This window comes from Pelobates fuscus, chromosome 5 (genome assembly GCF_036172605.1).
Source record: "Pelobates fuscus isolate aPelFus1 chromosome 5, aPelFus1.pri, whole genome shotgun sequence".
Lineage (NCBI taxonomy): Eukaryota > Metazoa > Chordata > Amphibia > Anura > Pelobatidae > Pelobates > Pelobates fuscus.
The window spans coordinates 151,192,109-151,768,824 of NC_086321.1; the positions used below are offsets into that span (position 1 = coordinate 151,192,109).

The 576,716-nt window shown below is 44.7% G+C and overlaps 4 protein-coding genes and 2 gene segments (V, D, J or C); 3 read left to right on the plus strand and 3 right to left on the minus strand.

Moving 5' to 3' along the window:
* Positions 1-36,945: 36,945 nt before the first annotated feature.
* LOC134612041 (immunoglobulin lambda variable 8-61-like) lies at positions 36,946-145,851 on the minus strand. The segment is given in 3 exon segments: positions 36,946-37,446; positions 138,140-138,256; positions 145,803-145,851. Coding segments are annotated over 3 exon segments (549 nt in total).
* On the minus strand, positions 109,426-323,525 carry CHCHD10 (coiled-coil-helix-coiled-coil-helix domain containing 10). Of its 2 annotated transcripts, XM_063454489.1 has the most exons (5): positions 323,364-323,525; positions 321,552-321,765; positions 320,308-320,467; positions 319,192-319,216; positions 109,426-109,436 (listed from the first exon to the last, which is right to left on the minus strand). In XM_063454489.1, the coding sequence occupies exons 1-4, from the start codon at positions 323,405-323,407 to the stop codon at positions 319,197-319,199; spliced, it is 438 nt and encodes a 145-aa protein (XP_063310559.1). In that variant the 5' UTR covers positions 323,408-323,525; the 3' UTR covers positions 109,426-109,436; positions 319,192-319,196. The 2 variants fall into 2 exon arrangements, with proteins under 2 accessions (XP_063310559.1, XP_063310558.1); XM_063454488.1 differs by lacking the exon at positions 109,426-109,436 and having other exon boundaries at positions 319,028-319,216.
* LOC134612043 (immunoglobulin lambda variable 5-39-like) lies at positions 262,898-263,351 on the minus strand. The segment is given in 2 exon segments: positions 262,898-263,226; positions 263,309-263,351. Coding segments are annotated over 2 exon segments (372 nt in total).
* Positions 304,720-308,403, plus strand: C5H22orf15 (chromosome 5 C22orf15 homolog). Its single transcript, XM_063457050.1, has 5 exons — positions 304,720-305,003; positions 305,134-305,220; positions 306,699-306,821; positions 307,342-307,416; positions 307,685-308,403. Exons 1-5 carry the CDS (start codon positions 304,979-304,981, stop codon positions 307,828-307,830), a joined length of 456 nt encoding a protein of 151 aa, XP_063313120.1. The 5' UTR covers positions 304,720-304,978; the 3' UTR covers positions 307,831-308,403.
* Positions 323,526-414,402: 90,877 nt separating the features above from the next.
* MMP11 (matrix metallopeptidase 11) lies at positions 414,403-459,760 on the plus strand. The gene is made up of 8 exons (XM_063454491.1): positions 414,403-414,726; positions 436,991-437,193; positions 437,487-437,630; positions 438,139-438,272; positions 438,468-438,712; positions 452,082-452,286; positions 457,791-458,051; positions 458,233-459,760. The coding sequence occupies exons 1-8, from the start codon at positions 414,628-414,630 to the stop codon at positions 458,373-458,375; spliced, it is 1,434 nt and encodes a 477-aa protein (XP_063310561.1). The 5' UTR covers positions 414,403-414,627; the 3' UTR covers positions 458,376-459,760.
* A 50,870-nt stretch (positions 459,761-510,630) lies between these two features.
* On the plus strand, positions 510,631-530,199 carry SMARCB1 (SWI/SNF related, matrix associated, actin dependent regulator of chromatin, subfamily b, member 1). The gene is made up of 9 exons (XM_063454500.1): positions 510,631-510,773; positions 512,789-512,909; positions 517,367-517,496; positions 520,774-520,911; positions 522,408-522,535; positions 523,036-523,202; positions 523,996-524,186; positions 526,455-526,586; positions 529,715-530,199. Exons 1-9 carry the CDS (start codon positions 510,645-510,647, stop codon positions 529,752-529,754), a joined length of 1,176 nt encoding a protein of 391 aa, XP_063310570.1. The 5' UTR covers positions 510,631-510,644; the 3' UTR covers positions 529,755-530,199.
* Positions 530,200-576,716: the final 46,517 nt, after the last annotated feature.

The following is a 576,716-nucleotide window of genomic DNA, read 5'->3' on the forward strand; positions in this document are numbered from 1 at the left end:
GGGCAGTCTGTATTCATTATATTTATTTATACAGACTTTACCTCTATCTTTCCAAAATTTTAAGCATTTTTTGGACCTATCTACTAATTACAGAGACTATATCCTTCGATTGGGATACGTTTAGATACTCCACCATTACCAGTTTGTTTTTTTACGTATTGGATTTATTTTGGGCCAGTACTGCTGTGTATATATGTAATTCCTGTGTTTTTCTCTCTTCTCTTTTCTTGTTCCCTCTTCTTCTTTTTTCCTCTTTCTTCTTGTTTCTTTCTTCTCTCTTTTCTGTACTTTTAGATCTGTGTACTTACATTTTTACATTTTTATTTTTATTACTTATTATAGATATTATAGACTCTACCCTTTCCTTTTTTTTTTTTTTTTTTTCCATAGTTAGAAGATCTCCTGGTACGCTTAGGGTGTTATTCCCTTTTATACAACAGTTTACTACACCAGATATGAGTTGCACTGGTGTGACACTGTGCCCTGAGAGGCCCTGAAACGCACACGTGTGAAGGAAACTGACTGCTATTATTTCACAGTCAAATTTCTAGTTTTTTTTTTTATGTACACTACTGTTACACTAGATATGAGTTGCACTGGTGTGACACTGTGCCCTGGCAGGCCCTGAAAGGCACACGTGTGAAGGAAACTGACTGCTATTATATTACAGTCAAAAAAGTTTTTTGTTTTTTTAAATGCAAGCTATTGTGACACCAGATATGAGTGGTGGCCAGGGCCGGACTGGGAGAAAAATTCGGCCCGGGCATTTTTTATCACAGCGGCGCCCACTAATAAGGGGGCGGGGCAGAGAGGGTGTGTTTTGTCATCACTAATGACAAACACACCCCCTCTCAAAGTGAGCATGTTGGTTCAATGCTCTTCCAGGGCAGACCATGCGCAGAGCTCTGCTGAAGAGCTCTGCAGAAAAGGGCCCTGTATATGTTCTGCACAGAGCAAGCAAATTTAATAACATGCTGCGCTGTGTTTCCTTGCAACTTGTCTCTGGTGTCTCTATAAATGGATACCAGGAGACAAAAGGGCCAGGAAAGAGTATTGTGCATGTGTTTGGAGCCTGCTTGTTGGATTGCGTGTGTGTAGAGTGAGCTGATTGTGGTGTGGTATTGTGTAATAAGGTCGGTTTTAGTCGTGTTATGTTTGTGGTGTAATGTAATGCATATGTGGCTAGGGGCTGTAGAGAATGTGTGTGTATAGGGGATGTAGTAAGTGTGTGCATACAGGCTATAGTGTGTTTGTGTGTGTGTGTGTGTGTGTGTATATGTGATGTAGTGTTTGTAGAGGTTGTAGAGAGTGTGTGTTTAGGGTTGTAGTATGTGTTTGTTTACAATGAATCTAGTGTGTTTATGATCCAGAGTGTGTATTTTAGGAATGTAGTGTGTTTGTAGATGGTGCAGTGTGTGTGTGTTTGAAGGACCCAGAATGTGTAGGAGATCTAGTGAGTGAGTGTGTATATATATATATATAACGGATTCAGAGTGTATAAAGGGATCTAGTGTGTATATGATCCAGAGTTGGGTAAGGGATCTAGTGTGTGTCTGGAACGTAATGTGTTTAGGAGTGCAGTATGTGTGTGAGGGGTGCTGTAGTGTGTGTATGTATGTATGTATGTATATATATATATATATATTATAAATATGTTCGCAAGCATTGTGAGTGTGTGTGTGTCTTTGGTGCAGTAGGTGTCTGTGAGGGATGTAGTGTGTATGTGAAGGGTGCAGTATGTGTGTGTGATGGATGCTGTGTTTGAGGGGTTCTGTGTGTGAGGGTGCTGTGTGTGATGGGTGTGAGAGTGCTTCACGATTTTTTAGGTCCCACCATCCCACCTTATTTCCCTGGTGTCCAGCTTTTGGGGAAACCTTGGAACAGTTCCCAACAAGTATAGAGAGATCGCTTCATTAGATGCACTCGCCAATGCGTCTAAAGCAATATCAGGGCACTAGGACCATGCAGATAGCTCTGAAACAGCTTTCCCTACAGAATCTGCTCTCAGTGAGTTTGCCTGAATAATAGAACTGCCAGAAATTAAGGCGGGCCTGCACCCTTTACAGGTGGGTCTGCTTCCTTTTGGGCAGAGTTGGTGGTGCAATCCTATCACTGGTCCTCCTCCTTACCCTCCTGCCAATGGCATCCAAATTCTCAGCACAACTCTATCTCCCCAACTCCTCTGCCAGCACATCGCCACCACAAAAGGGATATAAATTCATAAAATTTGGCAGTTGCTCCCTGGGTACATAACACCCACTGTTACAAATCGCTATTTGTAACTGGCCCTTTAAATGAGAAATTGCCCTGCTTCCCTGGATTGTGGAGAAGCATGTTTGCCAGCCTCCTGCCTCATGACTATGGCCCCTGGAAGATTGTGCCCCTGAAAACTTATTAACATTTATTGGGTGTGTATGGCCCTTTAAGAACCGTCTGGGGACATATTGTGACTTTGCTGAACAATGCCCCTTTAAGACTATGTCCCCAGACCGGTAAAATAACTTGTTCCTGGCTTTCTCCCACTTGGTTCAGTAAATAGGGCTTACTGAACCAAGTACCACACAGGCAGACCACCCAGAAGCTAAAGTGTGCAGGCAATTTACCTCCCAGGCTGTGAGGTTACTGCCGGTCAATTGCACGTGGCGGCGGCCATCTTGGTTTCCTCGAATGCGGTCAGCGGTGTATGCTAAAGATTCTGTGGAACTAAAATCGGCTACACATTCTGCCGAACACCGCTGACCCTTACCTTCTCCCATACTGAACTTGCAGCTCCAGAGACTAAGTCCCGTTCGAAATGGGACTTAGTCGTTTTTTCGCATGAAATTGACCGACCGCACAGCCCAAATCTATGGAACTGTTTTGGGCAGGAAATTGTGCTTGCGGTCGGTCATAAAGGACTTCCAGCTAACTTTTGATCCACTGGAGGGATTTGGCTGATTTTTGGAAGGGTTTATGTTTGATGTATGCTGAGTCTGAATATGCAACTTTTATTGAAATTGAATATATGGTTTTAAAGTTACAGTGTGTGTGTAAAAACTGTATTTTTATTGTATGTAATAATTGGTTTAACTGTTTATCTGAGGGGAGGGAACCTGTGGGCTGTACTATGCTGTTATTGGTTAATTTCATCCTCCCCCTGGGAGTGTCCTGTGTGTACCTTATCCTAATAAAAAGCAGGCTGGGTGTTCCAGTCCTCAGACCTCTTCTGACCCTCAATACGTAGCCGTGTCTCGTTATTGGAGGGAACTGCTATATCACACTGGGGATTGCTATGCTCTGCATATTCCCCTGAGCTCTTAATCACTTAGCTCTTTTAAGAGCTTGTTCCAGATACGCTCTCCTGGAGGAGAGGTCTTCCCCACACGGTCCTGGAGGACAGAAGCCGATCCAGGGTGGAAGGAAGACGGCGCGGCTCCAGTTAAGCTACGGCGGTTGTGGAGTCTGCGGTGGTTGTGGTGTCGTCTGCAGTGCTTGGAGTCCTCTGAGAGCGCTAGGAGCATCCATCAACGGAGGGTACTCGGTCGGGGTACACGGAGCTCCGTTACACCCACCAATCTAGAACACAAAGTTAGGTTTCCTTTAATCCCGGTTCTGTCTTAAAGGAACACTATAGGCATCCAGACCACTTTAGCTCATTGAAATGGTCTGGGTGCAGTGTCCCAGGTCCCTTAACCCTGCATAGGTATTTATTGCAGTTTTTTAATAAACTGCAATAATTACCTTTGAGGGTTAACTTCACCTCTAGTGGCGGTCTGCAAGAAAGCTACTAGATGGACATCCGGGTTGTTAGGAGCTGGAATCAGGTAAGTGACAGAAGGGGTTTTTAATGGACAGAGGGTAAGTGACAGAGGGGCCCCCATCGTATTATATGGAGCTAAAGTGCCAGGAAAACAAATTTGTATAGTTTCCCTTTAAGGAAACCTAACTCTAAATGAAATATGTTATATAAAAATGACATAACAGCGAAATATGTATTAAGAGAAATGAATGCCATCGTGGAGTTCTGATGAAATTCTTAAACTTTTTGACATTTGGTCTTGTGATTGATTACAATGTCTCCAGAATCTTCAAAGCATTATTTTCTCATAATGCCTATCTCACCATTATACATCCTGTACCTAATAGCATATTATAATATGAAAAGATCTCACAAACTCTCACAGTATAACTATTTAAGGAAGACTTAGAAAATAAACCATTAATCTGTACTATTTATTTGTAATGCATGTCATTTTTCTGTTAAATAGCTTGATTTGACTTATTCCCATGCTATAACCAAGTTAATGGTAAAACTAAACACAACACTAATCAGAAGCAAAACATTTTATTGGTAAATGCAGCACAGTTTCCTTCACATGAAATGCCTATCCTGCTGATTGCAACATGTGCTGTGTGTGATGGGTGTGAGAGTGCTGTGTGTGATGGGTGTGAGAGTGCTGTGTGTGATGGGTGTGAGAGTGCTGTGTGTGAATGTTTGAATGGATTGTGTGTGTGGGGGGTAAAAAATAAAATTAAGCAGTTATAATGTCCCCCCCTCCCTTCTTACCTTTAGCCTGGGAGGGGGGGACCGGCACGCTGGAACCTGGGAGAGGGAGGGGGGGGACCGGAACTCGCACTCCGACACCATCCCTGGTGGTCCAGTGGTGAGTGAACTCTAGCCTGCGGGCTAGAGTTCACTCTCGCGAGATCCGGTCGTTGCCATGGCAACGCTCCGGATCTCGCGAGAGGAACCCGGCGGAGCTGCAAGATAGAGCTCCGCCGGGTCCTCTCCCTCCCCAGCTGCAGGTCTATTTAAATGGTCCGGTGAGGGAGATCTTTGATCTCCTCACCGGCCCTCCATGGCAAACAGCGGGGCCGGCGCTCGGATAGTGCCGGCCCTGCATAGACCGGCAGGGGAAGTCCTGGAACCTTCCCCTGCCGGCCTCGGCCCCTGGCCACTGCGGCCCACCGGGCATTTGCCCGGTGTGCCCGATGGCCAGTCCGGGCCTGGTGGTGGCACTGGGCAAGTGGGCACAGTACGCTGTGAGCCCTGACACGCAAGCTGGCACGAAGGCAACTGCAATTAGATTACACAGAAAAAAAAAAAAGCAGACTGATTGTTCTAGCCCTAAAAAGGGCTTTTTGGTGTGCTGTCCTTACAGCAGAGATCAGATGAGTCCTTCAGGACTGTAGTGGACACTGAATACACTAGCCTAGCTATCAATTTCCCTATTAAAGTCAGCAGCAGCTACACTGTCCCTCCTCTCACTAAGAATGCAGCTTCCGGGGGGCGGGGCCTAGCTGTCATGGAGGAAAGATGCACTTCGTGTGAGCTCCCTCAATATCTCACTTTAAGCAGCTATCAACAAGCGAATTTCACCCCAGAAGGGGATGACCCAGCAATGTTGCTCCTACCTGACCGACCCGACATGCTTAATAGCGGTCAGCAACTCGACAGAGTCTTACTTACCTCCGCATGGCAAGTGTGGCCTGGTGCTCACAGGGTGGGAGAGGCAGACAATCTCCCGATCCTGGGATGCCCAGGAGCAGCTACTTCCCGGCAGGAGCTCCGTTACCCCCCCTCGGACCGGTGGGGGTTATCCCGGTCCACCCCTGAGAGGCTGTCTGGAGCTAATGGACGCACAGAGCACAGTCGCCCAGGCTGACATACTCATCTGCGACTACCAATATGGCGGCAGCCGCGTGTCCTCCTGGTACCAGCAAAGCATGGCAGGATATTGAGTCTAAGCTGGACAGACTCTTTAATCAATTTTGGAAGCAAATAACAAGCAGGAAGCCCCAACAAGCTCCACCACAGCCCCAACAAGCTCCACCACAGCTAAGCACAAACAGAAATGCAGAGCCTGCCCCACGTCAAGCACTCGCCTCCACCTTAAGCCACCACAATCCCGCACCGGACGTAAAGCACCACCGGGACAGATCCGACCACCCGACAAAACAAGCTTCCACCACCTCAAGCCGCGAACCCGCCACTCTTGCCTTTGTTGTTCCAGGTATCAGGGACTCCCAGGGTCTGCACCTGGCGACCAGAAGGGATCGGATGAGCACAAGCAGTAAACAGCTGCCTGCCAAGCATGTCCCACTATAGCCCATCCTCCACACCATGCCTTTGATCACATGAACTGCTCTCTGCACATTAACTAATCGTAAAGTAGCAAGCGTTTAAACAAGCGTTTAAACATATCATTATTTCACCTCCTAAAGAGTTTATTGTCGTAGTTCCTTACATGCCTTTACCGTAACCGTTCAAAGTGTCAAATATACACATTGATGCACAGTTTACCTGTGTATGTGCATGAGAGTGTGTCTGACAGAGAGTATCCTTGTGTGTGAGAATGTTTGTCTCTGTGAGCATGTTTGCGTTTTTGTCTGAGACTGAAGTGTGTATGGAGGGTGATGGTGTGAGGGGGGTTATGGTGAGAGGGAAAGGGGGGGGTGATGGTGAGAGGGAAAGGGTGGGTGATGGTGAGAGGGAAAGGGTGGGTGATGGTGAGAGGGAGAGCGGGGTGATGGTGAGAGGGAGAGCGGGGTGATGGTGAGAGTGAGCGGGGGTGATGTGAGAGTGAGCGGGGGTGATGTGAGAAGGAGGAGGTTGATGTAAGATGGAGGGGGTTGATGTGAGAAGGAGGGGGTTGATGTGAGAAGGAGGGGGGTTGATGTGAGAAGGAGGGGGGTTGATGGTGAGGGTGGTGAGGAGGTGAGGCTGTGGGTGGTAGGGAGGCTGAGGGTGGTGGGGAGGGTGGTGAGGCTGAGGGTGGTAGGGAGGGTGATGAGGCTGAGGGTGGTGGGGAGGGTGGTGAGGCTGGCTGAGGGTGGTAGGGAGGGTGGTGAGGCTGAGGGTGGTGGGGAGGGTGGTGATGCTGAGGGTGGTGGGGAGGGTGGTAGGGAGGCTGAGTGTGGTGGGAGGTGAGAGAGCCTACCTTTAGTCCCTGGTGGTCCAGTGGGCTCCCTGGTGGTCCGGTGGCCACTGCTCCCGGTCTGCAGCTCCACAGAGCTGCAGACCATGTAATCTCGCGAGACCATCAGAGCGTTGCCGTGGTAACCCACGGCAACGCTCTGATTGGCCGGTTTTCGCAAGACACATGGTCTGCAGCTCTGCTCAATGCAGAGCTGCAGACCGGTGTCTGCGGTGGCTGGCCGGGCAGCCAGGAGGGGCCTCGCACCCAGTGGCATACCGGGCAAGCCGCCGGGCCCCCTCCTGGTGTTAGGTCCTAGGTCACTGACCGAGGACCTGACACAGTCTGCCCACAGGCGGTTTAGGCGGCCGCAAGGCCCCAGCCAGCGCGAGGCCTTAGGCGTCCGCCTAAACCGCCTAATTAGAGAGCCGCCTCTGACGTGCAAGCTACACCCTAAACATGACAGCCATCTTTCACAACAATGTACTGCTATATACTCATACCCTCAGTGCAACTAGCCATGATATACGCACGTTCAGCCTAGCATGCTCAAATATAACACACTTCTGTCTAAAAAAAAAAAAAAGAATGCAGCTTCAGAATTAATCTAAATTGTATGCTGTCTAGGAGGTGGGAGGGTCTGGGAGGGAGGGTCTGCTGCTGATTGGCTGGAATGTGTCTGCTGACTGTGAGGTACAGGGTCAAAGTTTACTCAATGATGACGAATAGGGGGCGGACCGAACATCGCATATGTTCGCCCACCGTGGCGAACGCGAACAAGCTATGTTCGCCAGGAACTATTCGCCAGCGAACTATTCGGGACATCTCTATTTGCAGAGGATCTGCAAAGAGGAGTGAGACAAAATCCCTCCTGAGATGTGTGCAATCCTGGTGGTCAACTACAAGAAACGCCTGACCTGTGTGATTTGCAATGTGATTTGCAAGGGTTTTGCCACCAAGTACTAAGTCAAGGGGTCAAATACTTATTTCACTAATTGACATGCAAATCAATATAAACCTTTTTTGACATATGTTTTTCAGGATTTGTTTTTTGTTATTCTGTCTCTCACTGTTAAAACACACCTACCATTAAAATTATAGGCTGATAATTTTTTTGTCAGTGGGCAAAAATCAGCAGGGGATCAAACACTTTTTTCCCTCACTGTACTTGTCATTTGGATTCACAAATGCATCTTTAATTGTTGCTGGATGACCCTTTGTTGAATCTCTGGTTTTAGCAGATCCAACTTTGTCCTGAGTTCACGGCCTAACATAAGGCATGCTGGAGTTTGTCCAGTGGTTGGATGAGGTGTATTTCGATACTGCAGAAGGAACTCAGACAAATGATGTTCAGGTCTCTTTCCTTCTGCTTTCGGACTTCTCAGAAGACCCTTTAACGTTTTAACAAAACGTTCTGCTTGACCATTAGTAGCAGGATAATACGGTGCTGTACGATGATGCTGAATACAGTTTTCCTTGAGAAAAGCCTGAAATTGTCCAGAAACAAACTGCGGTCCATTGTCTGAAACAAGCACAAGCCAAATGTTGCAAATAGTTTCTGTAACGCTTCAACAGTAGCTTTTGCAGGGGGGGGGGGGGGGGGTGGGGGGAGATAACGCATGAAACTGAACAGTCGCCATTTCTCTGAGCTCCTCACGGGCCCAACAAAATCTGCCTAATATCTCCTTCCCGACTCGCCATCAAACCTCGAAACCACGAAAACTGCACACAGGCCACTGAGCCACATCGACAGATGCCCTTTCAGTACAACCCGGGGAAAAACAAACAGAGGCGCGGATCTGGGGCCTACCGCTACCCGAAGTCTCAAGGCCTAGACTCGCTCCTTGATTCCCTCATCGGAGCGCACAGCCTAAACATCCAGGAGCAGCTCTGGTCACCCCCGCTGCCCAACACCCCGACTATGAAACGCCGAACACAGAAACCCGGCAGGGACATAGGGGCTATGCTCCAGAGACCCGCAGCCTCGAAGACTCCAACAGCAGAGACCGACCACGCCACAGCGGTACCACACTCGGATACAGAGAGTAGGGACACGGAATCCGGGCAAACACCCCACCATGAGCCATCCCTAAGCCTACTGCAGGCTGACAGCACGGCACCGACCACTAAAGGTGACCTCAAACTACTCCTCGCAGACCTCCACAAAATGATGGCAGCCGACCTTGCATGTGTACGCACGGAAATCCATGCAAACACAGACTGCATTAAGGCCATGGAGGAAAGCATCCTGGATGTGCATACCGAGAGGGCCCATCTCAAGATCCCAGACCAACCTCGCTGTTCCCTACACCCCATCGTAAAGCCACAAGGAGGCAGAGGGCACATAAGAATGGAGGAGAAAAGGTAAATGGGTTGGATTAAACTTGTATTATCTGAAAGATGCACCGGTCTAACCGATTCTCCTACCAATGACACAAGGGGGATGTATTGTCACTCTAATGTCGGGGTGCCCCGAAGGCCAGTAGTCTAATAACACTACCTGTGTCAGGGTACCTGAAGTCTCTACCTCTGAGAGAGGTAGAGACTTAGACGTTTATCCGTCCGGACGAGCCATTTCCTCCGTTCCTCGCGGTACACCCGGTCACTTAAACGCCGGCCGCGAGGGATCTACTTCCTTTTGTAACATGACGCACGGCAGTCGACGTCATGACGCCAACCCGGAACGACCTGTCACTCAATTCTCTAGAAACTAATCAGGACTCGTCGGAGGCGTGTCCACCCTCGGAGTCAGGGTATTTAACAGTGCTTCTCTCATTTGCTCATTGCCCTGTCGTGGTTCTAGCCTGCCTAGTCACACAGTGCTCTTGTATTTCAGTTATCCCTTTGGTTTTGACCCGGCTTGTTTGTATTACTCTGCTTACCTCTGTCTCCCTTTGACCCGGCTTGTTCCTCGCTTACCTGTCTTCTCGTTCCCTCGACCTCGGCTTGTCTCTGACCATTCTCTACTATCTCCGTACGTTAGTCCGGCCATTCTAAGGTCCGGTATACGTACCTTTCTACTGTTTGTACTCTGCGTGTTGGATCCCTGTCCCGATCCTGACATTACGACAGGGCCAATGGATCCTGCAAGTACAAACAGTCAGCTTGGTCCTTCTGATCCTAGGTTCGAAGCCATGGAACACAGAATGGATCAGATGGCCCTAGCTCTACAGGCGTTATTATCTCGTGCTAATAACCCACCAGAAGAGACCCGTACTACTTCTATTTCCCCTGTGAGCTCAGGTCTAGAGGTAGCCACTGTAGGTGCCTCTTCCCGTATTACTCCACCAGTACGTTATGGTGGTTCACCTGAGAAGTGTCGTGGTTTTCTAAACCAGATCAGTATCCACTTTGAATTACAACCTCGCTCCTATCCTACAGATAGGGCGAAAGTTGGATTTATTATCACCTTACTCATTGAGAAAGCTCTGAGATGGGCCAACCCATTATGGGAGAATGATAACCCACTAGTATATAATTATAATGCCTTTGTAGCTGCCTTTAGAAGAACTTTTGACCCTCCTGGTAGAAAGGTCAATGCAGCTAGATTACTGTTGCGCCTGAGACAAGAGAACCGAACACTTGTGGATTATGCACTAGAGTTCAGGTCTTTGGCGGCAGAAGTTAAGTGGAATGAGCAGTACAGATGTATTTTTGAATGGGCTATCAGATATAATCCTCGATGAGGTCGCTACTAGAGAGCTTCCTGAAAATTTGGAGGATTTAATTTCGTTCATTTCTCGTATTGATGAGCGTTTAAGAGAGAGACAGAACACTCGAGAGAGAGGAGTCTTAGATCTACATTTAAATTAGCTCCCGCATTCCAAAGTCCTGATTCCACTACCGCTCTGTTTCCTGAACCTATGCAGATAGGCAATACTCGCCTCTCAGAAGAGGAGAGACAGTATAGGAGAAGGGAGGGATTGTGTATGTATTGTGGAACCAGAGGTCACTTACGCCTGAATTGTCCTAATCGCTCGGGAAACGCTCGCACCTAAGTTTCTCTAGAGGACAGGCCTTGGGTGTTTCTATTTTGTCCTCTACTCATAATTATAAAGATCACAGGCTTCTGTTACCAGTTTCTTTAACTTGGGAGAAGGGAGTACTTAAGACCATGGCTTTGATAGATTCCGGAGCTGCTGAGAATTTTATCGATCAAGCCTTTGCTACTAAACACACTATTCCATCCCAGTTAAGGGATACACCCTTGGCCGTTGAGGCCATAGATGGTAGACCTTTACTTGAGCCTGTTATCTTTCGGGAGACCATCCCCGTTAACTTAACTGTCGGTATCTTACACGAGGAGAATTTATCGCTTATGCTTATTTCGTCTCCTTCTGTTCCCATAGTCCTGGGGTACCCATGGTTAAAAAGACATAACCCTATTATTGATTGGGAGTTAGGGGAGATACTCTCATGGGGTCAGGGTTGCCAGGAGAGGTGTTTACGGAGGGTTTCTCCATTGGGTGTAATTAACACACCAGGTAGTTCTTCTCAGTCTACAGAGATACAGATACCGCCTCTGTACCTGGACTTAAAAGCAGTATTCGACAAAAAGAATGCTGATACTCTACCTCCACACAGGACCTTTGATTGTAAAATTAATCTACTACCTGGTACCATGCCTCCAAGGGGCAATGTATACCCTCTATCCACTAAGGAGAATTCAGTTCTAGAGGAGTATATTCGAGAGAATCTAGACAAAGGATTCATTAGGAGATCTTCTTCGCCTGCCGGGGCTGGGTTTTTTTTTGTTAAAAAGAAGGATGGTTCGCTAAGACCTTGCATTGATTACCGAGGTCTGAATAAAATAACCATCAGAAATGCCTATCCGATTCCCTTGATTACCGAGCTGTTTGATCGCCTAAAGGGCTCTAAAATTTTCACCAAGTTGGATCTCAGAGGGGCATATAACTTGGTGAGAATCCAGCAGGGACACTAGTGGATGACAGCGTTCAATACCCGTTATGGGCATTATGAGTACACGGTCATGCCTTTTGGTCTTTGTAACGCACCGGCAGTATTTCAGGATTTGATTAATGAAGTTCTTAGGGAATTTCAACATGATTGTGTTATTGTATACCTGGATGACATACTTATACACTCTAGAGAGATTGAGACACACCACAGACAGGTCAGAAAGGTATTACACAAACTCCTGCAACACGGCCTATACTGTAAATTGGAGAAATGTAGTTTTGACCAATCCCAGATAGACTTTCTTGGTTACGTGATTTCTGGGGAAGGATTTAAGATGGATCCTGACAAACTCCAGTCTATTTTAGATTGGCCATTGCCTAAGGGACTCAAGGCTATTCAGAGATTTATTGGTTTCTCCAATTATTATAGGCGCTTCATTAAGGGATACTCTTCTATTATTGCGCCTATTACCAATATGACCAGACAGGGGGCTGACACTAAGACTTGGTCTAATGAAGCTCTCGTTGCTTTCAAGACTCTCAAGGATATGTTTGCTTCGGCTCCAATTTTAGTCCACCCTGATACTACTCTACCGTTCCTACTCGAGGTCGATGCCTCTGAGACAGGCGTAGGGGCTATTCTGTCGCAAAGGTTAGGGGTGGATAAACCACTACACCCCTGTGGGTTTTTTTCCAAGAAACTATCTGGGCCTGAAAGTAGATATGATATCGGTGACAGGGAACTGTTAGCGGTCATTATGGCTTTAAAGGAGTGGAGACATTTATTGGAGGGTACCTTACATCCTGTTACTATTTTAACAGATCACAAGAACTTGTCCTATATTGGGGAGGCTAAGTGACTGTCCGCCAGACAAGCTCGTTGGTCCTTATTCCTGATCCACTTCAATTATGTGCTTACTTACAGACCTGGTTCTAAGAACTCTAAAGCCGATGCTTTGTCTCGCCAATATGAACCTTCTACTATATCTGAACCGGTTCTTTCCTCTATAGTTCCGAAATGCAATATTATCGCTAACACTAATCTCAGGATTCACTCTCCGTTACTTGCCGAGATCATAAAATTGCAACATCTAGCCCCTAAACAGACTCCCGGGGGTCGACACTTCGTTCCTCCTTCTCTTCAACTGGAACTGTTACAATGTTTCCACAACAGCAAGGTGGCTGGACATCCCGGCATTCGCAAGACGTGTGCTTTGATCTCTAAGGACTTCTGGTGGCCTGATTTACGTAGGGATATTAAAGATTTCATCGGTGCGTGTGAGGTTTGTACCAAGACTAAACAACCTCATACGCTTCCATGTGGATTTCTACATCCCTTAGAGGTTCCAGAAAAGCCATGGTCCTGTTTGGCTATGGACTTTATTGTCGATTTACCTATCTCTAAAAAACAGACTGTTATCCTCACTGTGGTTGACAGATTCACCAAGATGGCTCACTTCGTTCCCCTGCCTAAACTTCCATCTTCTCCCGAATTGGCGGAGATATTCGCAAGGGAGATTTTTCGTTTACATGGGATACCCTCCCAAATTGTATCTGACAGAGGTTCCCAATTTGTTTCCCGTTTTTGGAGATCCTTTTGTACTCAACTAGGTATCAAATTGAATTTCTCTTCTGCCTATCATCCTAAGTCTAACGGAGCTGCTGAACGCACCAACCAAAAGATTGAACAATATTTACGTTGTTTTGTTTCCGAACACCAGGACGATTGGGTCGGTTTGATTCCTTGGGCGGAGTTTGCACACAACAATCTAGTTTGCGATTCTACTCATTCAAGCCCCTTCTTCATGAATTATGGCTTTCATCCATCCATTCTTCCCCCGGTTTCTCCTTCCCAAGGGTTACCGTCGGTTGATGTTCATGTTGCCAATTTGAGGAAGTTGTGGGATCAGACTCGACAAATTCTTCTGCACAATTCTATGCTGGTTAAGAAACACGCTGATAAATGTAGAAGGGCGGCTCCGGTTTTTGTTCCAGGTGATAGAGTATGGTTGAGTACAAGAAACATTCGTTTAAAAGTGCCTTCCATGAAGTTCGCTCCTCGTTATATTGGACCTTACAGGGTTCTGACTCGAATTAACCCAGTTGCGTATCGTCTAGCTCTTCCATCCGCCTTACGCATCCCTAACTCCTTTCATGTTTCATTGCTGAAACCGCTAGTCTGCAACAGATTTACCTCCACGGTACCCTCTCCTCGTTCTGTTCAGGTGGAGGGACAGGAGGAGTATGAGGTCAACTCTATTATCGATTCTCGAATCTCCCGGGGGAGAGTACAATATCTGGTCGACTGGAAGGGATATGGTCCTCAGGAGAGGAGTTGGGTACCTCAAGAGGATGTTCATGCCCCTCGCCTCTGCAGGGCGTTTCACTCCCGCTTCCCTTCTCGTCCCGGTTCTTTCCGCCCGGTGGGCGTATCTGAGAGGGGGGGTACTGTCAGGGTACCTGAAGTCTCTACCTCTGAGAGACTTAGACGTTTATCCGTCCGGACGAGCCATTTCCTCCGTTCCTCGCGGTACACCCGGTCACTTAAACGCCGGCCGCGAGGGATCTACTTCCTTTTGTAACATGACGCACGGCAGTCGACGTCATGACGCCAACCCGGAACGACCTGTCACTCAATTCTCTAGAAACTAATCAGGACTCGTCGGAGGCGTGTCCACCCTCGGAGTCAGGGTATTTAACAGTGCTTCTCTCATTTGCTCATTGCCCTGTCGTGGTTCTAGCCTGCCTAGTCACACAGTGCTCTTGTATTTCAGTTATCCCTTTGGTTTTGACCCGGCTTGTTTGTATTACTCTGCTTACCTCTGTCTCCCTTTGACCCGGCTTGTTCCTCGCTTACCTGTCTTCTCGTTCCCTCGACCTCGGCTTGTCTCTGACCATTCTCTACTATCTCCGTACGTTAGTCCGGCCATTCTAAGGTCCGGTATACTTACCTTTCTACTGTTTGTACTCTGCGTGTTGGATCCCTGTCCCGATCCTGACAACCTGCTAGTCTACAGTTTATGCCCGATTTGATTTTTGCCTAGGTATCTCCTGCCATTCCTTTTCCTACAGCGTGCCACTATTTAATACCACTTATGACCTCCTGTACTTAGATAGAGCCTGTCTGAAAAGCTTAGCCTGATATAACTCGCGGTGTATTCTTTAGCCTCTAAAATTGTTTGTATGCAGCACAGACTATGTTCTGTCACTTCGCTAAGTGGTATCTGCAGGAACAGTGCTCATCTTATATTACCTGTTCCATTATTTTTAACTTTGCAAACATGTGAGAATCCTGTCAAGCAATTTATTGTACCAGTAAGCTTTCCGTGTTATCTTTACATGCTAACCAAAAAAAAGTGCAGTGATATTAAGAGCCATAGCTAGAAATGCAAAATAGTAACCCTGTATTTTTTATTCTATGTCTCCACCAGCTTGTACACAAATTCATGCACTGCAAAAATAAAGAATTATTAAAAAAAAACAAAAAAAAAACAGTAGCTTTTGCAGTGGTCTGCGACATGAATGGAACTTCTGACCATTTAGAATGTGCATCTACCACAATCTGATACATTTTATTTCCTACTGGTCCAGCAAAGTCTATGTGAATTTGCTGCCATGGTGATAGAGGCCAGGTCCAAGGTTGTACAGCACCATGTGGCAAGTCACACTGTGCTTGTGCACAACCAGTGTAACCTGAAACATAACGGGCAATATCCTCATCAAGGGTTGTCCACCATACATGACCTATTGCTTTCTGCTTCATGCAGACTATGCCAGGATGACCTGCATGTAAAATTTCAAGAATCTGTTGTTGTAACACAAAAGGAATAACCACCCTTTCTCCCCAGATTAAGCAGCCATCTCAAATTGATAACTCCTGAGCCCTTGTTTGGAATGACTTGGAGTCTTTAGTGGCCAACCCTTGTGTACAAAAACAAGTATTTCCCTTAGCAAAGAGTCCTTGGCTGTCTCCTGTGCAATTTCTCTGGCTGTTATCACCTCACTAAAATATATTGTAGATCTTTCTGTGGTAGTTAATTGTGAATCAATTTTCAATGGAAGTCTAGAGAATGCATCTGCATTAGAATGCAGAGCGTTTGGACGATATTGTATCTGATACTGATAAGCCCCCAGAGTTAAGGCATACCTCTGAAGTCTTGCTACTGTCAATTACTCTCTAGAAGACAATGTAAAGGGTACAGGACATGAGCTAAATTTGGCAAAAAAACGGTTGTAATAATTTAACAGACCAAGATAGGACCTTAGTTGTGTCACATCTTTTGGAGTTGGAGCATCCTGTAATGCCTTGACCTTCTCATCTGTTGTATGCAGCCCATGTTTGTCAATTACACAAAATTCAAGACGATCCTGCATGAATTGGCATTTATCCATATTTACTTTCAATCCATATTCCATAAGTCTTTGCAAAACTGCCTTTAGATTCTGTTTATGTTCCTCCTCTGATTTACCCGTCACCAGCATGTCATCTAACAGGCACTGTGTCCCAGGAATTCCAGCTAACAGCTTGTCCATTGTTCGCTGCCAGACAGCTGGTGCAGGTGAAATGCCAAAAACCATATGGTTATACCTGAATAGCCCCCAATGGGTATTAACCGTAAGTAGTGTCAAGAATCTGGATGTACAGATAACTGTAGGTATGCATTTTTCAAGTCAGTTTTGGTGAATTTCTGGCCACCTGCCAATGATGCAAAAAGATCATCTACCCTAGGAAGGGAATACTTAGCTATTTTAAGATGTGTGTTAAGAGCCATACGGAAATCCCCTCAAATCCGTATCTTCCCATTTAGTTTTCTCACAGGAACAATGGGCAAAGCCCACTCACTATTGTGAACCCGGGAGATGATATTCAGCTCCTCTAATCTCCTCAATTCTGCCTCCACTCCAGCTCTTAGAGCAAATGGCACACTTCTTGCTTTAAAAAATTTCGGTGTTGCTCCTTCCTTTAATTCTAAGGAACCTTGTTGTCTCTATACAGTCCCCAATTGGCCATCAAACACTGGTGCATACTTGTCATGTAATTCCCTAATCCAGTCAAGTCTGGTCTGATTTTCATTCAACACATTACATGGATACTTGTGCATTTGAGGCATCCCGAGAGCCTTTATCCACTCCCTACCAAAAAGTGGAGGTCCTCCATTCTCTAAGATATAGAGAGGTAGTTTCTTCTTACACTTGTTGAATGTAACTGTGACTGTCACACAACCTACTGGTATTAACAGCTCTTTAGAATATGTTTGCAGTCTCACTGTTGTCTGAATTATTGGCCTATGTATTTTAAGGTGTTTCCAGTCTGTCAAAGAAATCACTGATATAACTGCACCTGTGTCCAAATCCATAGTCCGTTCCTTTCCATTTACAACAACCTGAACTGTGAAAGCAGCCAGATTAGAGCCTATTTTATATATTTTTAAATTACGTACAGGAAATTGTTCGTCCGAATCCTCAGAAGACTCCTGTATTTGTACTCTATAGGAATTCTTTGCTCTGTCTCTCAAGCGATTACTGCCTCTCTCTGCTGTGGATTTACACACTCTCTGTAGGTGGCCCATTTTACCACAAGCATGACACTTGGCATCCTTGAATCTGCATGCAGTTGCAACATGTGTAGCAGCTCTGCAGCGACAACATTTGTAATGTGAATGTTCCTGTTTTGAATGTCTCTTTCCCTGTGGTACTGATGTAGATTAATTTAGAAATAAACAAATATGTTTAAATATCTATCTGTTCCTGTCCAAATTTGAGATGATTAAATTGCGTATACGCAGAAGTAAATTCACACTGACATACGGAGTTCAGGTTAAAATAACTTCGAGAAAATTTAATGGCATCTGATTAAAAGCGGGCTCGCAGGCCCTTATAAGAGCGAAATTACATCATCATTGAATATCAAGATATCAGTAAATAAACATCATTAATTGGATTAAGTGTTAAGTGGCTATGTCAATGTCCACCCATCAATATTATTAATTGGCTCAAGAACTAAGTGGTTAGCTAGGTGTCCTCCCACCGGGAGGTGGTGTTGTTCTGGACACGGGTGTGGACAGATGGCTCAAGCGCCATCTTACTCAGCACGAGGCTTACTCGGTGGGAAGGGGGGCTTGGGCGTCATTTTGGGTAGTTAGTGATGTCAGACTCGTGGTCAGGTTCAGGTTTCTTTTATAAATAGAACATTTCATTAGGCCAGTTTTCCCATGGCCTTGACTATACTTTGTTGCAAGTTACAGGAGATTCAATAATTCCGGGGTTAGTCATGTCTTTATAGAAAATACAGTCTCTATTCATTATACTAAATGCTGTTAGGAAATTCTGTCATGTAATGTAGTTAAAATGGAGGATCTGTCATGATATGAAGTTAAAATGGAGTTAGTACAATAATTCAATACAGGTTTAATAAAGATTTTTTAATAATTCTACATCAGTCCCCCCTATGAAATGTTAGATTCTAAAAAGATAAACTTTATTTGTTAATACCAGAAGACGTGTTAGCCCAAAGGCACAGAAACCCCGTGGCCGCTAGCTAGGTGTTAATGCAAAGTGCAATTCTGTCCCTTAATCTGACCCTAGTAGGCTAACTCATCCGTCAGCATGGCTCTCGAACGCTTCACTCCCATGGGTGGCCCACGGTGGCTTGTCCACCACTTCTCCACACGGGAGGCTTTACCGATTACAGACGGATGCTGTCCCTAAGCTGGTCCCTACCTAGAACTCTTGCACTTTATCAATAAAAGGGATAGTTTGCAGCGGTATACAGGGTGAGTTGAGATCTTGAAAATCTTGGTCATCAACTGCCAGATGTGCAAAAGTTGGTGTTGCTTGGTCTACAGTCTTCTGTAGGAATTTTCTCAGACAAGGGAGGACACAACAAACGAGAAGAGCAAAGATAAAAAGAGAAATTAGTATTGCCATACCAATATGCATTAAAGCTTTTTGCCATCCTGTCATCCAACCAAACCATCTTTCCCAGGGATCTTTTATCCCAGAGTTCCTTTTTAACTCTTCAGAGAGCTCATTTAATTTTTCTATGGCTAAGGTGACTTTACCATTAGGGCCTGTGTTTTCTGGGATGTAAGTACAACATGTCATGGTGTCGGGCAAAATTTTACATACACCCCTTTTTTCAGCTAGAATCATGTCTAAGGCCATTTTATTCTGGAAGGACATTTGGGATGTAGCCTGCAGCTGTTCAGCTAATCCCTGGAGGGCATCCCTGGTGTAGTTAACAAAGTGTTGTTGGTTGTAATAAATGTAATTTATCCAATTCAAATTCTTGTTTGCAGTAACTATGGTAAAAAGTGATTCAAATCCTGCAGCAACTTCATCTCTTGCTTTAAATTCATTGGGCACCCCCCTAGGCACCCCAATGGCATCAATGTAAATGTGAGGGTCAAAACTGCCCTTTACTGGGCAGTGGCGGATCCAGAGCCTGATCTCGGGAGGGGCACTTGTAGATTATTTAAAAAAAATAATCCTAGCACAATAACCACTACAGCTCAGTGTAGTAGTTATGGTGCCAGTAGTGCCAGGATCCCACCCCGGAGTAAGTAGTCATACCGTTTAAGAACAGTTTGACAACTTACCTGGGGTCTGCTGGGATATAGGGCATAGGAGAAGTGGTGTGTGTTAGGGGTGAAGTGTGTGTGAAAGGTGCAGTGTGTGTGTGAGCGGTGAAGTGAGTGTGAGTGCGTAAGGGTGGCAGTGTGTGTGTTAGGGGGCAGTGTGTGTATGGGGGCACTGTATGTCTGTGTGGGGCAGTGTGTGTATGGGGGGGCACTGTATGTCTGTGTGGGGCAGTGTGTGTATGGGGGGCACTGTGTGTATGGGGGGGTCGTGTGTGTGTGTTTGGGGCAATGTGTGTATGGGGGGGCAGCAGGGTGTGTAGGGCACTGTGTGTGTATAGGTGTGCAGTGTGTGCGGGGCAGTATGTGTATGGGGCAGTGTTTGTGGGGCAGTGTGTGTATGGGGACAGTGTGTATGGGGACAGTGTGTATATGGGGACAGTGTGTGTATGGGGACAGTGTGTGTATGGGGACAGTGTGTATATGGGGACAGTGTGTATATGGGGGCAGTGTGTGTATGGGGGCAGTGTTTGTGTGTATGGGGGCAGTGTTTGTGTGTATGGGGGCAGTGTTTGTGTGGATGGGGGCAGTGTTTGTGTGTATGGGGGCAGTGTTTGTGTGTATGGGGGCAGTGTTTGTGTGTATGGGGGCAGTGTGTGTATGTATGGGGGCAGTGTGTGCATGGGGTCAGTGTGTGTATGGGGTCAGTGTGTGTAGTGTGTGTATGGGGTCAGTGTGTGTAGTGTGTGTATGGGGTCAGTGTGTGTATGGGGTCAGTGTGTGTATGGGGGCAGTGTATGTTGGGCAGTGTGTATGGGGGCAGTGTGTATGGGGGCAGTGTATGTGGGGCAGTGTGTATGGGGTCAGTGTGTGTATGGGGGCAGTGTATGTTGGGCAGTGTGTATGGGGGCAGTGTGTATGGGGGAGGGGAGGAGGAAAGGGAGGCTTTTTAATAAAAAAATAAAAAAAAAATGTATTTAATAAAATATATTATGTCCCCCCTCCCTTCTTACCTTTATTGAGGAGGAGGGGGGACATTTCTGGATCCCTGGTGGACCCAGTGGGGAATCCCTGGTGGTCCAGTGGTTCCAGTGAACTCTAGCCCGCACTCCAGGGCTAGAGTTCACTCTCGCGAGATTTGGAGCGTTGCCGTGGTAACCGCGGCAACACTCCAAATCTCGCGAGAGGAGGACCCGGAGGAGCTGCTGGTAACAGCTCCCGGGTCCTCTCTCCCTCCCCTGCCGGTCGGCTGTCAGTAATGTGCCTGCGGACCGGGGAGGGAGATCACTGATCACTGATCTCCCTCCCGGTCTGCAGGCACAATGCAGGGCTGGCACTTGGGCAATGTCAGCCCTGCACTAGCCGGCAGGGGAGAATCTCGGGGGGGGCAATTGCCCCGTTGCCCCACCCCTGGATCCGCCAATGTTACTGGGGCTTCACGCTTAACCTTGGTTGGTGTGTGTTTGGACTCATGTGTGTCAGGGTGTGTGTCAGAGATAATATGTATAGGCATGATGGCTTTAGCCAGAGTACACTCCCCCCACCATTCCTTGTCCATCCTGGATCTTAGCTGTAAATCCCCACACAACCAGTAAATATCCCCCAATGACCTAGTATGGAATTGCAGCAGGTTCATGGAGACAGTTCTGTAGGTGGCACAATACCCTTTGGAGAAGTTACCCAAGAATTTACCAATTCCATCATAATTAGCATAACTGGTGTAATTACCTTTATAGATTGTAACACCGTCTGGGGGTTTGACATCCTTGGCTAAGAGAGGATATTTCACTGTCCATGCTTTGCAGAGGGACCTATTGAAATTGTAGTGGTAGGCAAAAAGACTCAGAACACATTCTTCTATATCTACTGGCAAGGTTAAAGGTACGGTGCCGAGGTGAGGACGGGCACCACCACACACATAGCATGCGGTTCTGTTATGTTTGTTGGCATTATATTTCATCCATTCCAACCATAGATTAACATCATTAAAAGTTGTTTCAGCGGCCATGGTGGGGTTTGCAATGGCCATCATGTCTTTAAAGGACTGGATGTGTGGTTTTAATGGATTTGAGACCATATGGGTGGCCCCTTGCCACTCTGGAGAGTGGCACATATCTTTAAGGTAGAAATGCCCTAGCTTGTTATAGGAACCTTTCTTCCAATACATTCCCATTACATACTGGTCTGCATCTGTTGGGCTGGGATGTTCAATATTTAGGATTAATTTCATGGGTGTACCTCCTCCAGGATTCCTTAGGGTCATTCTTTGGAGAAGGGATCTACCATGATCATCTACTTTAGATAAGGCACTTTTTGGTTTGTAACCCCAGGCAGGCCCGGCATTCCATCCCACCGCCCCCCAATGGTTACAATTGTGCCCCCATTGTTCGTCAACTACACAAACATAGGGGTCCTTTGAATGAGGGATATCTCTATAGATATTTTGAATCTGTGATGTAGGGAACGGGCATTCTACAATGTTACAGTAATCAAAAGTATAAGTAGCCACACGGGTACATGAAGAATTGTACCAGAAGGTATACCCACTGGCATCTTTGGTGATGGCTACTTGCTGGGTCTTAGTTAGGCTAACTAAGGAGAAGATGTACCAGAGTTACATGGTTGTGCGGTATCTGCTTCCTCTGGGGCAGGAGCTTTCTTGCAATGGGAAGCGTGGATCCAATGTGGCCTGCCGGCCAACTTGACGGAGGTTGAAGTGATCAGGAGAACTTGGAATTGTCCGTCAAATCTTGGTTCCAGGGTGTGTTTCCGCACAAATTTCTTGACCAGAACCCAATCTCCGGGAAGCAGGTTGTGGGTACCCGCATCAGATTCAGGATCTGGAATTGAAGAGAAAACTTGGGCATGTATTTTGTTCAAGGCACTTGCAAGTTCAGTTACATAGTTTACTAAAACATCAGTTTGAAGCTGCAACTGTTGCGGGTAATAACAACCTAGTCTGGGTGCAGTCCCAAATAGAATCTCATATGGGGATAGTGAGTGCTTCCCTCTAGGTGTGTGCCTAACGCTGAATAAAGCTATTGACAGGCTTTCTGGCCAGGGCATCTTTGTTTCTTGTGACATTTTTAGCATTCTGGCTTTTAGGGTGCCATTCATGCGTTCCACTTTGCCACTACTTTGTGGGTGGTAAGGGGTGTGAAAAGCTAGGGTCACTCCTAGAGCAGTCCAAATTTCTTTAGTCACTGTTGCTGTAAAGGCTGGGCCCTGGTCACTCTCAATGACTTCTGGAAGTCCAAATCTACATACAATATCTGTAAGTAGGCGTTTTGCTGTTGTTTTGGCAGTGATATTAGCCACTGGATAGGCTTCTGGCCAGCCTGAAAACATGTCCACTATTACTAGTGCATACTCATGAGGCCCACTCTTGGGCATTTGTATGTGATCAATCTGAATTCTCTGGAATGGGTACATGGGCTTAGCCAGGTGTTTCAAGGGCACTTTGGTTGGTTTTCCTGGGTTGCATTTTGCGCAAATGACACAAGCCCATAAATTCTTAGGGAGGCAGAATCTAAAGTTGTTGTAGTATACCCCATCCTTTAGGACTGCTCCTTTCTTCTTCCATTTCTGTATTTCTTCAGGGGCAGTTGTAGCTTGCTGTTCCCGTAGGATTCTTAGGTCAGTAGGAAGGGTCTGCAAGGTAAAAATAGGAATTTCTTTGTGTCCGGACACTTCTTCATCCACTTCCTGCAATTTTTTTGCCGCTTGCTTGGCAGCCTGATCAGCCAAGTGGTTGCCCTTTGCTTCATCTGTATCCAACTTCCCATGTGCCTTCACCTTCAAGATGGCCACTTCTTCAGGGAGTAGGAGGGCATCCATTAGTTCCTTGATTGCAGAGCTGTGTTTGACTGGTGTACCGGCAGTGGTAAGAAATCCTCTTGTTTTCCAAATTAGGCCGAAGTCATGTGCCACACCCAGAGCGTATCTTGAATCTGTGTAGATGTTGGCACGTTTTCCTTCGGAGATTTTGCATGCTGAAGTCAGGGCTTGCAATTCAGCTTCTTGTGCAGACATTGCTGGTGGCAAAGATGATGATTTGATGACTTCATCTGTTGTGGTTACGGCATATCCTGTGTGGTATTTTCCTTCTTCATCAGCATACCTTGAACCGTCCACAAACAGAGTGAAATCAGGATTTGTTAATGGATTCTCATGTACAGTTGGTAGATGTATTGTCTCCATTTTCATCTGTTCAAAACAGTCATGAGGTGTCTCTGGGTCATAATCATTCACTATGACCAGATCTTGAAATTCATTTTCCAGGAAGTGACGTGGCCATGCTTCAAGATGGTCAGTTGTTGGGTATTTGACAATGCCATTTTCCTGTAGCTGTGATTCATCCATGGTGGCCCATAATTTTGCCATGGGCCCAAGATCATTCCATGATTTTGTTTTCAACTTGGTGACAGGGACATGTGGAATGGCAGTATCCCAATGACGGTACAAGTATTTGAGTTCTGAAGGTAGTTGAATCAAGGCCATGCTGTTGCCTTCAGAGTCACAGTAGAAGTCTTGTGCAGTGAGTTTCACCTCCACCAGGTGATAAAGCTCATCTTCGTAGCAAGGTTCAGGAGTGATGTTTGGCTTATACCACATGGTACAGAAGGCATATCCTGGTCCCTCGCAGAGAGGAGCTTGTTCATCATGAAAGGATAAATCAGGATGCATTCTATTGATGGTCCCAGCAAGAAGGTAGATGTAGGTTTCATCCATGATAAACCCATAGTGGATACCTCCCTCAGGTAGTGGGAGAAGAGTGGACGGATTGAGAACTTGACATCTTTGTATGGTAATATTGTCAGGTAACAGGAGATGACATTGGAGGCGTAGGTGTCTTGCAGGAGACACATGCTTGAGTTGTACTTGGTTGATGATGGCAGAAATGTCATGAGGGGCCAAGACAACTAGAGGGTGGCCAAGGACCAGGTCTGCAGTTCTTTCAATGAGTTCTCTTGCTGCAAAAATGGCCCTAAGGCAAGAAGGGGTCCCTCTGGCCATGATATCCAGCTGGCAGGAGAAAAATCCAATAGGCCTTTGACGGCCTCTTAAGTCATTTGTTTGGGTAAGGACTCCTGTAGCATGGCCTTGTCTTTCAGAGACAAACAATTTGAAGGGTTTGGTATAGTCTGGTAGGCCTAGAGCAGGAGCAGATGCAATGGCACGTTTTAGTGTATTGAAATTATCCAGTGCTTCATTGGTCAGGCAGAATGGATCTGACTTGAGTGCATCATAGAGTGGTTGCATGAGCAGAGAGGCTTCTGGGATCCATGCTCGGCAGTAGGAAATGAGGCCTAAGAAGGCATGTAGAGATTTTGAAGTCCTTGGAGGTGGAATATCCAATACTGCTCTAACTCGGTCACGAGTGAGATGTCTGGTGCCTTGAGATAGACAATGTCCAAGGAAGATTACTGTAGGTTGACAGAATTGCAGCTTGAGAAGTGAAGCTTTGCATCCTTGTTCTGCTAAATAGCAAAGGAGACTAATTGAACATTCTTCAGTTGTAGGTATGTCATCTCCACAGAGCAGTAAATCATCCACATACTGGAGCAGGACAACTTTTGGATGGTCTGCTTGCCATGGATCAAGGATAGAGCACATGGCTTTTGCAAACTGACTTGGAGAGTTTTGTGCCCCTTGGGGCATGACAGTCCATGTGTACTGTTGCATTTCATGTGTGAAGGCGAACAGGTATTGGCAAATTGGATCCAGTGGTACACTGAAGAAGGCATTGGCCAGATCAATGACTGTGAAGTATTTTGCAGAAGGTGGGACCCCAGAGAGCAGAGTGTGCGGGTTTGGCACAATAGGGGTGTCCAGGACTGTTGCTTCATTTACTGCACGGAGATCCTGAACCATTCTGTACTTCTCTGGTTCACCTTTTGGAGTTTTCTTCTTCACAGGAAATAATGGGGTGTTGCATTTTGATTCACATTTCACGAGAGCACCCTTCTCCAAGAGTGCTTTGATTTGAATTGAAATAGCTGCAGCTTTTTGCTGGTTTTAAAGGATATTGTGGTTTTCTTGGTAACTTTGCTCCTGGAATGAGTTTTACCACCACAGGTGGAACCTTTAGGTGACCTATGTCCTCTGGGCCTGAGGACCATAGTTTTGCAGGTACCTTTGTCTTTAGACAATCTGGGAAATTGGACCTCTGTTCCTTTGCCTCCCCATGGGGTTCTTCTAAATGGAGCATCAAAGGCAGGGAGCACAAGGCAGAGGTGTCTGATACAGATAGAGGGGTAGATAGTTCTACCTGTCCATCTGGAGTGAAGATGATAGATGCCTAACAGGTTAATTGGGCATGTGGAGGATACCACAAAACGAGCAAGCAAGCTAGGGTAGTTGCCAACTCGTAGTGGAGTTGTTAAAGGACTGTGTCTTGGTTGGCCATCCACTCCTACACAAGAGACATCAATATTTGACAGAAAAGATGGGTCTGGCAGGTCTTGTTCTCGTAGAACACTTCGGGCTGCACCTGTGTCAACAAGAAATGTAGTAGGTTGTCCTTCAATGGGTAGAGTCACAGTGGCAAGTGGCCCCCCCTTATCCCCTGAAGACACTGCCATGACAGGGGTTAATGACACAGGCTTGCCAATTTCCTAATCATCTGGTTCCTCAACAATTGGAACTGTTTTCGGGGCTTTGGGGACATGTGCAGCCTTTGTCACTTTCTTGGGCTCTTTTTTGGGCTCTGGGCATTCACCTCTGAAATGTCCTTTAGCACCACAATTAAAGCAATGTCCATCCTCGGGTTTGGTGCCTTTTGGGACAGGTCCGGTGCGGGACACCATGAGAGGAGCTGAATTGGGCCTTCTAGGAGTCTGGGCAGATTCCAGACCCCTAGCAACTAAGAGTAAGGTATCCAGAGGGACTACCTTATATTCAGGGCGTGCAGCAATGATCCCCTTGCGTATGGAGTCTTTAACACCTTGGACAAATGCACCAGACAGCATTTGAGAATGGATCTTGTCCGTGAGATCAAATCCCAAATCTGTAAACAGTTGAAACAGTCTTGCATGAAACCTTTCCACTGATTCTCCCTTGTCTTGTACATTATCAGTAAGGCCAGCAGCCTGATCTGCAAGTTTGTCCTTAGCCCACTCTTTTAGTTGGTTGCAGAAAGTTACTCCGGAGGGGTAATCAATGTCACTTATGAGCAGATCTGTACTGAGGTGGCGGGCCATGCTGGGCCAGTATGCATCCCCGGCCTTAATAGCACAAATGCTCAGTAAATCACGCCATGCTGCGGAATAAGTCTTTTGAATCTGAACTATCCCTCGGTAAAAAGGCATAGGTTGCTTTTCTGGGTCAGGGAGTGATTTCATCAGGGCACTAGCCTGAGTAGGATTAAAAGCTACATATTTAGGAGGGGCCCGATCCCCCCGGCCCGTATGTCCGAAAGGATCATCGAGGGAACGGCGGGGTGGGGGCCCCGTGGCATCCTGTGAGCCCTGGGAGTGGGGAACATGGTCAGCTGGCTGTCACTTATTGCTGACTGAACCTTGGGAATGGACATCCCCTGGGCGCCATTTTGGGGTGCTGGCTGAGGGAATGCCCCAGCAACACAATTATCTTCCTTAGGACGGCTTACCGGCCAGAGGCCATAGCCCGGTGCCCCACGTTCTAGGCGCCAAATTGATGTAGATTAATTTAGAAATAAACAAATATGTTTAAATATCTATCTGTTCCTGTCCAAATCTGAGATGATTAAATTGCGTATACGCAGAAGTAAATTCACACTGACATACGGAGTTCAGGTTAAAATAACTTCAAGAAAATTTAATGGCATCTGATTAAAAGCGGGCTCGCAGGCCCTTATAAGAGCGAAATAACATCATCATTGAATATCAAGATATCAGTAAATAAACATCATTAATTGGATTAAGTGTTAAGTGGCTATGTCAATGTCCACCCATCAATATTATTAATTGGCTCAAGAACTAAGTGGTTAGCTAGGTGTCCTCCCACCGGGAGGTGGTGTTGTTCTGGACACGGGTGTGGACAGATGGCTCAAGCGCCATCTTACTCAGCACGAGGCTTACTCGGTGGGAAGGGGGGCTTGGGCGTCATTTTGGGTAGTTAGTGATGTCAGACTCGTGGTCAGGTTCAGGTTTCTTTTATGAATAGAACATTTCATTAGACCAGTTTTCCCATGGCCTTGACTATACTTTGTTGCAAGTTACAGGAGATTCAATAATTCCGGGGTTAGTCATGTCTTTATAGAAAATACAGTCTCTATTCATTATACTAAATGCTGTTAGGAAATTCTGTCATGTAATGTAGTTAAAATGGAGGATCTGTCATGATATGAAGTTAAAATGGAGTTAGTACAATAATTCAATACAGGTTTAATAAAGATTTTTTAATAATTCTACATCAGTACACTTGGTGCTCTAGCATCGAATTTTAAAACGTCTATGGGGGGGATGGTGGGGGGGGGGGGGTGGAGGAATGGTGAGGAGAACACACAATGGGGGGGTGAGTAGTGTGATGTATGGGCAGTTGGGCAGTGTATGAGTGTGCCTGTTCCTGTTGGCAGTTGGTGGAATGTTCGAGGGATTTGAAATGGCGGCTGCAGAAACCCTGTGTAACAAGCTGCAATATGAGGACCCTGTCATATATGTATTAATAAAGTGAGTACTTCGTTATACAGGAATTATTAACTGTTTTATACAAAACATCACAAGGAGAACACACAATGGGGGGGTGAGGAGAACACACAAGGGCGGGGGGAGTGAGGAGAAAACACGGGGGAGTGAGGTGAACACACAAAGGGGGGAGTGAGGAGAACACACAAGGGTGGGGGGAGTGAGGAGAACACACAAGGGGGGGAGTGTGGATAAAACACGGGGGGGAGTGAGGCGAACACACAAGGCGGGGAATTGAGGAGAGCACACGGGGGAGTGAGGAGAGCACACGGGGGTAAGGAGAATGTGGGGGGTTGAGGAGAACGTGGGGGGTTGAGGAGAACATGGGGGGGATGAAAGACCACTAAGGGAGGGAGGGGGTGGTGGAGAGACCACGAGGGGAGGTGAGGAGGGACCACTAAGGGAGGGTGGGGGGAGAGCAGAAACCACTAAGGGAGGGAGGGGGCGCACAGGAGAGAACACTAGGGGATGGTGGGTGAGGAGAGACCACTAAGGGGGTGGAGGTGAGAAGAGACCACGGAGGGAGGGGGTGGAGGAGAGAACTCTAGGGGAGGGTGGGGGGAGAGCAGAGACCACTAAGGGAGGGAGGGGGTGGAGGAGAGACCACTAAGGGAGGGGGGTAAGAAGAGACCAATAGGGGAGGGTGGGGGGAGGAGAGACCACTAATGGAAGGGGGAGAGGAGAGACCACTAATGGAAAGGGGGGGTAGAGGAGAGCAGAGACCACTAAGGGGGAGACGAGAGACCACTAATTGAAAATCGGGGAGAAAAGGAGAGGGAGGGGGGGAGGAGGGGGGGAGGAGAGTAGAGACCCCTAATGGACAGGGGAGGAGAAGAGAGACCACTAAGGGGCAGATGAGAGCTCTAAGGGATAGAAGGGAGAGCTCTATAGGACAGGGGGCAGGGCAGGGCAGGGAGATCTTTCACACTACGCACACACACACACACAATGCATCCCTATACATACACAGAAACACAACATGCTTCCCTTACACACAGAGAAACACACAATGCATCCATTACACACACGCACAGACAATGCAACCCTTACACATAAAGACAATGCATCCTTTGCACACAGGGGCGGACTGAGAACCCTCAGGGCCCCCGGGCAAAATAAATCAAGGGCCCCCTTACAGGCCCCACCCATACTCCGCAGCAAGCGCCACCCATGTCCCGCCTCCATGCACCGCCTCCAGCCACACCCTACACAATCTTTAGACACAAGGAACAAAAGTGCAATAATCCCTTCAAGGCCCCAGTAGAGACTACAATTGAGGGCTAATGGGCCATGGAGGGGGGTCTTTCTAGCAGAGGCTATCTCAGTGTCCTTTAGAGAGTGTGTTAGAAAGAATCCCCTCCAGGCCCTATTAGAGACTACAATGGAGTCTAACAGGCTTGGAAGGGGGTCTTTCTAACAGAGGCCATCTCAGTGTCCCTGCTGGAAACAGTCGCCTCCAGGCCCCAGTAGAGACTACAATTGAGGGCTAATGGGCCATGGAGGGGGGGAGCATTCTAGCAGAGGCTATCTCAGTGTCCTTTAGAGAGTGTGTTAGAAAGAATTTCCTCCAGGTCCCATTAGAGACTACATTAGAGATTAGAGAGGTCTCTCCAACACTCTGGTTCCTATTCACAATATAGCAACACAACATAGCAGATACCTAGGCCAAGTTGGCTCCTCTTACCTTAATTACTGTTGCTGGCTGGCAGTCTGTGGGCTTACTGGAAGGCTGTGGGCTTACTGGCTGCGGCTGGCAGGCTGTGGGCTTGCTGGCAGGCTGTGGGCTTGCTGGCTACTGCCGGCAGGCTGTGGGCTTGCTGGCTGCGGCTGTGGGCTTACTGGCTGCGGCTGGCAGGCTGTGGGCTTGCTGGCAGGCTGTGGGCTTACTGGCTACTGCCGGCAGGCTGTGGGCTTGCTGGCTGCGGCTGGCAGGCTGTGGGCTTGCTGGCTGCGGCTGGCAGGCTGTGGCTTGCTGGCTGTGGCTTGCTGGCTGGAAGGATGTGGCTTGCTGGCTGCGGTTGGCAGGCTGTGGGGTTGCTGGCTTTAAGCCTAACTGGTGGCCTGTAGGCTGGCTGGCTGTCTACTGGCCAGCCTGTGGGCTGGCTGGCCTGTGGGTTGGCTGGCTTGCTGGCTACTGGGGCACTCGTAGATTATTTAAAGAAATAATCCATGCACAATAACCACTACTACTCTGTGTAGTCGTTATGGTGCCAGGAGGGCCGGGCCCCCCTCCCAGAGTAAGTAGTCAAACCGTTTAAGAACAGTTTGACAACTTACCTGGGGTCTGCTGGGATATGAGGCTGTAGTAGGGTATAGGAGCAGTGGTGCAATGTGTAAGGGGTGCAGTCTGTGTGAAAGGTTCAGTGTGTGTGAGGGGGTGTAGTGTGTGAATGTGTAGGGTGTGTGGGGCAATATGTGTACGAGGGGGCTGTGTATGTGTGTGGCAATGTTAGTATGGGGGGCTGTGTGTGTATGGGTGGGCAGTGTATGTGTGTGTGTGTGAGGCAATGTGTGTAAATGTGTATGGTGTGTGTGGGGGCAGTGTGTGTGTATGGGGGGCAGTGTGTGAATGTGTATGGTGTGGGGGCAGTGTGTTTATGGGGCTAAAGTTCACTCTCACCACTGCGACCACCAGGAATACCTGGTGGTCACAGTGTTGAGAGTGAACTCTAGCCCGTAGCTCCAGGGCTAGAGTTTACTCTTGCAAGAGCCGTAACGTTGCCGTGGTAACCGCGGCAACGATCTGTGCTCGCGCAAGAAGGACCCAGAGGAGCTGCAGTGTCCTCTCTTCCTCCCTCCCCTGCCGGCTGCCCGCACGGTGCCTGCGGACAGGGGAGGGGGCAATTGCCCTCCTCTTACTCCCCCCTCCCCCTCTTCTTACCCCCTTCTTACTCCCACTCTCTTCTTACCCCCATTCTTATTCTCCCCTCTTCTTACTCCCCCATCCCCCTCTCCTTACTCCCCCTTCTTACTCTCCCCATCTTCTTACTCCCCCTCCCCCTCTTCTCACTCCCACCTCTTCTTACTCCTCCCTCTTCTTACTCCCCCCTCTTCTTACCCCCTCCCCGCTCTTCTTACCCCCCTCCCCTCTCTTCTTACTCCCCTTCCTCTTTTTACTCCCCCCTCCCCTCTTCTTACCCCCTTTACTCCCCCCTCTCTTCTTAATCTCCCCTCTTCTTACCCCCTCCCCCCTCTTCTTACTCTCCCCTCCCCCTCTTCTTACTCCCCCCTTCCTCTTTTACTCCCCCTCTTCTTACCCCCTTCTTACTCCCCCCTCCCTTCTTACCCCCTCTCTCTCTTCTTACCCCCTCCCTCTTCTTACCCCCTCTCTTCTTACCCCCTCCCTCTCTCTTCTTACCCCCCTCCCTCTCTCTTTTTACCCCCCTACTCCCCTCTCTCTTTTTACCCCCTCCCTCTCTCTTTTTACCCCCCCTCCCTCTCTTTTAACCCCCCCTCTCTCTTTTAACCTCCCCTCCCTCTCTCTTTTAACCTCCCCTCTCTCTTTTAACCCCCCCTCCCTCTTTTAACCCCCCCTCCCTCTCTCAAACCCCCCTCCCTCTTTTAAACCCCCCTCCCTCTTTTAAACCCCCCTCCCTCTCTCTTTTAACCCATCTCTTTTAACAACCCCCCCTCTCTTTTAACCCCCCTCCCTCTCTCTTTTAACCCCCCTCCCTCTCTCTTTTTATCCCCCCTCCCTCTCTCTTTTAACCCCCCTCCCTCTCTATTTTAACCCCCCTCCCTCTCTCTTTTAACCCCCCCTCCCTCTCTCTTTTAACCCCCCCTCCCTCTCTCTTTTAACCCCCCTCCCTCTCTCTTTTAACCCCCCTCCCTCTCTTAACCCCCCTCTCTCTTTTAACTCCCCCCCCTCCCCTCCCTCCCTCTCTCTTTTTACCCCCTCCCCGTAGCGTGGCCGAGAGGCTCTGCGTCCGCGGTGCCGGCCGGATTGATAGGAAGGTGCACACACACTGAGTGTGCACCTTCCTGTCAGTCCGGCCGGGTACAGGAAACAGAAACTCCTGTTCCGCGCGGAACAGGAGTTTCTGTTTCCTGTACCCGGCCGGACTGACAGGAAGGTGCACACTCAGTGTGTGTGCACCTTCCTATAACTCCGGCCGGCACCGCGGACGCAGAGCAGCTCGGCCACGCTACGGGGAGGGGAGGTGAGAAGCTGCAGCCGCCTGAGGCTCTTAAGAGAGCGCTCAGGCGGCTGCAGCATTTAAAGGGGCGGCCGGGCCCCCTGATGGCGGGCCCCCCTACCGGCCGGGCCCTCGGACCATGTCCGAAGTGCCCGACCGGTCAGTCCGCCCCTGTTTGCACACATACACAGAAACACACAATACATCCCTTAAACACAAAAACACACTGCTTTCTATCCCTTACACAAAAACACACTTCTTCCACTACACAGAAACACACTGCATCACCTACACAAACTGGTATCCCTATACACTACATTCCATAAGCACACACATAACATCCTCTATAATAACACATCCCCTACACACTCCACTCCCTGTAAACGAACTCATGGGTGGAACATGTAGGTGGACTTATGGGTGGGCCTTATGGGCATACTCACCGTCAGGCCCTGGGTGCCCAGACCTTGAGCTGTGTAAGGGGCCCCAAGAAATGGAGCTGCTTCCCGTTCTCTCAGAACATTGAATTTTGTGACCACAGTTACAAACATCCTCCAGAGATCCTGTTCTACACCAGACCAGTGGAGCCACACTGCAGCCAGAGCACATCACCATCCTCATCTGGTTGTAAGTAGGCAATCTAGTATATTATTAGTGACACTTATCTCTAATTTACCTCACATTAAAGCGACACTATATTCCCCAGAACCACTGCTGCGTAATGAAGTGGTTCTGGTGTCTATAGCCTGTCACTGCAGGCTTTTTAATGTAAACACACACTGTGTGCAGCACTGGCGTTAGTTCATATGGCAGATCATTTGGGTGGGTCATTGTGATATCATATGGGAATTTTTCTTTTGTCTAGGGCAGCAAAAATCCTTGCACCGGCCCTGTCCTTTTATAATATTAAAGTGCCAGTCATCAGTTTTGGCTCTGTAGGGGCCATGTCTTTCAAGCACCCTCATTCTCTGACTTTTTGAGGTTGCAGGAATGACATGGTCTAATAAGTCTGCACATATACATTTTTAAAGGCATGTTATGTCCATTTCATTGCCCTGTCGTAGTTTCTGTTTCTAGCAACCCATTTGCCATTCTGTGTATCTGTGTGTGTGGATGTGCTACTGTGTGTATCTCTGAAAGAGCAGGATAGGCCAGGTACCTTGTGTGCCTGGACCATTCTGTTATTTCTCCTAATGACTAATGTCTTGCAAGCCTCAGGTGACCCCTTTGTTTCTACAGTGTGTGTGTGTATCTCTGTCTGGGTCAGCGTGTGCATCTGTGTGTATCTGTGTGTGTGTATCTGTGGGTTTTTTTTTAGGTGTGGTGGGGAATGTGATTGCATGACAGGGAGTGTGGGGCAGGTTTCAGGGGAACAAAGCAAATGCTTGCCCAGGGTCAAATCAATATTAAAGACGACCCTGGGTCCATGATAGTTTACAGTTTTGATTGTTGCTGCTAGAACTCCCAACTACAAGTCTAGGGACCCGCTTTGGTGTCTGATTGTACCATGATGGGTAGTTAGTCCCAGCCACAGAGCTTCCAGTGTGACTACAGATCAAACAAACATCACTACCAAGGGAGGGACACAGATACGGTGGAATACTGAATCACCACAAACTGAGCCACAAAACATGAAAAAAGACCATGATATATTAACAATATTTATAAAAATATATTTAAGCTTTGTGTCAGATTTGTATATCCTACTTAAATGAAGAAAGCAGCCCAGGACATGGTGCAGATGGTAAGTAACTGATCTGTGACTGTAACTCCCTAGATTCAACTTAAACACTTGCTGAAACATTGCACATTTACAGTTATTGCCTGCCTTATTTAAATATTTTATTTTTGGGGGGCTGGGCCGGCCCGCCGAGATGAACAGTCGCAGGAGAGACCAGCTCCTGCAAACCAAGTACTATTAACAACCGCAACCTTCGGCATGTAAGGGCCACTGGAGCCGAGGAGAGGCTTGCTCCAGGAGTTTAAGTCCCTCGGAGGAGAGATCCCTGCTGCATCAGGCGGGACCTTGCCCGGTGGTGAGTGGAGTGGACGGCCATCGATCCACTTTCCTGCCCAACGGAGCCCGACAGACAAGCTGACCCATTGCAGACCCGGTCCCGATGACCCCCCTCTGGACCTGGGGGTGATCCCGGTCATCCCATAACAGCACTCGGGGCAATATCACGCTGCTACATAAGCCCAAGGCCCAAAACAAGATGGCCACCAGACCTGGGCCCACTTCTCTGAAGGTCTGCTTACAGCCTACTATCATGGCGGATCCGCTCGTACAAGACTCTGAAAACTCGTGCACACAACTCTGGGCAAAGCTGCAAAAGAGCGGACAATCTCCTGTCCATCAGTGCCAACCTACCGAAAAATGATGCATGGAGCAGCCCCAACTGTGTGTCCCTCGGGTGATACCGCCAAGATGTAGACACAGATGAACGGCGCAATCTAAGCACCAACCTCGACGGCACAACCTCCAAGCCAGCTACCTCTTACCTGAACCGCAAACTGCTCAGGAGGGTCCCTGACGACAATTATCCCGCAGAAGGAGAACTACGCGCAAGCAGTGCCGGATACACGAAAGAGAAAGCCCACACACTCCGGATCCAATGACCGGTCAAGAATGGCCTCAGAGAGGCACTGCACCAGAGCGGGCTGCAGATAGAGCTCATTGGAACGTCCTGCTCTAGCATGCTGGACTCAGGTTACTCAGTGGCCATGCCTAGCCCTCTGTAGGAAGTGGCTGTGTGAGAGCTAAAAGCGATCTCCACAATGACACTTGCCCTGATATTCTTTGTGTCGTAGCCTGTAAACCAAACCAAATGCTGTATTAGCTAAAGTCCTATCAATTAACCCCAGAGGCACTAATAGCCTGATACCTCACTAGTACTCCACAAGCCGCTGAGTTTAAATATAAATATAGCTATACCTCCACTGGTGCATAGGACAAGCTTTAGGTCAGTACTAGTTACCACTGACATGCACTGAGCAATATTCCTTTGTAACACTGCCAGGGGTTTAAAACGTAGTACTCATCTGCTGTGTCATAAGTTAACCATGTCTGGAGAGACTAGCGATGTTATTCTACAATATAGGCAAGTTATAGCAATGTTATCCGTTATCCAACACCTCCTAGCCTATACACACACAGCATAACGCATATAGGCACTATATATTAACCAGCTACTGTTATACTACGAAACATGTTAACACATCATCCTTACACTAACATAGTTGACTTAGCATCGTTCAGCATCTCACATTTCATTTTATTTTTATTTCACTCTGATAATAAAACTGTCTAACCAAGCTTGCTAAAAATATATAATATGTGCAAATTTTCATGCCACTGTACGACTTATGCGAATCTTGAAATACACTGTTGTGGCTGATCTCTGTTTGTAACAGAAATGCAACTCCCTTGATTCTCAGCCAATAGTGTAGGCTGAGCATCAATAGACGTGCAAGTCTACCACAAATAGAGATCAGACTGGAGGGCCAAAGTTTCTCTCCTGCTGTGGAAAAATGCATTGCCGGTACTCTGCCAAGGCTGGCTAACTATCAACGGAGGTGGACTGCACATTTGTTCCACAAGATTGATTCCCATTGTTGGCAACACGTGCAACAATTACCAGCAATAAGTCAGAAAGTAAATACTGTATATTCCTGGTTTCAAGCATTCTGTTAACAGAGACAAGTTTACAATTGAAATTCAGATAAAACGAATCAAAATAGGAGTGAAATTTGGTTTATTACAATCTCTGTGTTGTATTCAGGTAAACTGATTCGGACAAATACATTTTCTGTCCGTGCAATAGTCATTATACACATTACCATTACAACTGTAATACAATTATAAAAAAGTTTCCAAAAAAATGACAGCACCACTAGGGTAGTCAGCTGGTGAGGCTTATCTCTATTATTTACTACTACTATTATGGCAGTAAATGTTTAGAAGACCTAAAATATATTGTCATTTTTTTAATTTATACATTTGCTAGTAATATGTCTAGCACACTACATAGGTGGAATATTTTTTTTCTATCAAGTAAAAAAAAATATTACTGTTCACTTTAATTCATTGTACGTAAATATTCAAAGAAGTAGAAGCTCTGTAAACAAAAATATTACTTGTAGCCTGTTTGACTTTTTATTGACATGGAGACTAAAACTGGACTACAAGGGGATGTGAAGCATACTCCCATAAAAAATACAAACTGCCCCCCACATAAACAAAATGTCATGGAAATTTGACAGACAATAATAATCAATGATATGGCATTACATTGTTCCTCTGCTTTTTGCACAAATGTTCTTCACTGTTATATTAATGACTCGGATGTTAATATATAAAACCCCAGCTTAGAACCCAGATACAGGATGTGCAGGAGATACGGTTAACAAACATGGGACATCCAAGCAAGGATGTGTAGTGATGGGACAAATTGCTCTTGGTAGTGTGCACTATTCAGTTCAAACGTGGAGAAATCAAATCACTATTTAAAAGAAATGATGGAAGATACATGGAAGTAATTTCCAACATAGACATTTCTAAAGTATTTTAGAACTCATTTGGAGATGCATTGTGTCTCACTTGGAAAAATAAGTATGTCCTAAAAGTTATAGGTACCGTAGTTTGAAAATTGTAATAAAAGAGCCAGTTGCAAATTTCAAGCATTATCTATGTATGTCTACAACTGATACCACGACATAAGGATGGTAGGTCAGCTCAAATGATTCTGGAAACAATAAAATATAACATAACTGTATTATGGATACATTCAAATTGGGATAGAATATTTTATTAGAGATTAGAAATGTTAAATCTGGATTCATTTTATACAAACAGTTGCCCTCTGCTGTTCAGTTTGAGAGTTGCAGGCTTGGATTGTGACTTTGTTTTCTACCAGTTTGTGTCACAGTGTACGGTGCATTACCACCAGCATAGAGAAGGCAGTGATAGTCTCCATCATCATCAGCCTGCAATCTGTTAATGGACAGGACAGCCAAACCCCCTGATATAGATCCGGTGAACCGATCTGAGGTCAATGAGGGTCTATTGTTTTGGTTGCTGCTAGTACTGTAAACTACAAGTTTAGGGACACCCCCGGGTGTCTGATAGTACCATGATGGGTAGTTACCCCCAGTCACTGAGCCTCCACTGCGCCCACAGGTCAGACGGCCATCATTACCAATGGACCCAGATATTGCAGCTTCCTGAGTGACCACAAACTGAGCCGCAGAACCTGAAACAAGACAATGAATAATAATCACAATTAGAACGCTGTAGGGTTTCTGATGTGAGCTGTCTGTGCAGGTTCTTATATCTTACATGAGCAATAAGAGCTGAGAATGAGGAGGAGGACAGCCCAGGACATGGTGCAGGCAGCTCTGCAATAACTGACAAACAGATCTGTGAATGGAACCGTCCAGGTTCCCCTTAAATCCATAGAGATATGTCATATTTAAATACATGCAAATCATATGAAACATTTTGGGTTGGTGAATTTGTGACACAGGCCAGACGGAACAAGATTCTACAGCTGTGGGATTTTTAATAACTGGTGATATTGGGGAAGTTTTTACCTTTAAGGCAAATTAATATCTCATTCTCTGTTTTTTGTGATAGACTATATACTATTACAATCACTCACTAAGGACCAAATAAATATGATTACAAACTATTTCAGAAAAATGATAGCTGACCGCTGCTTATTTGTTATCTGGTGTTTAGATCCCTCCTAATGCATAAAGGAACACTCTGATTAAATGCAGTATTTAAGTTTTAAAAGAAAAGAAAAGAAAGCTAAACTAAAGCTTATTACTATTGTACAGCGCTACGGAATCTGATGGCGCTATATAAATAATAAAATAATAATAATTACTCTCTTCCTGAAGACTCAGGGGAAAGTGCTCCCTCGCCGCCTGCCCACCCGCCTGCACGTCCGGCTGCCTCCCTGCCCAGCAGCCCCACTGGACCCCAGGTGAAAAATCCACCCAGCTATCCCAAAAGTAGGGAGGTTGGGTGGATTTCAATTAAAAAAATAAAATAATAATAATTGTGAGTGGGGGAGATGTGTGTGTGTGTCAGTGAATGTGAGTGTGTGTCAGTGAATTTGAGGGTGTGTCAGTGAATACGAGTGTGTGTGTGTCAGTGAATGTGAGTGTGTGTGTCAGTGAGTTTGAGTGAGTGTGTGTGTCTGTCAGTGAGTGTGTGTCGGTCAGTGAGTGCATGTATCTGTCAGTGATTGCGTGCGTCTGTCAGTGAGTGCGTGCGTCTGTCAGTGAGTACGTGTGTCTGTCAGTGAGAGTCTGCGTCGGTCAGAGAGTGTGTGTACGAGTAAGTGTATGTCTGTCTATCAGTGTGCAAACCAGTGAGTGTTTTTTTTTGGTCATTGTTTGTCAGTGTATATGAGAGTGTGTGTCTGTCAATGAGTGTGTGCGTCTGTCAGTGAGTGTTCGTCTGTCAGTGAGTGTGTGTCTGTCAGTCAAAATGCGGCCTTGACAGGATGGTTTGGGGAAAATTTAAATTGGGGGGCGGTTATCTGAGAGCACATTCTTAACTGATTTTTTTATCTTGGCTTGTTCCTGACTACCCGCTTTTCTGGTCTGGTAGACCAAGGGATATGGTCTAAGGTTATTCGGTAAATAATTGGTTAGTGCTGGTTCCTATTAATTGGCTATCTACTTGTAGTGGAGTAATAGTATTATCCACGGTATCTCCGCTGGTAGACAGGATAAAGCAGGTCCAAAACAGGCAAAATGCAGGTAGCGTAGTTACAATCCCTTCCTCCCAAGAACTAGACGACACATAGCTTGGAGGTCAACTGAGGTTTTTAATTACTGGCACAGTATTTATGTGGTTACAGATGTACAGGGTTTCCCAAGTCCCAATGCAGGGTTTGTCCAGTAGAGGACTACATGGGGGACTGGGTTTTACACATACAATACCCATCATACATTGCTGTACCAAGGAGATAACTATCCCAGCATGCATTGCTAAGGGGAGTATCCCTTGGTACAGAGGAACACAGTTTTCATATTAAAATCTATAACTAACATAATATTTATGCCATACAGCTGTTTAACCATTTATTACATAGCTGGGACCTGGGAGCACAGTTAAGTGAACTTGCGCTCAGATCCCAGCACAAATAACCGAACGCCGTTCAGTTTCCCTTATCAGGACCACTTCGTTTAACCGATTGCCTGAATGGAGGGAATGAAAGTCCCGAAAACGGTAAACTCCCGAATGGCTCGGAAGTCCAGCGGGGCTTGTGCCATCGAGTAGCCGATTTTAGTTCCAGGCACTCGACGACAAAACCCCGCTGGCTTTCCGCGAACAAAGATGGCCGCCGCCTCGTGTTCGGTACACGAATGACGGCCACCCGTAACAAACCGCAATTAGCTTGGATACAATGTTGCAAACTACCTAATTGGAGACACACGACCGACTACGGGTGGTCTCCTATTCGGTACTTTGCTTATCCCACGAACAGTGCAGTGATTCACTGTTCGTGGGTACTCAGGCTTATCATTAGCGGTATTCATGTGCTGTAACACACGAATGCCGCATACATTGCAAAATACAAAATACAGAAGGAAAATTATACAATTTGTTTTAAAACTACAATTTGGATCTATGAGTGGCTGGATTTGCCACAATGCTCCCCCAGAACCAAGCCGGCATACACAGTCTGATCCCAACGGATCGGCTTGGGGATGTCCGGAGGAGTGGTTTCCCGGGCGGTATTGGATAGTAAAGTCAAATGGCTGCAGCGCCAAACTCCAGCGCAGCAGCCTGGCATTGTCTCCTGATACCCGGTTCAGCCAGACCAACGGGTTGTGATCTGTGAGTAGAGAAAATGTTTGTCCGTATAAATATGGTTGCAGTTTCTTGAGGGCCCACACCACGGCAAGGCATTCCTTTTCGATGGCGGCGTAGCTTACTTCTCGGGGTAAAAGTTTTCTGCTTAAGTAAGCTACAGGATGCTCGCCGCCATCTGCTCCGACTTGGCTCAGTACTGCTTACAATCCAAACATAGAAGCGTCTGTATGGACGAGAAAGCGTTTAGTTGGATCAGGAACAGCAAGTACAGGTGCGTTAACAAGAGCAGTTTTCAGTAGTTGGAATGCCTGTTCACACTCTGGGGCCCATACTACTAACTTAGGGAGATTTTTGCAGGTTAAATCAGTGAGGGGTTTGGCCAGGGTACTGTAATCGGGCACAAATTTTCAATCATACCCTGCGGTACCTAAAAATGCTAGAACCTGGGTTTTGGTGCGGGGGGTTGGCCATTTGGCTACGGCCTCTATCTTGGCCGGTTCTGGCTTCTGCTGGCCACTTCCTACTTGGTGTCCTAGATACTGGACTTCAGCCATCCCTATATGGCACTTACTAGGCTTAAGGGTTAGCCCTGCCTCCCTAATACGATCTAAGACGGCTCCTTCATGGCTCAGGTGGTCGGTCCAGGAATAGCTAAAGATCGCTATGTTGTCCAGATGGGCGCATGCGTATTCCTGAAACCCGTCTAATAGTCGGTCTACCATCCTCTGGAAGGTGGCTGGAGCGTTTTTCATTCCGAATGGCATGACCCTGAACTGGTACAGACCAAATGGAGTGACAAACGCCGACTTAGGGATGGCGTCCTCGGCTAAAGGTATTTGCCAATACCCTTTGCAAAGGTCGATCGTGGTTAGATATTGGCCTCTGGCCATCTTGTCTAAAAGCTCGTCTATCCGCGGCATTGGGTAGGCGTCTGATACAGTTTTATCATTGAGCCTTCTATAATCTACGCAGAAGCGGGTCGTTCCATCCCGCTTTGGCACTAGTACCACTGGGAAAGCCCATGGGCTATCTGAATGCTCGATGACTCCTAATTGCAACATTTCCTCAATCTCCTTACGCATATGCTCTTTTACTGCTTCTGGAATACGGTAAGGAGGTTGGCGGAGGGGTGTTTGGCCTGGGGTTTCTACCCGGTGGGTGGCTAATGGCTTATACCCGGGGAGGTTGGAAAAGGTGGCTCCCTTTTCCCTAATTAAACTTTGGGCCTGGGTTTTCTCCTGAGGATTCAAGCTCTCCCCTAATTGTACAGCGGCTAGATCCTCTTTTTGGGCTTCTCTGGCGAGAAGATCTGGTAGTGGTGGGTTATCCGCGTCCTCTGTGGCAGAGGCACATATCTTGGTCACCTCCTCTGTGCGCTCATGGTAGCGCTTCAGCATGTTCACATGGAGCATGCGTCTGCCCCCTGCTCCAGCGCACGGGCCAATTATATAGGTGGTATCGCAGATTTGCTCTACCACCTTGAATGGGCCCTGCCAGGAGGCCTGCAGCTTGTCACTGGGTACTGGCCGTAAGATTAACATCTTCTGCCCGACCTGAAAGCTGCGGTCCCTGGCCCCCCTATCGAAACATCTGCGTTGTCGTTGTTGGGCTGCCTGTAGGTTGTTCCATACTGTCTGAGTTAAAGCCTCTAAGCGCTCCCGAAACTCCAGTACATATGGTACAATAGGGGTACCATTAGTGGTAACACCCCCCTCCCAGTGTTCTCTAATCAAATCCAGGGGTCCTCTCACCCTCCTCCCAAACAATAATTCAAAGGGCAAGAACCCTGTGGACTCTTGGGGCACTTCCCTATATGCGAACAGCAAGTGGGGTAGGAATTGCTCCCAGTCTTTCTGCGTGTCTATGAACGTCCGGATCATTTGTTTAAGCGTTCCGTTGAATCGTTCACAGAGACCATTAGACTGGGGGTGGTAGGATGAGTTAAGGATAGATTTTACCCCACATACCCCACTTTCCAGAGCTGGTGAGTGACCTCTGCCGTGAATTGGGTACCTCTATCCGAAATAATCTCCCGGGGTAATCCCATGCGGGAGAATATTCGCATAAGGGCATCCACTACGGTCTCGGCATATACATTGGTTAGGGCCGCCGCTTCGGGGTATCTGATGGCGTAGTCCACTACGGTCAAGATGTACTTCTTGCCGGAGGGACTGGGTTTTTTCAGCGGTCCTATTATGTCTACCGCTACTCGACTAAACGGTTCTTTGATTATAGGTAGAGAGTAAAGTTTGGTTTTATAGCGGTCTCCCCTTTTCCCTACTCTCTGGCAGGTATCACAGGTATTGCAATATTGTCTAATATCCTGGGAGATACCTGACCAGAAGAAATTTTGAGTCAGCCAATGTTTAGTTCGGCTAATTCCTAAATGACCTGAGAAAGGTATGTCGTGTGCTATGCGCATTAACTCCTGCCTGTACTTCCGAGGCACAATTAACTGTTTTATGGGAATGGGGATAGATCCGGCTACTATCTTCTCTGCATACCGGTATAATAACCCTTTATCCCAAGCATATTTTCCCCTTCTAGGCCTGCCTGGTTCTTGTCTATTCGGTCTTTGTAAACCTGCAGGGAATGATCTGCACCAAATTCTAGAGGGGCATCCCAGGAAAGGGCAGTGTGATTGGGAGTGGCATCGCTTACCTGAGCCTCAGAGTCGGTGGGTGGTGCCGTGGTGAGAGCCTGTTGTCGGGTGACGACTGGGTATGCCTCCTGTGTGGTGGGTCGTGGAATAAAAGCGGAGGTGAGCTCATCCAAGTCATTTCCCAAAATAACATCCGCTGGCAAGTCTTGCATCATCCCCACCTCCACCTGCCCTGCCCCTGCTCCCCAATTCAAATGTATTTTGGCAGTGGGAACTTTGTAAATTGCTCCCCCTGCCACCCGTACTGCTATACAATCCCCCGTGAGTTGGTCTTTTGGAACCAGATGATTTTGGACCAAAGTGATGGTGGCCCCAGAATCCCTCAGTCCTTACATACGTTTCCCTTCTATGTGGACCACTTGTCGATGGCTTTGGCAATTGTCCGAGGCTGCTTGCACAGGGTTGACTTCATGGAGCATGCCTAGCGGTTCTTCCATCTGGGTGGTGGTGGAGGGCTGTACAAATGCTCCTGTCTGGTAGCAGTGCACTGCTGCTCTAGGGACAGGCTGGGCCATAATGATCGTGCCCTGTTTCGGGGACAGTCCCTTTGTACATGTCCTAGTTGGTTGCAGGTATGGCATCGGATGTGTGCCCGGTTGGTGTATCTGGGTTGGTACTGATTGTAGGGCCCCCTGCTCGTGGGGGGGTCAGCCACAGCCGGTCGGTAAGTGCTTGGCTGGGGAAATACTTTAGGCAGTGGGCGCTGTTCTCGCCTAGTGTCTTGGTGTTCGTCGGCTAGTTTAGCAGCGTCTTGTAAGGTACACGGTTTACGGTTTCTTACCAAGTTCTGCATCTCTGTAGATAATCTCCGGTAGAACTGTTCCAGCAGCAGTAGTTGCATAATGCCATTCTTTGTGGTTGCTTGTGCTCAGTGGCGGCTCTAGACTTTATGAGGCCTTAGGCGAAAGTCAAACAAGAGGCCCCCATTAACACGCATAGTAAAAAAACATATAGGGGTTTCATCGTGTGTATAATGAGCTGCTGTTATATTGAATGACAGGCTTGCAGCACTGGATACAGAGATTTACTCTCTGTATTCGCTGTTGGGGTGAGTGTGGCACGGTTGAAGGAGAAAGTGTACCAGGGCGAGGGTAGGTGAGAGTGACAGGATGAGGGAGGGTTATGTGACAGGGTGAGTGTGGCATGTCTAGGCAGGATGAGTGACAGGATAGGAGAAGTTAATGTGATAGGGTGAGTGTGGAAGAGCGAGGGCTGGTAATTGTGGTATGGATGGAGAGGGTGAGAGCAACAAGATTAGGAGAGGTTAATGTGAGCGAGGCTGGGTGAAGGGGGCATGACAGCATGTGGTGGGTGACAGTGTGGAGGTGGCTGTATGTGTGTGGAATTGTGACGGTGGGTAGGTGAGAGTGTGGGAGGCAGTGTTGAAAAGGGTGACAGTGTGTGCAGGGGCAGTGTGTGGGAGAGGTGACTGTATGTATTAGTGACAGTGTTGGGGGTTGACAATATGGGGTGCAAGTGTGTGAAAGGGTAACAGGGTGAGGGAGCAGTGTAGAGGAATGTGACAGTTTAGGGGTCAGGGTGTGAGTGAGTGATAGTGAGGAGGAAGATGACAGTGTGGGGTGGCAGTGTGGAGGATGGTGACAGTGTGTGACAGTGTGGGGGGTCAGGGTGTGTAACAGTGTGGGAGGGCAAGGTGTGTGGGACACAGTGTAAAGAGGGCAGGGTGTGCGACAGCATGAGGGGGCAGTGTGTACGACAGTGTAGGGGGAAGGGTGTGTGACCGTGTGGGTGGCAAAGTGTGTGGAAGACAGTGAAGGGGGCAGTGTTTGTGACAGTGGAGGGGGCAGTGTGTGTGACAATGGGGGGGCATTTTGTGTGAGAAACTGTGTGGGGGCAGGGTGTGTGAGAGACAGTGTGAATGACAGTGTAGGGTGCAGGGTGTGTGAGAGTGATTGAGTCAGTGGTGGAAGCAGAATGTGTGGGAGACAGTGTGGGGGCAGGGTATGTGGTGGTCAGTGTGGGGGGCAGGGTATATGGGGTGCAGTGTGGGGGGCAGGGTATGTGGTGGTCATTGTGGGGGGCAGGGTATGTGGTGGTCAATGTGGGAGACAGTTTCTGTGTTGGTCAGTGTGGGGGGCAGTGTATGTGATGGTCAGAGTGGGGGGCAGTGTATGTGATGGTCAGTGTGAGGGGCAGGGTATGTGGTTGTCAGTGTGGTCGTCAGTGTATCTGGTTGTCAGTGTGGTCGTCAGTGTGGGTGGCAGTGTATGTGGTGGTCAGTGTTGGGGGTATGGTATGTGGTTGTCAGTGTGGGGGCAGGCAATGTGGGTGGCAGGGCAACATGGCTGCAGTGTATGTGGTGAGCAGGGCAGTGTGGGGGGCAGGGTATGTGGGTGGCAGGGCAGTGTATGTAGGGACAGGGTATGTGGGTGGCAGGGCAGTGTTGGTGGTAGGGTATGTAGGGGCAGGGTATGTGGGTGGCAGGGCAGTGTTGGTGGTAGGGTATGTAGGGGCAGGGTATGTGGGTGGCAGGGCAGTGTTGGTGGTAGGGTATGTGGGTCGCAGGACAGTGTGGGGGTGGGAGGGCAGTGTTGGGGCGGGGCAGTGGGGGTGGGAGGGCAGTGTTGGAGCAGTGGGGGTGGGAGGGCAGTGTATGTGGTGAGCAGGGCAGTGTGGGGGGCAGGGTATGTGGGTGGCAGGGCAGTGTTGGTGGTAGGGTATGTAGGGGCAGGGTATGTGAGTGGCAGGGCAACATGGCTGCAGTGTATGTGGTGAGCAGGGCAGTGTGGGGGGCAGGGTATGTGGGTGGCAGGGCAGTGTATGTAGGGACAGGGTATGTGGGTGGCAGGGCAGTGTTGGTGGTAGGGTATGTAGGGGCAGGGTATGTGGGTGGCAGGGCAGAGTTGGTGGTAGGGTATGTAGGGGCAGGGTATGTGGGTGGCAGGGCAGTGTTGGTGGTAGGGTATGTGGGTCGCAGGACAGTGTGGGGGTGGGAGGGCAGTGTTGGGGCGGGGCAGTGGGGGTGGGAGGGCAGTGTTGGAGCAGTGGGGGTGGGAGGGCAGTGTATGTGGTGAGCAGGGCAGTGTGGGGGGCAGGGTATGTGGGTGGCAGGGCAGTGTTGGTGGTAGGGTATGTAGGGGCAGGGTATGTGGGTGGCAGGGCAGTGTGGGGGTGGGAGGGCAGTATTGGGGACAGGGCAGTAGGGGTGGGAGGGCAGTGTTGGGGCAGTGGGGGTGGGAGGGCAGTGTTGAGGACAGGGCAGTGGGGGGTGGAAGGGCAGTGTTGGGGCGGTGGGGTGGAAGGGCAGTGTTGAGGCGGTGGGGTGGGAGGGCAGTGTTGGGGAAGTGGGGGTGGGAGGGCAGTGTTGGGGCAGTGGGGATGGGAGGGCAGTGTTGGGGCAGGGCAGTGGGGGGTGGGAGGGCAGTGTTGAGGACAGGGCAGTGGGGGTGGGAGGGTAGTGTTGGGCCAGTGGGGTGGGAGGGCAGTGTTGAGGATAGGGCAGTGGGGGGTGGGAGGGCAGTGTTGGGGCAGTGGGGTGGGGGGGCAGGGCAGTGGGGGGGTGGGAGGGCAGTGTTGGGGCAGTGGGGTGGGAGGGCAGTGTTGGGGCAGTGGGGTGGGAGGGCAGTGTTGGGGCAGTGGGGTGGGAGGGCAGTGTTGGGGCAGGGCAGTGGGGTGGGAGGGCAGTGTTGGGGCAGTGAGGGTGGGAGGGCAGTGTTGGGGCAGTGGGGTGGGAGGGCAGTGTTGGGGCAGTGGGGGTGGGAGGGCAGTGTTGGGGCAGTGGGGTGGGAGGGCAGTGTTGGGGCAGGGCAGTGGGGGGAGGGAGGGCAGTGTTGAGGCAGGGCAGTGGGGGGTGGGAGGGCAGTGTTGAGGACAGGGCAGTGGGGGTGGGAGGGTAGTGTTGGGCCAGTGGGGTGGGAGGGCAGTGTTGAGGATAGGGCAGTGGGGGGTGGGAGGGCAGTGTTGGGGCAGTGGGGTGGGGGGGCAGGGCAGTGGGGGGGTGGGAGGGCAGTGTTGGGGCAGTGGGGTGGGAGGGCAGTGTTGGGGCAGTGGGGTGGGAGGGCAGTGTTGGGGCAGTGGGGTGGGAGGGCAGTGTTGGGGCAGGGCAGTGGGGTGGGAGGGCAGTGTTGGGGCAGTGAGGGTGGGAGGGCAGTGTTGGGGCAGTGGGGTGGGAGGGCAGTGTTGGGGCAGTGGGGGTGGGAGGGCAGTGTTGGGGCAGTGGGGTGGGAGGGCAGTGTTGGGGCAGGGCAGTGGGGGGAGGGAGGGCAGTGTTGGGGCAGGGCAGTGGGGGGTGGGAGGACAGTGTTGGGGCAGTGGGGTGGGAGGGCAGTGGGGGGTGGGAGGGCAGTGTTGGGGCAGTGGGGTGGGAGGGCAGTGTTGGCGCAGTGGGGGTGGGAGGGCAATGTTGGGGCAGAGGGGGATGGGAGGGCAGTGTTGGGGCAGTAGGGGATGGGAGGGCAGTGTTGGGGCAGTGGGGGATGGGAGGGCAGTGTTGGGGCAGTGGGGGATGGGAGGGCAGTGTTGGGGCAGTGGGGGATGGGAGGGCAGTGTTGGGGCAGTGGGGGATGGTAGGGCAGTGTTGAGGACAGGGCAGTGGGGTGGGTGGGAAGTGGGGGGTAGGAGGGCAGTGTGTGTGGAGGCTGTGACAAGCCTCCACACAATTAAATACCTTATGTTTTACCCTGGTGGTCCGGTGGTTGAAGTCCCTGGTGGTCCGGTGGTTGAAGTCCCTGGTGGTCCGGTGGGATAACTGTTCCGTCTGCAGCTCCGCGAGAGCTGCAGACCTTGTTCTCGCGAGTCCCTATCAGAGCGTTGCCGTGGTAACCCACGGCAACGCTCTGTGTGCTCGCGAGAATCACGTTTGGCTGCAGTGTATGTGGTGAGCAGGGCAGTGTGGGGGGCAGGGTATGTGGGTGGCAGGGCAGTGTATGTAGGGACAGGGTATGTGGGTGGCAGGGCAGTGTTGGTGGTAGGGTATGTAGGGGCAGGGTATGTGGGTGGCAGGGCAGAGTTGGTGGTAGGGTATGTAGGGGCAGGGTATGTGGGTGGCAGGGCAGTGTTGGTGGTAGGGTATGTGGGTCGCAGGACAGTGTGGGGGTGGGAGGGCAGTGTTGGGGCGGGGCAGTGGGGGTGGGAGGGCAGTGTTGGAGCAGTGGGGGTGGGAGGGCAGTGTATGTGGTGAGCAGGGCAGTGTGGGGGGCAGGGTATGTGGGTGGCAGGGCAGTGTTGGTGGTAGGGTATGTAGGGGCAGGGTATGTGGGTGGCAGGGCAGTGTGGGGGTGGGAGGGCAGTATTGGGGACAGGGCAGTAGGGGTGGGAGGGCAGTGTTGGGGCAGTGGGGGTGGGAGGGCAGTGTTGAGGACAGGGCAGTGGGGGGTGGAAGGGCAGTGTTGGGGCGGTGGGGTGGAAGGGCAGTGTTGAGGCGGTGGGGTGGGAGGGCAGTGTTGGGGAAGTGGGGGTGGGAGGGCAGTGTTGGGGCAGTGGGGATGGGAGGGCAGTGTTGGGGCAGGGCAGTGGGGGGTGGGAGGGCAGTGTTGAGGACAGGGCAGTGGGGGTGGGAGGGTAGTGTTGGGCCAGTGGGGTGGGAGGGCAGTGTTGAGGATAGGGCAGTGGGGGGTGGGAGGGCAGTGTTGGGGCAGTGGGGTGGGGGGCAGGGCAGTGGGGGGGTGGGAGGGCAGTGTTGGGGCAGTGGGGTGGGAGGGCAGTGTTGGGGCAGTGGGGTGGGAGGGCAGTGTTGGGGCAGTGGGGTGGGAGGGCAGTGTTGGGGCAGGGCAGTGGGGTGGGAGGGCAGTGTTGGGGCAGTGAGGGTGGGAGGGCAGTGTTGGGGCAGTGGGGTGGGAGGGCAGTGTTGGGGCAGTGGGGGTGGGAGGGCAGTGTTGGGGCAGTGGGGTGGGAGGGCAGTGTTGGGGCAGGGCAGTGGGGGGAGGGAGGGCAGTGTTGAGGCAGGGCAGTGGGGGGTGGGAGGGCAGTGTTGAGGACAGGGCAGTGGGGGTGGGAGGGTAGTGTTGGGCCAGTGGGGTGGGAGGGCAGTGTTGAGGATAGGGCAGTGGGGGGTGGGAGGGCAGTGTTGGGGCAGTGGGGTGGGGGGGCAGGGCAGTGGGGGGGTGGGAGGGCAGTGTTGGGGCAGTGGGGTGGGAGGGCAGTGTTGGGGCAGTGGGGTGGGAGGGCAGTGTTGGGGCAGTGGGGTGGGAGGGCAGTGTTGGGGCAGGGCAGTGGGGTGGGAGGGCAGTGTTGGGGCAGTGAGGGTGGGAGGGCAGTGTTGGGGCAGTGGGGTGGGAGGGCAGTGTTGGGGCAGTGGGGGTGGGAGGGCAGTGTTGGGGCAGTGGGGTGGGAGGGCAGTGTTGGGGCAGGGCAGTGGGGGGAGGGAGGGCAGTGTTGGGGCAGGGCAGTGGGGGGTGGGAGGACAGTGTTGGGGCAGTGGGGTGGGAGGGCAGTGGGGGGTGGGAGGGCAGTGTTGGGGCAGTGGGGTGGGAGGGCAGTGTTGGCGCAGTGGGGGTGGGAGGGCAATGTTGGGGCAGAGGGGGATGGGAGGGCAGTGTTGGGGCAGTAGGGGATGGGAGGGCAGTGTTGGGGCAGTGGGGGATGGGAGGGCAGTGTTGGGGCAGTGGGGGATGGGAGGGCAGTGTTGGGGCAGTGGGGGATGGGAGGGCAGTGTTGGGGCAGTGGGGGATGGTAGGGCAGTGTTGAGGACAGGGCAGTGGGGTGGGTGGGAAGTGGGGGGTAGGAGGGCAGTGTGTGTGGAGGCTGTGACAAGCCTCCACACAATTAAATACCTTATGTTTTACCCTGGTGGTCCGGTGGTTGAAGTCCCTGGTGGTCCGGTGGTTGAAGTCCCTGGTGGTCCGGTGGGATAACTGTTCCGTCTGCAGCTCCGCGAGAGCTGCAGACCTTGTTCTCGCGAGTCCCTATCAGAGCGTTGCCGTGGTAACCCACGGCAACGCTCTGTGTGCTCGCGAGAATCACGTTTGATCTGCAGCTCTGCACTCTGCGGAGCTGCAGATCTGTGGGCAGACCATGTGGAGGGGCCACCCGGCGGCATACTGGGCAAGCCGCCGGGCCCCCTCTCACTGTCGGATCCTCGGTCATGGACCGGAGATCCGACAGTTCAGTCTGCTCTAAGGCGATTTAGGCGGCCGCGAGGCCCCAGCAAGCGCGAGGCCTTAGGCGGCCGCCTAAATCGCCTAATTAGAGAGCCGCCTCTGCTTGTGCTGCCTCAATCCACCCGGTAGCTGCTCGTTGTAAACGGTGCGCAAACTCAGCGTGGGAGTCCTTCTACTGTTTTTTCAGGTCCCGGAATTGGAGTCGGTATGCTTCAGGGGTAATGGCATACCGTGCTAGGATGGCTTGCTTTACCTTCTGGTAATCTCTGCTGTCCTCATCAGGCACGGCCCTGTAAGCTTCCGCTGCGTGGCCAGATAATTTACCACCCAGCAGGGGTACCTGATCATGCAGCTGGCACAGTCTTTCAAAGTCCTGCAAATATCCATCAATATCGCCCTCTGTGTCCGTGAAGTTTTTAAAAGCTTGGTAGGGAATATTTGGTTTTCCCTGTATAATGCTGGGTGGAGCCGGTGACCCCTCTCTGGATTGCTGGTTTGGTTGGCACCGTTTGGCCATTATGTTTCCCAAAGTACAGCAGGAAAATTATACAATTCGTTTTAAAACTACAATTTGGATCTATGAGTGGCTGGATTTGAGACACTACTAGACTTGGTTGGTTGGCTTTTTCCCTTTTACCAGAATATTTCTCTATGTCTGTGTACGGTCTTTTGCCACTGTATGTCAACAGTTACGCTTTACACTTTATGAGACGTTTTGCAAGTTAATATGCTTATTAGATTGCTGGTTCATTATGTATTCCTAGGCATATCGTATACCGACCATGTGGAGTAAGAAGACAAATATTCTACCGCACTAAATATTTATTTAAGTCTTCTGGTCAGATAATTTATTCAGATATATACGTTTGACAATTTTATTTTCTTACGTAAATGCTATGGCTGTGAAGCTTTACTACTAGGCTCAGGCCTCCATGTCTTATTCAGTATGTTTATTAAAATTTTAAGGCACCCGAGTAGTCCTTTCATAGTTTCCAGTATTGCCGGTCTTACAATTCATACTCTGTTCAGGTATTTAGGTTATGGTTCTTTGACGTTGACATTACAGTTGCCCATCCTTCACATACTGGGTCCTCTGTTACATAGTTGTGAGGGTTCACATATACCAATGCTCAAATTTCCATACGCTCTATTTGTAATTAGATGCAGGGGGGCATGACGATATATTTGACCCTCGCTTGGTCCTCCATAAAGATACGTTGCATTTCAAACTTTTTTAGGTAAACGTCCACGGCTGATGCATCTATTTAATTCTCTCATCCTTTAGATTGTTGAACTTATCTGTAGTGAACACTAGGCTACCACTAACAGCAGTACCTTTGAGAGGTTTATCATTGTTTCCCCAGGTATTTTAGTTATTTTTCCTATTGGCTTTTTGGTTAGTTTAACTTTCTGTATAGTTACGTATTTTTATTTTCTATAGATCAAGTACCGACCTCTTCTAAGACTCACTAGACGTAATCATTATCTTATTAGGGTAGGTTTGACTTCTTCTTGCACTATAACTTTCTCTCCCTACTTTCACGTTTTTTATCTAATTGGTGTATTTATCTTTTAGGCACTTTCGAGATTCTTCTCTAGTAAGATAGCTTATTCTTCCAGGTACATACTTTAATATTCATGACCGGTGTATAGTCGCCATATGGGCAGTCGGATTCCAGGACAACCCCCCCACATACCTAACCCAATAACGCACTGACACGCGGGTATATGGGAAAATTTGTCCACAGCTTTATTTAAACAATCTTGAATAATGACAATTGTATTAATTATAATAATAATAATAACCATAATAATAATTTAACAAATAAACATGGTCATTGCCCCCCATACTCTGCCCTCGCATCTGAATCCTTCTGTTGATATAAAAGGCAATGACCCCCATATAAATAACACATATATATATATAACATATACCAACATATTCCAACATACCAACGTAAAGTGCCAAACATAAATTAACCATGGCAGGGGTATACCCGGATACCCCTACCCCACCAGGTTCTGAGCCACCGACAGGACTCGAAACCTACCAACCACCAATGACCACAGTTTTCCATTCCATCACGTTCATCCTAGGGAGCCTATTTCTTCTCCTTCAGCTCCCTATCCTGCCACAAGCTCAGATCTTGACCCCTTAAGCTGTCTGAGCTCCGTCAACCCGAAGAAATAGTGCTTTGAGTATTCCGTCCTGCCAGCCCAGGTTCAACAGATCCCATCCCACTGCCGAGAGATGGACCCCGTCTGAGCGGTAGTACCCTGGCAACCTGCCTTCCAACTCGCTGTGCCGCACTACCACCCCCCCTAATTTCCTCACAAAGCTTGCCATCAAGCTATTCACTTTCTTTCTACACCTGTCCATAGCTGCCGGGTCCCTGGGGTTTTGCCACTGCCTCCTCGGGACAATTTCCGACCATACCAACATCACCCCAGGAAGCAGGTCTGTTAAATTGTTAAGGTCCTGCTTCATCCACTTCACCAGCCGCCGTTGCGGTGTTAGGCCTAAGTCGTTGCCTCCCGCATGGAGTACTAGCAGGTCTGGCCTTTGGCCGTCTGCCACCATCCGGAACACCTCCCCGCAGACCTCCCCCCAACAAAAACCCCTGTACCTAAACCCTTGCACCTCCAACTGGCCCCAGCTGGTGGCCCTGAGCTCGAGCTGCAGCCCTCCTTTCAGTCCAGAAGACGAATGAATGGCCCACGATCCATGGCCTGGGGAAGAGAAGAAAACAGATCATAAAAAAAAAACCACAATTAATCCAATAAACCCAGGCGCACATACGAGCGGAACCGTACAGACGCCCATCTCCCAATCCGCTTTACTATGTCATCCCCCAGACCCAACCGTGTTGCCTCAGTGTCCGCCCCAATGCGAAAGGAATGTGTCCCAAATCTATCCGCCCCATCTTCCCCAGGCCCGACTGAAAAACCTTAGTGAATTGGAACTTTTTAGTTGTTGTTGTTGTTGTTGTTTCTATTCCCCTCCATGTGGGTGGTGCTGACCTAATTAGGGGAGTGCCCCTTAATTTCCACCTGTGTGGGATTTGTATTGCCAATATAAACCCACTACTGACTCACAGAGCTTGCTCACTGGAGTTTGCTTGAAAGTAGGCTATTTCAAGTAGTCTCTTTTAAGTAGGAGTTAAAACAACAGGAGTTGAAATCAAGAGGGTAAATATTGTTTTTGCTCACTTGTGTTTTTTGTAACTGGGGATGAGTGCTAGCAAGATTGTGAGTTTAACTCAGTACACATCATGCCGCATGTATGCATGCCTGGATGATTCTGTCCAGGGTCCATACCTCTGTGGTGGGTGTGAGCGAGTGGCAATTCTGGAAGCTCAGATTAGAGATCTGGAGAGGCAAATTGTAACACTGAGGGAGATTGACAATCTTGAGAGGAGTCTGCTGCTCACTGAGCAGAGTTTAGTGGGGACATGTAGTGGAGAGGGAGGAGATAAGACAGATGGGGAACAGGCACGTAACTGGGTGACAGTGGGGCGAGGAAGCAGGGGGGGAGGGAAAAGAAAAGGTTTAGCTAGTCCTGATCTCATGCAGCCTAACAGATTTGCCCGTTTTAGTGAAGATGTTGGTAGCATCAGCTCAGGAGTAGCTGTACTGCAGGAAGCTGTTCCTGCTAACATCTGTGGGAACAGCCCCTCTAGTATGGGTGGGGTTGAGAGGGTAAGGAAGTCTAGACAGGTTGGGGTGGTAGGGGACTGTATTTAGAGTAGATAGGGTAATCTGCCACTCTGATCAACTCAACCGGACAGTTTGCTGTCTCCCGGGTGCTCTCGTCCGGCATGTTGCCGACAGAGTGGAGAGATTATTGGGAGGGGCTGGAGATGACCCGGCTGTCATGGTCCATATTAGTACCAATGACAAAGTCAGAGGAAAATGGAAGGTCCTAAGGAATGAGTTCAGGGAACTAGGAAGTAAGCTAAAGTAAAGGACCTCCAATGTCATTTTTCAGAAATATTACCTGTGCCACGTGCTACAGTAGAAAGGCAGCGGGAGATTAGAGAGGTCAATGCGTGGCTAAAGTCTTGGTGCAGGAAAGAGGTTTTGGGTTTTTAGAGCACTGGGTCGATTTTGCGCTTGGGTACAACCTGTATAGTCATGATGGATTGCACCTAAACAGAAGAGGGTCTGTGCTGGGGGGTAGGATGGCTAGAAGGTTGGAGGAGATTTTAAACTAGTGGTAGGTGGGAGGGTCAAAGCAATCTAGAAATTGGAGATAGGATGTAAAGGAGATGGGCTTTGGCTCAGACAAAGGGGGTGGAGATGGGGAGAGGGGAAAACTCAGAACAGAGTAATATTGATAATTCACAAAAAGTACAAAAGACTTATGATAATATTAAATGTATGCTTACTAATGCAAGGAGCCCATATAACAAAATGGGGGAACTAGAGGCAATAGCATACACTAAACAATATGATATAATAGGCATAACAGAAACATGGTGGGATGAGACACATGACTGGGCAGTTAATTTAAATGGGTACACGTTATTTAGATAGGATAGGAAAAACAAGAAGGGTGGTGGGGTATGTTTATATGTCAACCATGAGTTAAAGTCAAATCTTAGGCATGTGGAGTGTGACGAGGAAAATGTGGAGGCTTTATGGGTAGATATCTGCTTGGGGCAAACAAAGGGAAATCAATTATTGGTTGGTATATGTTATAAACCACCTAATGTAAATATTATTGAGGAAGAACAGCTGTTAAAGCAAATTGAGAACGCTGCAAATCGAGGTAACACGTTAATTATTGGAGATTTTAATTACCCAGTCATAAATTGGGATAGAGGGACTAGTACTTCAGCAAGGGGAATCAGGTTTTTGAATGTGTTAAATGACATGTTTATGTCACAACTGGTACAAGCACCAACTAGAAAGGATGCTTGTCTAGATCTCGTCATAACAAACAATGTTGATCTTTTAACCAATATTCAAGTAGGGGAGCATTTGGGAAATAGTGATCACAATATGGTAACTTTTTAAATAAACTCAAAAAAGCAAAAGCAAGTGGGGTATACTAAAACATATAATTTTAAAAAAGCCAGTTTCAATAAAATTAGGGCAGCTCTACAACATATATCGACTGGCATAAACTCCTTAGTGATAAAAACACTGAAGATAAATGGAAACTATTCAAACAAATATTAGAAAGGTACATTTCTCAGTATGTACCATTGGGTAATAAATATAAAAGAAACAAATTAAAACCAATGTGGCTTAGTAGAGAAGTAAAACAAGAGATTAAAAATAAGAAAAGGGCATTTAAAGCATTTGTAACGGCTACCCAGATAGAGAGAGGGTTTCTGCCGTTGAGGACGTCCTTTTTCCCTGCAAGCTGCTGTGGAGAAGTAGGCTGATGTAATCCCATCCACGATATCCAGAGTGAGGAGCAGGTTCAGCTGTAAACAGGAGCAGAATAATATTCCCAAATAATCCCCTTCCAAGAACGAGACGAGGCTACGTTTTGAAGGGTCAAGATGAACTGAGGACTGGAACACCCAGCCTGCTTTTTATTAGAAATAGATACACACAGAACACTCCCAGGGGGAGGATGAAAACAACCAATAATACAGATGGTAACACCCCCACGTCTCCTCCCCTCAGATAACTACATAACCCAATTAAAATGTCCACATTTTTCCACCAGTTCTGGATGTACCCCAAAAACAGGGGGTACAGCTTTAAATCCGGTAGCGCTGGATAGCTCTCCTTCAGGGGGACAATATATCCAAAAATCACCCCATTCGGATGTACAGTTCGGGAGATATAACGTTCCAAAGTTTTGACCGACCGCACAGACCAACTAGCCGAAATTAGTTCCATGAGTTTTGGCCTTGCGGTCGGTCTCCGTTCGCACGGTAAAAGGGTATGATATTCTGGCCATCCATGCGAATCGCGGGGTTCGCTGGAATCCCCATAGATGATTGCATATAACTACCGAACGAGGGGACGTTCGGTAGTTCCCGTACGAACTTATGGAGGTCTGGAGGATTCAGCGGTGTTCGCCTGTTTGCGTATCCGTTTTCAGTTCCATGCGATTGCAGGCAAACACCGCTGTTCGCACACAAGATGGCCGCGAACACGTGGAAAGTCCCGAAATGGCGGCCACCTCTGCATTACACGTGAAATTCGCACGGAACCAGACGAACAGAGGAATGGAGCGAATGGATGTGTAAATTGTAATTCCCTGGTTTGTTTCACATCCACCAGAGGTTGTTAGGGATCTGTTACACTGCTCCCCTTTTGTGGAACACTCCGGCAGACCCGGATTGATCCTTTTCGGGTCAACTTGGGGCTGTCCGGTCCTTTGTTAGGGCAATAGTTCTGTTTGTCTGGACAGACCGTCCGCGTTCCCATTAAACTTGCCAGGGCGATATTGGATGGAGAAATTGTATGGCTGTAGGGCGAGACTCCATCTCAGTAAGCGTCCATTATCTCCAGCTACTCTGTTCAGCCATACAAGGGGGTTATGATCAGTAATTAAGGTGAATTCTTGACCATACAGATATGGGGTTAATTTCTTTAGGGCCCAGACCAGGGCTAAGCACTCTTTTTCCACTGCCGCGTAACTCACTTCTCTAGGTAAGAGTTTTCTGCTGAGATACGCGACAGGGTGTTCGCCCCCGTCTTCGCCGACCTGGCTTAGCACTGCCCCCAGTCCGTACATGGACGCATCTGTGTGGACGACAAATCTTTTGTTAGGGACGGGGGCAGATAAAACAGGTGCATTGATCAAGGCTTGTTTCAAGGTTTGGAAGGCTGTTTCACAGGCGGGAGACCACAGGACTACTCTAGGTAAATTCTTCTTTGTCAAATCTGTCAAGGGTTTGGCGATGGCGCTGTAGTCAGGGACAAATCTCCTGTAGTACCCTGCTGTCCCTAAAAAAGCTAACACTTGTGTCTTAGTGTGGGGTGTGGGCCAATTGGCTACGGCCTCTATTTTAGCGGGTTCTGGTCGTTGTTTCCCACAACCCACCCGGTGTCCCAAATACTGGACTTCAGCCATGCCAAAGTTACACTTCTCCGGCTTTAGAGTTAGGCCGGCGGCCCTAATCTGATCCAACACAGTCTCTATGTGTTGTAGGTGTTCCCCCCAAGTCTCGCTATAGATCGCAATGTCATCCAGGTATGCGCAAGCGAAGTCCTGGAAGCCATCAAGGAGGCGGTCCACTAAGCGCTGAAAAGTAGCTGGGGCGTTTTTCATCCCGAAAGGCATGACCTTAAACTGGTATAGGCCAAACGGGGTGACAAACGCCGACTTAGGGATAGCGTCCTTGGCCAGGGGAATCTGCCAGTACCCCTTGCACAAGTCAATGGTGGTCAAATAGCGTCCCCTGGCAATGCGATCCAATAGCTCGTCTACTCGGGGCATGGGGTATGCGTCTGTCACAGTTCGGTCGTTGAGGCGTCGGTAATCGACACAGAACCGGGTCGTCCCGTCCTTTTTGGGGACTAGGACGACGGGAGATGCCCAGGGACTGTCGGATGGCTCTATAACCCCTAGTTTTAACATTTCCTGAATCTCCTTCCTCATCTCTTCTTTTACAGCCTCGGGAATTCTATAGGGAGTTTGTCGGAGCGGGGCTTGTCCTGGGGTTTCTACGTAATGGGTCGCTACAGGTGTGTAGCCTGGCTCCTGGGAAAAGGTTAATCTCTTTTCAACTAGTAGTTGCTGGAGTTGTTCTCGTTCTGTGGGAGTTAATCGCTCCCCTAGCTGTACTGTATTAAGCAGAGTTTTGGACTCGGGGTTGGCTAATAGATCAGGGATGGGGAGACTGTCAGGGTCCTCAGTGGCGGGGATGCATATGGCGGCTATGTCTTCGGGCCGTTCTTGGTATTCCTTTAATAGGTTTATATGAAAGGACTTCTGTATCTTTTCGTCCTTGCTACTGGCAATGATATAGGTGGTGTCACAGACCTGGGCTACTACTTTGTAGGGGCCTTGCCAGGAGGTCTGCAATTTATTTCCTCGAACGGGTTTAAGCACTAGAACTTTCTGTCCTACCTGGAATGTTCTCAGCCTAGCGTTCCGATCGTACCAATGTTTCTGCCGACCCTGGGCCGCATGGAGATGATCCCGGGCCATCCGGGATAACTGTTCCATACGGTCCCGCATTTCTAGCACATATGGTACGATGGGGACACCTTCGTGTTCCGTCTCTCCCTCCCAGTGCTCTCGGATGAGGTCGAGAGGGCCTCGCACCCTCCGTCCATAGAGCAGTTCAAAGGGAGAGAACCCAGTGGACTCCTGCGGCACCTCCCGATAAGCAAACAGGAGGTGTGGCAAAAATCGCTCCCAGTCTCTGTATTCCGCCGTAAAGGTCCGTAGCAATTGCTTTAGGGTACCATTAAAGCGTTCACAGAGACCGTTAGTCTGGGGGTGGTACGGTGAACTAAGTAGGGGCTTAATACCACAGACCTTCCACAACTGCTGGGTTAAGTCTGCGGTAAACTGGGTCCCTCTGTCCGACAAGATTTCCTGGGGAAATCCTACTCTGGTGAATATCCCGACTAGCGCACTAGCGACAGTGTCAGCCTGGATATTCGTCAGAGCGACGGCTTCTGGGTAGCGGGTGGCATAGTCCACCACGGTAAGAATGTATTTCTTACCAGAGGGACTGGGGTTAGGTAGGGGTCCTACTAGATCGACTGCCACCCTGCTAAATGGTTCCTCGATCACAGGCATAGGGGACAGTCGAGCTTTCGGATGATCCCCTCTCTTCCCCACCCTCTGGCATACATCACACGTGCTACAGTAACGGCGCACGTCCTTCGAGATTCCTGGCCAAAAGAAGGTCTGAGTGATTCTGTATGTTGTGCGGTTACCCCCTAGATGTCCTGCTAACGGAATGTCGTGGCCAATTCGGAGAAGCTCCAATCGGTACTTTCTAGGTACCACTAATTGGCGCTTCTGCGAAGGAGCACAGCCTCTCTTCCTGCCTTCGGTTAATCTGTATAATCGGTCCCCTTCCCATATAAAACGTTCCCGCTCATCCCCTCTATTGTCAGCTAGTTCTCGGTACTTTCGGAGGGTGGGGTCCTGTCTAGTTTCCCTCCCAAACTCCTCTGGGGTGTCCCAAGCTAGCGGTCTATCTGTAGTGTCATTGCTAGGTGTCTGTCGGTGGCTTACCTGGGTCTCCCGACCTGTTGGCGGATCGTCCTCGATACGGGTCTGTGAGCGGGTGGTCACGGGGCAAGCCGCAGCAGTAGTGGGTAAAAAGGCCGAGGCTAGAGGGCCAATATCATTGCCCAACACGACCTCAGCGGGTAGGTTGTCCATAATGCCCACCGTGGTCTTTCCTGACCCGACTCCCCAATCCAAGTGTACCCGGGCGGTGGGTAAGCGAAAAACAGCCCCCCCTGCGACCCGAACAGCAACAGTACGGTTAGACACAAGTTCTGGTTTCACCAGATGCTTTTGTATTAAAGTGATGGTAGCGCCAGTGTCCCTTAGGCCTTGTGCTATCTGTCCATTTACACGCACCTCCTGACGGTGGTGCTGGCGATTATCTGGGGAAGCCGCTTGTATGGGGTTGGCCTCATATAATATTCCCAGGCATTCCTCAGGGCTCCCTTCAATTTCCAGGCAGTGAGCAGCAGCGGGGCGTGAAGATGGGCTTTCGTTGTTAGATGTGCGCCTCCAATTATTATTGGCTGATCCCAACGGGCAAACACGGGCAATATGTCCCAGGTTGCCGCAGCGATGACACGTCACTCTGTAGGATTCCCGGGGCTGGTTGTTAGACCCTTGAGGACGTGGAGGTCCTGGGGGTACCGGGGCCCGGAATTCTGTGCGTGCAGCGTATGTTGGGGTGCGGGCCTCTGTTCTAGGTGCTGGTCGTGTAGTACCTTGGCTCACTTTTCTCGTTTCCACATATTCGTCCGCTAGTCGTGCTGCCTCATTTAAGTTGGCTGGGCGGCGATCTCTCACCCAATCCTGTGTATCTGCCGCCAAATCTTGGAAGAAATGTTCCATCAAGAACAATTGTAGCACTTCTTCTCCGGTGTTAGCATTGCACCCTTGCATCCAATGTGATGCCACCCTTTGTAGCTTGTTTGCCCATTCCATGTGGGAGTCCGCTGCCTTCTTTTTGGACTCCCGGAAGCGACGGCGATATGCCTCTGGGGTGACTGCGTATCGGGTGAGTAGTGCGGCTTTCACCCGCTGATATTGTGTGATATCTTCGGCCGTGAGTGCCCGAAAAGCCTCATTTGCTTTTCCTGAAAGTTTTCCAGCCAGAATAGTAACCCATTGGTCTGGGGGTATCTGGTGCAGTGAGCACTGCCGCTCAAAATCTGCCAAATACCCATCAATCTCTTCCTCATTTTCTGCAAACGCTTTAAATGCAGTAAATGGTATTTTCCTCCCTGCAGCAACGGGAGGAGGAGTAGGAACTATATGTGTACTAGCTTGTTGCGCCAATACATGTTCCGTGTCTTGCCTCCTCTTAGTCTCGATCTCCTCTTTTGCGTTCTTGAACAGTCTGTCTACTAGCTCCGTGGTCTTTTCCGGATATAATGCTAATCTTCGCTGTACAATAGCAGTGAGTACATCGTTCTCGCTGACCGGTGCAATAGGTTCAGTTACCTCCATGGATCTATCCATTTCGTCCAGCTCCAGTAGGTCAGCTATCAGCTCTCTCCTTGGTCTGTTACTAGCACTCCTACCACGATTTTCCAATAGATCTTTCAGTGTGGGTCTTTTCAGCTTGGCATACTGAGACTCCATTCAGCACTTGCTCCTTGGGCAAAAAGAACCATCCCACCGCTGCCAACCAATGTAACGGCTACCCAGATAGAGAGAGGGTTTCTGCCGTTGAGGACGTCCTTTTTCCCTGCAAGCTGCTGTGGAGAAGTAGGCTGATGTAATCCCATCCACGATATCCAGAGTGAGGAGCAGGTTCAGCTGTAAACAGGAGCAGAATAATATTCCCAAATAATCCCCTTCCAAGAACGAGACGAGGCTACGTTTTGAAGGGTCAAGATGAACTGAGGACTGGAACACCCAGCCTGCTTTTTATTAGAAATAGATACACACAGAACACTCCCAGGGGGAGGATGAAAACAACCAATAATACAGATGGTAACACCCCCACGTCTCCTCCCCTCAGATAACTACATAACCCAATTAAAATGTCCACATTTTTCCACCAGTTCTGGATGTACCCCAAAAACAGGGGGTACAGCTTTAAATCCGGTAGCGCTGGATAGCTCTCCTTCAGGGGGACAATATATCCAAAAATCACCCCATTCGGATGTACAGTTCGGGAGATATAACGTTCCAAAGTTTTGACCGACCGCACAGACCAACTAGCCGAAATTAGTTCCATGAGTTTTGGCCTTGCGGTCGGTCTCCGTTCGCACGGTAAAAGGGTATGATATTCTGGCCATCCATGCGAATCGCGGGGTTCGCTGGAATCCCCATAGATGATTGCATATAACTACCGAACGAGGGGACGTTCGGTAGTTCCCGTACGAACTTATGGAGGTCTGGAGGATTCAGCGGTGTTCGCCTGTTTGCGTATCCGTTTTCAGTTCCATGCGATTGCAGGCAAACACCGCTGTTCGCACACAAGATGGCCGCGAACACGTGGAAAGTCCCGAAATGGCGGCCACCTCTGCATTACACGTGAAATTCGCACGGAACCAGACGAACAGAGGAATGGAGCGAATGGATGTGTAAATTGTAATTCCCTGGTTTGTTTCACATCCACCAGAGGTTGTTAGGGATCTGTTACAGCATTTAAATCAGAAAAATCCGAGGCATCCTTTTTCAGATATAAGGAAGCCAATAACGCTTGCAAAAAGGCAATTAAAGTGGCTAAACTAGAAAATGAGAAATTGATAGCTGAAGAATGCAAAATCAACCCCAATTTTTTTTTTTCAAGTACATCACTTCTAAAAAAACAAAAAATTAAAGTGTAGGTACACTGGAAACAGAGTTGGGTTTATTAGCTAATGAAGACCAGGAAAAAGCAGACATTTTAAATAACTATTTTTCTTCAGTATATATTAATGAGGATCCTATGGCAAGAGATATGCAAATGATTGTTGAAAAAACTTGCAAATAACTTGTGATTGGATAACTCGAGACAAGGTGCTACAGCTATTAAAGAAAATGAATGTAAATAAAGCTCCGGGGCCTGACGGTATTCACCCACGAGTACTTAAGGAGCTAAGTGGGGAAATAAGTGAACCTCTGTATTTAATTTTTCAAGATTCTTTTGTTTCAGGTGTTTTACCAGAGGATTGGAGGAAGGCAGATGTTGTTCCTATATTTAAAAAGGGTTCAAAATCCTTGCCTGGAAATTATAGACCTGTGAGCTTAACTTCTGTAACTGGGAAAATATTTGAAGGGCTATTAAGGGATAATATTCAGGAATTCATTGGGAAGAACTTTGTTATTAGCAATAAGCAGCATGGTTTTATGAAACATAGGTCATGTCAAACTAACCTAATTGCATTCTACGAAGAAGTAAGTAGAAGTATAGATCAGGGTGTTGCAGTGGATGTGATCTACTTGGATTTTGCCAAGGCATTTGATACGGTTCCTCACAATAGGTTAGTCTTCAAACTAAAAGAAATTGGTCTAGATGAATATTCTTGTTCTTGGGTAGAACATTGGCTTAAGGATAGAGTACAACGAGTTGTAATTAATGGTAAATTTTCAGGCTGGACAAAAGTGGTAAGTGGTGTCCCTCAGGGTTCTGTTTTGGTACCACGTCTATTTAACATATTTATAAATGATCTTGAAATAGGCATTGAAAGCCATGTATCAGTGTTTGCAGATGACACAAAACTTTGTAAAGTAATAAAATGTGAGCAGGATATTGCTTTGCTGCAGAGGGATTTGGATAGATTGGGGGACTGGGCACTAAAATGGCAGATGAAATTTAACGTAGAGAAATGCAAAGTTATGCACTTCGGGGGTTAAGAATGTACAAGCAACTTACACACTAAATGGTAGTGAATTAGGGATAACCACACACGAGAAGGATTTGGGAATTGTTATAGACAACAAATTAGGCAGCAATATGCAATGTCAATCTGCAGTTGCTAAAGCCAGTAAGGTGCAGAGCCCAGCAGGGCCCTTAGTGTCACGTCCCGGCCCACACCCTTTACGTCCGTCTTGGATTTTGACAGGTGTACCACCAATTTCCCCTCCAGAACCCGGACCCCCGACACCTGTATGCCCCCGGCCGCCGCTCGCATGGCACTCACCAGCTCCCCTATCCGGAAAGCTCAGAAAAAGGCCAACAGAAACGCTGCCTGGAACAGCGACGCTTAGAACCTGTCAAAGCAAATTTCTGGCAACAATCTGACCAGATCCCCCAACACTCGCACCGATATCGGGCGTCTAGTGTCAGGAAGTCTGCGGCCCCTCCGATACCCCTTTAGCACTTGCTTAATTATGAAAGTCTTAGTAAGATCCTCTTCCAGAGTAGCTTAATTCAGAAAGCCATCGCCGCCATGGACCTGTCAACCATCGCCGGGGACGCCCCCTCGCCAGTAATTGACAGGTGTACCAGAAGAATGCCTCCATGAGCGAATCCCCCACCGGCGCGCGGTCCAGCCCTTCCCATGACCGTTCCCATTACCCCCAGACCTTACTGTATGCGGCACACGTGGCTGGTGCCAGCAAAGCCCTCACAAGTCCCCCAAGCAGGACACTTCTTGCCACCATATCTCGTCCGGGCACGCCTGACCCGCTTCCTGTGCCTCCTGTGCCACCGTCCGGAATCGGGACCAGTGAAAATGAGATAGAGCGTCAGCCACTTAGTTCAGGAACCCAGGCACATGGCGCTCGCGAAAAACTACATTTAGTGACATGAACATTAAAACGAAGCGCCGCAGTAACCTGACCACGGGTTTTGACGCCGCAGATTGATTATTCACTGTGTGCACCACGGCCATGTTATCCGAGAAAAAGACCACCTTCCGGTCCCGCAGCCCCTTACAGAGCCATCGCAACGACCAGCGGGAACAGTTCCAGGAAAGCCAGGTTACGCATGAGGGGGCTCAGTCCCCACTCCGGCCACTTCTCCGCACACCATCTCCCCCCGAAGTAGGCTCCGAAGCCTACACTACCCGACGCATCGGTGAACAGCTCCAGTTCTGCTGCCGACACGCCCTCCTGTCTAAAGAACACCTTCCCATTGAAATCCCACAGGAAGGTATCCCATATGGCCAAGTCGGCCCTCATGGCTGACGATACCTGTATGAAATGGTGTGGGGACCGCACCCCCTCCATCGCTGCCGACAAACTGCGGCTGAAGACCCTGTCCATCGGGATCACCCGGCATGCAAAGTTTAGCATCCCGATCAATTACTGCAGCTGCCACAGGGGGACCTTGAGTGCATGCGCCACCGCTGCCACCTCCCCTTTTAGCTTCTGCAGCTTTGCTATCGGCTGCCGACACTCCCCTTGCACAGAGTCTATCTCCAGCCCTAGGAAACTAAGGCACGCTGCGGGGCCCTCCGTCTTATCTGCCGCCAGTGGGACCCCGGAATGGCCCTCCACCCACTCGATCGTTCTCAGCAAGTGCAGGCAAGCGGAGGAGTCAACCGGCCCCACACAGAGAATATCGTCCAGATAGTGCACCACTGCTCCACTCCCCGCCTCAACCCGCACCACCCACCCGAGAAAAGTACTGAAGTTCTCAAAGTAGGAGCACGAGATTGAACAACCCATTGGGAGGCATAGATCCACGAAGTACACCTCCTTAAAGAAACATCCCAGCAGGTGATGACACGCCGGATGGACCGGAAGCAGCCTAAATGCCGCCTCAATATCCACTTTAGCCATCAGTGCCCCGTGCCCGGCCCTCCTTACCAGCTCGACTGCCCTGTCGAATGATGCATAGGAGACCGAGCACAGATCCCTGTCAATGTCATCATTCACTGACTCTCCCTTCGGGTAGGAGAGGTGGTGAATGAGCCTGAACATCCCCGGTTCCTTCTTGGGGACCACCCCGAGCGGGGAAACCCTTAGGCCCTCCAACGGTGGTGCCGGGAAGGGGCCCGCCATCCTTCCCAACCTGACTTCCTTACCCAGTTTTTCCCGCACCACTCCCGGGAACTCCGCTACCGATTTAAGGTTGCGCAGTACCCCCGTCCCCGTCGTCTCTGAAATGGATAAAGAACCCCTGCCCAAACCCCGCCCGGAGCACCGCGGCATCTGCCCTATTACCGTAGCGGCTTAGCCATGGGTCCATCGCGTCTAGCCTTACTGGGGTTAGGACCCAGGGCAGATGGAGCCCCGTGTGGGAGACTCCGGCGGTCCCCGACTTTCCTTTCTTGAAGCACCGGTTGAGCCAATGGGCGCCTCCGCAGCCTGAGCACTCGTGCTTAAAGCAACAAGTGTTTCCCCATTTGCACTGGCCCTCGTTGAAGTGCCAGCATAAGCCCTTTGGCAAGGCGGCCAACGAGGCAGAGTGCCCCTTTGCGCCGGCCGTGGGCTGAAAGGGCTGCGCCTTCTGCGCCATCGTCAGCTTCATCCAGAGAGGTAGGTCCATTTGATCTCACCTCATACCCGGATTAGCCGACAAACGCTGCCGGAGCTGCTCGTCGTACCGCCACCATGCCAGCCCGCCATAGGTGCAGTACACCTCCCAAATTCCGTCCAAATAACAGAACAGGGAGGAGCATAAACCCGGCAATTTTTCACCCAGAACGCTGGCCAACACGCAAAACGCCCTTAGCCAGTTACCGAAAGACTTTGGTATCTTACGATACCGCTTCCTTTTCTCCTCCTCCTCTTTCTTCTCGTCTTTCTTATCTTCCTCCTTGAGGTCGATAAAGTCCTCCAAAGGGAGAAGAGAAAAGATCTTGCAGAATTTGCCTTTCCAGATCTTATCCTTCACCTCCTGCTTGAGGTGGACTCCCAGCAGACCCGCAAACGACACGTATGCGTGTTGCCTGGCCGCATTGGGAACCCCCCCGCGCCAACTCCGCCCGCTCGCTCGTCGCGTCTGCCCCAGCAACCGTCGTCCCGGTGTCCCCGCCCGAACAATTTCCCCCCTGCTGAAGTAACCTCGCTAGAGCCCGGTACCCCGGCCCCCTGTGCCCATACCTGACCCACACCGCCCCCCATATCACCCCCCTGGTTCCAGAAGAGCTGGAGGACCGTGAAGAGGGGGTCCTGAGAGTAATCTTACACCTTCAGCAGCAGCCAGTACTCTTCTCTTGCGAGCTGCAAGAGCGTTGCCTTGGGTTACCATGGCAACACTCCAGCATGCCTTGCGAGCCGCATGTAGTGTTGCTATGGCAACCCGTGGTAACACTCTCGCATCTCGCAAGAGAAGAGTACTGGCTGCTGCTAAAGGTGTAAGATTACTCTTAGGGCCCCCTCTTCACTGTCCTCCAGCAGGAGCTTGGAACTGCACATATATATATCGGTACTCGCTATATATATGTGCAAATAGGTGTCCCGGGCCCTGCACAACACATTTCTTAAAGGTACAGGGGCGGCAAAATACCTCCCTTGTCACAGTGTTGCCTGGAGCCTTGGCCCCAATGGGGCCAATGGACGGGCCGGCCCTGGCCTCACTTATCACTCTATAGGAATTGTTTCACCAATTTGGCATTAAGATAGCAAACCAGTTCTGGTTTATTAGTTGTCAGTTATTTAGCTATTAATCATTACCATTGTGACTGTTTCGTTTAGAATGTCGCAAGCATCTGTCATGGAGATGACTTGTCTCTTCCTGGAACAGACCCTGCACCCCAGTTAGACCCTGTTCCATTAATGATTCACCCTCCCCGTCTCTTCCGGTTCCCTGAGGTCATGGATTATATTGGCAGGAGCATCCTCTTCACGGCTACGGCAAGGTCGGCGGAACTATACAGGCTCCTGTCCATGCAGTCCTTTGTGTAATTAGGGGTTGCCAAACTCTCTGATACTGATAAATTACATAGGAGAAGGGACGGACTCTGCCTATACTGTGGTAGGAGAGACCATATGGTAAAGGAATGTCCTTTGCTTCCGGAAAACTCTTGCACCTAAGACCTTATAGAGGACTGGCCTTGGGTGTGATATCTAAGTCTCCTAAATCGCCTCCTAACCGTCTGCTTCTCACTGTTTCTTTACATATGGGAGAGAGTTGTATAGCTGAACACATATACGCTCTGGTTGACTCCAGGGCAGCTGAAAATTTTATAGACTCTGGTTTTGTGAAGAAAAACAACATTCCCATCAGAGAGAAGGAGATACCCTTGGCCGTTGAGGCCATAGATGGTAGACCATTAAGTTCTCCAGTTGTTACTCATGAGACTGTACCATTACACATGTACACAGGGGTTTTACACTATGAAACCATTCGGTTCCAGGTCATCACCTCTCCCTCTTCACACTTAGTGTTAGGGTACCCATGGTTACGTGCTCACAATCCCATTTTTGACTGGGAAACAGGGCAAATAAAATCATGGAGTGAAGCCTGCCACGAGTCTTGTACTATTGAAGTCACACCTTTGAATTCCATTAATGTTCCTACCCCTCCTCCTTTGTCTACGGCTATACCCTCTCAGTACTTATTTCTAAAGACTGTCTTTGATAAAAGGGAGGCTGACAAATTACCGCCTCACAGACTATACCTCCAAAGGGCAGGGTGTACCCTTTATCGGTTCAAGAAAACCGTGTCATGGAGGAATATATTAAGGAATCACTAGACAAGGGATTTATTAGGAGATCCTCTTCTCCGTCTGGAGCGGGGTTCTTCTTTGTATCGAAGAAAGAAGGTGATTTAAGGCCGTGTATCGATTATAGAGGTCTAAATAAAATCACCATCAAAAATGCATACCCTATACCATTAATCACGGAATTGTTTGACAGGCTCAAACATGCTACGGTATTCACCAAACTGGATGAGGTGCATACAATTTAATACGTATCAAGAAAGACCACGAATGGAAGACAGCATTCAACACTAGATCAGGCCATTATGAGTATACTGTTATGCCATTTGGGCTTTGCAATGCCCCAGCAGTATTTCAAGAATTTATTAATGACGTCTTAAGAGACTTTATTCACACATTTGTAATTGAGTACTTGGATGAAATATTAATATATTCTACAGACTTACACACTCATCACAGACATGTTACGACAGTTCTGAAGACCCTTCTTGCTAATGGTCTTTATTGGAAACTGGAAAAACGTCTATTTGACCAATCCGAAGTCCAGTTTTTGGGGTATTTGATTTCTGCTAAAGGTTTTCGTATGGATCCCCAGAAGCTTGCTGCTGTCATAGAGTGGCCTCTACCACAAGGTCTGAAAGCCATTCAGCGTTTTCTTGGTTTCTCTAATTATTATAGACGTTTTATCAAAGGTTTTTAGTCTATTGTAGGACCTATTACCCGTATGACAAAAAAGAAAGGCAATACTCGTGTCTGGTCTTCCGAGGCACTTCAGGCTTTTGAATTTCTGAAAACTACGTTTGCCTCTGCACCTATCTTACAGCATCCTGTCCCCTCACTGCCCTATATTCTTGAGGTTGATGCTTCCGATATCGGGGTAGGTGCTGTCTTATCCCAAAGAGAGTCGCCTAAAAAGCCATTGCATCCTTGTGGCTTCTTTTCCAAACAGATGTCCAAAGCGGAAAAGAATTATGATGTGGGTAATCGCGAACTCCTTGCTATTATTTTAGCACTTAAAGAATGGAGGCATTTGCTAGAAGGAACCAAGGATCCTATTCTCATATTTACGGATCACAAGAACCTATCCTACCTTAGTGAGGCTAAAAAATTGTCTTCTAGGCAGGCTAGGTGGTCACTGTTTTTGTCCCACTTCAATTATATTATCACCTATAGGCCGGGTGATCGCAACACTAAAGCGGACGCTCTGTCCAGACAGTTCGAAACTACTGACAAACAGGAGATTGATGTTACTCCCGTCATTCCCCCAGAAAGGATAATAGCTACTACTATTTTGTCTATTTCCTCGTCCCTCTTGCAGGCCATACAAGCGAAACAAAGCATGGCTCCTAGCGAGAGGCCTACTGATAAACTATTCGTTGATGTTCCCGAGAGACGGGATATTCTGTCATTATATCATGACACTAAGATTGCTGGACATCCTGGTATTTCCAAAACGGTGTCGGCTATTTCTCGGTATTTCTGGTGGGATTCCTTGCGCAAGGATGTCACTGACTATATAGGTGCCTGTACCACTTGTGCCTGTATGAAATCTTCTCGGAGGGTTCCTTGTGGGCTGTTGCATCCGTTACCCGTTCCCGAGAGGCCTTGGTCTAACCTGTCCATGGATTTTATTGTGGAATTACCTCCTTCGAATGGTAACACGGTTATTCTAATGATAGTTGATTGGTTTTCCAAGATGGCCCACTTTATGTCTCTTCGCAAGCTGCCCACGTCTAGGGAACTGGCACTTATCTTTGCTAGAGAGGTGTTTCGGTTGCATGGCATTCCCATATCTATTGTGTCTGATAGGGGTAGCCAGTTTATTTCCAGGTTTTGGAAAGCCTTTTGTTCAGAAATGGGTATTACACTCTCATTTTCTTCCGCATACCACCCCCAATCTAATGGAGCTGCTGAACGTGCCAATCAATCTCTGGAGCAATACCTTCGTTGTTTCGTGTCCCACCATCAGAATAATTGGTCTGACCTCCTTCCTTGGGCTGAATTTGCTCGGAATAACGCTACTCATGATTCTTGCGGCAAAAGTCATTTTTACGTTGTTTATGGGCAGCATCCCGTTGTTCTTCCGGCTGCTTTCTCCTCACAGGGGATGCCAGTTCTGGATGAGCATTTAGCTGGTTTACGTAATACTTGGGAGCAGGTTCAGCGTTCTTTGGTGGATTCCGCTGCTCGCCAGAAGTTGCAGGCTGACAAGCATCGCAGGGCGACTCCTTCTTATGTCGTGGGGGACAGGGTTTTGCTTTCCACGCAAAATATTCGTCTCCGGGTGCCTTCAATGAAATTGGCTCCCCGCTTTATTGGCCCTTATCGTATTTTGCATAAGGTTATTCCTGTCTCGTATGCCTTGAGTCTTCCTAAGAATCTGCGTATTCCTAATGTCTTTCATACTTCCCTGTTGAAGCCTTACGTACGCAACCGCTATACACGGCATACTCCTCCTCCCCCTCCTGTCTCTGTGAAGGGTCATGAAGAATTTGAAGTATCTGCCGTTCTTGACTCTCTTTTCCTTAGGGGTCGACTTCAATACCTTGTACATTGGAAGGGCTATGGGCCTGAGGAGCACAGTTGGATTTCCGCTGAAGCTGTTCACGCTCCTCGCCTGGTGCGTTCCTTCCATTCTCGTTTTCCTGCCAGGCCTGGCCCTCTCCACCCAGAGGGTGTGTCCTCAGGGGGGGGGGGGGTACTGTAGCGGTACTTACCCTTCCGGGTGCCGGCCGGGGTCCTCTATTCAAGCCGCGCGCGGCTCAGCTGCTGCACGAGCCGCGCGCGGCTCATCCGACGGCTGGAAATGGAGGGCGGGCAGTGACCGCGAGAAGCAGTCACGTGTCCCGACTGACACTAAGAGCGCGCCGCGAGTCTCGGGGGCGCTCTTAAAGGGACAGTGGGAGCATAAATTAGAAAAGGTCTCCCATTGGTCCCTGTCATGCCACACTCCCCATACAATTACCTTTTGGGGGTGTGGATATGACAGGGACCAATCATAATAGAGGTTTGATTATTTATACTTACCTCTTTCCCTTTGTTCCTTGCCCTATCGTGGTTTCTGCTACAGTTCCCTTGTGGTGTTCAGTTGTGTTTCTTCGTTTTGACCTTTACTTTGTATTCTGACTTTGTTTACTCTTTATCCTTATCTGTTCTGTTTGCCGGCTTGCTGTTTACTGTGTACCAGACCCCGGCTAGTCCTAGTTTACGCTGTCTCTTAGTGCCCTTGACCTCGGATCGTTCCTGACTCTGTACATCTCCTATATACGTCGAGTCCGGCCACTCTAAGGACCGGTAGACTTATCTTCCCTCTGTGTTGTCTTCTGTTTAACTGGATCCTGCGTGTTGGGGTATTATCTCGTTACACTTTGACCCCAAGCCCAGCACGAGCTCACAGGGTGGCTGTAATGACTAGATATGTGTATTTGTTATAGGATGAATATGATTTAGTTCAGATTTTCTGATTCTGACTTTCGTATTCGTTTGCTATAACATAAATGAAAGTCCTACGTACAAATTATATACAAAACACAAGGGCAAATGCCGAATGCATTACCTTTTCACTTCAGTTCTTTAGTTTAATAGACTCTGTGCTGCAGGAGAATTAGCACTCAGCAGGAGACCTAACCTGTGCCAGGTCCTCCTTTATTGCAAAAGCGACTGGGCATAAATAGCTGCCCAGTCACTAGTAGTTTTAAATGACAGCGAGCAGCCAAGCCGCGAGTAGAGGCATTCGGGACGATTTAATCTCCCTTTTATTAATATGAGGGTCCTAGTGAAAATAGGGGGGGAGGAGCCCTAAGATACAATAGGGGTGGAGCGGTGGGTGGGGGCCCTAAGATACAATAGGGGGGCCTCCCCCCCAGCCCCCACCCATGAGTGGAAGGTGGGTGCCCTTGTGAAAAAATGGGGGGAGAACCTCTTGTCCCCCACGGCCCCCACCCATGAGCAGTAGGGGCATGTAGGAGCATTTAACCTCCCTTTTATTAATATTGGGGCCCTATTGTCATTTTGGGCCCCTCACCCACTGCTCATGGCTGGGTGCATTGGGGTGCAATAGGTCCCCCCCTATTGTCACTAGAGCCACCACCCACTGCTTATGGGTGAGGGATGGGGGGCAGCAGTAGGTTCCCCCTATTGTCATTTTGGGCCCCCACCCACTGCTCATGGGTGGGGACCGTGGGGGGGAGGAGAGGCAGTAGGTTCCCCCCTATTGTGTTTTAGGGCCCCCATCTGCCGCTCATGGGTGAGGGCCGAGGGGGCGACAATAGATCCCCCATCCTATTTTCACTAGAGCCCAAACCCACCACTCATGGGTGGGGTCAAAGGGGGGGAGGCAGTAGGTCCCCCCCATTGTATCTTAGAACCCCCACCTCATAGGTGGGGGCTGGGGTGACAGACAATAGGTTCTCTCCCCCTATTTTTACTAGAGCCCCCATCCACCACTCAGTAGGTCCCCCCTCCATTGTATCTGAGGGAGGAATATTTTTAAAGGTGCCCCACTAGAACTGGCTGTGGCAAACCTAGCCACTTTAGGTCATATTGCAGAACATTTAAAGGTTGTCTGAAATAGCTGTGTTAACCTGGTGTAAAAATGTATTTGTGGGTTTTAGAATAGAGAGCATGCATAGGCTAACAGCCGTGAATAAAATTGTCAGTTAACTCCTGGAACCGTGAATAAAATTGTCAGTTGACTCCTGGAGCCGTGAATAAAATTGTCAGTTGACTCCTGGAGCCGTAATAAAATTGTCAGTTGACTCCCTGAACTGTGTTTCGTCCGGTTACTGGGGGATTTGGGATATTGCCTTCTTTTCCAGCGCTTTACTTTGAATTACCTTCTATACCAGCGGAGATCTTGGGATTTAATATTGCAGCTCCGCTACACTGTCTGCTCACTGTTTAGTAGACATGACCCTATTCGCGGTATAGCGAGTAGGGGCAGAAGGAAGATTGTAATCTCCTTAATTACTAATACTAAGTAATCTTTACTAGTATTAGTAAATTTGTCTGAAAGGTCAATTTAGGTCCTTTAGTCTTTTAGTAGATAGCTCCCTAATACCGTGAGAATTAGGGAGCTCAGCACGAATAGAATTGGAGTTTCATCCATTCAAATGAAATTCTGATCCAGACAAAAACTCCCGAATTGCGTTCTAACACGAATAGACAAACTGTTCTCATTCTGGTAGGACGAAATTCGGTAGTTTCACCAGCGTTCGAACGCTGAATGAAGCAGCAGAAGGAAGGTGAGAATTGTGGGAAAATTGCTTTGACCACAGGAAATGGAGCGGACTTTGCTCCTCCACTGGGTCAAAGCTGGGCAAGCGTAGGAAAAATACATAAGACAAAATAGTCCCTAGTTTGTCTTACGTGTTAAAGAAAACTAGAGCAGATCGGAAGAAATGAAGAACAGATCCTGGAAGAATGAGAGAAGAGGAAGTGATTGGGGAAAGGTAAGTTCGGCATGACAATGCCACTTTAATATTTATTACAAGGAGGGAGCTGGTAGCGCTGACGGCTCCCCCCTTGCTTTTTTTGGGCGCATGTGCAGTGATTATTTTCGTTCTAATGGACAAAAATAAAAAATATTTTATCGAATTTCGTCCGAAAAATTATTGTTTTACGGCCGAAATTTCGAATGGACGAATGGCATTTTTATTTAGTACGAATTCATTCGAACGAAGAGAAAATTTCACTGGTGCACATGTCTAGTAATAACAACACTGGGGACATTCAGGGTACTTTGAACAGCATCCTGGTTTCCCTACAGAACATGAATGAACGTTTGATCAAACTGGAAACGACAACCCCTAACCCCTTGGTGGCCTTGGAAATTGCAGCTCACGGAAGATAGTGCAGGCATGTATTCTTCACCCCCTACCACACTTCAAGTCATTAACCCAGCACATCTGGTTCCCCCAGCCATTAGGAAAGCTATACATCATGGCAAATAAGTTAATTTGGTGTCCCTATTTATAGCCTTGCAGGATGTAATTGAGAACAGGGGATAAATCCAGGCACCCTAGCCTGAAGAGAAAAACCTTCCATCCCAGAGTTTGTACACAACTTTGGGAAATACAGGGACGTTATCTGTTCTGTATACCCCAAAAGGCGAGAGGAGCTCGATCTCTACATGCTTTATGTTTTACGATTATTATAAGTCTGTATTAGCCAAGGCAGCTGCAGCTCTCGCCCAGTTCAACATTTGGACAGATTGGAGTCAGTTGGACACAGAGCTGTTCTGCCGGCATTTCGCCTGCATGACGCCCCCTTCATGCACTATTTACACTTTCACTTCTCACACAACCAACTTCTGCCACTGTTGCAGCACATACCATTCCATCTATCAGTCAAGAAAGTGGTCTGAAAGATAAGCTAGGCAGTCCCATCGTCTTCTTGGGGAAGGCTCAGGTGTGCAATAACTTAAATGCTGGTGCATGCAATTATAACACTTGCAGTTTATTGCATGTCTGCTCTCATTGCTTTAGGGCACACGCCAAAACAATGTGCCCTACAAATCTTTTCCCCAAGGAGTGACTGACAGAGGTCAACATTCTAGCATTTCACTTACATTCAAATCCCTCACCTCACCTGGTCAATTAAAAAAAAAAAAAAAAAAAGATTATTTGCAGTTTTCCGATTTTTTACAATCATTTACAGGTACACAGTTCAACAAAGCAATAGAGTTGTTTTCCTGTTTAACACATTTTGGTACATCTCAGAAAACATGTTTTTGCTAATCTGGTGACATTTTGTCATTTTGAACAATTCAAATGTATTCAAACTAGATACATTCAGTGCCTTCCGAAGGCTTTGCTGTAATGTCTCTGTGTGCATTCCACGTTGCACAGCCAGTCCGAATTGTGGAGTATCCATTATGCAATTTCGATCATTGTAAACATTATGTAGACTATATATAGTATTCAACAAAAGAATAAATAAATAATTTAGAGACTCACCGAAGTGAAGCTCATAAGCTGGTTTTAATACAATAGATACTGAGTAACTTGATATATATATAAATGACTCAACCAGACGCACTGTGTAATAATGCAGTATCTATATTATCCTGATATGTAACTCCAAATATAGGGCATGGGTTATAATAGAAATACTTTATGATGTTCTTAACAGAACAAAAATCCAAAAGAACACACAATGCCTCTAAGGAGTACCAACAGAGAGAGATACAATATAGTAGGAATTAGAATACGAAGGCTGGAGAGGTAGTGGTGGATTCTCTAAACAGTGAACAAAATAGAGAGTCCACCAAGGTATAAATGGTATACTACAAATGATACCAGGTAAAGCATAATCCTAAGTCTCCTAAATAAGGCACCTCCAAGATGTATGAGGCTATCAGTAGTAAATCTGAAGAATTCTAAAGGTACAGCCACAAATGGACAAATAATCAAACGAGCAAATATATCCCTGCAACTCCTAGGAAACACCTTCAAGGGTGTTCTATACTTTCCCTATGAGCAAAAGGGAGAGAAAGAGAGATAGTGCTACTCCAGATGCCTCTAGCGATATTCTTCTAATTAGCATCAAACAGTGCCAGCCATAAAAGGGGGAGAAAAATACAAAAGAACAAATATATATATATATATATCCCTACAGCTCCTGAAGAAAACACCTTCAAGGGTGTTCTATGCTGTCCCTAGGAGCTCAAAGGAGAAAAGGATATTGCTGCTCCAAATGCCTTTAGCGATCTAATTCTTAATTTAGCATAAACAGTGCTGTCTGGACAAAAAACTTAGGTGACCCAAACAAAATTAACCACCTAGTGTTCCCATAGTGTTACGTGAGAAAATAAATAAATAAATAAATGAACCCGACGCGCGTTTCGGTGCGTTCTAGAGCACCTTCGTCAGGGGCTAACAGTACCTCATCCAAGGAAACGGCTTTTAAACCCTCTATTTACCGCCAAAAAAGTAATGACCCCAAAATTACCGGATCCATCGGCAGGTGAGTCCAGAGGCCTGACGTGGGCGGAGGAAGCAGGGTAGGCTTCCCCCAATCATCGCTCTGCATTCATATGACAACTCTGCAGATGTCCTGCCCCACGTGTGTGTATAGGGGCGAATCTGAAGGCGGAGAGGAGGAGGATCCAAAAACGGAGAGAGACTCCTCCTTTCTAATTCTCCGTCCATTCAGAGTGTAGAGGGGCATATTATGGGCGGAGATTGGGCCGTGAGTGACAGCTAAGACGGCTCATCGAGAACTGACTACATTATAGTTAGTCAAATCTCGATGGTATAGAAATGATAGTGGCCATTTGATAGATTGGAAGGGTTAATAGATGAATGATATATGATACAAACTGAGTGTTAGAGAAATCTCAAGGTAGAATATACACTACACTATGATGCTACCTTCCAAAGACAAGGGCAGCATTATATAGTAACTTGATTTAGAAAATAACTTTTACATTTAAAACCCCAAACTACTATCTCTTTATATTCATCTTTCCAAAAGAGAGTTTGGCATATTATTAATAATATAGGGATATCACATTTAGATCCCAATTAAAGGGATGAGGTTGTATAGATATCTCCTATATCTCTGTAGTTATAAAGTTCTGGAATAAAAACTGACCTATTCAGAAAAAGCACGGCAACAAACAGTCTGTTGAATTGGGGAAGTTTCCATCCAACCCCCCTTAAACGGGGCATACCTACAGGACAATATCTGCGCCTAAGGCGCAATTCTGATGTTCTGATATACAGGATTTCAAAATCAGGGCCAGAGAACTACGATCTATGTTTAGAGCTAAGGGGTACCCCAACAAGTGTTTGAAAAGGGCTTACCACAGGGCCCTCTTAATGGATCGAGAAGATTTGATAAAAGATGTAACACCTTCTCAGAACAAAAATATAAAAAACAAAAACACTCCAAACACCTAAGCGTTATTGCCACCTACGATGCGGGTTGGGAGCAAGTGAAAACTATCCTAAACAGATACTGGCCTCTACTCAAACAAGATGACCATCTTAAAGAAATCCTCCCCCCAAATGCTTCTCTTATAGCACGTAGGGGCAAGAATATTAGAGATCATCTTGTACATAGTCATTTCAAGCAGGCCAAAAAGATCAATACCCACTGGCTCTCTAACAAACTCCTGGGGACTTACAAATGCGGCCGTTGCAAGGCCTGCAACTTTATTTGCAAGGATTCCAAAAGTTTCCATAACAGCACTCAGTTGGAAACTTTCTATCCAAACTCCTTCTTTAACTGCAACTCTAAAGGTTTAGTATACCTGATAAAATGCCAATGTAATAAACTATATGTTGGAAAGACCTTCAGGCCCTTTAAAAGAAGGATTTTGGAACACATTAATTCCATTAAAACCAAGAGACATATTGAGACCACAGTCTCTAGACACGTGAAGAATTTCCATCAAGGTGACCATAAAGTACTCCAATTTCTTGGGATTGAATTGGTTAAACTTGACCAAAGGAGGGGAAACCTCGATAGGCTCCTTAGGAGAAGAGAGTGTTTTTGGATTTATCGCCTGAGCACTCTATCACCGAGGGGGCTAAACGAAGGATTTTCCTACTCCCCTTTCATTAGTGATCTCTGACTTCTAATACCATCTATACAATACATACGATCTCTATTGAGAATTTATTTATAATTTCTATCAATGACTTTTTTGAGCTTCTCTATATGTTCACGATTTCACTTAATATTTAATCTGTTCACAGACCTCCTGTATTTCCAAGACGGACTGATGACCCCTATTTGAACTTCATGCCATTTTTTTGTCACCCTTACCCCGATACTTAGTAGTCAGAGAAATATCTTTGCTGTTAGTGTGTCTCCTTGATAACATAATGAATTCAATGACTTCATAATTAATTGAAACATACGAGACATACCTACAGCCCTATTCCTCTAATTCGGATGTAAGTGTGATATGCTCCACTTTACCATATTAACAATATATAATACACTAAGGCAAGTGTCCCCTGGCAAGAACTTGATTACCTATAGAACTTTATAACTACAGAGATATAGGAGATATCTATACAACCTCATCCCTTTAATTGGGATCTAAATGTGATATCCCTATATTATTAATAATATGCCAAACTCTCTTTTGGAAAGATGAATATAAAGAGATAGTAGTTTGGGGTTTTAAATGTAAAAGTTATTTTCTAAATCAAGTTACTATATAATGCTGCCCTTGTCTTTGGAAGGTAGCATCATAGTGTAGTGTATATTCTACCTTGAGATTTCTCTAACACTCAGTTTGTATCATATATCATTCCTCTATTAACCCTTCCAATCTATCAAATGGCCACTATCATTTCTATACCATCGAGATTTGACTAACTATAATGTAGTCAGTTCTCGATGAGCCGTCTTAGCTGTCACTCACGGCCCAATCTCCGCCCATAATATGCCCCTCTACACTCTGAATGGACGGAGAATTAGAAAGGAGGAGTCTCTCTCCGTTTTTGGATCCTCCTCCTCTCCGCCTTCAGATTCGCCCCTATACACACACGTGGGGCAGGACATCTGCAGAGTTGTCATATGAATGCAGAGCGATGATTGGGGGAAGCCTACCCTGCTTTCTCCGCCCACGTCAGGCCTCTGGACTCACCTGCCGATGGATCCGGTAATTTTGGGGTCATTACTTTTTTGGCGGTAAATAGAGGGTTTAAAAGCCGTTTCCTTGGATGAGGTACTGTTAGCCCCTGACGAAGGTGCTCTAGAACGCACCGAAACGCGCGTCGGGTTCATTTATTTATTTATTTATTTATTTTCTCACGTAACACTATGGGAACACTAGGTGGTTAATTTTGTTTGGGTCACCTAAGTTTTTTGTCCAGACAGCACTGTTTATGCTAAATTAAGAATTAGATCGCTAAAGGCATTTGGAGCAGCAATATCCTTTTCTCCTTTGAGCTCCTAGGGACAGCATAGAACACCCTTGAAGGTGTTTTCTTCAGGAGCTGTAGGGATATATATATATATATATATTTGTTCTTTTGTATTTTTCTCCCCCTTTTATGGCTGGCACTGTTTGATGCTAATTAGAAGAATATCGCTAGAGGCATCTGGAGTTGCACTATCTCTCTTTCTCTCCCTTTTGCTCATAGGGAAAGTATAGAACACCCTTGAAGGTGTTTCCTAGGAGTTGCAGGGATATATTTGCTCGTTTGATTATTTGTCCATTTGTGGCTGTACCTTTAGAATTCTTCAGATTTACTACTGATAGCCTCATACATCTTGGAGGTGCCTTATTTAGGAGACTTAGGATTATGCTTTACCTGGTATCATTTGTAGTATACCATTTATACCTTGGTGGACTCTCTATTTTGTTCACTGTTTAGAGAATCCACCACTACCTCTCCAGCCTTCGTATTCTAATTCCTACTATATTGTATCTCTCTCTGTTGGTACTCCTTAGAGGCATTGTGTGTTCTTTTGGATTTTTGTTCTGTTAAGAACATCATAAAGTATTTCTATTATAACCCATGCCCTATATTTGGAGTTACATATCAGGATAATATAGATACTGCATTATTACACAGTGCGTCTGGTTGAGTCATTTATATATATATCAAGTTACTCAGTATCTATTGTATTAAAACCAGCTTATGAGCTTCACTTCGGTGAGTCTCTAAATTATTTATTTATTCTTTTGTTTAATACTCTACTCTGGGTACAAGCCCTATATGGTGGAACTGGAACCACCAAACTGACCTCTGTTTGTCACTCACTCTCATACGTTTATGAGGTGTCTGACACACTTTTCTTATCTCATTTAGACTATATATAGTATTCAAATACAAAAAGAAAAGTCCTGCGCTCACTTCCATCACTCCTGGGCGGCAGCAATGACTACAGTACACATCAGCTAATACATATAGTAAAAACCAAAGAAAAAAAGGTTACATGCGCTCTCTGCTTAATCCCTATGTATATTTAAACAAATAGAGGTCATTTAGTTACTCCAATGGCCACTGGAGGGAATGCCCGCCTGCCAACGTCAAGGCAGACCCCCCTAGACGGGTCCTACACTGATCTTGCTTCCTTGAGCTTATGTAATTTAATGTATTATTATACCGATCATTGTCCACCCCGTTTCCCCCACTCATGGCCAGATAGACATTATTATTAATGTATTATTATTATTTATAAAGCACCAACAAGTTCCGTAGCGCTATACAATGAGTGGACTAACAGACAGGTAATTGTAACCAGACGAGTTGGACACACAGGAACAGTTATACCATATTATACTAATATGGTGTTACATGGATCTCCATAAGCTTTTTTCTTACATTAATGTAGCTCTGGTCAGGCTCCACATTGTTTATCCTTGCTCAGCCTTAGATAATAACAGTCAGCTGAAATTCTGTGCTAACAAAAAAGTTTCACAGAATAAGCAGGAATATTGTTTTTGGTGTGACTGAATAAACAAAAATACATGAAAATGTTGTCCATGCTCATGTCTAATGTTTATACAGGTTTGCCTGTATTTGTCAATGTTTGCTTACATGTGTATAGGGATGCCTGCGGCAGTGTGCCTGTCTCCCTGCTAGTTTGTACCTATTTATATATGCTACAGCATGTTAAGGGCTATGTGTCTGTGCGACTGGGTACCTCCGTTGAAGGATGCTCCTAGCGCTTCATGAGGACTCCAAGCACGCTAGCAGACACCTCCAGGCACTGGACGATTCTCAGTCCTGGGAACTCTGGAACCGAATTCGGAATTAGCTCTAGTCCTTACAAGGACTTTCCCTGGTGAATCTCCTGTAAGCTGGAACAGCAGACACAGGAGCAAATCTTCCCTCCAATAACAGGACGACACACAGTTTTGGAGTGTAAGCAGGAACAGACTGAGCTGGGGTTTTATTGCTTCTTTTATACATATTTCTCCACAAGGTTACCACCCACGTGGCCTTGTGGAACAACCAATCAAACACATTACAATACAGTCAGACACTCCCAGCTAAGGCACACAAACTCTCCCCTCTGCCTGTGATATAATTACTGAACACAATGGGTTAACTCAATTATCACAGGCAGGAAAATATACAGTTTCATACAATATTCATAATTTCCAAAATATTCATGCAATCTCCATAAAATGTACATATTCTGAATCAGCATACTCCATATACAAACAAACTCAAAAATCATACAATTCCCTCCAGTGGTTTAAAAGTTAGGTGGAAGTCCTATTTGATCAACCGCTAGCATGGCTTTCCTGCCCAAAAGAGTTCCATAGATTTGGGCTGTGCAGTCGGTCTATTTTACACAGACACGGGGCGCCGTTCGTGCAAATAGTCCATTATAACAGTGCGTGCAAATCTATTTCGAAGTGGAGGAGAAAGTAAGAGTCAGCGGTGTTCGTGCCATTTTGTAGCTGACAGTGAGAGTTCCATGAATTTGACGGCACACACCGCTGACCGCGTTTGACTAAATAAAGATGGCCGCCGCCACGTGTTCGACTGTACGAACTGCGGCCACCCAGCAGTCGGCAATTAACCTGCGGTTAACCACCAGCCTGGGAGGTAAATAGGCTGCACACTTCCCCTTGTGTTGTGTCTGCCTGTTCGGTAATTGGTTCGGTAAGCCCTTTTTACCGAACCATATGGGAAAAAAACATGCACAAGGTTATTTTCACAGTCTGGGGACTCTGGGGGGACAGTTTTAAATGGGCATTGTTCTAATTCTCATTATGCCCCAATAATGTGCTTAAAGGGCCAGCACCAGTCCAATAGGAGTCCATAAGCCCAATTACTGTTTTTAAAGGGCACAATCTCCCAGGGGCCATAGACAGAAGACAAGAGGCTGGCAAATAGGCTCCAAAAAACAGTGGTTACTTTCACCACATCTGTGTTCTAGGTTTTGTCTACATATATTTGGTTTTGTGCACCAGTTTTTCTTGGGCTTGTTTGTGTATATGTGTTGGTGTGTATATGCAAATTTGCATCTGTGTGCGAGTGTATTCTTGTTTATATATGTGTACCATTGTACTGCTGTGTGCTGTTGTGTCACAATAAGCATCATTACCAATATGTAATCAATATCTAAGACTTGGGCATTCATTTTTTTTTTTTTTTTTCGCTGTTTGTCCATTCATCTGAATTCCAAACAGCATAACAAACCAACCAAGGAATGAACCTATGCACACTGAACAATCGACACATGCATCACAGAAAGGGGTGGGAAGGGGGACATGACATGATCTACACAGGGCTGGCACCATCGTTAGGCGAACTAGGCATTCGTCTAGTGCTCCGGCCTGTTGGGGGCGCCCACCGTGATGCGGCCTGGTGGGCTGCCTGCCCCTGTCTTGGTCTGCAGCGCTGTGCGAGTGACTCTCAAGCCGCCCTCCCCCAGTGCCGGGCCGATCCTTAAGGCTCCCAAAGGTGGGGGTGCTGAGAGGATCCCTGCCACAGGGGGGCCAGGAGGTGGCCATCTGAGGTCACCCCTGAAGTTGTGCACTAGGTAAGGCAGAGCAGGCACCTGCTTATCTTAATGGCAGGTGCCTGCTCTGCAACAATTCCCAATGTCCGGAGGAGAGGGGGCAGAGAAGGAAGGCTGTTCTTGCAGTCTCTCACTCCTTCCTAGCGCGCCCTCTGTGATGCCGGGAGCCGGAATATGACGTCATTCTGGCCCCAGCATACTAAACAGCGCATTGGAGGTGCTGCCCCACACTGGACCCCAGGGAGGTGAGTGTTTGACTGTCAGTGAGAGTGTGTAAGTGTCTGCCTGTGTGTGTGTCTGTCTGTCAGTGACTGAGTGTATGTATGTCAGTGAGTTAATGCCTGTATGTGTGTCTGTCAGTGAGTGAGTATTTATGTCAGTGAGTGTGTGTTCCTGTCAGTGAGTGTATGTATGTCAGTGAGTGTCTGTTTGTGTGTCTGTCAGTGAGTGTATGTATGTCAGTGAGTGTCTGTGTCTGTCAGTGAGTGAGTGTATGGATGTCTGTGTGTCTGTAAGTGAGTGAGTGTATATCTGTCAGTCAGTGAGTGTCTGTGTGTGTGTGTGTGTGTGTGTCAGTAAGTGAGTGAATGTCTCTCAGTGACTGTGAGTGTCTGTCAGTCAGTGAGTGTCTGTGTGTGTCAGTGAGTGAGTGAATGTCTGTCAGTCAGTGAGTGTCTGTGTGTGTGTCTGTCAGTGAGTGAGTGAATGTCTCTCAGTGACTTGAGTGTCTGTCTGTCAGTGAGTGTTAGTGAGTGAGTGTATGTATCTCAATGAGTTTGTGTGTGTGTGTGTGTGTGTGTCAGTAAGTGAGTGTATGTATGTCAATGAATGAGTGGATGTCGGTCAGTGAGTGTGTGTTTGAGTGTGTCTGTGTGTGTGTCTGTCAGTGAGTGTATGTCTGTCTGTCAGTGAGTGTGTGTGTGTGTCAGTGTGTGTGTGTGTCAGTGAGTGAATGTGTCTCTCAGTGTGTGTCTGTCAGTGAGTGAGTGAAATAAGGGGGCGGCAAAATGGATCTTTGCCAAGGGCGTCAGAAATCATTGCACCGGCCCTGGATCTACAAGGGGCTCACCCAGTGGTGTGTGTTTTTCTGTGTTTTTTTTGTTTTTTTTTTAAAGCAGGTTGAAAAAACTACATTTATGCAAATAGGAGCTTCGTTTTCCACACTTTGTCTGAGCTTTGATGGTTACACACTGCTGTGCTAGCCTTATTGCCATCATCGATTCATCCTTCTATGTGAGATCTGGTGAGCCAAGACAGTCTCACAGACAGCCTTTGCTTCTGCGTTAGACTACTAAGACAATTTTTTCTCTTTCTGTACATTATCACACTGCCTAATGTATTGCTTGAAGCATCCAGATGTTCTCAATTTCTATTTTTTTTTTTTAGCTTACTTTAATAGCAAAGCTTTAAATTGATTTAGAGGATGAACAAGGTTACTACATGACTTATGCCCGATAGTAGGAACATGACTACTCAGGGCCGATACTGGTGCTTTTTAGTCCCTGTCCTTGTTGGGAGTTCAGTCTTTCTTCTTTGAAACCGGTGGTGAGTGCTACTGTGACTCTAAAGTAGGAGCTAACAGCAAGTAAAAATTATGAAATACTTCTCAGATGTAACAAGGTCGAGCCGAGCAAGGAACAAGGTGTGCTGGTGTGGAGCTCCTGCAAACCGCACAGCTATACAGATTTAAAAACCACGGAGAAAAACCTGAAAGACAGCAATATTAATACCTGAGTACTCCACGGGGGCCACCTTACTCTTATAAAATGATCCTATGACACACGCGCTGCGTCGCTACCAATACATGTAACCATAGACTGCTTGTTGGCGCCACTATGAGATCATCAGGTCCGGACATGGTGTCTACAATGAAGGGTGGGTCAGATGTCTGAGTTTTTAAACCCATAGACCCCTACCATAGAAAGTACCTGAGCCCCCTGGAGACTACCGCTCCAGTTTCAGTTTATATTGGGAGGGTATGCAGCAGCACAGTCTTAAGGGTAATGTTTGTGTATCCTATTATTTCTTTGGGTATTTTCTCATACTCAAAAACACATACGTTCTTATTCATACCTATTGTTAATGACCATAAGTTTACACCCTGTAACACAAAAATGTGCGACTGTATTCTGCCATGATAAAGCATTGCTTAATTGCGCCTGTGTCTGCTGTTGGGGCACCACAGGCTTGTCTGTACATCTTGTTGCACAAAAAAAATAAAGAATTTAAAATCCTTCTCAGATATTGGTTATATGTGGGAACTGCTCTTTTCTTCTGTGATTATATGTACCTTTGGGAGGCTGGTGTTTTCTAGTATTGATTTTCTTGCAGCTCAAGCTCCCCTCTGGAAGTTGGGGACAACGTTTGCCCCAATGAGCATGGCCAGTGCCGTCCTTCCGGTTTTGAACAATTTCCACAGCTACAATGGCTAATATGATGGTTTGGACTTTAAATTGACGGTTTCTTGTAGGTTTCTGGTGAGTATAGACCACTTTATCAGTGCCTCTTTTCAGTTCTGTTTGTAATACTTCTTTCTTATGTAACAGGTATTTTTTGTTGTGGGTCTATGCATTTTTATATACCGTAGCTATTTATTTTTTCATAGTGGGATGGTTGATTCTTAGTTTACATACATGTTTATTGTATTATGGTTCTTATCTTCAAAAATTCATTTTTGTTCATTGATTGTGCATTTACTTTTGGATACGTTTTTGTTTTATTAGGGAGAACTGAATTCTTAAGGTTAGATTGTAGTTCCTTTTTTTGCCCAGTTTTCCTTCTAATCCTCCCTATTGCAAAAGACAAACAAGTCACATTCTATAGACCCAAGGTAAGCCATTCTTTTTTTATGGATCCATTAAACAAAAAGTGAGCATATATGAGGATGCCTTTATTAAAGTGAAGAACTCATACTATCTGTTATATGTTCTAGTTCGCACCAGTCTCCAAGAAGATCCTGTGTACCCTGCCATAAGTCAACCATTGGCATCTAATCCACAAATGAAGCTCATTATTATGTTGTCTTTGATGAAAGAAAGACAGAGGCTCTACTCGAAGCAGTCCACAAACCCTGCAGCTGTCAGCAGAATTCTGCTTGGATGCATCTATAGACCCAGTGAGGTATATAGCCAGAACCATGGTTCTCAATTTGATGTGTCATAGAGACTTATGGCTGAGGCATGGGAGGCTCCTTGAATTCAAGGAATGGCCCACCAAGGAAGTTTTTCCAGTAATAATTTCCAGATGATCCAAGAAGTTAGCTCCTTTAAACGTCATGAAGTCTATGTTGCTGCATGAAGTTGTCTGTCCAGTTCCCAAAAAAAGGTTCTATTCCAGACCAAATGCAAGACAATTCAACATGGAATCATTCAGCTCCATCATAAAGGAGGTGATTAGATGATTTCAATCAATCTAAAGAATGCTTATTTCCATATCCTGATGAGAGACCATCAGACATACTTAACATTCTGCCTCAAATACAAACATTTTCAATTATGTAAACAACATCCTTGTGTTGGGGAAGGATCAGTCAACACTGGTGGCTCATCACAACACAGCAAGAGTCATCCTAGGGAAGCAGGGATTGGTGTTGCATTTAAAAAAAAAAAGCAAGCATATTCCCTCTCACCAGTTTATGTATTGTGGTAAAGTGAAGGCAGAGAAGCCATTTAACCCCAGGGGGAGTATATGTAATTTGTGTGTTGCACAACACAAAGCTTTGCTTAGTTATGGGCCCCTGGGGTGGAGCATTTGGAGAGAAGGGTGGGCCAATGCTCCACTCCACAGTTTAGTGGTTTTCCTGGGAGACATAGATCCAGGCCAGGGTTTTTTGGACTGTCTCCAACCCACTGCTCAGCTGCAGATAATCAGCTGTAGCAGTGGGAATAAACCCCTCCCTGGTAGGCAGGTAGAGGGGGGATTGCTGGCTTCCTCCCAGGAAGCAGGTAGGAGAGAGGCTGTTCTCTCCAGTGAGAGAGTGAATGAGACTAGGCACTGGGAGTGCAGTCAAGGAAGCAGTCAAAGCTGGCTTGGAGCACTAGGAGTGCGGAAGGAAGCAGTCAAGGCTGGTTTGGAGCACTGGGAGTGCAGAAAGGGAAGCAGTCAAGGCTGGCTTGGAGCACTGGGAGTGCTGAGAGTGGACAAAGACTCTAGGTTGGTGAAACCAATATTGTTTTGTTTAGTTTAACCCCTGAGAGATAGGGAACCTAATATTAGTTAGTGCTCAGACGAGCTAGGTTTTTGTTTAAAGGGATTTATGTTTTCATTTGCTGCTGTCTCCTGTGTGGACTTACAAATAAAGTGCCTGAATTATATGAAAATAAAAGGACTGTGCATGTTTTTGCCCTAGAGGACCGTGCTATCTACAAACAAGGATCACAGTATATAGGAGCCATGTTCAACACAAGAGAAGGATTGGTTAGCCTTTCAGAAGATATAACTTCCAAGTTAATAAGGAAAATTCTAAAGATGCTTCCTCTTCATGCTGTTTCAGCTCGCAACTTCATGATTCACATGGGATCCCTGTCTTCTACAATAGGTCTGACAAAATGGGATCAATGGCATTTCAGAATTCCTTAGAAATACTTTATTGCTTAATTTAGGGACCAGTCTCTCACTCAGAGGATTATTTTATCAACACTAGTCAATAACTCCCTGAATCGGTAAATCTGCTCAATGAGTTGTTATCAGATTTAAAAGTTAAAACTCTTTTTTATGTTTGGGAGTCCCCAGATGTGGGCAAAAATGTATTTAATATCGGGTCTTTTAGTAGTAGATGCCAATTCCTATTAATAATGTTCCTGATTTTTATTTTTTTTGGCTGCCTGAAAATTAACATATAAATGACACCCCTTTTTTCTCTTTATTATCATTTAATTTAATTTTTTTTTATATATAATAGATTTTTATTGAAGCAATTTTTTTCAGTAAACAACAAATATACTGGACCTAAGAATCGAATTTGTATATTATACAACAGACAAATAAATAATTACATGACTTATTAAACATTTTGTTGCAATATACAGCATCATAAATATTAATACCATGATCACTTAGAGACCAGCATAAAATAAAACATACAGTGAAAAAACCCAACACCATATTTAGAGCACAAGGTCGATTTATTTTCCTTTATCACTATTCTATATTTCTTCACTTCTATTTTCTCTCTCTTTAATTTTTCCCAATTATCTATCAACAAATATATCCAGTATTAGATTCAGGTAAGAAAATCTATCTAAGGAGAGGATTGCCCAAATAATCCCTTATATTTTTTTAACCAGTCACAATACCATTGTTTTTTTCTTCGAGAAAAAAAATCATATTGTTGATCAGCTCATATTCCATCGATATTTGAAACATGACTTGATCGATCAGTAGCCGTTTATTGAACGGCTTTGATGATTTCCAATGTCTCGCAATAATAATTTTAGCAGCGACTAAACAGTGAGTGGCAAAACAAATATCTTTTTGTAATTTAAATTTCAAATTAAGATGCAAAAGAGCGGAGGCAGCACTCTCCAAAATTCTATTTGTAGTCATAGATGTAAAATATTAAAAGCCCATGACCATAAGTGTTTAACAGCAGGGCATGACCACCAAATATGTATATAAGTACCTGGATGACTACCACATCTCCAACAAGTTGGATCAGAAGAATCAAACATTCTAGCCAATCTAGCTGGAGTATAGTACCATCTATAAAGAACTTTAAAGTGGCATTCAGACAAGTTCAGGCAATGAATATATGTATTTACCTGGCTTAAAGAGGAGTACCAGTCATCTAAAGAAATCTGAAGTTCCAATTCTTGTTCCCACGTCTTAATCAATTTATAGGGAGACTCCTTAAGAGCTTCCAACACAGATGCTGCAACAGACGTGATCCTTTTAATAGGTTGATTACTAAATATGAATTCCAATACATTTTTTTATACGAAGATAGGTGAAAATTTCTCTTCGTGGAATATGAAAAGTATCTATGATACTCTGGAAAGACAGAATATTGTCTCCCTGCATAATGTCTGCAATCTTTAATTTGTCGGCATTGACCCAGTACTTTAGCGAAAAGTCTTTTATCAATATTTCCAATATATTAAGACTTGGGTATAAAGTTATTTAAGCCGAGTTTTTTCTTAATTTCTAACCACTCTTTCAGAGTTTGAAATAATATCATTGAACTAGTTAAGGGCGAATTCATTAGAGTGTTCCTTGTAACTGTCCACATAAAATGTTGTAATTTATCTGTATGAGACACTTCAGACTCGATAATATACCATGGTTCAGAAACCTGTTTGGAATCCTGAAGAAAATATATATGCCTAATGATGCTTGCATAATAACTATAAACAATACTGGGAAGATTTAAACCACCATTAGACAGTTTTTTAGTTAGAATCTTTTGAGTAATTCTAGGTTTTTTATTATTCCAAATAAAATTATTAAAGCTTGATTGAATCATTGCTAACCAAGGTCTAGGGACTTTAAGTGGAATCATGGAGAACAAATATAGCCATTTAGGCAAAATGCATGAATTTATAATATTTATTTTACCTTGCCAAGAGGTTTCTAGATTTCTCAATTTTCTAAGATTGAGATTCGTGTTTTTCATAAGAGTCCAAACATTCCTCTCCATTATTCCAGCCACTTTAGCAGTTATATATAATCCTAAATAGTTTATTTCTGAGTCTGTCCATATAAATTTATAAGTATGGGATAGGCTATTTACCTGATCCTTGTTCATGTTCAAGAACATTGCTGTGGATTTGTTTATATTTAACTTAAAATTCGAAATGCTGGAATATCTATCAATTTCAACCATTAAAGATTTTAAAGAAAACTCTGGAGATGAAAGAGTAAGTAACGCATCATCCGCGTATAGTGATATTTTGACATCCAGCTAATTAATTTGAACACCTTTAATCAGTGGATTATTCCTAATATTAATAGCCAATCAATAGACAAAATATACAACAAGGGGGAAAGAGGACACCCTTGACGCGTACCATTTTTAAGTGCAAACCACCCTGCTGTAATGTTAGGACCCACAGTTCGGGCAGAGGGAGAGGAATACAGAGCCATTATGGCATTGTGTATCCAACCTGTGAGCCCGAAAGCATTAAGAACTTCACTCAGATAACCCCACCCGACCCTGTCAAATGCTTTTTCGGCATCTAATGACAGGGCCAGGAGGGGAAACCGATCTCTATTGGCCAAATCTAGAATATCTATTATTCTCCTGGTATTATTGGACGCTAGCCTACCCGGGACAAACCCAATCTAATCCGGATGAATCAGAGTCGTAATAATAGTCTTAATTCTGTCAGCAATAATAGCCGCATCTATCTTCATATCCACGTTAATTAACGCTATAGGTCTATAGTTGCTGGGATCAAAACTAATTTTATTTAGTTTCAGTATTGGAATAATATTGGCCTGTAATAATTCACATGGAAAAGATTGATTTAATGTTATTTGATTGAACATTTCTGTTAGAGGATTGATTAATAAAGACTGCATATGTTTGCAATATAAATTCGAAAAGCCGTCAGGACCCGGCGTTTTATTAATGGGTAGTCGATTTATTTGAGATTGGACTTCATCCACCGAAATACTTTTATTTAAAGTTACTAAATCCTGACATATGACTTTTGGAATCTGAGTATCAGCTAAATAGTTTTGAATATCAGTTAGATTGGGAGACAATTTAAGATTGTATAAATCTTCATAAAATTGATTGAATCTCTCCCCTATTGAAGAAGGTGTCGAATAGACCTTTTGACCATCAATCAATTGGTCCACTCTATTTTTTGCATATTGGTTTTGCAATCTTTTAGACAAATTTTTATTTGCTCTATTTCCAGTGTAATAGTTATTTAATTTTTATTTATGAATGTTTAATTTAATTTTTTGTTCAACTTTTAAATTAATTTGTTTTTGTAAGGCAGTTAAATTAATTTTTGTTTCTGCAGAAGGATTCTGTTTGTTTAATTTAGATAAATTGTAGAACTCAATATACAGATCAGTTAGAGTCTTACCATTTTTAGTCCTCATTATATGATCTAATTTAATTAAATACCCTCGCATAACTGATTTATGAGTACACCAATTATTTGCTGGAGATGTATCGAACTATTTTCTAACCAGAAATATTTTAGTAATTGAGTTAGTTCCTCCTTACTCTTTGGATCATTAATAAGAGCATCGTTTAATCTCCAAGTAGTACGAACCGGGGGAGATTTATTTCCAAGATCCATTAATATAAAACTGTAGTCGGACCATAGACTCTCTTTAATTTCAATTGAGTTACATAAAGGAATCGAGTTTGCATCAAGTAGACAAAAATCAATCCGTGCATATGAGCCATGTGCACAAGATTGGTGGGAATAATCTTTATCCCTTGGATGTAATAATCTCCATATGTCATGAAGATTGTATTGTTTGCAAATATTGTAAAGTTTTTTTGCCTGCTTAACAGTTCTTTTGTCAATTGAAGTAGCGGATATATACATCTTATCCATTTTAGGGTCGCTAACACAGTTAAAATCCCCAGCTATAATTAGATGTCCCTTATATACTTTATCCACACGCTCAATTATTGACAAAAGTTTAGCCATAGGGTCAACATTCGGCAAATAAACATTAACTAGGGTATAAATCGTATTATCAATAACACAAACGATAATTATAAATCTAGCTTCTGGATCTAATTCCATATGTTTGATTTCTAAATTTATATTGCAATTAAAAATGACGGCAACTCCTCTTTTTTTCTTATCACTTGATGAGGCATGAACAATGGTAAAAAATTTGTCCCCTCCCCATCTTTGTTTAAGATTAGTGATGTCCCGAACGGTTCGCTGGCGAATAGTTCCTGGCGAACATAGCATGTTCGCATTCGCCACGGATGGCGAATACGAACATAGCATGTTCGCATTCGCCACGGATGGCGAATATATGCGATGTTCGGTCCGCCCCCTATTCGTCATCATTGAGTAAACTTTTATCCTGTACCTCACAGTCAGCAGACACATTCCAGCCAATCAGCAGCAGACCCTCCCTCCCAGACCCACCCACCTCCTAGACAGCATACAATTTAGATTAATTCTGAAGCTGCATTTTTTTTGTGTGTTTGTGTTTATTATACATTATCCTCCATAGCCAGTAACCTGTGTTTATTATACATTATCCCCCCCCCGTAGCCATTAACCTGTGTTTATTGGGTTGGGGCCCTAGATAAGAATGGTGGGGGGGGGACCTACCGTCCTCCCCCCCCAGCCCCCACCCCTGAGCGGTGGGTGGGGGCCCTAAAAAAACAATAATGGGGGACCTACTGTCCTCCTCCCTGGCCCCCACCTCTGAGCAGTGGGTGGGGGCCCTAAATAAATAGAGGGGGGGGACCTACTGTCCCCCCCCCCGGCCCCACCCCTGAGCGGCGGGTGGGGGCCCTAAATGAAAATCCCCCACAATCAAGGTGACTAGGGGTCCCCCCTCTTTATTTAGGGCCCCACCCACCGCTCAGGGGTGGGGGCCGGGGGGGAGGATGGTAGGTCCCCCCCACCATTATTATCTAGGGCCCCCACCCACTACTCAGGGGTGGGGGCCAGGGTGAGGACATTAGGTCCCTCCCCCTCTCTTTATTTAGGGCCCCCACCTGCCGCTCAGGGATGGGGGCTGGGGGGGACAGTAGGTCCCCCCCTATCTTTATTTAGAGCCCCCTCCCACCGCTCAGGGGTGGGGACCGGGGGGGAGGACAGTAGGTCCCCCCCCTTATTGTTATTTAGTAGGTCCCTGTTACAAAAACCTTATTGAACTATGTGCCTTTAAATGTTATTTGCACTTGTCTGACTTATTTGCAGTCGTTGGTATGGTTCAGCACGAATCCTTTGTGTTAACGTATAGGTGGCCGCCATTTCAGGACTTTGCACGTGTTCGCGGCCATCTTACGTACGACCAGCGGTGTTTGCCAGCAATCGTCTGGAACTAAAAACGGAGACACACCCAGGCGAACACCGCTGAGACCTCCAGGATAGTATAACTTCGTGCTGGGCCTACCGAACGGCTCACCGTTCGGTAGGACGATTACCCTTCGCAGGGGGAGTACAGCGACCCCCAGGATACCTATGGATGTCAATGGGTTCGTGGAGTTTCACCGTACGAACGGAGACCGACCGCAAGGCCTAAACGTGTGGAACCATTTTCGGCCAGGAAGTCTGAGCGGTCGGTCAAAACTTTGAAAACCCATAACTCTCGAACCATTCATCCGAACTGGTTGGTTTTCGGATATGTTGCTCCCCTGAACAAGATCTGTACAGCGGTGTAGAATTTAAAGGGGTACCCCCTGGTTTTGGGGTACATCCAGAACTTGGTTAAAAATATGGACTGCATAATTATGTTAACTGTTTATCTGAGGGGAGGAGATGTGTGGGAGGTATCCAAAATGTGATTGGTGATTTTATGCCTCCCCCTGGGAGTATCCTTTTTGTATGTAACGACAATAAAAAGCAGGCTGGTCAGCCCAGTCCTCAGTTCTTACTTGACCCTCAAATCGCAGCCTCGACTCGTTTTGTTGGGTAGAAAGGTATCCTAGCTATGCTATAGCTAGTGGGATTGTTCTACACTTACAGGACTCTTATGGAATATTACGGAAAGCCTCTCTCTCCTCTTCAGCAACTAGGAATCCAGACGGCTAAGCGGTCCAGCTCTCAGCAAGCCTAAGGGTAACCGTAACATTTGGTGGCAGCGGCGGGATCATCCTGGATTTCCTAGGAGAGGTACGGAACGGATGGAGAGCACCTACACAAAATTGAAGCGTACCACCCTAAAAGATTTACTGGAAAGCAGAGGAGGGTACGCCAGCAACCGGCCAAGGAAAGAACTGATCGCAGAACTGACCGAACTGGATCAAAGATTCACAATGGCGGAAGCACCAACCACGAATGGTGATGAAAAGGCAAGGATTGTTCGGGAGAGGCTCTCCCTATACGGGCCAAACCCACCTATGGAACTAGTACAGCAGTTGATGGCGGAGGCAGACGAGGATATACGAAAGGCCCGAGCCCACGCACTTGACCTAGTAAACGCACAACGCAATGCTGAAGCCCCGCAGGTAATCGTTCCTGTCGAAAACGCTGGGAAGCCCAAGATACCCTTTGCGGCATTTAGATCCTTTCTAGAGAGCGAGACAGGAATTGATGAATACTTGGCGGACTTCGAAAGGCAATGCGCCCTGCACCAGATTCCCATCAGAGAATGGCCCACGATCCTGTCTGGGAAACTATCCGGGCGAGCCCTGGAAGCTTTTCGTACCTTGGGTACTGAGGAAGTGACACAGTATGAGCGAGTTAAAGAGACACTGCTAAAACGGTACGCTGTAACTCCAGACACGTATCGCCGGCAGTTTCGAGGCACGAAAAAGAAGCCTAACGATACCCATATGGAATGGGCACACCGAATGCGGAGAGCGGCAAATCACTGGATGAGCGGGAGTAAAGCTGTGACTGGTGAGGAAATTTTACAATTGTTTCTCTTAGAACATTTTTATAATGGCATGGAACAGCAGGGGAAGGAGTGGCTGCGAGACAGGCGACCTTCCACCCTCGAAGAAGCAGCCAAATTAGCGGATGAACATTATGACTCACGGCTTCACGAGCCAACGAGCTACCGGGCTCCAGCACGGGTTGAGCCCAGAGAGGTTTACCGTGCACCTCCTCGTACGGAGTTCCGAGCCCCGGTACCCGCAGGGCCCACCCGACACTCAGGGCCACCCAATAACAATTCTGATCGTCCCAGACCAACTTGCCACCGATGCAAGCAACCAGGGCATTTCATGGCTAACTGCCCTCTTAACACGCACCAGACACCCAGGAATTACAATTACCCCTCGGGGCCATACCGTTCTGCCCGCGCCCTCTGTGTTAACCAAGAGGCCTCGATGGAGGAATATTTGGGGCCGCTTCACGAGGCAGACCCTGTATATGCTGCTTCAGATAACCGCCAGCACCATCGGCAGAAGGTATGGCTCGAAGGGCGATCTACCGAGGGGTTGAGAGACACAGGGGCTACCATCACACTGGTGCAGAGTCATTTGGTGCCAGAACACAAGCGGTCAGGACAGACCGTGGCCGTTAGAGTGGCGGGGGGGGATGTGTACAAAATTCCGACCGCTAAAGTACACCTTGATTGGGGAGCGGGAAAGGGGGCTGTGAACGTGGGCATAATGGATAATTTACCTGCGGAAGTACTACTGGGCAACGATTTGGGCCCCATGACTTCTGCCTATGCTCCAGCGTACAACAACGAGGCGAACCCAGTAACTACCCGAGCACAAGCCCGGATGGACCGAGAACCCTCACCAGTGCGGGAGACCCAGGTAAGACCGACCCCGACCGTCCCTGACATGTTAGGCCCCATACCCTGGGACACCCCAGATACTTTCGAGACCGAGTCTAGAAATGATCCGACTTTACAAAAATACCGGGAACGAGCAGAGACCGGGGGGAGCGGGGCAGATAATGAAACTTTTCTATGGGAAAAAGGCAAACTATACCGCCTGACGGAGAAAAAGGGACAACGTAGGCGACAGCTGGTAGTGCCCCACAAATACCGTCGAGAAATCCTCAAGATAGGACATGACATCCCCTTGGCAGGTCATCTAGCTGTGACCCGTACGTTACACCGCATTACCCACACATTCTTTTGGCCAGGAGTACACGCTGATGTTAGGACTTATTGTAATACTTGCGATGTGTGTCAACGGGTAGGAAGGCGAGGCGATCACCCTAAAGCCCATCTAGTCAATATGCCCATCGTAGAGGAACCCTTTAGCAGGGTTGCTATTGACCTAGTAGGACCACTGGCCACCCCTAGTCCCTCCGGTAAACGCTACATCCTTACCGTAGTGGACTACGCTACCAGGTACCCCGAGGCTGTCGCCCTGTCCAACATCCAAGCGGATACGGTAGCGAATGCACTGGTACAAGTGTTCTCCCGGGTAGGATTTCCAAAGGAAATCCTGTCTGACCGAGGCACCCAATTCACAGCCGAATTGACCCAACAACTCTGGCAGGTCTGCAAAATTAAATCCCTTCTGAGCTCCCCCTACCATCCCCAGACGAACGGACTTTGTGAGAGGTTCAACGGAACCCTCAAACAAATGCTCAAAACGTTCACTCAGGAATACCGAGATTGGGAACGCTTCCTGCCGCACCTCCTGTTTGCCTATCGGGAGGTGCCCCAGGAAACGACAGGGTTCTCTCCCTTTGAGTTGCTCTACGGAAGAAAGGTACGGGGCCCCCTAAACCTGATCCGGGAGCACTGGGAGGGAGAGACAGAAACTGACGGTGTCCCCATTGTGCCATACGTGCTGGAACTCAGAGACCGAATGGAGCAGCTAGCCAGATCCGTGCAGGCTAACCTCCAGTCGGCCCAGAGAAGACAGAAGGTATGGTACGATCGGGGGGCCCGAAGGAGAATCTTTACCATAGGACAAAAGGTGTTGGTACTTAAGCCGGTAAAGACAGATAAATTGCAAGCATCATGGCAGGGCCCCTACCAGATTGTAGAGAAACGGGGCGACACAACTTATGTCATAGCCAGTTGCCACGACAACAACCTTAGGAGGACGTTCCATGTAAACATGCTCAAAGAATACTTGGAACGACCTGAGAACGTGACAGCCGTATGTTGTCCTCCCCAGGAAGACCCCGACAGTCTACCCATCCCCGACCTATTAGAAAAAAGTCCCCCCACAGGGATAGTATCCCAGGTTCAGATAGGAGACCGACTTAACCCCACTGAAAGGGAGCAGCTCAATACACTCCTCCGGGCCAAACACCTCACCTTCTCCCAGAAGCCAGGGTACACTACCCTAACTACCCACCAGGTCGACACTCCCGGGCAAACGCCCTTACGCCAGCCCCCGTATCGCATCCCCGAGGCAGTTAGAACAGGAATGAAGCAGGAGATAGATGAGATGCTCCAACTCGGAGTGATTGAGCCCTCCGATAGTCCCTGGGCCTCCCCGGTTGTCCTGGTACCCAAGAAAGATGGGACGACCCGGTTTTGTGTAGATTACCGGAGGCTCAATGAAAAAACAGTGACGGACGCGTACCCGATGCCCAGGGTAGACGAGCTACTCGATCGTATAGCCAGGGGAAATTACCTGACCACTATCGACCTCTGCAAGGGTTACTGGCAGATTCCCCTGGCCCCGGAGGCTATCCCCAAGTCGGCATTCGTCACCCCATTCGGCTTATACCAGTTTAAGGTAATGCCGTTTGGGATGAAGAATGCCCCAGCTACATTCCAGCGCTTGGTGGATAGGCTCCTGGATGGCTTCCAGAGTTTTGCCTGTGCATACCTGGACGACATAGCGATTCACAGTGAGTCCTGGGAGGACCACTTAGCTCATGTAGGAATGGTTCTGGATCAGATCCGGGCTGCTGGCCTGACTCTGAAACCAGAAAAATGTCACTTTGGGATGGCCGAGGTACAGTACCTGGGTCACCGGGTGGGGTGCGGAAAACAGCGACCAGAGCCAGCCAAGATAGAAGCTGTTGCCAATTGGCCCACCCCCATCACTAAAACCCAGGTTCTGGCCTTTCTGGGCACGGCAGGGTACTACAGACGATTTGTACCCGACTACAGCACACTTGCCAAACCCCTGACTGACTTGACCAAGAAAAACTTACCTCGACAGGTCCTGTGGTCTCCCCACTGTGAAAAGGCTTTCCAGGCTCTCAAAAACGCTTTGGTTAATGCTCCTGTCTTGGCGGCTCCAGCTCTTAATAAACGTTTTATCGTCCATACAGACGCTTCCATGTTCGGGCTGGGAGCCGTCCTCAGCCAAGTAGGTGAAGATGGAGGGGAGCATCCAGTTGCCTACATCAGCCGGAAGCTCCTACCCCGCGAAGTCAGCTACGCAGCGGTCGAAAAGGAGTGTTTGGCCTTGGTGTGGGCATTAAAGAAATTGACTCCCTATTTATATGGACAAGAGTTCACTCTGGTCACCGACCATAACCCGTTGGTGTGGCTAAACCGGGTCTCTGGAGATAACGGCAGGTTATTGCGTTGGAGTTTATCATTGCAACCCTTCAATTTCACCATTACCTACCGACCCGGGAAACAGAATGGCAACGCGGACGGGTTGTCCAGACAAACGGACCTCAGCCCAGCATAACCAGCGGTCTGGACAGCCTTAGTCTGCCCCGAAAAGGGGTCAGACGGTGTCTGCCAGAGTGTTCCACAAAAAGGGAGCACTGTTACAAAAACCTTATTGAACTATGTGCCTTTAAATGTTATTTGCACTTGTCTGACTTATTTGCAGTCGTTGGTATGGTTCAGCACGAATCCTTTGTGTTAACGTATAGGTGGCCGCCATTTCAGGACTTTGCACGTGTTCGCGGCCATCTTACGTACGACCAGCGGTGTTTGCCAGCAATCGTCTGGAACTAAAAACGGAGACACACCCAGGCGAACACCGCTGAGACCTCCAGGATAGTATAACTTCGTGCTGGGCCTACCGAACGGCTCACCGTTCGGTAGGACGATTACCCTTCGCAGGGGGAGTACAGCGACCCCCAGGATACCTATGGATGTCAATGGGTTCGTGGAGTTTCACCGTACGAACGGAGACCGACCGCAAGGCCTAAACGTGTGGAACCATTTTCGGCCAGGAAGTCTGAGCGGTCGGTCAAAACTTTAAAACCCATAACTCTCGAACCATTCATCCGAACTGGTTGGTTTTCGGATATGTTGCTCCCCTGAACAAGATCTGTACAGCGGTGTAGAATTTAAAGGGGTACCCCCTGGTTTTGGGGTACATCCAGAACTTGGTTAAAAATATGGACTGCATAATTATGTTAACTGTTTATCTGAGGGGAGGAGATGTGTGGGAGGTATCCAAAATGTGATTGGTGATTTTATGCCTCCCCCTGGGAGTATCCTTTTTGTATGTAACGACAATAAAAAGCAGGCTGGTCAGCCCAGTCCTCAGTTCTTACTTGACCCTCAAATCGCAGCCTCGACTCGTTTTGTTGGGTAGAAAGGTATCCTAGCTATGCTATAGCTAGTGGGATTGTTCTACACTTACAGGACTCTTATGGAATATTACGGAAAGCCTCTCTCTCCTCTTCAGCAACTAGGAATCCAGACGGCTAAGCGGTCCAGCTCTCAGCAAGCCTAAGGGTAACCGTAACAGTCCCCTCCCCTCATTTTACGTGCTTTAAAGCACGTTATTCCAAACAATTTAGGAATGTTAGGTGATTTATGCCCTTTATGGATTAAAACCAGACTCTGCATCAACTATGTAATTTTCCATTGGAGTTTTGCCATGGATCCCCCTCTGGCATGCCACAGTCCAGGTGTTAGTCCCCTTGAAACAACTTTTCCATCACTATTGTGGCCAGAAAGAGTCCCTGTGAGTTTTAAAATTTGCCTGCCTATTGAAGTCTATGGCGGTTCGCCCGGTTCGCCGGTTCGCGAACCGAACATTTTATGATCGCGACATCACTATTTAAGATCTTTAAGCCAATGGGTTTCTTGTAAGAATGCCACCTGTATATTATGTTCAATAGGGGAATTGTACAATCTTCTCCTTTTTTTTATTTGTATTTAAACCCTGGACGTTTAAAGACAGGAATTTTAACATCAAAAGTATCATATGCTCTGAAATAAAAATAATTTAAAAAAAAAAGACAAACGGTACGAAAACCGACAAACTGCACCTAGTGTTAAACAGTTGGATCAAGATAGATCCAGCATCCACTAACAACATAAAACACATTATAAAGAACATTTTTATTTTTTTACCGTAGATTTCAGATTTCTATAGAAATCAACGGAAACAATGTAGTACCACTACACCAAGAGGGGCAACCATCCAGGAAAACAAAACACAACCTTAAAAGATCACAATTGTATCTAGCTGAGAGAAAGAGAAACCTCCTAAAATATCAAAATACATTGAGTTCATTATGGTTTAGTATCATTTCAAACAACATAACTGTAATCGATATCAACTTAGATTTTACCCACGTCTTTATCCAGTTGGGATATTATAAATCTACTAGAATAATAGCTATCACTCTGTGTTAGATAGTAACAAATAATAACATTACATTTACCTATTCGTTCTATGTTATATATATAGCAATTTTTTGTGTAGAGCATATTGCAAAATTCAGTGCAAAAATCATTGTCCCGTGACAACACAACATCCGATATTAATTATAGTGACACAAAAAAAAAATTATTATATCAAAATACATTGTGTTCATTGTGTACTACCATCATTTCAAACAACACATCTATAGCCGATAGCTTAGAATTCCACGTCACTTTATAAGATTACCACTTAATGTATATGTGGCGAAACCGACCTCGCCACGTGTCCTTGGAGGGGGCTGCTTGCCCGCCTCTTGCCTTTGGACTATGGCCCTGGGAGATTGGGCCCTTTTACAAAACGTATTCGGCCCTAACAGAGTGCATGTCACTCATTCTGGCCCTTTAAACACAGTGGGGCCATTCGGTACTTGCCCTGTGTGAGCAGTGATACCCCCAGATAGCTATGCCATGGAGCCTATTCATATAATGAAAGACTATGGGAAAGACTTTGGCTCCATGGCAATAGCTATCTGGGGGTATCACTGCTCACACAGGGCAAGTACCGAATGGCCCCACTGTGTTTAAAGGGCCAGAATGAGTGACATGCACTCTGTTAGGGCCGAATACGTTTTGTAAAAGGGCCCAATCTCCCAGGGCCATAGTCCAAAGGCAAGAGGCGGGCAAGCAGCCCCCTCCAAGGACACGTGGCGAGGTCGGTTTCGCCACAGTTATTTCATGCCTCCCCCTGGGTGTGTCCTGTATGTGCACAACCGTAATAAAAACCAGGCTGGGTGTGCCAGGACCTCAGATTCTGCTTGACCCTCAAACCGATGTGTCGTCTCGTTTTTGGGGGAATTGGATTGTATGCTGACTGCCAGGAGTGTAAGCGGATTGTATGCTTTTCCTGTTCGGCTGATTCCAGGGTTCGTGTGTTTCCAGTTCGGGAGATTTGTGATTGCTGTAGCTGCTGGTCTATGGAAAAGGGGGATATCGCCTAAACTGGGTTTTATCCTCTTGTAAGTGAAACGGTCCGTTACAGTATATCTACTTAAAAAAAAGATTATCACTTTATACTAGATAGTAATACATTTACATCACGTACTATATTGTATATGTGTCTGTTTTTTATGTGTAGAGCATTTTAATACGTTGGGTGTAGCTCTCTTTAGCCAAACCCATACCAACACAGCAATCTAAAAGAAGTTATCCCAACCTAAACCACATAAATTATTATATAATAGTGAAGTTCCAAAAAAAAAAAATCTGTACATATTCTTGTGATGTCCAACATCATCTAATCATCGCCATGAGTTTATAAAAATATCATTTAGTGTAAATCATAACAAAGCATAACCTAATTACAAAATAGTTTATGAATATAGTGTATCTTTTCAGTCTACCCCTATATAACCCACCCTCCTTTGCTTCATAATAGTGATAAATTTACATATACATCTTATCTTATTTCTTTCTTTTCCTCGTTTTCTACTTCCCCCACTTCGTGATCTTTTAGGAATAAAGCATAGTGCATAGTTGAATGCCGATCACAATTATTAGAACACACATCGCGTCATAAACCAAATTATAATTCAACTTTTAGATCTCTCCCTTTACCATTTATCCCTTCCCCCCTTTTTTCCTTCTCTCTCCTTTCTTTTTTTCTCTTTTACCCTATCTTTCCATTTTTTTCCCTTTTTTCTTCTCTCCTTTCCCTTTTTTCCCCCTTTTTTTCCCTCCCTTTTTCTTTCTTTTTCCTTTTTTTTCCCTTTTCTTTTCCCTTTTTTCCTTCTTTCCCCCCCTCCCTTTCTTTACTCTTCTCTAGATCTACTATAATAATTTCTTGCCCTTCATCCATTCAACTAAATCTGAATTTGAATCAAAAGTTTATCTTTTGTCTTCATATGTCAAAGATAGTTTTAAAGGGTATAACCACCTATATCTTATATTATGAGATCTGAGAGTTTGAGTTGCAGCACTGAATAATTTCCTTTTCTGTCTAGTTTCAAAAGAAAGATCACAAAAAACTTGTACATTTTGAAAGCGTCCAGAATTGATTTAATTTGTTCTGACGGACTTCAAAATTGATTCTTTAAATTCATACGAAAAAAAAAAAGCAATGATGTCCCTTGGCAGATGCTCCTGGATAGATTGGGGTTTGAAGAACCTGTGGCTCCTTTCTATTGTTTGGTCATGTGGATCAAAAGTAATTCCCAAAACTGCAAAAAGTCCAGCAGAGTTTGTTTTAGATCATCATGTGTGTCTTTCTCCGGTATGTTCCTGAAACGTAGATTTTTGCTGCGACTACGGTCTTCCAGATCAATCAATTTAAGCTCTTTCATCTGTAAGAAATTTTACTTGGAAGTCAATTGCTTTAAATTGGTCTTCAATTCTCTGCATATTAGCAGCGAGGACATTTATCTCTTGTTTAAATTCTGATTTAATTTCTGCTGCAATCGTAGCCAATTCGACCTTTATTTCCTCCAAATTCGATCTTAAACTGGTATGCAGTATAGTAGACTTGATTTGGTCTTTTTCAGTGATAATTTTTCCCTCAGTATCGAGCATATCAAGACTGGAATCACTATCAATCACTTTCAATTTCAGATGTTTGTGATGTTGAGGGGGAAAATAAATATTAGCACATCAAATAGAAGATACAACCTTAAAATAGGGCGGGATCTTGCAACAGATCTAGAACAAAATGGAACAATATGGTGAAGTATGAAAGGACAAAAAGTTAGATATCCAGGAGGTAGAAAACTTACAAAAAGTATAGTCGTTCTGCGCTTGTCTCCCTTAAAGGGTATCTGTAGCAATTCAATGTCTGGCTTGTACGGTAAAATTCCTCCAGATATTAGATCCTCAAAGGGATAAAAAAGGAATATACATAGAGTAGTACTGTACAAAAATATCAAAAGTTTATTTCACTGATTGTACTTACATCAAGGTAACAATCAGCGAGCATGTCTCCACTAGCAAGTGGACCAAGATGGTAAATGGATAAATATGCAGATGGTATATCGGCTGAAGTACCGTGTAAATACAGGAACAAATATGAATAAAAACAAATACAATAAAATAATATAATATACTCAATCCAACGCGTTTCGTCTTAGAAGACTTCTTCAGGGATGTGAGTGCTGTTCCGAAAAGTTCTTGTTTTTATATCCATGGCTCCAGGTGACTTCTATTTGGTCTTCCGAAAACCGGCGGGATCGGGCACTTCCGGGTTTCCGTCATCCGCTTTCTCATTGGGCAATCTTAGATTGACGTCGTACGTCCTTACTGGCGTGTACATACTTCCGCGTTTCAGCAGTGGAACGCATATCATCATAGTGATTCTTGCGTTCCAACCGTGGAACGCATGTAGTGAAACGAGCTCAAAGATCAGGACGGCAGTGGGCGTAAGAGAAACGCTCACTGACAGCCGGAACCCTCATGAGGAATATACAACAAATCCAAATATGAATCAGAACATATATGATAAAAATATATAATATAAAATAAAATGATAAGAATCCAGACATAATAAAATGGTATCTATGCGGATCTAAAAGAGACCAATAGCATCTATTAAGATATTGACCACTGGGTACTCTCAAAAATAAAAAAATATAATTGAAAAAATATATATAAAGAAAAAAGAAAAAATATATATAGAGGGAAAAATCTCCAAAAAAAATATATTCCAAGAAAAAATATTTACAAAAAAATATAAAAAAATATATATAAAAATATATATATAATATATAAAAAAATATACCAAGTATAGAATAATGAAGTAAGGTATCATGTAGATCCGCATATATGTACATTCCAAAAGAAACAAATGAAATCAGGATAAACCCCAGACATGCGTATTCAAATATATATTAATACGATGGTATTTCCAACTTGCACACATATAAAAGTAGCAATATTAGAGGCGTACCCTCCTTAGATATTCTATAAAGAAGAGGAAATGGCAGTTAGATACATATTTAATGTGTTATTCCAAATTCAAAAAATTAACTTAATAAAAAGAGAGGAAGAAAGGAATGCCTAACTGGGAATATTATAGTAGTCCCATGAGGTCAATATCTTGATTTAACCCGTTCTTCAATGTTTTTAAATTGTATATCCATTGCGCCTCTTTTTTGGCTAACTCCTGCATTTTATTACCTCCTCTCCAGTGTTTTTCAATAGAGTCTATGCCAATGGCAATCATATTGGACCAATTAAAGGATGTGCAGGTGTTGCAGTGCCTTGGAACACTATGTTCTACTTTATTAGTTCTGATGTTATTGAAGTGTTCTCGGAGTCTGACATGTACTGGTCTGGTGGTTCTGCCTATATATTGCGCTCCACAACCACATTGCAATAAGTATATTACATATGTGGATGTGCAGTGGATGAACTTTTTAATAGGATATGTCCTATTAGTATAAGTACCTATAAAGGTCGTGGTTTTCTTCTTTTGGTAAGTACATGTAGAACAGGCACCACATTTGTGAAATCCCGCCGTCTTTTGGGAAAGCAGGAAGTTTTTACTAGGCTTGGGAAGTTTTTACTAGGCTTGGGAAAAAAATTTTTAGAACAAGATCCTACCAAGCCCTTTTTGGATGACCTTCGGTCTTTACTCCAAAAAGGACTTGATAATAATATCATTTCTACAGAAGAATTTAAATATATCTTCAACCCTACATGTAAGATAGCAATCTTTTATTTTCTCCCAAAAATCCACAAAAGTTTGTCCTCCCCCCCTGGCCGCCCCATTATTAGTGGGATAAATTCGTTATCATGTAACCTCTCAGAGTATGTGGACTTCTTTTTAAAACCTTTTGTACCATTATCCCCTTCCTTTATTAAGGATACAAAACACCTCTTACAAACTTTAGAGTCTTTTGTCTGGAAACCGTCTTATATTTTGGCCACAGTTGATGTAACTGCCTTATATTCCAACATTCCTCATCTTAAGGGTTTAGAGGTAATTAATGACATACTTGTCCAACAAAATACCTTCTGTCCCATTCAGATTGAATTTCTTTTGGCATGTATTAATTTCGTATTAACAAAGAATTTCTTTTGGTTTGATTCTAGGTTCTTTTTACAGCTATGTGGTGTCGCCATGGGGACGAGGTTCGCCCCCAGTTTTGCCAACCTGTATGTTTCCCATTGGGAGTCCTTATGCATACGGTTGGGCCCACAGCTGGGGGGGAACCTTGTCCTATGGCGACGCTACATAGACGACGTACTTATTATTTGGGAGGGTGATGTAAATAGTTTGGAATTGTTCATTAAGAACATCAATTCCAATCAATATAATCTAAAATTCACCTCAAGTATACATAAAGAGACCATCGATTTTCTGGATCTCACTTTGTATGTAGAAGCAGGATCATTAAACACAAAAACCTTTTTCAAAAAAACCGACTGTAATACAGCCATTAAAAAAACTAGTCTACATCATCCTACGTGGCTAAACAATGTCCCCAAGGGACAATTAACTAGGATACGAAGGAACTGCTCCAATATACAAACTTTTGAAGAACAGTCAAAAATAATAAAACATAGGTATTCGGAAAAAGGGTATAACACACAACACATAGAAAAGGAAATCATACATATAAAAGGAAAGGATCGTTCAGAATTTTTGGTTGATAACAAATCAAAAATCAAAAAAGACAACACCCATATAGAGTGTGCATTCATCACTAAATACAACATACATGCTAAGAAAATAGAAAAAATCTTGAAAAAACATTGGGCAATTTTAAAAAAAGATGAGGTCCTGGGCAAGGTCATACCTGATCGACCAACAGTTATTTACAAAAAAGCCGATAATTTGAAAAACCAATTAGCTCCAAGTCTCCTACCTATACATAATCCCAAGCCTAGTAAAAACTTCCTGCTTTCCCAAAAGACGGCAGGATTTCACAAATGTGGTGCCTGTTCTACATGTACTTACCAAAAGAAGAAAACCACGACCTTTATAGGTACTTATACTAATAGGACATATCCTATTAAAAAGTTCATCCACTGCACATCCACATATGTAATATACTTATTGCAATGTGGTTGTGGAGCGCAATATATAGGCAGAACCACCAGACCAGTACATGTCAGACTCCGAGAACACTTCAATAACATCAGAACTAATAAAGTAGAACATAGTGTTCCAAGGCACTGCAACACCTGCACATCCTTTAATTGGTCCAATATGATTGCCATTGGCATAGACTCTATTGAAAAACACTGGAGAGGAGGTAATAAAATGCAGGAGTTAGCCAAAAAAGAGGCGCAATGGATATACAATTTAAAAACATTGAAGAACGGGTTAAATCAAGATATTGACCTCATGGGATTACTATAATATTCCCAGTTAGGTATTCCTTTCTTCCTCTCTTTTTATTAAGTTAATTTTTTGAATTTGGAATAACACATTAAATATGTATCTAACTGCCATTTCCTCTTCTTTATAGAATATCTAAGGAGGGTACGCCTCTAATATTGCTACTTTTATATGTGTGCAAGTTGGAAATACCATCGTATTAATATATATTTGAATACGCATGTCTGGGGTTTATCCTGATTTCATTTGTTTCTTTTGGAATGTACATATATGCGGATCTACATGATACCTTACTTCATTATTCTATACTTGGTATATTTTTTTATATATTATATATATATTTTTATATATATTTTTTTATATTTTTTTGTAAATATTTTTTCTTGGAATATATTTTTTTGGGAGATTTTTCCCTCTATATATATTTTTTCTTTTTTCTTTATATATATTTTTTCAATTATATTTTTTTATTTTTGAGAGTACCCAGTGGTCAATATCTTAATAGATGCTATTGGTCTCTTTTAGATCCGCATAGATACCATTTTATTATGTCTGGATTCTTATCATTTTATTTTATATTATATATTTTTATCGTATATGTTCTGATTCATATTTGGATTTGTTGTATATTCTTCATGAGGGTTCCGGCTGTCAGTGAGCGTTTCTCTTACGCCCACTGCCGTCCTGATCTTTGAGCTCGTTTCACTACATGCGTTCCACGGTTGGAACGCAAGAATCACTATGATGATATGCGTTCCACTGCTGAAACGCGGAAGTATGTACACGCCAGTAAGGACGTACGACGTCAATCTAAGATTGCCCAATGAGAAAGCGGATGACGGAAACCCGGAAGTGCCCGATCCCGCCGTTTTTTGGAAGACCAAATAGAAGTCACCTGGAGCCATGGATATAAAAACAAGAACTTTTCGGAACAGCACTCACATCCCTGAAGAAGTCTTCTAAGACGAAACGCGTTGGATTGAGTATATTATATTATTTTATTGTATTTGTTTTTATTCATATTTGTTCCTGTATTTACACGGTACTTCAGCCGATATACCATCTGCATATTTATCCATTTACCATCTTGGTCCACTTGCTAGTGGAGACATGCTCGCTGATTGTTACCTTGATGTAAGTACAATCAGTGAAATAAACTTTTGATATTTTTGTACAGTACTACTCTATGTATATTCCTTTTTTATCCCTTTGAGGATCTAATATCTGGAGGAATTTTACCGTACAAGCCAGACATTGAATTGCTACAGATACCCTTTAAGGGAGACAAGCGCAGAACGACTATACTTTTTGTAAGTTTTCTACCTCCTGGATATCTAACTTTTTGTCCTTTCATACTTCACCATATTGTTCCATTTTGTTCTAGATCTGTTGCAAGATCCCGCCCTATTTTAAGGTTGTATCTTCTATTTTATGTGCTATCCCTCTTTTTAGTGGATATTGCTTGTTTAGCCATATTTGCTATTTCTGTTTTGGTATTATTGTTTTGAGTGAGTGAGGTACACTCTTGGTGATAGCACACTCTTTATTCCTAATTTGGATTAAGGTTATAGTACACACCGTTTGCAAGGAAAATAAATATTCATTGATTTGTCTTGGGAGGCATCTTTTTTATCCTTTCTTAATGAGGATTTAGTATCATTGGGTTTTCTTGAAGCCATAATAAATTATATTGTGTTTCCAAACCCACATATATTTAGTTAAATTAGGCAAGGTTGAAATTGCACACTAATTTATGTGATTGCACTTCAAGTATATCAATAGACCAATGAGAGACAAAAAAAAAAGGAGAGAGAAAAAAAAAAGTCAACAAGGGAAAAAAATATAAAGCTTTGCTTCTTGAAAAATACACACTTTTAGCGATATTTTATGATTAATATCAAGTAGGTTGAAGACATCTTACAGCAACACGTGGTCAGCAACAGCAACCATGTAGTCCCATATAGAACAGCGTGTTTCCTCAGAGTCAGGAATTACCTTCGCTGGAATTAATGGTTTTGAAGGGAAAGAGGTAGCCCAAAAATCAATTATAGCGTCGCAAGGACATTAGAGCCGTTTGAGCAGTAAATGAAAACCGCAATAATCCCTCAAGGCTGGGACGGGAGTACAGACGCCTCATCCGAGAGCGGCTGCATCGGAACCCGCCATCACTGGCGGCTGCCCCTCCTCTTCCGTCACAGCGGCGTCGCACGTCAGTACATCAGCACGTCATGACGCTGAAATCATTTAATTTAGTTTTATATTCTAGTAGTGATTTCCTATCTGGCTGTCATACTTCTTCTATTGTTTTATTTAACCCCTTAAGGACACATGACATGTGTGACATGTCATGATTTCCTTTTATTCCAGAAGTTTGGTCCTTAAGGGGTTAAAAGACTCTCCCCATAACCTACACTACAATCTCTACGCACACACTCGCTGCATCCCTAATAGACACACTATGTCCCGTATACAGACACACTTCAGCACCTATATGAACACACTCTCTACAGTCTCTCGCCACACATAATACACCACAAACACAACTGAAATCGACATGTTTACACACAACACTACAATCAGCCCACTCTACATACACGTAAACCCACAAGAAGCCTTTAAACACATGCACAATACTCTTTCCTGTCCCTTTTGTCCTCTGGTATCCCACTTATGGAGACACCACAGACAAGTCTCAAGCAAAAACACAGCACAAACATGTCATTAAATTCACGTGTGCTGCGCAGAACAAGCACAGGGCCTTTTTCTCATGCAAGAGCATGTCAGCATGACTCTGCGCATGGACACCCTGGAAGACCATTGAACCAAAATGCTCATTTTGAGGGAGGTATGCTCAACACTGGTGATGACACAACAACCCCCCTCTGGCCCCACCCCCTTCTCACTGGGCTGCTGTGAGTAACCCCTTAACGCCATTACGTTCTATGCCGTCCCGCCTTAAGTGGGCTTTAAAGCCGTTGCGACGGCATAGAACGCCGTAACGGCTTTGAGCCCTGGAGCGCCTGGTATACTTACCTTACCGGCGCTCCGCTTCGGGAGGACTGCCTCACAGCCCAGGCAGCCCCCCCATGGCAAATCAGGCCCCCGGGGGCCATTTGATCGCTCTCAAAGAGCGATCACATGGCCCCCTATAGCTGGCTATGGATCTGCCAGCAGGGGGACTGTCTAAAATATCAGACAGTCCCCCTGCTGGTGGGATCTGTAAAAAAAAAAAATATTAAACATGTTTAACCCCTTAAGGACACATGACATGTGTGACATGTCATGATTCCCTTTTATTCCAGAAGTTTGATCCTTAAGGGGTTAAAAATAAAATAAATATATAACAAAATAACAAAATACAGTTAGAATGAAATTACATATGTATATATAATTTATATTAAATTTTGTTTCAATATTTTATTTATTAATTTTATTATTTTATTTATTTATTATTGTAATTATACGTATTTATATATATAATATATGTGTATATATCTATTATATATATAATATATGTATATTATATATATTTAACGTCATACATAGTGTATTTTAATACTAATATAAGTACATATATTAGTATTAAAATACACTTAGAATGACGTTACATATATATAATATACATATATTATATATATAATAGATATATACACATAAAATATTGAAACAAAATTTAATATAAATTATATATACATATGTAATTTCATTCTAACTGTATTTTGTTATTAATATATATATATATATATATTGGTAACAAAATACACTTAGAATGACATTCTATATATATATATATATATATATATATATATATATATATATATATAAAATGCAAATAACCGCAAATATATAGATATATATATAGATAAATACAAATAATTACATAAAAGATTACATTAGTATACACGTAGAATTTAAATACCTATAAATGCATATATATTAAAATTCTACGTGTATATTTAAGTAATCTTTTAACATAATTAGGTGATTTGATTAATTAAAATTTGATTGACATACCTGACAACACATGGAGAAAGAATGTAATTCGCAAGCACTATATTTGACCCTGTAACTCTCCAGAACAACATAAAACCTGTACATGGGGGTTACTGTTTTACTCGCGAGCAGGGCTGGACTGGGATAAAAATTCGGCCCGGGCATTTTTTTATCACAGCGGCCCACTAAGAAGGGGCGGTGCAGAGAGGGCGTGTTTTGTCGTCACTAACGACAAACACGCCCCCTTCTCAAAGTGCAGGCCAGGGCAGACCATGCGCAGAGCTCTGCTAAAGAGCTCTAGCATGAGAAAAAAGCCCTGTATTTGTTCTGCACAGTGCAAGCAAATTTAATAACATGCTTGCACTGTGTTTCCTTGCAACTTGTCTCTGGTGTCTCTATAAATGGATACCAGGAGACAAAAATGCCAGGAAAGAGTATCGTGCTGTGTTTGGAGCCTGCTTGTGGGATTGTGTGTGTGTGTGTATAGAGTGAGCTGATTGTGGTGTGGTATTGTGTAATAAGGTCGGTTTTAGTCGTGTTGTGTTTGTGGTGTAATGTAATGCATATGTGGCTAGGGTCTGTAAAGAATGTGTGTATAGGGGATGTAGCAAGTGTGTGCATACAGGCTATAGTGTGTGTGTGTGTATATGTGATGTAGTGTTTGTAGAGAGTGTGTGTTTAGGGGTGTAGTATGTGTTTGCTTACAAGGAATCTAGTGTGTGTATAGGGTATCCAGAGTGTGTATGTCAGGAATGTAGTGTGTGTGTGCGTGTGTGTATATATATATAATGTATATATATATATATATATATATATATATATATATTTGGAAGTATTGTGTATGTGTGTGTTGGGGAGGTTCGGTGTGTATGTGAGGGGTGCAGTATGTGTGTATGATGGATGCTGTGTGTGATGTGTGTGAGGGTGCTGTGTATGAGGGTGCTGTGTGTGATGTGTTTTGTGATAGTGCTGAGTGTGATGTGTGTGAGTCTTGAGTGTGATGTGTGTGAGAGTGCTGAGTGTGATAGTGCTGTGGATGATGTGTGTGAGTGCTGAGGGTGATGTGTGTGAGAGTGATGTGTGTGAGAGTGCCGAGTGTGATAGTGCTGTGGATGATGTGCGTGAGTGCTGAGTGTGATGTGTGTGAGAGTGCTGTGTATGATGTGTTTTGTGATAGTGCTGAGTGTGATGTGTGTGTGAGTCCTAAATGTGATGAGTGTGATAGTGCTGTGGATGATGTGTGTGAGTGCTGAGTGTGATGTGTGTGAGAGTTCTGTGTGTGATGGGTGTGAGAGTGCTGTGTGTGAAAGTGCTGTGATGGGTGTGAGAGTGTTGTGTGTGAAAGTGCTGTGATGGGTGTGAGACTGCTGTGTGTGATGGGTGTGATGGGTGTGAGAGTGCTGTGTGTGAAAGTGCTGTGATGGGTGTGAGAGTGCTGTGTGTGATGGGAGTGAGAGTGCTGTGTGTGATGGGAGTGAGAGTGCTGTGTGTGATGGGAGTGAGAGTGCTGTGTGTGATGGGAGTGAGAGTGCTGTGTGTGATGGGAGTGAGAGTGCTGTGTGGGATGGGAGTGAGAGTGCTGTGTGGGATGGGAGTGAGAGTGCTGTGTGGGATGGGAGTGAGTGCTGTGTGTGAAAGTGCTGTGATGGGAGTGAGAGTGCTGTGTGTGATGGGAGTGAGAGTGCTGTGTGTGATGGGAGTGAGAGTGCTGTGTGTGATGGGAGTGAGAGTGCTGTGTGTGATAGTGATGTGTGTGCTGTGTGTGATGGGAGTGAGAGTGCTGTGTGTGATGGGAGTGAGAGTGCTGTGTGTGATAGTGATGTGTGTGCTGTGTGTGATAGTGATGTGTGTGCTGTGTGTGAATGTTAGAAGGGATTGAGTGTTGGGGGGGTAAAATAAATAAAAAAGTATGCATTATGTCCCCCCCTCCCTTCTTACCTTTAGCCTGGGAGGGGGGGACCGGCATGCTGGTGAGTGGGTGGGGGGGACCGGCACTCCGACACCATCCCTGGTGGTCCAGTGGTGAGTGAACTCTAGCCTGAGGGCTAGAGTTCACTCTCGCGAGATCCGGTCGTTGCCATGGCAACGCGCGGGATCTCGCGAGAGGAACCCGGCGGAGCTGCAAGATAGAGCTCCGCCGGGTCCTCTCCCTCCCTCCCCAGCCACACGTCTCTCCAAGTGGGCCGGTGAGGGAGATCATTGATCTCCTCACCGGCCCTTCATTGAAAACAGCGGGGCCGGCGCTCGGATAGTGCCGGCCCTGCATAGACCGGCAGGGGAGATCCTGGGACCTTCCCCTGCCGGCCTCGGCCCATGGCCACCGCGGGCCACCGGGCATTTGCCCGGTGTGCCCGATGGCCAGTCCGGGCCTGCTCGCGAGACTTCGCTGAACTCAAATATTAGTGTTTCAAATTGGTAAATTGTATTACAACGATGATATTTTAAGTAAAAGTGACGTTTTTTGCATTTTTTTTTACAAACAAACGGCACTTTTATGGACTATATTATTGTTGTAATATGTTTTACTGTTTTAAAACACTAATATTTGTGTTTAGTGAAGTCTCCTGAGAATAACAGTACCCCCCATGTACAGGTTTCATGGTGTTTTGGAAAGTTAGAGAGTCACATATAAGGCTTGCATTTCATTTTTTTGACATTGAAATTTGCCAGATTGGTTATGTTGCCTTTGAGAGCGTATGGTAGCCCAGGAATGAGAATTACCCCCATGATGGCATACCATTTGCAAAAGTAGACAAACCAAGGTATTGCAAGTGGGGTATGTCCAGTCTTTCTTAGTAGCCACTTAGTCACAAACACTGGCCAAATATTAGTTTTTTGCTTTTTTAACACAAAAACAAATATGAACGCTAACTTTGGCCAGTGTTTGTGACTAAGTGGCTACTAAAAAAGACTAAACATACCCCACTTTCAATACCTTTGGTTGTCTACTTTTTCAAATGGTATGCCATTATGGGGGTAATTCTCATTGCTGGGCTACCACACCGTCTCAAAGGTAACATTACCAATCTGGCAAATTTCTATTTGAAAATGGAACGTTCTATATTTGACCCTGTAACTTTCCAAAACACCATAAAACCTGTAAATGGGGGATACTGTTGTACTTGTGAGACATCGCTGATTACAAATATGTGCATTTTTGTGCAGTAAAACCTAACAGTATTATGACATTCACAGCTAAAATGTCAGACGGAAATACAAATTTAAAAAAAAATCTTATTTTCTCACATTTTTTTAAAATTGTATTCATAATGAATCATGTTCTATATATGAATAGTTAATGATAAATTAAATCCCTGTTTCTCCTGAACAAAATGATATATAATAAGTGTGGGTGCATACAATTTGAAAGAGGGGAACTACGGGTGAACAGACATATAGTGCAAATTCCAGTTTTTGTTTACGTTTAGTGCACTATTGACTCCGTCCTGAAGGGGTTAAAAATGCCTGGACCAAATTCTTTTCCCAGTACAGTTCTGTGAATAACCCTGTTAGAATTACTGAATTCCAAAATGTAAACACAAATAACCAGACTAGACATGCAAAGCATTTACCTTACTATTCAGATGAGATATTTTTTCAATAAACAATATACTGTGCATTTGTGTCTCTATATTGACAGTTCTAATACTTTGTGCATATGAAATGCTTGTGCACATATGATATTTATATGTTTTGAACACCAAGACAGTGACTATATAACTAATGGAGAAATTGCAGAGTAAAATTGATAACATTTTGATGAAATAACTTGAAATTAATCTTTGAATACATAAACTATGAAAGCGTATGGAAAGCACATAATATGTTATTCCAATATCTAATGTCAAATATAGTCCAGGATGAAAATGATCAATTTTATTGCAAGGGTTTGCTTATTTTACAATGAAATCACTGGCACCAGGGTACCACTGTGTGTGTGTGTGTATGTATGTATATATATATATATATATATATATATATATATATATATTTATTTCCTGACCAATTCTACATGGCAGCATTTACTCTTGGGTAGCTCCTCCCCTCACAGCAGAAAGGACAGGAAACAGAACTCTGAAACTGGTATATATAGATCCTCCCCCTACCCATCAGGCAGTCTTTTTTCCTGTCCTTCACAAGCAGTTTGGAAGGAGTCTGCTTATGCAGGCCAAGGTTTTCTTTTATGCTCACCAGGCTATATTTTTGTAGCCATGCCAGGGTTCAGCCTCTAAGCCCTGAAGACCCAGCAATACGCACTAAGATGAAAAGCTGCTACCCTGGGTACCCCCTTTAGTGACCGGGGGTTGGACCCGAACTCTCCCTGAAGGGGATGAAAATGGTCCACTGCATGCCAGGGTTCAGCCTCTTATCCCTGAAGAACCAGCAACAGGCCAGCTTGGGTACCCCCTAAAGGGATGTATGTGATCTACTGTATACATGAAGCCCAGCAAACAGCATACCGGTAAGAGTTTCCAGCCTGGGTACTTGCTTCAGCATCCAGGGGTCTGTCCTATCTCTCTTGGAAGTAATGACAGTTGTCCACTGCATATATGAGGCCCAGTTGAGTCTAAGCCTTTATCCCTGAAGACCCAGCAAACGGTACATGTGTAGGAGTTACCAGCCTGGGTACCTCCTTCAGCAATCAGGAGTCTAACCCATAACTCTCCCTGAAGGGTTGACAGCGGTACACTGCTTACATGAGGCCCAACAGAGTTGTGACTGCCGGGGTATACCTATTATTTGTGTTCCACCTTGTATGGTGATGATGAATGGCATATGGGGTACAGATGGAAGCCTATAGTTTAAACAGTTTAGGCTGTCAGTTGTTCAAATCCCCATTTTTTCCGCTGAAACTCAGTCCTGCAACGGTTCAGGTGAGTGCATTAGTAGTTTGGATTAAAACTAGTATAGGCACCTGGGTCTCTGTTCTTTCAGTCCCTCCCAGCTGCTTATTTTAGGCTTCCTTCTAACAAATAGGTCACATTTAGGAGATTTGTGTGGTGAGCATTTTAGGTAAGTTTATATTGTTTGGTGCAGGTATATGTACCCAAAAGAGTGCTGATGATACAAGTATGCATTGGGCAAAGTAGTGCTGATAATGCAAAAAGAGTGCTGATAATACAAGGAGGCATTGTGCAAAGGAGTGCTGATAATGCAATTAGACGCTATGAAAAAGAGTGCTAATAATGGATATCCTGGCTGTACAAAGTCTGCTGGAATTCCACAGCCTGGGGTCAGAGGAATATCCAAGGTAAGAGAACCTTCCTGGGTGTCTGTTTGAAGTACACATATGTATATGACAGGTTTTGAAAAACCTAGCTCCAAGGCCACACACATACTTGTTTCTATCAAGGTATGTGGCATTGATTGCTGTTATCTGTGCATTATCACAAATAAGCAGGCTTTTGCAGACATTGGAAGAATATGCTGCACAGGAGACCACCGGGCCTCAGTATCTGTACATGAACTGGTGGTGATACAGCATCGGTATGTTTCCACTACATGCTCTAATGTATGAACAGTGTATCCTCTATATGCTCTATGTATGAGTTACTGTGAGGACACTGCCTCAGTATATTTATCCACTATATGCTCTATGTATGAGTTACTGTGAGGACACTGCCTCAGTATATTTATCCACTATATGCTCTATGTATGAGTTACTGTGAGGACACTCTCAGTATATTTATCCACTATATGCTCTCTATAGGAGTTACTATGAGAACACAGCCTCAGTGTATGTATCCACTATATGCTCTATGTATGAGTTACTGTGAGAACACAGCCTCAGTGTATGTATCCACTATATGCTCTATGTATGAGTTACTATGAGAACACGGCCTCAGTGTATGTATCCGCTATATGCTCTATGTATGAGTTACTATGAGAACACGGCCTCAGTGTATGTATCCTCTATATGCTCTATGTATGAGTTACTATTAGAACACAGCCTAAGTATATGTATCCACTATATGCTCTATGTATGAGTTACTGTGTGTACACAGCCTCCGTATAGGCACGGCATCAGTGTATGTATCCACTATATGCTCTATGTCAGGGGTAGGCGGCCTTCGGCGCTCCGGGTGTTGTGGACTACATCCCCCATAGTGCTCTTACACCCATAATGCTGGCAGAGCATCGTGGAGGGTGTGGTCCGGGATGGCTGGGGTGCCGAGGGTTGCCTATGCCTGCTCCATGTGTTAGTTGCTGTGCGAGCACAGCCTAGGTATATGTACCCACTATAGGCTCTGTGTGAGTTACTATAAAGATGCTCTGTGTGTGAGTTGCTGTGGGGACACAGCCTTAGTATTTGTACCCACTATATTGGCTGTGTATGAGTTGATCTGAAGACTCTGCCTCAGTGTGTGTTCTTTATATGCTCTAAGTCGCTGTGAAAACTCAGCCTCAGTATATGTCCTCTACATGCTCTATATGAGACATTGCTTCAGTGTATCTGTTCCCTATGTGATTGATGTATTAGTGGAAGCACAATATGTGTGAATGATAAAGGGCACATCCGCTATATGAATCCAAGCTAATACTGGTTCTATGTCGGTTGTGAGTCGCAACCTCAGTATATATGACTGGTGTAATATGTGCATGAAGTTCGGTTAGAACACAGCCTCAATTTAGCTCATTCATATAATCTTAATATGTGTACAGGCATAGTGTCACTATATATAGCAGAGGTAGGCTATGTATGATTTCTGTTTAAACAGACTCCGTATATGTAACTGATATATCTGTGCATAAGGTGCTGTTAGTAACTCTCACAATGTATGTGATTCATATAATCTGTATGCAGGTTGGTATTATTATATAACCCCAATTTATATACGGCATTGGTAGATTTAGTATATACGAATGATCTAAGGTCTGTTTTGCGCTGAAATGTAGCACTGCCCAGTTCTAGCAAATACTAATGCACTAGTAACTGGATAAGTAATTATTGCCTACTGTGGATTTTCTATTTCAATTGTTTAACCCCTTAAATCCGGAGGACGTACTATTACGCCCTGCAGGAACCGGCTCTAAACGCCGGCGGGCGTAATAGTACGTCCTCGCCATAATGGCCGCCCACGTGGCCGGCGCTAATCGCCCGCTGCAGATCGCGGTCGGGGGGGATGCCTGGCCCCCCAGGCAACCCCCCCTGTGGCCGGTGACCGCGATCTGCAGTCTCTGATCGCAGTGACAGGCTGTCACTGCGACCAGTATTAAGCATGTGTCAGCCGATTTCAAATCGGCTGACACATGCGGCCGGCGGCTTTCCCCTTCTGCAGATCGCGGTCGGGGGACTTACCTGGCCCCCCAGGCAGTCCCCCTGGGGTCAGTGACCGCGATCTGCTAGGTCTGAGATCGCAGTGACAGGCTGTCACTGCGATCTCAGAGCGCTCTGATCGCAGTGACAGCCTGTCACTGCGATCAGTGTTACATGTGTCAGCCTATTGGCTGACACATGTAACTGGCACAGTGATCCCCCTGCAGATTGGAAGGGGGGAGTGCTTGTACCACCCAGGCACTCCCCCCTGTGGTCAATTACCCAATCTGCAGGAGGTGATCACAGTGACAGACAGTCACTGTGATCACTGATCCTGTGTGTCAGCCAGTGATGTGACATCACTGGCTGACACTGTCTCTGCCCCCTGTCCTGTAAAAAAAATAAAATATTAGTTAAAAAAAGAAATAAAAAAAATGACAGTTACAAATAAAATATACTTAGATCATATATATTATATATATATGATCTAAGTATATATATATATATATATATACACATACACACACATTTACACATACACGACGTGTATTTAAATATTAATATATATATATATATATATATATATTAATATCAAATTACACGTAGACTGATACTGATTAAATATATATATAATTATTGTTATATATATATTTATAAATAATATAAAAAAAATAAATATGTAAATACGTAATAAAATAAAATAAAATAAATAATTAAAAATAAAATATTAAAAAATATATAGATGTGTTTTATTTCGTTCTAACTGTATTGTGATATTAATATATATATATTTATATCAAAATACACGTAGAACGAAATAATATATATATCTATATACATAAATATATACGTATATATCACTATATATATACCTATATATAAATAAAAATATTAAAAAAAATATATATATATATATACGTATATATACACATATGTATATATATACATATATTAATTCTACACATATATTTATGTAATAATTTTACATAATTAGGTATCCTAATTAATTACAATTAGCGGGACCTGCCTGACCACCCATGCCGAAAGTATAGGGAATTTAATTTGCTAGCACTATATTTAACCCTATAACTTTCCAAGACACCATAAAACCTGTACATGGGGGGTACTGTTTTACTCGGGAGACTTCGCTGAACACAAATATTAGTGTTTCAAAACAGTAAAATGTATTACAACCATGATATCGCCAGTAAAAGTGACGTTTTTTGCATTTTTCACGCACAAACAGCACTTACAGGGACGATATTATTGCTGCAATACTTTTTACTGTTTTGAAACACAAATATTTGTGTTCAGCGAAGTCTCCTGAGTACAACAGTACCCCTCATGTACAGGTTTTATGGTGTTTTCAAAAATTACAGCGTCAAATATAATGCTTGTGTTTAATTTTTTTCACATTAAAATTCGCCAGATTGCTTACGTTGCCTTTATGACCCTATGGTAGCCCAAGAATGAAAATTACCCCTATGATGGCATACCATTTGCAATAGTAGACAACCAAAGGTATTGCAAATGGGGTATGTCCAGTCTTTTTTAGTAGCCACTTAGTCACAAACACTGGCCAAAATTGGCGTTTTTTGCATTTTTCACACACAAACAAATACGAACGCTAACTTTGGCCAGTGTTTGTGACCAAATGGCTACTAAAAAAGACTGGACATCGCTTATTTGCAATACCTTGGGTCGTCTACTATTGCAAATGGTATGCCATTATGGGTGTAAATTTATTTCCTGGGCTACTATACAGTCTCAAAGGCAACGTAACCAATCTGGCGAATTTCAAATTCAAATGTTACACGCTATATTTGACCCTGTAACTTCCCAAAACACCATAAAACCTGTACATAGGGGGTACTGTTTTACACGTGAGACTTTGCTGAATACAAATATGTGTATTTTATTGCAGTAAAAGCAAACAGTATTATGACATTAACAGTTAAAATGTCATGTAGAACGAAAAAAATCAAAAAAAATCTTATTTTCTCCCATTTTTTTCATATTAAATTATGTTTCATAGCTAAATATTTGATATTAAATGAAAGCCCTGTTTCCCCTGAATAAAATGATATATAATAAGGGGGGGTGCATTTAATATGAAAGAGGTGAATTACGGTTGGACAGACATATAGCGCAAATGCCAGGTTTTGTTTACGTTTTGTTTCGTTCACAACTTGTACATTTGGCTGCGGTGTTAAGGGGTTAAATGAAGTAAATAAGGGAACATACTGCTGTTGGCTTTGTATTAGATTCCTTCTCCCACAGGTGTTTCAGGATAAGCAATTAACTCATTTTTATCACTTCAGGTAGAGTGCAGGTGTTACTGAACCTGTCTGAGTGCCTCTCCCAGGAGAGAAGGAGACCTGATTTTCCAAAATGAAGCATGGTACTGTTTCACAGAATCAATGTTAATTATTTTTATTTTTTTTTGTGGGTGCACATCTATGTAATTATTCATGAGACAATAGATTTTCTATTACCAGGTATCCTCTCCTCTCTGTCCAAGATAGGGAATGTTTTTTTTAATTGGTGACAGTGTTTTACCTTTAGATATATGCTGATTACTAATTCACAGCTAAGTAGATCATACTAGTTGCAAGAGTACAAATTGGGCTAATAATTGATCTCACAAGTAGGTAACGCTGAAGCCATTACCTGATTTAAAAGCTGTTAATATTGTTTTTTTCTCTCACCTGGTCATAACATTTTAGTCTTTAAATCTGAATTCATTTCCTTAAAGCATAAATCTTATTATCTTTTATCCCTTGGGGTCCTGAAAGATTGGCAATCCCTTTCATATATGTCAGGAGTGTCATGCTTCTGGTTCTTAATGTGTTAATGATCAGAATCTTCTGACCAATTCCCCTGTTGTGAAGGGGAACATTATAAATTCCTTTCTGCAATAATGGTATTATTTTAGGCTCATATGCTCAGGTAACTTTGATGCTGTGGATTGCACGTATTTTAAGGTCTTTCCAGTCCCCAGTCCTTCCTACCAGGTTTTCTATTTTAGGTAAAAATTCACCTGCTGCCTGAACAATAGTGGAAATCCCTAAACAGGTTCTGTAATTGCGACCAACCTGTGGATTATATGTTTGGATTGGGGTTGATATCTTGCAGATATAACAAGCTGCTTATTATCACCATAGGCTCTGCCATAAGTCCTTCTTCACTGTCTGAGGATAAGGTAAGAGGAAGTATGTGGTTGTTCTCCTAGGGATAATTGAATATCTTCTACTGCCCTGCTTATTGTGTGTCTGTTGCCACAATGTATAATGTGCCTCTGGTTACCACCTTCCCATCAGTATCTTGCCTAATATGTGTGTGTATATTTTCTATTACCATGTATATCTTACTTATGTTGCACAACAGTCTCTAGTAAATGTGATTAAACTGTTTGGCATAACCTGTACTATTTTACAAATATAGGTACTGACATGGTTAGCCTCCTTATTGATTATTAGTTGCCACAAATTCTATGGTTCATACCGATATTTCTGTATTTTCCTCAACTAATCTGTATATGGTTCTTCTTGCCTTTTGCCTAGTAATGTGATTAGTTTATCTCCTGTGGCTGATCATTGCTGTATCAATTCGTCCACTGTGTGAGGTTGTGAATCTGAATTTAGCAACATCGGGTAATTGTTGCAGTGTTTTAATGACCGACTCTTATTTCTCTACTAGGCTCTGCCCCTTTCTGACAGGCAGGTATTGATTTGTTCCTGTTGCTTCAGGTAAGTAGTTCACAAGGCAAGAGGAAGCGGTGTGAATCGTCTTTATTAAATACATCCAGAAAGTAGTAAGATTCTCAATGTTATTCTCCCCATGTTTAATAGCATGGGGTCTCCGTTCTCATCCAACATTTATCTGCATGTTACAGTATGATCACTGGAAGTTATGCCTTTGTTGAGGGTTTGATTTGATGATATCAATTCGGTTTTATATCAGTAACATTTTTCTTCTCTAGTTTATGCTTTTATGGCCTTAATTCCTATCTGACTCTATATCTATTCAGGATATTTCTGGTATTGAATGCCAGGAGGTTGCTGTCCTTGCAGCCTCTAGGGGAAATTTGTCTTGTCTGAGCAGATTTTTATGACAATTTCCTATTGATTCTTGTTTGGCTTTGTAAAGTCTTCTACGATTTATACAGCTCAATAATGGTTTTATAGCTATTGGCTGTTTTTGAACTCTGTCCCTCCCTCTATGTATTGCTTGGGTATTCCCCAAGAGTAAATGCTGCCATGTAGAATTGGTCAGGAAAATGGAAAATTCCTTCATACTTACCGTAATTTTCATTTCCTGATAATTATACATGGCAGCATTACGGTCCCACCCATATACTATAGGAGGTGAAGCTAGTTACAAAGACTGCCTGATGGGTAGGGGGAGGATCTATATATACCAGTTTCAGAGTTCTGTTTCCTGTCCTTTCTGCTGTGAGGGGAGGAGCTACCCAAGAGTAAATGCTGCCATGTATAATTATCAGGAAATGAAAATTACGGTAAGTATGAAGGAATTTTCCATTATATATATATATATATATATATATATATATATATATATATATATATATATATATACACACACAGTGTTTTGGTCCAGAAGGCAAATTGTAATGAACTATTCAATATATAGTTATTTTTGTAAGCATGGAAATAACCAGATATTTAAACTCCACCAATTTTATTTCCAGCTTAAATGATCACTCCAGTGTTAAAATTTAATATTTGGAGTGTTCCTTTAGCCATTTAGGTCCTCCCCCGGTAATCAAAATCAGCAGTTTATGTAAAGGGACAATGAACAGATTTTTAGAACTCCTAAAATTTGCAATTTCCTGAAAATCTCATCTTTAGTTGAAAGGAGTTGTACATCTCTTCCTCTGATGGAGTGTTTGTGACCAAGCCCAATTATTATTTTATAATATAAGCTAAGCTAAGATGTGGTTGTGTGTATTCTCCATGTTTCTAGTAAAAATAATCTTGATAAATGCTATGATACAATGCTGTCGGCATATTGGATGGAAGGTGCTAAAGGTCAGAGTTAAGAATTTAGCAAAGAAAGATAGAGTGCATTGTAAGTCTCCTAAATAATACAGAGCACCTCCCCATAATGTGGTTACTCTCTATCATACAAAAAAAGGGAAGCTGAGGTTATATTCATAGTCTGACATCTACTTATAACACTGTGTACTGACTTCCTCCCCATAGACCACAGTAATAGTCTCCTTCATCTGCAGTCTGTATTGTGCTAATGGTTAGAACTGACAAACCCCCTGATATAGATCCTGTAAATCGAGCTGGGGTCCACGATGGTCTATAGTTCTGATTGCTGGTGCCAGTACTGCCAACTACAAGTTGAGGAACTTCCCCAGGTAACTGTTTCACCCATTGCGGGTAGTTATCCCCAGCCACAGAGCCAACACTACGACTGCAGGAGATACTGACTTCTTTACTAAGTCCCACAGATAGTGTGGCTTCCTGATTCACCACAAACTGAGCCTCAGAACCTGAAACAAGACATCGAGAAGTTACCAAACAATACATACATGGAGTTTTCTTCATGAGAGCTGTCTGTGTGGGTTTTGCATATCTTACTTGAGCAATAAGAGCTGAGAACGAGAAGGACAGCCCAGGACATGGTGCAGGCAGCTCTGCAATAAATGACAAACAGATCTGTGGTTCTCTTAAACCTCTGAAGGTTCTCTTAAACCTCTGCAGAAATGGAACATTTACATAATGCAAATTGTTAAAGACCTGTATTAATTGGTAAATCCCTGAAGCAAAAAGACATGACTAGATTCACTTACACTAGAACCAAGGATTTGGTTTTATTTTTAATTAGATCTTTATCGAATTATACAACAATTATAAGCACCATGGGAAATAGCAGACAAAGGTCTGGTGTGCAGACAATGTAGACAGCAGCTTCTAAAACTAAAATTCTAAAACAGAAAATTCTCAATATTGAAAACCAGACAAATATTTGGGGATTTATAATTGGTGACCCAAGGCTACAATATCCACACAAATGTCAAAACACTGGGTAAGAAAGCATCTGCTATCAGATCTGTTCCTAGAACCAATCACTATCCATGCCAATATAACAAGGATTGTCCTGTATTAGTATTTTATGCAAGTGATCATCATGTCTAAAACATGTATGTCAGAGATCTCCACGTTGAATATAGTGTAGGATCCAAATTGTTATAAACTGTCAGATTTAGTAAAACTATCTTTATGATGCATTATCAAGAGCAAGGTAAAACCTGTACAGTCTGATCCTGTGCTAAAATATAAGAGGAAATAATAGGTTTAAGTGCCACATCTGTAATGTCTACTAATCAGCCATTAGGCTACCGCATTTTTACATATCTGTCTTCAGTCAGGACATTTAAAATTGATAAATCTTTAATTTACAACACAAAGCTCTTGAAAGGATGCTGCTGCTGCAAAAACAAAAAACAAAAAAATACACAGGGATGATTGAAGGTCTTTTATTTTTTTATTTTTTGTATTTTTTTAAATTCTTTATTTTTGGTGCAAATAGGATTAACAAACATTCCTGTGGTGCCACGACAGCAGGCACAGGTGGAGTAATGCATACAAAGTCATGGCGATATACAGTTGCACATTTTTTGTTATGAAATAGGATAATATGCTAAGGAAACAGGCTAGAAACATAAACTTATTTCACAAGATCCGCATAATAACAGTGAGTTGGATCATAGAGATCTGTGCTTAGAGAGGTCGTAGTCAAATTCTCAGTAAAGTAAGCAGATTGCTGCAGTGTGCATACAGACAAAAGCTTTAGACTCATCAGAACGTACAACAGATAGCATGAGTGAGCAAGGCAATATAGTATAACGATTAGGCACAGATATAGCATGAATGTCAATAGTGCTGCACATGTTATAGCCAACAAATATGTCTTGTGCAACAATAACTTAACGATTGGGGAAAAATAATATACAAGATGACAGTAGAGTAGTGTCATATGCGTGGCTTTTTAGGGAAATAAACACACTAGAACCCTTGCTTATACCCAAAAGCTGGATCTCCCTGTGGCTGCTATGGAATATAGGGAGAAACCAGGCCTTATGAGACTAAGGAAGATATAAGAAATGCACATTTTATATTATATAATACGATAATTTTAAGAGAAATCTCAGTGTCACTTATAGAATAGTATAACAGTTATGCTAAGCCTATTAGGAGAGGGAGCGTATGTGCAACTTGCTATAGTAGTTTAGCTTGGGTTTGGAAAAGCATTATCGTGAGTGTGCACTCTGTGTTAGGTATAAATAGGTGAGGTATGCATAGGCTGAGTGTGCGTGGTCATGGATCATACTGCTGTGGCTCAGCCGATAGGACGATACACCAGTATGGTTGAGGCCAATATGTGGTTCGCTATCTACCCCTGATGTTTGCAGGTGTGTCGCATTGCGAAATATTAGGTGTGTGTTGTGACCAAGGGTAGAGCATAGTGGTAGTGTTAGCAGTGTGTTGCAAGCAGTCTCAGAGGCATTAGGAGGTATGAGGGGTTGGGCGGGTAACTTCTCTGTGGTGGTAAGTGTCCCAGTCAGCCTACTCCTGCCTGTGGTATGTTACAGTCCCGTTTAGGAGCCTCTGCCTCTTTTCCACTGTTTGGGTACAGGCTTGGTAGGTGAGCTCGATCCTTGGGGCAATTTGAAGCAGCAGTGTTGCTCCCCTCCTGTTGTGGCCCCGGCGTTTTGCTTGCGTGCAGTCGTTTTTCATGGTGGACCCCTGAACCTCTTATCTGGTACGGGTGTCGATACTTGCTGGGGGTCGTATGGCGTTGTGGTGGGTGGTCCCCTCTGCCCCGGGACTGTGTTGGAGCTAGCGCCCTCTTGCCACTGACCTGGGATCCGTTGTGGCCCATGGTCGTCCGTGTCGGGAAATGGCAGAGAGTTGCATAACGTTGCATGGGTCTTCGGGTGGCATCTTTCCGCCGGTGTGGTCGGCGCTTGCGGGGTATGCCCCTGGTTGCTCCCAGCCCGGGAGGGTCTCTTTTGTGGGAGATCGCTTTTGTTGTTTTCTTTGTGCCCTGAGGTGGAGGCCCCGTTTTCCTCCCGCCATAGACTTTCGCCTGTGAGGGCGGTGTGGGTTAGACTGTCACTGTTTGCAGTCGCTTCAACCACTTCGCCCAGAAGCGGTCGAATAGCGCATTGATGGGGTCACCAGCAGTGTCATTGGTGCCTGGGGTGGGATCTGGTCATCGTTGGTCTCGAGTATCTGGTTCTAGCAGTGCCGCCATCTTGGAGGCCCTCACCACCGCGTTGCTTGTAAGGCTGGCGGGAACTGATGCTTGGTGCGGCGCGTGGGGTCTCCCTTCAGGCAGGTACCGGGATGACCCCCACCGGTCCATGGGGGGGGGAAGCGATTTTCATACGCTTGAGGGCCTTTGAGTCGGGCGGGAAGACGGCCATGCTTCCCCCTCACCTCCTCCGGTAGGCCCAAGCCAGCTGTAGCTTTTCCCGGGCATGCCGGGGTTCGATATGGGTATCACTGAATGCACAGGCATTGTGTGAGTCCAATAGTCTTGGTTGTCCACCTCTCTTGTCGCTGTGTCTCGATTTGGCAATGCTATTGAGCCCAGAAAGCTGGAGCCCATGCGAAGTGCGACCAGCCAGCTTGCTTGCTCGGCTCCGCCCCGATTGAAGGTCTTTTAAGAAAAAAAATTAAAAACACAATTAAATGTGATTAGTAAAAAACAATATAAATTGAGGAGATCCATTACACTCCGCTTATTGAATGTGTTTGCTTAAGTGCTTTATTTGTCTGGAGTCTGTCTATTTGTTTTGGCAATTTATAAAATATAAATTTCAATAGAAAGAGTCACTTTTATGATTGAGTATCCTTTGCAATCTTGTATAATGAAAAAGCTGGATACATTTCTCATCCCAGCTCCGACTTGAGCAATGGCTTTAGTATCCATCAGCCCAAATATATAGTACAAATAAATAAAAAGTTACCTGCGCAGTATAAAATAAATCCCAACGCATATGCAATTTAAGATTTCATTTTTATTAAGTTTTTGACATCACAACAATGACAAGTATTACTGCTGTTCGGCACAGGCACTGATGGCACAGTATGCATTACCTAAAATATAAATTTTTTTAGCAGTATGCTGAACGGCATACATTTAACAGTGTTGCCAACTTGAGATTGTCCCGGCTCTTCTGCCAGCGTGGCTGCACATAAACTAGACAGCCACGCCGACAGATGTTTCAGACTTGCCTTGGTCGCGGCTCCCTCCGTTCCGATCCCCAGTGGGATCTTAGGAACGCTGGCCGCTGCAGTTCAGGTTTTTATAATAAACTTACATTCGCCCACATCAAAGATGGCGCCAGCGTTAAATTACCTTTGTCAGTGCCCTGTCGTGGTTTCCACTAGCTGGTTATCCGAGAGTGTGTTCCTAATATTGTTTTTTCTGATCTTTGGCTTTGTTTCGACTTCCCTGATTTCTGGTATCCTTGACTTCTGGCTTTCCTCATCGTTGTGTCTCATTCTGTGTCCCTGTCCTCGGCAAGTATTTTGACTATTCTCTGGTACATTAAGTCCGGCCATTCTAAGGTCCGGTTAGATGTTATCCTTAGTCCTAGGTTTGATATTTTTTTGCGTGCTGGATCAACTATAATCCTGACAGAATTGTACTGTACAATATTAATGAATAATAATTGTGACAGACCACCTGGCACCCCGACTGGATACGTCCATCAAGCTCGCTTCCTATCTCTCCTCTAGGACACAGGAATGCTTCAACCCCTAGCCGCGGCAGGTTGGCTGGGGTCTCTCTGTCGCTTCTCGCCCTGGAACAGGGTTCTGGGTACAGCTTAAAGTGATTGATACCGGAGAAACTGACGGAAGCCAAGCACAGAGAGATGGACACAGGTTTCTTCAGGAAGGAAGAGATTCTTTATTGGATCACCGATCGGGACTCAGAGGGACTAGCGTCACCAAAATACAGCAAATTCTGAGCCCCGGACAATAGTGCAGGCTCCTTATATAGGCATATAACTCCTCCTATATTAAGCTCCACCCGCGCATTCTCTTAACCAATCAACACAAATAAGAATTAACTTCCTGTTTGACCGCATGGCTTGTCCAGCACAATGGAGGAGGGGAATACTATATCCTGTATTCTTGCACATGCTCCGTACACTACTGATCGTATCTTGCCTCGTGCAACCAACTGATCGATACGTCAGCATATGCACGTACACATGCCACGTGGTAATCTCGGCCTACTAAATTTATTTTTACCGAGATTCCACCACATTCCCCCCTTTGATGCCTCTTGATATTTTACAATTACTTGAGGCATCACATAACCTTAGTTTTGCTTACACCGCAAGTTACCTTGAACCAGACCAGACTTATCTTATGATGTGAATCTTTTAACACTCATCTTCCTGCATTGGTTCTCCTTGATCTAGAGCCTTATACTTATATATCGCCATTATCTGTGCAGCAGCCTTCCTCTCTGCTATACTTCCTATCAGGCTTTGCACAGACCTAACTACTAAGGGTATAAGACACGGTAGGAGTAGACACAACAGTAAAATCAGTAGGACTCCACCTACCACTGCCTTAAGCCCTCCAAACCACTCATACCAGCTACCAAACCAACTACTTGGATTGTACCCTTTCCATACCTGAGTAGGCACATGCGCTAGTTTAACCATATGGCTAGTAAGCTCAGCTATTGCTTGCCCTTCGTCATCTATTTGAAGACAGCAATTGCTTAGGTTAAACTTCCCACATACACCTCCCTCTACTGCCAAAAGGTAATCCAAGGCTAATCTATTCTGGTATACTGCTGTCCTCATCCTGGTATTATGTTTCACTAGGAGATTGAGCGCTTGTGATGTTTCATTAGTGATAATCTCAACCACCGCCTGTAATCTTATAATGCGGTTGAGCATATAAATAGGGGTTCTATAACCAAAGGTACCATCTTCTGCCCACGTGGCTGGCCCATAATAATCTATGATACGCTGGGGAGGCCATTCATTATCTTCCCAGGTGCCTATCTCTAAGGGTCCCCTTTTCTTCCTATGATTCACATCATACACTTTAACACCTAAAGTCTCACCTGTTTCAATCGGTAACAAGAAGAAGGATGGTTTGAGCATACCCAACACACATGCCCCTTCCCAGTCCTGTGGCAACTCCGAATAGGCTTTCTTACCACAGATCCAGTACAAATTTGCTGGGGCTCTCCAGGTAGATGTGATGGATAAATCAAACCACACATCCTTTAAACTGGCATATCTAGCAAACGGGTTAGATGGTTCTGAGACATTTGAAGCCGACCACCAAGTTGTATTTTTAGTATCATCATCATAAGCTTTTTGCCCTAGACAAGTTAATTCTCCTACAGAAGTATTATACATTATTCCTTTCCTTGCTATGCAAACATAACCTATGATGGAGGTCTTTAATCTCCACTCAGATTTACCTCTAACACTCAAATGATAATCGGCTTGTGTAGATATTAGTTGGTCAACTGCCTCAGAACCGGACATTACCTCCTTTGCTTCCCAAGGCCATTGGTCTCCCATGTTAGTACCTCCACACACATAGCAGTTGGTAACATTAAGACTACCGGCAATACTTTCAGCTAGGTCAATGAACAGGTTTTTAGCGTTATGGGGGATCTTATTATCTATACTCATCTCTTCATAAAAGGAATGGTATACTTGATGAGTCTGGGAGGATACCGTATCAGTCTCTATTCCTATAAACAATAATGTCCCAGGATCTAAACCCGTCCCGTATATCTGAAACCCAAATAAATTTCCATACTTATCTAGGAACTTGTCGGGGTTATTAATAAGTATATGGATGGGATTACATTCCATAGACTTACAATAAGGGCTAGTCGGCAACTTAGTCACTATCATGTCTTTATCTACTGTCTGTCCCCAAGTCGCCCACCCCACACAAGACCAATATGGGCAAAAGTTATAATCTTTATTTGGGCATCTAGGACTTACATATTTATTTTTACTACTGGGACAAATATATTTATCATTAGACCCATACGTCCTCTCCCATCTAAGATCCCCACATACATTCCACGGCTTTCTACCACTCGATATTGCTTTACACGCATCAAATAGCAGAACACCCGAAGAATGTACGGATTCTAACACCGTCTTATTAATTAGGGTCCCCTGAGGATCTCCATTCCTGAGAGTCAACCAAATTGTACGAGGTTGATACTCTGGACTGAAGCACTTAGGTTCTCCTACTCCTAAATGGCACACACTATAATCTATATTTAAGTATCTACATCTCGATACATCTCCTTTACATTCGTATTGTGAATGCCAAATTAGGGTTTGGGAAATATGGTTACCTGTTCTCGTAGTCTTAATGCATACCTCACAGCTAGGAGTGTCGGTACCTCTACCTTCCTGAATATAAAAACACATGTAAATAAACACAATCAAAAGCACATCTTTCGCCGTCATCCTCAGTCTTCGTCCGTGCGATGGAACCTCAGCTTCCAGGATGTGAGGGCTGCAGGGAATGGAGTTCTGCTCGTCTTCACAGGTGTCCCTTCGAGACTTTCCTGGCTTATACACTATGTGTTGGTAAGCGGACAGGCTTTATTATGGCCTTCTCACTCACACCTGTAACAATAAAATTTGTAATCCACAATAATTCCTCGTTACTCCGACTGAGTAGTGCGTTTCAACCGGATCTTGCAGGGATTCTCTGGATCTGCTGTAACTTGCCAAGAATCGACTGCTGCTGGTTTAACCCTGGAGTGATGTATCCACGGAGTTACTTCGGCTACTTTTATCGCTGTAGGGGTAGACAAAAGAACAACATAAGGACCTCTCCACTTGGGCCCTAACGGTACATTATTCCACTCTTTAATCCACACTTGGTCTCCTGGATGATAACTATGAACAGGGGGATAAATATTCACAGGTAATCTATCTTGTACCCATTTCTGTACCTCCTCCATAGTCTTACCCAACTCTACAACCTGCTGCCGGGTAATTCCTTCTCCCAACTGACTCAAATCCCCCCTTAAGTTACCAAGTACGGGAGGTGGTCGCCCATACATAATTTCAAAAGGAGAGAGGCCCATCCTTCTGGTAGGGGTACTGCGGATTCGCAATAGAGCTATGGGTAAGAGAACGTTCCACTTAAGTTGGGTTTCCTGACACATTTTAGCCAACTGGTTCTTAATAGTTCTATTCATTCTCTCTACCTTACCAGAACTCTGGGGTCTATATGCAGTATGAAGCCTCCACTTTATACCAAGCATATGAGTCAGTTGTTGTAGGCACTGATGAACAAAAGCTGGACCATTGTCCGATCCTATAGAACAGGGTAGTCCATATCGGGGTATTATTTCTCGTAGCAGGAATCTTACAACTTCTCCTGCTTTCTCTGTACGAGTAGGACATGCTTCTACCCAGCCTGAATAGGTGCACACAATTACCAACAGGTAACGATGTCCACCCGATTTAGGCATTACTGTAAAGTCTATTTGTAGATCGGACATGGGGAGTCCCCCCATAAACTGGACTCCTGGTGGCTTTACTGGTCCTTGTCTTGCATTATTCTTAGCACACGTTACACATCTGCGTACAATGGCCTGAGTCAAGTTGGACAATCTTGGTATGTAGAAATGTTTCCTGAGAGATTCTTCAGTACTGTCTCTCCCAGAATGTGTCCCGTTGTGATAATTTTGTACAATTTCTACCGCTAGTGATGCTGGTATGACTATTCTTCCATCTTCTAGCTGATACCACTTGTTCTCCAAATACTTTCCCGGTTCAGTCTTTAACCACTCCTCTTCTTGAGCTGTATAAACTGGAGTCCATTGGGACAGTGGAGTTGGTATAAGAGCAGCTATATGCCCCACATACTCCTGTCTTCCTGATTCAGCAGCACGCTTAGCTGCACTATCTGCCATCCGATTTCCCTTGGTTACATCACCATCTCCTCTCAGATGCGCTCGACAATGTATGATACCGACTTCTTTCGGCTCCCACACTGCTTCCAATAGTTGTAGGATTTCGGCTGCGTATTTGATTTCTTTGCCTTCTGAATTCAGTAGTCCTCTTTCTTTATACAAAGCTCCGTGGGCATGAGTGGTTAAGAACGCATACTTAGAGTCCGTATAGATATTCACTCTTAAACCTTCAGCCAATTGTAACGCTCGAGTTAGTGCTATTAATTCTGCCTTTTGTGCTGATGTTCCTTTCGCCAGTGGCCGAGCTTCTATCACCTTGTCTATTGTTGTTACTGCATATCCTGCATAGCGGATCCCTTCTTTCACATAACTACTGCCGTCGGTATAATATTGAACATCGGGGTTCTGGATGGGAAAATCACGAAGATCTGGTCTACTTGAAAATACTTCATCCATTACTTCCAAACAATCATGTTGACTTTCAGTAGGTTGCGGCAAAAGGGTAGCTGGATTTAAGGTGTTTACAGTCTCTAAATGCACTCTTGGGTTTTCACACAACATTGCTTGATACTTGGTCATACGGCTGTTACTAAACCAATGATTTCCTTTGTAATCCAACAACGTCTGTACTGCATGTGGGACTCGTACATAAAGTTCTTGACCCAGAGTGAGTTTATCGGCTTCAGCTACTAGCAGGGCGGCTGCAGCTACGGCTCTTAGACAAGGTGGAAGTCCGCTGGCCACTGCATCCAGTTGCTTAGACATGTAGGCAACAGGTCTTTGCCATGATCCCAAGTACTGTGTCAATACTCCCACAGCCATTCTTCTTTGCTCGTGTACATATAAGTAGAATGGTCGTGTGTGATCAGGTAGACCTAATGCTGGGGCACTCATCAAAGCCTTCTTCACATCTTCAAATGCCGTTTGCTGTTCTTGGGTCCATAAGAAGGGGTCGTGCTCTGTACCTTTGATGGCTGCGTACAGAGGTTTTGCCAGTATCGCATAGCTGGGAATCCATATCCTACAGAAGCCTGCTGCCCCCAAGAATTCTCGCACTTGTCTTCTATTCTTGGGTATTGGTATTTGGCAGACAGCTTCTTTTCTCTCTGGCCCCATAATCCTTTGACCTTCAGAGATATGGAATCCCAGATACTTGACAGTTGGCAAACACAACTGAGCCTTCTTCCTGGACACCTTGTATCCTGCCTTCCAGAGAATATGTAGTAGATCGTGCGTTGCTTGCTGACATTTTTCTTTTGTAACTGCTGCTATCAACAAGTCATCTACATATTGTAACAATACACATTCTCCTGGGATAGACTCGAAATCCAGTAGATCTTGACTTAGAGCTGAACCAAATAGGGTAGGTGAATTTTTAAACCCTTGGGGCAGTCTTGTCCAGGTCATTTGGCGTTTTGAGCCCGTTACAGCGTTCTCCCATTGGAAAGCGAAAATACATTGACTTTCTGCGGCAATTCGGAGGCAAAAGAAGGCTAAGACTGTGAAGTAAGTAGCCCCGCCCGGAATTAAAGCAAGCAGGTTATATGGATTGGGTACAACTGGATGTATACTAACAACCGCATCATTGACTGCTCTCAAGTCCTGCACAGGTCGATACTCATCTGTACCGGGCTTTTGAACAGGCAGCAATGGGGTGTTCCAGGGGGAAGTACAGAATTTTAGGATACCATACCGTATGAACTTATCCAAATAGGATTGGATGTTCTTCTTAGCCTTCTGTTGGATGTGGTATTGTCTTAGGCTCACTGGATAAACCCCAAGTTTCAGTTCAATTTTTATAGGTGGAATATTGCGGGCCAGTCCTGGTGGGTTGTTCTCTGCCCAAACTCCTGGTATGTTAAACAATGTCTCATCACTCCTAGGGTTTTGGCTAGTCAACACTGTATAAAGTCGCCACTCTTCTTCCTTTGGTACGGATAAAGTCATAATACCTGAAGGTCCATTAAACTTTAAGGATGTTGTTCCATTTGGTAGGAACGTAATCTGCGCTTGTAATTTTGATAGCATATCACGTCCCAGCAATTGGACTGGACATTCAGGCATATAAAGGAATTGGTGTTTTACTACGTGGCCTCCCAATGTACAGAGTCGACTTTTAAGAACCGGTTTTTCAGCACTTCTTCCAGTTGCTCCTATCACAGTAATAGTCCTTCCAGATGGAGGAGCAACTAGATTAGTCACCACTGAATGTTCAGCACCAGTGTCGATCATGAACGCACTCCTTTTTCCCCCTATTGATACATCGACCATAGGCTCCGCTCGACCAAGGGGGATGGAGCCCGGTCGGTATCAATAGTCCTCCATGACCGTGTCAGCCAATCCTACAAAGTCCCTACCTTCTCTATCGCGGGACCTCTGCGCTGCTGGAATATACCTGTCTTCCCTAACACTTCCTCTGTTCCCATTACTCCCTCTATAACCATTACTCCCTCCGGGGCCTCCTCTACCTCTCGCTCTGCCTCTAAAGTTTCCGTAGCCTGCCCTGGGTTGGTCTCTCTCGTACTGCTCTCTTTGCGGACATTCGTTCCTCCAATGCCCTTCTTCCTTGCAATACGCGCATTGATCCCTACTCAAAGGCTCCCTACTCCATCTATTATTGCCTCTATCTGGTCCCCGTTTATCTACGCCTGCGATCGCTACCGCTAGCATATCAGCCTTTTTACGCATCTTGCGCTCTTCCTCTTTCTTACTTTCTGTATCCCTGTTCATATAGACCTTATTTGCTACCTCCATTAGTTGGGTGATGGACATACCTGCAAACCCTTCTAACTTTTGTAGCTTGCGCTTAATATCTCCGTATGCTTGGCTGACAAAGGCGGAGTTAACCATTCGGGAATTGTCTGCGTCTTCCGGATTAAAGGGGGTATACAAGCGGTATGCCTCCAATAATCGGTCATAAAAGACACTGGGCGCTTCATCGCTTTTCTGGATCACCTCAACTGTCTTCGACATGTTAATGGCTTTCTTTCCTCCTGCTTTCATGCCAGCAATTATAGCGTCTCTATAGGCTCTGAGTTGAACCATATCAGCACCATTTACGTTCCAATCGGGATCAGTGTTGGGATAATGTGTTGCGGCCCATGCTGCTGGATTAGCTTGGTTCAAAACACGGGCTCTATCCTCTAGTGCTTTTATGGCTGCTTGATTTATTCTTGTCCTTTCCTCATTGTTAAATAAAGTCATTAGTAACTGCTGGCAATCAGCCCATGTCGGATTATGCGTCTGTACTATTGAGGTGAACAGATCAGTCATAGCTTGTGGTTTCTCAGTATACGAGGAATTATGGGTCTTCCAGTTTAAAAGATCGGTTGTGGTAAATGGGACATATACGAAGACTGGGTCAGCGTGTGCCATTTGACCTGCGGCATCGTTATAAGCTGACCCGGGATTCAGACGAAGAGGCATCTGATAGTGCTTTAATTGTTGGGCACCAGTCAACTGTCGGGTTTGGATGGGGCTACGTAGAGAGGCGTCAGTCATGGGTTCCGGTCGGGGAGAGATAGGGTATGGGGATGTGGGAGGTTGGTTTTGGGAAAAGGTCGTAAATAAAACACTTCGAGCCGAGCTAGATGAAGCTTGACCGGAAGTCTGAAGTGGCGCCAAATCAGGATATTCGTTTCTAATGGGGGTGGGTTCTGGTTCCGGAAGGGGAGATTTAGTACGAGGGGGGGTGGATCCTGTACTGGAGGAGGAAGCGGAAGTGGATGGGGGTAATGAGGGGAGGGCTGCAGGACTTCCTGCGTTTGCGTCACTTCTTCTTAACGGAAAGTAAGGGGGCGGCAAAGGGATCTCGGACTCAGGGGGCGTGTCCAAAATGGGCCTAACACCAGTCCTAGTGGACGAACAAGTCCTAGCTACCATGAGGCGACACTGCTCCTCGTGGCATGTCTGGAGCCATTTTGGCGAGTCATTTACGGCCTGTCTCCAACAGTCAATATAAGGAAACTGGCCGTAAAGTTCAGGCCTACCTGACACAGCTACGTGTAAGCGCTGTACCAGAGTTAGATCCAAACTGCCACGTGGCGGCCATGCCGCAACCAAAGTAGGCCACTCCCTAGTGCACAAAGTAACTAAACGCACAGGAGACATCTTAACCCCAAAATCACAAGTTTTGAATCCCTTTTTAAAATTCTTCACCATACAACCTAAGGGATCCGGAATCGTTGACTGCGACGCACCCATACTTAACAATGGAACGTCGTCGACAACGAATACTATACACGCGTACTATTCAACAGTCACACCCGTTTCCTCTGGCAACAGCACCACGTGGTACGGTTACCAAGTGAAACGTACACAATAACAATAAACACTCAGGGAATTCCCGTACACACACAGCTGTTACACCAGTCACTATATAATCAATATTATGCCCTTTGGCGTAACTATACAGTCACCCACGCTATAATTCTCTATATACGAATTACCCGTCTATAACACACCCCAGTAACATCGTCTTTTACAAATAGCGGTTACAGTACGGTTAGCATAGGTCAAAGCACAAGTTAAGGTCACAATACAATTATTAGTGGTTATGGTGTTAAACATGCAATGGACAACAATGATTAGTACTTATATACAGTGTCAGTAAATATACAGGGTTATGGTACCGTGCACTATAATACAGCAACACACTATTAACACTCTCGCTAGACGGCTGAGCTCGCGCTATCTAACAAGATATACACTTTACTAAACAATCTTTATCACATTTACAATTCCCAACTAAACTATTGGCCAGTACCTTGAATGGACTACCTAAAACTATATACACCCGTTTTGGTTAGCCACACTGCCCAATCACCACATATATATAGCGAGCTAGAGAACCGAATTTACACAGGCGCCTCTTAGTCGCACTATCAAAAGTCTAGTGGGTTCCAAATTTACACGCCTTCCCACTTAGCCCAGATAGGATGAGAACTAGCGAACCGAATTTACACAGGCGCCGCTTAGTCTCCCGGTCCCTCCGACCTAGCGAACGTAATATACACCCTAGAACGCTAGTCTAGACAAGACACCGGTGTCCGGCTAGGGCTATTTACACCAGGACCCCGCCTGACTAACCAAATCAAACGGTCTGACTAAAGAGCGTTCGATCGAGCGGTGCGCCTTCGCTCCTTCCCTCCGACAGAGGGGGCAGATACACAGATTCAAAACCCCTTTGGGCCTACCGCACAATCGGTATACCCCTAGTGGGTCCTGCCGTCTAAAACAGCAGTTGTCTTACCTCCTCGTTCCTGAACCTGAGTTCACACTCATCGACGGGGACACCCCAGCACTTCTCACGTAGAGGCCGATGATCTCCTGGACAACAGACCAGTGGCGCCGAGACGAAGGGAGGTCCACGCAGAAGTTCAGGGGTGCAGCCGTAGAGAACGTGGGCAAAGATAGACCGTCTCACGCCTCTGCCTCTCAGCTACCGTTGAACGATGAGCTTCCCGGCCAATGCACCAAATGATACCGGAGAAACTGACGGAAGCCAAGCACAGAGAGATGGACACAGGTTTCTTCAGGAAGGAAGAGATTCTTTATTGGATCACCGATCGGGACTCAGAGGGACTAGCGTCACCAAAATACAGCAAATTCTGAGCCCCGGACAATAGTGCAGGCTCCTTATATAGGCATATAACTCCTCCTATATTAAGCTCCACCCGCGCATTCTCTTAACCAATCAACACAAATAAGAATTAACTTCCTGTTTGACCGCATGGCTTGTCCAGCACAATGGAGGAGGGGAATACTATATCCTGTATTCTTGCACATGCTCCGTACACTACTGATCGTATCTTGCCTCGTGCAACCAACTGATCGATACGTCAGCATATGCACGTACACATGCCACGTGGTAATCTCGGCCTACTAAATTTATTTTTACCGAGATTCCACCACAATTAAGCTCTCCTGCAGAGAGTATAGCTGCTCCACCCAATTCCCAAACACTAGCCCAGACTGAGTGAAGGGTGTAAAGGAACTGGGTTATTATGGCCTAGTTGCCTGCTTATATACACAACCCCCAGCAGGGGGTCACCACTCAATAAAATGTAAGCCCCTCCCAAAGATCTCTGTGCATTGGAGATAATTGAGTTAAAAGACCGGTAAGCTAATTATCTACCAGGAACAGGGAGACAAACACAAAAATTTAAAAATACCCCAAAATAGCATAAACATTTACAATACCCCACAAACTATACATCCCCAAATAACCCTGATCTGAGCTCCCAAGTTCTCCCAATAGGGAGATTTGGGGTTTTCTAGTTACCTTCCTAGAAGAGGGGTAAAACCTGTAAAACATACCTGACCTCTCTGGCTACAAGGGGAGTTCCAAGGAGGTCAGCCCAGGGGAGAATCTTCTGCTAACCGAGCCAAAGAGACTCTTTCCTTCTTAAACTAACCATGTGAGTGGAGCCAGCTATATAACCAGCATGTAGGACAGAGGAAACCAAGCCATACATAAGTATAAAAATGAACATCTTAATGATTTTGCATTATTTTATGTTCAAGGCCTATGTATTCATAAAATGTTTTTATGTTATACCTATGGCAAAACTAACAGTAGCTTAATTCAACAACATATACACACACATACCTATAGATATATAATGTTTACATACACTTGTCACTTGTTTCATTTGTCCACATTCCCTAAAGAATTAGTCATGTAAGCATATGGTTGTCACCTGGCCAGTATTTAAGGCCTTTGCTTGTATAACATCGCCAAACGTGTTATTCATATCGCAATATTTTTTTTTCCAAAAAGCATAGAACTCTGAAGCTGTGTGGTAAATACTATAACTAGAAATCGGACAAGGATGGGAACAATTCCTTTAGATACTATTCAATGCTGAGGAGTAATATGGTTAATCACCACTTAACAGAAATGATGGGTAATGCATGGAAGTGTTTTCCAACAGTGGCATTATTAAACTATTATAGAAATTGTTGTTTAACATGATTCAGTTTCTATAAAAAATATATTTATTCTACATTGTAGGCTGACAAAGAAAAAGGAAATTATTTTATTTTATTTTAGATTCTGATCCTATGGTGTGTACAGTTGATAGTATAGTACGATAATAAAACTGAATGAGTTTGGAAAACACAAAATTGAGTTTTCCATATGAACTGCTGCCCCCTGCTCTTTAGTCCGAGGATTACATGGTAAGTTTAATTCACAGTTCTCTGTGTATTTGTATCACTGCGATATATACCACTCCATCATCATCAGCCTGCACTCTGCTAATGGTCAGGACAGCCAAACCCCCTGATATAGATCCAGTGAACCGATCTGAAGTCCATGAGGGTCTATAGTTTGGGTTGTTGCTGCTAGAACAACCAACTACAAGTTTAGGGACACCCACGGGTGTCTGATAGTACCATGATGGGTAGTTACCCCCAGTCACTGAGCCTCCACTGCGACTACAGGTCAGACGAGCATCATTACCAGGGGACACAGACATTATGGCATCCTGAGTGACCACAAAATGAGCCGCAGAACCTGAACAAGACAATGAATAATATTCACAATCAGAAAGCTGTCGGAGTTCCTGATGTGAGCTGTCTGTGCAGGTTTTCATATCTTACATGAGCAATACGAGCTGAGAATGAGGAGGAGGACAGCCCAGGACATGGTGCAGGCAGCTCTGCAATAACTGACAAACAGTTCTGTGATTGGAACCCTCAAGACTCCCCTCAAAATCCCTACAGAAATAAAGAGTTTACTTATATGCAAATCATCAGTAGTAGTAGTTTCACTTTATTGGTTCTGGTACTGGTATGTGCATGTGACAAACTTGTTTCCATCCTGCCACTGACACAGCAAGAGAGCATGGTTCAATGGAATCAAGCTGAAAAGGGTCTGTGCGGGAAATTTTCAAAACTGCAAATACATAACAGAAAAATCCATAGAGCACTATGCATTGGCATCCCAAATTGTCTGTCTGGCACAAAGGCTTTTTTTTTTTTCCCCAGACATAAGTATTTTCACTGGCATGCACCCACTCCACTTCTACTGCCCACTCCTGTACCAGTTTCATACCCACTACTGCTGGAAGGTATGTAGAAATGAAGTTACTCATTATGAAGTCCTGCAAATGGAACTGCTCCAGAAACTCAACTCCTCTATATTACAAGCTCATTCAAGGTTAGCCTCTTGTTCCAGTCAAGGTTGTAAAATTTAATCTTTCCATCTCACAGCACGCAGAACTTAAGACTAGAAGGACAGAAGACTATTAGCAGTCCTTAGGGTTGGCTGGGCTTGATGCACAGTGCAATGTGTGCTTGAATACAGGTGAGAGAATAGTCGGAGAACAAGATACTGTCTAGGAACACAGAAAGGAACAAAGTCAAGAAGAGCTGGGGAGAAGAAGACACATGAAAGGGCTTAGGGAGAAAAAGTGACACACAAATATGCTGGGGATGGGAAAAAGAGATATACGGAGGTGCTGGGGAAGGGTAGAAAGTGACAGAGGCTGTGGGAAGAAAGAAACATCAAATGTGCTGGGGGAGAAACAGACACACACAAATGTGCGGGGGGAGAAACAGACACACAAATGAGGTGGGAAGAGGAAGAGAGACACATTAGGGGAGTAAGAGAAACACAAGGGGGGGTGTAAGACTCACAAATGGAAATATGGGGGATAAGATACACTAAAGTGAGATATATGACACAAAGTAGGGTTAAGAGACACACAGGTGAAGATGCATTTTTTTGTTTGGGGGGAGGACAGGGGGGGGGGAGCAGAATGCATCTCTGCATATTGTGTAGCCAAAATTCCTTGCTTTGGTTCTGAAGATAAACAGGGGGTGTAAGATTCACAAGTTTGTTTAAGAGACACAAGGGAGACATAACATATTTAAGAGGGGATAAGAGACACAAAGAGGAGTAGTAGACATAAAGGGGGCAGAAGAGACACTAGGGGCTGTAAAATGCCAAGGGGGCATAAAGACACAGGGGGCATAAGACACATGAGAACATGAGATGAGTTAGAGACATGGGTAAAGAGACACAAGAGAGGTAAGAGGAACAAGGGAGAATAGGAGATACAGTAGGGAGATGTAGGGGGCATAAGAGACAATTTGGAGAGGGAGGGGCAACATACAGTTTACCCCTGAGTGCCAAGTAACCTATGTATGCCTCTGGGAAGGAGTCACGAGTGACATGCAGGATGGAGCTTTCCAAAAAAAAAATCTTAAAAATGAAGCCAACAGGTAATTTTTTAATGCACCAAATACCTAGTTCCTTTGAATTCACTTTAAATCCCTCACTTTAGTGAATAACCCTGTTAGTGGCATGGACAAACTCATACAGTATCATCTTTCCTGATATTAGGCTTGTACTCTATACAAAAAGAGTGCCAGCTATGTGTGATCCTTTATAACATCACAAGAAAGAGGAGCACGGAATTACCCAAGGAGGGGGAACAGGAGGAAAAGGATGAAGAATGTACTATTGATCTCGGTGAGTGCCAGTCTTACAGAGTGCAGCAGGTATCAACAGCCAAGAACATGGATGTAAAATGTAGTGAAACACAAAAAATGTGCAGTACTACCGCTTGCCATGTACCAATCTCTTATTAGATGTTATTGCGCTATTGCTGTTGTGGCAATGTAATCACCAATGTATCACACAGAATGCACAACAAAAATAAAGAATTTAAAAAAATAAAAAAATTTAGTGAAACATTAATATGAACCTTCATTAAGTATAATGAAAGTAATAGTAAATAAAATTAAACATCAGAACACAACAGAAGTACACAAAATTTGGACACTGGAAAATGGCTTGCTATAAAGCCCTGGTTATTGAGTAAAGCACAGATGTTTACAAATAATTTGGAAGATTATATTAGAGAAAGCTACATACAGAACAAAACTTAATGAATAAAAGCGGTTGTGAAATGCTATATTGAATTGTGTCAATGGTTAGGCCACAGGAAAAAAAACACAGACAAACATCAAACTCAGCATCAAATTCTAGCACGAGAGAGGAATATATAAGTAAAAGAGATAATATGTCTCAGGAAGACTGGATCTATATCATTTGGCGCATCAACGTGGGGGCTGGGTTATGCCCTGCTAGGGCAGCCGTCCAAGAAGACGCGGGGTGGATGAATCCTGGGGGAAGGAAGGAGATTGATCACCTCTGAATACACAGTAGAGTTTGCTGCAGCACCTGTCCGGTATGTTCCAGCCCCTGTGATTGACCTGCCCCAGCGTCTGAGATCGGCTGCCGAGAGGACATCAAAGTCAGGTAATATCTTGCCCAGAGACCCCTGTACCTTACCTGTTGACTATCTGTTGCCTGAGTGTGTTTGAATTGGTTTGTCTCTAGTTTATGTGCCCGGGTTGAGTGATTGCCTGTTTACCCCTTTTAGGAGCCACGTGGCTGTGGCTGTAAGGAAAAAGGGGGGTGGATCTGTGGAAGTTTTCCTGGGGATCTTCTATTTGCCTGTTTTACTCTTTTAGGTGCCGAGTAGCTACGGCAGTAAGGAAAAAGAGCGTTGGGAATCTGTGGAGGGGTGTAGACTCACTGTTTCCTGGGGATTCCCTATAAGTATCACTCTGCTTGCAGAGGGGCGGAACACTTCAGCCTCGAGCGCTGACGCTGTAGGTGTTCCGTTTTTGTGTTGGTGGGATTGGATTCGGGCAGGCATTGCTGTCTCCATCACCACGTGGTAGTGTGACTTGCGGGTAATTCCGCAACAGGGACACTACAGGAGTGAGGATAGGGGTGGTTACGGGTCCGAACCACTGTAACGAGGGAGGTGTATGGAACTCGGGCTGGTGTTGCTGTGTTCCGTTGCCGACAGGTAGTGCGGCTAGTCTGCAGTCATTCCCCGAGCGGGGACACTACGGGATTGAGATAGGTGGCTTCTGCCACATGAATAAAGAAAAGGGATTATTGTTGAACTTATTTGCACTGTAATGCATGTACTGTTTTTATATTTGCATATTGTCTTCATTGTCCGTCACGCAGGTTCCTGTATTTACTTTCATCTTACTCTCTGTATCATTTACACTTTCCCCTCCTATTTCTCTTTACTGAGAGAAGTGATTGGTCACACACTTTTCGCCTCGCTCCAATCCGCGGCTACCTCGGGTAGGCGGAACCAGTGACTACAGGGAGTGCAGAATTATTAGGCAAGTTGTATTTTTGAGGATTAATTTTATTATTGAACAACAACCATGTTCTCAATGAACCCAAACAACTCATTAATATCAAAGCTGAATATTTTTGGAAGTAGTTTTTAGTTTGTTTTTAGTTATAGCTATGTTAGGGGGATATCTGTGTGTGCAGGTGACTATTACTGTGCATAATTATTAGGCAACTTAACAAAAAACAAATATATACCCATTTCAATTATTTATTTTTACCAGTGAAACCAATATAACATCTCAACATTCACAAATATACATTTCTGACATTCAAAAACATAACAAAAACAAATCAGTGACCAATATAGCCACCTTTCTTTGCAAGGACACTCAAAAGCCTGCCATCCATGGATTCTGTCAGTGTTTTGATCTGTTCACCATCAACATTGCGTGCAGCAGCAACCACAGCCTCCCAGACACTGTTCAGAGAGGTGTACTGTTTTCCCTCCTTGTAAATCTCACATTTGATGATGGACCACAGGTTCTCAATGGGGTTCAGATCAGGTGAACAAGGAGGCCATGTCATTAGATTTTCTTCTTTTATACCCTTTCTTGCCAGCCACGCTGTGGAGTACTTGGACGCGTGTGATGGAGCATTGTCCTGCATGAAAATCATGTTTTTCTTGAAGGATGCCGACTTCTTCCTGTACCACTGCTTGAAGAAGGTGTCTTCCAGAAACTGGCAGTAGGACTGGGAGTTGAGCTTGACTCCATCCTCAACCCGAAAAGGCCCCACAAGCTCATCTTTGATGATACCAGCCCAAACCAGTACTCCACCTCCACCTTGCTGGCGTCTGAGTCGGACTGGAGCTATCTGCCCTTTACCAATCCATCCATCTGGCCCATCAAGACTCACTCTCATTTAATCAGTCCATAAAACCTTAGAAAAATCAGTCTTGAGATATTTCTTGGCCCAGTCTTGACGTTTCAGCTTGTGTGTCTTGTTCAGTGGTGGTCGTCTTTCAGCCTTTCTTACCTTGGCCATGTCTCTGAGTATTGCACACCTTGTGCTTTTGGGCACTCCAGTGATGTTGCAGCTCTGAAATATGGCCAAACTGGTGGCAAGTGGCATCTTGGCAGCTGCACGCTTGACTTTTCTCAGTTCATGGGCAGTTATTTTGCGCCTTGGTTTCTCCAAACGCTTCTTGCGACCCTGTTGACTATTTTGAGTGAAACGCTTGATTGTTCGATGATCACGCTTCAGAAGCTTTGCAATTTTAAGAGTGCTGCATCCCTCTGCAAGATATCTCACTATTTTTGACTTTTCTGAGCCTGTCAAGTCCTTCTTTTGACCCATTTTGCCAAAGGAAAGGAAGTTGCCTAATAATTATGCACACCTGATATAGGGTGTTGATGTCATTAGACCACACCCCTTCTCATTACAGAGATGCACATCACCTAATATGCTTAATTGGTAGTAGGCTTTCGAGCCTATACAGCTTGGAGTAAGACAACATGCATAAAGAGGATGATGTGGTCAAAATACTCATTTGCCTAATAATTCTGCACTCCCTGTAGTCTACGTTTTGGGAAGACGTACGTAGGATTTATTCTTATGTAGCAGTCGAGCACTGTAGACATTCTCTTTCCACTTGTCTTTCTCTATATCTGGGACGCCTTATATAGAGGGTATGGGACAGAAATTAGGTAAACCCAGTAAGGGTTGGTTCGCATGTGACTTGGTAGAGGATAGAGAAGGTGAAGAGATGGTTAAGAAAGTTGATAAGATTGCTAAAGTATGTGGAATTACCGTACCTGTATGCGGTAGATTGCAGCCAGAAAGCTGGCGTAAGTTACTGACAGAAAAGAAAGGAAAGTTGCTAGATCATGATTTAGTCCGGACAGCGGAAGCCTGGTACCGGGTGGCAAAGGCTATTCAGCAGGAGGGATGTATTGAGGAAATGATTGATCATAAAGGTTTAAAGATGTTTGTGTATTATAAAAACTCTGTTGCTGGGGGTCTTCCCCAGCCGGTGCCCAGGTTTGGCACACACGAGGTAGCCCACTCCGGCATTACCCCTGCAGTGCTTGAAAAACTACTAGCCACAGCTCCCGTTCCTAGTCCCCTCCCCACCATTGCCTCCGTTTACCCAGTCCTGAATGCTGACGGATCCTTATTTTCCCCGCCATCAGTCCCACAACTCTCATCATCCTCATCCGACCCGTCACCCCGTCCATCCCCCTCTAGCCCATTTCACCCCTCCAATAGGACCTCCCTCCGTCCGCCCTCGCCCACACGCCTAAGTGCCCACCTACCTTTCATTTCTCCTCCCACGGACCCATCCCCTCTTACCTCCCCTTCTCCCCCCGTTCCACCCTCTCCCATCCCGCCTACTCCACCCTCTTCCCCTCCTACTCCACCCGCCTCTCATCCCTCCCCTTCCACGCCCTCATGTCCGTATCCTTCGTATTATCCCGCCTTTCCCAGTCCCTGCCCTCCGCCACCACCCTACGCCTACTCTGCCCCAATGTCTTGGCCCCTCTCATATCCTTACCCATCACTTCCGGCCTGTCCATCCACTTCCCCTGCGCCTACCGTAGTCACGCAGCCGGCCCACACTTTGCCCACTTCCAATATGGCCGCCACTCCCGCACTGAACCCAAACGCCACTTCCTTCCACGCCTCCAATATGGCGTCTCCCAGTAACACAGCACCTTTTATGCCGGTCCTTCCGAATGATTTCCTACCACCAACTTTTAATTCACCAGCAGCCCCGGCTGGTGGAGTGCCGCTCCTGCCTCCAGCATTAACACCACAAGTGGTGCATCCCCCGGGAGTCCGGGACACACACACAGATGAGTTTGACGCAAATAGTTCTCACGACTACCAGGTCCCGCCAGACTCCAGGGGAGTTTCGCCCCAATCATCCCGACGTTCCCTAAGTGACCCCTTCGGCCGTAGATACCCGTGAGAAAAGGCCCCTATAATGTATGTCACCTTTAACCCAACCCAGGCTAGTGCACTAATGAAATCACTTCCTGACCCCGAAAAGCAGCCCATGCCCTTTTACAGGGCGATAGTTCAGATCCAGCAGACTTATTCCGCCGCCTGGCGAGACTTGTTGAGCCTTTGTGCCATTAAGGCAGGAGATGCCTACTGGCCTAGCATTGCCCGTCACCTCTGCACTAATTGGCTAGTCAGCGATACAGATTATATATCTGGGATTGAGTTCTGTGACCAACTAAAGACATGGGCTAAGGACAAGCTTGCAGACCAGGCAGCAGGCCTTACGGACATTATCCAGGAAAAAGGCGAATCTGTAGAAAAATTTCATGCCAGACTTTTCCAAGTGTTCACTGACCTAGGGTTCGACCTTAGCAATAAGATACACACTCAGATGCTCTCTGGAGCTTTTGTCCTAGGCATCAAAGACTCTATACGCAAAGGTATTATTGCTGCCCGCCCTGAGTATAGAGTGGTTCCCCTTGATAAGCTGCTCCTCGTTGCCAGGGGCTTAGAGGCCGCACAAGTTCCGAGGAGATCCCATCCCACTCCCCTTATGGTGTCACGACCACCGATCCCTAAAGGCACCAAGCCTGCAGATGGAATTTGTTTCAACTGTAGGGAGAAGGGCCATTTTAAAAGTGATTGCCCTGCGCCCCCTAAACCCCAAAGATCATCCAGGCCTAAAACTACCACAAAAGCCCCAGCACCTCCTCCTGATTCAGCCCAAGAAGACTAGGAAGTTGGCAAGCCTGTATCATTAACCCCTGTTATGGCAGTGTCTACAGGGGAACAAGGGGGGCCGCTAGCCACTGTTAATTTACCCATCGAAGGTCACCCCACCACCTTCCTTGTTGATACAGGTGCAGCCCGAAGTGTTCTACGAGAACAAGACCTGCCTGATTCTTCATTTCTGTCCAATATTGATGTCTCCTGTGTGGGAGTGGATGATCTTCCAAGACAAAGTCCATTAACTACCCCCTTACAGGTTGGCAGCTGTCCCAGTCTGCTTGCCCGTTTTGTAGTGTCATCCACATGTCCCATTAACTTGTTAGGTGCTGATGTACTTTCCCGCCTACAGGCATCAATTACCTTCACACCAGATGGCCAAGTGGATTTATCCTCAGCTCTGTCTGATTCAGATACTTCCGCCCTGTGTTCCTTGCCTCTGATGCTCCACCTCGAGAAACCCCATGGTTATGCAAAGGCCATGAGAGACAATTTCCCTGAATGTCTAATGAATAGCGTTCCCAAGACTTTGTGGTCCTCAGGCCCGGAGGACATAGGCCATCTTAAAGTCCCACCAGTGTTGGTCAAGCTCATTCCAGGGGCAAAGCTACCAAGGAAGTCCCAATACCCATTGAAACCTGCCCAGGCAACAGCCATTACTAAACAAGTCCAAGCACTTCTGGAAAAAGGGGCCCTTGTTAAATGTGAATCTCCATGTAACACTCCTTTGTTTCCTGTAAAGAAAAAGACACCCAAGGGTGAACCAGAGAAGTACCGAATGGTCCAGGACCTCAGAGCAGTGAATGAGGCAACAGTTCTGGACACCCCAATTGTGCCAAATCCACACACACTCCTCTCTGGCGTCCCTCCTTCTGCTAGATACTTCACAGTGATTGACCTGGCCAATGCATTCTTCAGTGTTCCCCTGGAACCAAGCTGTCAATACCTGTTTGCCTTCACACACGAAAAACAACAATATACTTGGACTGTCATGCCCCAGGGGGCACAGAATTCCCCGAGCCAGTTTGCAAAAGCCATGAGTACCATCCTTGACCCCTGGCAGTCTGACCATCCGGAGGTTGTCCTACTTCAATACGTAGATGACCTGCTCCTTTGTGGAGATGATGTCCCTACCACAGAAAAATTTTCCCTGGATCTCCTCTGCTATCTTGCAAATCAGGGATGTAAGGCGTCTCTTCTCAAACTTCAATTCTGCCAGCCTACTGTAATCTTCCTAGGCCATTGCCTGTCTCATGGCACCAGACATCTCACACGTGATCGTGTCAGAGCAGTGTTGGCCATTCCGCCTCCAAAGACCACAAAATCCCTACATGCTTTCCTAGGCCTCATCTCATACTGCAGAGCCTGGATCCCTGAGGCCTCTCTGCTCATGCAACCCTTGTATGACGCTCTCAAATCAGACCCCTTCTGTCTGTCGCCAGAAGCATTTGACAACTTCTATACTCTTCAGTGTGCAATTGCCTCTGCCCCTGCTCTTGGCCTACCAAATTACGACAAGCCTTTCAAACTATTTGTGTCTGAAAGAAAAGGCCATGCTACAGGCGTCCTTACTCAACCACATGGTCCTGGCGGACGTCAGAGACCTATTGGATTCTTCTCCTGCCAACTGGATATCGTAGCCAGAGGTACCCCCTCTTGCCTTCATGCTGTCTTTGCAGCTCAAGAACTTATTGAATGTACTGGGGACCTGGTTCTTGGCCACCCTCTTACTGTTTTGGCACCTCATGATATTTCTGCAATTATTAACCAGGTCCAAATCAAGCATGTCACAGCTGCCAGACACCTTCGACTCCAGTGTTGTCTTCTACTACCTGACAACGTCACCCTCCAAAGATGCCAGGTTTTAAACCCGTCCACTCTTCTGCCACTCCCTGAGGGGGGTACATATTATGGATTCATCATGGATGAAGGATATGTCATACTCCTTACACACACCCTTGCAAAACTGCTCCCCAATTTGCCTCCCTGTGATGGACCTGAATATGCTTTTTGCACCATGTGGTACAAACCAACCATCAACCCTGACCCTCATTATGAAGATGAACTTTTTCAATTGGTTGAAGTAACATTCACCCTATAGGACTTCTACTACGATACCAAAGGGGTCGTATGGCTTTGGTCCAACTACCACATGGACTTGAACATCTGTACCATCATTGGGACACAGCCATTCCACATGTCCCTGTAACCAAGTCAAAGACTAAGTCATGGGGTGACCTTGGGCCTATGGCAAAATTATGGGCCACCATGGATGATACACAACTTCAAGAAATGGGTGTTGCCAGATATGCATCAACTAAACGTGAACCTGTAAGAGCATGGCCACGTTACCTTCTGGAAGAAGAATTTGAAGACCTGGTTATACATCACGACTATGATCCAGAAACCCCCCATGACTGCTTCGAACAGATGAAAATGGAAACAACGCACCTACCAACCGTGCATGAGGATCCACTAACAGATCCTGACATTACCCTGTTTGTGGATGGCTCCAGGTATGCTGATGAAGAAGGAAAATACCATACAGGATATGCCGTCACCACAACAGATGAGATTATTGAGTCATCATCTCTACCATCAACAAGCTCTGCGCAAGAAGCTGAATTACAAGCTCTAACTTCAGCATGCAAGATCTCTGAAGGAAAACGCGCCAATATCTACACAGATTCAAGATATGCACTGGGCGTGGCTCATGACTTCGGATTGATTTGGAAAACAAGAGGATTTCTTACCACTGCCGATACACCAATTAAGCACAGTTTTGCAATCAAGGAGCTGATGGACGCCCTCCTACTTCCAGAAGAAGTGGCTGTTTTGAAGATAAAAACACATGGGAAGTTGGACTCGGATGAAGCAAAGGGCAACCATCTAGCTGATCAAGCTGCAAAGCAAGCTGCAAGAAAACCACAGGAAGTGGAAAGAAGAGTGTCCGGAAATGAAGAAACTCCAATATTCACTTTGCAGACTCTTCCAACCGATCTAAAGATCCTACAAGAACAACAGGCTACAGTAGCCCCCGAAGAAATACAGAAATGGAAACAGAAAGGGGCTGTTCTGAAAGATGGAGTGTATTACAACAACCTTAGGTTCTGTCTCCCTAAGAGTTTGTACCCAGCAGTTGTTCAATGGGCACATGGCCCTGCACACTTATCAAAAGACCTGATGAATGCCCTTGTACAAAAGTACTATGAAGCTCCTGGAATTACCACTCTAATCAATAACTACTGCAAGGCGTGTGTCATCTGTGCTAAATGTAATCCTGGGAAAACAGCTAAAGTCCCCTTGAAGCACCTGGCTAAACCCATGTATCCATTCCAAAGAATCCAGATAGATCAAATCCAGATGCCAAAGAGCGGCAATTATGAATATGCACTAGTGATAGTGGACATGTTCTCAGGCTGGCCAGAAGCCTACCCAGTGATCAACATTACCGCCAAAACAACAGCACGACGTCTACTTACAGAAATTGTGTGTAGATTCGGATTGCCGGAAGTTATTGAAAGTGACCAAGGTCCGGCCTTCACAGAATCAGTCACCAAAGACATTTGGACTGCTCTAGGAGTGCCTCTTGCTTTTCATACCCCTTACCACCCACAGAGTAGTGGTAAGGTGGAGCATATGAATGGTACCCTGAAAACTAGAATGTTAAAAATGTCACAAGAAACAAAGATGCCCTGGCCAGAAAGCTTGTCAATAGCCCTGTTCAGTGTTAGGCATACACCCAGAGGAAAGCCCTCATTGTCCCCTTATGAGATTCTATTTGGGACTGCACCCAGGCTAGGTTGCTATTTTCCCCAGCAACTACAACTACAAACTGATGTTTTGGTAGATTATGTGACTAAACTTGCAGGTGCCTTAAACAAAATCCATGCCCAAGTTTTCTCTTCAATTCCAGATCCCGATACTGATACAGGCAACCACAACTTGCTCCCTGGTGACTGGGTCCTGGTCAAGAAATTTGTGCGGAAACACACCCTGGAACCCAGATTTGACGGACCATTCCAAGTTCTGCTGATCACCTCCACCTCTGTCAAGTTGGCCGGGAAAGGCAACTGGATCCACGCCTCCCACTGCAAGAAGACATCTGCCCCAGAGAAAACCGACTCCGCACAACCATGTACTTCTGGTACCTTATCCCCTTAATTGGTATCCTTAAAGCCCAGCAAGTGGCTATTACTAAAGATGCTAGTGGGTACACCTTCTGGTATAATTCATCATGTACCCGCGTAGCCACCTTTACCTTTGATTACTGTGACATTGTAAATTGCCCATTCCCTAGATCACAGTTTCAATCCATTTATAAAGATATACCACAAGCAAAAGACCCCTACATCTGTGTAGTTGACAAACAGTGGGGGCACAACTGTAACCATTGGGGGGCGGCGGGATGGAATGCCGGGCCTGCCTGGGGTTACAAACCAAAAAGTGCCTTATCAAAAATAGATGATCATGGCAGATCCCTCCTCCAAAGAATGACTTTAAGAAAGCCTGGAGGAGGTACACCTATTAAATTAATGTTAAATATTTAACATCCTGGTCCAGAGGATGCTGGTCAATATGTAATGGGAATGGGAACTGGAGAAGGGGTTCCTATAACAAACTAGGTCATTTCTACCTCAAGGACATGTGTCACTCTCCAGAGTGGTAAGGGGCTGTACATATGGTCCCAAATCCGCTGAAACCACATATCCAGTCCTTTAAGGACATGATGGCCATTGCTAACCCCACTTTTGAAGATACCATGGCTGCTGAAACTGGATTTAATGACATTAATTTGTGGTTAGAGTGGATGAGATATAATGCCAACAAGCATAATAGAACCGCATGTTATGTATGTGGTGGTGCCCGACCTCATCTTGGCACCGTTCCCTTAATCCTCCCTTTAGAAATAGAAGAGTGTTTCTTGAGTCTTTTTGCCTACCGCTATGATTTTAATAGATCCCTCTGCGAAGCATGGACAGCAGAGTACCCTCTCCTAGTAGGAAGTGTCAAACCCCCAGATGGAATCACAATCTATAAAGGTAATTACACTTGTTACACCATGTATGATGGGATTGGTAAATTCATGGGTAACTTCTCCAAAGGTTATTGTGCCACTTACAGAACTGTTCCTACACGCCTGTTACAACACCATACCAGGTCACTAGGGGACATTTACTGGTTATGTGGGGATTTACAGTTAAGGTCTAGACTGGAGTCTGAGTGGTGGGGAGAGTGTACCCTAGTTAAAGTCATCATGCCCATTCATATCATTTCTGATAATCATCCTGACATTCATGAATCTCCTCAAACATCAACCAGAGTCAAACGTGAAACCCCAGTAAAAGGCAGCTTCGACCCACACATTTACATAGATGCCATTGGGGTGCCTAGGGGGGTACCTAATGAATTTAAAGCTAGAGATGAAGTTGCAGTGGGTTTTGAATCACTGTTCACTATAGTCACTGCCAATAAAAACCTTAATTGGATAAATTATATCTATTACAACCAACAACGCTTTGTTAATTACACCAGGGATGCCCTCCAGGGTTTAGCCGAGCAACTACAAGCCACATCCCAGATGACCTTCCAGAACAGACTGGCCTTAGACATGATTCTGGCCGAGAAGGGGGGTGTATGTAAAATACTACCCGACACCATGACTTGTTGCACTTACATTCCAGAAAACACAGGCCCTAATGGTAAGGTCACCCTGGCCATAGAAAAGTTAAATAAACTTTCAGAGGAGTTGAAAAGGAATTCTGGGGTGACAGATCCCTGGGAAAAAATGGTTTGGTTGGATGACTGGTTGGCAGAAAGCTTTAGTTCATATTGGTATGGCTCTACTAATTTTTCTTTTTGTTCTCGCTCTTCTCGTTTGTTGTGTCCTCCCATGCCTCAGAAAATTCCTACAGAAGACTGTAGACCAAACGACACCAACCTTTACTCATCTGGAAATTGGTGATCAAGATCTCACATCGCCCTGCATTCCGCTACAAACTCTTCCCTATGACGACGAAGTGCAGAAATTCTAGGGAGGGACAGCTAAGGGACAGCTTCTGTCTGTATGGGTCAGTCTACCGTGTGGAGAAGTGGTGGACAAGCCACCGCGGGATACCCATGGAGTGAAGTGTTCGAGAGCCGTACTGACGGATGAGCTGCAGCCTGTTAGGGTCAGATTAGGGATAGACTTGCACTTTGCACTAACACCAAATTAGCGGTCATGGGGTTTTATGTGTCTTTGGGCTAACAAATCTTCTGATATTAACAAATAAAGTTTAACCTTTTTTAGTAATTAACACTCTATAGGGGGGACTGTTGTAGAATTATTAGGCCCCTTATAAAATATACCCTTACTGGCCCCTTAAATATTATACTCTCATACAAGAATGCATTGTTCATAGAAATAGTGTGTCAGCAGGAAATGCTAGGATCCTGTTAAGTGAAACACTGTCGCAGATAGTCTTAATAGAATGTATAATTGCTAAAAAGGCCTTGAAGAAACTAACCTTGAAAGACTAACGTGCCAGCTACTCAAAATGGATAGCTGCCAAAGCCCCCCTCCCATCGAGTGAGCTCCCTCGTGCCAGCAAGATGGTGCTGAAACCTGTAGGAGCTCGTCATGACGTCAACTATGACATAAGATGTAACACCCAGCAAGGAGGGCATTTAACTAACCACTTTACACCTAAGCCAATTGACAGTGTTTTCTTGCTCATATCTTGATTTCTTTCAATTATGTAATTTTGCCTTTAAAAGGGTCTGCGTACCCGCTTTTTAACAGATGCCATTAAATTTTCTCGAAGTTCTTTCATTTAACCTGAACCACGTGTCAGTGTGAATTTACTTCTGCATATACGCAATTTAATCATCTCTAATTTGGTCAGGAACAGATAGTCATTCAAACTTATTGGTTTGCTTAAAAGAATCCTATATCAATGGCAGCCTTACAACACATTGACTGTCATATAATATTTAGTGAAAAAAAAAAAAAAACCACTTAGGATAAATGGAATATCTCCAAACAAATATTAGAAAAGTACACTTCTCAGTATGTATTATTGGTTATAAATATAAAAAACAAATTTAAACCACTGTGGCTTTGGCATGTAAACGAAGAAATGAAAAAATATGGAAAAGGGCATTTGAAGCTTTTAAACCAGACATCCTCGGTGGCGGCATACGCGGACGACGTCCTCTTAACCCTGGCGGACCCCATACAATCACTACATGCAATAATCAACCTAATAGCCGTATACTCTACCTTCTCGGGATACAAAATCAATTTATCCAAATCCACCCTGATGCCGATGGCAATGAAGCACACCCAAATTAACCTCCTCAGACAATTATTCCCCTTCCGCATCACCACCACCTCCCTCACATACCTGGGCATCAAACTAACCACCAAATTGGATTACTTCTATGAAATGAACTACAAACCATTACTTACTACAGCACAACATGACCTACAAAGGTGGCACAAACTGGGCGTGTCATGGCTGGGCAGAGTCACCACCATCAAAATGGACCTGTTACCGAGGTTCCTCTACCTCTTCCAAACACTGCCAATCCCAATTCAAAAAACAGACTTCGAACACCTACAAGCAGCCATAGATACATTCGTCTGGAAATCCCGGAAACCCAGAATCCGCAGAGCGACGATGTATGTCCCCAAACCCATGGGAGAATTAGGGCGACCTAACTTTCACCAATACTACAACGCGGCCCAACTGGCCCACATCCAGCAGTGGCACGCACCACCGGGTACCAAAAGGTGGGTGGATCTGGAACATGATGTCATGGGTTGGGAACTCCCAACCTCCTACATGTGGGTACCTCTCAACACAGACCATTGCCACCGCCTACCACCCCAGCAATCACACACACAAGAGCCCTCTGGGACAAACTCAACCCCAGGTACGAACTGTCCTTCTTTTTCTCCCCGGTAACAACGATGTACCGCAACAACATTTTCCCACCGGGCATGATGACAAAACATTTCATTGCATTTGACCAGAGAGACATCTCCAGACTCCTACACCTATACCGACAAGGGGAAATTTTCAAACACTACGATCTACCAAACGCTGATGCCTTGACCACTGCAGATTACTTCCGCTACATCCAACTGCGGGACTTAGCACAACAACCAGTAGTCAAACAGGCAGGTACATCGCCACCAACACCATTCAAAAAACAATGCTTCGACACACCGCTCCGTCGGGGACAAATCTCAGACATCTACACCACACTCACATCGCACACCTCCCAAATCAATCTCACTTACATCGCAGCATGGGAAGGAGACATCAGACCACCGGAGGACCCGAGCAACTGGGCCGAGATATACAAAGTCCCTCACGACATGCGTAACACATAAAGAACAGGCCTACAAAACCATCTTCCGCTGGTACCTGACGCCACACAGACTACACCAAATGGGCCAAAAACCCAATACTGAATGCTGGAAACTATGTGGAGAAACAGGCATGTACCTCCACTGCTGGTGGACATGCCCCAAACTCAAACAGCTTTGGACAGAGGTACAGAGCTTCATCGAACAAGTGGTCGGAAAACCCATCTCGGCACAGTCATGGACAATGCTACTCAACAAACCACTGGACACCCTCACGAGACAGGAAAATAAACTGGTGGCCCGCATAACCCTAGCTACACGTAGAGCAATCGCAGAACTGTGGGCAGATCAACAGACCCCCGAACTAACGACCATCATCCGCAAAATAAGAGAAACACACGACTTAGATGAACTAACAGCGCAAATACACGACTCGTACAAAGCGTTTCACCGGACATGGGAACTCTGGGATGCAAATTACCAGAACTTGGGCATAACACTCCCACAGTAATACTCAACAATACAACCAGACCCACCTGAGTCACCTTCCTGACAACTTACCCCCTGTCTCCAGACGAGGGGAACTTTAGCCCAGACGGCTCCCCAAACCCTGACACTACAGTCGTACAAATGACTGAAGAACCCGCACAGAAGCGCCATGAAGAGGCTCGACCGCCCAGACCACAAATAACACAGCTCAAACGAGCCCTGAGACACACAATCACTCCCATCCCCCCACCCCTCCTCCCCCACCCCCACCTGCCTCCCTCCTCTTCCCGAAAGCCCAGCCCAAGACGCAACTCAAACCAGAGGGCCCCTCGGCCCCTCCTCCCTTCCTAAGGGCTCGGCCAGGGTGGACGCACAGACACGGGGTGGGATCCCCGACCACACACCACTCCTTCTGGCCCCTCAATGAGAAAACAGAGGGATTAGAAAGGGCAAAGAGGGAAGGAGACGCACACAAACCGACCCCCCAACACCCAACCCGCACAAGCATATACACTAAACAGGGACACGAACGCAAAAGCATAACCCAAACGACAACACAACTGCTCACGAACAACACCGACACCCCCATCCAGAACAACAGCAACAAAGACTACATAAAGACTAGTAAAGGAGAGAGCACCAATCCTAAAATATACCCACTGAAGGCACCAAACACAGTCCCCTCTCACACCCCGACCATCCCACTCCCTCCCCCACTTCACCGTTCACTCCCCAACAACCCAGATACCATCCCGAAACAGACAAGACAACATATAGGAACCCAGAAACACTGATACACAACAAACAAATCAGGAGAGCACCTTAGTCCCTACAAATGCCCAACCACCCCCTCTTAGGGACAATCAACTAGATCAGTGATGGTGAACCTTTTTGAGCCCGAGTGCCCAAACCGCAATACATGCCAACTTTTTTTTCATTAAAGTGCCAACACGGCAATTAAACCTCAATACTGAGGTTTAAATTTAGAAAAAACAACTCGTACTGTTGTCCGAACTAATTAACAACTTTTGTTTTAAAAGTACACAACAGCAGAGAGTTCAATAATACAAATTTTAAATAATGATATAAATAGATAAAATTAAGCTTATATTTATTAGTATCTCCAACAAATGCAATACATACACACAGAGACTGCTGAATACATACACACAGTCTGCTGAATATACACACACAAGACTGCTGAATACAGAGACTGCTGAATACACACACACACAGTATGCTGAATACACATACAGACAGACTGCTGAGTACACACACACAGACTGCTGAATACATACACACAGACTGCTGAATACATACACACAGTCCGCTGAATACACACACACATACAGTCCGCTGAGTACACACACACAGACTGCTGAATACACACACACACACAGACTGCTGAATACACACACACACACACACAGACTACTGAATACACACACACAGAGACTGCTGAATACACACAAACACTGCTGAATACACGCACACACACAGACTGCGGAATACACGCACACACACAGACTGCTGAATACACACACATACTGCATTGAGGAGTGTAGTTTAAGGGGCATTGAGGGGTGCTGTGTGTGTGCTGTGTGTGGGGTGCTGTGTGTGTGTCTGAGGGTTTCTGTGTGTGCTGTGTGTGTGTGTGAGGGGTGCTGTGTGTGTGTATGAGGGGTGCTGTGTGTGTGTGTGTGTGTATAAGGGGTGCTGTGTGTGTGTGTGTGTGTGTGTGTGTGTGAGGGGTGTTGTGTGTATAAATGGTGCTGTGTGTGTGTGTGTGTGTGTGTATGAGGGGTGGTGTGTGTGTGTGTGTGGGGGGTAGGGCTGCTGTGCAGGGGTAGGGGTGCTGTGCTGTGGGGAGTAGGGGTGCTGTGTGTGTTGTGGGGGTGCTATGTGGGGGGGTAGGGCTGCTGTGTGTGGGGGGGGGTAGGGGTGCTGTGTGTGGAGGTAGGGGTGGGGAGCGATGTTGGGTGTAGGGGAGGGGAGGGAAGTTGGGTGTGGGGGAGGGGTGGGATGCTGGGTGTGGGGGAGGGGGAGGGGGAGGTGAGGTATGCTGGGGGATAGGGGTGCTGTGGAGGGGTGCTGTGTGGGGGGTAGGGGTACTGTGTGTGGGGGGTAGAGGTGCTGTGGGGGGTAGGGGTACTGTGTGTGGGGGGTAGGGGTGCTGTGGGGGGTAGGGGTGCTGTGTGTGGGGGGTAGGGGTGCTATGGGGGGTAGGGGTGCTGTGGGGGGTAGGGGTGCTGTGGGGGGTAGGGGTACTGTGTGGGGGGGTAGGGGTGCTGTGTGCGGGGTAAGGGAGCTGTGTGTGGGGAGGGGTGCTGTGTGTGGGGGTAGGGGTGCTGTGTTGGGTAGGGGAGCTGTGTGTGGGGGATAGGGGTGCTGTGTGTGGGGGGTAGGGGTGCTGTGTGTGGGGTAGGGGTGATGTGTGTGGGGTGTAGGGGTGCTGTGTGTGGGGGTAGGGGTGATGTGTGTGGGGTGTAGGGGGGTTGCTGTGGGGGGGTAGGGCTGCTGTGGGGGGTAGGGGTACTGTGTGGGGGGCTAGGGGTACTGTGTGTGTGGGGGTACGGGTACTGCTGGGGGGTAGGGGTACTGTGTGGGGGGTAGGGGTACTGTGTGTGTGGGTGGGTAGGGGTACTCTATGGGGGGGTAGGGGTGCTGTGTGGGGGTAGGGGTACTGTGTGTGGGGGGGGGTAGGGGTACTCTGTGGGGGGGGATAGGGATTCTGTGTGGGGGGGTAGGGGTTCTGTGGGGGGGGGGTCGGGGTGCTGTGTGGGGGGGTAGGGCTAAAGGTGTTTTAATAAAAAAAGTATATTAAATCAGTCCCCCCCCCTTCCTCCTTCTTACCTCTAATGAAGGAAGGGGGGGCCACAACCATCCCTGGTGGTCCGGTGGTGGCAAGCAGTCTTCCGGGTCGGGAGGCAGGGAGAGGGATCTTTGCAGCAGCTCCCCTGTCCTCCCGCGCGATGCTGTGTGGAGCGTTGCCATGGTAACGTGCGGCAACGCTCCACACAGCTTGCTCGCGGGAGGACAGGGGAGCTGCTGCAAAGATCCCTCTCTTGCCTCCCGAACCGGAAGCAGAGTAGGCGCCTGTCGGGCAGGCAGGTGCCTACTCTGCAGTGATGGCAAACCTATGGCCGCGTGCCCACAGAAAAGGCCCGGCGTGCCACCTGTGGCACGCGTGCCATAGGTTCACCATCACTGAACTAGATGAACCACTAGACACCACGCAAACACGCATGACCACAGACCAAAGGCAAGACACGCGACCAAAGATCCAAGAGTGGCCTCACCTACAACAAAAAGACCTGACCTCCCGAAGACTCCAAACTCGAAACACACACACGAGTACCACTGCAAAGGTTAGACCAGATAGATACCAAACTAAGGCTTCCCAAGAAAGTGAACTAGATAAGAAAATGTAAATCTGTGAAAATGTGCTTGAACCATGTTACACCTCCCCGTCCCCTCCCCACATAACAAATTTAAATCTCTTTAGTTGAGGGAAAACAACATCTCAGAGGGGGTATGAAAGCATTATACAAATATATTTGATCTAATACAAACCATTATCTGGAAATATATTAATAAACAGGACTATACATAGGACACAAGCTCATGCATTTAGACTGGAAAAAAAGAAGATTTAGTCTAAGGCAAATTAATGGGTTTTTTTGCAGTAAGAATAGTAAGGAAAATTAATTCTTTGCATGAAGATGTGGTTTTATCAAAGTCTGTGTCGGCTACGTAATTGTAGCAATGTATCCGTGCACGCATTTTCATAAATAAAAAAATGGGTTAACATTTTACAGCAATGCTGAGTTTATCTAAATTATCATAAATTATTTTGGCAAAAACCTATTGATTGTTTAAACTTTATAGCTAACTTAATAGGCTTACTTTATAGCTAACTTCAAAGGAAGTTTTTTTCTTAGCTGAACCATAATTCACTTTTATGAAATGTCCTAAATAACATAACTATTGCATCCATTTTATATTAGGCCCGTTAAACTTGTTACCAAACCAATATTCCAATACCTCGTATCACACTGTTTTAAGGGCAGAGACAATGTTTACGAAATGTAGTTTACATGAACTACAACTCCCAGAAACTCAGCTGACTCAGAGTCCGGTCCCAGGAGCATCAACTGAACAGACACCCTCTCTCTCATGTCCGCTCCCGAGCTTCAAAATTAATTCAGCCTCTGCACAAGATATAACTGCCAAGTTTTGACAACATTAAAAAGAAAACAGAGGGGGAATGCAGGAAGGAAAACAGCGGGAGTGATTGGATATACATTAAGGGATACAAGGAGCAAAAGAAAGGTGGTGAGTCATGTTCACCCCTATATACACCTGGAAATTCAATATATTGACAATTCCATGAGCCAAACGCCTTAAATCAAAGTCCATAGTGGTCATTTATTTTCTGCAGCTATGTCCTGTTCCACATACAGTGTGTAATGTGCCGGGCTGCCATCAGAAATTATGGGGCCCCTGACACAGCCCAAAGTCTGGGCCCCCGGGGCCCACCCCTGAGCCCGTCTGTGTCTGCCCACGTGGCCAGCCCCCAAGTCCGCCTTCATGGCCCGCCACCGAGTTCCCCCACAGGGACCATCCTAAGTCCGCCCACAAGGATGAAGTGTGTGTGCACTGAATTTGGTGTGCATAAAGTGGATGCAAAGTGCATGACTAAAGTGGATGTGGTGTATATGTTGTGGATGCGGTGTTTATAGTGGATGCAGATTGTATGTTTGTGTTTATTAGATGCAGAGTGTGTTTGTGTAGTGGATGTAGTGTGTGCAGAGTGCGTGTTTGTCTAGTGGATGTAGTGTGTGTATAGTGAATGCAGAGTGTGTTTGTGTAGTGGATGTATTGTGTGTGTATAGTGTATGCAGAGTGTGTGTTTGTGTAGTGGATGTATCGTGTGTGTATGGTGAATGCAGAGTGTGTGTTTGTGTAGTGGATGTATCGTGTGTGTATAGTGAATGCAGAGTGTGTGTTTGTGTAGTGGATGTAGTGTGTGTATAGTAAATACAGAGTGTGTGTTTGTGTAGTGGATGTAGTGTGTGTATAGTGAATACAGAGTGTGTGTTTGTGTAGTGGATGTAGTGTGTGTATAGTGAATACAGAGTGCGTGTTTGTGTAGTGGATGTAGAGGGTGTATAGTGAATGTGTGTGTTTGTGTAGTCGATGCTGTGTGTGTTTGTGTGGTGAATGCTTTGTGTATAGTGAGTGTGGTGTGTTTTGTTTGTGTAGTGACTGCAGCTTACGTATATACTCGAGTATAAGCCGAGTTTTTCAGCCCATTTTTTGGGCTGAAAAACCCCAACTCGGCTTATACTCGAGTCAAGGTCTGTATTATGGCAATTTGCATTGCCATAATACAGACTGGGGGGAGAGGGGGGCTGGCAGAGCTGTAACTTACCTGTCCTGCAGCTCCTGTCAGCTCTCTCCTCCTCTGCGCCGTCCGGTCAGCACCTCGGTCAGCTCCCAGTGTAAATCTCGCGAGAGCCGCGGCTCTCGCGAGACTTACAGTGTAAGCTGACAGAAGAGCAGAACGGACGGCGCAGAGGAGGAGAGAGCTGAGAGGAGCTGCAGGACAGGTAAGTTACAGCTCTGCCAGCCCCCCTCTCCCCCCCACTGAACTGCCACTGGACCACCAGGGAAGGAGAGCCCCCCTCCCTGCCATATATCAAGCAGGGAGGGGGGACGAAAAAAAAAATATATAAATAAAATAAGAAATAATAATAAAAAATTAATAATAATAAAAAAAAATAATAATAACAAAAAAAGGGGTATAAGGACCACTATGCAAGGGGGGGGGGTATAAGGACCACTATGGGAGGGAGGGGGTGGGTTAAGGACCACTATGGGAGGGAGGGGGGTATAAGGACCGCTATGGGAGGGAGGGGGGGTATAAGGACCACTATGGGAGGGAGGGGGGGATAAGGACCACTATGGGAGGGAGGGGGGTATAAGGACCACTATGGGAGGGAGGGGGGGATAAGGACCACTATGGGAGGGAGGGGGGGGATAAGGACCACTATTGGAGGGAGGGGGGTATAAGGACCACTATGGGAGGGAGGGGGGTATAAGGACCACTATGGGAGGGAGGGGGTGGGATAAGGACCACTATGGGAGGGAGGGGGGGTATAAGGACCACTATGGGAGGGAGGGGGGGGTATATGGACCACTATGGGAGGGATGGGGGGGATAAGGAACACTATGGGAGGGAGAAGGGGGATAAGGACCACTATGAGAGGGAGGGGGTGGGATAAGGACCACTATGGGAGGGGAGGGGGAAGTAAGGACCACTAGGGGAGGGGAGGGTAAGGACCACTAGGGGAGGGGTGAGTCAGGACCACTGGGGGGGGGGGGTGAAGGAACACGGGGGTGGGGAGGTAAGGACCACTGAGGGAGGAGGAGGGGAAGTCAGGACATATGGGGGGGGGAGGGGGCGGCAAAAATATCCTTGCACCGGCCCTGCACACACTGCATTCACACACTGCATTCATATGCACACACACACTGCATTCATGCACACACACACTGCACTCATACACACACTGCACTCATACACACACGCTGCACTCATACACACACGCTGCACTCATACACACACGCTGCACTCATACACACACACATACGCACACACTGCATTCATTATACACACACTGTAAATAAATATTCAATTAATATATTTTTTTTAGGATCTAATTTTATTTAGAAATTTACCAGTAGCTGCTGCATTTCCCACCCTAGTCTTATACTCGAGTCAATAAGTTTTCCCAGTTTTTTGGGATAAAATTAGGGGCCTCGGCTTATATTCGGGTCGGCTTATACTCGAGTATATACGGTATGTGTTTGTGTAGATGATGCTGTGTGTGTTTGTGTAGTGAATGCAGCTTGTGTGTTTGTGTAGTTGATGCTGTGTGTGTTTGTGTAGATGATGCTGTGTGTGTTTGTGTAGTGAATGCAGCTTGTGTGTTTGTGTAGATGATGCTGTGCGTGTTTGTGCAGTGAATGCAGTTTGTGTGTTTGTGTAGTCGATGCTGTGTGTGTTTGTGTGGTGAATGCAGCTTGTGTGTTTGTGTAGATGATGCTGTGTGTGTTTGTGTAGTGAATGCAGTTTGTGTGTTTGTGTAGTCGATGCTGTGTGTGTTTGTGTGGTGAATGTAGCTTGTGTGTTTGTGTAGATAAAGCTGTGTGTGTTTGTGTAGATGATGCTGTGTGTGTTTGTGTAGTGAATGCTTTGTGTATAGTGAATGTGGTTTGTGTGCTTGTGAAGTGAGTGCAGTTTGTGTGGTGGATGATGTGTGGGTGTGTGTGGTGAATGTGTCTTTATGTTTGACAAATGCAGTGAGGGCATTTTTTTTTCTTTTAGTTTTGATAAAAAAATAAAATAAAAAGTATTTGCTTAATAATGAATTAACTAAGCAATGCAGTTTCTGTAGTATTCAACTTTCCTGCATTGTTAGAATTCTACATACTGTAAAACAGCACTTTTCATTTACTGACCATCACCATGATAAATCACATGTCCTGAAAAACAAGATGAATCTGGTAGCCCTATGTTCATCAACACGAGCCAGACAGCAGTGGCTTTGCAGCATTCCAATTAATTTTATTAATTTAAAATAAAAAGTATTCCCCCCTCGCTGCCTCTTACCTGTAGCTAGGGAGGGGGGACACTGGATTCCCTGGTGGTCCAGTCGGTAGCTCAGCAGTGTGTCCAGTCTTCATCTTTCCCTTCCGGGCTCTACTTCTGTCACGAGTCTGGCAACACTTTACAGCCTCAGCAACGCTTTACAGCTTCGGCAACGCTTTACAGCCGCTCGCGAGAATGCCGGAGCGGTAGGTGAGCGTGAAGCTAGAAGGGCCCGCAGAGGCATGTATATATGTAACGGCACCCCCAGGCCATTTAGGAGATCTTCCCCTTCCAGAGATCAGGCACAGTTGCTGCAGAACACCAAACTCCCGAACTGGATACAAAATAGCACTCGACCTCCCGAACTGGAACCTTACGAATAGCTGCTAGCAGACGAACAGGAAAAGCAGACAATCAGCTTACACTCCTGGCAATCAGTCTCTAACAGCATACAGTAAATCCCCCCAAGAACGAGACAAAGCTCTGCGTTGAGGGTCAAGCAGTGTGAACAGTTTTAATTAATACTCACAGACTTTTATGCAAGTCCCCATGCAAGGGGACATCCCACAGGGAGGGACAACATGTAACCAATCCCGTACAGTAAAACATAAAACTATATTTAGGGCTATAGTCCAGAGGCAACAGGCGGGCAACCAGGCTCCTCCAATGCAATGTGGCGAGATTGGTCTCGTCATAATATACATATAGCGCTACTCGCTATATCTATATATGCACATTAAAGGGCTGGGGGCAGAGCATTAGCAGTGCAGTCCGGGCCCCCCAGGACCGCCGGGCCCGTGACAACCGTCATGGTTGTCACCCCCTGATGGCGGCCTTGGTAATGGGCAATCTATACTGTACTAGTATTTGCAGGATGGGGAGATTAGCATAACTCACCATAGTCTTCTAGTAACTAGAGAAGCATGATGTCAGGACACCTTTCTTTCCACATCCAGTGTGTAGAATGTTTGAAAAAGATTATGGGTTATGAGGATCCCACCCTTGTAACCAGGGGGCAATAAGTACCACCACTTCTATTCTCATCATATGATATCATATATATTATAGCAGTGGGTGGCTCACACAAACGGTTTAAATGGATGTATAATAATAAGCCTGTGGTCAAGGTCACTTCATAGAGTGAAATCTCTACAGTGCCCCTGCCCTAACTCAGAGTATTGCCTAAGATTCTCTGGCCTATTAAAAAAAAAAAAAAAACACAATATTGCTTGCACTATTTGTAGGTGTCTTTAATGAAGTATGGGTCAAACTTTATTTTCTGATGTGAAAACTAGACGAGTAGGTTAGATCAGAAGAACATATTGCTGACTCACTTAGTTATTCTCCATCTTCAAGATGTTGAGTATTCAACAAGCTAACAGCAGTGAATTAATTTGGATCACTGTCAGGTCCCACTATGGCAATTTTAGTGCCAATCCACTTGCACTAAATTCTAGCTCAATAAATTGGAAATTGTAGCGTTACTTACCTTATCCAGGGGCCGGCCGCGGTCCTCTCTTTGAGCCGCGCGCGGTCCTGCTGCTGCACGAGCCACGCGCGGTCCTGCTGCTGCAAGAGCCGCGCGTGGCTCATCCGACGGCTGCAACAGGAAGGCGGACAGTGACCGCGAGAAGCGGTCACGTGTCCCGCCTGAATCTAAGAGCGCGCCGCGGGTCTCGGGCGCGCTCTTAAAGAAACAGTGGGAGCCTAAATTGGCAAAAGGCTCCCATTGGCCCCTGTCATGCCACACTCCCCATGCACTTACCTTTTGGGGGTGTGGATATGACAGGAGCCAATCACATTAATTTAGAAGGTATTTATACTCACCTTTTTCCCTTAGTCCTTGCCCTATCGTGGTTTCTGTTGCAGTTCCCTTTAGCGCTTGTTGTGTTCAGTTGTGTTTCTTCGTATTGACCTTGGCTTTGTTTCTGACTACGTTATCTCTTTATCCTTATCTGTTCTGTTTGCCGGCTTGCTGCTTACTGTGTACCAGACCCCGGCTAGTCCTAGTTTACGCTGTCTCTCTGTGCCCTTGACCTCGGATAGCTCCTGACTCTGTCTTCTCTCATATACGTCGAGTCCGGACATTCTAAGGTCCGGTAGACGTATCTCTCCTCTGTGTTGTCTTTTGTTGAGTTGAATCCTGCAAGTTGGGGTATATTTTCGTTACAGAAATCTAGCGTTCCTTGAGTGAAAGACTTTGGTGACTTAAAGGTTTAGGCAACAGTTTAGGCAATAGTTTAGGCACCATAACAACTTCATATAAATTAAGTTATGGTGCCAGAAGGCCCCAAGTATACTCTTAGCTCAAGGGGCTAAACTGTTCTCAAATAGCATAACCCCTAAGTGTGCCTCTAGCGCTGATCTCATTTTGCCCCATGTTGTGCCTAATCATTAAATTCATGAAGCACCAATATCCAAAAAGTAATATTCAATTACCTAATAAGGTTTATAACGATATTGGTGGGCACACAACCCAGTTTGGGATGAGTATTTTGGGCTATAGGAAACAGAAACCACACAGAGACCAAGTTGCAGATAAGAATTCACATCACACTTTATTGTCCACGAGGGGACCCAATACAGAGTAAGCTTAACTCTCATTAAGTAGTTGCATGCATTCACTTCAAAACAGCTTAGTATCTAGATATATCAGCTTAAGTATACATCACCATTAGAGGGGCTTGGTTGTGTCCTCTGTACGTGACTGGGGGAACTCTGACAGTCAGGCTTGGAGGGACCCTCTCTGGGAACAGCAGAGACCAGCAACACGCGTCCGCTTTACAGGTGGGTAGTTCTCCAAGTGAGTGCCAAGTTTCTCCGTCTTTTATACCTTTTACCAAGTTTGTAACTTTTCCAAGATTTCTTATCAGTGCAGCCCAGCATGTATCTTGTCATGCGCATTAAGTAATCAGTATGGTTGATCGGGCCAGTCATGACCACCCAAGGCCCATGCCAGACACATGCGGTATCTTATTCTATCTATGTCCCTACTCTTATCTTTCTACACATTGTTGGCACCAGATCCCTCTTTTCAGCACGTGGGCCTTTTTGGATATTGGCCAGACATGCTATGGAATATTTTATGCAATGTTTTCTTAGTTGAATTTCTTAGTGCGACACAGTTTAAGCAAAGTGCCATCTTAACTATCTATAATAGATTAATTTGCTCATTAGTGATCAATCAATCATGCTTAATTAGTTAATTGGAATTTTATCACAATTATCACACCCCAGGCGGCATCTGGCTTCTGAAATTGTAGGTTCAGAAAGCATGGAGTGCCGCCAGGGAGAGGTGCCGCTGATTGGCTGAGAGTGGTAAGCTGACAATCAATAAATCCCATTTATTAAACTGGTTTTAAAATGGTACGTTTCTTTTCAAGTTGTTATGGTGCCCATAATCTTCCTTCAACTATGTTTTTAATCTGTTACTACTTGGGCATGACCTATACACCAAAACTGTTTCATTAAGCTAAAGTTGTTTTGGTGTTTTTTTATAGTGTCCCTTTAAAATATAAGACAAATTTGATTCATCCAAGTATGGGTAAGATACAAACCATATTAAACCTGCTTCCAGCTAAAGGACAAAGCATACCAAGGATTTATGAAAAAGTACACTTCACCGAATGCTACACATTATGGCTCCGTTGACTAACCAGTTCTATAACTAATGCAGATTTTAAAATGAGTTAAGTCTGAAAAAATGCTAATTATTATCAGACATTTATGACTTTTTGCAAAACTGTTGAGACATAAGTATGCAAAATATGAGTCTAATAGCTATAAAATGCAATAACATTGTATTGGTACCTAGAGCATAAAGACTGTTTTTGTATTAGCAGATTACTGTATCTATTTTCTGGCGCTTTATTTTTAGTCTGTCTGACTTTTCGTCTGATTCTTCTTTTCACAAGTGGCGTTAAGTGATTACCTGTAACCAGAACCCAGCTGTGAGCAAGGCCATTGGCTTCCTATTTCAGAACTAGAACTAGCAAACAGCACCACAGCAAAAATAGTGGCTAATGTAGACATTGCAACAGCCTAGAGAAACAAATCCCTTAAATGGATGAACAAACAAATACTGTATATATATTCTTACATTAGCATTCACATTCAGTAATCCACCCAGCATATGTGTCAATCATTTCATCCATTTTTTTATTCCCTGGTTGTATCCCATGTAGTGCAGTTTAATGTTCACCATATTATCATTATGTGATCTTGAAGAGGGGGCACTGTATTTACTTTAGATGATGGTAGACAGACATATAATGACCCCAATATTGCATTATATTCACATTTTAATGTTAAGTATATTTTGTATTATATGTTTTTTTTGGTTGGCATTGCTAAGGTTCCATTAATCTTGGTTACACTCCCGGGCTGTAGCACTATTACTATCTAATGAGAGTAAGTCCAACTAATTAGGCAGGCCAGGGGCATGTAGCCACATGGATCTCTACAGTGGTAGACTAACTGTGCATTATGGAGTATAATGCATTTATTACCATGTGCAGGAAATGGTTTGGAAATATATGTATATTATATTAGCAACTAGGTAGGGAAGGGACAGGATTTTGGCCGAACAGGGTGCAGGTATTCAGGATATAGATAACTAATCACCAATCCCACTTTCAGATCACCATGGGCATGGTGTGTGGGAGAAGTAGTATGCTGATATAAAGGCAAGAGGTGTTACAGAATTTGCAGAAATATTACAAGTCTCTCTTATGCTCTTAGAGCAATATGTTCTGCTTTACTGCTTTATCGCTTACTGGTTGGCTACTTGGCAATTGGTGACACTGCCATTTGTTGAAGCTGTATAAAATGAAAATCACATATAGAGGTGTATAATTCTCTCTACTACAAATAAGTTCAGAGATGAAACCTTAAGCTAGTCTGAATAAGTTATGAGTACTTTACCTTTTTATCGTTCACTAGAGGTTCTAATGTCTAGTCAAGGATTTATTGTTATACTTTCCTCAACAAAACAAACAAAAGGGATTATCCTCAAAGAACCATGATTTTTTTTATAATTTCCCACCTTCATGTGGGTATATTTGCATTTGTTTCTTATTATGACTAAGAATGTTGGTGTTTTTTTATATGGAACCTCTGTATACAATTCCATATTATAAAGAAGTGACAATACTATTATATCCCTTATATATAGCCAAAATAATGTATTTAAACCCATAATACGACAGCACTCACAGTTGTGTTTAATCACCAGAAACACGTTCCCCATTTATTTACGGGCATTTTGTTTATCACGGAATATCCTGATTACATTTGTTTTTTTTACTGTTTGTCTTCACAGCTCTGTGAGCCAAAGCAAGTGTCTGTCTAATTTCAGCCAGTGTGACAGTTTGTGTATCTCTTCCTCATTTGCTGCCATCACCGTGTTACTGGCTCCCAGTCCATGAAGCACAGTAATAAACTGCTTCATCCTCAGATTGCACTCCAGATATAGACAGGTACCCAATATTGCCTGAGCCAGAACCCACAAACCGTGCAGGGACTCCCTGACCCATTGCTTTAGCAGATTCAGTTGCATAAGAGAGGATGAATCTTGGAGTTCTATTATATTCCTGCTGAATAAATACCACCCAATTGCTGCTGACAGTGAGCCCCCCACCTAACGTACAACCTATTTTAACATTGTTTCCAGGGAAGGTATTGATTGATGGCTCTTGTGTCACTGAGTGTTGAGCGTCGGCTCCTGGAAAGAGAAACACACAGAACAAGATATTAATTACACTAGATGTTTCACAAACCCCATTGTTATGACTGTGATACCAGGGTAACATTTATGTTGATCCTGTATGAGTAACCAACCCCTATGGACACAACACACGTCTCATACTAATTATTACATTTAGTGATAAAACTGCCTCTGTCAGCAGAGTTTACAGTAGCAGTCTATTGATTACCGGTTAGTAAAACAGCAAGAAGACCAAAACTCAGCACAGCTGCCATGATACAGACAGACAGGTGGATCACTCACAAATGATGATTTAACTCTGTCACACTATACAGTGTTATATTACAGAGAGGGTCACACCCAATATGCAAAACATGAACATGACATTAAAATATAATTTGGTAAGTTAACAAAGACACTTTACATATGGGACGCATTAAAGGAACACTATAGGGTCAGGAACACTAACAAGTATTATAGACCCTATAGTGCAATCTAGTCCCCCTTTTCCCCCTAAATATAAGAAAAATCTTACTTTTATTCCAGTCTGCTGCTGGCTCTTACCCTGATCTGCTTACTTGGCTCTGTAATTCAAATCATTTTTATTAACATTTTTTTGTAACAAATCAAACAATTAGGCAACTCTACCCATATTCAAATTATCACTCTTACATACATCCATAACTTTTATCATTATACATACTTATATTCCTGGATTAATTGTGTAATATTGATATGCCATTTTCATTTTTATTCCCTTCTTTTCCAGTGAAATTTACATTTGTTCATTTTTTCCTGATGTGACTACACACAAACACCATACTAAAACATATAAAAAAGACAATGTTAACCGGAATCATCTGGGTTATGGGGGGACAAGGGGACAGCTCTGTATATAGTTTTATATTTTTTCTTGGGCTTTCTTACATTCTCTTTTTCTTGTTACTTTCTGATTTAATCTAAATCTGGATTTAAAATCCAGGGCTCCCAAATCTTCTTGTATGCTTTTGTTAACCTTTGGTTCCTATATATCATAACTTATATTTCTTTCCATGTCTGAATAATCCTAGACCCTCAATACCTTGCCAAGCAGGTCTTAACTGCCAACAAGATATGTATAATTATTTTTGATACTTTTCCTTTTGTTGGAAAATCTATATGGAATTGAAATATTTGAAAAGATAACGACGCATATGAATTATTAAAGATCTTACTAATACTTTATGCCACTTTGCATTTTAAGGGATCAAGTTCATAGCATTTCCACCAACTATGACTCTGTGATCCAACTTCCCTTGTATATTTCCAACATCTTTCATTATAAGAGGGAATCGCATTTTTAGATTTTGGATGGTACCCAGTACCATCTATGGACTCATTTTGTAGATATCTATGGACTAATTTCGTAGATTCCTTCTATTGTTCCATGGAGAATTCCTTTCCTAATTCTTCTTTCCATCTTATCATTGGGCCTCATTACCCCTTGTATTTTTGTTTATATATATATATATATATATATATATATAATTTTTTTTATATTCTTTATTTTTTAGTTCAGATATAAATACACGTTTGAGCAATGTCACATAAGAGATTTAACATATCGCTTTGAATAAACATGGTATGCTGCCCTTTTTTTTTTTTTTAACAAGTAATAGGAAAAATACAAATAGGCTTGTCAACAATCAGAGTAACACAGTGGATGGCTTTCTTAAAAACGATTCCTTCTATTGTTCCATGGAGAATTCCTTTCCTAATTCTTCTTTCCATCTTATCATTGGTCCTCATTACCCCTTGTATTTTAGTTTTTTTATATATATATATATATATATATATATATATATATACATATATATTTTTATATTCTTTATTTTTGAGTTCAGATATAAATACACGTTTGAGCAATGTCACATAAGAGATTTAACATATGGCTTTGAATAAACATGGTATGCTGCACGTTTTTTTTTTAACAAGTAATAGGAAAAATACAAATAGGCTTGTCAACAATCAGAGTAATCAAGTCTAGTCCTAGCTGGCATTTCGTGTCTGTAACTATATAGACTTACTAGACATGTGGATAATACACGAAAATAGAAAGTATAGTATACATGAACAAGCTTTGCGCTACTAATTAATTTCCATAGTGAAGTTTGGTATGTATGTAATAGAGGAATGTATTAAATGAGGGTTATGTAGTTTAGTTCAAGTTAGTAACATGATGTTAGTGAGTAACGTGATGGTATTCTTTTAGCTTAGGCAACAATAGATTGTGGGTAGTTTAAAACTCTGCTGAAGTTTGTACATAGTGTAAGCTTATAAGGTATGTGTCATCCAGTAAGTTGGTTAGATGTGCCTGTGCTGTTAGTTGTGGAATTAACCCCTGAGCAGCCCTAGTTTAGCGTAGAATGTGTTCCCATGAAAGCATACATTCAGAAAAAACAGTAATAGCGTATGATTAGTAGTAACATCAGCCTGGTTTTAAATGGAGACAACGGATTATTATGGCAGCAGCTGCAGCTTATAGAGATGTTGATGGCATTGTTCTCAGGGTGACTTGTCAACGTCAGCCAATGCCTTGGCTCGGTAGAGTGGGGGACACTCCGGGCAATGCAGCTTGAGTAGGGTGTGCCAGGGTATCGCCCGCACCTGCCTGCGTCTGAGAGGGGGTCTGCATTTGGGGTCCATGGACCCTAGCAACGTGGTGCTCCAAGTCCCACCCTTTTGGGAGATTGCGGAGGCTTCGTGTGGTCTGCTGCTGCTTTTGGTGTGCTAATCTCCGCCGACATGGTTGTTGTTTTACAGTCTTAGCCGGGGTGGCCCTCAGCCCAGATATGCCAGGATTAGGTTTTGCCGTTGCTTGTGAAGGTGCTTTGCTTTGAGGGGGCCCAAGCTCTCCCTGGCTCTCGCCCTTACCCTCACTTCCTTGGTACTTTGCTTGTAGGGTCGACATCCTAGCCTCCAGCCTTTGGCAGAATCTCTGGAACGCCTCGTCCAGGCATTGCAGTATGTGCTCCACCGAGCCTGGTAGAACCGTCTCCGGCCTATGCCACGCCAGCCTCTGTTTAGAGAGCACGATCGCCATCTTGGGGTTGTTTGTCGGGTGCTCCATGCGGCCTGTGTCGGTCGCCAGATTGCGGTGTGGGCATGTGGGGCTAGCCAGGGGGGACTGGGATAACCCTCGCCGGTCCATAGGGGGGGGGGACAGCACTGGTAAGTGTGCTCACCGCCAGTCAAAGCAGTAGGAGAGCGGCCGTCTCTCCTCAGGCCTGTCGCTGGTAGGCCGCAGAGCCTCGTGACGGGCTTCCTGGTGTCGCAGGGCTTCACGGAAGGTGTCATCAGAACAGTTGGTATCGCAGTATCAAGCTTGTTATAGCTTTGCGTCCAGGTGAGTTTTAGCTTGGTTGTTTCCACGATTATTGGGTGCCAGACGCAGGAGCTCGTTCAACACACGTCTGGTCTGGTTAGTAGCTTGGCTCCGCTCCCCTTTGTTTATATATTTTTTGGTTAATTTTTAAGATTATTTTATGTTTATTTTCTTTTACAATCAAAGAATCCAACTCTGTATCTATCGTTAATTTCCTTGTCTGAAATACATTTTTTATTTGAATACATGTATAGTATTCTTTGTCAAACTCCTCTATATATTCTTGTATTCGTTGAAAGGTTTTTAAGTATAAATCTGCTAAGAAAATGTCTCTGATCTTATTTAAGCCCAACTCTTTCAATTTTTTTTAGGTTGATATCTTCAATATAGATATTTAAAATATCTATAGGGGTATTTACTGGAAATTTTTTTTTTTTCTGTAGTTTTCCTTTTAGAGATCTGATGTTGTAATACATATCTTTAATTATTTTGTTTGTTTCCAACATATGGGAAAGCATAATTGCCTCATGTGTTTGATGGATATCTGGAAATTATATGAATGAATTTAAAAACAATTGAGAAATTTAGAGATATATATTTTTTTTTTCAAGTTCTGCATGACATTTTAACTGTGAATGTCATAATACTGTTAGCTATTACTGCAATAACATACACATATTTGTGTTCAGCGATGTCTCAAAAGTACAACAGTACCATCCATGTACAGATTTTATGGGGTTTTGGAAAGTTACATGGTTAAACATAGGGCTTTCCCCGTTTTCAGTTTTCACACATTTTGAAATTTACCAGATTGGTTTGCTGGGCCTATTTTGTATTTGAGATCGTATGGCATCCAAAGAAAAAGAAGATTGTTTGTTTGAAAAAGAATACAACCGTTTGAAAAATAAGACAACCCAGGGTATTAGCTAGGCAAATTTTAAAATGCGAGTCAGAACCTCCAAAATACAGGACTGTCCAGACAAATTCAGAACTGTTAGCACCTATGAGGGTAGATGTAGGTTTAAAATTCAAGTGTCCCTCCAGCACCACTTCCAACTGATACAGGAGATATGAATGGTTTAGTCCAATGGGTTCAACTGACTACCAATCCATGTAGTGTAGTAATAAACTTATTCATATATATAGACTGCACTCCAGAGTTAGCCAGAAACCCTGATCCAGAGCCCATAAACTATGCAGGGACTCCCTAACATATTCTCTTGCTGGATTCAGTAATAGTATGCTGCTAAAATGTTCTGCTAAAACCATCACTCAGACACAACACCAGAACCTCTCGAGGGAGTTCCCCTTCAAGTGGTGCACTACCCCCATGTGTTACCTGGGGATATGGCTCAACAAAACTATACGCTCATAACTATCAATCACTACGCACCTAGAACACACACTATATCTCCTGACTGGGCTGCTTCAGAGTGGTAAAAATTGCTCTATTGCTGAAGATAGTGATAGCATTCCAAATGGTTCTTATTTCAGTCCCGGACTCATTTTTTTTAAAACACTAAAAGCAGAAATCAGAATATTCATATGGAAAGATGGATCATCCAGAATAGCAAATTCTCAACTAACGCTCCCAAAACTCAGCTGGACTAAAACTCAGGCAGACTTAGGCGGACTAGCACTACCGTACCTAGAAAAATAATATCTAGCCACACACTTCTCAAGAATAATCAGCTGGACGCTAGCTGACAGCAGAAGAAAATGGGTTCAGCTAGATTCGGTTAGTACATGCTCGGACCAGAGAGCCCTACCATGGATTAAAAAGGAAGACAGAGCATGACTCTCAATCACCAACCCATTTGTGAAGGCTACCCTAACCCTATGGCACCGCAGGGGACCAAAATGTTTTCTGACAACAGACCTGAGCCCACTGCCCCCCTTAAGAAATAATCCCACCTTCCCGACTGTGGCCATGGACCCCATGAAGACCCCGAGGATTGATAACTCATGCCCCCCGAGTAAGAGATGCATGTTCCTCCACATGTTGTGGACCTGCAGGCAAATCCGCCTTTCCTGGTAAGAAATCAGCCACATGATCAAGAAATTCAGAGGAGCCCCCCATATGGAAACAGCCATTTACCTGCTTCACCGCACCCAACTGGGAATTCATAGCTACAAACGTTCCGTGATTCCATGCCTACTGAACATGGTGATGGTAGTGATCCCCATATACGTGAGACAACAATGAGTGCCGTCACTACGCAAATGGGTTGAAGAGGTCGAAGACATTAATTAAGAACCACAGACACAGTACTGAATAAACTTGAACGGAAAGGGAGACCATACCTTATTTGTCAGTCAAGCACACACCGCGTACTTCATATTGATAATTTCACCAGCAAGTCATAGTTGCAGAGAGCCAGTTATACGGGTATGTCAACGCAGATGCCTAACAGTTCAATGGCTACTCTAACGATAAAGTAACACTAATACAGAAACATTAGCATACACACTGATACCGCACACGAATGCTCGCAATGATTTCTGTTTCCTGGTAAGGTACCAGGGGAGGGCTGGCAGCTTTAGGCCTGGGGGGGAAATCCAGTCAAGTGGCCCATTGCACCAAAAGGAGAGTAAAAACACATTTCCCATGTGATTGAAAGGGAGGGGCAGTCACCTAAACAGACACTCAATGACAGGCGCACACACACACTTGCTGATTTGGCGCGCACTAAAAAACACACACTCACTGACAGGCACACGCACACACAGAAAGACACACTGTTACAGGCATACTGACTCAGACAGACAGGCATACTGACACACACACAGACAAACTGGCACACACACAGACATACTTACACACACAGACATACTGGCACACACACAGACACACTATTACAGGCATACTGACTCAGACATACTGACACACACACAGATAAACACACACACAGAGACATACTTGCGCACACACACAGGCAGACATACTTGCACACAGACAGACATACTGGCACACACACAGAAAGACACACTGTTACAGGCATACTAACTCAGACAGACATACTGACACACACACACACAGAGGCATACTGGCTGACACACACAGAGATATACTGACGCACGCACACAGGCAGACATACTGACGCATACACAAACAGACATACTGACGCACAAACACATACACCAAAACTTTACATTTTTTTAAAACCAGTAGACAGGGGCTGAGTAAGGGGACAGGGCTGTAGTGGAGGGTATAAGCTGTAATTGGGGGTTTAGGAAATGTAGGGGGGGGGGGATAGGGGCTGAAGTAGGTTGATGGCTACAATTTGGGAAAGGGGCTGTGGTGTGGGTGATATGGGTTGCAATTGGGGGAGAGGAGCTGTAGTGGGGATGTTATGGGGCTGTGGTGGGGGTCATGGGGCTGAGGAAGTGGGCAGGAGCTGAGGGGGGGGGAAAGGAGCAGGGAAAGGGTGGGACAGGGGCTGAGGAAGGGGAATAGGAGCTGAGGAAGGGGAATAGGGGCTGAGGAAAGGGGATAGGGGCTGAGGAAAGGGGATAGGGACTGAGGAAGGGGGACAGGGGCTGAGGAAAGGGGACAGGGGCTGAGGAAAGGGGACAGGGGCTGAGGAAAGGGGACAGGGGCTGAGGAAGGGGGACAGGGGCTGAGGAAGGGGGACAGGGCTGAAGAAAGGGAAAGGGACAGGGTCTGTCTAAGGGGACAGGGGCTGAGGAGGGGGGGACAGGGGCTGAGGAAGGGGGGACAGGGCTGTGAAAGGGGGACAGGGCTGAGGAGGGGGGCTAAGGAGGGGTGACGGGGCTGAGGAGTGGGGACAGGGGCTGACTAAGGGGACAGGGCTGTGGAGGGGGGACAGGGGCTGACTAAGGGGACAGGGGCTGACTAAGGGGACGGGGCTGAGGAGGAGGGACAGGGGCTGACTAAGGGGACAGGCTGAGAAGGGGGACATGGGCTGACTAAGGGGACAGGGCTGAGGAGGGGGGCAGGGGCTGAGGAGGAGGGCAGGGGCTGAGGAGTGGGGACAGGGGCTGAGGAGTGGGGACAGGGGATGAGGAATGGTGATGGGGCTGAGGAGGGGGGACAGGGGCTGAGGAGGGGGGACAGGGGCTTAGAAGGGGAGGGGACTAATGACTTCACAAGACGAAGATTTACATGTGTTTTGGATCACTGGTTTCAACTGCTTAATCAGGTTAGCAGCAGCTAGCAGACAACATATTTTTCTAATATGTGGTTGAATTCAGTGCACATAGAGTTTATTATTCTGTATGCTTTTATATGCATTCTAAAAATTGTTTTAGTAAATACATCTTGAAATTCTTTAGCACTGACCGTATATATATCTATCTTAAAACCTGTATCATCTATACATCACAGGACTAGTAGATGCTTTCTAAAAACTGTATATAGTTTCTAGTCTAGTTGAGCAAGGTTCAGTGACATGTGAGGCAACCACTATTTGTAACTGCACATTGATATCACATTCCATAATTATGGTTATAGAGGAACACTGTAATCTGCAAATACTGACAATTGATTATTGATGTCTACTTCAAGATTATTCATAAATGGATCAAAAAAGAAGTGGACCCAGAACAGAACCCTGAGGGACACCACTTACCATTTTTGTCCAATAAAATGTTTCATTTACAACTACTCTACACTCTGTCGTGTTCTATCTAAGAACACGATTTTTCATCTAAACCAAATTATTTCAGTTTTACTATCAACCTTTTGTGTGGAACTGTATCACGTGCCTTGGCAAAATCCAAGTAGAGCACACCTACTGGAACATCCTGATCTATATTTCTACTTACTTCTTCATAAAATGCAATTAAGATAGTTTGGTATGACCTGTCTTTCATAAAACCTTATTAATTCCTGCTAATTATAGCCAGAGGTAGGGGATTCAGATTTTTCCTTTTTTTGCTGGGTGCGAGCGGCCCTGGGTTTAGGGCGGCCTGCGGGGCAATTGCCTCCCTGCTGCCCTCCCAGCCCGCCCCTGTAAGGTACCATGCTGCTGTCACTTGATCGTGCTTGCTTTTTACTTAATAGCACCACAAAACACATTGCAGTACTTCCCATGTCCACATATATCACCTAATGATATATATTTCCACATATCGCCCCCTATGACTTATTCTTAGTGAACCACAACCAATATGCCTATTCAGACACCCACATTGGAATACATTCAGCATGCGTTACTTTGTTGTTTGACTTTCTTCTGTGAGGTTTAAACATTGTTGCTTAAATAATATGCTCTTCATCTATATATGTTACCTATTACTATACATCTTCACTTATCGGCTACTTAGGACTTACACCACTCTGGTTCCTGTGACGAAATGCCTTTTGTCACTGGATTTTTAGGTGACAAACTGCCCTTTGCCCCTGGCGGTTGGAGGAGCCTGATTGCCAGACTCCTTCCACATGACTATGGCCCCTGGGAGATTTGGCCCTTTAAAAACATTATTTGGCCATATCCCATTTTATTGCACTACTTCTGGCCCTTTAAATACTATGGGGAAGGATTGGTACTTTTTATATGGCACTTCGGATGCAGTCGAAGTGCCGAAGTAGTCGAAGTGGCCGCCATTCGACAAACGAACACGTAGCGGCGGCCATTTTAATTTAGTCGAACGTGGTCAGCGTTGTGCCAGCAAATCCATGGAACTAAAATCAGCTACACAAGTGCACGAACACCGCTGACCGTTACCTTCTCCTCCACTTCGACGCTTCGGCTAAAGCCGAAGTGCGTTCGACGATTCGAACGCCATGTCATACTGTGCTATTTGCACGAACGGTGCCCGTTTGTGCATTCGAGTGGGACTTTTCAGTGTGAAATTGACCGACCGCACAGCCCAAATCTATGGAACTGTTTTGGGCACGAAAATGTGCTTGCAGTCGGTCACAAAGGACTTTAAGCTAACTTTTGAACTCCTGGGTGGAATTGTCTGATTTTTGGTTATGTTTATATTTAAAGTATGCTGATTCTGAATATGTAAAACCTGCATAAAAGAAAGTTCTTTGGTGGCAATTAGTCGAAGTGGTCGCCATTAGACAGTCGAACACGTGGCGGCAGCCATTTTAATGCAGTCAAACGCGGTCTGTACCTGTACCTTCCCCTACCCTTCGACACCGCGACTGGAGACTAAGTCCCGTTCGAAGATTCGAACACCCGTTCGAATGGGACTTTGTCATCTTTTCAGGGGAAATAGACTGCCACTCGACTAACGACCACTGCAGGAGTTTAACCCCGAACGCCGCCTTCGGATGGGACTTTTTTAGGGCAGAAATAGACCGATCACACAGCCTGAATCTGTGGAACTGTTTTGGGCATGCAAACAGGCGTGCGGTCGGTCCAAAGAGACTTTTTCAATATCTCTGGAACCCCTGAACCGATTTGTACGAATTTTTGATATGTTTGTCCCCAAGTTGAGTGGTTCATAAAAATATAAGTTTTATTCATGTGTGATACAAAACCATAAAGTTATAAAAATGTATAAGTTTTAGCTTGGAGAGAATTGAGTAGATACAGTAAGAAACTCAATTATCTCCCAAGCAGAGGGGAGGAAATATGTGGGATGTAACCGTTATCTTACTGGTTAATGCCTAATTGTCTGTGGGCGTCTCCCTTGCAGGGGAGCACTGCATAGAAGCAGATTCCCTGTCATTAAACATCAATTCTACTTCACCCTCAATCGAGAGTCCTGTCTCTTATTGGGGGTAACCGCTATACAGCTATTCACACTAGCTCTTGGCAGAGCTTCTTCACTTGGAAAACAACTGGATGCTGAGAATCCTCCTCACTGATCGGGAAAAGGACACCCTCCATCGGTTGAAACCCCTCTGCTACACGGGGTAACCGCTACACTTACATAGGAACTACCTGAACCCAGCTGTGGACAAGGTGGTTTGCTTCCCATTTCAGAACTAGAACTAGCAAACAGCACCACAGCAAAACTAGTGGATAATGTAGACATTGCAACAGTCTGGAGAAACACATCCCTTAAATGGATGTACAAATATATACTGTATATATATTCTTACATTAGCATTCAGTAATCCACCCAGCATATGCTGTCAATATTGTGTCTATCAGTTAATTTCCAAGTTGTATCCCATATAGTGAAGTTGTGAAGTTTAGTTTTTACCATCTTATCTTCGTGTGCCATCATGAAGAGAATGGGCGTTATATTTACTTTAGATGATGATAGATAGACACACATGTATTGCCCCTCAACATTGCATTATATTCACATTTCTATGTTAAGTATGTTTTGCAGTATATGTTTATTTATGCATTAGGGCCATTAATCTTATAGTGTATGTATGTATGTATGTATGTATGTATGTATGTATCTATCTTGATTCCATTTCTTATAAAAAAATTTTTTACTGTTTGTCTTCACAGCTCTGTGAGTTCCAGCAAGTGTCTGCCTGATTTCAGTCAGTGTGACAGTTCTTGTATCTCTTCCTTATTTGCTGCTATCACAGTGATACTGGCTCCCAGTCCATGTAGCACAGTAATACATTGCGTCATCCTCAGATTGCACTCCAGATATAGACAGGTACCCAATACTGCCTGCGCCAGAACCCACAAATCGTGAGGGGACCCCCTGACACATCCCCTTATTGGATTCAGTAAAATAATAAAGGATGCATGTTGGATTACTATCAAGTTTCTGCTGAATAAATACCACCCTATTGCTGCTGACAGTGAGCCCCCCACCTAACGTACAACTCATTTTAACATTGTTTCCAGGGGAGGTATTGATTGATGGCTCTTGTGTCACTGAGTGTTGAGCGTCGGCTCCTGGAAAGAGAAACACACAGAACAAGATATTAATTACACTAGATGTTTCACAAACCCCATTGTTATGACTGTGATACCAGGGTAACATTTATGTTGATCCTGTATGAGTAACCAACCCCTATGGACACAACACACGTCTCATACTAATTATTACATTTAGTGATAAAACTGCCTCTGTCAGCAGAGTTTACAGTAGCAGTCTATTGATTACCGGTTAGTAAAACAGCAAGAAGACCAAAACTCAGCACAGCTGCCATGATACAGATAGACAGGTGGATCACTCACAAATGATGACTTAACTCTGTCACACTATACAGTGTTATATTACAGAGAGGATCACATGCACACCCAATATGCAAAACATGAACATGACTTTAAAATGTGATTTGGTAAGGTAACAAAGACACTTTACACATGGCACAACATGAAGAGTGACATAGTCTGCTTTAAGAGCAGATGTGTAATAGTCACTTATTACTAAAGCAATAGTTGCATTTCCTGTAAGCAGGTGGTAAAACCACATACTTAAATCTGGCCGAGTTTTCAGGTTAGACCCAAGATCCTTTGATTGGAGATTCTTGCCCATGTTTTAAAATTAACTATCTGTATCTAATTGGGGATTTGTAACTCTGGAAGAAAAATAAAACTGCAAATAAATGTCAAAACCTGAAGTGCCATGATGCCTTTTGGCAGTGGCGTCGCTGGAGGGGGGGCAGAGGGGGCCATGGCCCCCCTCATCATGCTGTGCCCTCCCTTGGGCCCCCCCAAATGCCAGCAACTTGCTGGCCATGTGTTTAGATTATATTCCCTCTGGCTGTAACAGTCTGTGACAGCCCGAGGGAATGCAGGACAGTGCAGCTCAGCTAGAGGCTGGGGGCTGTCTGTGGCCGGAGAGAGCACTGAAAGGGCTCTCCGGCACAGGCCCCGCCCCCAAACGAAGCCCCGCCTCCCGCACATAAGCTCCGCCCCCACCGTTAAGCAGCAGCCCATGCTGCTGCTGCAAAGGCCAGACAATGGCTGACCCCCAGCAACAGGTAGGCTCAGGGCCGCCATCAGGGGGTGACAACCATGACGGTTGTCACGGGCCCGGCGGCCCTGGGGGGCCCGGACTGCTCTAGCCCCTCTTTCATTCTCTGCACACATAGATAGCGAATATCGCTATCTATGTGTGCAGCCGCGGGCCCCCCGGCTCCCTGTTACCGCAGAGGGGGCCCAGCACACAGCTTCTCCTCTTCTCGCTTCTATTAACTCTCGCGAGACCCGGTTGCCATGGCAACGCTCCGCGGGTCTCGCGAGAGTTATTGGAGGCAATGAGCTGAATGTGAAGAAGCTGTGTGCTGGGCCCCCTCTGCGGTAACTGGGGGCCGGGGGCCCCTTCATGCCACCGGACCACCAAGGATGGAATCTCCCCCCTCCCTGGACACAGGTAAGAAGCAGGGAGGGGGGAGAAACATTTAATTAATTTAATATACAATTATAAAATTAATGTAAAAATGCCACTTTCCCCACCCCTCCCCCTCCACAGATTGCACATTTACACACACACACTGCTTACACTACACTGACACACACTGCATCCACTACACTGACACACACTGCATCCACTACACTGACCCACACTGCTTACACTACACTGACCCACACTGCTTACACTACACTGACCCACACTGCATCCACTACACTGACACACACTGCATCAACTACACTGACACACACTGCATCCACTACACTGACACACACTGCATCCACTACACTGACACATACTGCATCCACTACACTGACACACACTGCATCCACTACACTGACGCACACTGCATTCACTACACGGACGCACACTGCATTCACTACACTGACGCACACTGCATCCACTACACTGACCCACACTGCATCCACTACACTGACACACACTGCATCAACTACACTGACACACACTGCATTCACTACACTGACACACACTGCATCCACTACACTGACACACACACACTGCATCCACTACACTGACACACACACTGCATCCACTACACTGACACACACTGCATCCACTACACTGACACACACTGCATCCACTACACTGACACACACTGCATCCACTACACTGACACACACTGCATCCACTACGCTGACACACACTGCATCCACTACACTGACACACACTGCATTCACTACACTGACACACACTGCATCCACTACACTGACACACACTGCATTCACTACACTGACACACACGGCATCCACTACACTGACACACACTGCATCCACTACACTGACACACACACTGCATTGACTACACACTAACACACTCTCTGCATTCACTAGTACAACACACACACTCTGCATTCACTACACTTTGGCACACACTCTGCATTCACTGCACTAACACACACACACTCTGCATTCATTACACACTAACACACACTGAATTCACTACACTAACACATACTGCATTTATTACACACACTACATTCACTACACTGACACACACTCTGCATTAACTATACACACAACACCCACTACACAAACATCCTGTATTCACAGTACACACACTACATCCACCACACATTGAAACACTCTGCATTCACTATACACAGACACTGCGTCTAATACACACCCTACATCCACTACAGACACTGCATCACCTAAACACAATGCATCTAGTACACACAAACACATCCACTACATCACTGTACACACACTACATCCACTACTCAAACACACTCTGCATTCCGTATACACACTGCATCCGCTACACAAACACACACTCTGCATTCACTGCACAAACAGTATCTAATACACACAAACACTACACCCATTACACACATTTCACTTCCACTATACACACCACATTCAGTCCCGCATCATTGTCAGCGGACTGGGTAGGGCGTGGGCGGGCCCGGGGGCCCCAGACCTTGTGCTTTGTCAGGGGCCCCAAAATTTCTGATGGCGGCCCTGGGTAGGCTTGATGTGTATGTGTGTGTGTGTGTCTGGGCTCAGCAGTCTGTGTGTGTGTGTGTGTCTGGGCTCAGCAGCCTGTGTGTGTGTGTGTGTGTGTGTGTCTGGGCTCAGCAGTCTGTGTGTGTGTGTGTGTGTCTGGGCTCAGCAGTCTGTGTGTGTGTGTGTGTCTGGACTCAGCAGTCTGTGTGTGTGTGTGTGTGTGTGGCTGGACTCAGCAGTCTGTGTGTGTGTGCAGGCCCGGACAGGCCATCGGGCATACCGGGCAAATGCCCGGTGGGCCGCGATGGCCGTGGGGCCGAGGCCGGCAGGGGAGATCACAGGATCTGAGCGCTGGCCCTGCTGTGTGCCTCCATGGGCCGTTGGGGAGATCAAAGATCTCCCTCACCGGCCTAGAGGCAGTTACAGGCAGCCGCTTGCTGTGGTGTGAGGGAGGCAGGAGAGAGGACCGGCGGAGCTCTTGCCAGCAGCTCCGCCGGGTCCTCTCGCGGGATTCTGAGCGTTGCCGCGGTAACCGTGGAAGCGCTCAGATCTCGCGAGAGTGAACTCTAGCCCTGCAGGGGCTAGAGTTCACTCTCACCACTGGACCACCAGGGAAGGAAGCATGGCTCCCCACCCCAGGCAGAACGGCTCCCCACCTCCCTCCCAGGCAGAACGGCTCCCCACCCCCTCCCAGGCTAAGGTAAGAAGGGAGGGGAAGGGGGGATATAACTCTTTTGTTATTATTAATAAAAATATATATTTAAATTTAAATAAAAAATACATTCACACTCACACACACAGCACCCAGACACACACAGCACCCCCAGACACACACAGCACCCAGACACACACAGCACCCAGACACACACAGCACCCCCAGACACACACAGCACCCAAACACACACAGCACCCAGACACACACAGCACCCAAACACACACAGCACCCAGACACACACAGCACCCCAGACATACACAGCACCCCAGACACACACAGCACCCCAGACACACACAGCACCCCAGACACACACAGCACTCCCAGACACACACAGCACCCCCAGACACACACAGCACCCCGACACACACAGCACCCCCAGACACACACAGCACCCCCAGACAGACAGCACCCTCGCTCACACACACAGCACACTCCCACACATATACAGCACACACACACACACATATATATATATATATATATATATTATATAAAATATAAAATAACCCTCAGTGAGATAACAGACAAAGAAAATTAGAAACCTAGAATGTGACGGCAGATAAAAACACCCTCACACACAGCACCCCTCTTACATACACACACACTGCGCCCCTCACACATACAATGCGCCCAAATAAATAAAAATATATATATACACACACACACACTACAGCACCACTCACACTGCACCACTACACGCTAGATCCCTTACCCTATATGCACTCTTAATCCTCTACACACACACACACAAAATCTCCTATACACCCTCTAGGTCCTTTACACAGTAGATCTCCTACACACACACACACTGCACCACCTACACACACACTACATTCCTTGTCAGCAAACACATACAACATTCTCTAAACACACCCTCTCTACAACCCCTACACACTACGTCACCTATACACACACACTACAGCCCCTATACACACGGCTCTTGATAAAGGCGACTTGTTTCGACGAAACGCGCGTCGAGTTACTCATTCAGAGCGGATGACTTTTTAATTTTGTTTGAGACCATTTTGGGGTTGACTAATCAACACTTCACTATCTTGGGCATAACCAAAAATAATTCTCACTATGAACAAGATGCTAGGGACTCCTACCCCCAAATCTCATATAGCTGTTTAGGCATCTTGTTACACATGTGTATAACTTTATTATTTGGCAATCAAGAACTGTTTCCTATTTTGCCACAAATCTAATATGTGCTTTATGCACTAGATATAATTGATGGTGTTTATGGGAATCACTCCTCTTACTACCTAAGATCTGAAGTGTTTTGTTGCATATTTTGTATCTCTTTTCTCTTCGTGTACAAGTAATCTGTTATTACTACTGGCATATTTTAGCCAATGTAGGAATAGCAATCTCTACTTGGTATTTAAACACTTTTTTCTGGTTCTGCCTAACATGTGTTCCATGCACTGGATACAATTTATGGCGTTTATAGGAACCACTTGATTTAAAACCTGCAATTTAGCTACATATATTGTATCTCCTTTTTTCTTGTACAAGTAATTTGTTGCAACTATTGGCACATTCTTGGCCACATATATCTATAGTTACTTGTTTCAAGTACATGTTTTGGATTAGTCAAGACTCTACCCCATTAGGTCCTAATTTTAATATATATATGTGTACGTTTATTTTTTATTTTTTCTCCCCTAAGAGGGATTATTAAAGAGTTTTTTGTTTTTGGCTACCTGCATGCATTTTTTCCCTATAGGGCAATTGCAGAACAGCCTTTCATATACAAGGATATAAGGTCTCTCTGGGAGGTAGTTTGTTGCTATTCTGCCACCCACCAGTCCTATCCTTTTTCTATACACACACTCTCTACAGCCCCTAGCCACACATATTACACCACCACAAACACAAATGAAATTTACCTATTTACACAATACCACACCACACTCTACACACACGCAATCTCACAAGCAGGCTCCAAACACTTTCCTGGCCCTTTTGTCCTCTGGTATCCCACTTGTGGAGACACTAGAGACAATTTAAAAGCAAACACAGCGCAAGCATGTTATTAAATTTGCTTGCGCTGCGCAGAACAAATTCAGGGCCTTTTTCTAATGCCAGAGCTCTTCAGCGGGGCTCTGCGCATTGAACTAACATGCTCACTTTGAGAGGGGGCGTGCTTGTCATTATTGATGACAAAACACACCCTATCTGGCCCCGCCCCCTTCTTAGGGGGCCGCTCTGATTGAAAAATGCCTGGGCCTAATTTTTTTCCCAGTCCGGCCCTGACGTGTGTGTGTGTATGGACTCAGCAGTCTCTGTGTGTGTGTGTGTGTGTGTGTGTGTATGGACTCAGCAGTCTGTGTGTGTCTGGACTCAGCTGTGTGTGTGTGTCTGGACTCAGCAGTCTGTGTGTGTGTGTGTCTGGACTCAGAAGTCTGTATGTGTGTGTGTATGGACTCAGCAGTCTGTGTGTGTGTGTATGGACTCAGCAGCAGGGCCGCCATCAGGGCATGACATCCATAACGGTTGTCATGGGCACGGCGGTCCTGGGGGGCCCCGAGCCCCACATTCATTATGTGCACATATATATTTATATATATATTTTATTTATATATATATATATATATATATATATATTCGATTTTCGCTATATATATGTGCACAGAGGGCCCCCTGCTACCTGTACAATGAAGAGGGGGCCCAGCAGCACACTCTGTCCTCCTTTCCAGCTGCTCTCTGTCTAACTTTCCTGCACCCTGCGGCCGCCAGAGCGTTGCCACGGGTTACTATGGCAACGCTCCACACAGCACGCAGGCCTGTCTCGTGAGAGTTAGTCAGAGAGGAGCTGGAAAGGAAGACAATGTGTGCTGCTGGGCCCCCTCTTCAATGTACCGCGGCTGGCTCCCTCCACCATGCCACTGGATCAACAGGAAATGCAAACTCCCCCCTCCCTGGCCCGGTAAGAACCAGGGAGGGGGGAATAAAATTTAAATATACACAAATAATAATAAAAAAATACTCCCCTCCCCCCTATTTTACACACACACTGAATCCTTACAAGCACACTCTGCACTACACACACACACTACATTCACTAAACACACTCTGCACTACACACACACTACATTCACTAAACACACTCTGCACTACACACACACACTACATTCTCTAAACACACTCTGCACTACATTCACTAAACACACTCTGCACTACTCATTCACTAAACACACTCTGCACTCACCACAAACACTACATTTACTAAACACTCTGCACTACACACACACACACACACACACACTACATTCACTGAACACACTTTGCTCTACACACACACTACATTCACTAAACACACTCTGCACTACACACACACACACACTACATTCTCTAAACACACTCTGCACTACACACACACACTACATTCTCTAAACACACTCTGCACTACATTCACTAAACACACTCTGCACTACACATTCACTAAACACACTCTGCACTCACCACAAACACTACATTTACTAAACTCTCTGCACTACACACACACTACATTCACTATACACATTTTGCTCTACACACACTACATTCACTATACACATTTTTCACTACACACACACACTACATTCACTAAACACACGTTTCACTCACTACACACTACATTTACTAAACACGCATGGCACTACACACACACACTACATTCACTAAACACACTTTGCACTCACTACAAACACACTACATTCACTATACACACTACATCCACTACAAAAACACACACTCTGCATTCACCATACACACACCTACATTCACTACACAAACACTCTGCATCTAATGCATGCATACAAACATTACATACATTACACAAAACGTACACACTGCATCCATGACACACACACTGCATCCATGACACACATACCGCATCCACTATACACATTCTACATCCACTATACACACTGCATCCATGACACACATTCTACATCCACTATACACACACACACACACTTCATCCTTGTGGGTGTATGGACTAAGTAGTCTGTGTATGTGTGTGTGTGTGTGTGTGTGTGTGTGTGTGTATGGGCTCAGCAGTGTGTGTTTGGACTCAGCAGTGTGTATGTGTGTGTGGACTCAGTAGTGTGTGTATGGACTCAGAAGTCTGTATGTGTGTATGGACTCAGCAGTCTGTATGTGTGTATGGACTCAGCAGTGTGTGTGTGTGTGTGTGTATGGATTCAGCAGTCTGCGTGTGTGTATGGACTCAGCAGTCTGTGTGTGTGTATGGACTCAGCAGTCTGTGTGTGTGTGTGTGTGTGTGTGTGTGTGTGTGTGTCTGTATGGACTCAGCAGTCTGTGTGTGTGTATGGACTCAGCAGTCTGTATGTCTGTGTGTGTGTGTGTATGGATTCAGCAGTCTACGTGTGTGTATGGACTCAGCAGTCTGTGTGTGTGTGTGTGTGTGTGTATGGACTCAGCAGTCTGTGTGTACGTGTATAAATCAGCCTGTGTGCATTCAGAAACACCTGTATGCATTCAGTAGTCTGTGTGCATTCAGAAATCTGTGTGTGTGTGTGTGTGTGTGTATGTATTCAGTGTACTGTGTGTATGTACTCAGCAGTCTATCAATAATTAAAAATTTTATTCCTGCGAGTTGTTGTGTAGGAAGGATCCCAGTGCACTGCTTTGCCCGGGGGCCCTTAACGCTGTTAAGATGTTACTGCTTGTTTGTGTCAGTGAGCTTCTATTTAGTGAGCATGTGTGTGTCAGTGAGCTTGTCTTTAGTGAGCTTGTGTGTGTCCCTGAACTTCTTTGTAGTGAGCCTTGTGTTTATACAAGTGAGTTTGTCTGTAGTAAGCTTGTGTGTGAGTCAGAGAGTTTTGTCTGTCAGTAAGCCTATTTGCGCATGTCAGTGAGCTTGTGTGCTTACTGTACAATATATACATATTGACTTGTAGAAATGGCATACATTTTTTTCCAGGGCTGCTTTGGATTCTCAGTTTGGCTCTGCCAGCGAGTGCGCCTTACAGCTGAATCATCTGTGTGAGCTGCCGCACAGTTTAGCCCTGTTACACGCGTCTGGGAGCTGCTGTTGACAGGTACTAGTAGTCTAGAGATTGGGACATGGGGTATATGCTCAGCTATCTGTATAATACTATAGTGCTGTTCTCTGTATAATACAGATCTGTGTGTGTATAATATCCCGGGATAGTCAGTGTTCCTGTATAGTGCTGCTCTCTGTCTTGGGATATTATACACACAGCCATGTATTATACAGAGAACAGCACTATACAGGGAGCACTGACTGTCCTAATTTATAACACACACAACCCTGTATTATATAGAGAGCACTGACTGTCCAGGGATATTATACACAGACAGTAATTTATAGCTGTGCTGCAAAATGTCCTTGGAAATCTTTTTCAAATGTTGGCAACTATGGCACTGTATCAAAGGAAATATGTTTTTTTTTTTTTTTTAATAATCCCTGGTGGAAAATAATGAATCCTCCACCAGGGATTATAAAAAAAAAAAAAAAAAAAAAAAAAAAAAAGGGCGGGGTTGAATGTGCCTCCCTACTTTTTTCCCTGGCCCACCCTGTGCCCCCCCTAAAAATGAATCCTAGAGACGCCACTGCCTTTTGGGAGCAGCTATTCTATGTTTCATGATTATTGTGCAATAAAAGTTTTCAATTAGCTGAAGGCTAACATTTGGCCGGGATAGCAGGGACCATGCACAATTCCTGTTTACTGCCGCATTGGTAGAGTACTCTACCAATAGACATCCCAACACACCGCCACTACCCCCACCACCCTCACTGCTTTAAATCAGCAAAAGAATGATGATGTGAGGCTGTGGCCCACAACCAATGTATGGGGCAGTAATGTGCAAACCGTTGCCTTGCGTGTTAATTATCATGATAAGCATGTTTTTGCAGTAGTATCACCATCCCATCAACAGCAGTAAACAATAGTAGGATACTAAACAGAGTCAATATGGAATATTAATGAAAGCAAGCACTACAGGAGGCTCAATGATGTGGTGTGCTGGGTGTTTACAGGCACCCACTGAAATGAAAACACATTTAAATCCTGCTGATCATGAGGAGACAGAGTATCAGGTTTATAGATCTGTCAAGTTTTTTTTTTTAATTTTATTTCTTGTGTGTGACTGTTGCTGCACATTGCAGATTCCCCATAGTTAACTATTTACATTGCAACTTGTGATGGAGAGTTTTTATCAATGACATGAACTTTTATCATATGCAGGCCCAGACTGACGAGTGATCTAAACCCAGTGGGGCAGACCTTAACTTTACTTGAGTGTGTGATCTCCCTACTGTCTATTCATGAGCATGGCCTCTTTCCTTTTTTTATAGCGCTTCAATGACAGTGAGAGGCAGACACCATATCAAGTCTCCCATAGTTATTGCTGTGATTCTAGAGTGGTGGATACCAATCTAATTTTCTAAGAGTTCCATTACACTTACCACTCAGTTGGAGTAGCTGACTCCATGATGGAAGCTACCACATGGCTTTTCTGCAGCCTCACCCTGATTAGTTAAGCATAATGTCATGATCACAATCGACATAGACCTTAGCAGGATTGAGATGTGGAATTTCTGGTTCCTTTTCCATAAGTAGACCATTCAGCAATAAATACCAGGAGATGCATATGTATTCATGGATTGGAGGCTGTGGGTTAAGGGATATGTATTCAATACATTGGTTCATAAGGAGAAATATGTGATGGGATTTGGAGAGCATTCGATGGCTTGGAATGTGGGTAATAACATAGGTATCTGAGAAATTGAAGATTATATTAGTTTTAGTGTACTAATAATCTTAATTTTAGTAATGACAGGAGGCGAATATTTGCATATCTTTCTTTACTGAAAACTCCAGCAGCATAGAAACAGTAACAACCAATCAGAGAAAAGATATGCTGCCCTTAAAAGGACCTGTCTATGACATCACTTCCTCTTTCTTTGAGGCGAAAAAAGTAACAGTCAATACAAAACCAATACAGATTAACAATTCAACAACATAATAGGAAGATAAACTTTGGTAGGTCCATGGTGTGACGGTGTGGAAGACGAGTCTTCGTCCCGTAGAATGGATGTTCACGCTGGAAGAAAAAGAAAAAGGTGAAAGGTTTCTGGCGTGGCAGTATGTCCGCATATCATAAACATTGAATATCTGAACATTAATGGATATTAAGATGCGTAATCTTATAACTAAACATAGGACTTCAAAAGCATAACGTGTGAAAACATAACAACCACAACCTAGTTTAAGGAAATCTGATAAGTTATACAATCCATACATGATAACAAGCAACGTATCTCATAAGAAAAACATATACAACAAGAGCCTGCATGCTTACCTGAGCACTAGGACATAATCCTGAAACCCTAGATAACCTGGGGGGGGGGATTCCCTAGGGCGGGAAATATTCGCCTCCTGTCATTGCTAAAATTAAGATTATTAGTACACTAAAGCTAATATAATCTTCAATTTTACCACATGACAGGAGGCTTCATATTTGCATTTTTAAAGCTTAGGCCTAACTAGTGTGAAGGAAGCATGCGAAACGTGGCGGAAGTAGAACGTCCGAAACGTACTTTCCCGAGACCAGTCCGCACAACGCATAATGTCGGCTAGGGAGGCGCCTGCCAAGAACGCTTGGGATGCCGCCGCCCCTCTGAACGAATGTGCTCCAAAGCTAGATTCGATTCCTGCCAGCTGTAGTAACCAGCGAACCCATCTGGCCAGGGTGGTCGCAGACACTGGGCCGTGAGGCTTCACGTAGGAAATCAGCAGCTGGCCCGTCAAGGAGCGCCGGAGGGTGGCTGTGATTTCTATGCATCTCCTAAGTGTCTTGACGACGCACAGTTTGGAGTCTGATTCGAAATATGGGTAGGACACAGAGGACGAATCTGATTTAGTCCGTCTTGCAATGGAAAAGGTGACTCCCTCTGGAGAGAGAGAGAAACCGTCCACGTCAAAAGCCCTAATTTCAGACACCCGTCGGAAAGAGACGAGGCATAACAAAAGGGCCAGTTTGGCCGAGAGCCGTTTCAGCGATAGAAATGGATTGTCCGGCCAGCCCCGCAGGAAATCCAGCACTCCATTCACTTGCCAGAGGCTGGAATATTTGGGTGCTGGGGGTCTCGTCAGTCTGGCACCCCGCAGTAGACGACATACCAGCGGGTCTTGACCCACCGGCCTGCCTTGTACTGGGACGTGTGCCGCTGAAATGGCCGATCTGATCACGTTAAGGGATCTATACGATCTACCCGTCGAGAAAAGATGAGAAAGGTAATTGAGTATCATTGGGACAGGGGCAGTAAAGGGATCGGAATCCCTTTCCATGCACCAATCACTCCAGGCTGACCATGCGGAGATGTAACATCTCCTGGTGCCCATGAGTCCCATAGGAGATCTTTAGTAGATTGCGATAGGCCGTGGACCGACCAGGAGCCCCTGAAATCGTCCAGGCCACCAGTTCCAGTTGTCCTTCCAGGACGAGTGGGTGAGGTTCCCCTCGAGGTCCCGACAGGAGGAGTGGAAAAGTCGGAAGCAGAAAGGGATTGTCGTGGGACATCTCCAGGAGATCCGGGAACCACGGTTGACTCTGCCAGAGAGGCGTTATGAGCAGGAGCGATATCCTGTGGGCGCGTGAGTACCGTAGTACCCGTGGGATCATAGAGAATGGAGGGAAGGCGTAGGCCCCGTGAGAGGGCCAGTCCTGAAGGAATGCGTCCGCCGCTTCGCCCATCGGGTCCGGAAGCCAGCTGTAGTATCTTCGTAGTTGGTGGTTGGTCCTTGAGGCGAACAAATCTATTGATAGCAGGCCCATCCGCTGCCGTAGTGTCTGAAATACCTCCCTGTTGAGTTTCCAATCGCTGGTGTCTCTCCAGTGTCGGGAGAACCAGTCCGCCGTCAGGTTGGAGACCCCTGGGAGGTATTCCGCCTGTATTGTGATGTTCCTCCATAGGCAGAAGCTGTAAATGTCCTTCGTGGCTTCGGTCAGGTCTTTGGACCTCGCTCCACCCAGGCGGTTGATGTATTGCACCGCCGAGACGTTGTCCATGCGGAGTAGGATACAGCAATTCGACTTGTCCTTGGCCAGGCTGCGTATGGCGAAGGAACCCGCAATCAACTCCAGGCAGTTGATGTGCAGGTCGGTCTCCTCTCCTTGCCATGGGCCCCCCGTGGAGGCCTCTGAGCAGTGAGCGCCCCATCCCCACAAACTGGCGTCCGATTCCACGATGAAGTCCGGGGAGGGGCCGAAGATCGCTTTGCCGTTCCAGGCTTGTATGTGTAGCAACCACCATCGCAGTTCCGATCTCACCTCCTGAGTGAGTGGGATCCAGTGGTTGTAGGAATGTCCGGTGCGCAGATATCCCGCTTTCAGCCGTTGCATGGCCCTGTAGTGTAGAGGGCCCGGGACTATCGCTTGAATGGACGAGGACAGGAGTCCCACAATCCGAGCGAGCATCCTGAGCGGTATCGAGTCCATCCTCAAGACTCATCTGATTTCCTTCCTTATCGAGGCAATCTTTTTCGAGGGGAGGCGCAGTACGCATTCCCTCGAATCGATGTCGAAGCCCAGGAATTGTACCGACTGGGATGGAGAGAGAGGCGACTTCTGTCTGTTCACCACGAATCCCAGAGACTCCAGTAAGTGAACTACAAATCTCGTCTGCGATCGTAGCCTGGACGCGGATTCACAAAAAATCAGCAAATCGTCCAAGTATACGAGACACCGTATGCCCTTTGTACGGATGCGAGCCATCACTGGTCTCAACAGCTTCGTGAAGCACCACGGGGCCGAGCTGAGACCGAACGGCAGGTAAGTAAATTGGCATACCTGTCCTCTCCATCTGAAACGGAGGAACAGACGGTAACTTCTGTCCACGGGGACCGTGAGATACGCGTCCTTGAGGTCCAGGCGCATAAACCAGTCGTTCTTGATGAGAAGGTCTTGTAGAAGATGGATTCCTTCCATCTTGAAGTGTCTGTAGATCACGAAAGCGTTTAGCTGTCGGAGATTGATAACCGGCCGATACTCGCCCGTCTTCTTCTTGACCAAGAAGATATTGCTTATAAAGCCTCCCCCGTCTGGCGCGTATTAAATCGCGCCCTTCTCGAAGAGTGCGTGGATCTCTTCGTCCACCAGTTGGTTTTGTTCTGATGACATGTGGATCAGGGGGGGGGAGTGGTCTGGACGGGTTGAGCGGCAAAGTCTATTACGAAGCCGCGTACCGATTGGAGGACCCAGGCGTCTTTGGTAATCCGCTCCCAGTTCTGGAAGAAAGAAGACAGGTTGCCTGCAATAAACTTTGGGACATTGGTCTGTACGGAAGGACTCACCATTATTGAAGCGGCCGCGTCCATGGCCTCTGAAACCTCTTGTCCTCCCTGCACCTCGGAACGTTGAGGGCCTTTGCGATGAGGACGGGAAGAAAGTTGAAGTTTGCGGGAACGACCTGGAACATGAGGTCCAAAATCGGCTGGCGGCACGGTTCCACTGTCGACCAGGCCTTCCAAAAACACCTCTTGTGGGAGGAGTGTGGAACACCTGCTTGAGGGAGGTTTGAGCCTTGTTTAAGGTAGTGAAAAGGTTCACATGTCTTTTGAGTTCTGCGATGAAGGCATCACCAAATAGTAGGCCCTGGGCCTTTGGTCCAAATTCCTTGGCCCCTAGTTCCAGGAGCTTGCTATCAATCCTTATCAGCGCCGATCTGCGTCTCTCGAGGCAAAGTGCGGCGTTAGCGTTGCCCAGTAGGCATATTGCGCGTTGGGACCATTCGCGTATGAAATGAGGGTCCAGCTGCGAGTCTTGGCTGAGGGCTAGATCAACGAAATACAGCATCTTGGCTATGGGGCCAAGCAGATCCAGCACTTTGTCCTGTGCCGCTTTCATGCCCTTCTCCACCCCTTTGCGTGGGTCTCTGCCCGTGCGTGACATAAAAACCACCATCGTGTCATCGAATTCGGGCGTTAGTGCCACTTTATCGGGGATCAGCGGTCTGGGGCATTCGGCCCGGAGGCGCGCCCGTACCTCCTTTTCCAATGGCTTGCGCAGCCAGTAGTGGATAAATTTTGCCAGATGCTCTGGCAGCGTCCATTCAGAGGAACGTGGGTGTCGGATGGTACGCGGATCGAATAATAGCATCCCCTGGTCATCCAAAAACTCACCATCTCCGGACTGGCCGGTGTCGCAGTCGTCGTCGGCTTCCTTGCCTAAGAAGGTCTCCTTGACGTAGGCCGAAGAAGTAGGCGATAGGTCTTGCCACTCCTCGTCGTCCGAGGGTGAGCCGTCCCCCTGCCACTAGTCCACCACGCTTAGGGGGTGTGGGCCATAGGCCTCGTCCTCGTCCGAGGATAGGGGTGCAACGAGTGCGGGCTGTCGGTCCGCGTTCTTAACCCGCTTGACGGACATCTTGCTCTTCGCCTTGGCGGAGGGGGGGCTCGAAGCCTTTCTGTGCCTCTTGGCCTTAGATTGTCATGCCTTAATTATAATATCCCCTTACTTCCTGGTTCCACGGAGCTTAGCCACACCTCTTCATGACCCGGTCTCCCTATTTAATCTGACCGCACCAGCTGATCGACGCTGGATTAATGAACTACCTTCCGTACTCACGAACCGGCTGCAACATCGTTGTGAAAGCCTGCTGTTACCGGACCGGACTGGAAGACTTCAAGTTCCCTTCACCTTTCCTCAACCACGGCTAAAGCTGATCTCTATCCATGCAGGATAAACCGCCTCTGAGGAAATCTCGGGAACCAGTGTTCTATGTGCCGGAAGCTAAGTAAAACCTCTGTGATAAGCGTTACATCTCAAAGCTGTTATTTCCTGTCTCCAAAGTCCTTCGTTAAAGCCAACCGTTACAGCTAACTTCAACTCATACTTGTCTCAGTTAGCTGCATCTATCTTACTTCAGTTAAAGTCTATGGAACAGTTAATTGTAACTTCTTATCACCTAATTAATTAATACTACTAAAGGACTCTTGCTGCTTCAGTTACCGTTTACTCCTTAAAGCTACAGTGCATATAATTGTGGACTTCAGTTATCATTTACTCCTTAAAGCTACAGTGCATATAATTGTGGACTTCAGTTATCGTTTATTACTTAATGCTACAGTACCTGTAAATTGGAATTAAAGTCAATACCAATTACTTTCTAATAAACATTCGAACTATAAGAAATCTGCAGTTGTGTTCCTTCATAACAAATGTTTAAACGTGACAGATTAATCCAGCCATTGTAATGGATCCAGCAGATTTCGATTCTACTATAACTACGCTGAATCAAAGAGTTGATACACTAGCCCAAGGTGTGCAAGAACTGCAAGTTACTCACGAAAGACTTTTCGCCTATGTCAGAGATTTACAAACTCATACTCCTCATACTACTCTGCACTCGGCTAGTGATCCTGCTGTGTGTAACCCTGAAATATTCTCTGGAGATCGTTCAAAATACAGGGAGTTCCTCAACTCCTGCAGATTGTTAATTGCTTTGAAACCTCGATCCTACCCTACAGAAAGAACTAAAGTTTGTTCGGTTATCTCCTTTCTAAGAGGTGAACCTATGTCATGGGCCCATTCCTTTCTGGAAAACGATGACCCCATTTTAGATTCACTGGATGAATTTTTTGAAGCCATGTCTCTCCTCTATGAAGATCCTAACAAACAAGCTACAGCTGATTTAACAATCAGAACACTACAGCAAAGAAATAGACCCGTTGAAGATTATATTGCTGAATTCAAAAGATGGGCTGTAGAAACGCAATGGAATGACATCACATTGCGCAACCAATTTCGAATTGGGTTATCTGAAGCTGTAAAAGACGAATTATCTAGAACAGAACTTCCTAATACTTTGAACGCTCTAATTCACTTATCAATCAGCATTGACAGAAGATTAAGAGAAAGAAAGGCAGAAAAAGCCCTTTTACATTCTAAAGACCGCAAACCTTTCACTCCCTCAAAAGCTCCAGAAAAGACTTCCTTACCAAGTGAACCTATGGAAATAGGGGTAATACGAAGTCCTCTTACTCCTGCAGAGAAGAACCGAAGACGTCAATTAAACCTATGCATGTATTGTGCCTCTCAAGATCATCTGGTTTCTGATTGTCCTTTATTAAAACGGACAAAGGCCGGTAGACAAGCTTATACCTCTGCTATCTTCAGTGCACTCCCTTCAACACCGACCAATCCGTTCTTAACTGTATCCCTTGTATTACAGTGGGATAAGGTGAGAATTGTGACTGAAGCTCTCGTCGATTCTGGTGCACATGGAGTATTCATCGATTCAACCTTTGTAACAAAGAATAGAATTCCTTGTGTTCAAAAAGCTAATTCTGTTCCTATTAAAGTGATTGACGGCTCCTTTATCTCCTCGGGACCGATTCTTCATGAAACCATCCCTCTAAAGGTAACCACAAATCACATACATACTGAATTTCTAGTATTTGATGTTATTCCGTCACCTCTCTATCCCGTTATAATCGGGATCAACTGGTTAAGGAACCACAACCCTCAAATTTCTTGGTCTCCTTTCTCTATCACCTTTAACTCACATTATTGTAAAGAAACATGTTTACAGCAAATTCCTATTCTTCAAATCTCAAAAGAACCAACCATACCTTCTTGTTATTCAGACTTTTCAGATGTCTTCAGTAAAAAAGAAGCTGAAACGCTCCCGCCTCATCGTGCCTACGATTGTCCTATAGACCTCATACCTGGTGCCCCAGTACCATTTGGGCACATCTACCCTCTCTCTGAGGCTGAACTACAAATTCTCAAGGAATATCTAGATGAAAATCTACGGAAAGGGTTTATTAGACCCTCTAGTTCACCTGCTGCCTCAAGTATGTTTTTTGTAAGAAACAAAGACCAGACTATTCGTCCTATCATTGACTACAGAGCTTTAAATAAAATAACAGTTAAAAATCGTTATCCTCTTCCTCTCATCAATGAACTGGTTGAACGATTGAAAACTGCTACCATCTATACAAAGCTTGACCTTCGCGGGGCATATAATCTCATCCAGGTATAAAGAAGACCCTTGAATTGTCCAAAAGATACTATTGGTGGCTTCGTCAAGACCAAACTATTGAATCTTATGTCAAATCTTGTTCTGTATGCCAAAGATCAAAACATGTTCATCATCAACCATTTGGTCAATTATTGAATTTACCAATTCCTGAACGACCTTGGCAATCCATCTCTATGGATTTCTTGGTAGAATTACCTCCTTCTCATCATCACACTACCATTTTAGTGGTAGTGGACCGCTTCACGAAAATGTCTCATTTCATTCCTTTAAAGAAGTTACCCTCATCCTCTGAACTTTCGAAAACATTTCTTGACAACATAGTTAAACTTCACGGACTGCCAGACGAAATCATTTCAGACCGAGGAACTCAATTTACCTCCAAATTCTGGACTGCTTTATGTGCCCCTCTTCATATCCAACGTAAACTATCATCTGCATATCATCCTCAAACAGATGGACAAACTGAAAGAGTCAACCAATGCTTAGAACAATATCTACGATGTTATTGCTCTCACTTACAATACGATTGGATAACTTGGTTACCTATGGCAGAATTCGCATACAATAACTCTTTTCATACCAGCAGTAAAATGACTCCATTTCTATCCAATTATGGATTTCATCCTTCCTCATTTCCTGCTCAGACAAGTTCTTCATCTAATCTCTCCGATTCGAATCAAAACTCTCATATGTCCTCTTTATTCAAAAAATTGCATGACAATCTTGAATTGGCCTCCTCCACTCAAAATAAGTTTTTTGATACAAAAAGACAACCTTCACCTTCTTATCAAATCGGTGATCTTGTCTGGCTTTCCTCAAAGAACATTTCTACAAACCGTCCATCAAAGAAGTTAAGTTCTCTTTTTCTTGGTCCTTTTCCAATACTATCGATTATCAACCGTAATGTTGTTAAATTGAAACTTCCACCGACGTTAAAGCTACATCCTGTTTTTCATGTGTCCTTGCTGAAGCCTCATCATCCTGACCCTTTCCAAAGGAATGTCACTACTTCTCCTGACCCCATACTGGTCCAGGGTGAAGAAGAATACGAGATTCAAAGTATACTGGATTCAAGGATCCATCGTGGCTCCTTACAATACCTCATCAGATGGAAAGGATATGGAGTTGATGAAGATACATGGGAAAACTCCTCTGACGTTCATGCTGACAAATTAGTTTCCAAGTTTCACAAACGCTACCCTTCTAAGCCACGTCAATAGCACCCAGAGGTTGCTCATTAAGGAGGGGATACTGTCATGCCTTAATTATAATATCCCCTTACTTCCTGGTTCCACGGAGCTTAGCCACACCTCTTCATGACCCGGTCTCCCTATTTAATCTGACCGCACCAGCTGATCGACGCTGGATTAATGAACTACGTTCCGTACTCACGAACCGGCTGCAACATCGTTGTGAAAGCCTGCTGTTACCGGACCGGACTGGAAGACTTCAAGTTCCCTTCACCTTTCCTCAACCACAGCTAAAGCTGATCTCTATCCATGCAGGATAAACCGCCTCTGAGGAAATCTCGGGAACCAGTGTTCTATGTGCCGGAAGCTAAGTAAAACCTCTGTGATAAGCGTTACATCTCAAAGCTGTTATTTCCTGTCTCCAAAGTCCTTCGTTAAAGCCAACCGTTACAGCTAACTTCAACTCATACTTGTCTCAGTTAGCTGCATCTATCTTACTTCAGTTAAAGTCTATGGAACAGTTAATTGTAACTTCTTATCACCTAATTAATTAATACTACTAAAGGACTCTTGCTGCTTCAGTTACCGTTTACTCCTTAAAGCTACAGTGCATATAATTGTGGACTTCAGTTATCATTTACTCCTTAAAGCTACAGTGCATATAATTGTGGACTTCAGTTATCGTTTATTACTTAATGCTACAGTACCTGTAAATTGGAATTAAAGTCAATACCAATTACTTTCTAATAAACATTCGAACTATAAGAAATCTGCAGTTGTGTTCCTTCATAACAAATGTTTAAACGTGACATAGACACCTCTGAACGCTTCCATGCGTTCTGGAGGGCTAGTGTCGCCTTGACTGTGGGGAAGGGCTCGCAAGAGGGCCTTCTCCACAGAAGCCGCCATGGCGGCATGGATCATGGCTTGAAAGTCTGGGTTATTTTGTGCATCCTCCATGATCCGAGGTATATCCCGACCTGTGGGGCGAAAACAAGTTTCAGTGGAAAACCATGGTGATTTATCGTATGCAAATATATATAGGTCGGTTCCCGCTACAACCGGGGGTTACCCGGCGTAGGGGGTGTATGTATAGAAGGCTTTATGCACGTAATATAGCAAGTAGGGCCAAGAATTTATAGGATTAGGTGTAAGCCCTCGTGCATATTCTCGGGGTTCACCCCGGGTGGTGTACCGTGGTAGCCAGAGGACACCCACATCAACCAAAAACGTGGGCCGTATCGCCCTGCATGCGTATCTGGGGGGTCACCCCAGGTGGTGTGCCATGAAAAAATACCCAGAGGACACCCACATAAATTTCACCCTTGGGTGCAGTAATGTAGTATGACCCTGTGTAGGGTAACCATATGATATACCCCGAATGGGTAAAATAATACCAACAAAATCCCCTGAGGGGTGAGTATATTAGTATATGTCCCTTTATATGCAGTTGTATCAGATCACTGTAGGGGACAACGATAAACTTGGTATTTATAAGCCTTCAAATACATATATTATGTGCATGCAATCCTCTTGCCTGACTGAGGCAGATATACAGAAACAGAAAAGAAAAATTCCTCCCCTTGGGGGGGTAGTATGCAGCAATATGATTTTCCCCTGCACCTGCAGCGAAAGGGGGCTAAGGGAGAACGGGGAATCACCCTGAGGGCAATCCCCGGTATTGTGGTGGCGGTCGGGTGATTATCGAACCGCCGTGCTGGAAGAGAGACGGCCAAGATGGCCGCCGGCCGCGTGGGGAAGGGGTTCCCATTTGCGGCCGCGAGCGAGATGCAGAACGCGGCAAACACAACAATAAACCCCGGCTACTCTCCACCCGTCCCCACCAGCCCCTGTGTGTAGTAGAGGCAGGTCCGCGCGGCGTGCGAGGCACGGAAAGCCGCGCCGCCCGCGGATCGCCGGAAAAACGTGAAAGAGAGAAAAATTTTAAAACAGTACACAGGGACAGTAGAGATAGTGAGGGGGACAGGTACAAGTAGTCAGGGCAATAATAATAATACATCCAATAATACAGTACACAATAATAATTAGCAAGAAATAACAGAAAATTAAGCAGTAGGTAAAAATACTCTGACCTGTTGATGGCTGGAGCAGCAAAGAAAGAGGAAGTGATGTCATAGAAAGGCCCTTTTATGGGCAGCATATCTTTTCTCTGATTGGTTGTTACTGTTTCTATGCTGCTGGAGTTTTCAGTAAAGAAAGATATGCAAATATGAAGCCTCCTGTCATGTGGTAAAATTACATGATTTTGCTATTTCATGACGAAAAGTCATGATTTTAAAAAAGACACGGAGGCGAGTATTGCTTAACCCTTTCTTTACTGTCCACCAATAGCAGCAAAGTATATTAACAGTAAGAAAAAACAGTAACCATAGAGATAGGACACTCCCATATCCAGTCCCAGTATAATAGGCAGCACCTCCTCCTCCAATTCCTCTTTCTTTGGAGATGCTACCCGCCAACAGTAACCGGAAGTCAGGAAACAGTCCAGCACTAGAAGGGCCACGGCCCAGAGTCCTTGTTGATACAGGAACAGCGGATGCCCTCGAACATAGGCAAAACCGTGAACGAATGGTGAAACTTTAACCATAGGGAGTCCATCTCTTTGTCAACTCTTGAACTTCAGCTAACTTGTGGAAGTCCTGAGCATAGAGACGTCCTTCATGCGATGCGCTTAGAAGTGGATCAACCTGTGAAGACATAATGACAGGAGCCCAAAGGTTAAATCAGTACTAACACTATTTGCCCATGTCAAGATACGATTCATTGGAAACCAAGCCACCCGTTAGTGTACCCCCATTCGTACCTGAGTCAAGAGTCCCCATGTATGTGAAGTGTCATGAGTCAGATGTCCATATAAGTCATACATTCATGGAAGGCAATGTTATACTTACCGCCCGAAGCGAGAAATGACAGGGGGGGGGAATTATATAAATAAGTAATAGGGAGGGGCAATACTCGCCTCCGTGTCTTTTATAAAATCATGACTTTTCGTCATGAAATTGCAAAATCATGTAATTTTATGTCAAGACACGGAGGCTCATATTGCTAGTTTAAAGCTGAGCAATGACCGACGAGAAAACGTGTGGTTGAGGTCGGAAGTAGAATTCACTGAAGGTGGATTCTCTGGACCAGTCCGCCATCCTCATAAGGTCTTCCAGGCGTGCCCCCGAAGAGGTCATGGACGTGGCTGACGCCCCACGTGTGGAGTGGGCGCTAAAGATGGATGTATCCGCCCCCGCTTGCGACATAATCCACTTCACCCAACGAGCCAGAGTCGTGCTGGATACAGGGGTGAATGGTCGACGGGTCGCGAGGAAAAGTTGAGGCGTTGGGTCCGACCTATGGGCCTTCGTTCGAAGTTCGTATTCCTTCAAACAGGTCACTGGGCACAACAGTGGGTTAGACGGAAAACTCGGGTACGAGACTGAGCGTATGGCTGTCTTCGTCCTTCTGGAGATATTGAATGTCACCCCATCCGGGGTGAAGGATCTCGCATCATGGTCCAGGGCACGTACCTCCGAGACTCGTTTACATGAAATGAGGCAGAACAGGCATACCAATTTGGCAGAGAGTTGTTGCAAGGTGAGGTCCGAGTAGTATCGCCATCACAGGAGCCGCCACGGGATCCAGGTCCCTAGCCAGGCACCAACCAGCCCAAGCTCTCCAAGCGGTCCCATATGAGCGTCTAGTGCCGGGAGCCCATGCGTCAGCCAAGAGGCGTCGAGTTGTGTCCGAAACTCCTGGGACTTCCCAGGGTCCCCCGAAATTCTCCATGCCAGTAACCGTAATGATCCGTCCAGTAGGAGGGGGTGTTGTTGGCCCATCGGGATCAGCAGAAGGTCCCGGTTGAGCGGCAGAAGAGCGGGAACGTCTATTGCCAGTTCCAGGAGTTGAGGGAACCACGCCTGGGTACCCCAGAATGGGGTTAGCAGGACCATATCCGCCATCTGGTGCCGTACCTGGAGTAGCACTCGGGGGAGCATGGCAAATGGCGGAAAGCGTAAAGGCGTGAGTCGGGCCATTCCTGTAGGAACGCGTCCACTGCCTCCGCGGCCGGGTCCGGGCGCCAGCTGTAGAACCTGGGTAGTTGGGCGTTGAGTCTGGAAGCGAAGAGGTCTATAGAGAAAGGCCCCCAAAGGGACGAGATAGTGGAGAACACCTCTGTATCCAATTTCCAATCGCTGGTGTCTGCGAGATAGCGTGAGCTCCAATCCGCATGGGTATTGTGAAGGCCAGGAAGGTATTCCGCCTGGACCGTCAGGTTCCTGGCTAGACAATAGGTCCAGAAATCTTTCGCTAAGCGGGCCAACATCACTGAGCGTGTGCCGCCCAGGTGGTTGACATACCAGACCGCTGAGATGTTGTCCATACGCAGTCTGATGCATGCACTGGCCGTGCCGTTCGCAAAGCTCTTGATCGCGAAGGAACCAGCCAATAGTTCTAGGGCATTGATGTGGAGTCGGGACTCTGCGTCTGTCCCTCGACCCCCAGTGGTCACCCCGTTGCAGTGTACGCCCCAGCCGTGGAGACTCGCATCTGAGTCCACCGTGAACTCTGGCTGAGAGCCGAAGATGGCCTTGCCATTCCAGGCCGATAGGTTGTGGATCCACCAGGTCATCTCGTCTCGGGATTCCGAGTCCAGGGGGACCAAATCTGCATACGAGGCCCCTTTGCGAAGGTGTGCTATCTTCAGGCGTTGAAGAGCTCGGTAGTGGAGCAGAGCCGGGAACACCGCCTGGATGGACGAGGTCAGTAGTCCAATGAGTCATGCCAGGTGTCGCAACGACAGCTGGTGTCTCGTGAGGGCACGTCGTCGTTCCTTGCGGATTAAGCGTATTTTGGTTGGAGGGAGACTGAGAGACTCCGCTTCCGAGTCGACCGTGAACCTCAGGAACTCCATGTGTCAGGTCGGGGATAGGCAGGACTTCTCCCCGTTGAGCAAGAAACCCAGGCGACGTAGGAGATCCATTGTCCATTGAAGGTGTTCTAAGAGGACTCCCCGATCTTGTGCCATGAGGAGGATATCGTCCAGATAGACTATCGGCCTTACCCCGCGACTGCGCAGCCAAGCCATGGCCGGTCGCATCAATTTGGTGAAGCACCACGGAGCAGACGAGAGTCCGAACGGGAGGCATGTGAATCGCCATGTTCCGCCTTTCCAGAGGAACCTCAGTAGGTCCCTGGATGACTCGGTCATCGGGACCGTTATAGGTAGGCATCTTTGAGGTCTAACTTTGCCATCCAGTCTCCACGTAGGAGTAAGTCCCGAAGGAGGTGGATTCCCTCTATTTTGAAGTGTCAGTAGCGCACTATGGAGTTTAGGGCCCAAAGGTTTATAACTGGGCGCATCTGGCCGCCTTTCTTTTCCACCAGGAAAATGTTGCTGATAACCCCAGCATGGTTCAGTGGTGCCCGTTCTATCGCTCCTTTCATGTGGAGTGACAATAGTTCCTTGTCTATTAAGGCGCGGTTTGCCTTTGACATTACCATAGGGTGAGGGGGAGGAATGCGACCCGGGGAGTCTACCAATTCTATGTGGAACCCCTTTAACGTGTTCACAACCCAGGCATCTGAGGTGATCTCTAACCAGGCATGTAAAAAATGACGGAGTCTGCCCCCTACACAGATATTGGAAAAAGCATGAATTAGGTGTGTGTAACGGAACCGCTGGCACCCCGACCGGGTACCCTCCGCTGACGGATGCTCCTAGTGCTTTCCAAGGTCTCCAAGCACTCCACCAGACACCATAACCACTGTAGACTCCCACGAACCGCCGCAGCTTGGTTGGGGTCTCGCCACGCTACCCACTCTGGACCCACGACCAGGGTCTAGCTTCCAGTAGATGGACCTCTCCGAATTCCAGAGCGCAGGAACAGGAACCAGCTCTTAGCAGAGCTCAGCGATTATACCCTGGGGAGTATAGTGATTATAGCTGTGGCGAAACCAACTTCGCCACTGTGAACTGGAGAAGCCTGGTTGCTAGCCTCCTGCCCTGCGACTATGGCCCCTGGACATATTTGGGGCATATTGTATTTTATTGTGCGACTGCTGGCCCTTTAAGTACAGTGAATGGTATTTTATTGTACTGCTGCTGGCCCTTTAAGAACTGTCTGGGGACCTATTGAGACTTTGGGTAACAATACCCTTTAAGACTATGGCCCCTGAAAACGTATGGACTTTTATTGGTGTGTATGGCCCTTTAAGAACCGTCTGGGGACATATTGTGACTTTGGTGAACAATGCCCCTTTAAGACTATGTCCCCAGACCGGTAAAATAACTTGTTCCTGGCTTTCCCCCACTTGGTTCAGTAAATAGGGCTTACTGAACCAAGTATTACACAGGCGGACCACCCAGAAGCTAAAGTGTGCAGGCAATTTACCTCCCAGGCTGTGAGGTTACTGCCGGTTAATTGCACGTGGCGGCGGCCATCTTGGTTTCCTCGAATGCGGTCAGCGGTGTATGCTAAAGATTCTGTGGAACTAAAATCGGCTACACATTCTGCCGAACACCGCTGACCCTTACCTTCTCCCATACGGAACTTGCAGCTCCAGAGACTAAGTCCCGTTCGAAATGGGACTTAGTCGTTTTTTCGGCATGAAATTGACCGACCGCACAGCCCAAATCTATGGAACTGTTTTGGGCAGGAAATTGTGCTTGCGGTCGGTCATAAAGGACTTCCAGCTAACTTTTGATCCACTGGAGGGATTTGGCTGATTTTTGGAAGTGTTTATGTTTGATGTATGCTGAGTCTGAATATGCAACTTTTATTGAAATTGAATGTATGGTTTTAAAGTTACAGTGTGTGTGTAAAAACTGTATTTTTATTGTATGTAATAATTGGTTTAACTGTTAATCTAAGGGGAGGAAATGTGTGGGAGGGACATCCCTGTGATTGGTTAATTTCATCCTCCCCCTGGGAGTGTCCTGTATGTACTTGTTTGTAATAAAAGCCAGACTGGGTGTCCCAGTCCTGAGTTCCTGTTTTACCCTCAACTTGAGTCCTGTGTCTTATTGGGGGAATCTGCTACAAGGGATTGCTATGCTAGGCATATTCCCTTGCTATAATCACTGAGCTCTTGTAAGAGCTTGTTCCTGCTTCGTTCTGAAGGGAGATAGCTGCAGCCTGCGGTGCTTATGGTGTCTGGTGGAGTGCTTGGAGTCCTCTGGAAGCGCTAGGAGCATCTTTCAACGGAGGTACCCAGTCGGGGTGCCAGTGGATCCGTTACAATAGCAATCCCCAGAGTGTAGTTCTCCAATCCCCCCAAACATGAGCCGAAACTTCATGAAGGTACAAGATGATCTGAGGTGCTAGGACACCCAGTCTGGCTTTTATTACAGTTGTACACTTGCAGGCCACACCCAGGGGGAGGCATAAAACAACCAATCACATACATGGTTCAGCCCACACATCCCCTCCCCTCAGATAACAGTAAACCCAATTATATAGTACACATTTTTAACCAAGTTCTGGATGTACCCCAAAACCAGGGGGTACACCTTTAAAGGGGGGTAGCCCTTATTCAGGGGGACAACATATTCAAAATTCAAGTCATTCGGATGAACGGTTCGTGAGATATGGGGTTCCAAAGATTTGACCGACCGCATGGGTAAAGTATCCGAAAACAGTTCCATGCATTTTGGCCCTGCGGTCGGTCACAAACAAGGGAATGAAAACAGGCGAATTTCCTGTGTTATAGAGCCTGGAGAGGGTTTGAATGAATTCCCTTGTTTGTGGGGTTCTTTCTACCGAACGGCGGGTCATTCGGTAGTTTCTATCCGAATTTCTGGAAGTATGGAGGTCTCAGCGGTGTTTGCCTAGTCAAGTGTCCGATTTTAGTTCCAGACACTCGACGGCAAAACACCGCTGTTCGGTAGTTTAAGATGGCCGCCGCCACGTGTTTGTTTCCCGAATGGCGGCCACCCAGAGGACAAAGAATACATTACACTGATTGCCAATTACCCGTTTGCAACATTGTTGCAAACGGTAATTGGAGGCACACTTAGTCCTGGGTGGTCTGGTTGTTCGGTAGTTTCCCTCAATATAATGAATGGAGTGATTCTACCGAACAATCAGATGAATGCTGCATACATATCCCAGGTTAAACTTAACACACAAATACACATATAATATTACAGGCAGTACACTAGAATATGTAGCACAGTCTTAAAGGGACAGTAGTCCCAAAAGTCCCAATATGTCCATAGATGCTGTTAAAAGGGCCAGTAGCAGCAATATACAGTACAATATGCCCCAAATAACCCAGGGGCCATAGTCAGTAGGTAGGAGGCTCGCGAACAGGCTTCTCCAGGGCCCAGTGGCGAGGTTGGTTTCGTCACATTTCTCCCCTTTTCCAAACAGACTAACAGGGTACCTGACCTCTTGCCGGTCAGTGCCCTTGTTAGTCCAGCAGCCCACCCACAAAACAGGAACAGCAGTACAGCCCACCCACAATAAATGGTGATTACACCTGAGTAAGGGAAAAACTTGTCCAGGTCCAGGTGCCTTACCACGGCTGTGTGGGGGACTGGTAGGCTGTTTTGGTGGGTTGCTGAGTGGGCAGAGGCCAGACGGGAGTAGTCTGGTTGGAGCCTGGTTGCTGGAGACCGACTGTCTCCCCTTTAGCTGCGCAGCTCTGCTGTTGGAGACCGATTGTCTCCCCTTTAGATACATAGTTCCGCTGTTGGAGGGGGAGACCGACTGTCTCCCCTTTGGCTAAGCAGCCTTGTTGCTGGGGGACAAGACGGACTGTCCTTACACCCTGTGCTGTAGGTGCAGAGACCGTAGTCCCATCTGCACAGTTGTGGGGCTTACAGTCTCCCCCTGGTACATTAAGCTGCCGCTGGGGAGAGGTGGTAACCAGCTCCTCTCCCATTAGAACACTCTGCCGCTGGGGAATGGAGACTGGGCTCCCAATTCCCTGCACATTAATGATCTGCCGCTGGGGAGGAAGGACGGCACCTTCTGCTCCCTGGGGTACACACTGCTGCTGTGGAGGAAGGACAGCACTTTCTGCTCCCTGGGTTAAACACTGCCGCTGGGGAGGAAGGATGACCCCTTCATCTCCCTGGGGTACACACTGCCGCTGGGGAGGAAGGACGGCACCTTCTGCTCCCTGGGGTACACACTGCTGCTGTGGAGGAAGGACGGCACCTTCTGCTCCCTGGGTTAAACACTGCCGCTGGGGAGGAAGGATGACCCCTTCATCTCCCTGGGGTACACACTGCCGCTGGGGAGGAAGGACGGCACCTTCAGCTCCCTGGGGTACACACTGCTGCTGTGGAGGAAGGACGGCACCTTCTGCTCCCTGGGTTGAACACTGCCGCTGGGGAGAAAGGACGACCCCTTCTGCTCCCTGGGATATACACTGCCGCTGGGGAGGAAGGACGACACCTTCTGCTCCCTGGGATACACACTGCCGCTGGGGAGGAAGGACGACACCTTCTGCTCCCTGGGATACACACTGCCGCTGGGGAGGAAGGACAACACCTTCTGCTCCCTGGGATACACACTGCCGCTGGGGAGAAAGGACGACACCTTCTGCTCCCTGGGATACACACTGCCACTGGGGAGGAAGGACGACACCTTCTGCTCCCTGGGATACACACTGCCGCTGGGGAGGAAGGACGACACCTTCTGCTCCCTGGGATACACACTGCCGCTGGGGAGGAAGGACGACACCTTCTGCTCCCTGGGATACATACTGCCGCTGGGGAGGACGGGCGGCGCCTTCTGCTCCCTGGGTTACACACTGCCGCTGGGGAGGAAGGACGGCGCCTTCTGCTCCCTGGGACTCACACTGCCGCTGTGGCTTGGGTGTCCCCCACCCGGCTCGTTCTGCCTGGTATTGCAGATCCTCGGCCACGTGAGCCTCAAGTATCCGGACAACGCTGTCCGGGACATCCTTGCTAAAATACGCCAGTCGCCATCGCATTTCCCGAAGGAACGCCTCCTCGTAGTTGAGTGCTGCCCGGGTGCTAACTCTCTCCATTCTGTTGTGAACAGGGCCGCTGTACGAATACGAACGTTGCCCTCAATTGTAACTCCAAACGAACTGTGTCTCTGAGCTGCTTTACCTCGCACTAGGACGCCATCCCACCGCTGCCACCACTGTAACGGAACCGCTGGCACCCCGACCGGGTACCCTCCGCTGACGGATGCTCCTAGTGCTTTCCAAGGTCTCCAAGCACTCCACCAGACACCATAACCACTGTAGACTCCCACGAACCGCCGCAGCTTGGTTGGGGTCTCGCCACGCTACCCACTCTGGACCCACGACCAGGGTCTAGCTTCCAGTAGATGGACCTCTCCGAATTCCAGAGCGCAGGAACAGGAACCAGCACTTAGCAGAGCTCAGCGATTATACCCTGGGGAGTATAGTGATTATAGCAATCCCCAGAGTGTAGTTCTCCAATCCCCCCAAACATGAGCCGAAACTTCATGAAGGTACAAGATGATCTGAGGTGCTAGCACACCCAGTCTGGCTTTTATTACAGTTGTACACTTACAGGCCACACCCAGGGGGAGGCATAAAACAACCAATCACATACATGGTTCAGCCCACACATCCCCTCCCCTCAGATAACAGTAAACCCAATTATATAGTACACATTTTTAACCAAGTTCTGGATGTACCCCAAAACCAGGGGGTACACCTTTAAATCCAGCATCGCTGGATAGCCCTTATTCAGGGGGACAACATATTCAAAATTCAAGTCATTCGGATGAACGGTTCGTGAGATATGGGGTTCCAAAGATTTGACCGACCGCATGGGTAAAGTATCCGAAAACAGTTCCATGCATTTTGGCCCTGCGGTCGGTCACAAACAAGGGAATGAAAACAGGCGAATTTCCTGTGTTATAGAGCCTGGAGAGGGTTTGAATGAATTCCCTTGTTTGTGGGGTTCTTTCTACCGAACGGCGGGTCATTCGGTAGTTTCTATCCGAATTTCTGGAAGTATGGAGGTCTCAGCGGTGTTTGCCTAGTCAAGTGTCCGATTTTAGTTCCAGACACTCGACGGCAAAACACCGCTGTTCGGTAGTTTAAGATGGCCGCCGCCACGTGTTTGTTTCCCGAATGGCGGCCACCCAGAGGACAAAGAATACATTACACTGATTGCCAATTACCCGTTTGCAACATTGTTGCAAACGGTAATTGGAGGCACACTTAGTCCTGGGTGGTTTGGTTGTTCGGTAGTTTCCCTCAATATAATGAATGGAGTGATTCTACCGAACAATCAGATGAATGCTGCATACATATCCCAGGTTAAACTTAACACACAAATACACATATAATATTACAGGCAGTACACTAGAATATGTAGCACAGTCTTAAAGGGACAGTAGTCCCAATATGTCCATAGATGCTGTTAAAAGGGCCAGTAGCAGCAATATACAGTACAATATGCCCCAAATAACCCAGGGGCCATAGTCAGTAGGTAGGAGGCTCGCGAACAGGCTTCTCCAGGGCCCAGTGGCGAGGTTGGTTTCGTCACAGTGTGGTCTTACCATAAGGGCGTCTGGAACCGGGGTTCCCTCTGAAGCTTCTGGAGCGCCATGGTCTTCCACGGGATGGGAAGAAGGGAGACTGGTGTCTCGTGTCCTGATAAGGTGGCCTCTGGTTATAAGAGCCTCGTCCCGATCCTCGGGAGTTAATTAGATCGGCCGGACAGACGGCTCCTGAATCTACCGGCCCTGGAAGAGACCCGTCCCTGAAACACTCTCCTCATGGAGGACTGGGCCTTGTCTAAGGCTGTGAAAGCACCTACAAAGCGCCCCAGATCCTTGATAAAGGAGTCTCAGAACAGCTGGCCCTGAGCGTCTTTGCCCGCCTCAGTGAGGGCGAGGTTGGCCAGTTTGGGCTCGATTTTAAAGAGGATGGCTTTACGCCGTTCTATAGACAGGGAAGTGTTCACACTACCGGCTATGCAGATTGCCCTCTGCACTCAACCACGGAGTTCTTCCGGGTCAACCTGTCTATTCTCAGTTCTGGCCATCTCGGCCAGGTCAAATCATTTTGCTAAGGGACCAAAAATGTCCAGGTGTTTGTCCTGGCATGACTTTAATGCAGATTCCAGACCCTTACGGGGATTCCAACCCATCTTTGCAAGAAACTGCGTCATTTTAGGGTCTACAATAGGTGTCTCTCAGACTTTATCAGGGATAAGGGGTCTAGGGCATTCTGCCCTGAGCTTGTTGCGCGCCGTCTTGCTAAGAGGGCGCCTAACCCAGTTCTCAAGATATTTTGCTACATGGTCGGCTGGGAGCCATTCTGTCGACCTCGGGTGATGGAGAGCATCCGGGTCAAAGGTTCTCCAGCCGGGTCCATGAGAGTCAAACCCGCGGTAGCGGGAGAGTCACTGCGAGAGTCACTAATTACGAATCCTGGTAGGGTAGGGGCAAATGGGTCAGTGTCCTGCCCGTCCGACTCGTTCTTAGAGTCATCCCCGGACTCATCAATAGCCTCCTCACAAGACCCGATTTCTGAGTCAGAGTCGCTCTCTGTAAGTGCTCTGGCACATTTCCAGTGCCGCGCCCGTTCTGCCTGGCGCGGAAAGGCTCTTTTGCGTGACACAGGCACGCTATCGTGGGTGGCTATTTTCACACCAGTCTTGGTGGTTCTGGAGGCGGGAGGGATCAGGTGTTTAGATTTGGCCTTGGCCTTTCTAGAGTCGCCCCCTGGGCGGTTTACAGAGGAATGCACTAAGCGTGTAGGTATGGCAGACGCTTCTGCGAGTACAGGTTGTGCCAATAAAGCCTGAGAAATAGTCTGAGACAGGGTTGCGGACATTGAGCCCATGGCGGCCATAATGGCGTCTGTGACTGAACGTTGCAGCGCTAAGGCCTGGGCATCATCCGGCACCGACATAGGGTTGCCCGCAGAAGAAGGGGGGCCAGAGCTGGCAGAGATAGGGTCAGCCAGCGCTTGAGGTATATCCCTATCCTCAGGGGAAAGAGGGGAGACAGGCCCTTTAGGTTTAGGCATAATAATATTAACTGAGGCTAAGGTCAGGTCCAAATAAAATATATATATATCTATATGCAGGGAATATGCAGTATAATATGCAGTATAATATATAGGGAGACAACCAAAATATATACTGAGTAGTGAATAGAAAATAGAGCTGCTAAATATGTGGAGGATGCAACTAGCAGGAGTTAATCACCCCAGGCTAGGCAGTGTAAACAGAGGAAAAAGGAGGGAGCTCACCAGGGTCCAGACCGGCAGATAAGGAGAACGGAGGGAAAAAGAGCGCCAAAGTGACTGACAGAAAATGGCCGCCGGGGGGGAACACATAAAACAGGTGAATCCAGCATTCGAATGAAAAATTCGAATGCAGCAATAGGAGAATAGGCAGGCAGACTGGTTCACATCAAACAGGTGAATCCAGCATTCGAATTAAAAATTCGAATGCAGCAATAGGAGAATAGGCAGGCAGACTGGTTCACATCAAACAGGTGAATCCAGCATTTGAATGAAAAATTCGAATGCAGCAATAGGAGAATAGGCAGGCAGACTGGTTCACATCAAACAGGTGAATGCAGTCAGGCGTTCGCATAGAAAATTCGAACGCAGTAATAGGAGAGAAGACATGCAGACCGGCAGAGTAATGGAGGGAAAGTTTAGAGCAATACCAAGGGAATCAGAGAAGGTAGAGCAGGATAAAGCCGGACAGGGAAGGTCTGGGACCCTGGGCTCAACAAGTTATACAACACAAGGTCAAATAAATACCATATACCATCATACATTAACCAGTGAATGGTACAAAATGTCAGCAGAGAAAAATAATTTGTGAGGTACTTATCTGTCTGGTAGCAGCAAAGAAAGAGGAATTGGAGGAGGAGGTGCTGCCTATTATACTGGGACTGGATATGGGAGTGTCCTATCTCTATGGTTACTGTTTTTTCTTACTGTTAATATACTTTGCTGCTATTGGTGGACAGTAAAGAAAGGGTTAAGCAATATGAGCCTCCGTGTCTTGACATAAAATTGCATTTTTCTCAGACAACATAGTACTAACTGAGGAATGCTGCACATTTTGTAATAACTGCTTATTAATAGTCATGCTTCTTTTTGGGAGCAAGTCCTAAGTATTTCAAGCTTCAGGGCCAGATTAACATAAGGGCTAATGGAGCTGTAGCGTCAGGCCAGTGCCATCGAGCAGGTCTATTCAACGTATTAAAAATTAAATAAAGTATACTTTTCTCTTTGAGGTCTCTAAAATGTGCAAATATGATAAACATTTTAACTTGGGAGTCATGTAGGGTAACAAAACTTTTATGTACTGGCTGGCTAAAAAAATAATTAATTAACTAAGGAACACTCTTTGACATGGAACAATTTAAACTGTTAAAAAATAGTACAGACTCTAGACACGTAGCTTCTGACTCCTATTAAGAAGGGAAGTGTCACGATTCGGAGAACCCAACACGCTGACACACACACAAACACACACAGAAAAGGTGCTGTACCGGACCTTAGAGTGGCCGGGCTAAGCACACAAAGAATAGTCAGGAGACAAGCATAGTAAGGGGAACCAGAAGACAGAATAACGAGAAACAAGCCGAGGTCAAAAGGTAGGAGAAAGTCACAAAGTCAGATTAACAATCCAGAGAGTACGTAACCAGAAGACACAAGTTCAGTAGCAATACTATAAAGCAAAGACCACAACAGGGCACTGAGAGACAGGAAAGGTAAGTATTTATATCCTTATCTTAATTCTGATTGGATAACTTCCAATCAGAATTAACAATCACACGTGGGGGATATCTATACCCCCCACTGTGATTGTTGCGCTGTAGCTTTAACGCTGAGTCACGTGAGTGACCCCAGCGTTCAGAGAGTAGCTCCCAGCGTGCAGCGTTAGACATGCTGCCGCTGGGAGAAGCAGAGGAGGACGCGAGCGGCGTGTCAAGAGGAGAGGACGCCGCTCGCTGACCGGTAAGGGGAGAGGGGACCGCGGGCGGCGACGGACCGAGGGTGAGTGCTGCGAGGGGATTGCAGCCTCCCCTTACAGCTGCCCGCAGAGCCCTGACATAACCCCCCCTCGAGGACCACCCGGAGGGCGGGAAGCCGAAGGCTTCAAAGGAAACTGCGCATGAAAGGAGCGGATCAAAGAGGGCGCGTCCAAATCAGAGACAGAAACCCAAGACCGCTCCTCAGGGCCGTAACCCTTCCAATCAACTAGATACTGCAACCGACCTCAAGAGAAACGAGAATCAAGGAGAGCAGCCACCTCGTACACGTCACTAGAGACCGCGCGGAGGGCATCGGAACGCCTGAGAGACCCAGAGAACCTATTACAGAGCAAGGGCTTCAAAAGGGAGGTGTGAAAAGTGTTAGGTATACGCATGGAAGGAGGCAAAGCCAGGGAGTAGGACACGGGATTGATCCTACGCAATACTTTATAGGGGCCAAGGAACCTGGGCGCGAATTTTATCGAGGGAACCCTGAGGCAGAGATTCCTAGAGGACAACCAAACCCTATCACCCGGAGCATAAGAAGGAGCCGCACACCTACGGCGATCAGCGAACCTCTTCTGGGCAACTGCAGCACGACAAAGAGCAGCATGGACCTGATCCCACATCTTCCGTAAGGAGGCGAGGTGCTCGTCCAAAGCGGGCATTCCCTTGTCGGAGAACACACCGGGAAGGACAGAGGGTTGGAACCCATAAGCCACCATAAAAGGACTTACGCCAGTAGAAGAATGAGACACAGTGTTTCTGGCAACTTCAGCCCAGGGAAGGAGATGGGACCAGTTGTCCTGGTGTGCATTCGTGAAACAGCGTAAATACAACTCCACAGACTGATTTGCCCATTCGGCAGCTCCATTAGATTGCGGATGATAGGAGGAAGTAAACGATAAGGAGACCCCCATCTCAGCACAAAAGTCCCTCCAAAACCGAGAGACAAACTGAGGGCCCCTGTCAGATACGATGTCTTGTGGTATACCATGCAAGCGGAACACTTCTTTGGCAAACACCTCAGCCAACTGAACCGCAGAAGGTAGCTTCTTAAGCGGAATGAAGTGCACCATTTTGGAGAACCTATCAGTTACAGTCAAAATTTCTTTCTGTCCATCAGATGAAGGAAGATCCACAATAAAGTCCATGGATAAGTGTGCCTATGGTTTCTTGGGTACGGATAGGGGCATAAGGAGTCCCAGGGGTTTAACATTAGGGGACTTACCCTGTGTGCAGACACGGCAAGCCTGCACATAATCTGCCACATCTTTTTTAAGTGAGGGCCACCAAAACTGTTGGAGGAGACCATTGTAAGTTTTGGTAACCCCTGGATGACCAGCAGTTTTGGCGGTGTGAAATAACGCTAATAACTTTTTTCTGTCTTTCACTTTTACGTATAGCTTACCAACAGGAGTCTCAGAGGGTGCTTGGGATTGGTATGTCTTGATACCATCAAGAAAAAGAGACTAAATAACCAAACGGGTAGCAGCTATTATATTAGATGTAGGTACAATGGGCTCAGGAGTAGAGGCAATTGAATCTACAGGTTCGTACTGTCGGGAGATAGCATCAGCCTTGACATTGCGATATCCAGGCCTGTAAGTGATGATGTACTGAAAGCGTGAGAGAAATAAAGACCATCTAGCCTGACGAGAGGATAACCTTTTAGCGTCTGCGATATAGGATAGATTTTTATGATCGGTTATAACCAGAATTTTGTGTCTAGCTCCTTCTAATAAGTACCTCCATTCTTTAAAAGCCATCACTATAGCTAATAATTCCCTGTTCCCGACGTCGTAATTCTTTTCAGACTCAGTCAAGCGTTTAGAAAAGTAACAACAGGGAAGGAGGGGTTCGTCGTACGATTGTCTTTGTGACAACACTGCTCCTATACCTGATTCAGAAGCATCTACTTCCAGTACAAAGGGAAGGGAAGGATCAGGATGGTGTAACACAGGGGCAGTGGCAAATGCCTTTTTAAGAGTCTTGAAGGCCACAATAGCTTTTGGAGTCCAAACCCTGGGGTGTAAACCTTTTTTAGTCAGTTTAGTGATAGGGGAAATGATGGATGAAAAGTTTTTAACAAATTTCCTATAATAATTGGCAAACCCTATAAACCGCTGTATTGCCTTAAGTCCTTGGGGAAGGGGCCAGGACAGTATAGCTTCCAATTTAGAAGGATCCATGCTGAATCCTTGTTCAGAAATGACATACTCCAGGAATTGTACATAAGTTTGGTCGAATAAGCATTTTTCTAATTTACAATAAAGACCGTTCTGCAACAACCTCTTAAGCACCATCCTAACATGAGTATGGTGTGTCTTCAAATCCGGAGAATATACAAGTATGTCATCAAGGTAGACTACGGCACAGACATGCAGAAGATCTCTAAGGACATCGTTTATGAGATCCTGAAATACAGCAGGAGCATTACACAATCCAAAAGGCATGACTAGATACTCGTAATGCCCACTACGTGTATTGAACGCCGTTTTCCATTCATCATTCTCCTTTATACGAACAAGGTTATAAGCCCCCCTGAGGTCTAGTTTAGTAAAATATCTAGAACCTTTAACACGATCAAACAACTCAGTGATGAGAGGGATCGGATGGGCATTTTTTTTTTTTTTTATTCTTTATTTTTTCATCTTGACAAAGGTAGCAATATGACATTCACAACATGACTTGTGCAAAAGCCCATCAATTCGCAACACATATAAACACTGTCATATATATGAAAAACTTTTATGCATTACATCTTGTATGCTAGGGGTTAGCTTTTCCTGCTACTTGTCAAGGGTTTTTCGTTTATTAATAACAGCAGTGTGTGATCGTCTTGTCCCAGCTGTTGCATATTTTTTTTTGTAAATCACAGTAGGGGTGAAATCATGTTGAAAACATTACAAAACAATACGCATCAGATTAGTGATACTTAACATACAGGTAACTTTGCCTCTGTGATAACAACAGCATTTCGTTTCTGTATCGGGTACGACATTTTGCTGCTAGTTGTCATAACGAGCTATCATTTTTATTGTTGAATAACTTGGAGAAAAACCAGCGGTGAGCAGTTCAACAAACTTTCTGTGCTGAGTCGCTTGTGGTGGCTGTCGTAGTGTATGGTGTGTGGGTTGGGACTGCTTTACTAGGCCCTTTGATGTGGACCCTGTTTAGTGACAGAGAGCTGTTGTGTGGGCCCTTGTGATGGGCTCTGCATTCATGTCCCTTCCCTTGGAAGGAATGGAGAAAGAGTATAGAACAGTGGTGAGAGATGGTTAACTAGAGGGAGGAGAGGTAGGAAGAAGATGATGAAGGGAGAGAGTGAAGGAGAGAAGGGGGGGGGAGTGTGCCGGTGTGGTACGGGGTGCGGCGCGGCCATGCTACGCCTTTGTGTTCACCGCCCTATGGGGGGCCTCCAGTCATTTTCCGGTTCCCCTGTGGGGTGGGATGGGGTGCGTCAGGCGTACTCACTGTTAACCCAGGGTTCCCACATCTTTTCAAATTTGGTCGTGGATCCCCGTACTCTAGCTGTAAGGTTGTCCATTAGGTGAACTTCCTTAATATTGGATATAACCCGTTTAATTGGCGGCATGTCTACCTTTAGCCATGACTGAGCTAACGCTCTCCTAGCTGCTAACATCAGTTTTTGGATTAACCTCTGTTCCCTGTTCGTCCAGTCGTCTATTTGTCTGTTTAGTAAATATGTCCAAGGGCTAAGCTCCGGAGCCCTCTGGAATATTTTCTGAATTATGTTGTATATTTTCTTCCAATAAATTTGTACCTTTGGGCATTCCCACCACATGTGGAGGTAAGTGCCCCTGTGGCCGCAGTCGTCGGATGGTGTTTGTTTCATGTGGAATAGTTTGACCAGGGTGGTGTACCATCTGAGCATTGTTTTGAGGGATTGTTCCTGAAGGGCTACACAGATGGATACCGAATTGTTTGCCTACCATATGTCCCTCCATTCCACCCCCTCCAGTACCTCTCCTAATTCCCTTTCCCACGTGTCCGTGTATGTCAATGTGCCCCGTTCCTCTGTTTCGGAGCTAATGTGCACGTACATCGTGGTTATTAGGCCCTGTGGTGTTGTTTCATGAAGGCACATTTTCTCAAAAAAGGTCTGTGGTCCCTTGCCCGCTCTTTGTATTTGGGGTTTTGTGTATAGTCTCTTAGTTGTAGGTACCGGAAGAAATCTGCTGGTGTGAGGTGTGCTTTCTGTTTGAGGTGTTCAAATGATATGACCTCGTTATCCTGAAACATTTGGCGAATTCTTTGCAATCCCACATTTTCAAGATTTACAAATTCTTTTGGTGCCATACCGGGGGGAAGGCCCTATTTCTCAGCAGGGGTGTTAATGGGGATGGCGATGTTGCTAATTTGTATTTGTGTGCCGATAGGTCCCAGATTCATAGGGAGTTTAGTATTGCGGGGCAGTTGGTTCTTAATATTGGTCTTTCATCTTTGGGTACCCACATGTGATATTGGGGCAAGTCTGGATCCGTGAGGAGGGACTCCAGGTCCACCCATCTCCTCACGTCCAGTGGTGCGTGCCACATAGCCACCTGTGCGAGCTGTGCTGCCAAATAGTAAAAATATAAATGTGATAGTCCTAACCCCCCCCCCCCCCTCTGTTTCTGTCTGTATAGGATATTTTGGGATATTCTATGGCGTCTGTTTTGCCACACGAATTCCCCTATGGCCTTTTGTAGTGGGGCTAGATCTGATTTAAGGAGTTTAATGGGTAGTGCTTGGAAGAGGAACAGTATACGGGGTAGTACATTCATTTTGACAGCATGGATACGACCGATCCAGGAAATGGGTTTATCTATCCATTTCTCCATGTCCCGCAGCAGGGTGTGCATGAGTGGTGTATAGTTCTGCTGGAACAATTTAGTTGGATCACGTGTTAAGTGGATCCCTAAGTATTTTATGTGGTCCCTTGCTATGGGAATATAGTAGTTTGCCCCTAGTGCCGCTGTGTCCACTGCAGACAGGCCCATTGGCATGGCGCTAGATTTCCCCAGGTTGGCCTTGTATCCCGAGAAAGCTCCGAATTTTGTTAGAACCTCTTGTAGGGCTCGCATGGAGTCAATCCGATTCATGAGTGTCAGCAGGACGTCGTCCACATAGGCGGATACGAGGAATTCCTGTCCTCCTACTGTGATCCCCTGTATGTGAGGATGTTGTCGTAGGGCTTGTAGGAGTGGTTCCAGCGTGAGTACGAACAGTAGTGGGGAGAGAGGGCAATCCTGCCTAGTGCCGTTCCCCAGCTTGAATGGTTTATATCCAGCGCCGGTAATTTTCACCTGTGCGTATACCTGGTTATACATAGCTCTAATGGTAGAGATATATCTTTCCGGAAATGCCAAAAACGTCAACAAATAAAAAAGATAGGACCATTCTACCCTATCAAATGCTTTCTCTGCGTCGATCGAGACAACGACAGTGGGCGTATCTGTTGTCGTTTGGCGCCAAATAAGGTCGATATTTCTTCTGGTGTTCTCGAATAATTGTCGGTCTGGTATAAAGCCCACTTGGTCGGGGTGTATTAGAGTTTTCAGGAAGGGGTTGAGGCGGTCAGCTAGGATTTTCGCTAGGATCTTGATGTCGTGGTTGATAAGAGAGATTGGTCTGTAGTTGTCTGGAAGTAGAGGATCTCTCCCTGGTTTTTGGAGTAGTATTATATTAGCCATCGACATCTCCTTCTCTGGGTTCCCACCTTTCATAAAGTCATTAAAAAGCCTTTCCAATCGGGGTGATAGTTCCTCTCTGTAAGTTTTATAGTATGCACAGTCGAAGCCGTCTGGGCCCGGGGCTTTGTTGCTTTTGAGGCCTGTGATCGCCCAATCTATGTCTTCTACCATGATGTCGTCGTTGAGTTGCATAGCTGCCGCTGTCGGGAGCTTTGGCAAGTCAAGATTGTTCAGGAAGGTTGTCATTCACGATTTCGCCACTTTTTGTTCCATGGGGTCCCTGGGTGTGTGGTTGTAGAGCTGCTCGTAGTAGTCCGTGAAGACCTGCGCTATACCTGCTGGGGTGTTTTTGATGGAGCCGTCTTTGTGCTTAATCGATGTGATGTGTGTCCTATCCTGTCGCGGACGTAATGCCCTGGCTGGTAGGGTGTCCATCTTGTTCGTTTTCTCATAATAGTTTCTCTTGGTCCAAGTGAGGGCTTTCGCCGTGTCGTCCAGCAGCAGCTCGGTGATGGATCTTCTTGTCTCTATTAGATGGTCCAGGATCTGTGGCGTCGGTGAGGACTTATGTTGTAGTTCCGTCTTTCTTAGCGTATCTAGTAACTGGGTCAGTCTCTGTGTTTTCTGAGCTTTTTTTCGTGTGGCTATTTTAATGCATGTGCCCCTTATCACGGCCTTATGTGCGGCCCATATAACGCCTGGGGACACATCCTCTGTTTCATTCAGGGTAAAGTAGTCTTGAAGTTCTTTTCTGATTGCTTCTTGGTATTCTTTGTCCCTCAGCAGATGGGGGCTCATTCTCCAGTTCCAAGGTGAAGCTGTACTGAGATTTCCCAGCTTTAATGAGATGTCAGCGTGGTCTGACCACGTTATAGACCCCATCGTCGACTCTATCACTCTAGTCATGCCCACTTTGTTCACCAAGAAATGATCGATTCTAGAATACGTCCCATGGGGGGCCGAGTAGAAAGTGTAATCTAGCGAACTCGGTAGTTGCGCCCGCCATGCGTCTATCAGTTCGGTATTGTCACGACTAGTAATGTGGTCCAGCACGCAGAAACTATGTAAATATATACATAAGAAAGAAAAGGAAAAATAACAGGATAGAGCGTAAACCGGACCTTAGAATGGCCGGACTAATACACTAGAGACAGAGAATGGTCAAAGGGAAAGCCGAGGTCAAGGAAGCCAGAAAATACTCAATACCGATAAGACAAGCCAAGTCAGGGAAACCAGAGATCAGAATAACCAGGGAAACGCCAAGGATCAGGATACCAGGAAATCAGAAACACGAGAATAGCACTTTCAGAGAACCAGGAAACTGAAACCACGACATGGCAAAGTACTAGGGTGAATTAGGGGTTTAAATACCCCTCTCTAAGCTATGATTGGTCAGAGGGCGACCTCTGACCCCAGAACGTGCGTGTGCGTTGACGTCGTGACGTCACGCACACGTTAGTATAATTCTCGGGGGCGGGGCTATCCATAGACGCGACCACGTGGTCGGCGCCATATTGGATTCGGGCGTGATGCCCGGAAGAACTACGTGCGCGGTTCCCGGCTCGCCGACGAGCAGGTAAGCTCGTGTAGTCGGAGCGGTCGTGCCAGTCGGGCACGACCGTGAGGCTCGGCGGGCCGGTGACCGCAACAGTACCCCCCACTCGAAGACCGCGCACCGGGTGGGAAGGACCCGGCTTAAGAGGAAAGCGGTTGTGAAATGACCGGATAAGACGGGGCGCATGGACCCGGTCAGCAGGAACCCAACAACGTTCCTCGGGACCATAACCCTTCCAGTCAACGAGATAGGACAAGACACCTCTGGATAATTTGGAGTCCATGATAGAACGGACTTCGTATTCTTCTTGATCACCCACTACCAAGGGCGGAGGAGGAGTGGATACCCTGGTGTAGCGATTGCAAGTAAGGGGCTTGAGCAGAGACACATGGAAAGTATTCGCTATTCTCATATGAGCCGGTAGTGCTAAAGTATAGGTCACTGGATTAATACGTTGGGTAACTCGAAAGGGACCAATGTACCGAGGGGCAAATTTCATGGACGGGACCTTAAGCTTGATATGTCTTGTGGAGAGCCACACCCTGTCACCTGGAAGATAGACAGGATTAGCGCCCCGTTTCTTGTCAGCTTGGACCTTTGCTCGTAATGAGGCTTTTTGCAGAGCTGAATGGACGGAATCCCAGGTATCATGAATCGATTCTAAACGGGTGTTCAAATCGGGGATTTCTGTGTCTGAGAATGCAGAAGGTAAAACAGTGGGGTGATAACCCTGATTAACAAAGAATGGACTGTGATTAAAAGATTCATGAGTGGCGTTGTTTCTGGCGAACTCAGCCATGGGTAAGAGCTCATACCAGTTAGATTGATTGGCATTTATAAAGCAACGTAAATAGGCTTCTAAAGACTGATTTGCCCTCTCTGCTGCTCCATTTGTTTGAGGGTGATATGCTGACGAAAAGGAGAGTTCGACGCCCAATTGTTTGCAAAAGGAACGCCAAAACCTAGAAACAAACTGGGTACCTCTGTCAGATACTATGCTTTTGGGTACACCGTGCAACCGAAAGATCTCTCTCAAGAATATGTGAACTAGATCTTGAGCAGATGGTAATTTTTTAAGTGGGACGAAATGTGCCATCTTCTTGAATCTATCAATAACCATAAGGACTGTATTAAACCCGTTTGAACTGGGTAGATCCACAATGAAATCCATGGCCAAGTGGGTCCATGGAGCACTAGGTATGGGCAGTGGTTGTAACAGTCCAGGAGGTGACCTAGGAGAAACTTTAGAAACGGCACATATTTGACATGCCCCAACATAATCTTTGATATCGTTTCTAAGAGCAGGCCACCAAAATCTCCTGGAGACGGCAGAGAGAGTTTTATGGACTCCAGGATGGCCCGCTGTGAGGTTGTCATGGAACAAATCTAGTACCTTCTTTCGAAACTGAGGTGACACATACAGTTTGTCCGGAGGTTTTCCCACAGGTGCCTGAGTTTGATCTGCTATTATGGCACAGAAGAGTGGAGAAGACACTTCGGAAACTGTAGTGGCAATGAGGCATTCAGGAGGTACAATAGGATATATCACCTGTTCCGGAACTTCATCTGTCTCAAACTGCCGAGAAAGTGCATCTGCCTTGGTGTTTTTAGTACCAGGTCTGTATGTAATTACGAAATTGAATCGGGAGAGGAACAATGACCACCTAGCCTGACGAGAGGACAGTCTCTTAGCGTCCCCAATATAAGCCAAATTCTTATGATCAGTAAAGATCAAAAGTGGCTCTTTGGAACCTTCCAAGAGATGCCTCCATTCCTTAAGGGCAAGTACAATGGCCAAAAGTTCCCTATTCCCTATGTCGTAATTCCTCTCTGCAGGTGTGAGTTTGCGAGAGTAAAATCCACAGGGATGTAAAGGCGTATCAGGACTTTCTCTTTGAGACAGAATGGCTCCAACTCCTGTCTCTGATGCATCCACCTCTAGGATAAATGGTTTGGATGGATCAGGATGGGTCAGGACAGGTGCTGAGGAAAATAAAGATTGTAATCGTTCAAATGCCTCTCTTGCTTCTTTGGGCCAAGATATACAATTTGCTCCTTTTTTTGTTAAATTGGTTATAGGGGAAATCACGGAGGAAAATCCCCTTATGAATTTGCGGTAGTAATTCGCAAAACCTATAAAGCGTTGAGTAGCTTTAAGGCCCTTGGGTAATGGCCACTGTAAGACTGCCTCCAGTTTGCGAGGATCCATCTGGAAACCAGACGGAGATATAACGTATCCAAGGAATTGTATCTCCGTTTGGTCAAACTGGCATTTCTCCAGTTTACAGTAAAGGCCGTTCTGTAACAGGGTTTTCAGTACAATTCTCACATGTTCGTGATGTGTCTCTAGGTCTGGGGAATAGATGAGAATGTCGTCCAAATACACTAGAACGAACATGTGAAGGTACTCTCTTAGGACATCGTTAATAAAATCCTGGAATACCGCTGGAGCGTTACATAATCCAAACGGCATAACCAGGTATTCGTAATGTCCCATTCTGGTGTTAAATGCGGTCTTCCATTCGTGACCGTCCTTAATCCTGACTAGATTGTATGCACTTCGGAGATCGAGCTTGGTAAAGACTCGAGCTCCCTTCAATCTGTCAAATAGCTCTGATATAAGGGGAATAGGGTAGGCATTTTTTATGGTAATCCTATTCAAACCCCTATAATCAATACAAGGGCGTAGGTCTCCTTCTTTTTTAGAGACAAAGAAGAATCCAGCCCCGGCTGGTGAGGAGGACCTACGGATATGACCCTTTCTGAGAGCATCCTTAATATATTCCTCCAAACAAAGATTTTCCTGGGGGGACAAGGCATAGACTCCTCCCTTGGGAGGCATAGTCCCTGGTAATAAGTTTATAGTACAGTCATAAGGTCTATGAGGAGGTAACCCTTCTGACTGGACCTTGTTAAATACCTCTTTCAAATCCATATACTGCTGTGGAATTTGTGTGGTCAAGGGAGGTGTAACAGGAACATTAATGGTGCCAATAGGTTGTGGGATTTGCTTAAAGCAAACACCTTTGCATCTCTCACCCCAACTCACAATCTCTCCTTCAATCCAATCCAAACGTGGATTGTGTTTCAGGAGCCAAGGGAAACCGAGTATTATCGGAACTGTAGGTGAAGATATGATTTGAAAGGTCATTTCTTCAGAGTGGAGAATACCCACTGAAACAGTGATTGGCAGAGTTTCGTGTGTGATGAAAGGCTGGGTAAGAGGCCTTCCATCAATGGCCTCGACTGTTATAGGTTTCTCTTTATGTCTTAAGGGCAGGAGATGTTTTGCAGAGAATTCTTTGTCTAGGAAATTCTCAGCTGCCCCAGAGTCAATCATAGCCTCACACTGAACAGCAGTGTTCTCGAAAGATAAGGTTACTTTGATAAGGAAACGGTTCTTAGTCAATTTAGGGGACATATACATCACACCTAAGGTCGGTCCCCGTACGTGCCTTAGGTGTGCAAGTTTTCCGGCCGAACCGGGCATGACGATCTTAGATGTCCCTTCTTGCCACAATACATACATAACCCCTCGTTACATCTGTGTTGTCTCTCTGCCTCAGTGAGTTTAGCACTACCCAATTGCATGGGTTCAGGTTCTGGAAGAGGCGTTTGGCTACTCACCACTGGGTTAGAGAAACGAGGAGCTATGGACAAATTAGAACGTCTGTTACGTTGTTTGTTTTTCTCTCTCTCTCTGAGCCGGTTATCAATGTCTATCATGTAGGCAATAAACTCGTTAAGATTAACCGGAAGGTCTCTAGCTGCAGTCTCATCTTGTATATTCTCAGCTAAACCTTCAGAGAAAGCAGCCACCAGACCGCTATTGGTCCAATCAACCTCAGACGCTAATGTCCTGAACTCTATTGCATAATCGGCTACAGAACGACTGCCTTGCTTGATTCTCATAAGGGCTTTGGCAGCGTTCTTCTCCCTGCCTTTAGGTTCAAATGTAGCCTTAAAGGCCGTAAGAAAGGTACAGTAATCACGGGCTACTGCGTCACCACTTTCCCATAAGGGGTTAGCCCAAGTCAAGACTTTTCCAGTTAATTGGTTCATCAGATAGCCTATTTTAGATCTATCTGTTGGGAATGAACCTGGGGAGGCCTCAAAGTGGTATTCTATTTGGTTTAAAAAACCTCTGAATTCCTTAGAATCACCTCCATAACGAGGGGGCGGTGACAAGGTTATGGACGGTGGTTTATGTGGTACGGGAACCACTACAGGTGGCGGAACCACAGGTGGTACAGGAGGGACCTCTAAATAGGCAGTCCTCTGGAGCAAGGTCTGAAATGCCTGGGCAAATTGGTCTAACCTGTGGTCCATATCCTCCACCCTATTTTCACAGGCGATCATATGTTTGCATAGTTCTGCAGGATCCATGGCCATGTCGTAATGTCACGACTAGTAATGTGGTCCAGCACGCAGAAACTATGTAAATATATACATAAGAAAGAAAAGGAAAAATAACAGGATAGAGCGTAAACCGGACCTTAGAATGGCCGGACTAATACACTAGAGACAGAGAATGGTCAAAGGGAAAGCCGAGGTCAAGGAAGCCAGAAAATACTCAATACCGATAAGACAAGCCAAGTCAGGGAAACCAGAGATCAGAATAACCAGGGAAACGCCAAGGATCAGGATACCAGGAAATCAGAAACACGAGAATAGCACTTTCAGAGAACCAGGAAACTGAAACCACGACATGGCAAAGTACTAGGGTGAATTAGGGGTTTAAATACCCCTCTCTAAGCTATGATTGGTCAGAGGGCGACCTCTGACCCCAGAACGTGCGTGTGCGTTGACGTCGTGACGTCACGCACACGTTAGTATAATTCTAGCGGGGCTATCCATAGACGCGACCACGTGGTCGGCGCCATATTGGATTCGGGCGTGATGCCCGGAAGAACTACGTGCGCGGTTCCCGGCTCACCGACGAGCAGGTAAGCTCGTGTAGTCGGAGCGGTCGTGCCGGTCGGGCACGACCGTGAGGCTCGGCGGGCCGGTGACCACAACAGGTATGTAGGAGGAACTCGTGGTATACTTTGTCCTGGGTTCCTCTCCCTTGCGACCTTTGTTGGCCCCTACCAGAGCTTCTGTCTGCGGCTGGGCACAGTACGGCATTCATATCCCCCCCCACAATGGTCAAGCGATGGGATAGGGCTTTAATTTTTGTGGCTAAGTTTCCCCAGAAGGCGGTGTCGGGTGCGTTAGGTGCATAAATGTTGACCAGGTGTATTGGATGAGAGTGTAGCGTGCCTGAGAGTATAATAAACCTCCCTTCCGTGTCTATATCGGATGTTGCAACATGTAATGGGCATTTGTTGTGTATGAGTATAGCTACGCCGTTGCCCTTACGATGTGATCTGGCTTCATACGTGGTGGAGTATGTGCGGTCCCGTATTTGAAATGTAGTGCGCTTGGAGATATGCGTCTCCTGGAGGAAGGCTATGTCGGGTCCTAGTCTTTTTATCTCTCAGAACATTAATCGTCTCTTGTTTGGTGCATTCAGGCCTTTAACGTTGATTGATGTTAGTTTTAGGGTCATCCCTGCCATTGGGTGATGTGCCTATCCTTGACCTCGGACTCTGGAACGCGGAGTGTCCCAGGGTTCCGACAGTTCTTGCGCAGCGCTACTCCATCGCGCCGCCCAGCGCCCAACACCGGCGTGAGAGGGTTAGGGAGGGAGGAGGAGAGAAGGGGGGGGAAGAAGAGTAAAAAAGAGTTGAAACTGAGAGAGAAAAAGATTGTCTGGACTTACTGATCGCCAGATCTGTGTGGGGTGGTGTTCCCTGTCCCATGTCCCCACCTACCATGGGTGTATGAGATGTGTGTACCTACTCCTGGTAACTGTCACACCGCTTGTGTGCCGTGTTTCGTGCTATGGCGATGGTGTCAGCTGAACACGTCTGACTGGTTTCGTGTGCCCCCTGGTCAGGGAGATCCCCCTGGGTGTCCCATTGCGTGTCCCATGTAGTGAAGTGGACTGTTTCTCCCGCCCTGTGTCCCCCCATTTTTGCTGTTCTAGGGCAACTGGTTTCCGCTTTGTCTGGGGTGTACCAGGCTATTGTCTTGGGTGTGGGATTGCCTCCTCTGTTGTGTGTAGTGCCCGTTTCCCTGGGTGCTCATGAGAGCTTCTTGCGCTATGATCATGGGTGAGCTATGCTAAAGAAGGGTAGCAGTCCGCCGGAAGTGGCTCTGCTGGTGTGGTTCGATTGGCTTAGTGTCATATGTGGGGTGCTGTGTTCCCCTTATCTGGGTCCACTCACAGCACCGCTCCCTTTTCCGGCTAGGCATTTTTAATCGTTATATTGTTTAGAGCCCTGTAGTCTATACACGGCCTCAAATCGCCCTCCTTTTTTTGCCACAAAAAAATAAACCAGCACTAGCAGGAGAGGAGGACCTTCTAATAAAACCTTTACTTAAGGCTTCCCATATGTACTCCTCCATGACCTGGTTTTCTTTCTCAGAAAGAGGGTAGACCTTACCCCTAGGAGGCATAGTACCCGGTAACAGGTTTATGGCACAGTCATAGTCACGATGTGGAGGTAGCTTATCTGCTTCCCTTTTTTTAAAAACCAATGCAAGGTCTGCATATACAGAAGGGACAGAAACAGAAAGTGGTTTAGCCGTGGGCACATTGAGTGAACAAACAGGACGTACATGAGCCATACAGTCTCGTTGACAAGATTCCCCCCAGGAGAGTATATCTAAACAACCCCAATCAAGTACAGGGTTGTGTTTAACTAACCAGGGAAAACCCAGAACGATGGAGGCAGTAGGGGAGTCAATTATTTGGAAGGTTAACCTTTCCTTGTGCAAAGCACCCACAGACATAACGATTTCTTGGGTTTCGTGAGTTACCAGAGGTTTCTCAAGCGGTCTACCATCTATGGCCTCAACGGCCAAGGGTGTGGCCTTTTGGATCAAAGTCAAGGTTGCGGTTCTGGCAAAGTTCTCATCCATAAGGTTGTCTGCCGCACCTGAATCGATCAAGGCTTTAGTTGTTATAGTGGTTTTATTGACCAAAAGAGAAACCGTAATAAAAATCAAAGATAGACACATGAGGGGACAAAGTCATAACACCCGAGGCCGACCCCTCTCTAGGCCTTAGGTGCTGTAGTTTTCCTGTACCTTAGGGCAGGCATTACAGTGGTGCCCCCTCTTTCCACAATAAAGGCATAACCCCTCCCTTAAATGGTACGCTCTTTCAGCCTCAGTTAACCCTGTAGCACCCAATTGCATGGGTTCAGGGGATGGTTGCCTAGGATCGGGTAATGCTAGTAATGCAGTACTGGGTAGAGCAGGTAACGCCCGTGTATCCAGCCGTCTTTGAGTACGCCTCTCTCTAATACGGTTATCAATAAGAATCATATAGTCTATAACATCATCCAGAAGAACAGGCAATTCCCTGGATGCTATTTCATCCAGTATGTAAGCGGACAAACCCTCCTGAAAGGCTGTTACGAGAGCGTCATTATTCCAAACCACTTCAGCTGCTAGAGTGCGGAATTCGATAGTGTAATCCGCAACAGATCTGTTACCCTGTCGGACCCTAAGCAGAGGTTTGCCAGCAGAAGCAACCCTACCGGGTTGATCAAACATGCGTTTGAAAGCTGTCAGAAAATCTGCAAAGGACATAGGAGACGTATTCTCTGTCATGGACATGAAGGGGTGCTGCCCAGAGACAGCACTATCCCTTTAAATGTAGGAACCAATTTAGCAAAGAATAAATGCAAGAGACACAATGAATAGTGCAAATAAAGAAATATATATTAAAGAGAATTAAAGTACAAAAAGATAACAAAACAACATAATATATACAAAGTCACAGAACAAAATGTATAGAACGATATAGGATAAGCATGAATAGTGCTGGCAGTGAATACTTAAATAGTCCTTTGGTATGAAGGCAGGATTGTGCAGGCACCACTAGTAATAGGTAGGACACAGATCCAAAGGTCACAAGGCAGATATACCAGGAAGCAAGACCAAAGGCAAAATAAATGAACCAGGCTGCAGGGTCAGGATCACTGGAAATAAAGCAGAGATCACGGAACCAGAACACAGGATCGGAGGGCACAGCAACGAAGGACCAGGAGGACACAGGATGAAGACCAGGAGAACACAGGAACAAAGAACAGTATGCAGGATCAAGGAGCCAGGAGGCAGGAGCCAGAATCACGGGAAACCAGGGAAACAGGAGACAAGAAACAATGATCTGGCCAGGAGTGAGGGGAGAACCCAAACTAAATAGGTGCTAAACAAGGACCAGGTGAAGTGCTAAATGAAAAGAAATGAGGAACAGTGCCAAACAGAAACAGTGGTGAGTATGAGTACTGCACGAGGGCAAATCAGCTAAGGAGTGGTGTGACATTCTCCCACATGGGGTTGGCCCATGCTAAAGCTCTCCCGGACAAGTGGTTTATCAAAAAAGCGATTTTAGATCTGTCAGTGGGATAGGAACGTGGATTCATCACTAAATGGATGTCAATTTGGTTGAGGAAACCACGACACAATGCTGGGTCACCGCTGTAGCGCTGTGGCGGCGTCATATGAACTACATGAGCAGGAACGGGTACTGGAGTGGGAATGGGTTCGGGCACAGCAGCAGCAGCCTCCTGAATGGCAGGTTGCAAGTGTGCAGTACGAGCCAGTATGGTTTGCAAAGCTTGAGCAAACTGATCCATACGGTGGTCTAAACCATCCATTCTAGCCTCCTGATTAACTAGGAGCTGTGGTATGTCAGCAGGTTCCATTATGGCCCTGTTGTAATGTCACGATTCTGGGAACCAAACACGCTAACACACACACACATACACAGAAAAGGTGCAGTACCGAACCTTAGAGTGGCCGGGCTAAGCACACAAAGAATAGTCAGGAGACAAGCCGAGTAAGGGGAACCAGAAGACAGAATAACGAGAAACAAGCCAAGGTCAAAGGGTAGGAGAAAGTCACAAAGTCAGATTAACAAGCCAGAGAGTACGTAACCAGAAACACAAATTCAGTAGCAATACTAGCAAGCAAAGACCACAACAGGGCAGGGAGGAACAGGAAAGGTAAGTATTTAAACCATTAGGTTAATTCTGATTGGATAATTTCCAATCAGAATTAACAATCACACGTGGGAGATATCTAAACCTCCCACTGTGATTGAGGCACTGTGCCTTTAACGCCGGGTCAGGTGACTGACCCCGGCGTGTAATATATTGGGCGGTCTCCCAGCGTGCAGCGTCATGCATGCTGCCGCTGGGGGACGTGGAGGAAGACGCGGGCGGCATCCGAGGCTGGAAGGATGCCGCTCGCCGAGCCCACGAGGAGGAGGGGACCGCGGACGGCTGGAGGGTGAGTACTGCGAGCGAAATGCAGCCTCCCCTCGCAGCCACCCGCGGGATCCCGACAGGTCCCCCAGTATATCCCGGCATGACTGTGGCCTTTCCTCCACGGTCACACTGCACTCTCCAATTTGGCGCCAACCCCTCGCGAAAAAGCCACGGAGGCCATCTTTAGTCTCGCGAGATTGCGAGCGGCCATCTTTAATCTCACATCTACTGGTGTAGTATTCTAATCTTTTCTATTATTACATGCTATGTTGTATTGATACCGGAGAAACTGACGGAAGCCAAGCACAGAGAGATGGACACAGGTTTCTTCATGAAGGAAGAGATTCTTTATTCGATTCACCGAACGGGACTCAGAGGGACTAATGCCACCAAAATACAACAAGATCTGAGCCCCGGACAATAGTGTAGGCTCCTTATATAGGCATGTAACTCCACCCATAATTAGCTCCACCCACACATACTCTTACCCAATCAATCGAACAAGAACTAACTTCCTGTTTGACCACATGGCTTGCCCAGCACAATGGAGGAGGGGAATACTACATCCTGTATTCTCGCACATGCTCCGTACACTACTGATTGTATCTTTGCCACGTGCAACCAACCGACCGATACACCAGTATATGCACGTACACATGCCACGTGGTAATCTCGGCCTACTAAATTTATTTTTACCGAGATTCCACCACATTCCCCCCTTTGATGCCTCTGATATTTTCACAATTCCAGAGGCATCACTTAACTATAGTTTGCATATACCTCAGGTTGCCATGAACCAGACCAGACTTTGCGACTAATGACATGAATCCCTCAACATCCCTTTTCCTGCACTGGTTCTCCCTGATCTAGAGCCTCATATCTATATATGGCCATTACCTGTGCAGCAGCCTTTCTTTCTGCTATATTTTCTTTAATGCCCTGCACAGACCTAACTACCAAAGGAACAAGACATGGTAGGAGAAGACACAGCATTAAGATTAGCATGACTCCACCTACCAATGCCTTAAGTCCTCCAAACTGCTCATACCAATTACCAAACCAACTACTTGGATTGTACCCTTTCCATACCTGAGTAGGCACATGCGCTAGTTTAACCATATGGCTAGTAAGCTCAGCTATTGCTTGCCCTTCATCATCTATTTGAAGACAGCAATTGCTTAGGTTAAACTTCCCACATACACCTCCCTCTACTGCCAATAGGTAATCCAAAGCTAATCTATTTTGGTAAACGGCTGTCCTCATCCTAGTATAATGCTTCGCTAGGAGATTGAGCGCTTGTGATGTCTCATTGGTAATTATCTCAACCACTGCCTGTAACCTTATAACACGGTTGAGCATATATATTGGGGTTCTATATCCAAAAGTACCATCCTCTGCCCATGTAGCTGGCCCATAATAATCTATAATACGCTGGGGAGGCCATTCATTATCTTCCCAGGTACCTATCTCTAGGGGTCCCCTTTTCTTCCTATGATTCACATCATACACTTTAACTCCTGTTTCAATAGGCAACAAGAAGAAGGATGGTTTGAGCATACCTAACACACATGCCCCTTCCCAGTCCTGTGGTAACTCTGAATATGCTTTCTTACCACAGATCCAGTACAAATTTGCTGGGGCTTTCCAACTAGATGTGATAGATAGATCAAACCATACATCCTTTAAATTGGCATAACTTGCAAACGGGTTAGGTGGTTCTGAGACATTTGAAGCCGACCACCAGGTTGTATTCTTTGTATTATCATCATAAGCTTTTTGCCCTAGACAAGTCAATTCTCCTACAGATGTATTAAACATTATTCCTTTCCTTGCTATACAAACATAACCTATAATGGAGGTCTTTAATCGCCACTCAGATTTACCTCTAACACTCATTTGATAATCGGCTTGAGAAGATATTCTTTGTTCAATTGTCTCAGAACCAGAATACATTACCTCCTTTGCTTCCCAGGGCCATTGGTCTCCCATGTTAGTACCTCCACACACATAGCAGTTGGTCACATTAAGACTACCAGCAATACTCTCAGCTAGATCAATAAACAGTTTTTTAGCATTATGGGGGATCTTATTTTCTACACTCATCTCTTCATAAAAAGAATGGAAAACCTGATGAGTTTGGGATGCTACGGTATCGGTCTCTATCCCTATAAATAATATTGTCCCAGGATCCAAACCCGTCCCATATATCTGGAACCCAAATAAGTTTCCGAACCTATCTATAAATTGTTCAGGATTATTAATAAGTATATGGACTGGGTTACACTCCATAGACTTACAATATGGTTTGGTAGGCAACTTAGTAACAATCATATCCCTATCTACTGTCTGTCCCCAAGTTGCCCACCCCACACAAGACCAATATGGACAATAATTATAATCCCTATCTGGGCATTTTGGATTTACGTACTTGTTTTTACTACTAGGGCAAATATACTTATCATTTGACCCATACGCTCTTTCCCATTCAAGATCCCTGCATACATTCCACGGTTTTCTACCACTTGATATCGCCTTACATGCATCAAATAGCAGAACACCCGAAGAATGTACGGTTTCTAATACTGTTTTATTTATTAGGGTCCCCTGTGCGTCTCCATTCCGGCGGGTCATCCAAATTGTACGGGGTTGATACTCTGGATTGAAGCACTTAGGTTCTCCTACTCCTAAATGCACTTAGGTTCTCCTACTCCATACACTATAATCTATACCTAAGTATCTACACCTAGATACATATTCTTTACACTCATATTGTGAATGCCAAATAAGGGTCTGGGAAATATGATTACCTGTTTTAGTAGTCTTAATGCAAACCTCACAGCCAGGTGTGTCGGTACCTCTACCTTCCTGAATAATTAAAATCACAAAAATATACATTATCAAGAACCCTTCTTTCGACGTTTTTATCCTCATTCTTCGTCCTGAAGGTCCGTTGAACTTTAAAGATGTTGTTCCATTAGGTAGAAACGTTATCTGTGCTTGTAATTTTGACAACAAATCACGTCCTAACAGTTGGACTGGACATTCAGGCATATAAAGGAATTGATGTTTCACTACGTGGCCTCCCAATGTACAGAGTCGACTTTTAAGAATCGGTTTTGCAGCACTCCTTCCAGTTGCTCCTATTACGGTGATAGTTCTTCCAGATGGAGGAGCAACTAGGTCAGTCACCACCGAATGTTCAGCACCAGTATCGATCATGAAAGCACTCCTTTTTCCCCCTATTGCTACATCTACCATAGGCTCCGCTCGGCCAAGGGGGATGGAGCCCGGTCGGTATTAATAGTCCTCCATGACTGTGTCAGCCAACCCCACAAAGTCCCTATCTTCTCTATTGCGGGGTATCTGCGCTGCTGGATAATACCTGTCTCCACTAACACTTCCTCTATTGTTACCACTATTCCCTCCAGGACCTCCTCTACCTCTCGCTCTGCCTCTATAATTACCATATCCTGCCCTAGGTCTGTCTCTCTCATACTGTTCCCTTTGTGGACACTCACTTCTCCAAAGCCCTTCTTCCCTACAGTACGCGCATTGATTCCTACTCAGGGGTTCCCTATTCCATTTACTCTCGCCTTTATCCGTTCCCCTATACACTTCCTTTTCCCTTCTATCTACGCCTGCGATGGCTACCACTAGCATATCTGCTTTTCTACGCATCTTACGCTCTTCCTCCTTCTTTGTCTCTGTTTCCCTATTCATGTATACCTTATTTGCTACCTCCATCAGTCGGGTTATGGACATCCCTACGAACCATGGGCGTCGCAGGAATTTTTCCAGGGGGGGGCATAATTGTAATGACCTCTATGCTTGGCCTCTTTTTGACAGTGTCATGAAGGGGAGGAGCATAGTCGTTATCACATGAAGCCAGGGTGAATAGCGTTTTCACAACTATGGTGTCAGGAATACATGTTTGTATTCCTGACATTATAGTGTTCCTTTAAGCAAATTAAAGGAACATTCTGGTCACCATAACAACTTCATCTAAATGAAAATGCTATGATGCCAGGAAGCCCCTGGGTGCTCTTTCCTTTAAGGGGTTAAACCGCTCTCAAATGGTTTAACCCTAAAGGCTTCCTCCAGCTCCAGGTCCCTCAGTGGTATTCGGCATCTGAAACGGAGTGTCAGGAAGTGCAGATTGACGTCAGGCATGGGTGCCGCTGATTGGCTAGAGTTGACAGTTGACGCTCTAAGCCAATCGCTAGTTCCCGGTTCATAAATTTTTTGTACTTTTTTATGAATGGGGAGCTACTGATTGGCTTTGAGTGCCAGATGACCGCTCTAGCCAATCAGCAACACCCCTACTCAGCGGCATTCTGTGCTTCCTGACACTCAGTAAATAAAAGTGAACACATTAACACTGATTTTTTTTTACCTGGGGAGATGAGAAGGTCCAGAGTTTCCCTGCCAGGCCCAGGTACCTAGGCCTTATGATGTGGTGTCCAGAATAAAGTAGAGGGTTCACTTCATTTGTCCTTCCTGCTTCAATCTCCTTTTCTTCTCCTTCATTTGACAGTCTTCTTTTCTTCTTTTCTTCTGTCTTCTATATTTGGCTCCTTCTGCTCCTTTCTGCTTATTTTGCGCCCTTCTGCTCCTTTCTCGTTCTGATTCCTTTCTGCTCCTTGCAGACCCTTTCTGCTCCTTCTCCTACTTTACCTTTGTGCTCCTTCTGATTCTTTCTGCTCCTTTACCTTTGTGCTCCTTCTGTCCCTTTCTGCTCCTTGCAGACCATTCCTGCCCCTTGCTGCCCCTGCTCTTTTCATGCCCTTCCTGCTCCTTGCTGACTCTTGATTTAGCCCCCCCACACCTCAATTGCCTAATCTATAGGCTGCCCACCCCCCCCCCATGCCTCGCTCCCCTAATCTATAGAGTGCTGCACCCCCCCATGCCATGCTCCCCTAATATATAGGCTGCTGCCCCCCCATGCCATACTCCCCTAATATATAGGCTGCTGCCCCCATGCCATACACCCCTAATATATAGGCTGCTGCCCCCCCATGCAATACTCCCCTAATATATAGGCTGCTGCCCCCCCATGCCATACTCCCCTAATATATAGGCTGCTGCCCCCACCCCATGCCACACTCCCCTAATATATAGGCTGCTGCCCCCCCCCCATGCCATGCTCCCCTAATATATAGGCTGCTGCCCCCACATGCCATACTCCCCTAATATATAGGCTGCTGCCCCCCATGCCATACTCCCCTAATATATCGGCTGCTGCCCCCCATGCCATACTCCCCTAATATATAGGCTGCTGCCCCCCATGCCATACTCCCTTAATATATAGGCTGCTGCCCCCATGCCATAATCCCCTAATATATAGGCTGCTGCCCCCCCAATGCCATACTCCCCTAATATATAGGCTGCTGCCCCCATGCCATACTCCCCTAATATATAGGCTGCTGCCCCCCCAAGCCATACTCCCCTAATATATAGGCTGCTGCCCCCACCCATGCCATACTCCCCTAATATATAGGCTGCTTCCCACCCATGCCATACTCCCCTAATATATAGGCTGCTGCCCTCCCATGCCATACTCCCCTAATATATAGCCTGCTGCCCCCCCATGCCACACTAACCTAATATATAGGCTGCTGCCCCCCCATGTCATGCTCCCCTAATATATAGGCTGCTGCCCCCACATGCCATACTCCCCTAATATATAGGCTGCTGCCCCCCCATGCCATACTCCCCTAATATATAGGCTGCTGCCCCCCCATGCCATACTCCCCTAATATATAGGCTGCTGCCCCCCATGCCATACTCCCCTAATATATAGGCTACTGCCCCCCCATGCCACACTCCTCTAATATATAGGCTGCTGCCACCCCCATGCCACGCTCCCCTAATATATAGGCTGCTGCCCCCACATGCCATACTCCCCTAATATATAGGCTGCTGCCCCCCCATGCCATACTCCCCTAATATATAGGCTGCTGCCCCCCATGCCATACTCCCCTAATATATAGGCTGCTGCCCCCCCTTGCCATACTCCCTTAATATATAGGCTGCTGCCCCCCATGCCATACTCCCCTAATATATAGGCTGCTGCCCCCCCCATGCAATACTCCCCTAATATATAGGCTGCTGCCCCCCCATGCCATACTCCCCTAATATATAGGCTGCTGCCCCCCATGCAATACTCCCCTAATATATAGGCTGCTGCCCCCCCATGCCACGCTCCCCTAATATTTAGGCTGCTGCCCCCATGCCATAGTCCCCTAATATATAGACTGCTGCCCCCCATGCCATACTCCCCTAATATATAGGCTGCTGCCCCCACATGCCATACTCCCCTAATATATAGGCTGCTGCCCCCCCCCATGCCATGCTCCCCTAATATATAGGCTGCTGCCCCCCCATGCCATACTCCCCTAATATATAGGCTGCTTCCCCCCCCATGCCATGCTCCCCTAATATATAGGCTGCTGCCCCCCCCATGCCATACTCCCCTAATATATAGGCTGCTGCCCCCCCCCATGCCATACTCCCCTAATATATAGGCTGCTGCCCCCCCCCATGCCATACTCCCCTAATATATAGGCTGCTGCCCCCCCATGCCATAATCCCCTAATATATAGGCTGCTGCCCCCCCATGCCATACTCCCCTAATATATAGGCTGCTGCCCCCCCATGCCATACTCCCCTAATATATAGGCTGCTGCCCCCCCAAGCCATACTCCCCTAATATATAGGCTGCTGCCCCCCCATGCCATACTCCCCTAATATATAGGCTGCTGCCCCCCATGCCATACTCCCCTAATATATAGGCTGCTGCCCCCCCATGCCATACTCCCCTAATAAATAGGCTGCTGCCCCACCATGCCATACTCCCCTAATATATAGGCTGCTGCCCCCCCCCCATGCCATGCTCCCCTAATATATAGGCTGCTGCCCCCACATGCCATACTCCCCTAATATATAGGCTGCTGCCCCCCCATGCCATACTCCCCTAATATATAGGCTGCTGCCCCCCATGCCATACTCCCCTAATATATAGGCTGCTGCCCCCCATGCCATACTCCCCTAATATATAGGCTGCTTCCCCCCCCATGCCATGCTCCCCTAATATATAGGCTGCTGCCCCCCCCCCATGCCATACTCCCCTAATATATAGGCTGCTGCCCCCCCATGCCATACTCCCCTAATATATAGGCTGCTGCCCCCCATGCCATACACCCCTAATATATAGGCTGCTGCCCCCCCCCCCATGGCATACTCCCCTAATATATAGGCTGCTGCCCCCCCCCATGCCACGCTCCCCTAATATATAGGCTGCTGCCCCCATGCCATACTCCCCTAATATATAGACTGCTGCCCCCCCATGCCATGCTCCCCTAATATATAGGCTGCTGCCCCCCCATGCCATACTCCCCTAATATATAGGCTGCTGCCCCCCCCCATGCCATGCTCCCATAATATATAGGCTGCTGCCCTCCCATGCCATACTCCCCTAATATATAGGCTGCTGCCCCCCCATGCCATACTCCCCTAATATATAGGCTGCTGCCCCCCATGCCATAATCCCCTAATATATAGGCTGCTGCCCCCCCCCCATGCAATACTCCCCTAATATATAGGCTGCTGCCCCCCCCATGCCATACTCCCCTAATATATAGGCTGCTGCCCCCCCAAGCCATACTCCCCTAATATATAGGCTGCTGCCCCCCCATGCCATACTCCCCTAATATATAGGCTGCTGCCCCCCATGCCATACTCCCCTAATATATAGGCTGCTGCCCCCCCCCATGCCATACTCCCCTAATATATAGGCTGCTGCCCCCCCATGCCACACTCCCCTAATATATAGGCTGCTGCCCCCCCCATGCCATGCTCCCCTAATATATAGGCTGCTGCCCCCACATGCCATACTCCCCTAATATATAGGCTGCTGCCCCCCCATGCCATACTCCCCTAATATATAGGCTGCTGCCCCCATGCCATACTCCCCTAATATATAGGCTGCTGCCCCCCCATGCCATACTCCCCTAATATATAGGCTGCTGCCCCCCCATGCCACCCTCCCCTAATATATAGGCTGCTGCCCCCCCCCATGCCATGCTCCCCTATTATATAGGCTGCTGCCCCCACATGCCATACTCCCCTAATATATAGGCTGCTGCCCCCCATGCCATATTCCCCTAATATATAGGCTGCTGCCCCCCCCCCATGCCATACTCCCCTAATATATAGGCTGCTGCCCCCCCATGCCATACTCCCCTAATATATAGGCTGCTGCCCCCCATGCCATACTCCCCTAATATATAGGCTGCTGCCCCCCCCATGCCATACTCCCCTAATAAATAGGCTGCTGCCCCCCATGCCATACTCCCCTAATATATAGGCTGCTGCCCCCCCATGCCATACTCCCCTAATATATAGGCTGCTGCCCCCCATGCCATACTCCCGTAATATATAGGCTGCTGCCCCCCCCCCATGCCATACTCCCCTAATATATAGGCTGCTGCCCCCCCATGCCACACTCCCCTAATATATAGGCTGCTGCCCCCACATGCCATACTCCCCTAATATATAGGGTGCTGCCCCCCCATGCCATACTCCCCTAATATATAGGCTGCTACCCCCATGCCATACTCCCCTAATATATAGGCTGCTGCCCCCCCATGCCATACTCCCCTAATATATAGGCTGCTGCCCCCCCCATGCCACACTCCCCTAATATATAGGCTGCTGCCCCCCCATGCCATGCTCCCCTAATATATAGGCTGCTGCCCCCACATGCCATACTCCCCTAATATATAGGCTGCTGCCCCCCCATGCCATGCTCCCCTAATATATAGGCTGCTGCCCCCCATGCCATACTCCCCTAATATATAGGCTGCTGCCCCCCCCATGCCATACTCCCCTAATATATAGGCTGCTGCCCCCCCATGCCATACTCCCCTAATATATAGGCTGCTGCCCCCCCATGCCATACTCCCCTAATATATAGGCTGCTGCCCCCCATGCCATACTCCCCTAATATATAGGCTGCTGCCCCCCATGCCATACTCCCCTAATATATAGGCTGCTGCCCCCCCCCATGCCTTACTCCCCTAATATATAGGCTGCTGCCCCCCATGCCATACTCCCCTAATATATAGGCTGCTGCCCCCCCATGCCATACTCCCCTAATATATAGGCTGCTGCCCCCCCATGCCATACTCCCCTAATATATAGGCTGCTGCCCCCCCCCCATGCCATACTCCCCTAATATATAGGCTGCTGCCCCCCCATGCCATACTCCCCTAATATATAGGCTGCTGCCCCCCATGCCATACTCCCCTAATATATAGGCTGCTGCCCCCCCCCATGCCATACTCCCCTAATATATAGGCTGCTGCCCCCCCCATGCCATGCTCCCCTAATATATAGGCTGCTGCCCCCCCATGCCATACTCCCCTAATATATAGGCTGCTGCTGCCCCCCCATGCCATACTCTCCTAATATATAGGCTGCTGCCCCCCCATGCCATACTCCCCTAATATATAGGCTGCTGCCCCCCCCCATGCCATACTCCCCTTATATATAGGCTGCTGCCCCCCCCCCCATGTCATGCTCCCCTAATATATAGGCTGCTGCCCCCCCCCCATATATTGGCTGCTTCCCCCCCCATGCCATACTCCCCTATAATATAGGCTGCTGCCCCCCCCATGCCATGCTCCCCTAATATATAGGCTATTTTAACCCCCACCCCATCCCTCACTTACCTGATCTGTAGGCTGTCTCTGTTGCCTGCATGTGTTGCTCCCCTGCGGTTACACTCAGCAGAGTGAAGCAGGGATAGATGCAGCTCCCTATCCCTGTCTTTCTCCATACACAGCGCCACCTACTGGCCGGCGCCGGTATTGCAGTTCATTTTAAATCACACCAAAAATACTAGAACAAGCTGAAAAATCCAGGGGGGGGCAAGTGCCCCCCCTTGCCCCCCCCTGCGGACACCCATGCTACGAACCCTTCTAACTTTTGTAGCTTGCGCTTTATATCTCCGTAGGCTTGGCTGACAAAGGCATAGTTAACCATCCGGGAATTCTCAGAAGCCTCCGGATTAAAGGGGGTATACAAACGGTATGCCTCCAATAATCGGTCATAAAAGACACTGGGCGATTCATCACATTTCTGTAATACCTCAGCTGTCTTAGACATGTTAATCGCCTTCTTTCCTCCAGCTTTCATGCCAGCAATAATAGCGTCCCTGTAAGCTTTTAAATGGACCATGTCTGCGCCATTGGCATTCCAATTTGGATCAGTGTTTGGATAATGGGCTGCGGCCCATGCTGCCGGGTTGGCCTGATTTTGTGTACGGGCCACTTCTTCCAGCGCTTTAATTGCTGCTTGATTTATCCTTGTCCTTTCCTCATTATTAAACAATGTCATCAATAATTGCTGGCAATCAGCCCAAGTGGGATTGTGTGTCTGGACTATTGAGGTAAACAAATCCGTCATGGCTTGAGGCTTTTCGGTGTAAGAGGAGTTATGGGTCTTCCAATTAAAGAGATCGGTTGTTGTAAAAGGGACATAGACGAAGACTGAATCAGCATATTGTATCTGGCCGTCACCGTTAATGTGTGTCGGGCCAGGAGTCAATCGAAGAGGCATTTGATAATGTCGGGGTTGTAGGGTACCAGTCGGGTTAGTATGGGGCTTCGTTGGGATGCGTCAGTTAGGGGTTCCGGTCGAGGGGTAGTAAGACAAGGGGATGGGGAAGCTTTACTAAGGGGAAGGTTGGTGAGTAGAATATTCCGGGCCGGGCTAGGAGGAGCCTGACCGGAAACTAGATATGGCACCAAATCTGGGTAGGTAGAGTTAACGGAAGCAGGTATCGGAAGGGGAGGGTTTAAAACAAGAGGGCTGGGCTCTGAACTAGAGGAGGGGGTAGGTGGGGACAACGGGGCAAGGGGAGGAGCGTTTCCAACAGCACCTCCTCTTCCTCTTCCGGTGGAGGAGGAGTAAGGGGGCGGCATGGGGATCTCAGACTCAGGGGGCGTGTCCAAAATGGGCGTGATTTCGGCCTTAGTGGACAAGCGAGTCCTGGCCACCATGAGGCGACATTGTTCCTCGTGGCATACTCGGATCCATTTTGGCGAGTCATTTACGGCCTGCCTCCAACAATCAATATATGGAAACTGGCCGTAAAGTTCAGGCCTACCTGATACAGCCACGTGTACACTCTGTACCAGATTAGGATCCAAACTGCCACGTGGTGGCCATGCGGCAACCAAAGTAGGCCATTCTCTACTACATAAAGTAGTCAGGCGTGCCGGAGACATCTTTACCCCAAAATCACATACAGTATATCCCTTTTTAAAGTTTTTTATCATACATCCTAAGGGATCCAAAATCGTTGAATCTGACGCGCCCATACTTAACAATGGAGCGTCGGCTCCAACAGAAACTAAACAAACACACTTCCAACGGTCACACCCTTTCCCTCGGCAACAGCACCACGTGGTACAGTTACTAAGCGAAACGCACACAACAAAACACTCAGGGAATTCCTGTACACACAGCTGTTACACCAGTCACTAAGTAACTAATACTGTGCCCTTTGGCGAAACTATACGGTCACCCACGCTATAATTCCCTATATCTGAATTACCCGTCTATAACATACCCCAGTAACATCATCTTTACAAACAGTAGTTATAGTACGGTTAGCATAGGTTAGAGTACAATTTAAAGTCACAGTTCAATTAGTAGTGGTTATGGTGTTAAACATACAACATAGACGACAATTATTAGTACTTATTTACAGTGTCAGTAATTATACATGGTTATGGTACCGTGCGCTATAATACAGTTACACACTATTCACACTCTCGCTAGACGGCAGAGCTCACGCTATCTAGCAAGATATACACGCTACTACAACAATCTTTAGCACATTTACAATTCCCAACTAATCTATTGGCCAGTACCTTGAGGAACTACCTAAAACTATCTACATACGTTTTGGTTAGCCACACTGCCCAAGCACCACATATAGCGAACTAGAGGGCGGAATTTACAACAGTACCCTCTTAGTCTATCTACTCTATCAATAGTCTATTGGGTTCCAAATTTACACGCCTTCCCACTTAGCCAAGATAGGTTGAGATCTAGCGAACCGAATTTACACAGGCGCCGCTTAGTCTCCCGGTCCCTCCGACCTAGCAAACAAAATATACACCCTAGAACGCTAGTCTAGACAAGACACCGGTGTCCGGCTAGGGCTATTTACACCACAACCCCGCCTGACTCCAAACCAAAATTAAATGGGCTGACTACAGGGCGTTTAATTGAGCGGTGCGCCTTCGCTCCTTCCCTCCACTGGAGGGGGCAGATTCCAAAAAAACCCTTATGGGCCTACCGCACAATCGGTATCCAATACCCCTAGTGGGTCCGCCGTCTAAAACAGCGGTCGTCTTACCTCCTCGTTCCTGAACCTGAGTTCACACTCATCGATGGGGACACCCCAGCACTTACTACGTAGAGGCCGATGATCTCCTGGACAACAGACCAGTGGCGCCGAGATGAAGGGAGGTCCACGCAGAAGTTCAGGGGTGCAGCCGTAGAGAACGTGGGCAAAGATAGACCGTCTCACGCCTCTGCTTCTCAGCTACCGTTGAACGATGAGCTTCCCGGCCAATGCACCAAATGATACCGGAGAAACTGACGGAAGCCAAGCACAGAGAGATGGACACAGGTTTCTTCAGGAAGGAAGAGATTCTTTATTCGATTCACCGAACGGGACTCAGAGGGACTAATGCCACCAAAATACAACAAGATCTGAGCCCCGGACAATAGTGTAGGCTCCTTATATAGGCATGTAACTCCACCCATAATTAGCTCCACCCACACATACTCTTACCCAATCAATCGAACAAGAACTAACTTCCTGTTTGACCACATGGCTTGCCCAGCACAATGGAGGAGGGGAATACTACATCCTGTATTCTCGCACATGCTCCGTACACTACTTATTGTATCTTTGCCACGTGCAACCAACCGACCGATACACCAGTATATGCACGTACACATGCCACGTGGTAATCTCGGCCTACTAAATTTATTTTTACCGAGATTCCACCACAGTATTACTTCAGTTGTATTTGAGGTTTAAAGGGATATCACCCTTAACCTCAGATTAACTGTTAGAGCACGGTTCTCTGTGCTCTATATCAGGACTGTGCTACACCTTATGTGGAATTACTTCAGTTAAGGAATGTTTTAGGGCTACCTCCCATTTACCTCAGATTAACTGTTAGAACACAAATTAGTTCTCTCTATCAGGACGATGCCATGCACACTCTAGCGTTCATATCCTGTACTGCTGTACACCTGGGGTTACCCCATGGCTAGGTCGTTCTACTTTGTCCTACTGTATGGAGTTAGGCTATTACAACAGGATTCCCAGGGCATACGGCTTGAAGAGATAGAACCATGAACTTTGAACAACTGTTTGCACACAGATTGGTGCACTCTATATACGGCCGTGCCCCACACTTGAAATATTCAAACCCCGTGCACCCCACTGTGTATACGCTACTCTATACTGCTGAATGGAGGCAGGCTATGACAACCTCTTTTAGCTACTGGACAGAAATTTCAACACTTCCAGCTTAGCAGGATATCTCCCATGACAGTGCATTAATTGGAAGAGCTGAGGGAGGCTCTCTATCAGGCTGATGGCCAGCACTTAAGGTTCATACCCTGTGCACCCAGGTTGAGGCCCCTATTAGATGTACACTGCACTGCTGCAGGGAAGCATGCTGTTACAGACTCTGTCAACTGCTGGACAGGATTTTCAGCACTCACTGCTTACAGGAATTTCTCCCTCAACAACAAATGTAATTGTTCGAGAACTAATTGATGCGCTGTACCAGGGCGGTTGCTAGCACTTAAGGGTTCAGACGCTGTGCACCTGGGGTGAGACCCCTACTATATGTACGCCACACTATACTGCTGAGGGAAGACATATTGGGACAGCCTCTGTTGACCGCTGGACAGAATTTTCAACACTTCTGGCTTAACAGGAAATCTCCCATGACAGTGCATTAATTACTGGAAGAGCTGAGGGAGGCTCTTTATCAGGCTAATGGCCAGCACTTAAGGGTTCTGTGACGAGACCAATCTCGCCACATTGCATTGGAGGAGCCTGGTTGCCCGCCTGCTGCCTTTGGACTATGGCCCTGGGAGATTGGGCCCTTTTAAAAAAACGTATTCGGCCCTAACATGTCACTCATTCTGGCCCTTTAAACACGTTGGGGCCATACGGTACTTGCCCTGTGTGAGCGGTGATACCCCCAGATAGCTATGCCATGGAGCCTATTCATATAATGAAAGACTATGGGAAAGATTTTAGCTTCATGGCAATTGAACTGTGTGAATAGGATCTGGGCGCTATTCGGTAGTTTTGTGCGGTCAGATCCCAGCTATCTGGGGAAATGTGTCTGTGTGTTATGTGTAAAAGGTGACTTTATGTATTTTAAAGTGTTTTATGTCTTTTTGCAACCATGTGCTCAATGGAGTCTGCCTCTAGCCCTGGATAATTGGATTACTTTCCCCTTTGTCTCCAGGATAGAGGCCCCTGTAAAACCTTTTTGAGCCAGATTGCTATGCTGCCAGCCAGGGGAACACAAGATACTTTTACTAACTTTTGAACCCCTGGTCTGATTCATGCCATTTTTTAATATGTTCCCCTGAATGGATTGATTGTGGATATGTATTTTTATGTGAATGTGATGTATGGTTTTAAAGTTATAAAAATGTGTACGTTTTAGCTTGGAGATAATTGAGTAGATATAGTAGGAAACTCAATTATCTCCCAAGCAGAGGGGAGGGAAACTGTGGGCTGTACTATTATGTTATTGGTTGTTTTAAAACCTCCCCCTGGGTGTGTTCTGTTTGTACCTGACTGTAATAAAAACCAGGCTGGGTGTGCCAGCACCTCAGACCACTGATTGACCCTCAACACGGAACCTTGTCTCATTTTTGGGGGATTCACTGTATGCTGTTGGAGATTGATTGCTAGGAGTGTAAGCTGATGTATGCTTTTCCTGTTCGTCTGCTAGCAGCTATTCGTGAGGTTCCAGTTGGAGTGCTACCTTATTCCCTTGTATGCCGTTCGGGAGTTTGGTGCATTCATTTATATCCAAATTCGTGAGTTTTGGTGATTCTGCAGTAGCTGTGCCTGTCTCTCAGAAAGGGGCATATCGCCTAAACGGATTTTAACCCCTTGTCTGCTGAAACGGTCCGTTACAGGTTCATACCCTGTTCACCTGAGGTGAAGCCCCTACTATATGTGCGCTGCACTGGAATGCTGAACGGAGGCATGCTGTTGCAGCCTTGGCTAACTACTGGACAAGATTCCAACACTGCCTGCCTCAAGGCATATCTCCCTTGCCAGTGACTTAATTGTGGGAGAACTGATGGACGCTCTCTATCAGGGCTGTGGCCAGCACTTAAGGATTCATACCCTGTGCTTCTAGGGTAAGGCGCTATTATATGTGTGCTGCATTGTGCTGCTGAGTGGAGGCATGCTGTTGCAGCCTCTATTTACTGGGTGAGTCCCAGTCTATTTTATTTGGCCACTGTTCAGAGTACAACCTTGCTGGGGTTTCTGTGAACACTACCTACTACTATGGTAGGCTGATCTGTTTGCCCTCCATCCTTAGACTGCCTACTGGTTTGTGCCTTCTACAGGGGTATCCCATTTCAGGATAAAACTACCTGCCTATTTCTCTCTGGGGGATCCCCAGGTAACTAAGATGATGGTGCCTCGCACGCTTACTGGTCAATGGCTGTGTTTAACCTACATGTCCTTCACCCATGTTCGAGAGACTGGTTCCCTCCCGATCGCCTGGCTACTTTATGCACCTGTGGCTTTGTAGCCTCTAGATACGATGCCCGTAAATGCTTGGGGTCGGACAACTCATGCCCTCCCCTCCCGGACGGAGTGGCACAGACGGCTATGTTTGACCAGCGGATGATGTCCTTCAGGGCTCTGGGCGATTGGGACTCCGCAAGGGAACCAGGAGAGGTATCAGAGACACCCAAGACTAACTGCTGGACCCTATAATGGCTAAAATACCGGAATACGCCAAATACGGGAATGGGCTCCCGATGTTCGTGAATGGACTCAGAGATTTGTCTGTTTGTCAAAAACCCCAGTGTTCGCCTCTCCTAAGGGAAGCGCATAGCAGCACTCCGTATTGATGGATGGTTGGCGAATCTGGGCACCAAATCATTGGGACCCCAGGAACAAGGCACACTTTTCCCGAGGGAAGTTATAGCACACGTTTATGGTCCCAGGGCCCTCAACAAGTCCCACACCTCCAGGAGGGAGGTGTTATGTGGTAATCGCTGAGGGGTGTTCTTCGGGACCGGCTGACACCGGGGCTTTGTCACCAACCACTTTATGACATCTGACCACGTAACCCGCTATCGCTAACTCTATTACCAAGTAGGAGCGAGAGTCAACCTCGGGTGCTCCGGACGATCGGGCAGAGAACACAGAATGCGCAGATGCGCTTGATACCATTTCTCCTCAGGTTAACACCTCTAAGTTACCATCCACTGTACTTTCTACTCAGCCCACAGGAGTTTCCATCGTATCTAGGCGGAAGACATTCAAACCTTATAAGGAACCTTTCACGTCAATGACATAGGTTGCATAGGTCTCCTCTATCCTCAAGGAATTTTCACACTGCAACACCATGACCCTACATACACTCACCCGGATTGTGGGATACTGCCTTCCTCCATCCGGGCCATATTGCCAGAATCGCTACATTGCCAGGACTGGCAGTGAGGCTTGGTCAGATTCCCTCAGACAGACCCCTACGATCAACCAGACTTCGTTCGGTTGTCGGATGCCAGCTTGTGGGGCAAGGGCTGCGAGGACAACCTGTGAGACTACACCCACAGAAACAGGCTCACAATTCAGGAATTCTCCCTTCACATTGCAGACCTAGCATTCTTTGTACTTCACTATCCACTGCCTGGTAAAGGAGTACTCCGCCGGTTGCATCCTACTACAGATGGACAGAGCGTCGACAGTCAGGTTTACCAATCGCCTGGACGGAAGTAACCCCCGTCTTCTATCAGACATCATGAAAGGCATCTTTGATTCTTGCCTTCCTCGCAGAACCCCTGTGGCAAAAGCAGCCACTTTAAACTGTATTTTCTTGAATGTGTGTATACCGCTTTAAGAACCAAGGGTATATATGTATAATGTATTTCATGCGAACAATAGCGTTCGTATGCTGGTGGCATGAAAGCCACCAGCATTCATACAATAGTTTCACAAACAGTGAATTTCAACACTGTTCGTGAAACGAACACACTACCGAAGGGAGACCACACACAGGAGGTTGTGTGGCTCCCATTAAGGATTGCAACATTGTTGCAATCAGTAATTAGAAGGATTCAGGGTGGCCGCCATTCGGCTACCGACCATGCGGCGGTCGGCCTTTTTGGATCCTTTGTTAACCCAGCGGTATTTGGTCGTCGATCGCCTGGAACTAAAATCGGCTACTCGACGGCACGAATCCCGCTGGACTTCCAAGCCGTTCGGGAGCCCCAGTCCTTCGGTAATGTGGTTCCCTAAAGTCAATCGGTAGTTTGAAGGTAACTTAAACGTAATGTGTGTTTCGTGCGGCGTTCGGTTATTTATGCTGGGATCTGAGCGGTACTTTCACGAAATGTGCGCTCAGACCCCAGCTATCTACCAAACGTCCATTCGTTTAAATGTAACGAATATTGTACAAGTTATGTGTTTTAATGTAAAATGTCAGTTCTGCTGCACGGAGGGATAATCCACTTAACTGTATATTCTAGTGGCAGTATCCCTCTCGTACAGCAGTGCATGATGGGAGAAATGTCCAGGTTGTTAAGTTCCCCATGTAGTCCCCTACTGTACAACCCCTGTAATGTCAGTAGGGAAACCCCTTGCATGGGGAATCCCATAAATACTGTAACCTGTGATTAAAAGCTCAGTTGACTCCCAGCCTATGTGTCATCTAGTTCTTGGGAGGAAAGGATTCTTACAACGCTACCAGGATTATTGTATGCTGTATTTATTTGCCTGGATTATTTTATGCTGTTCCTGTTACCCAGCGGAGATACTGTAGATTATACTACCTCTCCGCTACAATCCCAAGGTCGGCCTACCTCTCGGGGGGGACACATATCAGAGGCACCGCCAGAATGCGGTGTTTTTCAATTGGCACATTTCACGAGGGTGCACAATAGTGATCGCACTCCGGCCACCTGGGACTCTCCGGGGTATGCTTTTTCCTCCCTTGTGATGATTGAGAAACTTCTCCATCATCTCATTGTTCAGCGAACAACACCGCCTTTGCCGTCCCGCTGTGATGGAGTCAACCTTGTTATTCTGACCTTATAGGACTGACTGGTGAGGATTTCCTCCTCCTACATTCATATCCTACTATTCTCACAGATCCGAAGGAAAGCCGCATCTTCTCTTCCTGGAGGGTCGGCTGACCCTGGTGGCCAGAACTCTTGCTGGGGTTCTTGGCAGGTCGGCGAACTATCGCAGGCTGCGAGGGACCTCTTAGGAGTCTCTTGGGGCCCAGGGACGTAACAATGCTACCTCTAGACATTCCCCATCTGATTGATGTTTGGAACTGTACCTTGATCCATTATGGGGTGGTTTGGACAGCTCTATGGCCCGTGTCCCGTTCTGGTGACTCCCGATGGACAAGGATCCTAAAACGTATGTACCAGTTACCCAGTGACATCCACCTCTGGCTCATGAGACGTGGAGGTCGTTCTCCATTTTGCTACAGGACTGGGGCACCTACTGATGGATTTTTATGCTTGGACCAGTGGCTTTCCGCCAGGTACCGGATGATCGGGCGTTCGACGGGGAGGTTTCTCCCGTAGACCCGACGTGCTAGGTATCCCGTCGCACTTTCGGCTTCTTCATTAATTTTCTATTTCTTTCTCAGCGTTAAAAACGCAAAATACGAAGCCTCCTGTCATGTTGTAAAACTGAAGATTATGCTAGCCTTAGTGTACTAATAATCTTAATTTTAGTAATGACAGGAGGCGAGTATTTTCCCTCCCTGCCTAGCTACCCACCATTTCTGTTTGTTTTATTGCATGTATCATGGTCTAAGGTAGGTTTGACTCTCAATGTTTTGTGCTTACATTGATGATTGTATTTCCATTAATCTGGAATTCTCATTGGAGTTTTACATTATAGTTATTCAGTTATTAGATTGTAGTTTACAATATTCTTCTATGGGATGATGTATACGGTACGTGGATTTACATGTTCATGACTTTGTGTATAAACCTGTCACACATTCTCTTTTCAGTATGATTCGTCTCTGAAGACATTTGGTTGTTCGTGTGAAATTCTCAGGAATTTTGATCCTTCGAATTTGATTCGTCCCTGAACACATTTTCGTTGTTTGTGTAGAATTCACAGGGGAAGTTTGCTCCTTCGGATGTTGGACTTAAGAGTTATTGTTTTGCTTGTTATATGTTTACTTCTGCTTGATCTCGCTTTCTGAAAGAGGAAATGATGAGGTCACTATGCCTTATGTACATCCTACTCTCTTGTGATTGGTTCTTTTTTCTATATGTTTCTTTGCTGCTGTGTGGAGCTAGTAAAGAGAGATTATACAAAATACTCGCCTCCTGTCATTACTAAAATTAAGATTAAGTACACTAAAGCTAGCATAATCTTCAAATACTTTACACACCGGCTTTATATTGGCACTGTTATTTTATTTTTTTTCTCATTTGAGTTTTAATTTCCTTATGCCCTTATATCGTAATGATTATTGTCTTTTCTCCTTGGCTCTCATTTTTTGCCATCTTCATTTTGTTCTCCTGTGAACACAATGTCTGCAGTTTGCTCTTCAACTGAGTTCTTTTGACGAATGGATTGTGGGTAAATTATCTTGTTTACTGAAATAGAACTTTGTTTATGCTTTGCCCATTGCCAACCATTGCTAAAGATTATGCTTCCCATAAGAAACAGCAGCCTCTACATTATCTTATGTATAACCAAAAAAAAAAAAAAAATTGAAAGGGAAACAATGGTCAAATAGGATTAGTTTAAAAACAAAACCTGCAAAGTGATAGGATATCAGCTCGTTTGGGCAGGACCCTCAGAACCATGTGTTCCTGTATGCCCAATTTGTCTTGTTGCAAATACCTGTTTGGTGACTAACCTATTGTACAGCAGTATTATTTGTAATGATAATTTATAAATAATAATAATAATAGTACAACTTCAAGGTACTATGACTGCTTCTCTGCTATTTCTAACTGGATGGCTGTCCTGATCATCTTTCTTCTTTTTGCTATCATCCACCTTTCACTTCTCTAGTCCGAACGACATTCCGATGTCCTTGCTGTATATGGATGAGTTAGGTGGATGAGTGAGTCCTTGCAATGGAGTTGAAGTTCCAGAAGGCCAAATACAAGATGTATATATATATATTTATATATATATAAAACTATCTACTGACTTCAAGTGGAAAGGGTTTTCAATCACAATAATTCCCCACCATAACTTTCTTGTAAGTCCAGATGGAAAGTTCTATAGAGGATCGTTGGAAATGTAAAGTAATTAAACACATGATAAAGCCCTAAAATATTTTTTTTACAGTTAAAGGGACACTATAGTCACCTGAACAACTACAGCTTAATGTAGTTGTTCAGGTATGATCTATAGCTCCCTGCAGGCAATCTAATGTAAACACTAGTGATGTCGCGAACATAAAATTTTCGGTTTGCGAGCGTCGAACGCGAACTTCCGCAAAGGACTTCAATAGGCAGGCAAATTTTAAAACCCACAGGGACTCTTTCTGGTTACAATAGTGATGGAAAAGTTGTTTCAAGGGGACTAACACCTGGACTGTGGCATGCCGGAGGGGGATCCATGGCAAAACTCCCATGGAAAATTACATAGTTGATGCAGAGTCTGGTTTTAATCCATAAAGGGCATAAATCACCTAACATTCCTAAATTGTTTGGAATAACGTGCTTTAAAACATCAGGTATATGGGGGCGGGGCCTGACAGCCAATATGGCCGGTCGCACATTCCAAGGGCTCTCGCAACACGGAGCATAAAAAAGCCGATATCGATCGACGCAAAAGCCTCGGCGACCCACGGTGACCGGGAATAGATTTAGCACAACCGAACGATCAAAATGATACCTGCCCGACACCGGCGGGACACCGAAAAGCCTACTACGGCCATGCGGCCTACACAGGAGCGGAGCCTGAGGCCCGGGGGAGGCGGCCGATCCCCTGGCGCAGGATGCGCTCATAAACAGGAGTTCACCTCAGCCCTGCTACCCCCCTCTTTGGACCGGCGTGCCCGGCCTGCTTACCGCCCGATGGCCCCAGCAACCCTTGACACACCGGGCACCTCCCTGCTCAGGGGAGCTCTGAATCCTCACTGTACCGCCGAACAGGACACAGCAAGATTGCTGGCTGGCGGGCGGACCCAACGGAGAGCACATCCACGAGGCACTTACCAAACAAACGGGACTCTGACACACAAAGGCCCACAAGATGGCGGACCTGCGTACAGGAGCACCACAAGGCACCCGGGCACAGCTCGGCTTCACGCTTGGGTGAAAGGTACATTCCGGCATGATACATACCCACTGCCAAGCGAACACCGATCACCACACAGACGGGGCATTGGATGAACGGGCAAGAAACCCCGGACTGCCTCAAGGCACAGGCACTGATGGCACTGCACCCGGGTCTATCGTAGCGGACACCCGACGAGTTCAGGCTTTCCTGTGAGCCCCTGGCATTCCTCTATCTTAGCCTCTGGGACTGACATATGGACACAAACCATGTATAATACGCTGAGCAGCGACATGCAGAGTTACACATAAGGTGTACCAAACAGTGAGCAATGTGCTAATGTTCATTTATATCGCAATTGCAGACCGTAAATTACTTAGAATGTGTTGGAGGCTAACGTGGCAATCTGTTTAAAACTGTCTGGCACATTTTAAAGTACTAACTTGTTGCCTATATGGACAACACTAAATTAGCACTGTTAAGCGATGACTAGCTTACTTTACTTTAGCAATTTCATGACTTAGCCAAGCTTGTTAACATTATATATTATTAATAAGGTCTAAACGCAACTACCACAAGGCTTGACTTATTCCTGCTGACCAAATGTTTATAACCTGTTTCTTAAAAAAATGTGCAACGTAATTCTTTCATGACAATATGAACTTTGAACCGCCTGAGTTGCTATCGTGGCATCGCAGGCTTGTCTGTTAACCCTATTGCACGAAAAATTAAAGAATAAAAAAAAACAAAAAACATCAGGTATGATGTTGTATCGATCAGGTAGTGTAAGGGTTACGCCTGCTTCACAGTGACAGACCAAACTCCTAACGCACCGCAAACAACCACAAACAGTCCATTTGCACAACCGCAAACTCCCCATTTGCACAAGGTTGGATAACAAGCTAGCCATGTCCCGTTCCTTATCCTCACTGATGTCATTGAAGGTCTCTCTTCCTCCACCCAGCCAGGTACAACACCAAGGGTCCCCGAAAGGTGACAACAAGCCCCCTGGGATGCCTGCTGTGTTTGGTCTTCCACCTCCTCAAAGCCACCTTCCTCCTCTGACTCCTCTTCTTCAGACTCCTCTCTCTGCGTTGCCTCTCTCTGCGTTATTATAAGGTGTGTTAAGTAGTACTATCAGTTTAATCCCTGTTACATCCCCTGTCAGGGGACGTGTATATAAGGCATCGATTTTAGGAACCGGGAGATGGAAAAGATGCTTGGTCGGTCCTCCTACTTCAAATTTGGGGCACTGCGTGTGCAATCTAATGTGCCACCAGATAGGAGTGGTGTGTTAAGTAGTACTATTCTTATCAGTTTAATCCCTGTTACGTCCCCTATCAGGGGACGTGTATATAAGGCACCGATTTTAGGAACCGGGAGATGGAAAAAGATGCTTGGTCGGTCCTCCTACTTCAAATTTGGGGCACTGCGCGTGCAATCTAATGTGCCACCAGATAGGAGTGGTGTGTTAAGTAGTACTATTCCTATCAGTTTAATCCCTGTTATGTCCCCTATCAGGGGACGTGTATATAAGGCATCGATTTTAGGAACCGGGAGATGGAAAAAGATGCTTGGTCGGTCCTCCTACTTCAAATTTGGGGCACTGCGCGTGCAATGTAATGTGCCACCAGATAGGAGTGGTGTGTTAAGTAGTACTATTCCTATCAGTTTAATCCCTGTTACGTCCCCTATAAGGGGACGTGTATATAAGGCATCGATTGTAGGAACCGGGAGATGGAAAAATATGCTTGGTCGGTCCTCCTACTTCAAATTTGGGGCACTGCGCGTGCAATATAATGTGCCACCAGATAGGAGTGGTGTGTTAAGTAGTACTATTCTTATCAGTTTAATCCCAATGTCACGACTACTAGTGTGGTCCAGCACACAGAAACTATGTGAACATATACATAGGCAAGAAAAGGAAAATAAAAGGGCAGAGCGTAAACCCGACCTTGAATGGCCGGACTAATACGCTAGAGACAGAGAATGGTCAAAGGGAAAGCCGAGGTCAAGGAAGCCAGAAAATACACAATACCGTTTACACAAGCCAAGTCAGGGAAACCAGAATTCAGAAAAACCAGGGAAAAGCCAAGATCAGGATACCAGCAAATCAGATTCACAATGATAAAGCACTCTCAGGAAACCAGGAACAGGAAACCGCGACAGGGCAAGGTACTGGGGTGAGCTAGGGCTTTAAATATCACGCGGCGGGCCGGCAGCCGCGACACCCTGTTACGTCCCCCTCATCAGGCCTTTTTTAGTCGAATATATCGCCCACTGTCAGTCCCTTCGGGTTCCATCCCTCAATCATCTTAAAAAAGGTGAGGTAATCTAGACTTTTTTGACCTAGGCGACTTCTGTTCTCAGTGACAATACCTCGTGCTGCACTGAAGGTCCTTTCTGACAGGACACTTGAAGCGGGGCAGGCCAGAAGTTCTATCGCAAATTGGGATAGCTCAGGCCACAGGTCAAGCCTGCACACCCAGTAGTCAAGGGGTTCATCGCTCCTCAGAGTGTCGATATCTGCAGTTAAGGCGAGGTAGTCTGCTACCTGTCGGTCGAGTCGTTCTCTGAGGGTGGACCCCGAAGGGCTGTGGCGATGCGTAGGACTTAAAAAGCTCTGCATGTCCTCCATCAACAACACGTCTGTAAAGCGTCCTGTCCTTGCCGGCGTGGTCGTGGGAGGAGGAGCATTACTTTCACCTCTTCCCCTGTTAGATTCCCATTGTGCTGTGACATCACCCTTATACGCTGTGTAAAGCATACTTTTTAATTGATTTTGGAACTGCTGCATCCTTTCCGACTTGCCGTAATTCGGTAACATTTCAGGCACTTTCTGCTTATACCGGGGGTCTAGTAGCGTGGACACCCAGTACAGGTCGTTCTCCTTCAGCCTTTGTAGACGAGGCTCCCTCAACAGGCACGACAGCATGAAAGACCCCATTTGTACAAGGTTGGATGCCGAGCTACTCATGTCCTGTTCCTCATCCTCAGTGATCTCACTGAAGGTATGTTCTTCCCCCAGCCACGTACAACACCACGGGTACCAGATAGGTGACAACGAGCACCCTGGGATGCCTGTTGTGGTTTGTCTTCCTCCTCCTCCTCAAAGCCACATTCCTCCTCTGACTCCTTTTCCTCACAATCCTCTTACAGCGTTGCCGCAGGTCCAGCAAGCGATGCTGATATGGCTGTTTCTGGTGGTGATGGTGACCACAACTCTTCCTCTTCACGCTCATCTACAGCCTGATCCAGCACTCTTCGCAGGGCACCCTCCAGGAAGAAAACAAATGGTATTATGTCGCTGATGGTGCCTTCGGTGCGACTGACTAGGTTTGTCACCTCCTCAAAAGGACGCATGAGCCTTCAGGCATTGCGCATGAGCGTCCAGTAACGTGGCAAAAAAATTCCCAGCTCCGCAGAGGCTGTCCTAGCACCCCGGTCATACAAATACTCGTTAATGGCTTTTTCTTGTTGGAGCAGGCGGTCGAACATTAGGAGTGTTGAATTCCAACGTGTCGGGCTGTCACAAATCATGCGCCTCACTGGCATGTTGTTTCGCCGCTGGATATCGGAAAAGTACGCCATGGCCATGTAGGAACGCCTGAAATGGCCACACACCTTCCTGGCCTGCTTAAGGACGTCCTGTAAGCCTGGGTACTTATGCACAAAGCGTTGTACGATCAGATTACACACATGTGCCAAATGCAATGCCGCCAACAAATTTCTTCCGTTGTCACAAACCACTTTGCCGATCTCCAGTTGGTGCGGAGTCAGCCACTGATCCACCTGTGCGTTCAGGGCGGACAGGAGTGCTGGTCCAGTGTGACTCTCTGCTTTCAGGCAAGTCAACCCCAAGACAGCGTGACACTGCCGTATCCGGGATGTGGAACAGTACCTGGGAGCTGGGGGGGTGCCGTTGATGTGGAGCAAGACGCAGCAGCAGAAGAGGACTCAGCTGAGGAGGTTATGGAAGAGGATGGAGTAGGAGGAGTAGAGGAGGTGGCAGCAGGCCTGCCTGCAAGTCGTGGCGGTGTCACCAACTCCTCTGCAGAGCCACGCATTCCATGCTTGCCAGCCGTCAGCAGGTTTACCCAATGCACAGTGTAGGTGATATACCTGCCCTGACCATGCTTTGCAGACCAGGTATGAGTGGTCAGATGGACCCTTGCCCCAACACTGTGTGCCAGACATGCCATTACTTCCTTTTGCACAATCGAGTACAGGTTGGGGATTGCCTTTTGTGAAAAGAAATTCCGGCCGGGTACCTTCCACTATAGCTACAAATTTTTTGAACGCCTCAGACTCCACCAGCTTGTATGGTAAAAGCTGGCGGGCTAAGAGTTCAGTCAAGCCAGCTGTCAGACGCCGGGCAAGGGGGTGACTTTGTGACATTGGCTTCTTACGCTAAAACATGTCCTTGACAGACACCTGACTGTGGGCAAATGAGCAGGAACTGCTCAAGGCGAGAGACAGAGGGGCGGATGGTTGAGAGGGGGCAAGGAGGACAGCAGTGGTTAACGTGGCTGAAGATGCTGGACCAGGAGGAGGATGGCGGCTTTGAGTTTGTGTGCTGCTTGTACTCATGTGTTGATCCCATAGGCATTTGTGATGTGCGATCATGTGCCTTCGCAAAGCAGTTGTAGCTAGGTGGGTGTTGTACTTCCCACGACTCAGTTTCTTTTGGCACAGGTTGCAAATGGCATCGCTGTTGTCAGAGGCAGACACACAAAAAATGCCACACTGCTGAGCTCTGCAATGACGGCATTCTGGTGGTGGCAACAGCATGCGTTGATTGGCGTGCTGTCTGGCTGACCCCGGGTGCCGATGCATGCTGTCTGACTGTGCCACTAGCTCCTTGTGACGACCTCCCCCTGCTTCCAACTCATCTCCTCCTCCTCCTCTCTGTCTCCCCATCTGAACTTTCCCCCTGTTCTTCTTCTCTTCTAGCGGGCACCCACGTGACATCCACGGATGCATCGTCATTATCAACCGCTTCACTTGTATCTGACAACTCAGAAAAGGAAGCAGCAGCGGGTACAACATCATCATCATCATCACACCGTACGTGTGTAATGCTGCCTGACTGAGACATATCCCTGTTATCTACATCCTCTGGCAATAATGGTTGCGCATCACTCATTTCTTCCAACTGATGTGTAAATAACTCCTCTGACAGATCAAGTGAAGCGGCTCTGATGCTAGTGTTGGTGGTGGTGGCAGGCGGGCGAGTGGTAACTTGAGAGGTGCCCGAAGCTAAGTTGGAGGAGGATGGTGCGTCAAGGTTCCGAGTGGAAGCTGTAGAAGATTGGTTGTCCTGTGTTAGCCAGTCAACTATGTCCTCAGAACTTTTCAAGTTCAGGGTACGTGGCCTCTGAACACTGGGCATTATTCTAGGGCCAAAGGGAATCACAGCACCACGACCACGACGGCCTCTGCGGGGTGGCCTGCCTCTGCCTGTCATTTTTTTTTTGATTAGTGGTACTATGCGTGCAAGCTACTGTGACACTGGTGTGACACTGCGCCCTGGCAGGCCCTGAAACGCACACTCGTGAAGGAAACTGACTGCTATTATATTACAGTCCAAAAAGTTTAGGTTTTTTTTAAATGCAAGCCATTGGGACACCGGTGAGTGAGTGGTGGCACTGGGCAGGCCCTGAAACGCACACGAGTGAAGGAAACTGACTGCTATTATATTACAGTCAAAAAAGTTTAGGTTTTTTTTTTTTAAATGCAAGCTATTGGGACACCAGTGAGTGAGTGGTGGCACGGGGCAGGCCCTGAAACGCACACTATGAAGGAAACTGACTGCTATTATATTACAGTCAAAAAAGTTTGTTTTTTTTAAATGCAAGCTATTGGGACACCAGTGAGTGAGTGGTGGCACTGGGCAGGCCCTGAAACGCACACTCGTGAAGGAAACTGACTGCTATTATATTACAGTCCAAAAAGTTTAGTTTTTTTTTTTTTTAAATGCAAGCTATTGGGACACCAGTGAGTGAGTGGTGGCACTGGGCAGGCCCTGAAACGCACACTATGAAGGAAACTGACTGCTATTATATTACAGTCAAAAAAGTTTGTTTTTTTTAAATGCAAGCTATTGTGACACCAGTGAGTGAGTGGTGGCACTGGGCAGGTCCTGAAACGCACACTCGTGAAGGAAACTGACTGCTATTATATTACAGTCAAAAAAGTGTTTTGGTTTTTTTAAATGCAAGCTATTGTGACACCAGTGAGTGAGTGGTGGCACTGGGCAGGCCCTGAAACGCACACTATGAAGGAAACTGACTGCTATTATATTACAGTCAAAAAAGTTTGTTTTTTTTAAATGCAAGCTATTGGGACACCAGTGAGTGAGTGGTGGCACTGGGCAGGCCCTGAAACGCACACTCGTGAAGGAAACTGACTGCTATTATATTACAGTCCAAAAAGTTTAGGTTTTTTTTTTTTTAAATGCAAGCTATTGGGACACCAGTGAGTGAGTGGTGGCACTGGGCAGGCCCTGAAACGCACACTATGAAGGAAACTGACTGCTATTATATTACAGTCAAAAAAGTTTGTTTTTTTTAAATGCAAGCTATTGGGACACCAGTGAGTGAGTGGTGGCACTGGGCAGGCCCTGAAACGCACACTCGTGAAGGAAACTGACTGCTATTATATTACAGTCCAAAAAGTTTAGTTTTTTTTTTTTTAAATGCAAGCTATTGGGACACCAGTGAGTGAGTGGTGGCACTGGGCAGGCCCTGAAACGCACACTATGAAGGAAACTGACTGCTATTATATTACAGTCAAAAAAGTTTGTTTTTTTTAAATGCAAGCTATTGTGACACCAGTGAGTGAGTGGTGGCACTGGGCAGGCCCTGAAACGCACACTCGTGAAGGAAACTGACTGCTATTATATTACAGTCCAAAAAGTTTAGGGTTTTTTTAAATGCAAGCTATTGGGACACCAGTGAGTGAGTGGTGGCACTGGGCAGGCCCTGAAACGCACACTATGAAGGAAACTGACTGCTATTATATTACAGTCAAAAAAGTGTTTTGTTTTTTTTTAAATGCAAGCTATTGTGACACCAGTGAGTGGTGGCACTGGGCAGGCCCTGAAACGAAGGAAACTGACTGCTATTATATTACAGTCCAAAAAGTTTGGTTTTTTTTTAAATGCAAGCTATTGGGACACCAGATATGAGTGGTGGCACTGGGCAAGTGGGCACAGTGTACGCTGTGAGCCTGACACACACGCTGGCAGACAACTAACTGCTATTCAATCTATTACAGTCAAAATTGTATATTTTTTTTAAAATGTACACTACTGTTACACCAGATATGAGTTCACTGGTGTGACACTGTGCTCTGGCAGGCCCTGAAATCCACACGCGTGAAGGAAACTGACTGCTATTATATTACAGTCCAAAAGGTTTTTTTCTGTTAAATGCAAGCTATTGTGACACCAGATATGAGTGGTGGCACTGGGCAAGTAGGCACTGTATACGCTGTGAGCCTGACACACATGCTGGCAGACAACTAACTGCTATTCAATCTATTACAGTCAATTTTTTTATTATATTTTTTTAAATGTACACTACTGTTACACCAGATATGAGTTGCACTGTTGTGACACTGTGCCCTGGCAGGACCTGAAACGCACACGCGTGAAGGAAACTGACTGCTATTATATTACAGTCAAAAAAGTTTTGTTTTTTTTTAAATGCAAGCTATTGTGACACCAGTGAGTGGTGACACTGGACAGGCCCTGAAACGCACACTCTTGAAGGAAACTGACTGCTATTATATTACAGTCCAAAAAATGTAGTTTTTTTTAAATGCAAGCTATTGTGACACCAGATATGAGTGGTGGCACTGGGCAAGTCGGCACAGTAAACGCTGTGAGCCTGACACACACGCTGGCAGACAACTAACTGCTATTCAATCTATTACAGTCAAAAAAAAATTATTTTTTTAAATGTACACTACTGTTATACCAGATATGAGTTGCACTGGTGTGACACTGTGCCCTGGCAGGACCTGAAATGCACACGCGTGAAGGAAACTGACTGCTATTATATTACAGTCAAAAAAGTTTTTGTTTTTTTAAATGCAAGCTATTGTGACACCAGTGAGTGAGTGGTGGCACTGGGCAGGCCCTGAAACGCACACTATGAAGGAAACTGACTGCTATTATATTACAGTCAAAAAAGTTATTTTTTTTTAAATGCAAGCTATTGTGACACCAGTGAGTGGAGGCACTGGGCAGGCCCTGAAACGCACACGCGTGAAGGAAACTGACTGCTATTATATTCCAGTCCAAAAAGTTTAGTTTTTTTTAAATGCAAGCTATTGGGACACCAGATTTGAGTGGTGGCACTGGGCAAGTGGGCACAGTATACGCTGTGAGCCTGACACACACACTGGCAGACAACTAACTGCTATTCAATCTATTACAGTCAAAATTTTATATTTTTAAAAAAATGTACACTACTGTTACACCAGATATGAGTTGCACTGGTGTGACACTGTGCCCTGGCAGGCCCTGAAACGCACACGCGTGAAGGAAACTGACTGCTATTATATTACAGTTCAAAAAGTTTTTTTGTTAAATGCAAGCTATTGTGACACCAGATATGAGTGGTGGCACTGGGCAAGTAGGCACAGTATACGCTGTGAGCCTGACACACACGCTGGCAGACAACTAACTGCTATTCAATCTATTACAGTCCAATTTTTTTTTATTTAAATGTACACTACTGTTACACCAGATATGAGTTGCACTGGTGTGACACTGTGCCCTGGCAGGACCTGAAACTCACACGCGTGAAGGAAACTGACTGCTATTATATTACAGTCAAAAAAGTTTTTTTTTTTTTTTTTTAAATGCAAGCTATTGTGACACCAGTGAGTGAGTGGTGGCACTGGGCAGGCCCTGAAATGCACACTAGTGAAGGAAACTGACTGCTATTATATTACAGTCAAAAAAGTGTTTGTTTGTTTTTTAAATGCAAGCTATTGGGACACCAGTGAGTGAGTGGTGGCACTGGGCAGGCCCTGAAACGTACACTCGTGAAGGAAACTGACTGCTATTATATTACAGTTTAGTTTTTTTTTAAAATGCAAGCTATTGGGACACCAGATATGAGTGAGTGGTGGCACTGGGCAGGCCCTGAAATGCACACTTGTGAAGGAAACTGACTGCTATTATATTACAGTCCAAAAAAAATTGTTTTTTTAAATGCAAGCTATTGTGACACCAGATATGAGTGGTGGCACTGGGCACAGTAAACGCTGTGAGCCTGACACACACGCTGGCAGACAACTAACTGCTATTCAATCTATTACAGTCAAATTTTATTTTATTTTTTTAAATGTACACTACTGTTACACCAGACATGAGTGGCACTGGTGTGACACTGTGCCCTGGCAGGACCTGAAATGCACACGCGTGAAGGAAACTGACTGCTATTATATTACAGTCAAAAAAGTTTTAGTTTTTTTTTAAATGCAAGCTATTGTGACACCAGTGAGTGAGTGGTGGCACTGGGCAGGCCCTGAAACACACACTATGAAGGAAACTGACTGCTATTATATTACAGTCAAAAAAGTTTTTTGTGAAATGCAAGCTATTGTGACACCAGTGAGTGGTGGCACTGGGCAGGCCCGGAAACGCACACGCGTGAAGGAAACTGACTGCTATTATATTACAGTCAAAAAAGTTTTTGTTTTTTTAAATGCAAGCTATTGTGACACCAGTGAGTGAGTGGTGGCACTGGGCAGGCCCTGAAACGCACACTCGTGAAGGAAACTGACTGCTATTATATTACAGTCCAAAAAGTTTTTTGTTAATTGCAAGCTATTGTGACACCAGTGAGTGAGTTGTGGCACTGGGCAGGCCCTGAAACGCACACTAGTGAAGGAAACTGACTGCTATTATATTACAGTCCAAAAGTTTTTTTTTGTTAAATGCAAGCTATTGTGACACCAGATATGAGTGGTGGCACTTGGCAAGTGGGCACAGTATACGCTGTGAGCTTGACACACACGCTGGCAGACAACTAACTGCTATTCAATGTATTACAGTCAGAATTGTATTTTTTTTTTAAATGTACACTACTGTTACACCAGATATGAGTTGCTCTGGTGTGACACTGTGCCCTGGCAGGTCCTGAAACGCACACGCGTGAAGGAAACTGACTGCTATTATATTACAGTCAAAAATGTTTTGTTTTTTTAAATGCAAGCTATTGTGACACCAGATATGAGTGAGTGGTAGCACTGGGCAGGCCCTGAAACGCACACTAGTGAAGGAAACTGACTGCTATTATATTACAGTCCAAAATGTTTTTTTTTTAAATGCAAGCTATTGTGACACCAGTGAGTGAGTGGTGGCACTGGGCAAGTGGGCACAGTATATGCTGTGAGCCTGACACACAGGCGGGCAGGCAGGCAACTGCAATTACATTACACAAAAAAATAAAAAAATAAAAGCAGACTGATGTTCTAGGCCTAAAAAGGGCTTTTTGGGGTGCTGTCCTTACAGCAGAGATCAGATGAGTCCTTCAGGACTGTAGTGAACACTGAATACACTAGCCTAGCTATCAATTTCCCTATCAAATCAGCAGCAGCTACACTGTCCCTCCTCTCACTGAGAATGCAGCTTCACAATGAATGTAAAATGGATGCTGTCCAGGAGGTGGGAGGGTCTGGGAGGGAGGGTCTGCTGCTGATTGACTGGAATGTGTCTGCTGACTGTGAGATACAGGGTCAAAGTTTACTCAATGATGATGAATAGGGGGCGGACCGAACAGCGCATGTGTTCGCCATCCGTGGCGAACGCGAACAAGCGATGTTCGCCAGGAACTATTCGCCGGCGAACAGTTTGGGACATCACTAGTAAACACTGTATTTTCAGAGAAAATACAGTGTTTACATTGATTGATAAGAATACCTCCAGTGGCCGTCACTCAGACGGCCACCAGTGGGACTTCCTATCATGCAGGGCCCTAAAAAGGCCCTGTACACGTCAGACGTATTAAGATACGTCTGACGTGTGCAGGAGAGAGAAGGCACTGTGTGCGCGCCTTCTCTCTCCTGCCTGTCAGCAGAAGAGGGGGGCGGGCAAAGACCGCTAGCTGAGCTGTCAGTCAGCTCAGCTCACGGCCGCGCACACCGCGCGCATGTGCGGTAGTGCGCTCAGGACTTCAGAGGGCGGCATGAATGCCGCCCTCTGAAGTATGTGCGCATGTGTGGCGAAGCCGCGCATGCGCACAAGGGAGCAATGACGCTTCCAAATGGAAGCGTCTGATTGCTCCCTGCTTGCGCCCGCCTATTTCGTCATTTTGATAAAATAGGGGGCGTGGCTTCAAGAGGCTCCCGGCGCTGGAACCAGGTGAGTAAAACTGCTGAAAAATAGAAAGAGAAAAATCAGCGCTAGGTTGCCACACAAGAAAATAGTAATAAGGCTGCAATCCTTAAAGGGGAGTCCCCTATAGTCCCCTAATGGTAAGAAATGATACAAAACAGAACAAAAAGAAAGGTTGCGCCTAAAATATACAGTAAAACATATAAGAGTGTGTATAATAAGTAATATCAAATAATACAATTTAATATCAAATATTAAATGAAATATAAATGAATAATTGGTAATAGTCCAGAACACTTATCATAAGTGATATGTGTTCTGGACTATTACCACTTATTCATTTATATTTCATTTATATTTGATATTAAATTGTATTATTTGATATTACTTATTATACACACTCTTATATGTTTTACTGTATATTTTAGGCGCAACCTTTCTTTTTGTTCTGTTGAGTAAAAACTGCTGCCTGGAGAGTCCCTTTAACCCCTTAAGGACACATGAGATGTGTGACATGTTATGATTCCCTTTTATTCCAGACGTTTGGTCCTTAAGGGGTTAAAAAAATAGGTGGAACAATAAACATTTTTGTTAAGTTTTCGTTAATCATAATATATACTTCTGTATATATACTGTTCTCATTGTTACTTATACGGTGAAAACATAAAGTATTGGTTTCATTTGCTTATAATGATATGACAGAAATATTTAATTACATGATCCCCTTGTGCTGCTGTGTAACGTGCAGGAGGTTATTGTATAGCTTCCTAATATCTTTGAGTCACTGTGACTATGTGCTGATCTTAGCATTCCATATTGAGCAATAATAATCTGCTTCATCCTCAATCTGGGCCTCTGTAATAACTAAATGCCAGGTATTTGTATCAGAATCACGAGAGGCTGAGAATCTACTGCTGATTCCAGGTCCTGGTCTATTGTTTTTATCACCAGTTATACGGAAGCTGTAGATAAAAAGCGGGGCACTACTTTCCTTTAACTGGTACCAGGACACTATGGCAATGCCAGTGTTCATTGTACATGCTAATTTGGCCTTCCCTCCCACACTCACAGACTCTGAAGTCGGCTGTTGCAGCGTAATCTCCTGAGCCAAAAGATGATCTGAAAGCAGAAAGCAAAGATTATTAGTCATGTATTTAACTGCTTGAAAACAGCATTATGTGTATTCTCCATGTACACCTACCGGTGCAAAGACAAACGGTGACAAAAAGAGCAACCCAAGACATGATCAAAAACAGAAAATTTTTACTCTCAACCAAATAGAGTCTGAGATTCAGATCATTCTTCTGAAACTGTTTATAGTGTCTTTAGAAATCATATATTTTCATAAATATGCAAATCAGCTTACAGAGTAGGGAAGGAAAGGATTTGAGGTGAAGATCAACCTCTCCCAGAGAGGAAAGACACAACAGCCACACTTTCCACACCTGATATACAAAATATATATTTGAGAAAATACCACGTTAGCAAGGTATATAATATATATTTGTGGCTGGCTGGCTGGCTTAGGTCCTCACCTTACCTGTTCTTTCAGAGGAGGTGCTGATGGGCCAGTGCAGACTTTTGCTACTCATGTGCAATAGCTTTCCAATGCATTCTTATGGGAAAGCATTGGATTGGCTGAGATTGTCATTTTTGATTATCTCAGCCAAAGAAGTGGATCGAGGGTAGAGTTACTAGTGGATCTGTGCAGCACTGGAGTAAAGGTGAGTAAAATCATCATTTACATAGGCTACACGGCTAAATAGTGATATTACAACTATAGCTACTGGAATGCATGTTTGTCACTATAGTCACTATATTGTCACTATAGTGTTTCTGCACAGTTGCAGACTTGTATTAGTTACACAATTAAAGCAACACTAATGTATATAATGCTATAGATTGCTAGTCACCATTTAGGTAACACCCTGTGAGGAGTAAAAAATAACCATTTTTCCCATGCCATGCTCCTCTCTCCACACCTGAGATTGGCTGAGATTACCAGTGTTGATAATCTCATCAGACGTATCCTCAGCAATTATGTTAAGAACAAAATCCCACTAACTCTTCTGCCTGCCCAAGTCTAGTCTTTTAGTACCCTGTATTTCGGCTATGGACATCCTAATTGTAACACAAACCAAAAGGTTCAACGTCTGGGGGAGAGTGGGCTTGATGGCCAAAAGGATCACATTACTGTATCATTACACATTCTGTTATCTACAATAACGAGTCAGACACTTTGTGTTTTACTTGATGACAGTATTTGTATCTCTTCTCCATTCTCTGCTATTACTGTGTTACAAGCCACAGTCTATGGAACAGGCAATAACTGCATTGCTCTGAGTTTACGTTACAGAAATGTGACTAAATACCAGAGATGTGACATTATAACATATCCCACATATCTCATATGGACTCTTTGACCATGACATTGATTGCTTCAAGCAAACACCAACCATCTAAAAAGGTTTCCATCAATTTTAATATAAAAGAAAATATAGATCCATATAAAAATAACTTCTGATCATACTGTTTTCATTATTTTAAAGGGAAAGGAATTATGCAGTGGATAATATGAAATAATGGGGAAACCCATTATTACGATGGATGTGGAAATAAGGGTACCACCTATTATAATTATTACACATTGTACCTTACATATTTGGGTCAATACGTGTTCAGTTACTTACTCAGTATATGCAAATAGCATTAGTTATTTTTACAATAGCCATAACAGCTAGGTTATCAACAGGCTTTCACACATTTAAAGAGTTTGTTTTTATTTATATTTATTGTCTATTCTTTCTTGCGCTTGATCTCTTTTTGGAGTGGCCTCCATGCTGTTTTTCTATGCTCATAATATCTGCAGTTTGCCCTTATTTGGGATTCTTTTGACGGATGGATTGTGGGTAACTTACATTGGCAATTGAAATTAACTTAGCCTAAGCTCTGCCCATTGATAACGATTGCCAGAGACCACTCTCCGCATGAGTAGAAGTAGCCCCTATGTGTACAACTTAAACTAAAAGTGAACAAAAAAAAAGAATAAAAGAAATAAGGGAAATCATGGTCAAGCAGGATTAATTTAAAAACAAAAAGTGATAGAGTGTAAGCTTGTTTAGGCAGGGCCTCCATTATCTTCCTGTATGGCCAACTTGTCTTGTTGATACTACTTGCTTTTTACCTATTGTACAGCACGACAGAATTTGCTGGAGCTTCAAAAATAATATTATTATAATATTTAGTAAAGAAAGCAATGCAAAATATTCGCCTCCTGTCATTAATAAAATTAGGATTATTAGTACACTAAAGATAGCATAATCTTCAATTGTAACACGTCAAGGTATTAAGGTTATGTGTGGTGCTTTACTGCCATCTATTGGTTGTTGTTGATATAAGGGTGAACTGTGTCTATTTTATCAAATAGTTTGCTGTATAAGCACGTAAATCAGAAGTCAAAAGTGTATGTCCAGAATTAGATCAAAATTTGATGGACCTTCCTCGAGATTACTTTTCTGTAAATAAAAAGGATACTTAATATGTATTTAATATTAATTATTCACTTACTACAGAAATTAAAGTGAAGTTAACATAAGTTACATACCAGAGAAACTGAACATCTTAATCAACATATATATAGCTATAAATACAAAATGGTGCTAAACAAGTCATTATAGATAAACAGCTATACTGTACAAGCAGTGTGCTTTGATAAATAATTAAAGGGATACTATAGGCACCCAGACCACTTCAGCACATTGAAGTGGTCTGGGTGCAGTGTCCCTTTTGCACTTACTGCTTCAATGTAAAGCATTGCAGTTCAAGAGAAACTGCAATGTTTACATTGCCGCACTAAGCCTGTCTCCAGTGGCTGTCTGCCAGATAGCCACTGGAGGTGCTTCCTGGATCCAGTAACTTTTGGTCTGGTAACTGACTCTGGACATCCTCACGCTCTGCATGAAAACATCCAAGGTCCGCTATTTCCCCATAGGAAAGCATTGATTCAATGCTTTCCTATAGGGAGGCCTAATGCACACGTGGCACTCGCCACGCATTGAGGGACGTCAGAGGAGGCGGAGCTGTGACCCAGCACTGAGGGACATCGGCGCTGTGATCAAGTAAGTAAATAAAGGGCTTCTAACATGTACATGATAATGGAAAAACATGACGACTTTCAAAAATCGAGGACGCACCTCTAGTGGCTATCTGTAACTTAGTCAAAATGTAAACATTGGGGGGCAGGACCTGACTGTAAAGACGGCTAGACCTCTTCTCATGGTGCTCTGTGTACTTTAAACAATATGAGCCACTACCTGCGACACCAGGCTCTTTTTCTGGGTCTGACTGTATAACTTATGTGCTTTGCATCAAATGACCGGCTTGGGGTGATCCCAGCGTTCATCAGCAGCTGTCCAAAGAGCCTTCTGCAGTCTGGAGTGAGGCCTCGTGGGTGCTGTGGAAGGGAGAGCCAGCAGATCTTGGCAACATCTTGGGGTTATCCCTGTCCCCACCCTGTTAGCCCTCTAGACCAACCACGGATATGCGGTACCCCCCACAAAAAACAACAGTAAACCTCATGACATACTCAAAATGGTGGATTCTGCATGCCTCTCACTTGATTACCAAGATGCATGTCCAGGCTGGACAAAATCCTCAACGACTTTAGGAGGAAGCTCAGCCTGTACCTGCCCTACAGACCTCACAAGATCACTCATCATAGAGTGTTCCTCGATGGCCTCAGAACTGGCTCGTGGTATTGGGTGCTCATAGAGCGCGCAAGTGGCGGAGAAGGCAGTGTTGGCAGCTCGCGGGGGGTGCTGTGTACAGGCCTGCATTGGAGCTGGGTACTTACTGAGCCAGCAAAGAATGTATCCAACACAATTCAGCAAAAAAGGGAGGGCTGAACCATCTGTAGGCTCAGAACCTACGGTACTTGGCCTGAAGACCAGAACAATCATGTGGGACTGTGTCATACCTATCACGGGCATAGGCTGACGGCCATTCTGACACTTCTGATGCATGTCTTATAACAGCTTGCTCGTTTCCTCAAAGCATTCTATCCCTTTTTATTTGCTCTCCTCAGTTTACACCGCTTGATTCATGTTCTCAGTTATTCTCAGCACAGATTCCAATGACAATGATATATGCTCTGTGGCAGTACCAGCTAGGTTATTCTCCTATTCCTATTATTTCTCTTGAGCTTTCCAGGGTGGAAAAATTGTTGTTTCACAATCTTTAACATGTTTATATTTATGTTGTTGCCTACAAGCATAGTTTAGATTTAAAGTTTGTACATGTGTGCATAGCCTGATTATGTTTTTAGTTTCTTATAAAAGAGGCTAGTCTCATCATACCGTGATTTAGTACCAATGTAACTTCTCTGTATTCTTGTGGATATTTGTCCTTACTCAAATCACTGAAGTTGTCACAGTGCTTGGAGTAACCCTACAAGCACTTTCTTGTATGACATCTGCTACATGGATGTATGTTATCTACCAACTACTTTACATTAATAAGTGCAGTTTATATTAAATGCATTTCACTGTTACAGATGTCTTCAATTGACACATCTTAAGTACATCACAAAAATGGATTCCAGTGAACTGCTAAGGGTATATCATAAAGACAGCAGGTAGAGGATGCAGATAAGTAGGAGGTTCCATGGCAAGACTTACCCCTTCAAGGGATTTGTCATCCACAAATAGTGGAACAGCTGCCACCAGCCCCATCTGTAGCCTGTTAAGGTTCAATCAAAAATACTTTTCTCTCTAAATAAGGGTTTTGAGATTTTAGCTGAACTTAGCAAGGTGAATTGTTAGTGTAGGTTAATTGTTCCTAAGAGGTTTGCCTTGCCCCGATAAATACAGATACTATTAGTCTATACACACATGTACACTAAGCCCCTATACACTCATTACCACTTCTATGCACACATATGCACTTCAACCACTATAAGCTTACACACAATACAGCTTCTAGATACAGACCCAATGCAACCCCCTTCAGCTCCTAGATACACACACACACAGTACAGGTCCTGCACACAACAACAGACCCCTTTGCACACAAAAACAGACCCCTTTGCACACACTACAACAGTTTACTCTGCACACTGCGTAGCATAGTAGTTAGGTGTTTGAAGGCATTGCAGAAACAGTCTGTGAGGAAATGGAGGCTCACACGATTATCAGGAGAGAGTGTTCAGTAACTGTTTGCCATTTTATTCAAAACTGCTATTTTGTTTACAGCTGTCTGTCTCCTTAGAAGTCCTTGGAATTATTTTTTGCTGACACAGAACTTCTGGATTTTTTGCTTACTCCTTTTTTACTTGTTTTCCTAACAGTTTGTCTTGTCTTGCGTGAGTCTTGAGGAAATTTAGATAAGGCTACATCTTGTACAGAACATCCTTGCCAGACCTAACGCCCACGAAGATTTTTTTGCATGAACTACCAGAGTATAATCAATCATGTATGCTTCATTGTTTAGAACTCGTTAGTCATACTAATTATAATATTATAACCATTATACTGATTGTGGGAATGCCCAAAACAAAATTTCCTATCCCGCTGCTGATCACAGCAACCCCATCAATTAAAGCTTATCTATCAAAACAACCCAGCAGTCACTAACAAGCTTGTGGTATTTGTGTAAAAAAGTGAGACCCTACCACAAAGAAGATTAGTCATGGTTTTCTTCAATATAAATATATATAGATATATTTTTAGCTTTTATTGGAGACCTAATGTGGCTCATCCTCTTTCTTATAAATCAACAGAATGTTCTTATCCACAAAAATATATCAAGATTAAAGATATATATTTATGACAGCTATTATGAGAAAAGAAAGAGAAGGATTTTTTTTTCATGTTTCATAAATGATTTTTTTTATTTTTTGAAAATGTAATGAAATTATTGTAATTAATGGGATCAGCTGTGTATCTTTATAAGCATTCCAGAAAAACACTGTTTGACTATATGATTACTGTTTGCAAGAATATTACTCGGCTTTTGATGTGTCAATTGAAGACATCTGTAACATTGAAATGCATTTAATATAAACTGCACAGATTTATTGTAAAGCAGTTGGTAGATAACAGATATCCATGTAGCAGATGTCATACAAGAAAGTGCTTGTAGGGTTACTCCAAGCATTGTGACAACCTCAGTGATTTGAAGTGGTCATGGTGTATGGAGTCTGTATGTGCAGTGTTTCACTATAAAACGTTGCATATACAGAGTTCAACCCCTTTCTTGCCAGAGTTCCACCTCCAGCAGCACTATTGAGACGTAGTGATGTCGCGAACATAAAATTTTCCGTTTGCGAACGGCGAACACAAACTTCCGCAAATGTTCACGAATGAGCGAACCGGGCGAACCGCCATAGACTTCAATAGGCAGGCGAATTTTAAAACCCACAGGGACTCTTTCTGGCCACAATAGTGATGGAAAAGTTGTTTCAAGGGGACTAACACCTGGAATGTGGCATGCTGGAGGGGTATCCATGGCAAAACTCCCATGGAAAATTACATAGTTGATGCAGAGTCTGGTTTTAATCCATAAAGGGCATAAATCACCTAACATTCCTAAATTGTTTGGAATAACGTGCTTTAAAACATCAGGTATGATGTTGTATCAATCAGGTAGTGTAAGGGTTATGCCCGCTTCACAGTGACAGACCAAACTCCCCGTTTAACGCACCGCAAACAACTGCAAACAGTCCATTTGCAAAACCGCAAACTCCCCATTTGCACAAGGTTGGATACCAAGCTAGCCATGTCCCGTTCCTTGTCCTCACTGATGTCATTGAAGGTCTCTTCCTCCACCCAGCCACGTACAACACCAAGGGTCCCCGAAAGGTGACAACAAGCCCCCTGTATTTTTTTTTAATGTACACTACTGTTACACCAGATATGAGTTGCACTGGTGTGACACTGTGCCCTGGCAGTCCCTGAAATGCACATGTGTGAAGGAAACTGACTGCTATTATATTACAGTCAAAAAAAAATTATTATTTTTTTTTTTTTAAATGCAAGCTATTGTGAAACCAGATAAGAGTGGTGGCACTGCGCAAGTGGGCACAGTATACGCTGTGAGCCTGACACACACACTGGCAGGCAGGCAACTGCAATTAGATTACACAGGGAAAAAAAAGCAGCAGCCCTAAAAAGGGCTTTTTGGGGTGCTGTCCTTACAGCAGAGATCAGATGAGTCCTTCAGGACTGTAGTGGACACTGAATACACTAGCCTAGCTATCGATTTCCCTATTAAATCAGCAGCAGCTACACTGTCCCTCCTCTCACTAAGAATGCAGCTTCCGGGGGGCGGGGCCTAGCTGTCATGGAGGAAAGACGCACTTCGTGTGAGCTCCCTCAATATCTCACTTTAAGCAGCTATCAACAAGCGAATTTCACCCCAGAAGGGGATGACCCAGCAATGTTGCTCCTACCTGACCGACCCGACATGCTTAATAGCGGTAAGCAACTCGACAGAGTCTTACTTACCTCCGCGTGGCAAGTGTGGCCTGGTGCTCACCGGGCGGGAGAGGCGGCCGATCTCCCGATCCTGGGATGCCCAGGCCCACCGGGATACCGGGAAATTTCCCGATGGGCCGTCGGCACCTGGGGCCGGGCAGACACCTGGGTCTTCTGGAGGCTGCTGGGGCACCCGTGCTGGCGGCCGCTGGCTGGGGGAGGTCTTCTGGCAGCTGCTGGGGGAGCTGCGCTGTCTCTGCTCCCCAGCGTGCAGCTTAATGAGACCGGGGCCGAAATATGACGTCATATTACGGCCCCGATCTCATTCAGCAGCGCGCAAGGGCGGGAAAGCAGAGCCAGCGTAGCTCCCCCAGCGGCCGCCAGAAGACCTCCCCCAGCCAGCGGCCGCCAGCAGACCTCCCCCAGCGGCCGCCAGCACGGGTGCCCCAGCAGCCTCCAGCACAGACAGCCACTGCACGCCCCCTGGCAGTTAGGAGTTATGTGTGTCAGTGTGAGTTTGTCTGTCTGTCATGGTGTGTCTGTCTGTCTGTGCCATGGTGTCTGTCTGGTGTGTGTGTGTCTGTCTGTCATGGAGTGTGTGTGTGTGTGTGTGTGTGTGTGAATGTCTGTGTCATGGTGTGTCTGTCTGTCTGTCTGTGCCATGGTGTCTGTGTGTGTGTGTGTATCTGTCTGTCTGTCTGTGTCATGGTGTGTTTGTGTGTCTGTCCGTCATGGTGTGTCTGTCCGTCATGGTGTGTGTGTCTGTGTCATGGGGTGTGTGTCATGGTGTGTGTGTCATGGTATATGTGTGTCTGTCTGTGTCATGGGGTGTGTGTGTGTCTTTCTGTCATGGTGTGTGTGTGTGTGTGTGTGTGTCCGTCTTGGGGTGTGTGTGTGTGTGTGTGTCTGTCTGTGTCATGGTGTGTGTCTGTCTGTCTGTGTCATGGTGTGTGTGTGTGTCTGTCTGTGTCATGGTGTGTCTGTCCGTCATGGTGTGTGTGTCTCTGTCATGGTGTGTGTGTCTCTGTCATGGGGTGTGTGTCTGTCTGTGTCATGGTGTGTGTGTCATGGTATGTGTGTGTCTGTCTGGGTCATGGTATGTGTGTGGGTCTGTCTGTGTCATGGGCTGTCATGGTGTGTGTGTGTGTGTCTGTCATGGGGTGTGTATCTGTCATGGTATATGTGTGTTTCTGTGTCTGTCATGGTGTATATGTGTGTTTAAAAATAGTGTTTTTGATCACCTTTTTTTCCCCACGCAGCGTGCTGGTCTCCCCTCGACTGGCCCTGTCTCTATGATTTGCCATTGGATTGGCTGCAAAACGTTACACCAATCAGCATCTCCTCATACAGGGAGTGCAGAATTATTAGGCAAGTTGTATTTTTGAGGATTAATTTTATTATTGAACAACAACCATGTTCTCAATGAACCCAAAAAACTCATTAATATCAAAGCTGATTATTTTTGGAAGTAGTTTTTAGTTTGTTTTTAGTTATAGCTATTTTAGGGGGATATCTGTGTGTACAGGTGACTATTACTGTGCATAATTATTAGGCAACTTAACAAAAAACAAATATATACCCATTTCAATTATTTATTTTTACCAGTGAAACCAATATAACATCTCAACATTCACAAATATACATTTCTGACATTCAAAAACATAACAAAAACAAATCAGTGACCAATATAGCCACCTTTCTTTGCAAGGACACTCAAAAGCCTGCCATCCATGGATTCTGTCAGTGTTTTGATCTGTTCACCATCAACATTGCGTGCAGCAGCAACCACAGCCTCCCAGACACTGTTCAGAGAGGTGTACTGTTTTCCCTCCTTGTAAATCTCACATTTGATGATGGACCACAGGTTCTCAATGGGGTTCAGATCAGGTGAACAAGGAGGCCATGTCATTAGATTTAGATTCTTGGCATTAGATTCTTGCCAGCCACGCTGTGGAGTACTTGGACGCGTGTGATGGAGCATTGTCCTGCATGAAAATCATGTTTTTCTTGAAGGATGCAGACTTCTTCCTGTACCACTGCTTGAAGAAGGTGTCTTCCAGAAACTGGCAGTAGGACTGGGAGTTGAGCTTGACTCCATCCTCAACCCGAAAAGGCCCCACAAGCTCATCTTTGATGATACCAGCCCAAACCAGTACTCCACCTCGCTGGCGTCTGAGTCGGACTGGAGCTCTCTGCCCTTTACCAATCCATCCATCTGGCCCATCAAGACTCACTCTCATTTCATCAGTCCATAAAACCTTAGAAAAATCAGTCTTGAGATATTTCTTGGCCCAGTCTTGACGTTTCAGCTTGTGTGTCTTGTTCATTGGTGGTCGTCTTTCATCCTTTCTAACCTTGGCCATGTCTCTGAGTATTGCACACCTTGTGCTTTTGGGCACTCCAGTGATGTTGCAGCTCTGAAATATGGCCAAACTGGTGGCAAGGGGCATCTTGGCAGCTGCACGCTTGACTTTTCTCAGTTCATGGGCAGTTATTTTGCGCCTTGGTTTCTCCACACGCTTCTTGCGACCCTGTTGACTATTTTGAATGAAACGCTTGATTGTTCGATGATCACGCTTCAGAAGCTTTGCAATTTTAAGAGTGCTGCATCCCTCTGCAAGATATCTCACTATTTTTGACTTTTCTGAGCCTGTCAAGTCCTTCTTTTGACCCATTTTGCCAAAGGAAAGGAAGTTGCCTAATAATTATGCACACCTGATATAGGGTGTTGATGTCATTAGACCACACCCCTTCTCATTACAGAGATGCACATCACCTAATATGCTTAATTGGTAGTAGGCTTTCGAGCCTATACAGCTTGGAGTAAGACAACATGCATAAAGAGGATGATGTGGTCAAAATACTCATTTGCCTAATAATTCTGCACTCCCTGTAGAGATGCATTGAATCAATGTATCTCTATGGGGAACGTTCAGCACCTACAGAGTGTGGAGTCCCTGAATGTAGGTGCACTGACACAGGAAGCACCTCTAGTGACCGTCTGAGTGACTGTCACTGGCGGTGTCACTTTGAAGCAATGTAAACACTGCCTTTTCTCCGAAAAGTCAGTGTTTACGTTGAAAAGCCTGTAGGGACATGCATATATATATTACTCAATCATCTGTCATGGCAAGACATTGCCATACATATTACACGCGACAATATATGGCGCAGTCACTGCGCCATATATTGTCGCGTGTAATATGTAAGGCAATGGGGCTGGCATTAATTTTTTTTCCAGGGCTGCTTTGTATCCCCAGTCCGGCCCTGCCCAGGAGCAGCTACTTCCCGGCAGGAGCTCCGTTACCCCCCCCCCCTCGGACCGGTGGGAGTTATCCCGGTCCACCCCTGAGAGGCTGGCTGGAGCTAATGGACGCACAGAGCACAGCCGCCCCGGCTGACATACTCATCTACGACTCTCCCAATATGGCGGCAGCCGCGTGTCCTCCTGGTACCAGCAAAGCATGGCAGGATATTGAGTCTAAGCTGGACAGACTCTTTAATCAATTTTTGAAGCAAATAACAAGCAGGAAACCCCAACAAGCTCCACCACAGCTAAGCGAAGCAGTCCCCATTAAAATCCACCAACGCAAAAGGCGTCGAAGACGGGACTGGAGGCACAAACAGAAATGCAGAGCCTGCCCCACGTCAAGCACTCGCCTCCACCTTAAGCCACCACAATCCCGTACCGGACGTGAAGCACCACCGGGACAGATCCGACCACCCGACAAAACAAGCTTCCACCACCTCAAGCCGCGAACCCAGCACTCAGTCAGAGACTTGCCTTTGTTGTTCCAGGTATCAGGGACTCCCAGGGTCTGCACCTGGTGCCCAGAAGGGATCGGATGAGCACAAGCAGTAAACAGCAGCCTGCCAAGCATGTCCCACTACAGCCGATCCTCCACACCATGCCTTTGATCACATGAACTGCTCTCTGCACATTAACTAATCGTAAAGTAGCAAGCGTTTAAACATATCATTATTTCACCTCCTAAATAGTTTATTGTCATAGTTCAATACATGCCTTTACCTTAACCGTTCATGTATTATGTTATTCACTAGTCTCATCTCATGGGGCGACTCACACTTGATTTATAACTAGTGGTGGAGCTGCTGATATAAATACACAGTTGATAACGTGCAAGCTACAAGCTAAACAAGTCAGCCATCTTTCACAACAATGTACTGCTATATACTTATACCCTCAGTGCAACTAGCCATGATATACGCACGTTCAGCCAAAAAAAAAAAAAAATGAATGAATCTAAAATGGATGCTGTCCAGGAGGTGAGCGGGTCTGGGAGGGAGGTTCTGCTGCTGATTGGCTGGAATGTGTCTGCTGACTGTGAGGTACAGGGTCAAAGTTTACTCAATGATGATGAATAGGGGGCGGACCGAACATCGCATATGTTCGCCGTCCGTGGCGAACGCGAACAAGCTATGTTCGCCGGGAACTATTTGCCGGTGAACTATTCGGGACATCTCTAGTCAGGATAGATGGCTCTGGAATGGGAGGTACGGGTTGAGATGGTACGCATACCAGTGCCTCAGGGGCCAGATAAGCATTTCTGGACAAAAGTGTCTGATGGGCCTGGGCAATCTGGTCCATACGGTGATCCTGTTCTTAAAATCTTGCCTCATAGGAGGCCATTTGCTGTCCTAAACCTGCAGGGCCCATGGTCCTATCATAATGTCATGATGTAATACCCCAACACGCAGAGTTTAGGATAGCAAGGGACAAGACTAGGATATAACGTATTACCTGGACTTAGAATGGCCAGACTAAACATCAGACAGAGATAAAGCGTAATCAGAAACGAGACAAGGTCATGGTAACAGAGAGACTACGAAAACGAGAACAAGCCAGAGTCAGGTAGATGGTAATCAGTCACACGGGCAAACAAGACAGGAAAGGTTAAAGATAAATTCCGAGTCAAGAACAAAGCCATGGTCATGGTTTAAGATCTAAATTTATCAGGGAGATCGGTCTGTAGCTCCCACAATTTGTAAGATCCTTCCCCTGTTTGGGCAGGAGTGTGATGGTGGCGTTTAGGGTTTGGGGAGGAAGGTCTGTGCGTTGGAGTATGGAGTTAAATGTGTTGAGGAAGTGTGGGACTAGTGGTGTTGCTAGTAGTTTATAGTATTTTGCTGTTAGACCGTCTGGGCCGGGGCTTTTCCCTAGTGGTGTTTGTTTGGTCGCCATATGGTACTCTTGTAATGAGATGGGTTCGTCTAAGGATTGTCTGATATTTGCAGGTATGGTGGCTGAAATCCTCTGTGAGAGGAAATCTTTTATCTCTGTTATGGGAGGTGGAGCTGCTCGAAGGTTGTAAAGGGACGAGTAAAACTCGTGGAATGCCTTAGTGATGTCTGGCATGAGATTGGATGTTTTACCCGTTTTGTCTTTGATGGATGCAATGAACGTGGCCTCCCTCTGTTTTTTCAGGGCGTGTGTGAGCAGACGGCCGCTCTTGCCACCCTGGGCATAGTGTAAACTTTTTGTGAGGGTCATTTTGCGTTTGGTTTGGACATTTAGATGGATATTGAGCTCTGTTCTCTTTTCTATCAATGTTTTGTATGTGTCCAGACTAAAGTTATCTTTGTGTGTCGTTTCTAGGTTTCAAATTTCTTGTGTCAGTTGTGCCACCTGTTTCGTTCTTTTTTTTTTGTGTATAGATGCAATTTGGATAAGGGTGCCTCTGATCGCGCATTTATGAGCTTCCCAGATGATTGGGTATGGAGTGTCAGGACGTACATTCTCTGAGAAGTAGTGTTTCAGATCTGTAGAGATCCGATCCAGTACCTCAGGGTCATTAAGTAGGGTGTCATTTAACTTCCATTGGTACCTTGCTGCGTGTAGGGATGGTATTTGTACTGACATAGTTAAGGGTGCATGGTCTGACCAGGTTATTGGTCCATAAGAGCATGACGTGACGAGGTTCAGGAATCTGTGTGGCAGGAAAAGCATGTCGATCCTGGAGCAGTTTACCGTTGTGTGTGAGTAGAAAGAGTAGTCTCTCTGTGTGGGGTGGGTTGTCCTCCAGCAGTCATACAGGCGGTGGGTGTCTAAAAGTTGTTGTGTTTGTGTTCTGGTGGCTATTTGATAGGAGTGTGTTGTGGATGTGGTGTCTAGTGCACTGTCCATTGACAGGTTGAAATCCCCACCCAATATCGAAAGGCCCTCTGCAAACGTCTCCAATTTCATGAGTATCTGGAAGTTGCTTTTTGTTAGGTAGATATACATTGGCAAAGGTGGTCATAGTGTTACCTATATTACCTTTTAAAAATATATAACGGCCCTTGTAGTCAGCTGTGGTCTTTATATGTAAATGGGAGGCGGGAATTTATGAGGATCGCCACCCTCCTGGATTTGGATTCTGAATAGTTGTTGAAATACCCTTTCGGGTAGTGTTTGTTTTTCGGTGAAGACTGAGGAATAAACAAATAAAACTTAACGTATGGACTATTTACAGCAAATGAGTCACGGGGCAGTACTTAAAGCTTGTTTTTGAGCAGGGACTCGGTGGTGAGGAAACGTCTGGTGTCGGCCTCTGTAGTGGTCCAGATACTACAAAGGGCTGTACTTTGTGAGTGACACCGACAGGTTTGAATAGGGTGCGTGTGGTATAGGAGTTAGAGTGATTGTCTACGCGGTCGGGGAAATGTGTTTGTTATGGTTTGAGCTGGCATGAGTTGGTGGGTGTGCGGGCATTGTACGTTGTGACGTGTAGGTTGTGGAAGCGGTGTGGTGTTGTAGCATGTCTTGTGAGTGATGGGGAGGGAAGGTCGTGAGTAAGGGTCCAGAGGTTGTCACCAGAGTCATTTTTGTCTCCCCCCGTCCCCCAGTTTCCCAGGCCCTCGACCATAAGCATTGGTTCAGACAGGGATGTGGTTATCAAGACTATTTGCTACAGTTAGCTACCCCCTCCGTCAGGTTAGGTATTGTAGTAGCGTAGACTGGAAAAAATTCTAACTTAACAGTGTGGAGAACATATTGTACACAGTATTAACAGTTGCATATCATAGACAGTATACATTACAATATACGACCTGAGAAGACCAGATTGTTTCGTGATGGTCTGTTTTGTTTTTCAGTGTTTTCGAGAGGTCAGTTCTGTGGTAGTCCTTTACAATGCAACAAACTGTTCGGCTGGTGGCGGTCGTTGGACTGTGCCAGTTACAGGTTCGTGGGGTTTGTCATAATTCCCATTTTGACATTCCCTGTGGCTTTGGAGGATGTCCTTGGTGATGGGGGGGGGGGGGAGGGGTTGATGCAACCGTGTAGAGTTAAAGGGTGTCCTCTGGAAAGTCCCTGTGTTGTTTTGGTCGTGGTTTACTCCTTGGCTCCAAAGGCCTGCTTCCCGCCTTCTCTAGTCGACGTGTCTGGTGGGTCCATCCGCTGTTTCTTCGGCGGCGGGCGTCCCTTCTGCCCTTGAGTGCGTTGAAAAGAGTTTTGGGCTGGGTCTGATGCATACCAATCTGGGACGTGTATTTCTGCCAGGCCCAGTGCCCGCATGAACGGTGCGACATCCTGGTGTGTAGCGATCGTGTGAGTTGCTCCTCTATGGGAGACGGTTAGGGTGAGAGGGAAGCCCCACCTGTATTTGATGTTCCTGGCTCTTAGTTGGTTCGTTACTGGACGAAGTATTCTTCGGGATGGAGAGTGAGCCATGATAGGTCCTGAAAGATTTGAACCTCGTGGCCATGGAATAGCAGTGGGGGGTTTGTGTCCCTGAGTTTTCTCAGGATCTGGTCCTTGACGGAGAAATAATGCATCCGGCATATTATGTCTCTTGGGGCCTCACCCGGTTTGGTTTTGTGTCTCAGTGACCGGTGAGCCCTGTCAACGATTATTGGGTTTGCAGCAGGTAGTCCCATTAGTAGATTGAACAGTTCCTGCAGGGTTGTCTGTATATCTTCGTTCTCCGTTTCGGGGATGCCTTTAACACGAAGATTATTTCTTCTCCCCCTATTATCTATGTCGTCTAGTGTTCTTGTGAGTCTGGATATGTGTGATTCTTGAGCTTCAATTCTGGAAGTGATTTTTTACAGCTGGGTCTTTTCTGTGTTTTTTTCTTCCTCTAGGTCCTGAACCCTGAGGCTCACCTGTCTGATCTCTGATCCTAGGCTATCCATCTTTTTTTGAAACACTGTCTCCAGCTTGTTGAGCATTGCAGAGAGATCTGCTTTGGAGGGTAAGTTTCTAATTAGATCCTTTAGATCACAGTCCCCAGAGATTGCTGATGATTCTGAGACTGCTGGGCTCGACGGGTTGGAGTAGGTTTCCGCCGTTGTCGGCGCCATGTTGGAATCTCCATGTTCTGACATGCGGTCGGTGTATTCCTTAAATAGTTTAGGGACGGAGCTTGCTCTCCCCGCCGGGGTCCTCCCCGAGCTTGCAGGAGTGTTTTGTGTGCGTTTGGGATTCCCCATCTCTGTGTTTTCACCACTTCCCGGCTGTTTGTTTGCCCGCTGTACCCAGAGCTCGGTTAGTGTGCGACCATACTCGACGGCAGTTGGCCACGCCCCCCTGTCGCCTGTTCTTATGTCTGTTTTTTCATAAGTAGGGTTGGGAACTCTACATATTAAGGTACTTTTGATTGCTACATTGGGTACCTACATGTTTATTCAAAGTACATTTTATTGGATAATCAACCTGTTCAATTCTGTTTTTTCTCTCGTTTCAGTTTACAGTCCATCAACGCTATCTGGTTTGGCAGTTCTTCTCGAATGGTGGACATCGTTGTATTCATCCTATTTAGGACTTCATTTCTTCCCCATTATGTTTTCTGCCTTTTATTCTTTTTTTTGTCGCAGCTTGAAAGAGGAAATGATCCATGGGGAGGGGAGTTTTATAGTACCTAACTTTTTTCTGATTGGTTGTTTTTCTGTGCTGCTGTGGAGTTCTAGTAAAGAGAGACTTAAGCAAATACTCGCCTCCTGTCATTAATAAAATTAAGATTATAGGTACACTAAAGCTAGCATAATCTACAATTATGTGGCATGTCATCGCAGCTTAGATGGTTAATGAGAAGTCTTATTACCTTGAATGTACAGGTATGGTAAGGACACATTCTATTGTATGTAAATAGTCAAGCACAGGAAATGGAGTATTCGTTAGGAATTGTTTGTGTGGGAGATTCAGATCCCTTAGTAACAGTCATTTTAGAGCCATTCTTTGTTCTCTGATCTCTGCTGTTTCTAGTAGGGGTTGATATTTCACCATTGTTCACCATTGTTCACTATTAATGGAAGAGATGCCAAGGGAAGGGTCTTAACTTATAAAGAACAGATGCTGCATCAATTTAAAAAAAATGCACAATTGACTTTAGAGTTTCAGAATTTTTCCAAAGTATCAGTGGCATACCCATGGGGGGGGGGGAGGGGGGGGAGGGGGGGGTATGCATAAATATTGCTTCAATCTCTAAGTATAATCTGTCTGTGCATGGAGAGAGGGAGAGGGGGAGAGGGAAAGAGAGAACACACAATATTTACAAGAAAATGATGGGCACTTTTACAGTTTTTTTATTCTCTGATATGAGACTTTTCTTATAGATCATATAGCACCAGAAAAAGAATGACAGATAAATGCATAATAAAAGGTAATAAACTAACATAAAAAGATGATGACATCATCATCATAGTCATCATCTTTTTATATTGGAGGAAGCTTATTTCACACTTTTAGACCACTCACAGAGTTAAGCAAGACTTGCTTGTTCATTACCGCTGGAGGTAGATGCTGCAGCCAGAGTTTAATCTCTTGTCAACAGTATGTTACCCCAAATACAAACAGGTGTGTGAAGCATACACTGTACAAAGTGCAGGCTAGCCTCTGACAATAGGGTCACTCCCAACCCCCTTTTAAAAACCAAAACAGAGCAAATAGAAAATATCTATGAACAAATCAAAGCACCACAATCACTGTATAGTTACCCACTTAGAGAAGATATTCCCATATATGGAGAAAAGTAATAGAATGTGAAACAATAATACAATATATATTAATACATATATTAAAAACAAGAAATCAGCAAAAGCACATTAAGTAAATTGTGCAACAATTGCCTTATGTAACCATAATAGGCTTAGTCCCCCGTAAGGTAGCAGCCAGGGTACTCTCTATCTCAATAGCACATCACATTAGGTGATCCAAAGTCAGGTACAGGGATAAAGTGCAATATAGTGGCAAAAAGTGCAAATAAGTCACTAGATACTAGGACTAGAAAGTCCTTTTATTGGGAATCTTCTTGCTCGTGCTCTGTGCGTTTCGTCGATCCGACTTCCTCAGGAGATTTTTATTTTCTCTTTTTTCTCCATATATGATAATATCTTCCCTTAAAGCTGGTAACTATACAGTAACAGTATGTTACCAACTGACTTTACAATTTCTGAAGTGGCTAGCGAAGTGTTACTTTATCTATGTACCTCACTTTATTCTGCATCCAAATCTGGATTCCCAAATATATCAGGAGAACACCCATGGAATATACCAGCCCCATGCACAACCAACACCCCATGCAAAAGGCCTCCCAGGAACTCCATATACTAAAAGCCTTACATACAGAAATGGCTCTTCAAGGCTGATGAAACAGAAACACCTGTGCACAGATGGAACAGAATTTTCTACACCTCAGTGGCGGATCCCCCGAGATTCTCCCCTGCCGGCTAATGCAGGGCTGACATTGCAAAAGTGCCAGCCCTGCATTGTGCCTGCGGACCGGGGAAGGAGATCAGTGATCTCCCTCCCCGGTCCGCAGGCACATTACTGACAGCCGACCGGCAGGGGAGGGAGAGAGGACCCGGGAGCTGTTACCAGCAGCTCCTCCGGGTCCTCCTCTCGCGAGATTTGGAGCGTTGCCGCGATTACCACTGCAACGCTCCAAATCTCGCGAGAGTGAACTCTAGCCCTGGAGCGCGGGCTAAAGTTCACTCCTACCACTGGAACCACCAATGAACCCCACTGGACCACCAGGGAACGAAAGCTGTCCCCACCCAGGAAAGGTATGAAGGGAGGGGGGACATAAATGATATATTAATTTTAATTAAATGTAAAAAAAAAAACACACACACATTAAAAAAAAAAGCCACCACCCCCATCCTTCTTCTACACACACATTGCCCCTGCCCCCCATACACACACACACACACATACACACACATTGCCCCTGCCCCCCATACACACACACACACACATTGCCCCTGCCCCCCCCATGCACACACACATTGCCCCTGCCCCCCATACACACACACACACATTGCTCCTGCCCCCCATACACACACACATTGCCCCTGCCCCCATACACACACACACATTGCCCCTGCCCCCCATATACACACACATTGCCCCTGCCCCCATACACACACATTGCCCCTGCCCCACACATTGCCCCTGCCCCCCATACACACACACACATTGCCCCTGCCCCCCATACACACACACATTGCCCCTGCCCCCCATAAACACACACATTTCCCCTGCCTACCATACACACACACATTGACCCTGCCCCCCATACACACACACATTGCCCCTGCCCCCATACACACACACATTGCCCCTGCCCCCCATACACACACACATTGCCCCTGCCCCCATACACACACACTGCCCCTGCCTCCCATACACACACACACATTGCCCATGCCCCCCATATACACACACATTGCCCCTGCCCCCCACACACACACATTGCCCCTGCCCCACACATTGCCCCTGCCCCCCATACACACACACACACACACATTGCCCCTGCCCCCCATACACACACACATAAATATGCAATGTGTGTGTGTATGGGGCGGACCGGGGAAGGAGATCAGTGATCTCCCTCCCCGGTCCGCAGGCACATTACTGACAGCCGACCGGCAGGGGAGGGAGAGAGGACCCGGGAGCTGTTACCAGCAGCTCCTCCGGGTCCTCCTCTCGCGAGATTTGGAGCGTTGCCGCGATTACCACTGCAACGCTCCAAATCTCGCGAGAGTGAACTCTAGCCCTGGAGCGCGGGCTAAAGTTCACTCCTACCACTGGAACCACCAATGAACCCCACTGGACCACCAGGGAACGAAAGCTGTCCCCACCCAGTAAAGGTATGAAGGGAGGGGGGACATAAATGATATATTAATTTTAATTAAATGTAAAAAAAAAAACACACACACATTAAAAAAAAAAGCCACCACCCCCATCCTTCTTCTACACACACATTGCCCCTGCCCCCCATACACACACACACATACACACACATTGCCCCTGCCCCCCATACACACACACACACACACACATTGCCCCTGCCCCCCCCATACACACACACATTGCCCCTGCCCCCCATACACACACACACACATTGCTCCTGCCCCCCATACACACACACATTGCCCCTGCCCCCATACACACACACACACATTGCCCCTGCCCCCCATATACACACACATTGCCCCTGCCCCTATACACACACATTGCCCCTGCCCCACACATTGCCCCTGCCCCCCATACACACACACACATTGCCCCTGCCCCCCATACACACACACATTGCCCCTGCCCCCCATAAACACACACATTTCCCCTGCCTACCATACACACACACATTGACCCTGCCCCCCATACACACACACATTGCCCCTGCCCCCATACACACACACATTGCCCCTGCCCCCCATACACACACACATTGCCCCTGCCCCCATACACACACACATTGCCCCTGCCTCCCATACACACACACATTGCCCCTGCCCCCCATATACACACACATTGCCCCTGCCCCCCACACACACACATTGCCCCTGCCCCACACATTGCCCCTGCCCCCCATACACTCACACACACACACACACACACATTGCCCCTGCCCCCCATACACACACACATTGCCCCTGCCCCCCATATACACACACATTGCCCCTGCCCCACACATTGCCCCTGCCCCCCATACACTCACACACACACACACACACACATTGCCCCTGCCCCCCATACACACACACATTGCCCCTGCCCCCATACACACACACATTGCCCCTGCCCCCCATATACACACACATTGCCCCTGCCCCCCATATACACACACATTGCCCCTGCCCCCCATACACACACACATTGCCCCTGCCCCCCATACACACACACATTGCCCCTGCCCCCCATACACACACACATTGCCCCTACCCCCATATACACACACATTGCCCCTGCCCCCCATATACACACACATTGCCCCTGCCCCCCATATACACATATTGCCCCTGCCCCCATACACACACATTGCCCCTGCCCCCCATAAACACATTGCCCCCATATACACATACACTGCCCCCCATACACACACATTGCCCCCACATACACACACTACCCCCATAAACACACTGCCCCCACACACATGCATTGCCCCACACACACATAGGCGTGCGCACGGGGTGTGCCTGGGCACACCCTAATCCCCGCGGCACGCCTATGTATTGAGACCGGCAGGAACAGCGTTCCTGCACTTTTATTTGAGCGGATCTCCCTTGACGGCTCACGCAGAGTCGGCGCTATCTGAGTGCCGGCTCTGCTCTTAGCCTCCATGGGCTGGCGGGGAGATCAAAGATCTACCTCACCAACCCACAGCAACACGGAGGGAGGCAGGAGAGGACCCGGGGAGCTCTAGACAGCAGCTCTGCCAGGTTCCTCTCACGAGATCTGAGCATTGCCACGGCAACACTCAGATCTCGCGAGAGTTAACTCTAGCTCCGCAGGCTAGAGTTCACTCTCCTTTGGACCACCAGGGATGGCACATGGCAGCAAGGATCCCCCCTCCCTACATAAGGTAGGGAGGGGGGATATTTACTAATCTGCCCCCACCTCCACAACCCCTCCCAACATACAGCCCACACACACACACAGCACATAGACACATACAGCACGCTCACACACACAGTACACTAACCGCACCCTCACAAACACACACAGCACCTTTACAAACACACAACACCCTCACACACAGCACACTAACAGCACCCTCACAAACACACACACACACACACACAAACAGCACCCTCACAAATACACGACACCCACACACATCACACAAACGGCACCATCACACAAACAGCACCCATCACACAAACAGCACCCTCACACACAGCACCCTCACACACAGCACCCTCACACAGCACAGTAACAGGACCCTAACAAAACACACAGACACCCTCACACAGCACACTACCAGCACCCTCACACACAAACAGCACCCACACAAACACCCTCACCCACATAGCACACTACCAGCACCCTCACCCACACATCCCACTAACACCACCCTCACACAGCACACTAGCAGCACACACCCACAGCAGTGTATCTGTGTGTGTATATATATATATATATATATATATATATATATATATATATATATATATATAGTAAAAATAGAAAAATAAAAATAGAATAAATATATACACATGCGGCGTGTTTGTGCTTTAGCCTATGCACACACACACTGTAACTGTCACACACACATACTGACCCACACACACACTGCACCCCTGACCTATACTGCCGCCCTCACGTACACACTGCAACCTTCACACACACACACTGCTAATACACTGTCTCCCTCACACACACACACACACTGCACCCCTCACACATTGCACCACTCACACATACCACTGCTCCTCTGCCTTACTACAGCCCCATTTCCCAGAGGACCTCAGGTAAGTTGTCAAACAGTTCTTAAACAGTTTGACTACTTACTCTGGGAGGGGGTCTTGGCATTATTGGCACTATAACCACTACACTGAGCTGTAGTGGTTATTTTGTCTGGATTATTTATTTAAATAATCTACAAGTGCCCCTCCCGAGATCAGGCTCTGGATCCGCCACTGCTACACCTGGTCTGGGAATAGGGGTGCCTAACACACTCTACCTTTATGCCACCACACAGACACCTCAACAGTCACTACCCCCAATGACACCACTGTGACTATAAGGGAGCACTGGCTCAGTCATTCTAATCAGTCCCTGCGAACGGGAGACGAGGCTGTCCACTGCAATCTTTTTATAAGGTGTTATACACATATGTTGCAAGGCAGAGGTGGTAGGTGTCGGGCGGGGAGGGGGAGGCAGGGTGGCCTGTGTGACTGGGAGTGCTTTTGGTTTGCTCAGCTACCAGACAATCCAGGCCCTGTCCTCACACTCGATTGATTGTGTAATCACAATGTGAACACAAGTAGCCCGCCCCTAGTTCTGAGCACTTGTGTTGGAGTGCGGTACTCTCTACATACCAACAGGTTGGTTATAGAGACCGTTTACCCCTGATCACCCAAGTTTTTTAGTGAGTATGTCTCATACACTGCATATACTTTAGTTTTCATTTTTTGTGTGTTACATATTTTTTGTTGTTGTTCCTGTGTTTGGTCAGTGGGACTGGGAAATTTTGTCTTCCCCAATACTATAGCACCTAGAAAAATCTGGGAGGCTCTCACGTCAATAGAAGCACACAGATATCTCACATCTCCTTTGACCATGACACCCACAAATGGTCCCAAACAGGAACCTCTCATATTTCCATCTACCAATCCAAGGGATTTAAACATCTAGAAAAGAGATCCCATGCTCTGAGACAATTTCAGTCTCAGAAAGCCAAAGTAATTTACACACAAGAAACACATTTTAGACCTTCATGCGGGGGCGGAGCTAATCGCCTGAAGCAAACGGTCGCATGGCCACAGAGCTCCAGAACAAACAACTAAAAAGCAACATTTTCAGCACCCAAACCCGCATAAAAACCCACCCACGGATCACCCTGAGAACCAGGAGAGTCAGATGGGGCGGAAAACCAAGAAAGCAAAGCCCGACAGACCCTGCCAGGGAATGGACATTGGGGAACTATGGCAGCAGGCACACGAGGCAGGAGGCGCCAAGATGGAGTCCTTGCACGGCGGATGCTCGGACTTCACGGAGGGGTCGTCGGCCGAAGATGGGGAAGCAAGAAACCCTAATGGCCGCCCAAGAAGACAGGTACTGCCGAAATAGTCTCAAGCTAAGAGGTGTCACGGACTCCATACCGGAGGCTGAACTACCGCATCTTATCAGGCGACTCCTCACAGAGCTACTGACACCAAAGGTGGCAAAAGCGATCACCCTGGAGGACCAGTTTCGGATACCACGGTCCGCAAAAGCCCCTCAAACTGTCACAGGGGACTAATACTCAAATTCCAATCAGCCAGAGAAAAGAAGATGGTCCTAGAGGCTACAAAGGGACAGTCTTCCTACCCCTTTGAGGGGATGACCCTCTCCTTCTATACGGACCTGTCAACTGGAACACTGGCATGGCGGAGATCCCTGAGCACATATACAGCCCTCCTACGTCTCCATCAAATACAGTACCGCTGGGGCCCGAACCGCACCCTCACCATCAGCAAAGGAGAAACCAAACATGCTGTCCACAACCCCCAAGAGGCCGCAGAGATAATGAGGCTACTGAACATCCCTACTGACCCACAGAATCAGGCAATGGACCTCGCAGGCCACACACACCAGCTGGGAAGGCACACCGTGGATGCCCCGGAGTTTGTGCCCAGGAAGCCACCTACAGACCCATACGCCACAGCCACCACATGAACAGGGCTGCGGACTTACCACTCACCCAACGCCAACGCAGCCGTCGATAGAAATCAGCTGTTCACCGAGAGGAGCGGAGCCGGGGTTTTACTGGGTCGGGACTATAGTATCGGCTGCTGCCATGGCCGTGGACACTGAGCCCAATTGCTGCCTACACGAACACACGGCTGGCTCCCAGGCCGGGGGAGGGGTAATATAATTGTTTAGCACCCTCTCTTCTGACGTTGAAACCAAGGTTATACCATATTTTACCTTCATCACCACTATACTCTAGGAACGACTAATCTAGTTCGAGTTTCAGCCTAGCATAGTATGCTGCACATCTTGTTAATATTAATATCTTTTGCCTCACTGCATAGCTCTACATGCACTCTATAGCGCCAGCATAACAATAGCCAGGCTCCTTCACCCACACCCTTTGAACCTACTGCCGGATAGGGGTACACACCACTCAGGGGAACCTAGGGGGATACTAACACACACACGGCAGACCACACACACTCAGAGCACACGTTGAACTTAGGGTTTGAAGGTAATCTCATGATTTTTGTTTAACCCATTGCCTGCTAATTTAACACGCTTAAGCCTGTACCAGAAGTTAAAGCCAGAGCGCACGTTGAATTTATTGTTTGAATGTACTCTTATGATTTTGTGTAACTCAAAGCCAGCTAATTTAGCATGCTTAAGCTCATACTTAAAGTTAAAGACAGAGCACTCGTCGAATTTTCTTGATAGAATATACTCTCATGATTTTGTGTAACTCAAAGCCAGATAAACTGGCATACTTAAGCTTGTACTCAAAGTTAAAGCCATAGCACACTTTGAATTTATTGTTTGAATGTATTCTCATAATTTTATGTAACTCAAAGCCAGCTAATTTGGCAATCTTAAGCTCGCGCTTAAAGTTAAAGCCAGAACACACGTTGAATTAATAGTCTAAATGTAATCTCACTATTTTGCCTAACTCAAATAACGGCTAATTTAGCCTGCATAAGCTTGCACTCCGCGTTAAAATTACGCTACCGTAACGAACAGTTTTGTCTTTCATAATATTATTTTAAAATGTGCCGTCACCTCTGAGCCACATATGTGACCTTATGTGCTATCCATACACTTACTCATGCTGTTGTGGCATTGTACGATGTTCTGTTATTCCTAAATAAAGATTTTTTAAATAAACACATTTTAAAGGAGGACATGCCCCTAGGCTCACCAGTCATAACTTCCCACACTGCATTACCAACGACAATCTATCAGGTAAAATGGAGAGGCACGGCTATCTTGATCCATAGATCTCTTCTATTCCTTTACTCGATGAAAGTGGATTGGGATGTTATATATGCCTTTCTAAAAGGTAAGATACTAGACAAATCCTATGCCCTAACAAACATCTACCTCCCTAATAGTAACTAACACAAATCCCTCAGGTTGATACTTAAAATAACATTATAGTCACCAGAACCACTACAGCTTAATGTAGTTGTTCTGGCGTGTACCATGTCCCTGCAGATTTTTTTTTATGTAAACACTGCTTTTTCATAGAAAAGGAAGTGTATACATTACTGCCTAGTAATACCTCTAAAGGCAGTTACTCAGATGACCACTAGAGGTGTTTTCTGGGTCAGTGATCCAGTGATCAGCACTCGCATTCAACATCTCCATGCTCTGCATGGAGGCGCTGAATATTCCTCATAGAGATGCATTGATTCAATGGATCTATGAGAAGATGCTGATTGACTGATATCATCAAACTTGATCTCAGCCATGGAGGTGGAGCAAGGTGGAGCCAACCCCAACAACACCGACACGGCACTGGAAAAAAGGCAAGTAAAATCATCTTTTTAAAGTAAGGAGAGGGTGGCCGGCCAACTAAACTTTGCTTTTAAAACTAATTATTTTTTTACGGAGGTGACTCAGATGAGTATAGGCACAACATGTGCCAATTACCCTGACACTACCATTGCCCTATACTGTCCCATTTCCAGCAACAGAAGACTTAATAAAGCTCTCCTTTCTGACAAACTCTTGACTACGGAGACACAAAAAATTCTCTCCCTTTACTTTTCTGAAAATTACATACCTGAGATGTCCCCACTATACCTGTGGGAGGCACACAAGTGTGTCATTAGAGGGTACTATATTTATAAAGGGGTAGAGCTTAACAAAGCTCAGACAGCTAGAACCTCTCACATGATTAGAGAGAGATCAGATGCGTACAGGACTTTTACAAAAAGAACCATTGACCCTACACAATTGGCATCTATCACTAAACTATGGGAGGAACTTTCCCAATTACTTAATACATCCTATCAGAGGGTGCTAGAGCACACCAAAGTGCGCTTTACAAGCTTTAGATGATACACTACATAGGCAAAATATGTAATACCAAAGACCAGCTTTACTCCCTCCCTACCTGATAAAGGCAAGCATGATCTCTCTGGGTGGATATGTGGATATCTAAGGGAACACATACACAAATGACAGCCCCTAGAGGTGGCACAAGAACTAGATGAACCCATCGTGGAGGCATAACTAATGCAAGTCCTTAAGTAATCCAAACAAGCCCCGACCCAGATGGCCTATCCGTGCAATACTATAAACATATCCTGTCACTTATGCTAGCACTTAGTTCTTGATCCTAACCGTAAATGTCAATGTTGCTCACTCTCACCCTTGCTCTTAGTCCTTGTCCTTAAACCCATCCTTAAAGCAATTTGGAATAAACATAATATAAACAGAATATAGGTGGGCCGAATCAACCATAAAGTAAAAGCTTTTTTTTTTTTTTTTTTTTTTTTTACATCAGAACGGCTTCTGTCCCATGAGTTGGTATCGCTTAGGAATAGGGTAGGTGCCAATTCATCATATGTTATTGTATATACAAAAAGTTCTATTTAAGATTTCATCGAAATTCGTTTTATTATATTATTTTAATTTAACGTAAGACCGGCCATGGAGCATCAGCATTATGTCAATTGCCCTCTCATAATCTATATTAGCTAGTAAATGATGCCTAGCTCCCCTGGTCATATCTTATCAGACTAAACAAACAAAACATACGTGGAAAATTGTTCATTCACACAGTGCACCAGGGGCATTAGGGAGAATATCGTGGAAATTTATAGGTTTAAGGACCAGTTTCTTTTAGTATATTCTACGTTATTGGTTAGTGGATATCTCAGTTGTCCAGGGTTCCCATATCTTAATGTGTTTGTTTGTCATATTAAGGTTTCTATATACCTGTTTCTCCATTAAACGTTGATATCCTATTTGGGATTCCACCTCTCTCCATGAGGGAATATTTACAGTTTTCCAATATCTGGCGATACAAATTTTAACCGCCATTAGAATATGAATTATTAGATATTTTATAATTTTAATTTTAGTAGGAATATTCATATGTAGCAAGAATAGTTGTGGAGAAAGGTCCATTGTTATTTTGAGAATGGTATTGATTTTTGTGGATGTCACTTGCTTTAAAGAATCCAAAGCATTGCAATCCCACCATATGTGTCTAAACGTTCCGTCACATCTTAAGCATCTCCAACAGAGAGGTTCTGTGGGAGAGTGAAATCTTGCAACTCTCGCTGGAACCATATACCACCTATGGACCAATTTAATCTGTAATTCATACAAACTTATACTATGAATCGCTTTTCCAAGCAAATCGAATGATTCCCTCCATTGATCCAATGAAAACTCAGTTCCAATATCATTTTCCCATTTCAACATAGATTTCATTTTTCCCTTATTGTATCTACTATATAGAACCTTGTTTATTTTTGAGACCATATTATTCTTATGTTCTATACCAAGAACATTATCTATAAGTGAAATATTATGTACTGGTTTAGATTGTATAAAGTGTTTGATTCTAATATATGTAAAATGTTCGTTATCAAGTCCTTTTGTGTCAGTAAGAATTTGTTGAAACGATTTTATTTTAAGATCTGGTTTTAGAATATCAGCTAATTTTACGAGACCGTTGTCTTTCCATTTTTTAATGTTAATGTCCTCTATATATATTTGTATTATTTCAATTGGTGAATTTATAGTTAGATGTTCTGTAATCTGTAATTTCTTCTTCAAAATTTGTAAATTAGAAAAAATATCCAATATTATCTTATTTTGTATTTTTAATTTAGCGAATGTTGAAGAATCAATCCAATATAACATTTTAATATCAAATATATTACTCGAGATTTGCTCTTGGTCTATCCACAAGTTGTCCATATTATCGTTATTCCATTCTAGGATATGGGAGAGCATAATTGCGTCATGAATTTGATACACATCTGGGAATGATATTCCACCGTCCTTAAATTTTGTAGTTATATATTTGAGGGCTATTCTTGATTTTTTTTCCCCCCATAGGTATTGTGAAAATATTTTTTGATATTCTTTTAGTATATCTTTTGGGACTTTCATAGGAATGGTTCTCATTATATATTCAAGTTTGGGTAGTAAATAATGTCTAACCGCATTAGATTTCCCTATCCATGATACGTATAGATTATTCCATTTAAGTAGCGTATCTTTCATATCTTTGAGCAATGGATAGTAATTAATTTTAATTATTTGGTTCCAGTCAAAGCTCAATTTAATTCCCAAATATTTTATGCTCTCACTCGACCAAATAAATGAAAATTTAGATTTTAGAGTTAGAAGTTGTTGTTCTGGTAAGTTGGTGTATATCACCTGTGTTTTATTTACATTGATTTTATAATTAGAGATAGATCTATATTTCTCAATTAATTCCATAAAATGATATAATGAATCCTCACATTCAGTTAATGTTAGAATTATATCATCTGCATATAATAAACCCTTGACTTGTTTGCCGGCAAGATGAATCCCTTGAATTTTTTGGTCTAATCTAATAGCTGAGGCGAGTGGTTCTATAGTCAAAGCATATAGCAATGGGGCAAGTGGACATCCCTGGCGTGTACCATTATTTACATCAAACCATTCGGATGCAATACCCCTTCCCATAACCCTCGCCGTTGGATTAGTATAAAGAGACCAGATCAAATCATATATAAAATCTTGAAACCCAAATGCTTTGAGGACCCTCGACAGGAACAACCAGTTTACCCTGTCGAAGGCCCTCTCTGCATCCACGGCCACAAACAAACAAAGTAAAAGCTTTTGCTGATGACCATACAAAAAAAATAGCCACATGCAGCTCACTTGCAAATTTTCAAAGCAAATACATTAAATCTACTATCCTTAATAAGTTGATTTCTGAGGCTCAAGCCATCTCAATCAGCCAGGGACTCTCATACGGATGCTCAGAAATCTCCATCAAATGCATGAGAATCTGGTTGACTACAGGTCCCAGTAAGTTATACCAAGCAGACCTACAACAACTCCAAGACATGTTCCACCATAACCTGAGTGATTGGACTCTGCTACACCTCTCCTGGCTGGGGGAGAATAGGGGTTATTAAAAGGAACTTCCTCCCCAGAGTCCTCTATCTGTTCCAGACACTTCCAATCCCTGTCCCAAAGTATGTCTAGAATGGGCTGAGGACGTTCATCAGTCATGGTACAATGGTTCTGCCTAAAGTCAGGGGGCAGGGTGGGGTTGGTGTTACCCAACTTTCAGCAGTACTATTAAGCTACACACATCCAAAGGTGATGGAGGGGACCAAAGACAGGGTCCATGCACATTAGAAAGACATAGAATAACACGAATAGTCAGTCCACTGGCAGTACCAATTTGGATGGACCCAAGTCACAGTTAGAGACTGGCACATCCTCATCCCTTTATGAGGGTAACTCTAACTATATGCAGGGCCGGCCTTAGGAGTGTGCGAGCTGTGCGGCCGCACAGGGCGCCATGGAGCAGGGGGCGCCGTGCGGCCGCACAGCTGGCCGGGATTTAAAAAAAAAATGTTTTTTTTTCAAATTTGCAGCGGGGGCGGAGCTAAAAGCGCCGGAAAACTGCTGCAGGGGAAGTAGGAAGGAGTCCCTGCTTCCCCACCAAACAGTCACCAGGAGCTGCACTGCCTCCACAATGAACTCCACAGGTAACTGTGGGATTGTCAGGTGAGTGTGACTCTCTGCCTGTGTGTATTACTGTCTGTGTGTGTATGACTGTCTGCCTCTGTATGTCTGTGTGTATGACTGTCTGCCAGTGTGTGTGTGTGTATGACTGTCTGCCTGTGTGTGTGTGTGTGTGTGTGTGTGTGTATGACTGTCTGCCTGTGTGTGTGTGTGTGTGTGTGTGTGTATGACTGTCTGCCTGTGTGTGTCTGTGTGTGTGTGTGTATGACTGTCTGCCTCTGTGTGTGTTTGACTTTGTGTGTCTGTGTGTATTACTGTCTGCCTGTGTGTGTCTGTGTGTGTGTGTATGACTGTCTGCCTCTGTGTGTGTATTACTGTGTGTGTCTGTGTGTATTACTGTCTGCCTCTGCGTGTCTGTGTGTATTACTGTCTGTGTCTGTGTGTATGACTGACTGTCTGCCTGTGTGTGTCTGTGTCTGTGTGTATGACTGACTGTCTGCCTGTGTGTGTCTGTGTGTGTGTATGACTGCCACTGTGTGTCTGTGTGTATTACTGTCTGCCTCTGTGTGTGTGTCTGTGTGTATTACTGTCTGCCTCTGTGTGTGTGATTGTGTGTATGACTGCTTCTGTGTGTATGACTGCCTCTGTGTGTATGACTGCCTCTGTGTGTATGGCTGTCTGCCTCTGTGTGTATGGCTGTCTGCCTGTGTGTGTCTGTGTGTATGGCTGCCTGCCTCTGTGTGTATGGCTGTCTGCCTGTGTGTGTCTGTGTGTATGACTGTCTGCCTGTGTGTGTCTGTGTGTATGACTGTCTGCGTGTTTGTCTGTGTGTATGACTGTCTGTGTGTGTGTATGACTGTCTGCCTCTGTGTGTGTGTATTACTGTCTGTGTCTGTGTGTATGACTGACTGTCTGCCTTTGTGTGTCTGTGTGTGTGTGTGTGTATGACTGTCTTCCTGTGTGTGTGTATGGCCGTCTGACTCTGTGTGTGTGTGTGTGTGTCACATACAACCAATACACGCATATCACACACTGTTAATACACCCATTACAAATATCACACATAGCATACATATCACACACCGTCATCACACCTACTATCACATACACAGACAACACAAACATTACAGCATACATGGATGACGGGGATTTTTCGCACAGGGTGTCTAAATGCCTAAGGCCGGCCCTGACTATATGGCACTCCCTCACAGCCAAATTAGAACTGTCCCATCTCCCAGTTTTCCCCTGTCCCATAATGCAGCATTCCCACTGGGATTGGAAGCTGCTACTTATGCACACCTCTTTGGCTACCGCATAGGCGTGCGCACGGGGTGTGCCGGGTGTGCCTGGGCACACCCTAATCCCCGCGGCACGCCTATGGAGTGATACCGGCAGGGGAGATCTCAGGATCCCCCCTGTCGGTCCATGCAGAGCCGGCGCTATCCGAGCGCCGGCTCTGCTCTCAGCCTCTCTCCCCACGGGCCCACATGCAGGGAGGGAGGCAGGAGAGGACCGGCGGAGCTATTGCCAGCAGCTCCGCCGGGTTCCTCTCGCGAGATCTGAGCGTTGCCGCGGCAACGCTCAGATCTCGCGTGAGTGAACTCTAGCCCTGCGGGGCTAGAGTTCACTCTCCACTGGACCACCAGGGAAGGATGGCAGCAGCAGGATCCCCCCTCCCAGGCATAAGGTAAGAAGGGAGGGGGGATAACTGATCTGCCCCCACCTCCACTGGACCACCAGGGAATGTAGCAAGGAAGGATCCCCCCTCCCTACATAAAGTAAGAAGGGAGGGGGGATATTAAGTAATGTACCCCCACCTCCACCCCCCACAATCACCCACGCACACACATACACAGCACCAACACACATACAGCACCCACACAAATACACAGCACCCACACAAATACACAGCACCCATAGACATACACAGCACCTACACTTATACACAGCACCTAAACACATACAGAGCACCCACAGACATACACAGCACCCACAGACATACACAGCACCAACACACATACAGCACCAACACATACAGCACCTGTGGTACAACACAGCACCAACACACATAAAGCACCCACACACATACACAGCACACACACATACAGCACCCACAGACATACACAGCACCTACACACATACAGCACTCACAGACACATACAGCACCCACAGACACACAGCACCCACAGACATACACAGCACCCACAGACATACACAGCACCAACACACATACAGCACTGACACACATACAGCACCCACACACATACACAGCACCAACACACATAAAGCACCCACACACATACACAGCACCCACACACATACAGCACCCACAGACATACACAGCACCCACAGACATACAGCACCCATAGACATTCACAGCACCCACAGACATTCACAGCACCCACACACACACACACACACAGCACCCTCACAAACACACAGCACCCTCACACACATTACACAAACCGCACCCTCACACTCACACAGCACACTAACAGTACCCTCACAAACACAAACAGGACCCTAACAAACACACACACAGCACACTACCAGTACCCTCACACGCAAACAGCACCCTCACACACAGTACATTTACAGCACCCTCACAAGTGCACACACACACACACAAACAGCACCCTGACACACAGTACATTCACAGCACCCTCACAGGCACGCACACACAAACACCCTCACCCACATAGTACACTACCAGCACCCTCACATACACATCACACTAACAGCACACTCACACAGCTCACACACAGCAGTGTGTGTGTGTGTGTGTATGTGTATATGTGTATATATATATATATATATATATACACATACATACATATATATATATATGCGGCGTGTGCTTGTGCTTTAGGGTGCACACCCTAATGCAATAGGCTGCGCACGCCTATGGGCTACCGTGTATTCCAGGTGAGACATATCCTGGCAGAAAGCAAGCCACTGCCCATACCAGACATACCAAACAATCAGTCTCCTACATTCATCGAGATGTTCCGGTATACTCAAATGGGAGCTTTCATCAACTCCATACCACAACGCCCTTTACTGAAAAGGAAATTGACACAATTTCAGTGATCGACATGAATCAATGTCCAGATTTGACTAATTCAGGCCCCAAACGTGCCTGAATTTGGTTTGGATTTCAGCCGGGCTGAACTCACGCGGACAGCTAAAACCCAAGCCAAATGTGACCAATCCAGATCTGGAAGATTCAACACTGGACCTGGATTAAAAAAAATATTATTTACCCACTAGCAGTACTAGCAGCCAGCGGGCAAATAGAGAAAAACCCTTGGCAACACAACGGTTAAATAAGTGGTAACTGGCCAGCTGCCACATTAAACAAGTAAAAAAAATTAATATTAAATAAAAATCCTATATTGTTCAATAAGACTCCATGTTGCCATAATGGATGTAATGTACCTCCATATGCCCTCACCTGCCATCCAGCAGGTGTGGGCATATCTACTTTTCTACTTGGAAAACAAGAGGACCTAGCCCCCCTTTTCCCCCACCCTTTCATTTTAAGGGGGGGGACCTAGTGTCCCCTCCCCTGGCCCCCAAACATTCCGGCAGATGGGGGCTCTAATATTTATAAAAAAAGGGGGCCTATAGCCCCCCTCCTCCAAAGATGATGGGTTGGAGCGTTAATATTTATAATAAAGGAAGTTCTTATTGTCCCCTGTTGGCCCATACCAACAGGGCAATATATAGGCCCCAGTATGTACATTAAGTTATATGAATTGCCCTTTGCAGGGGTATATATCAGGCCAGCGTGTGAGACATAACCTTTTGAATATACTGGTGGTATATACTGACTTACCCCAGCACTGAGATTGCACTCACAGAAGTTGCCCCTCCAACTCAGGACTTACCCCAGAACAGAGTTGCCCCAGCACCCAGGACTTACCCCAGAATCAAGATTGCACTCACAGGACTTGTCCCAGCACCAAGAATTTACTCAAGCACCTAGATTGCAGAGGGACAGAGGGATTTGGCCCCAAAAGTAGGCACTGTCCCTCCTAAAGAAAGAAACTTAGTAACTATACAATTTAATTCCAAGTTTTTGTTAATTTGTTTTTCATTTACTTTGTTATGGTTTTGTAATACCTGAATGATTTATTTTTGTAAGGTTTACCATACATGTGTCTGTTAAAAAGCTAAAGGACCGGGGGGCGTGACCGGAAGCCGAACCGGATGGTCGCAGAGTGAGAGAGCTCCGGCGGCCAAGCTCGCAAAAAGCATAATTTCAAGCTTTTTAACTGAACCCACAAAAAACAGGGGCACCTACCATAATGTCCCAACTCCGCACAAAGAAAGCAGCAGAAGCCAAGGACAAGTCGTCCTTCTTCGCGGCCCGCACTCCGCAATCTAAAACCGCGGATATACCAACCCAAGATGGCGCCGAGTCTGACACTGACGGCGAACACATGGCAGGATTGGCGGTAGATAAAACAACTCTGCAACACATGCTGGATGCCTTTGCGCACAAAATGCAGACAACAGTACAATCAGCAGTGGCTGACTTTCAAAAAGATATAGTTGAAATAGGTAACCGCACCTCACACCTAGAAAACAAAATGGAGGAATTCACTGCGGCCCACAACTCAAAAGCTGACAAGATGGAGGAGCTGGAAAACAAAATGGAACGCTGTGAGTACAAACTCATGGATATGGAGGACCGCTCGCGCCGTAACAACTTGCGGCTGCGCGGTATACCAGAGGAAGTTCCCCAAACAGAGCTCACAGCTTATGCTGCTGAGTTCTTCCACTCCGTGCTGCCAGACATTCCGACAGACATGCTGATCCTGGACAGAATCCACAGAGTGGCGAGGCCTGCTCACATACCCACCTCCACTCCGCGGGATGTCCTGATGAGGATCCACTATTTCCATGTGAAAGAACAGATCTTTAGAGCCAACCGGACCGGCAAGAATGGAAAAGAGAAATTTAAAGATATCCAAGAGGGTACAGAGCTTCTGCAAGCCTGGGGATTGTCTGAGAGCACCTCCAACACAGGGTCGACGAGAAGCAACAAGATCCACGGGGAATGGAAAACTGAGAAGCCGAGGCGAAACACTCAGAGAACAGCACAATGAACAATATGGGACATTCACTGACAGACACAGGTTTGGTTCTGAAAGGGCCGATTGGCCTGGGAGGGCGGTGAGAGGGGACCAAATCCCTACCGTTTAGAGGATGAGACACTATACCCACGGGCCTAGGCATAGGGAAAATACAGGTGGGATAACTCCCCGACTTATAACGCGATTAGCAGTAAACAGGTACGACAGAGTTAAGACCCATGGGGACCCACGGTGCACATGGACTACCTTCAACCTGGCTATCCAACAGGGATCCCTGCCACCCGAATTTCTAGCGGCACATATTATAACCTTACCCAAACCAGGAAAACCACCAACAGTTTGTCCCAATTGTAGACCTATCTCCCTACTGAACGTCGATGCTAAATTATATGCCAAAATCTACGCGGTTAGGCTCAAATCACTCCTGCCTAGCTTGATCACGACAGACCAGGTGGGATTCGTGGCGGGTAGACAGGGCTCGGACAATTCCCGGAAAGTACTTGACATCCTCCACTACCTTAACCGCTCCAAACTACCGAGCACGCTGTTATCCCTAGACGCCGAGAAAGCGTTTGACCGACTCAATTGGCAATTCCTACATGAAGTATTGATGCGATACGGGCTCCCACCAGATTTCCAAAACATGGTACGAGCCCTGTACAGCGCCCCATCGGCCAGAGTATTAAATTCGGGATTCAGCTCTGCCCCTTTCACAATCACCAACGGCACCAGACATGGATGCCCCCTATCTCCCTTACTATACGTGTTAGCGCTGGAACCATTAGCGATAGCCATCCAAAGCAACCAAAATATTAAGGGGATAACCATAGGGGACAGGGAATACAAACTTAATCTATTCGCGGACGATATTCTCCTCACACTTTCCAACCCAACAATTTCACTCCCCAACCTCCACAAAGAAATACAGAAATACAGCAAGCACTCATATTACCAACTAAACGATATAAGCTCAACTTCCGCTATGACTGGAGGGCGGAGTATTTAACATTCTTAGGCGTTAAGCTAACGAAACACCATTTGGGCTTATTAGCTGCCAACTATATCAAGCTCCTCAAAGAAGTGGAACAGACGTTGCACTTATGGCAAAACAAATTTCTCTCATGGCTAGGGCGTATAGCGGCCATCAAAATGACGATTCTACCAAAAATCCTCTACATGTTTCGCTCCCTACAAATACCCATACAGCAGTCAGGGCCGGCACTACCATAAGGCGGCCCAGGCGGCCACCTTAGGGCGCACCGGCCTTGGGGGCGCAAAATCAGGCTGACCGGAAGGAGGGAAGCGCACTGCGCTCCCCTCCAGCCGACGACCTATTGTAGCGTGGCCGAGCGCTACCAGGGTCGCAGGGGGCCCGGCCGCCCCTACTACCCGGTATGTACCCACTGGGCCAGCCTCTTCCCCTGGGGGGCCCAGGAGCCGGCCACCTCAGGGCCCCCCGAGGCTGGCCCTGGTATCACCGGGCGTCCGGTTCTGCGGGCGCGCGAGGGAGCACTCTCCCATGTGTGCTTCCTCTTCAGCTCCCTCGCGTGCCGCATACTGATACCGGAGCCGGAAGATGACGTCATCCTCCGGCGCCGGCCTCCCTACGCAGTGCGCGAGGGAGCTGAAGAGAAAGCATACATGGGAGAGTGCTCCCTCACGCGCCCGCCAGCCTGCCTGCCTACCTGCCCACCTACCTGCCCAGGAGCCCAGCAGCACCACTGGACCCCAGGGAATCCCTTCAGCACTACAAAAGGAGGCTGGGGGATTAAATTAAAAAAAACATGTGTTAGTGTGAGTGTCAGTGAGTGTGTCTGCTAGTGTCAGTGTGTGTGTCTGCTAGTGAGTGTCAGTGTGTGTGTCTGCTAGTGAGTGTCAGTGTGTGTGTCTGCTAGTGTCAGTGTGTGTGTCTGCTAGTGAGTGTCAGTGAGTGTGTCTGCTAGTGTCAGTGTGTGTGTCTGCTAGTGTCAGTGTGTGTGTCTGCTAGTGATTGTCAGTGTGTGTGTCTGCTAGTGATTGTCAGTGTGTGTGTCTGCTAGTGAGTGTCAGCGAGTGTGTCTGCTAGTGAGTGTCAGTGAGTGTGTTACTGTGTGTCTCTGACTGAGTGTGTTTGTGTGTGTATTAGTGAGTGTGTGTTTGTCAGTGAGAGTGTATGTTTTGTAAGTGAGTGTGTATGTATGTCTGTCGCTGAGTGTGTCTGTCAGTAAATGTGTGTGTCTGTTAGCTGGTGTGTATGCATCTGTTCGTGAGAGAGTGTGTGTGTGTGTGTGTCTTCTGCACTTACCTTTCTCCAGCGCCGGACTCCCTTGGCGCTGGGGATCCCTCCGCCTCTCAGCTCCGAATGCTCTTGCCGCGCACGCATTCAAACCGCCCATAGGAAAGCATTACTCAATGCTTTCCTATGGACGTTCAGTGTCTTAGAATAGCGGAAGCTCCTCTAGCGGCTGTCAGTGAGACAGCCACTAGAGGCTGGATTAACCCTTGGTGAAACATAGCAGTTTCTCTGAAACTGCTATGTTTTCAGCTGCCGGGTTAAAACTAGAGGGACCTGACACCCAGACCACTTTATTGAGCTGATGTGATCTGGGTGTCTGTAGTGGTCCTTTAAGTGTGTGTTTATCTGCATACACTGGCGTACATACCGCGGTCACAGCCCTGCAACCCCTGCGACCAGGTGCCCGCCGCCATGTGTTGCGGCCCCGGCCCGAGCAGAGTAAGCGCGAGGGGGGGGCCCACGGATCAATTTTCGCACCGGGGCCCCATGGGTCATGTGTACGCCACTGCACCTACCCTGGTGTCTGCCGCAGGCTGTGTGGAGGGGGCGGGGATATGAATGACATCATATCGTCTGCTCCCAGTGTACCACACAGCGCGGCTGGCGCCCTGTGATGGGGCTGGGCTGCAGGACAGGACTCCAAGGAGCCGGACAGCATGCACCCAGGGGACAAGATTGAACTGATGTAAGTATGTAATTGTGTATGTCTCTGTATGTATGTATGTCTCTGTATGTATGTATGTCTCTGTATGTATGTATGTATGTCTCTGTATGCCTGTATGTCTTTGTATGTATGTTTCTGTATGCCTGTATGTCTCTGTATGTACAAATGTATGTGTCTGTATTCTTGTATGTCTTTGTATGTATGTTTCTGTATGCCTGTATGTCTCTGTATGCCTGTATGTCTTTGTATGTATGTTTCTGTATGCCTGTATGTCTCTGTATGTACAAATGTATGTGTCTGTATGCCTGTATGTCTTTGTACGTATGTGTCTGTATGCCTGTATGTCTCTGTATACCTGTATATATGTACGTGTCTGTATGACGGTATGTCTCTGTATGCGTGTATGTCTTTGTATGTATGTATGTGTCTGCATGCCTGGATGTCTCTGTATGTATGTATGTATGTATGTGTCTGTATGACGGTATGCCTCTGTATGTATGTCTTTATATGCCTGCATGTCTCTGTATGCATGTATGTCTCTGCCTGTGTGTCTGTATGTGTCTGTGTCTGTATGTCTCTGTATGATTATTTCTGTGTTTGTATGACCCTTATTTTGCAAAATGCATCTTCGCCTGTGTAACTAAAAATCCTAGCACCGGTCCTGACAGCAGTCATACCTACAAAGACTACAATCCCTTCTGATTAGATGAGGGAAACACCCCAGGGTCCCACATGCCTTACTAATGCGCCAGCCGGAGAAAGGCGGCTTGGGATTTCCCAACCTTAAGGCATACTACCACGCAACACAAATCGCAAACATACTCCATATGCACTCCACCACATACACCCCCCAATGGATCCCCATTGAAGCGAGCTGCGGATGGGTGTCAGACCTCACAGCAGCTTTGTGGACGCCTAAGACATTGCGCCACACACCCCGAAGCATCCTGCCTACCACAAAACTATACAACATATGGGACAACCACAGGGCCGCCTTCTGCTCCGCTAAACCGTGGTCGATGGCAACGCCATTAAAAACGATCACACTCTACAACAATACATTCCCATATAGAGCATGGCAAGCTTGTAACCTCACACACCTACACCAAATCTGCACCATTCAAGGGCCTCACCCGCTCTCGACATTACAATCCAAATACAACGTCCCACCACAGCTTACATTCTCATACCGGCAACTGAAAGCACTCTTAGTCAGCACTACAGGTAACGAGCCATCACCCCAATTTGACTCCAACCTCACACCGTTCGAAAAAATGTGCCTTCACCTAATCCCCACCCAAAAAACATTGTCAGTGTGCTATAGACTCATTACTGCACACATGCCAGACACGGAGTGGCAGTTCAAACAGGACTGGCACAGAGACATAGGCAGAGCCCTCACCCCAGACGAATGGAACAGCATATACGCCAACCATAAAGGCCTCACGACGTGTGCCTCACACCTAGAGGCCTCACATAAAATACTTTATAGATGGTACATGGTACCTACAAGGCTTAAGAAAATCTATCCAAACATGAGTGATAAATGCTGGAGGTGCCAGACCCAGTTAGGGACCATGCTACATATTTGGTGGACCTGCACCCTGGTTCAGCCGTATTGGGCACAAACAGCAGGGTTGATAAGAGGGGCTACAGGATGCATCCTTGAACACAATCCTGAAATATTCTTACTTAAACTCTTACCCACCAACGTACCCTACTGCATAACCAAACTGATATTCCTCATACTCTCCTCAGTGTCCACCTTAAAGGCAAAACAATGGGAAAAAAAACAGATCCCCTCTATGACAGAGGTGAAAGCGTTGGTCGCCGCCACTCTGGACTATGAGGTGATCCTATGGAACCAAACAAGAGTGGGTAAAGGGAGTGCCACAGCGAAAACAATATGGGCCACATACACGGAAAAGAGGGACCTACAGGTCCTGGCTAGGGACAGCGCCAGGGATGACACAGAGGCATGACAATTGAACCTCGATGGTTCACAGAGGACATACTAGACATACCAGTTAACCCAGTTAACACCCCCCCCCCCCAAGTTCAACCCCCTCCCACCCCCTTTTTTTTTTGTCTCCCTTCCACCTTTCTACTTTTTATCTTATGTAGCTACCTCCACTCAGGGGAACATACCTGAAGATCAGCCACCTCACGCCTACGAAGGGAAACGGTATCAGGGAGACACACACCCTATGCTAACTGACAGGCCTACTAGCGGCAGCCACGGCAGTCCATAAAGAGAATGTTAATATATAGGTCACAATGTATTGGCAATAATGTTCTCTCCTTCCACGTTCGCATACCACACACACTTCTTAAGAGGGGATGAGTACTCCCATTATGCGATCAGACACTGTAGCGCATAGGGGGGGGCAATCGCAATCGCTGATACTCTGTTCTGAAATGTTGACGAGTTATGACATGTGTATAAACTACTCTAAACACCAGACACACCTGGTGCAAGAAATGCATGCAACCAAACAGAGGTGTCACTCAATGTATGAAAGGCACAGAATGATGTACAGCAGCTGAGAAGACAAAACTATTGAACTTAACGCATGTTCCCCTGGACCCCTTTCCTTTCTGTACCCCTCAGAATCCTTTTTTTTTTTTATCTGTTCACCGAAACAAAATAAAAATTGTCAAATTGAAAAAAAAAAAAAAGTTAAAGGACCACTATAGTGCCAGGAAAACAAATTTGTTTTCCTGGCACTATAGTGTTAATAGATCCCCCCCCACCCTCATGGACGCCCCTCCCGCCAGGCTCTAGGGGGAGGAAGGGGTTAAACTCTTACCGTTCTCCCCCTAAGGCGGTGGGGACTCTCCTCCTTCTTCCGACGTCATCGGCTGAATGCGCATGCGCTGCAAGAGCCACTTGCGCATTCAGCCAGTCCATAGGAAAGCATTTCTCAATGCTTTCCTATGGACGCTGGCGTCTTCTCACTGTGAAAATCAGTGAGAAGCGCGGAAGCGCCTCTAGTGGCTGTCAATGAGACAGCCACTAGAGGCTGGATTAACCCTATTATAAACATAGCAGTTTCTCCGAAACTGCTATGTTTACAGCAGAAAGGGTTAATCCTAGGTGGACCTGGCACCCAGACCACTTCATTAAGCTGAAGTGGTCTGGGTGTCTATAGTGGTCTTTTAAGTAACCTACACTAATTTATTTTTTGTTGCTGTTTTCTTAAACATGTCCTTTATTATTTTCACTATAATATATTTTACTTGGACTAATAAAGCTAAAATCAAAAGGTACACCGTTAAGCCTCATGACCGTCAATGCTTCCAAAATATACCTGGGTTATAAGGGTTAGAAGTTTAGTACATATTGTAGTGATGTAACTATGGGTTAATAGTCTTCTGTTACACAGCAAGAAGGAATCCCTTCCCGCCCTCCCTTTTGATTGTAAAACCCCACAGGGCTTAATTAGATACTTCTTAGCAAAGGCTTTTGTCGCCTCTTAGATACCAAGACAAAAAGTCCTCAGCCAAACTGCCAGTTTGGAGCAGACTTTGCTTAAACCTCTTCGGTTCAGTTGAGTATTTCTCCTCCCTTCACGCTTCTGAAAAAGAAAATATATCCTAATTTTGCTACATTTCTCATTGGATTGCTGTTCAGAAGGTTGAGGCCTACATTTAACACATCAATACGTTTTCCGGTGCCAGATAATTGCTGTATATTGAAGGCCTTGGGAATTTATCAGCTAAGAGAGTCAGAGTGGAACATTGGGAAATGTTTATCACAGTGAAATTTGGGGGTAAGTACTAAGAGAGGTGTTTTCTTTGCTTTTCATACTTAAGTCTCTCCTCTGGATGCTGCGGTAACCGATTTGACTGTTTCTCCTTTGTACTGTGTACAGATAACCTGAATGATTTACTCTTCCACAGACGATCATCAAATTTTACTGAACCCCAACTGCAAGTTAGTTAACCTGATAGAAAGCCTGAAGGAGCAGTGCCAATGTGGACCTGATGGTAAGTGAAAGGCCACAGGGTGGGTACAATATGGGATCATGTGATAGTGTGAACAATTAAATGAAATGGGGTAAAACGCAGTTTTACAAATTACTCCACTAAACACTATCCATATGAAGAAGTGCAATTTAGTACCACACCACAGAATATGTCAGATTGGCTCTTCCATCAGCAGACTTTCCCAGTCTGGTGAAGGCCCGCTGACAGAAACATTTACTCTGCTATCTTATATGGGGTGGTGCTAATAAAATATGAATTGTATTTCTGAATCCTATAGATTCCTTTGAGCAGGGTCCTCATCTACCAATTGCTCCTGTGTCATTGTGGAATTGTCTCACTTAATGTAAAATTTCTCTCTTTCATAATATTGTAAAGCGCTGCCGAATTAGTTGGCGCTATATAATACCAATAATAATAATAATAATAATAATTTCTAGAATTGTGAAGGCTAACAGGAGTGTCTGTGGATCACTAACTCTAGGCATGAGTAACTTCCTGGGTATGTTTTGTTGTGCTGTATCCACAAGCGGTATATGGGGTAAAATGCAAGCCTCATTGGCAAGTATACATATGCACTAAAGTATAAAGGTTATCAATCCGAGATATCAATCTTCTTATCTTTAATTCTGTTGTCCAGTACCTTGGAACACAAAAGAAGAGTTTTCTTCTAATCTACTAACTGACATTGTATAGGTGGGATTGGAATCTAGTATACCTCAATTTCTGTAGAATAGAACACAAATATTGCAATACTCACTACATTATTACTTAACACTCCAAGCACTGTATGACTTGTCTATGAATACATGAAGGGACAACTATTAAGACCAGGCAGAGGTGCCCTGTTTTTGAACAGTCTCTGAATGTTTTATTTTTGCTTTTGATAAATCTAGGGTTAAATCCTTTTTGACAGTCCTCACATGTCATTTGGCACTTAAGGCACTCAAGTTGTAGTGCCTTATTCTTTTGTTTTCTCTGTCTGTTTCACTAGATACCTTGTGAGTATTGTAACATATTACATTATGTTTAGGTTGATATAAAAAAAAAAAAGGTAAAGTAAGCCTAGATAATAAAAATGTAATTGTGATGCTTCTAAATCTGCTGAAAAATGGCAAATACAGCCTCCTTTACTTCCTAATGTTCCTAATGTTTGTATCCAAGCAAGATTTGTTTCTTGCTTAACCCCTTAAGGACACATGACATGTGTGACATGTCATGATTCCCTTTTATTCCAGAAGTTTGGTCCTTAAGGGGTTAATGAAAACAAAAGATAATTGACACAGTCATTGCTATTCAGCTTTGTTTAGTTTCTTATCACCTTTTTATCTTAATTTGAATTTGCCTTTACACACTCCCCCAAATCTATTTCCATCTCACTCCCAACTCTTTCAACGTAACTTTTCATCCGTTTCTCTCAAAAGTATGGTCATGTTTTTATCCATTTATCACAATGGTTAAGTGTCTTATTAATATTCCAGTTTCTATAGATCTCCTAGATGAATCAGGGAACCTAATCAACCTCAGTGATCTGGAGGGATCCCAAGACATTGCCACAAATCACCTGCATGAGCGACAATGCTATGTATTGGTCAAGGTCATCCGTAAGTTTACCTACAATTGTTTCAGCAAGTTACAATTATATCAGTTACTGTAAATTTGGTAAGCTATTCAAATATGTGTTGACAAAAATAATAAAGAGGTTTAAATTGAAAGTAAATTCATTATTGGGACACTATAGGCACATGTACCACTACAAGTGACTATGTGGCAAATGGTATTTCTCAAAAGCCCAAGAAATGTAAATGCTGCCTTTTCTGAGAAAAAGTATTGCTTCCACTGCTGCCTCACTCAGACAGCCACTATATGAACTTCATAGGTCCCTGAATGCTCCTCATATAGATGCAATAACTCTATGAGGAGATGCTGATTGGCTCTATGCAGCAATGTGCTGTGCATGCACACTAGCCTCCCAAACTTAATTTAAGGTCAAAATAGTCAAACTCGAAAAATTCTCCAAGTCAGCTATGCTTCCAGATTGGCTGTGTCATGACTCTAATTGCCTGTATGTGTGTGAAAATGTTATCTATCCACCCAGTATCTAATACACTCTCTGCTTTGAAGGAGGAGAAGGATCAGAACCAGCACGCTATGAGTCACTGCTGGAGAACTTGTGGAAACGGTCTCCAGAGCTAGCAGGTGAGCAATCAAGCAATTGTATAGGTTTGAAATGTTCTTAAATCTCTCTTGATGGGTGAGCTAGAATATTATCATGCATTATAGTAACCTTTCTCAGTGAGTATTTGCAACTATCAATATCAAGCATACCTTACCTTTTCTATAACATTGTATGAAATATAGGATGATATTTTGTCTTACAATTTTTTCTATGAATATATTTCCTATAAATGTAGCTCAGACTAGTATAGTCAGTACTTACTGTATTTTATGTCTGATTATGTTGCAGAGCGCCTGCAGAAACTATCCCATCCGAATATGAAAGATAAGTGGCGCAACCCTGTTCATAAAAAGATCCGTGCCCCCAAGGAAGCAGCATTTACTTCCTCTACCAGGAGTCGATTGTCATCTCAACAAAAGAGCCGTCTATCTTGAAAGTTGATCCATTTATGGGATAGGAGTCAAGTGGAATTAATAAGGACTTCTTGTCAACGAGCAATACAGGAGCTGTAACATATCAGAAGTCCGGCCCTTGTATATTAATATTTTAATGTGAATGCAGAGCTAAGACAGAGTGAGTGAAGCTAAGGTGGCTCAGGCTTGGAACTGACCAGAGGAATATACCCAGTATTCATCTCAGGAAGTTAGATGTTAGAGATTTGTGTTCTCATCTGAACTAAGGAGGAATTTGGAAAAAAAAACCTTGGTACGTTCAACTAAAACAGGCTTCCCCAAACTCCAGCCCTCCAGATGTTGCTGAACTACAACTCCCATGATTCTCAGCCTATTTCATTCATAGAATCATGGGAGTTGTAGTTCAGCAGCATCTGGAGGGCCGGAGTTTGGGGAAGCCTGAACTAAAACATGCAGCTTTTCATAAATGATCTGACAATTATGAGATAAATCACTTTGTTATGCAGCCTTAGCCACAACTCCTCTGGATCCCTTCCTGCTCTATTAAAGAAACACTGAAAGTTTTGTTTTCTTTTAAGCAATTTAGTAAACATAATCCCATAAAAAAGTGCATATTGTTTTTCTGCATGTTTTATATGAGAATATATGAAAACACAGCTTGCAAAAGCTGCAGACCTGCCACGTGCATCTTTTGCAAGTCCTCCCCTATATTGCAGGCACAGATTTCCGCTGGGTTTTTCACTAAAGTCTGAATGAGGAAAAGCCATTTGGCTCCACATTTAGCTATTCAGAGTGCGAAATCCAGAGATTGTTCACACTATTTAACAATTTTGCAATTCAGTCACCGAACCGGCCTGAATTTGGTCCACATTTCAGCTGGACCCGGATCTCAGCCAGAACAAATGCCGCCGGATGGCTGAAATTCAGACCTGAATATTTCACGTCCGAGCTCTGAAGTTTCAAATCCAGTCCCGGATGCTTCAAACCACCTCCCAGATTGTAAAAAAAAAAGTCAAACTATTTGCTTCCTGGGTAAAAAGCAGGTGAATAATTAATAATTTATGAATGTGCCTGGACGTTTTGTGAATCATTTGAATTCAATACTTTAACTTTAATCCAGACACCAAATGCATCTGGGTGATTACTGCAAATCCATTCAGCCAAACCGGAATTACCGTAGTTTTAGTAAATATGAGAATTTCCAGAATATGTCCATTTGCAGTGGGTTTTGTCCACCTGGACAAAATCCTATGTTTAGTGAGTAACCCTATATATTTGTGCTGGGATATACAGCAATCAGAGGCTTCTCATAAATTAATTTACATATAAAGACACACATACAAGCACAGAATTCTGTTAATGTTCCTTAACTAGAACCAAATGATTGATTATGATTTGCAAGAAATATAATTTACTGGTGAAGACTCACGATTGTCCTTTTCGTCTATTATGTTATTATAATAATGTGGCGAAACCGACCTCGCCAGGTGTCCTTGGAGGGGGCTGATTGCCCGCCTCTTGCCTTTGGACTATGGACCAGACTTTATGGGAATGTGATACCCCAGATAGCCATACCATGGAGCCTATTCATATAATGAAAGACTATGGGAAAGACTTTAGCTCCATGGCAATTGTACTGTGTGAGTAGGATCTGCGCGCTATTCGGTAGTTTTGTGCGTGCAGATCCCAGCTATCTGGGGATGGGTGAAATGTCTGTGTGTTATGTGTAAATGTGACTTTATGTATTTTAAAGTGTTTTATGTTGTTTTGCAACCATGTGGTTAATGGAGTCTGCCTTTAGTCCTGGGTAATTGGATTACTTCTCCAATTAACTCCAGGGCAGAAGGGAGGAAACCAGGGTGCATTGTGGGGATGTTTGTCTGCCAGCCAGAAAGGAACAAAAGATACTTTTAGTAACTTTTGAACCCCTGGTCGGATTCATGCCATTTTGTAATATGTTGTTCCCCTGAATGGATTGATTGTGGATATGTATTTTTATGTGAATGTGATGTATGGTTTTAAAGTTATGAAAGTTGTGTAAAAGTATATTTTACACTGTATGCATAATGGGATTATGTGTCACACTAAGGGGAGGGGATGTGTGGGAGGTAACATCTATGTCATTGGTTCTTTTATGCCTCCCCCTGGGTGTGGCCTGTATGTGTGAGTTGGAAATAAAATCCAGGCTGGATGAGCCAGTCCAGAGTTCCTGTTTTACCCTCAAAGTGATGTGTCGTCTCATTATTGGGGGGAAGGATTTATTGCATGCTGTTCCAGTTGACTGCTAGGAGTACACGCCTATTCGTATGGTTCCTATTCAATGGTCTACAGCATTCATATGCTTGGGAGAATTTAAAAGGTTTCTCGGATTCGGTGATTGTGGTGTCTGCCAGAGTGCTTGGAGTCCTCAGGAAGCACTAGGAGCATCCATTAACGGAGGTACCAAGTCGGGGTGCCAGGCGATCCGTTACAAATAAACACATTAATTAGCTCTGTGCTAAAAAAAGTGGCGTCTCCAGGATTCATACTTAGGTGGGGGCACATAAGGGGTCAGGGACAAAAGTAGGGGGGCAGCTATATATATATACACACACATACATATGCATACACACATGCAAAATTGAGGTTGGGAAAAAAGTGTGGATGAAAACCCCTTCCACCTGAAGTAAGTGGATAGTTAATACATTGCTAAACACAAATACACACACCAGTCAAGCCATAAGACTTGCTTTTCCCACAGAAATCTCACTTTAACAGGGCTCTCACTACTTAAAGGGATTCTGGGTAGGCATATGCAAATAAGCACAACAAAGAACCACATTTTGGCCTCATAATTCCACTTTATACATGAATTCCTTGGAGTATGTGTCGGCTGTATACAACAGCTTTGAAACACAACTCAGGAAGAGGAGCGAAGCCAGTGAACCACTCATGGACAGCTGTTTCGTTCTTAATGCAACTCATCAGCATCCATGTATAAAGTGGAATTATGAGGCCAAAATGTGGTTCTTTGTTGTGCTTATTTGCATACGCCTACCCAGAATCCCTTTAAGTAGTGAGAGCCCTGTTAAAGTGAGATTTCTGTGGGAAGAGCAAGTCTTTTGGCTTGACTGGTGTGTGTATTTGTGTTTAGCAATGCATTAACTATATATATATATATACACACACACACACATATACATACATACATACGGCTCAACAAATTCCAGGCGCCAGGTCATAGCCCTTTGCTAAGCCACGCAGGAAACATTAAAGCCGGCCACCGCAGGGAGCATGGAGGTGGCGCGCGAGGGAACAGTAACCTTCCTGCAGTTCCTCTCTGCTCCCTCTCGCACTGTTTAGTGACATGATGTCACTCCCGTCCCGGCATCACTACAGAGAGCGCGCAGGGGAGCAGAAAGAAACTGCAATAAGATTGAGAGGAGACACACTGGACGCCAGGGTAAGATATACTCAGCTCTTTCAAAGATCTTTCTCTGGCGTCCAGTGTGTCTCCAAAAACCTTACGGTGGGGAAAGAAACTGTAATTGAAAACCCCTTCCATCTGAAGTCTGTGGGTAGTTAATATAATGCTAAACAAAAACCTGCACACCAGTCAAGTCATAAGACTTGCTTTTACCACAGAAATCACAAATTTGCAGTGATGTTTAATATATTTGTGGTCGGTTAATATCGTATAGTGAAATACCTTGTGATTGGAATTAAGTCGGTGTGGTGTGCCGGAACCGACGTAGAGGGTAGGCCTGAAAAAGAGGGCCCCCCTGAATGAATTGTATAAGAGGGAGAGGTGGGTGGGGTGAACAGCGTGCATACGGCAGGTAGGAAGGGGGGGGAGTAGCGTTTATATGGAACGCTTAACTCCTCCCACAAATACAGGCCTTACGGCCTTAAACTTGTGGTCGGTTAATATCGTATAGTGAAATACCTTGTGATTGGAATTAAGTCGGTGTGGTGTGCCGGAACCGACGTAGAGGGTAGGCTTGAAAAAGAGGGCAAAAGGAAATGCCAGAAAACACACTTATAGCACTATATAAAATCCGTTGTCTTACTACTCATGCGTTGGGAATGTTCCTGTATAATATAGCTGATTCCTAGTGCCTCTAATTGTTTGTACCGGCGTACTGCTACTGGATGTCGTGCTTATAGAAAGGATGTGAAAAATAGGAGCCAGTGGTCCTACTTACTCTAATGACAGGAGTGTGAATGTGGAATCGTATTCAGAAGTAGTTAGGGAATGATTAGTAGGTCAAGTGTCTTGATTGTCTGGTTTGAATGTTGGCGTGACGCGGTGTAGTGTTTGTACCTTCTTAAATTTTCCTTGGGGAGACATGATTTACCAGTCTGATTAGTTGTGATCGTGGAGTTGTAGGGTTCCCGAACCCTTGTATGGTTGCAGGCACATAGATTTAAGACCTGGTTGTGTGGCGCAAATGCTGTTTAGGGAGTCTGATACTGCCCGGTATTCCCATCTGTGTACGTACGTTACTGTAGAGCGATAAACCAATTATTTATCTTTTGATATCTTGTGTTAAAAATGGGGTATGGTTTGAAAGGCTTGTCAGAAACGTGTATGTCAGTTTGGAATAGTGCGATCGTGTGCGTATGAAGGTTTGAATAAAAGGTGGCAAAATTGTAGAAAAGACTACAGGGTGATCAGTATGCCTGTGGAAGTCATGCTCCACTGATTTTTGGAAGAATGTCACGATTCTGTTATATGTATCTTAGAGCAAACAAATAATGTTCTAGATGATAACATGTGTCGAGCCCCAACAGCCGAGTGACCGGAAGGGGATGCTAAAATGTGGATTATGCTTGAGAGATGTGAGTTGGGTGAGGCACGAGACTGAGCGACTCTTGGTTAGTCGGCCCTAATAGATACGAAAATGCTGCAATCCCTCGTCCGACGTTGCCTTCGTAGGACATCCTGAAAAAGAACATGACAACAACAATGAACTCAAATAACACCAACACGGTTAAGTAAAATAGAACTGGCTGGCTAACTAGTGCCGAAGCGAAAAGCTCACTACCCTGTGACAAGTGAGGCCCTGCTAGTAGCCAAGCGGCTGGCGAGAGGCTCTACCTATGATTTGGGCGTGGGGCTCGAGCCACTAGCGTGGTGGCGGGGAGGTGGTCTCTCGGTGACAGTAAAGATCAAAAAAACATGTGGCCGTGTCAGGTGAGGCCCTAACTATAAACCCGATAGGTGGGTGAATGCGAGGCACTAACTATGATTTGGGCCAAGGGGCGAAAATCTCCGTGTTGAGATTGGGGAGTTGGCCTCGCGGGACCAGCTACGTTGTACAGCTGAGGCCAGCTCCTAACCCTAGATAGCCAGTTCTCTGACCCTAGACGGGGGCTTGATAAGGGAGTAACGTAACGTGCTTAGTAACCCAAGTTGTGGTTAATGATAGGTACCCGGAGATTCCCAGACAGAGACAGAGGAAACGAAGGGAGAGAAAGGAGGAAAAAAGAAGAGGAAAGGAACTGAAGTCGAGGGAAGGAAAATAATGTGCAGTACAGTGAAGTACTATGGAGATATAGCTGATAGTACAGTATCGATAGACCCTGAGGGTGCTGAAGATTCTCGTGATGGTTACTAAATAAACCTGAAAGGAGATGAAAGAAGGCGTTGTGCCAAGAAAACGTTGTAGCAGCTGACGGAGAGAGGAGGGTGAAATTAGCAAGGTAGTGAGTAACAAAACAATTGTTACAGGTAGCGATTACGAATGAAGAGTTGTCGAGTGGAGCCGTGGCCTGATGAGGCAAGGCAGGAATCAAGCCCCCGTACCCCAAAACCCAATCGTGTAACAACGTGGCCTAGTAGAGGCAGTTGTTTGGAAATAAAACGAAAAAAACCTGATAGAAACAGGTGACAATCGTTTGACTAAAGGCAATTGTGTATCAATTGTAGGAAATGTAAACGAAAACACATTTATACCTGTTAGAAACAGGCGATAATAGCGAACCAGTAATTGTCTACTGATAGCAGATGACAACAATAGTAATTGTGAAACTAATGTAACAATTGTTTGTTTCCTTCAATTACACATACGAAAAACATTTACTTTAAAGTCTTGCCTGCACAGTATAACTTACAGAGTAGTCCCCCCAACGAGGGTATTACATAAATTACTACCCTAGCCAAAGCTGGGAGTGATAGGACAGGCAGTCTAATAACAGTGAAAGAATGGTTATCCACATGGTGAAGCGGCTGAATAATAGATAACCTCAGTTATAACATTAATATTTGCGAACTTACGTAATCGTAATTGAGACAGGCAATTGTACTGTCAGCTGATCAGTCTGAGTCAACCGCGATTTAAACACTAACGGAATTACCTACAACGTAAGACCACAATAAATAAAAGAAACATTTGAAGACCTGTTTAAACCATGTTATTAATGTATCACACCAGTGTTTGGTTGCAGCCAAAACAGTGAACTGACAGTTACAGAAAATTGCAAAATCGCTTAGGAAAACGCAGAAATCCCAATTATACCTACTGAATAAAGGTCGCAATGTAATAGGTGCAAATGTGAGAAGAAAAAAAAACTATGGAAGTGGTACCTGCAACAAACATAGTTTCGCATAAATAAACAGACATAATCGATATTAATTACCAAAAACAAATAGTCTGCCGAAATGTAACCTGATTGCCGGTCTCATGCGAATCGTGTTGTCTGTGAGTGTCAAGCGTTCATGAGTTAGACCGTTCGTGAGTTTGAGCGTATAAAATATAGGTCATGACTTGCACAGGCGTTGTATGGCGGGAATAGCCTGAACGAGGCCATTCCCACTGATTACCTGAACATTCGTTTGTATGTCGGTTCGATACCCCATCGCGTAACAACGTGACCTTGTCGAGGCAGTTGTTTGAAATGTGGACAAAACTTAATTGTACCTGATAGAAATAGGCGACAATAGCGAACTAGTGATTGTCTAATGATAACAAATGACAGCATGCAACATTAATAGTAATTAGCGGGGAATGTCAAATGGCGGTAACGCCTGAACCTGATGTAATTCGATGCATGTATAACAAGAGTGGCACAAGCGTCGGTGTAATCTGGGAGATAACATAATCCAACCTATTTTAACTGTTAGATTAACTTGACCCAATTAAACAGTACATGCATAGTGTCAGGCATTGAGTAGTATTACATGGGATGCACCAATTGTAGATACACCATAATAAACCTGAAAACAGGACGGCAGGGAAGCTACAGAATAAAACAGCAAATACCATAAAACCTCTAGACAGCAAATACCATAAAACCACTAGGTGGAGATACCAGCCGAATAACCTAGGTCTTGCACTGATACATGAAAAACACGATGGAAAGTATGAGTGAAAATTTTAGTAATCAATACGTCGTGCATTCTCAACCGAATGCTGCAATTGGTTAACAGTTTGCTCACTATAAACCGTCTTCAATGGTTGATAGATAAGACAATTTAATTCCAGCAGTTAACTTATTATTTAAGTCCAATACATAGCATAGAAAGTGCATGAATTTACTAGATTGACACGCATGTAATATAACCAGATAGTGAAATCCTTAAAGCTGGAAGGTGACGGAATAATAACTAAACTTACAGCTCTTTGAGGGGTACAAGATATTATGAATAACAATGCATACTCTTAAGCCCTGGTGATTCAACTTGCAATATACATCCTGCACACAATGATTGAAGTTTTAGCATCCCTCTGGACCTGTGGAGGGATAAGTACCACCTACCAGTGAACTAGCGTATGAGCGGGTTGGTGGATGGGAGGAACTGTGTAGTTGCACCCTTTTTTTTTTTTTTTTGTAGCTTGCTAAATATTTACACCAACAACAGAACCCATGGCAATGCATTGCTGAATAAATGCTCATTTATCACGTTGATATTCTGCCACTGTGTGTGCACAACGTTACTACAGCCATTAAATGGCATCATCAGAAAAGGAATCTCTGGAGTGTATTGTGCTGACAGGCTGGGGGGTTGATAGTATTTGCGTCCCGTACTGGAGTTGAATATGAAGCCATTTCAGCAGTAACATAAATTATACATGAGACCTCGTTCGGTCAAAGTTTAATTAATCCACCGGTTTTAAATGAATTAAAACAGAAAGCGTATGAATTAAGCGACCTGTTCGTTGTGCAGGAAAAAATGCAAAATAAAACGTGTTGAACGGCGGGAAATAGCCCGAACGCGGATATTCCCACCGATTACCTGGTGTTCGCTTGTTTGCATCCCGTGCGTACGAAAGGAGCCGACTGGCGGGAAATCTGCGAGGATGACATGAGCGGACCGGAAGAGCAGCAGGGAAGAGACCCAGAAGTCCGGCTGTCATGAGGCGAGGACCGCAAGTGCTGTTGAGGACCCGGAAGTTGTGCTGACGAAAGGGATGCGAGCAGGTCAGGTGAACAGCGTGCGTACGGCAGGTAGGAAGGGGGGGAGTAGCGTTTATATGGAACGCTTAACTCCTCCCACAAATACAGGCCTTACGGCCTTAAACATATTAGATTCGGTGTGTAATGGGGTGAAGCATGTATGTATGTCTTATCTTGCAGGGAAGGGGCAGCACAATCAGATCCGTGGTGGTTGAGAAGGCTGCCAATCTATCGGGTACAGGGGAGGTCACGAAATGAGAGTTCTCTCTCTTGGAGTTCTAGCACTTACACAGACTGACCCATACACACACACACAGACTAGCCCCCTCTCCACCCCCCACACAGATTGACCCATACACACACAGACTGCTCTATACATACACAGACTGACACCCCCCCCCCCCCCCCCAGACACACAGACTGACCTACACACACACACAGGCTGACCCATACACACACAGAGACTGAAACCCCACCCCCACACACAGACGGGCACATACAAACACGCAGACTGAACCCCCCACCTCCACACACCGACTGACCCCCCCTCCACACACACACAGACTGACCCACACACACAGACTGAACCCCCACACACAGACGAACACATACACACACGCATAAAATAGAAAGGTGAACAGCGCTAAAGATCAGAAATTGTACATACGTTTAGTAGAAATACTGGCCAGCGGAGTAACTTAAAAAAAAGGAGAAACAAAGATACAAATAATGGTACAGTATGTATGAACGATATAATTCCACAAGAACAAAGGTGTTATATTCACACTCACACTTTGAGGAGCTATATCAGCTCGGTGTTAAGAGCTTGGACGGAATAATCCCCGTCTATGGATTTCTTGAGGTTCCAGATCGTTGGTGAGTTTATAGGTGTAAGTATTCGTTATATGAAAAACAAGAGTAAAATACGCCACATGGTCTAGTACGTAAATATAAAATATTGTAGTAAGAGTAGATAATCCTACTTACATATACTAGAGCAACGACCTGCTCTAGTTTGGAGAATTTCAGGTGGAATAATCCCCACCTCGGGATATAGTGGACCCAGGTATAGCAACAAAGCATTATTAAATAGGAAGGAGGACAAAAAAAAAAAAAATGACTGGATGGTTTAAAAATTATATATACTTTAATACAATAAGTAAAAAGTGAATAATACACTATAAAACCAGTCCTGTATAAAAGTCCAAAATTCTTCCTCACTTGACAGAATCGATTTTTTTTCTGCAGAATCGATTTTCATCATCAGAGAAGGTATATAATCTCAAGGACCCCAAGCAGCAAGCATTCACTTTTGAGAAAGCTTCGGCGAAACGCGTCAAGTGAGGAAGAATTTTGGACTTTTATACAGGACTGGTTTTATAGTGTATTATTCACTTTTTACTTATTGTATTAAAGTATATGTAATTTTTAAACCATCCAGTCATTTTTTTTATTTTTTTTTTTGTCCTCCTTCCTATTTAATAATGCTTTGCTGCTATACCTGGGTCCACTATATCCCGAGGTGGGGATTATTCCACCTGAAATTCTCCAAACTAGAGCAGGTCGTTGCTCTAGTATATGTAAGTAGGATTATCTACTCTTACTACAATATTTTATATTTACGTACTAGACCATGTGGCGTATTTTACTCTTGTTTTTCATATAACGAATACTTACACCTATAAACTCACCAACGATCTGGAACCTCAAGAAATCCATAGACGGGGATTATTCCGTCCAAGCTCTTAACACCGAGCTGATATAGCTCCTCAAAGTGTGAGTGTGAATATAACACCTTTGTTCTTGTGGAATTATATCGTTCATACATACTGTACCATTATTTGTATCTTTGTTTCTCCTTTTTTTTAAGTTACTCCGCTGGCCAGTATTTCTACTAAACGTATGTACAATTTCTGATCTTTAGCGCTGTTCACCTTTCTATTTTATCTGTCCATTTATCACAAGGTAGAGGGAACACCTTGTTGGTGAACTGCTGCTCACCCTTGAGAAGAGAGCGCTTATTACCCTTTTGCATTACATACACACACGCAGACTGAGCCCCCCACCTCCCACACCGACTGAACCCCCCCTCCACACACACACACACAGACTGAACCCCCACCACCACACACAGACTGATCCCCTCACAGACTGAACCCCCTCACACCCATACACACACACAGACTGAGCCCCCCCCCACACACACAGACTGATCCCCCTACACACACACAGACTGATCCCTACACATACTGAGCCCCCCACACACAGACTGACCACCAGACAACCACAAAGAGACTGAACCACACACACTGACTCAGACTTACTAGCAGCTGCCTGGATGACTTTGTGCAGTGCTGAGCTTCCTCTCCTGGTCTCTCCCCTGGTCTCTCTGATACCCAGCAGGAAGTCCTCCCAGCACAGTGCCCCCTCTGGCCACACGTGGGAAAAGGGTGGAACACAGTTCCACAGTGACGGTGCTGCTGCAGCTTGTGAAGGGAGGCTTGGTGCTCCCGACTTCAATTTCAATTGGGAGGTGTAGAAGGGGGGGCACTGCAGGATGTTGTGGGGGGGGGGGGGGGGGGCATGGCCCCCTCTGGCTATGCCACTGGCTAAAACTCACACCACTTTTGGGTTGCTGCATGGCCAATAGTTTGCAAAACACTGTACACTGTCCCAAACCCTAATTTTGATTTACATTTATTTTATTCTGCCTCTGAACACAACTCTGTCAGTGTACAATCTGCAGGTAAATGCCACCTAATTCCTTGTTGTAGATAAACTAATTAATGCCTTTTTTTAAATTATAAAAGTAAATAAATAATAAACCAGACACAGCATAAATACTTAAAATAGCAAGTATCTAGATTTATTAAAAGTTCTGTTTTATGGTAAATTAAGGATTACAGGCAGACAAAGCTATGTCGCGTTGTGTGGTGCTGTAGGTTTCGGACACAAAGCTGTAGTGCATTGTAGATAATCTGATAATCCGACTGCTGGACTGGCCAATGTCACAAGAGTGATGAGACCCCTGAAGAGAACATAAATCAGAGATTAAACTCACAAGCTATAACAGTCCTCGATTCGTCTTTCAGCATTCGAGTTGTGTCTATTCCATTTAGGTTTTCACACTTATCCATTCCCACCATGCTGCTACTACTTTCAGCCTGCATGCCTGGACTGCTGACATTCCATTTTATTCCTGTAATTTCCTCCTCTACTTAGTATTAACTAAGGGATATATTCACTAAACTCCAGATTGTAAAAAATGAAAAGCTAGTTGGCAAAAACTTCTCCTACTCATCTATAGTCATAGTTTGGCTATTTTAACCTACATTTCAAAGTGGTTTACAATTCACAACATTCTTAAGCCAAAATATCTGAATTGAAAAAATAAAAAGTCAACTTGTTTTTTAATATTCTCCACTACATACTACATACCTCAAAAAATGTTATGTCCCTTAAAGTGAACCTGTCAGGACATATGACATATATCCCCTCAAATCCACTGAATTTATAATATATCACAGAGATATATGATGTATTCCATGTAAACTGTATAAATATTAACTCACCTCGAATCCAGCACCGCCATGTCCTCAGCTTGGTTGCATTACCCTCCTGTAACACTCACCTGTGGTTCTCCTAGTCTCTTGTTTGATTTGTCCTAGACACCTCCTCTGTGATACCAAAACATTTTTATCGTTGCCGGTGTAAGTGAAGTCAGACGCTCATACACTCTAGCGCTAACAGTGTTGGGTAGGAAGTTACTATAGCGCTGTGGCTGCTATGCTTGGAAAGCAGATATACTGTCTGTGGGGGGACTCTTCTGCTCTCCCCTGTCAGTCAGTGCTTTGACATATACTCCGTGCTGAAGAGTTGACTGACAGGTGGGAGGCAGACCTATTTTAAATAAGTTTTTCTCCCACTCTATACACTTGCTAAATGCAAATCTGCTAGGACAATGTATTGATGAAATTGCATGCTCTTTAAATATACCATGATCGTCACCCTTTAAACTATACTTTTTACATATAACAAAATACTACAACCTTACATCTTTCATACTGTTTGTATGTTCTAACCCATGGCTCCATGATCCTAAATCATCTCACTTCTCACCATAGTTGTATTTGCACTGTTTCAGTGCCTCACTAAACCCCTCACACAGGGTCAGATCATTTTGCGTGGTAGCACAATCCAGGAACTGCCTCATTTCATAGTGACAGGGACCATACTGTGATTGAGGTGGCTGAGGAGAGGCTGGGGGCCTTTGTGGTTCCTGTAGGTGATAGAAGCACAGAAGGAAAATAATGAATAATAGGCCTAGTAACTGAATAAGAAATATAAACATTGTGTGTGCATTTACACCCAATTTAAAAAATAACAAGACCTGCGCACAATGCATCTGACACAGAATCAGTCCACAAGGTGCATTATTTACACCAAAGACACATTTTGAGGTTTAACAGACTTTATTAAACATGAAGAAAGACATTTTCTAACAGCAAACAATGTGTGCACAACAATCACAATGGTTTCCATATATAGTAGAAATTCCAGAAAATATAATTGGGAAAAGGGATGAGAGACAATGGGGAAAGAAAAGAGAAAGTGGGAGTTTAGTTTGACTTTCATAACTTCAGCTGGACACAGCCTAAAAGGTAGGCTTCTGGTTGGTTTTACTTAACTCGGTAATTAAATATGGATGCTCTGTTCCTCTGCTTAGATTTTGCAATAAATAATACAAACATGTTTCTTTTTATAAAAAAAGGCCTAAAACTTACCTTGGACCAAAATTATTATTTTTTTCATGTTTTTTTCTTTTTAATTCAGCTATTTTGGGGTTAAGTTTGCAATTTTGCTGACATATACAAGCTTCTGTAAAAACAACTCCTATTAGTATAATACAGCCCTCGTACCCACACATTCAACTCTCATAAATGTCAACTCACTGTTAAATAAGTTAATCTATTGTATGACAGGCATGTTTCCAGTGCATTTATATTGCACTGAAGATGTGCCATGAAGACTCAGGTAGACAGAAACTACTACTAGTTCTCTGAATACACCAGCCTACTAACAAATATATATCCCAGGGAGAGGGGGAAACTATGTACAATAGCTATAAAAATACTGTTATCTTGAATTACATCTTTGCACGAACTATGCCTTTTCATAGCATTAATTATGTATCAGCCTTGCAGTAAGTTTACATTTAGAGGGCACAAGCAGCAGTGATTATCACAAAAACACGATCACGTATCGGCTGACCAAAGTTTACTATATTGTATATACCAATATATATGGCTTGATTATACCACATATTATATTGAACAATAACAATATTAGATTTTGTTTCTCACCTGTGCTACTGGTTTAGCTGGCTCTGAGCTGCCTCCACTAAATGCACCAGTGAGGGCTCCTCCTATCACATGCCCCACTGCCGATCCTACAGCCACCCCTGCTGCTGTAGTTGCCATCTGGGCCATAAGGCCAGGGCCCTGAGATGCAGCAGGGGCTGTAGACACAGCAGAAGGTGGTGGGTGGACAGGGGCGGGAGCATGAGAGGGAGCAGGGCTGGAAAGAAAAACAGAAAGTTAAAAAGTTATACAATGTCCAGACCTAGGCAAAGAAATACAACCAGATCTATGGTAAAACAACTCGTGACAAACTCTATCAGCATTATTTACTAAAGTGAGAAGTCAAAGGGAATTTCAAATTTAATATTAGAGTAGACAAAATAAGAAAAGCGGATGTAGATATTTTTTTTTCCACCTTAGCTATTTTGACCTTAGATTTGAAATTCCCTTTGAATTCCCCTTGGGTTATCAACTTGTGCAGCACTGACAAGGAAATTGCAAGATTTGGGCAGACATTTTCCAATTGGCAAAATTCTCTCGCTCAGTTGTTTTTCCAACTCCGTCTTTTTTAACCTAAAATCTGCAATCTCCTTTTTATTTCTCCACAATTCCTTTTTTAAGTGAATAAAATCTCCAATATCAAAAGAGTAAATCATAATACATGGATAGTTAAAGATAAATAACAGCAATAACTGTTTACACAAAAGAGATATTACTGTCCAATAAAAAAAAAAAGTAGTATAAAATACTTTAAAAGGTTCTGATGTCCTAATCCAGTCCTGCTCTGGTTAACACAGAGAATCATTCAGGTTTGGTTGATATATTTTTTTTTAGACTTTCATCTAGGTGATTTTTCTATGCACCATTTTTTAAATGTATATTTTTGTACTTTTTGAAAGTGGTTGTGATCTTAAAGGGACTCTCCAGTGCCAGGACAACGGATCAGTGCAGAATCCTGCAGTGCCGCTCTCCCTCCCACCCCCCTTCAGTGACTTACCTGAATCCAGCACCGATGTCCCTTGGCGCTGGGTCAGGCTCTGCCCACGCTCCTCCTCGGCAATGGCCGTGGGCGCGCATTAGACCTCCCCATAAGAAAGCATTATTCACTGCTTTCCAATGGGGATTCCGACAACGCTGGAGGTCCTCATGCATAGCATGAGCACGTCTAGCGTTGTTTAACCCCTTAAGGACCAAACTTCTGGAATAAAAGGGAATCATGACATGTCACACATGTCATGTGTCCTTAAGGGGTTAAAACACTTTTCGTGTTTTAAGGAGCCGGAAGTCCCACTAGTGGTTGTCTGATAGACAGCCACTAGAGGAGGGCTTAACCCTGCAAGGTAATTATTGCAGTTTATAAAAACTGCAATAATTACATTAGTAGGGTTAAGGGTGATGTGAGTTGGCACCCAGACCACTCCAATAGGCAGTAGTGGTCTGGGTGCCTGGAGTGTCCCTTTAATGAGTGGACGAAAAGTCCATAAAATACTATGAATATATAAAATGCTCTGTAAATATACTGTAAATGTGTGCAGTGTGCCCAAAACATTGCAAAACCAAAGATTGTTGCACACTTCTGGTGCTCAACGGGTTAAAGCAACTTTTTAATGTATTTAAAAACTGCCAAATCATGGAACACTCAATCATTACCGCCAGCTATACATTATCTTACATAAGCCCGAGAGCCCAGATTGCTCCTGGGGCCAGAATTCCACCTGCTTATTGCTCCCGTGTCATGATCCCAAGGTAAGTTGTCGCAAAGCCCTGTGACCTGATGTGTGACCCTGTGTGCACCTACCAAGCCCTGGCACTCACCTAGAAGCTGCTCGGCCGGAGGTGCTGCGGCTGCCGCGCGGCATGTTGTCCTCTTGCTGGACTGGGTGACAATGACAGCTGTGCAGGGCACTGCGTCCTTAGAGGAGACTAGAGAACATCACTTCCAGAACACTCCAGTGGAGCGGGCGCTCCGTAGTGACGTCAGAAGCTGCAAGTCCTCTATTTGTGGCATGCAGTCTGTAATCCGCGTGCCTGCGTCTCTTTAATCATTAGCCACGTGTTTACAGTCAACACAGGTTACTGTGTTACTCATCATCACCTACCCCTTGTTATTATGTGCTGCTGTGTAGAATTAGGCCGACCCATGTTATGCAGGCTGTATTCATGTTTCATAACATTCCTTATATTCTTTACCCAGAGCATTTAATAAAAGTTATGATTAGGCATTCGTTTAAGATTAAAGACAGGTAGACCTACTCAAGGGATAGATGATCATGCGGTGATTTGGCATGGGCAAAGAGTTGTAATTTACTCAGATAAAGAAAAATACTTGGAACATGTAGGTTAACCCTCCAGCCTCAAATTGCGCTGAGGTGACATATGCAGATAAATTATTTTTATTTGCATTTAACCAATATGAACTATAGCACTACATAGTTTACTCTTATCTAAACATGATCTGATTCATTATTTATCTGGTCAAAAGATTATTTATGTCACATGTTTGTCTAAACATTTTCATGGTTATTCACTAAAGTGCTAGTTATTCAAAGTAAAGGCGGTTTTAGTAGTTATGGTGATTGTGGTGTTCTTTTAAGTAGATGTTATTAATATTGTAAAGCGCTACGGAATCTGTTGGCGCTATATAAATGGCAATAATAATAATAAAATAATTAAGGATGATTTCCAGGAAGGTCAGAAACATAGCTTCATTTTGGTATGATTTTTGGATAGGTGTAAAATATTGAACTCCCTTTAATCCATCCTTCTCAATTTGTATACTTTATTACATAACGAAAACTTGAATTTTCAATAACATTGCAACAACGCAAACCTCCAGGAATCCTCACTGACAAAGTCACTCTTTCTAAAATATGCAACAATTGACAAATATTGAATAAAATATAATAATATTAACTACAAAATTAAAACAAAATGGAGGAGGGGAATATATACCTTAGTAACTGAATTCAACACCTTTAAGGAAAATATAACAATCAAATTAGTTTTCTACAGGTACAACACAATATAATTAATAATAGATGCAACACGTATGACAGAAATAATATTAAAATGAATATATTACTGTGAGTACTCTTTGTTCACATATTTTTCCCATAAATCTCCATATTTTATTCTATACTTCTATTTTCCTATCTGTGAGATGTACTAAACAGATTCAAAGTATTATATAATATCAGGGAAGTGGCATTTATCAAGATAAAACAAGTGCTTTTTTGGGTGCAGGGCGCTAAATGCTGAGAGACTTTCTGTTGGTTTCTAGACTTGAGAACGACACGAAAATAAAGAATTATATATAAAGATATATGAATATCAAAATACACTTAGAATACATACATATATATATATATATATATATATAAACAGTAAGAGTCCTTGCACTCAAGCTATAAAGGTACAACATTTCTTTGCCGGGTGCCAGCCAGTGTTCAAATATCCAAAAAAACAATAAGTATAGCTGCACTCACGGTTGGAGATAAAATCTTCAATGCTTTATTCAATTCATTAAAATAGGATCAATGTTTCAGTCCAGCTTGTGGACTTTCCTCAAGATCAAAACACAAAATGTTTTGTGTTTTGATCCTGAGGAAAGTCCACAAGCTGGATTGAAACGTCTATCCTATTTTAATGAATTGAATAAAGCATTGAAGATTTTATCTGCAACCGTGAGTGCAGCTATTCTTATTGTTTTTATATATTATATATATATATATGTGCGTGTGTGTGTGTGTGATTTAATTCTAATGTATATAGAATATAGAATGCACACCATAACAATCTCAAAAAAATATTTACATTTTATAATGTACAAAAAAGTACCAGAATGAAAACAGAATGAAAAGGGTACCTTTAATAAAGGCAGCCAGTTGGTGCCGAAATGTTGGGGGGTTTGGTGACTCGTGTTTCTGTCTGAGGCTTGTAAGGATTTTTGTGGTAATTTATTACTACTATTTTATTGTATCTGCCTTTACTTCTGTTACTTTGATTATATTCATTTTTTCTTATATGTTTTCATTCTGGTATTTTTTTGTACATAATAAAATGTAAATATTATTTTGAGATTGTTATGGTGTGCATTCTATATTCTTAATACATTTGAATATTTAAAGCACTTGAGGGAGTGCTTATATGGTTTGCACCTGGCTGTTCTTATATTTCTTTGTCTCTCCATGTGCTGTTGTTTTGAGAATTGTGATTTAATTCTAAGCATATTTTGATATATATTTATGTATAAATTCTATGTGTATATTTATCTACTAGTTTTACATAAATAGGTGATTTTATTATTTCTAATTTGAGGGACCTACTGTGGTGGAATCTCGGTAAAAATAAATTTAGTAGGCCGAGATTACCACGTGGCATGTGTACGTGCATATGCTGACGTATCGATCAGTTGGTTGCACGAGGCAAGATACGATCAGTAGTGTACGGAGCATGTGCAAGAATACAGGATGTAGTATTCCCCTCCTCCATTGTGCTGGACAGGCCATGCGGTCAAGCAGGAAGTTAATTCTTATTTGTATTGATTGGTCAAGAGAATGTGCGGGTGGAGCTTAATATGGGAGGAGTTATGTGCCTATATAAGGAGCCTGCACTATTGTCCGGGGCTCAGAACTTGCTGTATTTTGGTGACATTAGTCCCTCTGAGTCCCGATCGGTGATCCAATAAAGAATCTCTTCCTTCCTGAAGAAACCTGTGTCCATCTCTCTGTGCTTTGCTTCCGTCAGTTTCTCCGGTATCATTTGGTGCATTGGCCAGGAAGCTCATCGTTCAACGGTAGCTGAGAGGCAGAGGCGTGAGACGGTCTATCTTTGCCCACGTTCTCTACGGCTGCACCCCTGAACTTCTGCGTGGACCTCCCTTCGTCTCGGCGCCACTGGTCTGTTGTCCAGGAGATCATCGGCCTCTACGTAAGAAGTGCTGGGGTGTCCCCGTCGATGAGTGTGAACTCAGGTTCAGGAACGAGGAGGTAAGACAACTGCTGTTTTAGACGGCAGACCCACTAGAGGTATACCGATTGTGCGGTAGGCCCATAAGGGGTTATTTGTGTATGGAATCTGCCCCCTCTGTCGGAGGGAAGGAGCGAAGGCGCACCGCTCGATCGAACGCTCTTTAGTCAGACCGTTTGATTTTGTTAGTCAGGCGGGGTTCTGGTGTAAATAGCCCTAGCCGGACACCGGTGTCTTGTCTAGACTAGCGTTCTAGGGTGTATATTTTGTTCGCTAGGTCGGAGGGACCGGGAGACTAAGCGGCGTCTGTGTAAATTCGGTTCGCTAGCTCTCAACCTATCTTGGCTAAGTGGGAAGGCGTGTAAATTTGGAACCCACTAGATTTTTGATAGTAATCGACTAAGAGGCGTCTGTGTAAATTCGGTCCTCTAGCTCGCTATATGTGGTGCTTGGGCAGTGTGGCTAACCAAAACGGATGTAGATAGTTTTAGGTAGTCCATTCAAGGTACTGGCCAATAGTTTAGTTGGGAATTGTAAATGTGTTAAAGATTGTTTAGTAAAGTGTATATCTTGTTAGATAGCGCGAGCTCAGCCGTCTAGCGAGAGTGTTAATAGTGTGTTGCTGTATCATAGTGCACGGTACCATAACCCTGTATATTTACTGACACTGTATATAAGTACTAATCATTGTCGTCTATTGCATGTTTAACACCATAACCACTAATAATTGTATTGTGACCTTAAATTGTGCTTTGACCTATGCTAACCGTACTGTAACCGCTATTTGTAAAAGACGATGTTACTGGGGTGTGTCATAGACGGGTAATTCATATATAGAGAATTATAGCGTGGGTGACTGTATAGTTTCGCCAAAGGGCATAATATTGATTATCTAGTGACTGGTGTAACAGCTGTGCGTGTACGGGAATTCCCTGAGTGTTTATTGTGTTATTGTGTACGTTTCACTTGGTAACCGTACCACGTGGTGCTGTTGCCAGAGGAAACGGGTGTGACTGTTGAATAGTACGCGTGCATAGTATTCGTTGTCAACGACGTTCCATTGATAAGTATGGGCGCGTCGCAGTCAACGATTCCGGATCCCTTAGGTTGGATGGTGAAGAATTTTAAAAAGGGATTCAAAACATGTGATTTTGGGGTTAAAATGTCTCCTGTACGTTTGGTCACTTTGTGTACTAGGGAGTGGCCTACTTTGGTTGCGGCATGGCCGCCACGTGGCAGTTTGGATCCAACTCTGGTACAGCGCTTACACGTGGCTGTATCAGGTAGGCCTGAACTTTACGGGCAGTTTCCTTATATTGATTGTTGGAGACAGGCCGTAAATGACTCGCCAAAATGGATTCAGACATGCCACGAGGAGCAATGTCGCCTCATGGTGGCTAGGACTTGTTTGTCCACTAGGACTGGTGTTAGGCCCATTTTGGACACGCCCCCTGAGTCCGAGATCCCTTTGCCGCCCCCTTACTTTCCTTTAAGAGGAAGTGACGCAAATGCAGGAAGTCCTGCACCCCTTCCCCCATTGCCCCCATCCACTTCCGCTTCCTCCTCCAGTACAGAATCCACCCCCTCTCGTACTAAATCTCCCCTTCCGGAACCAGAACCAACCCCCATTAGATCTGAATATCCTGATTTGGCGCCACTTCAGACTTCCGGTCAAGCTTCTTCTAGCTCGGCTCGAAGTGTTTTATTTACTAATTTTTCCCAAAACCAAGCTCCCACATCCTCATGTTTTATTACCCCCCGACCGGAACCTCTAACTGACGCCCCTCTACGTAGCCCCATACTAACCCGACAACTGACCGGTACCCAACAATTAAAACATTATCAGATGCCTCTTCGTCTGAATCCCGGGTCAGCTTATATCGATGCCGCAGGTCAAATGGCACATGCTGACCCAGTCTTCGTATATGTCCCGTTCACGACTACCGATCTCTTGAATTGGAAGACCCACAATTCCTCGTACACTGAGAAACCACAAGCTATGACCGATCTGTTCACCTCAATAGTTCAGACACATAACCCGACATGGGCTGATTGCCAGCAGTTATTAATGACTTTGTTTAACAATGAGGAAAGGACAAGGATTAATCAAGCGGCCATTAAAGCGCTAGAGGATAGAGCCCGTGCTTTGAATCAAGCCAATCCAGCAGCATGGGCCGCAACACATTATCCTAACACCGATCCCGACTGGAATGTAAATGGTGCTGATATGGTTCAACTCAGAGCCTATAGAGACGCTATAATTGCTGGCATGAAAGCCGGAGGAAAGAAAGCTATTAATATGTCGAAGACAGTTGAGGTGATTCAGAAAAGTGATGAAGCGCCCAGTGTCTTTTATGACCGATTATTGGAGGCATACCGCTTGTATACCCCCTTTAATCCGGAAGACGCAGATAATTCCCGAATGGTGAACTCCGCCTTTGTCAGCCAAGCTTACGGAGATATTAAGCGCAAGCTACAGAAGTTAGAAGGGTTTGCAGGTATGTCTACCACCCAACTAATGGAGGTAGCGAATAAGGTGTATATGAATAGGGAAACAGAAAGTAAGAAAGAGGAAGAGCGCAAGATGCGTAGAAAGGCAGATATGCTAGCGGTAGCGATCGCAGGCGTAGATAGACGGGGCCCAGATAGAGGCGATAGTAAGTGGAATGAGGAACCTCTAAGTAGAAATCAGTGCGCATACTGTAGGGAAGAAGGGCATTGGAGAAATGAGTGTCCGCGAAGAGAACAGTATGAGAGAGACAGACCTAGGACAGGTTATGGAAACTTTAGAGGCAGAGCGAGAGGTAGAGGAGGCCCCGGAGGGAGTAATGGGAACAGAGGAAGTGTTAGGGAAGATAGGTATTTTCCAGCAGCGCAAAGGTCCCACGATAGAGAAGGTAGGGACTTTGTAGGATTGGCTGACACGTCATGGAGGACTATTGATACTGACCGGGCTCCATCCCCCTTGGTCGAGCGGAGCCTATGGTCGATGTATCAATAGGGGGAAAAAGGAGTGCGTTCATGATCGACACTGGTGCTGAACATTCAGTGGTGACTAATCTAGTTGCTCCTCCATCTGGAAGGACTATTACTGTAATAGGAGCAACTGGAAGAAGTGCTGAAAAACCGGTTCTTAAAAGTCGACTCTGTACATTGGGAGGCCACGTAGTAAAACATCAATTCCTTTATATGCCTGAATGTCCAGTCCAATTGCTGGGACGTGATATGCTATCTAAGTTACAAGCGCAGATTACGTTCCTACCAAATGGAACAACATCCTTAAAGTTTAATGGACCTTCAGGTATTATGACATTATCCGTACCAAAGGAAGAAGAGTGGCGACTTTATACAGCGTTGACTAGCCAAAACCCTAGGAGTGATGAATCCTTATTCAACATACCAGGAGTTTGGGCAGAGAACAACCCACCAGGACTGGCCCGCAATATTCCACCTATTAAAATCGAACTAAAACTTGGGGTTTATCCAGTGAGCCTAAGACAATATCACATCCCGCAGAAGGCTAAGAAGAACATTCAATCTTATCTGGATAAGTTCATACGGTATGGTATCCTAAAATGCTGTACTTCCCCCTGGAACACCCCATTGCTGCCTGTTCAAAAGCCCGGTACAGATGAGTATCGACCTGTGCAGGACTTGAGAGCAGTCAATGATGCGGTTGTTAGTATACATCCAGTTGTACCCAATCCATATAACCTGCTTGCTTTAATTCCAGGCGGGGCTACTTACTTTACAGTCTTAGACCTCAAAGATGCCTTCTTTTGCCTCCGAATTGCCGCAGAAAGTCAATGTATCTTCGCTTTCCAATGGGAAAATGCTGTAACGGGCTCAAAACGCCAAATGACCTGGACAAGACTGCCCCAAGGGTTTAAAAATTCACCTACCCTATTTGGTTCAGCTCTAAGTCAAGATCTACTGGATTTCGAGTCCATCCCAGGAGAGTGTGTATTGTTACAGTATGTAGATGACTTGTTGATAGCAGCAGTTACAAAGGAAATATGTCAGCAAGCAACGCACGATCTACTACACATTCTCTGGAAGGCAGGATACAAGGTGTCTAGAAAGAAGGCTCAGTTGTGTTTGCCAACTGTCAAATATCTGGGATTCCATATCTCTGAAGGTCAAAGAATTATGGGGCCAGAGAGAAAAGAAGCTGTGTGCCAAATACCGATACCCAAGAATAGAAGACAAGTGCGAGAATTCTTGGGGGCAGCAGGCTTCTGTAGGATATGGATTCCCAGCTACGCGATACTGGCAAAACCTCTGTACGCAGCTATCAAAGGTACAGAGCACGACCCCTTCTTAAGGACTCAAGAACAGCAAACGGCATTTGAAGATGTGAAGAAGGCTTTGATGAGTGCCCCAGCATTAGGTCTACCTGATCACACACGACCATTCTACCTGTATGTACATGAGCAAAGAAGAATGGCTGTGGGAGCATTGACACAGTACTTGGGATCATGGCAAAGACCTGTTGCCTACATGTCTAAGCAACTGGATGCAGTGGCCAGCGGACTTCCACCTTGTCTAAGAGCCGTAGCTGCAGCCGCCTTGCTAGTAGCTGAAGCCGATAAACTCACTCTGGGTCAAGAACTTTATGTACGAGTCCCACATGCAGTACAGACGTTGTTGGATTACAAAGGAAATCATTGGTTTAGTAACAGCCGTATGACCAAGTATCAAGCAATGTTGTGTGAAAACCCAAGAGTGCATTTAGAGACTGTAAACACCTTAAATCCAGCTACCCTTTTGCCACAACCTACTGAAAGTCAACATGATTGTTTGGAAGTAATGGATGAAGTATTTTCAAGTAGACCAGATCTTCGTGATTTTCCCATCCAGAACCCCGATGTTCAATATTACACCGACGGCAGTAGTTATGTGAAAGAAGGGATCCGCTATGCAGGATATGCAGTAACAACAATAGACAAGGTGATAGAAGCTCGGCCACTGGCGAAAGGAACATCAGCACAAAAGGCAGAATTGATAGCACTGACACGAGCGTTACAATTGGCTGAAGGTTTAAGAGTGAACATCTACACGGACTCCAAGTATGCGTTTTTAACCACTCATGCCCACGGAGCTTTGTATAAAGAAAGAGGACTATTGAATTCAGAAGGCAAAGAAATCAAATATGCAGCTGAAATCCTACAACTATTGGAAGCAGTGTGGGAGCCGAAAGAAGTCGGTATTATTCATTGTCGAGCGCATCTGAGAGGAGATGGTGATGTAACCAAAGGAAATCGGATGGCAGACAGTACAGCTAAGCGTGCCGCTGAATCGGGAAGACAGGAATATGTGGGGCATATAGCTGCTCTTATACCAACTCCACTGTCTCAATGGACTCCAGTTTATACAGCTCAAGAAGAGGAGTGGTTAAAGACTGAACCTGGAAAGTATTTGGAGAACAAGTGGTATCAGTTAGAAGATGGAAGAATAGTCATTCCAGCATCACTAGCGGTAGAAATTGTCCAAAATTATCACAACGGGACACATTCTGGGAGAGACAGCACAGAGGAATCTCTCAGAAAACATTTCTACATACCAAGATTGTCCAACTTGACTCAGGCCATTGTACGAAGATGTGTAACGTGTGCTAAAAATAATGCAAGGCAAGGACCAGTAAAGCCACCAGGAGTCCAGTTTATGGGGGGACTCCCCATGTCCGATTTACAAATTGACTATACAGTGATGCCTAAATCGGGTGGACATCGTTACCTGCTGGTAATTGTGTGCACCTATTCAGGCTGGGTAGAAGCATGTCCTACTCGTACAGAGAAAGCAGGAGAAGTTGTGAGATTCCTGCTACGAGAAATAATACCCCGATATGGACTACCCTGCTCTATAGGATCGGACAATGGTCCAGCTTTTGTTCATCAGTGCCTACAACAACTGACTCATATTCTTGGTATAAAGTGGAGGCTTCATACGGCATATAGACCCCAGAGTTCTGGTAAGGTAGAGAGAATGAATAGAACTATTAAGAATCAGTTGGCTAAAATGTGTCAGGAAACCCAACTTAAGTGGAACGTTCTCTTACCCATAGCTCTATTGCGAATCCGCAGTACACCTACCAGAAGGATGGGCCTCTCTCCTTTTGAAATTATGTATGGGCGACCACCTCCCGTACTTGGTAACTTAAGGGGGGATTTGAGTCAGTTGGGAGAAGGAATTACCCGGCAGCAGGTTGTAGAGTTGGGTAAGACTATGGAGGAGGTACAGAAATGGGTACAAGATAGATTACCTGTGAATATTTATCCCCCAGTTCATAGTTACCACCCAGGAGACCAAGTGTGGATTAAAGAGTGGAATAATGTACCGTTAGGGCCCAAGTGGAGAGGTCCTTATGTTGTTCTTTTGTCTACCCCTACAGCGATAAAAGTAGCCGAAGTGACTCCGTGGATACATCACTCCAGGGTTAAACCAGCAGCAGTCGATTCTTGGCAAGTTACAGCAGATCCAGAGAATCCCTGCAAGATCCGGTTAAAATGCACGACTCAGTCGGAGTGACGAGGAACTTTGTGGATTACAAAATTTTATTTGTTTCAGAGATTTGGTACGTGAGTGAGAAGGCCATAATAAAGCCTGTCCGCCCACCGACGTATAGTGTATAAGCCAGGAAAGTCTCGAAGGGACTCCTGTGAAGACGAGCAGAACTCCATTCCCTGCTGCCCTTACATCCTGGAAGCTGAGGTGCCTTCGCACGGACGAAGACTGAGGATGACGACGAAAGATATGTTTTTAATAATGTTTATTTATGTGTATTTTTATATTCAGGAAGGTAGAGGTACCGACACTCCTAGCTGTGAGGTATGCATTAAGACTACAAGAACAGGTAACCATATTTCCCAAACCCTAATTTGGCATTCACAATACGAGTGTAAAGGAGATGTATCAAGATGTAGATACCTAAATATAGAATATAGTGTGTGCCATTTAGGAGTAGGAGAACCTAAGTGCTTCAGTCCAGAGTATCAACCTCGTACAATTTGGTTGACTCTCAAGGAATGGAGATCTTAATAAGACAGTGTTAGAATCCGTACATTCTTCGGGTGTTCTGCTATTTGATGCGTGTAAGGCGATATCAAGTGGTAGAAAGCCGTGGAATGTATGTGGGGATCTTAGATGGGAGAGGACGTATGGGTCTAACGATAAATATATTTGTCCCAGTAGTAAAAATAAATATGTGAGTCCTAGATGCCCAAATAGAGATTATAACTTTTGCCCATATTGGTCTTGTGTGGGGTGGGCAACTTGGGGACAGACAGTAGACAAGGACATGATAGTGACTAAGTTGCCTACCAGCCCATATTGTAAGTCTATGGAATGCAATCCAGTCCATATACTTATAAATAACCCCGACAAGTTCTTAGACAAATATGGTAATTTATTTGGGTTTCAAATATATGGGACGGGTTTAGATCCTGGGACAGTATTGTTTATAGGGATAGAGACTGATACGGTATCCTCCCAGACTCATCAAGTATACCATTCCTTTTATGAAGAGATGAGTATAGATAATAAGATCCCCCATAATGCTAAAAACCTGTTCATTGATTTAGCCGAAAGTATTGCCGGTAGTCTTAATGTTACCAACTGCTATGTGTGTGGAGGTACTAACATGGGAGACCAATGGCCTTGGGAAGCAAAGGAGGTAATGTCCGGTTCTGAGGCAGTTGACCAATTAATATCTACACAAGCCGATTATCATATGAGTGTTAGAGGTAAATCTGAGTGGAGATTAAAGACCTCCATCATAGGTTATGTTTGCATAGCAAGGAAAGGAATGATGTATAATACTTCTGTAGGAGAATTAACTTGTCTAGGGCAAAAAGCTTATGATGATGATACAAAGAATACAACTTGGTGGTCGGCTTCAAATGTCTCAGAACCATCTAACCCGTTTGCTAGATACGCCAATTTAAAGGATGTGTGGTTTGACCTATCTATCACATCTACCTGGAGAGCCCCAGCAAATTTGTACTGGATCTGTGGTAAGAAAGCCTATTCGGAGTTGCCACAGGACTGGGAAGGGGCATGTGTGTTGGGTATGCTCAAACCATCCTTCTTCTTGTTACCTATTGAAACAGGTGAGACTTTAGGTGTTAAAGTGTATGATGTGAATCATAGGAAGAAAAGGGGACCCATAGAAATAGGCGCCTGGGAAGATAATGAATGGCCTCCCCAGCGTATTATAGATTATTATGGGCCAGCCACGTGGGCAGAAGATGGTACCTTTGGTTATAGAACCCCTATTTATATGCTCAACCGTATTATACGATTACAGGCGGTGGTTGAGATTATTACTAACGAGACATCACAAGCGCTCAATCTTCTAGCGAAGCATAATACCAGGATGAGGACAGCAGTCTACCAAAATAGATTAGCCTTGGATTACCTTTTGGCAGTAGAGGGAGGTGTATGTGGGAAGTTTAACCTGAGCAATTGCTGTCTTCAAATAGATGACGAAGGGCAAGCAATAGCTGAGCTTACTAGCCATATGGTTAAACTAGCGCATGTGCCTACTCAGGTATGGAAAGGGTATAATCCAAGTAGTTGGTTTGGTAGCTGGTATGAGTGGTTTGGAGGGCTTAAGGCAGTGGTAGGTGGAGTCCTACTGATTTTAATGTTGTGTCTACTCCTGCCGTGTCTTATACCCTTAGTAGTTAGGTCTGTGCAAAGCCTGATAGAAAATATAGCAGAGAGGAAGGCTGCTGCACAGATAATGGCAATATATAAATATAAGGCTCTAGATCAGGAAGAACCAATGCAGGAAGATGAGTGTTGAAGATTCACATCATAAGATAAGTCTGGTCTGGTTCAAGGTAACTTGCGGTGTATGCAAACTAAGGTTAAGTGATGCCTCAAGTAATTGTGAAATATCAAGAGGCATCAAAGGGGGGAATGTGGTGGAATCTCGGTAAAAATAAATTTAGTAGGCCGAGATTACCACGTGGCATGTGTACGTGCATATGCTGACGTATCGATCAGTTGGTTGCACGAGGCAAGATACGATCAGTAGTGTACGGAGCATGTGCAAGAATACAGGATGTAGTATTCCCCTCCTCCATTGTGCTGGACAGGCCATGCGGTCAAGCAGGAAGTTAATTCTTATTTGTATTGATTGGTCAAGAGAATGTGCGGGTGGAGCTTAATATGGGAGGAGTTATGTGCCTATATAAGGAGCCTGCACTATTGTCCGGGGCTCAGAACTTGCTGTATTTTGGTGACATTAGTCCCTCTGAGTCCCGATCGGTGATCCAATAAAGAATCTCTTCCTTCCTGAAGAAACCTGTGTCCATCTCTCTGTGCTTTGCTTCCGTCAGTTTCTCCGGTATCACTACTTGACAACCCAGGCAAAAAGTCCAGATAATTTAATTTGCAAGCCCTATATTTGACCCTGTAACTTTCCAAAAACCATAAAACCTGTACATGGTGGGTACTGTTGTACTTGTGAGACTTCGCTGAACACAAATATGAGTGTTTTAAAACTTATAATGATGATGATGTAATCAGTGAAAGTGCAGTTTCTGTGTGAAAAATTCAATACAGATATAAACACTAAGTTTGGCCAGGGCTTGTAACTAAGTGGCTACTACAAAAGGCTGGATATACCCCATTTTGAATACTCTAGGTTGTCTAATCTGGGCTGCCATATGGTCTCAAAGGAAATATAGGCCCAGCAAACCAATCTGGCAAACTGAAATGGGCAAGCCCTATATTTGACCCTGTAACTTGCCAAAACACCATAAAACCTTTACATGGGGGTACTGTTTGCAGACTTGTACGGCATCGCTGAACACAAATATAGTGTTTGGCCATGGTTTGTGACTAAGAGGCTACTACAAAAGTCTGAATATATACACCATTGTGAATACTCTGGGTTGTCTAATTTTGCAAATGGTATACCGTGATGGGGGTAATTCTCAGTTTTGGGCTGTCATATGTTCTCAGCGGAAATTAGGCCCAGCAAACCAATCTGGCAAACTGAAATTGGCTAGTGTTCTATTTGGCCCTGTAATTTTTCAAAACACCATAAAACCTGTAGATGGGGGTACTGTTATACCCATGAGACGTTGCTGAATACAAATATGAGTGTTTTAGAGCAGTAACACGTATAGTGATAATGATATAATCAGTGAAAATGCAATTATTTATGCAAAATGCACAAAACAAATATGGACACTAAATTTGGCCAGCTTTGTGACTTATTGGCTACTAAAAAAGATATATAAAGATATATATAGAAAATATGCATGTTTTATTGCAGTAAAAGCTAATAGTATTTAGTATTATGACATACACCAGGACTGGACTGGGAAAAAAATCTGTTTGGGCATTTTCTAATCAGAGAGCAAAACTGTTATAGGGTGGACCTAGAAAGGCGTGTTGTGACATTACCAACATATGCAAAATAAATAACAGTTCAGGCACTCCGGTATAACAAACATAGCAGCTTTATTGGGGCAAAAGCAGCAAGGTTTCAACCCTACCGGGTCTTCATCACCAATGACAAGCACACACCCCCAAGTGAGCATGTTCATTCAATGCTCTTCCATGACAGCCCATGCACACATCCCTACTAAAGAGCTGTTGCTTGATAAAAGGCCCTGTGTAATGTGTGGTGCTGTGTTTACTTGTGTCTCTAATATCTCCATAAGTTGGATAACAGAGGTCAAAAAGGCCAGGAGAGAGTACTGTACATACGTTTGGTGGCTAATTGTGTATGTGTAGAGTGAGCTGTTTGTGGTATGGTGTTTAGTGAAAATAAGTTGGTTGCAGTTGTGTTGTGTGGCTGGGGCCTGTAGCGTGTGTTTCAACTGTCTGTAGAGAGAGAATAGTGTGTATAGTGGGGTGCAATGAATGTGTGCATAGCAGCTGTAGTGCAGGGGGATGTAGTGAGTGTGTAGGGATGGTAGAGAGTGAATGAGTGTGTATGTGTATGTAGGGAGTCTAGTGTGTGTAGGTGGTGCAGTGTGTATGTCTGTATGGGTTCTAGTGTGTTTTAAGGGAAACATAGTGTGTGTCAGGGGATGTACTGTGTACTGCTTTCTTTTATTTTGATTCTTTAGTTTTTTTTCTTATGTGGCATCTTTTCAACTTGGTGGACCTATGATGATGTGATCCTTCCTGTCCAGCATTGAACTGCATTGGAATTTGGACAAATCTTTACCCAGTACTGAACCATACTTGTCAGATGGAAATGAGATCGGATGGAAATGAGAATGTACAACTTTGGCATATCGATTATGGACTTCGAATATTTCCGGAACATTATGTACTTGATGAGCTTTTTTGATTATGTTTTAAATATTTTTATTGTCAACACACTGTAGATGCGGATGTCAAACTTAGTATTGTTGAAGCAGATAATCGCCTATGCAAAGGCGTGTATATCGGAACATGTAAACAAAAGCAGGTGGATGCCTACGCAGAGGCGTGTATATCAAAACATAGAAACGTTATAGCAGAAAAATTTAAATATTAGTCGAAGTTAGTGAGCAATGTATGTATATTACATGTACATAGACTTTGCAAAATTAGGTCCATGAAAGGCATATAGAGCGTTAAGTAAGTGTTTTGTGTTAATTGGTGTGTGCAAGTGCTGTGTGTTTGCTGGTTAGTAGATGCAAATTTTCGCCGTGCAAAGGCAAATGAATCAGCTTGCTATATAGATGCAGACATTAAGCATTAACCAAAAATGCAAAAACATTTCCAACTTTTATCATAAGTAGCAGTTTTGTGTTAAGGCTGCTGTGCATTAACATATGATATGTGTTTGGACCTTATCGTGTAGTTGTTACGCTCAGCAGGTCTCAGCGTGTTTTGCGTGTGTTAGGAGTTTTCGGCTTCTTGTTGTGTCTATTGGAGTCTGCATGTACTATTAAGTATAAGGTAAAATGTAAGCATGCTAACATACATTATATATTACATGCGTCTGGCTATCAAGTCAACAGTAATATACGGCATTACGCGTTTGCCCTAGGGTGCTCTGTAGTGTAAATAGCATGGTCATTTTTTGGATGAAGCATAAATTACTTAACTAAATAACAATGAAACAGTGTGTTTCTGACTAAACTGCTAAATTAAAGCTTTTTTTTTTTTTTTTTTTTTTGCTGGGTAAAGACCCTGGTCCTTAAGTACAGGTCTAGGCGGTCAATCTTTAAATACAGCAGCATTAAAGAGCATCCACATATGCAGAGTATGCTACAAGTATAGTTGAACTTGGCAGATACTTTTGTTTTCCTGTCTGAGTATGAAGCAATTAAAATGAAATATTCAAAATATAGGAGACAGTAAAAAAAAAAAAAAAAGTCCCTTCTTTAAGCAGCTGATGATTAGTGTAGTGTCCAATTGCTAGATCAATAGAGTGTATCCTGATCTAGTTCTTTGGGATGATAACTGGTGAGTCTCTCCACTGGATGTGGCTTTGTTGTGCCTGGTGGGAAGCATTGTCCAGCGTGGGGTTGATGGCCCCCTCTGGTATAGCTGTGCGGGCTCCTCTTTGCCGTGGCCTCTTGCAGGCTTGTGCCCAGGCTGCATATTTTTGCCAAGCTGGTTGTTCAGTGCAGGGTCCCTCCAGCTCCCCCGGTGTGACCAACCCCCTCAGTGTTCCACTCCAGGCCTGCTCTGGCCGGTCGGCCGTGAGTTCTGCAGTGCTGTGTGCACTCAAGGACATCAGCAGTCCGTCAGACTCCCACCCCTGAAAAGTCCCCGGACCCCTTACCCCCTGCACCTCCCCAACGTTTGCAGTTCCCCGTTGGAGCTCCAGCCCCATTATGCCTCACCCCTCTCCGGTCACATACATGTCGCCGGTGCTCGCCTCCCGGCCACTGGTCCGCCGGGGGTCCAGCTCACCCCGGCTCCACAGGGCTCACAGAGCTGGGGGCAGGCCTCCCTGGACCACCACCAAATCCAGGGATTAGAGCCGGCTCCCCACCGACCATTCTGCTGCCCAGAGGGGTCCATCTGTGGACTCCGTCTTCCTGGAGGGCCAGGGTGACCCCGCATGACTTCTAGTAGTGTGAGCGTATAGCTGCCATCTTGGCTCCACGTGGGAAGGGGCTCCCCAATGTGTGGCCCTTCTGCCTCCAGTCTCCGGAGATTTGACTCGTGGGCCGGGCCGGGTCCGGTTCCCCCTCTCTCCCTCAGCCATCTGGTCTCGTGGCTCCTGCCATCGCCGTGTGCGTGTAGGCCTCATGGGCTCATCTTGCTCTGGTTGTGCGGGTTGCGCGGCGGTGGCTTAGCAGGTGTCCCTGCGTTTTGCTCCTGTGCCTCTCTCCTTCTCCAGGTGGGCTTTTGGTGCTTTATTTTGGTGTGTTTTGGCGTGCTTAAGCATCTCAGAGCCGGAGCTGGCATGGATGGCTGCCGCTCAGCTTGGCGGCCCGGCCCCGCCCCGCTTTTTTGATTATGTGAGTGCTTAGTTGATGTATATATATGAGATATTTGTGCCATAATTTATCTTTTGAGCAGAGTAAGTGCACTCAGTCCCAGCGGCCAGGGGTGCTCCAGAGCAGGACCAGCAATCCCAGTACAATAATCCAAGGAGAAAAAACGCAAAGGCACTCCAATTTTCAAGCCGCAGGCAGATTTATTGCAAGCTTGAAAAAGACCTTTCCGGTCGAAACGTTGCTTTGCATTCTGTCACAATAAATCTGCCTGCGGCTTGAAAATTGGAGTGCCCTTGAGTTTTTCTCCTTGGATAATTTATCATTTTTTTTTTTTGTCAATCTTTCTTTTATTGAAGCATATTAGATGGGATACAGAAACAAAGAGAGGGAAATGCAAAAACGAATTACATTAAAGGGTACGTACATCGTTAGCTTACGAAATTACATTTCCTGAGTGATGATGCCTCTTTTTAAATTATGTTAACGTATCGTGTAACAAAAGCGTGTTGTAGCTAGTATCAGCGTCTATCCTGATAGACTATAGGAGATTAACATTAGGCTATGCAAAACTTAGGTACATAGTAAATAGGTAGTGTGTAAGGTCACAGCAGAAAAAACGAGTGGTATTCGCCGGGTACCTGCTAGCATTCCTTTAAGACATTTAAGATAGGTACATGCATATAGATGAGCCCAAGTTAGTCTAGCTAGTAAACTGTAGCGTTTAGAGCACTATATCTTCCAATAAGTAGGGCTACATAAGAGGTAACCGGCTTCTTGTTATATCCCCCTCATTATCAGTGATGCGATAATTTATCTTTTGAGACATTTCATGTATGGTATTTGTATCAAGATCATGAGGAGCATTGACTAGATTTGCATGTCCCCATGAACTAAGAGAATTTTTGTCTATATACATTATGGCTGTACTGACCAATACATTATAGATGGTCTCTAAGCTGAATCTTCTGTCCTTCAATATAATAATTATGTCTTCATAAAAACTCATCAGGTTGCCCTTATATATGGGTTTATTTCACATATAATAACTAGATTTACACTATACACCCTCACTGATAATCCAACAGATTTTTCCCACCTGGTCTCTATTTAAAAAAAAAATTGGGATAAAAAAGAAGATAATCCCTGGTATAAAGTTAAGCATATTGGCAGATATAATGACAGACATAAATTTAGAAAACTGGACCATGTGAGTTATAAAAATGATATCTAACCTTCTGATCGGAAATAGAGTAAAATCATTTGAACAACTTCAAACTGAATACAATATACCTTCTAACGCCTGGTTCAACTATATTAGGGTAAAATCCTTTCTAAATACATTCTTAAGCTTTAACCCTCAAGACATACCAGTTAGGCTTCTTACAGAAATATATGAGCAGGCAGACTATACCCATTTGGCTAATAAATGACAAAAACTAATTTATAAAACTCAAAATAAACTAATCCCCCCGGCAATTATTAAGTGGAACCATGACCTGGAAAAAGATATAACTATGAAAGAATGGAACAACTCCCTCAACACGTTATATAAAGTCTGTCATTGTTTAAACATACATGAAACTCATTATAAATTACTAAACAGATGGTCTAGAACCCCTCATAAAATAGCAAAAATGTATCCTAGAGCACCATCTAATTGCTGGAAATGCAATGAATTAATGGCAAACTTTCAACATATTTGGTGTAACTGCCCGAAAATTAGACCCCTATGGAAGGAACTAGACCATTACTTATCATCTTTACTAGAAACAAGGATTAGTTAACTCCAAGTATGGCTCTATTACATATGAATATGACGGGCATTAATAAAGAATCTAGACCTATTGTTTTCCATATCTTAATGGCAGTGAAGACCTCAATAGCCAGAAATTGGAAATCTTCTAAGGTAGATAATTGGGCTAAGATCCATGCTCAAAGTATTATTCAATGTAAAATGGAAAGGGCCATTACTAATTTTGCACCAAATAACGGTCACCATTGGGATAAATACCTACTGGGATAAATGGATGAAGAAATTAGACCCTGAAAAATGTGTTTTTCTTCTTTTTTCTAAGTGAACTTCTTCCGTTGCTTTCTCTGTTTCCTCCTCTATCAGTATGATATTTTTTTTGCTAGGGAAATATATGGACCATCTTCCTCGAGCCGGATATGGAAATTTATCTTTCCTATTTTTCCCTTCTTGCACCACGAACCGAGCAAATGTTTGTATGTCTGTTAGTAAGTCTCTATGTATTTGATTGTTGATTAAAAATGTAACAGTGTTAAGATAAACAAAAAATGAAACATAAATCAAGCAGATAAAGATAGAGAGAAAAAGAAACTGAACAATACATATGATGATTTGGTATTTGACAACTTCATATACGACTATTCTAGAAATGAAACAACAAATGCCACATTCTGATGTAAAAAAAAATAAAAATAAAAAGATTTACACTATACACCTTTTTGTTTTTATTATATTTATTTTCTTTTGTTCTGCTATTTGAAGGTCTTTTGATACTTTATAATTCATTTATTTATTCTTTGTCCGAGCTAAATTAGCCTCCGACCGGTAGGGGACGCCTCCCTGTTTTCCTTATGGGTTTTTGTATAGTTGGAATGTGTCCCAAGCGATGTTTCGCGCATGCGGTCACACTTATCGCGCTATTACTCTGATTCTATGTATTGGAACGCACGGTGCATTCCATGCCTCATCATTTACGTTTGCCAGTGGGCCTATGTCTCCTGAACGATTCAGAATATGGATTGGAGTTAATGATCCAAGTACAACTTTTGATGTTGCAGCAAGTGTTTGGCGATAATTTTCCTTGTAGGTATATTTCCTTTTATTGATATATTTTTCCTGTTTCTTTTGCTACACATTATTATATATGTGTAACTTTTTTCTGATCGATTTATTTGTGTTTTTTTGGTTTCCTTGGCAGCCATAATCATGAGATTATGGTTGGGAGGATCCCAATCAATATGGGTGGCCACCCATCACATTCAAGTGTTTCTTATGGTTCTTATTATTTTGGTATACAAGGGTGAATCTCACTCTTCTACAACAGGCTCCCTTGATAAAGGCATCTCTTTTGCCGAAACGTTGGGGGCTTGCTGATTGATTTTTCTTCCTTCTTCTCGCTAGTTCTGGTATGCATTTGTTTTTCTTATAAAAATTATTTTTTATGGGTTGTTAGGATTTGATATCTCTAGTGATGTACCGAACTGTTCGCTGGCGAATAGTTCCCGGCGAACATAGCGTATTCGCGTTCGCCGCGGCGGGCGAACACATGCGCGGTTCGATCCGCCCCCTATTCGTCATCATTGAGCAAACTTTGACCCTGTGCCTCACGATCAGCAGACACATTCCAGCAAATTAGCAGCAGACCCTCCCTTCCAGACCCTCCCACCTCCTGTACAGCATCCATTTTAGATTCATTCTGAAGCTGCATTCTTAGTGAGAGGAGGGAAAGTGTAGATGCTGCTCATTATATAGGGAAATTGATAGCTAGGCTAGGGTATTTAGTGTCCACTACAGTCCTGAAGGACTCATCTGATCTCTGCTGTAAGAACAGCACCCCAAAAAGCCCTTTTTAGGGCTAGAACATCAGTCTGCTTTTTTTTCCTGTGCAATCTAATTGCAGTTGCCTGTCTGACAGCTTCTGTGTCAGGCTCACAGTGGTTACTGTGCCCACTTGCCCAGTGCCACCACTCATATCTGGTGTCACAATAGCTCAAGCTTGACATTTAAAAATAAATTTTATTTTCACTGTAATAGATTGAATAGCAGTTAGTTGTCTGCCAGCTTCTGTGTCAGGCTCACAGTGGATACTGTGCCCACTTGCCCAGTGCCACCACTCATATCTGGTGTCACAATAGCTTAAGCTTGACATTTAAAAATGTTTTTTTTTTTCACTGTAATAGATTGAATAGCAGTTAGTTGTCTGCCAGCTTCTGTGTCAGGCTCACAGAGGATACTGTGCCCACTTGCCCAGTGCCACCACTAATATCTGGTGTCACAATAGCTTAAGCTTGACATTTAAAAACCAAAAAACTTTTTTCACTGTTATAGATTGAATAGCAGTTAGTTGTCTTCAAGCGGGTGTCAGGCCTTCAGCGTGTACTCTGCCAACCTCTGCAAGTGCACTTTGCCACTCATATCTGGTGTGACTATAGCGTGCCTTTAAAAAGAAAAAAAGTTTTTCACTGTAAGCTAATAGCAGTCAGTGTCCTTAAAGCGGGTGTCAGACCTTCAGCATGTACTCTGCCAACCTCTGCCAGTCCACTTTGCCACTCATATCAGGTGTGACAATAGCGTGCTTTTAAAAAGAAAAAAAAGTTTTTCCACTGTAATAGATTGAATAGCAGTTAGTTGTCTGCCAGCTTCTGTGTCAGGCTCACAGTGGATACTGTGCCCACTTGCCCAGTGCCACCACTCATATCTGGTGTCACAATAGCTTAAGCTTGACATTTAAAAATATATATTTTTTTCACTGTAATAGATTGAATAGCAGTTAGTTGTCTGCCAGCTTCTGTGTCAGGCTCACAGTGGATACTGTGCCTACTTGCTCAGTGCCACCACTCATATCTGGTGTCACAATAGCTTAAGCTTGCATTTAAAAACAAAAAATTTTTTTCACTGTAATAGATTGAATAGCAGTTAGTTGTCTGCAAGCGTCTGGGTGTCAGGCCTTCAGCGTGTACTCTGCCAACCTCTGCAAGTGCACTTTGCCACTCATATCTGATGTGACTATAGCGTGCCTTTAAAAACAAAAAAGTTTTTCACTGTAAGCTAATAGCAGTTAGTTGTCTGCAAGCATCTGGGTGTCAGGCCTTCAGCGTGTACTCTGCCAACCTCTGCAAGTGCACTTTGCCACTCATATCTGGTGTCACAATAGCGTGCATTTAAAAACAAAACTTTTTTTACTGTTATAGATTGAATAGCAGTTAGTTGTCTTCAAGCGGGTGTGTCAGGCCTACAACGTGTACTCTGCCAACCTCTGCCACTGCACAGTGCCACTCATATCTGGTCTATGTCTCAGGCAGGCAACATTACACACATGGACGTACGGTGTGATGATGATGATGTTATACCCGCTGCTGCTTCCTTTGTTGAGTTGTCAGATACAAGTGAAGTGGTTGATGATGACGATGCGTCCATGGATGTCACGTGGGTGCCCGCTCGGCAAGAAGAAGAACAGGACGAAAGTTCAGATGGGGAGACAGAGAGGAGGAGGAGGAGATGAGTTGGAAGCAGGGGGAGGTCATCGCAAGGAGCTAGTGGCACAGTCAGACAGCATGCATCGGCACCCGGGGTCAGCCCGACAGCACGCCAATCAACACATGCTGTGTCCACCACCAGAATGCCATCATTGCAGAGCTCAGCAGTGTGGCATTTTTTTTGTGTGTCTGCCTCTGACAACAGCGATGCCATTTGCAACCTGTGCCAAAAGAAACTGAGTCATGGGAAGTCCAACACCCACCTAGGTACAACTGCTTTGCGTAGGCACATGATCGCACATCACAAACGCCTATGGGATCAACACATGAGTACAAGCCGCACACAAACTTAAAGCCGCCATCCTCCTCCTGGTCCAGCATCTTCAGCCACATCAACCACTGCTGTCCTCCTTGCCCCCTCTCAACCATCCGCCAGTCCGTCTCTCGCCTTGAGCAGTTCCCGCTCATCTGCCCACAGTCAGGTGTCTGTCAAGGACATGTTTGAGCGTAAGAAGCCAATGTCAGAAAGTCACCCCCTTGCCCAGCGTCTGACAGCTGGCTTGTCTGAACTTTTAGCCCGCCAGCTTTTTTTTTTTTCAAATTCTTTATTTTTGCAGTGCAAAAAATCATAACAGCAGGCATGTGGTGCCCCAATAGCATTCCTCACGTTGATCATCAACATTTTTAAGAATGGGGTTTTCATAAATCCGTGCACATTTTTTAGTTATTTATGTCGAGATTGTCCACGTTTACACATTACACTGAGTATACAATTAAAATGTGGTCCTAGTTTAGCTGAGCAGGTCGAACGAAACCTTAGCGGCACAATGCGTTATAAACTTTATGGAGCATTCAATCTAGGCACTGGCTTATCTAACTGATCTAGGACACTTGAATACAATTGTAACATCGCTAACTATAGTATAAAATATTCAAAGATCTTGTTACCCTGACTAGGCACAGGAAAAGCATTGAAAAGTAGTTAACAGCTGACTAATGATTAGTATAGTAGTACCTAGTTGGAATAATACTTATAAAAGTTAAACTATGTGTACACAGCTAGGGGGCGTCATACAGCAGTTAGCATTGCTAATTGTGCATAGGGAAATCACAGCTGGTTTTCAATACCATAACAGCATGGAAAAGCATTTTTCGTTGATATGGATTTTTATTTCTTCTTATATAACCAAAAAATTCTGAGACGACATTGGCAGGGCTATTCACTTGTGTGATCTGTCATGAATTGTAATTTGAATGTTAATTTGAACTGTGGGGCACAAGAACTTGAATAGAAAACATCTTTAAGCCAACTATGTTTTCACTAAGCTTAGTGAATAACTAACATTAACGAGTCGGATTAAACACACTCTGCACTCGAGGTATGATCTGTTTAAATGACCCCAAACTGGGCCCTAAATGGTAAAACGTTTTACATGGGCATACGAAAGGTACACATGGCAATTAAAATCAGAAAATATGTAAAACATTTTTAGATATACTGGAAATTAGTACACCAATACGATTAAGCACGTTGATTAATAAAATAAAGAAATGTTAATCTATCAAAGCGGCTTGAGAAAATATATGTTTAAAAAGATACAAAAATATCAAAATCTGCTTAAAATACTGCCTTAAAATTCAAAATGCAAGTATGAATATTAGCACACACAAGCTATCTACCAAATGTGAAAACTATTATTTAGCTTTTCTGGCAACTAAAAGTAACATACTACATAGTTTACTATATTCAGTGCAATATCTAAAGGAAGTACTGGCTAAAAAATTCAATGCAAAACTAGCAAAGTTGTAAAAAACTGTATTAAGTCGGTTGTTTTCTTTTTATCTGGTGAATAAAATGTTTCTACATTATATCACACAGCTATTTGTCGTCTTCAAAAAATTCTTCTTGTGGTTTTGTCTTTCTGTACTTTCAGGATTCATGTTTGCACGTTTTTTTTTAAGAATTTGCCAGGAATCTATTTTTGAAGTTGTTACCCTCCTCTTGACACGATCAATGACCTGAGAGTCTCCGTAAGCAGGGTTGACCTGTTAGTCCCGTTTTCCATTCAAGTTGCACATGATGTCCCGGCTAGGTTTCTAGGGACAAATGTTGGAGCCTCGGCGTTGCCCCAATATGGAGGGAGCGTGGAGTTTGTTGGAGGCTTCGATGTGAGTAGCGAGTCCGGGGGGGAGACCCAGTTGCCCCAGGATTCCCTCTGCCTCCTGCATGTTGCGTACGGTATGCCTGGTATGCTTCTGTAGTTAGGACACGCCCCCCAAGCCCGCCAGCTTTTACCATACAAGCTGGTGGAGTCTGAGGCGTTCAAAAAATGTGTAGCTTTTGGGACACCGCAGTGGAAGGTACCCGGACGAAATTTCTTTTCACAAAAGGCAATCCCCAACCTGTACTCGATTGTACAAAAGGAAGCAATGGCATGTCTGGCACACATTGTTGGGGCAAGGGTCCATCTGACCACTGATACCTGGTCTGCAAAGCATGGTCAGGGCAGGTATATCACCTATACTGCGCATTGGGTAAACCTGCTGACGGCTGCCAAGCATGGAATGCGTGGCTCTGCAGAGGAGTTGGTGACACCGCCACAACTTGCAGGCAGGCCTGCTGCCACCTCCTCTACTCCTCCTACTCCATCCTCTTCCATAACCTCCTCGGCTGAGTCCTCTTCTGCTGCTGCATCTTGCTCCACATCAACGGCACCCCCCCAGCTCCCCAGGTACTATTCCACATCCCTATTCTGCTCTGTGTCAGTGTGTATCAGGGGCTCTGAGGACAGGTGTCAATCCATATCTGCCAAGTGACCCTATGTAGGGGGAACAGTCTCTATTCTGCACTGTGTCAATGTTTATCAAGGTCTCTGAGGACAGGTGTCAATCCATATCTGCCAAGTGACCCTATGTAGCGGGAACAGCCTCTCTTCTGCTCTGTGTCAGTGTGTATCTTGGTCTCTGAGGACAGGTGTCAATCCATATCTGCCAAGTGACCCTATGTAGGGGTAACAGTCTCTATTCTGCTCTGTGTCAGTGTGTATCATGGTCTCTGAGGACAGGTGTCAATCCATACCTGCCAAGTGACCCTATCTAGGGGGAACAGTCCCTATTCTGCTCTGTGTCAGTGTGTATCAGGGGCTTTGAGGACAGGTGTCAATCCATATCTGCCAAGTGACCCTATGTAGGGGGAACAGTCCCTATTCTGCTCTGTGTCAGTGTGTATCAGGGTCCCTGAGGACAGGTGTCAATCCATATCTGCCAAGTGACCCTATGTAGGGGGAACAGTCTCTATTCTGCTCTGTCAGTGTGTATCATGGTCTCTGAGGACAGGTGTCAATCCATATCTGCCAAGTGACCCTATGTAGGGGGAACAGTCCCTATTCTGCTCTGTGTCAGTGTGTATCAGGGATCCTTAGGATAGGTGTCAATCCATATCTGCCAAGTGACCCTATGTAGGGGGAACAGTCTCTATTCTGCTCTGTGTCAATGTGTATCATGGTCTCTGAGGACAGGTGTCAATCCATATCTGCCAAGTGACCCTGTGTAGGGGGAACAGTCCCTATTCTGCTCTGTGTCAGTGTGTATTAGGGGCTTTGAGGACAGGTGTCAATCCATGCCTGCCAAGTGCCCCTATGTAGGGGGAACAGTCCCTATTCTGCTCTGTGTCAGTGTGTATCAGGGGCTTTGAGGACAGGTGCCAATCCATATCTGCCAAGTGACCCTATGTAGGGGGAACAGTCCCTATTCTGCTCTGTGTCAATGTGTATCAGGGTCCCTGAGGACAGGTGTCAATCCATATCTGCCAAGTGACCCTATGTAGGGGGAACAGTCCCTATCCTGCTCTGTGTCAGTGTGTATCAGGGTCCCTGAGGACAGGTGTCAATCCATATCTGCCAAGTGACCCTATGTAGGGGGAACAGTCTCTATTCTGCTCTGTGTCAGTGTGTATCATGGTCTCTGAGGACAGGTGTCAATCCATATCTGCCAAGTGACCCTATGTAGGGGGAACAGTACCTATTCTGCTCTGTGTCAGTGTGTATCAGGGATCCTTAGGATAGGTGTCAATCCATATCTGCCAAGTGACCCTATGTAGGGGGAACAGTCCCTATTCTGCTCTGTGTCAGTGTGTATCAGGGTTCCTGAGGACAGGTGTCAATCCATATCTGCCAAGTGACCCTATGTAGGGGGAACAGTCCCTATTCTGCTCTGTGTCAGTGTGTATCAGGGATCCTTAGGATAGGTGTCAATCCATATCTGCCAAGTGACCCTATGTAGGGGGAACATTCCCTATTCTGCTCTGTGTCAGTGTGTATCAGGGTCCCTGAGGACAGGTATCAATCCATATCTGCCAAGTGACCCTATGTAGGGAGAACAGTCCCTATTCTGCTCTGTGTCAGTGTGTATCATGGTCCCTGAGGACAGATGTTGTTCCATATCTGCCAAGTGACCCTATGTAGGGGGAACAGTCCCTATTCTGCTCTGTGTGAGGAGGAGGAACGGGAAATGAGTAGCTCGGCATCCAACCTTGTGCAAATGGGGTCTTTCATGCTGTCATGCCTGTTGAGGGACCCTTGTATAAAAAGGCTGAAGGAGAACGACCTGTACTGGGTGTCCACGCTACTAGACCCCCGGTATAAGCAGACAGTGGTGGAAATGTTACCGAATTACAAGTCAGAAAGGATGCAGCATTTGCAAAATAAATTAAAAAGTATGCTTTACACAGCGTATAAGGGTGATGTCACAGCACAATGGGAATCTAACAGGGGAAGAGGTGAAAGTCATCCTGCTCCTCCCACGACCACGCCATATCTGCCAAGTGACCCTATGTAGGGGGAACAGTCTCTATTCTGCTCTGTGTCAGTGCGTATCAGGGGCTTTGAGGACAGGTGTCAATCCATGTCTGCCAAGTGACCCTATGTAGGGGGAACAGTCCCTATTCTGCTCTGTGTCAGTGTGTATCAGGGATCCTTAGGATAGGTGTCAATCCATATCTGCCAAGTGACCCTATGTAGGAGGAACAGTCCCTATTCTGCTCTGTGTCAGTGTGTATCATGGTCTCTGAGGACAGGTGTCAATCCATATCTGCCAAGTGACCCTATGTAGGGGGAACAGTCCCTATTCTGCTCTGTGTCAGTGTGTATCAGGGATCCTTAGGATAGGTGCCAATCCATATCTGCCAAGTGACCCTATGTAGGAGGAACAGTCCCTATTCTGCTCTGTGTCAGTGTGTATCATGGTCTCTGAGGACAGGTGTCAATCCATATCTGCCAAGTGACCCTATGTAGGGGGAACAGTCCCTATTCTTCTCTGTGTCAGTGTGTATCAGGGTTCCTTAGGATAGGTGTCAATTCATATCTGCCAAGTGACCCTATGCAGGGGGAACAGTCTCTATTCTGCTCTGTGTCAATGTGCATCATGGTCTCTGAGGACAGGTGTCAATCCATATCTGCCAAGTGACCCTATGTAGGGGGAACAGTCCCTATTTTTCTCTGTGTCAGTGTGTATCAGGGATCCTTAGGATAGGTGTCAATCCATATCTGCCAAGTGACCCTACAGGGAGTGCAGAATTATTAGGCAAATTAGTATTTTGACCACATCATCCTCTTTATGCATGTTGTCTTACTCCAAGCTGTATAGGCTTGAAAGCCTACTACCAATTAAGCATATTAGGTGATGTGCATCTCTGTAATGAGAAGGGGTGTGGTCTAATGACATCAACACCCTATATCAGGTGTGCATAATCATTAGGCAACTTCCTTTCCTTTGGCAAAATGGGTCAAAAGAAGGACTTGACAGGCTCAGAAAAGTCAAAAATAGTGAGATATCTTGCAGAGGGATGCAGCACTCTTAAAATTGCAAAGCTTCTGAAGCGTGATCATCGAACAATCAAGCGTTTCATTCAAAATAGTCAACAGGGTCGCAAGAAGCGTGTGGAGAAACCAAGGCGCAAAATAACTGCCCATGAACTGAGAAAAGTCAAGCGTGCAGCTGCCAAGATGCCACTTGACACCAGTTTGCCCATATTTCAGAGCTGCAACATCACTGGAGTGCCCAAAAGCACAAGGTGTGCAATACTCAGAGACATGGCCAAGGTAAGAAAGGCTGAAAGACGACCACCACTGAACAAGACACACAAGCTGAAACGTTAAGACTGGGCCAAGAAATATCTCAAGACTGATTTTTCTAAGGTTTTATGGACTGATGAAATGAGAGTGAGTCTTGATGGGCCAGATGGATGGAGTGGTAAAGGGCAGAGAGCTCCAGTCCGACTCAGACGCCAGCAAGGTGGAGGTGGAGTACTGGTTTGGGCTAGTATCATCAAAGATGAGCTTGTGGGTCCTTTTTCGGGTTGAGGATGGAGTCAAGCTCAACTCCCAGTCCTACTGCCAGTTTCTGGAAGACACCTTCTTCAAGCAGTGGTACAGGAAGAAGTCTGCATCCTTCAAGAAAAACATGATTTTCATGCAGGACAATGCTCCATCACACGCGTCCAAGTACTCCACAGCGTGGCTGGCAAGAAAGGGTATAAAAGAAGAAAATCTAATGACATGGCCTCCTTGTTCACCTGATCTGAACCCCATTGAGAACCTGTGGTCCATCATCAAATGTGAGATTTACAAGGAGGGAAAACAGTACACCTCTCTGAACAGTGTCTGGGAGGCTGTGGTTGCTGCTGCACACAATGTTGATGGTGAACAGATCAAAACACTGACAGAATCCATGGATGGCAGGCTTTTGAGTGTCCTTGCAAAGAAAGGTGGCTATATTGGTCACTGATTTGTTTTTGTTATGTTTTTGAATGTCAGAAATGTATATTTGTGAATGTTGAGATGTTATATTGGTTTCACTGGTAAAAATAAATAATTGAAATGGGTATATATTTGTTTTTTGTTAAGTTGCCTAATAATTATGCACAGTAATAGTCACCTGCACACACAGATATCCCCCTAAAATAGCTATAACTAAAAACAAACTAAAAACTACTTCCAAAAATATTCAGCTTTGATATTAATGAGTTTTTTGGGTTCATTGAGGACATGGTTGTTGTTCAATAATAAAATTAATCCTCAAAAATACAACTTGCCTAATAATTCTGCACTCCCTGTATGTGAGGGGAATAGTCCCTATTCTGCTCTGTGTCAGTGTGTATCAGGGTCTCTGAGGACAGGTGTCAATCCATATGTCAAGCTGTCAATATGTCATATGTCAGGTGTCAATCCATATCCATTGTGATTTAGGAATGTTAGGTGATTTCTGCCCTTTATGGATTAAAACCAGACTCTGCATCAACTGTGTAATTTTCCATGGGAGTTTTGCCATGGATCCCCCTCCGGCATGCCACAGTCCAGGTGTTAGTCCCCTTGAAACAACTTTTCCATCACTTTTGTGGCCAGAAAGAGTCCCTGTGGGTTTTACAATATTTTATTACATTGATATTTAGGTATTTGTTTACTATATATCCTGTTTGGTTGGTATCATTGAACCTCTGACAAGTTTTTGTATATTATCAGCATGTGAGTCATGTTTTGATCTTTTTTGATATGCATTGTGAGATATCTAGCTTTTTTGTACCCATCTAATAATAATTTTTTTTCACATTAATGGTTGTGCTTGTTGACTGGATATTATATGGTATGTACTGTGTGTTAGGGATGTACTGTGTGTGTGTAGGTTGTGTAGTGTTTGTCTGTAGAGGCTCTAGTGTGTGCGTAAAGGATCTATATTGTGTATATGGGATTTTCTGTGTGTGTCAGGGATGCTCTGTGCATGTCAGAGATGTACTGTATGTGTTAGGGATGCTCTGTGCATGTCAGGGATGTTATGTGTGTGTTAGGGATGTTATGTGCAGATAAGGGATGCACTGTGTGTATCAGGGATGTTCTGTGCATGTCAGAGATGTACTGTATGTGTCAGGGATGCTCTGTGCATGTCAGGGATGTTATGTGTGTGTTAGGGATGTTATGTGTATATAAGGGATGTACTGTGTGTGTCAGGGATGTTCTGTGAAAGTAAGGGATGTACTGTGTGTGTCAGGGATGTTATGTGTGTGTTAGGGATGTTATGTGTATATAAGGGGTGTACTGTGTGTGTCAGGGATGTTCTGTGAATGTAAGGGATGTACTGTGTGTGTCAGGGATGTTATGTGTGTGTTAGGGATGTTATGTGTATATAAGGGATGTACTGTGTGTGTCAGAGATGTTCTGTGAATGTAAGGGATGTACTGTGTGTGTCAGGGATGTTATGTGTGTGTTAGGGATGTTATGTGTATATAAGGGATGTACTGTGTGTGTCAGGGATGTTCTGTGAATGTAAGGGATGTACTGTGTGTGTTAGGGATGTTATGTACATATAAGGAATGTACTGTGTGTGTCAGGGATGTTCTGTGAATGTAAGGGATGTACTGTGTGTGTCAGGGATGTTATGTGTGTGTCAGGGATGTACTGCATGTGTGTCAGGGATATTCTTTTTGTGTCAGTGATGCTTTGTGTGTGTCAAGGATGTACTGTGTGTGCCAGGATGTACATATATGTGTGTCAGGGATGTTCTGTGTGTGTGTAAGGGATGCTCTGTGCATGTCAGAGATGTACTGTATGTGTCAGGGATGCTCTGTGCATGTCAGGGATGTTATGTGTGTGTTAGGGATGTTATGTGTATATAAGGGATGTACTGTGTGTGTCAGGGATGTTCTGTGAATGTAAGGGATGTACTGTGTGTGTCAGGGATGTTATGTGTGTGTGTTAGGGATGTTATGTGTATATAAGGGATGTACTGTGTGTCAGGGATGTTCTGTGAATGTAAGGGATCTACTGTGTGTGTTAGGGATGTTATGTACATATAAGGGATGTACTGTGTGTGTCAGGGATGTTCTGTGAATGTAAGGGATGTACTGTGTGTGTCAGGGATGTTATGTGTGTGTCAGGGATGTACTGCATGTGTGTCAGGGATATTCTTTTTGTGTCAGTGACGCTTTGTGTGTGTCAAGGATGTACTGTGTGTGCCAGGATGTACTATATGTGTGTCAGGGATGTTCTGTGTGTGTAAGGGATATTATGTGTATATCAGGGATGTACTCTGTGTGAAGAGAGATGTTCTGTGTGTGTTAGAGATGTTCTGTGTGTGTCAAGGATGTACTCTGTGTGTCAGGGGCATTAAGTGTGTGTAGGGGATGTACTGTGCATGTCAGGGATGTTATGTATGTGTCAGAGATGTTCTGTGTGTGTAAGGGATGTTCTGTGTGTCAGGAATATACTGTTTGTGTCAAGGACGTTCTGTGTGTGTGTGTAAGGGATGTTGTTTGTGTGTCAGAGATGTTCTGTGTGTGTGTCAGGAATGTACTGTGTGTGTGTGGGGGGGGGGGAGGTGAAGTATGTCCATTCAGTGTTTGTGAGGGGTGCAGTGTGTGTGTGTGTGGCGGGGGAGATTGTTTGGGGAGCAATTGAACTATAACTATAATATATAAACATCCAATAATATGGATGCACTCACGGTCTTCAAAATATTCAATATTTTAATGTAGTGTTAAAAAACGATCATCAACGTTTCAGTCCTCCGTTTGGGACTTTCATCAGGATCAAAAGTATCATACAAGTTATAACAAAGCCCAGGCTGAATAGCACCCAACATTTAAGGGATTATTAAGCAAGAGTGCAAAAGAACTTCTGTTTTTTACATATATATATATATATATATATATATATATAAAATAAATACATGTTATTGACTATAGTTCATGCTCAAAGTAAAGCTTTGAAAAAAAATTGGAAATTAAGCGTGATAAGGAAATTGCAGAAAAATGCTCAAAAATATCATATTTCATCAACAAAATATTACTTTTATTAATAAATATTCTGCCATTTAACACGTTTAACTTGTTGTTGGGGAATAGCCACAAGGAGGCACTATTTGAATATGCTAAGTGCTACCACATTTCTCTAAACTAATATAGTCAGATAGATTATGAAAGCTTTAAACAACATTCTCATTTCTGATTTATTTTTGAATTTTTTTTTTTTTTTATTAAATAAGTGTTACTATTATAAAAATGTTTAAAATAATCCAAAACACTAAACACAGTTACATAGAAACATAGAATGTGACGGCAGATAAGAACCATTCTGCCCATCTAGTCTGCCCAATTTTCTAAATACTTTCATTAGTCCCTGGCCTAATCTTATAGTTAGGATAGCCTTATGCCTATCCCACGCATGCTTGAACTCCTTTACAGTGTTAACCTCTACCACTTCAGCTGGAAGGCTATTCCATGCATCCACTACCCTCTCAGTAAAGTGATACTTCCTGAAATTATTTTTAAACCTTTGCCCCTCTAATTTAAGACTATGTCCTCTTGTTGTGGTAGTTTTTCTTCTTTTAAATATAGTCTCCTCCTTTACTGTGTTGATTCCCTTTATGTATTTAAATGATTCTATCATATCCCCCCTGTCTCGTCTTTCCTCCAAGCTATACATGTTAAGATCCTTCAACCTTTCCTGGTAAGTTTTATCCTGCAATCCATGAACCAGTTTAGTAGCCAGGGGCGGACTGACCACTCGGGCATATCGGTCATGGACCGAGGGCCCGAGGCAGCCAGGGGCCCGGCAGCACAGCCATGCTCCAGCTGGAGAGATCAGAGATCTCTCCAACTGGAACGGCAAAAAAATAAAAAAAGTATTTTCCTTTATTAGGTTGCTGGGGCCCCTGATGCAGCGCAGGGCCCCAGCAACCTACCGCTCTGTAAATCACCCCCCTCTCACCCTCACCCGAGACCTGGCAGCTTCACCTCCTCTCTGCCAGGTCTCCTCCTTCCTGTCCCATGCGGCTCTGTGTGATGGGAGAGGCGGAGCCAGGAAGTGACATCACTTCCTGTACTCTCCTCTCACACAGAGATCACAGCCACCAGGGGAGGGAGCAGCAGCCTGGGAGAGAAGAGGGAGGAGAGAGACAGGTAGGCACTAATCACCCCCCCCCCCCTGTCACTAGTCACCCCCACTCTGTCACTAGTCACCCCCCTGTCACTGTCACCCTCCCTCTGTCACTAGTCACCCCCCTCTTTCACTGGTCACCCCCCCTCTGTCATTGGTCACCCCCCCGTCACGGTCACCCCTCCCTCTGTCACTAGTCACCCCTCCCTCTGTCACTAGTCACCCCCCCTTTCACTGTCACCCCCCTCTGTCACTGTCACCCCCGCTCTGTCACTGTCACCCCTCCCTCTGTCACTAGTCACCCCCCTCTGTCACTGTCACCCCCCTGTCACTGTCACCCCCCTCTGTCACTAGTCACCCCTCCCTCTGTCACTGGTCACACCCCTGTCACTGGTTACCCCCCCTCTGTCACTGTCACCCCTCCCTCTGTCACTGTCACCCCCCCTCTGTCACTGTCACCCCCCCCTCTGTCACTGTCACCCCACCTCTGTCACTGTCACCCCCCTCTGTCACTGTCACCCCCCTCTGTCACTGTCACCCCCCTCTGTCACTGTCACCCCCCCTCTGTCACTGTCAACCCGCTCTGTCACTGTCACCCCTCCCCCTGTCACTGTCACCCCTCCCCTGTCACTGTCACCCCTCCCTCTGTCACTAGTCACCCCCCTCTGTCACTAGTCACCCCCCTCTGCCACTAGTCACCCCCTCTCTCTGTCACTGTGTCACCCCCTCCCTCACTGCCACAAGTCACCACTCCCTCCGTCACTGTGTCACTAATCACTCACTCCCTCCGTCACTGTGTCACTAATCACTCCCTCCCTGTGTCACTGTGTCACCCCCACCCTCCCTCTGTCACTAGTCACCCCACCCTCTGTCACCCCTTCCCTCCCTCTGTCATTGTGTCACCCCCTCCCTCTGTCATTAGTCACCCCTCCCTCTGTCACTAGTCACCCCCTCTCTCTGTCATTAGTCACCCCTTCCCTCCCTCACTCTGTCCTTAGTCACCCCCTCCCTCCGTCACTAGTCACCCCATCCCTCCCTCTGTCACTAGTCACCCCATCCCTCCCTCTGTCACTAGTCACCCCTCCCTCTGTCACTGTGTCACCCCCTCCCTCCCTCTGTCACTAGTCACCCCTCCCTCTGTCACTGTGTCACCCCCTCCCTCACTCTGTCACTAGTCACCCCCTCCCTTACTCTGTCACTAGTCACCCCCTCCCTTACTCTGTCACTAGTCACCCCCTCCCTCACTCTGTCACTAGTCACCCCCTCACTCTAGTGACAGTGAGGGAGGGGGAGGGTGTGACTAGTGATAGAGGGAGGAGATGACTAGTGACAGAGTGAGGGAGGCATAGGGTGACTAGTGACAGAGGGAGGGAGGGGGTGACTAGTGATAGAGGGAGGAGATGACTAGTGACAGAGTGAGGGAGGCATAGGGTGACTAGTGACAGAGGGAGGGAGGGGGTGACTAGTGACAGAGGGAGGGAGGGGGTGACTAGTGACAGAGGGAGGGAGGGGGTGACTAGTGACAGAGTGAGGGAGGGGTGACTAGTGAGGGAGGGAGGGGGTGACTAGGGACAGAGGGAGGGTGTGACTAGTGACAGTCACCCTCTCCCTCCCTCTGTAACTAGTCAACCCTTCCCTCCATTACTCTGTCACTAGTCACCCCCTCACTCACTCTGTCACTGTCACTAGTCACCCCTTCCCTTCCTTACTCTGTCACTAGTCACCCCCTCCCTCACTCTGTCAGTAGTCACCCCCTCACTCTAGTGACAGAGTGAGTGAGGGGATGACTGGTGACAGAGTGAGGGAGGGAGGTGGTGACTAGTGACAGAGTAAGGGGGACAGTCACCCCCTCCCTCACTCTGTCACTAGTCACCCCCTCCCTCCCTGACTCTGCCTCCAGGTACCCCCTCACTCTGCCACCTGTCACCCTCTCCCTCACACACTCTGTCACCTGTCACATATGCATTCACACTGACACTACATCCAGACATGCACAAGTGCATTCACACAGACTCAAATACAAACATGCATTAATACACAGGTCTTCACAATATACACATCCAAATGAATGCTGTATTATATGAGAGTTGTATTTAAAGGGACACTATAGTCACCCAGACCACTTCAGCTCAATGAAGTGGTCTGGGTGCCAGGTCCCTCAGGTTTTAACCCTTCAGATGTAAACATAGCAGTTTCAGAGAAACTGCTATGTTTACTTAGCAGGGTTAATCAAACCTCTAGTGGGTGTCATCCTGACGTGCAGAACGTCTATAGGAAAGCATTGAGAAATGCTTTCCTATGGACTGTTTGAAAGCGCACTTGCCGCGCATGCGCATTTCGCTCCACTCATGAGCTGACGTCGGCGGGGGAGGAGAGGTCACCAGCGCCGAGGGGGCCCGGTGCTGGATAAAGGTAAGCTGCTGAAGGGGTTTTAACCCCTTCAGCGCAACGGGAGGGGGACCCTGAGGGTGGGAGCACCCTTAGGGCACTATAGTGTCAGGAAAACAAAGCGGTTTTCCTGACACTATAGTGATCCTTTAACATTTATTTAATGCACATATATTTGTGCATTCAAAGGGCCTGGGATCTAATTTTGCCCGGGGGCCCCAAAGGCTCTCAGTCCGCCCCTGTTAGTAGCCCTTCTCTGTACTCTGTCTAAAGTATTAATATCCTTCTGGAGATATGGTCTCCAGTACTGCGTACAATACTCCAAGTGAGGTATCAATAGTGTTCTGTACAATGGCATGAGAACTTCCCTCTTTCTACTGCTAATACCTCTCCCTATACAAAAAAAGCATTCAGCTAGCATTACCTGCTGATCTATTACATTGTCTGCCTACCTTTAAGTCATCAGAAATAATTATCCCTAAATCCCTTTCCTCAGATGTTAAGGTTAGAACTCTATCAAATATTCTGTAATCTGCCCTTGGGTTTTTACGTTCAAGATGCATTATCTTGCACGTGTCCACATTAAATGTCAGTTGCCATAACTCTGACCATTTTTCTAGTTTACCTAAATCATTTGCCATTTGGCTTATCTCTCCTGGAACATCAACCCTGTTACATATCTTAGTATCATCATCAAAAAGACATACCTTACCATCAAGACCTTCTGCAATATCGCTAATAATAATATTAAAGAGAATGGGTCCAAGTCCAGATCCATGAGGTACCCCAGTGGTGACAAGCCCATGCTTTAAATATACTCCATTGACTACAACCCTCTGTTGCTTGTCACCCGGCCACTGCCTTACCCATTCAACAATATTGGAATCCAAACTTATAGATTGCAGTTTATCAATAAGCCTTCTATGCCAACAGTGTCAAAACCCTTACTGAAATCTAGGTAAGCAATGTCTACTGCACCACCCTGATCTATTATTTTAGTTACCCAATCAGAAAAATCAATAAGGTTAGTTTAGCATGATCTCCCTGAAGTAAACCCATGTTGTCCCTGATCTTGAAATCTATGTGATTTTAGATCTTCAACAATCCTATCGATTAACATGGTTTCCATTACTTTCCCCACTACTGAAGTGAGGCGTACTGGCCTATAGTTGCCCGACTCCTCCCTACTGCCTTTCTTGTGAATGGGTTACTATACACCAATAAAACAGTGTCTCTTAAAGGATCACTAGAGGGTCAGGAACACAAACATGTATTCCTGACCCTATAGTGTTAAAACCACCATCTAGACCCCCTGGACCCCTCCCGCCTCCATAAATGTAGTAAAAATCTTACTGTATTCAAGCCTGAAGCTGTAACTCTGCATGCTGTTAGTCTCAGAAAAACAGGCAGCCTGCTGACATCATCAGAAGTGGTAGCCTGATTCAATCACAATACTTCCCCATAGGATTGGCTGAGACTGACAAGGAGGCAGATCAGGGGCAGAGCCAGCATGATTCAAACACAGCCCTGGCCAATCAGCATCTCCTCATCAGCATCTCCTTCAAAGTGAATTTCAAATTTAAGGCCAAAGCAGCCGATTTGAAAGCATAGCAGTATTAGAGAATCCAGTTCAGCTATTTTACCATTAAATTTGAAATTCACTTTTAATTAATTTGGAATTCTTTCTTTAGTGAATAACCCTGTTAGTTTTGACAACAAAAGAACGGGTAAGTGAGAATAACAAGGTGCAAATTAGTGCAGGCAAGTCACTGAAAACCAGGAAACACTCCCTGTATCCCCCCAATAGAGAGTTAAGGATCAAACTCACATGAAAAAGGGAAACAGGAAAATCAAACTTTAATACACAAAATATTAAAAAGAAGAAAGTAGGAACACTCACAAAAGTAATAGCACGATTGAAATAGAAAAATATGTGCACAAACGCTTATTGCCTCAATGTGGGCTTAGTCCCCAGGAACATCAGTCAGCAGTGTGAGTCTCTGTGCCTCAACAGGGCTTCCTCCGCACTATGATTTCTCTGTTTCTCTTTTTCATGTGAGTTTGATCCTTAACTCTGCATTTTGGTATCTATAACCACCTCATATTTTGTTATTGTGACACCCTGTACTGTATTTTACCTTTGTGTTATACAGTGTGCTTGCCCTTGTTAGTTTTGGGCTGGCTAATGTCAATTCTGTGCAGGATTTGCATCTCACGCCAGCACGAACAGCATGTTGGCACCAGACAACCAATGGCAGCAAGGCCCCCCACTCCATGAAACTTCTGTCCTCCCCTAAGTCTGTCCATCCTGCCCTTCCTTACCCCTGGTGAGGGAGAGTAACATCACATAAGGAGAATTAGGCAGCAGTGAGAAAATGGACTTGGCGATGGAACGAAGGTATGTTTTATGTTGTTTGTTTTAAAAGTGTGGGTTACCCTAACAAACATTAGTGTTTTGTGCAAACACTGTTTTTTTGTTGGTGTAACCCTTTAAGGTTACCAAAATTTCAATCCAATCAAACATATACACTCCAGACCCATAAAGCACTTTAGCTTGCTGAACAGCATTATGTGTGAAGAGTGTGTCCTCTTTATTTAATTTTATTTATTTATTTTTAATAGAAATTGACACTTTTATTAATTGATCTAATTGACCTGGCTACATCCCTTTGGCTTTCAATCAGACTGTCAGTACCATTACGCCCTGGTTTGTTTAGCTCACTGGAGCTAAACTCAAGAGGCAGCAATTACTCAGAGCACCTGCCTTGCAAAGACTTCTCAATGAGCTGCATCGGGACGTCTGTGATTGGACAGTCACACAAAGTCTGGGTGGGGTTAGAAGAGGAGGGATTGCAAAAGCAGAACTGCAACATTTGCAAGCTGTGTTAAGATTTACCTCAATAAATAAAATGGCAAAGCATTAAAGGAACACTGATAATCAATTTTAGTAATATTTAAAATAGAGGTTTACATGTATTACAGCCTGTGTGTATTATTGTTATAATTCCTTTTATTTATTTTTTATTTGACAATGTTTAATGAGCCATAAGAAATTCAGTAGGATACAGAAAGCAAGAGGGTGGATACAATGGTACCATCAGTACAGAAGGCATAGGGTTAATACAATACAGCCATCAATTGGTAAACAATGTGCGTAATGACATTTATAAAGGTTGTGCACTTTTCGGAGAACTAGTTCCGAGTGCAGAACCCATCTACTTGAGCGAACAGCGCAAATCCACATTGTAAATAGTTTAGTCTTTTATCTTTTTGTTTTATCTTATTTTTACACCACTTTATTCTACAAAAAAAATGGAAAAAAGAGTCAGGTATTATTTTCAAATGCTTTTATATAACTAAATAAATCTTTTTAGTGCAACCAATTGCCTACCGTTCTTCTATCATAGATCCTCTTTGAACTTTCTGATTATCCAACAAAACTCCATGCAGATAAACACGAGCTAATATGATATCATAAATCCTCACATTCTGCCCAAGTTAAAAGGAAAGTGAATCATTTATATTTATCTGTCAGTTACTCTGATTGATAGGAAAATACATCTTCTTTTGGCCTATGGCATCTCATGCAAGGGCAAATGGACCTTTCTTTGATCTCCCTGCTGGCCAATGAAGGAGCAACAAGCCCACCGAGGGACTGCTGCTTGCCCATCAATAAAAACAGGGCAGCATTTTGTTATATGCTACTAATAGTCCCAAGTTCCCTGTTTTGGCCAAGAACAGCAAAGGGGATTCTGGGCTACCACTAATAAATTGCAAAATTTAGACCAGAGGCTTTTCGAGAACTTATTTAGGGTTTTAGCCCAGGTCAGTCCCCCTCTCCCTCCCCCCACTGCCAACACTCCTGCAGAGCTCTGTGATTGGTTGGCCTGGAAGTCAATTAACCATTGAGGTCTGAAAAGTAAGTATTGACTCTCATGGGACATGAATGGTAATATGAATAGATTATGTTTATAGAAGACTGAAGACTTAAAGGAAGGCCAATCAATATGTAGTGAGGTCTCAGTGCAGGAATAAACAGTTCAATTCTGTTATAAAATGCTATTTTTTATAAAAAAAAAAGTGATGATGGGCTATATCTATGAAAGCAACGTACCTCCCAACCAGTGGCGTACACAGAACCCATGGGGCCCCAGGGCGAAAACTGATCCGTGGGCCCCCCCCTCCGCGCTTACTCTGCGCGGGCCGGGGCCGCAACACTTGGCGGTGGGCACCTGGCCCTGCAACCCCTGCGACCGCGGTATGTACGCCAGTGCATGCAGATACACATACACTTAAAGGACTGACAGACACCCAGATCACATCAGCTCAATGAAGTGGTCTGGGTGCCAGGTCCCTCTAGTTTTAACCCTGCAGCTGAAAACATAGCAGTTTCAGAGGAACTGCTATGTTTCACTGAGGATTAATCCAGCCTCTAGTGGCTGTCTCATTGACAGCCGCTAGGGGAGCTTCCGCGATTCTCATTGTGAAAATCACAGTGAGAAGATGCTGAACGTCCATAGGAAAGCATTGAGTAATGCTTTCCTATGGGCGGTTTGAATGCATGCACGGCTCTTGCCGCGCATGCGCATTCGGAGCTGAGAGGCGGATCGGGGCGGAGGGATCCCCAGCGCCAAGGGAGCGCTGGAGAAAGGTAAGTGCTGAAGACACATACACACACTCTCACGAACAGACGCATACACACTAGCTAACAGACACACACTCTCACGAACAGATGCATACACACTAGCTAACAGACACACACATTTACTGACAGACACACACTCAGTAACAGACATACATACACAATCACTAGCACACACTCTAACAATAACACACACACTCTAACACACACACTTTAACACACACACACACACTCTAACACACACACACACTCTAACACTAACACACACACTCTAACGCACTAGAGTGCTCCCTCGAGCGCCCGCAGGACTGGCTAGCCGGTGACACCAGGGCAAGCCTCGGGAGGGCCCAGAGGTGGCCAGCTCCTGGGCCCCCTAGGAGAAGAGACTGGCCACACTGGCGTACATAACGGGTACATACTCTGGTGGGCCGGGCCCAGTCGCAGCCGCGACCCCGATATGTACACCACTGCTCCCAACATTCAAATGCACAAAGAGGGACACACTTTAACTTTAGGGATGTGTGGGTGTGGCCAGGAACAGGGTTGTTCTGAAAAATTTTATGAGATTTACTAATAATATTTATCTAACAAAAATTTAATTGAGATTAAGATCAATGTATTCTATTTGCACATACTGATATCTAAACACATTTATTACAAACTAAAGACACATTGCTGAGTATTATTGCTGTAAAGCCCTGTTATACACTCAGACACACAAAAAATATGGAGCTCCTAGAAAAGAGGGACATTGTGATAGAAACGAGGGACATTAAGGCCTCGATTTAATATTGTTGGATAAGCTGTCCAAATGATTTAATATTTTTGAATAAACTTTTTATGCTATGAAACATATTTTCATTTTGTATTATTTTGATAGTTTTGATATATTGATATATTTTTTATGTATATTTTTTATTTTATTTTTATTTTAATATTTTGAAAGAAATGACTTTTAACTTGTATTTGAACATATTAAATAATTTGGAAAGCTTATTAGAAAATACTAAATAAGGCCTAAGATAGGAAAGAGGGACAGAGGGATTTGGTCTAATATAGGCACTGTCCCACCTAAATAGGAACACGTGGGAGGTATGCAGCAGGTTAAAACAATTAACTGGATCAAACAATGCTCTAATAATCGCATATATGACAGTTACTTTGTAACTGTAGCTTATGAATCTATTGTCAGTCTGAGTATAACTGAGATTCTGCAGGGTAGTGAGGTAAACCCCTCTGTCAACAGCTGTCCCCTCCCATGTTAGATATGCCAACTGCCTGTCTTTTGGAAAAGGTATTGTTTAAGATCTCTGTGTAATATCAGACATAAATATACATATACATGTATGTATTTATATTAGCTTTACCAGAACATACCAAAGCGCTGCATCACAAAGACCTCCCAGCTGTTGCCAGCACATCTGCAGGTTCAAAGGCAGAGCTCCACATGAAAGATCCACACACTCACACATATATGGATGTATACACATGTATCCCCAGGCTTAGCTCTGCATCTCGTATATTGACCTCATAAAGCATTGCAAGTGTTTGAAAACCACATCTGTGGAAGAAAGCTTAAAACAATCCTTCTCCCAATACCACATCAATGCAATGTGTCTGTGTCCTGTGTTGTCTGCCCATAGGTGAGAGTGTACAAGGACTAGTAAGTGGAACAAACTACCTACAATAGTGCACAGAGTAACAAGAGAGACTGTAGTATGAGATGTGATGGAAGATGCTTGAGCAACATCAATGCATCAAGGAAGAAAATTGTAAGGGATAAGCATAACTGATAAGCAGACTGATAGCTCTTTGAGTAACCTGAGGTAAAAGGTGTCTTGGAAAAACAGAAATAACAAACACACGGACACCCGTGGAAAAGTGTAAAAATATGTAAAAACACAGAAAACTTAACTGATAGGTACACGACTTCCCAAGGTTATCTCCCAGCTGATAACCATATAACAAGGTATGTATGATAGATAGGATATTTTGGGATTCTGTAAGTGTACCTATAATAGAGGACAAAACATAGTGCAAATATTGCTTAAAAACTGAAATGAAGCTTCCAATGATTAGAATGCACTCACATATTCCAGGAAAATAAAGCGTGTTATAGGTGCCTCCCCTTGGTGGAAGAAAAAGGGGGGTATGTTCCTTTAAAAACTCCATCCTCGAGTGATAGCCAATGGGGTATCCGGGTCAGCCAGGAGATTCACAGACAGCAAACCAAACGAAATACTTCAATGGCAATTTATTCACTTGTAGAAAGGTATATGGTAAAAATCATAAAAGCAAATTAAGATAGCGGTGCTGGTCCTACGTGTTTCGTCCTTGTGCAAAAGGACTTCCTCAGGGACCTCTTTCAATGATTAATAATCAACAGGTACATAAAATCACAGCAGCATCCTAAACACACTAACATTGAAACATCTTATATAGGGCTAGTCCCTTAAAGTCATTGGTGGAATAGTGGGTGTCTTCCAATCCTGCAGTTCCGATTCGTCAAGGTGTTCTCCTTCAGGTGTGCTTGCTTTACCGAGATGAAAAAGCCGGGTCCGTTTCCCTTGTCGGCTACTTCCGCATTCGTCATCTGTGACGCGTGCGTCACGTGTGTCATCACGTGATCCTCATGCGTTCCATGCTCGGACCGAAAAAATGGCTGTGCGTTCCACAGCATAGAAAACAGCCTAAGGGAGAGTTTTTCTTATACCAGATATTTATATATACGTAACTGCAAAATAGAAGACTGTTAGAAACCATCTTTTCATCTAAAATATAAAAAAAGGGTAATGATGTGTCCTCTATATAAATGAAACGAATAATGAAAAAGTCAGTTTTAAGACATAATAGAGAATTCACCAATCCCCTTTTTCTTCCACCAAGGGGAGGCACCTATAACACGCTTTATTTTCCTGGAATATGTGAGTGCATTCTAATCATTGGAAGCTTCATTTCAGTTTTTAAGCAATATTTGCACTATGTTTTGTCCTCTATTATAGGTACACTTACAGAATCCCAAAATATCCTATCTATCATACAAAAGGTGTCTTGGGTCAGATTAGGGATTAGAAAATTTAATGCAGAACCGTATGTCTTAATCGCACAACTGTTAACCCTGAATAATATTTGAGCGTGAGGAATTCCAAAGCTAAGGGAATTGCGTCAGATTCATGGGAAAGGGAATTAAAGGAAACCTCCCATGCTTTAAATTCCTCGATCTGTTTGTATCTTACCCTGGTCCCTGGAATTAACTATGTAGAAAACCCGGTCAGACAGAAGAGGATGCGTTAAAAGTCTACCAGGGCTGCTATCCACATACGTTGGCAGAGCTTGGTTAAGAGATCCCTGGTCCCTAGGAAGCAATCCGCTGTCCAGCCTAATGGTACCTTTTGTCCCCTGATTAGAGGTTGGATCAGCGGGTACCATGGTCTGGAGGTCCAAATAGGGTACACTAAAACCAGATTGGGCATCCTGTCCCGGCAAAGTTTCTCTAACACCTTCATCAGAATAAATGGAGAGAGAAAATTGTAAAGGCTTGGAATGTCTGTGCATTGGAAGGACATCACATCCATCTTCCAAGCTCCTTTTGCCCAAGTCCTGGTTACAAATTTGTGAGTCTGAGCCAAGGTCTGAGATGCAAAAAAGATCTATCTGTCTCTTGCCCAATCTGCTCTCTATCAGCCGAAATAAGGCACTCTTTAACTGGACTGTAGCCAGGGACAAACGCTGGCGGAACAGGGAATCTCCCAGTTCGTTTGCCTCTCCTGGTACGTGAACTGCCAAAATTCGAACTTTGTGAACCAGAGCCCAGGATCACAGGTCCAAAGTCTCTAGGAAAAGACCTTTTGTCCTTGTGCCCCCTCTGTGGTTGACATAAACTACCACTGTCCTGTTGTTCGATTGAACCATTACCGACACACCTAGGGGGTTCAACGGAACGAGGCCTTGGAGGGCTAATCTGATTGCTCTTAACTCTAGTAAATTTATGTGAAGAAGCCTTTCTTGAACTGACCAAACTACTCTTATCACGCCTTAGGCAGAGAAAGCACCCCATCCCTTGGTAGAAGCATCTGTGGTCAAGGTTAACTCAAAAGGCCCCTACAGAAGGGGGCGAGGAAGTGGACTTGCCCCTTCCAATATCTTGTTTAGCTCTTTTCGGACACTCGTGGGAATGACGACCATTGACCGATAATAAGCACTGCTTTGCTCTAAGCTTTTAGAAGTGCCATCTTAGAAGCCAGTAAAGCTGGTAGGGAAGGGTTATTATGAGAGGATCCCTCCTTCTCTGCCTTATCTAACAGAAGGGGACCAACAGCATCCGCAATTTTAAATTGTACATTGCGAAATGTCTGATCCACGAGATCCGCAGAAACACTGCTTCCTGTAATGGATAACAGTGCTGGATAAATTTCAGGGGCCACTAGTGCCGGAATGTCAGGGATACCAATATGATTTCTAAGGAGGAGATCATCCTCCTTAACTAGCTGTGATCTGAAAGCTAGTTTGACAAAATCCCTGACTTTGGACTCTTGTTTGATTGCCCATCTTGAATGGAATAATTTTGAAGGGAGCACTTTACCTAAAAGGCTCACTCTGGTCATCTGAATGTTGCTCAACTTTCCTCGTTCAGTGGAAGCTGCAGAGCGAACCACCTCCTCGGACTCCTAATCAATCTCCGGTGATCCCTGTCTGGAACAGGACCGGCTTAGGGAGGATGAATGAGCAAACGCTCTTGAGGTGGACGGTGAGGGACTGACAGCACTAAACGAGTCTTGTCCCTTTTGTGTGAAAACTGCTTTGAGGGAAACACACGTTTCGCTTTTGGAGGTACCATCCCTTTAAAACGTTAACTACTCAAATGAGAATGAGGGGAAGAGGGACTAAAATGAAGGTTATCCTCAGAACTTGAAGAGGAAAGGCAACCCTTTTTTCTTTTACTAACTGGGACTATATCCTCCTCAGAAGATGAAGAGGATAGGTCCCTGGCAAGGAAGGCTCTCTTCTAACATTGATGGGTCTGTCTCTTGGAGAGAAAACCACAATATCTGTGGCAGACACAGAAATGGAGTCCTCCATTAACGTTGCCATTTTAAAATCTGAGGTGATCAGGGCTGCCGCGAGCTGCACGTCTGTCCTAATCACCTGATTGGCTAGAACACTGTTGCTATGCAGGAACACAGCACAAGCGTTTTTTAGCTGGGCAAAATATCTGTAAATTCCTTTTATGAGTTTGTCAAAGTGCATGTTGGAAATGTGGAGGAAAGCTCTCTGACCTAATAAAACTAAAATTTGATTATTTTTTTTTTCAACTTAGTGCAAGATGTGTGGTGCAAAGACAAGATTGCTCATGATGCTGAGAACACCAAACCCACAATGAAGTTGGTAGGTGACCAATTTTGAGAAGTGCATTAAAGGGTATCTAATTGCAACTGTAATTGCAAAATAGCAGATACAATAATCATTAGTAGGTCAGTTAATATTTGGATCATTAGGGTTAGAATTTAGGTGAGCATGTAAGGATATTATTAGGGTACATGTGAGGTTAACTTCTTCATCACCAGAGCTTAGACATATCCCATTAACTTAGGGGCTAGAAACACTCATCCAACGCATGCCCTGTCCGTATGTACTGTATCCATGGGGTGATACATTATTCACTAAAAAAAAATATCTCTCAGAAAATAGTACTTAGCATTAATGTTGCAAAGATACCTCCCAACATTTTAAATAGACAAAGAGGGGCACTTTAATTTTAGAGTTGGGAATGAGGGTGTGGTCAGGTGCAGGACTGTTCTGATCAATTATAGGTGGCTTTCTAAGACCAATTTATGCAACTATAATGTTAGAAAAAGAATAATGTATCTTATTTACACAGACTAATTTCTAGGTACACTTATTGTAGTTTAAACAAGACACATTGCTGTGAATATAACTATTTTACACACATCAGACACACCAACAGTAGGGAGCTCCTAGAAAAGAGGGACATTAGGACAGAAAAGACGGAAAGAGGGATTTGGGCCCAAATTAAGGACTGTCCCTCCTAAATAGGGACACATTGAAGGTATGGGCAAGCAATTTGGATGAATCAGGAAGGGAGCAGAGCAGTAAATAGAGATGTAGTCAGACTGTCCTCCATATGTGTATTGTACTGTCTCACACAGGACTAATCACCTCCCCCCAGTCATTTTTAGACTTCTGTTGATGTTTTGCTGATTCTGCAGAAGCCAAGCCATGTTATTAGTCAGAATGTGGGAGAGTTGAGCTTGAGGAGTTAACTGCAGCCCCTTCAATAGACCATCGTTTACCCTCCTTTTTTCTCCCCTGAGGCAGGAGGGAGGATAGAATAACCCTTTTTTGCCAGGACATGAGTGCAATGTTAGTTACCCTCAGGTAACAAACCACTTGTTCTGTTTTAGAATCTTATTTTTGTGTTATACCAACTGAGCACCTCTCTTACCTCTATATACTGTATAGCATGATGGGAGATCATATCAGCTGTCTAATGCAGGTGTGACCTTTCTTTCTGCATAACTTAAAGGGATTTTAAGAAAAGGGAAAAAAAAACAACCAATAAATACAGCCTTGACAAATGGTCTCTACATTTTTCTTTCACATGAGTGTCAATTAACATAAAACTTTATTCATGGAGTCCTATGCAATAGCCACGTAGTAATATCTATAATTCTTAAGACACCATCCGTTATTATTTGTTTTTCCCTGTAGGCCTAGATTGCTTGTTTAGATAATGACCACCAAAATGATTTAAAATCAAATCATCACTTCTTTGAAAATTATACTATTGAATAACATATTGAAAAACCCCAAAAAACGTATGTTAACCTTTCATGTGCTTTATGTGATATTTTGTGATATTTATTCTTATATTGTAATTTAGAGTTAAGATTTAGCAAATTACATCACAATCAAATTCAGACAAGGCACAGCCAGGGCACACATTACAAATGAGGAGGAGAAAAGGGAAACATCATGTATTTCTCTTCTTTGCTCTGTGCTTATCTGAGTAGGCTCCCCTCGTACTTCCTAAACAGCTCTGATGCATGGACTCCACAAGACTTCTGAACATGTCCTGTGATATCTGGCACCAAGACATTAGTAGCAGATCCTTTAAGTCCTGCAAGGTCAGAGGTAGGGCCTCCATGGATCATATGTGTTGTTCAAGCACATCCCACAGATGCTCAGTCAGATTGAGATCTGGGGAATTTGGAGGCCAAGGCAACACCTTGAACTCTTTATCATGTTCCTCAAACCATTCCTTAAAAAGATTTGCAGTGTGGCATTGCATTATCCTGCTGAAAGAGGCCACTGCCATCAGGGAACACCATTGCCATGATGGGTGTACGTGGTCTGTAACAATTTCTAGGTAGGTGGTACATGTCAAAGTAACATCCACATGAATGCCAGCACCCAAGGTTTCTCAGCAGAACATTGCCTAGAGCATAACACTGCCTCGGCCAGCCTACTTTCTTCCTATAGTGCATCCTGTTGTTATCTCTTCTCCAGATAAACAACACACATGCATCCAGCCATCCACCTGATCTAAAAGGAAACGTGATTCATCAGACCAGGTAACGTTCTTCCATTGCTGTCCAATGATCCATTTCTGATGCTTAAATCTTTAATGAAGGCACTTTCTGCCATATACAGGGGTTATCTTGGGCACTCTAGCTGGTCTGTGGCTTTACTGCTCCATATGCAGCAAACAACTATTTGTTCAGACTCATTTCTATCATGACCAACATTACGTTTTTCAGCAGTTTGAGCTAAGGTAGCTCTTCTGTGTGATCAGACCCAGGGCCGGCGCGTCCATAAGGCGGCACAGGTGTCCGCCTTAGGGCGCACCGGCTCTGGGGGTGCAAGATTTTAGTGACCGGCAGGAGTGAAGCTCTCCCTCCTGCCAGGCCACCTTCTGGACCCCCGGCGTGGCGTGAGGCCAGACGCGGCGAGGGAGCTCTAATCTCACCGCTCTGCTCCCTAGCACCCTGTCTGCTGATGCTGCAGGAGATGGAATATGACGTCATATTCCGGCTCCCGCGGCATCAGTAGACAGTCCGCGAGGGAGCAGAGCGTGGAGATTAGAGCTCCCTCGCCACGTCTGATCACACCACTGCCACGTGAGTGTCTGTGAGTGAGTGTATGTGTGTCTGTGAGTGACTGTCTACGTGTCTGTGAGTGAGTGAGTGAGTGAGTGAGTGTATGTGTGTCTGTGAGTGACTGTCTGTGAGTGAGTGTATGTGTGTCTGTGTGTGAGTGAGTGTGTGTGTGTGTGTCTGTGAGTGATTGTATGAGTGTTGCATGTGAGTGTATGAGTGTGTCAGTGTATGTGTGTGTTTGTGAGTGTCTGTCAAATCAGTGAGAGTATCTTTGTCATTGAGTCTGTGTGTGACTATTAGTGTGGCTGTCAATGAATGTCAATCAGTGTGTGTGTGTCAATGAATGAGTGTGTGTCAGATCAATGAACCTGTGTGTTTGTCATTGAGTGTGTGTGACTGTCAGTATGTATACACCACTGAGTGCAGTGTGGCGGATCGCAGTACAGGAGCTTCTGTTTCCTGTACCCGGCCAGACTGACCGGAGGTGAGAGAGCACTCCCTGTCAGTCCGGCCAGGTACAGAAAATTGAAGCTCCTGTAGGGGATATCCTCCGCTCGGCAATGCTAAAAGAGAGGTAGGAGGCACACCAGGAAGGGGAGTGAGACCACTAAGGGGGTGGGGGGTGCACCAAGGGACAGGGCGGGGAGGGGAGAGAAACACCAAGGGACAGGGAAAAGAGGGGGGAGGTTAGAAGAACACTAAGGGACAGGGAAGGGAGGGGGCCACTAATGGACGGGGAGAGGGGCTGGTTAAGAGGCACATAGGTGAAGATGTTATTTTGGGGAGGGGGAGAGAGGGGGCGGAAAAATAAATCTTTGCCTATGTACCCAAAAATCATTGCACCTGCCCTGATCAGACCAAAAGGGCTAGCCTTCACTCCCCACATGCAGTGGTGTATTTAGGATTTGTGCTGCCCTAGGCAGGACGGTGCTCGAGTACCCACCGATTTAAATTTTTCCCACCCCTTCCTGTCAAGGCCGCACTTTGACTGACGGCCAGCTCTTCAGCCCCCCAGGACATGAGGCAAACAAGGGATCTGCCTGGGCGTTTGGGGGCAGCTTTTTTTGCCACCCCCTGCAAAGTGCCACCCAAGGCAGATGCCTTGTTTGCCTCGCAGAAGACACGTCCCTGCCAACATGCATCAATGAGCCCATGACACTGACTCTGGTTCACTGATTGTCCTTCCTTGCACCACTTTTGGAAGCATACCAGGAACACCCCACAAGATTTTCCATTTTGGAGATCCTCTGACCCAGTTGCCTAGCCATCGCTATTTGGCCGTTGTCAAAGTCACTGAGATCTTTTAACTTGCCCATTTGTCCTGCTTCCAACACATGAAATTCCAGATGCCTAATATATCTCTACCTTTTGGCCAACTTTGCAATAAGAGGCACAACAAATTCTTGCACCAGGGCCCTCTCTACTTTAGTGCCATCACTGCAATTGGGTGTAGGTTGTGATTACATGATAGTGAGTGGGAGATGGCAGACAGGGACCAGGGGGTCCAAGCTAATGCTTGCCCAGGGTTAATATTAAAGATGGACCTGGTTGAGATGACACTCAAATATTATTTGCCCCATAACAACTACAATGAGCTGAAGTGGTTATAGTCCTTAGAGTGACGTTTTAATTTTAAATACCAATTTTAATTTTTGAATGTACATACTTCTTTTAGAACATTATTTTGTACTCATTTCCTGTTGAAGAAACCCACTGCCTAAACTACATGTTTAGTGTAATGAGTAGGTTAGGTTACAGATAGTTAGGCTTTTAAGGTTTTTTTTTTTGTTTGTTTGTTTGTTATTTTACCAATAAACTTTGGGTTTTATTAATACCTTTCCTCAATGAGCCAACCCTTTTATTTTCTTCCCTCCTAGCACAGTTTACATTCTTTGCTCCATAATTCAGCTATACAGGATGTCACAACTGTCTGTTAGACTACTTAAATCCACATAACTAAATGGTTTGCTGAACCCAACTTGTAGTGTAAACTCTTCAATACTCTAGAAAGTTAGGTTAGCATCACGATTTCCTGGTTTTGTCAGCTAACTGACGAAGATGCAGTTTTTGCATTTACTGCAAATGCAGGAATTTCAAATGTAAGTATCTTTTTCTTTTAAATGTATTGTTTTGCATATAGATTTTACTGCATGATCTAAATACATAAAAAAATAAATAAAAATAACTTCGCCCTAAACTGAATATATTTAATTTATGGCAAGCCAGGGTTTTTAAAATGCGTCCCTGCAGGCAGCCTATTGAGATTGATAAAACCTTTAAAATGAATGTCAAGTAACACTAGTTACATGACAACACTAAACTTTTTAAATTAATCTGTCACTCAAAGAGTGCTAAGCAATCTCAAAGCAGAGTACACTAGGAAAAAGTTATCAAAAGCTTAAAACATAATTGTTTATTTATATTGCATCAGGGTCGAATTGTAAGTATGTGTTTGTTTGCGTGTATCTGTGTCTGTGTGCACACCCCCAGCAGTGTGTGTCTCTGTTTATAGTGTGTTCATGTGTGTGTGTGTATCTGACAGTGTCTGTGTGTCTAGTAGCATTTGTATATTTCAATTTAAAAAATTAATAAAACATTTTTAAAAACAGGACCGGACTGCTGTGAGTCTGGCATTGACGGGAGTCTAGTCGAGGCTCTATAACTATGTCTGCTTATTACTCTCTCTGGGTCCTCCTCTGCATCCCCACGTGGCACGCTGTTAGCTGGGAGGTAATGACCTGAACCCATTTGCTCTCAGCACTGCTGATTAGACAGGGGAGCCGATAACTTGTTGTGGCCAGATACACTCTGCCAGATACATGCATACTAAGGCACACAGAGGCACACACTACCAGGCACGCATACACAAGCATTTGTGGTAATCGCTGCTCTGCGCCAACCAGTATCTCCTCATAGAGATGCATTATATGAATGTGTCTTTACTATTGAGACTTTAGCATCTTGTCAGGAAGTGTCTTTAGTGACACTTTTCGTCACAGCCTCTAGAGGTGTCAAAATGAAGCAATCTAAACACTAAATTTTTTTCAGAAAAAGCAGAGTTTATATTGCTGAAACTAGAGGGAGAGTCTCTTTACACCAGAACCACTACATTAAGCATCATTTTAGGCAGTTGAGCAAGCCAGCATTTTAAATAGATATAGTAGTGAAGCTAAACCTTTTATTTCTAAATTTGATAAGTTGGGACAGGGTTGGTGTAAGAATGTTTGTCTACACAGGTGAAGATGCATTTTGCCACCACTCTTCACACTCCTCACCCCCTTCTCATGACTCCCAGCCGGCCGGCGCCTTTTCAGGGCTGGCCCTAAGCGAGGGGTTTGCTGGCTCTTCAATGAGAGCCATTGCAGGTGGTATAGTTCCTGCCGCTTTCGACACGAGTGTTCTCACTGTGGAGGAGCGCATCCTGCAGCGCGCTGTTTCAAAAAGGGGAAACAGGTGCCTCCAAAAGGTGGGGCTGCGGCCGCCGCCCCGAAAGGCCTGGACCCCGGTAAGCGGGGAAAGGATGGCGCCGTGGCTCGCGCGGTATCCTAAGCGGCGGGATGCGTTGCTGTTGGCGGACGGGTTTTCGGCGTGGTTTTGGGTTCCGTTTGTTCCCTCGGCGGAGCCGCGTTTTGCTAACAACTTGCGCTCGGTTCAGGGTAGGGAAGGGATGTTGCGGGCAAAACTGGAAAAAGAGGTATGTTTGGGGAGGATGGCGGGGCCGTTTGTCCGCTTGCCATTTGAGAATCTCCGGGTGTTGCTGTTGGGTTTGGTCCCCAAGAAGGAGGAGGGAGCTTACCGCATGATTCATCATTTATCTTATCCAGCAGGTGAGTCTTTTTTTTTTTTTTTAAATTCTTTATTTTTGCAGTGCTTAGGTTTAACAAACATGCTTGTATTGCCACAATAGCAAGTCCAAGCCGGTGAGATAATACAGATTATACAGCATCATGGCAATTATTAACAGCACTTTTTTTTTTTTTAATTGTTGTTGAAAGCTTAACAATATGGTGAGGATAGAGTTAATCTGCAGTTAGTACACATTGTAATGGCATTCAAACAGTACCTTAAGTCTGATAGATAAGAATAAACTCAACATGTAAACTAAAAATAACACACAAAAGTCCTATTTAGCATTAATCTGATAAGTGAAGAATGGTGTTGCAGGATATCTAGACCTATAACGGCTAAAGACAGTGTTATTTATGAGAAGAGTGATAGCAGGTCATGGAAGATAAAGGTATGAGGCTTATGCAGAATAGAAGCCATTATTTATGGTGGACCTTCAAGATTAATTGTCCGCCGAAACATTGCTCTGTAACATGCCATTGCTCGTAAGTGATAGTTCCTTCACCCCTGCACTTTGCTATGCAAAATATATTTAGAATGTCTAGCTGATCGTGTAGCAGACCGAAAGAAAGTAAGGGGAGGACAGTCCTTAGGTGGAGTGATAGGAGCATGTTTGTGTGAGTACGCGTCGGCAGACATCTGGGGGAGCATCGGTGTTAATTCTGCGTGGTATCATACATGTGGCAAACTTAGTGATAAGCTGTGAGCAGAAATGCTGTGTGCTAGGCTCCACTGAATTCTCACCGGAGAGATCATGCAGTTTCCCTGGTTCCATTGCACTGAGCTGCTGTTCGGGTTCTTGTGGCTCACCTGCTTCCCACCCGATGTTATTGTGTGCGGGGTTTGATGAGAGGGCTGGTCTGGTACATACCGCTCTCTGCCATCCCTGGGCTCTGCTCAAGCAACTGCTTGTGCCCTTGGTTCCGGTTCAAATTCTGGTCGGTAGCGGGATGCCTGGCTGATGGAGTGTGCTTGGGGCTGCGGTTCGAGGAACGTTCTCTGGGGGCTCAAGGCCCAGGAAGGCTGTCGTGGGGACCAGGTCCAGATCTTGGGTTTGTGAGTCAGGTGAGCCAGGATTTGCCGTAGTGTGTAGTAAGGTTCTGTTGCTTTGTTCCTAAGTAGCGAGGTGACAGGAGTATCATGTTGCCTGCTGGCGGTGTATGCACTTGCGCCCAGTGTGGGCCGCCATGTTGGAGGCACAGTACACGCACTCAGGCACTCTGCCTGCCCTCCGGGGAGCCTGTCATACCACCTTAGCTCCCTCCAGTACGGGCCAGGATGACCCCCCCGGCCCAAGGGGGGGGGGACCGGGGCCTGTGAGGAGTGTTACAGGGCTGTGGTGTGGCAACCAGGCTTTTGATTAGGGCAGCGGCCGTCTGCCCAGCATCTTCCCGTGTAGGCCGCAGGCTCCGAAGTCTCGTACCGTTGGGGCCTCGAAACTCCCGATCTCGGAGTCCACGGTGGTGCCAACCCTCTCCTGCACACTTCAGCAGGCTATTCCGCCTAACTGTCAGCGGTAAGCCCATGCTTTCTGTCGGTTACAGGTAAAGTTAGCTGGAGCCTCAGGGACATGCGACCGGTCAGCATGGCGGTCAGGCCCCGCCCCCCAGGTGAGTCTTTTAACGACGGCATTGATAAGGAGTTCAGCCGCGTCCGGTATGCGTCGTTCGAAAGGGCATTGGAATTGGTCAGGGACGCCGGCGTTGGAGCCTGGTTAGCGAAGTCCGACATTGAATCGGCCTTCCGTTTGTTACCAGTCCACCCGGAGTGTCATCACCTCCTCGGTTGCCACTTCGAGGGTAGTTACTACTATGACATGTGTCTGCCGATGGGGTGTGCGATTTCCTGCTCCTATTTCGAGTCATTTGTGTCGTTTCTGGAATGGGTGGTCATTCAGGTTTCGGTTCAGTGACACATTATTTAGATGATTTTTTGTTTGTAGGGAAACGGGGGACAGGGGTATGTGGGGACCTTCTGTGTGTCTTTCGGGAGGTGGCAGCTGATTTTGGCATTCCGGTCGCGGAACAGAAGACGGAGGGTCCGGCGGAGGTGATGTGGTTCCTCGGGGCGGAAATTGATTCCACCAACATGATTTTTCGGTTGCCGGAGGACAAGGTCGCTGTGCTGTTTTGTTGGGTCGACCTAGTCAAAGGGGCGAATAAAGTGCAGTTGCGGCAGATGCAGGTGCTGCTGGGTCACCTGGCATTCGCATGTCGGGTTTTGCCGATGGGTCGGGCGTTTTGTCGCCGGCTCTCTTTGGCGACGGTGGGGATTCGGGAGCCGTATCATTTTATACTGGTTACGAAAAAGCTTAAGGCGGACTTACAGGTGTGGAGTTCCTTCCTGGAAAGGTACAACGGCCGGTCGTGTTGGTTGCGAGCGGCGGTTGGTAACTTGGTGTTGGAACTCTTCACAGATGCGTCCGGCTCCCTCGGCTTCGGGGCATACTTCCAGGGCCGGTGGTGTGCGGAGGCCTGGCCGGACAGCTGACAGGGTAAGGATCTTATGCGCAACCTGACCTTTCTGGAGCTCTTCCCGATTGTAGTTGCAATGGAGTTATGGGGTCGCGATTTGCGTGACCGAACGGTTGATTTTCACACGGACAACATGAGTGTTGTACATGTGATAAATCGTGCAACGTCGGCTTCGCCACCGGTGCTGGCATTGCTGAGGAGCTTGGTCCTGTTGAGTTTGCAGCATAATGTGTGGGTTAGGGCGTGTCATGTGCCGGGAGTGTTGAATATTGTGGCTGATGTGCTTTCTCGGTTCCAGTGGCAGCGTTTCCGAGAGGCGGCACCAGAGGCGGAACAGGTGGGGCAGCCTTGCCCGCAGTCTTTATGGGAGCTCGGTTCCGAAGATTGATGGGGTTGGTGACGGAGTCGTTGTCAGCATCATCGTGGAAGTCCTACCGGGCAGTGTGGTCTAAGTGGCTCGGGTTGGTGCCGGGGGAAGGTAGCCTGGCGTCGGACTAGGGGCGCTTTGAGGTAACCTTACTGTTTTTGGAGCAATTGTTGGATGAAGGGCGGTCATGTGCTGCAGCGGAGAAGGCCCTGTCGGCCCTGTCGTTCTTGTTTAGGTTTCTGGGTTGGAAGGATATGACCAGGGAATTTAGTATTCAGAGAGCCCTGCATGGGTGGCGACGGAGGAGGGTCCCGGATCAGAGGAGGCCTATTTCGGTGCAGCTTCTGTGGGAGCTCCTGGCGGTGCTGCGGCGGGTGTGTAGCTCAGAGTACGAGGCGTTGTTGTTCGGGGTCGCCTTTTCGTTGTGTTTTTTGGGGGCGTTGCGGGTCGGAGAGGTGGTGGCCGCCAGTCGTCGGGTGGCACCACCGCTGTTGGTGTCGGATGTGCGGTGGGCGGTCAAGGAGCTGGACATTCGGATCCGTAAGTCCAAGACGGATCAAAGAGGTGAAGGAGCGTGGGTACGTATTGATGCAGCGAGGGGGGAGTACTGCCCAGTGCTCCTGTTTCGGAGATTCCTGCAGGTCCGCCCTACGGGCGGGGGTGCGCTGCTGGTGCATCAGGACGGGTCTCCTATGACGCAATATCAATTTAGCAAGATCTTGCGTGAATCCCTGGTGGCCTGCGGGAGGAGACCGCAAGGGTACTCGGCCCATTCCTTCCGGATTGGGGCAGCCACACAGGCTAGTGGGATGGGATTTTCACCGGCGGCGGTGCGGGAATTGGGGCGGTGGAGTTCAGGAAGGTTCCAGCTGTATGTACGGCCGCACCTCTTATAGGGTTAAGTTCAGGGTGAGTAACAGTTTCTTCCCATTCAGTTTTTCTGTTTGTTCATTCTAGGTTCTCGCCCACGTTACGTATGGATACCAGGGCATTCCTACATCTATTGGGCAGCGAGGCGGGCGGAGGAGCACCCTTATGGCCGCAACCTGGGGTTTTCATATGACCAAGTACGGGTCCGATGGAGGGGCATTCGTGGGTTGTCATGGAGCCAGGTGTACCCAGAGTGCCGTTTCCTGAGCAGGTATGTTCCCAGTTCGGTGATATTGGTCATCCATGCAGGGGGGAATGACCTGGGGCGGGTCCGGACAGTGGATCTCATGCACATCATGAAGGACGATCTCGCCCGTTGCATGGCACTGTTTCGGGATGTAATGTTGGTGTGGTCTGAGGTGATCCCGAGGCCCTGCTGGCAGCTGTTGCCTTATGCAAAAGGGCTGGAGCGCAGCAGGCGCAAGTTGAATGTGGCGTGTCGAGATTTGTTCGTCAGCTTGAGGGCATCGTAGTCCAGCATGTGGAGTTGGAAGGGGATAACAGCACACTGATGCGGTCTGATGGGGTACACTTAAGCTTGATTGATTTGGATATTTTCAACGTGGCAATGCAAGGTGGGATTGAGAAGGTGCTGGCGGCAGGGGTCGCGATGCCGGGGGAGGGTGTAGGGGGCGGGCATCGCGGTGGCGGAATACCTGGCCAGCGCATGGGAAGGCAAGTGCCAAGTCGGATTGGGGAGTCGCAGCATGCTTGGGCTGAAGGTGGAAGGCAGGCTGCTTTGGACTCTGGAAAAAGGATGTGAGATCTGTCTGATGGATGAATCACCCCATCAGCTGACAGTTGGTTTAATGCTGGTCAAAATGTTCAATAAAGCTGTGGCCGTTGCCCTTATCCATTATACAGGTGTTGTGTGTTTATTGGGCAACGGATGGGTTGTGGGTCTGCAGTCAAGGTTTCCCTGGACTGAATAAGGAAGGGAAAGACATGACTGCTGCCCAGGGAGGGGGGATGGATTAAAGGGGATACATATGTAGCGAGAAGGGAACTGGTATATAAGGGAATCTGGGGGTGGGCACCTAGCCACTCAGCAGGTAGGAAGAGATCTAACAGGAGCTTTCCCACCCTCCCTCCCTAGGATGGTTACTGTTGGTAGAAAAGTGGCGGTGTTCGTGGTGTTTTTTCTTTGTGTCTGGTTGTCTCTGTTTTTGTTTTGTCACAGCGGAATACCTGGCCAGCGCATGGGAAGGCAAGTGCCAAGTCGGATTGGGGAGTCGCAGCATGCTTGGGCTGAAGGCGGAAGGCAGGCTGCTTTGGACTCTGGAAAAAGGATGTGAGATCTGTCTGATGGATGAATCACCCCATCAGCTGACAGTTGGTTTAATGCTGGTCAAAATGTTCAATAAAGCTGTGGCCGTTGCCCTTATCCATTATACAGGTGTTGTGTGTTTATTGGGCAACGGATGGGTTGTGGGTCATGTATATTTATTTTGCGACTGGAGCATTAGGGGGAATGGAGACAGTGACTAGATTTACCGCGTAGTGGTGGGCTTAACACGATATGGCCATATGGTGGAATTGAATCTCAATATTTGTTTTCTGAGAGAGTTGATTTTAAGTAGCCTTATAAAAGCTCAAACTGTATTTTTGTGTGTGCTGTTCCTTAAATTCCTTAATCTTTATTTTGTGTACATTTTGGTCTCTATTGCAGCACCACTGCTGAGAAATGCATGTTCCAGGTGTACCCCCAATTCCTCTTTTGGGCACAATCTTAAAATGACATGCTGAAACACTCATTCAGAAGGAGCTATTATTTATGTATTTATTAATAGCAATATTCTTGGCACTACCGATCCCTCTGCCTCCCCCCTCCCTCGCGCCCCCTCCAACCCAGTAAGTAAAGGGTTAAAAACTCTTTATTTACTTACCTTATCCCAGCGCTAGTGTCCCTCTGCACTGGGTCGAAGCTCCGCCCACTCCTCCTCAAATACTGTGATGGGAATCCAGCATGGTCAAAATTTAGTAGGCGGAAATCTCCACATGGCATATGCTAATTAGTATCTGGTTACAAACAGTTGGATGAGTCATCAGTATACTGAGCATGTGTGGAAGTGGATAGTAAAATCCTTTGTCGTCAACAAGCCATGTGGTCTGCCATATAAGGAGATCCTGAATATCCTGTGTGCTGATTGGTCTGAGGAATATAGGAGGGGTTATACTGTATGGGAGGGGATATGCTGTTAACAAAAGTCCTGTACAAAATGCTTTCTGCCTCTCAGATATTTTTGGAACAGGAGTTCATCTGAGACCCGATCGGTATGTGAATAAAGGCCTTTTACTTTCTGAAGACCTGTGTCCATATTTCTACGTGTGGCTTCTGCGGTTTGTTCCTGTTACTTCCCCTGTAACAATACCACGTGTGTATTAGACCTCCCCATAGGAAAGCATTTAATCAATGCTTTCCTGAAGGGAAAAATCTGATGGTGTAGATCCTCATGCAGAGCGTGAGGACGTCCAGCGTCAGATAACGGGCCAAATGTTTGTTTGGATTCCGGAAGCCCTCTAGTATCTGTCTAGTAGATAGCCACTGTGGGCAGACCTAGTGCTGCAATGTAAACATTACAGTTCTCTGGAAGTGCAATGTTTTACATTGCAGCACTAAGTACAAAAGGGACACAGCACCCAGACTACTTCAATTAGCTGAAGTGGTCTGGGTGCCTACAGTGTCCCTTTCATCTTGGTCAATGTGTTTAATATTCTATAGTCATGGTTAGCTGACAACAGATTTGCAAACTTTTACAAAGTGAGTTAGATTTCTTTCCCAGTTCTGGTGTTTTGAATAAAATCTTGCAGTTCATTCCATTTCATAGTTTACTTTAGTGAATAAACAACTATGGATAAATAATTTTCCATACTTTGTGAAATATTTTAAATGACAAAACACATTTGTTCTTGCATATCTCATTGTAAGCATCAGGCCCAGTTATTTTGCACTTTAGTATGTTCAAGATAGCATTCTGTGTCATGCAATCTAATTTTCTGTTTATTCAAACTTCCACATTCCTTGAATTTGCCACCACCCAGCTGTAGTGAAGCACATTTTTTATTTTATTCTCTATTTTTTTTTTTTTACTTTCATGTGTCCTTTTATTTAACCCAATGGAGTTATAATCCATTCTCTATCACAGCGTTTAAAGCAAAATGTTTTTATATAACACTCTTTCTAGGAGTTGTTGAAATGTTTAATGTATGCAAAAAGCATTTGATTTCCTCCCCAAAAAATAGCAATACGCAAAAAGCCTGTGCATACAACGAAAGGGTTATTAATACCTTAAAGTCCAGGGTTAGAGAGATCTCTGGTTATTGCAAACATTCTGGCATGTCATTGGTTGAAGGTTCTAAGGGAGTTAATAGTATGACCTTCTGCAGAGTGGTACAGCTGTAACATACAAAGGAAGCACTGTAAAGTCAAATAGTCACTGAGGCAAACAAAAGAATCTTACCCACCGAAACAGAGTGTTTCATTAAACTAGGAAGTGATTAATCACTACATGGCCATTGACTGCTAAGGAGGTTTGTGCTATGCAGTTTCCTGAATTGAATATTAAAATTAAATATTGCAACAATGTGATGCCCGCAGGCAGGATTCCCATGTGATGTGTTCAGTAAAGTCTGTACTGGCACACTCTTGTCTGGTGTACTGAAGAACACAAGGCATTGTTCATGAATTGTTTATAGCAGCATTCCTTAAAAAGAACCATCACTTTTGAATTGGTGAAAGGGCTATTTTGCTGTGGTAAGTTGTCCAGTTGAGATAAGTATTAAAAGAAAACAAGCCCTTTTATTTTCTGTGCTTATGGATACTGGCACTTGCATATCTCCATGATGCACCAAGCTAGGGCTTGGTCATCTTCTTCCCGTAAAGGTGTGTGCAAACGTAGGCACAGAATGCATTCTTCCAATGATACTTTTAATGCGTATGTACACAGCATCGCAAGATACCAGGAGATTTGCACTGTATGCCAGATACTACCTTGAATTGATAGCATCACATATGATGTAAATAATCATTTAAAAAAAACATTTTAAAAGAAAGAAAAGTCTCAGAGGTCACAGTATTTCTTTAAAGGTGCAATGAAGTGATCTGGGTGCCATGTAAAACTGCCAAGCAGAATGGCAATGTTTTCATTGCAGGGTTTAAATGCCTCTACTGGCTGTAACTCCGATGAAATAGCAGAGCGAACCTATGCTGTTACAATCAGTCTCACAGAGTCATTGCAGGGGCACTAGCCTCCAAATGGTTTCCTATAGAAAAGCATTGGATTGGCTGAGATCATCAATCTCCATAATCTCGGCGACGGTGGCACTACCACTGAGAAAAGGTAAGTGTCTACCTATTTTAATACTTACAGGTAAGGGCCGGTGACCTAAACGGCCATCAGTAAAAAATAAGAAACCAGTGCACTCCCTATCTATTAAACAGCTACTTTGGTGCTGATCGATTTTGTAAGTTTTATTAAAAACACCTAATCTAGGCAAAAAACAATGGGGATTTAGTTACATTACATGATAATACATTGCATAAGCCTGCCACAACGTCATTGTACCCAGGGCCGGTGCAAGGATTTTTGCCGCCCTAGGCAAAAATAAAGTTTGCCTCCCCCCCCCATATGACATCACAATGCCCCACCCATATGATCTGCCATGTTAACTAACGCCAGTGCTGCAGTGCCGCCGTGTTTACATTAAAAGGCCTGCAGGGACAGGCTATAGACACCAGAACCACTACATTAAGCTAAAGTGGTTCTAGGGACTATAGTGTTTCATTAATGTGAGGTAAATTAGAGATTAGTGCCACAAATAATATACTAGATTGCCTACTTACAACCAGATGAGGATGACGATGGGCTCTAGCTGCAGTCTGGCTCCACTGGTCTGGTGTAGAACAGGCTCTCTGGAGGCTGTTTGTAACTGTGGTCACAAAAATCAATGATCTGGGAGGGAAGCAGTTCCCTTTTTTAACGCCCTTTATACAGCTCAAGGTCTGGGTCCCAGGGTCCACCTTCATGTTCCACCAATGAGTTTGTTCACAGGAGGTGGAGTAGGGGATGTCCTGATATGTGTGTAAGGAATGCATTGTGTGAATCTGTGTTTGCATGTGTAAGGGCTGCAAGATGTGTTTCTGTGTATGTACGGGATGCAGTGTGTGCGTCTGTAAGGGGTGCATTGAGTGTGTGTAAAGAATGCATTGTGTGTAAGGGTTGCATTGGTTGTGGGTGTGTTTGTGTGTGTGTGTGTGTGTGTGTGTAATGCATTGTGTGTTTTTCTGTGTGAAAGGGGTGCATTGTCTTTGTGTGTAAGGGGTGCATTGTGTGTGTGTGTGATGGATGTCAATATCTCCCCCCTCCCTTGTCACTCTCTTCTCCCCCTCTCCCTCCCTTGTCACTCTCTTCTCCCCCCCTTGTCCCTCTTCTCCCCTCCTCCCTTGTCACTCTCTTCTCCCGTGCTTGTACCTCTCTTCTCCCCCCTCCCTTGTCACTCTCGTCTCCCCCCGTTGTCACTCTCTTCTCCTCTCCCCACTCTCATTCCCCCTCCCAACCACGTCAATTCCCCTCCCTGTCAATTTCTTTCCCCTTCCTTTCCAATTATATCCCCCTTTCAATTTATTCCCCCCACACTCCCTGTCAATTTATTTCCCCCCTCCCTTTCAATTTATTCCCCCCACCCTCCCTGTCAATTTATTCCCCCCCACCCTCCCTGTCAATTTATTCCCCCCCACCCTCCCTGTCAATTTATTCCCCCACCGTGCCTGTCAATTTATCCCCCCTCCCTGTCCATTCACCCCCCCCGTCTATTGATTCCCCCCTCCCTTTCAATTTATTCCCCCCACCCTCCCTGTCAGTTTATTCCCACCCCCTCCCTGTCAATTTATTCCCCCCTTCCTTTCAATTTATTCCCCTCCCTCCCTGTCCATTTATTCCCCCCCTTTAATTTATTCCCCCACCCTTCCTGTCAGTTTATTCCCACCCCCTCCCTGTCAATTTATTCCCCTCCCTGTCCATTTATTTCCCCCCTCCCTTTCAATTTATTCCCCCCACCCTCCCTGTCAGTTTATTCCCACCCCCCCTGTCAATTTATTCCCCCCTTCCTTTCAATTTATTCCCCTCCCTGTCAATTTATCCCCCCCGTCAATTTATTCCCCCCCTTCCTTTCAATTTATTCCCCTCCCCTCCCTGTCAATTTATTCCCCCCAGTCAATTTATTACCCCCCTCCCTGCCAATTTATTACCCCCCCTTCCTTTCAATTTATTCCCCTCCCTGTCAATTTATTACCCCCCCTTCCTTTCAATTTATTCCCCCCTGTCAATTTATTACCCCCCTCCCTGTCAATTTATTACCCCCCCCTTTCAATTCCCCCCCCTCCCCTCCCCTACCTCTATTGTAGCGTGGCCGAGCCCTCATGGACGCACGGGCAAAGCTGCAGCCGCACACATCCAGAGACCACCTTGATACAGGTAGAGTTCGAGGAATACGGACTGATCTCCAACCTTCAAATAAATTACACTAAATCGGAGATCCTCAACCTCACCATTGACCACGCCCACAAACGAGCACTCCAAAGACAACACCCATGCCGCTGGTGCGACCAACGCATGCGATACCTAGGGGTATGGCTCACACCCAACTTAGCAGACCTTTGCACCCACAACTATCTCCCTATATTAAAAAAAGCAACGGAAGAACAAAATAAATGGAGCTCTCTCTACGTGTCGTGGTTAAATGCCGTCAAGATGACGCTACTACCGAAACTTCTCTTCGTGTTCCAAACTGTGCCGATCCTAGCCCCACAAACCTTCTTCAAGACACTACGAGCAGAGGTCCGCAAGTTTATATGGAAAGGCAAATCCCCACGCATAGCGCACGCTCAACTAACCCTGCCTAAACTCCGAGGAGGCCTGGCGCTCCTCCGATTTCGAAAAATACTATCAGGTGGCCCACCTCACCAGAGTAGCCAGCTGGTCGGTCGCCAGCGGAACGAAACCGTGGACCCAGCTAGAATCCGACATCACTAACTGCGACCTACGAACGCTACCATGGATCCCCAGGGCCACATACAAGCATAAACATATCACCAACCCATTCGTGGCAGCGACCATGAAGATCTGGCACAGACAAGGCATGAAGCAATACCTCACAACGGATCAAGGCTCGCTACTGCCGTTAAGAGGCAACCCAGCCTTCCCAGCAGGGACGCACAACAATTCCCCGCATGATGGATGTCCTCCAATGACCATTTGATGTCCGAGGCGTCGCTGACCTTTTTCCAGACAGGACGCTTACCTTTTCACACACACTGGCGAGAGCACAAATAGTCGGATATGCTCGGTCCATCCCGCAAAAACCATCCTTGCTGAGAGAACCCACACAATTCGAACTACTCTGTAGGCAAGATAAAGAAACACTGCGGCCCATTTCGCAGATATATGCAATGCTGGTTACGGGAAGGTACTTACTGGCACCCCCCTGCATGGGAAACTGGGAGGAAGACCTTGAAGAACCCATAACGGAAGCGGACTGGGACAAAAGCATCACACTGATACAAAAAACGCCTAGCTCAGCAAGACTGCAAGAAAACTCATACAAAATATACACCAAATGGTACTTGACACCGACGGCGCTCCACGCCAGGAATCCGGATATCCCAGATACGTGTTGGAGATGCGGAAACGAGAGAGGCACATTCATACACATCTGGTGGGCATGCCCATGCCTCCGACCATTCTGAAACAAGATTAGAGAGGTCATATATGAAGTGACGGACGAAATGCTTCCAAGATCCCCAGCAACATTCCTCCTACACCTCACAGATATGTCTATACCGACATACAGTAAATCTGTCATCCCGCGGCTCTTAAACGCGGCCAAAGCGACGGTCCCAATATACTGGAAGCAGGCCACCACACCCTCCATCGCAAGATGGGTGGAAGAGGTGGAAGCAACCAGGAAATTCGAGGACGTAAGGGCAACCACCCCGAACCTCAGAGATCGCTACACTAAACGCTGGTTTCACTGGATTACTAACCGCCTCTGACGCTTTTCCGAACCAAATGGTGACACAGTAGGCAGAGGAGGAGAGTATTGAACCAAAATAACTACAGCACCAACATAAAGAGATGGGGAACGGCAAACCGGGATGGCGACAGGGGAGGGAATCACCCACCATCACCCCCTCATACTACCCACATCTACACAGACAGGACGCGACCCGCCACCACGTACATACACATGCGAACACACACCACATACAAGCAGCCGAGCATATGCAAAAAAAAAAAACACGTCCAACTGGAGGGCACACTCCCACGGAAAAACCAAAAACGCTGCGACTTCAAACTGCGCTACCTGAAATCAGGCCCACTACAAACCGACGGCCACTGAAACCAGCCGGAAACCGACAGGAGATGCGATATCACGCAAACAGGGCACCACACACACCCACAGTCCAAACACAGACCTATATGATCCATCCCATACCCCACAGGACAGCTCCACAGCCATGTGCACAAGTGGATCCACCCAGACAGACAACAATACGACTACATGAACGGCATGCACAGAAAACAATTCAGGAACACCGAAACATGAACCACAAAGATGCAACACTAGAGGCAGACACAGAGCGCAGGAGTAAAGCAACACAACACAGGTACAACAATGGATACTCGCAATAGTGGAGACACAGACCCACCACAAACGGCCCCACCATTACTGGCAAAGGGGACGGCCACGTTTAGGTTTTCCCTAAAGCAAAAGAAAAGTTTATGTACACTTAAATGTGGTCATACACTAGCGTAATGAGCCACTGCTTGACTTTCACGCAGACCTGCTGAGACTACTACTTAAGCTGAGCAAACGTAAAAGTGCTATGTTTACCGCCAGCACAGAAATTGTTATTAAGAGTTTAGATATGGTTTTTCGTGCAACGCGCTATTTACAGCCTTGCGTAAACTGCGCTCTACAACTATCACTCGTACGCTTATTAATGCGTTAGATATATGTAATAGCACTAGCACAATCTCTGCAATTAATGCTGTAATGTTTGTAAGTATATCCCTGCAAAGTTCGAATACGCCTATATGTTTTGATCCAATACGCCTCTGCGCAGGCAATGGTCTGCATTTCCCCCTATATGCTGACAATTAAGCCTCTACGTAGGCGAAAGTTCACCTTCTTGAATGTTACTGCTTAACCCCTTAACCCCTTAAGGACCAAACTTCTGGAATAAAAGGGAATCATGACATGTCACACATGTCATGTGTCCTTAAGGGGTTAAGGACACATGACATGTCTGACACGTCATGATTCCCTTTTATTCCAGAAGTTTGGTCCTTAAAGGGTTAAGCCCCTGCGTGGGCAACCACTTGCCTTCTTATAAACCAGTTCGCAATCTGCACTTATATTGTGAAACAATAAAAATATTCAAAACAAAGCTGCAGCCGCCTGAGGCTCTCTACAGAGCGCTCGGGCGGCTGCAGCATGAGGGGGGTCGGCGCTCCTGGCGGCGGCCTAGTCCGCCTAACAGGTAGCGCCGGCCCTGATTGTACCCCATATTCGGCAGGTCCTACTCTAACTGCCTAATGTCTGCTAAACGGCCATTAGTCACTACACCATTAGGCATGCATTGGTATTCATAACGCTGTAATGCTCCTCAAAGATTAAGTATGGATTCTGTCACTTTATGTATCTTCCGTATGCAAAACCTATTGTGTAAAGGTTTTGGGTAGCATCAGCAGAAGCAACTTAGTATTTAAAAACAAAAGATTCTTCACGTTATGCCCTTATTTTCAGTTTACAGATTAAATGATCATGTGATGAGTTTAAGCTTGTTATGACTTTTCTTTTAAACAAGTAAATGAGTCATAAGTGGGTACAAATATACAAGGAAGGTCTGGTAAGATATTGTTGATTAGCACCAGAAATCGAAACACATGCAACATGTAACTTTAAAACATAAGCCTGCAGTATAAGTTTGTCTGATATTCGTATCTACGAACTATATGAAAATTCTAAATATTCTGTCTTGAAACACATATATTGAAACAATAAATGTTGCACTCAAAAACGATATTATAATTACTATACTATTAGAATTACTGCCTGCAGAAATAAATTAACTAGGACCTGAGGATCTCCAGTAAAACAGGGGGGTACATTGAATTGACGAACTATGGATAGTCCGTTTTGTAATAGCTCTAAGTGGGTGGGCACAAATATGCCTACCAGCTTACTCCCGAAGAGGAGGTTGAAATAGGGGCTACTAGAGCTGAAGCTACAGGCACATGCATTCTAATAGACCCAAGCTGTCTTATTTATCTTCCATGGTCTGGCTGAGCATCATGGGAAACCAGCCGTAAAACCTAGCATGCTAAATGTAGCTTTTGCACTGTATATAGTAATTTGTATCTGATCTGTCTCCTGACTAACACCTGGAGAGGCTATATGCTGGTGTTTCTCATCTTTTTCAGTAAGTATGCCCCTGTATGTTATAAAATATTCCCAAGTACCCCTATCTACGACCATGGCATGTATTTTTGGAGCCTAGTCAAAAATGCTGTTTGCCTCCTCATGAATCCCGCAACACTTTTCAATCCATTTTTCTATGTTTTTAGTGCGTTAAAGGTTGCAGATTGAGGCTGCTGCTTTAAGTGTTGTTTGTATAGAGATACTGCATTGTTCTGTGTGTGTGTATAGAGACTATGTATGTTTTATGTATGGAGAGGCTGCGTGATGTGGTTTGCAGACAGTGTGTGCGATATGTGTGTATTTAGTTTGTGGTAAGGCTAAGTGTGTGTTAAGTATGTGTGGAAGACTATCTGTGTTTGTGTGTTATACGTGTGAGGAGACGCCTGTGGGTGATGGGTCTGTGTGTTGATTATTGAAAATTTCATATTTTGCCACCTCCTGCTTACTCCCCCCAAACATCCCAGGTACGGTGGACCGACCTTATCTCAGGATCCTGTCCCACCATCCCATGTTAGTTTCTTAGTATCCCTTAGTATCTTGAGTGCATCCTTAGACAAACTTGCTCTTTGCTGAGAACACTAAAACCATACATAGACTACTGTAGCTGTGCTCTGTGTATGGTCTGCTATGATTGGGGTTAGCCATAGAGGCTGATAGTCAGCTTGGCATGCATTTGCACCCGGCTGACACCACCTTTTTTAGATGGGACCTCCAATTTTTAGCATCACCAGTGACACTAGTGGAGTCACTGGCGTAATGTTCAGCTCCAGGTCTGTAAATACCTAATACACCACTGTAAATTTTACATTGTGTTATGGAGACTCTTACCATCCATGGACAATTATCCTACTTTTCACATAGTGGTGTGGGTTAAAGGGACACTCTAGGCACCCAGACCACTACAACTCATTAAAGTGGTCTGGGTGCAGTGTCCCTATTGCACTTAGTGCCGCAATTGAAGTGAATTGAAAGCTAAATCAGGCTGAAATGCCTATTTTGCTCCCTAATTCCTCTATTTTGCATGGGAAAAGTGTAGGACCAATAGGGACGGAACACATTAAGGGTTAATTCCCCTCCCTCCCTTATCACAGCCAACTTGGAGTAGTTTGTCCTCCTGCTGTCCTGGATGCAAAGACAGGATTGGGTAAAAGGCAGAAAGCAAGTAGGAGGAGCAAAGGTAAGAAAAGGAAAGATGTAAGATGGTTTTTGTATTATTAACCTTGTGTTTTTGCCCTCTCAGCCCTCTCCGAAGGAGGTTGCGAAAATACAGGACAAAGTAAAAGGAGCAAAAAAGGAATAGTTTAACACAGGCAGAGGGCTGATTATTCAGTCGGACCTCACGTAAGTCCTGGTGTTAGTAAGGATAAGTTACAATGGAAGCTTTTCGTTCTATGCCCAGCAGTCTATCGGCTGAGGGGGATGGAGGCTGTTACTGCTGCAAAGATTCCAAAGAAATATAGAGCGGAAATGGGGGGGTTTGGCCTGGTAGCCGATGTAGCCGCGAGCGTACCAGGGAGAGGACGGACAGCGGGGCAGTAAGCCGCCAGCCACGGTGGGTCGTGTTGACGCTGGGGTGCTCGAGGAACTCCTTGCTGAATGGGCTCGCTGGCAAGGATTGGCGGGGGATGGCACCCGCCTCAAAGGAAAATGGATAAGCTGCCAGGCCATTTCCCCTTCCCCCTTTTTTGGGGTTTTGGAGTCGGGATTATTGCTGACCATAATAGTTGCTGCTAGGGTTTAATATTCTACACCCTGTTCCAAATTATTATGCAAATGATATTTTTCTCATTTACGTAAATAATTGATGTAAATAACAGTCAGCATAATTCTCATGCTATCAACTATTAAGAGTACAATTCAAATTTTATTGAACAAACCTCCTTATGATAACAGTATTTTTTTAGACATAAAAAACTTAAAATGCACTGTTCCAAATTATTACACACAGTAAGTTTAAAAACACTTTATAGGTTGTAAAGAACTGAAAATTGTCATTTGTTGTGTTTGCAGCATATTTACTAAAATCAAAAGCTATTTCAATCAAACATTTAACAACATTTTAACTTTTTAAACATTTTAACAGGTCACCGAACATTTTAACATAGGACCCCTTATTTGATAGCAGCTTCACTAATCTTGCATCCATTGAACTTGTGAGTTTTTGGACAGATTCTGCTTGAATTTGTTTGCAAGATGTCAGAATAGCCTCCCAGAGTTGCTGTTTGGATGTAAACTGCCTCCCACCCTCATAGATCTTTTGGTTGAGGATGCTCCAAAGGTTCTCAATAGGATTGATGTCAGGGGAGGATGGAGGCCACACCATGAATTTCTCTCCTTGTATCCCCATAGCAGCCATTGATGCAGAGGTATTCTTTGCAGCATGAGATGGTGCATTGTCATGCATGAAGATGATTTTATTACGGAAAGCAGGGTTCTTCCTTCTGTACCAGGGAAGAAAGTGGTCAGTCAGAAACTCCACATACTTTGCAGAGGTCATCTTTACACCTTCGGGGACCCTAAAGGGGCCGACCAGCTCTCTTCCCATGATTCCGGCCAAAAACATGACTCCACCACCGCCTTGCTGACGTCGCTACCTTGTTGGAACAGGGTGGCGTCCACCAACCATCCAGTACTCCATCCATCTGGACCATCCAGGGTTGCACGGCACTCATCAGTGAACAGGACTGTTTGTAAATTAGTCTTTATGTATTTTTCTGCCCAATGCAGCCGTTTCTGCTTGTGAGCATTGGTTAGTGGTGGCCAAATAGAAGGTTTATGCACAGTTGCAAGACTGTGGAGGACTCTACACCTTGATGTCTGTTTCAAATATCTGTTTGCTGCTATGTAATGGTATTTTAGCAGCTGCTCTCTTGATCCGATGCATGGATCTGGCAGAAATCTTCCTCAATGTGCCTTTATCTGAACTACCCGTCTGTGCTCTGAATCAGCCACAAATCTCTTAATAGTGCGATGATCACACTTAAGTTTTCGTGAAATATCTTTTTCATACCTCGTCCAAGGCATTGAACTATTTCCCTCTTTTCTTTTGGCAGCAGAGAGATCCTCTTTCTTCCCCATAGTGCATGAAATGGTGCTCTGCTTAATAATGTGGAACACTCTCTTTTAGTAGTTTTTCCTTAAATTGGGCTCACCTGGCAATCTAATTATCACATGTAGCCGAGATGGTTTTCAGTGATCAAAAGAGCCCTGAGACACAATGCCATTCATGAGTTAAACTGAAAAAACAAAATATTTAATCTTTGTGACAAATAAAATTTGCATAATGATTTGGGACAGGGTGCAAATAAAGTTTTAAAAAAACCCTCTTGTGAAGTCAACAAGTTGGGGGAATATAATTTATCGTTCTAAACCTTGTGTCTGTCTGAATTATTTAAGGGAACTTTAAAAGGTTTTATAGATGGTTGCCCAAGAGGCTGAGAGGGTAGGGGAGTTTAACCCTTAAAACCTGATCAATTGTTTCAAATCATATTTACACTGCAAAGTCAAATCTTCCCAGTGTCTCACCCTCCAGTGGCCAGAAAGTAGAACAAACAAAAGGGATGTCAAAACAATGTGTTTGTCAGGGGGTGGGGCCTGACTGCCATGGCGGATATCGCATCTTGCTCCAGCTCCTCTCCTACTCGGGCAATACAAGCCATTTTTAGCTATATCAAGCCCAAAATCTCACTCGCCCACCGACTCACCTGCATCCCGACCTGACTGCAGCACACTGTGGCGGTTGGAAACGGGACAGAAGCTCCCTGTTAGCACAATGTGACACATGTGGTCTAGAGCGTGACGGACGGGGGAGGCGGACGATCTCCCAGGGTGGAGCGGTTCAACAGTCTAATCATGATGCAAGCATCCCGTCCCACCCTTGGGAGTCTCATCAGCTATAGTGGGTACATAGAGAGAGACCACAGAGACCGCAGGGAAACCAAGTGAGCCACCAAGTATTGCGGACGCCACGTGGAACCGCGACCCTGTCAACGAGCAAAGCGACCTAACGACCAGACTCAACAGAATCTTTGACAAATTCTGGCGGGACATGGAGAAGAGGAGGCATCACACCACCTCTGAACAGCCGATAGCACACTCACCTTCACAGCAGGTCGTGCGCCCACAGCAGACACCCGCAGCCTTGGCAAAGGTCCCAAAATGGCGACGACGCAAAAAACCTTCATCTTGCAGACGAAAGCCGCCACACGGATGGAAAACAGCCCGAATCAAAGCTGGGTGTCCTAAAGTACCTGAGGGATACAAAGCTGTTGACCGGGAAAGCACCAACCTTGCCCATTGAGAGGTCCACCTGGCCTTTCGCTAGGGCCTGAGACATCGCAGTGTCCGCCGCTGTACTGGGACTGTGCTCTCCCCTCGGCCCATCCAGCCGAGTGGCTGCAGCCAGCAGAAACTCAACGTGAAATCATCAAACTTGCCTTGCTAGACTTTGTCCTGACCCAAACCTCAGTGATCTGGTGTATCCAGTTCCAGCGTCTTGGCAGATCCGGGATCAGCTATCCTGCACCTCCACACCATTACTGCGACTGGGTTCGTTAAAAGCTGACACTCCTCCAAAGCGCACAGACTTGCCTTTCTTTATTTTGTTTTATTTCATTATATATACGCACCCTATGCACTGCTCTTCCTGCCGATAGTACCACAGAAACCCGGTTGATATCCTCCATGTCTCCTATCCCTCCTATCTCTCTAACTAGTCACTCACACAAGTTAGGATTACGTTTTAAGCAGATTTTTTATCTGTACAACAAACTAGTGCTGTACTCTCGACGATGTTAACATATACCTTTAACTTATCAGCGAACATGTCTATCTACCCTGTTTTAGAGTGTCCCACTTTCGTCAACTTACCTAACTTGCTTTCAAATACTTAAAACACTTTGTGCTAGACCTATAGTTCAACCTGTTTAAAAATGTTTTAAAAGTGCAATTCTTTCATATGCCATAACACTGTACCTAAAATGTATGATGACTATGTCAATGCCGTCGTGGCATAACAAGCCTGTATGTTACTCTTTGCACAAAAATTAAAGAATTATAAAAATACAAAAAACAAAGCAATGTGTTTGTCAAATATATGTAACATATTTTGCAACAAAATGTGTGACCATTAAAAGCTTTGCTGTCAAAACGGCAAGTTCAAAATGACAAGAATCGTACAAGTTTGAGCTATAATGAAACTCTATTCATATGAGAACAGTATCATTATTTAGAGAGTGTGTAGGGTTTGGGGACTATCCAGTGTAGGAAGTACCTGCACTAAAGCTGTCATGGACTGTAACATCCATCATTCTCAGCCACACAGTGGCAGTGATTTAATTTACAGACCACATTGGTAGTGTCCACAACGAATTGGGGGCATACCTCCATGCAAATGGAATCTCTGCACAGGGTAGATCACTGTACCGTTATCAGCATAATGTTGCCCTTTGTGAGTGCATGACTGTCAGAGTTTAATTAAAATGATGCTCAAAGTTTTAATGGCAACATTTGTAAAAGAAAATCTATATATTCCGGAAGGTATCAACTTTATGTAAACTTTTAGAGTGTGCAGGGCCCTCTTCATCTACTGTTCAAGTATGGCAATCATGTTTTGTTTATATTTAGTGTCTGTCTGTACAGTGCTGCAAAACATATTTGTTCTATATAAATAATTGTATTTACTGCAAATATAGTGAAGAAGTTCACTTGTTTTGTTACATATATGTCAGAGACTGTTGGCAGTAAAAAAGTTGTCACACGTCTCAAGTGCTCATTGGATTGAATTGTCTAGACAGGGTGAGGTGCAAGGACCCCTTTAATGCATAGGCTCCAGGCTGATAGCAATCTCATGGGTATTCAGGCTTCTGTCTTAGGTGGGGGTAGTGTGTTAGTCTGTCTGTGTGAGATGAAGAGACTTCTAGTTTCACTGACTAGGCCTCGAAACTCAGGGTAGACATGGGAGGGGGGAGAGCTTCTGTGTCAAAGAATGACTAATTGAGATCAGTGGGACCTGCAGATTTGTATTCAATAGAAGATACATACCAAAGGCTTCTTGCACCAACTTTTTATCCATCGTATAATAATTTACTTTAGTGATGCATGCCGCCATTTCCTCAATTTGTCCCCATCACTAGGTAACTTATCTCTTAATATCCCTTGTGTAAACATACATTGTGTTGCACTGTTAATAGGTTTACGCCCTGAGCATTTTCTCAGCAAACTATCCTGTCTCACCAAAACACAAATTATGCCAGGAGCATTCTGGTCTTCCCTTAGGCTAGCTGGCAACTTGTGTGAAATTCAAACTTGGCACTGTTTTATTTTTTAGATTACTGGTATTTATAAAGCGCCAACACATTCAGCAGCGCTGTTCTATTAAATAGTGTACTTTTAATTTTGCCATTCTAAGTATTTTTATAAATCACAGCATAATCATTATATGTGCTGCCACTAATGTGTGGTGACACAGGCCACTGCCCCTAAAAATGGTTCCCTGTAAGTCTGGATAGATCAAACAAAAGGCCAGCCATGTCTTTGCTTTCTGTTCTAACCAAAGCTGTTCTGTCATATAACACTGCCGGCCCCACTCTTTCCCCTCATAAGCTTTGTTCTACATCTAAGTGATGATAACTAAGGCTACTGACACATTGCGGGGAAACGCACATACATTATAAATTATTTTAAAAATTTCAGTTCTGGCATGCATTCTGATGCCGGTGGCACTTCCCTGTGTTTGGCTGCTTAGTGAGATATTGCAGATTCACCATCCTGTCAGCAGCATGTTCAGACATCCCTAGTAAAGAACAGCCCAAGGCAACAAGAGGGGGAGGGTGACAGACAAGCCTCACAAAAACAAAATGGGACAAATTCACAGGACAGCCCTTAAGAGAGCATTTCAAATAAATTCTGCAAAACTGTTAATTATGTGTGAACTTTTGTAGCTGTTTGGTTTATAGCCTATAAACCCTTTGACTGACAGAGTTTTAAACATACTAACACTCTACATTAAAATAAATAAAACATGTACATTATACTCCTGAAACATCTGCAACATGACAGGTGATGTGCCAACACTGTCATGTCAAAATATACACGGATTTACCTTGTCTCATGTTATGTTATATAACCGTTTCAATAGCACAACAAAAAATATATACATATACAGGGAATAAACATTAATGGAAACACCACGTAAAAAGATTTACTTTGAAGTACCTAAATCACAGTTACAAATGCAGCTTCGAAGGATGCGTAATATGAGGTTTTCTGCTAATTATTAGCAATATGTGTCTGCTGTAAATGAGGTCTCACAATTTGTATTTGATATGTGAGTTGTCACAGTAACTTGAGGAAAATAAAAGTTCTAAAGACCCTAGACAGACTGTGACTCAACATGGCCATAGGCAAAGTCCAACATAGACCTCACCAGCCCACCAAACCCAACAAACCCATGAACCCTCAGGAACTGTAATCTCTGCACATTCCACCATACATGATACAAATACTGATCTCATACACTGATACATGTATAAAACCATAGTAAGTGGGTTAACCAATTTTAAAATGTTAAGTTTTTGGCAAATTGACAAAAGTGAATAATGATGTAACTATATTTACATATGAGATATTCAAGATACTTAGCTGTTAAATCAGTTTGTTGAACAAACACAGATTCTTATACATGTAACAATGTGATGATCAATCACAATATACTTTGATCTAAATGTTATGCATCATTCTCTTTCTGAGTACTTTTATTTTTTATTTGCAATTTTATTCTGGATTGCCAAATCCACAATGTTTTGTGTGACCCATGCAGCATATGTAGTATTTATATGCTTTTTTTTTGGATTAGCTTTCCAAATGTTTTATTATTTTTGGATAAACCTTTTAAATATTAAAATATAAAAAAATATCATATAGAAAAAAAAGCTATCAAAAACAATCAAAATATTACAAAATGGAAATATTTTTAATAATATTACATCATTTTAAAAGTTGAACAAAAAATATTAAATTCATTTGAAAGCTTATCCAACAATATTAAATCGAAGCCATATAGTCATAGAATCCAACATCAGTCAATTATGTTTTATATATACAAAAATAAAAGTAGCCACTCAATATCCTTAATAAGGTGCAAGGACCAGAGACTTGCAATCCAATATTCCAAACAAATAAATGATGGTTCAGCACGCCAGATATAAGATTTTCTTTTATTTAAAGGCAACAGCATAAAAAAATATGATGTTGGGGGGCGGGGCCTGACATTGAGGGGAGACGGACGCCATTGCTCCGAGCTCCGGGAAATCTCACCCTAATCTGATAACTCCACCATCCTGCAGAAACCCAGGCAGCACACAACGCTGTATACCTCAGAACATCCAAAGGCACCAGCAGATGCCGTTCTTCTCATCCGCTGGCTCCAACACACGGCGCTGCGGCAGTAAGGCACACCACGTGAGCGGGAGACGGCAAGGCCTTGCCGAGGAGCTGCGTCTGTGGACCAACTGCGACCCGGAAGGCTGGTTACCCGGTTTCCAAGGTGAGATGGGCCGCAAAACACATAAACAGCCCTCACTCACCCAAAAACCCCAGAGGGACATAAGCCAGATGCTCTTAACTACCAACCCCACTCGTGACACGGGCGCAAAACGGCCTCACCTGCACCCTCAGACGAGGAGGACCAACCTGACAGCCCTCCACGAAGCCCCCGGCCCCTACAGGAACCACAGGACTGCGCTCCGGCCTCTAAAAGCGACATCCAGCAGATGCTGGCAGGGCTACAAACTAACCTCAGACAAATGTGGGAAGCGGACTTAGCATCACTTACAACTAAAGTCCAGGCAGTGACCACAAGACTGCAGGCGACTGAAAACGACGTAACTATCCTGAAACAGAACCTCCACATAGTCAAAGAGAGTGTACGACAGCTACAGGCCACACAGGCAAATATGACCAGGCAGATAACCCTGCTAGACGACAGAGGCAGACGCAAAAACCTCAAGATCAGAGGGGTTGCGGAATCAATACTACTAGAGGAATTACCTCACTTTATTAGATGTCTTGCGGAGACAGTGTTACCAATGAGACAGGCCAAAATCTTCGGATTCGACAGGGTCTATAGGATCGCCAAATCCCCACAAGCACCAAACACAGCCCCACGTGACCTTATACTGCAGTGCCAAAAAATGTCTGACAGGCTTGGTCTACTGGCAGCTCTGAAAGGAAAAACACCCTACGACTTCGAACAATGCAAACTATCCTTCTTCCAGGACTTAAGCAGGGCTACGCTAATGTGGCGCAAGAATATGCAAGTAGCAACCAAGCCCCTCCAAACCGCAGGAAACACATACAAATGGGCTACGCCAGAGACGCTCTGGGTTACAAAAGATGGACTGCACTACAAGGCCACAGGCCCACAACACGGACCAGCGCTGCTCACAGCACTAGGACTCACCCAGCATACTTTGGACTCTGCGATAAAGTCTAACCTTCCATCACGACCCGCACTCTATGCAGCAAGCTCATCATCAGGAGAGAAGAGGAGTGCACCCACCTGAGCCTGCTATCACGGACCACACACACAATATGATACCAGTTAATATTGTTATAACTATGTGTTTTTATCTTGCTAAGCATTACCCTGTTTGGTCCCACCAGTTGAAACTATAGCTACATAATATACTGTACTACACGCACCCCACAGACCAAAGGCCGTTGAGGTAGCACACTCACTCTACACCACCTGCAGTGTAGAGGTGATTAAGTCCCCCCCCCTACAGTCCCAGGGATACAGGGGCTCATCCAGCATAGGAGCCCAATCCAACCGCCCCACCGAAAACATAGAGCTATCAGCCTAAAAACGGCAACACACTGGCCCAGACAGGCAGCACAAATTACCCAAGCTCCTACTTGAAGAGACACAAACTCCCAAGAGCCCACAAGAGCCCACAAGGCAAAGGCCTTGTGTTTGAAATGTCATCAGTTTTTTTGCTGCTGACTTAAAATAAACAGAGAGCATATATCTAAAGTTCTGGACCATTATTTATTTGATTATGTTTGTTAAACACAAAAAACTATTATTGTGTCATTCTCAAGATGGACATCGTCACAGCGGGTGAATATGTGAATTGCTTGAGTGGAACAAGATCAAAACTTTTAGAAGACCTTGCCAAAGATGTTTTTGGCATATATGTCTCAAAAGAGTTATTACATTGAAAGCAGAGACTGGTTCCTCTGATTTTTCAGCAGTTTCAGTTCCAGTTTGTGAGAATTTATTCGCGTTTTAATTGCCAACATCCAAACTTTTTCAGTTGGCATATGGATCCAGAGGCATTAGGCTTCTGCACTTATCTTGAACACTGGCCCATGGAAACAATTTAAGTTTTTCACATGTTCGTGATGATATCGCAAGTCCTACTCCGGTTATCGACTAAGAAGTAGTCATTAATAGTAATAACCGAATGATTGCCCACTCAGCCTTGGTTTCCTCACATATTGAGTTTGATAATATACTTTCCGAAAATCATTTCTATTTCCCCTTCTTTTTTCCCCAACTCATCAAGAAAAAATCACGATCTGACAAATTCCAGTCAGTTGCCGTTCGAAACATGATGGTTTTCGGGTCATGCTCACATACTCGGGAATTTTCTAAGTCAATTCAAAGCCTCTATTAAGATGCACGGAACCCAGGTACCAGAGCAAATTACAGGTGGATTTCATACCTTCACCTATTTATTTATTTTTTTAAGGGCTGCTTTTGAATCATACTATCAACATTTATAGTTTTTTTTTAAGCGGGTCATGTCCCTTTCAATATAGTTCAGGTAGGTAAACATCCTTTAATATGTCAATTTATACATGATGTTATATTTCAATAACTTTAGCGTCCAAAATACCATGAACATATGTTCTCCAAATGCTTAAATCTTGGGATGATAATGAATTATTGTCTTTGACAATGTTATATTGTAAATTGACCTTACGTTTGCGCCTTATTTCTTTTAGAATTATATATATATTTTTTAATTCTTTATTTTAGGAGTGCAGGTTTATACATCTTTGCAGGCAGTGCCACAACAGCAGCTGCGTTGCACAACATATCGTATTATAACATTAAAGTGGCATACCGTAGCAGACATTAGCACATTTGTATTTTTATTTTGTGATATCGTTATCAGTAGGTTGATCCACTGTGGTGTTTAGGAATGCGAGTGCTCCGGTTGGGATGTTCGATGTATATCGAAATCCTATATGTGGATGATTGTGTACGTTTGTGGATGAGGGTTTAATAGTAGTAACAATTATTAGTAAGGAGTCAGAGAGTAGTGGAGACTGAACTCGCGAACCCCATGAAATGTATGGTGGAGTGTGTCTAGTAGTTAGGGGGTATCGCGGGTCTCGATCCTCTTGCGGTGTAGGAGAGTGTACTTGCGCATCAATTGAGTGACAAGAGGTTGACACTCACTTCAATCATATATTAGTGCTGCAAGCGAGAAGTAGGTGAGTGGGGGAGGGGTTATAGACGGAGTGTACTCCCTATGCCAGCGTACATCTGAAGGTATGGGGATGCGTCCCTAGGGGTATGGTATTTGCATCAATGTGTAGGACAAAAATCATAAAACAGAAAGAAAGAAAGTGGTGTGAACCACACAACAAGCAATAACAAATATAAGGCATAGCCACTGGTTGCAGGTCGTGGCCGTTCAGGGCACAGCAGTTGTGGCAGGATCACCCCGCAGAGCAACAGGAACAAACGGGCGGACCCTCTCAGGGCCCCAGATGCTCTGCTGTGTAACCGGAGCGGAGGCCGAGTTTCCGTAGAGCGCTGGGTATGTTTTCAGCCTCCAGCACTTTCAGTGTCCCGGATTCTTGGGTGATCAGAAGGCTCCTTGGTGTTCCCCATCTGTAAGGCACCTGGAATTTTGTAAGTATTGCCGTTAGGGGTTTTCAGGGACTTTCTCCAATCTAAGGTCGCTCTAGAGAGGTCCGGGAAGAAGGTCAGTTGGTGTTCCTCAAAGGAGTAGGGCGATTTGTTTTGAGTGGCTGCCATGAACGCCTGTTTCTCAGGGCCGTTTCTGAAGCGGATTATGACATCCCTATGCCCTCCTGTAGCACTTGCGGGTGGTGCTGGGAGTCTGTAGCTGCCGTCTAGTTGCATTATTTTGGCTTCTTTGGCTGAGAATAAGTGGGTCAGGAGCCTGGTGACTGTATCAGGTAGGCCGCGGATCTTTATATTTTTCCACCGCCTCCGGTCTTCTGCTGCGGCCATGCGGTGTTGTATCTTAGCTTGTTCGCACTTCAGGGTGGTGAGTTTCCACTCAATTGCTGCGAGTCTCGTCTCTTGGCCTGCTGTAGTGACCTCCGTGTCATGGAGGCGGGCTGAGACTCCTCTGATTTCATCCCGGAATGTGGAGATTTCTGTGGCAATGTTACGCCGTAATTCGTCCAGGATGGCCTTTAGGGTGTTCTCTGTCACTGGCGACCCAGGTTGCCGATCAGACCGTTTGTCAGTCCTTTCACTGTGTACCGGTGCCTCCAAGTCTCTCAAGTCGGTGAGGGAAGTTTCGCTGGATGAGCATGACGGCCCATCCGTGAGAGGCGCCATGTCAGGCCTCATGGAGCCTTGGGGCCTCCAAAGGAGATCGCCGATATTGGCGGTTGGCAGGGGCTTGTCTGCCCGGTATTTTTTCGACTTGCGTCCCATCGTGGTTGCAAGCTGCAGCCCGTCTTCGGTCAGGATTTCCGGGTCAAAACTAGGTTTTTGTGTCTATTGTGGCTGTTTGTAAAGTCGGAGCTCCCGCAGGATGCGTCCGTTCGCTTAGGTAGCTGGCTCCGCCCCCCTAAAATTATATTTTAATTATGTGCAGAGCATAGATTTGTCTTACAGATATAATTCTGCAAATGGTGTTCACATGATTATTTGTAGACATTTTTTTCAAGTAAGTGTACCTAGAGAACTTATTTATAAAAAAAAATATATACCCACAGGGCACAAAATCTAGACTGTAGGTCGAATATGTGTTATGTGTTTTGCAACATTTATTGCATATATTTTGTAGTTTTGTGTTTTGAATAATATTTTACTTAAAGGCATACTATAGTGCTAGAAATACAAAGCTGTATTCCTGGCACTAAAGCTCCCTCTACCACACCCCTCCCTGGTGCCCACCCTCCACGCCACGGTGAATAAGGGGTTAAAAAAAACCTTTATTTACTTACCTGATGCCAGGGCCGATGTCCCTCGTGCTGGGTCGTGTCTAAATTTCCTCAACATGCTTCAACAAGCAGTCGCTAATGCGCATGCGCAGCGAGTGCCACACATGCAGTAGGCCTCCCCACAGGAAAGCATAAAATCAATGCTTTCCTAAAGGGAATTAGCTGACACTGGATGTCCTCATGCAGAGCGTGAGAACCTCCAGCATCAATTAGCAGAGCAAAAGCCTGTTAACATTCAGGAAGTCCCTTTAGTGTAGTGGCTGTCTGCCAATGGAGGCAGTCTTAGTGCTGCAATGTAAACATGTTTTACATTGCAGCACTAAGTGCAATAGAGACACTGTACCCAGACCACTTCAATGAGCTGAAGTGGTCTGGGTGCCTATAGTGTCCCTTTAATATAGAACATTTACCACTGAGAAATCTTGGGGCAGATGTAGTCTTTTGCATGCTGTGCTGCAGTCAGTCTTTAGGTGAATAATAAGGGACTTGAATCCATCTGCTCTTATTAACTATTCTGCTATAACTATATTTTCTTCTAGCTCAGAATCTTAGGTATATATGAATATGTCAGAGATCATCAACAATAAAACTTAGAGTGTTATGTCTTAAACTGTATTAAATTAGTGTAGAACTGAGTTTAAAGATGTATTTGAGCAAAAAAAAAAAAATGTGTAATTATTTTATTGATTAAATAAATCGGTATGTTGGGAGTCCTGCTAAAACTTACGGGAATTGCCATGACCATGGGTAACCTTCAGTCACAACCCCTAGAACAAAAGCCATTTGAAATGATGGGTGATATGCAATGTTTATGCACCATTAGTTACAGATATTTGTAAGCGGTACTTTGAAATGATGGGTGATATGATATGCAATGTGTATGCACTATAACAAAATCAATTTGAAATGATGGATGATATGCAATGTGTATGCACTATAACAAAAGCAATTTGAAATGATGGGTGATATGTAATGTTTATGCACCATTGGTTACAGATATTTGTAAACTGTACTTTCAGGAGTCACTAACATTAAGTCTGTAACTAGATTTGTTGCATGGAATTACTCATTACTGGCTGGATAGCTGGATAGTATAAACATATTATTTAGTTGTATGATAAACCTACATGAGTTTGATTTTTTGTTTTGAAAAAAAGTTATTTAAGAAGAAAAAAAACAACTTTATTTATTTATAGCGCAGAAATGGCAGTATACATACAAAATAGAAATAACCCTCACGTAGGGACAGTCAAGCTTACATCAGCAAAACAACATCCAAATGTGCCGGGTCTCAGTTTTTAAATGAGATCAAGGCAATTCTGGCAGATGCCAGACGTAAGAAGAATGTTTTACCCAAAACTAATCATTTAAGATGGTCAAACACAAAAACTATTATCTCCGAACATGGCTGGGATGTGAGAAACCTGAAGACATGCACAGAGTGGACATTCAGAATAAGTTATTCAAAGCTGAATAGGAAACGTCCAATGGAAAAGCTTCCTGAGTTGAGAACAATCTGTTCCATTTCCTCCTAGTGACTGGAACTGTGATGGCTATATCAGTGGTTCTACCTCTTCATCGCCTGATCTGAATTGTAGAGTATAGAAACATTCCAATATCGCTATTGCCAGAACAAACAGAAATGACTCCTCTTTCTTTCATTATGTATTTGTTTAGAACATAGTTTATCTTGCAGGAGTAATATGTAGTTTTTTAACCAGCCAAAATATGTGAAAAGTAAATGTACATTCAATTGTTAGCCTTTTTACTTATTTTAACATGTTAAAGTGACAGGTAGTATAATCACATTGCAGGACAAATTAACAACCTGAATTATACAAACTATTGAGTTTGAGGAGATTGATTTGTGATGCAAATACATGTATTACAACCCCATGATCAATGACTGACATTAACATTCCTTGCACCTTCATTTTCTGTGCCACAGGACATAAACATCATTTGTTTCTGTACAGAGAACCAACTTATCGCAATGTTTAGATGATAGCTTATCGCTATAAAGTACATAGAAGAGGTGAGGGCATAGCCACATTCCAACACATTTCTAGGCACTAACTGGGCCCAGATTAGAATTTGAAAACATTTCTACAAATAATTGAGGATTATTTTTATTTTGACAATTTGTGCTTTGTTACATGGACCATTGTGACAGGTTTTGTATCTGTCTCCCCGTCCTCCTCAGATGTGGCTTTTTATCAGTGAGAAGTCATTGTCTTGTCTAGCACAGGTGCCAGATGATTATCTTCTTTTTACTGCATTCTGGAGTAAAACAACTTTAGAAGATCAGGAATACAAGTGACTGGGGCACTGCAAAAGTATTAGCAAGGTCCGTCTCCTTCTAAATTCCCAAAATATCACCTACGCTTAATACGAACAAGTTATGTTCTGTAATTCTACACATATCACTAATTTTTATAAATTTACCTAATTCCACACATTTATTTTAGCTATTTATCTGTACAGCTATTCACTAATCTCAGCCTTTTGGGTTTATATTGATGAATTACTATTTTTATTCCAAATGAGAAGTTTTACTGTGTCTTCATTATTGCAAGAATTCTAAGGGAAACATACAAATATATAAAATAAAATAAAGACAAAACCAGTTCTAGAAATTTTTATACTTAATTTCACCCTGGGGGTAAAAAATGCAAATATGTACCCATTAGTCCATCTCAGTCAAGCCAATAGAGACGCATAATGTGATCAATAAAGCCTGGCCTGCATCTCTCGATTAAGATCATGTTGCATTGTGTTCTTACATTCACATATACAAAGAGAGTGATAATACAACACTACAGAAAAAAAGGGGTAAAAGAGAACAATAAAATTAAAAGAATTATGTAAACTCTATGTTCCTCATATTTTATATTGAAAGTATTGACATGCGTTTACCATATTTCAAACAGCTTGCTTGAACTTGCATTCTGCAATCATATACGTTAAAGGAACACTATAGTGTTAGGAATGCAAATCTGTTTTCCTAACGCTATAGTGTGCATGCCCCTAGTTAGGTACAGAGCCCTACACCCCTGGGTGTGGCATAAAAATATTTTTTTAAAGGATTTTTTTTTCCATTCTGTGCCTTGTGCCCATGCGATTATTGTCATAGGAAAACATTGAATGAGCTGCAACGTCACGTAAAAGAGTTTTTACTTGGTCATTGCAGTGGAAGCACCTCTAGTAGCTGTCAGTATGACAGTATGAAGCCTCAGACCAGCATAGAAAGTGTAGGCACATACTAATTGGACATGGTTTTGCAGACTTTAAAGTTTGTTTAACCTCTTTGTCGCACCATAACTTCAATGCGATAAATTTGTAATGGTCCTTCAATAGCTCTCTTTAGTGCACCTCTATCCTTGCATGTTTAGACTTCTATGGTCAGGGGCACAACTTGTCTGTTAAGACTATGCATATTTTCTTTCTGAAACAATTCTATAGTTTTTTTAGGATGTCCAGTAATTGGAGAGATAATAGCCTTTGATTGTTTATGTGTTTTTTTAGTCACATGACCAGTGTTTCTGATCAAGGAGGACTTAAAATGGCTGCCCAATAGAGAAATGTTTAGCGAGGAAAATGAGTGATGACGTCAGTTTTCCTTTACATATACCTGGGACCTTCTGATTCTGGTAAGATTCAGCGTAATTTTGAATTGATGAATCAGCCACCAATCTTATGCTATGTATGCAAATTGAGTCGGTATCAAAAAAAGAATAATGACGCTAAGCAATAAAGGATATAGTACTGCACATGTGTGGTACACAGTACCTTACTGCAATGCTCTGTATCCATCATGGACATTTTTAAAGAGACACTATAGTCACCCAGACCACTTCAGCTCAATGAAGTGGTCTGGATGCCAGGTCCTCCAGGTTTTAACCCTTCAGATGTAAACATAGCAGTTTCAGAGTAACTGATATGTTTACATTGCAGGGTTAATCCAGACAGCCACTAGAGGGTTTCTGCCATGCTGGATGCGAAAATTGCATTCAGCGTGCAGAACGTCCATAGGAAAGTATTGAGAAATGCTTTCCTATGGACTGTTTGAATGTGCGCGTGCAGGGCCGCCATCAGAAATTGTGGGGCCCCTAACACAGCTCAAGGTCCGGGGGCCCGCCTCTAAGCCTCGCCTCCAAATCCCACCCACAGGAATACACACACAGACACAAAAGGACACAGACACACACATACTAACAGACACAAATACTGAAACAGACAAACACACATATAGACACATACACAGATACAGATACACACACACACACACACATACTGACTCACACACTGACGTACATACATACTCACATACTGACACACACACATACATACAGACAAACATACATACTGACAAACAGACATACAAACTGACATACATACATACACATAAATACATACTGACATACATACATACATGATGGCATACATACACATACATACTGATATGCATACATACAGGCACACACAGATATATTTATACATACACAGATACAGACATACATGCATACTGACATACATACTGATAGATAGATAGATAGATACACACATGCATACTGAAATACATACATGCACACATACATACTGACACACACACACACAGACATATATACATACTGACATAGACACACAGACATACATACAGACATATATACATACTGACATACACAGACATACATACATACTGACATACATGCATACTGACATACACACACAGACATAGACATACATACTGACAAACAGACATACATACATACTGACATACACATACATACTGGCATACTGACATACACACCTCATTTATCAGCCACCCTCCTCTTACCTTTAAGTTGCAGGAGGGTGGCTGGGGATGATGGGAGTGGATGCCTCTGGTGTCCTCTCCAGTCCTCTCCCTCTCCCCCCGCGCGGAGTAAGCTGGGAAGAAGTGACTGTCCGTCACTTCCTCCCAGCAGCACTTGCGGTGTAGCCGTAATTTTTTTTTAAAGGGGCCCGGTCGCGCAATTACACGGCCGCAGAGCTGACCGGGCCCCTGAAGATATAGGGCCCATCGGGTGACCCTAAATGCTTGGGCCACCTGATGGGCCCCCGGTGCAGATGCACCTGCAGCAGTTTCGCCGCTCCACGTGGGGCCCGGGGCGGCCGGGCCTCCCAGGACCGCCGGGCCCGTGACAACCGTCATGGTTGTAACCCCCTGATGGCGGCCCTGCGCACTGACGTCGGCGGGGGAGGACCGGTCACCAGTGCAGAGGGAACCCGGCGCTGGATTAAAGTAAGTAGCTAAAGGGGTTTTAACCCCTTCAGCGGCAAGGGAGGGGGGCCCTGAGGGTGGGGGGACCTAAGGGTTATATAGTGTCAGGAAACGGGTTTGTTATCCTGACACTATAGTGATCTTTTAATATATTTATTCATATGTTTACAGCAGTGACTGCAGTTTTTATAAAATTCTCTATATTTCTTTTTGTTTCATTGGACTGGCCCTGGGACGAATTTGTTTTGTTGTTATTTTATATTTTCTTTCTTTTTTTTTAATACACTTTTTTAAAAGGTTATCACCTCTAACCTGACTTTTGTCCTATATGGTGCGGCAACATGATGCTTTTTAATTCATTTTAATAGTTGATTATCTAACTCTGCCAGTCAATCAAGAAGAACTGGTCCTATGGTCACTCATGGAAACTGGTAATCACTGTAAAACATTGGCAAAGCACTCGTACGCAATCATAACATAACAATAGGTCAACAAGACCTCTGCCGGTCTTAGTGACCTATGCAGACTAGGCTATATATAAGAGAGTATTTTAATAAATTGTAAAGAAATATTTAAGAATGTAAGCATCTATGGAGGTATCTATTCTCCGAGACCCAGTGCAAATAAAAGATTTATCAAGGCTCTGAAATGGCATAAGGAAAAGTGTGATATTTTCAGAAAATCTCACTATTTACTATAGTTGATTTCATGCTTTGAAGCTAATTTAGAATAGGGTGTGCCGTATTTCTGTATTGGTCCCAGCAGTAATATGATGTATGCAGGAGAGTGCATCCTCTCTGTTCTATATTTTTGCTTACTATATAAAATAAAATTAGTTTTATAATGCAGTTATAATTTCTTATTAATCTATTTTTTTTCGGAAATATGAAGGTTTTTTTTCCCGTGCACAGGGTCTAATTTACATCTCAAGTGTCTGCAGGTGCAAGAAAATAAAAGTAATTACCATGTAGCAAATTGAAACAGTAGATGAAATTATGTATGAAATTGAAACAATGCACATTTGTATATGCCACTCACAGCTGCCTACACTGCCAATTTGCAAATCCAGCCTTGCCTGTCCATGATCACATTTACTGTATTTTCAGCCACAGACAACATAAGAGAGAGTGTGTTGACTGTGCTCTTTGCCAGGCTGGGAACATTTATGTGTACATGTGCGTGTACGTACAGGTACGCATATATGCGCAGTCACAGCACAGTACTTCCAGGTTCAGGGAGTTAACTTGCATTGCATGAAAAGCAATATGAACTGACTCAATACAAGTAGTTGGACAACTGAATACAGCAGTAATAATTTCCTATGTGATATCAGTGGGAATGGGGGTGCAGCCTAAGTGCCATGTATTAAAAGAAAGCAGGGCATTGCTCCCACATTTTCTTTATGAGCAATATTTCTAACTGATCGTAGAAATTGTTATACATGGTCCCTGTGTCTCAATGCTTCTTTGTGAAACGCATTGGAATGACAAGGAGGAGAGGAAACAATCATAAGAGATAAGTAACATTTCTGATACAGTTTGTGGGAGACCTGGCATCAGTCCCTGAGGTTGCCCGAACCCATCTAGTTCTTATGAACAAATTTGTATTCCCTTGTTCGGGAACCTAACAGAATGTGTGTGGTTTCCCCCTGGTATTGACTTAGAACACCGACCACCCCTGGCTGTTAACCGCAACTAAGGAGTACTTGAGTGCTTTCCCTGGGTGGCCGCCGTTTATATAAATGAACGCACGTGGCTCCATGCACATTTTGTCTCCTGAATGCAGGCAGCGGTACGTGGTCGTTGAGTGCATGGAACTAATTTCGGCTACATGTTTTTTACGAACCCCGGTCAAGATGGTACTGCTACCTGTATACTTTCCTGAACAACTACACGAATCATGTTCGGGAGATATGATCTACTGACTGGGGGGAGCATTCGCTTGCTAAGAACCAGGGGGAGCATTCGTTGGTGTTCGTGTAGAAACTCCCGAACCAAGACTGGCTACAGCCCTGGATTCTCTGGAACCATTTTGGGGCATCACCTCGTGGTGAAATCTTTTCCTGAATAGCGATCTTGTTCCACCAAACTAATCTGAGCACTTTTGTTATATTGGGCCCTCAGATTCAGGCTATTCGGGGATATAAGAACTGTGGGGTTTTTTGTACTGTTTTATTACGTTTTTGGGGTGTTTTATAAAAAATATATATTTTATGTAACTGAGAGATAATTCAATTATCTGAAATTCCTAGCTCACATCTCTGAGACACAGTTCGTCTTGGGAAATTTCCCTGTCAACTTGTGCATATAAAACTGTGTGTGGGCTAATAAAGTTATGTTGTACTCCCAGAGCTATGTGTGGTCTAGTTATTGGGAGGGGAAGGCTATAATCACTGCTCAGCACCTTGATCCAGCTCATGGAGGATTCGTAAGGACTAGAGCTCCCAGGACTGTGTGTCGTCCAGTCCCTGGGAGGGAATAGAGCTAGTCTTCTATCCTGTTCCAGTTTTATATGCACAAGTTGACAGGGAATTTTCCCAAGACGAACTGTGTCTCAGAGATGTGAGCTAGGAATTTCAGATAATTGAATTATCTCTCAGTTACAGAAGGCAAGACACGCAAGGCAACAAGCCTCCACTTTCCTCTCAGTACTTGGCCTTGTAGAGGCGGATACTGTACCTACAGGACCTGTAACCACCCATTATTGGGACATCCCAAATATGGTATCCTTTGTTCTATCCAGATGCCCGGACTCAGTGACATAGGTGATAGCTCAGTTTTGCAAGCACCTAACTAGTGCTTTTACTCACAGTTCTCTTTCTCATTATACTAACCACTGAATGACTGTAAGGTGGTATTGAAATGTTTGGGACATAGCTTATAGTTTCTGCAGGATTTTTGGTTTCCTTACGTATTTTTTCGAATCCGTGTTATCAAGCACAGAGAATTCTATCAGTACCCCAGGGCCGGCGCGTCGATAAGGCGGCACAGGCAGCCGCCTTAGGGCGCACTGGCTCCGGAGGTGTAAAATTCCAGTGACCGGCAGGAGGGAAGCTCTCCCTCCTGCCAGGCCACCATCTCGGCCCCTGGCGCGGCGTGCGGCTCTGCTCCCTCGTGCATTGTCTGCTGATACCGCGGGAGCTAGAATATGACGTCATATTCCGGCTCCCGCGGTATCAGCAGACAGCGCGCGAGAGAGCAGAGCGGTGAGATTAGAGCTCCCTCTCCGCGTCTGATTACAGCACAGCTGCACGCCACCCAGCAGCCCCTCTGGACCCCAGGGAAGGATTCATCATCCACACTAGCTCTCCAGGTAGGGAGGCTGGGTGGAAAATGTCTATTTATTAAAATAATTAGTGAATGTATGTGATGTGTGTCTGTGAGTGACAGAGAGTGTGCGTCTGTGAGTGACAGTGTGTGTGTCTGTGAGTGACAGTGTCTGTGCGTCTGTGAGTGACAGAGTGTGCGCATCTGTGAGTGACAGTGTGTGTGCGTCTGTGAGTGACAGTGTGTGTGCGTCTGTGAGTGACAGTGTGTGTCTGTGAGTGACAGTGTGTGTGTCTGTGAGTGACAGAGTGTGTGCGTCTGTGAGTGACAGTTTGTGTCTGTGAGTGACAGTGTGTGCGTCTGTGAGTGACAGAGTGTGTGCGTCTGTGAGTGACAGAGTGTGTGCATCTGTGAGTGACAGAGTGTGTGCGTCTGTGAGTGACAGTGTGTGTCTGTGAGTGACAGTGTGTGTGCGTCTGTGAGTGACAGAGTGTGTGCGTCTGTGAGTGACAGTGTGTGTCTGTGAGTGACAGTGTGTGCGTCTGTGAGTGACAGTGTGTGCGTCTGTGAGTGACAGAGTGTGTGCATCTGTGAGTGACAGAGTGTGTGTCTGTGAGTGACAGTGTGTGTCTGTGAGTGACAGTGTGTGTCTGTGAGTGACAGTGTGTGCGTCTGTGAGTGACAGTGTGTGCGTCTGTGAGTGACAGAGTGTGTGTCTGTGAGTGACAGAGTGTGTGTCTGTGAGTGACAGAGTGTGTGTCTGTGAGTGACAGAGTGTGTGTCTGTGAGTGACAGTGTGTGTGTCTGTGAGTGACAGCGTGTGTGTCTGTGAGTGACTGAGTGTGTTTGTGTGAGTGAGTGCGTCTGAATGTGTGTGTGTGAGTGAGTGATTGTATGAGTGTGTGTGCATGTGAGTGTAGGAGTGTGTCTGTCAGTGTATGATGAGTGTGTTTGTCAGTGTATGAGTGTGTATCTGTCAAATCAGTGAGAGTATGTTTGTCATTGAGTCTGTGTGTGACTATCAGTGTGTCTGTCAATGAGTGTCAATCAGTGTGGGTCTGTCAGTGTCAATGAATGAGTGTGTGTCAGATCAATGAGTCTGTGTCTGTCAGTGACGTCTGTGTGTTTGTCATTGAGTGTGTGACTGTCAGTGTGTACAGTGTGTAACGGAGCGGAGCGCGGTACAGGAGCTTCTGTTTCCTGTACCTGGCCAGACTGACAGGAGGTGCTCACAGAGAGAGCACTCCATGTCAGTGCGTCCGGGTACAGAAAACTGAAGCTCCTTTAGGGGATCTGCTCTGCTCGGCAATGCAACAATAGAGGTAGGAGGCACACCAGGAAGGGGAGTGTGACCACTAAAGGGGTGTGGGGTGCACCAAGTGACAGGGAGGGAATGGGAGAGAAACACCAAGAGACAGGAAAAAGAGGGGGGAGGGGAAAAGAACACTAAGGGACAGGGAAGGGAAGGGACCACTAATGGTCGGGGAGGGGAGAGGGGCTGGTTAAGAGGCACATAGGTGAAGATGGGTTTTTATGGGGGGGAAGGGGGCGGAAAAATGCATCTTCGTCTATGTACCTAAAAATCCAAGTACCGGCCCTGCAGTACCCCCTCGCCTCCCCGCACTTCTCCCTTAAGGGCAATTATGAGCCCTGGAGGCATTACAAGTTTAATTTATATCAGCAGGTTTATTAGTCTCTTATACCTTTTAATTGCATTCTAATATTAGATCATCTGCTCATGGAGCAGGGCCCTCCACCTCTCTGTTCCTGTACGTCCAGTTTTCTGGTTACAATTACATTTCTGTTAGACCCACCCATTGTACAGCGCTACGGAGTCTGATGGCGCTATATGAATAATAAAATAATAATAATAATAATCTGGCTGATAGCTTTCTACTACCATGCTGACAATCTCCAGTACTCATTAAACGTAAGGTAGTGATCCACCTCTGTCTTGTGGAAAATTCTAGATAAATCGCTTACAACGCATGCATTGAATTTAATATTTATATTGGCTTATATAAGTTTCCATATTACTGGTTATCTTTTCTATTTGATGTTGTGTTTTGCTGGACAACTGCATAAGTTCAGATTCGATTGCATTATACAAAATGAGTGGTTCTGAGGAACACCCTACTTATTCTCACTGGGTTTAGTCTCATGTTTGTCTTGGTGCTAATAGGCATTTCTGACATTTGGTATTTATGCAACCACTTAATCCATGTCCACGATATTCTACATGTATGAAGCCTGATATGTTTCTGGAAGCTATGTAATGTCTGAAGCATATTTGCTCAATAAAAAGTGATTTTAAAAAATGGAAAAAACATCATGCCAGTTATTGAAGTGCATAAACTATTAAAGATAAATTAGTGGCGTTGCACAGGACACAGTTTCTGTTTGGGTTATTTGTTGGAAAACTCTGTGACCAGTGATCCTTGCTTAATTGAAGGTGAAGAAACACTAGTCTGGTCTGTTCCATAAGAACACACAGGTTTACATAACACATCATTATACATACACATGGACATGCCCACAAAGGGTTTCACATGGTTAACACAGAGATGTTTCAGAAACACAGACAGGTGTCAGGTGAGTGGACACCTGGTGTTTGCTGTGGGTCTGCACCATATTTACATTTAGAATGGAACCTTTTTATTGACCTGAAAGCAGCATGGATCTGTTTTGTTTTGGATATTCTCAAGGAATGTGTATGTTTGTGTTCCATCAGTCACTGTGAGAGTGTGTCTGTGACTGACTTTTTTTTTTTTTTTTTTTTTTTTAGGAATAATTATGCATTCCTTCCTGAGGTAAAAATAATTGGGTGTGTGATTTGTATAATGCTGTGCATATTGTTTAAAACTGAACTGAGAAAAAGTGTTGTTTTGCTTTTGGCATACAAAAAACATGTTTTAAGATTGTGTAAGTGTCACTGTATGGAACACATGTTCTCTGGTCCTATAAGAGCATGATTGTGCAATACTACATTACATGATGCTGTCTGTATGTCATAGGTATGTGTGTGTATGTGTGTTACATTCTGTCTGTGTGTTGCACTCTGGCTGTTTGTCTGTGAGAATTGCTCATGTGCACACAAATCTAATGACGTTCTATAACTGCTGAACCTGGAGGCTATTTTTTTTAATGCAAGAGAGAACCCCCTTTCTTTCACTCCCCTCCCCAAATACAAGACCTCTCCTCAGTCAACCCCTGCCTGTCTCCCTCTCTCTCTCTCTCCTTCCCAAACTTCCAGCACGTGACGCTGCTCAGATGTGTCACTTCAGGCCATAAAAGTGAAGAGACAGAACAAAAGACAGAGAGCAGTATAAATCCCCAGCAGGAATACTCTGCTGCTGACAGGCTGCGGACAGCTCCTCCACACAGACAGAAACATTAAAAGCAAGAGAAAAAAGAAACAACGGCAGACAGAGACAAGCAATAAAGGAAAACGCACAGAAAATAAACTATATACATATTCCCAGTGCCTTTATTTTTATTTTTACAATCAGCAGGTGCTTTGTAAGCAAGCTTAGCTATTTCACCAAGTGCTTTGCCATGAGCCTTTACCTGCTGCTCTCCATCCTACCTGCTCTCTACCTGCTGGGGGTACAGACCGCACCCCTGACTCTTAGATCCCCCCCAAAACGAACACAGGTAAGTGATATTTATTCATTCCGTTCATCAAAACTGTTACCTGCTGTGCAGTGGTTCTATTGGCATAAGATACATTTTGTCTGATCTATGAACATATGAATTCTGGTTTACCTTGATACATACAGCATCAAATTTATTTGTATAGATTTTTGTAACACATACTCTTTGTGTGCTGCATCATACAGAAAGTCTACATAAAGCCTCGGTTATTGTTACTTTATGTAACCAATCAGCAGCAGACATTGGAGGTTGGGTACATAAGAACATACTGCAGCCATGGAAAAGTTCTAAAAGTGGTGCAATCAGCAGGAATGTTGCTTTTATCCACTGTTAACCACACAATTACTCTTTATAAATAACCTCCACTGTTTTACTGGAAGCACTTAGACACCAAACGTTCTGGGTTATTTATAATAGCTATGATAGGGGGGGGGGGGGGGGGGGGATTATAAAAGTGAAACGATCATTAGTAAAAAATGCTGTTATTTTCTATCGAGATTGCTCACTGTTAGAACTTTGCCACACAGCTAATCTTTATAACTAACCCATTGTGTTTCATTATCAAGCTGCCTCTTATGGCTTTGTTTCTGTGTAACAATGAGGTAAAGAGTGTATTCAATGGTTTGTTAGTTTATCACATTATGATCAATGTGCCAGTGCTGTGTCATTCATTTTGCATACCTATAAATTATACAAAATGCAAACTTGGTTTTTAATCAGAAAATGGCTCACACCATCCCAGAATATCAGTAGGGGTCCATAATAGGACCTTTATTGTATGAGTGTGTCATAGTCTGAATTCTAAGCCAGTGTCTGTCTTTAAAAGCCTTAATTGGCTTTGTTCTCTAAAATGTCATATACATTGCATTTCATTGTGATAACTGATGTTCCTTCTCACAAGCTCCAATTTATATGTATTGGCTATGGACATTTAGTGGCATATTGTACCTAGAGCAGGCAGCCAGAGGATTTTATGAATTGTAAACCAACAAGAGACCAAGTGGTTTTAAAATGTTGGCAAGACTTTTATAACATTACTTTCGCTGACATGTTCTATCAGTGACTGACTGCACTGTACACATCAATCTTGTGCTTGCCTTTGTAATCCCTTTGTCAGTGATTAGGTGCTGCAGCAAACAGTAAAATTAAGTAGTCACATTTTACTATGTAGTGGAATGGTCATCCACTTTACAAGATGTTGTACTAAGTTTATGGTTTTTTTATTCGTATATCTGTGGAAAGGCTTCCCTATTACTGGATAGGACACTTACCAACCCAAGTGGTTTGTTTATATAGAAGTGATTTGAAATACATAGAATTGTCCTGTTTTTAAACAAACTCTTGTCATCTCCTTTCAGTAAGTGGGAGGTCACTGGTAAATTGATATACAATCCCTCCTTTCATCTTCTTCCCATGTATGTTTTAAAGACATAATCCTCTCTGTATACATTATAGATTCATTTTTGCCATAAGTGTTTTTTTTCTCTCAACAACCCTTAATGAACTGCAATATTTGAAATATTTTTCTACTTGGATAACAACCCCATAGCCTGGGAATGTATAGTTGTGTCTGCAGAGTCTTGCTTCCAGGATAGATGTGCTGCAGGTCTTTCGACTGAACAGTGGTCGGGATTTTCTGATTGGGAGAGTGTGACAGCCACAGGATAACTCTGGCAGACCTTGTTTGTATAAGGGATGTTGTGTTTCTGTGCTGTCAGCTGCCTAGGATTTGGAATCTGCAGGCTGGCATTTTTATATATCAGTGCTGAGCAAACTGTATGTTCTGAGTGCCTTTCACCAAACACAAATATACACACACATAGATTTGAACAAATGCACGTGCACACACCACATAAGCCTATCCTAATTTTAGAGGATAGGTTTCAGAACCAACTTTATATGGAACCTAAACACTTAAATAGTTGCCATAGCATAGTATGAGGCCTGGGCAAGTTTATCCCACAGAAAGATGTCGCTTCCTAGTGAATTCCTAGCAAGAGAAACTCGGAATTGGTGAGTTGACTCTTTCTCACTAAAGCTCTATGGTGTGCCTTGCTCCAAGTGCACATACTACCCATCTACTCTAGACATCAAAGGTTCAATGAATGCGTGAATATAGCCAAGAAGGATACATCAGATGCCATAGTGACAGTGCATTTCATACATTCTCTAGCTATTGGGATAAAAAAAGATCTTAGGAATCTTGCAGTCCTAGGCTGGCACAGTCATCCAGGCATATAGCATGTGCATGACAGTCAATAACATGCAATATATAATTCACACTATCTGCATGCAGGATAGCAATAAGCATGACATAAGTGACTTATATCATGCTTATTGCTATCCTGCATGCAGATAGTTTACTGATATTTCCCAAAATTTCAAACTATTTGCCCCATCTCCATCTTGGCCTACTGATGTTAACAATTGGCCTTTGTGTGCAGTCCTGGTCCTACATATTTAGAGACCATCTTACCATGTCCCACTGAGAAATTTTCTTTGATGATGCTTAATTCTGTGTCCTCCTAATCCTCCCAGGGATCCCATTTGCCACATTATAATCTCTCCGTGGACTTTTACGACCGGACCAGCCTGAGATTACATCCTGTAAACCTCCACGCTGAATGATGTTAGCCTAACTGAGATTGCCCAACATGCTACTCAGCAACCTGAAGGCAAATGTTGTTATAGTTAGTAGAGTGAAGTGGCTGTTTCATTCTATTTGGTACCTTATATATATTTTGCATGGTGTCAGTATAACCAATTTCTATTCCTAATGTTTTCCTATTACTTCCCAACCTGCACATGGTGTCCATTATATTCTGATGTCAGCTAAGAGATTTCCTGCATATTTTTTCTGTGTCTCCTATCTGACCATAACTGGACATTCCAGTTTCCCCTCTTTGTTGCTCTGTCCATCTTATTGCCTCTTTCGATCTAGGTCTCACCTGGATGTTCTTTATTTTCTCATAGTTAATACACATCTCCCATACTTGCCTCATTACTTCCTAAATGCCTTTCTCTAGACAGATGTACCTTTGATTCAAGGTACAACAACAACAAGCAATCAGTACAAAATAGAAATGGCAAAGCGTGGCAACTGCAAAAGAGCCCTTTAAGATCCAGATATATAAAAAAGACCTTTCATTGACTGTCTCTCCGTGCTTTGGTATAGCAATATTGAACTGTTTCTCCAACCTGCCAGTAGTGGCAACTATTGGCCATTTTAAATTCAGTGCAGTGGTGAAACCCAGCAAGTTACAAGCTGGAGCCATTAGTATTTTATCAAAGTTTGACTGGTTACCCCATCTGACAGTCTATGTGTAAGCAACATCACAACCAAGGCAACCGTTACCATTTGCAGGTTCTTAGACAAGATAGATTTGCGGGCCTCACCTTCATCCACACAAACACATATATGGTTAGCTTACATGCATAACTACACACTTGAAAAAACTAGTTAGCCAGATAATTATGCAGAAGTATCAATTCACACACAACTAATAAGCCATTTGCACATACAGAAATACAGAATTTGCCATTCACATGCATATATAACTTGCCACAAACACCAAAATGATTAGTAACATACTCACACATCATGTAGAACAAACACTGGCACAAATACACTAGCACACAGATGCACACTCCGACACATTGGTACACATAAATGCACACCAAACACATACACAAATACACATTCATGTATTATGAATTGCTTTTCTTTTCTACTCACCTTCTTCACCTTTATTTCTAGTGTGGAGGAGCAAGAGAGATGTCTACCAGGCAGCAGAGACTTCCTGTCTGCTACTAGACTTGTGCATTCAGTTTCAAACAAAGCGAGTTTTGGTCAATGAGCTATTCATCATTGTTCTGCAAGTCCCAAACATCAAATTGTAGAATCAAAAAACAAACGAAACGGGCAATGGACCAGCTGTTTTGTTTGTTTTGTGATTCGTAGTTCTGTCCATAGCACCAGGAAAAAAAAATGAAATGAAGAAGAGCTGATTTTCTTTTGTTTTGCAGTACACTAATATGCGCATTTTAACGCCATTTTGGTTTGTCCAAACCGTTTTTCCTGAAACTATTGCATGGGTGAAATTAATTCGAACTGAAACACCACATGGACGAAATTTGGTTGAAACACACTTATTAAGTGACATGGTTCAAGTTAGTGTTTTACCTTATTGCTACATTTGAAAGAGATATTTTATTATCAAAAATATGTCTTCATTCTCCAAAGACCAACTGATGAGAGTTGTATTTAGTTTAACAGCTAAATTGACAGTATGTTGGAGCAGACAATGGTCCTATAATATAATCTGCCACAAAACTTAAATAAATAAACTAGAAATAATCTATGAAATATCTGGCCAATGTTCTCTAAACGTGGCCTGTAGTAAATCGTTGAAATACATATGCCAGTGGACTGGACAATGTTGAACTATTGATAGGAGTAGTAGTTGAACAGTATCTGGTTAATTTATGAGAATGTCTGGGTCATTTCATCCATCACTCTTACATTAAATGCTAGATTATGATTTAAATCCAGTAACAGCTGCATGGGTTATAGTTGCTCAATCAACCACATGGTGTGTTTGCATATAAGAGGTGACACAAGGTGATGCTGTACTCTAAGCTCCAATGATATCTTTAAGATCGGTCCAGACGGATTCTATGTTCTTTCTTAGCTATTTGTGATAATCTGAAATGTTTACTTTCTGTATAAACAGGAGCTGAAAACATTGTACAGATTGAGATTTCACTAAAGAGAGTGGGGAGAGGGACGGGATGGATGTAATATGGAAAAAGCAGAAGCAGTTGAGAACTAAAAGGGAAAGTTGTAATATATTTTAAACATATAGAGGAGGCCTGTCTGCGAAGTAAATTTATGACGTGTAAACCCTTTAACCCCTTAAGGACCAAACTTCTGGAATAAAAGGGAATCATGACGTGTCAGACATGTCATGTGTCCTTAAGGGGTTAATAAGGTTATATTGTGATGTCCACCCTTTTGTAGAGTTAAAACAGAGAGAAATAATAGGCTATTTTATAAGTGACATTTTGCATTTGGGCAGTTCACATCATCTGGAATGCAAAATTCTCCATCTCACAAAACCATAAGCCTCACTCTAAACTTAATAATGGTGCCAATATAAATAGTGCTGCAATGCACTGCATTTGCAATACATTTTGGTTCTTGCTATTTTGAATTCACCATCTTAATAGGATTGCTTAAATAAGTGAGCAGTGAAAAGGGAGATGTAGAAATTTGATATAATAACAATAAATGTGACTTATATACAAAATAAAATTGTGACACTCTGTAGCACAGATCACTACACTGCATATTCAAATAACTGTTTATGATTGAACCTAGAAAAATTAGATATTCACAGAATGTAAGCTCATTGAGCAGGGCCCTCCACCTCTCTGTTCCTGTACGTCCAGTTGTCTGGTTACAATTACATGTCTGTTAGTCCACCCATTGTACAGCAATACGGAATCTGATGGCACTATTTAAATAATAATAATAACTTGAGAAACAATGTATACAAAATCATTAACGTTGCTTTATTATTTTTTCCAAAAACTAGTAAGTATAACATAATATAATAAACAAACAAATAAACAAATGAAATATATATATGAAGGAGTGTAGCCAAAGCATGTTTTAATTTAGACAATGGACAAGAAACAGAAAACTGGAGACTGACTGGATGGGCAGGATATATTTGTGGTCTATAGACCAGCGTTTCCCATTTGGTGTTCCACCGCAATTTTGGGAAACAAAATAGCTGCTGCTGATAATTGAGACAGGTGTCGGGAAGCACTCTCCCCTGCTCGGCTCCCTCGCACTCAGCCAGCCGCTCAGCCCAGCAGCCCCACTTGACCCCAGGGACTGCACCCCAGCCATTCAGCCCAGCAGCCCCACTGGACCCCAGGGAAATAGAGACGCCATGCCAGCACTCCCAAAGGTAGGGAGGCTGGGTGGAGTGAAATTTAAAAAAAAAAATTAAATTGTGTGTGTGTCTGTTAAGGAGTTTGGATGTGTGTTTGTCAGTGAGTATGTGTGTTTGTCAGTGAGTGTGTATGTGTGTCAATGAGTGTGTATGTGTGCTTGTCAGCGTGTGTGTTTGTCACTGAGAGTGTATGTGTGTTTGTTAGTGAGTGTGCGTGTATGTGTGTTTGTGATTGAGTGTGCATGTGTGTTTGTCAGTGAGAGTCTATGTGTGTTTGTCACTGAGTGTGTGTGTATGTGTGTTTGTCAGTGAGTATGTGTGTTTGTCACTGAGAGTGTGTGTATGTGTCTTTGTCAGTGAGTGTGTATGTGTGCTTGTCAGTGAGAGTGCATGTGTGCTTGTCTGTGTGTGTATGTGTGTTTGTCACTGAGAGTGTATGTGTGTTTGTCACTGAGAGTGTATATGTGTTTGAATGTGTATCTGTCAAATAGTATATGTGTCTGAGTGTGTGTCAGTGTGTGTATCTGTGTGTCAAGGTTTGTGTACAGGCCCGGACTGGCCATCGGGCACACCGGGCAAATGCCCGGTGGGCCGCGGTGGCCGTGGGGCCGAGGCCGGCAGGGGAGGTCACAGGATCTCCCCTGCCGGTCTTTGCAGGGCCGGCACTATCCTAGAGCCGGCCCCGCTGTATTCCATGGAGGGCCGGTGGGGAGATCAAAGATCTCCCTCACCGGCCCACATGCTGTCAAAGGCGGCCGCCGGCGGGGAGAGAGAGGGAGGGAGCCAGCCTGCCAGCAGAGGAACCCGGCGGAGCTCTATCTTGCAGCTCCGCCGGGTTCCTCTCGCGAGATCCGGAGCGTTGCCATGGCAACGACCGGATCTCACGAGAGTGAACTCTAGCCCGCAGGCTAGAGTTCACTTACCACTGGACCACCAGGGAAGGTGCACCGGTCCCCCCATCCCACTCACCAGCGTGCCGGTCCCCCCCTCCCAGGCTAAAAGATAAGAAGGGAGGGGGGGGACATAATGCTTACTCAGACACCTGCTGGCAGTGCCAATAAACAGTGGCTTCACATCTGGTGACAATGCCCGATAATAAAAACATACTGAACATGGATATCTGGATTCATACACTCCATCACAGGGGCAAACCTCCCTTTACAGCCAGAAAGAAATATTATCCTTGCCATCCCATCTATGACCTCTTTCAAAATTTCACAGTGCAAACACCTACTAACATCCGCAAACAAACTCACCCAATTTTTGTTGAAAAAAAACTAATTCCCAACTATGAGAAACTGGATCCCAACAGAAAACCTATACCAAAATAGAAGTCCACTCAGTACAGCAAGCCACCTACCGATCTAAACCACACAAGAGCCTCACCACCCGGGTCAGCCACACACTTTTTTTTTATTTATTTACCCCCCAAACACACACAATCCCTTCTAACATGTATACAGAGCACTCTCACACACATCACACTCAGCACTCACACACATCATCCACAGCACTCTCACACTCAGCACTCTCAGACACATCACACTCAGCACTCTCACACACATCACACTCAGCACTCTCACACACATCATCCACAGCACTCTCACACACATCACACTCAGCACTCTCACACACATCACACTCAGCACTCTCTCACTCAGCACTCTCACACACATCACACTCACACACATTACACTCAGCACTCTCACACACATCATCCACAGCACTCTCACACTCAGCACTCTCACACACATCACACTCACACACATCACACTCACACACATCACACTCACACACATCACACAGCACTCTCTCACACACACATCATCCACAGCACCCACACACACAAATCACCCACAGCACCCTCACACACAGGACCGTCACAGCACCCTAACACAAATCAATCACACACAGCACCCAAACACACAGCACCATCACACCTCACACACACATACTGCACCCCTCACATACACACAGAACCCCCCCGACACACTGCACCACACACATACACAATACTTCCAAACATATATATATATATACACACACACACACACACACTAGATTCCTTGTAAGCAAACACATACTACAATCCTAAACACACACTCTCTACAAACACTACATCACTTATACACACACACACTATAGCCTGCATGCACACTCTTGCTACATCCCCTATACACACATTCTCTACAGACCCTAGCCACATATGCATTACCTTACACCACAAACACAACACGCCTAAAACCGACCTTATAACACAATACCACACCACAATCAGCTCACTCTGCACACACACAATACCACAAGCAGGCTCCAAACACATGCACAATACTCTTTCCTGGCATTTTTGTCTCCTGGTATCCATTTATAGAGACACCAGAGACAAGTTGCAAGGAAACACAGTGCAAGCATGTTATTACATTTGCTTGCACTGTGCAGAACAAATACAGGGCTTTTTTCTCATGCTAGAGCTCTTCAGCAGAGCTCTGCGCATGGTCTGCCCTGGAAGAGCATTGAACCAACATGCTCACTTTGAGAGGGGGCGTGTTTGTCATTAGTGATGACAAAACACACCCTCTCTGCCCCGCCCCCTTCTTAGTGGGCCGCTGTGGTAAAAAAATGCCCGGGCCGAATTTTTTTCCCAGTCCGGCCCTGTTTGTGTATGTGTCACTGTATGCATCTGAGTGTGTGTGTGTGTGTGTGTGTGTGTGTATGTCAGTATGTGTGTATTGGTGTGTGTTTGTGTGTGTGTGTATCTGTGTGTCAAGGTCTGTGCATGTGTCAAGGTGTGTATCATTGTGTCTGTGTGAATATGAATGTGTGTGTATGTGTCAATGTTTTTTTTTTTTTATTCTTTATTTTATTGAGGCATGTGGTTATGGTGGTACAGAAAAAAGAGAGGGAGACTTGCAAGAGTTGTACAGATTAGGGTCACTATAACAGATTACAGCAATCTCCTAGGATTATCAACCTCATTTTATATTATATTGACAAGTTTAGACCATAGGTGAATAACAGGTATAGTATTTGCTAAACAATGCGCATTTCCTGATAATAGTATTATCTGTTTCTAGCTTAGCTGAGTAGGTTTTCGCTGTAAGCCTTTAAACACAGGCAGGACCGGTGCTAGGATTTTTAGTTACACAGGCGAAGAGGCATTTTGGTGCCCCCCACCCTCGTTTAAAATAAGGTTCATACAAAAACAGAAATAATCATACAGAGACATACAGACACAGACAGAGACATACATGCATATAAAGACATACATACAGAGGCATACCGTCATACAGACACATACATACATACATACATAGACATACAGAAACATACATACAGAGACATCCAGGCATACAGACACATACATACATACATACAGAGACATACAGGCATACAAAGACATACACGCATACAGAGACATACCGTCATACAGACACATACATATATACAGGTATACAGAGACATACAGGCATACAGACACATACGTACAAAGACATACAGGCATACAGATACATACATTTGTACATACAGAGACATACAGGCATACAGAAACATACAGGCATACAGAAACATACATACAAAGCCATACAGGCATACAGAGGCCTACATACATACATACATACATACATACAGAGACATACACAATTACATACTTACATCAGTTCAATCTTGTCCCCTGGATGCATGCTGTCTGGCTCCTTGGAGTCCTGTCCTGCAGCCCAGCCCCATCACTGGCCGCCAGCCGCGCTGTGTGGTACACAGGGAGCAGGGATATGATGTCATTCATATACTCGCCCCCTCCACACAGCCTGCGGCAGACACCAGGGTAGGTGCAGTGGCGTACACATGACCCATGGGGCCCCAGTGCGCAAATTGATCCGTGCTCCCCCCCCCTCTCGCGCTTACTTTGCGCGGGCCGGGGCCGCAACACATGGCGGCGGGCACCTGGTCGCAGGGGTTGCAGGGCCGTGACCCCTGCGACCGCGGTATGTACGCCAGTGCATGCAGATGCACACACACTTAAAGGACCACTACAGACACCCAGATCACATCAGCTCGATGAAGTGGTCTGGGTGTCAGGTCCCTCTAGTTTTAACCCTGCAGCTGAAAACATAGCAGTTTCAGAGAAACTGCTATGTTTCACCGAGGGTTAATCCAGCCTCTAGTGGATTTCTCACTGACAGCCACTAGAGGAGCTTCCGCTATTCTAAAACACTGAACGTCCATAGGAAAGCATTGAGTAATGCTTTCCTATGGGCGGTTTGAATGCGTGCACGGCAAGGGCATTCGGAGCTGAGAGGCGGAGGAATCCCCAGCGCCAAGGGAGAAAGGTAAGTGCTGAAGACACACACACACTCTCACGAACAGATGCATACACACCAGCTAACGGACACACATTTACTGACAGACACACTCAGCGACAGACAGACATACACACTCACTTACAAAACATACACTCTCACTGACAAACACACACTCACTAACAGACATCAAACAGACTCACTAATACACACACACAAACACACTCAGTAAGAGACACACAGTAACACAATCACTGACACTCACTAGCAGACACACTCACTGACACACTAGCAGACACACACTGACACTCACTAGCAGACACTCACTAGCAGACACACTCACTGACACTAGCAGACACACTCACCGACACTAGCAGACACACTCACCGACACTAGCAGACACACTCACCGACACTAGCAGACACACTCACCGACACTAGCAGACACACTCACCGACACTAGCAGACACACTCACCGACACTAGCAGACACACTCACTGACACTAGCAGACACACTCACTGACACTAGCAGACACACTCACTGACACTCACTAGCAGACACACTCACTGACACTCACTAGCAGACACACACACTGACACTCACTAGCAGACGCACACACTGACACTCACTAGCAGACGCACACACTGACACTCACTAGCAGACGCACACACTGACACTCACTAGCAGACGCACACACTGACACTAGCAGACGCACACACTGACACTCACTAGCAGACGCACACACTCACACTCACTAGCAGACGCACACACTCAACACTCACTAGCAGACACACTCACTGACACTCACTAGCAGACACACTCACTGACACTCACTAGCAGACACACACACTGACGCTCACTAGCAGACACACACACTGACGCTCACTAGCAGACACACACACTGACGCTCACTAGCAGACACACACACTGACACTCACTAGCAGACACACTCACTGACGCTCTCTAGCAGACACACTCACTGACGCTCTCTAGCAGACACACTCACTGACGCTCACTAGCAGACACACTCACTGACACTCACTAGCAGACACACTCACTGACGCTCACTAGCAGACACACACACTGACGCTCACTAGCAGACACACTCACTGACGCTCTCTAGCAGACACACTCACTGACGCTCACTAGCAGACACACTCACTGACACTCACTAGCAGACACACACACTGATGCTCACTAGCAGACACACACACTGACGCTCACTAGCAGACACACACACTGACGCTCACTAGCAGACACACACACACACACTAACACGTTTTTTTTTTTAATTTAATCCCCCAGCCTCCTTACCTTTTTGGAGTGCTGAAGGGATTCCCTGGGGTCCAGTGGTGCTGCTGGGCTCCTGGGCTCCTTGGCTGGCTCCCTGGCTCCCTTGGTGGCTGGCTGGCTCCCTTGGTGGCTGGCTGGCTGGCTCCCTTGGTGGCTGGCTGGCTCCCTGGCTCCCTTGGTGGCTGGCTGGCTCCCTGGCTCCCTTGGTGGCTGGCTGGCTCCCTGGCTCCCTTGGTGGCTGGCTGGCTGGCTCCTGGGCGGGCGCGAGGGAGCACTCTCCCATGTGTGCTTCCTCTTCAGCTCCCTCGCGCACCGCGTAGGGATGCCGGCGCCGGAAGATGACGTCATCTTCCGGCTCCGGTATCAGTATACGGCGCGCGAGGGAGCTGAAGAGGAAGCACACATGGGAGAGTGCTCCCTCGCGCGCCCGCAGAACCGGGCGCTCGGCCACACTACAACAGGTCGTCGGTTGGAGGGGAGCGCAGTGCGCTTCCCTCCTTCCGGTCAGCCTGATTTTGCGCCCCCAGGGCCGGTGCGCCCTAAGGCGGCCGCCTGGGCCGCCTTATGGTAGCGCCGGCCCTGAACACAGGCTAAACAAACTGAAAGGGATTTGCGAACATGCTCACTATTAACATGGAGCTAGGAATTAGTATGGTTTAAGTATGTTGGATTACAGGCTATGCAAGATAACATCAGTTACAGCTTTCTATATATTGAGTAGATTTAACCACCAGGGGACAGCGGAGAGCCGGGCTCGTCAAGTTGGGTACATATGTAAGCTTAGTCATGTTAAGTGCTTTCTGTGGGGGGCTGCATAGGTAAAATCCACTGTAGTAAATTCAATGTGATATTAAGAATAGTGCACTAAAATAAAGATTACACAGTGATATGTTGTAACTTTAGGTGTATGTGAGTGGCAGTCGCTTGGTCATTCCTGCAGCTGTGCCTAGTCGGCTGGCTTCCTGGTTGTGATCAAGTTCCTTGTGTTTCACGCTGTGAAATGCTTGGGTACCTGCCGGCCAGGAGTTTGTTCGCTGGTACCAGCCTTGGGTTGGGAGTAGCGCTTGTGCCCCGTGTCCATCGCTCCACTATGTCTAGGCAGGGTCAGAGTCCGAATATAGTCCCCACAGACCCGCCGGTGGCAGTGGGAGGTGGGAGGTGTTGTTTTGGATGCTGTGATTCTGCTCTTGGAAACGAGCTAAGCCGGCGTGGTGAGTATGTACCTTTTAGGGTTATCCGATATACTCTGTTGCCAGCGGGCCGCGTTCAGTACGCTGTACGGTAAGGGCCGCGTTCAGTACGCTGTGTACTTGTCAGCGTCAGTTTCCAGACGGCGCCCAGCCGTTGCGCCGATGTTGTGGCTTGTAGTAGGCGCGGCTGCCATCTTGTGTCATGCGGTTTCAGGTTAGATTTTTCCCCCTGTTCAGTTGTCATGGGTGGTGGTGATCTCTACTTCCCCGGTGGGGTCCGGGATAACCCCCCCGGTCCACGGGGGGGGAGAACGGGGGCCCTCTGCAGGCAAGCGAGAGGTCCCGCCGGACCAAGCGCAGGGGATCGGCCGCTTCCCCCACCAGGGCCTCACGGCAGGCCGCAATCCCGCCCACCTCTCAGTCGGCATCGCCGCAGGACGGGAGCCACCAGCCGCCCCGAGGGCTATTGCTTAGGTCGCCTTGCCTTCTTATTAGTGCTGAAGGTTTTTCAGGTGCTGCGGCCCACCAGGAAATTTCCCGGTATCCCGGTGTGCCAGTCCGGCCCTGCCAACTGTACACACAAAAGCACACCTTTTGGGGGGTTCCACATTCAAAGGGTTCCATGGGAAAAATGAATTTGGAACCCCTGCTATTGACCAATTCTGTAATTAGTACCCCACTCCCTCGCAGTCCTGTAAATTCATTATATTTGGAAAGTGTCAGGATTTAACAACAGCTGCTTTTGGATGTTCTAGCCCTGTATAAGAGTAGTAGAAACTGTGAAACCTGTATTTTATAGTTAATTTGTCATCATTTTATGTTTGTGTTCATACAAGAATTTTTACAGATGCTACATTGTTCATAGTACCATAAGAGATTATTGTGTACTAAGTCTGCTTTTTATGTAAATTGTTATTTAACCTGCATGTTGTAAACAAGGGGCTTTGAAGAGGGGTAGTTACAGGCTTACTATGATAATTGGGGGGTGGTACAGATGATGAAGAAGTAAAGGTTTGGTGGGAAATTTATGGTGTAATTTATGGATGAAGAAGTAGAGGTTTGGTGGGAAATTAATGGTGTAATGGATTGAAACCTTTAGGCATGAAATATTTCTTCTGGTCACTAAAAACAAACACAGGCTATTTATTCCAGACTGTCTGCAAAACCCAGAGACCAGCAGACCATTTAACATATTCACTACTAGGGAGTTAGAGTGCAGAGGGATTAATTTCACCATTTTTAAAAGGAGAAGGGAATTCCTCGCAGTCAGTGAGTCTGACAGTGAATAATGCACTCATTTAATGACTCATACTGACCTCCTGAATAACTGTCTGCACTCCACTAAATGGTACTGCCCTCCAGTGGATGAATGTAGTCTACACATGAACAGCCATGCATATAATGTCTATTGCCTAACAGAACATTCCTGTGTCTGCTGTCAAATCATTTTGAGTTGAATCAGCTGGTATTCAGTTAGGTTAAGCTGCGTCCATTTTTCTTAACACTGCATAGTCCCTTGGCACCTGATCCAAGTCCAATGGAATATCTATTGACTTTTGTTTTTTCATTTCACCCAACAACAAACTTAATATTAACCTGCCAAGTTTAAATCTATCAATGGAGCCCTGACTGACCCATTCCATTTTATTTCGGTTTGACTTGGTTGATCTGTGTTAGCTGTAAGTAGTGTTACCCCTAGAGTGTATGTATGGGATCTCTGTAATATTCTCTGCTCAAGTCCATAGCTTTTAGAGGAAGTAGGGAAGGAGATAACAGTAATTATCTCTAGTAGGGAAGGAGAAAACAGTGTGAATCAGACAGTTTTATAATCACCTTTCTCTAGGTTCATCAACCATCAACTAGCTGTGCAAAAATAGGTCAGACCTCAGCAATATCTACACTACTGTACTATGTCTTTGCCTACCTTCTCAAGTAGAGCTTCCACTAGGGTGGACATTTATCAAGACAAAACTAGGTGCTAACCTCTGGAAAAGTAACCAATTACTATGGAATCACTATAGACACCAATAAATTGTCTCCCAAAAGTTAGCACTTTGCACCGGAAAAAAAAGCATTTGTTTTTCTTGATGTAATTAAACCCAATACTTTTCTATGAGAAGTATTCACAGAGTTAGGCAGCATTATGCAACATGTGATGTTGATAAATGTGAAGACTTTCAAAAAATGTAAGTCTCCAAAGTGCCTCTAATGGCTGTTATTATAACAAAATGTAAATGTTTGTGTTTTACATTGCCATATTTTTAAGTTGCAACAAAACACAGTAAAACTAAATTAAAGGGATACTATAGTGTTAGGAATACAAACACTATAGCTCCTTCTGCCTCCTCCTTCGTGCCAAAAACCCTTTATTTATTTACCGGATTAATTACTTACCTGAAACTGAGTCAGCACTCACTGCTTTCCTATGGGGAATTCTCTGATGCTGGATGTTTTCATGCAGATCGTGAGGATGTTCCATATCAGTTAGGCGACCAATAGTCATCTAGCAAACAGGAATCGCCAAGAGTGGCTGGCTACCAGCATGACACTGCATGACTAAGGTTCAATAGGGACACTGTGCCCAGACCACTTCAATGAGCTGTTATAGTCTGGGTGTCTATAGTGGCCCTTTAAGTCATGCTGAAAAAGGGAAAGTAGAAAGAAGGGAGAAAGGACAGAAAATAAATAAATCTGAGATTCAGTTTTGAACATTATATTGGCGGTATGTATATTCCTCATATTTTATACAAGATTTCCACATTTTAGAGCAAGAAGATGTATTACAGTATATAGTTGTTAATTTTTCCATTTGATGTTGTAGGTTTTTGCATAACCTTGCTAAAAAGTGTGGTAGAAACATGGAGCCAGCACTTGGCCAAGTAACATCTGGCAACCGAGGCATTTTACAGATTTATTTATGCTCAGGTTATGTTAAAGAAGGAAATATGCTCATGGAGTTAGGGGAGGAGGTTTTCTAAGTAACTTATGGACCTGCTCCAAAACGTGTTTATGCTGTGTTCATAACTTCCTCTACGGCTGTACGTTCTCCAGCGGTTATCACTGGGGATTCATGCCAATACTTAAGAGCTTATAATTTCACGCACATAACAGTTTTAGCTGTATATTCCCAAAACTCCAGCCAAATAATGCATTCTAGATTCCCCTCTACAAGTCAGACTTCCATGTGAAACATAAAGCAGATATTTTCAATCAGGAATAGAATTAAAACATTATAGAATATTAACCATTTTGAGTTTCCAGATAATATAATTTGAAAAAAAAAATGTTTTTACCAGTAAGCTTGCTGTCATGGTATTATCTTTGACTTTGGCTTTACCCTCACACCCCATATCCAGTTTGTCATGAAATTCTGCCATTTTCACATTAAAAACACAGCCTGCATCCGTTTCTTTCTTACCCAAGATTACCGGAATTCTCTCCTAACTGATTTCTCCATAAACAATACTGCCTCTCTACAGTCCATAATGAATGCTTCCTCCAGGCCTTTATTTTTCTTTTTCACTTAGCATGTCGATAGCTACATTGACTTTCTGTATCCTTAAGGATTCAACACAAGATACTAACAATCACATATAAAGCTTGTAATAATTTTACCCATCACTAATGTATAGATACAGTCCTTATTCAGCCACTCTGCTCTACCATTAACCTTCTTCTGGCCTTTGTGGCAACTGTACTTCTAATTCTCATCAACTAGATTTTCCAGGTGCAGTTCCATTCTTATGGAACATCCTGCCTCTCTCCATCATGTTCCACTTGTCTTCAATCCTTTAAGAAGTCCCTTAAACGCACTTAGCGCAACACAGAAGACACACTGTGACACTTCCCTGCTTGTTAAATTCTCGGCCTATTTAAACCGCATCGTGACACCACCTAACCGCCTCTCAGTAGCTTAGCCTGAGTGGCTATGAATGATGGCATACCATGAGACGAGCCACACATAGCAGGGCAGTGCACAGTTGCGAAGTAAGCAACACATCTTTACTCAGACTAGGTAGGCGAACGAAGACAAACACCTATTTTGTAAGCCGTGGTCTCCCTATTCATGTTTTACTGGCTTTCATGTTTTATTCTTACTGATGTTCACCATAACTATAAAAATGTGCTCATGTAATTTAAACCCCCATGTAAGAAATGTCAATGATGTAAGCGAGTGGATTGCCTTTGGGGTACCATGAGCTTTTCTGTTGAACCTATATGCACGAAAAAATAAAGAATTAAAAAAAAAAAAGAAGTCCCTTAAAACTCTTCTCTTCAAGCTAACTTAGAACCTTCCAGATATTAAATAAAACTTTGTAAACAGATGTAAGCCTTTTGTAAGAATAATCAGATGTAAGCCTTTTTCATAAAGTGCTTTGTTTTCTTTAAATTTCATTTACATTTCCAACAATTTTTCTTTAAATTTCATTTACATTTCCAACAAGGCAAATCCAGGGTAAACATTGCTAATGAAGATGATAAATAGAAACACTGCTTCATTTCTCCTCATCCATCTGTGCTTTCTCTATGGTGACTGCAAAGTTTATAACAGTAATTGACAGGGAGCTAAGATGACGGTACCCAGTTGCAACATAAAGAAATATGGATATAATTTCACACTTCATAAATACATATTAGATAAAAGTAGGACTACATAAACATGATAACAAATCCTGAAAGGGACAGTTCCCCTTTAAGCTATCTGGCCCTATTCTAACGTGATTTGTGGCTTCCCCTCTCATACCATCAAACTCCATTTCCAAGCATTTACCTATTAATCATATCCCCCACACTGCTCTTCCTTTAATCATTAAATACCTCTCCTCTTTTAGATTGTAAACTTGTTTGAGCTGGGTCATTAATAACCTCTTGTTTTTTGTTGTTTCCTAATAGTTTTATGTTCAGCAGAATATTTTGCTAAATAAATGTCAATAATAGATAATAATAATAGCACTTATAATGTATCCTTGCAACATGCTGACTTTGTTTCCCAAACCTGGGTTGCAATCTACCCTGAAACATCCCAGCGGGTCAGTCCTTTTCCGGAGAGCAATTATCTTGCTCTGGAGAGCATTGAGATTCGAGATCATGGGCTACCTGCTTAATAGACAACATTCATCAAATTTCCACTTTTTGTTTTTTCAAGTTCATTAAAATTAATGAAACGTGATGATTTTTTTTTTTAAATGATGTATCTTATTTTTTAAGTTCACTTTTTTTATCTGGCTGAGCAGCCATGTTGAGTCAGAATCTAGTGTTGTGTACCAAACTGTTGCTCAACCAAACCTGTCTGCTGCTGCGATTGCTCTAAGTACACATCGTTTAAAAAAAATATCATTAAGTATCAATAACGTTAAAAAAAAAACTTTTAAAAAAGAAGCAAAAATATGATGGCAGTTGTCCTTTAATCACAAAATTTCCCAATTCTGGACTAGCAATGTCTATCATCATTCCTGCTGGCTGCCTTACTTCTGCAGTGCTTTGTCATCTGACATCCCAACATACCCCCTTCCCAAAATCCCCCTACCCACACTGCTTTAAACCAATATTAGAATGGTTCTGTGAGGCCACAACCCACAAACACTGTTTGCAAGTGGACTATGGAAATTCTTTTCGTCACGAGGCCTCCACAGGTTTAGGTTAACCATCAGTGGTCTCATTAATACATTATTTATTGTTTTCAAAATAACTACAACATGGTAATTAAACAAAAACTGCACAGATAAGTATAATCTAACGTCAGGCGCTTTCAACTTTAACCCCTTAAGGACACATGACATGTGTGACATGTCATGATTCCCTTTTATTCCAGAAGTTTGGTCCTTAAGGGGTTAATGTGCAAACCTATAGATAGTAAGTAGTAATAAAAGTAAAAATACATAACATCAAACGTAAACAAGCATTGTATAAGTGTCCTATATATGTTTTATATTATGTGAACCTGAGCTAACGTGAGTGGTGAAGTGGGACTTAAAAAGTTACTCGAACCCTTTTTAACTTTTCTTTTTTTAATGTATAATGCCCCATTTGTCACTGCTAGCTATGTCTAACCCACTTTATTACTTACCTGTAATCAAGTGCCGGGGGAATCTCATTTTGCAGGTTCCCACACCCCATCTGACGTCACTTCTTCTCTCCGTGAGGTCCAATGAAGAAGCACTCTGACCGGCTCAGAGCGCATGCACGTGCTCTGAACCAAGGAGGGAGAAAGTGAGGGTGGACAGAGGTGGGGATTTTTTCCAATGATCTGTCAATGTATGGAGGTAGGGAGGGCTGGGAATGAGCAGAGATACTCGCTTTTCCTTGTAGCTGGTGGACTGTTGGTCCGTCTGCTAATGTCTTCAATGGAATTATTCTGGGAATCATTGTCCTTTGGAGTCTAACAGTTTTGAGTACTACAATAGATGTGTTGCCTGCTTTATAAGGTTGTGTAACTATATTTTATATTATATTTAACTGTGCACTACTATATCTTCTCAGGAGTGGGGTGGATTTGCCTAAGGGGAAAGTGTGTTGGTGCTGCTTTGCAGAATTGACGTTATGCAGCCCAAAAAAAAGTTCTGGGTTCTGAGTTCAGAAATCAGAATAGTCAGGAATAGCCAAGGTCAAAATACTGGGAATATCAAAAACAGGACAAGAAAACGTACTCTCAGGAATTAGGAACGAAAACCACAACAGGGCAATAACCTAGGGTAAATATCACTCTGACTGCAGAATGTGCGTGTATGTGACCCTTGGGGGCAGAGCTATATCTGGCCATGACCGCGTGGTCGGCACCATATTGAATTCGGGCAGGCGGCCAGGAGAACCCGGCAGAGGGGCTCCCGACTCGCCGCTGAGCAGATAAGCTCAGTTCATTGGCGCGGTCGCCAATTGTATTAATTATTATTTTTAATTTTTTAATATTATTATATATTTTTTTTATTATTATTTTTAATATTGTATTATTATTATTATTAATTTTTTTTTTCGTCCCCCTTCCCTGCTTGATACATAGCAGGGAGGGGGGCTCCTTCCCTGGTGGTCCAGTGGGATTGGTAGTTCAGTGGGGGGAAGAGGGGGGCTGGCAGAGCTGTACTTACCTGTCCTGCAGCTCCTGTCAGCTCTCTCCTCCTCCGCGCGGTCTGTGCAGCTCCCTCTGTCAGCTCCCAGTGTAAGTCTCGCGAGAGCCGCGGCTCTCGCGAGACTTACAGTGGGAGCTGACCGAGGTGCTGAACGGACGTCGCGGAGGGGGAGAGAGCTGACAGGAGCTGCAGGACAGGTAAGTACAGCTCTGCCAGCCCCCCTCTCCCCCCAGTCTGTATTATGGCAATGCAAATTGCCATAATACAGACTCTGACTCGAGTATAAGCCGAGTTGGGTTTTTTCAGCACAAAAAATGTGCTGAAAAACTCGGCTTATACTCGAGTATATACGGTATATCCTTCACATAGATCTGAAATCTTACTTATCCCTAATTGGAGCCAGGGTTTAATATCTAAATCTATCAATGTATATCGTATATCGGGGTATCATAGAATATTCTATCTTTCAAATTAAGTTTCTTCATAAGTATTTTTGAAGTTATAACCATATCATTTAGAATATTATTGGAAAAGAGATTTTTCTCCAGTACAACTAAATCTAATAAGCCTATCCACACAAGAATAGGTAATTTATACTTGGGACTACTTTCTTGTTCAATACTAAACCATGGTGAGATGTCTTGATCCGTATTCATCCACATTAACAACTGAGATGCTTTACAGGCTTCATGGATCCTATATACATCCGGAAAAGCTATACCCCCTTTCGGGTAGCTTCTACGCAGTATTTCAAATGCAATCCTAGGGGGTTTGTTAGCCCATATGTAGTTGGAGAATAAACTTTGAAACCGGTTAAGCATTTCTAACTTAATTCTGAATGGAATTGCCCTAAAAAGATATAGAAGTTCCGGTATCAAAAATGCTTTAACCATGTTTATTCTACCAATCCAAGATGGTTCTAGTCGTTTCCATTTTATAATTTGATGTTGTAAATTTCTAAATAGATTTTCATAGTTCGATTGAATTACACTAGCAATGTCAAGATAAATCTTTATCCCCAAGTAGTCACTCATATTTAGCCCAGACTAAATGAAACTGTTTAGCTATTATTTCTTTTTCAACATCGCTTAACATATGAGATAGAATTTGAGTTTTTTCATATTGATTTTGTAATTAGAAAAAGAACTATAAATGGCTATATCTCCTAATAGATGTGCAATTGATACCTGGGGGTTAACTAAAGTAAGAATAATATCATCTACAAACAGGGTTATTTTAACATCTCTATCTCGCATTTCTACTCCTTTTATATTGATGTTTTGCCTGATCAGGGCAGCCAGTGGTTCTATTGACAATATGTATAGTAGCGGGGCCAAAGGACAGCCTTGCCTAGTACCATTATTAATTTCAAAGATATCTGAATAAAAAAAAAATTACTAATTTTTGCTGAAGCGTTCTTGTATAGTGTCATAGTCTTACTCCTAAATTGGCCCTCGATACTGAACCGGCCCATGACAGAGTCAAGGAATCTCCAATTGACCCTGTCAAAGGCCTTTTCGGCATCGAGGGCCATAACCACCGAACCCAATCTATTTTCATCCATTCTATGTATTAAATTAAAAATCCTACGAGTATTATCAGTAGTACTTCTTCCCTTTACAAAACCCGACTGGTCTACTCCAATTACATCATTTATGGTATCTTTGAGTCGATTGGACAATATACTAGAAATTTTTTTTATATCCGTATTGATGAATGAGATCGGTCTATAATTAGTAATTAGAGTAGGATCTTTGTTGGGCTTTGGAATAGGTATAATTGAAGCTATCATCATTTCTTTTGGAAAGGGAGAGTCTATAGATACCTTTATATAGATTCCATTATAATGTTTTACACTGCCCACCAACCCACAATCATGTCTTCACTGTTTTAGTCCAGTTTAATTAATGTGTGGCTCAGTCGTTTTCATTAAAAGAACACTCCACTGTCCAAATAAATAAAAATATCACTATATAATAATGATGAATGAAAACATGCAGCCCTCCAGATGTTGCTCAACTACAACTCCGATGATTCTTTCAATTAAACAGATAGCCAGGGAATCATGGGAGTTGTAGTTCAACAACATCTGGGGGGCCGCAGGTTGGACAGCCCTGGTTTAGCTCAACTGAGCTAACCAAACCAGGAAGAAACCAGGACCAGCTGTATGATTGACAGAAGGGGGATGTAACAAGGTCAGCTTACTAAAGTGTGAGTTTCTATTAAAATCTTCACTCTTTGTAAAATGAAAAAAGAGGGGACACACTTCACACATAAAGCAAGCTAAAGTGATTTAGGTATTTGGATTGCCCCTATAAGACTACAGTACACCAGCATCTTCATCTTCTCAATTACTGGGCTATTTGGTGCATCCTGGTAGCAGGTTTGCTATATATTATAATGATACACAACAATCATGCCACATTTTTATTAATAATTCATTTTTTTGTGAACAGGGACGAACATGGAAAGATCAATCTCTTTTATGGATGCAGCACCAAACTACTAAGGGATTCCTCAATGCTCCTGACTCAAAGAATCCCCCACGATGCGGAGTACCAGATTTTCCTGTCTCTCCAGATTCTTCTAATGGGCACAACCGAAAGAAACGTTTTGTGTTATCTGGAGGACGTTGGGACAAGACCGACTTGACCTACAAGTAAGAGTTCACATCACTATGAACTGACTCATTTCCATAATCCATATGCTGCCTATCTCCACCCAACATGAATGTGAGTGATGTGTTGAGAATAATGGAGGAAGAATGTACTTTAGTGTCAGCTGATGTGATTGCCCTTAAAAGAGAGGGATTTAGCAAATGCCACACAGAAAAAACAAAAACATTCAATGACAATTGTTCAGTTCCTCACACATTCTTAACATTACAGACTCAGCATATATTATTCCCGTTCCTCTTCTTTGTAATCTTACATAGTTCTAATGATGTTCTAGGATTATCCGCTTCCCGTGGCAGCTTAGTAAGGTGAAAGTGAGACGCACAATTGCCGAAGCATTGAGAGTATGGAGTGAAGTAACCCCTCTAAACTTCACTGAGGTGCGTGACGGACGGTCTGACATCATAATTGATTTCACGCGGTGAGTCTCAAGAATATATCTTAAATGTCCTTCTCAGTACATTTGGATTGGATAGTTGATTCCTTCCAAAAGACTCTCAGCCTATTTGGATATGCCCATCGACATTTCAGATTGTGTTTTCTCACAACTTTCAGTGGTACTCTGAATTCCTTTTTCCACATTCTTGTGTTGATTGATGGATCTTGAAAAATCTGGATGTCCTTATAAATTTCTTCTATTTGTCTGGAATTTCTAAAAAGATTTTGTATTTTTTCTTTAGTATTATATGAATGAAATTGAACGATTACATCTCTGGGGATATTCAATGGAAGATGTTTTGGTTTAGGTCTACTGTGCAATCTCTCAAACATTGTTTTTTAATCCCCCATTGAAGTTCCTATTCAAGAATATATCTTAAATGTCCTTCTCAGTAGGGGTTTATCTGTGGTCTGATATATATGTTACACACACAGGATGTTTTTTTATGGAATGTTTTATTAAAACATGGTTTCACTTTTCTTCTTTGCAGGTATTGGCATGGTGACAACCTTCCATTTGATGGCCCAGGGGGCATATTGGCACATGCTTTTTTTCCAAAAACACATCGGGAGGGGGATATACATTTTGATTATGATGAAGCTTGGACCATTGGGACCAACCTAGGTATGTGATACATGTGAATAGTAATAATCTAGTTATATGCAAACCTTCTAAAGACATCACAAGCCTGCACTTTGCTACAGAATTAGTATGTGCTAGGGGTCCTGCATTGTTAATTGTGCTCCCAAGTGTGAATGACAGGGTCTCTCACTATCCTCCTTGTCTGTCCGTGTCTTAGTTCCCCTACTCCTGTTGCAGGCACAGATCTTCTTCAGGTGGCAGCCCATGAGTTTGGGCATGTGCTCGGCCTGCAGCATTCATCAGTCTCCAAATCACTGATGTCTCCTTTCTACACATTCCGTTACCCACTCAGTCTGAGTGCAGATGACAAGCTTGGCATCCAGTACCTATATGGACCGCCACAACCACCAACTCCTCCACCCACAATTAAACCTGAACCAAAACCAACAGAGAGTGAGAGCAACGAGATCCCTAGTTCAGAGGTAAGTAAAGCACAAAACAAAACAAAGTATAATTCCATCTGCAAAGTATATATCCTAAATGCATGTAGTAGAATGAGATGCTTTCTGTTTTTTATTTTTTTACAGGTAGAGAATAAATTATGCAAACACTTTACTATTAACTTTACATGTTATAATCTCTAGAAAAGAATAAATGGATGAGTAAGGATTAGAATAAAGGGATCCCATGGGCTGGCTTTGACCCCTTTTTTATTGAATAATACAGAGAATGCACTAATAAAACACATCAAAAAATACATTGGTAAAAAAAGATAACAGAAAAACCTCTACTACTTCTACTAATACTGTGTAAGCAGCAACAGCAGCAAGCAGAAACTTCCCATACCAAGAGGCAGACCCCTTCCATACCATTAGAAACATGTTGTGCTCGCCTTTGGGTTTTTCTCTAGTCCCATAAACCTCTGTGTAGTTTATCCCCCAGACGATGTTCCAGTGACCACATAGAATGAGTGGAACTGTTCAATGAGGAATATAAGCCATATTGTAGCTATTATCAATGTATTTACAGCTCTGTCACAGAATGCTGGACAACAACTTGGACGGATCTTGAATGCCTAAGGGGAAAGTAAAAGTCCACTTTTTTTCTTCTTCTCATATATCGTTTTTATTAGATCAAAGCAACAAATATACATCTCTGCAATGAACATTGTACATGAGGGATACAGCAGGCTGCTGAATGTGGCAAAACTAGCCACTTAAGAATGTATTTTTATTTAATAGGATGCTATCCCTTTAAGACTGTTAGAACCAAGTGAGTACCTATACCTGTATATTGTGCGAACGAGAGCATTCGTATGCTGACGGCAGGAAAGCCACCAGCATTCATACAGTAATTTCATGAACAGTGAATTTCAACACTGTTCGTGAAACGAACAAACTACCGAATGGGAGACCACACACAGGAGGTCGTGTGGCTCCCATTAAGCATTGCAACAATGTATCCTTCGGTAGTTATTGAGATTCAGGGTGGCCGCCGTTCGGCTACCAAACACGCGGCGGTCGGCCATCTTGGATCATTTGCCCAGCGGTATTTGGTCGTCGAGTGCCTGGAACTAAAATCGGCTACTCGACGGCACGAATACCGCTGGACTTCCAGGCCGTTCGGGAGTACCGGTCCTTTGGTAGTTTGTTCCCCTATATGCATTCGGTACCTTTGAGGTGAATGTAAAATAACATGTGTTTCATGCGGCGTTCGGTTATTTATATTGGGATCTGAGCGGTACTTTCACGAAATGTGTGCTCAGACCCCAGCTATCTACCGAACGGTCATTCGGTAATATAGGATGAATAATGTGAAAGTTGTGTATTTTTATGTGAAATGCCAGTTCTGCTGCATGGAGGGATAATCCACTTGACTGGATATTCTAGTGGGAGTATCCCTCTCGTGCAGCAGTGCATGATGGGAGAAATGTCCGGGTTGTTAAATTCCCCATGTAGTCCTCTACTGTATGTAACGGATCGCCTGGCACCCCGACTTGGTACCTCCGTTAATGGATGCTCCTAGTGCTTCCTGAGGACTCCAAGCACTCTGGCAGACACCACAATCACCGAATCCGAGAAACCTATCAAATTCTCCCAAGCATATGAATGCTGTAGACCATTGAATAGGAACCATACGAATAGGCTTGTACTCCTAGCAGTCAACTGGAACAGCATGCAATAAATCCTTCCCCCCAATAATGAGACGACACATCACTTTGAGGGTAAAACAGGAACTCTGGACTGGCTCATCCAGCCTGGCTTTTATTTCCAACTCACACATACAGGCCACACCCAGGGGGAGGCATAAAAGAACCAATGACATAGATGTTACCTCCCACACATCCCCTCCCCTTAGTGTGACACATAATCCCATTATGCATACAGTGTAAAATATACTTTTACACAACTTTCATAACTTTAAAACCATACATCACATTCACATAAAAATACATATCCACAATCAATCCATTCAGGGGAACAACATATTAAAAAATGGCATGAATCCGACCAGGGGTTCAAAAGTTACTAAAAGTATCTTTTGTTCCTTTCTGGCTGGCAGAAAAACATCCCCACAATGCACCCTGGTTTCCTCCCTTCTGCCCTGGAGTTAATTGGAGAAGTAATCCAATTACCCAGGACTAAAGGCAGACTCCATTAACCACATGGTTGCAAAACAACATAAAACACTTTAAAATACATAAAGTCACATTTACACATAACACAGAGACATTTCACCTATCCCCAGATAGCTGGGATCTGCACGCACAAAACTACCGAATAGCGCGCAGATCCTACTCACACAGTACAATTGCCATGGAGCTAAAGTCTTTCCCATAGTCTTTCATTATATGAATAGGCTCCATGGTATGGCTATCTGGGGTATCACATTCCCATAAAGTCTGGTCCATAGTCCAAAGGCAAGAGGCGGGCAATCAGCCCCCTCCAAGGACAAATGGCGAGGTCGGTTTCGCCACACTTCTCCCCTTTACCCCCCAGACTAACAGGGTACTTGACCTCCTGCCGGTCAGTGCCCTTGTTAGTCCAGCAGCCCACCCACAAGACAGAAACAGCAGAGCAGCCCACCCACAATAAACAGTTACTACACCTGGGTGAGGGAGAATCTTGTCCAGGTTCAGGTGCCTCACCACGGCTGTGTGGGGGACTGGTAGGCTGCCTTGGTAGGTTGCTGAGGGGGCAGAGACCAGCGGTACTCTGTCCTGTTGCCAGCACTACCACGGGAGTAGTCTGGTTGGAGCCTGGTTGCTGGAGACCGACTGTCTCCCCTTTAAATACACCGCTCTGCTGCTGGAGACCGACTGTCTCCCCTTGAGTTACACCGCTCTGCTGCTGGAGACCGACTGTCTCCCCTTGAGTTACACAGCTCTGCTGCTGGAGACCGACTGTCTCCCCTTGAGTTACACAGCTCTGCTGCTGGGGACAGACTGTCTCCCCTTTAAATACACCGCTCTGCTGCTGGAGACCGACTGTCTCCCCTTGAGTTACACCGCTCTGCTGCTGGAGACCGACTGTCTCCCCTTGAGTTACACAACTCTGCTGCTGGAGACCGACTGTCTCCCCTTTAGTTACACAGCTCTGCTGCTGGAGACAGACTGTCTCCCCTTTGGCTAAACAGCCCTGTTGTGGGGGGGCAGGACCGACCGTCCCTACCCCCTGTGCTGGAAGTGCAGAGACCACGGTCCCATCTGCACAGGTGTGGGGCTTACAGTCTCCCCCTGGTACATTAAGCTGCCGCTGGGGAGAGGTGGTAACCAGCTCCTCTCCCATTAGAACACTCTGCCGCTGGGGAATGGAGACTGGGCTCTCTATTCCCTGTACATTAATGATCCGCCGCTGGGGAGAGGTGGTAACAATCTCCTCTCCCATGCATACTTCCCGTCTCTGCGGAGGGAGACCGACTGTCTCTCCTCCCAGCACAGAGTCCTGCTGTGGGGGAAAGGGGGCTGGGCTCTCTATTCCCTGCTGGATACTCTGCCGCTGGGGAATGGAGACCGGGCTCCCAATTCCCAACAAATCACACTGCCGCTGGGGATCTGGGCCGACTGCCCAGCATCCCTGTAGGGCCGGTAGAGAGACCTCGATCCCATCTCCACCTGCCATCTGTGGGTCTCTCCAGGACCAGTCTATGAGGTCCCCTACTTCTGCAACTGGTAGTGAAGCAGGGGGTACCTCTGCCGCGTTTTCCCAGCTGTAGGCTAGCAGGTCTGGGTCTGCCACCCAGTTTTCCCGGTCTGCGTCCCTGCTCTGCGGCTGGCAGGAATTTAATAGTTCTACATAGTCCATCTCCAGCTCTCGTTCCATGGCAGCGAAACGGCGGAGGTCTTCTCCCAGTCCAATAGATCTCGGGCCCTGTATCATCTCACCTCGGTAATGAAAGATAGCCCAGTACCGTGACTCTGCTGGACTGCCGAAGTCGACATCCTCCACTAAGGCTTTCCACAACAGGCCAGGGCTTGTGTAGTTCTCCCCCTCTGGCTGGATGCCCTCTGCCCTCCACGTCTCTGGCTGGACAGTGCACCACCACAGTGCCCGGTATGAGGCGTCCAGGCTCAGTTCCCTTTCCACGAGGTACTCGAGTTGTCTTACCCGCTACCCTCCAGGTTGGTCTCCCAGAAGTGGCATCCGCCAGGCCATTTGTTCCTCCAACTGGTATGCGACACCAGGAAGGCGCTGCTGACGTTGATACTGGACTTCCTCCAGGGCATCGTACCATAATTCTTTCCGGGCATTATCTCTCCATTCTAATTCACTCTCTTCCTCATGTGTGTGTGTTGCCCAGGGGTCTACGAACCCCATTTTCCCAAATCTTTGTGTAGACAGGGACGCTGTAGGCACACTAGCGTCGCCCTCAATTTGTAAATCCAAACGTACTGTGTCTCCGAGCTGCTTTACCTCGCACTAGGACGCCATCCCACCGCTTGCCACCAATGTAACGGATCGCCTGGCACCCCGACTTGGTACCTCCGTTAATGGATGCTCCTAGTGCTTCCTGAGGACTCCAAGCAGACACCACAATCACCGAATCCGAGAAACCTTTTAAATTCTCCCAAGCATATGAATGCTGTAGACCATTGAATAGGAACCATACGAATAGGCTTGTACTCCTAGCAGTCAACTGGAACAGCATGCAATAAATCCTTCCCCCCAATAATGAGACGACACATCACTTTGAGGGTAAAACAGGAACTCTGGACTGGCTCATCCAGCCTGGCTTTTATTTCCAACTCACACATACAGGCCACACCCAGGGGGAGGCATAAAAGAACCAATGACATAGATGTTACCTCCCACACATCCCCTCCCCTTAGTGTGACACATAATCCCATTATGCATACAGTGTAAAATATACTTTTACACAACTTTCATAACTTTAAAACCATACATCACATTCACATAAAAATACATATCCACAATCAATCCATTCAGGGGAACAACATATTAAAAAATGGCATGAATCCGACCAGGGGTTCAAAAGTTACTAAAAGTATCTTTTGTTCCTTTCTGGCTGGCAGAAAAACATCCCCACAATGCACCCTGGTTTCCTCCCTTCTGCCCTGGAGTTAATTGGAGAAGTAATCCAATTACCCAGGACTAAAGGCAGACTCAATTAACCACATGGTTGCAAAACAACATAAAACACTTTAAAATACATAAAGTCACATTTACACATAACACACAGACATTTCACCTATCCCCAGATAGCTGGGATCTGCACGCACAAAACTACCGAATAGCGCGCAGATCCTACTCACACAGTACAATTGCCATGGAGCTAAAGTCTTTCCCATAGTCTTTCATTATATGAATAGGCTCCATGGTATGGCTATCTGGAGTATCACATTCCCATAAAGTCTGGTCCATAGTCCAAAGGCAAGAGGCGGGCAATCAGCCCCCTCCAAGGACAAATGGCGAGGTCGGTTTCGCCACACTGTACAACCCCTGTAATGTCAGTAGGGAAACCCCTTGCATGGGGAACCACATAAATACTGTGACCTGTGATTAAAAGCTCAGTTGACGGGGGGCGGGGCTAAGCCAGCGAGCCAAACGGTCGCACGTAAGCTGGGCTCCCGTCTAACGGGCCCTGTTACTGCTGATTTTTGCCAAACCCGAGCCGAAAACTAAACCTGGAAACGCTGATCGAGATAAGCGAGACCTGGTGACAAGATTGATACCCGTTCTGAGAACCTCGGAGACCGGGAGGCTATGCTGGCCAGACGCGGCCTAGAGGTGAGGGGACTGGGGGGAGGCGGCCGCTCTCCCCGACCCTGCATCGGAAGGGCAACTGACAAAACACCCTGTTCCCCCCCCCGGACCGGTGGGGGTTATCCCGGTCAAAGCTTGACAGACCAACTACCTGCTAAAACCCCAAACAGGGAGCTCCATCGACGGCGGGAAGAGGCGAACTCCGGCAAAATGGCCGCCTTCGCACAAGCTCGACCTATGGAGGGGACTGACCTCCTTGCCAAACTAGATGCGCTATTTGCCAAATTCTGGGAGAAGCTGGCACTCAGAGAGCAGCAAGCCCAGGCACACAACTCTCATACCCGCACACTCACAGCGGAGCAAGCAAGCATCCAACAAGAGCGCAACCCCCCCCTGGCAACCAAGGCCCTAAAATGGCGACGGCCTGCCAGAGGAGAACACATACGCACTAAGAAGCGACCCAGGCAGCCTCTTAAAAGCCGACACTCACCCCGAGACAGCACGACAATCCTGAAGCGACGAAAGCCGCGGAGACTACCTTACCGGCTGAATGAGCGTGCAGCAGACAGACACCTCGCCCGTCACACCAGTGCAGACACGAACCCTCAAAAGCATACCTACCTAAAGCATCTCGTCCAGCCGCAACCCGCTACACGAATCCCCACATCAGTGCAGAAAACGAAGAGTCCTGCTGAATACTGCCAGCTCAGCCACGCCGGGCAACACAGAGCACGAGCACTGAGAAGACCCAGAGACCACGGTCTGGTAACTGGACTATGCCGCTATACAGCCAGAGCAGGGCGGGAGCACAAGGGCACTAGGGACTGGTGGCTCCCTTCCATACAAAGAGGTGAACTTGTGGGTTCTAGTCTTAGCAGCGTGCCATTAACGGGCATAGGGTGATCAGCCCCATACAGATCCATCAACATACAGCTTGTTTTCACGGGTCACCTTGCCTTACACCAGCTCCAAGCCTTGATAAGACAGTGCAGTGATATAACACTGGCCCAAAAAATGTTTTCTCCTGTTTCTTTTTATATTACTTCTTGTTTGTATGCCGGTTAAATTAGTGCTATCTTCTTCATGCACATAATCATCTCATGGCAAAAATAACATCTTACCAGTATGAGCCTCATCAGTTAGCAATTTGATGCTCAGTCGTCCACTCTGACAATGTTAATGTCTGCCTACCTAATATGCCTTGATAACACTGTCTCAGATGCCCATAGCAATCTGTAATGTGCCCCCTGTACCTAACAGCAGGGTCCAAGCTGTGAAACCAACTGTATGACCTCTAATATTTTAGCAGGTTCCTAACCGGATCGTCTGATCCATAGCCTGCATTTAAATTCCCTGATCGATACTTATAACAATTATCCTAATGCTCCACCGCTGTTGCTTTAAACTGTGAGCTTCTCGTCTACGCATGTAAAACCAACTGTAGGACCTCTAATATGTTAGCATGTTACCTACCGGATCTTATGATCCTTAGCCTGTATTTTCTAACTACGGTTTTAACGACAGAAAAATATTTAAAAATTGAGGCACCGCAATTCAGGAAATGTCATTTAATCTTGCTGTACTGACCCTATACTGTAACTCATTTGACCGCTTTCCCCAATTTCTCTTATGTATCCCATCTTGTTTGCCTCTAATAAAAGAAAGATTGACAAAAAAAAAGCTCAGTTGACTCCCAGCCTATGTGTTGTCTAGTACTTGGGAGGGAAGGATTTATGCAACGCTACCGGGATTATTGTATGCTGTACTTATTTTGCCTGGATTATTTTATGCTGTTCCTGTCTACCAGCGGAGATATTGTGGATTATACTACCTCTCCGCTTCACTGAACATACATCAGTTTTAGGCTATACAGTTGTAAATAAGCGGAATACCATTGGCAATGTCTAATAACACAAAATTTCCTAACATAATGTAATATCCGCTGTGGCTCCAGTGCACAATTCCTTTACATGGTGTGACAGTTGAAAGCAATTTGTTGCTTTTCTAATTTTTTTGTTCGCTATGTACAGTTCGCTATGTACAGTTGACAATAAAATATTTTTAACTCTAGGGTAAAGAAACATATCCCTTGATGGTAGGGAGTATTGATTTTGTAAGATAAAAACATTCCCTATCGTGTCACCCTCTAGGACGTCGTTCACCCTATGCATGCCCTTATTTATCCATGATGTTACTGGCAGATCAGGGGAGAGTGCCATTATTGTTCTAGCAGTGCAGATCTTAGGAGAGATGTTGTGTTTAGGACGTGTGGGCTCCAGGATTTCCAGGACTGCAGTAGAAACTGTGAACACTGCAGTATGGGTAAACCAGGTGACTGGAGGAGCGTGTGTGCCCAAAGTGAATAGGTGATTTCGTTTGGGTGCCGGATAGGCCTGAACCCCCCCATCGAGTTAGGGAGCAGCAGTTTGCAGTACACCACTCAAGGGGGTTTCCTCTTCCAGACATGCGCATTTATGGTGGATTGGAATTGTTTAAGCGCTATGGGCAGGGTACGAAAGAGATAGAGGATATGTGGCAGCACCATCATTTTTATAGAGCTGATGTGACCCAACCAAGATACCTCCAGATCAGCCCATTTCTCTAGGGACGTTTTAATTTTGTTTATCAAAGGATGATGGTTCTCATGCGTGATATTATGAAGGGATTTCGTCAGTTGTATTCCTAAGTAGGATAGAGATTTTTTTACACCAGTCAAAGGTGTATGTTTGCGCCAGCTGCGAAGCTGTGGTTTGCGCGAGGTTGATAGGCTGTGCTTGGGTTTTAGAGGTGTTGTTTTTGTAATAGGACACCCTGCTGTATGCTTTTAAGAGATCTAACAATTTGGGAATGAAAGCAAACAAGTCTGTTATAAATAGGAGGATATTGTCAGCTAAGCTAGACAACTTTTTGGTGCCACCTGGGGTATTCAAGCCTTTGATGTGTGTGCACTGGTTTATGAGATGTGTCAGGGGTTCAAGACATGAAATAAAAATTAGCGGAGATAATGGGCACTCTTGACGAGTGCCATTGTGTATGCGAAACGACATGGATAGGAAGCACGTGCTAAATACCTTGGCCGATGGTTGCTGGTATAGGGCTAAGATGCTGGGCTAAATTAGTAGTAGGCAATCGACTGCAGCTCGTGTGTGATTTTTCTTTTGGCCTTGTTGAGCGATCCTGCCATCTGCCATTCTCCTTGGGGCGTTTCCGTGATGTGGTAGCTGGTGCTGCAGACGCTCGTGGATGAAACAGTCCCCAATCTCTGAGGAGACACATGCCATCCTCTGGTACGTTGACGGTGTGGTTCCTACCATTTCTCCATAAAAGGGTGTTCGTCGGGTAGCCCCAGCGATACTGTTGGTTTCTCAGCGTCTTTCTTACTGTGTTGAATTCTCTCCGGCGGTTCATCGTCAGTGCTGATAAGTCAGCAAATAGCTAGATGTCATTGTATAAATATGGCAGCTTGGGGAGATCCCGCGCTGCGAAGAGCAGTGCATCATTTGTTTTAAAATAGTGGAATCGCACTACCGCGACCCTTGGAATATCTTGGGTGAATCTTGGGGGCCTGGGTGAGCAGTGGGCCCTATCCATGAGCCGCTCAGCCACTGCGATATTCGGCAACAGGCATTTGCAGAGCCCTATGATATATCAAAATAGTGCATCGGCAGCCACATTGTCCAGGATAACTCAGGAGCGGACGTTGTTGACATTGTTCCTCCTTAAGCGGTCCTAGAGATCCGCCAGCTTACGTTTAAGTTCCTAGAAACACAGAAACATTGAATTTGACGGCAGATAAGAACCATTCGGCCCATATAGTCTGCCCAATTTTTTCATCAGCTGGTGCTCATCAGCCAGGGTTTGCACTGTATCAGCCACTTTGTTGTGCGCCGTGCATAGTTCTTCTGTGTGAGCCTCAAGGCGGTTGGTCCTGTCACCAAGATCCGATATCTCTCTTTTTATTTCGCTGGTCACTCACTTGAGATCAGATTGGAAGGTAACTCTGAATTCCTGCAGCATGACATACAGCCTTTTCTCAGTGACCATGAGATTTGTGAAAGCGCCAGGCCTTCGTCGCCATCTTGAGTAGGCCTTTCTTAGCGTGGTGGATCGGGTCCGTTATTTTCGTTTGTTTCACCGGTGACTTTGCAAGCAGGAGGGCCGAGTTTTCAGCGTTTATACAGGCTATCGGGTCATATAGGACCGGGAGCTCTCACTCCATGAGTCTATTCACCTCGGCAGCTAGCCACGCCCCCCCGTAAAATTTCACTTTTAAGGGGATACTCCAGACCCCTAGAGCACTTTAGCTTGCTAAAGTGATTTATGTATGAAGAGTGTGTCCTCTTTTAATTTTACAAAAAGTTCACAATTCAATAGATTTGCGCTTTTATAAATTAACCTTGTTGCAACCCCTGGCTATTAATCAGACGACTTGTCTTGTTACTTGGTTTGATTAGGTCAGTGGAGATAAACTCAAGAAGCAGCAATGGCTCAGAGCACCTGCCTTGTAAAGATGTGTCATTGAACTATTTGAAAGTCTGTGAATGGACAGCCACAGAAAGTCTGGGCGGGGTTCGAAGGGCAAGACTTGCAAAGGCTTTAGGCATGAGAGCTTCACCTTCTGTGAGCTGCTTTTAGATAAACCCGCAATAAAAAAATTGCATGAGTAAATGTTTTTATTGGGGGTATATCTAAACAGTGATTTTTGCTTATTATGTATCTATGTTCCTTTTATGTTATATTTATACCAAAACTCATACTTATGAGACATTAAACATTAAATTTAACTGTAATCAATAATAACTACCTTACTCTGAACTTCCTCTTTTATTATACATACTTGCGTAGCCAGCTAGGAGCTTTCCACATTTTGTGTCCATTTATTAATTTTCCTTAATCCATATGAATTATTTTTAATTATTCTGATTTTGCATCTTGGTATTTTTAAAAAAAGTTTAAATTTTTTATTTTTGCAGTGCATGAAATATTACAAGCGAGCATGTGGTACCCCGATGGCATTCCTCATGCTTTTCAGTAACATTTGAAACAGTAGGGTATATGTTAGATCTTGCACATTTTTTTTATAATAAGTCCAGCATAGGTGAGACAGACTGATGGAGCAATTTGGTAAGGTTTAGGTAGGCTCATACAATTCAAGATCATTGTAATGGTTAAACAAGCTTAAGCATATAACAGGTTTAAATGTATCTTGTTGAGCAGTGTTAGAGTGCATGGGTCTGTGAGTGAGTAATAGAGTGGTCTTGAGTAGCTTGTCAGGGTGTTTTAATCGTGTAGTAATGCCTGCAGTGTGACCTTTTGCATCGTAGGACCCTGAGCTCTCTGTATATCCGTGTGTCATTAACAGACTGGTTTACCAATGTTATTTTCTACTCTCTGCTCATGTGTAGCCTTTACCTTGTCCGTAGTCTAGCTGTTGGTTTGTGCAGCACTATGCCACGTTGCTTGCTTGGCCAAACTATTAATACAAAAAGTGAAAATTAAGTAAGCAGGCCAAACTTGCGTGTGTCTAGTGTGGGGCACGGTAATACAATAAGTCCCCTCGGGTCCCCCAGGAATGAGTCCCTCTTTGGCCTGGTCGGCTTTAGTAAGATCGTTCCCTCAGTGCAGCGCCATGTGACCTATTCGGTCTCCCGGCCCCGGAAACTCGACTTGCAGTGCTTCCTAGCTGATTCACCCAATGCCTCGTTGGGGCAGAGTCATTCCCTGCTGTGGATGCCCGTGGATCTCCCCTTGGGTGCGGTAAGTGATCGGGAGTGGATGGGGGCAGTTGGTACCTTGGTGCCCTCGTGGGGTCGTCCCTGTGGCTGCGGGTGCCCGGAGCGGGCCCTTGCTTGATTTCCGCGGTGTCCTTCGTGGGGTTGTTCTCTGTGGGTGAGGCACACGCTTTCCTTTCCGCCGCCATTTTTGTTGTTGTCGTGTGTTTTGCCGGCACAGCTCCACGCCGTTGAGGATCCGGGGGTGACTGTCGAGGTGGATGGTTTGAGCTGGGTGGACGAGTGTTGTTTAGTTGCAGTACTTGTTCGAGTTTCAGCCAGAAGTCGATGAAGTTGCGGTCCAGATTGGACCCAGAGACGAGCCTGGCCCCCTGATTGCCTGGGAAACACGTGGTCTCCGCCATTGTGGGTGGGCCTTTCATCTCTCTGACCATTCTCTTCGGCGTAAGCACTGTTTAGTCTCTGGATGGCTCCAGGTTGGGAGGTCGGCTGCCTCTCCCGCCCAGCACATACCAGGCCGCATGCCCTCGTGGGTATATTCTGCTGTCCATCGTCCGCTCACGGGCCGCTTTACCGGTTCACCGTGGGGACTTGGAGGTGGTAAGTCACTTGGGGTCTCATGTGGTGAGTTAAAGAGTGCCTTTTTAGCCTTTTTTCCGATTTTCATAGTGAGCTCTAGTGAGGCACATCTTCCCTCCATGGCAGTCAGGCCCCGCTCCCGCCTCTTGGTATTTTTAGTCAATCAAAATTCAGATAAGATTAAATCCCTAAGATAGTTGTGTACAGATAACACAAAGATGAGACTACAATAATGGTAGACTATATTCATTTTTAAAAGTGAGATTAGGTACAGTATTTTTATAAATATGTTTCAAAATCTCTAAATATTGTCTTTCACATAAATGAAACTAAAACGAAGCATTGCTGTCCCTTTAAAAGTAAACAACATTGCACATAAGGATTTATTCACTAAACTCTGAATTTTAGTGACTTAAATACAAAATTCCCATATATTATATACCCATATATTATAACTAGAAATTTTGAATTGAAAAAAAATAAAACAACCAGTGCTGTATTTACAGTAAACATCTGCCTATGTGTCTAGCATATGTAGTGTGTTTGTACACAGGGCATGTAGCAGGTTTGTGTATACTGGCTCTAGCTTTAAATGGGTATAGGTAATGGTAATTTTATTGCATGACGGTCCATGCATGTGTTTGTAGGATTGTTTAAATTTAATCCCCCCTCCAGCCTCTTACCTTGGGCCAGGGAAGGGTGACTTGCCAATTCCTGGTGCTTCAGTGGCGAGGGACTCTAGCTTGCATCTCCGCTAGTGCAGACTGCTCTTGGTTTACCAAAGGAATACTTTCAGCCTGCGCCTAGTGTAGGTGCAGACTAGTGTCTACTTGGCTCCCTCTAGCATCAGAAGAGTGTACTGGCTCGGTGTGTGAGATCTTTGATCTGAAGATAGCCAAATTTACAATTTACTTGAAAGAGAGCACTCAGGAGACTAAATAATGTTCAATTGTGCTGCTCTATATATCTCAAGGCTCACTGTGTGTATAAATAAAAAAATATATATACATACACACATGCACACACTCAGAATATGGAATGCATTTGGAATATAGGACAGAGACAGTTTTTACCCCAAATTTTATTGCAAAATATTGCGTGTTATATTATGAAAAATATGGTAGCTGGTTTGGAAAAAAGTCTCCAGCTCACCTCTAGTCCCAGTTTGGTTATTTTTGCCTTAGTTATGTAATTTATTATAAACCACAGGATACAATTTATTACAATTAAATCTAAAACGTAGAATTAGCAAATAAAAAAACCTGTCAGTTGATACTTATCTGTGTAGCAGTTACCCCTCTCTTCAATCCTCCTAGCCGGACGCATGTTCTACGGATTTTGATGCAGTGTCCACGATCCGTGGAGAGTTGTTTTTCTTCAAGTCTGGTTATGTGTGGCGCCTGCGTGGTGGGAAATTGCAGACCGGGTATCCCGCACTGGCCTCTCGACACTGGAAAGGGATCCCTGAAGCTGTCGATGCTGCATTTGAAGATTCTGTGGGAAATATCTGGTTCTTTTACGGTAAGAAGAAAACGTACTGAGAAAATGGCTGACGTTGCAAGAGCGGATTTATAGTATTTTACACTCAAAGCACTGTGATATTTACTAACTAAACCATGAATTACAGGGAATTAAAGTGAATGGCAAATTTTAGGACAAAATCACACAGCTATAAAAATAACTGGATTAGATAATTTTATATTTAATTTTTTCTATCAGCTATTTTAGTCTGAAATGTGCAAGCTTGTTCTCAGTTCACCACTGACGAAAAAAACTCTTTTAGAGTTAGGGTGCCTGGCAGTATATATGGTGGAGAATTCTTACCCACAGCCTCAATGTAACAGTGCAAGCTAGGGCAGGCCTGTGGGCATAGGGGTGCGCAGCCTGTTGCATTAGGGTGTGCACCCTAAAGCACAAACACACACGCCGCGTGTATATGTATTTTTATATACACATACACACACATACATATACATACATACATACACACACACATATATATATATATATACATATATATATATATATATATATATACAAATACAAATATACGTAGGTGCAGTGTGTGTGTGATTGTGAGCGGTGCAGTGTGTGTGTGATTGTGAGCAGTCCAGCGTGTAAGGGGTGAAGTGTGTGTGATTGCGAGGGGTACAGTTTGTGTAATTGTGAGGGATTCAGTGTGTGTGGGGTACAGTGTGTATGATTGTGAGGTGTGCACTGTGTGGGCGACAGGGGTTAGGAGGGTGGAGGGGCAGCGACAGGGGTTGGGGGGTAGAGGGACAGGAGGTAGGGGGGTGGAGGGGTAGTGACAGGAGGTAGCGGGGGTAGACGGTTAGTGACAGGGGTTAGGGGGTAGAGGGGTAGTAACAGGTTAGGGGGATAGAGGGGTAGTGACAGGGGTTAGGGGGATAGAGGGGTAGTGACAGGGGTTGGGGTAGAGGGGCAGTGACAGGGGGTGGGGGAGTGGAAGGGCAGTAACAGGGGTTAAGGGGTGGAGAGGCAGTGACATGGGTTAGGGAGGTAGAGGGGCAGTGACAGGGGTTAGGGGGTAGAGGGGCAGTGACAGGGGTTGGGGGGTGGAGAGGCAGTGACATGGGTTAGGGGGGCAGTGACAGGGGTTAGAGGGGTAGTGACAGGGGTTAGGGGTTAGAGGGGTAGTGACAGGGGTTAGGGGGGTAGTGACAAGGGTTAGGGGGTTAGAGGGGTAGTGACCGGGGTTAGGGGGGTAGTGACAGGGGTTAGGGGGGTAGTGACAAGGGTTAGGGGGTTAGGGGGGTAATGACAGGGGTTAGAGGGGTAGTGACAGGGGTTATAGGGTAGTGACAGGGGTTAGGGGGGTAGTGACAGGGGTTAGAGGGGTAGTGGCAGCGGTTTGGGGGGGTAGAGGGGTAGTGACAGGGGTTAGGGGGGTAGTGACAGGGGTTAGGGGGTAGTGACAAGGGTTAGGGGGTTAGAGGGGTAGTGACAGAGGTTAGGGGGGTAGTGACAGGGGTTAGGGGGGTAGTGACAAGGGTTAGGGGGTTAGAGGGGTAGTGACAGGGGTTAGGGGGGTAGTGACAGGGGTTAGAGGGGTAGTGACAGGGGTTAGGGGGGTAGTGACAGGGGTTAGGGGGTTAGAGGGGTAGTGACAGGGGTTAGGGGGGTAGTGGCAGGGGTTAGGGGGTTAGAGGGGTAGTGACAGGGGTTTGGGGGTAGAGGGGTAGTGACAGGGGTTAGGGAGGTAGTGACAAGGGTTAGAGGGGTAGTGACAGGGGTTAGGGGGTTAGAGGGGTAGTGACAGGGGTTAGAGGGGTAGATGGGTAGTGACAGGGGTTAGGGGGCTAGGGACAGGGGTTATGGGGGGTATGGGGGCAGAGGCAGGGTGGGGGGGCAGTGAGTGACAGGGGGCAGAGGGGGTTTAAATACCTGCCCTGGTGGTCCAGTGGGCGCCCTCTCTCTTCAGTCTGCAGCTCCGCCGGGAGTGAGCTGCAGACCACATGGTGAGTCTCGCGATCTCCAGTCAACGCTCTGATAGGCTGGAGATCGCGAGACACTTCAGTCTGCAGCTCACTCCCGGCGGAGCTGCAGACTGAGGCTGGATCTCCATCAGGGCAGACGGACAGGAGGGGCCTCGCACCCGGCGGCATTGTGGGCAAGCCGCCGGGCCCCCTCCTGTGTCGGGTCCTCGGTCATAGACCGAGGACCCGACATGTCAGTCTGCCCAGAGGTAGTGCAGCACGGAGGTGTGATTAGGGTGTGCCCAGGCACACCCGGCACACCCCGTGCGCACGCCTATGCCTGTGGGATCACCTTGCATTCTTAAGTCTGTTTTGTTTGTCTGCACTATGGTGCCTATGTGTGTAACATTCTCCCAGAGGGTAAAACTATATAGATATTGCTGCCAAGTCCCAGCAGCGTTAGCTCCCATAGTTCATCTGCCCCATAAGGCAGTACACCCCAGGGCCCTTTATTTCATAAAGAACAGCAGGGAAAAAGAACATGCAAGATAGTTCAAGTTCACATTGAGGTTACACACAGGAATTCAGTCATGGAATATACCATGATTAATCTACACATAATGAATAGAAATGTACAGATATGGTTTATATATAGAAACTAAAACCTAAGCTTGCTTTATATTATATTTTACATTTTTAAACTGTCTTGCTGTGCTGTTGTGGGTCCGTTATTCAATGATAAACTATTTCATACTTTACAACTGTTTCTATTTAGGAGGGACAGTCCCTATTTTGAGTACAAATACCTCTGTCCCTCTTTTCTATCATAATGTCCCTATTTTCTAGGCCAGGGGTTCCCAATTAATTTTTCCCATGGAACCCTTTGACATAGTGTATCAACATCCCTTTTGCGCAGTTGCGTTAACCTTTCAACTAGCAGAGTATAATGTCTTATTTTTTTACTATATATATATATATATATATATATATATATATAAAAAAAAGAAAGAAAGCCTTGCACTCCAACTCACATCAACATGGACCCGGTGCTTGATTGCACTGAATAGATACAGACGAAGAAAAATCAGCACTCCCAGGATTAATCCAAAGTGAAATGTTATTTCTTTATTCCAACAGTCAACGTTTCAGTTCCACTGGGGAACTTTGTATGTAATTTTATCGTTTTAATACAGGGATGTGTTTGTATGGAATGTTAGCATTTGCGTGCAGAGGTGTATTTGGATGTAGTGTTGGATTTTAAACGTGGATCTACATTTGTGGGTAGCATTGGTGTTTGAGTGTTTGACTGTTTGTATATAATTTTGGAGTTAGAGTTCAGGGGTGTCTTTTTATGTCATGTCTGTGTTTACAGGAGTGTGTGTTGTGTTGGTGTTTAATTGCTGGGATGTCTGTACATGTATTGCCACATACATATTTACACATTAACAAACAGAAACACACCGACACATACACAGTCATATACACACAAACACATACACAGACACACACACTGACACACACACACACCTTAACACACAGATACACACACTGGAATAAACAAACACAGATACCCACACCTTAACACATATACACAGACTGGCACATACAAACACAGATACACACTAGCACATACACACAGACATACACAACTTGACACACAGATACACACTAGCACACAGAAACACACATTGACAGATACACACTGACACATACACGCATAAGCACACTGGTACAAAGATACACACTGACACAGATACACACACAGAAACACACAGTGTGTATCTCTGTGTGTGTGTGTGTATCTGTGTGTCAGTGTGTGTATCTGTGTGCCTGTGTGTATCTGCCAGTGTGTGTATTTGTGTGTGTGTCAGTTTGTGTTAAGTTGTGTATATCTGTGTGTATGTGCTGTTGTGTATCTGTGTTTGTATGTGTGTGTATGTGTGTCTCTATGTGTGTGTCTATGTCTGTGTCTGCATGTGTGGGGGGGCAATGTATGGGAGGGGGAGGGTAGATGTATGGGGTGTGTGGCAGGGGGTAGAGTATGGGCGGGGGCCCAGGGCAATCTTCGCACCGGGGCCCCGTGGTTTCTAGTTACGCCTCTGGAAGTAATGCACAGAAATAATATAGGAAACCCAAATAGCAGGAAATAGATATGTGGAATTAGGACATGACTTATCAAAAATGTGTGCACCCCAGGATGAATGCAGTGCACAGGCTCCAAGCCAACATCCGGGGTACTATATACAATTTTAAAAATAATAACCACAAAAACACACACATAAGGCGGAGGAACCAACATAATCCCACCTGAGAACATACAAACTGAAAAATTGAGACCCCCACCTTCAAGAATTAGCTAGGCCGGGCACTGAGTCCACAGTCCAGGGGACCACCACAACCCGTGCAGATAGGCACCAACTCGTAACTTGAAGGAGTAAGAGCAGCTAATTAAAATCACTAAAAAGTTTTTTTTACCACTAGAACACATTTTTAAGTGCCTTATAATACATATTTTTAGTCACTACCACAACAGGCCCCGCACCTGCCCCCCACTCTATGATTCTTGCTTAATTGTATTCTTACAGGTTTTGTTAAGTTTCTCATAGACTTCCCAGGCAGCCGAGCGGCATAGCTGATGTCATGAAGCCATAATAGTCCATGACCCCCCTTTCATAAGAATTCATAGGCCAAAGTCTCCTCACTCCAGCCATCTGCTTGATCATCATCCAGGAGACCCACAGAGCCTCCACTGCAGTTCACGCTATACTGGCCTCTTTACTAGTTTAGGCTCCATCAAGTCAAATGACCACTGGTTCGTCAAGGGCACCAACTTCCCCCAAAAAGGAGGGCTCACAGCATAGCGGACAGACAGCTTCAGGCCCTCACACCTAGGCCTGGTGCGAAAGTGACTCTGGTCCCAAATGAGTGCTTGTTGTGGGGGAGGCAGGGCAGCACCCCACAGCACCCTCACCATCCGGTGGTGGCAGACCCTTTTCTAGGGTCCAGCATGCACAATGCCTATCCAGAAGATGCCCATCCCATTGAATATCTAGGCTACTCATGGTGTGTTAGACCTCTGGTCCAACATTTCATGTTTTTAGTTGGTAACTCTAAAATGAAGGAATCATCTTGTGCCACAAGACGTGCTACAGCAGTCTCTGTCCAGCATCAGTTTGTGCCAGCTTTCCAATTACACAGATTGGACAGATTGTAAATGCTCAGGCTGGAGCTGCTGAATGTGACATTTGTGCAGCTGAACAGCCAGGCCCTGCCACCGGCCAATGTAAATGTTTTAGACCTGTTCTATAACTTGTGCAAATTCATGAGAATGTTTTTGGCAATTAAATTTGTACTTTTTTTTTTTTTTACTTGTCAGAAAACTGTTCTAAATTGTATTTGCAAATTAGTGGTTAATATCCTAATTTCACTTCAGATTACCTTTAGTGAATACTGAAATTGTATTTTCAGATATAATGCAAAAATAATGCCATAGCAGAAATGTTTATTGACTTGATTATTAACATGTTAAACATTAACATCTGGTTTGAACTAATTTCAGCAACTTTTTATGTTGCTTCCAATTCTTAGGATCCCAGTATTGGGTGTTCGATGGGAAACTACAAGCATCAGGACCTCTTCAAGTTTCGGATTTAGGCCTCTCAGTACCCAGGGTTCAGGCTGCATTTGTGTGGGGAAATGACAAAAATAGGAAAACATACCTGTTTAGAGGATATGAGTATTGGCGTTTCAACCCAGATACTCGGCTTGTGGAGAGTGGGCACTCACGTAGCATGGCAGATTGGAGAGGTGTCCCCACCAGCATTGATGCAGTCTTCCAGGATGAGCAAGGTAAAATCACTTCTTCCATTAAAGATTATAGCAGTGCCAGCATTAAAACTTCAAGGGCAAGAATCTTTATGTTTTTTAAGCTTACTTTCTTTTTGCATATTTTCATGTAATATTTTATTTGTTGAATGTAATAAAAAAAATGAGGGTGGATGCTAGCTAAACTTCTGTGTGTTATATGCAGGGTTTGCTTACTTTCTGCGTGGACTATACTATTGGAAGTTTGACCCGGTTCAGGTGCGTGTGCTGGAAGGTTATCCTCGTCTCATCAGCCAGGATTTCTTCAACTGCCCAGTGACTTCTTCATCTGCCAACTCATTAAGATGAAGATTTTAATCTTCTTCCAGGAATCCTGTTCCATACCTCACATGCCCTTGAGGGACAACACCTGACACACATGGAAACATATTTCAGGGAGCACAGAATAATGTATCCAAAGAGCCATCTCCTTGATAGAACAGTGACCTGGTCTCTCAGCTATATGTTCTTATCCCAAACATCAGGATATTGTCATCTAGCAGGGTAATAACCCATGCCATTGTATTTTTCCATAAAACACATTATCCTACAAAGAACTCTGAGCACAATGGAAATCATATATACACTGTATCAAATACCTTGTTATGTTTGTGGACATATCAATTTGTGTAACTCATGATAATAACCTCTGGGTGTTCATTCATTTATTACTGGGGAACAAAACAATCTCCCTCCACTGAGATCAAACCTGCTACCTTGTTGCTTACCTCCAATGGAAAGGAGATAAAGAAGAGAGATCTTGGGTTTGGTGATATAGAAGGAATTTATGAGAGCTGTGACCTGGTGCCACAGCTCTCCCTGTCTGCTCCCATTTGGAAAGGCATGAGGTTATACCGAGACTGTGGAATACAAGGTGATTGTAACAGAATTAACCAAGGGGAACTAGGAGAAAAGTGTGACTGTGCCTTCTATTGTTCTTCTGCTAAACTACCATGGAAAGTGGAGGTCACTGAGTGTGTAGAGCTCCGAGGCCCCAAAGAATTGAAGGCTCCAAATTGCAGCAACCCTCCCAATAATCCCGATTGTTGTTTCAGTGAACCACTCCATAGCAAATATTTGCAATTCACATGAATACTTTTTTAAAATGCATTTTTTTTTTTGTGATATCATTGTTTATATGCTAACAATACCTCTATCAGTGCCGGACACTGACACAATGAGAAACTCTGGAATTTTTTAATAGTAAATATAATTCAGAGCTGTTCAGGAAACGGCAGCTGTTGGTTTGTAACCCTCAGCTATTTTATTAATTGTTTTATTGTACTAGTGCCATTTTTCTCCTTAGAATTGAAGCCATATATGATGGACTGAGAAAGTGTAGGCAGGCGTTGAAAAGTAACAAAAAGAATGTTCATTCTTTGCTACCTGTAATGCATTTTTTGTTGAGGTACTTTAGTTGTATTACCCATTTGCCACTATGGAGTTTGGAACCTAAACAGGATATGGAAAGTTCCACGTTAAAGGTCCAAGTTAATCAAAAAGCATATCTGTCATTGCTATAGCCCTCTGATATAACATTATGTGTCTGTATCTGGCTAGAAATCGCTATGTTGACTCCTACTGATCTTTAGGATAATCAGTTTTATTATTTAGGCTACACTTGCAGCCATAATTACATAACTCTTTCATGACAATGGGCTATTTGTTTCTCTTTTAGCTTTATCAACGTCAATAATATTTTAATTTACCATTGTATAGTGACTGGTTCTAAGGAAGACACTGGGCTAAATGTTGCCATGAGCACAATTTATTTAATGCATTATGTATCAATGTCTAATTTAGGTGCAGACCTATGTTAAAAGAAAACATTCATTTCAAAATGCACAGCTCACTTACCTTGTTTCTTTAGCAAGTTGTAGCACACTACCAAATCAGATCAAATCAACACACTTTTTGTTTGATAAACAAATAGAGGTTTTGTAAAAGTGACTACTTAGAAAAGTGAATATTTAGGCAAACCAGCAGATTGTTCCTATTATTTCTTTAGGCTTCTGTGGTAATTGCTCCACTATTAGGAGTGTCTCACAATTTCATATCATAATGTCAATTATAATATCCACTGAAACAAGAGCTACAGATGCCAATGTGTAACTTTACAGCAATAACAAAAATGTAAGAGTCTCATAAAAACATATAAATATAAACCTTATCATGCCCAGTTTGTTTATAAAGGTTTACAAAAATGTACACAGTAGAGACCAAGAAATATTGTTTCATATATATATATATATATATATATATATATATATATATATATATATATTCACCAATGAAGAGGAGCACTCAGAAGGACTAAACAATCGTGAATTTATTATTCAAGTAGTTTTACAACAGCATGTAAATCCTGTGATTCAACGTTTCGACCCCTCAGGGTCTTTTTCAAGAACAATTTACAAGTGAACTAAACATGTAATATATAGGCATGAAAACAGTGCACTCACCAATCTCGTGTGTGTAGCCGCCCATTCGAACCCGGAAGTGTCACGAAGCCCGCCCCACGTGGTTTCCATAGCGTGCATCAATACGTGCGACGTAATTAACGTCGTTGCTAGGTGATATCATATCAACAATATGTTATATTCGTGTATACTAGCAACCAGAATAGACAATGTGTTCTGAAAGAGTGTGAGATGTCTAATCGCTAAGGAAGAGAACCCTAAATATCGAATAAATCTTAAGTAAGAGGGTCTCAAGAAATGAGTGAGTGTCAGTCTGAGGCATGAGACTGAAGTGCCAGATGTGCTAAATAGTGCAAAATACAAGGCAAAAAGTGTACTACTGCATATAGTGCCAAACAAAAAAAATTAAAACATACGGCAACATCAATCTCAAATATTGCAAATTAAAAACAAAGAAGGCAAGAATTTCCTGAGTGTCGAGACTAAATATACAATGATATAAGTGATATTATGCAAACACTTAGTAAGACTATTGTATGTTATATTATCTTAGCTGATAGCGAATAATTAAGAAGGTTAACAAGCGGGATGATGATCTGAGAACCAAACATATTCTTATTGGAACGACATATGGTTTGCGTCCAGGTGATGTTTAGCAGAACATAGAGAATGAGATACATTCATTGAGTCCCTTGGGCATAACTGTGTCAAGTCGATGTATCCAATACGTTTCTCGTTGGAGTAGTGCTCTGGATCTGTCACCACCTCTTGGATTCTGTGGAACATGGTCTATGGCAATGAATCGTAAAGTGGGCAACCTATGATTGGCTTGAAGAAAGTGTTTGGCCACTGGCTTATCCGATTTTTGATCCCTGAATGCCGTATTGATGGTTGATCTATGGCCTCTAATCCTGTCCCTGAGCGTGAGATCTGTTTTCCCCACGTATGAGAGACCACAGGGGCAAGTGATGAGGTATATCACATGGTCGGTGGTGCATGTGATATAATGTGTAATGGGGATCCGAATTCCACTGTGTGGGTGGACAAATGAGGTATTGCTATTCATGTGACTACATGTCACACAGCCGCTACATCTGTAGCAACCTTTTTTGGTGGGTCCTCTCGATTTTTGGTAACATGTGATTGGATCGCTTTTCACCAATAGGTCTCTCAGATTTTTATTTCTTTTTAAACTAATCGTGGGTTGCTGTTGGAAAATTGGTGGCAGATTCTTATCCGAACGTAAAATACCCCAGTATTTATTTACAGATCTTTGGATCTGTGTGGTTCCTGTGTGTAACGTTAAGGGTAGGTACATTTTTGTTGTTTGAGAGGCCCTGTTAGCAGGGGATGTCATCCGTTTTATGGCTTTCTCTTTCGCCTTAGCTAGTATGTCTAAATTGTATCCTCTCTGTTGGAATCTGTCCGTCATTTCATGCAATTGTTGCTCACGTTTCTCTGGGTCGCTGTTATATCTCAATACCCGCATGTATTGTGATATCGGGAGGGATTCTTTCAGTTTATGAGGATGGTAGCTATTGAACTGAAGTAGCGTATTCCTGGCCGTTTCCTTACGATATAAGGTGTACCCTAATCTGCCGTTGTCTTTATAGATGGAGACGTCCAAAAATTGGATCTCTTGGGTGCTTGATGATAGCGTCAATTTTACTGGGCAATCGGCTTCATTCAAGTCGGAGACCATGGTGTCTAGGTCAGAGCTAGTTCCTGTCCAAATTAGGAAAATGTCGTCCACGAAGCGATGATATGTGAGTATCTGTTCACTATATCTTTCCAGAATGGATTGGGTTTCGTATATTGACATATAGGCATTGGCATATGAGGGTGCCATAGCCGCCCCCATGGAAGTGCCCGTCAGTTGAAGGTAAAAGTGCTCTTCGAATTTAAAATAGTTACATGTAGGGGGGGCGGAGCCTGCGCCTGAACGGAGCGGACGCAAGCCGCGGTAGCTCCGAGCCAAACGGGGAGAAAAACCCCTAAAACTACCCCTAAAAACCCGCAGCACCAAGCGACTCACCCGGGGGCACCGAGACCACGCACCCGGCAAGACATATGCCGTTCTTCCAAGCGGCCAAAGCGCCAAAGAAAAAGAGGAAGACCGGGGCCTACCACGCTACCCAGAGCCTGGACCTGGAGGCTCTGTTTGGCGCCTTCACTACACCAGGTACAGCGGGAGAGCAGGGGCTGGCAGGGCAGGCCACAACAGCCGCAGGGATGGGACGCAGACCCCCAAAATCGCCCCCACACACACCATCAGGGGCACAGCACATCGGGCACATGCTTCAGCGGCAGCCTGCTCCTAAAATGGCGCCGCCCGGGCACAACAGGGCCGTGGAAATGCCAGAGAGTCCCCCACAGACTGACTCCAATACACAGCCAGTCCAGCCCTGCACAGAGCCCACCACACAAACTACAGGGGATGGGTCAGCCCCAGTCACCCAAAGGGACTTCCAAAACTTAGTAGGAGAAATAAAAAACCTACTGGCAACTAACATGGCAGCCATCAAGGCAGATATACAGAGCGTCAATGACAGAGTGAGCACAACAGAGGGGGATATTGCTGACCTCAAACAAGGCATGAATGCTACACAAGAAACCGTCCACCACCTACAAACCATGCAACAAGCACTCTCCATACATCTAGCCACACTGGATGATAGGTCCAGAAGAAACCATCTTAAGATAAGGGGCATACCGGACTCGGTAACTCCAGAAGAACTCCCCCACTATGTGAGGCGCCTGGTGGCCACCATCTTGCCGGCCGCACAGGCCAAAAAAGTCACTCTAGATGGAACGTACCGCCTGCCTAAGTCCAGCAAGGCCCCAGCGACGGCAGTACAAGACGCCATAGTGCGATACTCACACTCACAAGACAAAATCGCCATCTGGTCAGCGCTGCAGGGCAAGACGCCGCTCACCTTCGAAGGCGCTAACCTTACCTTCTACCAGGACCTCACAAGGTCCACCCTGCAGTGGCGAAGATCCTTACAACCTCTCACAACCAAGCTGAGATCGGCAGGGATTAAATACCGCTGGATGTCACCCAGGCTACTGGTGGTTAACCACAAAGGGACAGTACACAAACTCTCATCGCTCTCGGAAGCCCCAACTTTCCTCACGGCGCTGGGTCTACCACCTCATGTAGAGACCGACGACAGACGGGCGAACCCTCATGCTTGGAAACCCTCCCGAATAAACCCGTTCGTGCCCGACGCTGGCACGGCCACCCACCCAGGGACCTGAACTCTGGAAAGACTGTATACCTACCTGCAAAGTTGCAAAGTAGACTTCCAGACACTGTTACAAAACATTATTAACTAACAATATGTAAATATGTTACTGCACCACACACATATGAGCCCCCCAGGGAAGACCCACCACCCCACGACGGATAGAACCTGGTAAAGGGGCACTACTGGACAGGTGCTCAGCTCCACACAGGCTAACTCTCCCCCCCCCGCCACCCCCTAGGTCAGGGGTGCCACCTAAGACGGGCCAATTTACCCACCCTCCATAGCTACACAACACACTATCAGAAGATAGAGCTATATCAACGGCCCGGACCGACACAATCCTAACACGGATCTAGATTAAAAACCACACTTCCACATACCACACGCTCGCAACCACCTCTACAAGCCATCCTGGAAACACGACAACACACAAGGTCACACAATATAAAAAACTGTGCAAGACAATTACTGTTATAACTGTTTTAACTATGCTAATAATATCTGTTGGTCAATCCCCGCTGCAGCTGTTGGGGCGCAGCGGTACAAAATGTTTATTGTTACCTATCACATGCACAACAAAAATAAAGAATTAAAAAAAAAAAAAAAAAAAAAAAAAAAAAAAATAGTTACATGTAAGGGCTATAGATAGCAGCTCCATGATAAATTCCACGGGCGGTCCGCAATATTTTGAAGAGTTGCTCAGAGTGTGTCGTAGTGCTTGTATACCATCTGTGTGTGGTATAATGGTATACAGATTTTTTACGTCCAATGTAGCTAATATGTATCTCTCTTCTATTGAAGTGAGGTTCTTAATGTGCTCCAAGAAATCATTGGTATCTCGTAGACACGTTGGAAGATCCATGACAGTCGTTTTGATGTGATAATCGATATATTTCGTGATTGGTTCAAGTAGACTGTCTCTGGCTGAGACAATTGGTCTCCCTGGTGGATGTTGTATATCCTTATGAATTTTCGGTAGTGTGTATAACACCGGATGTTTCGGGTAGTCAACGGTTAGGAATTTAGCCATATATGTATCTATGAACCCCATTTGTATGCCAATGGTGATGGTACTTTTTATCCGGTTCTGGAATTTTTTCACGGGATCGAATGTTAATCTCTGATAGGTGTTTCTATCGGATAGTTGGTTACAGATTTCCTCCTTGTACTTCACGTATGACATAACTACTATCGCTCCTCCTTTGTCGGCGGGTCGGATAATAATGCTCGCGTCAGTCATCAGGTCTTGTAGAGCCATCTTCTCGGCTTTGGACAAATTCTGTCTGTTGTCAGTTGGGTTTTGTAACATCTTGTGTGACTCGGTTTTCACCGACTGCATGAACGTTTTGATGGACATATTGGCGGTTTTCTGGTCTGCTGTGTTTTTGACTCTCAACGGGTTCTTGGGTAAAGTAGTGTTGTCAGGCATAGTCGGTTTCTCTTTCCATCGTTCATGTTTGGTCAAGATCTGTTGTATTTTGAAAAATTCAATATCAGTTTGGAGAGGTGCCGGTTTGGATACAGGAACGAAAGTCAACCCTTTTGATAGCACGGATATATGGTGTTCAGTAAGGTTTTTTTCGGATAGGTTAAATACTAATGTCTCTTCCCTCTTGGGGGTTTGCCCTTTACTCCTGTGTTTCTGGTGCCCCTTCTGTCCTCTTCTGGTGACTGTGTTCTTTTTCCTCCTCTGGTCTGCGTTTGTGAGGTTCCTGGAGATTCGTGGGGTCGTGTACTGGCCTCTAAAAAAGGCTGTTGCACCTGTGTATCCATCACATCCTTATTTTCCGCATCGGAGGCTGATTCACCTGAACTGTTGTCAATGGTTTGGAACGTCGGCTTTCTGATCCGATATTTGTATTTGGGGAATGATTCCCTGCTGGGTGTCTGCATTCCGCTTAGCCATCTATATACCTGGTGGCATTTGTAATCGTAGTTAACTTTGTCCAGTTTCTGTCTCTTAAACCGAACAAGTTCGTTCTTATATTTGTTTATGTCATCCTGTAATTTCAGCATATGTTCTGTAGCAGCTGCTGAGTGTAGGATGTCTGTATTGGTATTTTCGACCTCTTGTATCGAATGCTTGACTCCAATCAGTTCCTTGCCGACTTCCTCCACCACGATCACCATCCAATCCAGAGAGCATTTGTTGGCGATATTCATCCATTTCCGACAGAAATCAGGATTTTGTCTGCCTATGGTTGGAGAGTTGCGAACTCTAAATCCCCTAGGGATCCGCTTGGCTCTATGGTAATCGGAAATAAAAATGCCGTGTAGATCCAAATCTACCTCTCTTCGTTTCAATTTAATTAGATCATTGTATAAATCTTTAACGGTATTCGAGTGTGACAAATCTTTAGCTGTTCTAGACCATAGAATCGCTTGGGCCTGATCTTCCGAGATAGACAGGGTTTCAGCAGTATCAGCCATCCCACCCGCTCGCACTAGGAAATCATCCATCGTGACTGGCTTGAAGGTGTGCCTAAACGCACAGTAAGGGAATACAAAAACAATTGGGTTTCAACTTCGGGGGTGCCCAAAATGGTGTGACGCCACCATAAATATATAAACAAAAAAATAATCCTTCAGGCACTCACCCCTGAATGGTATGTAGATAAAACTTGCCTCCGGTGCTTCCAGCGTCGTATATATATTCACCAATGAAGAGGAGCACTCAGAAGGACTAAACAATCGTGAATTTATTATTCAAGTAGTTTTACAACAGCATGTAAATCCTGTGATTCAACGTTTCGACCCCTCAGGGTCTTTTTCAAGAACAATTTACAAGTGAACTAAACATGTAATATATAGGCATGAAAACAGTGCACTCACCAATCTCGTGTGTGTAGCCGCCCATTCGAACCCGGAAGTGTCACGAAGCCCGCCCCACGTGGTTTCCATAGCGTGCATCAATACGTGCGACGTAATTAACGTCGTTGCTAGGTGATATCATATCAACAATATGTTATATTCGTGTATACTAGCAACCAGAATAGACAATGTGTTCTGAAAGAGTGTGAGATGTCTAATCGCTAAGGAAGAGAACCCTAAATATCGAATAAATCTTAAGTAAGAGGGTCTCAAGAAATGAGTGAGTGTCAGTCTGAGGCATGAGACTGAAGTGCCAGATGTGCTAAATAGTGCAAAATACAAGGCAAAAAGTGTACTACTGCATATAGTGCCAAACAAAAAAAATTAAAACATACGGCAACATCAATCTCAAATATTGCAAATTAAAAACAAAGAAGGCAAGAATTTCCTGAGTGTCGAGACTAAATATACAATGATATAAGTGATATTATGCAAACACTTAGTAAGACTATTGTATGTTATATTATCTTAGCTGATAGCGAATAATTAAGAAGGTTAACAAGCGGGATGATGATCTGAGAACCAAACATATTCTTATTGGAACGACATATGGTTTGCGTCCAGGTGATGTTTAGCAGAACATAGAGAATGAGATACATTCATTGAGTCCCTTGGGCATAACTGTGTCAAGTCGATGTATCCAATACGTTTCTCGTTGGAGTAGTGCTCTGGATCTGTCACCACCTCTTGGATTCTGTGGAACATGGTCTATGGCAATGAATCGTAAAGTGGGCAACCTATGATTGGCTTGAAGAAAGTGTTTGGCCACTGGCTTATCCGATTTTTGATCCCTGAATGCCGTATTGATGGTTGATCTATGGCCTCTAATCCTGTCCCTGAGCGTGAGATCTGTTTTCCCCACGTATGAGAGACCACAGGGGCAAGTGATGAGGTATATCACATGGTCGGTGGTGCATGTGATATAATGTGTAATGGGGATCCGAATTCCACTGTGTGGGTGGACAAATGAGGTATTGCTATTCATGTGACTACATTTTTTTTTGTTTATATATATATATATATATATATATAGTTGCAATCAAAATTATTCAACCCCCATTGAAAATCAGGTTAATTATTTGCAATGAACAAGTCAAACAAAAGCAATTTAAGTAGCTCAACACAACAAATGCTTCAAGTGGTTTCCCCAAATTCAACTGAAAATGCAACTAATGGCAAGCATCTTTAGTACTTAGTAGAGCACCCTTTTGCTGTCATGACCTGCTGCAAACGAGATGCATAGCCAGACAACAGCTTCTGGCAGCATTCCTGAGGAATCTTAGCCCATTGCTCGTGAGCACTGGCCTCAAGTTCATTAATATTCTTGGTGAGCACTGGCCTCAAGTTCATTAATATTCTTGGGTTTATGTTCTGCAACCGCCTTCTTCAAATCCCACCAGAGATTTTCTAGGGGATTCAAGTCAGGTGACTGTGATGGACACTCTAGAATTTTCCAGAGCTTCTGCCACCATGCTTTGTTGGAATTTAAAGTATGCTTGGGATCGTTGCCTTGTTGGAAGGTCCAATGATGACCAAGCTTCTGCTTCCTCGCAGATGGCATGATGTTTTCTCTTAGAATGTCCTGATACTTCAATAAATCCATCATGTCTTCCACACGCTGCAGGTTTCCAGTGCCAGAGGATGCATCACTGAGCCACCAGCGTGCTTAACTGTAGGCAGAGAGTTATTTTCAGAGTATTCTTCATTCTTCCTTCTCCAGATTTACTGCTGATCCATTGGGCTGAAAAGTTCCAGTTTTGTTTCAACGCCACAGACCAGAATCCCAAACTACTGTGGCTTATTTAAATGATTTTGAACATATTGGAGCTGACTTTTCTTATGCTTTTGGGTCAGTAATGGTGTATGTCTTGGAGTTCTGGCATAGAAAACTTCCGCGTTTGGTATGCACCTTACTGTGCTCACTGAAACCTCAGTGCCTCTTGACACTAAGTCTTGCTTTAGATCTTTTGCAGTTACTCAAGGGTTTTCTGCCCCATCCAAGTAGTGTACAGGTTATTCAAGTGTTCCAGCTCAAGCACACCTAGTGCACCTAATAAAGATCTTGATTAGTTGCATCAGGTGTGCTTGAGACAACACCTGATTTGCATATTTGTGCTGTTGTGAAGGAATTCTTTTCAGGGAGTTGAATAATTGTGAGACTGGAGAAGTCATTATAAGTTGCATTTTTAATTTGGAGAATTTACCAGAGACATGTCGCCAGAAAGTGTTAACACAAACATGTCATTAAGGCTTAGAATGCCAACCACAGGAGAGTTATGTAATTTGGTCTAAGTCTAACCTTTTCATTCCTCCTATGGATGGTGTAGCATTGCTTGTTATCCCTACCTAGTGCCAGTTGTTAGATCGAAATATCCCAAATAATATATACTTTTGGGTTTCTTTTTTTTAAAAAGATGTCAATTCTTAATAATTCGAGCGTAACTGGAGATTCACTCTTCAATGTTACAAGTGATCCAAGGAGAAACATCATCATCTCAAACCTGACCATGATTTACTGGACTATATTCTAGTGCAGGAATAAGCAATCTTCAGCTGGTAAGCATCAGGGAGAGTCGTCCACATAACCGGGAGTTCCGTAGGTTTATTACGGAATTATTATTCCACATTGAGTTGGAAAATCCATTGTTATTTAAAAAAAAATCAATGTGAACTTTTAAAGCTCCACTATTGTATATAGACTTTTATATGACTTGTAATAAACATGCTTCTTTTTTATATTTTGGCTTGTTAGTATTATTGCATGGATGCACTGTCTCTGTGTGTGTGTGTGTGTGTGTGTATCTTTATGTATGTCTGTGTCTCTGTATGTGTGTGTATGTATGTCTGTGTGTGTATCTGCATGTGTATGATTGTGTGTCTCTGTCTGTGTATGTGTGTGTCTGTGTCTCTGTATGTGTGTGTGTGTGTCTGTGTCTCTGTATGTGTGTGTATATCTGTGTATGTGTGTGTCTGCGTGTGTGTATGTATGTATCTGTGAGTGTGTATGTATATATGTGTCTGTCGGGGGTGTGTGTCGGTGTGTTTGTGTTTGTATGTATGTGTCGGGGGGCCCACAGTCAGGGGGGAGAGGGTCAGGGTAGGGGGGGGCCCACGGATCCATTTCGCACCGGGGCCCCATGGAGTGTGTGTACGCCACTGGGACCAGGAATCAGACAGAAACAGATGCAAAACACCTTTATTATGAATAGCAAATAAAGAAATAACCAAAAGCAAAGTCCAGGAGGCAAGCAGGGATCCAGCACTAGAGCGGGTAGTCAGACGAGCCAGGATCAGGAGAACGGAGAGCAGCAGAGTCAGGAACAAGGCCAGAAGTCAGGAACCATGAACCAGGAACACACAGGAAACAGGGAGTCTTCTGGGAAACAGTAAACCACGCAAGGGCAAGGAGGTACTGGGACTTGCTGCTTAAATAGGCTGCACTGATTAGCAGCAGGGCTGGTTACTACAATCAGGTGAGTAAGCAGGGCAACATTAATAAAGGAACTGATCGCTAAAATCAGCTTAAAGCTCAGACACAGAGAAAAGAAGGGTTGCTGTTTAAAACAGCAAAGAAACCCTGACAGTGGGACACATGGAAGGGCTAGGGAGGGAATGTGTCTCATGTAATGGTTGGGGAGGGAATGGGACACATGGAGCGGCTGGGGGGGAAAGGGACATATGGTGGGTTTGGGAGGGGAATGAGACACATGGAGGGGCTTGGGAGGGGAGGGGGCACAGGACAATGCTAATGAAACCCTCATCATTGATGACCAGGTTGTGAGGGAACTCATGCAGTGCACAGTACACTTCTGTGAACATGACATCACTGAATAAAACCAGAAAAATCGCCTATAACGTGTGCTATCCTTTTTATTTTCATAAAATGTTCCATTCAATTTTAAATTTATATTAAATATCTAAAAAAATAACATCATAAGCCAGAAGCGTTATAAAAGGCAAAGCCAGTGCAAACATTGAAAATGAAGAGGATAAGAGCATTGCTTCATTTTTCCTATCATCTGTGCGCTTTCTCTGTGATGACTGCAAAGTGCAAAGGAGAGAGCTAAAATGGAGGCTCCCTGTTACAAGATAAAGATGTGTGTATTTCTCGATTTAATTTTATTTTTCACACCTGAAAAATACACATTTGCTAAATATAGGAATAGGCAAATATAATATGAAAAATCCTGGTACGTGCCAGCTCCCCTTTAAGCTTGTATAGAGCAGCAGCTGAGAGACATTGAGACAGTGAACAATTCATACTGACCTTCACTGGTCAGACTGCTGGGAGACTGCCCCAGTACACAGCAGGATATTGCTCTCTTCAGTCTGCTGCTGGACCACATCCCAGGGCAGCACTGCAAGTAGAACTTAGTCAAACATCTCCCTTTGGATGACTGGGGCTATTTCTTCATTTTGTTAACATTTGCAATGTCAGATGGCCTCTCTGCATATTGAAAAGTGCTGCTAATGAATTGAGATAGAGGAACCATTAAGCAAGCAACACGTGTGTTGCAAATAATACAATCCAGCTGTTGCAGGTCTTCGCCTCTCGTAGTTCACAATATGCATTTATTTCATGCATAATAAAAGTTGTTGTATGACAACATCACATTCATTGGAATGCTTACATTACAATGTGGCAACCCTTCAAAGCAAAGATAGAACGGATTTGTCCACATGGGAAGATTGTTTAAATTTGGCAACATGGAAACCAGTGTTTTCCATTTTGTTAATGTTTATTGTTCAGCATATAAGTTAGAAGCATAGATTGAAATGCCAGAAACCATTTAGTAAAGGATGCCAAATACAAACTGTGAGGATATTTACGGGGTGATAAATATTTTAAAAAATATATATTTTCCTAAAAATTATCAAAACTTAATTTAATAATTTTTATAATATCAACAATTGATACTTTGGCACTGTTCCCCTTGATTAATTAAAGCTAAAAATTACCCACTATTTTAATTCTCATAGATCCTGGAGTACGTTTATTAGAGGATTTATATTTCACACATTAATCACAAACTAATTATAAAAATATAATTTATTGTGACAATAATAATAGTAATGATAACGGGGGCGTGTTTCCGGCTCCGTCCGACATGGCCGCTTGAAGTGAGAGCTCCGCTCCGTGATACCCCGCCAGCGTTAAGTAACAGTTCGGAACTGAGCTTCATGGGGCGCACTAAACGCCCGGAGCCACCCCAGACCCCTAAGAACCCCCAGCGGGGCCAGCTAGACGGCTTTTTGCGGCCCCAGCCCGGATCGAGCAGTGACCCCCCTGACCCCAAGATGGCGTCCACTCCCACGCCGGGCCCAGAAACAACGGCCCTGGACCGGATTGAAAGCAAATTGCGGGACCTGACTGCCAATATGGTCACCCGGACTGACCTTCAGACCCTGACAACCTCCATCCAGGACACACTGCGGTCGGAGGTGGCAGGGATCCGCACAGAATTAGCGGCACAGGCGGGCCGCATCACCGCGGCGGAGGAGGCGGCTGAGGCCCTCACCATCCGCGTGGCATCCACCAACACGGCTGTGTCACGCCAGGGCGAAATCCTACTTTCCATGCGTCGCCACCTGGAGGATGTGGACAACAGAGGCAGGAGATGCAACATCCGCGTACGCGGCGTACCTGAAGCCGAAGGTACAGAAAACACAGCAGAGGTACTAAGGGAGCTCTTTCAATCCCTCCTACAATCTCAACAGCCACGTCCCATAGAATTTGAGAGAGCACACAGGGCCCTAAGACCAAGAGCCCTGGAAGATGGGCCACAGGATCTTGTATGTTGCCTGCACTCCTTCCCAGTGAAGAACGCAATTATGGCCAAAGCACGCGAACGCCCAACTTGGCCCTACAGAGGGGCCCAGGTCTCATTATATAATGACCTGTCCCCCATCACCCTAGAGGCCCGACGCGCACTCCGCCCTGTGACTGCCTTGCTGAGGGAACATAATGTGACCTACAAATGGGGATTTCCTTTTGCCCTGGTGGCCAGGCGACACAACACCTGGTTCACCCTGAGATGGCCTGAAGAGGTACCGCAGTTCATGGCGGACCTTGGACTCCCCTCACCGACAGTCACTAACTGGATTCTGGGAACCCTGGGTCCCCCGCAACGACCGCAGAGAGGGCTCATACGACCGCCTGTGGGTCCACCACCGACACGACACGACACCCTGGGCGACAAGACGACCCGGCATCCCCGGAAGAATAACCACAATATTTCCTCTGCAACGACGACCACCACCCTGAGCTCCTCAGCGTTTTCATCACCCCGACTCCTAGCGGATCCAATGCTGACCTATACTCCCTAAGGCTGATCACCTGTGTGCTATGCATATCCTTGGTAACTGATTTGGCTATACTGACCACCATGCCGACCATCAGGTACTCTGGGTCCACATATGGGGGATTTGGGAGGCGGGTACACGGGTCCCATTGTCTCCTGGGGGAGGGGGGGGCAGCACACCTTCGGATTTGGCTGACCTTACACTTATACACCCCTGGCTCCTGTGGATCCCCCCGGAGGCACCGGGCTTCACCCTCATCATATGAACTCCTTATCTTAGCTGATGAAGTGAACTTTCTGCTATTCTGGACTGGAGCAGTGGGGCTCCGGGGGGGGTGGGAGGGGGGTGGTTACTGGGCTCTCTAGATTAGGGATCCCCTCCCTTGCCGCTTCATGTCCCCTTCCCCCCCTCACTCCCTGACCGACGAACCAACGCTAACTAGGGATCAGCCCTGAAAGCCTTACACGTTTACTCACCTTGACTCCCATGACCTGACATGGAATGACGATACCTGCTGACGGACCCTGTGCTAGACCCCCACACTACGCTGCACCTCACCAATGGCCTGTAACCTAGGACCGATTCCCTTACCGCATTATTTTGAAACACCAACCAGCCATGATCTCATCGATAGTTATTGCCACCACACTTACGCTCAGTCATACTACGGGGTATTAATAGCCTGATTGCTCCCGTGACCACCTTGCTGCCCACTGATGGGCCCATACACCATGCCTCGGCCCCCCCTGACCGCTATATGCATTTGCATGACCTCACCTTACTTAGTCTCTCCCACGGGGACCGATGAGGGTAAAAGGCCGGGACATTACATATAGGACGTTACCGATGAACCGAACGGACATCAGTTGGACCTTAGGTGACAAGGGCTGGTCATACCTTGACTATGAGAACCAGAACCTAGGGATATTGGCCATTATTGAGCTGGGGGTGGGGGAATCTGCTAACACTAGCCAACCTCATTAAGGGGTAGATGGGCATTAAATAGAGCTTCTTAGGGTGGGGCTGCGCTCTCCTGCTGGGGGGAACATTACGGGGTATCAGGGTACTCTGGAACAATTATGCAACGTTAGGTTTTTGGATATGTTTTGACTCTCCTCTACCCGTTTATCTTATTTTCTTCTTATTTAATGTGCCGCAGTCAATGCAAACCGAACCTTATAATGTATGCGCCTTGTATTTATCAGCTGACCTAATTTCTCTCATTACAGTACTGAGGGGTGAGATGGAGTGGATGGATCCACATTCATCCTTGATCTTTACTTGGGCGGAGCTCGAGCCACGCTACCCGCCTACTGACACTCGTGCTGAAATTTGAGTGGCCAGACCATGGGTTCCCTCGACTTTCGAGCTCCCATCAGTGCTGGTCACTACACGAGACCACTCCTCCCTGTCTGGAGAGGAACTGGACACGGGACACCCCCGGACCTGGTGAGGTTTCTTACACATAGGACACACTCACACCCGTCTCTCTGAACACCACGTCACTTAGCTACCCGAACCTCTAAAGACTCCGGAACCTGGTTCTCTGGCCCAGACTCACAGCCATACACCCCCTTCTCTCTCTTCTCCCTCCTTCTCCCACTTTCTCTCTGTAACGGATCACCTGGCACCCCGACTTGGTACCTCCGTTAATGGATGCTCCTAGCGCTTCCTGAGGACTCCAAGCACTCTGGCAGACACCACAATCACCGAACCGATTCAGCATATGAATCTCCTCAAGCATATGAATGCTGTAGACCGTTGAATAGGAACCATACGAATAGGCTTGCACTCCTAGCAGTCAACTGGAACAGCATGCAATAAATCCTTCCCCCAATAATGAGACGACACTTCACTTTGAGGGTAAAACAGGAACTCTGGACTGGCTCATCCAGCCTGGCTTTTATTTCCATCTCACACATACAGGCCACACCCAGGGGGAGGCATAAAATAACCAATCCGAGATATGGTACAACCCACACATCCCCTCCCCTTAGCCTGAGAGATAATCCACTTATTATACAGTTTAAAACATAACTTTTACACAATATCTGTAACTTCAAAACCATACATCACATTCACATACAAATCACATATTCAGACTCAGCATACTTTAAACATAAACACTTCCAAAATTCAGGCAAATCCCTCCAGTGGATCAAAAGTTACACAGAAGTACTTTTATGACCGACCGCAAGCACATTTTCTTGCCCAAAACAGTTCCATAGATTTGGGCTGTGCGGTTGGTCAATTCCTGGCATAAAAACGGCTAAGTCCCATTCGAAGTGTGCCTGTACTTCGACTTTAGTCGAAGTGTCGAAGTGGAGTTGATGTTAAGGGTCGGCAGTGTTCGAAGTTAAAATGGCCGCCGCCACGTGGTCCTTTGTCCGATACCGGGCACTTCGACAACTTCGGTAACTTCGACAGCTTCAAACGCTTCGACCGCTTCAGAGAAAACAATAACTATCCCTTACTGAGATAGTGAGTGATATACTAAAGTGCCTGAATAAAAGCAGCTCAACACAAAAAGTGGAATACCTTAATCCACAATAAAGTGCAAAATATAAGAATAAAAAGGTATAAACAATATACCAGCAAGTGGAGCGCTATAATGAATATTAATATAAATAATGAGGGGGTATACTCACCCCTCCAACATAGTGATACAATGTGTCCAAATGTACATACAAAGTAAAACAACAAAAAGAGAGAATATAGTGCAGATGGTTTACAAAAATAAAAAATGAATAATAGTAGCAATTGGTTGAAACCACTCACGTGGGTTGGAGCCTATAAGCTATTGGCTCCGTAAGTGACTCCTTTTTGCTCTTGAGGCAGCAACACACCCCTTAGACAGAGCCTTGAATTCCTGGCTCTGAGGTTTGTTGGCAATATGCTAATTTATTGGGATAGCATTCCCCACATAATGTTCCTGGAGGCTAGAAAGGACTATATGGACTGATATAAAAAAATAACGATTTATTGTAGAGATAAAAAATAATAAAAACAATATTAAGACTTCTCAAAAGCATATAAGCTAAAAGGTAGAAAGTCCAAGTATAAAAGTCCAAAACTCCAGCTAAACGCGTTTCACTCTTGTATGAGCTTCCTCAGTAGCTTCGACAGCTTCGACAACTTCGACAACTTCGACAACTTCGACAGCTTCGACAACTTCGACAGCTTCGACAGCTTCGACAGCTTCGACTGTGTCTGAAGTGCCATATAAAAAAGTACCAATCTTTTCCCAAAGTATTTAAAGGGCTAGGGACAGTATTATACAATCCACATGCCCAAAAGTAGTTCTTAAAGGGTCAGTACATTATGGTAGCAGTCCATACGCCCCAATTCAGTCCCTTAAAGGGCAATACCTCCCAGGGACCATAATCACTGGGCAGGAGGCTAGCAACCAGGCTTCTCCAGTTCTCAGTGGCGAGGTTGGTTCCGCCACATTTCTCCCCTTTACCAAATAGACTAACAGGGTATCTGACCTCCTGCCGGTCAGTGCCCTGGTTAGTCCAGCAACCCACCCACAAAGCAGAAACAGCAGTACAGCCCACCCACAATAACTGGTTACTACACCTGGGTAGAGGAGAAATTGGTCCATGTCCAGGTGCCTCACCATGGCTGTGTGGGGGACTGGTAGGCTGCCTTGGTGGGTTGCTAAGTGGGCAGAGACCAGCGGTACTCTGCCCGGATGCCAGCACTACCACGGGAGTAATCGGGTTGAAGCCTGGTTGCTGGAGACCGACTGTCTCCCCTTTAGATACACCGCTCTGCTGCTGGAGACCGACTGTCTCCCCTTTGGCTAAACAGCCCTGTTGTGGGGGGGCAGGACCGACCGTCCCTAACCCCTGTGCTGGAAGTGCAGAGACCACTGTCCCATCTGCACAGGTGTGGGGCTTACAGTCTCCCCCTGGTACATTAAGCTTCCGCTGGGGAGAGGTGGTAACCAGCTCCTCTCCCATTAGAACACTCTGCCGCTGGGGAATGGAGACTGGGCTCTCTATTCCCTGTACATTAATGATCCGCCGCTGGGGAGAGGTGGTAACAATCTCCTCTCCCATACATACTTCTCGTCTCTGCGGAGGGAGACCGACTGTCTCATCTCCCAGCACAGAGTCCTGCTGTGGGGGAAAGGGGGCTGGGCTCTCCCTTCCCTGCTGGATACTCTGCCGCTGGGGAATGGAGACTGGGCTCCCAATTCCCAACAAATCACACTGCCGCTGGGGAGGGAGGACGGCCCCTTCGGCTCCCTGTAACTTGGGCGCAGAGACCACGGTCCCATCTGCGCTGGTGTGGGGCTTACCGTCTCCCCTTGGTGTGCTAAGCTGCCGCTGGGGAGAGGGGGTAACAAATTCCTCTCCCTTACACACTTTCAGCCGCTGGGGAGCAGGGCTGACCCTCTGTACTCCCTGTAGGCAGGGCGCAGAGACCACGGTCCCATCTGCGCTTGTGAGGGGCTTACTGTCTCCCCTTGGTGAGCTGTGCTGCCGCTGGGGAGAGGGAATAACAGGCTCCTCTCCCTGCACCGTAGACTGCCGCTGGGGAGCAAGAACGACACCTTCAGCTCCCTGTAACGCACACTGCCGCTGGGGATCTGGGCCGACTGCCCAGCATCCCTGTAGGGCCGGTAGAGAGATCTCGGTCCCATCTCCACCTGCCATCTGTGGGTCTCTCCAGGACCAATCTATGAGGTCCCCAACTTCTGCAGCTGGTAGTGAAGCAGGGGGTACCTCGGCCACATTTTCCCAGCTGTAGGCTAGCAGGTCTGGGTCTGCCACCCAGTTTTCCCGGTCTGCGTCCCTGCTCTGCGGCTGGCAGGAATTTAATAGTTCTACATAGTCCATCTCCAGCTCTCGTTCCATGGCAGCGAAACGGCGGAGGTCTTCTCCCAGTCCAATAGATCTCGGGCCCTGTATCATCTCACCTCGGTAATGCAAGATAGCCCAGTACCGTGACTCTGCTGGACTGCCGAAGTCGACGTCTTCCGCTAAGGCTTTCCACAACAGATCAGGGCTAGCGTAGTTCTCCCCCTCTGGCTGGATGCCCTCTGCTCTCCAGGTCTCTGGCTGGACAGTGCACCACCACAGTGCCCGGTATGAGGTGTCCAGGCTCAGTTCCCTTTCAACGAGGTACTCGAGTTGTCTTACCCGCTGCCCTCCAGGTTGGTCTCCCAGAAGCGGCATCCGCCAGGCCATTTGTTCCTCCAACCGGTATGCGACACCAGGAAGGCGCTGCTGCCGTTGATACTGGACTTCCTCCAGGTCATCGTACCATAAGTCTCTCCGGGCATTATCTCTCCATTCCAATTCACTCTCTTCCTCAGGTGTGAGCGCCCAGGGGTCCACGAACCCCATTTTCCCAAATCTTTGTGCAGACAGGGACGCTGTATGCACACCAGCGTCGCCCTCAATTTGTAAATCCAAACGCACTGTGTCTCCGAGCTGCTTTTCCTCGCACTAGGACGCCATCCCACCGCTGCCACCAATGTAACGGATCACCTGGCACCCCGACTTGGTACCTCCGTTAACGGATGCTCCTAGCGCTTCCTGAGGACTCCAAGCACTCTGGCAGACACCACAATCACCCAGCCGATTCAACATATGAATCTCCTCAAGCATATGAATGCTGTAGACCGTTGAATAGGAACCATACGAATAGGCTTGCACTCCTAGCAGTCAACTGGAACAGCATGCAATAAATCCTTCCCCCAATAATGAGACGACACTTCACTTTGAGGGTAAAACAGGAACTCTGGACTGGCTCATCTAGCCTGGCTTTTATTTCCATCTCACACATACAGGCCACACCCAGGGGGAGGCATAAAATAACCAATCCGAGATATGGTACAACCCACACATCCCCTCCCCTTAGCCTGAGAGATAATCCACTTATTATACAGTTTAAAACATAACTTTTACACAATATCTGTAACTTCAAAACCATACATCACATTCACATACAAATCACATATTCAGACTCAGCATACTTTAAACATAAACACTTCCAAAATTCAGGCAAATCCCTCCAGTGGATCAAAAGTTACACAGAAGTACTTTTATGACCGACCGCAAGCACATTTTCTTGCCCAAAACAGTTCCATAGATTTGGGCTGTGCGGTTGGTCAATTCCTGGCATAAAAACGGCTAAGTCCCATTCGAAGTGTGCCTGTACTTCGACTTTAGTCGAAGTGTCGAAGTGGAGTTGATGTTAAGGGTCGGCAGTGTTCGAAGTTAAAATGGCCGCCGCCACGTGGTCCTTTGTCCGATACCGGGCACTTCGACAACTTCGGTAACTTCGACAGCTTCAAACGCTTCGACCGCTTCGACAGCTTCGACAGCTTCGACAACTTCGACAACTTCGACAGCTTCGACAACTTCGACAGCTTCGACAGCTTCGACAGCTTCGACTGTGTCTGAAGTGCCATATAAAAAAGTACCAATCTTTTCCCAAAGTATTTAAAGGGCTAGGGACAGTATTATACAATCCACATGCCCAAAAGTAGTTCTTAAAGGGTCAGTACATTATGGTAGCAGTCCATACGCCCCAATTCAGTCCCTTAAAGGGCAATACCTCCCAGGGACCATAATCACTGGGCAAGAGGCTAGCAACCAGGCTTCTCAAGTTCTCAGTGGCGAGGTTGGTTCCGCCACACTCTCCCTCCCCTTCCTACTCGTCCCCCTCTCCCCGCCCGGTTGCTGTCTGGTGACGTACGTGCGGGGCCCCCTCCTGAACCCACTGGGGCGTGGAGGACGCTCCGGAATCTGCACGTCCCTGACGCTTTAAACCGCATACACACACGACGATATTGGGGCTGCATGTCCTTGTGGTTTCCAGACCAACTGGCACCATGAGTACACCTGGCACTATTGATGCCCATGTCTTTGATGACAGTGGGTACACTATAGATTAATCTCAGGCCACTTGGTGCCAGTTGTGTGAATTTGTCCCCCCTCTTCTCCTCCATTACCTCACATACGGTACGCATACCCTTACTGATTAACAGACATTATCAGCATACCCATTAATATTGATGAATATGTCCCCTCATAATATTGGGGCTTCTGTCCTCTAATGGCATTGAACAAGGCAAACTCATTCTAGGTATAGATGGTCCTGCCCATTGTGGTTATATGAGGACCAATTAATATACCTATTTATACTGATGTTTTATGTCCCCCTATGAGATTGGGGCAATATACAGTTAAACATGGGGTTTTCTCCTCTTCTTTATTTGCCATTAGTAAGGACAAAATCCTGCTCCTTCGACATGCAGGATTTCATACTCATCACTCTGGCTTACACTGCAAAGGACCCTTCAATGTTGATGTTTACATCCCCGCACAACATAGGGATTTTTTTCATTTAGGACGGGTCCCTGCCTGAAATCCTGTGGGACCGAGCCCGTTTTCGCCTCTCTAAGGGGGGCGGACACCTCCTTCGCATTAGTGGGCGGGTATACTTCCCCACCCATGCTGGCGATTGGCTGGGGGCGTGTTTAGAGACATGCTCGTATTATCTAGGACACTGCCTCCCGGTCTGCGTCATATGACGCGACCACGGGGAGGAGTGTCGAGTGACGTCCATACGTTCTCCCCACCCAGGATATTACTTCCTGGTCCGCGTCACGTGACGCGACCCGCGGGGAGGAGCCTAGGATGACGCACATACTCACGTGACCGCACACAGCCGGCACCAACCAAGCTGATATGTGAAGGTATTTAAACAGGTTCAGGGGACACCACAAGCTCACTGCTCCTGACGACGGCGTGTTGTAACGCCGAAACGCGCGTCGAGCTAGCCTCTTTAACTTATTTTATTATTTTGCACTTTATAGGTAGCACTAATGATTTTTGTTTAATTTAACTTAAGTTATTGAGATAGGCAGGGACTGGGTAGGGACTTGGAACTTGGTAGGCACAAGTGGGTTATCCACTGTGCTGAGGTATTCAGGGACAGCCTTCTCACTATAGGAATCCTTGCTTTGGACTCAGTACTAGTGGGGGTTGAGTAGGGGTTTTTTCCTTACAGTGCTGTCTCCTTTTTAGCCCTTTTCTTCAAGTCTACTTTACTACTCTGTTTTGAGTTACTGTGAGTCTCTCAAGCCGGATGGGGGATTGTTTGTAATAGGATAAAGATCAGCTTGTCTCCTTGCATAGTGAGCAGCTGTCTTAGTATTATCCCCCCAGGCTTGGTCCAGTATTACTCCCCTGCCTATCTATTTTATTTATTTATTTTGTGTTTTCCTTTAGGATCATTAAAAGGTAGGGACTTCCCTCCCCCATTACTCTCCATTTGGGCTTAGTTTTTGGCCCTTCCTCTTTTTTCTATGGAAACGATAGGACCTCGCATGTTCACGCCGAGACACAGAGCTACCTGTCCGATACCATCACCCGTCGTATAGACCAGGACTCGGCCTCGATCCTGGACATGCCTATAAGTATAGAGGACCTAGCAGCAGCCATTAAAGTCGCAAAAAATGGCAAGGCGCCGGGCCCAGATGGCTTCACGGTGGGATACTATAAAAACTTTTCGGGAACACTACTACTGTGGTTAGCCAAAGCACTCAATGCCGTGGGAGAGGATGGGAATTTGGGACCGGAATCTCTAGCAGCTACCATAACGGTTCTACTTAAACCGGGGAAAGACCCGTTGCAGTGCGGGAGTTACAGACCGATCTCGTTGCTAAATGTTGATACTAAATTATTTACGAAAATCCTCGCGACTAGGCTTAACCAACTCCTCCCTGACTTAATCCATGTCAATCAGACAGGATTTATCCCGGGTCGTGAAGCCAGGGACAGCACCCTACGGCTCTTCTCCATCCAACACCATGCGAGGAGATCAGGGACCCGGTTGCTACTACTATCTACCGATGCAGAGAAAGCATTTGACCGGATCAACTGGGTATATATGCTAACCACACTAAGACACATAGGCTGTATATAACAGACCGCGTGCAACTGTGAGGGTCAATGGGCCCACGACCAGTGACTTCTCGATAGGCAACGGAACACGACAGGGCTGTCCCCTCTCGCCGTTGCTGTTCGCACTGACCTTGGAACCGTTGTTGCAGGCGATTCGGCAAAACCCAGACGTGCAGGGATTCGAGAACCAAGGTGAACACCATCTAGTGGCCGCCTACGCGGACGATCTCCTCTTTTTTGTTTGCAACCCCAGAACCACATTGCAGTGCCTTCTTTCGGAATTCGAGAGATTTGGGCGACTATCCGGATTTAAGCTTAACATCTCCAAATGCGAGGTCCTGAACATCACACTACCCACAGAGGAATTCCTATCTCTGGAATCGCAATTTGCGTTCCATTGGTGTCACGGCAAGTTGAAATATCTAGGCGTATGGGTCACCACGAACCCGAAGGACCTGTTGAGACACAACCTTACACCCTTGTTGAATACTGTACTCATGGATTTATCCAGATGGTCCTATCCGCACGTGACATGGCACGGAAGAATCGCCGTGATCAAAATGAATATTCTCCCACGGATTCTCTATCTCATGCAGACCGTACCACTCGCTATATCGGCGACCTTTTTTTCCACCCTGAAATCGGCAATAACTAAATTTGTATGGCGTGGAGAACGAGCCAGGATCCGACACGATATCCTATGCCGACCGAAGAACTACGGAGGGCTGGCGCTGCTGGACCTTAAGAAATACCACCAAGCCACGGTCTTACAGCGTATTCTGGACTGGCATTTGGTTCCTTCTTCCAAACAGTGGGTAAAGCTCGACAGGGACCTCATTGGCCCGACACTGGAGACGCAGGTGTGGGGTGCGACTGGTGAACGAACAATACACCACGATGACGAAGGTGTGGTCCTACAGACCCTGCACAGCTGGAAGACACTTAGGCCTCGAGCCCACATTTCACCCATGCCAAGCCCAATGACACCGATCACTCACAACGGGACCATCGGGGGTGGACTCCCCTCTAGAGCTTGGCCCATTCCGAGTAGCGGACCATTTATACCCATACATAAAACCCTGACAGCTGGGAGCCTACAAGACTTTACTACATTCTCCGGAGAAAGGCCACGAACCCCCCTCCTCCTGCTAAGATACCTACAACTTAAACATTTCTATGACTCCTTGACACACAAAGTCCGCTTGCACAGGGACCTCACATGGTTCGAAAACCTCTGCGATCAAGGCACGCCGATTGAACACGCCATTTCGGCATTTTATCAACACTTGACGATAGGTGATATACCCATAGCCACCACATTCAAACGCCAATGGGAGAACCAACTGGGCAAGTCGCTCACGAATCAGCAATGTGACAAAGCTATGGTGTGGCACCACAAGAGCTCCATCTGCTCCTCCTATCAAGAAATGAATTATAAATTACTCTCCCTCTGGTACAGAACGCCTTCCTTACTGCACCGCATTTTCCCATCGATCCCCTCGGTGTGCTGGAGGTGCCAAGAAGAACACGGAACAGTGCTTCACATCTGGTGGGACTGCAAATACATTGTCACATTCTGGCAAATGATCAGAGACATGGTGACTCACATCTTGGGAGATATACCGGAATGGAATGCGGAATTGGCGTTGCTACATATCTCTACCCAACCCATACCATCGTACAAGAAATCAATACTACGACACCTGCTTAATGCGGCTAAAGCCAATATACCGGCTCTCTGGAAAAAAAGTGACACACCCACCAAAAAGGAATGGATCCGCAGGGTAGAAGACATTCAGAGAGCGGAAGAAACACACACCTCCCTGCTGGGCCGAATGACCAGACACATAGAGATGTGGACACCATGGCTCCTGTACATTGCTCGCTACCGACAAAACGGGGGCACCACTGTCGCCGGATCGGGGACAACAGGGGACGTAGACCCTATTTAATTCCCCCTTCACCTTCTCACCTCTCCTATACAACCCCACTAACACTCTTGTCTCTTTCCTTTCTCTCTCTGGCTGGGTCTCTGGGTCTCGGAGACGCAGACGCTGGACTCAGACGGAACACCCACAGGACTTCCACCTGTCCTAACATGAACAAGGAAGACATACACAACCACACCATGACACGAGTATGGGACCCCCCGAACTACCAGGAACACCCACTAAATACAGCGGCACCCGGGACAGCCCGCGCCTTCGACGTCGGGAACCCGGGAAACCGAAGGACATACATACCACTAAACGTACCCTAGCTACACATACTTCTCCCAATTCATTCACACGTAATCTAAGCCTTTAACCACCTATGATGACATCACACATAGCGACCGTCACGGACAAAGCACACTTTAATGATGACAAATTGAAACCTAAGCAACGCTTGAGCTCCGCCATAAGTAATCCTAAAGTTGACATCCCTCATATGAACACGTGGAGGTAACGCACTGATCCCCGCGATGCAGAATTAGATAGTAAACGGCGCTCCAAGGTCTCACTACTCACTTGAATAGGTGACCACTGTTCACGCCTGCTTATGATGCTCTGACAGGCCATACGAAGCCTACTTTTTACCGGGCCCGCATACCGTTAATCCTATACTGTATATGCTATTGATATCTTCAACGATACTGTTAATCACCTTTCTGTCTGACCTATACACACCATATATTGCGACTGGATCTGCGTATTCGCCATAGTTTTCCCGTGTTCTAAAAATGCTGCCTTTAGAGGCCTGCGAGCCTCATTACTTGTTCTCTGAAAACCGGTTCCTCAATAAAAAGAGATTTACAAAAAAAAATAGTAATGATAACATGTAACATGCGTGACAATAATCAGTGAATATTTAGGTATAACATAATTATACAATATGGCAATGGTTTAACACAGTTTACAGACAGCTAAATAGCAACAGTTATATCGACATAGATGCAGTTTTCAACAAGATTTATGACAGGACACTTTACTTTGAAATCAGCGAGGCTACTTCTTACACAGCATTAGTTTGAAATTCCTATACACAGAGCTTTTCACAGCGTCTGTCTCACAACAGCGCAGCATAGAGCAATAAAAAGGATTTTTGGACTGACAGTCTGTGAATTCCTCACTATTGGCTACAATTCTTTTTTATATTGAAATTGCATCTTTCTTTTTTTTTTTTTTTTAATTCTTTATTTTTGTAGTGCAGAATAAAAATAACACATTTTTGTCATGCCACATCAGCCAACAACAGTAGATTCACAATACATAGCTTATACTGATACCGGAGAAACTGACGGAAGCAAAGCACAGAGAGATGGACACAGGTTTCTTCAGGAAGGAAGAGATTCTTTATTGGATCACCGATCGGGACTCAGAGGGACTAATGTCACCAAAATACAGCAAGTTCTGAGCCCCGGACAATAGTGCAGGCTCCTTATATAGGCACATAACTCCTCCCATATTAAGCTCCACCCGCACATTCTCTTGACCAATCAATACAAATAAGAATTAACTTCCTGCTTGACCGCATGGCCTGTCCAGCACAATGGAGGAGGGGAATACTATATCCTGTATTCTTGCACATGCTCCGTACACTACTGATCGTATCTTGCCACGTGCAACCAACTGATCGATACGTCAGCATATGCACGTACACATGCCACGTGGTAATCTCGGCCTACTAAATTTATTTTTACCAAGATTCCACCACATTCCCCCCTTTGATGCCTCTTGATATTTCACAATTACTTGAGGCATCACTTAACCTTAGTTTGCATACACCGCAAGTTACCTTGAACCAGACCAGACTTATCTTATGATGTGAATCTTCAACACTCATCTTCCTGCATTGGTTCTCCCTGATCTAGAGCCTTATATTTATATATTGCCATTATCTGTGCAGCAGCCTTCCTCTCTGCTATATTTTCTATCAGGCTTTGCACAGACCTAACTACTAAGGGTATAAGACACGGCAGGAGTAGACACAACATTAAAATCAGTAGGACTCCACCTACCACTGCCTTAAGCCCTCCAAACCACTCATACCAGCTACCAAACCAACTACTTGGATTATACCCTTTCCATACTTGAGTAGGCACATGCGCTAGTTTAACCATATGGCTAGTAAGCTCAGCTATTGCTTGCCCTTCGTCATCTATTTGAAGACAGCAATTGCTCAGGTTAAACTTCCCACATACACCTCCCTCTACTGCCAAAAGGTAATCCAAGGCTAATCTATTTTGGTAGACTGCTGTCCTCATCCTGGTATTATGCTTCGCTAGAAGATTGAGCGCTTGTGATGTCTCGTTAGTAATAATCTCAACCACCGCCTGTAATCGTATAATACGGTTGAGCATATAAATAGGGGTTCTATAACCAAAGGTACCATCTTCTGCCCACGTGGCTGGCCCATAATAATCTATGATACGCTGGGGAGGCCATTCATTATCTTCCCAGGCGCCTATCTCTATGGGTCCCCTTTTCTTCCTATGATTCACATCATACACTTTAACACCTAAAGTCTCACCTGTTTCAATAGGTAACAAGAAGAAGGATGGTTTGAGCATACCCAACACACATGCCCCTTCCCAGTCCTGTGGCAACTCCGAATAGGCTTTCTTACCACAGATCCAGTACAAATTTGCTGGGGCTCTCCAGGTAGATGTGATAGATAGGTCAAACCACACATCCTTTAAATTGGCGTATCTAGCAAACGGGTTAGATGGTTCTGAGACATTTGAAGCCGACCACCAAGTTGTATTCTTTGTATCATCATCATAAGCTTTTTGCCCTAGACAAGTTAATTCTCCTACAGAAGTATTATACATCATTCCTTTCCTTGCTATGCAAACATAACCTATGATGGAGGTCTTTAATCTACACTCAGATTTACCTCTAACACTCATATGATAATCGGCTTGTGTAGATATTAATTGGTCAACTGCCTCAGAACCGGACATTACCTCCTTTGCTTCCCAAGGCCATTGGTCTCCCATGTTAGTACCTCCACACACATAGCAGTTGGTAACATTAAGACTACCGGCAATACTTTCGGCTAAATCAATGAACAGGTTTTTAGCATTATGGGGGATCTTATTATCTATGCTCATCTCTTCATAAAAGGAATGGTATACTTGATGAGTTTGGGAGGATACCGTATCAGTCTCTATCCCTATAAACAATACTGTCCCAGGATCTAAACCCGTCCCATATATTTGAAACCCAAATAAATTACCATATTTGTCTAAGAACTTGTCGGGGTTATTTATAAGTATATGGACTGGATTGCATTCCATAGACTTACAATATGGGCTGGTAGGCAACTTAGTCACTATCATGTCCTTGTCTACTGTCTGTCCCCAAGTTGCCCACCCCACACAAGACCAATATGGGCAAAAGTTATAATCTCTATTTGGGCATCTAGGACTCACATATTTATTTTTACTACTGGGACAAATATATTTATCGTTAGACCCATACGTCCTCTCCCATCTAAGATCCCCACATACATTTCACGGCTTTCTACCACTTGATATCGCCTTACACGCATCAAATAGCAGAACACCCGAAGAATGTACGGATTCTAATACTGTCTTGTTAATTAGGGTCCCCTGAGGATCTCCATTCCTGAGAGTCAACCAAATTGTACGAGGTTGATACTCCGGACTGAAGCACTTAGGTTCTCCTACTCCTAAATGGCACACACTATATTCTATATTTAGGTATCTACATCTTGATACATCTCCTTTATACTCGTATTGTGAATGCCAAATTAGGGTTTGGGAAATATGGTTACCTGTTCTTGTAGTCTTAATGCATACCTCACAGCTAGGAGTGTCGGTACCTCTACCTTCCTGAATATAAAAATACACATAAATAAACATTATCAAGAACACATCTTTCGTCGTCATCCTCAGTCTTCGTCCGTGCGAAGGCACCTCAGCTTCCAGGATGTAAGGGCTGCAGGGAATGGAGTTCTGCTCGTCTTCACAGGAGTCCCTTCGAGACTTTCCTGGCTTATACACTATACGTCGGTGGGCGGACAGGCTTTATTATGGCCTTCTCACTCACGTACCAAATCTCTGAAACAAATAAAATTTTGTAATCCACAAAGTTCCTCGTCACTCCGACTGAGTCGTGCGTTTTAACCGGATCTTGCAGGGATTCTCTGGATCTGCTGTAACTTGCCAAGAATCGACTGCTGCTGGTTTAACCCTGGAGTGATGTATCCACGGAGTCACTTCGGCTACTTTTATCGCTGTAGGGGTAGACAAAAGAACAACATAAGGACCTCTCCACTTGGGCCCTAACGGTACATTATTCCACTCTTTAATCCACACTTGGTCTCCTGGGTGGTAACTATGAACTGGGGGATAAATATTCACAGGTAATCTATCTTGTACCCATTTCTGTACCTCCTCCATAGTCTTACCCAACTCTACAACCTGCTGCCGGGTAATTCCTTCTCCCAACTGACTCAAATCCCCCCTTAAGTTACCAAGTATGGGAGGTGGTCGCCCATACATGATTTCAAAAGGAGAGAGGCCCATCCTTCTGGTAGGGGTACTGCGGATTCGCAATAGAGCTATGGGTAAGAGAACGTTCCACTTAAGTTGGGTTTCCTGACACATTTTAGCCAACTGATTCTTAATAGTTCTATTCATTCTCTCTACCTTACCAGAACTCTGGGGTCTATATGCCGTATGAAGCCTCCACTTTATACCAAGCATATGAGTCAGTTGTTGTAGGCACTGATGAACAAAAGCTGGACCATTGTCCGATCCTATAGAGCAGGGTAGTCCATATCGGGGTATTATTTCTCGTAGCAGGAATCTCACAACTTCTCCTGCTTTCTCTGTACGAGTAGGACATGCTTCTACCCAGCCTGAATAGGTGCACACAATTACCAGCAGGTAACGATGTCCACCCGATTTAGGCATCACTGTATAGTCTATTTGTAAATCGGACATGGGGAGTCCCCCCATAAACTGGACTCCTGGTGGCTTTACTGGTCCTTGCCTTGCATTATTTTTAGCACACGTTACACATCTTCGTACAATGGCCTGAGTCAAGTTGGACAATCTTGGTATGTAGAAATGTTTTCTGAGAGATTCCTCTGTGCTGTCTCTCCCAGAATGTGTCCCGTTGTGATAGTTTTGGACAATTTCTACCGCTAGTGATGCTGGAATGACTATTCTTCCATCTTCTAACTGATACCACTTGTTCTCCAAATACTTTCCAGGTTCAGTCTTTAACCACTCCTCTTCTTGAGCTGTATAAACTGGAGTCCATTGAGACAGTGGAGTTGGTATAAGAGCAGCTATATGCCCCACATATTCCTGTCTTCCCGATTCAGCGGCACGCTTAGCTGTACTATCTGCCATCCGATTTCCTTTGGTTACATCACCATCTCCTCTCAGATGCGCTCGACAATGAATAATACCGACTTCTTTCGGCTCCCACACTGCTTCCAATAGTTGTAGGATTTCAGCTGCATACTTGATTTCTTTGCCTTCTGAATTCAATAGTCCTCTTTCTTTATACAAGGCTCCGTGGGCATGAGTGGTTAAAAACGCATACTTGGAGTCCGTGTAGATGTTCACTCTTAAACCTTCAGCCAATTGTAACGCTCGTGTCAGTGCTATCAATTCTGCCTTTTGTGCTGATGTTCCTTTTGCCAGTGGCCGAGCTTCTATCACCTTGTCAATTGTTGTTACTGCATATCCTGCATAGCGGATCCCTTCTTTCACATAACTACTGCCGTCGGTGTAATATTGAACATCGGGGTTCTGGATGGGAAAATCACGAAGATCTGGTCTACTTGAAAATACTTCATCCATTACTTCCAAACAATCATGTTGACTTTCAGTAGGTTGTGGCAAAAGGGTAGCTGGATTTAAGGTGTTTACAGTCTCTAAATGCACTCTTGGGTTTTCACACAACATTGCTTGATACTTGGTCATACGGCTGTTACTAAACCAATGATTTCCTTTGTAATCCAACAACGTCTGTACTGCATGTGGGACTTGTACATAAATTTCTTGACCCAGAGTGAGTTTATCGGCTTCAGCTACTAGCAGGGCGGCTGCAGCTACGGCTCTTAGACAAGGTGGAAGTCCGCTGGCCACTGCATCCCGTTGCTTAGACATGTAGGCAACAGGTCTTTGCCATGATCCCAAGTACTGTGTCAATACTCCCACAGCCATTCTTCTTTGCTCATGTACATACAGGTAGAATGGTCGTGTGTGATCAGGTAGACCTAATGCTGGGGCACTCATCAAAGCCTTCTTCACATCTTCAAATGCCGTTTGCTGTTCTTGAGTCCATAAGAAGGGGTCGTGCTCTGTACCTTTGATAGCTGCATACAGAGGTTTTGCCAGTATCGCGTAGCTGGGAATCCATATCCTACAGAAGCCTGCTGCCCCCAAGAATTCTCGCACTTGTCTTCTATTCTTGGGTATCTATTCTTCTTTTCTCTCTGGCCCCATAATTCTTTGACCTTCAGAGATATGGAATCCCAGATATTTGACAGTTGGCAAACACAACTGAGCCTTCTTTCTAGACACCTTGTATCCTGCCTTCCAGAGAATGTGTAGTAGATCGTGCGTTGCTTGCTGACATATTTCCTTTGTAACTGCTGCTATCAACAAGTCATCTACATACTGTAACAATACACACTCTCCTGGGATGGACTCGAAATCCAGTAGATCTTGACTTAGGGCTGAACCAAATAGGGTAGGTGAATTTTTAAACCCTTGGGGCAGTCTTGTACAGGTCATTTGGCGTTTTGAGCCCGTTACAGCGTTTTCCCATTGGAAAGCGAAGATACATTGACTTTCTGCGGCAATTCGGAGGCAAAAGAAGGCATCTTTGAGATCTAAGACTGTAAAGTAAGTAGCCCCGCCCGGAATTAAAGCAAGCAGGTTATATGGATTGGGTACAACTGGATGTATACTAACAACCGCATCATTGACTGCTCTCAAGTCCTGCACAGGTCGATACTCATCTGTACCAGGCTTTTGAACAGGCAGCAATGGGGTGTTCCAGGGGGAAGTACAGAATTTTAGGATACCATACCGTATGAACTTATCCAGATAAGATTGGATGTTCTTCTTAGCCTTCTGCGGGATGTGATATTGTCTTGGGCTCACTGGATAAACCCCAAGTTTTAGTTCAATTTTAATAGGTGGAATATTGCGGGCCAGTCCTGGTGGGTTGTTCTCCGCCCAAACTCCTGGTATGTTGAATAAGGACTCATCACTCCTAGGGTTTTGGCTAGTCAACGCTGTATAAAGTCGCCACTCTTCTTCCTTTGGTACGGATAATGTCATAATACCTGAAGGTCCATTAAACTTTAAGGATGTTGTTCCATTTGGTAGGAACGTAATCTGCGCTTGTAACTTAGATAGCATATCACGTCCCAGCAATTGGACTGGACATTCAGGCATATAAAGGAATTGATGTTTTACTACGTGGCCTCCCAATGTACAGAGTCGACTTTTAAGAACCGGTTTTTCAGCACTTCTTCCAGTTGCTCCTATTACAGTAATAGTCCTTCCAGATGGAGGAGCAACTAGATTAGTCACCACTGAATGTTCAGCACCAGTGTCGATCATGAACGCACTCCTTTTTCCCCCTATTGATACATCGACCATAGGCTCCGCTCGACCAAGGGGGATGGAGCCCGGTCGGTATCAATAGTCCTCCATGACCGTGTCAGCCAATCCTACAAAGTCCCTACCTTCTCTATCGCGGGACCTTTGCGCTGCTGGAAAATACCTATCTTCCCTAACACTTCCTCTGTTCCCATTGCTCCCTCTATTACCATTACTCCCTCCGGGGCCTCCTCTACCTCTCGCTCTGCCTCTAAAGTTTCCATAACCTGTCCTAGGTCTGTCTCTCTCATACTGTTCTCTTCGCGGACACTCATTTCTCCAATGCCCTTCTTCTCTACAGTATGTGCACTGATTTCTACTTAGAGGTTCCTCATTCCACTTACTATCGCCTCTATCTGGGCCCCGTCTATCTACGCCTGCGATCGCTACCGCTAACATATCTGCCTTTCTACGCATCTTACGCTCTTCCTCTTTCTTACTTTCTGTTTCCCTATTCATATATACTTTATTCGCTACCTCCATTAGTTGGGTGATAGACATACCTGCAAACCCTTCTAACTTCTGTAGCTTGCGCTTAATATCTCCGTAAGCTTGGCTGACAAAGGCGGAGTTCACCATTCGGGAATTATCTGCGTCTTCCGGATTAAAGGGGGTATACAAGCGGTATGCCTCCAATAATCGGTCATAAAAGATACTGGGCGCTTCATCACTTTTCTGAATCACCTCAACTGTCTTCGACATATTAATGGCTTTCTTTCCTCCGGCTTTCATGCCAGCAATTATAGCGTCTCTATAGGCTCTGAGTTGAACCATATCAGCACCATTTACATTCCAGTCGGGATCGGTGTTAGGATAATGTGTTGCGGCCCATGCTGCTGGATTGGCTTGATTCAAAGCACGGGCTCTATCCTCTAGCGCTTTTAATGGCCGCTTGATTAATCCTTGTCCTTTCCTCATTATTGAACAAAGTCATTAATAACTGCTGGCAATCAGCCCATGTCGGGTTATGTGTCTGAACTATCGAGGTGAACAGATCAGTCATAGCTTGTGGTTTCTCAGTATACGAGGAATTGTGGGTCTTCCAATTCAAGAGATCGGTTGTCGTGAACGGGACATATATGAAGACTGGGTCAGCATGTGCCATTTGACCTGCGGCATCAATATAGGCTGACCCGGGATTCAGACGAAGAGGCATCTGATAATGTTTTAATTGTTGGGTACCGGTCAGTTGTCGGGTTAGTATTGGGCTTCGTAGAGGGGCGTCAGTTAGAGGTTCCGGTCGGGGGGTAATAAAGCATGAGGATGTGGGAGCTTGGTTTTGGGAAAAATTAGTAAATAAAACACTTCGAGCCGAGCTAGAAGAAGCTTGACCGGAAGTCTGAAGTGGCGCCAAATCAGGATATTCAGATCTAATGGGGGTTGGTTCTGGTTCCGGAAGGGGAGATTTAGTACGAGAGGGGGTGGATTCTGTACTGGAGGAGGAAGCGGAAGTGGATGGGGGCAATGGGGGAAGGGGTGCAGGACTTCCTGCATTTGCGTCACTTCCTCTTAAAGGAAAGTAAGGGGGCGGCAAAGGGATCTCGGACTCAGGGGGCGTGTCCAAAATGGGCCTAACACCAGTCCTAGTGGACAAACAAGTCCTAGCCACCATGAGGCGACATTGCTCCTCGTGGCATGTCTGAATCCATTTTGGCGAGTCATTTACGGCCTGTCTCCAACAATCAATATAAGGAAACTGCCCGTAAAGTTCAGGCCTACCCGATACAGCCACGTGTAAGCGCTGTACCAGAGTTGGATCCAAACTGCCACGTGGCGGCCATGCCGCAACCAAAGTAGGCCACTCCCTAGTACACAAAGTGACCAAACGTACAGGAGACATTTTAACCCCAAAATCACATGTTTTGAATCCCTTTTTAAAATTCTTCACCATACAACCTAAGGGATCCGGAATCGTTGACTCCGACGCGCCCATACTTATCAATGGAACGTCGTTGACAACGAATACTATGCACACGTACTATTCAACAGTCACACCCGTTTCCTCTGGCAACAGCACCACGTGGTACGGTTACCAAGTGAAACGTACACAATAACACAATAAACACTCAGGGAATTCCCGTACACACACAGCTGTTACACTAGTCACTAGATAATCAATATTATGCCCTTTGGCGAAACTATACAGTCACCCACGCTATAATTCTCTATATACGAATTACCCGTCTATAACACACCCCAGTAACATCGTCTTTTACAAATAGCGGTTACAGTACGGTTAGCATAGGTCAAAGCACAATTTAAGGTCACAATACAATTATTAGTGGTTATGGTGTTAAACATGCAATAGACGACAATGATTAGTACTTATATACAGTGTCAGTAAATATACAGGGTTATGGTACCGTGCACTATGATACAGCAACACACTATTAACACTCTCGCTAGACGGCTGAGCTCGCGCTATCTAACAAGATATACACTTTACTAAACAATCTTTAACACATTTACAATTCCCAACTAAACTATTGGCCAGTACCTTGAATGGACTACCTAAAACTATCTACATCCGTTTTGGTTAGCCACACTGCCCAAGCACCACATATAGCGAGCTAGAGGACCGAATTTACACAGACGCCTCTTAGTCGATTACTATCAAAAATCTAGTGGGTTCCAAATTTACACGCCTTCCCACTTAGCCAAGATAGGTTGAGAGCTAGCGAACCGAATTTACACAGACGCCGCTTAGTCTCCCGGTCCCTCCGACCTAGCGAACAAAATATACACCCTAGAACGCTAGTCTAGACAAGACACCGGTGTCCGGCTAGGGCTATTTACACCAGAACCCCGCCTGACTAACAAAATCAAACGGTCTGACTAAAGAGCGTTCGATCGAGCGGTGCGCCTTCGCTCCTTCCCTCCGACAGAGGGGGCAGATTCCATACACAAATAACCCCTTATGGGCCTACCGCACAATCGGTATACCCCTAATGGGTCTGCCGTCTAAAACAGCAGTTGTCTTACCTCCTCGTTCCTGAACCTGAGTTCACACTCATCGACGGGGACACCCCAGCACTTCTTACGTAGAGGCCGATGATCTCCTGGACAACAGACCAGTGGCGCCGAGACGAAGGGAGGTCCACGCAGAAGTTCAGGGGTGCAGCCGTAGAGAACGTGGGCAAAGATAGACCGTCTCACGCCTCTGCCTCTCAGCTACCGTTGAACGATGAGCTTCCCAGCCAATGCACCAAATGATACCGGAGAAACTGACGGAAGCAAAGCACAGAGAGATGGACACAGGTTTCTTCAGGAAGGAAGAGATTCTTTATTGGATCACCGATCGGGACTCAGAGGGACTAATGTCACCAAAATACAGCAAGTTCTGAGCCCCGGACAATAGTGCAGGCTCCTTATATAGGCACATAACTCCTCCCATATTAAGCTCCACCCGCACATTCTCTTGACCAATCAATACAAATAAGAATTAACTTCCTGCTTGACCGCATGGCCTGTCCAGCACAATGGAGGAGGGGAATACTATATCCTGTATTCTTGCACATGCTCCGTACACTACTGATCGTATCTTGCCACGTGCAACCAACTGATCGATACGTCAGCATATGCACGTACACATGCCACGTGGTAATCTCGGCCTACTAAATTTATTTTTACCGAGATTCCACCACAATACTTAGTGATGCAGTGAGAGAATCATGCACATTTTTTTGAACAGGTATAGCAACAAGGATAGAGGCTTGCTTAGAGTATTTTGTAGGATTTCAGGCATTATAAAGACATGTCGTGTGTGATATTTAGGATTAAGATTTGCTGAGAACGACACCTGTGTTACATTATCCTATACATTAATAAGTTGATGTTATTCATGCCATACGATACATAAGAGTGGTAAAGGAATGTCATTCTATTTTAAGATAGGTAAACTAGAGTAATTATAACATGCTTTAACCTTTAGTTAGCTTATGGGTGATACATATGTTAGCAGAGGCTGTGCGGACTTATGAGATGCCCCCCAGGCGATTCGTTATCCACAGGTATGAGTCCCTTAATAACAATGAAAACAGGGAGAGAGAGACTATGATGGAAAACATATGAGTGCAAGAGTACCCCAATTTACTGCCAGCGCAGGGTAGCATTAAAATAGCTCACTGTAACTGACCAGTCTGGAGGCATAGTAGTCGTGGGAGTTCATCCGGTAAGGAATTTTGGGTTCTTTGCCTAGCAATAAGTCCCCTTCTTGAGTTGACTCATCCTATGCCTTTTTGGGGGTGAATACGTGCTTCTCGCAATTCAGAGTCCTCTGCTGACGAAAAGTCTCTGCTCAGGAGGTGCCACGTGTAGCCGGTGCCGTTTGGAGCCTGTGGTATGTAGATATCTGACAGCCATGGGTTTGGCGTACCAGGGTGCCCGGTCTGCCTCCAGTCGCTGGGTGCTGTTCACCAGGCTGGTATTCTGCTGGGTGTTTGCAGCATGTGATACACTCTTCGGCAGCAGGGGTTTATGTGGTTGCTAGATTGCTGCTTCACCACGTGTCGGTAGGCCCCGCGGCGTGGTAGCGGTTGAGGGCATCTTGCAAATCAGTGGGTCGTCCCGTGCTTTGTCCAGAGGAGGACGAGGGCCTCCTAGATTCCAGCCATAGCGGAGGTGAGTATCATGTTTGGGTGCGATGGTGAATGCGGGCTTTGTGCCATCGCACATGGCCTCCGCCATTTTGATTGCAGTGTTTGGGTTGCGGGTCTTTGCGGCCCAGTTACTGCGCCCCAGGTGCTTCGTGGTGCTCCGATCCTGAGGGTGAGGACCGGGATCACCCCCCCGGTCCAAGGGGGGGGGGGTTCGGGGCCAGTTCCCCGCAGGTCCGACTCATGGCTGAGCGCTGGTCGGCAGTCAGTGGGGCAGCGGCCGTCCACCCCCCTCACCGCCTGATCAGGCCTTGAGGTGCCGATGAGGAACCCTCCTCCTGGGGACTGAAGCCCGTTCGGCCAGCCTCTCCCTAGATCCAGGGCTCTCTGCCCGCTGGGGGCCACCGGTGCTGGACGGTTTTCTGCCCTTAATTGCCGTTTTGGTGCCAATTTGGGCCTAGCTTGCAGGAGCTGGTGTCGAGTGCGACCGTCCAGCTCGGCGGTCCGGCCCCGCCCCGAAATTGCATCTTTCTCATACCAGATCACTTAACCATTCCTTTTTCATCCAATAATAGTAATTCTAACCATATTTTATCATATGCAGAATTTTAGCTTTCCTAATTAAAGATTACTATTCTTAATTTAGAATAAGTCCATATATCTCTGAGTAAAAGTTTGGCATGCTAACATTTTTGGCAAATTGCGAGTGAATATATTATTCACTTATCCTTTCTGCAGTTAAGGATCTGGAACATTATATTTCACAGCTACCGTATATACTCGAGTATAAGCCGACCCGAATATAAGCCGAGGCCCCTAATTTTACCCAAAAAAACTGGGAAAACTTATTGACTCGAGTATAAGACTAGGGTGGGAAATGCAGCAGCTACTGGTAAATTTCTAAATAAAATTAGATCCTAAAAAAATTATATTAATTTAATATTTATTTACAGTGTGTGTATATAATGAATGCAGTGTGTGTGTGTATGAATGCAGTGTGTATATGAATGCTGTGTGTGTATGCAGTGTGTATATAATGAATGGAGTGCAGTGCGTGTATATGAGTGCAGTGTGTGTATATGAGTGCAGTGTGTGTATGAGTGCAGTGTGTGTATAATGAATGCAGTGCAGTGTGTGTATGAGTGCAGTGTGTATGCAGTGTGTATATAATGAATGCAGTGCAGTGTGTGTATATGAGTGCAGTGTGTGAGTGCAGTGTGTATGTATGAGTGCAGTGTGTATGTATGAGTGCAGTGTGTGTATGAATGCAGTGTGTGTATAATGAATGCAGTGCAGTGTGTGTATGAGTGCAGTGTGAATGCAGTGTGTGTATAATGAATGCAGTGCAGTGTGTGTATATGAGTGCAGTGTGTGAGTGCAGTGTGTATATAATGAATGCAGTGTGTATGTATGAGTGCAGTGTGTATGTATGAGTGCAGTGTGTGTATATGAGTGCAGTGTGTGTATGAGTGCAGTGTGTGTATAATGAATGCAGTGCAGTGTGTGTATGAGTGCAGTGTGTATGCAGTGTGTGTATAATGAATGCAGTGCAGTGTGTGTATATGAGTGCAGTGTGTGAGTGCAGTGTGTATATAATGAATGCAGTGTGTATGTATGAGTGCAGTGTGTATGTATGAGTGCAGTGTGTGTATATGAGTGCAGTGTGTGTATGAGTGCAGTGTGTGTATAATGAATGCAGTGCAGTGTGTGTATGAGTGCAGTGTGTATGCAGTGTGTGTATAATGAATGCAGTGCAGTGTGTGTATATGAGTGCAGTGTGTGAGTGCAGTGTGTATATAATGAATGCAGTGTGTATGTATGAGTGCAGTGTGTATGTATGAGTGCAGTGTGTGTATGAATGCAGTGTGTATATAATGAATGATGTGCAGTGTGTGTATATGAGTGCAGTGTGTATATGAGTGCAGTGTGTGTGTATGAGTGTAGTGTGTATGCAGTGTGTATATAATGAATGCAGTGCAGTGTGTGTATATGAGTGCAGTGTGTATATAATGAATGCAGTGCAGTGTGTGTGTATGAATGCAGTGTGTGTATATAATGAATGCAGTGCAGTGTGTGTATGAGTGTGTATGAATGCAGTGTGTGTGAGGGCAGTGTGTGTGTGTGTGAGTGCAGAGCATTGGTGGGGGTGGGCATTTTATTAATTATTATTATTTTATTATTATTGTGATATATATATTTTTTAATGTTGTTATTATTTTTTTTTATTATTATTATTTTTTATTATTATTATTTTTTTTATTTGTTTTTTCGTCCCCCCTCCCTGCTTGTTAGCTGGCCAGGGAGGGGGGCTCTCACTCCCTGGCTGTAGGAGGGGGGCTGGCAGGAAGCTGTAACTTACCTTACCTAAGGTAAGTTACAGCTTCCTGACAGCCCCCGGTCCTTGTCTGTATTATGGCAATGAAAATTGCCATAATACAGACAACTGACTCGAGTATAAGACGAGTGGGGGTTTTTCAGCACAAAAAATGTGCTGAAAAACTCGTCTTATACTCGAGTATATACGGTAATTATAATTTCTAGTGATGTCCCGAACGGTTCGCAGGCGAATAGTTCCTGGCGAACATAGCGTGTTCGCGTTCGCCACGGACGGCGAACATATGCGATGTTCGTTCCGCCCCCTATTTTTTTTTTGTGGTCTTTCAGCCAAATTTACTAATACTAAGTAAAAATTACTTAGTATTAGTAAATTGTGCCCCTACTCGCAATACCACAAGTAGGGGCATGTCTATTAAACAGTGAGCAGCCTGTGGCTGCTCACTGTTAAAAAAAAAAAGAGAGCGGGTGGGCTGCAGACCACATGGTGAGTCTCGCGATCTCCAGTCAGGGCGTTGCCGCGGCAACGCTCTGATAGGCTGGAGATCGCGAGACACTTCAGTCTGCAGCTCACTCCCGGCGGAGCTGCAGACTGAGGCTGGATCTCCATCAGGGCAGACGGACAGGAGGGGCCTCTCACCCGGCGGCATTGTGGGCAAGCCGCCGGGCCCCCTCCTGTGTCGGGTCCTCGGTCATAGACCGAGGACCCGACATGTCAGTCTGCCCAGAGGTAGTGCAGCACGGAGGTGTGATTAGGGTGTGCCCAGGCACACCCGGCACACCCCGTGCGCACGCCTATGGAGAAATTCTTGTCAGGAAATATAGTTATCACTTTGTATATAGAGTTAATAGAATTCCGTGATGCGTTTGACATCATCTTGGTTATCTTTTGGATAACCATTTGTCAAAAAGCTGTCGGACTTGAAAGTTTTTTTATCAGTCTGACTGTCTCTTTTTGGACCACAACATTAGATTTTGACACGTCTTAGCCTTGGTTTCACCATCTTAATACAATTAAACTTCGTATCAGATCCTTAATATTTAAAAAGTAAATTAATTACTTTATTGTTATCTGTCTTCTGTGTCTGGTTTTCTTTTGTGAAACTGTGTGTAGCACTTAGTAATGTTACACATGTGATTTATACATGTCTAGTACACATATTCCACTAACGTTAGTAAATAATATGGTATTTCTTCATTGATATTACATCCATGAATATTCTAATAATATTAACTATTACTATTTATATATAATTAAACATAATAATAGTTATATGTGGATATATATAGATTTGTGTGTGTGTGTGTGTGTTTCTGGGTTGTTGATCTCAAACCCCCCTTACTGCAGACATACGTCTTATCTCTGCAGTCTTATGTTAGAAGCATTCCTTTGCTCACTGCTGAATAGAGTATAGAGAGAAATAAAATGTGTCTGTCTTTGCAATTTGTTACAAAATGGAGTCACTTCTGTTTTAAGGTGATTTACAGTATACATTTTTTATTTCTATCTTTACACAAAACGTCTGCCAGTATCAATATACTGTCAAAACCTAGAAATAATATATATTTATTAATTTTCTCAAGTAAAGTAAAATTATAATTGTGGTATGTGTAAATAAACATTGTGGGGTAAAGCAATCAATGGCATTTTGCTCCACTTTTAGAAGTTTGCCCCAGGATGCCCCAGGACACTTCACACTATGTTTGCATGGCTGAAATTGTAAGTGTCAAAAATTAGGTGATACAAGCCAAGAGTGTACAAAAGGCCACAATGATTCATAGATATATCCCACATTGTTTGGACGTTGGACCACTTCTTCAAGGTCATAGCACAAAGTAGTATGGAAAAGCATCCTTCCGGCTATGGGAGGGTGTAATTTTGGAGCTTTATAAAAGTGCTAATTTCTCTTAAGAGGTAAAAAAAAAATAGATTTGCAGGGTCCCATTAAGAGTAATTGAATTAACAAACAACTCACAGCACAACCAGAAACCAAATGTAATTTTGCATCAGTGGTTTTGTAATATGTGTCTTTTGTTTGTCCCTTACTGCTCCACTGATGTGGAGATCCATTGCCTGCTTAGTTTAGCTTTATAATGTCCTTTTTTTCTTGTACACTTGTTTGCAAAGTAGCCCTAAATGACTAATTGCCATGTCTTCTATGCCTGGGATATGCTTTTCAAAGGCAGTGCTTTTGCATTGTAGTTGATCACTCTTGTTGTACGTTTTTTGTTTTGTTGTTTTGACATTAGATGTACTGGTGCAATCCCAAATCACTCAATTCTTTAATACCCAGTATGCAGTCTCTGGTGTGAGATCTTCTGAGCGCTACTTAAACTGAACAATGGCGTCATTATGCTCAGTGAATGTCTATTTCATTTTTTGTCTAGTTTATTGTATAAATAGCTGTAATCTTTTGACAGATTATTATACATTAAATAAACCCTACATGACAGTATTTACAACATTTTACTCTCTGTGTGTTAATGACTGAAGCAATGCTGGAATGCTGATGTGTTTTGTTCTACTACAATTTCCTTTTGAATGAGGACATTACCTCCTGTAATGCTGGTAAATCATTATCGTAGTGTTTATGGTGCTAGGCAGCTTTCCCTTCAAACATGCCTTGGAAATTGTGTCTTTTGTGTTTATTTTCTTTCCTATATGATGTTATTGGGAAGGGAAGTATAGTCTGGGTCCTGCAGAATAAGATACAAATATTGAAAACTGTGAGGATATTTATGATATAATTTGCAGCTCCTTAACCCCATAGCCACTCCAATAAGTGTGTGTGCCTAACTAGGCACATATGTCAGAGAAATAAATATATATATACAGTTGCAAGAAAAAGTATGTGAACCCTTTGGAATGATATGGATTTCTGCACAAATTGGTCATAAAATGTGATCTGATCATCATCTAACTCACAATAGACAATCACAGTCTGCTTAAACTAATAACACACAAATAATGAAATGTTGCCATGTTTTTATTGAACACACCATGTAAACATTCACAGTGCAGAGATATACATATGTTTTTTTTTCTACTTTATTTTTATTCTGCTAAGTGTTAAAGGAACACTATATTCACCTAAACATCTTTAGCTTAATGAAGCAGTTTTAGTGTATAGATCATGCCTCTCAGGTTTTACTGCTCAATTCACTGTCATTTAGGAGTTAAATCACTTTGTTTCTGTTTATGCAGCCCTAGCCACACCTCCCCTGGCTATGATTGACAGAGCCTGCATGAAAAAAAAACTGGTTTCACTTTCAAACAGATGTAATTTACCTTAACCCCTTAAGGACCGGCCTGTTTTTGCGATGTTTGTACGTTAAGGACCAGAGCAGTTTTAACACTTTTGTGGTGTTTGTGTTTAGCTGTAATTTTCCGCTCTCTCATTTACGGTTCCCATACAAGTTATATATTGTTTTTTTCACGACGAGAAGGGCTTTCTTTACATACCATTATTTGTATTATGTCATATATTGTATTTAAAAAAAAAAAAAAAAATATGGTGAAAATTTTTAAAAAAAACATGTTTTTGGACTTTTACTTGAAAAATCTTTTACTTATCTACAAAAGCTAATGAAAAAAAACTGCTAAATTGATTCAAAATTTTGTCCCGAGTTTAAAAACACCCAGTGTTTACATGCTTTATTGCTTTTTTTGCAAGTTATAGGCCTATAAATACAAGTAGGAAATTGCGGTTTCAATATATATATATTTTAAATGTATATATATCATATATATATATATACATATTATTTTTTTTTTTACACTGATTGTTTTTTTTTTAAACTTTATTTTATGATTTTTTACTTGCAGGGAGACTGCCTGTCAGCACAGACAGTCCCCCTGCAGGCAGATACACAGACACCTATTGCGGTCATGTGATCGAGTGATCACATGGCCGTGGGGTCCTGATCTGCCGAGGGGGGACTGCCCGGGCAGACAGGCAGTCCCCCTGGACCGGGAGGAGCACTGATCGCCGCCGTGGGACCGACGGCGATCAGGTAAGTTGCCCAAAACCGTTATGACGGTTCAGGACCGTCAGCGGTCCTTAAGGAGTTAAACAATTATATCTTTCTCTGTAAATTAAACTTTAATTACATACACAGGGCCGAACTGGGAACTAAAAGCAGCCCTGGAAAAAAATTCTATACCAGCCCAATAATGCCAGCCCAGCATAGTGTGCTGATATAGAGGGTGAAAAAATAACTTGAAATTGAAAACTCTTACTCCAACGAAAGAACGCATATTGGGCTGTAAAATAAACAAAACAACGCCTTTATTTTAAGTAGACGTACATTTGCATGTAATCAATGTTTCAGTACAACTACTTTGGCCTATTAAGGACATTTTAGTAATGGTACTGAAATGCTGAATGTCTGCAGTTGCACAACTAAAAAACAATTGAAGTGATCTTCTTTATTTTGAAGTTCTATGGGTGCGCTCTTCACTTTGAATATGTTATTGTGCATGAGTATGCAACTAGCAACAAGACTGGGCCAATACGTGCTCATTACATATATATATATATATATATATATATATATATATTAATGACATTTATGTGTGTATTATGCATATATAAATGTATATTACTATATGTGTAAATATTATAGGCATAATTATATGTTACTAATACTCACTTCAATATACATGCATATATATATATATATATATATATATATATATATATGTATTACTGTCAGGATCACATCAATTTACGTCTATTACTTTTACCTCGTTTAGTGTATCTTGTCTCCAATTGTCTCCTTTTTTTTCTCTTACAGCAACCCTTGTGCATCTTTTACTTCATCCCAGTCCCTGTGTGTTTCTATATACCCTTCTCCAGCCTCTGTGTTTCTCTTTCCCCCAGCCCCTTTTGTGTTGTTCTTAGCCCCAGCCACTTGTCTCTTTCTCCCCTTCCAAATCTCATCTGTGTCTCTTTCTTTCTCCAGACTCTGTGTGCCTATTTCTCTTCTCCCAGCCACTCTCTCTCTTTTTCCCCAGCCCAGCGTTGCCTCCCACAAATCTTGTGTCACTTTGTTCCCCTTCCCTACTGTATGTCTCTTTGTCGTCGTCGTCCCCCCACAAACCTTCTGGATGTCTCTTTCTCCCCTCTCCTCCCTGTGTTTCTCTTCCCCATCTCCTCCCTGTGTCTCTCTATTACCCCATCTGTCTCTGTGTTCCCGCTTCTCCTGTGTCTCTCTATTACCCCTCTCTTTGTCCCCCCAACCCCTATGTCTCTCTATTACCCCTCTGTCTTTTTGTCCCCCCCTTCCCTGGTGTCTCTCTATTACCCCTCTCTTTGCCCCCCATCCCCTGTCTCTCTATTACCCCATCTGTCTATGTGTCCCCCCTTGCCCTATGTCTCTCTATTACCCCTCTGTCTATTTGTCCCCCCCAACCTGGTGTCTCTCTATTACCCATCAGTCTCTGTGTCCCCCCTTCCCCTGTGTTTCTATTACCCCTCTATTTGTCCCCCTTCCCCTCTTTTTGTCCCCCCTTCCCCTCTTTTGGCCCCCCTTCCCCTCTTTTTGTCCCCTTCCCCTCTTTTTGTCCCCTTCCTCTTCCCCTCTTTTTTGTCCCCTTCCCCTCTTTTTGTCCCCTTCCCCTTCCCCTATTTTTGTGTGTGCCTGCTGACCTTGTTACAGGAGGGAGGGGGAGGAGCTAACTAACATTCTCCCTCGCGGTTCCCATAATTCCCAGCATGGACACATCATAGAGTAGTGATTACTCTTTGGCGTGTAGATGCTGGGAATTATGGGAACCGCAAGGGAGCATGGAAGTTAGCTCCGCCCCCTCCCTCAGTCCTCCTGTGCTGACAGCTATGCTGCTGTCAGTATCAGTGATTGTGCCGCCGGATCGCTTAGGCGGCCGCCCGGCACACTCACTGATACTGACAGCAGCATAGCTGTCAGCACAGGAGGACTGAGGGAGGGGGCGGAACAGCGGCCGCAATATTATTAAAATATAGAGAGCAGGGCTCCCTCTCTCTCTCCAGCCCCCCAGGTGCCACGGCCCACCTGGAAATTTCCCGGTATCCCGGTGGGCCAGTCCGGCCCTGCACATACAGGAGGCTCTTACATGGTCTAGCAAGCTATTAACATAGCAGGGAATAAGAAAATCTAAATTAAACAGAACTTGCAATAAAGGAAGGATAAACTTTAGATAACTCTTTATAGGAAGTGTTTAGGAAGGCCGTGCAAGCCACATGCAGGTAGGTGTGACTAGGGTCATAACCAAAAAGTGATTTAACTCCTAAATGGCAGAGAATTAAGCAGTGAGACTGCTGGGACATGATTTGTACACCAAAACGGCTTCATTAAGCTAAAGTTGTTTTGGTGACTATAGTGTCCGTTTAACAAACAAGCTTGATATGCCACTACATTTATATCAAGCATAGTAAAACACACAAAGCATATAATTAGCATGGCATTCATAGAAATTGCACATTTTATATTGGAATGACAGGCTAGGAACAATAACATAATAATAAATGTCAGTAGGTAGGTAAAACAATACGGTGTAGTAATCAAGCTATACTAACTGACATGGTTATCATTAGTACTGAATATTTTAACAAGCAGGAATGTACATGTCTACAGATTCGTAAGCAGTTTGGTAGTTAGAGATGGGTAGACTTAAGATATAAGCTGGTAACATTTTTGTTGGTTATGCTCGCACGGCTATATTAAACTGTTGACTGGTCTCTTTTGTCTGGAGTATAAGCCTAGTGGATGGGTACAGCTCACATATTTATTAGCTGATGGTAAGCATTATATCTTGCAGGCACGGCTATGTATGTAGCAAGAATAAAGGTCACCCGCATTAAGGTTGTTCTTTATACATTACGATTTCCTAATGTTATATCTTGTGCTATATAGCGCTTGATTACTACACCGTATTGTTTTACCTACCTACTGACATTTATTATTATGTTACTGTTCCTAGCCTGTCATTCCAATATAAAAATGTGCAATTTCTATGAATGCCATGCTAATAATATGCTTTGTGTGTTTTACTATGCTTGATATAAACGTCTAAGGCAAAGGAAAGGTTTTTTTACTGTAAGAACAATCAGGATGTGGAATTCTCTGCCTGAAGAAGTGGTTTGATCAGAGTCCATACAGATGTTCAAACAGCTACTAGATGCATACTTGCAAAAACAGAATATTCAAGGATATAATCTTTCAATGTAGGGTAATAACTGCTTGATCCAAGGATAAATCTGACTGCCATTCTGGGGTCAAGAAGGAATTTCTTTCCTAGCTTGTTGCAAAATTGTGCTTCAAACTGGGGTTTTTTGCCTTCTTTTGGATCAACAGCAAAAAACAAATGTGAGGAAGGCTGAACTTGATGGACGCAAGTCTCTTTTCAGCTATGTAACTATGTAACTAGTTGAGATAGCTCATAAAATAAAAATAAATAAAAGCAAAATAAAGGAATGCATTGTAACAGTAAACAAGCATAACTGGAACTGGAAAATGCCACACATATGGGGTATTGTTGTACTCAGGAGATGTTGCTGAGTACAGTTAAGATAATTTTATTACAGTGGGACCAGTGGTGTATTTTGGATTTGTGCTGGCCTAGGCACGACTAAATTCGGGCACCCCCATATTTTAAATTTGCCCCCCCCCCCAATTCATGTCAAGGCCACTTTTTTGACTGACAGACATATGCCCTCATTGATACATGCACTGATATACACTCACTGACAGATACACAGTCATTGGCACACACATACAGTCATTAGCACACACTGTTTAACCAACACACACTTTCACTGACAGACACACACTGACACACCCACTCACTGACAGGCACACACTCTCAGATACACATAAAATGACATACACACACTGACACACACTCACAGGAACACTCACTCTTACTGAAGGACACACACACTTTCACTCACTCACAGACACACACTGACAGCTACACTCACTCACTCACAGTAAGGTGGATAGCCCCAGAACACAAGGCAAGCAAGGCATTTGTCTGGGAGCTTGGGGTAACATTTTTTGGCGCCCCCCCTGAAAGTGTCGCCCTAGGCAAATGCCTTGTTTGCCTTGTGGTAAATACATCCCTGAGTGGGACACACAAGTAAAAATTTTAAAATAAAAATGAATACCACAAACTGAAGAAAAATGTCACTTCAATAAAGATTCAAGATATGTTATGGGAGAGTCCCCATGGTGTCCACTTTTGCAAATTGTATGCATTTATGGTGTAACATAAATGTATCAGATATTAAAATACCCCAAAATGCACCAAAGACCCATCTTCAATTTGCATTTTTTTCCAAAACCTCTACTGGGCATGATATAATTTCAGCACTGTATTTTCACAAAAACCTGACAAAGGTATGTAAAGGGGGTCATTCTGTAATCAGGAAACTATAGCTGAGCATAATTTAGTGATTTTTATTACTGTAGGATGTATCAAGTTTCCAAAATAAACCGCTAAAGGGCAAAGTGTGTACAAAAATAAAATAATATAATAACATTTGAAAGAAATTAGTGCTAAACTGGCTATATAATAAGGCTATAAATATACCATAGGACATACCCTGTGTTGTCTTTTTTCACAAATGGTATGCATTTATGGGGTCATTTTAACTGTCAAACTGCTACAACGCCCTAAAATAGGACATAGACCCATCAAATTCATCTATAAAAATTCTAACTGTAAAAACAGTAATGGTCAGGACTATTTTATGGCACTGTAGCTTCTTATGATAGTGACAAAGACATACATTGGGGGTTATTGTTTTGTTTAGAAGAGTTTACTGAACATAATTTTGAGGCACATATATATGAAAAAAATGGCTAGCAAAAATTTAATATGTATGTAAAAATGTGAAAACAAATATTTTGCCACAAAGTTTGGAAAATGCAATCATGTTAAGGCACAATATACACCATATGAGATACTCTGGAGTGTCTACTTTCACAAATGGTAGGCTTTTGTGGGATAATTTCAACAGTCGAACTGCTACTATGCCCCTAAATGAGACTTCACCCATCAAATTCATCTATAAAAATTCTAACTGTGAAAACTGGAATGGTCAAGTCTCATTTATGGTACTGTAACTTCATAGGATAGCGGCAAAGGCAAACATTGGGAGTATCGTTTTACTCAGAAGATGTAGCTGAACAAAACTACAGGAGTAGTACACATTAGGTTTATGTAACACACATTAAAACAACTTTGTTACATGTGCATATGTTGAAAATCAGAAGAAACACAATTGTACTACACCATGGGTAGTCAACCAGGTCCCTACTGCCCACTAGTGGGCGGTTTGGGATTTCAGGTGGGCGGTGGTGGGTTCTGTAGAAAACTCCGGTTAGCCTCGATGGCCATGGACCAAGGCCAGCAGGGGAGATCATTTCATCTCCCCTGCTTGCCCATGCAGCTCCAGCTTTGCTGTAAGCCCTCTCGGACTGGTGAGATCAAAGATCTCCTTCACCGGCCTGCTGACATTAGTTCCAGCAGAGGGAGGGAAGGGCCTAAGAAGCTCTGTGTTCCTCCCACAAGCAGGCTGGTCAGAGCATTGCCACGCGTTACCATACAGTGCTGTGCTCGCATGAGGACAGGAGAGTCAGACTGCAGTAGAAGGAGCTGCAGTTTAAAGTGAACATGCCACCACTGGACAAACAGGGCTTGCAGCATTATGTCCCCTCTCCCTGGTAATAGGTAAGAAGAAGGCTTGGGGAGATATTAAGATAGATTTTCACCTCTCACCTACCTATACACAGCATAGACACTATGCACCCTTCACACACACTACACTCCTCACACACACTACACCCAGACACTGCCTCCCCTCATACACACATAGACTGCCCCCTCACACACACAGACTGCCACTTCACATACAGACTGCCCCCTCTCACACACTACACCCCTCACACAGACACACACTGCCTCTCTCACACATACACAGTACCCCTCACACACATGGTACCCCTCACTCACACAGCACCCCTCACACACTACCCCACTGCACCCATCACACACACTGCCCCCCTCACACACACATAGAGCACCTCTCTCACACACACACACACATCACCTCATACACACACAGAGCACCTCCCACACACATCACCTCTAACACATACACTGCACCTCCCCACACACACACGCAGTGCACCCCTCACACACACAGCACCCCTCACACACACAGCACCCTACATAGACAGCACCACACACACACACATACACAGCACCCTACACACATACACAGCACCTCTTACACACACACAGCACCCCTTACACACACAGCACCCCATTACCCACAGAACCCTACACACACAGCACCCTTCACACACTGCCCCCAAAATATGATATGGGCTAATTGGGGCTGGGGGGTAGTTGGTAAAGTGGACCCAGCTTTTCCGGGTTATTCCCGGTGTCTATGGTGACCGTGGGGGGTGGCCTGCCTTGTGTGTGCAGGAGAAAAATTTTAAGTCCATGCCTTCAAAACTGAGGAGGTTCTTCCCCTTGATGGCACTCATGAGTGCTGTTTTATCTTGCCCATTTTCAAGTTTGACCAGGAAGTTGCCTGTAGCAGAGCCTATGAGTTGTGGTGGCTTTGGTAGGCGAAACATGCTGTCCAGCTGTATCCCCTTTGCTTGCTTAGGGGGCAGCAGGGTTGCAAAAAGTCTGCGGAGGAGATGGGGCAACTCAGCTGGGGTCACAGTGTCGGAGAGGCCCCAGATTTTAATATGCTTCCATCTACGTTTATCCTCCATGGCTGCTAGTTGGGGGGTCAGTGTAGTGTGAGCCGAGGTAAGTTCTCTCACTTGTGTCTGAAGTTCTGTCACCTGCGCTGTGTGCGTTGGGTAATCTGCTCCACAGTGGTGAGGCAAGCGGTGAACCCCTTGACATCTTCCCTTACTTGGGAGATCTCCGTGGATAGTGTCAGGTGCAGGTCTGAGAGGAGAGAGGTAAGTATCTCCGTGGTGACCTGCTGTCGGCTGTACAGACTTAGCCGGCCCTCGATATCCCATATTCTCCGGGCTGTGCAGGGGGATGTCGTCCGAGCTGTCAGAGTAGTCCTCGATGTTGGCTGCCATATTAGGCCCTGCCGTGCCATGCAGTCTCCTCAATAGATCACTAATATCCACTGATTGCCAATCCGGCGCGTTTTTTTTAGTTTTCCTCCCCATCAGTATTGGGGTGCTGCTGGGCTTCTTGCTGTGTATTCAGCAGCCGTTTTGGGCAGAATTTAGGCTGTTTGGGGTTTTGATCGTCGAAGAGCCGTGAGTTTGCGACTGATCAGGTTGAGCGTGGCTCCGCCCCTCCTCCTTGTATTTTGTGACCTGTAACTACTGAAAATAAATCAAAATCCTAGACATATATTTTGTAAATCAGAACATCTAAATTCATTTATTTTGAATTACTTTTCTTAAGCTGCACTAATTACGCACACGTTATTTTTGAAAAAGCTATGAAAAAAACACCTTTTTTTGTACATTTTTATAATAAATGAGAATTTATATTTGTACGTCACATCAAATTAAAGCCACATGGCTGTCAATCAAACTCCCCTGAGATAACGGAAGTGGCAGACACGTTGAGTGTGTCTGCCTCCCCTTCGCAGACCAGCAGCAGACCTCAGACAAGTCGTGTGCGCTCTTGCACGAGCTGTTACGCGCACGTGCCCGTGTGCACCGATTTAGAGGCTTTTCAGTGAGAAGCCTCTGATTGGTTAATTCCCTGGTTAGAGAATGAAAGTCTCTTCCGGGAAAAAGGGGGAGGGCTTGCTATGGCTGCAATTTAGAAGATCTGCAGCCTTTGTAAGCTCTTTTAAAAAAAATACCCCAAATGAATACATGCCTGGAAATTCATGCATTATTAATTGGGGGTATATCTACTAAACATCTTTATATATTTTTTTTCTATAGTGAATAGTCCTGTGATGTGAATTTCAAAATTCAGTACAAAACACAAACTGCCGAATTATAAAATGACGGTTATCTGTTCAGTTCAGCTACTTTGCCCTTCACTGTGACACGAGCTCTGAGCCTGGCAGGAACAGGAAGCATGGCGCTTTCTGCCTCCTTATCCAAGACTTGTTGCTACGCACACGCAACTAACAGCGCGCATGCTCCGCTTACGTACGACGTGCGCACGCGCATGACGCACAGTCTCGTTGAACTTCGAGGCATGCGCGCTCCGGAGGCCGTCTCTCTCTCGCTCTCCTGTCGCGCATGCTCAGTGCGGCGGGCCCGGCGCTAGGAGGCGGCAGGATGATCATGGCGTTGAGTAAAACGTTCGGCCAAAAGCCGGTGAAATTCCAGCTGGAGGAGGATGGGGAGTTCTACATGATCGGCTCCGAGGTATGAGCTCCCCAGCCGGCCGCTTGCTGGCGTTTAATAAGCCAGGGTTGCTATAATGGAAGGACAGGCCTTGGACAAAGGACTGGGGGGGGGGGGAGGGGGAGTCACCATAACAAGACTTCTGTAACCATTAATATCATGTGTTAGGAGCACAATAACCACATGGCAGAGTCAGGAGGGCAGCATGTCTACTTACTGAGGGGGATTAGTGGCATGGGACAAGGAATTCATATACAGTAAACATTCACTCACTCCTGTTTTATTGTTTAGTGTAGACATTCCTAAAAACATGTGTGTGTACATTGAACATGTGCCCTTGCACAGTTTACATGTGTGTGTGTGTGTGTATATACATTGACAATGTGCCATCACACATGGCAAATCTGTGGCATTGGGACCTCAGATGGATGGCTGGGAGTAGTGAGTGTTGTGCCACTGGACGCCCATCACTGAACTAAAGAATGAGACAATAGCTAAAAAAAAAAATATATATATATCTCTATATCCCCTTTAAGGGATTGCATTGTGATTTAGTAAGTGCCCGTAAATGGATTTGTTGCGTCTGTTTATGTAAACAATGTGTGACAAATTAGTTTAATATTCATTGTAACTGCCTGTCCCATATCATTTTGACAGTTATGGATTAGATTTTCAAAGTTACAAGGTTAGGGCTATCCGGGTGTAGGAATATGATGACAGTGCGCCGAGTTAGTGAATCTATTCTGGCTCCTGTGAACAGCTTTTTGTTGAATATTAAATCTGTAGCTTAATTAAACACAATCTATATCACTTTAAGCATACTAAAATGAAATACAATATTTCACCAGAAGAAATTTAATAAGATAAAATGTTTTATTACTATACATACTTGCCAGTGTCATGACAGGTAATGGTTTCCTTATCGACTCATTAATCCTCTATCCTTTTATTTTCAGAGTTTATTAAAGGACCACTCTAGTGCCAGGAAAGCATACTCGTTTTCCTGGCACTAGAGTGCCCTGAGGGTGCCCCTCCCGCCCGGCTCTGGAAAGGGGTAAAAATGTACCTTTTTCCAGCGCTGGGCGGAGAGATCTCCTCCTGCTCTCCTCCTCCGATCCTCCTCTTCTCCTCCCCGTCGGCTGAATGCGCACGCGCGGCAAGAGCTGCGCGCGCATTCAGCCGGTCACATAGGAAAGCATTCACAATGCTTTCCTATGGACGCTGGCGTGCTCTCACTGTGAAAATCACAGTGAGAAGCACGCAAGCGCCTCTAGCGGCTGTCAATGAGACAGCCACTAGAGGACATAGGGGGAAGGCTTAACCCATTCATAAACATAGCAGTTTCTCTGAAACTGCTGTTTCTGAAAAAATGGGTTAACCCTAGAAGGACCTGGCACCCAGACCACTTCATTAAGCTGAAGTGGTCTGGGTGCCTAGAGTGGTCCTTTAAAGAGACACTCTTGCCTCCATAATCTCTACCACTCTGTAGTGGTTGGTACCATAAATAGGAGAGTTTTAGTTGAAGGCTTTCTGTACTGACTTCACAGCCTTGTTGGAAATGGTTTTAAAGTTTCTGGGAGGATGGGGCATGGCACTTTAAGCATCATAACCGCTACTGTGCACTGTAGCAGTTGTGGTGCTTAAAGTGTTCCTATCGTTCCACAATAGTTTCATGAACTGCTGTTTTATGGCACTAAGAAAGATTTTTATTCTCCCTGCAATGAAAGCATTGTGCAGGGAAATAGGTTTATTTATGCTGATTGCAAAAGATGCATTGTTTGCATCACGCTCCATATTCACTGCACAACAAAATGGAAGCAAGTGTCAACTGAGGATTTTGCACATCCCTGTATGCAAAAGATGTATGGTGATGGGAAAAGAAAAACAGTTTGAATAGAGGGAGAGTGATTACCCATAGAGCTTTGTTTTCATTAGTCCATAAAGGTCAGGGATATTGCAATCCAGTTTGTATTTGTTACAATAAACAGGACTGTGCGAGATATATCTGTAATTGACACATTTATTCTCATTTTCAGGTGGGTAACTTTCTGCGCATGTTCAGAGGTTCACTATACAAGCGGTACCCCTCTCTTTGGAGACGGTTGGCAACAGTTGAAGAACGAAAGAAAATTGTTGCATCCTCTCATGGAAAGAAATGTAAATAGTTATTTACGTTAATGATATTTTGCTTATATTGGATTATTCTTCAAAGCATATAGGTCACCTGGAAAAACAACAAATGTTAAAGGGGCATTCTAAGCACAATAACCACTACAAAGCATTATAGAAGTTATAGTGCCAGGAGTCCCCTGGAATAATCTCTCAGTACATAACCAAGCCTTTGTTTTAACAGTTTGACACCAACTTTGATCCAATGGGCACCAGCAGTCCAGCCACCTCTCCTTATATCATTTAAGCTATTTTCATATTAGTAGCATCAACTTGGCCGTTTTTTTTTTCTTTCAGAATTCATTGGCTGAGAGTATCAGCTGACTCTGACCCAATGAATTCCATCCAAATTCAACTAATGCAAAAATGGAGCTGAACTACTGCTGCCTCAGGGTATCTAGGTAAGTGTCAAACTTTTCTTGATGTAGTCATTATGGTGTTTAGACTGTTCCTTTAATCATGTTTAATGCTGGTAATCTGTAAATGTTTTTATTTTTTTTTGTATATCTGTTACCTGACTCTTTTGTTGGAAGAGTTCCCACCACACACCAGCATTTTTCTTTCTGTCTGACTTCTACATTCTTTTCAAATCTTTGTAACATCTTTTATAACTTATATTAGAAGGCGGTTTCAAATGTGTGTAAAAGCACTTGTTGTGGTGTAATGTTAAGCCAGCTGCTGCCCCCATATATTATTATTGTAGTGCTGTTCTATTCTAAACTTGAAAATAAATGTATACATTCAGCTGGGCAATGTGTATTTTAGCTGCATATATTAAAAGGAAATTCTAAGCACCATAATCACCACTGCTTATTTATTTTATTTATTGCTTTAGCCATTCTTAAATAGTGCTCTCATACAGAGCCCCATATAATTTGTGAAAATAACATTAATAATCATAAAAACAAGGGATACATGTTTAAGCATATGGACACAAAAGGAGAAGAGAGCCCTGCCTCTAAGGGGAATTTTAAACATTGAGATAAAAGGTTGTGGGGAGAGAATACAATTGTGACGTCACGGAAATGTATGTAATCTATTTATGGTGCAAAGAGTCTTTGTGATTAATTTATTGGAAATAAGTCAAACTAAAAAGCAGCAGTTTAAAGGGAGGAAACTGACATGGTTTACCTGGCACTCTGCTCCCACAATCTAATTACAGAGTTGGATTTACACTTCTGTAACACTAACCTCCGGTCCACCTGCACTCCTACCGCAGCTTTTGTTTATTTGTCCTGCTTGGGCACACTTCCATAATGCAGACACGCTGGTTTTGTTGCCGGTGTGCCAGCGTTTGAATGGAGTCACTACATTCCTATCTTCACTAGTCAGCACTATCAGGGCCACTATGTGGTGTGGTGACCATACCGCAGCACATGCACAGTTGATACTATGGATAGAGAGCAGAGGGACGTACTGTGGGAGGTTACCTCTTCTCTCCCTGGCTTTCAATTTATCATCATTGAAAATCAGACAGGAGTAAACCCTAAAAAAAAAAAATGTGTGTGTGACAAATTGTTAAAAAGTGTATACAATTTAAAGGAACACTATAGTCACCTATATTACTTTAGCTAAATAAAGCAGTTTTAGTGTATAGATCATTCCCCTGCAATTTCACTGCTCAATTCACTGTCATTCAGGAGTTAAATCACTTTGTTTCTGTTTATGCAGCCCTAGCCACACCTCCCCTGGCTATGATTGACAGAGCCTGCATGAAAAAAAAACTGGTTTCACTTTCAAATAGATGTAATTTACCTTAAATAATTGTATCTCAATCTCTAAATTGAACTTTAATCACATACAGGCGGATCTTGCAGGGTCTAGCAAGCTATTAACATAGCAGGGGATAAGAAAATCTTAATTAAACAGAACTTTCAATGAAGAGCCTAAATAGGGCTCTCTTTACAGGAAGTGTTTATGGAAGGCTGGGCAAGTCACATGCAGGGAGGTGTGACTAGGGTTCATAAACAAAGGGATTTAACTCCTAAATGGCAGAGGATTGAGCAGTGAGGCTGCAGGGGCATGTTCTATACACCAAAACTGCTTCATTAAGCTAAAGTTGTTCAGGTGACTATAGTGTCCCTTTAAGCTAAGACCATTACAGCCAGTGTATAACATAAGAAGAGCTGTTTTGGTCTTTGTAAGTAATTTGAATGTATTTGAAAATAGTCTTTCTTGACAGTACATGAGATACTTCAATTGTTAATGCGTAAGTCACTTAATGGGACACTGACTGCCCAGATACAAAATGCATAAAAATCACTGTTTAGTAGATAAACCCCAAATGAAATTTACTTGCATTTAATTTATTTTTTTACATTGGGGGTATATCTTCATGGATTGCAGGATAAAACTTACAAGGAAAGGTTAAAGGAACTTAAAATGTATAGCTTGGAGGAAAGACAAGACAGGTAGGATGTATTACTTTACTGAGAGGGTAGTGGATGCATGGAATAGCCTTCCAGCTGAAATGGTAGAGGTTAACACAGTTAAGAAGTTTAAGCATTATTATTATGTTATTTATATAGCGCCATCAAATTCTGCAGCGCTTTACAATGGGTGGACGAACAGACATGTAGTTGTAACCAGACTAGTTGGACACACAGGAACAGAGGGGTTAAGGCCCTGCTCAATGAGCTTACATGCTAGAGGGAGTGGAGTAAAATGACACAAAAAGGTAAGGATAGTATTAGAATGGTGACAGTTGCAGAAGAGGAATCTTTCCTTATCAGGGTACTGACCGATATAGCTTTCTCCTCCACTTAAAAGGTATGGGTATCTAGTAACCTCTTGAAATATCTGAGGCTTAAATATATCCATCAAGTGCAGAAAAGTGCTCAACTATCTCTCCAAGTAAAGACCTAATATACATCATTAGAACAGAACTACTGGCCTGAATCCTCTACTGGTTGACCCAAATGGACATTACCTAAGATTCTTTAGAACTACTGAAAAGCATGCGTGGGATAGGCATAAGGCTATGCTAACTATAAGATAAGGCCAGGGACTAATGAAAATATTTAGAAATTGGGCAGACTAGATGGGCCGAATGGTTCTTATCTGCCATCACATTCTATGTGTCTATAAACAGCTTGCAAAACCTGCAGTTCTTTTCTATGCAGCCTTTGCAAACCCTTCTAACCCTGCGCAGACTTTCTGTGGCGGGCAAATCACAGACTTCCCAATGCTGCTCAACGAGAAGTCTTTGCAAGGCAGGTGCTCTGAGCAATTGCTGTCTCTTAAATTTAGCTCCACTTAGTTAACCAAACTAGGAAGTAGCGGGACCTGTTGTCCGCTTGAAAGCCAAGGGGTCAAATTATAAAAGTGTTAATTTCTATTGAAATCTGCACTTTTTGCAAAATAAAGAGTGTTTACATTGCGGGGTCTTATGACAGCCGCTAGACATGCTTCCTATACACTGATCAAATAAAATTGTCACATGACGCAGACGCCCATGAGAAACCATTCATGTTTTTACATGAAACTGGGAGAGGGACCTAAAACAAACCACAAATGGGGCATGATGGCGTTAGAAATACAGGCTTGTATTCCCAACACTATAGTGTTCCTTTAATGAAATATTTGAGGTTAAATATTGTATGGTTAGATTATTATGTATGAATCTGGATTGTTTTGATTGACTGTTACTTGGTGAATACTTTACAACACTGAAAATTGCAGACATTTTTCTATGAACAATTTTTTAAATATCGCTATTCTATTTTTTTTTTAGTGCAGTTTTTCAGTGTGGTGTTGAATCTTTGTTCCTCTGTTGTTTTTTTCTCAAACCACTTCCAAATTTTTCATGACCGCAATAGCTATTAATATAAGCATTCACTTTTGTCCAAATTGGTACAAATAATGACAAATTGAAATTCGTCATTATATCTGCATGAACCTACAGAGTGAACTCAGGTTCTCAAAATAATCTGTTGAAATTGATTGATTTGGAATGTCAGCTGACCACTCTAGCCAATCAGCGGCCCCTCTGCCCAGCGGCACTTCGCACTTCCTAAAACTCAATTTAAGAAACCAAATACTGCTGGGGGAAATGGAGATCCAGCACTGGAGGCCACCGTTGGAGTTAAATCAGTCAAGAACTGTTTAACTCCTTCAGGCAAGAATGCACCTAGGGGCCTCCTGGCATCAGAGCAACTTCATTTATATTAAGTTATGTTGTCCACAGTGTTCCTTTAAATGCATTTGTGCCATAAGCACTTGAGGAGTGCTTTTGTTTCAGACTTGCTCCCCCTAATGGGTAGAGTACCATGTATTAGCAGCTATATTTATGGATAATATTTACCAATTATGTGATTCATAGTTAAGATATAATAATAATAATAAAGATTTTGGCAATGGCCTTATGGGTAGATGTCCAGAAATGTTCACTTTAAATGCACCATGGGATTGCTGTTCTTTCTGACTGTTTGCTGTGTTCTTTTAAGATCATGGGTATACAACATTAGCTACAAGCGTCACACTACTGAAAGCTTCTGAAGTCGAGGAGATTCTTGATGGAAATGATGAAAAATATAAAGCTGTTTCTATCAGCACAGAACCTCCAACCTACCTCAGGTTAGTGACTTAAAGGAAATCAATCTAGAATAATGCTTGTACATTCCAAGTAATCTGTGCTGCACTGCATTGAGATTATTGCCAGCTTTCTGTAATGTGTGTCATTTAAAGAAAAATAAGATTTTGAAATTAGGTGAACAATTTGCTGATTAAATAAAAAGTAATCATGGGTGAGTTAAATTATGAGAAAATTAGAATAAAATGTTGTTATAGGAGAGTGTGTATTGATGACAATTGTTTTTTTCTGTTTTTAATTTTTTTTTTTCCTTTTGGTTTTGTCCATGAATAGTCCAATAAAACAGTATTTTAGGCATATTATAGATTATCTTGTCTTGGACAACCTCTGAACAAATACAAGTTCATCAAAAAGAAAATGTAAAAGATAATTGCAACATAAAGACGTAGGCTTTACATCATGCCTAGAATTTATCAAAACAATCTAGAGATTTTCATTTGACATCATATAATGTGCCATCCATTGAGAGTGGTGTTCAGATTCCCAATAAAAAATATCCTGACAAAACGCTATTATTACAATCATTTGTATAGTGTCATCGTATTCCGCAGATTTACAATAGGTAAGGACGGCGTGGATGTGCTATGCTGTCCTTGGGGACCCGACTTTAAACGCCGGCGGGCGGCATAGCACGTCCAGGGGACTTACCTGCTCGCCGGCGATCGCGATGGGGGGGGGGGGGGGGACTTACCTGGCATCCCATGGAGTCCCCCTGCTGCTGATCTGGCCCTCCTGGGCCATGTTATCGCGAGGTCCTTGCGAGGACCTCACGATCACATGGATGGAATAGCCGTCCATAGCAGTGCCAGCAGGAGGAGTGACTGGAATGACAGGTAGTCCCCCTGCTGCATGAAATAAAGTTTAATAAAGTTCAAATACATTGTAAAATAATATATACTTAGATCATTTTTTATATATGTATATGATCTGTGTGTGTGTGTGTGTATATATAGCTACTGTCTAAGTGTATTTTAATAGTGTGTGTGTGTGTGTGTGTATATATATATATATATATATATATATATAATTTCAAAATACACTTAGAATGATATTAAATACATTTATATAATTATAATATATATTGTAAAATATATAAATACGGTAAAAATGTAAAAAAATTAAAAATTTAAAAATGTGTAATTTCATTCTAACTGTATTTTGATATTTATAGATATCAAAATAAAATTGGAACGAAATATATATATATATATAATTTTTTTTTTTTAATTCTGCATATATTTTATATATTTAAGTAATTTTATTAATTACAATTTGCAGGACCTGCCTGATAACCCAGGCAGAAAGTCCATAGATTTTAATTTGCTAGCACTATATTTAAGCCTGCAACTTTCCAAGACTCCGTAAAACCTGTACATGTGGGGTACTGTTTTACTTGGGAGACTTCGCTGAACACAAATATTAGTGTTTCAAAACAGTAAAATGTATTACAACGATGATATCGCCTGTAAAAGTGAAGTTTTTTGCATTTTTCGCACAAATGTCACTTACACTGACGATATAATTCTTGTGATATGTTTTAGGGTTTTAAAAAAAAAAACACTAATATTTGTTTTCAGCGAAGTCTCCTGAGTCAAACAGTACCACCCATGTACACGTTTTATGGTGTTTTTTTTTTTTTTTTTAAGTTAGAGTCAAATGTAAGGCTTGTGTTTGTTTTTTTTTTCACATTGAAATTCGCCATATTGGTTACATTGCGTTTGAGAACGTATGGTAGCCCAGGAATGAGAATTACCCCCATGATGGCATACCATTTGCAATATTAGACAACCCAAGGTATTGCAAATGGGGTATGTCCAGTCTTTTTTAGTAGCCACTTAGTCACAAACACTGGACAAAATTGGAGTTCAAATTAGTTTTTTGCATTTTTCACTCACAAACAAATATTAACATTAACTTTGGCCAGTGTTTGTGACTAAGTGGCTACTAAAAAAGACCGGACATACCCTATATGCAATACCCTGGGTTGACTACTATTGCAAATGGTATGTCATCATGGGGGTAATTCTCATTCCTGGGCTACACGTGAGACATTGCTGAATACAAATATGTGTATTTTAGTGCAGTAAAAGCAAATAGTATTATGACATTCACAGATAAAATGTCATGCAGAACTACAAAAATATTTTTTTTTTTAAATGTTAATTTCTCACTTTTATTTTTATATTTTATTCATATTAAATTATGTTTCATAGCTAAATATTTGTTAAATGAAAGCCTGATTTTCTCCTGAATAAAATTATATATAAGAAGTGTGGGTGCACTTAATATGAAAGAGGTAAATTACGGTTGAACAGTCACAGTCAAATTCCAAGTTTTTGTTTACGTTTTATTTTGATCAAAATGTGTACATTTGGCTCAGTCCTTAAGGGGTTAATTCCAACAAAACACGTATGATGTACGTGAACAGGAGGTAAAGCAGGCCAGCCCTAACGAACTTAAAAACATCATAAATAATACTTCAGTTTTGTTTTGTTTATTGTTTCATAGCTGAAAAGAGACTTGCTTCAATCAAGTTCAGCCTTTCTCACATATGTTTTTGCTGTTCTAAAAGAAGGCAAAAAAACTCAGCTTGACCTGCCTTCCAATTTTGCAACAAACTAGGAAAAAACTCCTTTACCTATGAATGGCAGTCAGGTCTCTTCTTGGATCAAGAAGCTGTTACCCCACTTATTAAAAATGATATCACAGAATATTATATTTTTACAAGTATTCATCCAGTTGCTGTTTAAACATCTGTACAGACTCTGATAAAACCACCTATATCACATATCCCTATTGTTCTTACTTTAAAATAAACACAACCCTTTCCTTTGCATTAGACTAAATCTTATTTTTTCCCATCTAAATGGATTTGGGTAGTTTACAACAATTCATTACTACCTAGTCCACTCCTACTTGTCCGCTTTTTTCAGTTTGTTGGATGCATGATCTCCAAATTCCCATAGGACTGTTTTAAGAGATCTCATATTTGGGTTGAGTCCCTGATACCAAAGCACCAGACACAGTGCGTGCTTGGTTCTGTCTAGTTTTATTTAAAATACACAAAAATTTTAAGATTAACAAAAGTAATTATCAGATGAGAATATCAGAATATTTCTTTTAGCAACAAGACCCAGAAGTTTGCCCTGTGTTAAACTGACTTGATTGGTGTCTTTTAATCCACTAGATTTGTGTACATCATTCTTCAGTTGACTCACTGACTCATAAGCATTTGTGACTTTATATTTATGTTTCTTGCAGGGAACAGAAGGCAAAGCGGAACAGCCAGTGGGTTCCAACATTGCCTAACAGCTCCCATCACCTTGATGCTGTGCCGTGCTCTACTACTATTAACAGGAACCGCATGGGTCGTGATAAGAAGAGAACTTTCCCACTCTGGTAAGGCTTCCTTAAATCGAAATATTGTGATATATATCTGTTTATTTAAAGGGAAACTTTTACCTCCTAAGAATCTCACTATTTTATTTACCTATCCCCCTATATCTAGCAAATATGTTTGCAAGGTCTGAAGAAGTCAATGTAGAAATCCACACGTCTACATATACCTTTATCCTGTAACTTGGCTCCCTGACAATCATTATTAATGTTGCAAATGTCTTTCATTGAATTTAGTGGAAGTCTTGACATAAAAACAAAAGGGGAGGTTTCTCAAAGTGTTCTGTCCTAAAAAGGGTCTTAAGTACTAAAAGTGGGGCAATCACCATAGAAACCAGTGGAACAAGCAGGCACATTCTATTAGTGGCTCATCTCTTTTTACATTTTGCACTAATTTTTAGAATGGCACACTTTGATAAATAACACCCAGTGTTTATTTTATTCTCATTTGCATTGTGTGCCTAGTCTGAGATCCATTATGCTGTAACTTGAGCAATCGTTAAATATACATTTAAAAGAAAACCATATCACACAAAAAAGAGAAATAACCATTTGCCATTGTCAAGTGAAAATTTAGACCTGGCGAATATGCTATGGCTTGCAGCCTTGCAGTGGTGAGTAACTTTTAAGGCTTGACCTGTAGCATGGGGCTTTACATTTTAAGCCCTGGCATAATTTTCTCGGTGTGACTTTCACGTGTTTTACGAAAGGTAGAGAGGAAATCCCCGCCCATTAGCTGAGATATAGAAATTAAAGTTTAAAGTAAGCATTTATACAAACTATTTGGCTTCATGCTATTACTTAAATTAAATTGTTTATGAAAAACTCAAAGCACAGTCAAATATATTTGACAATATTGTATACAATAATGTTCATAATTTTATGAACATGTCAGTTTGTGGCAAAAGGTATTTCTTCAAACCGCGTCCCTGCTGCTTCTTACAATATCTAGGCAGGCATTACTGGTAATGGCTGGTGGGAATGGGCATCTTCTCAGGTGATATACAATAAATATCTATGGTATCTCACGGGGTATGAACGAGAAGCGATTTGGATTTTCCTGCAGTGCCTTCTGTGAACCCCTGTTTTGTCCCAGTAAAGCGAGATCTAAACATGATGGTGAATGGCAAGTAAGGAAGAAGGGAAAGCCCTTACCACTTTCTCAACAGGTGCCACCAAACAAGTGGTATTGCGTCAACTTGTATTGTTTCATGTGGGGTGTAGTTTTTGGGGGGGTTCTTTGTTTTTTTTATTTTTTTGTAAAGGTTCCCAGGCATGACAATGCACAGAAGAAATTCTTCCATATGGCCTTTTTTTTTATTATTATTATTATTATTTTTTTGTAAACCTGTGCTAACTGTAAGCATTTTATGTTGATGCATAAATTTATTGTGAGAGCCCATCAATTTTTAGATGTATAACTGCAAGAAACTGTGATGTTTTTGTCTTTGAATGTGTTAATTTCATTACTTATTCACTTTCATGTTATTGATGTATAGCTTTGATGATCATGATCCAGCAGTAATCCATGAGAATGCCTCTCAGCCTGAGGTGCTTGTTCCTATTCGACTGGACATGGAGATAGATGGGCAGAAACTGCGAGATGCCTTTACATGGAATATGAATGGTAGGATAGCATTATGATGTGTCATATTGATTCTAAATTTCAGTTTTATCTCAAAATAAACACATTAAGTGTCTAGGCAATATTTACTGTTCATGGCATAGAACAGTTTGCTGAACTTTGTAATCTTCTGCTGGAAAGTAATCTGCAAACAATTTAGGAATTGTTAACCAGTATCAAAGTCAATATGTTGCTTGGAAAATATGTGGTTATTTTTAGTTATTTATTTTGTGTAAATGGGTTCCTGCCTTGTCTACCTTCAATCTAGTCAGAAGAGTATTAAAGCTTCCCTTTATTCTTATAGTATAAATTTCTATTATGGATGCATGCCCATTGCAGTTTTAATAAAATTGCATTTGTTATTTTGCAGCCACTTTTATTTCTTAGACTAATGAGCATAACCGTTTTTAGAGATGGTGGTATTTGAGGTCATCTGTCTAACTGTGAGCATTTTTAAGGTTTTATTGCAGATTTTTAACAGTTTTATTTTTTCTTTCAAACAGAAAAATTAATGACTCCAGAAATGTTTGCAGAGATTCTTTGTGATGACCTGGATCTGAACCCATTAGCATTTGTCCCGGCTATTGCATCAGCCATCCGCCAACAGATTGAATCTTATCCTACTGACAGTATCCTAGAGGACCAGTCCGACCAGAGAGTAATCATCAAGGTACATGAAAAAAATTTAATTTAGATGCAGGCTAAACGTGAGTAGTCTTCCAAATATAAGCTTCTGTACAAGAACAGTTGGATCATCCACCAATCAACAACTATAAGTATAAACATCCAAGACCCTACATGCGGAAAGTCTTTCATGCAAATGTGATTTTAGAGATGTTAGTCCATACATTTAGAATAAGCGTTGGGACAAGATTTAGTCTCCCACATTTCACCTTCTAGACTTTTAGTTCCATGTGACTGTATGAGGCTTGTATGGTATCAAGCCTTTTGAAATACTACATACTAACATGGAAGGGAGCTTTTGTATACCCAATCTCGGAGGTTGATTGTTGTGTATGAAGACGAACATCAGAGTCTACCCAAACCCTTCTTGATCTAACAATTTCAGTCAGCTCTTGACCAGTTAACCTTCACTTTGTCAGTAAAATAAAGTGAGAATACATGCATTCATTTATGATCATTTCTTCTTACCCTTTATACAAATGTAAGTAGAATGTTCGGTAGCGTGATTAGAATTTCATGTTTGTAATTATATTGACTGTAGTCTTAAGCAGGGGTTTAGTGTAAACTGGCAGAAATAACAAACTTTCATGATCTGTGTATCCCTACAGTTTTCAGTAGATGTGTTTAATAGCTTTCTCTAACTGCACAGTTAGAATGCAACCATTAAATCTATATGAGATACCACAAGGCCCTGTATGGCTAATGTATAATGTACATAACGTTACGAGAAAGTGACCTAACTTTTCTGATTTATAGTTTTGTCCATTGTCTTCACCCAGCTTAATATCCATGTTGGAAATATTTCTTTGGTGGACCAGTTTGAGTGGGACATGTCAGAGAAGGAGAATTCCCCAGAGAAGTTTGCCTTGAAGTTATGTTCAGAACTTGGGTTGGGCGGGGAATTTGTTACCACTATTGCATACAGCATTCGAGGGCAGCTTAGCTGGCACCAGAAGACCTATGCATTCAGGTAAGCGCTAATTCACTAATTATTTGCAATGGATATTTTACCCTTTCCACCTCTCCTGGCGGGTATACATCACAAATAGTGGAGTTTGGGATTTAATATTCGAGTAGAAAATTATCAAATTTCAAATTCTATCTGAAATTATAAGAAAGGCAGCTGCCAGCAATTGGTATTGGTATTCCAGCAAGTGCTAATTAAATAGCAGAAATGACAAATTGCCTGTAAAATGGTGCGCGTGTTTGAAAAGCAATCAGTTTTACATGCCATCAGATCCTATGCTGCCTCTGTGTGTGGTAGTAATAACTATTTCCTGAGGGATCCAGTTTAGCCTTTTAACTTTAAAGGGATACTTTAGACACCATCCATCCATGCATATGATACATCTCAGTGGCACGACATTGGAAGCTATTGTTCAAGTGAACGGATGCTTCTTGTGGCTTCTGTTAATATGCACTTGGGTCAGATAAGCCATACATTGTAAATTATAAAGTCCCTAGTGAGTCATAAACAAAATTAACGCTTGGTGATCAGCCTGTGTCAATTCCCCTTTAAAGATAATCTTTTTTTATTTATTTTTTAAATTATGTAGTTTGGTAAAACTGGTAATGTTATTACATCTACTGTGTACTATATGGGTACACATTTCTCCCACATGTCTAGCTCACCTATTTTGTAGTTACTTCTATCAGGCTTCCAACTTATGACTATGGCAGTAGTAGTAGATACTGTCTGCAGTGTCACATACATTTTGAATAAGCAGTGTAGCGCTCCACATGCATACCAGTGGTGGTTTTTATTATTAATTTCCAATACTGAGTGTGCACTTTATCTTTTTTGTACTAATCTATAGGGTAGAGAGTCCCTATTTGTGTGGTAGCTGCTATCATTCTATTCAATTATTAACTGAAAGCGCCTTGAAAACACACAAATCCTTATTTCTGTGCCTTTTGTATTCCACGACAAGTCTAGGACTATGAGGTTTCATATTCATCCATGTAAGGAGTTGGTCTATTTCAGTTTACATTTTTAGGTTTGTAGAAAACTAAATATAGCCCAGAGCTGTTTCTAGACATTAAATTTGGCTCCTTGTTTGTTTTATATTTTATTTACGTTCTCTAAGTGTGTGAAACAGTCTTTCTGAAGTGACTCCTTAACCTTGGAACATAAATTCTGTCTTGTGTTCTGCTTCTCTCCTCCCATTAATTCTTCTTTGTCCAGATTTCTCTAACTGTTTAAAGAATATAAAATTGTTCCATCTAATCTGCAGTAGTCAGGGATGAAACATGCAGGGAAAGAGTCTTCTTTCAGCTACGCACGTAACAGGACAAGGATCTAAATTGGAAAGCCAGCATTGTTTACAGATGCATTTAATAATGTTTTGACATTCTTTGTTCCTAGGAAATATGCTCTGATGTTAATCCATATCCTATCACGTTTATTCTAAGTTAAGATTGGAAATCCCTGTTTATGTCTAAAATTACCTTATACGTTTTCAAACACACTGGCGTGAAAAAACTAAAAAACACAATATAGGTTTTGTTTTTTTGTTTTTATAGTCCTTTTTAGAAAATAAACATTTATTCAAATCCTACAATGCAATATACACACTACTATAGATAGTGATTGTAGTGAAATATATACACAAATACTTAACTTAAATGTTATAAAGCAGCCTCCCAAGATCGTTACCCAAAGAAGACGACCTTTTCAAATATAGATAACCACAAACAACAAAACTTCGGGATACGGCTGAGAATGATTCTAAAAGGAACATAAAAAAATATACAACATAGTGAAGTACAATTAACACATCTTTTTGCTCTATATATGAATGCACTCACAAGATAATGTAGAATATATCGCTCATAGGGTGCCTCCCCCGATGGATATGGGGGGGCTGATATCGGGGGAGGCACCCTATGAGCGATATTCTACATTATCTTGTGAGTGCATTCATATATAGCGCAAAAAGATGTGTTAATTGTACTTCACTATGTTGTATATTTTTTTATGTTCCTTTTAGAATCATTCTCAGCCGTATCCCGAAGTTTTGTTGTTTGTGGTTATTTATTCAAATCCATCTGCAGGTTTGAACATTAAGGAAAGGGTATTGAATCTGTGGATGCATAGCTGTTTCTGTTTTTGGTACCAGGATCTCATTTTTGTTTCAGTTTGTGTGTTTGTTTTTTTTGGCTTAATTATGGATTATTCACAATAATATTGCAACCTCTCATTTGTAATTATCTTGTGTGCCTTGGTATTCTGTTTTAGTGAAAATCCTTTGCCGACAGTTGAGATTGCCATCAGGAATACAGGTGATGCTGACCAGTGGTGCCCCCTCCTGGAGACTCTCACAGATGCTGAAATGGAGAAGAAGATCCGGGACCAGGACAGGAACACCAGGTGCCACCGCCGTTTCATACGCTTTTCCTTCCGGGCTTCCCGCCGGGGTAGAATATAGACAACAAGGTGGCACTTCCTCGGAGAATCCACGAGGAAGAACTATCCGCTTTTGCGCACCAGCCTATGAAGTGATTGTGTCTTTATCCGTGTCTGTGCTGTCGTTGCTTCAGCCAATGGAGCTGCTCTATTAATCATTATCGCACTTTGCAAGTGACGTGTTGGTATTTGATTTGACTTTAGCTGGTGGGATTGGACATTTCTCCCAGTGCTCACCTTTAGCTTAGTAGCACCAGCCAACCCAGTTTCCTACAAGCACTTATTCGTTTTCTCTTTTCTTAAACTGTCACTTACTCTTGATTTGGCCTTAGTGCCTAACCCACAAAGTTTTGCTTTATAAATTCTTTCTTCTTTGTCTCACATTGAGACAATCTGAAACCCCTCTCATCCCTATCCTGCCTGTTGAGCGTCCAACATGCATTGCAGGCCCCTCCAGCAGCCAAATGTTTACATTTCTATTTGATAGTAAATGATCATAGTATAATCCACGATCCCTTTCAGAATCCCCCTTTCTAAAAAAAAATTGTCTTTGTTTTTCATGTTCTTTATATTCAGTAATACTGAAAATATCTGGTGCCAAAAAACATGCTTGATTGTCAATAGTCTTGTTAATTAGCCTTGCTGCTTTAAATGCTAAGCATAACCATTTTACCCTACCGGTTTCTGTAAAACATAGTTTTACAGGTACAGGCACTTATATTGTAATGAATTTTTTACGTATTAGTAGCTTGATGAAGTACTTACGTGCAGTGTTATTGTAAGCTTATTAGAGCTTGTGATGTTTCTTTTTCTACATGTATGACAGTGTAGTAAACAGTATTATTCTTTTGATGGGTACGGAGAACATGGTTTACAATTGCAGGAAGGTTGGCACACCATATATCGGGTGTTTTAGAAGGAGTCTTACTGCCCAATGTCTGCCAGAAAACCATTTTAGTACGAGTGGGACCAGGTCTGATATTGCAGGACCTTTAAATCCTTTGTGCCATAAAATCATTCAGTGATCAGGGATCTGTTAAGTATTGTCTTTTAATTCTTTGCTGCCTCTCTGGTACTGAATAGTTTGCCTATATAACAGGCTTTATACGGTAGATTTTGTTTTGGCTTATGCTAGGGTTTTATTCTACCCCTCTAGTTTTAGAGTGGTGAACTGTATATAGCTCTCCACTCTGCTGCTCAACGGGTTAAATATTTCACTACCAAGGATGCAAACAGTGCATTGCGGGTCAGTGAAATGCTGGCATTCAAGGTAGTAGTAGTAACACTAACGTTGCAATGCTTACTCTGCTAGTAATGTTAAAAATAGTGTTCTCAGTGGGCTTGGACTCTTAATTGGTATTATTTATGTTTTTACTCTTCATGACCTTTATTGCTGCCCCCCTGAGGCTTGTGATTAATGTGGCTATTTTTGAGTCTTGTTTTTCAGGGCTGTGGTTAGTAAAAAATAGTCATTGTTTATCAGCTTTGTAGTCCTCGTCAGAATTGTACATGTGCGCACAAAGTGATATTCAATCCGGTATTCAATCCAGTTTGTATTCCTGATTATCCCAGCATTGTTTTGATTACGTACATATTTTGAGGAGGACAGTTTGTGTATGTTTTGCTAAATTGTGTGCCTTTTTATTAATTGGCAATTTTTGGTGACGTATATAAGGAAGTGGTCAAGCTGAGGAGCCCATGTTTCTGAGCTTTATAAGTGGCGAAAGTGCCTGATCCAGTTTTTTGGTTTTTTTCGGGTGAGAGTAAAACTAGGGAACATCAACTATTCCGGTGAAGACATGTGAATGTAACTGTTAAACAACATATCTTGTTCAAGCTGGACATGTATCTAATCCAACTCAAATGTCACAGCCATGGATCTTATCGTTTGTCCCACCTTCACTCTCATGAGAATGGCACTAGATCAGTTTTTCACCTGCATAATGTTTATTAAGAAAGTGAGGCATAATGTCATATTCTGGCTAGTATATATGATTGTTGACGGGAGAAGAAAAGTGTATACCTCTGCTTCTTGTGTTGGGCCCTTCCTGTACAGGGTTTCCTATCCTTATAATACTCAAGCTTTAACCCTTTAATGTCTTACAGGTACCTTAATCATTAAAGGGATTATTAGACTGTTCATCGTCCAGAAAACCAATATGCTGCATACCTGCTCTAAGGCCTAGTTTTATCAAGTTGTGTCTAAATTTGTTTTTTTTTTTATTAAACTCACATTGAGTTTAAAAAAAAAAATCACCTTTTAGCACATTGATTCTTTTGTTTATTTTTATTAAAGGCCCATGTTGTACATCAGGGGATTAATTTCTAGGCCAGTGGTTATCACTACTCACTTCCAGCTTCTCCTACCAAAAGATTGCTGAAAATATTTAACCATAATGCTTAAATATAAGTGACATTTATATGAATCATCACGCAGAATTGTTCAGGTATGTATGTAATTGTTATGAACTTGCCCATTTGCTGATGCAATGAGTCCTGGATTTTAGAGAATGCAGAGAGACATTGAATATTTCTTCAGTTTAATTCACATATTTCATTATTTTTTTTTTTTAAGCATTTTAAGCATAAACCAATTACAGCTGCAAATTTTAAGCCACGTTTTTAATACAAATGTACAATAAGTAATGGTAGCCATCCGGGTCCTCTAAAACTAAGACTTTTGGATGCAAAAAATGGCAAGTTCCATAATGCCTATATAGATATTTGAACTCCAGATTTTGTTTCTTTATCTAACCCCAACTTATGTTTTAGCATTAATGTCTTTTAAGTGACGAATGCCTTTGACTCCCTAGAAATTAACATTCATAGTTGGAAAATAGTTTCTGGGAGTCCATATATTTGGGCACAATAAAATTACTAATATTTGAACTGTTTTATATGGACAATGCTAAGGTTGGTTGGAAGTGTGTTAGAGGTACTAAGCATAAAATGCAGCATGTTTCTTCAAATGGGTGGTGTGAACAGTGAAATTTTTTCTTCCCGATGAACGTGAACCTCTGCCTTAGTGTTAAGATACACCTGCAGCCTCCATTATCATTTACCTTGCCCCTCTTCTCTTTTCCTCCCTATAGGCGTATGAGACGTCTTGCCAACACTGCTCCGGCCTGGTAAACAGTCCCCTCCCGACGAAACTTGCGGTTCACATCCTGGAGATGGAACCCCGTCCCATAAATAAACACAATGTTACAATTAAAAGAGAAAAAAAAAAAAAAAGTAAAAATTTCTAAGACTTAAGATTTTTGAAGGAGAAGAGGGTGGTCCAAGCACCTCTCTTGAGCCTAAATCTGAGGGAGCGGGGGAACCACACATTCCACTTTGCTAAGCAGCTGGGTGCTGCTGAGTTTGGCTCCCTCACACCCCTTCCTTCCATGTACAGAGCGTGACGCATTAGTGCTACCTGACTACCGGAAGACCTGAGACAGATGTCCCAAGCCCTCCTTTATACCTGTGTACGTGATATGTAAAGCTTTTTGTGTTATATTTTTAATTTGTATTGGTGCTTTATGCACTTGTAGGGAAAAGTTTTTTAAATAAAGGTATTGCTCAGTATTCTGTATATGTCGGATTCTGTTTTTTTTCTTTTTTCATCGGTAAAAATCTATTCGCAAATTGTTTGTAAAATGTTTTTGAAGCAAAAGTTTATTTTGCAAGTTTAGTTTGTCTTGTCCCAGTCAGGTAATGAGTTTTAGGCACAAGAACAGTGCACAGTGAATATCAGAAAACTACTTGGAGGTAAGAATTCTGCACTGTCTTTACCATCCACTGGACAAGGACACAGATCAATCATTTCATTATAGAAAAGTGTAATTGCTTATGTCATCGGTTAATTCCACCACCTAAAACAATCTGAACAGGTTACTCCGTGGCAGCAAACTTTGCATTGTTCAAATGAGATTTTACCGGTCTGTATTCTTTTATATAAATAGAAACAAGTGCTTCTGTATTGGAAACATTGGGCATAATAAAACTGAATTTGGCAGAGGGAAGCAACCCAACAAGCCTTGTCCATAAGCATGTTGTGACAGCTACTTGAGATTGAGCAGTCATGTGCATACAAATATTTACATTTTACACTTTACTGTTCCTTATTTTGGAAATTTGTAAGACAGCGATGCAATTATTCTTTAAACAGTAATGTTGCTAATTGATTATAACTACAAAGAAGTTCAAGTCTCCGTAGTAAGGACCATAACCATTAAAGCCAGATAAAAATTGAATTTAGAGACTGCACGGTGAGTATCCTGTGGTTATGTATTGCAACAAATCAGCAGGAAATAAAATTTTACTGCATATGATATTCTAAAAACGTAAGGACTTTCTAGCAGTATCTGTCTACTAAGACGATTGTGAGAAACCACTTCAAGGAAAATGTAAATAAGCTTTTAAACACAGTACTGTGGGAGGAAGTTATGAGGTGCTTGTGAGGGTTCTAATTATAAATGTCACATATACAAATGATAATCAAGTGAAGCATTTGAAATGGAAGTTACATTACTCTATGGATTTTAATATTTGTCATCCTTAACATGTTGAAGTTAAAAATGTATTGGAAAATTTACAAGGTTTATTTGAACCATTTGCAACACTAGCAAAAGCTTCTCTTTAAATGAACACATTCCAATATCCTAACCACTACAGCCTGGAGTAGTGGTTATTGTGCCAGGCGTGCCGTGGAGGTCTTGAAGAGTGAGCAGTGAAACAGTTTAAGAAGAGTTTAACAACTTACCTGGGGTTCGACCGGCCACTCATGCAAGGAGCTCATGCAATTTCAGAATAAGAGTGCAAGTCCAGAATATTTCTGGTAATATCGGAATAGCCACATCAGTCCCTTTGGACACAGAGGTGATTAATTTTCTTTCCAAATTGTAACTGTATTGTTATTAACTGCAGTGCTATGCAAGTGTAGAGTACGAATGATAATAAATGGGGGGGGGGGGGGGGGAGTGGGTTGTCACTGCATACAAGCCTTCGCTCTAATTTAGCAAGACCTTTGGTTTAGGTTTGTCTTTTGGTTTAGATAAGAGTTTTCAAGAACTTTTTTAAAACTAATGTAATTGGTAAAATAAAAATAGTTTAATAGAAATTTCAAGAAATAGTTGTCTGGAAGGGTAATTGTAATGGAGGTATTGTGTTAACGTTGGTAAGATTAGTAGACCATAATTGCATAAACTAGGATGAGTTAGGTTATCTGAGTATTTGAAATGAACAGCAAAGGTGTGAGTGAGCAATATGTAAGACCATGTACAATATCCCCATTTAATATTGTGTCCTAGAATAAACATGGAGACACTGAAGTGACAGCCTAATATATTTAAAGGAACACTATAAACACTGTATTCCTGACCCTGTCGTGTTAAAAACACTTAATAGCCAACCCCCCACCCCTTAAATACAGTAAAATATTACTTTTATTACAGTCTGCTGGCTCAGCCCCCAAACTGCCTCCTAGGCCGACTTAGTCAGAAGTGGTCTCAGCCAAGCATAATACTTTCCCATAGGAAAACATTGGATTGGCTCAGATTGTCAATTTTGATGATCCTAGCCAAAGAGGTGGGCTTGAATCAATGCATCTCTATGAGGAAAGTTCAGTGTCTCCACTGACACTGAACGTCAGGAAGCACCTCTAGTAGCCACCTGAGTGGCCACTAGAAGTGTCTCTATGCTGTATTGTAAACACAGCTTTTTCTCTGACTATATTAACAAGAATAGCTACATTAAGCTGTAGATGTTCTGCGTCCAGATATTCTGGTGACTATAGTGTCCATTTAAAAAGGAATGTTGATTGAGGTATTTATTCACGCTGCTGACCAGATAACTCTTTCAGTCATTTGTACTGCTTGTGTTCCATCAAAGGGGAAAATAAAGCCCTCTAAGTCTGAAACCAAAAATGAAAACAAGAACAAGTGGCTGAGAAGTTTAGTTTATCTGAAATAAATTGACCAAAGTGTGCTTTAGTTCAGAAAGTCAGTCATGACTTAGTACATGGCATGAAGTTGTTAGGTGGAAGTAGATGAGCGCGGTTGATTGGTAAATGAGTCTTTAGCTGGGAACCTTTAAACAAACTAGGGGTAACCGCTCTCAATAAACTTGCTGAAGAAGTGTTGTTTAGTAGATGGGAAATGCGTCCAGATTCCACTTTGTTTTGTTCTTATTGGTGTGTCCCTCTAATTTTGTTTTGGTGTATGGATTTTATGTTTGTATTTGTTAGAAAAATAGATTCACAAGGCAATATGTGCTATCACTTATTTGTAGCAAGTGTTTTCTGGAATACCCATACCGGCACTGAAAAACACAAAAATAAACTGGCACCTGCAAGTAAGTAGGTGTATGTGTGTGTTTTTTTTTGTTTGTTTTTACCTTTTAATATGTATTGGGTCTGATGTGTACTATAGTCTTTACTAATGGGAGTAGTGGGATTTGAGTGCCAGGCATAAAGGGACACTATAGTCACCAGAGCAACTTTGGCTTAATTATGCTGTTTTGCTGTATAGATCATGCCCCTGCAGTCTCACTGCTCAATTCTTGGCAATTAAGGAGTTAAATCACTTTTTTTTATACAACCATAGACACCCCTCCTTGCACATAATTCCTAAACACTTCCTGTAAAGAGTCAGCTAATGTTTACACTTACTTTATTTTAAATTTTGTTTAACTCAGAATTTCTCATCTTCTGCTCTGTTAATAGCTTGCTAGACCCAACATGAGCCTCTTGTATGTAATTAAAGTTCAATTTACAAATCTGGATATAATTTTTAAAGTTGGTTACATCGGATTGAAAATGAAATTATTTTTTCATTCAGGTTGTGTCAATCACAGCCAGGGGTGGTGTGGCTAGGGCTGCATTGACATAAAAGTGATTTAAAGGACCACTCTAGGCACCCCGACCTCTTCAGCTTAATGAAGTGGTCTGGGTGCCAGGTCCTTCTAGGGTTAACCCATTTTTTCATAAACATAGCAGTTTCAGAGAAACTGCTATGTTTGTGAATGGGTTAAGCCTTCCCCTAGTTCCTCTAGTGGCTGTCTCACTGACAGCCGCTAGAGGCGCTTGCGTGATTCTCACTGTGAAAATCAGTGAGAGCACGCAAGCGTCCATAGGAAAGCATTATGAATGCTTTCCTATGTGACCGGCTGAATGCGCGCGCAGCTCTTGCCGCGCGTGCGCATTCAGCCGAAGAGGAGGATCGGAGGAGGAGAGCTCTCCGCCCACCGCTGGAAAAAGGTACGTTTTTACCCCTTTCCAGAGCCGGGCGGGAGGGGGTCCCTGAGGGTGGGGGCACCCTCAGGGCACTCTAGTGCCAGGAAAACGAGTATGCTTTCCTGGCACTAGAGTGGTCCTTTAACTCCTAAATGGCAGTGGATTGAGCAGTAAAACTACAGAGGTATCATCTATACACCAAAACTGGTTCATTAAGCTAAAGTTGTTTTGGTGACTATAGTGTCCCTTTAATTTTGTATGTTTGAATTAATATTTTTTTTTTATTATTATTCTTTATTTTGTATTGACATACATTAAAGGAGACAATAATTAGCAGATATATTCGGTAGAAAACAACGTTTGGAATCATTTTGGATATTCTGCTCTTTGACATTAAGCTTAGTGTAATAACATATGTGTGACATATGTATCGTAATTGTCCTGTCTGAGTTGCGTGTTGTTATAGGTGGTTCCTTGCTTTCTCTTTTTATCATGTGCTAAGGATTATTTTGCTCTGTCATCGGATATCACCTAACACGGCGGCGTATGAATAGGAAAGTTTGCAAACAATTCATACGTTCTATGTTTTCGATATATGTCTGTCTCTCAGGAATGCCTCATGGTAGTCAATATTTTAGATTTTTATGAAACATTAAAGAATAGAAAGAGAGGAAAAAGTAAGGATCCGCAAGGGTGGAGAAGGGGTGGGGGGGGCTTTCCATGAATGGAGTGGGTAGATTGTCAGGCAGGACATATTCGTATTAGCTTCCCAGATCTTCTGAAAAGTTTTTAAGGAGCCCCTTATCCTGGCCGTTAGGTTGTCCATCAAGTGGACCTCTTTTATCCTGTTTATCACTCCTGCCATGGGTGGTGTGCCCGGTTTAAGCCACTCTGAGGCTACGGCTCTCCTAGCTGCTAATGTAATTTTGTGAATGAGTTTTTGTTCATGCCTAGTCCAGCCATCTATGGATCTGTTTAATAAGAATAGCCATGGGTCTAGGTCTGGGGCTCTAGAAAAAACCTGCGACAACAGGGCCTGTATTCGTTTCCAGAATTTGAACAACTGAGGGCATTCCCACCACATGTGGACATAAATCCCCCGCAGGCCGCAGCCCCTCCAGCACACATCTGTAGGGTTTTTTTCTCATTTGATGTAGTTTAAAGGGAAACTCCAGTGCCAGGAAAACAATCCGTTTTCCTGGCACTGGAGGGTCCCTCTCCCTCCCACCCCCCAATCCCCAGTTGCTGAAGGGGTGAAAACCCCTTCAGTCACTTACCTCAGGCAGCGACATGTCCCACGTCGCTGCCTGCTCCTCCCTCGCCGCTCCACCTTCTTCCTCCGTCGGCCGGTGGGCGAGACTGATCCCGCCCACCAGCCGAGGAGACCCTATGGGGAATAGAGCGACGCTGGAGGTCCTCACACAGCGTGAGGACGTCCAGCGACGCTCTAGCACAGATAATCTGTGCTATGATGCAGGAAGTGACCTCTAGTAGACAGCCACTAGAGGTGGACTTAACCCTGCAAGGTAATTATTGCAGTTTATAAAAAACTGCAATAATTACACTTGCAGGGTTAAGGCTAGTGGGAGTTGGCACCCAGACCACTCCAATGAGCAGAAGTGGTCTGGGTGCCTGGAGTGTCCCTTTAACCGGTGTAGTATACCAGCGAAGCATAGTTTTGGCAGATTGTTCCTGCAGTGTAACACATACGGAAGAGGTATGGTTAGCCTCCCAAATCTCTTGCCTTTCAATATTTCCCCTAGGTCAGGGGTAGGCAACCTTTTAGCACCACTGTGCCGATATATGATTGTGATGTCCCGTAGTGTGCCAATCCTGTTTTTTTTATTTAAATTGAGGTGTGCATGTTGCCGTATTCTGCTTGTGTTATTTATACTGTAATTGCTTTGTATCATTGTATTTGTGCGTATATGAGCTATTAGATTGAATATGTTCATTAGTAGTTTATGGTATCGTGTATGATACATATACATGTGGGCTGTGTATGAGGGCTGCTTGTGGAATTGTGGGTGGATGGATATGTCACATTGTGTCTGGTAGTGTGTGTGGGCTGTTTGGGGTATTGCATGTGAGAGGCTGCATGTGGGGTTGTGTGTATGTATGTGGATTGTTAGCGGGTTATGTTTGTGTGGATTGTGTGTATGTTTGTGTGTGGGCTGTTCATATTATTTGTATGAGTGGAGGGTTATTCTGCATTTCCATGTACATCTAGCAGTGTTGGTGGCTTCCCTGGGTTCCAGTGGGGACCAGGCTGGCCAGGTACAGGTCAAGGACAGGAGCTGCAACAGCAGCTGCAGGTTGCTCTACTACAGTGTGGATTCCCATTCACAAGTGCTGGGAGGAAGTGATCTGAGATCACTTCCTCTACGTGCTGCAATGCATAAATTGAGGATTGTCCTTCACCACTTTTTCGTATTAGCAGATATCTGAAGTTTCACTGGGACTTCTGATAGGCCAGAGCCTGTTTGGCTCTAGCAGCCTTAAGTGCCGTGCAAAGACACCTTGAGTGCCGCGCATGGCACTAGTGCCGTAGGTTGCCTACCCCTGCCCTAGGTCTTTCTCCCATTGATCCTTATAGGCTAGCTTACCCCAATCCCCGGCTTCTGAACAGAGGCGAGCATACATAAGCGTTATCATGCCTTTAGGAATGGTTTCTTGAAGGCAAATGCGTTCAAAGAAAGTCATCTTTGGCAGGGCTGCAGCTTTGATGTGTGCAAGTTTTGCGTAATTTTTAAGTTGTATGTATCGGAAAAAATCTGAGCGGGCAAGGTGTCCCCGCTGTCTTAAGGTATCAAAAGGGATGACCTCTGTTCCCTGATACAATTGGCAAATGCGTTATAACCTTATTCGCTCTAAGTTTTTGAAGGCTCTAGCTGTCATTCCGGGGTCAAAAGCCTTATTGTACAAGTATGGCATAAGAGGAGACGGGTCAGATGCTAAGTGAAACTTATGTTTAAAGGAGTACCAGATCCTCAAGGAGTTGAATATACTCGGGTCTGTGTTCTTTAGGGACCCACATGAGGAGCTGTGGAATGTCCGCGCCCGTCATGAGAGATTCCACGTCTGCCCATTTTCAGTCTCCTGGGGGAGAGTGCCACATTGCCACTTGAGACCCAGGCCCCCTATTGTCTTTGGCCTATGCAGAATGTATCTGGAAATTCTGTCTCTTTTGTTCTGCCATACGAAGGACCCTATAGCCCTCTGCAAGGACGATCTGAGGATGCGGATGGGCAGCGCTTGAAACAAAAACAGAATTCTAGGCAAGATGTTCATTTTAGCAGCGTGGATTCTGCCTCCTGTCTGAAAACCGTTGAAGACTTCTGTCAAGTGAGGAACAAGTTCCTCGCGAAACGTCTTGTAGTAACTACCGTTGAAACAGTCAGGTCCTGAGGCCTTGTTCCCTTTTAAAGCTGATATTGACCGGTCTACTTCGTCAGGGGTGATTTCAGTCGCTAGAATATCAACTGCCTCTTGTGGAAGCTTGGGCAGTCCCAGGTCTTTCAGGAAATTGCGGGTTGCGTCCTTGTCTCTCATTGTGTTTAAATTAATTTTTATATGTTTTGCTTTATATGTATTTTTTTGTTTTGATGCAATCTTAAACTTTTTTGTTTTTGTTTATTCTGTTGGGACCTTTTATAAGCCCAAACAAATCGCCTAATTTTATTGTATTTTAACATGAAACTCCCAATTAGTTGCAGTTTGTAATTGTCACAGTAATTAAAATCAGTTTGTCATTGGTGTTTGTGGGGGCTGTGTGTGCTGCAATGTGTAAATTAAGGATTGTCCCTCACCACCTTTTTGCAATAGCAGATATCTGAATTATCACGCTGGGACTCCTGATAATCCAAAGCCTGTTTAGCTTGGCAGTCTTAAGTGCCATAGGTGGCTGACCCCCTGATCTGGCAAGTGACATTATAATACAGTTCAGACACAGCAAAGATTCAGACCAAGTCAAACATTGCAATTAAAAAGTAGAAATAGAAACAATGTTTCATTTCTCCTCTTCTCTCTATGCTTTCTCTATGACTGCCAGGTAAAAAAAATATGCAGTGTGACTGGGAGCTTAGATGGAGGCACCCAGTTGCTGGATAAAGAGGTGTGATTTCTTCATTTAAAGAGACACTGTAACTTTGAGTTCATGGAAGTGGTTATAGTGTAAAACATTTTAAAAGTTTTAATGCTAAAAAAAAAAAAAGTCCTCAGCAGCCCGTCCTCTCCGTAGCGCTTGGACTAATGAAGCATTATGTGGAGTAGCAGTGGGTGCCTGTGATTGGCCAATAGTGTCAGCTGGTCACTTTCAACCTAGCACCCACGACCGGTATCAATTGGTATGGTTAGAAGGTAGTGTATGCCTTGACTGTACCTTAGATAGAGATTTGGGCTAGTGGCATAACTACAGGGGGCAGGCAGAATGTGGTGGCAAGGGAACGCTGGCCTTGCACTTCCTCACACTGCTTCCTTGCGTGGTGATGCTGGGTGCCTGTGTTCTATCAAATACCCCATCCTCGTGAAAATCCTCTACCCTCGTCACTTCCGGTGAGGGGAATCAGCTGGATCCTGTGCTGCACATGTGTGCTAGCACTCCTGCTACTCATCCACAGCAAGGTCCTGGAAGGTAAGTAAAACTAGTTTTACACTTTCATTATAGTAAGTGCATTCACTAAGCTTAGGACATGGGACATTTAGGGTTAATGTTGGGGTTCAAATTAGGGACTTGTTCATATTTAGTGATATTTCACATTAAGGGAATATCTATAGTGATTTCTCACACTTTATTTTAACCCTTACCCCAAGGGTTGGGGTAAGAATAGTGTGAGAGAGGTTAAAATAACTTACCTAACCCTAATTTGAACCCCCACTTAACCCTAAATGTCCCGTGTGCCCAAGCTTAGTGAATGCACTAACGATAATGAGATTGTAAAACTAATCTCATTATCGTTAGTGCATTCACTAAGCTTGGGCACACGGGACATTTAGGGTTAAGTGGGGGTTCAAATTAGGGTTAGGTAAGTTATTTTAACCTCTCACACTCTATTCTTACCCCAACCCTTGGGGTAAGGGTTAAAATAAAGTGTGAGAAATCACTATAGATATTCCCTTAATGTGAAATATCACTAAATATGAACAAGTCCCTAATTTGAACCCCAACATTAACCCTAAATGTCCCATGTCCTAAGCTTAGTGAATGCACTTACTATAATGAAAGTGTAAAACTAGTTTTACTTACCTTCCAGGACCTTGCTGTGGATGAGTAGCAGGAGTGCTAGCACACATGTGCAGCACAGGATCCAGCTGATTTCCCTCACCGGAAGTGACGAAGGTAGGGGATTTTCACGGGTAGGGAAATTTGATAGAACACCGGAATATGATGTTAATGCGGCCCCGGCATCATTGAACAGCACAGGAGCAGTGTGAGGACCTAGGAAATTGCAAGAGCCTCCCTGGACTCCAGGGAGAGGAGGCACACCACCTCTTGGGAAGGAAGGGAGGCTGGATAAGCCTAAATAATAAAACCACAATAAATAAAATTAATGTGTGTCTGTCGGTGTACGTGTTTCAAATCAGTGAGATTGTGTCTGTCAATATGAGTCAGTGTATATATGTGTTTGTGTATGAGAGTTTGTATCAGTGTGTGGGGCAGTTTATGTGCACCCAGCAATCAAATACCAACTGTACATGCAAACACTAAACACAAATGCACCACTGCTTTCAAATCTCAACAGTACTTTAAACATAAATTTTATTCATAAAAATTGTAGTACTTTAATATAGTCTTTAAATGTGTTGAATTAGCCTTACAACCAGAGGACCAGGGAAGTTGGGGGCGAGGTGCAAAAAATAATTCTGCCCCAGCAACCATAATTCTGGCTATGTCAAATGGTTTGGGCTGTGGATGGCTAAGGACTGTTGGTGTTAAACTGCTTGGATATGTTTTAACACTGAATGGAGGGACACAGCGTAAAGGGACTCCAGGGACTATAAGCTTCTCAATAAGATAAAATAGGTATAGTGCCTTCAGTGTCCCTTTAGTTTAATTTGTCATACTTTACTGATGCATAGTTTTTTTTTTTTTGTTTTGTTTTTTTTAAATATATGGATAAGAAAACCTAATATAATATAAAAACCGGGGAAGTAACCATTCCCCTTCAAAGGTGTTCATTGGCAGCCTAGAGAAAAAAGAGGCAGTTTGCAGAGGTTCTCAATATAGAGTGCAGTCCCTTAACCGTCTTTCAATTTTCTTACCGTTAAGGACCAGGGCTGTATTTACATTTCTGCGGTGTTTGTGTTTAGCTGTAATTTTCATCTTACTAATTTGCTGTACACATATTATATACCATTTTTATCGCCATTAAATGGTCTTTCTAAAGATACTATTATTTTCATCATATCATATATAATTTACTATAATAAAAATATATATATTTTTTTTTAAACTTACTTTTTATGTTACGCATCTACAACCGCCAAAAAACACCCGTGCTAAATAGTTTCTAAATTTTGTCCTGAGTTTAGAAATGCCCAATGTTAACATGTTCTTAGTTTTTTTTTTTTGGAAAGTTAAAGGGCTATAAGTACAAGAAGCGCTTTGCTTTTACCAAACCTTTTTTTTTTTCTTTTTCAAAATTGAATAACCTTTTCATAACCTTTCACATGTATGCATTTTTTTAAAACAAGACAACCTAAGGTATTAAACTTGGGGTATTTTGACTATTTTCATTCAACCATTTAACCACCAATCTATGCCAAATTGAAGAAAAAATATATATTTTTTTACACACATCGCAAGTTAAGAATACATTTACTGAGAACTTTAAGGGTTACTGGCAAAGAACACCCCAATATGTGTTAAGCAACATAGCCGGAGTAAAGTGATACCCCCCATGTATAGGTGTGTCAGTTCTCTGGGGGCTAAAATACCTTATTTGGAGGGTGCGCATTCCAGTTTTCCAACTTGGAATTTTCACAGCTGGTCATCATGCACCCATGTCATATTTGGGACATTTTGAAGCCGGCCAATGTAATTTACCACCATCAAACCATATATTTTTGAAAAGTAGACACCCAAAGGTATTTCAGATGGTGGTATTATTTATTTCTTTTTGAGAAATATATTAGAATGGTATATGGTTTATTTCTTATTTATGGATATACCATTATCATCATGTTTTATTTCTCTTTCTATTATCACTTTATTATATTTCTCTTATTAATTCATAATACATAAAAACTTTAAAAAAATACTTAATTCATATATATATATATATATATATATATATATTAGGGGTCTTTTAAACTTCAAAAATAATATTAATTAGAATATACCGGTAAATAGAAATTTCAAACCGTATCACTAATATACACAATCTTGTGATACCTCAAACATACAGTTTACCTAGCAGCTAAGACACCGTAAGAACTTCCCAAATTCTCGGAATTGAGTATGATATATATATATATATATATATATATATATATTCAGCGCTTAGTGAATGTGTCCCTAAAAGTTAATCTCAGGGATACCAAAAAAACTATTTTATACAATAGAAGAACCTGATATATAGTCCAAAGTCTTGTATAAACATAAAAATAAACTGACGATAAAAAAAAAAAAAAATTATAGTCACAAAGGGGAATAGGCAGACTCTGTGTCCAGATCAATGTTGAACTCTGTAGTACACTGGTTGTACCTTAAAAATTAAGGAAACGAAGTGTAACACTGTATGTTTATTGCCTTTATACATAAAACCCCCCAAATCAGAAACTCTTGCAGAATAAAAATGTGGTAATTATCTCTGATAAGCAGTGACATTTGTCCAAGTATGCCATAGAGAAAACCGATCCTCCAGAGGAAACGGCGTCTGCCTCGTGCACTGAAGCTGACTGTTCACGGTCTAAACCTGTAGGAACGCTGGAGGTAAGTCTCGTGAGATACTGGAGCCTCGTGTGAAGGGCAAAAAGCGTTGAAGGTGCCAGAGACTATTCTCATCACTTTGGTTTCATACACGAGGCTCTATCTAGCAAGACTTACCTCCAGCGGGAGTATTGTTATAGTCAGGAGACTTCACTGAACACAAATGAGTGTTTAAAACAGTAAAACTTATCATGATAATTAAATCACCAGTAAAAGTGCAGTTTTTGTGTAAATAAAATGCAAAAAAAATCTAATATAAATCTATATTACAATAGTGTAGATTGGATTAGCTGTAGTAGTCCAGTAGACAAAATACCAGAGTAATGCAGTATGCAATGATACCTTTTTTTATTGGACTAACCTAATATTTCAAAGACAGGCTTTTGAGAGGTTTCCTCTCTTCTTCAGGTCTGAAGCAATACTTCAGACTTGAAGAAGAGAGGATAATTCTCGAAAGCTTGTCTTTGAAATATTATGTTAGTCCAATCAGGGCTGCCATCAGAAATTTTGGGGCCCCTGACAAAGCACAAGGTCTGGGCCCCCCCTCCCCCGCCCCCTCCCTCCCGGGCCCGCCCACGCCCTACCTAGTCTGCTGACAATGATGCGGGACTGAATGTGGTGTGTATAGTGGAAGTGAATTAGAATGTGTGTAATGGATGTAGTGTTTGTGTGTATTAGATACTGTTTGTGCAGTGAATGCAGAGTGTGTGTTTGTGTAGCGGATGCAGTGTGTATAGTGAACGCAGAGTGTGTTTGAGTAGTGGATGTAGTGTGTGTACAGTGATGTAGTGTGTGTTTGTGTAGTGGATGTAGTGTTTGTATGTACTAGATGAAATGTGTTTAGTGGATGCAGTGTCTGTAGTGGATGTAGTGTGTGTATTAGACGCAGTGTCTGTGTATAGTGAATGCAGAGTGTTTCAATTTGTGGTGGATGTAGTGTGTGTACTGTGAATACAGGATGTTTGTGTAGTGGATGCTGTGTGTACAGTTAATGCAGAGTGTGTGTCAGTATAGTGAATCCAGAGTGTGTGCATAGTTTAGTGAATGCAGAGTGTGTGTTAGTGTGTAATGAATGCAGAGTGTGTGTTAGTGTGTAGTGAATGCAGTGTGTCAGTGTAATGAATGTAGTGTGTGTGTTAGTGCAGTGAATGCAGAGTGTGTGTAAATGTGTAGTGAATGCAGAGTGTGTTAATGTGTAGTGAATGCAGAGTGTGTGTTAATGTGTAGGGAATGCAGAGTGTGTGTTAATGTGTAGGGAATGCAGAGTGTGTGTTAATGTGTAGGGAATGCAGAGTGTGTGTTAATGTGTAGTGAATGCAGAGGGTGTGTTAGTGTGTAGCGGATGCAGAGTGTGTGTTAGTGTAGTGAATGCAGAGTGTTAATGTGTAGTGAATGCAGAGAGTGTTTGAGTAGTGGATGTAGTGTGTGTACAGTGATGTAGTGTGTGTTTGTGTAGTGAATGTACTGTTTGTATGTACTAGATGAAATGTGTTTAGTGGATGCAGTGTCTGTAGTGGATGTAGTGTGTGTATTAGACACAGTGTCTGTGTATAGTGAATGCAGAGTGTTTCAATTTGTGGTGGATGTAGTGTGTGTACTGTGAATACAGGATGTTTGTGTAGTGGATGCTGTGTGCACAGTTGATGCAGAGTGTATGTTAGTGTAGTGAATGCAGAGTGTGTGCATAGTTTAGTGAATGCAGAGTGTGTGTTAGTGTGTAATAAATGCAGAGTGTGTGTTAGGGTGTAGTGAATGCAGAGTGTGTCATTGTAATGAATGTAGTGTGTGTGTAAATTTGTAGTGAATGCAGAGTGTGTGTTAATGTGTAGTGAATGCAGAGAGTGTGTTAATGTGTAGTGAATGCAGAGAGTGTGTTAATGCGTAGTGAATGCAGAGAGTGTGTTAATGCGTAGTGAATGCAGAGAGTGTGTTAGTGTAGTGAATGCAGAAAGTGTGTTAGTGTAGTGAATGCAGAGAGTGTGTTAATGTGTAGTGAATACAGAGAGTGTGTTAGTGTGTAGCGGATGCAGAGTGTTAATGTGTAGTGAATGCAGAGAGTGTGTTAGTGTGTAGCGGATGCAGAGTGTGTGTTAGTGTAGTGAATGCAGAGTGTGTTAATGTGTAGCGAATGCAGAGAGTGTGTTAGTGTAGTGAATGCAGAGAGTGTGTTAGTGTAGTGAATGCAGAGAGTGTGTTAATGTGTAGTGAATGCAGAGTGTGTGTTAATGTGTAGGGAATGCAGAGTGTGTGTTAATGTGTAGGGAATGCAGAGTGTGTGTTAATGTGTAGGGAATGCAGAGTGTGTGTTAATGTGTAGGGAATGCAGAGTGTGTGTTAATGTGTAGTGAATGCAGAGGGTGTGTTAGTGTGTAGCGGATGCAGAGTGTGTGTTAGTGTAGTGAATGCAGAGTGTTAATGTGTAGTGAATGCAGAGAGTGTTTGAGTAGTGGATGTAGTGTGTGTACAGTGATGTAGTGTGTGTTTGTGTAGTGAATGTAGTGTTTGTATGTACTAGATGAAATGTGTTTAGTGGATGCAGTGTCTGTAGTGGATGTAGTGTGTGTATTAGACACAGTGTCTGTGTATAGTGAATGCAGAGTGTTTCAATTTGTGGTGGATGTAGTGTGTGTACTGTGAATACAGGATGTTTGTGTAGTGGATGCTGTGTGCACAGTTGATGCAGAGTGTATGTTAGTGTAGTGAATGCAGAGTGTGTGCATAGTTTAGTGAATGCAGAGTGTGTGTTAGTGTGTAATAAATGCAGAGTGTGTGTTAGGGTGTAGTGAATGCAGAGTGTGTCATTGTAATGAATGTAGTGTGTGTGTAAATTTGTAGTGAATGCAGAGTGTGTTAATGTGTAGTGAATGCAGAGAGTGTGTTAATGTGTAGTGAATGCAGAGAGTGTGTTAATGTGTAGTGAATGCAGAGAGTGTGTTAATGCGTAGTGAATGCAGAGAGTGTGTTAATGCGTAGTGAATGCAGAGAGTGTGTTAGTGTAGTGAATGCAGAAAGTGTGTTAGTGTAGTGAATGCAGAGAGTGTGTTAATGTGTAGTGAATACAGAGAGTGTGTTAGTGTGTAGCGGATGCAGAGTGTTAATGTGTAGTGAATGCAGAGAGTGTGTTAGTGTGTAGCGGATGCAGAGTGTGTGTTAGTGTAGTGAATGCAGAGTGTGTTAATGTGTAGCGAATGCAGAGAGTGTGTTAGTGTAGTGAATGCAGAAAGTGTGTTAGTGTAGTGAATGCAGAGAGTGTGTTAATGTGTAGTGAATGCAGAGAGTGTGTTAGTGTGTAGCGGATGCAGAGTTTGTGTTAGTGTAGTGAATGCAGAGAGTGTGTTAGTGTGTAGCGGATGCAGAGTGTGTGTTAGTGTAGTGAATGCAGAGTGTGTTAATGTGTAGCGAATGCAGAGTGTGTGTCAGTATAGTGGATGCAGTGAGTGTGTTAGTGTGTAGTGTATGCAGAGTGCATGTTGTATTAGTGAATGCAGTGTGTGTATTGTATTAGTGTATGCAGTGTGTTTGTTGTGTTAGTGTATGCAGTATGTATGTTGTGTTAGTGTATGCAGTATGTATGTTGTGTTAGTGTATGCAGTGTGTGTGTTAGTGTATGCAGTGTGTGTTGTATTAGTGTATGCAGTGTGTGTTGTGTCAGTGTATGCAGAGTGTGTTGTGTCAGTGTATGCAGAGTGTGTTGTGTTGGTGTATGCAGAGTGTGTTGGTGTATGCAGAGTGTGTTGGTGTATGCAGAGTGTGTTGTGTTGGTGTATGCATAGTGTTTTTTGTGTCAGTGTATGCATAGTGTTTTGTGTCAGTGTATGCAGAGTGTGTGTTGTGTTAGTGCATGCAGTGTGTGTTGTGTTAGTGTATGCAGAATGTGTTGTGTCAGTGTATGCAGAGTGTGTGTGTTGTGTCAGTGTATGCAGTGTGTGTGCTGTGTCAGTGTATGTAGTGTGTGTGTGTTGTGTCAGTGTATGCAGTGTGTGTGTGTGTGTTGTGTCAGTGTATGCAGTGTGTGTGTGTGTTGTGTCAGTGTATGCAATGTGTGTGTGTGTGTGTTGTGTCAGTGTATGCAATGTGTGTGTGTGTGTGTGTTGTGTCAGTGTATGCAATGTGTGTGTGTGTGTTGTGTCAGTGTATGCAATGTGTGTGTGTTGTGTCAGTGTATATAGTGTGTGTGTGCTGTGTCAGTGTATGTAGTGTGTGTGTGTGTTGTGTCAGTGTATGCAGTGTGTGTGCTGTGTCAGTGTATGTAGTGTGTGTGTGTGTTAGTGTATGCAGTGTGTGTGTGTGTGTTGTGTCAGTGTGTGTGTGTGTGTGTTGTGTCAGTGTATGCAGTGTGTGTGTGTTGTGTCAGTGTATGCAGTGTGTGTGTGTGTGTTGTGTCAGTGTATGCAGTGTGTGTGTTTGTGTTGTGTCAGTGTATGCAGTGTGTGTGTGTGTTGTGTCAGTGTATGCATGTGTGTGTTGTGTCAGTGTATGCAGTGTGTGTGTGTTGTGTCAGTGTATGCAGTGTGTGTGTGTGTGTTGTGTCAGTGTATGCAGTGTGTGTGTGTGTGTTGTGTCAGTGTATGCAGTGTGTGTGTGTTGTGTCAGTGTATGCAGTATGTGTGTGTGTTGTGTCAGTGTGTGTGTGTGTGTTGTGTCAGTGTGTGTGTGTGTGTTGTGTCAGTGTGTGTGTGTGTGTTGTGTCAGTGTATGCAGTGTGTGTGTGTGTGTGTGTTGTGTCAGTGTATGCAGTGTGTGTGTTGTGTCAGTGTATGCAGTGTGTGTGTTGTGTCAGTGTATGCAGTGTGTGTGTGTGTGTTGTGTCAGTGTATGCAGTGTGTGTGTGTGTGTGTGTTGTGTCAGTGTATGCAGTGTGTGTGTGTGTGTGTTGTGTCAGTGTATGCAGTGTGTGTGTGTGTGTGTGTTGTGTCAGTGTATGCAGTGTGTGTGTGTGTGTGTGTTGTGTCAGTGTATGCAGTGTGTGTGTGTAAATGTGCTGGGGTGTGGGGGAGGGGGGGGGCATTTTAACATAATAAAAAAAAAAAAAAATTAAATTGTTTCTCCCCCCTCCCTGCTTACCTGTGTCTAGGGAGGGGGGAGATTCCATCCCTGGTGGTCCGGTGGCATGGTGGGGCCCCCCGGCTTCCCAGTTACCGCAGAGGGGGCCCAGGCAGCACACAGCCTCTTCTCTTCTCTCCTCCAATAACTCTCGCGAGACCCGCGGAGCGTTGCCATGGCAACCGGGTCTCGCGAGAGTTATTAGCAGAAACGAGAAGAAGAGAAGCTGTGCGCTGCCTGGGCCCCCTCTGCGGTAACTGGGAAGCCGGGGGCCCGGGGCTGCACACATAGCTAGCGATATTCGCTATCTATGTGTGCAGAGAGGGAAAGTGGGGCCCAGGACTGCCAGAGCAGTCCGGGCCCCCCAGGGCCGCCGGGCCCGTGACAACTGTCACGGTTGTCACCCCCTGATGGCGGCCCTGAGTCCAATAAAAAAAAGGTATCATTGCATACTGCATTACTCTGGTATTTTGGCATTTTATATATATGTGTATATATATATGTATATGTACTTTTATTAACGTTATTAAACTTTTTAATAACTTTTATTGACTTTAACTTTTTTGCAGCCACTGCACAAGCCGGCTATTCCGGCCATGTGATCGCGAGGACCCCGCGATCACATGGCCTGGCTTTTGTCGGACGTACCTGGTACGTCTGAGGTCAGGAAGGGGTTAAAGGACCACTACACACTTGGAAACACATTTAGTATATATACCGCAATGAATACATGCATGCATATTTTTATGTAAGCATTTGGGGTATAGTCTCAAAGAGTTTGCAAAGCTGCAATTCTTACAACTGCAGGCTTGGCAAGCCCTCATAAAGAAACGCCTCTGTTACAATGCCAATTCAGCATCTCTCCTCTTTCCAGTGCTTTCATGTTTCTCAGAACCCCCCTCCTCTCCCATCCATGTGTCATAGTCCCTCCTCCCTTCAATGTGTGTCAGACCACACCCTTATATCCCCTCCATGTGTGTTGGCCCCCCTAGTCCCCCCTTCATGTGTGTTGGCCCCCCTACTCTCCCTTCCATGTGTGTCGGCCCCCTCCATGTGTGCCGAACTGTAGTTTCCTCTACCCGGACTGACAGGAAATGTTCTCAGTAAGATCACTTACAGTCAGTCCAGATAGAGGAAACTAAAGATCCTGTACCTGTGAATCGGTCCACTACACGGTCAACATGTACAGGTGGGAAGGGGGGTCTAACACACATGGAGGAGAAAGGAGGCATAGACTACAAGAAATGACCGTGAGGAGGGGAGCCCTTCCTCTCCTGCCAGGCTATTAGAGCACATGCTACCTTGTTTAGCTCAGTGGAGCTAACATAGGTTGGAAGTAAATCTCCACAGCTGTTTGACAACGGGGGAGGTGTTTCTATTTTGAATTCTAAAAGTGATAATTTCACAATGAAATTGGCACTTTTATAAATGGGGATTTTAAAAGGATACTCCACAGCCATGCAGCAAATCCGCAAGCTGGAGTGCTCTATAGGTGTTTAGTGCTCCTTTAACTAGGTCAATGGTGTCCAAAGATGGTCTTTGACGGAACACTGATGTCAAGTCTCGCCACGTAGAACATAAAAATATGTCTGGCAATATTGTTTAGTTTAACTAGCAATCTAACTAATATATGTGTCTATTATTATTTACACTTGTATAGAACCAATCTATTTTGCAGCGCTTTACAATTCTAGAAAGCAGAAAATATGAAGGCCTTGCTCAAAAAAGCTTACAATGTATGAGGATTTGAGGTATGTTTTAGGTTTCTTGTTGAGGGTGAGGTGGTCTAATCAGGATTTGAAATTTCTCAGGCAATTTCTTGTTTTCCATGCCCACTGTCACTGCTGGCCCACTGTCACCGCTACCCTCATAAGGTCCAATAAAATGCTTTCAATGAGCAACCAGCTCAGATTTTGCGGTCAGATCCAAAGAAGAGAAAGAAAGCAGGATATTAAAAAAGGGAAAACAAATGGTAAGGGTATAGGGAGGCTGGGACAAAGGCAGAACTAGCACTAGCAGACCTGAAATAATGTAAGATTTTAATGCATTTAAGGGCTAAATAGTGATTTTAACATTATAGGGTCAGGAATACATGTTTTTTGTCCCTGGCCCTATAGTGTTCCTTTTAATTGTTACAATGAAAACTAAACCTGCTGCCTGTATGATTTCTGAAAAAAAAAATATTTTAAAAAGATTTTGCTTTAAAACACTGTTCAGCGTGTTTAAATTGCTTATGCATTTTTCCTTTAGATTTTATATTTCACTTGGAGATTTGTCCCTGTTTATTGCCAATTTATCTACTGCATTATGGGGGGGGAAAAAATATCTGCATCTGATCAAAATCAGATAATGCTCTATAAATGTATTCACACTGTGAACTTCCTCTTGTATACCGATGAGTCATGGACATCTGGTAGCCTTAATGTAATGTATGTCAGGGAAATCACATACTGCTAGGCTTTAGGACTGTATTACAAATCAAACTCAGGCGGGCTCATTTCAGTACATATTGGTTTTATCATGTGGTTACTGGAATGAAATTTAGGATCAAAGGTGCTGCTGTGTAAGCATATGTAACACATGTTCAGCATTATGTGCAGGCTAGCTTAATTAGAAGGATAGGCTAATGGATCATGGAAGCAGAACCAAGATACAGGGACGTCATGTTGAAAAATAACCTAAAGCTCAGAAGGCCAAAGAGAGTGACATTTAACTAGTCTCCAAATTTGCGGAAAACATAAAATATTAGGGATTTGTCTTTTGGAAGAATATAAAATTTAGTTTTTCTTTTTGTTAATCTGCTCTGCTGCCTTATATGTCTTGATTTGGAATTGTTCAGTGAACGGGTAACACAATTAGTGATCAAAGTGCATTCAGACTTTGTGTTTCTCTCCTATCACGCATTAAATGGTGGATGTACCCTATCATCAGACTATTGATGTGCTGAATTAAGATTATGTAACCATACCTGGAACTCTGAAGTTTATTATTGGATGATGTGCATCAGATGTTTGTAGACAAAAATAAGTTATAACATTTCTAGTCTTTTATGTGTGACTCTGCAGGAAATGCTTTGGCGTTTGAAGTCTCACATGCTAAATCTACTAGAAACCTATAAAAAGAGATTTAAATGAACAGGCATGGGCGTAGGAACCCAAAAAAATCTGGGGGGGGATAGCATTTTTACTCGCCGGGTATATTCTTATTCCGTAAACTAGGAGTTGTTTATCCCATTGTACAGCGCTACGGAATTTGCAGTCGCTATATAAATGATTAAATAATAACATTAAAGGGTCACTACAGGGAAGGGGTTTTACTTACCCGGATACAGCTCCGGGATCCTCCTGATTAGAACCACCCCTACCCTTCCCATGAATATTCGAACCACCACCATGCACAAAAGAACCCCACCTACCCCTTACATGCATATTAACCCCCTACCCCTTCCATGCATATTAGTACCCCTTAACCCCTTCCATTCATATTAGTACTCCCCTAACCCCTTCCAATAATTTTTCTACCTCCCCCTCCTCCCATCCATATTAGTAGCCCCCCTAAACCCTTTCCAATTCTTTTTCTGCCATGTTAACTAACGCCAGTGCTGGAGTGCCGCCGTGTTTACATTAAAAGGCCTGCAGGGACAGGCTATAGACACCAGAGGTAGATTAGAGATTAGTGCCACGAATAATATAATTGCCTACTTACAACCAGATGAGGATGATGATGGACTCTAGCTGCAGTCTGGCTCCACTGGTCTGGTGTAGAACAGGCTCTCTGGAGGCTGTTTGTAACTGTGGTCACAAAAATCAATGTTCTGGGAGAACGGGAAGCAGCTCCATTTTTTGGGGGCCCTTTACACAGCCCAATTTTTTGGGGGCCCTTTACACAGCTTGTCACTCTTTTTTTCTCCCCCTCCCTCCCTTGTCACTCTTTTTTTTCTCCCCCTCCCTCCCTTGTCACTCTCCTTTTCTCCCCCTCCCTCCCTTATCACTCTCTTTTTTCTCCCCCTCCCTCCCTCGTCACTCTCTTTTTTCCTCCCCCTCCCTCCCTCGTCACTCTCTTTTTTTCCTCCCCCTCCCTCCCTCGTCACTCTTTTTTTCTCCCCCTCCCTCCCTTGTCATTCTTTTTTCTCCCCTCCCTCCCTTGTCATTCTTTTTTCTCCCCCTCCCTCCCTGTATGGTCCGCAGGTACAGGGAGATTTTGTTTCCTGTACCCGGCCGGACTAAAAGGAAGTGCACACTCTGTGTGCACTTCCTGTTAGTCCGGCCGGGTACAGGAGACAGATGCTCCCTGTACCCGCGGACCATACAGAGCTCGGCCACGCTACAGTGAGGGAGTGACAGGAGGGAGCGCTGAGCGCTTCCCTCCTGTCAACCCCTCTCCTCATGCTGCGCCCAGGCCTCATGGACGCACCAGCCCGGGCAAAGCTGCAGCCGCCTGAGGCTCTCTGCAGAGCGCTCGGGCGGCTGCAGCATGAGGGGGGGCGGCGGAGCTGGGGGGGATTTCCCCATAACCTGTCCCCCCCGCATGATTTGCTGGGGGGGGGGGGGATGCGTCCCCCCCCCGGTTCCTACGCCCATCACTGTGTTTGTAGGCAGGGCCAGATAAAGAGCCCAGTGGGCCTGGTGCTGACATTTATGAGGGGCCTAAGTACAGAACCTTATCGACCAAAAACACTAATATCTCTCAAGCGTTGTGTATCTGGGTCTGTTTTCTTATAGCTGCATCCTATGAGTTTCCCTCCGGCAACATCTCCCCCAGATACACAACACTTGAGAGGAATGAGTGTTTTTGGTCGATAAGGTTCTGTACATAGGCCCCTCTTAATTGTCAGCACCAGGCCCACTGGGCTCTTAATCTGGCCTTGGTTACATTGTATGTTTAGGTGCTGTAGTTCTTCTATTGAAGGACGGGCTTGCAGCGCTGGATACAGAAAGCTAGTCTCTGTGTTCATTGTTCAGAGGCTTGCAGTGTCGCGGCTCCCTGTGCCGCTACAATGTAAGCTCTCTGACTGAAATTATGGCAAACTAAATTATTTTGCAATAAAGAAATATAAATAGCAGTTATGCTTATCGTTTATAAACGATTGCGGTTTATGGTTACATAGCCTGGCAGTCGTGTGTGTATATATATATATATATATATATATATATATATATATATATATAAGTGCTGATGTGTATATTTCTAAGTATGTCTGGCATTATCTACCTGTGTAGGAGCCTGAAAGTGTGTGTGTGTGACAGAGAGTATCCTAGTGTGTGTGTGTGTGTGTGTATGTATGTCTTTGTGAGCGTATGTGTGGGGTAGCTGCTTGCAGTGTGTTGTGTTTATGGGGGCTGCCTATGGCCTTAATGCATTGTTATGACTGTGTGTGTGTATGACGAATTACTTCAGTTAGTGGCTGTGAAAGGGTGAGTAAAGGGCTAACTATTGCATGGGGAGTGTGACAAGGTGAGTGTGGGGTAAATAAGACAGGATTGGAGGGGCTATGGCAGGGTCAGGGTGCTCTGATAGGGTAGTAGAAGCTGTGACAGGGTGGAGGGGCTGTGACAAGGTGGATGCAGGGTGACAGTGTAGGGTGGGGGGGCTGTGACAGGGTGTGGAGGGGGTCATAAATAACTTTATTTTTAAACGATTCCCTGGAGGTCCAGTGGCTCTTTTCCTGGTGGTCCTGTGGTCTGGCTCTCTGCACCTGGCAGAACTGCAGACCACATGGAAAGTCTTGCGATCTCCTGTCAGAGCATTGCCGTGGTAACCCACAGCAACACTCTGATTGGCTGGAGATTGAGCAATACCTCAGTTTGCAGCTCTGCACCCAGCGGAGTTGCAGACCATAAGCTGGGCTCTCTCCTCCTAGGGCAGACTGTAATGGAGGGCCTCGCACCTAGCGGCATAAAGAGCAAGCTCCTGGGGTCCTTGCACTCAGAAATTGACATTGTATCATCATTATTAAAATTATATTTCTTCTTTGTTGAAATTCCAAATATTATTTTTTTTATAAATTTGTTATTTGTGCAGTTTCGATTCACATTTTACGGTATGCAATTTTTGGGGTACAGAAATGTAAAAAGAAAGGGGGGGGGGGGCAGGTATATTCACGTTTGCATAACAATTCAGTTTGGTTCTTAAACAGCGTTTCTATACCCTTTTATGTGTGTTTTTGTGATTTGTGTTCCAGTACTCGGGGCTCTCGGTTGTGTCTCGAGTTGTGGGTTCATTTTGGGCTGTTGAGGTTTGCCAGGTGGAGGCTCTGTAGGTCTGTGGCTGCCTGAGAGGCCCGTGTGTTGTGGAAGGGCTTAGCCGTGTGGTGTGGCATGTTGCGTGTGTGTGTGTAGTGGGGAGGGGGGGGGATCCGTGTGCCGGTAGGGTGTGGGCTCAGAGCCTGTCATGGCTTGAATTTGATGATCCTGTTTTGGGGGTTCGCCTGTGCGGGTGTAAGGTGGGGGGAGGGGAAGGGGGAGGGGGAGAGGGTGTGTAGGTTTGTGTCTCTTGTTTTGATAGTGGTTTATGGGGGGGGGTGGGAGCATGACCCTCCGTTGGAGCTTAGTTTTTAAGCTTAGTCGGGGGCGCGAGTTGGGGGGGTCTGCGTCCTTTTCTGGGGGGCTTCATGCTTGGCCGTTCCTGGTGTTAGTCCCCAGGGGTGTGGTTCTGGGCCTGGTTTTATGGCCCTTGTATGTGCCGGCTTTAGGTTCGGGTGTTTGGGGCGTCACCTACCGGGGTTGTGCCCCGTTCCGTCCCATTCCGATCTACCCAGGTATTGTGTAGGGTCAGCAAGGGGGGTTGTGGGTGGCCTTGGATGTGGGCTGGTCTACCACCCCGCGCGCCCGCGCCAGCCAGGCCCTGGTAGGGTGGGAGGGGATGGGAGAGGGTGCGGAAAAGGGGGAAAGGAGTGGGGTGCAGGAGGGGGGGAGGTTCCTTGTTGTGGTGTCTTGGCTGGGTATGCTGTTGTTGTGTCGGTTGCGGCTTTCGTCGCGTGCCGGGTCTTTCATGTTCGTGGAGATTTCGGTGGCGGAGTGGAGTTAGGTAGTTAAGGGCGGATAGCCCTTTTAGTTTACGTTTATTTTCATCTGGTTCATATCCCAGAGGTTCCAGATTCGGTGGAATGTGTTGTACGTGTCGTGTATCTGTGCCGTTAATTCGTCCAGGTCGCGGGTTTCTTTAATTTTGCTGATTATGGTCGAAAGCTTGGGAATCCTTTTATCTGCCCATAGTTCCGCTATAGCCCTGCGTGTCGCCAGTGTGATCCGGGCGGCTAGTTTGTTCTCGCTCCCGGTTAGTGCTTCCAGCGGTTTGCTCAGTAGCATGGTCCATGGTTGCGGGGTGATCGGTTTGTCGAGTATCATTTCGAGGAGGTCGCCCACCTCGGCCCAGAGTGGTTTGATTTTGGGACAGTTCCACCAGCAATGTAGATAGGTGCCGGTTTCGCCGCAGAGCTTCCAGCACCCGTCATTGGGCTTCTGTCCCATTTTGTGGAGTCTGTGTGGTGTCAGATACCAGCGGAACATGGTCTTGTATGCTTGTTCCTTGTGCGTGACACACACGGTCAGGGAGTTCGTCGCTGCCCATATGTCGGCCCAATCGCTCGGGTTGTCTGGTGGCCCCAGGTCTCGTTCCCACGCCATGATGTAAGTGAGGTTAATTTGAGTAGCGTGGGTTGTCAGGGTGTTGTAGATGTTGGAAATTTGGCCTGTTTGGAGAGGTGCATCGAAGCATTGTTTCTCGAACGCCATTGGGGGGGGGATGTGCCTGCTTGTTTAATCATTGGCTGTTGAGCCAGGTCTCTGAGTTGTATATACCAGAAGTGGTCTGCTGTGGTCAGCGTTTCTGCGTTTGGGAGGTCGTTGTACTTGCGGATCTCACCTTGGTTATATAGATGTAGTAGTCTGGAGATGTCACGCTGGTCGAATGCTATGAAGTGTTTTGCGGTCATTCCTGGTGGGAAAAGTTTGTTGCGGTAAATCGGAGTTACCGGGGAGAGAAAGGAAGATAAGTCGTATCTGGGGTTGAGTTTGCCCCAGAGGGTTAGTGTGTGGGTGATTGCCGGGGAGGTGGGCGGTGGGAGTGGTCGGTATGTACGAGGCACCCACATGTATGAGGATGGTAGGTCCCAGCCCATGATGTCATGTTCCAGGTCCACCCACCTTTTGGATCCCGGGGGTGCGTGCCATTGTTGGATGTGGGTCAATTGGGCGGCATGGTAGTATTGCTGGAAGTTGGGCAAGCCCAGTCCTCCTCTGAGCTTGGGGACATACATCATTGTCCTGCGTGTCCTGGGTCGTTTGGCTTTCCATATGAACCTGTCTATGGCGGCTTGGAGGCATTTGAAATCTGTTTTCTGTATCGGGACGGGTAGTGTTTGGAAGAGGTAAAGGAATCTCGGAAGGAGATTCATTTTGATGGTTGTGACTCTTCCCAGCCATGACACTCCCAGTTTGTCCCATCGCTGCAAATCTGTGTGCGCTGTTGTGAGTAGCGGTTTGTAGTTGAGGCTGTATGTGTCTCCAAGTGCGGGGGTTAGCCTAATGCCCAGGTAGGTGAGGGAAGTCGTGGTGATGTGGAAATGAAATGAGTGGCAGAGCAGGTTAAGTTGTGGGGGGTCCATTGCTATCGGCATGAGTATTGACTTAGTCAAGTTGATTTTGTATCCCGAGATGATGGAATATTCGGCGATCAGGTTGAGTGTGGCCTGCAGGGATGGGATGGGATCTGTCAATGTTAACAGGACGTCGTCCGTGTATGCCGCTATGGTGTACTCTTCTTGTCTGATCTGTACCCCCCGAATATCTGGATGGTTGCGGATAGCTTGTAGTAAGGGCTCTAAAGAGATTGCGAAGAGCAGTGGGGAGAGGGGGCACCCTTGTCTGGTCCCATTGGCTATCTTGAAAGTTTGGGCTTCGATGTTGGGGAGTAAGAGTTTACCTGTTGGGTGGTGGTATATTGCTTTGATGAAGTTTAAAAATCCAAGTGGGAATTTTAGGTGAGCGAGAACTCTATACATGTACGGCCAGAGGAGGCGATCAAAGGCCTTCTCTGCGTCCAGCGAAAGCACCACTGATGGAATATGCCTATGTTGGGTGTACCAGATTGTGTCAAAGGCCCTTCTGGTGTTGTCTGCTGCTTGTCGTTTGGGGATAAAACCGACTTGGTCTGGGTGGGAGGAAGACCAGGGAATCAGAGTGGGAACTCTGACTCCCATCCACCTGAGCCACCACTGGACCCCAGGGAAAGTCACCCTCCTGAATCTAAAAGCTAGGAAACAGGAGGGTGACTTAAATATAATGTGTGTGTGTGTGTGTGTGTCTTTGTATGTATGTCTTGTGTGTGTGTGTCTGTATATATGTGTCTTGTGTGTGTGTATGTATGTGTGACTGTCTGTTGGTATGTGTGTCTTGTGTGTGTCTGTATGTATGTGTCTGTCTGTGTTCCTGTGTGTGTGTGTGTGTGTGTGTGTGTATGTATGTGTCGTGTGTGTGTGTGTGTATCTATGTGTCTGTATTTGTGTATGTGTGTCGTGTGTGTGTGTATGTATGTGTGTCGTGTGTGTGTGTATGTGTGTCGTGTGTGTGTATGTATGTATGTGTGTCGTGTGTGTGTGTATGTATGTGTCGTGTGTGTATGTATGTGTCGTGTGTGTGTATGTATGTGTATGTGTGTCTGTATGTGTGTCTTGTACGTGTGTCTGTCTGTTATAGTGGACTATATAGTAAGTGGGCTACCTAGCTCAGCCTTCCTACTGGGCATTGCTACAAGGAAGGTTAAAAAATAGAAAAAAGGGGGGAAAAAAGGTGGGGAGGGGAATTGAGGAGGGAGAGGAGATGAGCTGACGCACAAATGAGAAATCATATTATGCGCAAACAGAGAAGTCGTCTGAATATCACTGAAAGAGACCTTCGTTTGTTCCTTACGAAAATCGAACCAGATATCAAATATTTAGTCTCGCAGCATCAACCTCAAGGATCTCATTAATCACTAGTAAAGGTAATTTCAATTTACTTTATTGTTTTCTCATTAAACTTTATAAAGTTAAAAACCTTATAAACCTGCATTAAGTAGAAATAAAAAGATAAATGTATGTACATTTATTTTTTTGTAAAACACCCTCCTTTCTAAAAAATATTCTGCATTTGCGCGAAAACTGGTGGGCGGTAAGGAAATTTTTTTCAACCAAAAAGATGCATTAGTGGGCGGTAGGTAAAAAAAGGTTGACTACCACTGTTCTACATGCTGGGATCTCAGTGATATATCAATGTGATTACTGACCGTATTTGCAATTAATGCCAGATTTGTATAGATATTGTGTTGCTTTTTTTTAAAGCTTTAAATGTATAATCAGCACTAGTTATCAGCATTTGGCCCAAAAGGCGACCATTGATCTGTATCAATTTCTGCTTCTGAAAATGTATTTTGCTCGATACCTACACACTTCACACATAATGCATTTCAGCAAGTTAAAGTGTTATATGGGTATGGCATGTCCCTTTTAAGCAGCAGTTCTGACCTATCCAAGTCTTGTGGGCCATGGGCATAACTAGACATTGGTGATGTAACCATTGGAATCGTCCCAATTAGAGTTATTTTTACCACTGTTAATTCAAGCATTACAGTCTCTCCCCTCCTGCCCCAAAGAAGCAAATAAAGGAGAGCCCAGCAGAGCCTTTGCTGGTGCCATCTTTACTTTAAAGGTAGAGCAAAGTACCCACGTAGTGTCCCCAATGAATGGTCTTGGTGGTGGTAAGGAATCTAGTGATGATAATATCAATCTTTATCATTTAACATTTGTTCAAGTCTGTCCTAGGAGGAAATCAACTATGATATAGAGGAATTACAAGAGAAGAGTCCAGAGAGGAGAGGCAGCAGTCCACTATTTTGTGAACCTACTGTGCACTCGCCATTTTTCCCATCTCTATCTGTAGTAGAATCACCTTATTTAATGGAAACAGGTGGAGCAACATCTTCTACCAGTGCTAGAAATAGCTCACCAATTAACACCACCATTTCCATTCCCATTATTTAACCAAGTGCTAGTGTGACTGCTTCCAAAGATGCAAGTCCACCAGAGTTAAGGCTAATATATCGCCCTGAAGTAAAGTTTGGCATTAGTTTGACAGCCTCCCAGAAGTGTGAATTGCAATGTGCAAATTCTATGGCAAGAAAGTTAGTAGAGGAAGCGTGAAGGGCCATCTCACTAGTTCTGGCATGAACCAACATTTGCAACACAACACAAGCCTTAATTAGAGATGGAAGAAATAGAAAGACAAAGTATTAGGGCAGACACCTGGTCTGCTGGTGATGTATCTAATTTTACCACATGACAGGAGGCTTTATATTTTGCATTAACTTTCTTTACTAAATCCATAGCAGCAAAGAGAAAAACAGTTGAAACAAAAAAACAATCATAACGTAGTCAGAGTATATACAAGTCTAAGCATATCCATATAATTTCATCTTTCTTTGCTGCTCCATCAGAAGTCAGGTCAGAGTACTGATTCTTTAATTGTGTATTTCAACTGTTATACATTATTGTATTCAGGTTCTTCTTTCCTGGGGTTGGTAGGGGATCCCCTATTTGACCAACTGCTGTAGGGCTGTTAGCTGTTGAGGGTTCTCTCCCCTCAGACCCTCTCTTCTGAGGCAGCCGTGCTTTCCCCCCTCTCTTGTGGCTACGTTCGCCACTTTCACCTTCTCTTCCGCGCTGTTCGCACTGTAATCTGTGCAAACAGAACGGCAATCACTGGTTGCGTGCATTTTGACACGAATGGGCAGTCGCATCTCCCTGAACTACTACTGTCTCTGAACTACCTTCCGTTCGGGGATCTCCGTTCGGGGAGTTCTTACCCCTGCTTCGGCAGTTCTTTCGTCACGAACAGTCCGTTTTTCAAACTTCTGCCAAACGCTCCCACTCACTCCCTGATGTTCACCTCTTCCCGCGAACATCTTTTGTGGCTTTTTGCTGTCCCAGCTAGCCTGGGTCTCTTGCGAGACCCGCGGCGGCCCTTTTGTTGGTGTATTTTTTGTGGATGCTCACTCTCAGCAGGACGAGGCTCTCGTTTTGGAAGTTTCTCAGCTCCAATTCCAGCGGTGATTTCCTGCATTCTTCCACAGAACAGTTCAGGTTGGTGTAATCTGTGCCTGTTAGTGCCCTGATATTATAGAAGACACACAGAATCCCATTGACCTTCAGGCCATGATCAATGCGGTGGTGGCCTGCGTCCCTGGAAAAGGCTATGGCGAAGGTGCTACCAACGGCCTCTGATACCAGCAAGCCGGTTGGCAAACATACCCACACCAGGGAGGACTCAGATGAGTCAGATGACTCCTCAAAGGAGAGACAGCGCCCGGCAAAACACTAGCAAGGGCAAGGCGCCCCTCAAACGCAGAAAGCGCCCTGTGCCCGTGGCCCCCACAGTAACTCTGGAGATTTCCTCAGATAAAGACAAGGATATGCCCCACTCCCTCTCCATCCTGGACGAGTGGTAGGCACAGAGATCTCAGACTTCGGCGAACGCGATTGGGGCTCCAAACGCCTACATCAGAGAGACCTTCCTGGGTGAGCCCCAGAGTAAAGGGGATGCAGAGTTGTCTGCTACATCCACTACAAAGGAACAGGAGATCTTTCTGGATGCCACGGATCAGAGGATGTTCGACCCTAGAACATAAGGCACCCTTGTTCTGTGGAATGGGCTCCGCCTGACCATCTCCTCACGTTCATGCACTTCTGGATCCACAAACCCTGGAAAAACACGTCCGCAAACGGATGAGGGTGGAATGCCTCATACCATCCCTGTCGCATATGTTGGCATTCACGCCAGAGCTTGACCAACTCATGCTGGCCTTTATGGAACGAGGGGGTCGTGACCCATGCAGTGGGGTCAAGAGAAGCTTCAAAGGGGGCACAAGACAAGCTCCTGGACACAGTGGGGCCACTGGCCCGTGTGATGTACTGGTGGATGACGCTTCCGCCAGAGCAGACTAGTTTAATGCGGACATGTGTGAATGGGCACACAATATCAGAGAGTGGACCCAAATGGGTTTCTGCATTCTCGGGAACAACAATGTGGCCCTCTCGACAGAGCGGCGCCACGCAGCATTCTTCCGCTTCAACACATTGGCGGATCTGGGGGTAAAAGAATTGGGCCCACGGGCACAGGGAAAGCTTTTTGGAGAGGCCTTCACTAAAGAGTTTAACAAACGTGTTCACCTCTTTGAACAGGGCCCGCACATCCATGCGTAAGGTCTTCAGAGATATTTTTCCAAGGCTGGTCGGCAATGGGGCTGTGCCACCAGCCGATTTTGGCCATCAGGCCCGTATGGGACACCCACAACAGGAAACTGGCTCTAGACAACACTACCCCTATTACCAAAGGGGCACAGACAGAGGACATGGTGGTCGTGGACGTGCCCACGCAAGATTCCCCACATGTAAGAGACCAACACTTATCAATGTCTCAACTAACTGTGACTGCCGGTCGTGTTTTTCTTTTTTCCCAGAATTGGGCAAAACTATCCACAGATGCTTCGGTGTTACAGACGGTCAACAGTTACGACATTGAATTACAGACGTTTCCCATACAGAAGCAACCTCCTCGTCCCCTATGCTTCTCCACCTTGGATGCTCATCTCATAAAATTGGAGCTCCGCTACATACGCACAAAAGGCACAATACAACCACAAACGAGGGGGCTTCTTCAGCAATATGTTTCTCGTCCGCAAGAAAACCGGAGACTTCAGGCCGGTGATAAATTTAAGGGAACTGAACGTCCATGTAACTTACCACCACTTCAAGGTGGAAGGCATACATTTACTATGGGATCTCCTACAAGGAGGAGACTAGTTTACGCGTCTAGACCTCAAAGACACATATACCTGTTGATTCCAATTCACAAAGACAGTCGTCCCTTCCTTCGGTTCCTATGGCATGGTTCTCCATGGCAGTTCACTTGCCTCCCTTTCAGGCTCAGCTCCGCACCATGGTGTGTCACAAAACTGCTGAAACCGGTGGTAGCCCACCTCAGAACTTGAGGGATCAGATGTATCATTTACCTGGACGACATACTCCTGTTCTGCAGAACGAGTGACCTGGCCTCACAACATTCCGACTATACGGTACAATTATTGGAGTCTCTGGGTTTCATTGTCAACAGGGCCAAGTCCGCACTGACTCCCACTAGGAAAAGTACATTTCTGGACTTCGAGATAGACTCCAGGTCTTGCACACTCCACCTCCCGTCTTCCAAAGTGACTGCCATTAAGAAAGAGATCCGCAGGGTACTAAAGCTTGATTCCAACCCGCTCCGAAAACTGGCTCTGATCGTTGACCTACTCTCCTCATCAACCCACGCCATATTTCCAGGCCCCCTGTATTACCATGCCATGCAACGGTTGAAGGCCCGCTTCCTCTGACGGAACAGCACATACAACCAGCCAGTTCCGCTGACTGACGAGGTGCGTCAAGAAATCGAATGGTGGCTCAACTGCATGCAAGCATGGAATGGTCGTGCCATATTTGGCAACCACCCGGACTTCATGCTGGAATCGGACGCGAGCCGATGGGGATGGGTGCCAACTACTGGCGAATTCATTCGCTATATGCAGCCTGGCGAACTGACAATTAGTTTGTATCCTTCTGCGGATGGACAACGCATCTGCAGTACGGTACATCAATCATTTGGGAGAGACTCGTTCCCAAACATTGGTAGACTTGACGAAGGAAATCTTCGACTATTGCCTCCCACGCAACATCACGATCAGGGCCGAGCATCTACCAGGGGAGTCAAACCTTACCGCAGATTGGTACTCCCGACACTGGGGAGACGCCAGCGACTTGCAATTGAACCAGCAGATATTCACCTCCCTGAACGAACAGAGAGGGCCATTCCTACTGGATCGGTTTGCCTCATGCAACAATCATCAGCTTCCACAGTTTTACAGCTGGCTTCCAGACCCGGAATGCACGGCGGTGGGCGCCTTCACCCAGCACTGGCCGACACAAGGGGCTTATGCCTTTCCCCCATTTGCAATGATTGCGAGAGTACTCCTCCACATCTAGAGACGGGAAGTGACGATTACCCTTCTGATGCCTCTATGGCCGAGCCAACCCTTGTTCCCAGACCTCATCGAGATGTCTTGCTATGATCCAATTCTTCTGCCGGACAACTCAACCCTGCTCTGAAACCCAGTGGGGAATCCACACCCTATGCTTCTCGACTGACATCTGTCCTTGGTGGCTGGACTCTTTCAGGGGAGCATGTTGTACCAACTACTTATCGATAACAACTAGAGATCTACTGTGGGACTGCTGGGCCCCAGGAACGCGAAAGAGTTACTTATCTGCCTGGCGATCTTGGACCAGTTGGTGCGTGGGACAGGGTCTTGATCCCTTTACAGCTCCTGTTTCCGAAATTATTAACTTCCTCTCTTCAATCTTCGAGGAAGGTAAGTCAAATCACACCATCAATGTCATCAGGTCCGCTATATCGGCAGCCCATATACCGTCCCAGGGAAGAGCGGTTGGGCAGAACCCTCTGATCTGTCGACTATTGCGAGGCATCAAACTGAGACTGCTCCAGCCCCTAAGTACCAACATCTATGGGATGTGGACGTTGTACTCCAGTTCCTGAGGGGGTGGCCACCTAACGAGCTGCTATACTTACGATCATTGACGGCCAAATTTACCTTCCTATTGTGCCTCGTTTCGTCGAGATTCGGGCATTCGATACGGACACCTTTACTATCGTCCCGGAAGGGGTCACATTCCATATATTACGACCGTCTAAATCTGATTCATCGTCGGTCTTCTACCCGTTCTTCGCCTCAGACCCTCAACTGTGTGTGATTGCGGCTTTGCGGGCATATGTGACGGCAACGGAGACATTACGCTTGTCAACAGCCCGACAACTACTGGTATCATGTTAGCCCTCACGGTCCGGTTTCGATCACCACACTGTCCAGATGGATTAGATGGCTCCTCACCCTAGCCGGTATAGACCTATCTTTCAGTGCGCACTCCGTGCGAGGTGCGGCGGCGGCGTTTATGGCAGGGGTGTCTTTGTTGGATATATTACCAGCGGCGGACTGGTCCCGCAATTTGACATTTCGGACATTCTACTTTTGTTCGTCATCTAACGCCGTGTTTTCTCTTCTGCCTAAGCGTTAAATTTGCAAAATATGAAGCCTCTTGTCATGTGGTAAAGTTGAAGATTATGCTAGCGCATTGTACTAATAATCTTAATTTTAATAATGACAGGAGGCAAGTATTTTCCCCCTTTCGACTTGATGTTCCCAACCCTAGACTGAGGTAAGTTAATGGGGTAAAATTCTAGTTTAGGATTAAATCTATTTACTGGTATGAGCATTGGTATGGATTGTAGATGTTTATAGCAAATGTAGATTGACTCTTCATGATAACACCTTATGTTTAGTTAAATTACTTAATTATAACTTTTATATATACTCATAGATATATATTTCATATGGTCGGTTCCGTATATCTGAAACTAGTCTCTTTTCTTTCAGTTTAACAAGTCATCTAAATCGCTGTGAGGAATCAATTTCCCTTATCGTTTTACAAGTTGGATCAGACAAGTTATTCGTTGAGTTATGGACTTGTGATGTCGCATTTGTCAAGAGGAAGTAATATGGATATGCTTAGACTTATACAGTTGCAAGAAAAAGTATGTGAACCCTTTGGAATGATATGGATTTCTGCACAAATTGGTCATAAAATGTGATCTGATCATCATCTAAGTCACAACAATAGACAATCACAGTCTGCTTAAACTAATAACACACAAAGAATGAAATGTTGCCATGTTTTTATTGAACAAACCATGTAAACATTCCCAGTGCAGGTGGAAAAAGTATGTGAACCCTTGGATTTAATAACTGGTTGAACCTCCTTTGGCAGCAATCACTTCAACCAAACGTTTCCTGTAGTTGCAGATCAGGCATGCACAACGGTCAGGAGTAATTCTTGACCATTCCTCTTTACAGAACTGTTTCAGTTCAGCAGTATTCTTGGGATGTCTGGTGTGAATCGCTTTCTTGAGGTCATGCCACAGCATCTCAATCGGGTTGAGGTCAGGACTCTGACTGGGCGACTTCAGAAGGCGTATTTTCTTCTATTTAAGCCATTCTGTTGTTGATTTACTTCTATGCTTTGGGTCATTGTCCTGTTGCAACACCCATCTTCTGTTGAGCTTCAGCTGGTAGACAAATGGCCTTAAGTTCTCCTGCAAAATGTCTTGATAAACTTGGGAATTCATTTTTCCTTCGATGATAGCAATCCATCCAGGCCCTGATGCAGCAAAGCAACCCCAAACCATGATGCCCCCACCACCATACTTCACAGTTGGGATGAGGTTTTGATGTTGGTGTGCTGTGCCTCTTTTTCGCCACACATAGTGTTGTGTGTTTCTTTCAAATAACTCAACTTTGGTTTTATCTGTCCACAGAATATTTTGCCAGTACTGCTGTGGAACATGCAGGTGCTCTTGTGCAAACTGTAAACGTGCAGCAATGTTTTGTTTGGACAGCAGTGGCTTCCTCTGTGGTATCCTGCCATGAAATCCATTCTTGTTTAGTGTTTTACGTATTGTAGATTCGCTAACAGGGATGTTAGCATTTGCCAGTGACTTTTGTAAGTCTTTAGCTGACACTCTAGGATTCTTCTTCACCTCATTGAGCAGTCTGCGCTGTGCTCTTGCAGTCATCTTTACAGGACAGCCACTTCTAGCGAGAGTAGCAGCAGTGCTGAACTTTCTCCATTTATAGACACTTTGTCTTACTGTGGACTGATGAACAGCAAGGCTTTTGGAGATACTTTTATAACCCTTTCCGGCTTTATGCAAGTCAACAATTCTTAATTGTAGGTCTTCTGAGATCTTTTTTGTGTGAGGCATCATTCACATCAGGCAATGCTTCTTGTGAAAAGCAAACCCAGAACTGGTGTGTGTTTTTTATAGGGCAGGGCAGCTGTAACCAACACCTCCAATCTCATCTCATTGATTGGACTCCAGTTGGCTGACATCTCACTCCAATTAGCTCTTGGATATGTCATTAGTCTAGGGGTTCACATACTTTTTCCACCTGCACTGTGAATGTTTACATGGTGTGTTCAATAAAAACATGGCAACATTTCATTCTTTGTGTGTTATTGGTTTAAGCAGACTGTGATTGTCTATTGTTGTGACTTAGATGATGATCAGATCACATTTTATGACCAATTTGTGCAGAAATCCATATCATTCCAAAGGGTTCGCATACTTTTTCATGCAACTGTATATACTCTGACTACGTTCTGATTGGTTCTTTGTTTCAACAGTTTTTTTTCTTTGCTGCTATGGAGTTAGTAAAGAAAGTTAATGCAAAATACTCGCCTCCTGTCTTTATTAAGATTATTAGTACACTGCGCTAGCATAATCTTCAATTATACTCAACCAAATACCACTAATGGTACTTACTCCAATACGACCACCCTTAGGCAGTGGTGATGTTAAGCCTAGTGCCACCAGGCAACAGGGAGAGACAGACTCCTAGCCTAATCATCCCATATCTGCGAGCCCAGTATTTTGTTGGATTTCATGCTGAACATGACAAAACAGGAGGCTGATAACACCCACTTGATTGCCAGGCTGATCTCTGTAAAGAAAGCTTCCATTTCCATGATAGAAGGGAAGTCCTTACTTTAAAATATGTACTTTCCTGCACAATTCCTGAGGGCTGGAGGGCGGAAGTGGCGCAGAGAGGGGAGGAGGGAGCACTGCAGACAGGGAGCCTGGTCAGTCTCATACCCCCATCAGCCACCCAAGTAAAACCACTTATCATAAATCCAAAAGGTATGGAAACAGGAGGGTATTTAACAATATGCAAATTGCTACTTCTGTGTGTGTTTTTGTATGTATAGGTATGCGTGCGTATCTGGGGGGGTGTATGTGTGTGCATATCTGTAGGTATGTGTGTGTAGCCGTATATGTGTATACATCCCAGCATTCAAACATCAACACTAAATACAAACACCTCTACAATCAAAGACCTACACCACATGCAAATACACCCCAGCATTCAAAAATCAACACTAAGTACAAACACAGCCCTACTTTCAAACACACTACACACGAGAACAACATTGGCAACAGTACATACAAACCTACAACTGAATTCAAATGCTAACACTACACACAAATAGACCCCTAAGTTCATACACTTACTATATACAGGGAGTGCAGAATTATTAGGCAAATGAGTATTTTGACCACATCATCCTCTTTATGCATGTTGTCTTACTCCAAGCTGTATAGGCTCGAAAGCCTACTACCAATTAAGCATATTAGGTGATGTGCATCTCTGTAATGAGAAGGGGTGTGGTCTAATGAAATCAACACCCTATATCAGGTGTGCATAATTATTAGGCAACTTCCTTTCCTTTGGCAAAATGGGTCAAAAGAAGGACTTGACAGGCTCAGAAAAGTCAAAAATAGTGAGATATCTTGCAGAGGGATGCAGCACTCTTAAAATTGCAAAGCTTCTGAAGCGTGATCATCGAACAATCAAGCGTTTCATTCAAAATAGTCAACAGGGTCGCAAGAAGCGTGTGGAGAAACCAAGGCGCAAAATAACTGCCCATGAACTGAGAAAAGTCAAGCGTGCAGCTGCCAAGATGCCACTTGCCACCAGTTTGGCCATATTTCAGAGCTGCAACATCACTAGAGTGCCCAAAAGCACAAGGTGTGCAATACTCAGAGACATGGCCAAGGTAAGAAAGGCTGAAAGACGACCACCACTGAACAAGACACACAAGCTGAAACATCAAGACTGGGCCAAGAAATATCTCAAGACTGATTTTTCTAAGGTTTTATGGACTGATGAAATGAGAGTGAGTCTTGATGGGCCAGATGGATGGGCCCGTGGCTGGATTGGTAAAGGGCAGAGAGCTCCAGTCCGACTCAGACGCCAGCAAGGTGGAGGTGGAGTACTGGTTTGGGCTGGTATCATCAAAGATGAGCTTGTGGGGCCTTTTCGGGTTGAGGATGGAGTCAAGCTCAACTCCCAGTCCTACTGCCAGTTTCTGGAAGACACCTTCTTCACGCAGTGGTACAGGAAGAAGTCTGCATCCTTCAAGAAAAACATGATTTTCATGCAGGACAATGCTCCATCACACGCGTCCACGTACTCCACAGCGTGGCTGGCAAGAAAGGGTATAAAAGAAGAAAATCTAATGACATGGCCTCCTTGTTCACCTGATCTGAACCCCATTGAGAACCTGTGGTCCATCATCAAATGTGAGATTTACAAGGAGGGAAAACAGTACACCTCTCTGAACAGTGTCTGGGAGGCTGTGGTTGCTGTTGCACGCAATGTTGATGGTGAACAGATCAAAACACTGACAGAATCCATGGATGGCAGGCTTTTGAGTGTCCTTGCAAAGAAAGGTGGCTATATTGGTCACTGATTTGTTTTTGTTATGTTTTTGAATGTCAGAAATGTATATTTGTGAATGTTGAGATGTTATATTGGTTTCACTGGTAAAAATAAATAATTGAAATGGCTATATATTTGTTTTTTGTTAAGTTGCCTAATAATTATGCACAGTAATAGTCACCTGCACACACAGATATCCCCCTAAAATAGCTATAACTAAAAACAAACTAAAAACTACTTCCAAAAATATTCAGCTTTGATATTAATGAGTTTTTTGGGTTCATTGAGAACATGGTTGTTGTTCAATAATAAAATTAATCCTCAAAAATACAACTTGCCTAATAATTCTGCACTCCCTGTATACATTAGGGGTGCACCAAAATTTTCGTCCGAAAATGACCCCCTTCCCCCGCATGCGCAGACATCCCAACCTTCCCAGACGTTCCAGGAGTTGTCCCCGTTCACCTTCTGCTGGACACAAGCCAGGATATTCTATTTACAGTTACAAAAATAAGAAAAAAAAAAAAAAAGGTCAGTGTCTGAGACAGAGGCAATTAATGTTTATTTCTGGACTTCAATAAAAACTATACCAACATGGACTTCAATAAAAAAAAAAATACCAACACTAACATTCATCAATCAACCAAGAAGATGGGATGTACCCGTATCAGAAGATTTAGAATTGCCTTAAAAATGCTCTTAATTAGCACAGTGGCCTAATTTAACCCTTCCAATCAGTCAAGTCATCAACCACAAGGAATTTGAGTTTCAGGATCTAGGGATAACTAGGGGGATACAGGATTTTTTTTTTTTTCTAACCCAGGCTTATTTCTGTGCTTAATTTAGAAAATTTGTTTTCTTTTGGTCTCATGGTATAAATATATCAAGGGTTTTGAGGTTTAGAGGAAAACAGGGTCATGTCTGCATTTTATTAAATGTACAGAGCACATTTACATCAGCTGTAGACAGCTTTTGTCCTCATCATGTAGTTCAAGGAAGAGTGGGGGTTTAACGCTATTGATCTTTGTAGAAAAGCATGATACTTCCCCATACTTTTTTTATTTATTTATTTTTTTTAACCCTTTACACATGAATGGACACAATCATCTAGAAATTAGGAGCAAGTCAGATATTTATTTTGTTAAGGAGCATGGGAAGCGGTACTTCTATAAATAACCATATAACATTAAAAGGTTTGGCTCCATAGAACCCTAGCTCCTGGGCTTTGTCCAGCACTGTTATACATTTCATCACAAAAAGAATTAATGAACATGGCAGCTGATTCCTGCACACTGATGATGTACACATCACAGTCTTATATGATGAGATGCAGGAATAGGAATGAACAACTTATTTTAAAAAAGCACATTTGAAGCTTTAATTGGAAACAGATTTATGCAACCTATTGGTTACCCATCTACGTTATTAAATGCAAATATTGTCCCTGACCTTTATTTATTTAAATGTAGAATTCGATATCAAAACATTTGGGGGGATCGCCATCACAAAATAAATTAAACGAGCAATGAACAAACCGTTTAGTTTGTTTCATGTTTCAATGGATCCTGCTATAGCACAAAAAAGAAAAATGATGGATAGGGGACAGTCACTAAATGTTTCTTTTTTTTTCTTTTTTTTTGTTACTTATTTTATTTGTGCATAGATGTACAATCAGGCTTGGAATGCCACAGCAGTGATAACAAGCATCTGCAAAGGAAACTGACAATGTAGTTAGTAATAGTGCCACACAACATGATATGCGATCATGCCTTTCAAGTCACGAAAACTTGCTACTGCACCTCACAGGATGAGAGTGTCAGCCATATAAAAGAAAATACGGAAAAGAGAAGCAAAGAAAAACCACAATGGCAGAATGGCGCTTGCAATAATCATGGAGACTCTTATTGCATAATGTAGAGCTGCGCAAAGCAGCTTTTCAGTGGTCAGCCAATTCCCATGCTTGGGATGTGCGGCGTTATCACAAGGAGGTGATGAGGGTAGTGAAAGTGAGGGTAGGATCACTCGAGCCCCAGGCCCTGAAGGGAGCCAACATCTGCAAGCCGCGGTCTCAAAGGCTCTGAAAGTTCCAGACCTCCTTACACTAGGAGAAACAGAAGGCCTTGTCTTGCGCCGCCAGCTTTGGGTTGCCTCAAAGAGTTCGGGTTAGTTTTCAAAGAGACAGGAGTCACTGTCACTTGAGGCTGTCGTGTGGTAGTTGCCTTGTGAGTCTTCAGTTCTGCCCAGAAATGTAAGAAAACTTCAAGCTGTTGCAAGAGTCGGTCCATGATTTATTTTTTTCTTAACTCAAGTGAGACATGACAAATAGAGGGGAAAATGGTGGAGCAGTAAAAAAAAAATACATTATTTCATTTTGTTCCTGCTCCTCCTTTTTCACTACTGAGTCTGACTTGATCTGAGATCTTAATGCCATTTTCGGTCGTCCAAATTGTTTTCCCCAAAACAATTGCATGGACAAAATTCACCCATACCAATATATCTCAAATTTTGTCCATCTGAACCAAAAATGCTCTTTGGAGAAACAATTAATTCGAAGTCTTCTTGGAATGTTTTTTTTTTTTTTTTTTTAATCCTCTTTTTGTCAGTTATATTTCTATTGAGTTCTTACTGCCATCTAGTGTGTAAATTTCATACTTTAGTTGTGTTGTTTCAAAGCAGCAAATATTAATAACACAACAATGGTTTGTCCAATAAATAGGAAATTATGTAGGATAAGAATAAGAAAGTAGTGATGAGTTGGAGAATTTTTCTAATTCAGCTGCTTTGGCGTAACATTTACAATTACCTTATCGCTTGCCAAGAATTTTGATGTTTTTTTCCCCCCTCCTTTTCACCCAAATACACTTTTCACCTACCCTTAAATTTAATCTTTTCATTTTCCTCTCTCTTTGTACTGTTTCAGTCTATATGTGTTGTCTATCATGTTCTAAGTATATATATATTTTTTTTTTAATTCTTTTTTTATGTTGACAGAGATAACATGCATAGGTCGAGAATATTTCGTAATTCACAACGATTGACATACACATAGTATACAGGGTACAGTAGTTCGTCCAAGGTATGACCATGTGGCGGATGACTGCCTAAGAGTCTCCACCATTACCCCCTTAACGTATTGATACCGGAGAAACTGACGGAAGCCAAGCACAGAGAGATGGACACAGGTTTCTTCAGGAAGGAAGAGATTCTTTATTGGATCACCGATCGGGACTCAGAGGGACTAGCGTCACCAAAATACAGCAAAGTCTGAGTACTGAATACATAGAGTACATTCCTTATATAGCACTGTAGCTCCTCCCACAATTAACTACACCCACACATACCCTTAACCTATTTAATGAATAGAGTCTAAACTCATCCATCCGGTCTAACCACGTGGCTCATCTGATACAAAGGAGAGGGACGCGTAATTCCAGTTCTTACATTCCTGCACCTGGTCAGTACAGTGATGACAGTATCTTAGCTACGTGTAATTAACCAACTGATACTACAAACACATATACATACATATGCCTTGTGGCAATCTTAGCCTGCTAAACTTGTATTTTACTGGAATTACATCACATTCCCCCCTTTGATGCCTCTGATATTTCACAATTACTTGAGGCATCACTTAACCTTGGTTTGCATATACCTCAGGTTACCATGAACCAGACCAGACTTATCTTATGATGTGAATCTTCAACATTCATCTTCTTGCATTGGTTCTCCCTGATCTAGAGCCTTATACTTATATATCGCCATTATCTGTGCAGCAGCCTTCCTCTCTGCTATACTTCCTATCAGGCTTTGCACAGACCTAACTACTAAGGGTATAAGACACGGTAGGAGTAGACATAACATTAAAATTAGTAGGACTCCACCTACCACTGCCTTAAGCCCTCCAAACCACTCATACCAGCTACCAAACCAACTACTTGGATTATACCCTTTCCATACCTGAGTAGGCACATGCGCTAGTTTAACCATATGGCTAGTAAGCTCAGCTATTGCTTGCCCTTCGTCATCTATTTGAAGACAGCAATTGCTCAGGTTAAACTTCCCACATACACCTCCCTCTACTGCCAAAAGGTAATCCAAGGCTAATCTATTTTGGTAGACTGCTGTCCTCATCCTGGTGTTATGCTTCGCTAGAAGATTGAGCGCTTGTGATGTTTCATTAGTGATAATCTCAACCACCGCCTGTAACCTTATAATACGGTTGAGCATATAAATAGGGGTTCTATAACCAAAGGTACCATCCTCAGCCCACGTGGCTGGCCCATAATAATCTATAATACGCTGGGGAGGCCATTCATCATCTTCCCAGGCGCCTATCTCTATGGGTCCCCTTTTCTTCCTATGATTCACATCATACACTTTAACACCTAAAGTCTCACCTGTTTCAATCGGTGACAAGAAGAAGGATGGTTTGAGCATACCCAACACACATGCCCCTTCCCAGTCCTGTGGCAACTCCGAATAGGCTTTCTTACCACAGATCCAGTACAAATTTGCTGGGGCTCTCCAAGTAGATGTGATGGATAGATCAAACCACACATCCTTTAAATTGGCATATCTAGCAAACGGGTTAGATGGTTCTGAGACATTTGAAGCCGACCACCAAGTTGTATTCTTTGTATCATCATCATAAGCTTTTTGCCCTAGACAAGTTAATTCTCCTACAGAAGTATTATACATTATTCCTTTCCTTGCTATGCAAACATAACCTATGATGGAGGTCTTTAATCTCCACTCAGATTTACCTCTAACACTCATATGATAATCGGCTTGTGTAGATATTAATTGGTCAACTGCCTCAGAACCGGACATTACCTCCTTTGTTTCCCAAGGCCATTGGTCTCCCATGTTAGTACCTCCACACACATAGCAGTTGGTAACATTAAGACTACCGGCAATACTTTCAGCTAGATCAATGAACAGGTTTTTAGCATTATGGGGGATCTTATTATCTATACTCATCTCTTCGTAAAAGGAATGGTATACTTGATGAGTCTGGGAGGATACCGTATCAGTCTCTATTCCTATAAACAATAATGTCCCAGGATCTAAACCCGTCCCGTATATTTGAAACCCAAATAAATTTCCATACTTATCTAAGAACTTGTCGGGGTTATTAATGAGTATATGGACTGGGTTGCATTCCATAGACTTACAATAAGGGCTAGTCGGCAACTTAGTCACTATCATGTCTTTGTCTACTGTCTGTCCCCAAGTTGCCCACCCCACACAAGACCAATATGGACAAAAGTTATAATCTCTATTTGGGCATCTAGGACTTACATATTTATTTTTGCTACTGGGACAAATATATTTATCGTTAGACCCATACGTCCTCTCCCATCTAAGATCCCCACATACATTCCACGGCTTTCTACCACTCGATATCGCTTTACACGCATCAAATAGCAGAACACCCGAAGAATGTACGGATTCTAACACCGTTTTATTAATTAGGGTCCCCTGAGGATCTCCATTCCTGAGAGTCAACCAGATTGTACGAGGCTGATACTCCGGACTGAAGCACTTAGGTTCTCCTACTCCTAAATGGCACACACTATAATCTATATTTAAGTATCTACATCTCGATACATCTCCTTTACACTCGTATTGTGAATGCCAAATTAGGGTTTGGGAAATATGGTTACCTGTTCTCGTAGTCTTAATGCATACCTCACAGCTAGGAGTGTCGGTACCTCTACCTTCCTGAATATAAAAACACATGTAAATAAACACAATCAAAAGCACATCTTTCGCCGTCATCCTCAGTCTTCGTCCGTGCGATGGAACCTCAGCTTCCAGGATGTGAGGGCTGCAGGGAATGGAGTTCTGCTCATCTTCACAGGTGTCCCTTCGAGACTTTCCTGGCTTATACACTATGTGATGGTAAGCGGACAGGCTTTATTATGGCCTTCTCACTCACACCTGTAACAATAAAATTTGTAATCCACAATAATTCCTCGTTACTCCGACTGAGTAGTGCGTTTTAACCGGATCTTGCAGGGATTCTCTGGATCTGCTGTAACTTGCCAAGAATCGACTGCTGCTGGTTTAACCCTGGAGTGATGTATCCACGGAGTCACTTCTGCTACTTTTATTGCTGTAGGGGTAGACAAAAGAACAACATAAGGACCTCTCCACTTGGGCCCTAACGGTACATTATTCCACTCTTTAATCCACACTTGATCTCCTGGATGATAACTATGAACAGGGGGATAAATATTCACAGGTAATCTATCTTGTACCCATTTCTGTACCTCCTCCATAGTCTTACCCAACTCTACAACCTGCTGCCGGGTAATTCCTTCTCCCAACTGACTCAAGTCCCCCCTTAAGTTACCAAGTACGGGAGGTGGTCGCCCATACATAATTTCAAAAGGAGAGAGGCCCATCCTTCTGGTAGGGGTACTGCGGATTCGCAATAGAGCTATAGGTAAGAGAACGTTCCACTTAAGTTGGGTTTCCTGACACATTTTAGCCAACTGGTTCTTAATAGTTCTATTCATTCTCTCTACCTTACCAGAACTCTGGGGTCTATATGCAGTATGAAGCCTCCACTTTATACCAAGCATATGAGTCAGTTGTTGTAGGCACTGATGAACAAAAGCTGGACCATTGTCCGATCCTATAGAACAGGGTAGTCCATATCGGGGTATTATTTCTCGTAGCAGGAATCTCACAACTTCTCCTGCTTTCTCTGTACGAGTAGGACATGCTTCTACCCAGCCTGAATAGGTGCACACAATTACCAGCAGGTAACGATGTCCACCCGATTTAGGCATCACTGTAAAGTCTATTTGTAGATCGGACATGGGGAGTCCCCCCATAAACTGAACTCCTGGTGGCTTTACTGGTCCTTGTCTTGCATTATTCTTAGCACACGTTACACATCTGCGTACAATGGCCTGAGTCAAGTTGGACAATCTTGGTATGTAGAAATGTTTTCTAAGAGATTCTTCAGTACTGTCTCTCCCAGAATGTGTCCCGTTGTGATAATTTTGGACAATTTCTACCGCTAGCGATGCTGGTATAACTATTCTTCCATCTTCTAGCTGATACCACTTGTTCTCCAGATACTTTCCCGGTTCAGTCTTTAACCACTCCTCTTCTTGAGCTGTATAAACTGGAGTCCATTGGGACAGTGGAGTTGGTATAAGAGCAGCTATATGCCCTACATACTCCTGTCTTCCTGATTCAGCAGCACGCTTAGCTGCACTATCTGCCATCCGATTTCCTTTGGTTACATCACCATCTCCTCTCAGATGCGCTCGACAATGTATGATACCGACTTCTTTCGGCTCCCACACTGCTTCCAATAGTTGTAGGATTTCAGCTGCGTACTTGATTTCTTTGCCTTCTGAATTCAGTAGTCCTCTTTCTTTATACAAAGCTCCGTGGGCATGAGTGGTTAAAAACGCATACTTAGAGTCCGTATAGATATTTACTCTTAAACCTTCAGCCAATTGTAACGCTCGTGTTAGTGCTATTAATTCTGCCTTTTGTGCTGATGTTCCTTTCGCCAGTGGCCGAGCTTCTATCACCTTGTCTATGGTTGTTACTGCATATCCTGCATAGCGGATCCCTTCTTTCACATAACTACTGCCGTCGGTGTAATATTGAACATCGGGGTTCTGGATGGGAAAATCACGAAGATCTGGTCTACTTGAGAATACTTCATCCATTACTTCCAAACAATCATGTTGACTTTCAGTAGGTTGTGGCAAAAGGGTAGCTGGATTTAAGGTGTTTACAGTCTCTAAATGCACTCTTGGGTTTTCACACAACATTGCTTGATACTTGGTCATACGGCTATTACTAAACCAATGATTTCCTTTGTAATCCAACAACGTCTGTACTGCATGTGGGACTCGTACATAAAGTTCTTGACCCAGAGTGAGTTTATCGGCTTCAGCTACTAGCAGGGCGGCTGCAGCTACGGCTCTTAGACAAGGTGGAAGTCCGCTGGCCACTGCATCCAATTGTTTAGACATGTAGGCAACAGGTCTTTGCCATGATCCCAAGTACTGTGTCAATACTCCCACAGCCATTCTTCTTTGCTCGTGTACATATAAGTAGAATGGTCGTGTGTGATCAGGTAGACCTAATGCTGGGGCACTCATCAAAGCCTTCTTCACATCTTCAAATGCCGTTTGCTGTTCTTGGGTCCATAAGAAGGGGTCGTGCTCTGTACCTTTGATAGCTGCGTACAGAGGTTTTGCCAGTATCGCATAGCTGGGAATCCATATCCTACAGAAGCCTGCTGCCCCCAAGAATTCTCGCACTTGTCTTCTATTCTTGGGTACTGGTATTTGGCAGACAGCCTCTTTTCTCTCTGGCCCCATAATTCTTTGACCTTCAGAGATATGGAACCCCAGATACTTGACAGTTGGCAAACACAACTGAGCCTTCTTTCTAGACACCTTGTATCCTGCCTTCCAGAGAATGTGTAGTAGATCGTGCGTTGCTTGCTGACAGATTTCTTTTGTAACTGCTGCTATCAACAAGTCATCTACATATTGTAACAATACACACTCTCCTGGGATGGACTCGAAATCCAATAGATCTTGACTTAGGGCTGAACCAAATAGGGTAGGTGAATTTTTAAACCCTTGGGGCAGTCTTGTCCAAGTCATTTGGCGTTTTGAGCCCGTTACAGCGTTCTCCCACTGGAAAGCGAAAATACATTGACTTTCTGCGGCAATTCGGAGGCAAAAGAAGGCATCTTTGAGATCTAAGACTGTGAAGTAAGTAGCCCCGCCCGGAATTAAAGCAAGCAGGTTATATGGATTGGGTACAACTGGATGTATACTAACAACCGCATCATTGACTGCTCTTAAGTCCTGCACAGGTCGATACTCATCTGTGCCGGGCTTTTGAACAGGCAGCAATGGGGTGTTCCAGGGGGAAGTACAGAATTTTAGGATACCATACCGTATGAACTTATCCAGATAGGATTGGATGTTCTTCTTAGCCTTCTGCGGAATGTGATATTGTCTTAGGCTCACTGGATAAACCCCATGTTTCAGTTCAATTTTTATTGGTGGAATATTGCGGGCCAGTCCTGGTGGGTTGTTCTCTGCCCAAACTCCTGGTATGTTAAATAATGTCTCATCACTCCTAGGGTTTTGGCTAGTCAACACTGTATAAAGTCGCCACTCTTCTTCCTTTGGTACGGATAAAGTCATAATACCTGAAGGTCCATTAAACTTTAAAGATGTTGTTCCATCTGGTAGGAACGTAATCTGCGCTTGTAATTTGGATAGCATATCACGTCCCAGCAATTGGACTGGACATTCAGGCATATAAAGGAATTGGTGTTTTACTACGTGGCCTCCCAATGTACAGAGTCGACTTTTAAGAACCGGTTTTTCAGCACTTCTTCCAGTTGCTCCTATCACAGTAATAGTCCTTCCAGATGGAGGAGCAACTAGATTAGTCACCACTGAATGTTCAGCACCAGTGTCGATCA

Excerpts from the sequence above, each read along its gene's own strand:
- C5H22orf15 (XM_063457050.1), top strand. The coding sequence starts at position 304,979 with ATGTTTATCACAGTGAAATTTGGGG. Across the intron at positions 305,004-305,133 it reads TATCACAGTGAAATTTGGGG|ACGATCATCAAATTTTACTG; the intron begins GTAAGTACTAAG and ends ACTCTTCCACAG. Across the intron at positions 307,417-307,684 it reads ACGGTCTCCAGAGCTAGCAG|AGCGCCTGCAGAAACTATCC; the intron begins GTGAGCAATCAA and ends ATTATGTTGCAG.
- MMP11 (XM_063454491.1), top strand. The coding sequence starts at position 414,628 with ATGAGCCTTTACCTGCTGCTCTCCATCCTACCTGCTCTCTACCTGCTG. Across the intron at positions 438,273-438,467 it reads GACCATTGGGACCAACCTAG|GCACAGATCTTCTTCAGGTG; the intron begins GTATGTGATACA and ends CTCCTGTTGCAG. Across the intron at positions 438,713-452,081 it reads ACGAGATCCCTAGTTCAGAG|CCGGACGCATGTTCTACGGA; the intron begins GTAAGTAAAGCA and ends CAATCCTCCTAG.
- SMARCB1 (XM_063454500.1), top strand. The coding sequence starts at position 510,645 with ATGCTCAGTGCGGCGGGCCCGGCGCTAGGAGGCGGCAGGATGATCATG. Across the intron at positions 512,910-517,366 it reads ATCCTCTCATGGAAAGAAAT|ATCATGGGTATACAACATTA; the intron begins GTAAATAGTTAT and ends TGTTCTTTTAAG. Across the intron at positions 524,187-526,454 it reads CAGAAGACCTATGCATTCAG|TGAAAATCCTTTGCCGACAG; the intron begins GTAAGCGCTAAT and ends ATTCTGTTTTAG.
- CHCHD10 (XM_063454489.1), bottom strand. The coding sequence starts at position 323,407 with ATGCCGCGCGGCAGCCGCAGCACCTCCGGCCGAGCAGCTTCTAG. Across the intron at positions 321,766-323,363 it reads TCCGGCCGAGCAGCTTCTAG|CCCTGCTCCCTCTCATGCTC; the intron begins GTGAGTGCCAGG and ends TTTTCTTTCCAG. Across the intron at positions 319,217-320,307 it reads ACAGTGCAAATACAACTATG|GGGTCTCATCACTCTTGTGA; the intron begins GTGAGAAGTGAG and ends TGTTCTCTTCAG.